The sequence below is a fragment of the Microtus pennsylvanicus genome, chromosome 14, assembly GCF_037038515.1.
Source record: "Microtus pennsylvanicus isolate mMicPen1 chromosome 14, mMicPen1.hap1, whole genome shotgun sequence".
NCBI classification, from domain to species: domain Eukaryota; kingdom Metazoa; phylum Chordata; class Mammalia; order Rodentia; family Cricetidae; genus Microtus; species Microtus pennsylvanicus.
In genome coordinates, this window is record NC_134592.1 from 25,420,313 (window position 1) to 25,997,028 (window position 576,716).

The following is a 576,716-nucleotide window of genomic DNA, read 5'->3' on the forward strand; positions in this document are numbered from 1 at the left end:
AAGAACAGCATGCACTCTTAACCACCGAGCCACCCCTTCAGCCCCTTAGTTCTGCTCACAGAAGGATTCTGAGTTTATTACCCACAGACAGGTTTCTGGATCACATGATAGTTGTGGTGGTTTGAATAAGCCCATGCACTCATACATTTGAACGTGTGCTCGCCAGGAAGTGGAACTGTTTGAAAGGATTAGAAGGCTTAGGAGGTGTGGGCTTGTTGGAGGAAATGTGTCACGGGGGGCGGTCTTTTAGGTTTGAAAAACCCATGCCAAGCCCAGTCTCTTTCTTTGCCTGCAGATCAGGATATATCTCTTAGCTCCTTCTCCAGCATCATGCTTGCCTTTCTGCCGCCATGTTCCCTGCCGTGATGATATGGAACAACCCACTGAAACTGTAAGCAAGCCCCTGTCTATGTAAGAAGTAAGAACCTTAGCTCTCATCTTATAGGGATTAAGAGATAGTTTATTCTGGAGCCATTCTAAGTGACCATGGCTTGGGAACACAGATTTAGATTACTGCAAATTCTGTGTTCCAACATGAAAAAAGTTTTATGAAGTCTTTTTTTTTAAAAATAGTTTTACAGAACAAAGAAAACCATAAATCAAGGTAAATTAAAAATCCCTTGGTGGGTCCACCAGAGAGGGGGGTGCAATGGGATGGAGGGGCCATTCTGTAGACCACAGAGGTCATCTGATTGCATTCTTAGCTCTTGGATTGGTGGAATCCAGTGTTCTGCTAAGTTAACAGCTTCTAAGACATTTTTATTTATTACCACAAGGTGTTAGTTCAGATACAGAGTGGGACAAAGAATGGCTGTTCCAGAGTGGCTAAAACTAAGCCCAAGTTAAGCAATGAGTCTCTGAACCTACAAAATTCCCACCTCTCCACCATGCTGAAATTCCAATCTGTATTTGTTTTACTATCTTTCTATTCTTATCCATAGATGCCTACTAATGAATCCTAATTAACATTCTTGGAGTTGCTAATCAATCAATGTGGATTTCTCAGCAGCTGTGCACAGTGTTTTCTCCTCTTTGATTTTAACATACACGTATAATGTTAATCTCAAAAGAAATCAACAAATTAAAAAAAATACCATATACCTTAGTACAGGAAGAAAATGTATTGCCTTTTGCCCATGTGAATTTTGGTAACAATCTTGTTCGAGTCACTCCTCTAGGACTTCACTTTCAAAGCGCTAGATCAGCTACTCAAGATGAAACACAATCGTCTGTCCAGATGTGGTACCAAGACATCACAAGAGAGAAACACATGCCGTGGGTAACACATTTGCTTAACTTCAGTAGTTACGAGTCAACTGTCGGGAAAGCCAGTGCTAAAGCACAATGCGCCAGGGCCGTCATGGAAGGGTCGAGTGAGATGACCCACAAAACCCTACTTCACAGACTTAACGTGACAAAACGTTTTTATTGTATGCTTTGGGTCATGAGCACTGAGAAGCAAATGCCAGATCTGCTTGGAGGGTGAGGTGAGGCACTAGAACAGTGTAGTAAGGAGCTCTCCAGTCAGGAAACCCAGAAGGTACTCCTGTAGACACGAACTCCTGGCCGTTTGAAGCAAGCTCACTATTGGCCATAAATGTTTTATGTCAGTGGCTGACAGGCTTAGAAGGAATCTGGCAGCGTCAGATGAAAAGGTTTCTCTCTTGACAATGCTAGTATGGTAGGAGATGCTGAGTGCTAAGAAGCCGACCTGTGAGGATGAGGTAAATGCTTTGAAGTGAGTCTACACAGTCACATAATAACTCTATTATTAGTCTATATTTTGTTGTTTTGTTTGTTTGAGACAGGTTTTCTCTGTGTAGCTCTGGCTATCTTAGAATTTGCTTTGTAGACCAGGGTAGCCTTGAACTCAGAGATCCACCTACCTCTGCCTCCCAAGTGCTGGGATTAAAGGCGTGTGCCACCACACCAGGCTGTATTATTAGTCTATTGCATACACGTCAGTCTGTTTTGGACTTAACAGCAGTCTAGATATAACAGTTAGATGAATAGTTAGGATCATTCTCCATATAGTCACTCAGAAGAATTTTTGGTTCAGACATGATGATCAAAATAAAATAAAATAAAGGCAAATCTTCTTGGGTCATAGCATGGTTCCAAAAAGAAGTAGACAGCAGCTCCACAAGATAGAAAAACCAGGTTTAAAGATACATTTAAAGATCCATGAAAATGTATCTTTAAAGACGAGATATACCTAGAGTTTTTAAAATGGAAGAGGCAACAAGCGCCTCCATTTCAGTTTGGAGTTCCAGGGACTTGCTCGAAGCCCAACAGTTAACTGGTATGTAGTCACAGTGTTAACAGGTGACTAAGTGTGCTCTGACCTCATTCCCACGTATTGCTTAGAAATGTCTTCCGGAGCTCTCACCTTCTACAAGAAGATAATTCTTAGATTGCTCAACCATAAAAGATGGGATCTCAGCAGGTTCTCCAGCCAACGCAGGACAGCCAGGTCACAGCAGGTAGATGCTGGTGAAGAGACACTTGTTTCAGAGTCTAAGGAATAAAAAACCTCTCCCAGCTAAACTTCCCCCTTTTCATGTTTAGTGGAAGCAATTATGTAACATCTAGTCGTGTTTGGCTTTCCAGGGTTCTTTGGGTCTCAAGATGGGATATCATGTAGGCTAGACAGGCTGGGAACTCACTCTGTATTGGATCCGCCCTGCCTCCACCTCTCAATTGTGGCATTTTAGCTTTAAGGGACAAAAGCTTTCTTTGGTTATATCAGGGGAGCCAACATGAAGCTGCTTAAGTAACTGAACACTGGCGATCTTCAGTATTAAACAACACTCCACAAGCAGAGAAGGCAGATGGGGAAGGGTTCCGTTGGTATCCGTGGAGCATGTCGCCCAGGGTCATAGACGGACATGTCTCCTGGAGAGCATGGACTATTTCCATGTTACCTGGGACTTGGATATGCTGCTAGCTTCTCTCCCTTCTTGGAGACAATACTAGAGATGAACTGTGTCCCTATGAAACACCACCTGCCTGAAGCTACGCATCCACGTGCCCTAGATTAGAATGTGCATTCAAGAAGCCAGCCTTTTAAAGTCCCACGGCGAATGGTGCAGCGCCACTTTACAGGGCCGTTTGCCTGTCCTCTTCTGCAACTTGCCCCTGTATTTTTGGAGTTAGGCGGGCGTTTTCAAGGAGTTCGTAGGCATCTTGCATGCGGGGGAGACTCTGCCTCATGTCCTGGGGAACCTTTTGAATCGGAATCCCGGTGCTGTTGTTTGGGCACACTCTCTGACCCTGGTATGACTGGGCCCGGCGTTTGCAGATGCCAAACTTGCTGAGCAGGATGAACACATCCCTCTGGAAGGCCTTAGTGAAAATGGCATAGAGGAATGGATTGGCACAGGAGTTGAGGGGGTAGAAGAGAACCAGCAAGATTTTGGAGTTAGTGACGGTGATAAGGGGCTTGTTCAGCAGTGCTGACAGGGCGTAGAAGGAGATGGGGGCCATGCACATGAAGTCGGTGAAGATCAACACGGCCATCCTCTTGGCAATCTTGGTGTCTTTATCGCGAGGGTTGTACTGGGGATTCCGGACCGTGACGTAGATCTTCACGTAGCAGGAACAGACGATGACAAAGGCGACAATATTGAGCAGCAGAACCAGGGCAATGTAGGCTAGAGCAAGAGGCGTGTCAGTGTCCATCGGCAGGCAGATGCTGACCTTGGCGTAGCTGCTTATTCCCACCAAGGGGAGCAGGGCCAGGAGGAAGCAGGAAACCCAGCCCCCCGCCATGATGGTGTACGCATGCCGGAGGCGGATCTTCCTGTCCAGGCGCATGGCGAAGGTGATGGCATACCATCGCTCCAGGGTGATGACTGTTAGGGTGTACACGGATAGTTCGCTGGCAAAAACGGTGAAGAAGCCAGCCGTGTTGCACCCAGGGCCAGTCTGCCAGTCGATGGCGTGGTTGTAGTACTCGGACTGTGTGTACAGGTCCACAGAGGCAATGAGCAGCAGGTATACCCCCATGCAAAAGTCCGCAAAGGCCAAGTTACACATAAGAAAGCGAGGCACGGTCAGCTTGTAGTGGCTGGTAAGGAGAATAAACAGGACAAAGATGTTGCCCAGGAGAGCCAGCAGACTGACAAACCACACCACGATTCTCAGGAACTTGTAACCCATGATGTCTTCACAGGGGTTAAACTCATCCGACTTGGGAGTGCACACCATGTCTTCATTGTCCCCACACACAGTGTAATCATAGTGGCTGTCGAAGGCTAGCAGAGTCTCTTCCTGAGGATTTTTGAGCTCTTGGCCGAAACCAAGGATCTCATCCTCTTGTTCTTCAAAGAATACGTAGTAATGAGAGTTGCCCGAGCTCTCCTGGAGCTTGGGGTTTTGTTTGTACCCAACACCGTTGTCACTCAGATCTTCCTCATACTCCTGGTAGAGGGGACCTCTCAGCACATTCACTGATTTTCTCTGGCGCAGATTCCGGATGCTACTCTCGTTACACATCAAGGACTCCAGGATTCTGTAAGGCAACAGATAGGAGTCACCTCTTGCTTAAAGTCCACCTTGGAGCCCCTTAAACTCTGGGAAGATATGCAAGTTACTTCTTTTGATGTTATGGTACTACTGATTCTTTGTGATCTGGATGGGCCCTCCTCTGCTATGCCATTTAAAACATTGACTTTGTTATGTTGCATGCACCACAGCATGGCATAGAGTTTCACTGGCAGAATTAAACCTTCCTAGTCAAAAATCACTCCAAGCACTTCAAAGATCAACGAGAACACTTCAATAAAAGCATGCATCCAGATTCTGGTTAAGCCTATGGGATCCCAGCCATGACCAGAAATTGTCTACAGCTCCAAATCTTGAGCTCTAACATGGTAACCTTACATATGCATTGAGTTGGCTTTTAAAGCTCCCATCCCAAGCTACATTTTCTGAGCAATTAGGTGGGTTTTCTTTTCCTTCCTTCCTTCCTTCCTTCCTTCCTTCCTTCCTTCTTTCTTTTCTTTTCTTTCTTTTTTTTTTCAAGACAGGGTTTCTCTGTAGCTTTGGAGTCTGTCCTGGAACTAGCTCTTGTAGACCAGGCTGGCCTCAAACTCACAGAGATCCACTTGCCTCTGCCTCCCGAGTGCTGGGATTAAAGGCGTGCACCACCACGACCCGGCTCATTAGGTGGGTTTTCTAGAACCAAAACGAAGCAGCAGTTTTTGGTTATCTTTAGATTACACTGAGCAGCACAGATGCAGCTCTCTGTTAAACAAACAAGGTTTGCTGTCTGAACAGCTGGCAGCCAAGGCCATTTTCTCTTTGCGTTCCTCTGATGAGAAAAGGGGCTTTCTATGAGTCAGTTCTAAAGAAACATGTCCTGGGGGAGTCTGAATTCTAATTTACTGTACTAGTATAACTCTGACTTCCTTATTTTATACTCTCTAGGTTTGGTTAGCATGCTATTTTCTAGAGTTGTGTTGGAGGCAGTACTTTTTCAGGTAAATTCTACTTCTGTGTAGCTTAGTATTTTCTCAGCAAACAATAGTAAATCCTCTATGATACTTGTTATTATTTTTTCTTTTCTTTTCTCTAAAAAGACAACTTGTGGTTGTTGATTCTCTTCTCCTATTATGTGGGTGCTGGGGATGGGACTCAGGCCTCTTGGAGCCATCTTTCCCACCCTCTGCTATGTCCATTGATATGACCTCACCTCTGCTATTGTGACCAAGGACACTGATCTTATTTCTCACCATCTTGAGCCACTTGAAGAAGAATCATGATAGAAAATCATGGACACGGGAGCCCACTTAGAATATGGCTCCTGTGGTTACTAGCTGTGCCACGTTGGGCAGGTCTGTGAAACCCGTTCATTTGTGAGTGGAGTGAGAACATTGAATGAACAGAGGAGTAGCTTTTCCGAGCTGTTACAGCAGGACCGGGAACATGTGTTTGTGAGTGCTGTTAAATGCTATTCCTGATCCCAGCTCCAGAACTCCACACTCCCTTTGTCTTGAAGCTCATGGCCACATTTACTCGTTATTCAATTTTAGACATAGCCGCGTTTTTTCATGGGAGCCTTTCCTGGTCTATTAAATAAACCACCCCACCCCATTGTCTCATCCCTTCCCAGCCCTGACTGACATTTCCTTCTGTTTGTTGACTTCCTCCAGTAGACTATAAACTCATGCAAAAAGCTTCCTCATACCCCTGCTGTGGCTAGGATAATGCCAGGTACACAGGAGATGCTCACAAAATATTTGCTAACAAATTAATAAATGGCCACAGCACACGGGTATACTCATAGATATGATTTACGTTTTCAATTTATTTTTTTAGAGATTATAATATAATCACATCATTTCCCCTTCCTGTGTTCTCCTTCCTAATCCTCCATGATACTCCTCCTTCCTCTCTTTCAATTTCATGACTTTTTTCATTAATTGTAGTTGTTATTATGTATGTATATGCCTAAATACATAAATACAACCTCTTCAGCCTGTCTAGTATTATTTTTATGTTTATGATTTCAGAGCTGACCGTTTGTTATTGGAGAGCAAATTGGTGTGCTCTTCCCTGGGAAGACTAGCTCTCGTTCTCAGCATTCCTTAGCTGCCTGTTGTTCTCTGTGTAGGGTGGAGGCCTACAGGCCCTCCCTGTACCAACATCAGCCTGCCTATTGTTGTCCTTGTTCAGCTCCTGCTTTGGTAGTTATATTGGTGAATCTCCATGGGCGTGGCTTCTGACATTCCTAGGAGATACAACACAGTAGACTCTCTGTTCCTCTGTCTCTTATAATCTTTCCATCGCTTCTTCCTCAGTGATCTCTAGACCTTAGGAGCAAGGGTTATATTGTAGATGTATCTGTTGGGACTGGAAGGATTTACATTTTTACTACATCACCAGCGAGGTCGCCTCTAACCACGCGTTCCATCTCCGACCCTTTCCACTCCATGCCGTGTAGTGTTAGTACAGCACCCGATATCAACACCCTGTGCCCCGTGCAGCTATTATGGCTGTGATAGTCCCCTTCACCTAGCTCTTCAACCTTCCTCTTTGCATCTGCCTCTGTGATTATGTCTCGATTTTTTTTTTCTGGTAAAATTATGAGTGTAGAAAGTCATCTAGTAGATCCTTGTGTAGAAACTAAAAGAAATGGAAATAGACACATGAAGGTGGAGTTAGAACAGGTGGCACAAGGCCAAAAGAGGAAATAGGTCAGAGGTCAGGGACAGCTGGAAGTGTGAAGTGTGGTGGAGTATCTCCTTGGCACTCTTGCAAGTAGCCAGCTACTGAAATAATACACGTCATAGCTAGTACCTTTTACTTGTGACATTCTAGATATTCAATCCCAGATGTTTCCAGTAAACTGCTTTATCTTCTCAAAACCCCTATGGATGACGAGTGATGGTCTCGAACCTTAGAAACTTGGGGTAGTGGAATGAGTACACTGAACACCGAGATGATACAGCTAGAAGCTGATAGGGTTGGGATGCAAGCCGAACCTGCTTCACTGTTCCTGCACACCGGACAAATTAGCTGCGCGGTGAGCCCTCTCTCCATGACATCATCATTTCTTATTGTCTCCCCTCCCCCACCGCAGTCCAACAATGTTGGCCTTATTTCTCATCTGCAACCACTTTGCTCCCACAGCCATTAGGCCTAGGGCTTTCCTGTTGCTCGTGGGGAAGCTTGCAGTTCTTTCCCTCCTCGGTTTTAAATCCCATTCATTTCCAAATCTAAAATGAATCCAACTCCTGTCGTGGCCTCTCCTTGCCCCTTCCAGGCCTTTACTACTTACCCCCTGATTTTCTTCTGGTTTTTAAAAGCACAGCAGTGGCTTGGGTAAGAGAGGTCAGCCCGCGTGAGGTGGAGGAGACTCAAGGACAGAGGGAGCTTCTTGAGAGTCCAAGTGTCTTTGGCGATCAGTTCCTTCAGGTGCTCCAGGCCTTTGGAGGGAAGGGCGGTGACACTGGTGGAAGACACATCTCTGGGATTCCGGGGACAAAACGACACAGACAGGCAGTGAGCAGCCAGGGCCTTTTAGTCTTTGCCACCCCTCACCCCCCAAAACCACACAGTCCTGAGATTGATGGGGAGATGACACGCTCCTTTCCAGATGACATGGACTGACAGGTAATCTGAGTTCATTACCTGCACCCACTGGTCCACAGCAGACATTGAGTGTTCAAGTCAAGGTTACAAGAAACTCCCGTTTTGTAAAAGTTTTCATCAATCTTTGTTGTGTGTACGCATATTGTGTGTGTGTCAGCACACACATGTCGTGGTGTGCATGTGGAAGTCAGAGGGTAGATTTGTGGAGTTAGTGCTCTCTCTCCTTTCATCTTTACGTGGGTCCTGGGGATGGAACTCAGGTCTTCGTGCTTCTGTGGCAAGTGCTTTGTACCTAGCGAGCCATCTTACCAGCCTAGAACTGCTGTTTTTATTGCATGGAAGTCTTGCATTTAATCAGCATAACTCCATAAATATTTTATTCTTTTTGATAAACTCTTGGAATCAGAGAGGACAGGAACGTTATTTTGTAAAATGACGTCATACAACTACTAAAAGATCTCCAGAAAAAAAAAATCCAACAAGGTCAATGACACCTAAACTATTATCACTTTCTGGGGTTGGGGGTTGGGAGCTTATGTCTGGAGACACATAAAGTACTCAAGTACTCATTTGTAGGATTAGGATCAATATTATGAAAATACTCTCCATTAAATGCAGAACTGAAGAGTTCCATAGTTACATAGTGAGTCATGGCTAAGAGAACTCTCCCCAGCACAGGTTCTTTTAGAAAACTGTAAATATACTCCTATTTTTAAAAAGCCAATTATTTTATTAATAATCTAACATTACTTCTGCACACTGTGGGAGGGAAATGTGGTGGGGCAAGGGGTTGTTAATATTAATGTTAGTTATTAAAGTAGAATGGTTTTGACTTTTAAGTAACAATTATCTCTTCTCTAGTCCCAAAGAGTAAAGACTATATGTCTTGTTGATGTATAGACATATATATAGAGATGATGCTTATACAGAGCAGAGACTATATGTCCTATTGATGTATGTATATATATATATACACACACACAGAGATGATGTCTATACAGAGTACAGACTGCATGTCTTATTAATGTATATACAGATATAATGTCTATACAGAGTAGAGATTGTATGTCTTGTTGATGATTTTTCTTGCATTGCAAAATAACTTGAATAAATCAATGGATATTTAACCTGCCATCTCTCTTCTTTAAATAGTCACTATGCATTCCCTATCCAAGTCATATATTTATACTTAAAATATTTACATTAAGATGGGTGTGGTGGTATATGCCTTTAATCATAGCACAAGGGAGGCAAAAGCAGGTGGATCTCTAAGAGTTCTAGGCCAGTCTGGTTTACAAAACAGGTTTCAGGATAGCGAAGACTACATATCGAGGCATTGTCTCAAAAAGAAAAGGCAAAACTAAATTTAAAAAAATTAATATTAACCTGGCTTGGTGGCATATGTCTGTAACATCAGCACTTGGAATTTGGAGGCAGGTGGATCAGGAGTTCAAGGCCATAGTCCTTGACTACACAGTGAGTTCAAACCAGCCTGGACTACAAGAAACCCTGTCCATATACCTATGTGGTAACCGATAGCTCTCTGATAGAACTTAAGACTGACTTAACAAGAGGGAAACCATACTTGTTACTGGAAATCTAGCCAACTAACAGGGCTAGTGAAGTCATGGACCTTGGAGGAAAACCCACAACGTCACTCTACTAAACCAGCATATCCATAACTATATTCTAAATACTTGTCTTATACCCACAGATAAATCTAGTCCTTACTCCTCATTAGGGAATCCTCTCTTTGCAACCAATGGAAACCAGCACAGAAGACCACAACCAGTTAAAGTACAGAGTTGTGAAGCTTAGTCCCAACATATACATCTATAAAACAATTCCTAAACCCGAGGCTCAGGGATCACTGCAGAAGAGGGGGCAGAGAGATTGCGAATGAGAGGAGCAGGAAGCTTGCATCTCCTAGGAATGTCGGGAAGTACACCCATAAAGTCTCACCATCAAGACTTCCTAAATGTGAGCTGAACAAGGACACCAACAATGGACATGCTGATGTTGGTAAAGGGAAGGCCCATAGGCCCCAGCCCTACACAAAGAACTACAGGCAACTAGGGAAAGCTGGGAGTGGAAGAAGTCGTCTTCCCCAGGAAAGCACACACCAACTAGGTATCTACTACCAAACAGCCAGCCCTAAAACATACACACGAGTAACAGTATAGAGACTGAGCAAGTTACAGTTAATGTGTTTACAAATACAGAGGTATGTACCTGTGCATATATGCGTGTAACAATACTGAATGAAAAATAGAGGTCGCGAGTTTGAAAGAGCAAGAAAGGGCATATGTGAGGGTCTGCAGGGAGGAAAGGAAGGGGGGAAATGATGTAATCATATTATAATCTCAAAAATTTACAGAAAAACAAGAAGAAAAAACAATTAGTAGTGTCTGCTTAGCCAATGAAATCTGCTGTTGTCAACTCTTCCATTACAATTGGATTTAGCTGGGATTTTATCATCAAGGTTCCAGACTGCCAGAACTTGTTACTGTTCTTTTTTTAGAATTTATTTTATTAGTATTATTATTTACTGTTTTATGTTCATTGGTATGAGAGTCATATGTTCTGAAACTGGAGTTACAGACAGTTGTGAGCTGCCACGTGGGTGTTGGGAATTGAACTCAGGACTTCTGGAAGAGCAGCCAGTGCTCTTAACTGCTGAGCCATCTCTCCAGCCCCTGTTCTTTTTCTTTTTTTAAAACAAATATAAAGCTCATATTTATTATCCTTGCTGTCACCATAGAACTATGATTCTTGTGGGAGAAGGTGTCATATTAGTTATTTTGGTTGGTTTTCTATTTAAAATTTTACGGTTCTGTGTTCTCCAACCTTGCCTGTTACCGAGAATGAACTTTGGCACTTGCCCCTGAATGCTCTCCAGGTGATTAACACCAGCACAAGATGTTTGGGAAATTGGCATAAATAATTCTGCAGCTGGGGAAGGAGCAGAGGGAGGAGAAAGCGCCTTTAGCACAGCTGTGAAGTGTGGCCTCTCCTGTCCTTTGAATGCCCCTCACTCCCCACCCCCATCCCCTTACCCCCTGCCCCCCAACCCTCCCCCCTGCCATTCTATCTTCAAGGTTAGGCCATCTTTCAGTTCTAGCTTCTCTTGGAGCAAGTTAGGTATCTCTACCCTGTGGTTCATCCATCTGTCCGTCATGTTGAAGGAAGATAGCATCTTTTAGCTCCTTTGCCCTGTCTTGCTCTCTTCCGGGCGAGTGTGCCTGGCATAGCATGTGAATGTGGCCCCACACAAACACTGTAAATGTGCTGAAAATATTATGAGATGTGTATGTGTGATTCTTTTTGTTTTGTTTTTATAACTTGGTTTTGCATTGTGGGTGGTGCCATCGCTGGCCTGGTGATCCTGGGTTCTGTAAGAAAGCAAGACATGAGGAGCAAGCCAGTAAGCAGCACCCCTCCATGGCATCTGCTTAGATTTCTGTCTTCAGTTTCCTTCCCTGTTTGACTTCCCGTCCTGACGATCTTCAATGATGAGCAGTAATATGGAAGCATAAGCCAAATCCTTCCTGTGCTTTTGGTCATGATATTTCACCATAACATATAGTAACTCTAACAGCAGGCAAGGACAGAGTCAGTGTTGGAGCAGGAGTTATATACCTGAGAAACCTCTGTGGCATGATGTGTGTTTGGAATTTACTGGAACTCAATAAATCTTCATTCTCTTTTTCAACTCTGAGTTTATCTGAACTCAAAGCAAAGGATGCGGTCAACACAACTTGAGCCTGGAGCTGAAGTAGTCTGTGTAGCTGCTCATTTGACACCTTCACCTGCATGCCTTGCAGACACCTCCAGCTAAACAGAGCTGAAACTGAGGGTTGGCAGTGACTCTCCTGAAGCAGGTTGTTCCGCCCACCCTGGTTCACACTCATGGGGTCAAGTCGTCAGAGTCGAGTGGGGTTTGTCGTTATTTTCCTCATCCGTGTTTTACACTGACCCTGTCTTGCCGAGGTCTGAAGTTCTCAACAGACACTAGAATGTTATCAAAAACAAAGGCAGCAGCTCCTTTCCGCTTCCCAGGTGAGCCCACGAGTCATCTCTACTGGAAATAGTACGACTGGAATGGATCTTCCCTTCCTTCCTACCAGTATCAAAGGGAATCTTTCCTGCCTTTTATACACCAGCTTCCGGGGTTTGAAGCTACAGTTCTTTCATAGGGTCTGCTTTGCCCTTGTTCTACATTCATGTTCTCAAGATCTATAGTGAAATAAAACTGAGCTCCCTCCAGCCATCAGATACCAGCCCAGTTGTCCATGTGCCCATATACTTGTGACCTGTAGTGATATTTCATTTGTATTTCAATAAATAAAGCTTGCCTGAAGATCAGAGAGTAAAACAGCTCCACTGACCAGCCTTACAGACCAGGCAGTAGTGGTGCACTAGAGAGGAATATAAGATGGATCTCATTCTGAGATTCCTGGAGGCAGGATTGCCGTATCTGTCTGAGGTAGAGGTAAGAATCAGAGTCTGGCTCTTTGTTTTGCTTTTCTGACCTTTGGGTTGAACGCCAATATTGGTTTCTGGGTTTTTATTAATAGCACTACAGTGACCCTTCTTACCACCATAGCTTAGGTCTCAACTACACTTCATCTGAGTTTTGCAAAAATGTCACAAAGGTCTCCCAGAAATCTAATGATTCCCCGCCGCCTTAACACTTAGAATAGGATGCTCTCCCCAAAACATAATCTTACCACACTACTGCAGCAGCGAGCGAGGCACAGTTCCCTCAGGACATCCAGCTGCTCAGAAGAGTATTGCCCTTCCCTCCACAGGGAGACTGTCCCTAAACTCTGTCATCTGTCTTGATATTCGCTCTCGTTCAGTTAGACCACACTTTCAAACAACTTCTTAGAAAGACCAGCTAGAAAAGAGATTTTCAGCTTGCTTGTAATTTTCATTCTTTGCCTTGCTAGTATTTTGGGTTGCAAACTTTTATTAAAAAATCCCTCTGGGGCTGGAGAGATGGCTCAGTGGTTAAGAGCACTGGCTGCTCTTCCAGAGGTCCTGAGTTCAATTCCCAGCAACCACATGGTGGCTCACAACCATCTGTAATGAGATCTGGTGCCCTCTTCTGGCATGTGGGCATACATGGAGGCAGAATGTTGTATACATAATAAATAAATAAATCTTCAAAATAAATAAATAAAATGTTTAAAAAAAAAATCCCTCTTTCAAAATTGAAATTACTTGTCTTATTATAGTCTAACACCACTGTTGCTTTTCATGAATAGGATGCCACTCAAGTTCCTATGATATGGACTAGCTTTAACTCTGTGTGTCTGTCTCCCTCCCTCTGTCTCTCTCTGCCTGCTGTCTCTCTCTCTCTCGCCCCCCCCCATGTGTGTTTGTATACCTGCCCATATGTACGTGATGGTGATTAAACTCAAGTTTTATACCCTCTACAGCTGACATTCTAAGTCCCCGCCCCGGAAGTCCTTAGAAATGTCTCTTTATCCTCAGTGTGAGAGTTCTCGAAGCTGTGCCATGCTGTGAATCCTTTTACCATTTTTTTTCTTCTAGTCACAGGGGTTTGGATCCTGCTTAGTCTGAACCATTAGGACATGTTCTTCTCTGGAAACTCTTCTTGGGAAGACTCATTTCTCCCATTTTCTCTTCCTCCTTTCTGGAGTTCCCAGGAAGTGGGAAAGGAACCTCTTGTATTCCCCAGACACACGTCCTTCATTTCTTGTGATTGTCACCTTCTGCTCTGTAGTCTTCTGGTAGAATGCCTTCACCGTATTGCCCATCTCTTGCACTGAGTTTTTCACTTTAGCTCCAAGAGAGCTTGTACTCTGTCCTGTTTAGAGCAGTATTTTTGATACTTAGACTTCAGGCTGGTGATATGGTTTGTCAAGAGCAAGAGAATCTTTCTGAGCCTTTCTTGTTCTTTTGTTCTTCCGGTAACAGGATGACCTGCGAAACCCAGTGCAATGCTAACGAATGTGGATATAACCACACTGGATTTTAGGAAGGCAAAGGAACAAATACAGATGATAAGTTTGAAATTCAGGTGTGGTTTCTGGCTTCCTCATTTACTCACGGTTGCTTAGCAGCAGCCATCACTATCCTCAGCAGAGTTGTGGGGATGAAATGTCTCATCAGATCTATCAGATCACTAATTGCTCTGTGAAAAGTGAGTGCCTTGCTCTTCTCTGCAGGGTCTGATTCTTCAGACTCCCTTTCCCGTTTGTTTCCCTGGGTTTTGAGCTCTCCTGGTAGAAGCATTCTTTGCCCTGGTGCCCCGTGGTTACTCATTAACACAAGTGAGCTTGGCCACTAGCTGACTTTGTTTTTGGGCCGCTGCAAAGAAAGATGGCCATTGTGTTACTGGACTCCAAAATGGTCAGGTTATATTCCAGCATGGGGCGGGGGCGGGGGGAGGCACATGAGCCCCTACCCCAGCTGATGACCTACTGATACTTGGTGGCTTTGGAGTGAGGAGAATCAGCTCTCTGGAAGGGTGTGGCCGGCCTCCGTAGCTCTCCACGCTCCACCAAACGGCCCACATGCAGGGATATTTTGGCAGCATGAATTGGGCTCGCTGGATTACTTTTAAAAACAAAAGACACTGAGTTGGGAGGGAGGCAGGAAGAAGGGAGTGTTTCTGGGAAGAGTTAGGGGGAGAAGTGGGGAATGAATATAATTGGATGTGTGTAGTAAATTGCCAAAGAATTAATGAAAGTATTGTATTTATAAAAGGTCAGGTTATGGTGTCGTTTTTGCTTCCCTGTTTTTTTTTTAATTTAATTTAATTTAATTTTTTGTTTCCCTGTTTTCTAATGTCTTTACAAAGGAGACTTGAAATCTAAAGTTCTGAACTCCTAATAAGGACACGTTATGATGGCAGGATTTTGCATGAATGGGTTAGCAAATATGCTGATCAAAACTGATTGTCAACATGTCAGGATCTAAATCACTGAGGAGACGAGTCTTTGGATATGTATGCCTGTGAAGGATTATTGATTTGGGTTAAATGAAGTAAGAAATCCTACCTAAAAGTGAGAAAACCTGCCATTCCATGGGAAGGGATCCTGAACTAAAGAAAAAACGAGAAAGCTTGACAAACACATATAGTCAAGCACATATAGTCATCTCTGTCTGGTTCCTGACTACAGATGTGGTGTGAACAGCTGCCATCTCCACGCCTTCCCTGCCATGAAGGAGGGTACCCTTGAACCAGGAGCCAATACAGTAAACCCTTTCTCCCTAGGTTGCTTGTCAGGGGATTTTATCTCAGCGACAGGGAGAGTAACTAATACAGAGGCTCAGTGTTACCAGACAGACACATTCAGCCAGTCCTCCACCGTTTAGTTCCATGTTGTCTCTAACACGGGGACAACAACAGGCCACACACATCACCTCTAAACCCCGTACTACAAGGGTCCTGGGCAGAGCAAGACAGTTGCCTCTGGCTCTCTTTCCCTCGGGAGATCTCTGCGTTTTGCTTCCCTTTTCCCCTGCCTTTCTCTTTCATAACTCTCCCGACTGTGGACACGCCCTTACCGTCTTCTTTGCATAGGTTCAACCTATCATCTTTTCCTTTTAGCCGCCACTCTGCTGGGCATGTGGACTCTTCAACAGCTTTGACAATGCTGCCAAATGCCGAGCTAGAGCAGACAGCCTCCCGTCTCTGGTGTGGATGGAGAAAGAGCATTAGTCTGAAGAAAATCCTCAAGCTTAACAACTTAGGGCTCTTTTAATGAACTTGAAGCTGTATCTTGTCTTATTTACACCATTTTTTTATGTGATCACTTTGCATCCTAGATTTCCTTAGTGTAATTTCTTACTTACAACTAGGCATTCAGCAGACAGTTAAAGCCCACGGGTTCCATAATTTGTGCCACGAGAGTTCATGAAGCTTCCTGTTGCCTTAGGAACCTTACAGTGAAGGATTTCTCACAAGCCAGGATCAATCAAGAGAAGAGCTTTACCACAAGGAGATGAGAACACAGGGCCTCTGAGTCACAATTTAATGAACAAGATAGATTTCTATGTCCTGTCAGAGAGAGTGTGCACACGTGACAGCCCACAGCTTCCTCTTTCCTTCCACTACTGTGGGAACAGAACTGCAAGAGAGACAAAGAAGTTGGTATTTACCCATGTTTGCATGGGGCAAATCGTGCGCATAATCCTATGAACTAAAACCTCCATGTTTTACTTACGTTGGTGGCTTATTTGTAATAATAATATTATTAGAGATAATAATATCCAGACAGATCCACATCCCCCGTCAGTTAACAGGCTGCCAGGATTGTCTGGTTAATGGTGGTGTCCTGAGTAAATGCTGTTACAGAGTGTAATTCACTTGATTGTTTTACCTTTGCTACAAATCCTACGCATCCTCAATTCTGTTAAACATAGGTCATTGAATCAATATGCATAAAAAAATCAAAACTTATGCAGCGGATGGTGATGGAAAAGGCCATAGTTTTTTGTAATTGAAAGTACAAGATAAAATTTGTGTGAACATATTTATCAGAGTCTCACTGGCATTCACAAAAAGCAGATTTTTTTTTTATATTTAAAGATATGAAACAGGGGAAGCAAAAACATAACTGTACTGTTTGTTCTTCAGGTTCATCACTGTGGAGAGACCACGGTTAACAAATGCTGACTGGTTGGGCTGGAGAGATGGCTCAGAGGTTAAGAGCACTGGCTTCTGGCTGCTCTTTCAGAGGTACTGAGTTCAATTCCCAGCAACCACATGGTGACTCATAACCATCTGTAATGAGGTCTGATGCCCTCTTCTGGTGAGTAGGCATATATGCAGACAGAACACTATATATAATAAATAAATAAATCTTAAAAAATGTTGACTAATAACTATAAATTTATGTAACATTTAGTACGTCTTGCCAGTTTTGTTTTCCTGGGGCTTATTCAACAAAACTTTTCCCCCCCATTCTTTAAAGACAGGATTTCTCTGTCCTGAAACCAGCTTTGTAGGTCAGGCTGGTCTTGAACTCACAGAGATCTGCCTGCCTCTGCCTCCTAAGTGCGAGGATTAAAGGTGTGCACCACCATCACCTGGCTTTTGTTATCACTGCCCGGCTAAATGTTTTTTTTTAACATGCCAAAGGACAAACACAGAACCACCCTTTACTTGAACAATAAACTGTGATTAAATTGTGCTCTAAGAGAGCTTATGACTTGTAAATTATTTTCTTAGAGATAAAACCTTATTCTACTAGTACTTAGCATATATGAAAGTATTTATTCTGAATGAATCTCTAGGTTTAGGGCAGAATTCCCAAGATTTTAGTGAAATTTTTCTTTATTTAAGATATAAAACAAACAAGAAAACAAAAACTTTCCTCTTGGAGAATGGTAATGGTTATATTTTTAGTTGATTAAAGAAAAACAAGTATTTGTCTGACTCTGAGAATCTTCAGACTAACGCCATCACCTCTCTCCTATCCAAAGGAAGCCACTAGCTAGTGTCTACTTTGCGAATGATATCTCACCAGTTGTTAAAAAGTAATGCAAGTTGCGGGTGGTGGTGGTGCACGTCTTTAATCCTAGCACTCGGGAGGCAGAGGCAGGTCAGGTGCCTCTCTGTGAATCTGAGGTCATCTTGGTATACAGAACTAGTTCCAGGACAACCAGAGCTGTTACACAGAGAAACTCTGTCTCCAAAAACAATACAAAAACAACAACAAAAAAGCAGTGCTAGCATTATAGACGGCTGTGATTTAAGGTATTAATTTTTTCCACATGCCAGTGACTACAGTAGTAAGAGATCTCATTAATAAATGAGGATTTGGGGGCTGGAGAGATGGCTCAGTGGTTAAGAGCATTGTCTGCTCTTCCAAAGGTCCTGAGTTCAATTCCCAGCAACCACATGGTGGCTCACAACCATCTGTAATAAGGTTTGGTACCCATTTCTGGCCTGCAGACATACACACAGACAGAACACTGTATACATAATAAATAAATAAATAAATATTTAAAAAAAATAAATGAGGATTTTGGGGGAAAGTCAGTAGCCTTAGTTTCTAGTACCACTCCAATTGATCTGACGATTCCTAGGGCTGATATTGTTTATCCTGGATCTTGTCCAGAAGCCAGTACACAGCGCAGGAGGTTTAACTGTCTCTATTAGTTCTGCACAGACTTCCATGAGCCTCTTTCAATGCCTTTGCTGTGACCATGAAGGTGGGGCTGCGTCTTAAGAGGCATGAGGTACTTGAGTTGTTGCCTCAGCAACTTGGCTCCTGAGTTGGGCACTGCAACAGATTTGTTGGTCTTGGGTTTGCAACATTGCCACAATCAGTAAGCACAGAGGCCTGTCAGATTAACATCCTCTAACCTTGAATCCCTAGGAGGCTCCCCTTTCCAAGACAACTACCACCGGCATTCCTCTGTGCAGCGCAGAAAGAAAGATGGGGTCCAAGCCGATATGGTTTTCAGAGCTAGGTTCTCTCCTTTGAGGGAGGTACAATCCCTTATGAGAAGCTAGGAGATCCAGAAGAGCTAGAACTGAATACCTAATAAAGCCAGGGTTAGAGGCAAAAAAGGATGGCGTGGGGTGAATTGAAGAGGTCACACCCTGTAAAGGGTTCTAACGTCCTCACGGCCACCCGTCAATCAGCCCTTCTTCCTCATCAGATCAGGGTCTCCACAATATGACCTAAGAGAGTCTTTCAAATGCTATGTTTTGAACCTAGCTGTCATGGACTTCTAGTCTACCCTTTGCCCTTTCTCAGCTAAGCACCCCCCCCCCCCGCCTAAAGCCCGCCTCCTTTAATAACGTCATTGCTAAATCACACTAACAAGAGCTAGTACCTTGGTTTTCGAAATATCTCCTTATGGCTCTTTGACATTAAATTTATGTCATAGCCACTTATTTACCTTTTCTTAAATTTTGTTTTGACCTCTCTCAAAGAAGAGTTCTCATCTCTTTGTTCAACAAAGTGCCCAAGACAAAAATGAGTGAACAAGCGTCTGCCACTTAGATCAGCCAGCTGTCCTCAGGAAAGGAAGGAAACGGCAGAGTATAAACTCGTGACGGCAGAGGGACGGCAGTTAGAACTCCAACTGACTTCTTTTCGGACCAGCTGTTACCCAAATAGAAAACTGGACACAAGATTTGAGCAGACACTTTTCAAAAGAAATTATGCAAATGCTAGTAAGCATATGAAAAGCTGATCAACATCATTAATACTAAGGAAGCACAAACTGAGACCCAAGGTTCCATTCATACACACTGTGATAACTAGACTCAAACAAAACCTAGGTGTGGCGATATATGCCTGAAATCCCAGCACTTGGGAGCTGGCTGCTAGCAGGAGCCTGAATCTGAGGCCAGCCTAAGTTACACAGTGAAACTGTGTCTCAAAAAATTAAGGGCTTGGGATGTAGCTGAGTGGTGGAATGTTTGTCCAGTTCATGCAAGCCCTGGCTTCAGTCTCCATCAGCACACACACATACACACACAAACACATGATTGATTAGAATGAAAAAAAAAGTTGACTGGGATGAAGCTCTCATCTATTATTGATGGAGAATAAAAAATGAGACAAACAATCAGGGCTGGGGAGATGGCTCTGCAGTTAAGAGCACTGGCTGCTCTTCCAGAGGACCTGGGTTCAATTCCCAGCACCCACATGGCAGCTTATAACTGTCTGTAATTCCAGTTCCAGGGGATCTGGCACCCTCACACAGACATATATGCAGGCAACACACCAATGTACATAAAATAAAAAAATCTTAAGAAAAGAAGATGAGAAGACCATTTTGGAAAACAGTTTGGTAGTACATCCAACAAAGTTAAACATTTATCTGCCCTGTGGCCTCATAATTTTGCTTCTATATTTTTATGCTAGAAAATTCAAAAGATACGTGGTTGTTTATAAGAGATCAGGACTTGAGAGAAGGTCTCTGGGAATGAGAATGTTCCCAGGTTTAGCCAGGGTAGAGTAATCAAGTGGTACAATTAAAAATGGTTGTTTCAATTATGCCTCAATAAAAAAAATTTTTCAAACATGATCTACCTAGAAAACAGTGCATTTGATACACCTGTGGGTTTCAGGCATGCCAGAGAGAACTTCGTCACAGATTTCTGCTAAAACTATAACCTTGGGGTGATCATAAAGAGCCAAAGAAAACAAAAACCTATTCTATGCAAACAAAAAAAGTTGGCAGTGCCATGCCTGGGGTTTTTCAAACGACTAATTTGAAAAGAGCTGACATCAACAAATGCTTATTCTAGTTCATAAGTGTAATATGAACTCAAGGATATAAACACAAAGACAGTCTCTTCTTAAGACATACTTATAATAGTAATTGGGACTGTTATGGTAATTATCACCAGCTCGCTAAATGCTGTTCAGGCGAGTTACATAATTTAGAATCTCGAGAGCCCTGATTATTATGGAAAGCATTGCATTTCGCCGGGTGGTTTGCTTTGCTGTTCTAAACACAAGGAGCTTCTCTTTCAAAATAAAGTGGGGCAGAAACAAGGCACTCAAAAAATGGAAAGTATAAAAATGGAAAGGTGGATGGACTGTCTCTGTGACAACAATCAGTCAATAAAATGTTATTAAGTTCCCAACTAAATTAAAAAGCCTTCGTAGAAAAAGAAGGTCTTAAGGACTGCAGAATAGATGGCATCTCCGATTTTGTGCCTGGTAGAAATCAGACTCTTCTGGTAGAAACGACCTTGAAAAAGAAGACGTGGCAGAGGCAAGTTCTCTGTTGACCCTGGGGATGAGCACTCCTTTACCGAGACACTGCACAGGGCAGAATATACGCAACACACAATCCCCTTTTCTTTAGATGGCTCTTGTAGATTTTTCAAGTTTAGCATGTACCCCAAATGGCAACCATGCCACGGCTATCTGACACTCAATTACAAGGCATCTGATGTTCCTTGACTATTTGCTAATGTCTGTTTTGGTGAGGACATCACAAAACTGTGAAGTACAGTCCTTTTCCTATGGGAATCTTCAAATCTAATTAGGGGAGGATTGTGGGAAAGAAAACGAAGGTGTTGATGCAGGCAGGCTTGAGAGCTGTCACAGGTTGTGCCTACACAATTTTAAGAATATTCGCGCTTCACATTTGAGAATGCTATAGTTCGTTTCTTATTTTTGCTCTTATGGAACCTTCAAGCGCTGACAATTTCATTAACTTTCTCGTTGCATCTTATTTGGTTCAATTAAAATTTTTCTTAATGTAGTGCATGGGATTTGTTAGGTCTCAAACCCAGGACAGGTCTCACTGGGTACCTAAGACTCCTCTCAGCTCTCAGTACCACTCAGTACCAGTGGCTCCTCCCAGCACTCCTCACACTCCCCCCCCCCCCAACCTCTCCCTCCTAAAGGATAGGCTTCTGCTTCCTTCCCTTAGTCTGTGCCCTAAGTAACTCTTTTGGCTACTCTCCTCTCTTGACCTAAGCCATCTCTCTTGGTTAGCAGCTCCTCTCCTGCCCTCCCTCTACCTCTCTCCTCTCATGGTGTGGTATAGTCTACTGGCCATGTTCTCCTTTATATCTGCAATAAAAATTTTCTCCATACTCTGTAGCTAGTTTTTCTCTGTCCTGACTGCCAGCTCCCAAAGCACAACACAGAGACTTATTATTAATTATGAAAACTCAGCCAATAGCTTAGGCTTATTTCTAACTAGCTCTTATGACTTAAACTAACTCATTTGTATCAATCTACCCTTTGTCTCGTGGCTTTATTACCTTTACTCTATGCATGCTGTTTTCTCTCTGTTTGCCTGGCAATTCCTCAAGTCTCCATCCTTCTTCCCAGCTTTCTCTCTGCTCCCAAAATCCTGCCTAGCTATTGGCCATACAGCTTTTTATTATACCAATCTGAGTGACAGATCTTCATAGTGTACAAAAAGATTATTCCACAGCAATACTTGTCCTTTAATTCCATTTTTTTCATTCAGTACTATTTCTTTAATTAAAAATTTAAAAAATTATATATTTTGTTTTATGTGTATGGGTGTTTTGCCTGCATGTATGTATATAAGTGCACCATATGTGTGCCTGGAACCCTCAGAAGTTAGAAGAGATCCCCTGAAAATAGAGTTACAAATGGTTTCAAACCACCAGATAGGTGCTTGGGAACTAACCTAGGTCCCCTACCAACAGGTGGTCATAACTGCTGAGTCCTCTCTTGACCCCTACTTTATTTTTTATTTTGTGTATGTATGTGTGTGGGTATGTATTTGTGTAAGTTTATGTGGGTGCATGTGTGTTTATCTATGTGTGGTATATATGGGGGGGTGTAGCTCTGTATTCTGAGAGACCAGAGGATGGCGTCGGATGGCTTCAGGTGTCTTCCTTTTTTACTTTGTCTTGTTGCTTTGAGGCGGGGTCTCCCCCAGTTTGTTTGTTTTATTTCCCCCATCTAGACTGAAAACTGGTAAGGCACAGTGATCCTCTTGTCCTTACTTCCCTCAGCGCTGGTTTACACGCCGGCACGGAACCACACCTGGCTGGTTATTGCTAGGTCTCACACTCCAAAGGGCAGTGCACATGTCTAGAAATAGCAGTCTTGGCTGAGCGCACACTGGACTATATAGGATTGCTGGCGGATACTTTCAGCATTCCTCGGGAACCTGGGAAACGGGTTTCTGTCTGCCCGGAAGAGCCACTTCCCTGTTCTCTTCCTTTCTCCTGCAGATGAGGCATCTTGCTCCCATTTGACACATACCAAAGCCAATGCTAAAGTTTAGACCCCTCAAGTCTGTATTCACTTGTATTTGTTATACATCTTCCAGCCCCTGCTGGCCTCCTGGCCCTTCCTATCTCCTCCTCTCCTCCTCCAATAAACTATGTCTTCTAGATTATGGCTTGTAGGGATAAGTCCCGCCCTTAGGGGGCGTGTTCGCCTCGGGCTAATGTTTGCCTATAAATTTGGCAAGCGTGCTCCCAGCCGTCCCTTTTCTGCTTTCCTGGTCTCCGCAGGAATGGTGGTTCTGTAAGTCTATTTCACCATTAAAGCTATATATATTTTTTTACAATCTGTCTGCATTAGTTTACACCATTACAATAGCTCATTTCCTGATTTCTTTAAAATGATAATGATTCCCCTCCCCCATTCTCTCTCTTGCTATTTTCTGCTGTTCTCACTTCTTTTGTAGATAACCTTGGCCCTGTCCAGTCTGCTTCTTTTTCTCTCTGCTCTGGACTCTTCCAGATGCCTCTGGATGTTCTCCCTCTCTTGCCTCCAATAAAACTCTTCCCACCAAATCATGGAGTGGACATCTTGGTGATCCCTTTACCGTACTCTTGCTTATAGTAGTTACACGGAGGTTGTGGTCTGCGCACAAACCACGTTTGTACAGCAAGCACTCTAAATTCCAGAGCAATCTCTCCAGTGCCCCTCCCCCCCATTTTCTAAGAAGTAAATGAAAACCCTGGAAACTTTATAATCTGAGCATCCAATTTCTCTGTAATCCATATCTCCAAATCTAGTTTCTAAGGCCTCCAAGTTGATCACGTTCAACTTGGCCTGTTTCCTTCCATTTGGTCAACATTTCTTCATATCTTTTAGAGTTCATCAGCTGGTTTTCTTCTATAGAACATGAATGATACACTCTTCTGTCACCTTTACCCACTCACTCCCCTTCCTCATATAGCTCTACTTGCCTAGTAGTTTCAGGACCTCTTTAATCAAAGCCACATCTAGGATTTGGCTGGTTACCGTGTGTGTTGGAACCTCATTGTTCCCCAATGATAGCTTTTCGTTTTGTAATGAGCTGTTTCTGTCTTTGCCTCTTTCTTATTTGTACATCTTGGCTTGAAGGGACCTCTTGCTAAATCTCCTGTGTGCTCCAATGTTTTATAAAACACCTCCCAAACTAGACCAGCATTGCTCCTCATTTTAGTTTTTTATTAATTAAGCTTATTCCTAGACAATGTCATACATACATGTATATAATACATTCTGTTTACTCTCCTTCATCCCCTCCCATCCCTACCAACTTCCCCCTCCTCCCTACACCTCCCTTTCTCAGATTTACATCTCTTTTATTCATTTTATGACACACTGCGCTTAACCAGGGCTGTCTACCTGGTCACAGGTTTGTAAAAAAAAAAAAACATTGGACTATAAGTAGGCTCACCGGTGCCTAGATGACTGAGGGAAATAATGCTTGTCTTCTGGAATCTCTCCCTAACCCCATGTTCAATTATGAGGGCTGGCCTCCAAGCTCCTCCCTCATCCAGCCTGACCACTGATGGGCCACTGTGGTGCAGACTCGGCACAGACAGCCATCACTGGTGTGAGCTCATGATTCCAGATGGTACCCCTTGCATGCTCTGCTCATGATTGCAACGGTTACCTCTTGCATGCTCTTCTGTCTGGACTGGCAACCGTCCATTCTCCTCTTAGCATATACCTATTGTCCACCAGTTTTCGTCGTCATCTGTATATGTGTTAATCCAATTTAATTTGTTCTAGTTTTACAAGTAAATGTTTCCTCTCGCTTCTAATGGATGGCCTTGTGGATCTGTAGGGTACTGGGTTTTATTTCACTAAGGACTAATTAGATGGTCGGTGATGAGCTCTTAAAGCAAGGAAATGAAGAAGGTGGCAATGATACAGAAGCTTGAGGAAAATAGACTTGGTAGGACATGATCGCCAACTACATGTCGGGGGTGTGGTTAGAACAGATGCACAAACAGGTGCATTGGCTAACTATTAAAAAAAGTATATCCATCTTCCCTCAGATGTAAGATCTTCCAGATAGGAATCAGATTATAATTTATAGTTTTTCTTCTTTGTGTTGGGCATCAGGGGGTTGCCTTCATGTACAATTTCTCTGTAAAGACAGAGCACTTCCTAACTTTCAACTTACTTAGGAATCTCATATCTTACAATTTCGTAAGCAGTCACTGGTCCACAAATAGAAGGCCTATAACTTGGGGCCTTCTGAGTCTCAAAGGCTTCTTTCTTCTAAGAGGTAATCTATACAGCCAAGTGGGGAATAGTGGCAAAAGCCTTACCCAAAGATAGCAGCTTTCTCTTGTCTTGAATTTGGTGTGGTGGTCTGAATGAGAACGGCCCCTATATGATGTGGAATGTGTTACATTTGTTTGTCTTGTGGAATATTTGATAATGATGCAAATATGTGTGACGTTCTTTTATGTTGCTTTGTTTAACTGTAAAGCTGTGTAACTTTGCCTGTCTGTTTTAACACCTGATTGGTGCAATGAAGACCTGAGCGGCCAATAGCCAGGCAGGATTGGGCTAAGCAGGGCTGGCAGGCAGAGAGAATAAATAGGAGAAATTGAGGTTCGAGAGAGGAAAAGGAGAAGGAGAGGCAGATGCCCGGGGCCAGCCACCCAGCCACACAGCCAGCCACAGAATAAGAAGGAAAAAAAGACATATAGAATAAAGAAAGGTTAAAAAGCCCAGAGGGAAATGTAGTTAAAGAGAAACAGGATAATTAAGTTAGAAAAACTGGCAAGAAAAAGCCAAGCTAAGGCCGGGCACTTGTAAGTAAGAATAAGTCTCTATGTGTTTGTTTGGAAGCTGGGTGCCGGGCCCCCAAAGAGCAAAGATTAAAAATAAAAACTACACCTATAGGCTCATAGGGAGTGGTGCCCTTGGGAGGTGGGAGGTGTGGCCTAGTCAGAGGGCCTGTCACTGGGGGCTGGGTTTTGAGGATTTCAGATGTTCAAGCCAGGTTCTCTCTCTCTCTCTCTCTCTCTCTCTCTCTCTCTCTCTCTCTCTCTCTCTCTCTCTCTCTCCTCTCCCCCCCTCTCTCTCTCCAGCTCTCAGATCCAGATATAGAACTCTCAGGGACCTCTTTATCACCATGTCTGTCTATACTCACCATGCTTGCCTCCCCGGTGACAATGGACTAAACCTCTGAATTTTAAACCAGCTTCCCATGAAATGTTTTCTTTTGTAATAGTTGCTGTGGTGCCTCTTCTGTCATAGCAATAGAAACCCTAACTAAGACAGTTGACATTGCCTCTCTTCACGCCTCTTTCATTCCAGAAAAGTAAAAGAGAAAACTACTAAAAAGCTACCAGCCATTCATTTGTGCTACTCACAGCAAGGTTGGTCCGCTGTATACTCCTCCAAAGGCATCTTTGTCAATAGCTGTCAGGAACTTATTCTTGTTTAGATAACTAGACAGGGGAGAGAGAGTGGGGGAGGAAGGAGAGGGAGAGGGAGAGAGAATACGAATTACGCAAAATTAGACATCACATAACAACAAATATCAAAATACACTGTAACCAAGGTCACATCAATTTCAAAGTCACTTTATATTCTCTTGGCTTAAGCACCAATCTGTGTGTCAGGAATGCAAGGTTTTATTGTGGCAGGAATTTGAAAATTAATTATGTTTTGGGCCTAGTTTGCATATCTACATTTTATCAAAGTTGCCCAAATTTCCTATATCCTGGCAATCATTTTTTTTTCTACTTTGACTCAAAGTTTGCTTTTCAAAATTGACCATTACTCCCATATAGCTTTGAAGCTAGAACTTAGTTAAGAGGTGGGATGGAGATGGTAGGGTGGTGGGAGGTGGCAAGGATGGTGCGAGGCTCAGTTCTTTTTTTTAAAGCAGAGTTGCCAGATTTAACAAATTAAAACAGATGATGTCAGTTTAATTAGAATCACTGATAAGCAGTGAATAATTTTCAAGAGTAAATATTTCCCATGCAAATTTATCTGTTGCTTATTTGAAATTCAAAGTTAATTGAATGGCATGCAGTTTATCCAACAACACCAGTTTTGGTGTAGGGATATTTGTATAAGTAAGATTGCTATACCTTTTGTGAAAAGTGTGTTGATCTTTCTGTTTTTATAACGCATTAGCCATTTGAAAGGATAATATTTCTTAGGCAATTTAAGTTGCAGAGTGCTTTTGAAATAAGATTTCCTCCAAGTGAACAAAAGCATCCAAGGATTTAGAAATTGGTCCTTCCCTCCCCCGCACAGCTTTTTTAGAGAGGAAAATCGTCTAAAATGAAATAAAGTACATCTGTCTTTGACATAAATGACCCCAATTTATGCATTTACAATAACTTGCAGCATAGCGTAGGAAATTTACACTAGTGAGTGACCGTGACTTGATGCAGGATAAATACAGTGGGGACGGCTGGGAGGCCTGCTTAATTATAGATAATGCTTCTCGCGTTGTATCAGCGAGTTTCTCGCTGCAGGGTGGTTAGTGCTGAAGGCTGCCGGCTAATTATAGTAGAGCAATTGAAGACTTTCGGTCAGAATTCCATCTCCAGAGCGTTCACAAAGAGAGGGCCCTTTAGCTGATTGGGTCCAGCTGAGTCTTTACTGGAGCGCATGGATAAAAATAGAGCAAGCGACCCCCAGTGCGGAGGAGTTTTCTCACCCTCCTCTCTGAGCACGCTAAGGGATTAAACTAACAGGCAATGAGTGGAGGCCCTATATGTTTGAATACAGTTTAGAGTCTTTCGATTATTTTTTTAAAATGGAGGTTGGGGACTATTGGTCTAAAGTAGCACGCCTTTTGCCTGTACTCTCTGTTTCCTCCTGACATTATCAGAATCTGTGATCACCTAGTTTCAGCCAGAATGGAAATTCTGCGCCGTATTTACTGCTGAGTACCCACTGCTAAGTTCAGGGCTCCAGGAATACTCACTGGGTGGGAACTGTGAAAGAGCAAACAAACAAATAAATATATCTTTTCTTCAAGATGGTGACATTGATACTTTCAAACTTTGAGGGTGACGCATATGACTGTCTAAAAAAAAAATAAGGAAAAAAATAAAAGAAGACAGCATATGATATGGTGGCCTTGGGGAAATTGACCCTCCTGACGTCTGAATGCTGACGCAGCTGGTTTACAAATGGCCCACCCGAGGCCTTTTTAAGGGGTGGCTGAGCACACAGCTCATGGCGTGTGTTAGGTAGCTCTCGGTTATAACAAAACGGACACAAACAATCAGCGTAAGAAGAGAAATGGATTACTTCTGTTCACAGTCATGGGGAGGAGCTGATTGCAGTATTCTTGGTCTGTGGTACCATGGCTCACCATGGCAGGGGCATGAGGCAGAGGAAGCTACTTTTTCTACAGGTTCTGAGAAGCCAGTTACAGAGGAAAAGGACCTGGTACCATGTCCCCTTCAAAGGAATGTTCCCAATAACCCCTCCGCCCCCACTAATCTTAAAACTTCTACTGTTTCCCGCTAACACCAAGCTTACAATTGGTCGACTTTAACATATGGGCCTTGCGGGGCATTCAAGATAACTTCTATAGCAGACGGTGTTTTGAAGTCTCCCATAGAAAAGACCAGTCCACTATATGTTCGGATTCCTGAGTATGATGCCAAAGCATTAGTAGGCATTCCCAATGGGTTAATGCCATAGAAGGCTTGGGTCAAAGCACTCTCATGTTCACAGACTGATTCTGCCATAAACGCATTATGTTTATGAAGACCTTTTGTTTGGTTATAGCTAGCGTGGGTAAGACCCACCTTGAGGAGAAAACAACAACAACTGGAGAGGCTCTTGATGAGCACATCCTAACGACTACGATGGGCTTAGTGGCCATAGCGCCTTGTAACTCTTTATTCTTGGGCCAGTGTAACTATAGGTCACGTGTTGTTCCCAGGCTGTGCCAAATCAAGTGAGCTCTGCCGAGCTCCTCTCTCTCCTCCTCTTCACCCCCAGTGATTGAGAGCAAAAATCAGCTTGCTCTAATCATCAGAAATTACTGTAAAACAAAATTATCACTTGTCCAATTTTGTAGCGTTTTCGTCTGATACTTAATACATCCCCGAGGACCAGGAGATCGGTTGATAGGCAGCGCACTTTACCAGAAATGTTGCGGGAGGCTTCAAACTGGGGAAGGCAGCCAGAGTCCAGAATGGAAGAAAGAGCACAGCAGGAGGCACAGCCAATGTGAATGGAGATGAGCCAGCCTGACGGAGGCCCCTTTCTTAAAGGACAGCACGCATGGTTATTTGGCTGCTTGCCCCCGAAGATGATAGAGTGATAACAATGCATGTGCCTCTCTTCCTTGTTCGGTCTGTTGGTTTTTTGAGCCAGGGTCTCAGTATGAAGCCCAGGCTGACTTTGGACTCGTGAGCCTCTTATCCCCACATCTTGAGAGTCTCTGGTCGTTTTGGGGGCTGCCTGTCTTAGCTTTGAATCTTGGGTTCTGATTTCTCCTTCCAGCAGAAGCTAACGGTGAGGAATTGCAGACCCAGAAGCATTAGCATGGAGGAAGGAAGAACTTCCACTAACCTCTTTAGCCACGTGCTGCCGTCTGGGAATGTCATTCTCCGCAACCTGGTTCCTTGATCACGATTTATCCCGAGTTTGTGCTGTGTACACTGACTTGGCCAAATCAGTCACAAATCTTGGTAAGCCAGATGGGACCCTATTCTAGACAATGACTCTTTTTGTGCGAATGGTAATAGAAGATGAAGGCAAAGAAGGTCCAAAAGTTTGGGAGGACTTGAAGAAGTGATGAAAGGAGAGATTTCCTAAAAGTCAGATTGCTAATGTGAGTACTGGGACAGGCTTCCAGAAAAGCTCCAATAGTTCCTTCCAAAGTGAAAAAGATGCTGCCATCTCTGCCTGGGTAACGATGCTTCATTATTTTCGTGGGTTCTGCCTTTTTGATGCTGGTGAAGAAATTAAGCTTGTCCTCGAAAACAGTTGTCAAATTTTCCATATTTCAGGACTTGAGAATCTTTACTCTGAACAGTAGGGCCGGGAAAATGAAGACAGCGATGAGCTGGGGAAAAAACATTTAATTGGCAGCCTTAGTATTGTGAGGTGTGTGTGTGTGTGTGTGTGTGTGCTTAGTTTCTTGAACTCACCTTTTTTTTTTTCAAGACAATGTTTCTCCGTCTATCTCTGACTGTCCTGGAACTCACTATGTTGACCAGGTTGGCCTTAAACTCAGAGATCCGCCTGCCTCTGCCTCCCCAGTGCTGGGATTAAAGGTGTGTGCCACCACCCCCCAGCTTGGACTCATTTTTTGAAAAGTTTCTTTTGTGAGACTTATTTTTATTTTATGTGTGTGAATGTTTTTCCTGCGCGTTTGTCTGTGTACCATGCACATGTAGATGCGTGCAGGGGTCAAAAGAGGTCTTCGGATTCACTGGACCTGGCATTGCAGACAGTTGTGAGATTCTACATAGATGCTGGGAATTGAACCTGAGTCCTCGGCAAGAACAGTCGGCACTCTTAAGCACGGAGACATCCTTCCAGCTCCTGGATTCCTTCTTGACACGCAGCAGCCATTCAGTGAAGACTTGTTTGACAAGAAATGAAAGCTCTGTTTCTGGGTAACTCACAGATAGGACAGGTTCTGCCCAGCGACAGAAGTAGTCAGTGTCCCAGAGAGGTGTATGATGCACCGAGTAAATTTGCTGTTGCTCCTGGGTTTTGTTCTCTGAGGAATTTAAGGATCCATTTCAGTTCCAAGATCGAATTTCAGCTCATTTCTGCATAATTCCTTTAGGGGAAAGTGGGGTTGGCTTCTGGTTAGGCTGTGACATTCACATGGGAGTACTTTACATGGGGCACCGTGGTTTTTATGTTGTTGTTTTTTTTTTGTTTTGTTTTTCCACACAGCTCTTGTTATTCAAAAAATGATAAGGATCCACCGCCTTGCTCTTACATTAGTCTAAATGGAAGCTGGGTTGCCCCGTGGAAATCTTGATGGTTGCAGAGATGGAGACACTTGTTTATCGACAGTAACAGGTGAGAAAGTGTTCAAGACTGCAGAAGGCAGCCAACCTTGGAGCATATCCTACAAGCTGTTCAAATACTTACCCCGTGAGAAATAGCAGCCTGCTTAATCCTATAATCTTCTCTACCGTCATCTTTCCCTAGTGGCTCCAGGCTGCGCTGAATTACTTCTAATCAGCTCATGTGTGATGCTAATTAGCACATTGTTTGTGCTGACTTCTCTGCTCATAACGATGACTGTCTTGGTAAGTCCTTAACACATCCAAGTTGTATTTATTTTGGGTCTGAATGTTTACTGTTAGGTAGAAACCCAGAAACTAGAATCCAACAATAGAGAATTCATCTCAGGGAATCAGACACTGTGTGCGACGCCACTCGGTTCTAGAAGACTGGATAAAAAGAGAGCAGAGAGGTCCAGAGAAAGAACACGGGACTGAACTTATGATTGAGAGCAGCTCAACTTCTCTTGAGCAAGGACACTCGTATTCAACGATCTGCCACCTGAGTGATGACAATGTGTTTGGCTCGCAGCGAAACCACGGAGCGACAGCTTTTACCCACTTGCCATGATTTTCAGAACCCCCTAACTAACACCAGAACTGCTGCTTGGCTTCAGTGCTTGTTCGCAGTGTGGGATGGGTCCAGTCTGGCTGCAATAACACTACTCAGCCAGGCTAAAACAAAGAGTGTAATTGAGGTCAGACCCGATAACTTCAGAACATCAGCATGAAGGAGATGATTGCTGTTTTGGATAACAAATTCTTTCAACTAGAACCTAGGGATATGTAAACACAGTTCTAGAGAGATCACGCTATTTTAATCTTTGAACCCTGCGAGGGTAATTATTTTTTTTTAAAGATTATTTATTTATTACATATACAGTATTCTGCCTGCATGTGTACCTGCACCCCAGAAGAGGGCACCAGATCTCATTATGTGATGGTTGTGAGCCACCATGTGGTTGCTGGGAATTGAACTCAGGACCTCTGGAAGAAGAGTCAGTGCTCTTAACCGCTGAGCCATCTCTCCAGCCCCCTGCGAGGGTAATTATTACAGAAGAATTATTAATATGTTTTCCTTAGTTTGAAAACACAGTCAAGATGGAACTGTGTTAAAAGTATAGAGTGAGGGTCTAGAGAGATGGCCCAGGCTAAGAGCACTTCCCATATAAGCTTGACTACCTGAGTTTGATTTCTGGAACCCAAGTAAAGGCTTTTACTGGAGTGGTAGTGCAACTCTGTTATCCCAGCATTTTTATGGTGGGATCAGAAGTAGAGATACAAGAATCTACCTGAAGCTTGTGGACCACTAGCTAGGGTAGAGTAGACTGAGCAAGGGAAGGAGACAGCAGGAGAGATCCTAGCTCAACAAGATGGAGGGTAGGACCTGAATCTCAAACATTATCATCAGTGTCAGATGCACATAGTACCACAAAGGCACACACACACACACACACACACACACACGAACATACCTGTGTCCCTATAAGACAACTGATAATGACAGTATATGTCTTTACTTTATTGAGGATGAGAGCTTTGGGATTTAGAACTGGGGCCAACACTGTGTCCACTTCTGATGGCCCATGTCAAGTTCCTTTAGTATCACTTTCAAGTATCACTTTTGAGACTTAAAATAGATCCCAACAGAATTCAGACTCTCTGGATGGTCCTTCTAGGGGTGCGATGTGGGGAATGGTGGCAGTTTCCATGGTTACCCTAAACTTACACAGCATCCAGCTTTGTCCCATTGAAAGCATGTCCTTGAACTGAAGTAAATCCATTATTGTATAGTTTCCTAAAATCAAGAGAAAGAGAGAGAGAGAAAATCAGTGGCCATGTAGCTCGGTGGTAGAGTACTCGCCTAGCACATGTAAGGCTCAGGGCCATGGGATCCCCAGAAATGAATAAATAAGTAAATAAAATTGATGACCTGTGGGATATATGTTGTTCCTTTTTAAAATAGTTGGTCTTCATCTCTTTAGTATCAGAAGTGTGCATGAAATTTCACTCGTCATCCATATGCATTCCTCAAGACAAAATCCCTCATAGTATGCCTTGTTTGGGACATAAGATGTTTCCAAGTTTGGAACCTAATTCTCCGGACTTAGGGGCCCATGAGTCAGCCTTTCTGCAGAAGCTATTTTTTTGGTATGTGTGTGTGTGTGTGTGTATGCACTGGAGGGCACTGGATCTCCTGGAGCTGAGTTATAGGCAGTGGTGAGCTGTCCTATGTGTACGCTGGGAACCTAACTCAGGTCCTCTGCAAGATAGGTAGGCACTGTTAACTGCCGAGCCATCTCTCCAGCCCATAGACTCTTTTAAAAGATGTGTACATATTAAAGGGAAGGGAGTTTCAGATGACATTTAAGCTCATGCCAACATTGGAGGAGTTACAACACTTTAAGAGAACCAGATGAGAAGACACCCATCTGAACGCATAGATTGCCATTTTGTCCCCATCTCTGTCTCTCTCTTAAAACACCTACTTGTCTTTATTGTTTAACCATAAAGCAAATACTTAATGATTATAGCTGGAATTAATTTGAACCTCATAGATGAATTTTAAAAAGTAGAGAGACCATGCCCCTTTGTGGCAATTTTTTTTGAATGTTTTAATATCTATTAAATTTTACCTTGATTCCCAGGAGCCATCCTCAAAATATTACCACCCCTGCTTCCTGGTGAAGTTACGGAGGATATGGGAGTGGCTTCCCAAGAACTTGTTAGTCTAAACTTGTTAGGGTTCTGGATCCTTGACCTCAAATTTTCTCATCTACCAGAAACACACCTCTGCAGGAGAAGGGAACCGAGTCTTTGGGACTCCAAGCTGTGTGGCACTCATGGCTATTGGTAGTTATTGGCACAATGAAGCAGCAGGCCCCAGGAATTCCTCAGGACAGGTGGGGTGAATTTCGACAATAATTTAATCTACTACATATGGACTTGATAGGACAATAACTACAGGGGGACTACAAGTTTACAACCAGGCCTGGCTCTGCCACTCAGTAGCTAGGTGATCCTGAGACTCTCACTTCCTCCTCCATCCTGTTTTTTCCTGTTTTTTAATCTCTAGAAATACGATGCTAATGTCTCATTACAGGTTGCTCGGGAGACCCAGTCACTATATCTAATAACGATGAATGCTAAAAGATGACCATGTTAAAGGAGAACGCTAAAATTTGAATCCATTCTAGATAGCTGTGAGAAACTGGGGAATGATCTCATGGTTTTGTTGTTGTTTGTATATATTTTTTAAATGGCTGAGTTTACTTGTAGTTCCTAAAGGATTATAGGTGTGGGCTGCAATCCATTTTCTAGGGACTCAGGTCCAGAGAATAAAAAATGTTGGTGGATAAGTTCTCTTCTCCTGAACTGCAACTCTTACAAATATGTGGAAGAATATGCACTTTTTTATTTTCTCCAAATTTGTCCTTGATGGGCAGGAGAGATGGGTCAGCCATTAATATGCCAGCCACACAAGCACAAAGACTTGAATTTGGATCCTTAGAACCCACTTAAAACATCAAGCATAGTAACAGTGCCTGGAACCCTTGTCCTGGGGGTGGGGTGTACATGGGTGGATGCTTCAAGTTCACTGGGCAGCCAGCCTAGCCAAATCGATGAGCTTCAGGGTCAGCCAGAGACCCTGGCCCCAAGAATATGAGTGGAGAGGGATCGAGGAAAAGCAATGCCCATCTGTAAGCCTCTACAATCCATGCATATATCTGCATGCATACGTGCATATTTCTACACGGACAAGCACAAACACCACACACATACATGCACACACATGCACACACACGTGTACATACACACTAAAAAGTTTTCTTGGTTTGAGTTATGGTTAGAGACTAAATAAAACTTCATGGAGGAATAGGTCCCGAGAAATGCAAATGGCAGAGAAGGGAAGAGGTGCCGACTCTGCTGTTGGGCATTTTCCTTGCACATTTAAAGTTTTGAATCTGATTGACCTTTACGGAAGAAAGGGCTTTTTTTTTTTTTTTTTTTTTTTTTTTGATTTTCGAGACAGGGTTTCTCTGTAGCTTTTGGTTCCTGTCTTGGAACTAGCTCTTTTAGACCAGGCTGGCCTCGAACTCCCAGAGATCTGCCTGCCTGTGCCTCCCGAGTGCTGGGATTAAAGGCGTGCACAAGGAAGGGCTTTTATAACAATATTATTTTAAAGAAATATCATCTGGAAAGATAATTTGCTAACTCAGGCCAGGCCAACACTACACAGACAGAACAACAATCCCCATCCTTCAGCATTTACTTTTGAAGAACCAAAGAGCAGGTCATGACTTCTGAACAAAAGCACTGTGTTTTCTACTGAACAAGCAGTTACAGGAGCTGTGTTATAGCTTGTGATCTCTGAGCAAAAGTGCAATTACAGAACATGAAAAGCCCCCCGTGGCACCACTCGCTTGTCAGTGACTCTGAAAGTCACATTTACTCCATGGTGTTTCTTCCTGGATAGAACGGGGCTATTTGGATACGGGATGATGTACCATAAAGCCGACAGGCCAAATCCGATCCACATTCTGTTTCTATAAAGGGACTTAAATGGGATGCAGACTTGCCCCCTGACTTATGGATGTGTTTGACTGCCTTTGCTTTGCAGTGGCAGTTGCTCCGAGGCAATGTGTACAGCCTACCTGGCCCTTCTTGGAACAAATGACCAACCCCTGCCACAGAGAATACGCAGTTCTTATTACCGCGATCTGTTTGAGGTGTGCCGAATATCACACCACAAGGCAGCACTCATCTGTGTGAAACCCTTCCAGATAGAGTACACATTATAAGGTGGCATGCTTCTGTAAAACTCCGACACAGTTTTAGCCAGAAAAACCACGGCAATAGCCTCAGATAAAAGTCAGGTGCCGGCAAGTGTGAAACCGGGAATACTCACAGGGTCAAGGTTTCGTTGCACAGTCCCTGAAATGCATTTTCAGGGACCGAAGTCATGTAAGGGTTGTCTGTGATTTCCCTGCAAGAGAAAACGATGAAAGCAGTTGAGAGAAGAACGCTGGAAATGGGTTCTTGTTGCATGTATGCACTTCAAAGGACCGGCCGTAAGATAGCTCAGCTTTTGCTGTTTCTTTGACCTGCTTCTAAGCGCTGGTGGCCATTTGAGGTAACGAGAGCTGCTCTAGGTGGATATACATTCGGAGTCCAGTCTGCATCAGGCAAACAAGCTCCAGTGTGCGCTGAGGTCTCTGCCTTACTCCTTATCTCAGAGCAGATGGAGCTCAGAGACTTCTGAATCTGTATCACGATGTCCATAGCAACTAGAATTTTCTCTGTCAATATAGGGATAAGGGGAAAGGAAAAGGATCAATGGATTTCATGAGGATCATTAGAAAGTCTATTTGCAAAATGCTGCCAGGCAGGTGTTCCCAGAGGGCTGCTTATGTTTAAACAGAGTTTAGCTGTAGCAAAGAAACATGCTCATTTTTTTTTCCTGGAAAAAAATTAAGAGTGTGCAGCATGCCAGGCGGTGGCACACACCTTTAATCCCAGTCCTTGGGAGGCAGAGGCAAGCAGATCTTTGAGTTAGAGGCCAGTCTGGTCTACACAGTGAGTTCTAGAACAGCCAGGGCTACACAGAGAAACTTGGTCTCAAAGGAAAACTGAGAGACAGAGAGAGACAGAGACAGAGAGACAGAGAAAGGAGAGAGAAGAGAGAGGAGAGAGAGAGAAGAAAGAGAAGAGAGAAGAGAAAAGAGAGAGGAGAATCATTCTATACTTTGCTGACTGCAGTGCAAACTCAACCTTTGCAATTTTCCTGCATACATACTTTTTCATTTGCATGATTAGGTAAGACAGCTGGTCCATGCCACTGCTTTTGGAAAACAAAAATAAAAACAAAAGCATCAGTCAATCAAAAGCATGCCCTGATTGCTCTGTGACACTCCGATCACATACTCATTTGGATTTTTCTAGTCCTTTGTTTCACTATTCATTGAAACAAAACTTCCCTTTATATTTTGAGTGAAGCAAGTATAGAAAAAGCTATCAGAAAATATGAAAAATGAAGTATCACTGTTATCAGTAGCCCCCTTCCCCATTTGGCCATTCCCCTCGGAAATCATTTGATCATTTTTCCCATTTAAAAATTAAATGTGGGTGGGGGAGTCTTGAGACAGCTCTGAGGGTAAAGGTTGACAACCTAAGTGTGGTTCTGAGAAGCAACTCCTGCGTGTTGTCTTCTAACCTCCACACTCCACATAAGAGACATACATATTAAATAAGTGTAAAACATGAAATAAAACAGGCTAGAAATTATTCTACCTAAGTGCAGTGGGTAGACCCTCCCTGAATGTGGTTGGCACCATTTCATGGGCTGAATTCAGAATCTTATGGGAGTGGAGGAAGCCCACGGAGTTGCAAGGAATCATGGATATGTCTGCTGTCACTTAGCTCTTGACAATGGGTGTGACAGGACCAGCTGCTTGACTGCCTGCTTTGGCTTCCCTGAAATGATGGCCAGTAACTTGAAATTGTAGCCAATTAAATCATTCCCTCCCCAGTATGTATGCTTCATGCCCATGGAGATCAGAAAAAGGTGTAGAATGCCCTGGAACGGGAGTTACGAACCGTTGTGAGCTGCCACATGGCTGCTGAGAACAGAACCTGGGTCCTCCACAAGAGTGAGCTCTCAACCTCTGAGCCATTTTTCCAGCCCCCTCACCACTGTTGTCTTTTGATAACAGAAATGAAATTAAAGCAAGAGTAAACCTGAAGAGTTGGCTTTCTTCTCTCTCTAAAATTCTCTCCCAAAATTCTCTTTTGAACCCTGTCTTGGTTACTAGTGTTGTCATGAAACACCATGACCAAAGAAACTTGGGGAGGAAAGGATTTATTCAGTCTGTGCTTCCATGTTACAGTTTGTCATCAAAAGAAGTCAGGACAGGAACTCCAGCATGGCAGGAACCTGGAGGCAGGAGCTGAGCTGAGACCATGGTGGAATACGGCTTACTGTCCTCTTGGCTTGTTCAGCCTGCTTTCTTATAGAACCCAAGACCACAGCCCAGAGATGGCCCTGCCCACAGTGGGCTGGGCCCTCCCCCATCAATCACTAATTTAAAAATGCTTTACAGGCCTGCCTACTGTAAACAGAGACTGCTCATTCATTTCCTGGCCACCCAGACCCAAATAATCACACAGAAACTATATTAATTACAACACTGTTCGGCTGATGTCTTAGGCATATTTCCAGCTAGCTCTTACATCTTAAATTAACCCATTTCTATTAATCTATGTATTACCACAGGGTGTGGCCTACTGGTCCTGGTGTTCCGGCATCTGTCTCCTTTAGGAGCTTTGTGGCATCTCCCTGGCTCCGCCTACTTTCTCTCTCTCTCTCTCTGGATTTCCAACCTGGCTTTATTTTGGCCTTTCATAGGCCAAAGCAGCTTCTTTATTAATCAATGGTAATAAAACATACTCACAGCCTACAGATACCTACAGAGGGGCATTCCACATCCACATTCCATCTGACTTTATGGAGACATTTTCTTAATGGAGGTTCCCTTTTATCAGATGACGTTAGCTTGTGTCAAGTGGACATGAAACTAGCCAGCTTCCTACCACCCCCATCCTACACAAGCTGTTGTTGTGTGAATCAGCAGTGGCCCACAGCTTGTGAACTCTGGCCATTCCTGACTTGTGCCTCGCTCCATCCTTCAGCACAGTTATCCTGCCTACTGCTTTCTCTTGGAGTCCATTGCTTCTCCTGGCTTCTACTACTTCCTATGACTGCACCCCAGTTCTTACCAAATACTGCATGTTGAGCTTACTTACAGTATAAAGAATACATCCGTGGAATAAATTTTGGTCAGGTCAGGGAATATTCTGAGTCCAGTGTTGAAAATGCCACTATATTAAAAAAGAAGAAATGAAAGTTTAGATAAGAAAATCAATACCTAAGAAATATAGTGTAATGGCCGAAATCTTGAGACTAGGAGGTAAATCCCAAGTCCTCCACCCAATACCTCATGACTGTGGCAAGTGCCAACCCTGACATGAGATGATATTTCTTCAAAGCATAATTTAATTTGGTCAATAGTAGTGATATCGATGGCCTGCTTAGAATTAAATGTGGATTATTTGAGCCCAGTGAGATGCCTAGAAATAGAGGAAGAGACAAGGGAGAGGAGAGGAGGTGGGGGAGTGGATATTTCCCTGTTTTAATTGGAAGACATATGTTCTTGCGCAAGTGGTATGGTATCTTTGTATGTGTGTCTCTGTGTGTGTGTGTGTCTGTATGTGTCTGTGTGGTGTACACGCATGGTATGTGTATGTTGGGGAATGGGCTGTCAAAGTCCAGTGGAAGAAGAACACATGACTATCCAGCCCCAAGTCAGCTTTCCTGTTGTTAGATTTACATTGTGGCATGGCGGTTTGTGCCATTAATCCCAGCACTCAAGAGGCAGAAAAATCTCTATAAATTTGAGGCCAGCCTGGTCTACATAGTGAATTCCAGGACAGCCAGGACTAAGCAGAGAGGCCCTGTCCCTTCCACACCCCCCAAATCTGCATCCTACTACATTATTACTTTGCTAAGAATTCCTTTTTTGCAGTAACAACCCTGTGGGTATACAGCAGTCTTTAACCAACACTCGCAGAAAAAAGAGGAAAATCTGAAAGACGATAGCTTCTCCTTCCAAAATTCATGCCATCAAGGAAAGAGTATGTCAAGGTTAAAAGATGTGTGAAACAGAACACGAACACAAAAGTTTGAGGCTTCGAATGCCTCCGGGACTTAATTCCTTTGACACTTTCCTCAGCCACTAGAACATAGCAGTGGTAACAAAGTACGTTTGGAAAGGCTTGGTACAGAGCAGGGGAGACTTTGACCCGACCCAGCTCTTCTAGTGTGAAACAACTCACGTTTCCCTGAGACATGTTCAAAGGCCATTCAGTCTTGTCTCCTTCTAAAGAGAAATGCACTGGACTGAAGAGGCAGCAGGAGCCAGAGAACTCAAAAAGGAATAAAGGGGATGGTCCAGAAGGAGAGAAGTGATGTTCCATGGGTGTCTACGAAACATAGCAGCAGTTCAGCCGTGATTAGGGGTTCGTGACAAAGAGTAGGACAAAAAGGCCAGAGAGTCCAGTGGAGACCATAAATGTTGGATTAATGAGGCTGGAACCTTGACCTTTCTACTCTCCAAACCCACTAAATGAGTCCTTTTCTTCTTTGATCTCCTCCTTAATTACCTGATTGACCGTCCACTGAGTTGAAAGCAAGTCCATAAACGGATTGACTGCCTTGTCCCACAAGGAGCCTTTGAATCGCACACACCATTAGACATGGAATTTCCCACTCCCACCCCTTGGACATGGGGCTGTTTCTAGTTCTCCCAAGTGGGCCATGTGGCTTCATGCTTCTGTCTTTATCATGGTACCCTATCCAGTTAAGGCTCCTTCTGACATAATGTCTCTGCAGTTCTTGAATAACTTCTATCCAGCCTTAAAATGTCGGTGAGATATACTTTTATTTTAAATGTCTGGATGGAAATAAAATACATGTTAATAGTGATTATTTCAAGGCACAGGGTTGAAGATTGATTTTTATTCTCATTATACTGTTGCTTTTCTAATTTTAAAAATTGTATTTAAACAGGAAAGAAGGCTCCTCCAGCTGGTGTGTAGAGGGCTTTGGGTCAAATATCACATCCATTCAAGACATTTCCCTGGACTACCTACTGTGTGATAGGCAGCAAGAATGAAATAGAACCAATAGGCCCCCTGCTCTGGTGAAGTTTATGGCCAGCTCATAAGTCATTGCCAAAGCCAAGAAGAAGTGTGTCGCTTCTGTATTGAGACTTTGCCTTTTGAAATTTCTGATGTTGTTTTTGTCAATAAATATAAATATAAAATTGTTGTTTCGAAACATTATTGACAAGTTGGCTATCAGGATAAGACCATGTATATATTTTACTGACTCCTTCCTCTTGGCTCTGGGAGCAGCTCTTTGGTCCCAGAACTATATGCTGACTTTTTGGGGTAGGCTTTAAACGTGAGCTGTTTCATGTGGCACTTTGCCCAATGGGAAAGGTGAAAAGTCATAAGAAACGGTCTGATTTTGCCATACACCATTAAAATGATGTTAGACAATATCATCTTAAGGAGATTCTTGATAGACAATAGCATCAGAACTCTAAAACACACACACACACACACACACACACACACACACACACCAACAAGGAAGGAGTCAATACTTACAGGAATTTGAGCAAGGGCAGCTCTGTTAGAGCATCAGGGTCTATGTAAGTTAAGCTTCTGGTGTTGCGGATTTCTCTGCAAGAGTTAACGAGAGTGCTGTCAGCAAAATACAGCCCTTCCAGTTTTTACTAAAGATAAATCAAGTTTAACAAAAGTTCATGAAAAGATGAGGATACATTTATATGGCAAGACAGAAACTCTATGTCCTTAGCCACTGATTCCTAGCTCCTCCCCTAGACATGATTTTCCTCATGGACTTGGTCTCAGTCAGTTTGAATTTATGGACCACCTTTCAATTAACTGTAGTTTCAAAGCTTTGTTTGTCTGTTGTTTGTGTTTCTTATTTTCCTTGCTTTTATTCCCTAGATTTTGGTAGAAAAGAAAACCCCTCTAGTGGTTGGCAAACTGATGAGCACAGGCGTCTTTATAGTGACAGGAGCCAGCGATGCTGCCATGACGATGAGCACTAGGGGGGTAAGTGAGTGAACCCTGACAAATGACAGCATTGCAGAAAGGGCCAAGAGTCAGTTGACTGCAGTTTCAGGTGAAAGGGACAGAGGAAGCCTAAGCGGCTTGCTTGGGTTTATTTTGTGATGCCAATAATCTAAGACTCAGCATATGTGACATGTTGTGATATCATATGAGTTTGTAACTTATATAATTAGGTTCATGCATTCACTCATCAGGAATAGTTAATATAAGTGTCATAACTACTGTTAAACCTGAGCTGTCACTAGTAAAATTAAAAATTTGGCACACCTAGATTGGCTAGAAGAGGTTCACAGCACTCTCTGTGCTTACAAGGAAAGTCAGTGAGAACCCACTGGGGTCTGTAGTCTTTTGTTCTGCAGATGTCCCCTGAGGCTTGGCCACCGAGAGACCTGTGTCCAGTCATCCATGCTATTATATTTGGAAAGCTTGGAATCTGATCATTGTAATTCTTAAGCGTCTTTGTTCTAGGATAATTATTTGTGGAAAACGTTCAGCTGTAGGATACATCCAGTACCTCATGAGAGCCTGTAGAAGGAGGAAGTGCTGTTATTGTCCGGATTTATAGACAAGGAAACTATGATTCAAGGGACCTTATCCAAAGTTATGTGGCCAGAGGTGACAGAGTAAAGATTCTACCGCAAGCCTGGCTATTCAGCAATAAAAGGAACAAACTACAGATCTGTGCTACAAAGGAGATGAGCCGCATCTCACAGGCATCAAAGCTAAATGAAAGAAGTAAAACACAAAAAGGCCACTTACTATATGCATCCATTAATAGGAAAGGTCCATGTAAGACAAAGTTGTAGCAATATTTTAGAGCAGGATCTGAGACATAGCAAGTACTTAGCAGCCATAGAGACTCGGGTTTGATCCCTAGCCCTAAGGAAGGAATGGGGGGGGGGGGAGGGGAGAAGAGGAGAAGAGAGGAGAGAAGAGGAGGGGGAGGGGAGGCTAGGGGAGGAGAGAGAAAGAAAGGTAAGGAGAGAAGAGGGGAAGAGAGAAGAGCAGGGGAGAGGGGAGGGAAAAGGAGGAGAGGAGAGGAGAAGAGAGGAGAGGGGAAGAGAGGGGAGGGGGAGATCTGGCAGAAAAGAGAAAGTTGAGATAAACTACAAATATTCACAATGATGCTTTTGTCATTGATAATAATGTGTGTTCTAAAACCGGATTGTTATGATAATCAATTCTGAAAGTTTCCAAAAAATTATTGAACCACGGACCTACAGTGTGTGAATTTTGTGTTCTAGTCAAGCAATTAGCCTTAGTAACAGTTTCAAATGTGGTTATCACTGGAGTCTAGCTGAAGAAGAGAATCCAGTTACAAACGTTACTGCCAGATCTTTACCACACATCACTGGGTGGCTAACAGATGGGACTCATAGTAGGTGACCAATCAGGTTACTCTTTCAGTCACTGGTAATTGTCATCGTAATTCACTTTACTCACAGACGATAAAGAACACAATGTGTTGCCTATGAGCTTCTTAGTAAGAAATTGGTTTGACATGAGTTAGTTGAAAGAGTGAATTGATGTATTTGAAATGAATGAAAAGGCACGTGGAGGCCGATGTGGGAGGAACACATATTCAAGACCAGCCTGTAGCACACAGTTCTTGACCAGCTAGGATTATATAGTGAAACCCTATTTCAGCCACCCCTTCTCTACTAATGGATCAATCAGTTTATCATTGATATAGACCTCTGTGTGATTTCTTTGGGGCTAAATGGCTGTGGGACCTGGTGGGAGGACAGAAACCAGGCAGGACAGAAAACTACCCCAGAAAACACTCTACCTCAAAGCAAGGCATGGTGTTTTATACCTATAATCTGAACATTTTGGAGAGTGAGGTGGGAAGATTGTTGTAAGTTCGAGGCTAGCTTGGGCAACAGAATGAGATTTGGTCTCAAAATCCTGAACTAAACCAAATCAAACCATAACAACTATGAAAAACTTCCCAACCTCCAACAATCTCCTTTAAAAAAAAATCAAAACCAAAACAAAACCACATTAAAGAAATCCTTGGAGATAGTTTATTACATCGAAAGAAAGAGGATTGAGTATTGTTAGCATCCAGACCTAGAATTTTCCAAAACATTAGAAAGATACTTTCTTGTAACTCATGTAACAAAGGCAAAAATGGGCAAGGGCAGTTTAAACTTCTTAAGAAGCGTTTACAACCCCTCCCCCAATACTGTAATTCTAATTATTTTTGATGCCTAAAATTGTGCATTCAAACAATATTAGATTTTTAAATCTTTTTAAATCTTTTCTTTTCTTCTATGTTTGCACCAGTAAGACAAATTTTAATGTTTTGACAAAAATTTTAAATGTCACAAAGTACTCAAACTTTTCTCATTGATGGTTGAGTTTCTTCACCCAGTTCCAGTTTGTTTATTTTTAGAGTGCCAGGCTACCGTGCAGAGCATAGGTTACCCTTATTTAAATTCCACTGTTTTTTTTTCTGTGCAGTCAAATCTATTTCTATTTACCTCCACATTTACCCCCCCCCCCCGCCTCTGTTCATTTTCTTCAGTACAGAGTATATGGCTGGATTGGGTCATTTTTTATTTTTATTTCCTAATCCTTCCCTGGAGCAGTTCTTTTACTTTAAGTCTAATGCTGACAAGTTCTCAAGAACTTTCTTTGTGGATTTGGAGAGATGACTCAGCCTGGAAGGTCACTTGCTACCCAGTCTAAGACCTGAGTTCTATCCCCAAAACCCACTTGGTGAAAGGGAAGAATTGACTTCTGCGGGTTGTCTTCTGACCTCCTCTTGCATATTGTGACACACCAGATACCGCAAAAATAAAATAAATGAATGTAAACGACTTTTTGTACTGGTGGCTGTGGTGTGGCTCTACTGGGTACTTTTCGTTGTACTTACATGTGAGTCATTTTGCTCAGGTTGTAGAAAGAGTGTGGCTCCAGCCGCTGCAGAGTTGCATCTATAGATAAATAGCTGAGCATTATAGAAATAAGACACAGCAGGAAGTTAGCAATGGATTCCAAGCACTCTATTTTATTTTATGACATGGTTTACACAGGCCATTGCAATGCACGTATAGACTGTGCTGTCAACATATCCCCCACAGTCCACTGCTCTCTCTTCTCTTGCTCCACCCCTTCCCCATTAGTCCTTGTGTCCCCCTGCACAGCATTGCTTCCACGTTCCGACCATCTGTATCTATGTGGCTCTAGGTATCTATAAAGCCTAGGACCCATAAATGAGAGGACACTTGCAATATGTGTCTTTCTGAGACGGCCTGAATTCACTTAACAACATGGTCTTCAGTTGCTTTAACCCCCCATTCTTTATGGCTGAAATCAATTCCATTGTGTCTGCAAACCACGTTTTCTTACCCATTCCTATTGAGGAGTGCCAAGGTTGGTTCTCTAATTTCAGTAGTGTGAAAAGTGCTACAGTAACCATGGATGTGCAAGTATCTGTGATATAAGCACAGTATTTTTATGTACATATATGCATGTGTTCATGTGTAAACAGGCAAACAAGTGTATTTGTGTGTGTGTGTGTATGTGTGTGTGTGGTGTGTGTGTGTAGACTTGAGGAAACTTTGGCTCTCATAACTCAGAATGCCATCCACACTGTTTTTACAGACGAGGTCTCTCATTAGCGTGGGACACCTAAGTAGACTAGGTTGACTGGCCAATTGTCCCCAGATATGCATCCATTTCCACCTCGAGAATGCTGGCATTTATAAATATGTGCCACTACACCTGGATTTCAAACACAATGTTTTAATAACTTCTTTGTTAGGGCCTTCCCAAATCATGGACCATGCACAAAGCCCATATGTAGTCTCTAACCACATTCCCTCTCCCCCCAAATCCCAGTATGTCTAAAACTTCCCAATCCTTTATGTTTCATTTCTCTGCAGGCCTCAAATGTCATTTCCTTCAGGAGTTTTCGACCAGCTTCCCAAAGATGCTACCATTATCATGATACATCATCACAGCAATATGAATTCATCTTTCATGGATAACCACAGTGCATCTTCCTAATTATTTGGACAGCACTTGATTTATGTCACACCACTAAGCTGTCAGTCACCTAATGTGGAGTTTTGTGTCTGCTTTTGACCACCGAATTGTGAGGGTCCTCATAGTTCTTAGCATGAAGCAGACTCAGTAAATACATGCTCAGTGAATACATAAATAAATATCAAAATCAGAAAGTGTCACAAAAGAACACTAAAGAGAATAAGAAGCATTTTAATAGTGGGCTTAACAGCATGAGGAAAGAAGTGAAACTTCCAAGGAACTAACTGGCCTTCTCCTGGTGGAGCATCCCAGAGGGTGGTGACTACAGTGATGATGCAATATTCTGAAAATGTCTCCTAACTCCTAAGAAACGGGAACCTTTGCTGGGCTTCACAGCCAAAGCTAACAACCCACCTTGAAGTCACTTAAGACGTAAGATGGCCAGCCTCCTGGAGTACTCAGCCTATTTGTTTAGCCTGCTTTGAAGAGAGCAGTGGAACAACCAACCTTACTTGCCTTGGCTTTCCCATGGAATTAACTTTTACAACCTAAGCTAATGAATAGCTGGAACCTTAAATTATGTGCTTTATAGCGGGGCGTGGTGGCACACATCTTTAATGCCAGCCCTTGGGAGGCAGAGGCAGGTGGATCTCTATGAGTTCGAGGCCAGGCTGGTCTCCAAAGGGAGTTACAGGATAGCACACCTATCACACAGAGAAACCCTGCCTTGAAAAACAAACAAAAAACCCCAAACATACAACAACAGAAATATTATGTGCTTTTCCTTGCCTTTGTCCTATAACAATACGTGTGTATTATTTGTTGAAAGTAGCAGATACAGAAGTTGAAAGCAATCTAAAATCTACCATGAAGGTTGAAGGTATCCATTCATGGATATTGGTTGATAAACAATGTTTGTTATTTGGGTCAGCTGGGATCAGCTGGGGCCAGTGAGAATACCTTGTAAAACTCAGTTAAAGATTTTTGTAGAGTTGCCCATTCCTCCCCATGTGATGCCTTCTGCGCTGTTCAATAGAGTGAAACCTTTTGTGAGAGACAGACACACAACAGACAGAGACACAAACAAAGACATGCACATGCACGCATGCACACACACATACATACACAGACTCAACAGTCAGTGCCGATGGGCCCAGATTAAGACTCAAACAACAGACAGAGGATGTAAGACACTGAGCACATGAAGTTAAGAACCCAAGTCTGAACGCCTTTTGGTAAATGGTTCCAAGGTGAAGAGCTTTTATTTCTTTCCTGAATAAGACACAATGCATTGGTAATCAAAGATCATCACTAATGCATTTAATTAATGTAGACTACATTCTCTCTTAAGATCTATCTTTCTGGTTTTGAATGAAACTGAAAAGTTCCAGGATTTGCCTTGAAATTATTAAGCAAAATATCATGCAAATAAACGTTTTAGTTACTAAGAGAGGGGAAAACGATAAGCTCCATTGCATGAACAGTTCAGAATTTGTATGTAAGCTAGGTTGTTTTAGATGGTTTTGTCTAAGTCTCTCTTGCAACAAGAATAATCCACACAGATTCAATGACCATCATCTACTGAGAGGCACTTCTATGGCATTTTAGAAAATCAACGATTAGCATAGTTGTAACAGAGATTCTCAGCTCTGAACCTAGAATTGAACAACCTGGATACATAGATGTTCAAGACCCATCCCAGGATCATTGATTCAGGATCATGAAGACTGGGCCAAGCATTTATATTTTTCCAAAAGCTTCCTTGGTAATTTTTATTGAATGACATTCTTCATAAGAGGGACAGTAATTGTTAGACTTTGGGTTATCTTTTTTTTTTTTAAAGCAGGGTTGCTCGTTACTATTCTGGTAGCCCTATGCTGATTAGAATTATTTATTCTATGAACAAACGGCCTTTGACTTCTCAGGTTTCCCAGCCCTTTGTCCTTTGTGGCTAAGCAACAACATGCAAATTGTTTTCATCCGAACATTATCTCAGAACACTTTTTACAGGATACGTTTACTGTTTAGGGGCCATAGAGAAATTTTCATGGGTGAAAGTGGAGCAAGAGTCATTCTGAAAGCTGGAGACTTACTTCCCTGTGTTTGCTTCACAGCCTTTACCCCATATTTCCTACTGAATTTTCAGAGAAGTTCATTCTGCCCACCACACTGAGCTGAAGTTCTGGTTTCTCTAACCTCCGGGCTTGCTATAGCTTAAATATAGGAATGATTTATTCACCAGGACTGAAGCCATGACTCTATTTCATCCCATTTTAAAACTAAGACACATCTCTTTATTGCATGTAAATGTTACTCAATTACTATGATGAGTATACAACCTCCTATAAAATTTAGGGTACTTTTCTCCTGTTGAAACATTTGCCAGAGTCACTGGTGGAGATTTTTAATTTCCTGGGCAAACCTAGGTCATCTTGGTGATCTCCGCTTGCTTCCCCTGAGATATCTTACTATTATTACTGTATGCCCACGCATCCAGCAGTTATCTGTCGAACATTTACTTTATGCCAGGTATCTTTCTGGACATTGATAAAACAGACTTCTTCCTTAGCTTCAAGGAACGCATAGAATTAGGAGATTCAAACTATCAGATGGGATTAGTGCAGCAAGTATTAAGTGCTCTGGACAGTACAGGAGATCTTAGGCTGGCAAACCCAGTGCGGCCTGCTTGGGGGTTGCCTCAAGGAAACTTTCAAATCTCCATGAATATTGTCTATTTCTCAGCCACCCTCCTCCTACTGACTATTCTTGATTATATAATATTTTGAATTCTGGTTGCTCACCACCAATCTTAGCAGACAAACTTTATAGAAAGCGTTGAAGCAGGAGATAGGAATTCTTTGGACCCCCCTCCCCACCAATAACTTTCTTGTGACAGTGGAGAAAGGGACTGTTTTCTTACATCCCTAACTCTGCTTGGCTGCGATCCTCCACCTCCTCAAGGACCACAAGCTCTAAGGTTGTTCTTGCTTTGTCCTTTAGCATCTCCCATTCTACAGTCTTCACCGTGTACTTGAGACTGTTTTTAAAGACAGGATTTTTCTGTGTAGCGCTGGCTATCCTGGAACTCGCTTTGTAGACCAGGCTGGCCTCTAACTCGAAGAGATCCATCTGCCTCTGCAGTACTGGGATTAAAGGCGTGTGCCACCACCACTCAGTTTGAGACTGTTTTTATGACTTCCAAGAACCTCAGTTTCTACTTACATCACTCCCCTGACCATGCACGTGCCCAGAACGTCCAATATCCTTTATTATACCTTGCATTTCCCCCTTCTCGTGTGCATTCTTTCTGTCTGAATCAGTATATAATTTACTTTATTATGTTTGGCTCATTATCTGTCTCCTCCCAGCTGAATATAATTTTAGTAAGTGCTCATAGCCAAAGTGGAACAAATGCTTGCTGACTGAATAAAAAATGTCTATATCATATGTCTGCAGGAGAGGATGTCTTTCACATCCTTTACCTCCATACTCTAGAGGCCAGTAACATTCTCCTCTGCAATTCTGGCAAACAGTCAAATGTCAGAGTTCATTCTGGCTGAGAATCATTGAAATGATGCAACAGATGGTCAACACATGGCCAGAAGTGGAATAAGTTGAGTTATGCACTGTACAGGTTACTCTTGGTATTATTGGGTGTGTTTGAGTTAACCTGAACTGCCACCAAAAAAGACAAATACCTCACTCATTTCATGTGCAGAATATGGCAATGTGAAATCCCGAAAGTGACTCTTACATTCTAAGACACTGGAATTTTTGTTGGACACCACAGCCAAAGGTAATAATACATCGTGAGGTCACTTGAGATTTTAGACCACTAGGGTACTGTGTCTTCAACCTGTTTTATCTTCTTTTAAGAGAACAATGTAACAATCAACCTTACCTTACCTTGGACTTCCCATGTAGTCAACTTTTTCAACCCAAGCTAACCCGTAGTAGTAAACTTAAATCATGTACTTCTCTATGCCCCAAACCAGAAGAACACATGTGTTATTTGGTGAAAATAGTAAATACCAAAGTTGAAAGCAACTTCCTAAAACCTTCCTTAAAAGTTAAAAGCATCCATTTATGGATTTTTGTTGATAAACAATGGTTTTGTAGAACTGTTTGTTGTCTGGGTCCCCTGGGATCAGTTGGAGTTGGTGATTTGATCCTTGTAAAACGCTGTTCAAAATTTCTGAGAAGTGTTCCATCCCTTTCCCGTGGATGATTTCTATGTTGTCCAGAAAATACAGGGCAGAGTGCTTTGTGGCAAGAGAGAGAGACATGGAGACGCAAACAGATACACACAGCCGCAGAGCAGAACTCACGGATGCACACAGATGGAAGACAAAACACGGGGACGGATCAAGACAGCCTTCAACCAGGCACAGATTCAGACTCAAGCAACCGGGAGACAGAGGTTGGTACACATGGGGAGCATGAAGTAGAAGTTTCAAATCTAAACTTGCTTTTGGTTACATGATTTTAAGGAGGAAAGTACTTTTATTTCTTTCCGTAATGGGACACAAATTATTGGTGACTCAGCGTTGGTCACAAATCTACACACAGACAGTAATCATCAGTCTAACATGCAAGTTCCTTTTCTCATCTGTTTTCATACCACATTTCTGTTTCTCAGGCTTAGAATTGTTTTAAATTCATGTTTAAGCGAGAGAAATCTCAAATGATTGGCTGCATTTGGGAGAAATTGTAAATGCTTGCATTGTATTAGTGGTGGAAGTGAATCAACAAAAATCTAGGATGAGTGAGTAGGAGAGAGAGACACACAAATGTCTGGATATTCTTAGCTAAGGTTTTTGTCACATCCCAGGATATATTAAAATACACATAAGTGGTGACTATGACATGACCAAATGAATTTAAATTTGCATTGGATTTAGAAGCAAAACATGGAGGTGTGACTAAGCAGGTAAGTATTATATAAATAAATTTCAAATATGCTTAAAAGGCAGATGTCACTGATATATGCAAGTGTAATAGAAATTGCTTTTTCGACAGAGCCCATTTAGAAAGTATGTCACAACAGCAAAGTTCTCTGTATATTAGGGTAATTACTTACATCCTGGAAATATTGGGCAGGTTTGAAAACGCGAGACTGGGGATGGTCTTCAGGTGAGTCTCGATGAGCTTCCTAAGGAAACGACAGTCATGATTAGAGTCCTCATCACTGGTCTTTCCTAATTACTCATCTAATTAAAAGAATATCTTATCAGAAGTGTGTCACCTTTAAACACAAACAAAATCGACAAAGCCATCATGATTTCTCCTCCAGGAAAATAAGAACTGAGAATGTGATTCAGATGCGGAACATGAATCCTCAAACTTCATCTATGAATTGAATGGAGAGCAATATGCTTTCTCCACCACCGCACTGCATTTGCTCACTGAAAAGGAAGGTAGGGTGTTCCTATAGTATATTCATGAGAATGTCAGGTCTACTGTAGTATCGATGCTGATAACCAGCCAACACTTTCTCAGAACCATAAGTATTCTTTGTTGAACCTGCAAATTGAAGGTATGGTGATGTGGGATTCCCCTCTGAATGCTGGGAATATCATTGGTTAATGAATAAATAGACTTTTGCCTATGGAAGGGCAGAATAGAGCTAGATGGGAAAACTAAACTGAATGCTGGGAGAAAGAGGGCAGAGTCAGAGAGATGCCATGGAGCCACCGTAGAAGACCTGAAAGAAACTTACTGGTAGACCACAGCCACGTGGCAATATACAGATTAATGGAAATGGGTTAATTTAAGATGTAAGGACTAGCTAGAAATACACTTAAACTATCTGCCAAACAATCTTGTAATTAATATAGTTTATGTGTGATTATTTTGGGTCTGGGCAGCTGGGAAATGAATGAGCAGCCTCTGCCAACAGTATGGCATTCTCCAACTTTCCTTTCTGGGACACCTCATAAGTAAGAAAACATCTCCAAATATCTCAGTATGGGTCTTCATCCGGGTATTCAATTTTTTGGCTTCCTCTCTTTACATAGTGATTACTTGAATAGAATCCCATATGGAAAAGGTGTGCCCAATATCCCAACACATTTTGCAAAAAAAAAAAAATGCAATGTTGTGTCCCATCTGCCCAAGTCTAGTCTTGCCCCTGAACTGGAAATCACACATCAGTCCTTACTAACTTACGTATAGATAATAGATAATACTGTATATCTTCCTTTCCAGAGTGAAGACTATTTCCCTTCATTTCTTTTCTCCCTTTCTTCTACCTATGCTTACTTTGCACTACTTTCTTTGACAGTACTAAAAAAATATCTGTAACATTCTTGATCAAAGCACCAGTAGGCCAACTTAGTTTGTAAAAGGACTTAGGAACTTTAGTGAAATGTGAGGGGGGTAGGTGGATGAACGAGATAAAGCTTTTACTCCTTCTCAACCTCTGAGTATTTGATTATGAGATCCAATGTTGCTTTAGTATTAAGAAATTCAAGCAGTGGTAGTAGAATATGCCTTTAATATGAGCACCTGGGAGGCAGAGGCAGATGAATCTTTGTGTTGTAGGCCAGCATGGCCTACAGAGTGAGTTCCAGGATGGCCCAGGTGACAGAGAGAAACTCGGTCTCAATCCCTCCAAAACAAAAACAAAAAAAGAGAGAGAGAGAGTGTGTGTGTGTGTGTGTGGGGGGGGGAATAAAGTCAGTGTTTGAGTGGCACCTTAATCTAGCTGGGTGGTGTTTTTGTTTGTGTGTTCATTATAATAATGCAATTTTTATTTTTACCAAAGAAAAAGAAAAGGAAAGAAACTCAGATCCGTAATTTGCCTTCACTTGAAGTTACATCCCCTTAACTGCGGTGATTAAAGGCTTATTGATGCAGATCCAGGATTCTGGAGTCAAAAACATATGAGAACAACTCGTTCTATTAAAATCTCTGTGTAAAAAATGGGCCATGCAGAAGGCAAACAAGGGATAATATGCACACCTGTTGGGTATTATGAAAAGAGGTTGAGTTTCTTGAGTCCAAAGGTGGTCTTATAGGGCTGCCTGGCAGCAAGCCTTTTGAGGGCATACTCTCAGAAGATTTCACATTGTCTGCAGGTAATGTGGACTAAACTGCAACTTTCACTGACTAAAAATTAGGGCACTCAGCCTTCTCCAAAGGAGAGAAATAGGTCAGGCTTGCTGGTGCACATTTATAATTCTGGTATCCAGGAAGATGGGGCAGGACAGTTGTGTGTTCCAGCCCACCTGGGGTACATATTGAGTTCAAAATAATAATAATGATAGTAATAATAATAAAAAGATTAAAAATAAATGATGTATGTCAAATTAAATTGGAAGTTATAATAAAAGGGTTTCTAGAAGTTTGATGATAAAAGAAATAGCATATAAATAAAATTTAATATTTTTCAATTAAAATGCAAATTGTATTTATATTTTCCTGGAGAGAGAGAGAGAGAGAGAGAGAGAGAGAGAGAGAGAGAATATTATGTGTATGTGATTGTGAGTTTATGTGCACCATGTGCACGCAGGAGCCTGTGGAGGTCAGAATGGGGTAATGGATTCCCCTGAAACTAGACTTACAGATGGTTGTGAGCCACCATGTGGGTGTTGGGAACTGATCCCTGGATCCTTTGCAAGAGCAGCCAATGCTCTTATTATTAAACACTGATCCATCTCTCCAGGCCCATAATACCTGTTTCTTAAAGTATTTCTGTTCTCAGACATCAAACCTTATATACACTTAAAGCTGAACAAGTTATTCTTTCTTAGTGTGTCTTTCTGCTGCCTCTGTTTCTGTCTGTTTATCTGTCATGATTACTCATCATGTATAGACCAACCAATACAAATTATGTACTTATTGTAACAATAAAATAGGCTCAATAAATCTTCTAGAGTGAAGATGATGCCAGCCATCTTAGCATTAAATGAAAACAAATAGCTTATTTGTTGGGTGAATTTAATGTAGTGATAATCATAAAAGAGACTGATTTCCATAACATTTACTGAAGTTTCAGAGTGAAAAATGATCACATATATTCAAATTCAATAACAATGTAATTTACAAGTTTTTGTTTTTGTTTTTTTTGCTATGCGTGCATATTCACAACAATATATAGATAAAATACAAAACACCTCTGCAACTTCGAATTCTTTTACTTTTGGTCTAAATAGTCTTGGTTACGTCTCTACAATTCACCTCATATTCGCTTTTGTTTCTGAGAAGTGTGGTTAGTTTGATGAACTACAATTGACACTTTGAAAGGACGGCTTCCCAGTGCGTATCCAGACATTTGTATTTCTTCAGGTAAAGATAAAAAGGATAGATGAAACTGTGGCATCGAAGTAATGAAATAATGAAGACAAAATATCTACAAACAGATCTCATATTCTGGTTTTTCTCTTAATAAGAAAGGCCCAGAGACGGAGCTATGTCCTGTTCTAAGTGGCTGTCCTGTCCTGAGTTCCATATTGTGGGGCAGTGGCTTTGGGAGTGCAAACGCAGGGTGACTGTTCATTTGCACTGATTGTGCAAATAGATGTTCACCACCTATACAGAATGCACCACAAGGCACAAGGTGCTAACTTATTCACACAAGTAAAAAAACAAAACAAAACAAAAAAACAAAAAAAAAACTACCCTCTATGAACACAAGGCGGTAAGTACATTGAGAACATATGAACACTATCAGAAAATCCAGGTCCATGCCTTTACCTAACACACCAGACACAATCTCTCACTTATAACTAGAAAAGGAGTGCCCTAGCCCAGAGTCAGGGGAGACATGAACTTGTCACCTGGCTACTTGGGAGCCTTTTCCAAGAGCGTTGCCACAGTGATGGATTGCTGCCTCAGTCCCTGGCTCCAGCTTGAGAACAGTTTGTCCTGTCCTCAAAGACTAGCCCACTTCAAACGAACCCTCCAAAGGTCTTTTGGATCAGGAACCGCATTGGATAACACTGTACCTTCAGGAGCTCTTGTTTGCTCCGCAGTCCACAGAATTTCTGTGGACCACAAAAACTACCCTTTTGTAGCCACCCTGTGCATCTCTGTGGGAAGTGGGATGTGTGATCGGAGAGTTAATTGTTGTATGGAGCTGCGGGCTGCTTCCCACCGCTTAGCTCCCAGCCACCAGCTAGCTCTACCCAAAATAATTACACAGAAACTGTATTCTTTTAAACACTGCTTGGCCCATTAGTTTTAACCTCTTATTGGCTAGCTCTTACATATTAATCTAACCCATTTCTAATATTCTGTATAGCTCCATGAGCTGGCTTACCAGGAAAGATCTTAACCTGCGTCTGTCTGAAGTGGGAGAATCATGGCGACTGCCTGACTTGGCTTCTTTCTCCCAGCATTCTGTCTGTCTACTCTGCCTACCTAATTTTCTGTTCTATTAATGGGCCAAGGCAGTTTCATTATTTAAGCAATGAAATCAACACAAAACAGAAGACTCCCACATCATTTCCCCTTTTTCTGTTTAAACAAAAAAGAAAGGCTTTAACTTTAACATAGTAAAATTACATATAACAAAATTAACCTTAAAATCTATACCAATGCAAATTATTCATATCTATATCAGTTAATATTAGTAATTTAGGTTGGAATGGAAGAACATTGATCTCCAGTGGTCACATTAGTGAGTGAAATTGGGTCTAATTGCTGCTTTACAACTGCTCTCTGTACCTCAGTTCACAGCTGGAGCTCAGTGGCTAGTCGGTCTCTCCATAGCCTACATTCCCCACAGCTAACTTTCTAGTCAAAGAATCTCCAGACACTGTGGTTACAGTTTAGAGGGAGGATAAAACAAGACAAAATTTAAAAAAAAAAATCAAACTACAACAACAAAGCCCCAAGAACGAGTAGAGAGTAGCCAAAACATTTTATCTTAATTTTCAGAATTTATTTTGACTGTTTGTGGGAAAAGAAGTACATAAATACTTTATACCAAGAGTGTTAACAAAACGTCTGGATGTTTTTTTGTATTCTATAAAGAATCAACAGCAAGCCAATTGTTTCAGATTGGCAGTTCGTAGGTATTGAAGAATTCCTGCTTTTGATTTGCCTCTGATGATTTGGGATAAATTCAACAAAAAAGGGTCAGCAAAAATAAAAAGTTTCTTTATAAACAGAGTTAAAAAGCTCTCAGAAAACTTCCTTTCTGCTAAGTACGACCATCTACTGTTAATGATTCCATCTTAGCACCGTGTATATGCAGTCACTGGGAAAAAGTTCAGAGCTACCACTTCATACCCTCGGTGAATTTTGTAATTTCATAGTTAAGCTGGCAGTAAGACATTGAAATTGCAAGTGTGAAGAAATCTAAGCTGGTGGTACAATTTAAATTTAGTTTTCTGCGATCCACTTAACAATGGAAGGTCATTGAGCGTGTGACAGAGTCAAATGTTTCCTTCGGGCCTTCTTGTGTGATTCAAAATCAGTATGAAAAAAGCTCTATAAAAGTTTTCAAAATGGAAACAGGAGTATGTTCTGCATGCTGCATCATTCCCGTTGCTGCCTGTGATGGGCAAAGCTAGTCACTAGTGTAATGGTCACATTGTCCTTCTCTGACTCTGGTGTTGTCCCTGGTACCTTTTCTTTGGAGTCCCCTTTCAGGGCTGATGGATAAGTGTCCTTATGACAATGGACAAAAGCTGCTGGAGCCTGGTGTAGGAGGTCCTTCTGTATTTGAGTTGCTTTCATTGGTTGAATAAAGAAACTGCCTTGGCCTTTTGATAGGGTAGAGCATAAGTGGGGAAGACAGAACTGAATTCTGGGAGAGAGAAAGCAGAGTCAGACCGAGCTACCACCATGGAGTTGCCAGGTCAGACATGCTGGATCTTTCCCTGTAAGCTATGACCTCGTGGTGACATACAGATTATTAGAAATGGGTTGAATCAAAATGTGAGAGTTAGCCAATAAGAGGCTAGAGATAATGGGCCAGGCAGTAATTTAATTAATACAATTTCTATGTGGTTATTTTGAGGTTAAGCTAGCCGGGTGGTGGGATGCAGCCCACTCCTCCTACTACAGATTGGCGCCCAACTACAGGAGCCACTGCTAGCTTCACAAGACAAATGACCCTCACATAGAAGGTGGTTATCTATCACTGTGAGGCTGCGCTCCTGAGCTAATCACCCTATGGGAACCAGACTGAACCCCTCTAAGAATAAGCGTTCTTTAACCTATCTTGAAGAACTAAAAGCAGAAAATGAGCTACTCCTGATCAACCAGTTCTTCATGAGGTTCATGTTAGTGCCTCAAAGACAGGTTGGAGCATCACGGAACCCTTCTTAATGTAACTGCATTAGCTAAATCTCTTTTCTCCATTACTCTTCTTAACTTGGTGTGCTGGGAACAGCTGGTCAAGTCTAGCTTATTGGAACTCCCGGAGGCAAGATGTTTGATCCACTGCTACTTGGAGTTTGAACTTTAGTCATAGCCCTCTGGTCACAAATATTTGAAGTGACCAGAAGTACAAATATGCTGTGCCCAGAAGCTTGCAATGTATATCAAGAGATTTTGGGTTTCATGTCTTACAGATGATCAGTTTATCTGCTTCTCTTGCTGGTCCAATCGCCCTTTAATTTCCTGTCTTCCCTGCCTTCTGAGTACTGATTCAGAACCATCTAAACAGATCCTGAGTCATAATTCCTAAGGCCAACAAACACTCATTTAACCTCCGTGTTTCTGAGTTTAACTGATAGGCACTAGGGGTCGGGGGCAAGCTATGTATGTCTCAAATGTCTGCTTCATGTAGATAAAATGTAGAACAGAAATCAATGGGAAATGCCATGGCTTGACCTGTAGATTTTGCAGAATGGGATCCAGATGAAAAGGGTCCTTTTTTTTTTTTTCAGCAGCAACGGGGAAAACACACTCAGCTAATGATATAGAGGTGGGCTGCTTGTACCCGTGCTCTAAATGAGAAAGGTGTGTGCAGTTAGACCGTTCACAGTATTCTCCCTCATGGGTTCATCTCGCTGAAATTCCATTGACACATGAGTAGTATTAAAATCTTAACATCTTATTTCTTATGGAGGATAGGTGTTTAGAAGTAAGTTTGGGGTCACACAGAATGAGAGAGACAGAGAGAGAGAGAGAGAGAGAGAGAGAGAGAGAGAGAGAGAGAGAGAGAGAGAGAGGCGCCAATCGAATGGCTCCACAGGGAAAAACTTTACTCTTGATCAAGAGGGTACACTGCTCCCAAAAGTGGAGGAGCAAGCACAGAGAAGCAGGAAGTGAACTTAGATTTTTATTCTAATGAAGGTGGTGACTGAGTCTTTCTCTTGTTTGGCTGGGATTTGACCTCACACATTCTTTCAAGATTGGTCAGTTTTTAAAGAATTAGCACAAAGAAAACAAGGGGGGAAAGGACAAATCAATCACTTTATGTCTAGAACAGAGCAGGGACTTTGTAAAAAAAAAAACACAAAGGTTTTTACAGTAGTAAGGAAGTGGGGGAGAATGAAATACCTGTGTAACAGTTATCATTTGGGAGAGAGATGAAGATTCGCATCCTTGTTATGGAGGTTTGAATGATAATGGCCACATAGCCCATACGTTTAGATAATTAGTTCCCAGTTGGTGTTACCATTTTGGATGGCTTAGGAAGAACGGCCAAGTTGGAGGAGTTGTGCCACTGGAGGAAGGCTTAAAGGTTTCAAAAGATCTGTACCACCAGGTGGTGGTGGTACTTGCCTCTAATTCCAGCTCTCAGGAGGCACAGACAGATTTTCATGAGTTTGAGGCCAGCCTGGTCTATAGTTGGAGTTCCAGGACAGCCAGGGTGGTTAAACAGAGAAACCCTGTCTTGAGAAACAAACGAAAGAAAGAAGGAAGGAAGGAAGGAAGGAAGGAAGGAAGGAAGGAAGGAAATAAAGGAAGGAACGAGAAAAGAAAAATAATAATAAAATACTAAAGAGAAAAAATGACTTGTGCCATTCCCCGTTGACTCTCTGACTTCCTGGTAGTTGTATCTCAAGATGTGAGCTCTCAGCTACAGCTCCACCACCATGCCAGAGTATCCTGGCTGTGGACACTAACCCTCTGAAACTTTAAGCCCCAAATAAAGCTTTCCTTTATAAATTGCCTTGGACATGGTGTCTTATCACAGCATTGGAATAGTAGCCAAGACACTTGTCTTAAACACAAATTTTATAGTATTTCGTAGAAAAGATTCATATTTAATGCTTCTTACGTAGAGAAGCCATGGAGTTTGTGTGTTCTTTCTGAAGGTGCAGAAGTTCTCATCCATGGGATAAACTGGCAGGAGGAAGACTAACAGGGGAAAAGCATACAAATTCACAAACATATAAAACTTTGGAAGCCATAGATGAAGTACAGGACTCAAAGGAAGGCGAGATAGTTAAGGGGCTCTTGGAGAGGCAAGGTCAAGGGTTATGGTGGAATAAGGGAAGATGTCTCCTAACATAGACGAAGTCTCAAAAAGCAGCTCACATAGTGCCTGGTAGTGGGCGATGATCGGTCTTTGGACAAGGGGTGGTCTCTCATAATCTTCCTGTGAGTTGCTGGGCAGTTAAGGGGATTCTCACAAGCAAGTCTCTGCTTGAATCTGCTGTTGCTCCACTAATTTAGGTAGACATAAATTTCTTTTACAAATGAGCAGCCTTCTCTGTGTGTGTGTGTTTTAGAAGAAAACCACAGGATCTCTCACTGATCTGGAAGTGGCCAGTAGGCTAGGCTAGGTGGCTAGTGAGTGCTAGGAACCCACCTTTCTCCATTTCCCAGAGCTGGGATTACAAATACATGCCAACACACACTGCTCTTTCTCTTCCTTCCTTCCTTCCTTCCTTCCTTCCTTCCTTCCTTCCTTCCTTCCTTCCTTCCTTTCTTTTTTTTCTTTGTGATCTCTGAAAACTGAACTCAGGAGCTGATGGTTCCATAGCAGACTGCCGAGTGAGCTGTCTCCCTAGTCCGCCAACAGTTTTTCCAAGGTAACCTTGTGCCTGCACTTTCTCAGGATACCTGTCTCAAACTAAGTTCAGCTAAAGATATATTGGGATGTCATACTCTTGGACCCTACAACAATTTCTACAATTTCAATTGCATAGTGTGTGTGAATAGGCTCACCTGCGGGGATTTGAGTTGACTGGTGTTCCACATCACTGTCTGGTAAGGACTGTGAAGGTTGAGTGGATGCCAGTACCTGAGTCTAAAGATATTCTTTGGGATGGCTCAGCCTATGTAGTCTGGTCACAACAGATTTCTCAGTCATATGGCATATCTTTATCTCTTGGCAAAGAAGCTGAGAATATTCTGTAGTTTTATATCAGATCTATTTGTTTAGTAGCAAGGTCTGTATCCCAAAGGCCTTCTGTGTTGTGGCAATATACTAACCAGCATTAAATCAGTCCACACAAACACTGAAAATATTGCCCATAGAGAGAGGAAATTGGTGCAAATAATTCATATAGATATTATGGAGTTGGATTGGACAACATTAGTGTAGTCTCGATGTGACATTTACTGTTTGCCTGGGGTTTATTTTGTGAGATGAAATTCTTAATGATGAATATGTTTAAATGGGCAATTTTGGTATGCTGTGGCAAGCTGTGCCCCTTCATGGGGTTTCAAATAGGGACTGCAGACCAAGATAGATCATGCAAGCAAACACCTGGGAGGATTTGCATATAGACTACTTTTAAATAAGAACAAATTTCAAATCTGTACTTTGTTAAACTTTTTTTTAAATGCTGGAAGGAAAGTAGGATTTCCATGCTGTGGCTGAACGATATTACAATACAAAAACTAAGATAACTTCAGTGTAAAGTATAACATTGCAGCTTTAATGGAGCTATAGACCACTAAGAATTCAAGTGTGCCTGAGATATGATTTTGGGACAGACAGAGTTTCCTTTTGGGGTTGATTTGACCCTTAGAAAACCAAGCGAGAGTTCAATAGATTTGACTTGTGGGAAATTTTGAATTTAGGGCCCTCAGGGAAAGAGCTGTTCTTTCAGAACTCATGGTTTATTTCTCCAGGTTGCTGAACATATCAAATTTTAGTTCATCAGTAAGTGTAACATCTGAAATGGTTCATCTTGGTTATTTACATTAAGGTAGGGAGATTTTAATTTGTGTGCTTCAGGGTTTACAGATACAACCTGACACAACAGTCACCACCTTGACTCATAACCAATGTGGTTGACCTTGAGTGACATTAGCCAGATTCTCCTGCATAGCTTCCCAGAACACATGGACAGAATCCATCTGGGGCTTTGTGGGGCTTTACAACTAGCCTCTCTGTCTTAGTAACTTTTCTATTGTTGTAAAGAGACACCATGACCAAGGCACCTTATAAGAGAAAGCATTGAATTGGGAGCTGGCTTACAGTTTCAGAGAGTGAATCCATCCCTGCAGGAAGTGTGACAGCAGGCAAGTAGGCATGCTACATGGAGAGCTTACTCCTCAGCTACAAGAAGGATGCAGACAGGGAGAGAGAGACAGCCTGGCTTGGGCTTCTGAAACCTCAGAGCCCACCCCCAGTGACACACTTCCTCCAATCAGGCCACACCTCTAAATCCACCAAGTGGGAGCCAAAGACTCAAATAAATGAACCTGTGGGGGCCGTTCTCATTCAAAGCATCACACTTTGGCTCTAGGGATATACCCAGGTAAAGGGATAATCCAGATATATTCCAGCTAGAAGAAAATTGCTTTTCCCCTAACCCTTAAAACTGGCCTTATTTCTAATCCGAATCATGGAGATTCAAATGGTCTTGCTGACACACAGGACTGTGCTTCAATTACTAATTCTCTCAATCAATTGAACCCTGAAATCCTGAATTTTTTTGTCTCTGTTTCTTTGATCTCATGCTCCTTGGTTCAAGTCTTCCATCAACTAGCAATGGCATCTTCTGGACCACTTATCAGCCAAATATTAAAAAAAATACAAAATTTTATGAAGGCAATATGTATTATATTTACTAATATGTGATCATAACTATGCAGTTATCATCTGTCATTGGTTTGAACAAGACCACAGATCTATGTGGTATAAATCTTCTCCAAGGAAGAAGTTATGCTGGTATTTAGGTAGAAGCGTTACTCCTGATTCCCATCCATGAAACTGGATCATGTTTTGCACACTACTGGGGGAGAAAGACAATCATCAATATTCACTCAACTACAAGCTCTGTGTACTACAACGGTGATGTGCCTGCAAGATATTCTAGTGCAATAATGGCATAAATGTTATGGGATCAACCAACTGCTTCAAATAATGGACTTAAGGCCCACTCCATGAGATAGAATCCATGCCTGATACTGATAAAGTGGCCATGAACCTGAGACTAGATTGGTCGTGGATCTAGGGGAAAACTTAATATTATTCTGATAAAGGAATGTAGCAATACAATGGCTTCTAAGAGCATGCTGTTAATACTCATAGATCTGTGCCTTGTTCAGTCCTCATCAGAGAATCTTGTTCTAGCAGTCGTTGAGAATTAACACAGCAAACCCCCAATGGCAAAAAATGTGCAGAGTGAGAGACTTTGGAGCACTCAGTCCTAAAGGAATGTCTTCACCAAACTCTCCCCTCAAGACTCAGGGATCTGTGTGAAAGAGGAGGCAGAAGGATTGTAAAAGTCAGAGGTGACGGGTGACTCCAAGGCAACAGGATCTTTCTGATGTAACAGGGCTGATTCAGTGTGAGCTCACAGAGACTGTGGCAACAGGCACAAGACCTGCACAGGTCCAAGCCAGGCAGGGTCTTGGCACAATAAGGGGAAGTGGACATGGGATCCCAAGAAGCTATTTGCAGTTGATACCCACTGACAAAAGGAAAATCCGTTTCCTCCAATGGAGTGTCGCCATGTGTATCAGCCACTAAGCCCAGGAGCAGCTGACCGACTCAAACAATGCTACTTCTGGGGACTTTTTGCTTCACTTTATTTTATCATTTTTGTCTTATTGGTCTTTTGCTTGCTTGCTTTGATTTTAATTTTTTGTTCTTCTCTGGTTTTTTTGTTTGTTTGCTTTTGTGGCTTTTTTTTTTTGACAGAGTTTTTCTGTGCAACCCTGGATGTTCTGGAACTTGTTCTGTAGACCAGGCTGGTCTCAAATTCAGAGATCCACCTGTCTCTTCCTCTTGAGTACTGGGAATAAAGACATTCACCCTTACCACCCAGCTTGTGTTTTTTGGTTTTGTTTTCATTTTTGTTTTTTGAGAAACAGAACATAAAGTTGGGTGGGGAGATGGGTAGGATCTTAGAGGAATTGGAAGAGGGAAAAGTATGATCAAAATACAGTATATGAAAAAAATTAATAAAAGGATAAATCTCCAACAATTTATTTCAGGTAAGAAGTGAAGGCTTCTGATTATTGGAAGGGTCTGAAGGGTCCAGAAATGGTGCAGAATCATGAGCTGGAGGCCAAGATTTTCTAAATTGAAATTAACTAAGGAGTTGTGATATTATCTCCTCTCATCAGTTAGATATTCTGAGATGGAAAAATAGACATGAAAGTGAATTAAATTATACAAAACCCTGATGATGATCAGGAATTATAATGTAAGTAATCTTATCTAAAATGGGGTTCATCTGGGCATCCTGTAATGTCTCTGCAATCTCAGTCTCTGTGAGTAGAGGCAGGAGAATTGCACGTTCAAGGTTGGTCTCATCTACATGGGCTAGCCTGCAGTAAAGAACAACTTCTTTTCTCCACAGAAAATCAAGGGTTTAAGATGCAGTTTGGTGGCAGAGCACTGTCTTGCCCTCACAAATCCCGAACTTGATCTTCATAACAATAATAATAATGACAACCCTGCTCATAGATACAGCTGGCATTCTGTTTTCTTGTAGAAAAAATGTCACTGTTGGCTTTGTTTGTCACAGGCTTGTGTTTTCTCCCCTGGTTCTCATGTGTCTTGGCAGTTTGGAACTTTACCACTTCTTGTTGAAATTTAAAAGATCGCACACGAATTATGTCCAGGGAGAAGAGGCTTGGCTTAAGGACCTTTCAAATCAATCAACACAGTGAGCTAGATATCATTCAAGAGAACATGCATGTATTTATCATCTATGTGGTTACTCAGAAGCAAGCAGTTGAGGAAGTAGGTGGTAGTGTGTGCGGTGTGGTGTGTGTGTGTCTGGTGTGCGGTTGGTTGTTGCCGCTGTTGCTATTTGGGAGAAAAATAATGTTATTTTAAGATGGCAAAGAGGAAAGTTCTTATTCTTGATTTGCATTTCAAGTGTCAACAGGTCTGCACAAATTAATTTTCGTTACTGTTCTTGCGTTTCAATTGTTTGGCATGGCTCTCAAACCACATGCTCCTCTTACCCACATTTCCTATTGCTCTTCAAGTCATGCATACAAATTCAAGTTTCTGTTTTCTTTATGGCAGAAGAACTTCCTCTTATGTGGTTTGATTCTCTCCCCACTCCTTTCCTTCCTCCCTTTCTCTTTTTCCTTTTAAACACAAGTCGCTGGCAGTGACTTTGCTAAGTCTTTGCTCATTTGAAGGAGTTTCTCTTTAGCTTCAATGGGGAAAGGCATCATCCCTGGGCATAGAACAGTATAGAAAGACAGACTTACTTTTCCTTCAGTGCTTTCAACTCTGTTACATTTTAGTTCATGGGGCTTTTTGACAACATACGTTTTTATTCTTGGTAGACAATGGGAGCATGGTATTTCCTGGCTACTACTGAGAGCACATTATACTGATTCACAGCAACTCAGTTGTATATATTGCATTATAGTTTTCTTGGCATGTCTTCTTTTTTAGATTTTGTAGAATCTTTGAATTTGTGAGTTTAGAATTTCCAGATTTTGAAAACTGTGATTTGGGATCACTCTAAACTTTTTCCTTTATTTTGTTTCTTCCTCATCTTCTTAAGATCTAGTTATGTGGTGCTGGGCGGTGGTGGTGTATGCTTTTAACCCCAGCACTCAGGAAGCTGAGGCAGGCAGATGTCCTAGTTTGAGGCCAGCCTGGTCTACAGAATGAATTCCAGAACAGACAGGGCTACACAGAAAAACCCTGTGCTGAAACCAACCAACCAGGCAACTAACCAAACAAACAAAAAGTCTTAGTTAAGTGAAGTTTGATCAGTAGGTAGACATCATCGTCCAGATCACTGGTACACTGTTAATTTTTTAAGGCTACAATAGTTTTTATTAATCTTTGAGGATTTTAAACATGTTTGCTCATATACACCCTCCACTCTTCCACTTCCTTCCAGATCCATCCTTATCTCTCTGTCGTCTCACAAAATCCCAACTTCATGTGCTTTAAAAAAAACCTAGAGTGTACAACTTGTGTGTCCCACATACTCACGAATGTAGGGCCTTCCACTAGAGTATGGTGCAGCCACCAGCAGCCAAACCCTTAGAGAAAAGTGGACTCTTCCTCCCCAGATGCTATCAGTGGTCTAGCATTCCTTAGTTCGAGATGGGAGCTCAGGAGCCCTTCCCCCTCCATACTAGAATGTAGACCAACTCATGAAGAAATTCTTCTAGTTACATTTATTTACATACATGTGCATGCACGGCACCGCACATATGTGGAAGCCATAGGACAACCTGGAGCAGTTGCCTCGCTCTTTCCTCACGTGGGTTCCAGGGAGAGAACTCCTGTCGTGAGGCTTGGCAGCAAGTGCTTTTAGCTGCTGTGCCCTCTTATAGGCCCCTCTTATATTCAACCCTTTTCCTCTTTATGGTTCATTTTAGATTACTTTCAGTTCCTAAGTTTCGAACTTCTGATTCGTTTTCTTTCTGGAGTGTTTAATCCTTTAAATCCTGTCTATGTTTTGATTTTATATGTTACTAACTGTCACTTAGGTCTTCTATGGAGTTTCCTTTTTTATTCTTATTATAATCATTCTTTATTTGTTTTATTATTGTTTGAAAGACTTAGCATGGATGTTTTGGTGCCATGGTTTGTGAAGTCATTGCCATCATCTGGGCTTGTTGTGATGTAATGGCATTTTCTCTTACCTATGAATCACTTTTTTCTTTTTCACTCCTAGATTGAGATGTAAGACAGTATGATAAACAACGTTGGGAGGGGGCTTTCTGAGTTAGATGGACACAAATTCATCTCTCTTTGAACTGGGATTGTGGTGTAGGAGGTCCTTCTGTCAATGTGTTGCTTTCATTGGCTAATAAAGGAACTGTTTAGGCCTATATCAGAGCTGTAGGGGAACAGCTAGGTGGGGAAAGCTAAACAGAATGCTGGGAGGAAGAAGGCAGAGTCAGAGGGAGATAGATGTGCTGAAACTTTGCTGGTAGGCCACGATCTCATGGTGATACACAGATTAATAGAAATGGTTAAATTAATGTAAGAGCCAATAAGAAGCTAGAGCTAATGGGTCAAGCAGTGTTTAATTAATATAGTTTCTGTGTGGTTATTTTGGGACTGAGCAGCCGGGAACGACCAAGCGGCTCACTCCTTGCAACAGGATTGCTCTGATTGTTGTTTGGCCACAGGATGTTCTGGAAGTGAAGATCTGGGATTTTTGAGATTTGATAAGAAGCTGCGCGGCTTATGTGAGAGTCCCTTGGGGAATTTCTTCTGAGAGCTCGGTTCTGTTCTGTTAGTATAACTACCCAGAGATCGCAGTGCAGAGAAATTTCGGAGGAGCTGCCAAGTGCCACCCGAGACTGGCATTTAGATGAGTGTCACCAAGGCTGCCAACGTGTAAATGAAGCCATCTTTGGTTCTCCAGCCAAGGCAATTTGTCACATGAATGCCACAAAGAGAATGCTGTTGAGACCGTGAGAACAATCCAGCTCTCCTTCATAGTACAGAAGTAAAGGTAATGAAGTAGTTCTTATTTTAAATCTCAGCATTTTGAGGCAAATTTTTATGTGGTAATAGATAAGAAAAATGTTTTTTATCCAACATTATTTACATAGACAGTTTGCATTAAATTACTCATTGGACTTTGAACTTACTGAGCCATTCAGAAGATGTGGAATTTATTGAGTTTGCTTTCATTGGGTTTGATTCACCAAGATGGTAATGGCATAGGCGAGATTATATTTATAATCTTACTTACAGAATGTCTACTTGGAAGAAAAGGAGAGACTGTAAATATTACTGTTCTCTTTCATTAGATTAAAAAGTATTCAGAATATATTCAGTCTCCAGATATAATGTGTATAGTTTCTTGACTTTTCTTGTAAAATTTTAATGTATGTTTAATTAAATACTTGAAAGTCTTCAACAGAGTCAGCCAACTGAATATTGTTTAGTTGCCTGTAATTTATAGTTTTCCTATTCTTTGTAACATCTCTTAAAATTCTTCCCCTGTAACTGCAAAACTGAGCAAAAAAATTGCTTATTCTTGATAGCTAAGCAAAACAAAAGGAGGGAGAAAGAACTGAAATATCCAGATAAGGGAATGTAAGTAAATGATGGCCCATCCACTCAGTGCAATAGTATTCTGCCTTTAAAGTTTCTCTAAAAGACATCTGAAAAAGAAATCAGATGTGTAATTCCTTCCAAGGCACAGCTGAAGGATCACAAACTAGACGAAGCTTCATGGACTATACAGGTTAGGTTTCCATCTCCTTTACCCCTGGAGAAAAAGAATAGAGGTTTGCAAGATGGAGAGTTCAGCAGGGAATCCTAGGACTCTCAATTCTGTAGCAGGAAACCTGCAGCATTTCCTGATAATTTTATTCATCCAGGTAAGTAGCCAGTGTTCCCTGTTTCTCCAAACACATCAGCTTTCACAGACTCATTATAGCTTTATAATATGGGTGTATTCCCCTGGAAATACCCCACTATCATAAAGGGACACTACCACCAGCAACGTGTTCATTTATCTGTTCCGTGTGCAACAACCAAAACTTATTGCCAAAAAATAAAAAAAAAACATATTGCCTACTGATCATCTTGATTATAACAAAAAGCAAAACAAAACAGTAAAAGCACTATGGTGGCCTGAATAAAAATAGCCCCCATAGGTTCATATGGAACAGCACGATTAAAGCTGAGGCTTTATTGGAGTAGGCATGACCTTGTTAGAGGAAATTTGACACTGGGAGGTGGGCTTTGGGGTTTTAAAAGTCCAAGCCAGGCCTCTTGGCTCACTCTTACTTCCTGTTTCCTGAGGCTGTAGCTCTCTCAGCTGCTCTCCAGCATCACGACTGCCTGCACTCTGCTATGCTTCCTGCCATGATGATAATGGACTAAACCACTGAACTGTAAGCCAGCCCCCAGTTAAAGGTTTTCCTTTATAAGAACTGCAATGGTCATGGTGTCTCTTCACAGCACTAAAACCAGAACTAAGACAAACACATTTCTCATTTAAAAAAATAATAAGGAAACCATATGATTTTATGTTTTGAGTGGAATCATCTAAACGGGTGGATGGTTATATCCATCACCTTCTGGCAGGCCATTGTTGGCTCCGTTCAGAAGCACTTTTATAACCTGTCCTTTCTGAGTGATAGCACTAGGCTTAGACAATCTGGTTTCACAAAAAGGGAAAATCATTGACAAAAATGTGAAATTTAATTCACATTCATCTCATCATGACTTTTCAGAGGAGCTTACATTTGCGCAATACATTGAGAAAGATAGAAAAGATGCATAACAGCATACTTCACAGTGTATCACAATTCAAATAGAATTACTTTTAGTATCCAGATCCAAGTCAAAACTTCAGAGAGTTTTAAAGTGAAATATATTTTGTTTAATGTGACAACCTTGAGCTTGACTCTTGAGTAAAACAATGAACCAACTATGAAAAGTAATGCATTGTGCATCAGTTTTTTTTCTTTTTAAAGGAAGGGTCGTGTTCTACTTGTCAAGAAATGAGGTGGACATTGAACATGCTTCATGCTGCATGGGTATGGGATAGCAGGCAGTGGAAAGGTCCCTGTGAAAGTGATTTGTTTTTTCCTTTTTCTCCTCAAAAACTCCAAAGGGTTCCTATTGGAATGTCATTATTGTTTTTGTAACCACCTTGGTTATTGTCCATGTTGCAGTAAACATGCCCTCATGGTGGGTACTAAGTTTTTGTCAGCAAGGGCTGCTACTCACAACATCAGGTTTCTGCCCAGCTTCTGCTGATCTCATTAATTCCTAAAACATCTGTTTTTTACTTTGGGCTACAATAAAAACATATTTGGAGGCCGTTCTAGTGAATTTTACATCCAAAGCTTGGAGATTCTAGACAGTGCTTAGAAGCCCCAATATACTACACAACAGATAAACTGGCAAGGATGTAGAGTCCCTGAGTGTATTTTTGTTTTAAAAAAAAATCCTCTTTTCTTTAGGAAAATGTCAAATATTGTTTGGTTAAAAGCATCACCTCAGACCCTAAACTCCTTATCCAAAAAAAGTCTGGAATGTTTGATTGAGGGGCCTCAGACCAGCCCCCTGGCATCCATCTTGAAATGTTGGGTAAAAAGTTCCATTTCAAAGCTCCCTCCCCTGGGAGTTGCCTCAGTCCAATAGCCACTTCCAAAAAAACCCACCAAACATGACCCCTCCCCAGGGAGGGTCAAGACCATTCCCACAGCCTATTTAAACTACCCACCCAGAGAATGATCACGTGGTCTCCCTTTTTCCCCTCTGGAGGGGGGTCATTTTGGTTCTCCTTTCTCCCTCTCTGTGTTTTCCCAGGGTGTCACCCAGGAGCAATGGAATCCATCAAACCTGGGTTTCTTCAAATTCGATCTGATTAGGATTATTGCATCGGCGGAGAGGCTTTTTGGTCAGAAAATACTTAACAATGATCTTGATCAATTCACAAGTGATCAGGTGCCCTAATTTAAGCACAGTTTTCCAATTTAAGAATGGCTCATGCTCATTTCATGTTAGAAATAAACTCAGGACTTTGCATGCTAGACAAGTATTCTACTACTGGGTTATTTTCCAACCCCTAGATATAGTATATTTCCATAAAATATACATAAAGGAAGCTAGATTAATTTGAGGTTTTTTCCCTCACTAGCACAATTTGAAACCTAAAATCAAGTTATACATATTTTCATTTTTCTCTCCATCTTAATTATAAGTAATAGTTAACATTCTTTGGATGCTTTTATGATCCAGATTCTGAGCTAATAATGTTACATGCATTTTCTTATTTAGTTATTCCCATGACAATATGAAGTAGGCAATGTATCTTTTGGACTAAGAAACTGAGAGCTAAAAATGTTAAGAAGCCCCTTAAAGGCCTTGTTCAAGAATTATAAGATTCTGTATACACATGTAGATATACATATCGTGAAGACACAAATATTAATAACTTTTACATATTGACTCTCTGCAGATACTCTGTTTAATATTATCGATGTCTACTATGTGTCCGAAAGCTGTACCTAGACTATAAAGAGGGGATATTGATCTGTAACCATACAAATCAGAGCATCTTTCTTTTTTATCCCTTCTTCCCCATTTCTCTTCTCTCTTTTCTGCCTTCATTATCATATGATCTGATCTCTTGTCTAGAAATTTAGCTGAGATGCTACTATATACAATTCTGTCACCCCCATTCTCTGCATGCATGTCTATTCTGATCTGTGCAAACCAAAGCAAAAGTCATTCACAGTATTTGCTGATTTCACATTTTATTTTAATTAACTAATTATTTCCAGTACTGGGATTGGACTAAGGTCCTTATGCAAATTTAATGAACACTTCATCATAGAGCTGGAACATAGGGCTAGGACTCCTGATTTCATTTGATTGATTGATTGATTGATTGATTGATTGATTGATTGATTTGGTGTGTGTGTTTCTGTGTTTTGTGCGCATGTATATATGTGAATATGGGTGTGTGCTTGCCAGAGCACATGCATGTAAATCCGAGGACATCCTCCGATGTTGCTCCTCACTTTCCACCTTGTCTTAGACAAGATCTCTCTGCTGTTTTCCCACCCTGGACACCAGTTATCTGACCCATGAGTACCCGGGAGTTCTCCCGTTTCTGCTTTCTATCTCCCCCTAGGAATGCTGGGATTACCGACTCTTGCTCTACGTGTCTGGCTCTCGGGATTCACAGTCAGGCCCTCGTGTTTGTACAGCAGCATTTTCACCTACTTCGCTGTCTCTCCAGCCCAACGTAACAGTTAAACTCAAAATTTCAATTACACCGAGTAGAATTTTAATCAAGGTGAAGCTAAGTTATTTAGGTGGATTAAAATGTTTGGGGGTCTGGAGAGATGGCTCAACAGTTAAGAGAACTTGCGGGTTCAGGTCTTAGCACCCACATGGCAGTTCACAAACCCTTTGAACTCCACTCTAGAGGCTCCGTCACCCTGTCCTGGCCTCTGAGTGCAACAGGCACGCCTGCAGGGCACACACAGACAGGTACTCATGCATATACATGAAATAAAAATAAAGACATCCTTTTTAAAAATGTATTTTGGACAAGAAGAAAAGCATTAAATTATTTATCAAAGAATGTTTAACAGGAAGATAAACTGAGGTCTCTGCTAATCAGAGAGAAAAAGACAAGGGGAGACATAACCCAAATACATTTATGTTCCTACCTTACCTATCTAATGTTCCGTGTTTTATTGAGTGTCAAATCTTATCCTCTGTTTCTTCCGTTAGCCCTTTGCTAGTCTCTTCCCCTTAGTTATTTAAATGCGAGGAAAGCCACACTTTACATTTCTGACATATAGCTAATGCTGGGACCAAGTCTTCATAAGATACAGACAAACTTCTTAAGCAAACAGATAGTATTTCCAGTAAATAGTTTAGGGAAAACTTTATATCCCTATTCCGATTCAATGGAATGTCCTTTTCTTATTTCAAATGCAGATGCCAACTCAAAATGGATAAAGATCCAAGGCTAAGACTTTAAACACTACCCCTGGAAGAAAACATCATGGAAAATTTCTTGATAACTAGTCTTAACAATGAGTTTTTGAAATAACCTTAGGAGGACAGAGAAGAAAAGAAAACAAAGCGGGGGGAAATAGGACTAATTACATTGAAAAGCTCAACGAAAGAAATAATTAACAGAATAGCAAGCCAGTCTATAAATTGGAAGACGTTATTTGCTGGCTGTATATCTGATAGGTTAATATTCGAAGTGTATAAGGAATTCGAGAACTCAGCAGCAAGTATGTCTGACTGAGACTGGGCAGAGCACAAAAGCAGCCATTTCTCAAGAGCAGAGTAGAGGGAGGCCAAGGGTGTGTGGCTGAATGCTCAGCTCTCTATTATCAAGAAAATGCAAATCAAAGTCGCACTTGTCCGGACGTCATTTAGGAGGAAGAGCTGACAAAGCAAAGGCGGAGAAAGGAAGGGCTAGAGAGAAGCCGCCTGCACTGTGGGTGCAACTACAAAGTGGAACCAGAATTATGGAGAAGGACAGAGGTCCCTAAAAGAAAGATAAATAGCAACAGAGCTACCATATGGCCTGTCAATCCTACTTCTGGAATAGAACCAAATGAATGAGCTCAGCATTTTGTAAAGACGGCTATCCTTCCATATTCAATGCAGTAAAATTCACGATGGGCAAGCCGTGGAAGCAACCTAATAGCTATCAAAAGAGGAATGGGTAAAGCAGATGTGCCCCGAGAACACACGGGAAGGGTATTCAGCTTTTCAAAAACAGGTGTGACAACACGGATGAGCCTGGATGATAGCATATGACGTGAAACAACTTAGGCAAAGAAAGACCTAAAATGGTAAATAAACTCTTAGAAGCAGGAAATGGAGTGGTTTTTTTACCAGTGGTTGGGGGAAGAGGTGGCGTAGGGAGGATACTGGGGAAATGTACTAAGGATACAGAGCTTCAGTTAAATAAGAGTTCTGGAGATCCCTATGCAAAGTGGTGACTACAGTTATTAACAATAAATAATAGAATGTAGAAGTTATTGACAGGAGAGTTTTAAGTATAAACATGTTGAGATGAAGCATACATTAACTCACTTTGACCATATCAAAATGTATACATATTTTAAAACCATGTGGTGGGCCAAAAATATAAACAATCTTATTTGCCATTTAAAATAATTTAAAATGCACATGCTGGATTTTGAGCATACATCTAAAAGTGCTGTAACTGTATTTGAATAAAAGAAAATTCTTGCTGGTCTTGACAACTATGCACTAAAAGTTTAACCTAAAATTTTAAATTGACATCAGTTCCTCACTTCTCCTTCTCTTCATCCCCATTTACCACAACAGTAACTCTCTATCACTTTCTCCAACCTGCCAACTTCTTTGCCAGCCTTGGGTTTTCAGAACGTGACATGGTGCAGAACTTCATGGTTTGAAAACTTGATTATTTAAATTTTCTCAGACAAAGGAATTTAGGATGCCCTTTATGCTTCAAAACTTTATACATGACCCAAAGGAATTTTAAAGTTTATATCCAAACTCTGAACATGACCCAAATAGTCAAAACCAGACCATTTTTGAATTCCTATCACATAAACAGAGTCTGAGGACTCCAACACTCAGATCATCAGTGTGTGATGGGATTGAACTAAAGGTAAGGAGCTGATTGAAGGTTTATTTTGCAAGATGAACAAAGTTAAACTCAAGGATGAGTTCTGTTCTTTTGGATTCTCTTTGGTTCCTTACTGTCGTTACAGTTGGCTAAACTATCTGTGTGAAGAGTCAAGTATTTTGAAAGCTTTTAGGCAATAGTGTTCTGCAACTGTGTTCTACCAAAGCACCATGACTAATAATGACAGGAAAGATGACTCAGGCTCCAAGACATTCTATGACTTCTACTTGGTGACAAAAGTCACCTCATCTTGGCGGCCACTTTGTTCCCACACAGAGAAACTGTGGCAACAGAGGCATATTGAAAGACCTTATTAGCGCAGGATTCCATTGTCGACTCAAAGCCTGAGCATTCACAGACAAGACCAGAAGGATGCCAAAGTTGAGATTGGAAGGAGAACACGGCAAAGGAACCTACCGAAGGCTGGGCTTTCAGGTATTCTACCTGGGTCTTCATATAAGTCACACCACTTATTCTCTTTTACGTCTGCTTGGCACAACCTTCCACCATTCTAGATTTTATCATTCACAGAAATTTTGTCATTTGGCATCATGTCATTCAATGAGGACACCTTAATGTAGTAGTGTTTTTTGTTTGTTTTTTTGGTTTTTCGAGACAGGGTTTCTCTGTAGCTTTGGTGCCTGTCCCGGAACTAGCTCTTGTGGTCCAGGCTGGCCTCGAACTCCCAGAGATCCGCCTGCCTCTGCCTCCCGAGTGCTGGGATTAAAGGCGTGCGCCACCACCGCCCGGCAAGTAGTAGTGTTTTGATTGTCAGTTTCTAGCACTCTTTTTGAACAACTCTAAGCTCAGCTCTTTTGATGTCTCCTCCGATGACATCATTCCCTCACAGGCAGATCCTCTGAGGCTGCACAGAGACCATCTCTGGCATCATCCCACTGTTCTTTCAGACTGCAACCAAATGAAAAACCTCATGAGAGGTCCCAGAACCTTTGACAAAAGAAGGGATCTCAATTTGACTTTGGGACTAAAATAATTGAGTCATCAAGTTATTATAGAAGTATTTATTTGTTTCCTTTCTCAAATTATGATTAAAATTATAGGTTCATGGCCTGTTTTAATACTAAATTAAGGATTAGAACACAATTTCCCACACGCAGCATTCAGGGGTGAAAATAATTCCGTAAGATTAATTCATGAAGATCTTTTCAATAAGGATTGTGTTATATAACACACTAATTCAGACCAGGTAAATAGAAACAATGCCAGACCACTGGTCAGTATTTCACTGGACTCTAAAACCCCAGAGTACATCCCTCCCCTTGGGCATGTGTATGGTCTGAAATGAAGAGTGCCTTTGGGTTTAGAACACAACCTCCCAGGCTAACTGGCTGTGGATCCTAGCTGGTTACTTATTTACTCTACTGAGCCGTAAGAGCTTCCTTTACAAAGCCGGAACACACAGCAGAGATTAGTATAAAGAGTGGGTACGTATTTCTAGTGGTTTGAAAATTCTTAGAGAACAGACAAGTGTGCCTTTCTTCACAGTAACACTGCTTCTCACAAGGGCACCTATCTAATACACTTTATACGAACATATGTTAGTTGAGGGGAACACAACTATATCTGTTTACAATCATGTGTATCTTAAAAATGATTAGCAGTAGATTTTACACAGGAAAAGATACCTTAATTCGTATTTTCCACTGTTTCCAATGCTCTTTTAGGGATGAGGACAGAGAGAAAGGGGCTGGGAGAGAATGGAAATTATTATTTTCATTAAGTTTTTCTATATCTATTTCTAGATACACCAATTTTTAAAATCCTTTTTTGAAAGTATAATATCATTGCATAATTTCCTCCTTTCCTTTAAATACTTCCATATACTCCTCCTCACTCATTCTTAAATTCATGGCCTCTTTTTTTATTAATTATTATTACATATGGATGTATATAGATGTGCATACATCTATACATGTATATATATATATATATTACTATATGCACCCCCCACATATCTGTACACATATATTGTGCTTTTTTGTTTTTACCAACCAATTTTGCTAGACATTTATTCTATTAGTTGTTTCAATATATCAGTTTTTATAGCTATTTGTCAAGTAGTATTAAAACATAGTATTATTATATTTACTGTATAAAAGAAATATAAATGATAATATTTGGTTATATACTAACTTCTAGGAAAAGTTTCTTTATGTGTTTCAATAACATTATAATGAAGTTATATATGAAACAGCAATTCGTCACATCTCATGCATAATTCATGCATGATTAAGGACTTTGGCTTCTACTCGAGAGTCATTGTTTTGCTTCACTTTACACTCTTGTGTGGGGTAGAATTTCAATGTTTGTGCCATTTGCTAAAAAAGCAATGTAAATTACAGGGAGTTCATATCTAAAGTGAAATTTCTAGTAAAGTTTATGTTTTTTGTTTTAGAAAATAATCTTGTGTTTCTTGTATTTGTCAGATGAAACTCAGCAGAAATCCACATAGTTTGGGGAACCAATTTATGTACAACCACGTCACCAATATGAACACACACCATTTCTTCCACACAGTTTCAGAGTTGGGTCTGCACAGAGGGCATTCGTGCTCTGCCCGGAGCTGATTAATTTTCTCAGCACCAACTATGGAACTTTCCCATCATGTTTCTGTCCTCAGTTTCTCCCAGGGTAGCTGTGAAGACGCTTAAAACTATTACCTCTGTGATTATGTTCTCTCTGTTCTGCGAAGCCAGCTTTTATTTTTATCCATGAAAGTACTTCTCGCTAATTACAAGGGTGAAAACAAAAAAAAAAAAAAACTAGGCTGGGTTGGAAAACTGAACTCAACTTTTTGTTTTATAGATAATAAATATGAAGCCTTGAAACTTTCCCCTCCTGAAGCATGGACCAAATATGACTTCCTGATAAAGAGTAGAATGTGGAGAATAAGGGGAAAGAAAACCTTCTGGAAGGGACAGGTGAAACTTGACAACTCCCAACTGCCACCAGGCAATGCAGGTTAGCATCACTAGTGAGAAGGCATACCGACAGTAGGCATTCTTAGGAAGATGTGACCAGTGGTATTTTATGTGTCCTGCCCCCGCCCAACCCTATACTCCTAGTCTAATCATGAGGAAACATTGTATATTTTGCTTGGGGGGTATTTCTACAAAAATTCCAGACCAGTGTTTCTTAAAATTATGGGAGCCATTAAATCCGGGAAACTCTGAGTTTGTCAGAAGTCTAGATAGTCTATCCTTGTCAAGCCCGAAACAAAACTCCAAAGACTGGCTGAATTAGCCAACTTTAGTTATTTCTCATGGGTTGGAGGGCAGAAAGTTAAAGTCAAGATATAAGAATGTTTGGCTCTTGTAGATGGTCCACACCTTTGCTTATAACCTCTGTACTCTCCATCCTCACATAGTGGAGAAAGTTGAGTTCTGTTTGTTATTTCTCTTTTTATATGAACACAAATCTCATTATGGAGGCTTTACTCTTATGGCTTCATGTAAAACTAATTATCTACCAAAGACCCCATCTCCAAATATCAAATTGTTAACAAAATTACTATGTGTGTAGGTATGTGCCTGTGAGTATAGGGGCCGTCAGAAGCCAGAGACATTGGATTCCCCTGAAGCTGAAGTTACAGGCAATTGTGAACCACCCAACACGGGTGATAATAATCAAGCTCATGTCCTAGAAATCAAACCCAGGTTCTGGGAATCAAACCCAGGTCTTAGGAATTAAACTCAGTCCTACTAAATCAAACTCAGGTCCTAGGAACTAAACTCAGATTTGAATAGTACGCACTCTTAACAGGCTCCAGCCCCTCACCATCATATTTTATTTAGGTCTTCAATATAAATTTTGCAAAGATACATTCAGTCCATAGCAATGACAAAATATAAAACTGTATTTTAGGTAGCATTTTATAAACAAATAATGGTCACTGGATAAAAAAATGTAGGAATCTAAGTACACACTATCATCAATACTGATTATGACAATCAGTAACACTACTGATTATAACAAATGTACAAGACTAACATAAAAAGTACAAGTCCAAAAGAAAAGGGAAAGAGTCAAAAGAAACCATTTCTCCCTATACCTTGATCTTGGAACTTTAGCCTCCAGCACAGTGAAAAAGTATGAATCTATTGCTTAGGGCTCCCGATCTCTGTGAAGCTGTTATCAACTAGAGCACAAGAAATGTGAGTATTAATGCCTTTGTTAACTTCTCAATTTTTCTCTTAAATCAAATTTATCCAAAAATAAAAATACTTATTTTAATGAAGTGAAATCCAAGGTGGTCAAACAAGACAGTCTCTGAGTCAAAAGTGCCATGGATAACTTGAACTCTCTGATTATCTGGCCATTTGTCCCCCGTAAACATTTGTTCATTTGTAAAATGAACGTGCCCTACTTCCTCCCACAGGGTTTGTATGGTATCAGTGACACTAATACAGGCAAAAGCAATTTAATCAAAGTATCTGTTACCATTAAATTTCTTGGCAAGGCTCATAGTTTTGGCAGAGAGGGGTCAAAAGGCAAGAACTCTTTCTTCTTAGTGGAATGCCCCAGCCTACATCAGCCACTCCAAGGCTCAGGAAACATTACAGAAGGGGGGACAGAAAGAATATAAGAGCCGGTGGATGAGGAGGCATGCTTCGAAAAAAGGTATCTTTTAGACCTAACATGGTCATTGAACTCCTGACCTCACTATGGCTACCGTTACCATGTAAAGACCTCCACAGGATTGAGCCTGCCAAAATTAACTTTATCATGGAAACACATCCCCTCCATGAGAGACTATTGACAGCTAATGGTTGCTAGGAGAGGAGGTATCAGTTTCCTCCGTGGTATAGCCATTAATAAATTACCCATAATCCGGTAAATCTCCTACCCATGCTCCTGCAAGCAACCCAAAACTCAATGAATCACATACAAAGAAGACATGAAAGTGGGTGAAGACTTGTAGGAAAGATGAAGGATTTCAATCAGAGAGGGAAGGGGATAGGGGAGGGTAATGGAGGTCACTCAAATTCACTACAAGAGTGTATGAAATTGTCAAAGAGTAGAGATTTTAAAAGGGATTCTTGTCATCTCTTAGTGCAGTTCTGGCACTCGTGACTGGCCACATAAAGACTTCTTTAACCCAGTGCTTCCACGGCCATAGGAGTCATAGTCTATCTGTGGGGTCAGCCTGTTCTTTCTAGCCAGGCTGAGCCGTTTGAAACTACAAGTGCTTGTCTTCAGTGGGGTCCTGGAGGATTCAAGGTGTAAACAACACAGTATTGATGGTGGATCAGTGTAACTCCTATAGAAGAAGAAAATATTTTTTACCTGTTAAATATAACACTTCCCAGTTAGTTCCCAATACATGATGTATAAAGCAATAGCCTGTGGTATAGAAAATGTTAGAATTTTGAAATTTTATACTCTCTGAATTTATGTTTTATACACTAACAATTTTGAAAATTTATACTCTCTGAATTTATGTTTTAGGTGTTTATAATTTATAAAATAAATGTAGTATCACTTATAGTAATATGTGCCTATTATACATGTATATATAGATTTACTGTTTAAGTTTCAAATTATCTTAGAGTGGAAACAAACATTAAAAGATTTGGAAACAGAGCAAAGGAAACAAACCCCAGAGTGAAAAGACAACCTTCAGAATAGAAAAAAAAATTTTTTTGCCAACTAAACATCAGACTGGAGATTAATAACTAATAACTAAAGTATATGAAGAACACAAAACTTAGAAAAATACATAAAGAGCACCAAAACCAAATCGTCCAATCAATAAATGTGCTGAGTTAAGGAGCATTTTCAAAGGATGAAATACGAATTTTCGGTCAAGACATACCTGAACAGGTATTCGACATCTTTAGTAATCAAGGAAATGCAACTTAGAGCTATTTGGAGATTCCATCTCAGCTCATTACAATGGCCACCATCAAGAAAGCAAATGACAGCCAATGCTGGCCAGGATGTAGAGAAACAAGGAACTTTGTTCACTGATGTTAGGAGTATAAACTTGTAAAATGACTATAAAATCAGTACAGTGGTTCCTCAAACACCAGAAAATAAAGCTACTCATATGACCCTGTCCTATTAGTTCTCAGGGATACACTCAAAATGAAACCAGCCAAGATTTACATTGAACTATGAAAAATTCACCATAGAATTTTCTTCACCTCTAAAGAAAAATTAAACCATGACATTTGCAGGAAAGCAGATGCAATTGAAAATCATTGTTATGCAAAAAAGGCCAGGTTCAGAGAAAGATGAAAACCATATTTGTCTTATATGTGGAACCTAGATTTAAAGTTAGATCTATATGGGGGGAGGTCACCACAAAACTAGAAACAGAATCATAAGAGGAGAAAAAGGGATATTAATGAAGGTAGGAAATGTAGAGAGAGGGCTGTGGAATACATGTAATAAGAAAGCAGAGGGGAAGACTTAACTGGGAGAAGAAAGGGAACCAGCTAGAGAAAGGTTAAAGGTATGTGGGAGGAAGAAAGGGCTGGGGGATCATGAGAATAAAGAAAAAGTAACTGATATGTATGACTATGCCAAGATGAAATTAGTTTCTTTTTATGATAACCCAAAATATGTACACACATATGATTTGGAGAGCACATTACTAGAATTAATGAGAAATGGAAATAGCAGTTGGGCAAGCACTAAGTTGGAGTCTTTTTTTTTTTTTTTTTTTTTTTTTGGTTTTTCGAGACAGGGTTTCTCTGTGGTTTTGGAGCCTGTCCTGGAACTAGCTCTTGTAGACTAGGCTGGTCTCAAACTCACAGAGATCCATCTGCCTCCCAAGTGCTGGGATTAAAGGCATGCGCCACCACCGCCCAGCTTAAGTTGGAGTCTTATTCTTCTTTTCTTTAATAAAATGACAGAGAGAAGAGCTCAGTTTTATTTCAAAGGCTGTTTTCAAATCCTGAGATTTTTCTACTTGCTATGAGTAACTTACAGGAGTAACTTCATCTCTCTATTTCAATTCCTTCATCTTTAAGGATGTCATTACCATAACTATTTCAACATTCAAGAGCAGAATTAGAAGAGTCCCCAGGGTAGAAACTTTCTTAATCAGAAAGCCATGTGTTCACTGAGGCTGTTTGTTGCAGGTATGAATTTCTCCTTGTCTAACAAATCATGACTTCAAGGACCTCTGAGTCAAAGCAAATCAGAGAAAAATGAAGTTCAGGCTACTGTGTGAAAAGTCATGCAGGTGAGCTGACAGAAATGATTGGCTCGGAACCATTTCTGTTATTTAGGACCACGTCAACCTGAAAACAGCATAGCTAGAGAGGCCCATTGACAAGACTCAGTACCACTATTGCCAATACAGTCTCATGAAAACACAAACTTTTTTTTTTTTAAAGATAAGATGGTTTATGTAGCCCTGGCTGTCCTGGAACTTACTTTGTGGACCAGGCTAGCCTTGAACACACAGACTCAGAGATTCACCTTTCCCTGTCTCCCTAATGCTGGGATTATAGGTATGTGCCACCACCCCTAGGAAAAAAATAGATCTTTATTAACTTGTTAATGTAAATATTTGCCTAATGAAAGGAAGGAAAAATAATATGTGTAAATGTATAATAGTGTAAAAGTACCTGAAGTGTTAGGTTCTTTGAGGACCCTATTAATTGCTAATGTAAATACAAAACCAACAAGCCACATGTATTGGATTATGACTATCAGATGCCAACTAACTATTCATAATTGTTTTGACAATTGGATAGAATATATACAGTTTGGCAGAATCACCTCATGGGAAACATTTCTTTTGTCAAATAAAAAAAATAGCTACTACCCTTGGGAATTCCTGTAAATTCTTCTGAAGTGTTCAGGAAATGAGTCACTGTGAGAAGCATAGGAGAGGAAGGGCTGGTGGAGTATCCTCAACCCAAGTTAATTTTTGGTGGGACTTAGTGAACAATCACATTTAAAAGTTAGAGAAAGAAAGAAGAAAGAACCAAATTATTCGGTTCAAGATAGTAGACAGTGACTGAGATTAAGGATTAGGAAGTACTTAGGCTGTGTAATTCTTTTTGAGTGAGAAAAAGGGGCAGAGTATCTGTGAAATGATTTGGTGAGATATGATGAATTTGAGTTCCTGTTAGCCTTCCAGGTGAAAATGTCCAGAAGGCAATGAGGAATGTAGCCTGCAGCACAAGGAAGAGTTCAGGATGAGTGACAGTAGACATGCTAAATTAGAAGAAAGTTTCTAAGAGGCCTGAGCAGTTCATAAAAGAGACAAAGGATGTAGTCTCCAGGTCAGTCTTTAATGATAGAGAAAGTCATAAAAATAATACATAGAGATTAAGTAGAAAGAGAATGAAGTTTGTCGCTGACATATTGTCTTAGGGTTTCTAATGCTGTGAAGAGACATCACGACCATGGCAACTCTTATAACAGAAAACATTTAATTTGGATGGCTCACTTACAGTTTCAGAGGTTCAGTCCACTATCATCATGGCAGGGAGCATGGCAGTGTGCAGGTAGACATGGTGCTGGCTAGCTCTTGATAAGAAGGAAACAGGAAGTGGACTAGTGTCACACGGAGGGAAGCTTGAGCAAAAGAGACCTTAAAGCCCGCCCCCACAGTGTCACACTTTCTCCAACAAGGCCACAACTCCTAATAGTGTCACTCCCTTTGGGGGCCATTTTCTTTCAAACCACCACACATAAGTTGCTGAAATATTAATCAGGATACAAACCAAACAGTGACTTTTATGGTGGTAATTAAGTCTTACAGGACCTTCACTGAAAAGCAATTGCTACACAGTTGAATAATAGTACAGTAAACCACATTTACCTATCATAGAACAGTAAGCAGGAACTGAGAATATTTTTTTAAGGCACAGAGAGAAGGAAGCTGGTAGAGGATTGATTAACTTTGGGTAAATAGGGTCAAGAACCAGGGGAAATTTATAATGGGGAAATTCTGAACTCTATAGGTACCAGGCATACACACAGTGTACATACATGCAGGCAATTACAGTAGTTGTTATACACATAAAACAAGAGATAAAACAAATCTTTAAAAAGACAATGAATAAACCAATCAAATTTGAAACTTTAGAGAATTGAATGGGACACTAGAAGATGGAAAGACCTCCCATGCTCATCACTGGTAGAATTAATAACCTGAAAATAGCATGTTGTCAAAAATGATCTATGGATTCAGTAAAATCCCCATCAAAAATTCTATTTTATTCCTTTCTAGAATTAAAAAAGCAGTCTTAATTCATATGGAAACATAAAGACCCTGAATAGTTAACTCAGTCCTGAATGCACCCATAGGACCCCAGTAGCACACCAGAGAGGCTTGCACACCAGACTCACTGCCGCACTAGTCACAGCAGCCAAGATTTGGAATCAACCTAGATATTGAGTAGCAGATGATGGATAAAAAAAAATGTTGTGCAAACACACACCAGATTTTATTCTCCTGGGGAGAAGAGTGAAGTAGCAACAGGTACCGGAAAGTGATGGTCCGAACAGGAGTCATGGCGTTAAGAGGAATGAACCAGATTCAGAAACAAAAGCAGTGAATGTCTTCTATAAAACTGGAGTCTAGGCTTAAATGTATATGTGTAATTCATAAAAGTAGGACGCACAAAATGAGAGGACGAGATCTAAAGGGAAGAGAGGCAAACAGAGAGAGCGGTGGATACCTGTGACGTGAGAGCAGGGGAGAGGAAGGGAACCAGCCAAGAAAGGATGGGGAATGAAGGAGGACAGTCGGGGAAAATGAGAGCAAAATAAAATGGTAGATAGGTACGAAGATGAAAATGATGCCTTTTCCTTCGTACGCTAACTAAAATAAGACGATAAGCTTCATTTATCTTAATCTTTCTAACAGCTCAGAGGTAACCGCTGTGTTTTATCCCCATCTTCAAGAGGAGGAAACGAGGCACAGCGATGGTGTGGAATATTATTTTAAGATATGTTACATTTGTTTCTGCTGTGGAACATTTGTTTTAATGATGCAAAGATGTGCTGTGTTCTTTTATGTTGCGTTTGTTTAACTCTGTGGAGCTGTGATACTTTGCCTGTCTAAAACACCTGATGGTCTGATGAGGCGTGAAATGGCCAATAGCCTGGTGGGAAAGGATGTGAGGGGCTGGCATACAGAGAGAATAAATGGGAGGAGAAATCTGAGAAGAATACTATCAAGCAATGAGAAAAAGGAGGAGGATGCTAGGGGCCAGCTAAACAGCCACACAACCAGCCACGGAGTAAGAGTGAAAGCAAGATACACAGAAATAAGAAAAGGAAAAACCCAGAGGCGAAAGGTAGATGGGATAATTTAAATTAAGAAAAGCTGTGGGTGGATGCACCCCTCGTGGTCCTGACTTCCTTGCTCATGTTCTCCCTCCTTCTGCTCCTCATTGGGACCTTGGGAGCTCAGTCCAGTGCTCCAGTGTGGGTCTCTGTCTCTATCTCCATCCATCACCAGATGAAGGTTCTATGGTGATATGCAAGATATTCATCAGTATGGCTATAGGATAGGGTCATTTCAGGTTCCCTATCCTCAGCTGCCCAAGTGTAGGGCCCTGGTCTTCCCTTATTCCTGGGGTGCATTCGCAGGGACAGTTTAAGATCAACTAACTAAGCTTCCTGTGTGTTTCTGTGCTATGCCTGCCCCGCCTGGTGGTTAGCTGCAGGCATTTACTCCATTGTTAATATGGTAATTTCCCACCTGCCTGGGCGGAGATCCTTGTGCTAAAAGGACTCCCCAATGCTGAATAAACTGGCATTTGGCTGATCTCCTTTGAATGACCCTGGTCTCTCTGTGTGTTCTTTTCAACCTCCAGGCCCTTGCCTGACTCACGTTCGGTACAGTGGCACGCGAACTGTACCGAGGGAGTAACACAAAATCGGGTGTTACACCCAAGGAACTAACTGGGGACATCGCCCTGGGCACCTGGGAGCCACTATTGGGAGCTCACCAAGGCCAGCTGGACTGTGACTGAAAAAGCATGGGATAAAACCGGACTCTCTGAACATGGCGGACAATGAGGGTTGATGAGAAGCCAAGGACAATGGCACTGGGTTTTGATCCTACTTCATGTTCTGGCTTTGTGGGAGCCTAGCCAGTTTGGGTGTTCACCTTCCTAGACCTGGGTGGAGGGGGGAGGACCTTGGACTTTCCACAGGGCAGGGAACACTGCCTGCTCTTCGGATTGGAGAGGGAGGGGAAGAGGAGTGGGGGGAGGGGGAGAGGGGCGGAAGGAGGGGGAGGGAAATGGGAGGCTGGGAGGAAGCGGAATTTTTTTTTTTGAATAAAAAAAAAGAAAAAGAAAAGCTGGCTAGAAATAAGCCAAACTAAGGCCGGGCATCTAGAAGAAATAATAAGCCTCTGTGTGATTTATTTGGGAGCTGGGTGGTGGCCTCCAAAAGGGCAAAGAGTAAAAAGAAGAAAAGCCAACCAACTACACAGAGAGGTTAAATCAATTGGGCAAGGTCACAGAGCCAGACCACAGACAAGATTTGAATTCAGCTCAGACCACCAGACTTCATACTCTTCTAACTCACTTTCCCGGAAGGAGAGCAATGGAAAACAAAGGGCAACAATCTTGCAAGTACACCTGCTCTGAGAGATACAAATTTTAGAAAGTTAATATAGGTAAATTTTATTGTATCTCTGATGGTTTGAATGAGAACGTCCCTGGTAGGTTTAGCTATCTGAACACTTGGTCCCCAGATGGGGGCACTGTATGGGGATGGTTTGGAGGTAGAGTTGCTGGAGGAAGTGGGTCACTGGGGTGAGCTGTGGGGATTCAAAGCCTCATATCATTCTTTGCTTGGTCTCTCTACATCTTGCTTGTAGTTCAAGATGTGAGCCCTCAGCTTCTGCTCGAGCCATCACCCCCACAGCCTGCTGTCTACACTTAGCATACTGAACTCTAACCCCTAGCAACCAGAAGCCCATGTAAAGTTTTTCCTCTGTAAATTTCCTTGCCCATGCTGTTTCATGCAATAGGAACGTAACTATTACAGCCCCAATCAATATCTAGGGCATCGCTCCTAAATGATCACATTGATAAGCGATCTTGTTGGGGTCAATATAGGAGTGAAGAAAGACTGTAGATAATCTCAAGACAGCCTGTGCCAAATTCTGCCACAATGTGACTTGCCAAAAATCATTCGTGTTCAGAGCTGAGAGTGCTTTTAAACTGCAGATAAGGATCTGTGTTCTTGCAACAACCGAGCCTTTCTTGGATGGAGGAGGCTGGGTGATGTGTTGGCCTTTGAAATTACTGTTTCTTCCTGAACGGAGAAGTCAAAGACCAAACAGATGAGACTTCAGCTCCTCATTCCCAGTCCCACGAGGAGCCCTGCTCTTCTCCCTTATCCAATTTCAGGTTCTACGTTGACCTCAGCTTTCCTCTAAGGTCCAGAACAAGCTTGCTCTTGCTTTTCCTTCAAAAGGTCAATGCAATTTAATTTGACCCACCAGTGGCTTCTCTCTGCCAGGCTTCAGCTACACCAAGAATAGCGAGAGGATGGAGGCACAAGGTCCCACTGGGTAGGCTCTCAGACTCCATTTGCTCTCTGTGGCTAGCAGTGTTCACTCTGAAGTTATTTGTTCTTGGGGCTCATCATTCGTGAACCATCTTAGAAGCCTGTTAGAGTCTGGGAGAATGCTTGCGGGACAAGTGATGTGAAGCTGAGGATGTGGTCACGACTCTCAGGAAAACAGGTGAGTCGGCTTGGGTGAGACACTGCCACTTGGGCTGATAGGGAAGGAAAGGGCAGACATGATCTCTTGCACCTTCAATTACAGGACTCAGAAGTCAGAGAGAGAGTCTGTGAGCAGCAGGCCAGCCTTGTCTATTTAGCAAGTTCCAGGCCAGCCAGTACTACTTAAAAAAAAACCCTATCTAGAAAAAAAAAAACACAGAGAGAAAGAAAAAATCCTAAAACTGTTACGAAGATTATAACCCTTAGTAGAGCCAGTGAAGACCTAATAAAATATATACATAAATGCAAATGTAACTTTATGGATATATTTTATTAGAGTGTGTGCATGTGTGTGGACGCACAGCTTGAGCTAGCATATGTGTGGCATTTGGAGGACAACTTGTGGGCTCAATTCTCTTTGTCCACCATTTTGGTTTCAAGAATTAAACACATACACATACTGTCCTACTTTGTCAGGCTTGGGAACAAGCACCTTTACCCACTGAGCCATCTTGTCTAGCCAATGGCACCTTTGTACATAAAATAAAATTTAAAGCACCTGGCTCTGCAGCCATCTTCCTGCCCTCACTGGGCTCAGGTTGAAAGGAACTTAGGACTTTTGTTCAGAGCACACAACCAGGGCAGCTTTAACCCAGTTGGGTAGAAGAGGGGGAAGCACTGGAGTCCTCTAGAGAGGTGCTGACCATATTAACCCAGAAAAGCATTGTTAGACAGAGTGCTGAATGCTAGCATATTTCTAGTTATGTGAAAGGTACAGGTTAACCAAAAATCAAAACGAAGCAGAAGCCCAGGATTATGTTTTGCTTTTTTGACTGATTTCTATAACCATCAGGTATTTCAGGAGTTAGAAGGTTTTGGTAAGCTGGTCTGAAAATGTAATACCTGTGTAAAATGTATTCTATGTAACCAGCATCTAGAACACAACCCTGTAAGCTGTGGATTGTTTGTTCATACATTTCCTTTGCCAGTATTATCAAAATAATGGTATGTTAGAAATGAAAACAATACTTTATCTCTGTGGCTCAACATCATTGCAGTATCTTCAAACCCAGGTTTAATTTTACAACTAACATAATCTTAAATTTTCTAAACTGAGAGAATGAGTTGTTGGGCCACCTCATGTGGCAACATTCATGAAGAGATTAGAAGATCTGTTGATCAGATCTGACAATGTCACAAGCCTGAGAGAAAGAGCAAATGCATTAGGTAACAGACACAAACACTTTGCTCTCCTTCCACCTCTTCCATCTCCCATACCCAAACTGGTTACAGTCTAGAGAATCACGTTACAAAAGAATTATGGGGGAAACTGGAACGATTGGGAAAGGAGGACTTGTTAGTGGTGAAGAGGAGCAAAATCATTAAGAAGAAATGAGATTCCATCTGATTTTGTCTATGGGGCTTTCACAGACCCAAGACCAATAGTTACCCATTTTCTCTACTGTAAGGAAGCATAATAGGAGCTGGGGAGATGGCCCAATGGGTAAAGTGAGTATCATTTTAAGGATGAGGGTCTGAGTTCAAATCCCTAGGATCTATATAAGCTGGGCATAATAGCACGTGTCTGTAAACTCTGCACTCACAAAAGGAGATGGGAAGAGGACCCGGAACACCGGAAGCCTAAAGGCAACTAGTGTGCCTTTCAGAGCAGAACAAAGAAACCTTGCCAAAGTAAAGAAGGAAGGCAAGGGCACCACTGAAGGTTTCCTTTTGACCTTCACATTTGTATTATTGTGCATGCATGGCTGCCTCCACCCTCATAAGATTTTCTTTTTTAAAGAAAACCTGACAACAGAATTCTCAAAAGGAGTAAACTCTTGTCACTACAGTCATCCAGAGGGAGAGTGGTTTCTAGTGGCGTCCGGATATTCTTAGAGTGAGAAGGAAGAGGTGATAGTTGATGAGTTCCTCTTCCAGGATTCTCTGAATCCATGAGAATTATTCTCTATGCGTTCCTTCTCCAAGTCATGTGATATTACAGTTGGTTATATGATTCTGTAGGCAATGTCCAAATGTTCTTGATGAAGCTAGCCAGCCTTGAGACTGCCCATTGACTTAGTCATGGGCGCGTACTTTTGGAAACCAAAATCTCTAGTAGGCATAAATCTGTTCAAGCCATGAGGGTTTCCAACAGGGTATGATTACAAAAGAAGCAAAAATTATTACAGCCAAGCAGAGGAAAAGTCAGCAGAATTCATCATTCTTATAGAACGTACCCTTTGAATCTCCTCTTAGGTTATTGCATGCGTTTTTTGGGATTTTATTTTATTTGTTTTTGGTTGTTTAGTTGTCTCTGAGGTCAAAACAGGGAATCTCTCATTTTGTACATTTTCAAAAGTAATTTGTGCTTTCTTACTTTAAAAACTCTTTCATTACACTCATTGGTTGTGTGGCGTGTGTCACAGTGGGCATATGGAGGCCTGAAGACAATCTGTGGGAACTCTCTCCATGTGACTCCTGAGAATTGAACTTAGGTCATCGGGCTTGGCAGCAAGCACCTTTACCTCCTGAGCCATCTTATCAACCCCCATTTCCTTTTATTAGCTCTGGAGAGATGGAGTGACGATTAGCCAGTCTAGTTTCTTTTTATAACAGCTGCTGTTATAGAAAGTCAATAGTCTTTGATGTTGTAAATCATTTGGAGTTCACAGAGAGGCTTTCACCTGATTTTAAAAATATTAACTTTGAGTCACTGGAAGCTTATTTTTTTCACCTTTATCATACCCACCAAACTTGCAATTATTGCATCAGCATCGGCTGTCTAGAATGTCATTTTTCACCTTTACGACACCCACCAACTCGTAATAATTTCTTCGAGAGCAGCTGTCTGGAATGCATACGTAAGGAACATAGGGTGAGCAACCTATTTGTCTTGCTCGGTATTTACTCCTGGTGCCCAGAACAATGTTAGCACTCAGACAACACTGAATTGAACAAATAGATGTAGGAAGTGCGGAGCGTCTGCTCCCACAATGCTCTTAATTCAGTGCCTCTTATATCTCCACATCACAGGGCACATGCCACACTTTGGGGGGACAGTCACACAGAATAAAAACAGTCTACTCTTTGAGACAGACTGCAGAAGAAAAGCACACTGTCTCACGCTTCTGTGCAGAGGTCAGCGCCCAGGTTCCATCTCTTCCTTTTAAGCTGTTTCATAATTCCTTGGTTTTAAGTATAACAAATGAGCACAAGGGCAGTTCATAATGATGCACAGGTTGTCTTTGACTTACTTATGTTTGGACCTATAATTTTTGATTTTATGACAGTATAGAAGCAATATTTATTCAAAAGACTGTTGCTTTTTGTCTTTTTGCAGGCTACTGAGCACTCTCGTTTTTCTTTTTCTTTTTTGATTCTGAGTAGCAAGACAAAAATTGCTCTCAGAGAGCCACGATGGGGAAACACCCAGTAACCGGCAGCTTGGTGTCACTGAACTGTGATGTTTGGTAGGGAACACGTGAAGGGCATTTCCCACTGTGATCTTTTTGACTTGCAGTGGATGGGTTGATGTAGCTACAATAGAAGCTGGGAATTATCAGTGACGATAATGCACCGGATTCTTGAATGTCATTCCAAAGAACATGAAGACTGATTCCAAGGCTCATAGAGGGCAGAATGAGGAGTGGGTTGTTGTAATAAGGGCGGCAGGGCTGCATCCCCAGCACCCCGGCCGCCTGGCCAGCTTATGCCCCGAAATAACAACACACAAACTGTATTCATTTAAACACTGCTTGACCCATTTCTATCTAGCCTCTTCTAGGCTAACTCTCGCACCTGGACTAGCCCATTTCTAATAATCTGCTGTAGCCCACGAGATGGCTTTCCAGGGAGATTCTAGCCTACGTCCATCCTGGGTCAGAGCTTCATCGCGTGTGCCTCAGAGAGCAGAGCTATCACGTCTACCCAGGAGAGAGGAGCATGGCTTCTCTGAGCTCCAGAGAGCAGACCTGTCGAGTCTGAGCTCACTTCCTCTTCTTCCCAGCATTCTGCTCTGTTTACTCCTCCCACCTATGTTTTAACCTATGAGGGCCAAGCAGTTTCTTTATTGCTTAACCAATGAAATCAACAGATTGATATATGACACTCCCACATCAGTGGATGGCTTCCTACATTCATGAATATACATGACCCACATACATGTCCTCATAGGCTTCCCACATACATGAATAGTACCTCATAGGACAGTCAGACAAGCAGATGCATCAACAATTAAGTAGGATAAACATGCCCTTTAAATGCCTTCTAATGCCTTTGCCAGCAGCATTCCTCCCTGGGAGGCGAGACAAAGTGAGCAGGAAAGGTGGTTAACTGGGGATACAGAGAGTAGAAGGTGAGTAACGCTAAACACTAACCCAAAGAAGCAATTAAAAGATGAATGTGCCCTGTTTGCCATTTTCCAGGACATACACCTAACTTGGTTCCTGACTCTAATCCGAGATCATCTTAATAACAGGATCACATGTGTTTGTATATTGTTTACTTCTCTGATAGATGTATTCATACATTATTTCATTTGATCTTTGTAAATAACAGAATTCTCATTTCTCTAAACAGAACTCGTGGTTTAAATAGTCATGTTAGGATTAAGGTGTCGGGGTCAAAACCGAGTCCCCTCAGCTGTAGGGGGCAAAGCAGAGTGATGTCCCAATCACACAACACCTACTTATGCCAAGCTCTACTCTTTATGTAAAGATAGAAAACTTCTTCTGGTTTTGCAAGCTTTAGTTTCTTTAATTTTTAAGAAGATTAAAAATAAAATTATGTGTATGAGTATTTGCCTGCATGTCTGTCTGTGTGCTGGGCTCATGCCTGGTGCCCACAGAGGCGAGAAAAAGGTGTCAGATCCAGATGGTTGTAAACCACCCTGTGGGTACTAGGAACTGTACCCAGGGCCTTTGTAAGAGCAGCCAATGCCCTTAACCACGGACCCATTTTTTTTTGTTCCAACCTAATTTTAAAATTAGAAGCTAAAGAGGTAAGAAGGAGTTGGGGGAGTCGGATGCGACTATTTGAGTTCACCTTGTGGACTCAGAGGTGGGGATAGTGGTGGTTAAAGTAGTCTGCACAGCCCAAACACCTATGAGACTGTGCCATTGTCCTTAACACTGGTGAGGATATTGATTGGGTTTAGGAGTCAGAAAGACCTTTCTAGCTTGTAACCTTGTAACCTATGCCTGTATTTTCTTCCTCTACAGACAGGAACGATGAGACTTGCCTCTAAGGGATGATGTAAGGATTAAACAGACACACACGTGTATGCACACACACGCACACAGATTAGTGAGTCCACGACAATGTTGGCAGGGGACAGTACTACTATCATTACTACATGTTTCTTACGGTGAAGAAACAGACTCGATAGTTTAATAATTTGAGATTCTACAAACCAATATCATCTTAATACGCTACGTAGAACAAGTAGCTTGGGTGAGAGCTTGTTTCTTTTTTTTTCTCCCTCTCATTAATCCTCCAGGGAGCCATAGAATCACTTTATTTAGGGTTTCAAAAAAACAAGAGCCACCGAGCTGTAAAGAGAAACTTGCGCAAAAGAGACTTCCCCCTCCTCTAAAGATCTTAGGCAAGAGAATGGATTCCTGACGGTGCCACACACAGAGCTCCAGCTTTCTTTAAAGTTCCTTGTGAAAATCTTTCTGGAACAGGCTCTCCGACACCAGTGAGAGTGGAGTGGAAGGGAGGAGAGGTCACCAGGGAACTGAAGCCGAGACAGCTTTGGTGCTGAGACCGGTCTCTAGTCTCACTTTGGAAAACCATACGGTGGAGCAGGCAAACACGCAATACTTCACGGAAGCCATAGGCCGGTTGTTAAGGGCAACGGCCATTGTTTTAACTGTTTCTCCAGGTCATTCTGCTCCAGGCAGCAAGGGAAGTCATGCACAGCAAACGGGCAGCACAAACAGCGCTTTGAGTAAATGACCAAATAAATCAGCAAATCTGTATTTGATAGTTGATCTTTTCTACCTTATTCCATTTCAGCTTGCCCAGCCCTTCTTCCTGCTGAGCGAAGACCCGAATGTGCAGGGGCTCCTGGTACACCCAGGCCCTGGGAAGAGACCCGGAGTCCTCAGCACTCCCTCTGCTGGTGAGACGAACGCATAATACGGCAGAGCAAAGCTCTTCAGAATGTTCTGCAAATTAACAAGTCAGGGCTAGTGTATGGACATAGAGAGAAAAGACGCCGGGGACTTTGTGTCATCATGTGAACCCCATAATTCATTTAGAAGCGATTCAGATCTGAAAGGAAAGGGGTAACCTATTGGTGAAGCAAAGAAATCAGAATACTCCAATAAGGGTTCCAGATTTGCTTTGGGGCCTTGGGATTTAATTGAAATTTCACAGAAAAGAGCAAGGATTGTTGATTCAATTCCTGCTGATGTCTTCATTTAATTTTATCCTTCTAACAGAACACAGCAACTGCTTGTATATAATGTAGGGTGTTTAGGCATGGCATACGGTTTTTTGAAATAGAAGAATGGATGACAGGGTTTACTACATGACCCATGGTGTCACACTACAGCTTCCATGGCGAAATTGATTTTTCCTTTGTGTCATTTTTTTCCCTCTTAAATTTGATTTTATTTCATTTAGGGGGAAGTTTGTAAAAGCTTGCAAGGGCAGAGGGTAGATTTGAATGGCATGGAGATTCATGATGTGAAAGGCACAAAGAATAAATAAAAAGAAAATGAAAAACCATACTATTAGTCAAAAATAATAAAATAGAAGGTAGAGAAGTTGGAGCAAGTCAAGCAGAATCAGCAAGAAACTGACTTTTGGAATAGTTTTCTTTAAGACTTGCAAAACACAGATAGAAATTCCAGGAAACTGTGCTCCTTTCTTTGCGATAGAGCACATGGGATTTATAGAAGGCTGGTTAGCCAAGAAAGGTCTAAAATATCTGGCCAAGTGAGGTGGCTGTGATAAAATCCTGCACAGAAGGAAAACACCCATAGTTCTTGTGAACCTAAGTTCTCAGAACGAAGCTGCACCTTCTGGTCGAAAACTTTTGCAAGCTAGAAGGACCTCAGTGCCCGCCCCCAGGGCTGCACCTCCTCCAGCAAGGCCACACCCCCTACTCCTCCCCAAAGAGTGCCACCAACTAGGGACCAAGTATTCGAATATCTGAGCCTATGATGGATACTCATGTTCTAACCATGACACCTGCTAAATAGCCATTTCTTGGCTACCTCTGTGCAGACCTGGTGACTAATAGACAAAATCCTTTAGGAATGTAGCGACAAACCATAGGTTCTGCTGACCAAACTGCTAAGAGTCCTCAGCCAATATCTGACGCCCATAACTGGGTTTTCTCCACTTTGCAGTAACCACCTACTTAATGTTTCCACAAATGTATTTGAAAAGTGCCTCGGTTTGTGACTTTTCTTTCTCTGCTATTACATTAAAAAAAAAAAGTTTCATGAAACATTGGAGCAAGAAATCTAGGCTAAACTAAACCTGTATTCCCAAGCTATAATATAGTGCTCCTGTGTTATGGTCCCACATCAATTTCCCCCAAAAGTCCCAGAATTCCACATAGTCGTACCCTTACAGACTTGGGACTGGATCGCTGTAACCCATGTAGTTCATTTAGTACTATGAACTATGGGCTGTAACCCATGTAGTTCATTTAGTACAGATTCCACGCTGTGTGTCATCTGCTGTCAGCCTATGGGATGCCTGTCAGCTTGCAGTGTGTCCAGAGGATCTCCCTGGCCTACATTAGTCATTTGTCATCACTGGCTAACTCTACAGTGTCCTCTGGCAGTCATATTAGCCTTAAATTGTCCTTGCTCCGCTCTGCATTTGGCTTTTTAATGCCTCCCTCGCATTAAACTTTACCCTTCGTTCCTACCCTTTTCTTTTCTCCTCTCCTCTCAAGAGTCTGACAATAAAATCTGGGAAGCACTAACAAAAAAATGAAGCACGATCTTCTGGCCTGTCAGTACTAATTACGTTCAAAGTTCCTTCTCCATCTACAAAATGTGTTTCTTTTCCTCCTCTTCTGAAATGGACCCGACCTGGTTATTGAACATCTGGACTGGGATCTTTGTTAAAGTATTCAGGGTGTCTGGAAGTGTACGAGGGATCACAAGTCCACCTTGTGAGTAGTAAAATGACTTCCCTGGGAAAAGGAAACACTCTTTCTTGCTTCAGGGTGTGCTGGTGGATAACTTACACTATAAGCGTGAGTTCCATCTGAGGACGGAGCATCACAGACTAAAAGGAAGGATTAAGAGGTGGGAGAGACAGGCAGGAGTTATAATAATCAGTATGTGCTATATGCATTCTGAAATTGTAAAAAAACAAGCTCAATAAAATTATAAAAAAAGATTAGACAGAGAAAAGAATGGATTTATGTGCGTTTTATTGAGTAATGAGATGAATTTATTTTTTTCAAGTAGAATCATGATACAAGAAGAATATGAAGCACTGAAACTTAGTTATTTTTGAAACTCATATATGGAATTACAAATTATTTAAGAGACAAAAAGTTAGAACTTGTTCAGTCTGTCTTTCGATATCATTCATGAATTTTGCACGGCACATTTAAAACATATCCTCTGATTAGGTCTGTGTTTTAAAAAGATTTATTTACTGTTTCCTCCCCCCCCCCCCATTTGGGGGGTTTTTCAAGACAGGGTTTCTCAGTGTAGCCTTGGTTGTCCTGGACCTCACTCTGTTGACCAGGCTGGCCTCAAACTCACAGGGATTCCCTGCCTCTGTCTCCTGAGTGCTGGGATTAAAGGTGTGCACTAGCACCAATGATTTATTTACTTTTAATTTTCTATGTATGGGCGTTTTGCCTGCATGTATGTCTGTACACCATGTGTGTGCCTGGTGCCTGCAGAGGTTAGAAAAGAGCATTGGATCCCCTGAGACTAGAGTTATAGACAGTTGGGAGCTGCTGTGTCAGTACTAGGAAATGAACCCAGGTCCTCTGCAAGAGCCACAAGAGCTTTTAACCGCTGAGCCATCTCCAGCCCTCATCAGGCCTGTTTCCTCCAAACAGATGCCACTGGATTAATGTTGCAAAATCAACATTGCCACACTCAGCAAGCAACAATCCTGTGTAACGAGTATAAGAAACAGGCTTAACTTCAGGGATGCTTTATCAGACACTGTCTATCTGCAGTCTCTTCCACTCTGGACCCAACAGAAACCTTCCCACAGAACATGGGCTCGGTCTTTCCAGGGAGCCATTGAAGAACCAAAGGACAGACCCAGATGACAGGGGTGGAGCTCTGATCAGTAGCAAACGGTGAAAAGAAATAAGGATGCAAATTCCTTTTTGCAGGGGCTGCCCAGGGCGTGGTTTCCCTACAAGACCTGTTACTAGACAGTTGGTCTATGTGTGCAGACGCTGTCTCCACATTGCCTGCAGAGTCTCCAGTGGTTTCCTGGGAAGCAGGGGTGATGCTGGTGCTTCTTATTCCTGCCTCGGTACTTACTCATTAGGAAGACATCTCTGCTTCATGCTGCTTTTCAGGGAATTTAGGATACCACTGAAAATATCAGTTAACTAACACATAAAATATTCATTTCAAACAAGTATAGTTATGCTTAGTTAGGGTTGCTATTGCTGTGATGAGACACCATGATCATGGCAACTCTTATAAAGGAAAGCATTCAATTGGGGCTTGCTTACAGCTTCAGAGGTTTAGTCCACTATCATCATGGGAGGAAGCATGGAGACACAGGTAGACATGGTGCTGGAGAAGAAGTTGAAAGCCGGAAGAAAGAGACATTAGGACTGATTTGAGCATCTGAAATCTCAAAGTCCACACCCAGTGACACACGTCCTCCACCAAAGTCACACCTAATTTCTGTCAAGTAGCATGGTGCCCTAATGACTAAGCATTCACGCCTATGTATGAGTTTATGGGGGGCATTCTTATTCAAAGCACCCCAAGTTCCTTGGATATATATGAAAGGGATCCCAGTAGATACCATGAAGGAAGCAGAGCTGAGTAAAGTTCAACCCCGTCCTTACACTCTACAAGAAAAGGTAGAACAGTTGCAGAAATAGTATTGCCCTGGACAGGGATTTGGAAGAATTGGAGTCTAACCTGACTGATATTTAGTCTTTAGCCATTAAGTACAGAGCTGTCTTAGATAAACTCTTAATGCCTTCCATAACAAAGCCCTACTGTTTAATATTAGTCCAAAAGAAGATTGTGATTGTAACCATTTTTTTAAGAGAGGTGCTATTCAAATTCTATGGGAACTCAGGACCTGTGGGATTTGGGAAGAGCTGTTTGTGAAGAATAAGACACTGGATCCAAGCCTAGAAGGACTTGGAAGAGCGGAATGGACGGCAGCGGGGCTAGTGGGCATTTCAAGCAGGAGAAAAAAACAATCCCCCAGCCTTCGCCAAAAGTAGGTGTGCACTAAAGAAAGCCGTGAATATTTCAGTTTGGATCAAGCAAGTAGAAGAAGGTGCCTAAATGAAAGAGGTTGACAAAGTAGAATGGAAAACATTGGCCACCTTTTTTAAAAAAGAAAATTCTAACCTTCAATCTGTATCTACCGACTCAGACCACTTTAGAGTTCTTACTATGGAGAGAAAGTGGGTGAGGTGCTGAGAACACGGATAGTAATGGAGTCTATGCTCTCAAGAAACCCTCACGGGGCTTATGAGCAGTGAGCAGAGTGTGGGAGTCCTGAGTAGCTGGGATGTGAGAAAGTCCAGCGAGGAAAACCAACATGAAACACAAGTAGGATAGTTCTGGGCAGAACTGACGGTGGGAGACTTAAAACGGCAGGATAGAGACACAAAGAAGTAGGGACATCTTAAATTGACCAAAAAAATGAATTTGTTTCGGATAGTGAATCTCCCAGCCAACTAGGCAAAAATACCTAACAAGTGGACAAAGGCTGAGGCTAGGTTGAAATCTCGCGAGAGCTTGACAGTATTATACGAGCAGCTTGTAGGTCTGGGAGAACTGCCAAGGAAGAAAAATATAGACAGAAAAATCAAGAGGAATGCCTTTAGGTGATACCCATGTTGGTAGAGGCATGAGCCATCAAGAAAGGATCAAGATTAGCAGGGTGATGGAAAATGAGCATAAACCATGTCAAGAGAAGAAAGAACCTTAAGAAAAATGGATCAGATCAGAGGCACCACATGGCTGATGGGCCAGGTCCCTAAGACCAGTGGAAAGATTTACAAAAGCCTTGACTCCTTGTCTGTATGGATCCCCTAGGACCTGAGGAGGGTGCTTTGAGGAGGCAGTGTGGAAAAAGAGGGAGTAAGACTTACTCCTCAGTGAGGCAGGAAAGAAAGACCTCCCCCTGAATCTGGTTGAAGACTCACCAGCAGTGAAGTAAGAATTCCAGCATGATTTACAGTTGCCCGATGCCTTTCTCCCTTCCCAGCTACCAGCCTGCAATTTTCTGGGGCTCTTACTGGAAACCCCTTTGTAGAGAAAGGACATGTACAAAGTCTGTACCTACTGAGCTCACCTTGTGAGATTATCATCCCATCCAGGGCATCTCGGGAGCCACATTATACTCCCACTTTTCCAAAAAGAAAAGGAAACCCGTTTCTTAGGAACTTCTTGAGATGTAAGGAGATCTATCAAAATGGTGAAGATGGCTAACGCATGCATGCATGCACCCACAGTGAAGTGGCTGACCTTGGGGAGCCCACACCCACAGGGGAGGGCACCTTTCTGCTACTCACTCCTGAGATCCATTGGCAGCATTTGGGTGTGTCTTTATTTTTGAACACCTCTTTCTCTTAAGCCACGTGCTTAAAGTCTTTTTAAAGGACCTTTAAGAAAACCTTCAATTCTGCGTCAAACTGGCTAGACCTGATTCTTTTCAAAGCCAGGGGTTTCCCCCAGTCATTCCGCTAAAAGATTAGGGGACACACCAGGCTGCCAATAATGAGCCCATAAAGCTCTATTTCTGCCCCAGTTGCTGACATTTAGCATTTCTCCCTTAGTATTGTTTGAAGTTTTACCAAGTGCATGTTTTACCTGGTTGTAGAAATAGCTTAGAATACAGATTTAGAACTTCTTTTTAAAAATGTTTAGTTTTCTATTTTGTATGTTGGGGCATGTGGCATGCGCACATGAGTGGAGGAGAGCAGAGATGTTGAATTCCTTGGCTCTGGACTAAGGGGAGGTTGGTATCTGGCCAGCAGGGGTGCTGGGAATTGAAGTTTTGTTTTTTGTAAGAGCAGTTGCTACAGTTAATTCCAAGCTGTGTCTCCAGCGCCCAGATTTAGAATGTATATCAGATATACAATATAAGAATGTTGAAGAGTATGTACCAGACATCATTTCAAATCTTAAAATAACAGATTTGAAAGCCCTTAGAGCACATAATTTTTAAACTATCTTCTAGTCCTTATAACAACTGTACCATGGGTAAATGAAGATGAAGAACAGCAATAACCTAGAATACACACACACACACACACACACACACACACACACACACACACACACGCGCAGATCAAAAAAATCTCCCTCCACCAAAAAAGCCAAAAAAAACAAAACTAAAACCAAAAACTACACCAAACAAAAATCAAAAACCAAAACCCTAGTATCCATGGAACCCCATGTTTTGGTAGAAGTATAGGATCTTCAGAAGTCATTCTAAACACCGATGATAAATGACTAGAAGATGAAGATACAGTAGCCATGAGAGGCGAGAGTACAGGGAGCACCTGAAGGGTAATTACATCAGTAACCTTGTTTCCCCAGTAACCTAAAATAACCCAACCGCGAGTTTGTCACTTTTCAGCAGGGGTCAGTAGAGAGCTCCAGACTTCAGACCCCTGGTGGAGGAATCCCAATTCCTGTCAAATTAAAGCACAGGATGCTATTATATTATATTACATATTTTGTATTCCAAAAAGATGTGGAATGTCACATAAGACTTGAAGCAGAGTTAAGAATCAATTAATAGAAGACAACAGAGCCAATTTTCAAGGCCTGTATAGAGAAAAAAACAAGATCCAACACTCACCAGGAAAAAAAAACATCAGTACAACTAGCAATCATAAACACAGACAGCAAGCAAGAGTCAAAGGGCTACAATAAAATGCTTTATGGGCAACCAGTATTGATTTGTAACTGACACCTGGGAAAGCTAGGACTTCTCTCCTGAGGACATGGCGAACTATAAACTGCTGGACTGAGAAAGCATGGAGCGGCATTATTAGGGGGGCTCAGGGAAGTATTGTTGCTTTGAGGATAGAAGGCCCTTGAAAAAACAAATGGAGAAGAATGAACTCAGTAACAAGGAAAAGCTGGAAGTACCTGAGTGACGGGGGCACCTCATAGACTTATAATTGAGCTCTCAGGAAGAGCTGAAATTACTGCTTACCTTCTGAAGCCATGTGCTCAGCAATTACACGTGGTGACAGTATGGTTTGACTTATAATTTTTGACCTTATGAGGGTGGAAAAGCAACTACAGTCAGTAAAAACTGTCCTTCGAGATTTGAGGTTTGTTTACATTGATTTTTTTATCTGTGTGTGTATCTGTGAGTGCATGCCATGTGCGCAGGTATCCCCAGAGCCCAGGAGAGGGTGTTAGATTCTCTGGAGCTAGAGTTCCAGATGGTTGGGAGCCTGTGTTGGGTGTTGAACTCTGGTCTTCTGGCGGAGCAGGAACTTTGTGATATTTGCTCTTTACTTCTAACTTTATGCAGGTTCTGAGAGAGTTGTATCAGCTGTGGGGGTTGAGTGCAGGCCCTTTGGAAGAGCAGCCAGTGCTCTAAACCGCGGAGCCATCTCTCCAGCCCCTTTGGATTGTATTTTAACCAACACCCAAAAGCAGCCACTATAGAAAAAGCATTGAATGCCACTATACTCTACGGCAGATAGACAACTGCAACAGTCCCAGCTTAAACAACATATGCTAATTGTGGTTGCAGAATCCTTGGCAAGAAATGCCTTCACCATATCACCAGATCATTTCACAATGTTTCCAAAGGTGGAAACTGGGGGAAGTTAGAATGAGCTTTGTGTGAAAGAGGTGATAATTACTAATTGTGGCCTTAAAACTAATTGCCCAGCAAATTGGAGGGGGTTGTTGTTGTTTTGTTTTTCCCAGCCACTCTCCTTGAAGATTCCCATAGGGAAGAGAAACCAACTGATATCCTGGACAACCTTTCTCAAATGTATGCAAAGAATTCGATCTCTATTAGCAAGGAGTGCACTGTGGCGGTCATCAAGATGGGCTTTCTTTTGGAGTCTGCTTACTAGATAGCTGCAAGGGTGTAGTTGGCGCCCTGAAGCAGCTCAACGTGTTCCTTGCTGTGCCTTAGCAGCTGTGCCTCCTGTGCCGATCAGACAAATCCCACGGAGGCACCAGGCAGGCGAGAGGAATGATGCAGATGAAACCAAGGGACGCCCATAGCAGGACAAAGCCACCACACATTCAAACTGAAACAGGATCTAAAAATGGTCACTGGGTTTTGCAACAAATATTGCAGTGACTTTAGCAAGAATGTTTTCAGTTGAGTAACGGGGACAAGAGCCAGATCACACTGGGTAAGGGGTGAATGGGAAACAAAGGCTTCAAAAAAGCAGCTCAGAAAAAGATTCCTCGTGAGCGTGTGCAGGGGAAGAGGACAGAGAGTGAAAATGGCGGGTATGTTATTACAACGGTAGAGGAGGGAGAAATGAACTTGGGGACTTTGTGGTCAAAGAGTCAGGTTTTTTTTTTTTTGTTGCCTTTTCCACTTTTTATAGTCTCAAAATCAGTCTTTAGCAGAGCTGGCTGTTTGGGTTATTCTTTCGGTCTACCAAGAGACAACCAAATATTTATCAGATTATGACTTTACATCTTCGATGAGTCAAAAGCATCCTGGATATTTCCCTAATTAGTTGGTTTGCTTAAGAGTTCTTCGAAGACCAGAAGTACTTTACAGGTTTTGTAAACAGACATCAAAAGTCAGCCACAGCAGGGTTAAATGCTTTGGTAAAGGTTTGTGACTTCCTAAAGCTTTCCTGACATAACCTCCATTGCTATTAAAACCATATGTAAATTACCCTTTGAGATAGATTAAGGGGCCACCCACTCCTCCCTGGAGCAATGAGGGCAAGAGTTAAACATTGTTAGAGCAGTGTTAAATATAGATATGGCACTGTTAATAATAAGCCTATATTGTTCGGACCCTCTTAATTGTGTAGTTTCCTTTAAATAAGTTTGAGTGTTCGAGGCTGGACTGATTGACAGCTGTTAGACCATTCCCTCACTGGTGTTTCTGATAACTTAAATTGAAGGACTAGGCCCAAGCCGTTAGTAGGACTGCCCTCCCTCAGACTGACCGGGTTGCTTTGGAAGCTTTGTGGGTAACTGAGCAAGCTACATTGCAGCCATGGTTGTTTCAAGCATCTTGGACCAGTGTTTTGAGTCAACACAATTAAGTCCGTCATCATTTTGACCCAGGTGTAGGAGGGAAGATGCTTCCTCTAGCTGCCCAGCGGAAGACGTCAGTTTCTACAAATACACTACTTCGTTGCAGAAGGGCGATGCTGTGGCGGATACAAACACAGTCCTTCATGCACATGTAGATCCCCTGTGGTCAGTGTTAACACCCTTGCCACACTCCCTTCTGCAGGCTGTTGAGCTAGCTGTTCGAGTCGGCTGAGAGACACCCTCCTGCACTGCCCCCTGCTGTTGCCACATTAAGTTAAGCACAGAAAAAGGCTTTCCCAGAAAGAGCTTTCCTTGCCCACTCTTAGTCCTTGGCATTAGTGCAAACAGGACGATGAGGTAACACAGAAAACAACAGCAGCAGCAGCGGCTGAGTGGCAGCGTAAACACGCTGGCAGGACACTTGGGCCCTTCGCTTTGACAAACAGATTATTGAAACAACAAATTCCAAGGAGTTGGAATTTCCCCAGGAGTCTCTTGCTGGGAGAAGGAAAAGGGCAGAAGCCCTTGTGCCAGCAAGAGGAGAAACTTCTGCCAAGAAAAGAGGCTTCACAGATCTAACTGCTTGTCCGACCACCATGTAGGAGACACTGGAGCTGATAATGATGGGTCAGTGATGGATGGAGCCTCACCTTGGCTAGGACTGCTCTACCGTCCGTCTGTCCATCCATCCATCCATCCTTCTTTCATTTATTTTTTAAATATTTATTTACATATTTACATGCGTATGAGTGTTTTGCCTGCTTGTGTGTGTAGTTCCTGCAATAGCCAGAAGAGGGAATCAGATTTCTTGGAACTGGAGTTACAGACTTGTGATCCTTCATGTGGGTGTTGGGAATTGAACCCTTGTCCATGGCAGAGCAGCCAGAGCTCTTAACCACAAAGCCGTCTGCAGCCACCATGTTAGAACCCCCAAAATGGACTTGAGAGGTCACCAGACAGACATCTTTGTTTTTCTTCCACTCTGGTTGCACTGAACAAATCTCCTTTCACTGCTCCTCCCTCCTAGCTGCCTTGTTTAATGGGTGTATTCTGAGTGGGTGGGTGAACCTTGCTGTTTAATGGGTGTGTTCTCAGTGGGTAGGTGAGCCTACCTCGTTAGGATTGCCAAGGCCCAGGCTCTGACCCTAACAACTACAGGCGTAGCAGTAAAAAGGAGAGGGCAGCTGAAGTGTGGAGAGCAGTCAGGAGGGAAACCACAGCCGGAAGAGGCAGCGGGGATTACAAGAGACATGGAAGTGGAAAGAAACCACGCGCAAGAGAAAGCTGAGGCTAAAAACAGAGGGCTGTGAAGGACCAGAGCAGAGACACCGTGGGCCTCGGTCACTGGAAGAGAATCAGTGAGTTACAAACCCTGAAGGGCTGAGAGTCCCAGATACTCTTGGCCAGAGAACCGGAACACTAACCAATCTCAAGAGCGAACACTCCAAGGCTTAGAGTCCCAGAGCCTGAGGCCAGCGGAAAACTGTAATGTAAGCAAGTGATACCTGATTCTGCTAGCTGTGGTCTACTGCTACAGCTCTGTGATCCTGGAAATGAGTTATACTAGCTGCCAGGTGTGCCTGTGGGGGAGGTGTGTGCGATGGGTCACACTGCTAGCCAAGGCCTACAGCAATGAGTCTTTAACTTGAGTACCTACACTTCCCAAAAGCTGCAGCTATCAGCCCTTAACTTTTTGGGTTTGTAACTAGAAAGTCTTTATGTCTCCCCGTCCAGCCACCAGGGCATGGGCACCAAAGGGCTCATAATTGCCAGTCTTTGGAAGAAAATTTCCTCATCTGCCCATCATTCCTATTTGTGAAGGGCAGATTGACCCTAGGCACCTCACTGGTAACACTTTCCTATATTCCTAGATGACTTTTGCTTTTAGGTGGAAAACCAGTCCTCGCTTGTCATCATGACTTCTAGAAGTCAGATTTATGTGTGATATTTTTCCTTCCCCATTTTGCTATTAGTAATGAATGTGTCAGACATAGGATATAATATATAACTATAATATAAAATATAATAGCCATAGCCTCTCCAAGTTACCCTGTTTGCTTTGGTCGTGAGACACAGATTCTCTGTAAAGGGCCAAGAGGAACCCTTATAAGAACATCAGACGTGTGTTGTTCCACAGAACCGAATCCGACAGAACCTTAACGAATTCTTTCATGCTTCATGGAACACATTTCAGAGCTTCTGGCTGTGTTGTTTTAGACTGAAGGGATCGAGGGTGGTTGTGAAATGCCTGTTTGGTTATGCTACATAAGAAGGCCAGTCAAGCATTAAATACGGGCATCTGGAGGGTCTGGAAATACTAACAGGCTTATTAGCCAAACCCTGACACAGAGCCAGTGAATTCTTCCAGATTTATGAGCTCTATTAGGACAGAGAGCCACAAATTATAATTCCAATCACTGTCCCCTGCTGATGGCAGCTTCTCGGGATGATGTTCTTTGAAAGGGGAACCTCGTTCTTGTTAATCTTTTCAAAGCCTTTTTTTGCAAGACGGACAGATACTTTCCTAACAAGTGACACAGCCAGTATCTGCCTGATGGGAGGCAGATACTGAATGGTCTCCTCATGGAAGCTTGCTCTGTATAAACTGATAAAATAATCTGAGGTTCCATGAGATTTGAATGGCACAGTTTCTCAGATCTGCTGCTTCTAGGGGCAGCAGTTAACCTGTAACCAAGGCAGGTCCTAGGTCATCCGGTTACTTTCCTCAGTGAGAAAACAAAACACTTGATGTAGGGTATCTAATGGGAAAAGGCCATATTTTGGTTCATGGGTCCTTGACTCTGTTGATCCTGGGTTTGTGGCGAAGCAGAATATTATGGCAGCAGGATCCTGTGGAAGAGGAAACTGTTCCGGTGGAAGGGAAGCAAAGTGAAAGGAGTAGACCAGGGGCAGGTATACCCTTCGGAGGCATGCCTCCAGTGCCACCTCCAGGTAGCATAATTCCCTTCTTTGCATAGTGACTAAATACTTAATGGAGATATAAAATGAGGTATAGAAGTCAAAACTTTTAAAGAAAAACCCAGTAGAAGTGGTATATCAGTTGAGTTATTTCTCAGTTTCTCTGCAACAGAAAAAGCATTTTGCTTAAAAGTTGACTCATTAAAGAACTATATACCACAACATATGCCTTTATTTTATGTCATCGTCTTGCCTAGCATCACCACAAATCTCAGATGCAACAAATGTACACTATTCTTCAGCCAAGTGGCTAAAAATACTGTCCTTTGCAAGTTGGCACTCAAGACTTTCTTGGGTTTGTTGCTTCAGCTTTGGAAAATAAGAATGATATTTCAGTATTTGTATTTTTAGAATCTAAGGTAAGAAACTGAGATATAACACTTCTAAAGCTTAAATCATACATTAAACTCCACACACTAATAGTGGAAGACTTCAACACTCCATTCTCCCTACTGGACACGTCAGTAAGACAAAAATTAACAGAGAAATAAGGTAACTAACAGATGTTATGACTCAAATGGACTTAGCAGACAGGTATAGAATATTTCATCCAAACATAAAAGAATATACCTTCTTCTTAGCACCTCATGGAACTTTTTCAAAAATTGACCACATACTCAGTAACAAAACAAATCTCAACAGATAAAAAAACACGGGAACAACCCCATGTATCTTATCAGACCACCATGGCTTAAAACTAGAAATCAACAACAACACTAATTCCAGAAAGCCCACAAACAGATGGAAATTAAACAATGCTCACCTGAATCATCAATGGGTCAAGGAAGAAATAAAGCGAGAAATTAAAGACTTTCTAAAATTCAATGAAAATGACCACACAACACACTCAAATTTATGAGACACCATGAAAGTAGTGTTAAGAGGAAAGTTCATAGCACTAAATGCCCACATAAAGAAGCTGGAAAAACCCACACTAGTGAATTAAGACAATATTTTAAAACTCTACAGCAGCCGGGCGGTGGTGGCGCACGCCTTTAATCCCAGCACTTGTGAGGCAGAGGCAGGTGGATCTCTGTGAGTTTGAGACCAGCCTGGTCTACAAGAGCTAGTTCCAGGACAGGCTCCAAAACCACAGAGAAACCCTGTCTCAAAAAACCAAAAAAACAAAACAAAACAAAACAATAAAACTCTACAGCAAAAAGAAGCAAACTCACCCAAGAGAATTAGAAGGCAGCAAAAATCAAATCAAGAGCTGAAAGCAACAAAATGGAAACAAAGAAAACAATACAAAGAATCAATGAGACAAAGAGTGGGTTCTTCGAGAAAATCAACAAAATAGACAAACCTAACCAAAAGGCAGAGAGAGAATATCCAAACTAACAAAATCAGAAATGAAAAAGGGGACATAACAACAGACACTAAGGAAATCCAGAGGATCATCAGGTCATGTTCAAAAACCTGTACTCTACAAAATTGGAAAACTTAAAGGAAATAGACAACTTTCTAGATAAATATGACTTACCAAAATTAAATCAAGACCAGATAAGCAAATTAAACAGACATTTAACTGCTAAAGAAATAGAAACAGTCATCAAAAGTCTCCCAACCAAAAATAAATAAATAAACAAACAAACAAAACCCAGGACCAGGTGGTTTCAGCTCAGAATTCTACAAGATTTTTAAAGAAGAATTAATACCAATACTCCTCAAATTGTTCCACATATTAGGAAAAAAGGAACATTGCCGAACTCTTTTTATGAGGCTACAATTACCCTGATACCCAAGCCACAGAAAGACATTACTAAGAAAGAGAATTACAGACCAATCTCACTCATGAACATTGGTGCAAAAATACTAAATAAAATACTGGAAAACTGAATCCAAGAACACATCAGAACCATCATCCACCATGATCAAGGTGGCTTCATCCCAGACATGCAGGGATGGTTCAACACACGAAAATCTGTCAACGTAACCCATCATATAAACAAGCTGAAAAAAAAAAAACCACATGATCATCTCATTAGATACCAAAAAAGCTTTCAACAAAATACAATATTCCCTCATTATAAAGGTCTTGGAGAGAGCAGGGATACAAGGAACATACCTAAACATAATAAAAAGCAATATACAGCAAACCAACAGCTAACATCAAACAGAAATGGAGAGAAACTCCAGCGATCCCTCTGAAATCATGAAAAGAACAAATAATCCAATAAAAAAATGGAGTACCAACCTAACCAGAGAACTCTCAACAGAGGACTCTAAAATGGCTGAAAGACACTTATGGAAATGCTCAACATCCTTAGTCATCAGGGAAATGCAAATCAAAACAATTCTGAGATTCCATCTTACGCCTGTAAGAATGGCTAAGATCAAAATCACTGATGAATGACTACTTATGCTGGAGAGGTTGTACGGTAAAGGGAACACTCCTTCATTCCTGGTAGGAGTGCAAACTGGTATAGCCCTTTTGGATATCAGCATGGTGATTTCTCAGAAAATTAGGAAACAACCTTCCTCAAGACCTGGCAATACCACTTTTGGGTTTATATCAAAAGGATGCTCAATCATGCCACAAGGAAATATGCTCAACTATGTTCATAACAGCATTGTTTGTCATAGCTAGAACTCAGAAACAACCTAAATGCCTCTCCACCAAAAAATGAATAAGGAAAATGTGGTACATTTACACAATGGAGTATTACACAGCAGAAAAAAATGACATCTTGAAATTTGCAGGCAAATGGATGGAGCTAGAAAACATCATTTTGAGTGAGGTAACCCAGACCCAGAAAGACAATTATCACATGTACTCACCCGTAGGTGGTTTTTAAACACAAAGCAAAGAAAACCAGCCTACAAATCATAATCCTAGAGAATCTAGACACCAATGAAAACCTTAAGAGAGACATACATGGATCTAATCTACATGGGAAGTAGAAAAACACAAGATCTTCTGAATAAATTAGGAGCATGGGGACCATGGGAGAGGGTTGAAGGGGAGGATAGAGGCAGGGAGAGACGAAAAAGGTAGAGCTCAATAAAAATCAATAATAGTTTGGGCTTGCTCTCTATACTGCTGTGTTAAAAATTAAAGGGCCCTGGAAAGTCTTGCAGTCTTTAGATTGACCTCTTCACGTTCAATTCTCCATCAGGCCACTGTCTAATCACTCACAGGCCATCCCTATAGTGTGGTGACACTCTTAGTAAGAGAGGCAAGCCCCCCAAATGCACAATATCTATTTACATAAAAAGTCTTGAAGAGTGGTAAAACGCTGGAGAAGACAGCCAATTAGCAGTTGCCAAAGGCTGAGAGGGGCAGGGGCTGTGGATTGCCTGTTTCATTAGCGTAAGGTCTCCCTTTGTGATGCTGGACAAATACTTGAAACTAGATGAAGATGATGATCAGAGAGGTTTGCTAACTCAGCAAGTGCTGTTGCTCGCCAAATTTCAGAGGTTTTGTGGTGTGCATTTCACAGTTGAGGGCAGGCAGAAGACAGAGCTGGTGAAGAGGGGAGAAGAGGGGGAAGAAAGGGAAGGGGAGAGAATGAGCTTGATTTAGGAAGATAGGTTTAGAGTAGAGAGAGCCTTGAATTCGTGAGGGGAGGTCTGTGCTTGAATTCTTACTTCTGTGATGGCTAAAGTTATGCTTGAAGTTTACATTAATGTGATAAAAATGCCTCTAATCTGTAAGCCCCACTTACCCAAGGACAGATAATTTCCTGGAATGCTGAATGCATTCACGTAAGACAACAAGCCAAGTATTTTCACTTCTGTCAACAAGCTTGGTTGCTCCAACTGCACAGGATGTGCTTGATGAAGTACACATAGTCAGGATGTATGCTTGCCCCTGACTGGATGAGGGTGTGTTTTGCTTTATAAGCCTCTGACTAATGTATTTCGGTGTCATACTCTGGGAATCCCAGATATGGACCTGGCCAGTGTCCATTGCCCTAGCCAGTATTTAATAAATCTTACTTCAAATTTTGCTCAAAAATTGTGATAGGGCTCTCATTCTTGTTCAGGGGGACTAACAGTTTCTCCGTGGTGATGACATAAAAGGGGTGAATGGTTTTTCTAGGTTTTATTTTTAAAGTGTAACCTAGAGTCAAACACCAGCCTTCCAGAGCCTCTGAGTATAAGTGAGGCCTATGTGTTTATGAAAACACAGTATGAGTCTGGGTACAGAGTTGACACAGCACACATAATTGAACCACAGAAAACATGCTGCTGGCGAGTTGTAAAGACGGGAGAGAAAGGACATTTAATCCTTGCTGTAGCTAAAAATGATGAAGAATGGAGGCTGGGGTGATGGTTTAGTTGGTAAAGAGTCGTGGTACAAACACACATTCAGATCCCCAGCACCGACACAAAAATCTGGGAAGGGGGTCACACAGCAGTAATCCCCTTGATGGGGAGGTGGAGACAGGGGTGGGTGACTGGAGTTTGGTGACCTGTAGGCTAGCTGTATAGAGTCAGTGAGCTGCAGCTTCAGTGAGAGAGTCTATCGCCAAAATAGAGTAACTGAAGAAACCACCCTTGCCTCCTCCATGTGTGCGTAGACACATTCACACCTACACCTGCGTGTGTGCGCGCGCGTACACACACACACACACACACACACACACACACACACACGAGAGAGAGAGAGAGAGAGAGAGCTGTTAAATGAGTGAGAGTCTACTTGAACTAATAATTCATCACAGATGAATGCATCACTGAAGAATTGGATAGCCCGGCATATTGCTCACCATCTGTGAACAAGAAACCTGGAAGGTTGGCAAAGTTGGCGCCACTCCCTGCTCCCAACAAGGATCAGGGCACATGCGTTTCCTTACCCTCCCTCTTACAGTCAAAATCCCAAGATACTTGGCACATGTGACCTTGTGGGATGCAGCAACCACCGGGTCACACCAGCTGCCAAGTCCCCATCCTGCCATCTTCATCCCCACTTTGCCCTCTTGTGTTCCATGGACTCAAGCTCCCCAGTAAAAACTCTCATGCACAATCTGCTTTCATGAGAACTGGGGCGTAGACATCACCAGCTACTGCCTTTTGCTGAGACCAGCCACGCTTAGGAAATCCTGTCGGGTTTACCTTGACAATAAATCTTGGATCCCACCATTTTCCATCACTCTTCCTTCTAGTCAACATGTACAAGCTGTTGCTACCTCTTAACCTCACTGACACGCAAATCAGTCAAGGCAGTTCTAGCAAAATGCAAACCGGATATTGCGTTATTTTGGGCAGGGGATGGGGGGGTCCTTCAAAATGCTTATGCGCATCTTAACCCATTTAGAAAATAATTATGTATGCATGTATGTGTTAGTATGTATGCATGTGTTAGTATATATGCTGTAGATCATATATAGTGACCTACAAAACACAACGTGAGGTGTTCCCTAGGACTGTTTTCCCCTTTACCCTCCCTACTTCAGTCACTGTGATTTCTTTGTTTCTGACCATAACCTGTACATTTTTCTCCATTGCCACTCCCACTTCTGGGTCTTTGCATTTCTTTACAGTTTTACTCCTCTGGATGTGGGGCTAGCTCACTCTCCCCCACTTCTTTCATTTAGCACTCCACTTGCAATGAGGCCTTCTGTTTTGGATTGAGTATTCGAGCCCCTTCAGAAAATTTACCGGGTTGAAATCAGCATCTCCAATGTGCACTTTTAGGAAGTGAGTCTTTTGGATTGTAATTAAGTTACAAGGGTGATGCTTTTGCTTTCACGGCCAAGTCAGTGTCCTAAAACTTCACAAAAGCAAGACTGATGAGCTCAGATCTCTACCATGCGGAGTTACAAGAAAATGGGCATTTATGAACCAAGGATAGGACAGCAGCCATCACATCTGACCAATGAAGCCAACTTCCAGCATTCCTATTCTCTCTCTCTCTCTCTCTCTCTCTCTCTCTCTCTCTCTCTCGCTCTCGCTCTCGCTCTCTCCTCTGATAGTGTACTCTCCTCTACCTGCCATTCTTTGGATTCTTTGTATTTTACTCTGTCTACCCTGCCCATTTGAGAAATTTTCCTCTGTTTGAATGTAAGGTCAAGGTGGTCATTTGTTATGTTTCACCAATGCCATACTAGGATTAGCATAAATATTTACTGAAAAAACAAGAGGGCGAAGGGAGGGAAGGAGAGAGGGAGGGAGTGAAAGATGAGGGGAGGGGGAAGAGAGGAAGCGAGAGAGGGAATCAGCTACAATAAAGATATGTTTATTTAAAGGCTGAATTTCTGGTTTTCTCAGCTCTGTAGACCATGTCCATAGGCCCAGAAGTACTTGAGAAGGAAGTTGAGAAAAACACAACAGAGCTGAAAAGTCCATTACAGCCATGCCCCAAGGCGTCACTCTTTGTTCCCTAGATCCTGTGTGCAGAGACTTTCCCCCAAACTGGCTTTCTAGTTTCTCAGCTTATAAAATGATAGAAATAAAAAGACACAACGTGACAACACCTAGAAATAATAAAAGACTAGTTTAGTCCTCTCTTTGGGGCTGAGTATTTGTAACACCAGGAATGGGTAAAATTAAACTAACGCCTGACAATCGTAAGCTCATATCTTAATGTATTATCTAACTGGAGAAGTCATATCTACTGAAAGAAAAAGCTGGACCCTCGGGAGAGTTTTCTATGCACAAAAGCAATGTGGGATGCTTACTTTATGATGATGGAAGAATATTTGAATTACTGGTGTATTCTGATGAGAAAGTATTTTCATTGAAACTGTATCAGAAACATCCAGGTTGGGTGTACACATGTAGCAGAATTGTATTAACGGGATGCCTTCAAATCACAAGAGCCCGCTTTACATCTAAACAAGCATTTGTTTTGAAATTTTCTGGTGTTCTTAAGAGTTCACAGAGTTGAGTCTGGCATCTCAGTCACACGCTTTAAAACCCAACCTCTAGTTTTGAACAAGTGGGACTGTTTGTCCATTCTTATAATTTTCTCTGTTATTTTTAAATGGCAATGATGAAAGTCAAAGAGAAACTGAATACAGAGATCTGTTTCAGGAAACTTGAAAATACTGCGTTAAATATATCTTATTATAGTTAATTTAACTCTCTCTCTCTCTCTCTCTCTCTCTCTCTCTCCCCTATGTGTTGTGTGTGTGTGTGTGTGTGTGTGTGTGTGTGTGTGCGCGCGCGCACACGTGTGCGCCATGGCTCTTATGTGGATATGTGGAGATCAGTAGACAACTTGCCAGAGTTGTTGGTTCTTTGTGGATCCCAAAGATGGAGTTCAGGCTACCAGGCTGAATTACAAGTCTTAACCCGATGAGCCATCTTGCCAGTCCAGTATTAAGAATTTAATATGAGATACAATGCATCAGACGTATGCAAAACATGTAGCTATAGCACTGACTTAAAAGACCGAGGGCCTTTGGTGAATTTCCATGTGGAAGTGTTTTCAGAGACAGGTGAGCAAAGTAAACATCGTCATGATGTGTTCAGAAGGAAAAGCATCACATTCTGAGGTCAGGCAGTTTTGTTTATTTCTAAAACACAAGTTTTGTGTTCCTCATAACCTAATAGATTGAGTCATACTGTATTCCAAATGTGTAGATATAGCCCCACAAGAAATGACAGGTTAGTCCAATGCATGGTTTCTCAAAGATATCTTTGAAAAAATCTAAGAAATTTGCTGATTGTGTGAATATAAGATTTTATACAATTCCAGGTTCCCAGCAGCATGGTAGACATCTTGGATACCTCTGAACCCTTTGAGTAATAAGCTTTCATTTGATGTGTGTAAATGACACACCTGTACAATCAGAAAACAAGTAGGTTGATCCAGAAAAGCAATTTCTGAGCTTTAACAGGGAAACAAAGCACCTCGATGATACATTATTCAGTAACACTACACAAGAGTATTTTATTTAATGATGTATTTTGTGCATTGGGAATTAGCTTTCTCTATGCTTACTGCCTGGTTAGAAGTGACACAAGGAAATCGAATTAGTCTCCAGTCTAGCCAGCACTTCTTCTGCAGAAATGAAATGGAAAAAACTAAAAACTGTGGATTCAGGCCTCTAAGCAGGATACCTGACAAGCTCCACTGGCTTCTTGTGCACATACAAAGGCCCATGTACCCATGCACATACTTGTGCACACAAACACACATGCACATACATAAGCATACACAAACAGGAACCCAGTTACATCAGAAAGCTCCAGCTAGGCATGCCAGTCATCATCTCAGGACCTCATATCTGGTGCATGTGCGCATGCGTGTGCAGGGGCAAGTCCACATTCACATGCCTGCCGAAGCCAGAGGACGATGCCAGGTATCCTGATCTGTGATGATACTGGGTTGGTAAACAATCCTAGTCCTGCCTCCCAAGCTACCTTGCTGTCCTCCCACTCTGCCTGCCATTCTAGACATTCAAGTCACCTCTCTGAGTCAAGTTCTGGGATGATGAAGTAGAGTTATAGTAACATACAGGTTCAGAAACATTACTCCCGGACACTGCATGACATCATATAATATTTGTGTGATGGGGCAGGGGGGAGGGAAGCACAAAAAATGTTAGTTTTCTGTAAAATAAAAGGAGAAAAACCAGAGTTGACAAAGCAATGTCCCACTTTCTTTGGCTGCTTTTAAGGAGCCCCCATTGTTGGGTGACTACTTTTTCCTTTCTCAGAGGAGTACTGTACCAGGCAGTTGTGAGCCACCATGTGGGTGCTGGCATTTGAACCTGGGTGCTTTGGAAGAGCAGCCAGGCCTTATAACCACTGATCCATCTCTCCCCCTAGGAGTACTATAGCAGAAGAACCCATTCAGGGAGCACTAGTGAAGTCAATAGCTATAGGAGATGGATGCCCGAAGTTTCTGGAACACGGTTTTATGAAATGTGAAGTAATGACAAGGAGTGGAAAGGGTGCGAACTCCTCAGGTGTCACATCAGTACCTGGGAGAAAAGTGCTAGTGCCCTGGGCAGTCAGAGATGCGGCCTTGGTTGTGGGGCTTTGTGGAGAATAGCCCACCCACCATCTTGTTGGTGTACTACAGGTTTTCATTTGCCCTGTCTTGTTTTCTGGTCGTCACCTCTTACGGAGCAAGTCTAACTTTCCATCTCTAGCAGCGCCATGAGCGTTCCTAAGTGGGTTTATTTCGGTTTATTTCAGTTAAGCCTCCTTAAGCACCCCCAAAGGTAAACGGCACAAAGGGAAGCTACAGCCCACGTCCTGAAGCTGGAACACGATCATTTGGTTTAGAAAATACAGAGACAGTCATTCATTAAACCCTTAGGTGTGGCCTGCAAACAGTTAAGACCGGAACTTTAACATCTCAACAGCATTTCTGAACACACCCCCACAAGGTGGACAAACCCTTTCCTGCACTGAAGCCCAAACTCCAAGACAATGTAGGAAGTGGTAGCAGGTACAGGCGGTCATTGCTGCCATCATGAAGCTGATAGGGAGCATGCTCTATCATGCTATTGGGTTAAAGGGCAAGGCAAGATGAGTCAGCACTTTTCTGGAGAAAAAAAAATTGTAAAAACCCAAAATGGCTTTCTCTCATGCCCAGAGGCAACACACGGCCACCCTTTGAATGGAGAGAGTGATGGCCCGCCCAGCGTGGCTTGTTTGACTTGAGAGTAATATTCTCTATAATTGTGTGCCAAAATCTTGCTGGTGTTCTGCTTTCCACTTTTTTTTCAAACCCCTCCAGAAGTGTAAATTTTCATTCATTCATTTACAAGGTGTGTGTGTGTGTGTGTGTGTGTGCGCGCGCGCATATGTGTGTGTAAGAATGTGTGCACACATGTGTGAGTGAGCTCTGGTGCTCACGTGGAGGTCGGAGGACAACTTGTGAGTGTCAGGTTGCTGTGCTGTGTTACCCACCAAGCCGTCTCACTGTCCCTGTGAGCCCAAATACTTAATTCCTTTCTTTCGCTTCATCTGAGTTTCCTCATGTGAGTGGCAGCTGAGAGGAGTAAAGTTTTCCAGGTTTCTTGCGTCTCAAAGACAGCTGAATGCCGCAAATAAGGAATAGGGACAGCAGCGTGTCCCCAACCTCGTCACCACCTCTGCTTTAATGAGGGGGCACTGTTCCCATCTGGAGAAGCACGTCCGGAAAAGATCCGGAGCCACACCGTGACTCTTTCCTTCCCATCCCTAGCCCACAGTGCAGGCGCATGGGCAGTGCAGAAAGCAGAGGTCTGCTCCACTCTCCTCGGCACCTTAGCAGCACGTTAAACAGGCACCCTTCTCTTGTACAGCATCCTGATGGATGCTGCAAACTGAGACAAACAGCTCTGCAAGCGCACAAGGCTTTGCGTCCTAAGCCAGAAGGCTTTTTAACAGTTCTAAAAGAGGATGGTATTGCAGAACACTGTCTGAGCATGACATGGCTGGAGCGCTCTTGAACTAATAAAAGCTATGATTACTTGTACCTGACTCGGACCTGATTGAGGCTTATAGCATCCTGCCATGGGTCCCAAGTGGATAGGGGATCATGAGGCCCCCAGCCCTACCTGAGGATTTATAGGAGGTTAATGGTTACTTGGGGAGGGAGAGACATTTTCTTTAGGGGTTTTATCATAGGAAGGTATCCATGCTCCTATAACTCCTCGTTCATGTTTTGTAAGCAAGCCTAGTTAAACTTGTTCACACACACACACACACACACACACACACACACACACGTGATGCGAAGGTAGGAGACTAGTTCAGAAGACAAAAGAGATCAGATGGAACGGGAAGGAGACAATGATCAAATACATATACATTACATACATGTCATATGAAATCTCTTATTATGTACAAGCAATTATTATGCCAACAAAAAGCACTAAGAAAGTTGAAAGACAAGATACACTCTAACTATGTAAATCTTGTGAGCAAACATCCCTCAAGTCTTATTTGAGCATGCCATTTGCCCACACTTGAAAACAAACATAAGCTGTATCTTCCTCATCTTAGAATAACTTCACTCTTCAGGACCCTGCACGTGGTTTCCACTACCCTCCAGGTCAGATCCATCCATCCCTGGGCAGTCATCCCCTGTGATTCAGCGACTGTCTTCATCCGCACCACAGCCTCAGAAGCATCTTTTAGTAGAAGAAAAACTGAGCCCTTAGGAGTAAAAAGTGATCTCACTTTCAGCCTTCCCCTTTGGCAACGTTTCATGAGTTCCTTTGCACTCACAGGAGCTCGTCTCTCTTCACTGGTAACTCTGTGAAGAAGCAGTGCCTCTGGGCTTCCCAAAACCCGAGACAAGAATATGTATTTATTTATCCATTCACTTAAGGCTGGTTTGTGTGTGAGTGTGAGCTGGCTGGTTTGGAATCCGAGGTTGCATGGCAGGGTCCCTGTGTTGGAGGTATCCAGCCTGCTTGGATAAGCATGCAAACAGATGAACTAAGGGTAGCGAGGTTGTCCTTATGGATTTTGAAGTTTGTACAAGAGTTCTATTTTAGAGACTATCTGTACCCAGTGTAGGGATTTCATCACTGTGGTAAGGGTGTGTTTCATTCTGTGAAGACAGTGTGGAGAATGAAGTGCTACTCAGAGGTTACCACAGTAACACATCCTTGGGGGAAAAAGGCAAGGGTGGGTGGCTGAGTCTCAACTAACGGTGGAAACAGTACAGAAATGTGTACCTGGGAGTCAGTCATCTGACAACTGCTCCTACACAGTGAATTCTGTAGGATTGCATTTTTTTTTTATCTCCATGTCCTCTGGGGGTAAGTAGTCACTTTGTCTTACTGTTCTTTCTGCAGTATTTTTTAACCAATCTGTTTTAGGGAATAACTGATTTAATTTAAATGTTGCTAGCCGGGCAGTGGTGGCGCAGGCCTTTAATCCCAGCACTTGGGAGGCAGAGGCAGGCGGATCTCTGTGAGTTCGAGGCCAGCCTGGACTACAAGAGCTAGTTCCAGGACAGGAACCAAAAAGCCACGGAGAAATCCTGTCTCGAAAAATCCAAAAAAAAAAATATTAAGTGTTGCTTAAGAATCTACCATTTAGCACGAGGATTAAAATGTGATTTTTGAAATTTCATCTTTTTCCTCATGTATATTAAAAAGAAATTCTGGATATGCTAAATGGTGATACAGGTTGGGCAGTTCAAAGTTAGGATTTACACATAGTGGATAAAGGGAACACTGCAATTTTTTATTTTAAAATAATTGAATTTACTCTTTTATAATTTCATATATATATATTATATATATATAATATATATATATATACTCTCCATTATTCCCTTCTCTTAATTCCCTCCCATTTCTTTGTTCTAACATGTCCAAGGGTAATTTATAAATGGGCTCCTAATTAAGTTTTTGTTTTGAGACAGACTCTCTTTACATAGCCCAGGCTGTCCTAGAACTCACTCTGTAGACCAGGCTGGCCCAGAACTCACAGAGATCCTCCTGCCTTTGCCTCATGACTGCTAGGATTGAAGGTGAGAGCCACTATGCCCATTTCTGATTAAGTTTTAAACTATTATTTGATGAGTCAAATGATTAAGATAATTTTTCACCTAGGGATATTGAAAGGGGTATTGGGGGAGAGGAGCAATTTTATTTTCTAAAATACTTTTTGGTTATGAGCCTAGCCTTTAACGGCTGAGCTATCTCTCCAGCCCTATATAAGATAATTTTAAAAGTTAGTCCTTAAGTTGTTTTATGTCTTACTATCATTTGAAGTGAAACTAAAATCCAGCGGGCACTAGGAGTTGGCAAAATGTAGACAGACTAGTAACTCTTCAGAAAGCACAATTTAGGTTCTGTTTCTCTATGTCAGCAGCACAGACAACCTTCCCAAGTATGAGCAGCTGAGTTTGTCCAGGGACTGACCAGACACCGGCGCACTCCGCCACACACCATGAGTTTCTATAGGGGTCTTGGCCTTGGCTACTTACAGAGTCTGGGTGCTGGGTGGTAGGCTGGGGATGCGGTGGAGTTCCTTGCAGGTGACTCTGAAGTCGTCCTCCTGGTGGCACTCACAGGGTGGAGACACACACCCTCTGCCCCACTGGCTCCTGGGCAGGGCGAGCAGCAGCACGAGCTGCAGCAGGTACCCTGGCCTCATTTTCCAAGGGACCCCTTGCGCTACTTCATCTTTGCGCACTGTCGCCTCATTTCTCAGTGCCCAGCGCCTGACGCTGGAGGAGAGCGGGAGCCAGAGGGACGGGAGGGAGGAGGAGGGCTCCGAGGGGCTGTGACCTCATCTCTGGAAAGCACGCTGGAGAGAGGGAAGGAGAGGCTCTCAAGTACTCCGCTTGCCTAGGCAACTCTCCATCCAAACAAGCCAGTTTGCCATGCTCGATCAGCCTCTCAGCTCCTTCTGTTCCGAGACATCCAACTTCGGTCCTGGAGCTGTACTCTCGGTCCCACCCATTAAATTTTTCTAAAGCCTCATAGACGCGCCCTCTTCTTCGCCTGTCTCCCAGCTCCTGGAGCCACCTTTCTTGGCTGAGCAGCCGTTAAGAGCGGTGGCAACCAGAGACCCACCCAAATGGGCTTCGTCTAATGTCACCACGGAGGAAGAGACTGTTGTGGGACAATCTAGTGTCTTCACCCCCCGACCCCCGGGAACTTCGGCTTCTCCAAGTTAAAGTCACCTTTGCTGAGAACTACAGCGGACTGCACAGCCGGGGCCAGGCACAGGGTGCAGCCGAAGGAGGATATGATACTCCGGGAGGATTCTCGATGCTGTCCAGCTGGAGCAGCCAGGGACCGTCTCACGCCTTGGTGGCTCTCAAGCTGGAGCCACTAAAACCCGCTGTCCTGATGAGGCTCACCTAACCCGAGCTACTCCGTTAAGTCAGTCTCTGGGCTCTGGGGCCATCTGCTGTGGAGAACTGGGAACTGCGGGTGCAAGTCCCGTTTTTTTTGCCAAAGGGAGGGAGCCTGCTTAGAAATCTAGAAATTGTGTTTTTGTTCCCCTTCATCCTCTTCAGAAAACAAGAGTAAAAGGAACATTTAAGTGCTACATGGTTCTTCTCATCCTAACCAAAAGTATTAATTGCAAATGTAGACTAGATTGTGACAATTTTCTTCTTGAAATATAACTGCTTACAAATTCTCCTAGGATCTTGATAAGCCACAAGGGATATATATACATATATATATGGAAAGGCTAGGGTGCTGAGAATCAAAGGAAACAGGAAGAGAGAAGACTCTGAAAATACAAGATTGATTAGGCTGGAGGTAAAGGGCAGGCAAATATTAAGATCCATTGACCCCTATGCTTAAGATACATACATCCCAGTGTTTATAGAAACTTTACTAATAATCATTCTAAAGGACCAACAGCCACACATGTTTTTTAAGAAGATTGTGCATTCACAGATGTCATTCCACAGTAAAATGAATCCAGCATTAGTTTACACAACAGATACAAATCTTAAATATGAATGATAAGCGCAAGAAACCACATTCAAAAATCATGTACTTATATGTGACCATTCATATACGTGACATTAGATCTGGGACTGTAGTTCAGTGTAGAGTGCTCGCCTAGCAAGCTCAAGGTTCCTAACATGCCCGAGGTTCCAAACCCAGCAGAGCACAAACTTGGTGTGGTGGTATATTTCTGTAACCCCAACATGTGGGAGCCAGAGGCAGGAGGACCAAGGTCTCCTGTACACAACATGTTCTAGGGCACATGTGAGAGTTAGAAGGACTAAAATCTCAAAAGAGGCTGGCTACCGACACCCAGAGATTTTTCTGGGAAATGAAACTGTTCTCAGTCTTCAGTGTGGTGGCCTCATGGCAGTTTGTAACTGTGAAGAACTATAGTGCTTGCATCTTGAATGCTGACCCATCTAAAGTCCAGGGATAAATGCCCTATGACTGTTCTGAATGTATTCTTGCAGTAACTTGACTGAAATTCTGTTTGAGAATTTTGTGTAGATGTCCCTAAGGGAAGGTGATCTGTTACTATACAAAAGAAACTAAAGAAAAGAGTAACAGAATGAGTTGAGAAATATTTCCTCCTGTCTACATTTATAGTAGTTTGTATACAATTTAATATTTTGTTATTATCTGGTAGGATTTACCAGTGAAATTACTTAAACATTGAGTTTTTCACTACAAGGTTAACTTCCAAAAGTGTAATGTTATATAGTTTCTCTCATTCTCTTTGAAGCAGTTTGGCAGTTTTTATTTTATAAAGGATTAGTTATCTATTGGTGTATCCATTGCCATAAAGTTGTTTACAATATTGTTTCTATATTACTATAAGAACGCACATAATCTGTTATAATGTTTAATTCTTTCATACCCGATATTGCCATTTTGTGTCTTCATTCTGTTTTTCTCATGGACATATTTAGAGCTTTGCTAATTTCATTAATAGTCTAAAGGCAGTGTATGTTTGGCTCATATATCCCATATTATAGTCAATTAGTGTTGTCATTGTGCGGGTCTTGTTTAGGTGACCATATTGTTGAGATTCCAAGGGTGCAGCTTCCCTGTCATATGTAGAAGTCACTTTGTCCAAGACATCCTGGTCCTCTGGTGCTTACAATCCTTCCACCTCCCTCTCTCACAGTGTACCTAAAGCTGTAGGTAGAGGGGCTGTGTTGTAGATACTTCACTTAGGGTTGGGTACTCAGTGGTCATTTGCTCTCTGCCTTCTGACCAATTGTGGATTTCTGTGATGTTCTCCACAGGTTACAGAAGCTTATTTGACAGGAGTGTGATGTCTTAGTTCGTTTTCCTGTTGCAGTGATGAAATGCCCTGGCAAAAATGGCATGTTGGACAAAAGGTAAGAACAGAGAAATTCAGACAGCAGGAACTTGAAGCAGCTGGCTGTGCCACACCCATGATGGAGAAGCAGAGAACAGGGAATGTGTGTCATATCTACAGTCAGGAAGCAGAGAAGTTCAGACAGCAGGAACTTGAAGCAGCTGGCTGTGCCACACCCATGATGGAGAAGCAGAGAACAGGGACTGTGTGCTACATCTGCAGTCAGGAAGCAGAGAGCAGCGACGCATGCTGGTGCTCAGCACCCTTTTATCATTTGTACTGTCCAGGGTCTCAGCCAGGGAATGGATCGGATATGTTTGAGGTCCGTATGTCTCCCCACCTCAGTTAAAATAGCCAAGATAATCCCACATGGGCATACCCAGGGGCACCTTCTCCAGATGATTCTAGATTTTGTTAAATTGACAACTGACACTAAGCATCAGAGGTGGGTAAATTATTTTCACCAAAACTGGAAGATTTCAGTCATATGTCTTTTCTGTTCCCCTTTCTCACTCCCTTCTATTTAAGATTCCAATTTTTGCACTTTCAACGGGCTGAAATTATCCCACAAACAAAATATTGAAACATTTTCCCTCCAGACTATAATGTCTTACTGAGTGTCAAAATAGTTCATCTGGGAGGGGGTTAGACTGAAATATTTTTCTCTCTGCTTTTCATTTGAGTGATTTCTTCCGGTCTGTCTCCAAATTTTGTTTTTAAAAAATTCCTCCTGGACTATTCAATCTTTAAAATATTTGTTTCATAAAAGACAGTTTTTATTTCTAGAAGTTCTCTTTCTCCATAAAACCTGTATAACACAGTGACTCCTTTGATGTCTATATTTCATTCCAAGATCTGCAACAACAAAGTAAGTCCCACACACTTAATGCCTTCAAAATAGTTGAATCAATTTTCTTGTAGTTTGTAAGTCTGAAAGTCTACAACCAAGCTGTGGGCAAGGACATTCACTTTCTTAGAGCTCCGGAGGATGATTCTTTCCGACTCTCCCTGCTTTAGGTAGTTGTCAGTACTCCTTGTTATCCCTAGACTTGAGCGACTGCAGACTCTCCTCCATCATCAAAAGGCTCTTTCTCCTCATGTGCCTCTCTGTTCAAGTTTCCCTCTTCTTCAAGTATGCCAATCCTTGGATTGGGAGCAATCCAGAATGACTAAAACTTGCCTTCAATATATACAAAGGCTATATCTCAAATTAGATACAGGTCCTACAAATTAGAAATTGAAGATACCTTTTGGAAGGCATAATTCAACCCATACAACATCCTTGTTTGATAACTTTAGTGCCTTTGCAGGTATTAGATCAATCTAGATTGACTCATTTTTTCTTCCTAAAATGAGCTGGCATTTTGTCTGTTTGGATAGAAGATACTGTAAATGTTACAGGGTTTGGCAATTTGTTTTGTAGCTACAGTGAATACTCTTGATATTTCTTATTAAATATGCTTAAATGTGGGGGTCCCAGAGAGTGTCACAGCCAGCAGTGAAACGATCCATGAAGAGATAAGACTGAAGCTGGGGTCAGCACGGTGTAGATAGCTAGGTTGGTTCAAACTTCTGGAGTCTGATGCCAAGCAGTTTGTTTCTTTGTTTTACATATTACAACAAAGTAACTTCTGAAGAAAGTTTCCTCCTGACAATTATTACAGTAAAGCTAGAGGCATGACTACATTGTAACTCCCTTGCAAAGTTCATGGCCTTTGCAGAGCACCTGTGACCTCTTCTACAAGAATGGGTTCCTTTGACTTCGAAACAATGTTCAGGATAAGGTGCCCAGGGAGGGAGGGTTTGTAATAAGCACAATAACAAACTCTTTTACAAAGTACCTGGGACATCTTTCATGAGGGTGTTTCTAGTGACTCAGAAGTCTTGGGGATTGAGGTGAGGGCTGGAGCCACAGAGCTGCAAAGATCACCAGTTATCAAACAACATCCACTCCAGTCTTCCAGGCAAATAGGTGTCAATTTCTTTGGTTGAAGAAAAAGCCTGTGTGTTTAACAATTCTGGTGTCTTTAGTGCTTTTCAGCGAGCACATGGACGTTGTGCCTTCCTACAGTTAAATTACATAAAAATAATTTGGCATTTGGCATTTTTTGCTGATTTTGTTTTTAAAATATTTGTTACAGATGATTAGAGCAGTATTTAATCTAGAGCTATGCCCTTACCTTTTCTTAGGTAAAACCTTTTGAACACTCAGTCAATGATCCCTGAATTATTCAATGTTTCAGTCTAGTTGATTGGGATGATTGCTGTTCTGGGTCCTGGATAAGTGGCAGGTGTCTCCTCCTCCGAGTTTGGGAGATATCTCTCTCTCCAGTTTTAATATCTTCACATGTGTGTAATAGTTAACAGGCTTCTGAATATTCCATGGAGACCTGTTGTGGTTCTCAGGAATTTTTCTCCACATGGCTTTTTGCTCGCTCTTAATTTGTCACGAAAACTCCATATACCTCCACTTCCCAAGGCTCTCAAGTCCCTTTCCAAATTTACAGCATTAGTGGGCACTCACTGCCTGTTGTTTCTTCCTCTTTACACCACAGCCAAGACGCTTTCTCGACTGTGGCAATTGTGAGGTTTGCCCCATCGGCTGCCTGACTCTCAGAGATTACATTCTTTGTCTGATTTGCACTGTCTTCCACATGCCTTTATCTGTTACTGTGTTTAATTCTGAGGAGAAGGCCTATTTGGTTGCTGTGACTCTGCCTTTACTCAGAACACAAGTGGTGTGCTGAAATCTGTAACATTTTAAACCAAGGTTCAGACAGCATAGAATTGGTTTAGTAGAGATGATAATGGGAGTAGAATCTTTCATGCCTAACGGTTTCAACTCAGCAAATTGAAACAAGCTTTCAGGATAACATGTCCTAATAGCATGCTCAGCGAGTGACTATGATAATCACTAAAGCAATTCTCTTCTCCTAACATAAATTTTGAGCCAGAAAAAGCACGAGATGACAAATTGACTTAAAGGTGCATTAAGAGAAAAGTGTAGCCATTAAACACACACCCAAAATTTCTTTTAAATGTAACAAATAGATGAGTCTAGTTACAGAACACAATGTTTTCTTTTATCTTAGAAGAACCATTAACACTGTCCATAGTTCAGAAGGTGGAAGGGTTTTGTGCCTTATCCTTTTCAAAAGGTGTGGCAGAGGCTGTATTGCTCGACTACACTCATAATCCTCCATAATGGCTTAACAAATTATTAGTTGCTCACTTTGACCCCAGTGCATTTGTTTGCAATGTTATAAAATTGCCATAACTATCTAAAATTATAAGTGTATGATAGAGCCGGGCAGTGGTGGCTCAAGCTTTTAATGCACTCAGGAGGCAGAGAAAGGAGGATCTCTGTGAGTTCGAGGCCAGCCTGGTCTATAAGAGCTAGTTCCACGACAGGCTGGAAAGCAAAACAGTGAGACCCTGTCTCAAAAAACCAAAAAATAAAAATAAAAAAGTGTACAAAAGAAAAGCTATAGAAATAGATATGGGATGAGCTATACTTCAACAAGGCAAATGACTAAGAATTGCAGTTTTATGGGTGGACAGTAACATTGTGGCCATACCATGCCCTTCACTCTGGTTTTTAGAGTCTTGTAGATTACATGGAAACTTAATAAATATTATCCAACAATACTTGAGATTGTTTTTTGATGGGTAGAAAGTGGGTTCATTCCTCTTCCATCCAGTCTCAACTAAATCAGAATACTGGAACATATTACTTTTATTTCTTATGATGTAGTTGATTCCACCTTCTTTCTCCTAGCCTTCAGTTTAGTTTTCCTGCCTAGCTCTACTCTGCCCTATCACAAGCCAAAGCAGCTTCTTTATTAATTGACCAATAGAAGCAACACATATACAGAAGGACTTCCCACATCAACAGAGAGCCTGCCTCTGGCTCCCCAGTGCTAGGATTAAAGGAGTGTGCCCAAGTGCCAGGCTTATTGAGGACTGAATTTAGTTATTTTTTGAGGACTGAATTTAGATCATGGTACTTTCTTCCATACCATTTGCATATATTATGATTTCTTTGTAGAAGGCCTGGCTTCATAGGTCTGTGACACATGCAACTTACATACAGAAGCGCCTGGTACTTAGCTTAATGCTTTGTCCTTTCTATGCTCAAGTTCTCAGTTAAGTTTTCAAAAAAAATTTATTTATCATTATTATTGTGTATGTGAATGAATGGTGTACTTGTGTGTGTGTGTGTGTGTGTGTGTGTGTGTGTGTGTGTTAAGATGTGTGCAATGGCACCTTTGTGGAGGTCAGAGGACAACTTTGTGGAGTTGGTTCTCACCATTTACCTTTCTGTGGGTTCTGAGGACAAACTCACATTGCCAGGCTAGCCCATCAAACACCTTTACCCAATGAACATTGGATTTGCTCCTCAGGGAGTCTTGAACAAGGGATTCACATTTAAACTTTGCTTTGGGTTTTAAACATTCTATAGCCAGTCCTGTTTGAGAGTCTTTGTACCGTATTCTCAGAAGACAGGAAGGGATCCCTCTTCTTGTTTTCCACTCTCACCTCCCCTCTTTTCCCTGAACACAGAACAACCCAACTTGCTTAAACAGTAATGGGGGAGGGAACGGTAAAAATAAATATTTGAGAAGGTTTTGACATCTATTTTCCTGTAGCCTGGACATGATCAATCCACTGTTGCTGTTTTACGGTGGTATGTGTTTTCAAGGTACAAGCACAACACTTCTGTGCTGTCTGCTCGAGATAGCCTTGCCTATCTGCCAATCTGTCTGCCTCCCAAAAGCTGCTTATATGGAATCTGTCCTCCCTTTTCTGCTCATACCCATTCAGGATGGACTGAGCATAGACGAGTATATCTGTGTTTTCAGGCCGTCCCCATTCCAGATCCTTGTCATTGATTAGCCTATCAGGTATTTGATATGGCTCAAAAGTATACTTGATGTGACTGTTCAAGGCTCTGGATATGGAGTTAGTGCTGCAGGTCTCATAGCCTGCACAGTTGGGCTTTGCCCATGCAATCTTAGTTTAGGCCCTGGTTTTAATCAGCGGAGCTTAATTAAATCTTCAAAGGGAAAATGATCATAAGAAAAAGAAACGAAAACAAGCAAACAAACAAGCATTGAGAATAAAGCCCTGCTGTTCAGGGGATTAAGGTTTCAGGGTGAATTTAGTTCCAATCAATTAACATATATTAGGGCTCCATATGATGAGCAACTGTGGTTGCTTGAATATAACTGGCCCCTATAAGTTCATAAGGACTGTACTATTAGGAAGTATGGCTTTGTTGGAGTAAATATGGTCTTGTTGGAGGAAGTGTGTCACTGTGGAGGTCGGCTTTGAGGTCTCACATATGCTCAAGCCACACCCAGTGTCTTAGTTCACGTCTTGTTGCCTTCAGATCAAGATCTAGAACTCTGAGTTCCTTCTCTAGTACCATGTTTGCCTGAACGCTGCCATGTCCCACCATGATAAATGACTAATCTCTGAAACCGTAAGCCACACCATTAAATGTTTTCCTTTATAAGAGTTGCCGTGATCATGCTGTCTCTTCACAATAATAGAAACCCTAACTACAAGAACAACACATGGGATGCTTCCTGCATGTTAATTTATTTGACTCTCAAAGCAATGTTACTCTTGACCTACTATTCTTTCCCATCGTTGACAGAAGAAATTAAGCACAGAGGAAGTCACATCTGTCAACTGAGGCGAGGACAATAGCTTTTTTAAATTTATTTTATTTATTTATTTTTTAAAATATTTATTTATTTATTATGTATACAATATTCTGTCTGTGTGTATGCCTGATGGCTATAAGAGGGCACCAGACCCCATTACAGATGGTTGTGAGCCACCATGTGGTTGCTGGGAATTGAACTCAGGACCTTTGGAAGAGCGGGCAATGCTCTTAACCTCTGAGCCATCTCTCCAGCCCCAGGACAATAGTTTTTAACTCAATCATGCATATACAGTCTTTTTGTTTTTTGAGACAGGGCTTCTCTGTGTAATAGCCCTGGCCATACTCTCTTTGTAGACCAGGCTGGCCTCAAAGTCACAGAGATCCTCCTGTCTCTCCCTCCTAGATGCTGAAATTAAAGGCATGCACCACTATGCCCAGCTCCCAAGTTTTAAACATAATGAAGTCAAGTATGATTTCTTTTTCTGTGGTCTCAGCTGTGGTTTCTGAATTTTTTCTTTACTTAGCCAATATCTCTTTAAAATTGATTCAATAGAATTGAATACAATCTTATAAATACAGTTGTATAAAATGTTATCAACAATCAATTTTTGCTAATGTAGTTCAGTTACTCTAGCATTGGGCAGCACATTTTTGGCAGTTGATCACTTACATTTCCTAAGGAAGGTTCTCTTCTGTGTTTCTACATAGATACTGGTACAGTGGTCTACCACCCCCCCCCCCAGCATTGTAACGAATTGTTGACTCCTTCCATTGGTTCTAAGCAACTTGAGCAAAAGGACTGTGTTGTTTTTAATCTCTTTGTTATCTCTGTGTCTTGTGTCTAATAGAATGTCAAGATCCTAAAATGTTTCGATACGCATATTTGCTAATCTGAATAAATCGATTTGTGAAAGTCAACTGTTAAGAAACAGCTATTATGCCTCTGCAAGCATTGCTTGTATGGTTGTTCTAAATTATGTTTCTCCCTGTGTCAGGTGGAGTTTATTCTAGAGGTACAACTGTTGATGCAGATATGTAGGTACGTCTTTAGAAAAATTTATGTTCAAACTGGTTAGAAAAAGTCTTTGTGTGAGCAGGTGGTAATTTGGAAGGAGGAGATGCTTTAAAAGACCAGGTCTTTTGTTTCTAGGCCCAAAGGAGAGATTAGGTGGGGAAAGCATTATCCTGTACAGAGTGGTCAGAATAGATAGCCTGTATCATAAGACAATCTAGTAGCTAGTTCTCAACCTGTGGCTCATGATCACTAGAATATATGCAGTTTCAATGGTCTTAGAAACCCCTAGCAGTGGTGGCACACGCCTTTATAATTCCAGCACTCAGGAATCAGAGTCAAGTGGATCTCTGTGAGTTTGAGGCCAGCCTGGTTTACATAGCGAGTTCAGAACAGTTCCAAAGCTACAGAGAAACCATGTCTTGAAAAAACAAAAACAAAAACAAAACAAAAAGCCCAACCATCAATCAATTTTCGTTGCTACTTCATAGCTGTAATTTTACTACTGCGTGGTGTTTGGATTGCTAGGACCCCACAGGTTGAGAACCACTGATAGCTTTCATTTTATTTATTTATTTATTTATTTATTTATTTATTTATTTATTTATTTATTTATTTATTTATTTATTTATTTATTTATTTATTGTTTCTTATATTTTAGGAAAACTTCCATAAGTCACGTAAATTTTGATTGTAGTTTTGGGGAGGGTGAGGTCCTTTATTGGCAGAGTAGAAGGAAAAGACAGATTTTGACGGCCCTAATGGATTTTCACTTCTTAGTTTTTTCCAAAGCTCCTTCCTCAAGGTTTTAATATTCTCATTTTGGCTGAAACTGCCCCCCCCCCCCCCCCCCCCCCAGAAAATACTTCTTTTACGTTTTAGCGAGGACGTTACACAGTAGTAATGAACAGACCGCCTCACACTGGATTTGTAGTTTGCCAATGAAGAGAGGCAGAAAGTGTTTCACTTGGTAAACTTCTTTATTCCCCTTCAGTCCAAAGCCTTTAAAACAAGACATTAGCCGGGCGATGGTGGTGCACGCCTTTAATCCCAGCACTCGGGAGGCAGAGGTAGGCGGATCTCTGTGAGTTCGAGACCAGCCTGGTCTACAGAGCTAGTTCCAGGACAGGCTCCAAAGCCACAGAGAAACTCTGTCTCGAAAAACCAAAAGAAAAAAAAAAAGACATTAAAGCGATTTTTACATCTCACTGCTGGCTATTATTAACCCTTTGATGTTTCCTAATGAGTAAAACCACACTCACTGCCAAGGTAGCATTTGAATTCAGTTTCTTCCAGAAGTTTGCGTCTTCACAGGTTACTCGCCCTTTAAAAAAAAACAAAATCAGAACCTGGCGAGAAGGCAGGGCCCTGGATCAGTAAAGACCGCTTATCCAGCTTCTTCCGGGAAAGGAACCTAGAGGCCAGACGCAGAGCGTGCTGGGACTTGTAGTTCATCTTCTGTCATTGTCCCTGGTCTCTCTCTGCTCTGAGCGCGGGATGAACTACAGCTCCCATAGGGCCAAGCGTCACCGGCGCGTCCTGTGCTTTAGCCGCGCCTGGGCGGCTAGTTCAAGTTGCCATAGCTGCGAGTCCGGGGTGAGCAGAGTCGGTTGCGCCGCAGCGTTGCGTCAGTTGCACCTTCGGGGTCGCTGGTAGCTGCGGGAGCCGGGTAGGACCTCGGCAATGATCCGGCATTAAGAACCTGGAGTCACCTTGGGTCTAAGGTACCTGCCCCTATGCCCCCTGTCCTTTTTCTCACTTCCCCCTGCAGAAACATTTATATCCCGCTTTCCCTTGTCTCAGGGTGGAGACAGCAGAGCTTCAGGTGGTTTGTGGAGGGGGTCGGGTGTGTCGGTGCAGTGTTTGGCGAGGTGGGGGCGGTGGCATGTTTGCACCCCTCAACAGGTCGTCCATGGTCAGGTTCTGGCCGTCTCACTGTGAACCTGCCCTGTTCTGTCTTTGGAGCAGCTCGCCACGGGCTAGCCTCCTTGAGGCTTTAGCTAACTGACATTTAGTTGACTGCCTCGAGGGTATATTAGTTGATACCTTCTCTTTTCTGCAGTCACTTGTTTTTTTTCCCTATGCTAATTTAGGAGATCCCCGGTCTTAGCGGTTAGCAACCTTATTCTGGAATTAATTCGTGGAAATGCCAAACTTTGAATTCCAGCTGCGTTCTGTATAGGGTTAAAAGGTTCAGTAAAGCTAGACGTTGTAGCGTCCTGTCAGGATTATGCAAAATACTTGGCTCATTGCCTAGCACAAAGCAAATTCTCAACACTTCTTCCTAAAAGTGATTGTGTCTAATAGAAATACGAACTGTACAGGCGGGATTTAATTTTATAGTACCTGTATTAAAAGTAAAAGCAAGCTTCTGCGGTCAATCATAATTTATTTGGCACAGTACATAGAATATATATTTGGCATGTAGTAAATATAAAACTTAAACACACACATACACACCACACACACTTTAGACAGGGTCCTACAGTGTAGCCCTGGTTGGTTTGGAACTCATTATTTGGATGGACCAGACAGATCTTCAAGTCACAGAGATCCACCTGCCTCTGCCTCCACAGTGCTGGAATCAAACGTGTGTGGCACCACCTGGGCTATATTTTATGTTCTTTGAAAATGGTACTGGATGTTCAGAATCTGATAAGTATTAATATACTTATAGTGTATATCAATTTGAATTGGCCAGAGTCATAGCCATACGGCTGCTATACTGGACAGCACAGAGGGAAAATGAACTTTGACAGCTGTACCTTGGCGTAGAGCATTGGTTCCCAACCTGTGGGTTGTGACCCCAACTGGGCCCTTTCACTGGGGTTGCCTGAGACCACAGATTTTAAATTACGATTCCTAACAGTAGCAAAATTATTGTTATGAAGTAGCAATAAAAATAATTTTATGGTTGGGGGGTCAGCTGTATTAAAGGCTTGCAGCATTAGGAAGGTTGAGAACCACGGGCATAGAGAAATTGCCTTGTGCCTAGGGCTCATCATGTGGTAAAGCTTGCTACTGTGTTAGACAAGTTGTGTATTACCACTGCTTGCCTGGGCCTATTGGTGTGCCCTGACAATGGCTTTCTTAGATGATTTTCTGGTGGATTCGTACAGTTTTAGGAGGAGTTATAAAGTGTTGAAAACACTTCTGCCCACTGCACTTCTCTTCAACCAAATATATAATACTTTGGTTTGTTTGCTTTGCCATTGTGAGGACTGATCAGCCATATATAATATGTCTTTAAAGAGGTGGAGGGTGGCCTACACTTAACAAATGAGCCAGCAATTTCAGAAAAATATGTTAATTTTATCGCTCAGTTTAGTCTCCCAGTTTATATACTTAGTGTGTACTTTTGTTTAGACTTGGGGTACAATTCATCCCCCTAGCGTGATCTAGCAGGTTCTGTGATGACTAGGCTTGGGCAGAAAATGCCACTTAAAAGGAATTTTCAGGCTGGGCATTTGGATATCATTCGGGCTTTTGGGTGACCATAGGAGCCTATTTTCACTGTTCCATGGGATTCTCTAATTTATGCATAAGGAGGATGAAATAATTTTCATTAGAACAGTTTCGAGTTATAATTCTGTTCACTACCTGTTTCATTGGCTTGTAGGTGTTTTGGGGGAAGAGTAGAGGCAACCCAAAAGATCGTCTACTGGACTGGACCTTTTGCCCGGAATCTCATGAAGAAATGATAGGAGGCAGGCTTCCGTGCCTCAGACGAGCACTGAGCTCCAAGGACAGCAGCCCAGAGTTCTGGGAGTGTACTGTGTAAGTATGCTTTCTCTTGAGTTTAGCATCTGAGGACATCTTTTACATCGTTGTATATTCACAGTGGAAATGGGTGTGCTAACAGCAGGATTGGGGGGGGGATGATAAGAAGCTCCTTTTTACTGTTAGTATAAAGTTGAAACAGGGTAGCTGTGCATGACACCTTAGAGGTATTCAGATGAACAGATAAGTGGCGTTTAGGACAGACGTTTGGGAACCCATTCTAGTCCAGATACTGCTTGACGTCCTTTTCCCAGGCTTTACATTCAGTTCTTTTTCATGCTTATCTGCGTTTATTAGATCCATATCAGAGGCACGGATGGGCTATTTGCTTGGAAATTTTTGAGCCAAAAGAGTGATCTTTATTTCCAGATCTTTCCGACTCCAGATTCCCAGTCCTGCCCCTGTCCAAGGCTTCATGTCTGTTTGTAATTGTTCGTTAGTGCACTTGACTGCAACAGTTTAGGATTGATCTCTTTAAATGTTTAAAGGATCCTACGTTTTTTTTTTTTTAAAAAAACACAATAGTCTATTGAAGTAAATAGTTGCAATTTGTTATTTCCATAAATTGAGTATGTTCAACACAAATTGTCATTGGTTATCAAAGATTTAGTGTTAAGGCTGAATTTTTGTAATATATTAAAAATTCTGGACTTTGGAAAAAATGCCTTTCATTGTATTTTGATGGTGGAAAGGCACAGACACACAGAGAAATTTTAAGGCTTTGTGATAAATTTCCACTCAAGACTTCTGATGTACAAAATTCTTAGGATTAAAGATTTTAGAGTTAGAAAGACATGAGCCTAGTAGGTTAGTGTATTCTGGGAATTCTCACCAGCACAAATTGACACGGCTGAAACTACTGTAAAGATATCTTAGCGTGCATTCACTATTGCACCTTTAATATGTTAGGGGGCGCCTTAGGCAGGTTTCAATATAGCCATACTCTTTATCGCCTGTTTGCCTGTGTAACAATGTATTGTTAAATGGTCACACAAATCATGTCTACTGTCTCATTCTCCTTTTGAGACAAGGTTTGGAATACACCTTAGTCTTTCCTGGAACCGAGGATCCCTGCCTCAGCCTCCTGAGTGCTCGGTTTTAGGTGTGTTCCGCTATCTTGGGTCTTACCTCTGTAACTGCTACCTTTGTGGCCTACTGATTAGATGCTTTTAATGTATTCCTTATCAGGGGATTTCTTAGTATTCTTAAACGAGATTCTCATACATACATCCTACACATAAGTTGAGTACACACATGTGCACACACATACATACACACATATGCATACACACACGCCCTTTGTTTCCTTCAGACAGTAATTATAGAAGCAGAATTTCTGAGTCAAAGCGTGTATTTTTATTTCAATATTTGCCAAGTTATTATCTAGAAAAGCTGTTCTTCATTTTATAGATAATAAATTTCTATTTATTTACTGTTGTTTGTAAGCATTGGGACATGCTATCTGTGTGTAGATATCAGAGGAGAACTTTTGGAGTTGATTCTTTTCTTCCATGTGAACTCTCGGGATTGAACTCAGTAGGTCAGACTTGCTTAGACAAGTGTTTTTATCTGCTGAGCCATCCTTTCAGGCTTAATAACTAATACTTGTACACCGAATGCCCTTGTCAGCTTGAGGGTGAGAGCTTTGCTCATCTGTCTAAAACAGATAAACAAGGATACCATTTTATTGCTTCAATTTGCAATTCTCCAGTGCGATGAAGTATATTTATGTATTTGTTAGGGGCATTTGTATTCTGTGGATTGCCTGTTTATGTATCCTTTGTGACATTTACTACTGGAGTGTTATTACTTTTGTGTGCTTTTTAAAGATCTAATTAATCCCCTAGTTCCCATAGAATGCAAATATTCTGAGTTTTTCCTTTGCTTCTGGTGTCTTGTTATGATATTTAGGAATAACTTCAAGAGACTTAGTAAGCCTTTATTAATATTCATCTTTCTACAATTAATATAACCTTCATCATAAGTCTGTATACTGCTAAATGACTGGAGGATTTTGGAGAAGGCAGCATTTGTGGTTATATGAATCCATTTGGCTGATGGGTGTTTAGAATGCTGTGTGCACAGGGTTGCCATGAACCAGGTGCTCCTGAGTGAATGAAGGAGTGCTTGTGAATGAGCAAGCTCACGCATGAATGGGTGTGTGAATTAAAGCTGAGCTGGAGCAACATTGTGGAAGAAGTGGACTCTGATTGTTATTTTAAAGGATGGGTAGTCAATTCTATAGATTGAAGAGAAAAGGAAAAACTTGATGGTTGGCAGATGAAGGCTTTCAAATGCTCAAAGTAGGTTTGTTCATGAGCAGCTATCAGTGTGTTGAAACTTTCTGGATGAGGAACTCAGCTGATGAAGAGACCATGGAATTTGGACTGTAGAGCTTAGTAGTACAGGGAATTGAAGACTGTAAGTAGCTGTAAATGACCATTATAAATTTCAAATGATTTTACAAATAACTGAGTAGACTTAGGTTTGATCCAGTCACTATTAGTTTTAGTATATGGTACATTGATTTGAAATGTTGCCTTGCTTACCATATAGTAGACATTAGTATTAATAGTATTCATATTAATAATATGCAGCTCAGCCAATATTTTTTAAGACTTCAAATAATTTGACCCACTGTTAATGAAAGCTCTCCATTTAATAATTGCTTAAGTAGTATTACTATTTAAAGTAAAGCGCTGTACTTTTAAGAAAAGTCTAGTTGCAAATTAATTTGATACTGGTCCTGTACATGCCAGAAACTGTGCTGAGTGCTGGGCACCAACCATATCTGAATCCATTCTGTATTTTTCAAAGAGAATATTTGAGCTGAGTGATTTGTAAAAGAAATAGGTTTATATGGTTCATAATTCCAGCATAGTCCTGTGGTCTGTTCCAAGTCCCGGAAGCACTAATGTCTCAGAACATCATGGTGGGCAGATACGCATGAGTGGGTCAGGGAAGGTCTTGCCATGAGAGAGGGAGCAGGAGAGCCAGCTGGTAAAGCCAAGTTGGCTTTTTCAGAATTGACTTTTCAGATGTGAAGTCCAGGTGCACAACACCTGACCTCATGGGAGATTAACCGTCCCCAGCTTTGAGGATGCCCTTCAGTGTCTGTCCCCTAGTTCACATCATGTAGCATTGTTTCTCAACCTGTGTGTCACAGTCCCTGTGAGCGTCCCAAATCAGATATCTTGCATGTCAGATATTTACATTACCATTCATAACAGTAGCAAAATTACAGTTATGAAGTAGCAATGAAATAATTTTATGGTTGGGGGTCACCACAACCTGAAGAACCGTATTTAGGGAATGCAGCATTAGGAAGGTTGAGAACCACTGACGTAAAGATTCCACTGTCTCTAGATTGCCAATCTTAGAGTTCCAACTTCCTGCAAATGAGCTTTTGTGGGGACGAAACATACAGAAAGCATAGCAAACCATGAGTGGAGCAGTCTTTGTGGAGAGCAGAGCCTTTGTAGATAGACAGTAACTAGCCAGTGAGAACTGTCTAGGCTAGGTTGAGGTAGTATCTGTCAAAGGAGTGTGGCAGAGAGCACGGGGCCCAGAGTTGGGGTGGGGCAGAGAAGGGAGGCTTCTAAAGGGTGCTTCTTCTGAACTGACCAAGAAATAGGAGTCAAGGATGAATTGTCAGGAACATGGACAGGCCTTTGGGAAAGGTCAGAGGAGGAAGAGAACGTTCTAGACTGGCATAGGCTTAGGCATGTTGGTGATGAGTGTATATGTTGGAGTAACTGCAAAGAAGTTCCGTGGTGCAAATAGACTCTGTGGGGGAAGTGCCTTACTTCAGGAGTTCCGTGGTGCAAATAGACTCTGTGGGGAAGTGCCTTACTTCAGGGATGCAGCCCTACGATTTCAGAGCTGAGAGAGAAAAGATTACCTCCGTCTATAGACAGAGGAGTTCGTGAGATTGTTATTTAGCTGTGCCGGAAGCGATGAGTAGATTGAAATTAGTGGGGACAGAGGACAATAGGCTGCTTCATGGCATGCGTGAGGGCTGATTCATGTCACTAAGTCATGGAGGCAGAGGGAAGAAGCAAGCTGTTTTAACGACTTAAAGAAGTACAAGTACTCCAATTTTGTTATTGTAATTTTTTAAAACAAAGTAATTATGGGTTAGAACTTTACTCAAACTGCCATCTACCTTTAAAGCCTAAGTAAGGTTGTAATTATATCGTCTTTACAGGATTGCAATAGAAATCATGAGAAAATGCTAATAAGAATCTTTTCTAAAGCAGGGTGTGAACTAAAGGTCAGTGGCACTAGGAGAAGATTTCCTTTCTAGGCTCTAGAGCAGGTGTGAACACTAGCGCTAGGAGAAGATTTCCTTTCTAGGCTCTAGAGCAGGTGTGAACACTAGTGCTAGGAGAAGATTTCCTTTCTAGGCTCTAGAGCAGGGTGTGAACACTAGCACTAGGAGAAGATTTCCTTTCTAGGCTCTGGAGCAGGTGTGAACACTAGCGCTAGGAGAAGATTTCCTTTCTAGGTTCTAGAGCAGGTATGAACACTAGCGCTAGGAGAAGACTTCCTTTCTAGGCTCTAGAGCAGGTGTGAACACTAGTCCTAGGAGAAGATTTCCTTTCTAGGTTCTAGAGCAGGTATGAACACTAGCACTAGGAGAAGATTTCCTTTCTAGGCTCTAGAGCAGGTGTGAACACTAGCACTAGGAGAAGATTTCCTTTCTAGGCTCTAGAGCAGGTGTGAACACTAGCGCTAGGAGAAGATTTCCTTTCTAGGCTCTAGAGCAGGTGTGAACACTAGCACTAGGAGAAGATTTCCTTTCTAGGCTCTAGAGCAGGTATGAACACTAGCACTAGGAGAAGATTTCCTTTCTAGGCTCTAGAGCAGGTGTGAACACTAGCACAAGGAGAAGATTTCCTTTCTAGGCTCTAGAGCAGGTATGAACACTAGCACTAGGAGAAGATTTCCTTTCTAGGCTCTAGAGCAGGTGTGAACACTAGCACAAGGAGAAGATTTCCTTTCTAGGTTCTAGAGCAGGTATGAACACTAGCACTAGGAGAAGATTTCCTTTCTAGGCTCTAGAGCAGGTATGAACACTAGCACTAGGAGAAGATTTCCTTTCTAGGCTCTAGAGCAGGTGTGAACACTAGCACTAGGAGATGATTTCCTTTCCTGTAGTTTTTCTTCACTTGGAAATCAAGTAGTTTCTGTTTCCTTTTAAAATTCAAAAGAAGTGAAGTGTGCTTTGTGATGTGGAGAAATAGCATTTTTTGTTTTTATTTTTTTGCAAAACCATGAAATTATTATACTTTTATAATTGCTTTCCCCTCTTAAAATTTAATAGGCTGTCAAGTGCTTCACTACCTGCTTAAGTGTGTGTTTGTGTATTTTCATATGAGAGCATCCTTTTTCCTTCTGTCTTTGGAAGGGTGTCATGTATATATCTGCAGTCTGAAGCCAGTCTGTTTTCTCAAGGAAAGTTGGGTTGAGAGGCAAGTTCAGCAAATAACTCTTTCAGAACCAAATCGAGTCAACTGTTGCACAACAGCTTTAGCTGTATAACCAACAGAACCTTGGAGACATACAACAGTAAATGTTCAGTCCACTATAGCCATTACCTAAACTGTCTGCTTAGTGTGGCTCGACTTGTTCAGTTGTCCAGGAGCAGCTGGCTGGTTTGTCGCTCTAGGCTGGATGACCTGGGATGTTTATGTGTCCTCCACTTTCTAGCTTAGTAAGAGTTTCAGGAAGTAAGGGGGAAAGATAGGGGAGTCGTGGGAGAGCGAGGTCTAAGGAACAATCCCATTTTTCTTTAGACCACTACTGTTAAAATCCTGCTGATGGCAAGATAGGAGTCCACAGTCTGCAGGCGTGGATGGTTTGAATGTTTGCTGGAGTGCTGGTCTTACTGTTCTGCCCACCACGGAGACCAGTACTACTGTGCCTTCCTCTGGTCCGTGTGAAAACTAGCTCCCAGGCGTCTCTACTGATTCGTCTTCACAGCTGGGCTGCTCATTTCTGCCTGGCCAGTGGGCTCTGAAGCTTTGTCCTTTTTAAAAAGAACAGAAATCTTAGTAGGAGTGCAGACTCAGTTAAGTGGAGCCCTTGAGGTGACTCACTGCAGCCGCTGTGGTAGAGATTGGGGCAGACAGGAAGGTGCAGGTCTGCCTGGCGCCTGCTGTGCGCATCCATGCTCCTGTGGAAAATCAGCCCTCACCATTGGCGGAGCTTTTGTTTTTTTTTTTCCAGAAAACTGGAAATTGGAATTTTTCAAGTGAAGTCTCTTATTTTCAGATCCACGTTTTAAACTAACAGTTATTCCTGATAGACCTTTGTCACCTGGGTTTGTTCCTCAGTCCTCCAAATCCCCTTGTCTGAATTAAACAAATGATTCCAGAAACTCAGCGGTCCAGTTGCTGTCTGTGCCAATCTCTTCTTCAACCAGTCTCGGCCACTGTGGACACATAATAGTTGTTGCCTGTCCTCTCAGAGGGTTTAATTCTGGTCTGTTAGTTTGGGAATGATTGTCTACTTACCTGTTTTATCAGGTAGTAAATACGTTTTGGCGGTGACTGGAGAGATGGTCTGTGGTTAAGAGCATTGACTGCTCTTTCAGAGGACCTGGGTTCAGTTCCTAGCACCCACAGGGCAGCTCAGAGCTGTCTGTAATTCCAGTTCCAGGGGATCTAACACCCTTGTCAAAACACCAATGCACATTAAAAAAAAAAGATTTTGGGCTCAACACAATTAATAGACACATTCATCTCAGGTTTAATAGTAGCCATTGCCATTTCTCTGGAACTTTTCTGCCTTTTGGCTGATGGTTTCAGGGCATCATGTGGCAGGGTTTGGTGAACTGAGATGTTCACCTCATTGATGTCAAGAAGCAGGGATGGAGCTGGGACAGACATAGCCCTCAAGGGCGTTCAGTTAGTGACCTGTTTCCTCTAGATAGGCTGTACCCCATGCAGTGTCTAGAACCACCCCAAAGCACTGCCAACTGGGGCCAGCCCTTAATGTATGAGTTTTTAGGGACAGGCACACTTTATATCTAAACCACAGCTGGGTTGCTGCGGTATTTGCTTTGGAGAGTGATAGTCAGGGAATTTTAGGGCCTGGAGAGATGGCTCAGGAGTTAGCAGCACTGACTGCTCTTCCAGAGGACTCAGGTTCATTTCTCAGTACCCACCTGGTGGCTCACAACTGACTGAAACTCCAGTTCAAGTAGGCTCTATGCTCTCTTCTGGCCTCCATGAGCACTGCACACATGATACACAAAAAGCACACATGAAAAACCAGAAAAAGGGAATGGACTCCTTAAGATAGAAATGGCGAGTATGGCAGAGGCTGATCAGGAGCAGGGAATAGGGGGTCAACAAGATTGCTCTCTGCTCTCCGGTTACAAATTTTGTCTTGCAGTGTTGGCATACGGGCCCCTGCTCTGTGAACGGTGGTTCTTACTGCACCTCTGGCTCTTTTATTTGTAATCATGCATTCTGACCATTAAATCCAATCTTTCCCTGTTTGGAATCCAATTTAAAGGCTATTTCATGTTGACCTTTAATTTTAAAACCTACTCAACAAATTTTTATCTTTGAGTTCTTAGGCAAAAACATAGTTGTTTCTTCCTTACCCTTAGACGTGGCTATGCCAGTTTACTGGGTCATCTGGGGCTGTAATTTAAGTAGCTGAAGAATGACAACCATTCTTCAAGGCTGGAAACTAACTTCAGAGTGGGTGGCCAATATGCCACTGCAAGTCTTTGGGTGGCATTGCTCTAAATAGTGAGTGGCTTGCCTGTGTGACAAACCAGTAGGTGGGTTCTTGTCACCCTCCCCCGCCTCTTTCTTAGTTTTGGTTGAGACAGGGTTTTACTATGTAGCCCAGGCTGGTCTTGAACTTGCAGTGAAGTGCTGGGGTTATAGTCATGGGTCACCACACTCAGTTTTATTTCTTCTGTCTTGGGCCTGCCTTGTATTTGTATACCAAATATGTTTCAAACTGAGGCTTCTTTATCCCTTGAGAAAGCATCCTTTCCAGGTAGTATCCAAAGAAGAAGAAAAAGGCTCACTTGACTGCCTCTCTCTTTTGCCTCTCCTTCATTGTAGGGCCTTCATTGCTTTGCCGAGACTGTTTTTAATATGCTCACTGACAAGCCCAAGGGTATTTTCCTACTTGGTGCATCTCAGTTCAGTTTTCCCTCTAAACCAGGGCAGTAGGTACCCCACAGTAAGTTCAATATGAACAGTTTAGCATTGAGGGCTGGCGAGCTGTGTTCCACAGGCCAAATTCCACCCAGCCACAGGCCACATCATATTGTTCCATTCTCTTACATTGTCAGGTTCTTTTGCTACAGTTGCAGGGTATAATAAGTGTGCCAGAGACTAGGGTTCACAAGATTGAAAATACAAGCTAGAGTCACTAGGGGTGGGGTGGGGAGCACCTCAACTGAGAAAATACCTCCACAAGATCAGGCTGTAAGCAGGCCTATAGGGTATTTTCTTAATTAGTGATTGATGTGGAGGGCCTAGTCCATTGTAGGTGGTGCCAACCCTGGACTGGTGGTCTTGGGTTCTATAAGAAAGCATCCTGAACAAGTCACGAGGAGCAAGCCAGTAAGCAGCAACTCTCCATGGCTTCTATATCAGCTCCTGCCTCCAGGTTCCTGCCTGGTTTGAGTTCCTGCCTTGCCTTCCTTCAGTGGACTGTGATTCCAGATATGTAAGCCAAATAAATCCTTTCCTCCCCAAGTTGCTTGCGGTCCCCAAGCACCATAGTAGAGACACTAGTTGAGGAAGGCATATACTTGAAGGGTGCTCTTCTGTAGGATTGAGATCCAGAACTTGTTGGGGAAGATGTGGATGCATCATTGGATGGTAGAGAGACTGTGGGTATCCTAGGCTACAGTTGGTTCATAGTCACTGAACAGTAAGTGTTAGCACCTGAGGAAAAAAAAACTGTTTCCACTCCTGTCTGACTAAATGCACAGAGACTGGCCAGATGACTGTTCCCCCTAAGTCAGGGCTTCAGAGAGCAGCCCCTCACTGGCTTTGGAGGTCCATTTTTGGGGAAGGATTAAGGTTGCTAGAAAAGATCTGTCAAGATAATTGACTGTCAGCACCTGGCCAGAGAGTGGGACTCAGGGCTCAAGGCTGCCTGTTGGGTAGATATGTTGAAGGGCAGTCACCAAAGCATCCGGGAAGACACATTTTCATAAGGCGGAAGGATAATCATATATTACATGTTTAGGAGTCTAGCAAGGCAGAAAAGGTTGGGAATACATCATGGGGTCACAAGTTCAGCGTAGGTTGTAAAACATGGTTTAAGGTGTGGAGACTTCTTAGTAATGTGTAACAGTGTGGCTTCCTAACAGCAGTGTGACTCCTGTTTTGACTTCACATAAGGAGCACCGCTCTTGGGGGAGATGGGATGAGTCTGGAAGAAGTACTGCTCTTGGATGGGGTGGGATGAGTCTGGAGGTGGGGAGCTGACACCCTTTTCAATGGCAGGAAACTCTTTTCTGGTGTGCTGTGGGTTGAAGTGGGGGCCCTGACTGCAGATGAAATGAACCCCTGAGACACATGGAGTCTGAGGAGGGAGAGTGCTACTAAACCACAATGGGAATGGATGTCACTGGGTATCCTTTCCGCAAGATTCTGACATGGAAAACACAGGGGCCCCTGCCTCCAGTGCCCACTGCCCGGTTCATGATGCTGTTTTCACTATGTCAGCTACAATGGAAATATTTCAAGTTTGATTTTCAAGGAGTAGGCAATAAAGGGTTTATCTGATCTGAGACTGTAAAGTAATTGCAAAATTTATGAATATTCTTTTTCTCACTTCTTTTAAAGTTTGCTTTTTATAATTGGTTTATCACATCTCTGAGTTTCTCCTTAGCTCTGCTTCCTTCTGTCTCATTCACTAGTTCCTTCTCTCCCTTTTGTATGTTGAAGTCCTTCCAGGATTCCCTACTGTTCTCTTTCTTTTCGTACTGTATTTTTTATTTAGTGGTCTCAACTTCTTCCATACTGACCACTCCCAGGTGCCTGTTAGGTGTCTTCACTCTGTTTCTTCTTTCCCCCGAAGAACGTGCCGCATATTTTTGTAGTCTCTTTCTCTTGAGTAAGTTTTTTGTTGTCTGTATCATCCATTATCCAGCCAACCAACAGAACCCAGAACTCAGCTTTGACTATGTCTAGCTGGTGGCTCATTTAGTTCATCTCCTCTGCCATTGCAGTAGGGGCTTACTTAAGAGTCTGTGGTAGCCTCTGCAAATTTCTCAGTGGATTTGCTTGTTATTATGTTATTCCTCAAGATTCTTTTTTTAACCCCCTTCCAGTATTGGTGTTCAAATTCTTGCTTTTAATTTTAACAGTATTAGAATTCTTTCAAAAATGATTTAAAAAATTACTTAATTATGTGTATGTATGTGTGTGTCAGTGTCTGGGTATGTGCACACAAATGCAGATTCCTGTGGAGGCCAGAGGCATCCAGTTTCATGGAATTGGGCTTGTGAGCCACTTGATGTAGTTTATGGGAACCAAACTCAGGTCGTCTGCAAGAGCAGTAAGTACTCTTAATTGCTGAGCCATTTCTCCAGCCTCCATATTAGAATTCTTAAAAAAACAATCCATCCATAGGCTGGGAAGCCAGAGCATGCAGATTAGGTGACAGCAGAGCTGCCCTGGTACAAGGCGGAGAGCTCTGTGGGTGTGGACTCCCCTTAGTTTCTCCGAGACATCTCCTCACATTCGCTGTGTGTCAGACTTCTCATCTTCCGTGCTGAGTGAAGGATTCTGGTCTGATTCCTTGATTGTTGTCTTGCTGCTTATCTCTATAATGGAATATTCTTGCCAGTCTTTCTCACCAAGAACTGTGACCTACTTACTTTCATCTTTGATCTCTCTCTCTCTCTCTCTCTCTCTCTCTCTCTCTCTCTCTCTCTCTCTCTTTCTAGCAGTACTGGGGTTTGAACCTAGGATTTTGTGCATGTTAGGCAATTGCTTTACCACTGAGCCACATCCCCAGCCCTCAGTATTTTGAGACAGAGTCTTGCTGAATTGGTCAGACTGGCCTTGAACTTTGGACCCTCCCGTCTTTCTCCTGATGCTGTGAGGACAAGTGTAGATGGCCATCCTTGGGCTACCTTTCATTGTAATGTAGGAATGATTCAGTCAAGGATGAATGAATGAGTGAGCCTGTTTTGAGTCCTCTGGTCCGAGGCTTATGGAGTACCTTGTTTCCTGCACATGCAAGAACTGGCGGATGGACTGACTGATGTAGAGAAAAAAGGAACAACATGACAAAGGTACATGGCCACCTTTGCTGACTTGGTGACCTTCACCTGCAGGGTGATCTGCACCCCAAGTTGTATGGCTGTTGAAACAGGGAGAAATACTTTATGAAAATTGAATTTGGTTCATGATTAAGTTTAAAACACATTTCCCTTCTCAATATCAGTGTCATTACCTTGAACATCTTCTTTGAGGTCAGTTGCCCTCGATAGGGACAGCTGAGGCACATGGAGGCTCTAGAGCCAATCACCCACTTAACACGCACTAGTCAGGCTTTGTGAAATATCACCCCTGATGCTGGGTGCTTATCTTTTATGGAACAGCTTGCAAATCCTAATTGTTTTAAACTGACTCTGAGGAAAAGAGATTTGAGAATCAATAAATCACAGCTCTCATACATACAAATGTGCCTCATTACAATGAAGACCATCTGATGGCTCTTTAGGTCAAATAACAAAAGGGGTGGACTGGAGTTTATAAAGGTTCACTTCAGTCCTCTTTTTACAAGGCTTGAATGCAGTCTTCTCTCTCTGGTCCCAGTGTCCAGGCTGCTTATGGACATTTGTTTAGATGGCATGAATTGATGAGGGTTCATTGCTTGCTTTAGCGGTTGTATGTCTTCTTTATAAGGTTCATTAAAGCAGAAACAACAATATTTATATCTTTAAGTATCGTTGTGTTGGGAGCAGCTAAACAAACTATTCTAAGAACTGTGCCAGCTGCTAGTCAAACACAGCTTTCTCTACAATTTTATAGACTTTTCCCCAAGGTTACCCATCTCTGTCCCCTCTCGAGCCTTGGACATGCTCAGGTCTGAAAAGCAAATAGTATTTTCTTGTTGGAGAGAAATTTTGTTGCGCAGGGAGGTGATGGTGCGGTGCAGACAGGTAGTTCTGTTTTTCCTCCAGCAGAAGGAAGTGCTTTTCTTACCCTCAGCCAGAATTTTTATCTACTCTATCGCAAAGAAGCATCTACCTTGATGCTTCTTTGAGAATCAAAATGCAGTATTGACCATGCGTCTGTCACTCATGAACCGTTCTCAGTTTGTTCTTTAGAGCAGCATTTGATCTCAAGAAGCCATGGCCGTCCCACTAGATGCTCTGTGTTTTAACCTTTCTTTTTTAGTTGGAAATTCACATCATTTTCATGTTTTCTTTAGCACAACTTCACAGTAAATATCTTTATATGCAAAATTTCAGTTGAGTTTTGTTTAGGGGTCATTTTTGGTTGTATACTTATTTGGTCAGTGGTACAAACAGTTCTTGGCAGATAGTTCCCTGTTAATAGCCACACAGGTTGTATTAATTTGCACATTCCCACTAGGAGAGTTTGGGAATGCTTTCTCCTGAAACTCAGCTCTCCACAGACATTATTATGGGTACAGTAGGACAGGAGGGCACCCTCTTGGTTTATTTCAATTTCTTAGACTATTTTGTTGAATTTTTTTTCTTGGATCTGCAATTTGTTTTCTTTCGTGACCATTCTTGCTGTATTTGTCAACATAAAATGACTCCGACTCTTAGGCATTAGCTAGTTTCACTGGGGAGAAAGTTTTTTAGAGTAACTTTCTTGAATGCCAGTGATCTTAAGGTAAAGTACACTTAAATACTACGTTTAAACTGTGGTGTAAAGTAATATATTCTTAATGATGAATAAAGGGCGTATTCTACATTTTCTTTTGGGGGCTCAGAACTGTTTTCATGGCTTCTGTATATCCACCCCAGCTTTAAAAACATGTTACTAAAATCAAATCAAATCATTTCCTTCCATTCCCTGTTTCCTTTTCTTCTTCCGGCCCTTCCCATCTCCTGCTCATCCCATTCTTACTCCCTCTCAAACTCATGGCTTCCTCCTCTTTGCTATTGTTACACAACACAGACACACACACACACACACACACACACACACACACACACACACACACAGGCATACATACAGAGACACACAGACACACATACACACCAACAACTACTGAGTCCATTCAATGCTGCTTGCATGCCCTTGATTTCAGTGCCATCCACTTGGTGATAGATAACCAGTTAGAAGGCTCCTCCCTGGGGGAAGACTACTTTTCCTAGTCTCAGCATCCCTTAGGTGCCTGTAGTTTTTTTTTTCTGAATTGGAATCTATGAGGTTTTCTTTGTCTGAGTTAGCATGTCTATCTTTGCTTTTGATATATGTGCACACCTCTTGCAAACTTCAGTGGCCAGCGTTTTCTAGAGAGTGGTTTTTGGCCCATGATAGATTAATGTTGTTTGGTAAGATTGTATCGTTGGCACAATGGCTACTTTCTGTGTTGTGGCACTGAGAGTTAGGCCTCCACTCATGTTTGCTATAGGAGTCATTCTTAACCTCTTCTATTGTTAGTAACAGTGAAGAAAGTGCCCAGTTTTTGCCAGCAATGAAAGTAATCTATTTATATAATTCTATTTTTCTTTTACTTCACTATTTGTAAAATCTAGGTATTACAAATTATGTAGTTGGTTGCCAAATGTTCATATGATTTAGAAAACCCCTGCAATTTCTCAGTACTTACCTTAAATATTGATAACTCTGCAGGAGTTCCACCAGATGCAGGAGTCTGAACAGCTCTCATTGCTCAAAGTAATCAAAATTAATAGCAGAAGGCTTAGAGTACACCCAGGAAGCTCATGCCAAAAAGTGATCCTATCTTATTGAAAGTATGTAATCCTAGCTGGGGTAAGTAATAGGACTTTTCCTTCTGTGTATGTCATGGTAAGAGCTAATTTAATGTTCTCTTAATTTTACCCGGTTCTACTATGGTTTTCTTATAGAATTAAATTCACATACTCCACTGGTCACTTGTTAACACATATTAGTCACAATGCATGTTCTATAAAGGACTTTGAGAAACCTCTGCCAGGGTTAAAAGTATAAGTGCATGGTGTAGGGTTTCCACATGAGCTCATATTGTTTGTCTTCCTTGGAGGGGTGGGGCAGAAATAGTACTGAGTGGAGGATGGGAAGCGTTAATCTAATCAATCTTTATCAATAGAAACTGGGAGTCAAATATCAGGGTAAGAACCTGAAAGATCAGAGAAGCAGGGAGCAGCCTCTAGACACTTCCTACCTCTTCCGTTCCTCCATCCAGAAGGGCCGAGATTCTCTCTCAGCTCTGCCTTATTACTTCCTGTCTCCTCTCTGTCTACAGTCTTCCAACTTCTGTGGTCAGCTAGTGGCTATCTCTGCCCTCTAACTCCAAGCAAGCTTTCTTTGTCAGAACACAATCAAAATATCACACAAGGATGAGTTAAGAGAGTCCTGAGATTTTATTTACAATATAATGTTTATTTACAATATAATGTTCTCAATGTTTTATTTGAAAAGTTACAAGCATGTTATGGTGTTATTTATCATTACTGATAATTAGTTCTAGGGGTGTGTATATGCAGCTTTACTATATTGTTCTCTGTACTATTTTCACCATTTCCCCAAATAGTGACAAAGAACCATAACAGTTTGGGCTTCCGGTACTCTTAGTCAAGTTGAAGTCAAATTGCCTACTTATTTAAAGAGTCTGATATGGAATAATATCCAAGAGAATTCTCTGTAAACAATGATTAACATTGTCGGTACTTTTAAAAGCATCAAGTTGTCCTAGACAGTCACTTTGCTTCCTCCTCCCACCGCACTGCAGTTAGTGAGCAGCTTCCCCTTTCGCTGCCATCTCTTTTTGTCTGCTGATTCTTAAAGAAATGACAATACAGTTTGAGAAGGGATCCCAGATGTAAACGTTCTTTTCCTCATTTATCAATCACAAGAAAAACAGTGAATAAAAACCCTTACTTGGAGACCAATGGTTTGATTTGTTTCCAGGATTCTTTGAAATGTGGGGTAGATAGGGCACTTAGTTTTCTCCTGTCTTTTTAAGGTTTTATGCAGCTATTTTTCATTTCTGCTTTTCATTGATATTTTTATCCTGACCAGTGATGAGAGGCAGTCGAAGGAACTGTAGACACACACACACATCACATGTGTTCTGCTACTTTGTTTATCAGTTCTTATTCATCATTAAGACTCACTCATACTATGTCATAGCCAGTGTGTACTGTGGAAGGACCAGAACCGTGAAGATGGAGAAGGCTAGAGAATCCTGGGCCTACTGCTTGTCATCTACCATTGTATAGAGTTGGACTCATTCCTTAACTCTTAGCCTCAATATTCACTATAAATTATGGAATAACTGTAGTTAATACTGCTTATTACTGTTTTAGTTATTAATTATTATTGATTTGTGTGATGCTGGCTCTACTACAAACCTAGATCCCTAGGCCCAGTAGTACACATTTTATAAAGTTGTGAGAATCAAATTGGCTTGTCTATGAAAACACCCACATAAGTACGTCAGATAGTAGCTGGCTCTTGGAAAATGCATGTTCTTTTTTTATTTACTGCTAGAGAATACAGGAAGTACTGGAAAGAGAGTAAGGGGGCATTGAAGAGATTCCTGAGACATAGATGAGGATGTGAATTCCAAAGTTTTAAAGGCAAAGGGTTGTAATTTAAAAAGCAGCGCGAGAGGAAGAAGCCATGCAACAGAGTTCATGTGGAGTTTTTTTATTTTGGGAAAGGGAATGGAAAATGGGGGAAGGAGAGGAGGAGACGGGCCTCTGGAGACAGGAGCAGCAGAAGAGAAAAGCAGAGAAAGAGAGACAGTAGAGGAGCAGAGAGAGAGAGAGAGAGAGAGAGAGAGAGAGAGAGAGAGAGAGAGAGAGAGAGAGAGAGAGAGAGAGAGAGGCCCATCTTTTAAAAGGGAAGGTAGTGATTGTGCACAGGAGGGGTTTTAGTGGCTGCAGCTGAGGGTGTATCCTGTCAGGACCCAAGGGCAGGCCGGTACAGATGCCTGAGTACTAACAAAAGGCATTTCAGAACTTTGTTAGTTACTTTTCCCAACAGATGCAATTTAAGGGAGGAAGTTGTTGTCCCCCCTTCGTGCCCCCCCCCCCTGCCAGTTTCACAGAGTCAGTCCTGCTTGCTGGCCCAGAGCATGGTGGTGGACTTTGGGGGATAGTCTCCTTCATTTGTAGGTAGGCGGGCAGCAGAGGAAGGAACCATACCACAGGTGTCCTTAGAGGCATTCTCTACTCACTCATTTCTTCCAACTGTGTCTTCCCTCTTCCCTGTACCACATCCCAACAATGTCATTCTAAGTCTATTAAGAAATTAATCCATTAATTATTAGAAGTCTTCATAATCTTACTGTTTCTGGAAACAATATCCAGGCACACCCAGAACATCTCTAATGTCCCAAGAATTTATTAATCTTATTAAATTTGAACTTAGAATGAATTATCATGAATATCTGTGTGTGAACTTCTTTTTTACATGAGGGGTGAGGGTGGGGTGGGGGTTTAAACAGCTGTGACTTGAGAAAGACAAAGTCAAGCAGTGCCTTCAGTTTTAGTTTCTCAATCGTGTTTTCTAGTATGGGAGGGAGCCCATCATGGGCACCTTAGTGCTTCTACCTAGGCAGCAAAGACCTGAGAAGCTGGTGTAGGAGGAAGCCAAGGGGCGTGGCCATGTGAGAGATGCATGTGCTTGCAGGGTGTTCAGAAGCTCTCTGTCTCAGCTTGTATTATGTACTTGGATATTTCATGGATTCTTTCTCTGAAGTGGTGAAGATAGACTGTAATTTAATTTTGAAAAAAATCTAAATTCACAGAAAGGGTCCTTTATCTTCTCTAGAGACACGATTATGCGTTTCAAGCTGCAATAAAGATAAAAGGTCTAGAAGACCCGGAATATTCTGTCCTGAACGAGAAATTGGATCACACTGTGCATAATAAGCCAGAAAAAAATGTCTGTATAGATTTTAGGAAAATGATAGCAGTTTATATTAAAGATTGAGTTAACCCTCCATTAACTAGAAGATGAAATTATTGGAATACTACTCAGTAAGCTCTTGATCAACTTAGTTTTCTCCGGTGCTGTTTTGTTCTAAATGTATTTACTTTCTCTAACTTCTATTAATAATTTTGCAGAAATGATATTTGCTTGCACAAATAATTTTTAGCATAAATCAGATAAACAGTTGGGGTTAAGTTGGGAGAAAAGCGTGTTTAGAGAATTTCCCAGTGCTGATAGTACATTCTGGAAGGTGGGCTTTCTATTTTGGTGGAGGTGTTCAAGCTAGTATCTCCTTATAAATGCATTATTGTAAAAATTGTTTTTGCATCATGTCATTTGCTTAATTCCGCAATGGTAAATTAGGATGTAGGAGAGTTTTTATTCTGCCACACACTGGAATTTTATTATAGTTTCTACAGGGCATCTGTCATTTATTTATGTTTAGAGGTAATTCTTATAGCTTAGAAAGTGTATTGACAGTGTTAAGAACTGAAGGGTTTCTTTTGCATGTGTATGTGGTGTATCACGTGTACATGTGAACATGTGGTTGTGTGTGCACCTGTGTGTCTGTGCACATAGAGGGCAGAGGTTGACATCCCGTGATCCCATGCCTTTTTCAATTGTTTATCTATGTGGTAGGGTCTCTTCAACTCAGAGCTTGCAGATTTGGCTAGGTTAACTACCTAGCTTGTTCTGGGGATCCCCTGCTCCTCACTGTCCAGCCTCATGTCAGTGGTGGAGTTTAAAATTGTCACCTCCTTGGCTCTGTAGATCTTCAGAGAATGTGTGTGTCATTTTGTCATGGATAGAGTTGCTGACAATGTTTTGAAACATTCTTTATGAAAATACTTTTAATCCTGGCAGCAGAACACAAATCTTAGGAGGTGGTACTTGGAGTTGATAACTCACTGCGACCATGTGGGAGCAGTTTTCTCAGGGCAGAGCAGGCCATGGGAGCAGAATTACATGGGAAGTGGCCCTCTGTGTTTTCTTGTGTGTCTATTTGCTGGACGACTAATGTAATAAATACTTAAAACTACCAGAAAGTCAGGAGTGGGTTCCTTACTTGTGTGCTTATTACTTAATTGACGCTGACTTGGATTTATTTTGAAGGATTTGTGTACATCAATGGCAGAATCATCCAGTGATTCAGACCACTTCCGCTATCATAACCGATTGAGTCGATGGGCAACCAGGTCAGTTCACAGGGACACTGGAAGTCATCCTACAGTAGATGTCACCGCGAAGGTCAACACTATCACCAGTACTTTACAGGTTAGTTTGACAGTGGTTACATTTGATAGACTTTAAGTGGTCTGAGCTGTGTAATGGTTACAGCCGGTATATCATTTTGTTTTAGTATTGTAATAAATGACCCTCAGGCGAATGCCTCAAAACAACCACGTTTATTATCTCACAGTTCTGTAGGTCAGAAGAAGGAAAATTCTCTTCCTTTGTCCTTTGTAGCTGCTCATGTATCTTGTCTTGGAATTTCCTCAAAGCTGACTATCTGGTAGTTCTTCCAACTGTTGCATTTGGCTGGCTATGTCCTCCTTTCTGTCTTCCTTTTCCTTTTTTCGCTGTTTGTTTTTCTGGTTCTAACCCAAGGCCTTGCGCATGCAATGCAAGTGCACTCTACCGCTGAGCCACAGTGCCTGCCACTCTTCCTCTTTTAAGGACATTTGTGACTTTAGCTTGTCCTCTCAGTAATTCAGGAGAAACTCCACTCTAGGTCACGTCTCCAGAATCCCTTTTGACATATAAGTTACGTAGGCAGAGTTCTATCAACTAGGAGTCAGAAATTGATGAGGATCATTAGTCTGGTTACCATGGTGATAATACCTAAACTATGTAATAGGTTGTTGAGAATGTTTTAGGGTAAAACTGTATTCACAAGTAAAAAACTGCGGGAGTAAAAATGGTACCGATGTTTAGCTTCCTGTGCCCTTGTGCCCCCCACAGTGTGGGGAAGCAGATTATCGGTGGATGACTAATACGTATAGAGATGCCGTTTTGGTTTTGAACATAACTTATGACAGTGTTTGGAAGTCTGAGTGGGAGCAGCATGATGCTTTCCATAGGAAGAGCTTGGAAAGGGCAGCCAGTGTGGGAAACAAACCCAGCACGAATTATTTCCAGCTTATTCATCCCTTGCTTTTGACTTAGCCATAAAAATAGGAAATTTGGCTTTGAATTATGCTGGGTTAGTATGCTTGATGGGAAGAGAGTAATTGTTGGAGGAATAATAATTTTGCATAAGAGTAATAATACCTGTTCTTTGTGAATTTATTTAACGCTTATGTAACAATGGGATTTTAGAGTCTGAATCCTTCTACCTTTCTGCCAAAGAGACACATTGGCAAGTAGGCATATTCAAAAGAAATTACTCTTTTAATCTCTTATGTAAAACCAAGCATATTTAGGTAGAAATTTATGTTTAGGTTAGAAATAAATTTATTGTTTTTTAAGAGATTAAAGGGCACGTTTTCTCTTTCTTAATCCAGTTCTGTAGTGAGGAATTAACTGGAGTACAATAGACCTACTGACTCACTTTCTTTACATACCTGAGCTCATTGCAGCTTCAGGATTCCTTTCTGCTCTTTTTCTTTTTCCTTCCCCCCTCTCCACTCTTCCTCCCTATCCCCACCTCTCTCTCCCTACTTCTCTCCCTTTCTCCCTTCCCTTTCTTATACTGTTCTCTTATACTTCCACCATGTTCTTATGGTATAGCCCATCCTGCCCATTTGCTGTGCACATGACCCTCTTCCCTAAGTCTTGATGCTCCAGGTTGCTTTGCTCTAAGAACAATGTGAAGTGCAAAGTGCACTCATTTCTGAAGAGGATTCTTTTCAATTTGTGGTTTTGTTACCAACTTATTAGGGGACCTTGGATAAGGACTTGTAAATTACATGCTTCAGATACATAAATAAATTGCAGTGTTGTAGTGATTTGATGTATATGAAGTATGTTGCTATCCAAGTTACCTGGCATATATTGTAGCTTTTACAAAGTGTCTTTTACAAAATGTTGATTCAGTTTTTTGACAATGCCAAAATTGTTTGGGATGATTATTTTCTTTCTCCAGGACACCAGTCGGAACCTTCGACAAGTGGATGAGATGCTTGGGCGATACCAAGACTATAGTATTGGCCAGGCGGGTGCTATTGAGCAGGTGAGGGTGTTTTTGTTTGCACTGTTTACTTTTCTTATGGAAATGCTTATGTCGGGGAAGGGAATATAAGTAAGGCAAGTAGGTGATGGTGTGAATAAGCACACATTTAAAACTGCCTTCCTGATTTCAGTTTAAATTTAGTAAAAGAACTCAGATTTTCAACTTGGGTTCAACTTAGCTTGAAAGATTTAGTCATAGAAGGGAGAACTCAGAACAGGAACTAAACAGAGCAGCTAAAGTTGGGCCACAGATACTCATAAAAGGCTGGAATTTTGAGGATGGTTTGTTTTAAAATTACACATGTTCATTACTGTTATTATTTTTTAAGATTTAATTATGTTTAATAGTGTTTTATCTGCATGTGTGTATGTGTACCACATGCATACATGACCTGTAAAGTCCACAAGAGGGCATCATATTACCCGGAGCTGGAGTTATAGGCAGTTATGAGCCTCCTGATGTGGGTGCTGGGAATTGAACTTAGCTCCTCTGTTACAGCCTCAAGTGCTCTTAAGACAGAGCATCTCTTCAGCCCTATGTTCATTATTTTATAAAGTAAAGCTTTCAAAGCTCCTGTAAGTTCCACTGCATAGAGGAAACGCTTTTGATAATTTCTTGTTGATCCAGATACTTTGTACTTTTATGTCCGTATATCTAACGTCTTTAAGAAGTAGGACAGTGCAACATAGGCAGGCGATTTTGTTCTGCTGCTGTCCACACAACTTTGTGTGGGTGCGCCTCTGTGATGGTCAGGTTTAATTGTCAACTAGATACAGCTGGAGTCACCTAGGAAGAGAATCTCAATGTTAGGATTGACTCTGTTAGGTCGGACTGTAGCATACCTGAGGGATTGACTGGATCAGGTCGGACTATAGCATACCTGAGGGAGTGACTGGATCAGGTCGGACTGTAGCATACCTGAGGGATTGACTGGATCAGGTCGGACTGTAGCATACCTGAGGGATTGACTCTTGTCAGGTCGGACTGTAGCATACCTGAGGGATTGACTCTTGTCAGGTCGGACTGTAGCATACCTGAGGGATTGACTCTTGTCAGGTCGGACTGTAGCATACCTGAGGGAGTGACTGGATCAGGTCGGACTGTAGCATACCTGAGGGAGTGACTGGATCAGGTCGGATTGTAGCATACCTGAGGGAGTGACTGGATCAGGTCGGACTGTAGCATACCTGAGGGAGTGACTGGATCAGGTCGGACTGTAGCATACCTGAGGGAGTGACTGGATCAGGTCGGACTGTAGCATACCTGAGGGAGTGACTGGATCAGGTCGGACTGTAGCATACCTGAGGGAGTGACTGGATCAGGTCGGACTGTAGGCATACCTCTTAAGTATTTTCTTAATTGCCTTAATTGATGTGGAAAGATCCAGGTCACTGTGAGCAGCATCAGTTTATGGGCTTGGGTTCCTGGACTATATAAGAGGGGAAAGCTGCTGAGTGCAAGCAGGGAAATGAATTCACACCCATTTGTTTCTCTTGGTGCTTGATTGTGCCTGTGATGTGTCTGTCTGACTGCTTTAAACTCCTGGGGCTTCTTTAGCTGGCAGTGATGGCTTATAACCTGGACTATTAGCTGAAGTCAACCCTTTCTACCCTAAAATGTTTCTTTTTTGTGGGGGCAGGTATTTTATTATAGCATCAGAAATAAAGCTACTATAACCTCCCTTTGAACAGCTGTATAATCTTCTGTAGTGTGGATGTGGCAAGGGTTTGCTTTAATATAAACAGTATAGTACTGACTGTTTCTGTCTCTGTCTCTGTCTCTGTCTCTCTCTCTCTCTCTGTGTGTGTGTGTGTGTGTGTGTTTGAGTGTGGAGTGTGTGTGGTGTATTTGTGTACTCCTGGAGTAATTCTGGAAGTAAGATGGATGGGTTAAAGATATGTATACTTAGAGGTTTGCTAGATATTTCAGAAAGTTTCATTCAAGGATACGTCAGTTTATGTTTAGTTCAGATGTTGTGTAAGAAGGAAAGACACTTCAGAATTTAAGAATAAAGCTAATATTTTTATTAATGTTTTGCTAGATTCTCTGTGCTTTTTGAGGGACAAGGCATGTAAGGTAGAAGAGATGTTTACATTTTACATGGTATGTCAGCTTAGTGAAGGAAATGGGATTGCAATCAGCCTATGCATCCTTCTGGCCCTAGCCCTTTAGTTTCTCATGGATTCCCTTGCTCACCTTTAGCAACCCAGTTAAATGTATTTCTTCATTTTGAAGGAAGGAGCAATACACATTGTAACAAGAAGGATTTACATTTATACAGTAATGGTATATATATATACACACACACATATATATGTATATATATATCTGTGCATATATATATACACATATATATGTATATATATATCTGTGCTTGTATCAATTGTTACATAATTCCCACACTGTCATTGATGACTGGCTTTCATCTTACAAAGCAGAACTGTTATTGTTATTATTTGTTTGTGATTGGAAACTAATTGAGCACAAGGAAACACATCTTCTCTGATAAAAGTCTGTTCTACTTTCATTTAGAAAGCAAATATGGACGTTTTGCACCTACAGGATTTTTATGACTTATGATGTATTTGAAATATAAAGCTTTAAACTTCATGTATATAATAGCTCACAAACTGTTTTAGGTTAATTACTTTGTTAATAATACAATTTTTACTTTTGATTTTGTTTGTGTAAAACTGGGACATTATTCACTAGAACCAGAAAACAGCCCTACTTTGTCACACTGATGGTAGTAGCTCGAATTGAGCACTGTTGAACTCTCTGGAGTGATTAGTCAAACCAACAGGTGTCTGTCTCCAGCCACTCTTAGAAAAAAGACCTAGGAGAACAAGAGTCTTTTTGCTCATGGCTCTTCCTTAGCCTCCTCTAATTTTCCTTCTCTGGCTCCTGAAGCTCTTGTTCTGTTCTGACAATCGGTTGTTGTGGCTTTTTCATTCCGACATGTCCATGGATGATGGCACTGATTGCTCTATGTTCGAACTACTCAGGATAGCAGCAATTTTCTTCTACTGCCTAGATATTATCAGGAGACAGGCAGCTCAGAGTTTCTTATGAATGATTCTCATGGCAGCTTATTCTGACAGCTGTTTGTAAGATCAGATGCTGGAAGCTGTGTTACTGTGGCACCAAATGATTTACCTGCATCTTTTTGTTTATTGTCTTCAAATCCTCAAAGTACATGGTAAAATTGTCCATCTTTTAAAAAAGACCAATTATTATGTTGTGTGTGCGGATGTGTGTTGCTTTGTATATGTGAGGACGAACGTGTGTGTGTGTGTGTATGTGTGTGTGTGTTTGTAGGTCAGAGGACATCCTTTAGTGTTATTCCTCAGGAGATGTCTTATCTTTTTGAGACAAGGTCTTTCCTGGGATCTGGAGCTCATAGATTATGCTAGGCTGGCTGGCCTGCAAGACTCAGGGATTTACCTGTTTCCATCTGCCCAGGTTGAAAGTACATTTATGATATTTCCATCAAAGTTTGCTTTTTATGTGGGTGCTGTGAATTGGATCAGTTTCTGATGCTTGCATGGCAAACACTTTAGCAGCCAAGCTGCTTGCCTATACTCCCTGCTCCTGTCTTTTTTTAAAATTACATTTTATTGGGGCTGGAATGATAGCTCAGTGGTTCCAGAGTACTTGCTGTGCTTACAGAGGGCCTGAGTTCAGTTCTCAGCCCACACATGGCAGCTCAAAACCATCTGTAACTATAGTTACAGGGGATCTAATACCCCCTTCTGGCCTTTGTGGGCACCATGCATAAACATGGTGTGTATATCTATAGGCAAATCACTCATACCCATCAAATCAAATAAAATAAATTTTTAAACATAATTTTATTTATTTCCTCTGTGTGTGTGTATGTTTGTATGTGCACATACACGCATGCGTGCACACATGTGCATGAGTCTTACTGTATGTGTTGAAGTCAGGACAACTTGCAGGGATAGCTCTTTCCTTTACCCGTGGGGGCTCCCCCAGGGATGGAATTGGATTATCAGGTTTGGTGACAAAGTGCTTTTACAGACGGAGCTGCCTCACCAGCCACTGAAACATGCTTTTTTTTTTATTCGTATATGCTTTATAATAGTGTAATATATTTTAACCAGTGATAGTTCAACTGTTATAAAATTTCACCATGGTGAATATCTGTTGCCTACTTGAATTAGCATTTTTCTTTTAAAATATAAAGAGACACTTCTTAGAGAAACAGAATCAACTCTTTTGCCTTAGGGAAGACTGGAGCTCTTATTATTAACTTAGGTTTTATAAATGACTATTGTTAACCCACAGCAAATGGATATGTAGTTTGTGTGTTTAAATATTTATTTGTTGTTATTTTAACTCTGTGAAAATAATTTGTCAATGGGTAAGGGGAACATTTTGGAAATATGAGTATCTGCTGTGGTGTTTTTTTTCCTGAGTTGATTTCTTCTAACAAGGGAACCACAGTGAGTATTCATTTTGGTCTTTTATCGCCTCTGGGTTGTTTAGGCTCTTTTTCTTGCAACCATCTCTAGTTAACTATTGTTCCCTTGACTCTTTATGATCTCCAACACTGAGTTTGTTTTTTATTTCCCCCTAACTTTTTTTTTGCTTATATCATCTTAGGAAGTGTTGGGTTCCTTTGTGTCAGTCCCACTTGTCCCTCCCTGCTGCCTCCATCTTCGCTTCCCTGCTCATCTTCCCTTCCAAACTCTGCTCTGCTTCTCTTAAATAAATTTTCTTCAATTTTATGTCATTCATTTCATCTAGTCAGGCTTAGTTTGCTTGTTGTGGTGATCTCCATTTCCCTGCAAATGATATGAATTCATTTTCTGCATGGGCTGGAGAATGTATTGCATTCATATGTGTGCATTTCTGATATAGATCCCATTTTATTACCATCTGTTGGTAGATACTGGGCTGAGTCCATGCTTTGGCTCTCTCTCTTTCAGTAGTCCAGATAAGGCTGTGTAGGTATCTCTGTAGCATCTTACCTTTGATTCCTTCATCCAACCATAGGCTTAGTTCTTTGCTTATAATCCATGAAGTCACCTGAAGAGTCACAGAGAATGTGTGAGAAGGGTTTGCTTTAATATTTAATATGCATATTTGGAACATGTTTTGCTTCTCATATTGGAATGTTTGAAGAACTGTGCAGTGGATTAGCCTCATCTTGCTTCTTCTAGAACCTGTGTTGCTGTTAGTGAGACAATAGGGTTTTTCTTGTGCTGATGTAAAGATGAAATCCACATAAAATGTTAGTACTGCCTGCAGTAGAAGTCTGGGCTGATGTTGATGATGCTAAAGTAGTTAATAGTGGGTTATATTCATTTTTTTTTTGAATTTTCGAGACAGGGTTTCTCCGTAGCTTTTGGTTCCTGTCCTGGAACTAGCTCTTGTAGACCAGGCTGGCCTAGAACGGTTATATTCATTTTTAAGATAAGGATGGGATAAAGACTTAAGATACAATTATAGCACGGAAACTTGCATTAATAGGTAATTTTTTTCCAATAAGTACTCTGATTAAAGTTTTCTTTTGGGAATAATATGAAGTTACCATCTGGTATGTGAGTGAATTCTCAAGAATGTTAAATAAAGTTCAGGTTTTTCTTTTTATGTAATGGATTTCACTTATCAAAAGGCCCAATGACACCGCAGAAGGGGATTTAAATCAGACATTGGCCATTTCCCTTAGTTCAGAGGTCCCTACTCCCATGGCTGATACTCAGTAATTCACTGCCTGAAGGTAAGAGCTAACCAGTCTTTTAATATTTTTAAGTAATCGCAATCTATTGTTAAGAAATTAAAATTAATTTAATAAAATTAAATTAATCAAATTAAGAAATTTAATTAGATACTGTTGAAGACCAGCTTCGACATAATTTGTACATTCCAGGGTAGGAACATGAGGATTAGAATTATTAAGTAAAAGGAACAGAGATATGAGAGAAATAAGAGACAGAAACACAGAACAGCATACTGTGGGACATTCAGTGAATACTGAATTCACCTTGTTTATTATCCATATGCATACGGATTTCACTCCAAATGGGGAGGGGGAATGCAGTAGACTTCATTAACATGATATAAGGAATAGACTTGGTCTATTGGACCTTGGTCCAGGTGGAGGGGTCCACCTCTATACCCAAAATACTAATTAACCACCCCCCAGGTCAGAATCACTTGTTTGTAGCCACACCTGTTGTCTGCAACTTTGAGAGAGCAAGAATAAGCTCAAACTCTCTGACCTCCAGTCAAGGTGGAAGAGGCTCACAGCTGTGGGTCCCTGCAAGTTACATCCTGTTAACTTCATTTTAACAATGTACTTCAGATTTTGAAGTAGGTTATTATCTTGTTGAAAATTTTATCCTCAAGTTTCTTGTGAAGCTACTAGATGTGAATACACACATACACACACACAGAGACACATATATATTTTCAGAGGAATAGTGAGGTGGCTCAGAGGGTAAAGGTGCTTGCCATGCAAGTCTGGCAGCCTTAGTTCAGTCCCTGGAACCTACATGGGGAAAAGAGAAACCCAACTTCAGAAAGTTGTCCTCTCATCTCCCTGCTATGGGCTCTCCAACACACATGTCCTTATACTCAATGTTGAAAAAACGTAATACAAAAAGAATCTTCTTGAGACTTATGGAGGAAATGCAGTCTTTGAAGTCAGAATCGAAATTGAATTCTGATTTTATTTCCTCCTTAGAAATTACGTCAATTACTTTGAACAAGTTACTAAATTTTTTGAAGACTAAGTTTCATTATTTAAAAATTGAACATAATCATGCATACTTTATTATGCTAATTTTTAAGTGCTCAAAATGTTTTTGGACATTTTTAAAACATTTGTAATTTCTTAAATTTGTCTAAAAATCACCATTGTTAAGTATTTGCTAAACCTCTTTAAAATTTCCTTTATTTGTGTGTGTTCATGTACACAGGTATGCACATGTACAGCCCATGGCTACAGTCAGAATACAACTCTCCGGAGTTGTTTCTCTCCTGGCATCTTGCAGCCAGTGCTCTTGCTGAGCCATTTTTCTAGCCTCTGTATGAAAATTTATAACATTATGTTATGTGATATTTGTACACTGTGTGAAAATGTGTTGTTGTGTTTAGTTTAATAAAAAGGTGAATGGCCAATAGCTAGGAAAGAGAGATAGGCAGGCCTTCCATGAAAAAGAGAGGAACTGGGGGTGAATCTAGGTGTGTGGAGAAGATACCAATCAGACATGGAGGAATTCTGATATTCAGAATGAAAGAAAAGTAAAAAGACATGTGACAAAATGTAGATGAATAGAAAAAGGTTAATTTAAGTTACAAGATAGTAGGCCAAGCCTAAGCTAAGGCTAACAAGTCTTCGTGTTGTTGTAGAGCTGGTGGTCCCTATGAGAAAGCAAAAATACATTTGGTATCCCATATTGGGCATCAAGGTATCTTTTTTCTGTTGGCTAAGAGCTGTGCATGAATCTACTGATTTTTTTAAATTATCACCTGGAGCCCCATGACCCCGCAGTCACTGCCCACTACTCAGGCCTGGCAGTGCTTTTGGCTCTTCTGTATGTTTAAATTAAATCTCTGTTGTTCTATTTATCAGTAAGACTTGGGAGTAAAGGCTAGGATGAAAACCTGCTAGCTCAGGGAAGTTGAGTAGTAACTGGTTTACCTTGCTTTTTGGCCTGAGACACTGGAAGAGACTCATCTCTTCCTCACCCCAGAACCAAAAATGAAGTGCCAAACTCAAGTCGCTGCCCTTTCCTTCCTGTGCATCTTCTCTATCCAAATTACTGTCTTCTCTATGGTCAATTCTGGTCAGCTAGTCAATAGCTCTGGCCCCTGATTTAAGGTTTAACTTTATTGGTAAATCTTGGGAGTGTCATATTGTGATCAAAATATCCCACAACAACATTAGGTTGCATATTCTAAATTTTTTCCTATTCTAGAGTGATTAATTTTTGATACCTTTTATTGTTCCTAGATTTTGAAATGATTATTTCTCTTGTTCTGCGATATTTTTCTATATATTCTATGGTGGGTCAATTTTTTTTTGGTGTTTATGTCTGGTCTGGTGATCTGTGATCTCTGTCTGTGTGTGCCTTCCCCCTATCTCCGTATCTGTCTCTGTCTGTTTTTGCCTCCCTCTCCCTCTCCTTCTCCCTCTCCCCCTCCTCTCTCTCTCTCTCTCTCTCTCTCTCCCTCCCTCCCTCCCTCCCTCCCTCCCTCCCTCCCTCCCTCCCTCCCTCTCTCTCTCTCTCTCTCTCTCTCTCTCTCTCTCTCTCTCTCTCTCTCTCTGTGTGTGTGTGTGTGTGTGTGTGTGTGTTTTATTATCTTTAGCTATAGCTTAGAATTTGTTAGCTGGCACCTCCATGTCTAAGTGGTTTTGGCACCATTTACTGTCTGGACCAGCTTCCTTTGAACTAGAAAGGCGAAGAAAGTGCGGCAGTGGTGCGGCTACGACTCGAGCTGCTGCCGGGGTAGTGCAGAGCTCTGGGAGAAAGGGGTCTACAACATCCGTCTTGTATCCACAGCTCTTTCCTTCTTCAAGGGACATGGCTAGTTTCACAGGTGGCTTAAAAACAGAGAGGCTGGAATAAGGAATCATCAGGCAATAAAAAACTTAGGTTACGACCTTTCAAAAATCAGCTCTGATCCCAAAGGGCAATTTAGGAGAAAAGATGAATCAGAACTGAAAATAGCCTTCATGGGGAAAGAATAAATTCAATTCCTACATGTTTGAGGGGGTTTGGGCTTTCTACTTATTCTAACCCAGCTTCCCACTGGAATGAAAATCACATGATCTTCTGAAGGAAGATGCGTCCTTCACAGCTGTAAATTATTACTTTGGATTTTCATGCTCATTGTCTCTGTATGATAAAAAAAAATAAGCAGGCACAAGAGAATAGAAAATGTGACTGTCAAGACAAAGGAAAATGCAGACAGTCAATTATAGTGGAACTATGAAAACCAGTATAATGTGTTCAAGAAATTATACGAGATAATTGAAAACTAAATGCAAGTAACCATAAGTAGAACATTAGATGATTTAAATAGCCAAGCAGCTTTCGATGGAGGGATTAAATAGGAGTCAGTAGGCAGTTGAAAGAGAGCGAACTTAAAGACAGGCCAAAGAAGATATCCAAAGAGAAGAATGTAAGGATGAAAGGGTGAACCTTACAGAAAAGGGAATGATGGAAGATCAATAGGATAAGAAAGGATGACATTAAAATAATAACAAATGCCAGGTGAGGCGGCTCACACATGATGGTAATCACAGCACTCCTGAGGGTGAGGCAGGAAGATTAGCATGAGTTTCAAGCCAGTGTGGGCTATACTGGAAAACCCTGTCTCAACCAAACCGAACCTTTTTAAAGAAGACAAGGGACAGGAGGCAATGAGAAGAGAGACAGGATAAGACAATGAATTCACAGCACATAAAACATAACAAGTTATCCGTTCTGTGATCTCTATGGGTTAAAAATAGGATCAAACAGACAAGAGTTTACCTAGTCCCATAGTAAAACAATGGCGAAGTTAAAGAGAAACCATCCTAATGTTTTCTCCAAGGATGGATAAAAATGTGGTTATCACGGGGGTATTGGAGGCAGGTCTTCAGGAAGGAAGTAGCTTCAACTGAAGGGAAAACATAGATGACTTAATATGAAACAAAAAAAAGCCAGATTATTTTGCAAAAAAGAATAGGAAGAAATGGAAACTGACTTTGCTTCAAAGAGTGTGCTCAAATCAGGTTTAGCCAAGTGTAGCGAGCTGAAATGAAAATGAGTTTGCTTCATATGTGATCTTTCTGCTTTCCCTGTGGCTGGGCTGGCTATCTTCTCTACACTTCCCCAGGTTATTAAATACTTGCTTACAATAAGGGGTTCTCTACCTTTTCACTGTGGCCCAGCTTAGAAAGTCTCTTCTCAATAACTGCCTTGTTTTGACCTTGTTCTCAAAGAGCTAGAGATGATTTGAGATGGATTTATGTGTTATTCATGCTTGTATAATGTCTGAGGTGTCCCAGAAACCAGGGTGGACAAGATTTTCTCAGCTTTCTTCTTTGCTTTTTTGGGTGTTACTTGAGATTTCTTCTTAGGTCTGCAACTGTTTGTTTGTCTAGATACTATGTCCAGTATTTAGCTTATTTTGTTCTTTATAGATAGCTCTTTTACTATTCTAAGTGTGTATGTGTGTGTGCATGCACATGGGTGTCAAGACCACCAATCTTAGTATGTGCTGACATTTGTTCTCACAGCTCTCTGGCATGTGTCCTCTTTTCATGAATGTATGTGGTGTTCTGATGCTGTTTGGTGGTGCCTCAGTCCCTTCAATAACTGTTCTGTGTCCACTCTTCACACCTGGGTTTCTAACAGAATGCTTATAAGAATGCTTTTCTGTAGTAATAGGAGCGGCGGGGCTGCGTCCCCAACACCCCAGCCGCCTGCTCGGCTAGCTTATGCCCTGAAATAATTACACAGACACTGTATTCTTTTAATCACTGCTTGGCCCTTAGCTCTAGCCCTTACTGGCTAATTCTGATATCCCAATCAACCCATCTCTAACAATCTGTGAGCACCGGTCTTACCGGGAAGATTCTAGTTCAGAGCTTCATCGCGTGTGTCTGCCCAGGAGCCTGGAGCATGGCGTCTGCTCCCGAGAGGAGAGCTGTCGGGTCTGAGCTCACTTCCTCTTCCTCCCAGCATTCTGTTCTGTTTACTCCACCCACAGGGCCAAACAGTTTCTTTATTGCTTAACCAATGAAATCAACAGATTGATGACACTCCCACATCACTTTTCGTTTTCATTGAAATGTGTTGGCTGGTCTTGTTATCTTTCTACACAAATGCAAGTAAGTCATTTCAGTGTTTGCAAGCCCGTGTGTGTGTGTGTGTGTGTGTGTGTGTGTGTATGGTGAGTGTCTCTTTCTGGCAATAGGAAGAGGGGATAAGGCAGTGATAGGTACCATTATAAGTCAGACCTTAGCATTTGTTCTTCAAATACTTGCATTTATTAGTTTTTCTATTTCCTAACATAACTCAGTTTAAAATTCCTCTGATAGCATTTTTTTTTTCCTGGTTAAGTTGGATATTTCAGAAACCACTTTCAGATGTGTCTATTATGCTTAGGGGTTTCTTAAGAAGAATAACTCTTGAGCATCTTCTTCAGTTAAAGGAAGATTTGGAGCAGTCAATAAGCCAACTGCGGAGTCAGCGCTTACAGAGAAACTCAGGAGGGAGAAGTGTTTCTGTCACCAGCTTGAGTGCCAGTGATCTTGATGGTGGCGCTGTGGCAGGTAGACCCCTTGTGTGTTCTAAAAGCCTTTTTCCTTCCTGAAGTACATACTGAATGCTTTAATCATTAGAGAAATACAGCATATTCACAAGACTATAGATCTTATAGATTAGATACTGTGCACACACAGCACTGTACCTGTTGGACAGTATAGTGCATGCTGTTTTTTAAAGGGCCTTTGAAAGTCTGGGTTTATTAATTTTATTTTCCTCAGGCTGTGTAGACCTGAAGCTTTACTCAGCAAAGCTTGGCTTTTAATTCCCGCTCAAAGTTCAAAACAAATGCAGAAATAAAATTTACTTTGGTATGTTTTCTTTCTAATCTTCTCTTGGCATAGTAGTTTTACAATTTCTGATTGTGAACTATGCTGTAACACATGGTATAAGCAGGCAAATTTTAGCCTTGGTGTTCAGCTAGATGCCAATGATGGTGTTAAAGTTATTAAGCAATTTGTTTGCCTATAATTAACCCGTATTTCCCTGTAGTACTGAGAGTCAGGTTCGAATCGCGCATAAACATCCTCAGTGATGGGAGTGATTTAGTTGGAGGAACGTTGGTTCCTGGAGTTGTGAATACTGCTGTTACTCATAATAGTGATTAAAGTAGAACACTATTATATGTTTTTATGTAGTCTGTTTTAATTGATTGTTATGCAATGTTTTGTCTTTAGATTAATTTATTTGACATTTGCAAGATTTGTTGTTATTAGTGGGATGTTATATTTTAGGGAGGACTAAAGCTTTTAGATTTTTAGTAGTTATTTTTATGTAGGAGAAAATGTGTTGCTGCTTTGGCCAGTATTAAAAATTGGACCTTTTGTCATGTTCTGTTTTTAGGCTAAGTTTGTTGTTCATTTTATCTACTTTAAAGCAATGCTGTTGTGTTCTTTATGGCTCAGTATGTTACTTAGGAAATTTAGGCTAAGAGTGACTGGGTGTCTCTATGTCTGGTCTGCAGTTGTAAAGGGAAATTTTAGATTGTTCTGCTGTGGTGTTTTAATGCCCTTTCTTCTTCTTTGCCTTGGAAAGAGAGTCTCCGCTTTACACCTACCTCACCTCTGAAGGACTACGAGCCACAGGGTCTTAAACGAAACAGGTCCAGAGCTGGTGTTCGGTTTGTTCGGGAGACAGATGACATGGTCCAGGTACTTTGTAACATTGTGTAGTTTATCTGTCGCATGTTCTACTTGTTTATAAATGACTGACTCTTGAAGTTTATGGACATATCTCAACTAAGAATTTGATCATCAATAATCTTGCACTGACTTTTTTCTTTTTAAACCAAACATTTTATATTCAATGGACAAATACATTTTTATTCCTTACGATTGAGAGGAGTCCCCAGTGCAGACAAGTCACACACATCTCTTCTTCATGCCTTGTTCTTAGCAGCTGCTCCCACCAAGAAGAGCATTTCTTACAATTCATGAATATTATTTTCAGTATACAAATCTGTATCATCTATTTTGGATTTTGTTGTGGAGCATTATATTTTGAAGATGTAAAAAAGAGCATTCTCAAAAAAAGAAATGGCTAAGAAATATTTTAAGAAGTTTGGTGTCCGTAGCTGTAATGGGAATTGCAAGTTAAAGCTGTTTTGAGACTGAGATCAGTGAAGCAAATGATAAATTCACAATACCAGGATGCTGAGACAGTCCAGATGTCCATCAGTAGATGAGTCCATGTGGAAAGGTGGTGTGTGTAGTAGTAGAAGAGTGTTCAGCCCTAAAGAAAAATGAAGAATTGAAATCCACAGGGAAATGGATGGAATTGAAATAGTCACTGTGAGTAAGATAGCCCAGACCCACCAGACAAATATTGTATGTTCTCTGTCATATATTGATGTCGGGTTTGAGTCTTTGGATATGTGTGTTTAGACTGGGGAAACGTAGAAGTCATGAAGCTAGTAAGAGGCCATGTGGCAGTGGGTGGGTGTCCAGCGAGATGGGGATAGAATGCAGGTGATGTGAAGTAGGAGAGGGAAATAGTGAAACAGAAAGGCTTAAATGTGGAGGGTGTCGGGAGGGGTGGGTAGACGACAGTATGGGGAAGGATAACTAACAGTGAAGACATTTGAAAAAGCCATGGAAGCCAACTACTAGAGAAGCTTCCTAAAAATATGTGTGCGTGCAACCTCCCCCCCCCCCATATGTACATGTGGAGTTCAAGTGGAGTTACCTTTTTTAAAATATTTATTTATTTATTTATTTATTTATTTATTTATTATGTATACAACATTCTGTCTTGTGTGTATGCCTGCAGGCCAGAAGAGGGCACCAGACCTCATTACAGATGGTTGTGAGCCACCATGTGGTTGCTGGGAATTGAACTCAGGACCTTTGGAAGAGCAGGCAATGCTTTTACCCGCTGAGCCATCTCTCCAGCCCCTGGAGTTACCTTTTAATGGGGACAGTGATACTCCCAGATTCCAGACTGTCAAATCAGAAATGTCAAATAAGAAGTGCCAGGCATGCGCTATCTTTTTTTTTTGAGTTGTTGGCCAGTGATATCCCATAATATTCCCCAGCCCAACAATACAGACTAGTACTGTTGCTCTTGGTTATTCTTGAGTATGGACATGCGAGATAAAATTGTGCTGTATTCACAGTAGCTAAGAAATGGAATCATATAGAAGACCCGGATTTTACCCCACAAACCTATGAACACCTCATTTTCGATAAAGGAGCTAAAAGTATACAATTGGAAGAAAGAAAGCATCTTCAACAAATTGTGCTGGCACAACTGGATGTCAACCTGTAGAAGAATGAAAATAGACCCATATCTATCACCATGCACAAAACTCAAGTCCAAATGGATCAAAGATCTCAATATCAGTCCGAACACACTGAACCTGATAGAAGAGAAAGTGGGAAGTACCCTACAATAGATGGGCACAGGAGATCGCTTCCTATGTATAACCCCAGCAGCACAGACATTAAGGGCAACATTGAATAAATGGGACCTACTAAAAATGAGAAGCTTCTGTAAAGCAAGAGACTATTATTTTTAAGTATAACTTGCTAGTACAGACTGTATGATTGAACAGCATAGAGGAGTGTTTGAACATTACTCATTCATTTTTCATTATCTGTACTTAGTTTCTGTTTTTGGGACAGTGCTTGTGTTTGGAATCAGTTGTGAGTGAAATCCTTTCCTTTTGTTGAGTTTATATTCTGAATGGGGTAACTAGGTATTAATCAAGCAATGACATTAGTGCACCTGTAATATGAATTAAGATGCATGTTATCATGGAAAGAAACACTGGTCATTGGGCAGGCGGTATAACAGACATGTGACTTACTGAAAGGCTGATCAAACGAGATCCGGAAATGGGTAGAGTCATCCGAGATAGGACAGTTAGCTTGGCAAGAACAAAGACAGCATTGTAAGGCAGGCTACATGCTGAAAAACGTCCAAGAGCTGACGGTCAGTCTGTCTCCACTGTAGAAAGTAGCCAATGTGCACATATGAATTAGGATAGTCTTGTGTTCAGGTGTGAATTAATGGCCATTTGCATTAGTATATGTAGAGTTGGAAGGAAGGAAGTAGATTTGAAAGCTATTAAATGGATAAATTGATAGGTTTTGAAGGTTAGATAACTACATGGGAAAGGCAGGGGTCCTCAGTCTGTTTTACAGATTGGGATTCATGTTCTCCCTATGGCCAAGCTCAGAGGATTCTCTTGTTGATTTGTAAGCCTGTTGTCTCAAGATGCGCTTTAACTCTTCTTACTGTGTGTGTTCTTAGTGCCCCAGTGAAAGTCTGTGCTTTGTTTACGTGGTTTTCTCCAGCGTTCTGTTGTCATATGCTTATTTCCCAGCAGGGAGTCGGCACTGATTAGTTGTTCAATGAGCATTTATTGAAATGAGTATTTCTTGTTTCTATAAATCTCTGTATCTTAAAATTGTTGTACTATAAACTCTAGGATACATATTTATATAAAGAATATATATATATATATATATATATATATATTTGTGTTTAAAGCACAATAGATTGTATGCCATGTATTCACCACTCAGGACAAGACAGATTGTTTTACACTACTAAGTAGGCTCCTTTAAGAAATGGGTATAGCCTGTCCTGATGTTAGAAACAATTAAAAAATAAATAAAAGTTTTATGTGTGTGGGTGTTTTGTCTGCATGTATGTCTGTGCAACACATGTATGCTTGGTACCTACAGAAGTCAAAAGAAGATGTTTGATCCCTTGCAACTGGAATTGCAGATGGTTGTGAGTCATTATATGGTTGTTTGAAATAGAACCCATGTCCTATGGAGCAGCATCCAGTGATTTTAGCTGTGAGCCATCTCTCTATTCCTACCCCAACTTACTTTCATTATTTTTTTGTTTTAAAAAGAAACCCTGGCTATGTTTTATTGCTTGTTGCCTGCCTGTAAACTGTGCATAAATTGAATATTACTGTACATTGTTATGTTTTGCTATCTAGCCTGACTGATGTGCAGTGGTTTTGATGGCATTTGCAGTGCTGTGTGATCTTTCCAAAGGAAACATGAAATACTGTGATCTGCTCTGTGGGGTTGAATTTAGCATTCTTGTTAAGAAAAATGTGGCTCCATGCTTTTTGTACATGGATGTTCACGTGTTGGCAAGAGTGTCTTGGCATGTGTGTTGGTCACCTAGGCATGTGGTCTGATGTGGTGAAGATTTATTGTAATATAGCATGCTCATTTGTTTTTGGTGAGCTGCACTCCAGTGGCAGGGTTGACATCGATTACAGAGCTTGCAGTTCTGGAATACATGACATCTCCAGGTCACACACAAGGAGTGAAGCTGTTCTGCTGGGGAGAGTGTGATGGCCACTGTTACTTGTGAAAGACATGTGTCTTTAATGACACATATTTATTGATTATTATTGATAAACATATAGAATTTGGATCTTTCTGTGGAAGGGAGTTCCTACTTTGTTTGTTTTTTAAGAGTAGAACCCAAGACTGACTGTGCTTTGCTTTTGTAGCTTCATGCTTTTCACCAGTCTCTCCGAGACCTCAGCAGTGAACAAGTTCGGCTTGGTGATGATTTCAACAGAGAGCTTTCTAGAAGAAGCCGGTAAGATGGGGACAGGGTTTTCCTGGGAGGGGTGAATTACAAAGGAATAAATTCATTTCTTGACAAAATAATTGACATGTTTACATAGATGAAGGAAATGATGTGCTGTTATATGAGTATTTTAAGATTTTTAAAAATGTTTTTATGCATGTGTACATGTGTGTTCCTGTATGTGCAGATGTATGTGTGTGTGTGTGTGTGTGTGTGTGTGTGTGTGTGCAAATGGAGGCTGTAGGTCACACTTGGGTATTCTTAGGGGCCAATGGCTTATTTTTTTAAAAAAAGACTTATATTTATTTGTGTGTGCGTATGCACCTATTTACCTGCTTATTTATTTGTGAAATGAGATGACATTGAATTGTGGAGGAGTAAAATTGAATATTCTGCCTGTACCACTAATTATATTCATGTTTCTAAGCATACTGGATAGGAAATAATTTGATTCAGAAATGTTGGTAGTCTCATTTGATTATTTTCTTTCCTTTTTGTTTTTTGAGACGGGGTCTCACTATGTAGCTCTGTCTATCCTGGAATTCACTATATATACCAAGCTGGCCTTGAACTCACAGAGACCCACCTGCCTCTGCCTTCCAAGTGCTGGAGTTAAAGGTGTGCACCATCATATCTGGCTTAATTTTTTGTTTTTTTTTTACTTTTCAAAAATATATTGAGTTATGAAAGCACAGAGGAGTGAGCTTTAACTTGGGTACCATATGGAAAACTTGAGAAACTAGTAAATAGCAATTTCCCTTTATGATGTAAGAAAGGTTGGTTGAGGGAGCTGAGGGGTAGAAATCAAGGAGCTTTCTTGGCTATGTTAGGTTTGATATGCCTGTGAGACAGTCAAGAGGAAATGTAAAGTAGTCAGTTTTTAGGCTAAAAGGAGAAGAAGTCTGTGTGAGACACATGAGTTCATGAGTGCTTGGCTTGTAAAAGTGCTGTGGTAGTGGAGGACATAAAGAGAGCTATGGAGAGCATCACGGACAGAGCTGAATACTAAAGAGGTCACATGTGTAGACTTCTTAGCCTTGCTTTGGACCTGGCTTGAAGGTCAGATGAGAACTGGAAAACCTGGGAGAGAATGGGAATCTCCAAATCGAGTGAGTTAAAAAGAACACATTTTCAGAGATTCACAGCTCAGAAATCTCAGCTTTTAAGGTACTTCTTTCTGAGAAATTATGTAGATATAAATTACATAAAGACAATAGTATTATAACTAAGAGGAAGATACAAATTAGAAGAAGTAGTGGATACTGTGAAATATAGCAGTCAAAAGGTGCCTTCTCAGATTAACAAGTTATCACAGCTACGTTGGTTGTGCTGGGTTAATGTTACAGGGATAGTTGTTTTCCTATATACCAGCAATAAGTAATTATAAAGTTAAAAAATCATGAAGCAGAAGGGGAAATAGTAAAACTATCCTGAGAATTCAGTGACAATAACCCAAAAATGACAGCCACACATCAGGCCTGCAGATTCAGCCATGTTAGAGTCAGAAAGTAAATGGCCTTTGAGAAGAATGTTGCCAAGGGGAAGGGACTAGATTATGTGTATATGGATGATTCATGCAGAAAGGAGGCTATCAATGGACACGATGAATACCCCCAAATGATGATGAGAATTAAGGGGGAAAAGCCCCAAGTGTGAGGCTGATTGAAATGTGCAGGATAGAAGGCGAGTCCCAAGAGCCTTGGCTGTTAAGAGTGAAGGCTGCCTTGTGCAGCATGCACTTTGTAAAAGCCCACAGGTAAGTGGCAGACGAGCTCACAATAACAGTAAATAGTCCAGTATTGCTGAGGAGGTAGTGAACAAGGCCCTTCAAAATAAGGAGTCGCTGGAAATATTTGACTGAAAATGATGAGGGTAACAAGCCAGAGGATTCCGAGTGGAGAAGGCGTTTGGATGCTAGTCAGGAGTAGAGATGGGCGGTAGTCCTGTTCTTGCAAGTCTTTTCTGGACTGCATGAGCGCTACTGCCCCTGGTTCAATGCACTAATAAGGATGGAGTTTGTGTTCCTCAAACAGGTTATGAGATGAGGAGTTTTATTTTCCCTCTGTCATTTTAGAACTCTATCTTCGTTTCTTCCAAACTTGAAAGTGAGGATTGCTGGAGCAGCTCAGTGTGGTGGTGGGGCTAAAAGTTGGGGCCCCAGGTCCACAGCTTCAGCATTGTGTAGGCATTTGCAGAAATGTACATTCTTGTGCTCCATCCCTGACTTAGTGGTTCCGAGATTTCTTGACAAGGTCTCTGTGGCGTGTTTTAACAGGCCCTTGAGGAGAATTCAGTTGAGAATTGTGGAATAACAATTACTGTGAGGGGTGGGCTTCGGCCGAGGGGCAAATCACTTACCTAAGAAGTACCAAACCCTAGTTTTGGTTCCCAGCTCAAAACAATGATGACATCAACAAAAACCATTATGCCTTTAAACAAATTAATGAGCTGGAAACCTTTTACTTTCTTGCTTAGGTCGGATGCTGAAACAAAAAGGGCTTTGGAAGAATTGACCGAAAAGCTTAATGAAGCCCAGAAACAAGATGTGGTGAGAATTCTTTCTTTATACAGTTTTATTACGTAAGCTGTGAGGGGTGCTGCATGCTTGCAATTCCAGCACTTAGTTTGAAGCCAGCTTGAATGGTGTAGCTGGTCCTAGACTGTGTGAATGCATAGCAAGACACTGTTGCTCTCCTCAAACAAACAAACAAACAAAAATTTAAAAAGCAAAACCAAATACCTGAACCAAAGTTTAGTTCCACTTCTAGATACATAGGAGGGTGGTGACCAGACTGGTCTGACTCTAGTGACACTTAGCAGAATAACTTTTTGGGTATAATATGCCATTTTGTCAAAACATATATTCATGTGCTCATTGTGAAATGTTCATGTATTTAATGAATTTAAGTTTGAAATCTCATAATAATAATAGATAACACGTAGAATTAATTTATAAATTTTGAAATTGTAGATTTTTTAAATGAATATTTGAAATATATTTTAAAGTTATGATCAGTGGTTCCTCTTACAGTTTTTATTAAGTTGTGTGCAGCATTTGCTGTTAGGTGACTGTCTCCATGACTTTGTAGTCCTGGTAGGACACCCTTGCTCTCTGTGACGATGTGACTGAATTTAGAAGCTTCTGAAGATTGGTGAGGTACACACTGCTGAGCTTCTGACGGCTGTTCGAGGGAGGATTAACTGAAGGGAGAGCTCCTCCCTGAGTGTGGGAGACACCACATAATAGCCTGGGGCCCAGGCAAAAATAAAAGGGGAGAGAACCAGGCAAGTTGTGGCGTCCTCCCCTCTCTGTCTCGACTGTCATGATGTAAGCTGTTCCCTGCCACCCTCTTCCATGCTCTACCGAATCTTCTGAAAATGAAAATTCTCCTACCTTAAACTGCTCTCTCAGGTCTTTGGTAACAGTGACAAGAAACGGAATGATAATTTATTGAATATGGTGAGATTTTTAAATTTCCTAGTGACCAAGTTTTATTGTTCATGTATTTATTTTTATCAAATCTTTATACTTGAATCTAGTTCAGCCTGGGCTACATATCGAGATCCACTTTCAAAACATCAGACAAAACAAATAATTATTTTACTCTTATTTTGGTTTTCTATTTTTCTTTCTACTTTTTCTTTTCTTTCTTTCTTTTTTTTTTTAAAAAAAATAAAAGAAAATTTCACTAAAGTATTAATAAACTTGTCAACTCCAGGAGCAATTTTTTCACTTCCCACATTTTGTTTTTCCAAGATAAGTCAACAGATTTTTTTCTCCTAGAATATTATTTTCAAATTTAGCTTTTTAGTTGAAGCAGACTGTTTCTTCAGTGGACTGTGTTTATAGTTCCCTTTAGGTAGGCTGAGTTCTTGCATATGTCAAGAGATGGATGTCCTCTATCTCCAAAGAGGTGACTCAGTGGCTGCTCTAGTGAAGTGTGCCCATTTCAAAAACAGGAGAACTTTGCTATATCACTCACCTTTCCTCCGTGCTATTCATTTCTTTGGGAAGAGCCATAGGAAATGGAAGACTTAATATTTGTCTTGTGTGGAAGTGAGGAGACTCTTGCCATTCAGACTGGGGACGGGTGTGTGAGCAGGATCTGCATGCTTGCATTTTCTCATCAAGTCCTAGAGAAATCCAGATGTATCAGTGTCATCACCAGTTTGAACTGTATCAATTAAAAATGTTTCAAATATTAAGTACTTCAATCATCTGCCATTTTGGGGACTGGCGAGATGGCTCAGTGGGTACAAACGCTTGCCATGCAAGCTTGAGTTCCATCCCCAGAACCATCGTAGACAGAGAGAACCAGCTCTGGAATGTTGTCTTCTGACCTCCACAGGTGCACCAGGGCATGCCTCCCATCAATAACAGTGATAATAGTAATAATGAATGAAATTCTTTTCAAAAGAACTCTCTTTCTGGTTTGAACATACTGACTTTGTAGTTAACTGAATAGCAAGAAGGTCTAAGTCGTATTATTGACACACTAGTTAAGTGTGAGCTGAATGTAGACATTTATAATGAGGCTTTAACACCCTCTTCAGCTTAGGAAATGATGATCCAGTTCTTTTTATAAATTCTAGAATGGAAACTTTCACTTGGTAGGACTTCTGAAGTGTTGCCATGTTCTTTAAGGTTTTTAAAAAAATTGTATTAAGTTAGAAAGGCCCACGTGCCGTTGTGTGGTTTGATGGATTACCACAGCTAACCCACCCAGATCTGGACATAGCATATTTGTAGCATCCTTAGAAAGTTCCTTATTGTCCCTTCACATCCCCAGCAGCCCCAATTAAAACTAGCAATCTTAATCAAAGCTTAAAATAATATTGTTGAATTTTATCTGGCATTCTGAAGGCCACGTGATGTTTGTGCAAAGCTTAATTTAGATTTTGTGACTCACTTATTCCAGCTGATGTCAACATTTACAGTTTGGACTGGCTGACATATTGTGCGGTATCTGTGAATTCTGGATAGCATGCTGTCAGAGAAGATGCAGTTTTGTTGTGCAAGCGTTAAACGCCATGGAATCCGCAGCTGTTCTCCCCTCTAGAGCTAAGTTTAAATAGAGTTACAGGTCACCGTGGGGAATTTAAATATTGAACACATGTATAAGAGAAGATAAATGACAGCCTCCGACTCCCACCAGCTTCACTTTCTGTTGGTGCTCGTTGTTAATCACATTTAGTGTGCATTATTCTGAGGCTGCAATTGTTTATTGCGTATTTTTCTCAGTGAATAAAATATATCTTGGAGGTTTATGGAACTCATTTTTCTTTGAGAGACAAAAAGTATTGGTTATTGTCAAACATGCCAAAATATGACTTGTTTATTCTTTGTGAATCATAATTTTGTTGTTGTTGTTTGATTCAAACCACATTGGAAAGGAATATTATTACTGATAGCATGAATTATGGTGATTTTTTTCTGTTAATAGTTAATTGTGATAATCCAAGTTGCATAGCCCTCATAGGAGAAATTTCATTTTATTAGTTGCCTATATTTCACCTTGTCAAGTGCGATTGGAGTATGTATTTTGATTATTTATGGAGAAAAATTTCAACTTACTTTAGTTTTTCTATAGTTGGATCCCTATTAAAACCAAAAGTAGATGCGGCTCTTTGTGATGGTGGCTGTTAGTGGAATTCCAAGACTTTAGTCTATGCTGCATGCAGTCCACCATGGGTGTTGTGTAGACCACAGCTGTGGGACAAATAACAAATATTTCTTTAAATGGCATTCTAGTTTCGTCCCGCCGCAGTGATGGACACAGTGGCTGAAGCAATCGCGGGAAGGAAAGGATTTGTTTGGCTTCCACTTCCAGGCCGTAGTCTTCGCTGAGGGAAGTCAGACTGGGAAGCAGAACCTTGAGGAATGCTACTTGTGGTTACTTTCAGACTCCCTTTAGCTGGCTTTTCTATGCAGCTCAGGACTATTGACCCAGGGAATGATGCTGTACACAATGGGCCGGGCCCTCCTGCATCAACTAATAACCAATACAATATCCTACAGGCCAATCTGACCTAGGAAATCCCTCAATAGAAGCTTTCCTCTCAGATGACATAAGGTTGTGTCAAGTTCAAACCATTCCCTTCCCTTTTAGACTTTTGAGACTCATGCTGGCCTCAGACTCCCTATGTAGCCAGGATTGTCCTTGAACTCACGACTCCCCTACCTTTATTTCCCAAGCACTGGAGTTATAGATATGTACCACCAAACCTTGCTTTATATGTCCTTTTAGGTGACAGGTTTACTGAGCTATAATTTATCACCAAATTAATGTACTCTAATGTGTAATTTAGTACTTTGTTGTAAATTTACTGAGCTGTGCAACTGTCCCATGGTTCAATTGAGAGCATTATTACAAGTCCAGCAAGGTCTCTCATTCATTTTTAAAAAGATATGTGTGTGTGTGTGTGAGTGTGTGTGTGAGAGAGAGAGACAGAGAGAGAGAGACAGAGAGACAGAGAGTACACCGAAGTGTGCATATAAGGCAGTGGCTCTCAACCTTTCTCATGTTGCAAGCCTTCAATATACTTCATATTTTGGTGACCCCCACACCATAAAATTTGTTTTCATTGCTACTTCATAACTGTAATTTCGGTACTATTATGAATCATAGTGTAAATACCTATGTTTTCCAAAGGTCTTAGGCAAATCCTGTGAAAGGGTCATTTGAGTCATGACCCACAGGTTGACAAACACTGATGTTGGAGGTCTGAGGATAACTTGAGGTGTTGATCGTTACTTTCTTCCTTGTTTGAGGCAGGGTTTCTTGCTTGTGTGTGGACCTGACTTTATAAACTCTGTTGTAAAGAAGGGGCTTCATCTTAAGCCATATGATGAGCTGGCGCTTATCAGCTCTAGAAGTGTGCTGCAATAGTAGAATTTAAGCCGATACCCTAAGAAATCATCAGTTAAGGAGCAGGGCCACAAACTTTAATGATGTCCAGATGTTGCTGAGAGCATCCTGTCCTTGAAGATACCTTGTCAGTTATTGATGGTCCTTTGTTGGTTTTTTTGCGCCCCCAAACTGACCAATGCTTCCAAATACTACCTTACCCTATGCCCTCCTTACCCAATCCCAAGACGGCAGGACATGGACTCTCCTGATATGATGTTTCCTCTTTAAAAGTTCCCCCTCCCCAGGCTTGTTGCCATACTTTCCTCACCCACCATGCTGGGGTGCTGGAAAGGAGAGGTCCCAACTTGGGTTTATAAAGACCCTCATGTCCTTTACATCAGAAACTGGGCTTCGTGAATTCATTTGGGAATCAGTAACGTGGGCAGAACATTTAGTGCTGTGTCTGCCAGGTTGGGTGACCCAGGAGCTTCTGGGGATTTTCTGTCCACACCTCATCTTGCTATAGGAGATCTAGGATCGCATATGCCTGTCAGACTGCAGATCTAGGATCACCCGTGCCTGTCACTCTGCTTTATCATGTGTGTTTTGGGATGTGAGCTCAGGTTCTCACTGTTGTATGGCGAGCATCTTAACTTCTGACTCATCTCTCTAGCCGCATGAGCAGATCCTTCTTGACTTTTCATGAACACAGAACAAGCATCAAAATGTTTTTAATAATTGGACTTTATTTATTCTTTTCAATGAATAGTAAATGTCTCTGTTCCCCAGATGTACATGTTGCCAGTATAAATTACTTTATGGAGATATATACTGACGTATAGAAAATCTTTTTGAGTTCTCATAACATTTTACTAGGGAAGATTTTGTGTCATAGAGAAGAAATCTTTCATGTTTGTTTTTTAGTCCTAATTAAACATTTTCCAGTTTGCCTTTAGTGTTTGATCTTTTCAACCTTTTATTTTTAGTAAGTCACAGTTGAAATCCTTGGCAAGCTCATGCAAAGCACTTTGGGTGATACATTGCACGTCACAGCAGGGTCTTCCAGACTATCACACTCATGGATAAAAAAGATAAAAAGAATGAAAGTGATAGGAAGGTTGAATTGGATAATAAAGACAATTTTTGGCCTAGTAGTTTTCACTTTGCATCACCAGAGGGCGCTCTTTTCTAGTTCATGTGTTTGAATGCCGAGCAATCACTGTGTGGTAGTTTGAAAATTTTGAGCCCTCTTGATGGGCTCTAGGAGGCCTGCTGATGGATCTAGGTTTGGATATTTTGAAAACTGATGATTGGCTTGTTTTTTAACTTTGAATTAACCTTTTGGCCAGGTGTCCTACATGGTGTCATTAGGAAGGGTTCCATAAACAAGCCGATGCTTTAGTCTCCTGGGACATCGTGGTTCTCAGTTTCATCTCGTGCTTGCTCCCTAATGCCACAGTCTCTCTGTTCATGTTGAGGTTTCAGATCGAGTGGAGCGGCGGCTTCAGGAAATAGAGAGAGAGATGCGCACAGAACGAGAGCTGGTGGAGCGACGCCAGGACCAGCTGGGACTCGTGTCCTTGAAGCTTCAGGAGGTTTGTGAGAAGTACTTCTTCGAGAATTGCATTGTTAATCAGTCATTGCTAAAATGCTTATAGTTCTGGGTGGGATGCAGCTTAGTTGGCAGAACACCACATCAGCTAGGTGTGGTGTTGTTCACCTGAATCCCTGCACTTGGGAGGTGGGGTCAGGCAGACAAGAAGTAGTCACATGCCTGTCATCTGTAGATCTAGGATGGCACATGGCTGTCATGTGATTTATCCTGATAGAGAAGTATAGCATCTACTTATAGTTCAGAATGTAGAATGAGGCATTCTGTAGTTTGTTTTGAAAAGTTTTTGTCTTTGAACATATTTTGGTTCCAGTTTCCTCCACAGAGAACAGGAATAATACTCTGCCTAATTGCACAGGGGAGAAGAGTTAAAGCTGGTGAGGCACTTCCCATCGTCTGGAATCAGCTCAGCAGTGTGAGCCGGAAGTGTAATTGCACTGATTGTTTTGTGGGTGGGGACCAGACACCAGGGAAAGACACAGCGTGGCTCATTTTGTAAATAAAATTTTATTGGGTCCCAACCATTCCTGCTCATTCAAATACCATCCTTGTGACACAGTCCAGATTTGAGCTGCGTGACAGAAAATGTCCTGCTTACTATATGGCAGTCCGCATTTTATAGAAATTTGCTTATCTATGACTTAGTTCAGAAGCAGAGGTTAGTTCCTCTTTACGTGTTCATTCTTCTTATATTGAAACTTTAGATTTATAATGTTAAAACATAGAACAAAGGGTTTTGTTTAATTCATGTTTTACCAGCCTGACTTTATCATCTTACCCAATGTAGCCAAAGTGTACAGTATTTTATTTTGAAGTGGTTTTGACAAGGCTGCAAGGCTGCAAGTGTAATGTCTGCTTAAGGCCTCTGTGGCTGTGATGAAACCCATGACCATATGCACACGGGGAGCAAAGTGTTTATTCCAGCTTGCAGTTCCACATCATACTCCATCACTGAGGGACATCAGAGCAGGAGCCTCAAGCCAGGCTTCATGGAGAGGAACAGGGTGCTTTACTGTCTTTTTCCTCATGGTTTACTTAGCCTGCCTTCTCTTAGCACCTAGGACCACAAGCCCAGGACTGGCTCCGCCTACAATAATCTGGACCCTTTTATATCATCAGTCAAGAAAATGCACTACAGGCTTGCCTACAGGCAAATCTTATGGAGGCATTTTTCCAATTGAGAGTCCTCCTTCCCCAGTAACTCTTAACCTGTGTCAGATTGACAAAACTCAGGCAGGACAAATGTAAATATATTTACATTAAAGGATTTTTATCTCATTTAAAATGCTTTTCCCTAAAAATTTCAAAAATATATGTGGTTACAATTTTTGACCTTGATCAACTGGCAACTTTTTTCAAATATTAGTAGGCGCTGTCGATTCAAACTAGGAAAAAAGATTCTACCCAGAAAGTGTAGTGTAAGCTGAAAGAAAACATTTCCCTTGCTTATAAAAAATTGCATTTTTTTCTCCATTTCTCCAAAGCAGGCATGCCCCTGTACCTGGTAATCGCTTAGAGGATGCTTTGTTGAATAATTAGATGGAGCATGTGGGTAGCACCCTCCCTTATTTAATCTTGATTTTTATACATTTGTTCTGAAAGCGAATTGCATCTGGTGAGCATAAGAACAGTACTGAAGTGACAATTGTTCTTTTCTGCAGCAGGAAATTAGAGAAAATTTCCACACTTATTTTCCTCTCTTTGCAGAATGCACAGAATTACAAAGAAAGGGGAGAGGAAGATTGCTTCCCACCCCAGTTCTCGGGAAGCCAAAGCCCGAGTATGTGCGTTGTGATTATCTATTGGCTCAGAGCTGGAGCTGGCTGTGGTGTGGATTGCATCTCTGACAGTACAATAGGGGATCACTTGATAAGAAAACTTTAATTTTGTATTTTGTCACTTTAATGTAAGCAGTGACCTATACGTTTTTAAAAGGTGCTTGTGGCTTATAAACAGCATTGGAAACTAGAAAAGATTAATTTGGGCTTTTTCCTGTTCCCAAGTTAAATCGCTTAGGGTGCTCTGGAAAGGTCATGTTTAAGGAGGAGGCTTTGCTTTCTTTCTCATATTTATGGAAATTCCTATACTAAATGGTAATAGTCGCTGGTGTGTTTGTGTCTGACTTTGGTGGGTAAGAGCACCGGGACTTTTTAGCCATTACACTCTTTTACTTTTAAAAATGTATTTCAAAGAGTGAAAAATTATAACTCTTAAAAGTTGCTAAGAAATTAGGAGAACTCATTAAAAACATCCTGGGGGTTTGAGGTTGAAAGTCATTTTCCACTGGAGCTCCAAGGAGCAGGCCTAATGTACCAGATACTTCTGAAGGATAGATGAAGTCCAGGGACTTTCGCCTCTCTGCATGGAAGGAAAAGCAGTCTTAGCCACTGGAAATTGGTGGAAGCCAAGTCAATCTCCTTCCTATGGAATTATTTACCTTCTTTCTGTTGCCATGAGCTCCGGGATTTCATTTCCTGTTTGAACATAGTCTCCCCTGCTGCAGCACGGGGATGGCAGGCTTTCTTGCAGGAGTAAGGCCTTTCAGAGGCTTTGGGTTCCTGCATCAGAGCAGCCAGGGAGGTCCCACTGGGATGGCTTGTTGGTTATAGTTTGTGAGGTCATCTCTCTGTGTATCCTTTTAAATTTTGGGTAATGTTATATGAGCTACTTTTGTTGGTGTGCTTAAAGTACTATGACCCAAATGACTAGTGGAAGAAAGAGTTTATTTGGGCGTACGGTTTCAGAGGGAGAGTCCATGATGGCAGAGAAGGCATGGCAGCATTTGCCTGAACAGGAAGCTGAGAGAGAGCTTCTACTGCAAATAGGAAACAGAGCAAGCAAACTGGAAAATGTAGTGATATTTTGTTTGTGATCTAACAAAGCTTGCCTGAAGATCAGAGTGCAGAGCTAAGCCACTAGAAATTAGGAGAACTCACTAAAAACATCCTGGGGGTTGGAGGTTGAAAGTCATTTTCCACTGGAGTTCCAAGGAGCAGGCCTAATGTACCAGATAGAGGCCAGGCAGTGGTGGCACACACTTTAATCCCAGCATGTGGGAGATAGAGGCAGATGGATCTCTGTGAGTTCAGGGCCACCCTGGGCAACACAAGATTGAATCAGTCTAAAAGAGAAACAGAGCTAAGCAGCGGTGGCTCACACCTTTAACCCAGCACTAGGGAGGTGGAGACAGGAGTGATATGACTGGGTAGAGAGAGGACTGTATGGAGGGAGGAGTCAGACGAGCCTGAGGATTCAGTCTGAGAGGCAGTCTGAGGTTTCACAGAGACCAAATGGCCCCTTTGGTCTGAGCATCGGTAGAGGTATGAACTCTAGTGGCTGGCCTCTCTGCTTCTCTGATCTTCAGCATTAACTATATCTGACTCTGGGTTTTTATTGTTAGACCAATTAGAATTTGTGCTACATCCAGTGAGGCGAAACCTTGGGAAGAGCAGTTCAGCTTGGGGACGCAGGAGGCCTGACTGTCAAGTGTTGAGTCCGTTCTGTGTCACCACTCTTTCCTCACTAGTGAGTCCGCACAGGTTTTGCACATTTATTGGCTGTGCATTGGTGCTTTTGTAGAGCTCTTGTTTATTTTACTTATGTGTAATTATTGGACTATTTGAGTTTCCTGAAAGTTTTTTTTTATAAACTGGAGAAATAACTTGTGTTATTTTTCTGTGACTCTTAGCTGCCTGAGCGTATTGTATGAACACTTGTTTTTTCTGCAGTAATCGAACACCATGCCTATTATGTATCAGTTTTCCCCTTTCTGTCTCACAATTGATCTGTTTGCCTATTGCTATTCCAGTATCATTCTGTCTTAATCATCATTGCTCTTATTATGACATTATAAAAACTGAAAATGAAGATCCTTCATTATGTTCTATGAAAAACCCTTTGGCATTTTGATCATAATTATATTAAATATATACACTAATTTGAATGGAAGGTCTTTTATAATGTTTTTCAACAATATTTTGCAAAAATTGTTAATTTGAGTTTCCTATGCACCTTAAAATTACTCCTTGATTCCCTAGGATTTTTTTCTTGGTGGGAATGAGATGCTTCCTTTCATTATATCTAACTGGTTATGTAAAGTTTACAGATGAATAGCTGGTTTGTAAGTGACTTATATATTCAGCAGCCTTAAAGGCACGATGGACTGGTTTTTAATTATCCTTTTATTTCCTCCCTCCCCCCAACTTCCAAGTTGGTCTTCTTCTGTGAGTAGAACCTAAGGGGCAATGTGGAATAGAATCACAGTCAGCGTGGGTTGTGACCTTATTCTTCTTGATGTGTTTCAGAAGTGTGTCCTTGTCTAGTATCTGCTCCTAGGTTTGAAACAGCTGCTCATCACATAAACATTTCTCTTTGTTCTTTATTTGACATGAGAATTCTTGTGTCTTTTGATTTCTTATTTTCATTTAAAATCATAATTAGTCATGACAGATGTAGAACGCCCGCTACTTTGTTTTATTTTATGGCATTTTCATTTGATTGTTTTTAGTATTGCTGGTGATCAGTAGTTGTTGAGCTTGACTTAAATAGCTGAGAACTTTGTTAATCATATGTTGTATTTACACACTGCTGAATTAATTTGCTGGTTGTAGAAGAAGTTGCTTCCTGCCACCCAGCTCCCGGCCACCTGGCTAGCTTATGCCCTGAAATAACAACACACAAACTGTATTCATATAAACACTGCTTGGCCCATTTCTATTAATGTGTGTAGCACCGCGAGGTGCGCTTATCAGGAAGATTCTAGCCTACGTCCATCCTGGGTCGGAGCTTCATCGCGTCTGCCCTGGAAAGGCATGGCGTCTGCCTCACTTTCTCTTCCTCCCAGCATTCTGTTCCGTTTATTCCACCCACCTATGTTCTAACCTATCAGGCCACACAGTTTCTTTATTAATTAACCAATGAAATCAACAGATTGATATATGACACTCCCACATCAGCTGGTTTTTATAGCATTTTTACGTTTACATTTTTGCTGTGATCAGTTCATAGCATTTTCTTTGTGCTTCCTTCCCTGATTTTAAGATGCAAGGTTATCTCCATACTTGCCACCCTGCACAGAACTCAACTTCTGATTGATCAAGGACCTCAACAGAAGGCTAGGCCACTGAACCTGATAGAAGAGAAAGTGGGACATAGACTTGAACTCATTGGCACAGGAAAAAGCTTTCTGAACACTTGTTAGCATACTCACTAAGATCAACAATCAATAATTGGGACCTCACTAGACTGGAAAACTTCTGCATAGCAATGACAGCATGACTCAGACAAGCAACAGGCTACAGAATGGAAAAAGATTTTTTACCAACTACACACCCTATAGTGGGCTAATATTTGAAATATATAAAGAACTTAAAAAATGGACATCAAAAAAGCAAACAACCCAGTTAAAAATGGGGCACAGCTCTAAACAGAGAATTCTCAAAAGAGAAAACTGAGAAATACTTAAAGAAATGTTCAGTACTGTTAGTCAGCAGGAAATGGGAATCAAAATTACCTTGATATTTTCTCTTACACCGTCAGACTGGCCAAGATCAATAAAACAAATGCCATCACATGCTGGCCAGGATGTGGCCGAAGGGGAACACTCATCATTACTGGTGCTAGTGTAAACTTGTACAATCACTATGTATATCAGCGGTAGTTCCTCAGGAAGTTGGGGATAGATTTACTTCAAGATGTAGCTCTATCACTCTTGCACATATACTGGAAGGATGTTTCCTTCTACTACAGAGACACTTGCTCAGCCTTGTTCATGGCTGTTCTATTCAGAATAGTCAGAAACTTAAAATAGACTGGATGTCTGTCAGTGAACGAATGGGTAAAGAAAATGTTGTGCCTTTACGCAATGGAATATTACTCAGGTAAGTAGATGGAGCTAGAAAAACAAATCATCCTGAGTGAGGGAACCCGGTGTTTTCTTATATATGGGTGTAATGTCTTCGATAACAGGCTACAATATGTATATCTCCAGAGGTTAGGCAGATAGCAAGTGACTAAGGTAGGTTTGGATTGCCTAAGGAAGAGGAAATAGAAGAGTTATGAATGAATGAGGGTGTGGGTGTGGGTGATGGGCCTGGAACAGACGTTCAAATGGGGAGGGGAGTGAAGAGGGAACAGACCAGCTAATACTAAGGATCATTTGAGGGGTTGCATGGAAAACTAATATAGTAGAAGCTTCTTAAAATATATACATATATGAAAGAAATCTAAATGAAATCATTAATAAAGATTTGGAGAGATGGAGCCCCAACTAGACATCTCTCATCACTAAATGAAATATCCATAGCTGAGAATGCGTAACATCAATGAGTTGTTGGCTGAGGGGCCTCATAGAATCCCTCAAACAACCCAGGGGATTGCTGTCTACAAACTGATGGTAAGGCCCTGTTGCTGAAGACACTCCTGTATTGTACTCTGAGAAGTTGAGCTGGTGCTTACCTAGATATTAGGTAGAGCCTTCCACCCCTAATAACTAGTGTTCCTAATACTGGGATGTACTCTGAATTCTGAAGAGAAACAAACACCAACCCAGCTACTAAACCTTCCATCTACAATGGTGACCTGCCTGTCAGATATGCTGTTGCAGTGTGGTTCAAAGCTTGTTTGGGAATAACCAACCAATATCTGATGGTCTTTAAGGTTCATGCCACGAGATGGAACTCATACCCAACACTGCTCAGAGGACCATGAACCTGAGACTAGATGGGGCACTGATGTAGGGACAACCAAATACTACTGTTCTGCTAAAGAAATGTAGCAAAAAATTTACTCCTAATGTCATTCCACTATACTCATAGATCAGTATCTTCCTTAGCCATCATCAGAGAAGCTTCCTCCGCAATAGATGGGAGCAAATACAGAGGGCCACAGCTGGAGAGTGTGCAGAGAATAGAGACCTTGGAACACTCAGTCCTACAAGGTATCTCTTCAAAAAATCCCCTTCGAGGTTCAGAGAACTCTGCAAAAGAAGATGTAGAAAGATTATAAGAGCCAGAAGGGATGGAGGACACCAAGGAAAGGAGACTATGTAGACACAACAGGACTGATGAACATATGAACTCAAAGATATTATAACAGTATGCACAGGGCTTGCACAGGTGTAACCTAAATGGGGTCCCAGAGCTGAAAGGGGAAGTGGACATAAGCCCCCATCCCTAACTGTGATAGTTTGAATATAATTGCCCCAATAAGATCCGAGGAAATGGCACTATTCAGAAATGTGGCTCTTTGGAGTGGGTAAGGCTTTGTTGGAGGAGGTGTGTTACTGTGGAGGCAGACTTTGGTGACTCATATATGCTCAAGCTATGCCGAGTATCTCAGTTCATTTCCTGTTGCCTTTCGATCAAGATGTAGAATCTCAGCTCCTTCTCCAGCACCAGGTCTGCTGGCATGATGTCATGTCCCACCTTGATGATAATGGACTAACCCTCTGAAGTGTCAGCCTCCCAATTAAATGTTTTCCTTTGTTAAGAGTTGCTGTAGTCATGGTATCTCTTCACAGCAATAGAAACCCTAACTAAGACTCTAATTTATTTATTTATTTATATATTTTTTAATTAATTTATTTATTAAAGATTTTGCCTCCTCCCCACCACTGCCTCCCATTTCCCTCCCCCTTTCCCGATCAAGTCCCTCTCCCTCATCAGCTTGAAGAGCTATCAGGGTTCCCTGACCTGTGGGAAGTCCAAGGACCACCCACCTCCATCCAGGTCTAGTAAGGTGAGCATCCAAACTGCCTAGGTTCCCCCAAAGCCAGTATGTGCAGTAGGATCAAAAACCCATTGCCATTGTTCTTGAGTTCTCAGTAGTCCTCATTGTCTGCTATGTTCAGCGAGTCCGGTTTTATCCCATGCTTTTTCCGACCCAGGCCAGCTGGCCTTAGTGGGTTCCCGATAGAACATCCCCATTGTCTCAGTGTGTGGGTGCACCCCTTGCGGTCCTGAGTTCCTTGCTCGTGCTCTCTCTCCTTCTGCTCCTGATTTGGACCTTGAGATTTCAGTCCAGTGCTCCAGTGTGGGTCTCTGTCTCTGTCTCCTTTCATCACCTGATGAAGGTTAATATTTAGGAGGATGCATATATATTTGTCTTTGGATTTACCTTCTTATTTAGCTTCTCTAGGATCACGAATTATAGGCTCAATGTCCGTTATTTATGGCTATGAACCAAATATGAGTGAGTACATCCCCTGTTCCTCTTTTTGGGCTAAGACTCTAATTTAGAAACTATCTCCAATTGATAACCACTTGCAAAAAATAAATTAGTTTTGTCCAATGGAGTGTTACTGGGTATGTAAACCACACTTCATGTCAGGTTCTGTGCCTAGCAGTAGATGGCCAACACAAACTTAGTTTTTGGAGGTTCTTTGTCTCATAATGCTTTGTCAGGACTTTTTTTTTTTTAAAAAACTTACAGGTGTTTTGTATGTATATGGTTTCTTTGTCTTTTTCTTTGGTGCTTTTTCCTCTATTGTTATATTTTATTTTACTTTTAAAAATTATTATTTAGCTTGATTTCTAAGGAGAGAGAGGAAAAAAATGTGTGTATGCTGGTGGGAGGAACTTGGTGAAGACCTGGGAGGAGTAGGGGAGGGTAAAGCCTAATCAAAATATATGAAAAAGTGTATTTTCAGTTAAAAAATAGAAAAGAAGCAAGTTACACTGATTTTAGCAAGTGAGTTTGCATATATTTCATCTCTACTGCTCCTGGTTTAATTTGTTTAAGAGAGAGATCCATTTCTTTAATGTTTGTTAGAACTTGAACGTAAAGTCATTTGTTCCTGCCGTTGTTTTGATAGTTGCATACTTGGTTTATAGAGCGTATTGATCTAGAAAGCAGTGATAGTCCTTAGCATTATTAGATATGCCCTTCCCTTTTTCATGTACTCTGCTAGAAATATGAATATATATAGTTTTCTTTTTGAGCAACCTTGTCTATTTTTTCAGCATCTGCTCTCTGACTTTTCTATTAAAAAGAGTTTTCCATTTTATGTTTTATTCTTGCACATTAAATGCTTTTTTTAAAAAAAAGTCAAAACTTTAAACTTATCACCAAATGAGCATATGTTGTGATGTACTATTCCCTTAGGATGCTTTCTTTTGAAAGCCTTTGCTCTGTAGACCAGCCTGACTTCGAACTCTCAGAAATCCTCCTGCTTCCCAAGTGCTGGGGTTAAAGGCGTGAGCTACCACAGCCCAGCTATGGTTTTTAAACTCTGTTGTTTTTTTTTTTTTAAATTTTGATTTTTTGAAATTTAGTTACACTTCCATTTTGACCTTGTTCCATGTTGTTTTTGTAAGGACTCCAGAATCCTTACAAAACCATCACTTGATTTTCTGGCTTCCTTGGGCCCAGCATTTTATGTATGAACCTATATGGGATGTAGATACTTAAGTAGATTCTGTACGTCTCATTGTCAGTTTTGTTCTAGACTTGGTATTTCTGTTCAATATATCAGGCTCAATTTCTCCCTGTGATTTTTGTCAATTTTGGTTTTTCTAATTGGTATCTGTGGTTTCTTGAGTATTTTAGTCTTCTGGTCAGTTGTTTTTAAAAACTTGCATAGTGATGGGTTATATTATTATTATTATTTGTCTTTTTTCGAGACAGGGTTTCTCTGTAGCTTTGGTGCCTGTCCCGGAATCAGTTCTTGTAGACCAGGCTGGCCTCGAACTCCCGGAGATCCGCCTGCCTCAGCCTCCCGAGTGCTGGGATTAAAGGCGTGCGCCACCATCGCCCGGCTTTATTATCATCATCATCATCATCATCATTGTTTTGTTTTTAGGCAGGGTCTCACTGTTTAGCCCTGGCTGGTCTGGAACTCGCTATGTAGAGTTCACAGAGATCTGCCTTCTAGTTCTTATGCCTCCTGAGTGAGTGCTGGGTGAGTGGGGGTCACCATGCTTGACCCATAGTGAGCTTTATACTAGTGCTGTCAAGGTTTCTGTAGTTGTGTGTGTAATTTTCACTCCAGTTTAGTCCATCTGCTCATGTTCTTCATAAGTACCTTGTTACTGGACTTAAACAAAGCAAGCTCAGTAGGTAAGTTTAGCCTTATTTTGGAAATATTGTCATCTATCCTCTTGTTCTTGTTACTGCTTTCTATTGGATTGTTTTATACTTTGTATTGACTTGTAGTTTTAGATTATGTGTCCGCTTTTGATGTATACTGTACATTTTACATATATACTGTGTGTGTGTGTGTGTGTGTGTGTGTGTGCAGATAGGTATGCCGGCACATGTGTATGTATGTGGAGGGCAAAGGTCAACCTCAGGTATCATCGGTCACTCTTCACCTTAGGTTTTGAGGTAGGATTTCTTTCAGAACTCAGAGCTCACCCGTTCAGGACACAGATGAGTTAGCAAGCTCCAGGAGTCCTCGTGTTGGCGCCTCCCCTCTCGTTTCAGGCATGTACTGCTGAACTCAGCCTTCTTCTGAGTGTCGTGAGGGACTGAATTTATGTCCTTATGCTTGTGTGAGCACTTAACTGACTGAGCCATCTTGCCAGCCTTATTCTAAAAATTTAAGCACATCTACTTACATATGTCACTCTGCAAAGCTGTCCTAGCCAGAGTGCTTTCTTCTGTTTTATTGGAACATTTTTTTTTATTCCAGTTGAGCTTAACATAACTTTATTGCCACCACCAGATAGGACTTTGTACCCTTCCGCTCTCTGTCTCACATGACCCCCCAGTGTCACAGTGTTGCTTATCATGGCGTATAAATTTCTACAGCACGAACACACCCGTAATTGTTGTTTTCTTACTTCTGCGGCCCTGTGTCTTCTTCCCTAGCATGTCATCTCCTTTGCAGGGACCAGGTTGCTCCTGTTCACCCTGCTCCTGGGACTCGCAGTGCTGGGTCAGCAGTGACGTGTGCAGTGGTGCTGCCAGCAGTCTCTGCTCAGATGAGTGCAGTTTTGGATGTAAAATCCTTGCTGCCTAACACGTTTGGGGAAGATGGTATCCACGTAAAGACTTTTCCAGAAACAACAAAGGTGAGCTCTGCTTCCTGGAGCTTTGATATGAGATGGTCCAAAGGGCAGAGCTGGGACTTGCAAGCACACTTAAACACAATTTAATATTATATGAAGAACATTTTCACATAACAGGCCTGACATTAGGTTGAAAACTTAAAGACACTGTGTGAAGCCCTGTGCTCTCCCAAGAATCATGTGCCAATTTAGTATTTAACAGTGTTAAAAAGTTTAGAATGGAGCTACCCCAGATATATGGAGTCTAAGAGTAAGACCTCTTGGACATATTATTTCTGGAAGGGCATTTGGTTCTGAGGTTGTAGATAATATGACACAGAATTGTCTTTTTTATAGTTCAGCAAAAGATTCTGAGTGGCTTCCACATTGGAACGCTGTCCAAATAATGCACAGAAAACAGTAGTGAGGTTGATCTGGAATTTGCCTTAAGCTCCTAAGTGCTGGGATTGTTAAGTCTGTGCCCACCATGCTGGGCTTGCAAATATAAAATTAAGGAACTCTGGATACAGTTATTTTCTTTAATGTTTTTTTTCCTCGAATGTTTCAATTAAAAATTTTCATGTAGTTTGTATTCAGTGTTTCAGATTTGATAAAAACGGTAGGATAACTGCTTGTGAAAGAATTATTGTGTTTTTTGACCACTAGGCGTCAGTATTGAATCATCAATGATTAACTGGTACGCATTGTTCCTTCAAGTTCTGTGTTTAAGATGGATTCCTTGCAGAATATATATCCCAGCTCTTAGTGTTTCTGGAAACTGACATAAGTCTCGCAACTAAAAGCAATATAACTATTTGCCTTTTTAAGTTTAAATTTTAAGCTATATTGTTTCCCATTGTTGAAGAATTAAGTGACACCTCGTTTGTGCTCGTGGACACCTGCTGGCTCGTTACCGCATCTTTCACGCTCTGCATCCAGGCTTGCCTCCCGCGTTTTCCTCCTTCCTCCGCTTTCTCTAGGAAGAGATCTGGTTAGAAACAGAAAAGCAGAGGCTGTTGTTATGTGAGAATTAATTTATATAGTTCTTATTCCTTTCCACTTTTCCTGTTTCTGAGTACGGATCTTAAAAACACTTATTTTCTAGAGTTTCCTTTTCTTCAAGCCTTTGTTTGATGCTTTTTCTTTCTCTCAGTGGCCTCTTGCCCCCGTTGTTTGTCCACCTCCGCTGGAGTAATTAGTACTGTTAAGTTTTCCTTAAGCTAATCTTGATTTTTCTAGATAAGTAGGTATGGCTTATTGCTTACTGCATTAAATTCATTTATATTATTTAGATTCCTGAATTCTTTTTTTTTTGTATACTAAAACAGGTGCTAATTATTGCACAAGAGGGGAGGAACATCTTATTTCTAGAACTCAGTTGTCTTTTTGTGGAGAAGTTTTTGAGCTGTGTTCAGAGCTGTAATGTTCTTGGTTCAATTGACCACCTAGGATGGCAGGAAGAGCACAGGCTTAGGGCTGTGACCTGAGCACGAGCTTTCCGCATGCCTCCCTGGCCGCCGTCTGCTCGGATAGGGTCACGCCATACTGCTGTTACCTCGCACAGACCAAGGCCTGCAGCCTCCTTTCCTGTTTTTGCCTCCGTGACCCAAAAACTTCCAGAAGGGTTAGGTCTTATCCTCTTACGTTTTTCATTCAAAGAAATAGATCACGCATCTTCTAAAAATGATGGATAATCATCATGATGACAAATAATTGTACGTTTAAGTGTTGAGAACTCTGTTTTTCTGTTGTCTTTGCCGCCTGCCTTTCCCTCATTCTTCACACCTTGTCAACTCTGATTTAAAAATATTTGTGAAAATTGGCGCTTTCTATGCTTGCAATTCCTGCGGACTGCTGTCTCTGCTGTCGTCGTCTTCTGCGTATGCAAGCAGAGTAGCCCTTGACCCCAGGTCTCATTTCTGTGTCACCTGCCTGACGATCAAGTCATGTCACATTCTTCTATTGTCACAGTTCGAACAAATCTAAAAGTCTTCCACTAATAGCCCCTGGGACCTGGTCCCTGATTTCTTCTCACTGCAGTTTTCTGTCATTCTCGCTCCTGTTAACCGTAGGCCAGTTACGGTGACCTTTGGCCATCAAAATGACTTAGTGGTACAGGAGCTTGGTGCACAGGGGGATTCCCTGAGCTTGATCCCCTGAACTTAAATAGTGGAAGCAGAGAATAGATTTTGCAAGTTGTTATCTGATGTCCAAGCATGCATTATGACCCATGTACTCATAGGAAATACAGATGCACCTCTGTTATACTGGCCTTCTTGCCATCCTGTGGGCACGCTCTGCACTAACTGCATTTGGACATTTGTGCTTCCTGTTTTCAGAAACAGCTGCCTGCCATGTGCCCTCCTGGTCTTTAGAACTCCAGTTCAGAAAACCTTTATTAACTATCAAAGAAAGAGGCCCTCCTTCCCTTCTGAGTTTGTTACATTTATTTCTTTTTTCTTTAGCAATATCTTCCATTATCAGTTATCTGTCTGTCCCCTAACCAGGACATAGCCCTTGAAGGTGAGCCCTTCATAGCTCGTGGCTCTGTAAGAGAGCCTGAGAAGTAGTAAGACCATGCTGGGTGTTTGCTGAATGCATGGCAGAAAGAATGGTGCTGTAGCCTGCATCCTCACAACACTGCCTAGTCAGATGTTCATTTGGCGAGTGCTGCTGTGTGCTATGTGCCGGGCACTGTGCTGGCAGCGGTGGGTTTCTGGTTACCTAAGAGGCTGTCTTGCCTTTGGGGACTCTTCATAGATACTGTAAGGCAATACTTCCAGCTATGCATGGACTCTAGAAAACACTGGCGTGGGGAATGTTACCCTTTTAGGCCCTTCATGGGCAAGTTTGTGCTTGAGAGGCCATAGTTTTGCTGAGGCTTAGTGTTTTCCAGTCAGTAGGGAAATGTTTTTATGAGTGTGATTTTTGCCTCTCTGCTTACTTGCTAACATGTCGAGCGCTTTCTCAAATGGCTGAAGTACTTAAACTCTGACTGACATGCTTTTGGTTCACACCACTGCTCTTTCTCTTATCATTTTACATCATGTTAATTGATTTTCTTGCTCGTCTGTGTTTGTTATGTATGGATTTTATTATTATTTTTTTTGGCAAAGAGGCAGCAAATGCTGGTCTTTGAAAATGACATGAGACTCATCCACATCTGTATGCTGATGAAAAGGATGGAAAATAGTGATCAACTATTATGGGGTTTGCTTTGCAAAGGGGTGTGAACACCCTATGCACAGCTTGTAAGATGCCGTTCCAAGATATGTTTGTTCTTTAGGCTTCTTCCTTAGGTTTTTCTTGGTTTCCCCCTGTGTCCCATCTCTTTGTTCAACCTGTAGACTCTTCTGGATTATGATTGTGTATGATGACACTAAAACCATTCTAACATTTTTTTTTTCAGTGTAAAACAGTTACCCCAGAGTTTTTGGGAACAAAACTGGAAATGATTTTGAAAACTCTGGAATCAAACTGGAAATGATTTTGAAAACTCTGGAATCAACTTGGTAATGGGTTTTTATTTCCATCCAGGGAAGCTTAGCGATTCAGAAACATCATAGACAGTCTTTCAAGGCACTCGAGCCCTGGGAAATGCTGCCTATATTAAAATGTTCCACTGATACAGACCTAGTATTTAATAATGGTGAGACACAAGTTGAAGTTAGAACCTCTTGTGCAGCATAGAAGCAGCACTGTGCTCCCTGTTAGCACTGTTAACTTTTGGATTACTTAGAAAGGCCTTTGCACTTTGCTGAGATGGTGTCTGCTGTAAGCTGTCCCAAATACCCATCACCTCTTTTTTATGTAAGCCATACTTATGTCCAGTCTTCTTGACTTCCAGTTTTTTTTTTGGATTCTGTGATCTGTTTTATTCCATTTTAACCCAGAGCATGTTTTGATTTTTTTTTAAATTTATTTATTTATTAAAGATTTCTGTCTCTTCCCCGTGTTTTGTTTCTGAGACAGGGTTTCTCTGTGTAACCCTGGCGTCCTGGAACTCACTCTGCCTGCCTCCCATGTTTAAGGATTAAAGGTATGTGCCACCACTGCCAGCTAACTTTTCACTTTTTTAAAAAAATTATGTAATCTATTAGTTATTAAATGCTTGCAGTGCACTTTCTGCACCCCCTGCTTCCTAATTTCAACTGCCTTTCTCTACAATTCTATAGACTATATTAGTTTATACTTTTTAAGTAGTTTGGAAAGTATGCATATGTGTGTGTGTGTGTGTGTGTGTTTGTGCGTGTAAGGTGGATTAGTTTTCTTGTAGCTTCCTCCTTCCTACTCTGTTAGGAATTACTGTTTTATAGGATCTGATCACTCTTCTGATTATTCATATCTTTAGGATTTTGAAGCATTTCAATTCTCTTTATTATGGCCTCACTCTTTACTTTAAGCGACCTTTTCTTTCAGCATATGTAGATATTCTGGTAATGTCGTGTGGAAGTGTTGAAAGTTAACGTTCTGGATGCTCACTCTTACTGCTACCGTGAGTTTGGTTCAGGGCTGAAATACTTTGTGATCATACCACGTATTACTAGATCTCAATGTACTGGTTAAATCATGTGGTTTTTGCTATTGGCTCCTATTCCCTCCTGCCTCCCTTTTCATTATAAATTATATTAAACAAGGCTAGCAGGAGTCTGTGTCCCTTTGTGCAGAATCATACGTGGATAAGTGTTCAGTGTTGCTGACTTTGTGATGATGAAAATGGCTTTTGCCCTTGTTGACTGAACAACTGCCTGACCATAGCCTGTGATTTTCTGTGTAAGCACGCTTTGTGAAATCTCTGTATTATGCTTTTCTTAAAGAGGGGCATTGTTTCTGTCTACATCTTTCAGTGAATTTTTGCTAGGCCATCTGTTTATAAAATCCTTTGCCATCATTATCAATTAATATTTATTGGGCAACTACTGAGTGCATAATATTGTGCAAACAAAAAGCACTCCGCTGCAGATAGCTTTATTCATCCACTTGGTTCTCTTTTATTTTTATTAGAAAGTAGTAAAAACCAAAAATCCCCAAGCCGAAAGGAATAAAATAACATTCTCTAACTCTGAACAATGAAAGATGTCGTATGTTTACAGGCTTTTCTGTTCAAAGGCAGATAAACCTTGAGAAGTTCTAATCTAAATTTCCACAATCATCTCTGATCTCCTGTTTGTCAACAGCTCTGGCTCAGAGGTCCTGCCCAGAATCCAAGTACCACATTGCTCTGGGTTTCTAAGAAAACCACCGGTCTTTTGTTGAGAGGAAACTCCCCAGATGAAAACAGACCCTTTGCTAAGAGCCTTTTGCCTTTTGATTCTGAAGGAAATCCTGGAAAGTCCACTTATAGGGCTCACATTTAACTCTCCTTGCAAGTTTTTTTATTAAGTAAAAGATTGCATAAAAATACAATCTGTTCCAGTAAAAGCAGTGGCCTTTCAGGGAATAATGCTTATTACCACTGTTGTTTTTGAATTAAAGACATTAAAAGACTTACATGACATTTCAGCACACCAACTTCTTAAGCAGTAATCAAGCGTTTTATTTATTTATTTATTTGTATGTTTTAGATTGGCAAATTTAGAAACATTTGAAGGCAGAAGTCCCGCCTCTGGTCAGGAGGGTTTTCAGTGTTGAATTATTTTCATAGTCATGGTAGTGGAGTTCTGCTGACTCACCGGGTCTCTGGCCTTGTCTTCCATGTGGCCTTTGGCTAAGGTTTAGGGGTAAAGGTTATGGCTGTGGGGCACAGCAAAGTAAACTGGCACTTACAGTGTTTGAACCCATAACCTTTTGGCCTGATTGGCTCCAGGTGTCACAAACAGTGACCAACTCCACTAATGCATTCTGCCTAGGGCTGAGAGGTGTCTTAAGTTTCTTTAGAGAAAGTGGGTGAGAGTAAGTTCTGCTGTGTTCTACTACTGTATTCCCCTGAGAGCTCTCGGTTCCCCAGCACAGTAAGCCCCTCACCGTGAGAGAAGAGATAAACAGATGCCACCGAGACCTGTGCCTAGAAAAAACTTAGGGCTCTGTGTTTGAAAGTCTTAGATATCTTTCAGGCTAAGGATTATAATTACTATCAGATGATGCCTTTCTTCCAACGGCTTCCACTTAACCACGTGAACTAGCACCGGCCATGACCATTAAAAGCCAAGAATACTGTGCCTTATCACTCACGTCCTTGCCACTCACATCAGGCAGGCCCACGGGTAAACAGTCCTGGAACTAACTCTTGTAGACCAGGCTGGCCTCCAACTCACAGAGATCCGCCTGCCTCTGCCTCCCAGGTGCTGAGGGTAAAGGCGTGTGCCACCACCAGCCCCTCTCAGGACTTCCAGCCCTCATCCTTCACATCGGTGGCTCACAGATGACAAGGGTGTCACTGTGGCAAACACACTGGATCCTTTGGAATTTCCCTCAGGCAGTTCCTCTTAACTTAGCAGGCAGGGATTGTGTTTGCTTTAGTCGTAGCTTTAAATGCAGAATTTTCTTTCCTTGTTCATGGCAATAAAATAAATTGCTTTTTAACAATTTTAGTAAAAACTACCTAGCTCATTTTGAGTCAGAAACTGTTTGTTTAGGGATGTCAAATATGATTGTATTGTTTTTTGTCTTGAAAGAAACTGTTTTTTTGGGGCATTGGTTTTTGTTGGCACAGAGGATCTTCAACTGGATGGACTTAAAGGCTAAGATTTTCCATGATTTGAACTAGTTCTCATGGGAAGCAATCTCTGACTGGATTTAGGAAAAAACAGCGTTTGGAAATTCGTGGAACTCGATGAACTAAAATCTCCATTAATTTAAGCAAGGGGCACTTGTTCTCAGCAACACTGTCTTGCTGTGCTGCACTGCCTCTCTTCCACTGTGCCTCAGTCTTTTTGTTCTGTGCTTTGGAGTTGTATTTAGGTTTCTTCAGAGAATTTCAGAGCCGGCCACCAGGTCTCCTTCTTAAAAAAATTCAGTCTTTATCATAATGTTTCATAAATTCTCTCTCCTTAATAGAATTTCTTTTTGTCTGGCTAAAAAAATGTCCTCAAACATGTTGTTGACATTTATAATATACAGAAATGTAAACTTCTAACTTGAATTTATGTATCATGTTGTATAATTTGGGTTATAATTCTATTATGTTCTGGACAGATTAAGCTATTTGTTCTCTGACTTTAATTTCATATTTACATGAATTTAATATATAATAAAGGAAAAGCAGCTCTTTTCTATTTATCAGTGACATATGTTTATTGTTATTGAAAGGAAAGTTTGACCTGACAATTTGACCTGACAGTTTGTCCTGACGGTTTGTCCCGTCAATATGATGATTCTGACTCATGTTTGAAATGAGTGTAGCGTTTTTTCTTTTGTTTTTGGATTTGTGGGTTTATGAGTGAATCATTCCCATGTTCTTGCCTGTGTCCCGAGGTATGCATTGTCGCACTGCTGAGGATGACTCAGGACAAGCGATGTTCATGGCTTTCTCTGAGAATCTCAGTGGCCCGGCCCATGGGGGAGTTAGCATGCAAACTCTACCTAAGGATCTAGTGTATTATTATAACCAGATTTGCTGGTCCATTTGCAGCAGACTCAAGGAGCTTGTAATTTCTGTTTGTTCCACATCTTTGAGTGTGTCATGTATTAGAGCTACTTGGTAGACATGTTTGTTGTGAAAGATGCCTGGGTTTGTGCACACATTTTCTATGCTCCTTTTTCTCCACTCACTAAAGGGAAAGCCAGATTCTTGGTAAATGCATAGCAGTAAGTGTTTAGAATCAGCGGCCTCTAAAGGACTGTAATAGTTCAGTATTTAATGTGTTCTTCCTTTTAATGAAAATACTCAAGGAAAAAAGAAAAACTGTTGTTATTAAAGATTTAGATGTGCCCCAGGGGCCCTCTATTAAGGCTCTGTGGTATCCCTGTGATCTTAAGACTCTAAAAGACAATATGAATTCCGGAACAGGGGATGCTGCAGCTTTATGGCTAAGTCGCTCTAAGAAAACCGAGCTTAAAAGGGCAGAGCAACACAGTTACAGACACTCATTGGCATGCAATGTTTTCTCTTCTTTATAACTGCGTTTTACCAAGTGTTTTAACGTAATTCTGAGTTGTCTGGTCTGAGATAAATAGACACAGAGTCTGGTATGGGCTTAGAGGAAGTAGATGAGTTAATACTCATGGTTAATGCTTAAAGAAATGACTCATAATTTTGATTTATTCATTTGTAAAATGTTTCTCTTTGTAGTAATATGAGTGGTGGGGCTTCGTCCCCAGCACCCTGGCCCCCCGCCGCCTGGCTAGCTTATGCCCCGAAATAACAACACACAAATTGTATTCATTTAAACACTGCTTGGCCCATTTCTATCTATCCTCTTCTAGGCTAACTCTCGCACCTGGACTAGCCCATTTCTAATATTCTATGTAGCACAGCTAGGTGCGCTTACCGGGAAGATTCTAGCCTACGTCCATCCTGGGTCGGAGCTTCATCGCGTGTGTCTGCCCAGGAGCTGGGAGCATGGCGTCTCTCTGAGGCGTCTGCTCCCGAGAGGAGAGCTGTCGAGTCTCTGAGCTCACTTCCTCTTCCTCCCAGCATTCTGTTCTGTTTACTCCACCCTCCTATGTTCTAAGCTATGAGGCCAAGCAGTTTGTTTATTAACCAATGAAATCAACAGATCCCACATCATCGCTTTTAGTGTTAACTGTTTTCAGAAGTTGAAGTTGTTCAATACGGACTAAACGGTACAGATTTTCCTGTGTCTTTCGGCTACATAAAGTAGAGGAATGGCTTTAATATTCCAGGCTTGAACATGCACCTGTGCTGCTGTGTCCACTGCCTTGTGCCGCTGCCGTGGAAGCCGTGATGTTTGTATGCGACTGTATTTCTCTTTTCCCCCACACTTACTTTATTTTAGTTTTTCAAACAGTCTTTTTTTTATTTTGCATACCAATCCCAGTTCCCTCTCCCTCCCGTCCTTCCACTTCCCCACCTGCCCCCCCCCCCCACTTTGTTGACAGGGTCTGTCACATCACTGGAGGCAGAACAAGGTATCCCTCCATAGGGAATAGGTTCCAAAAAGCCAGTTTATGCACTAGGGATAAATACTGGTTCCATTGCCAGTGGCCCCACAAACTTCCCCAGCTACACAACTGTCCCCCACATTCAGTTTGGTCCTATGCAGGTTCTTCAGCTATCAGTCCAGAGTCAGTGAACTACCACTAGCTCAGGTCAGCTGTTTCTGTGGCAATGGCATTTCTTGATGGAGCAGTAGAGTGGTTGGCTCTGATGATTCCTCTGTGCCTCGTGCCTCGTATTTGAACTTCTTACTGAAACAATAGAATTTCAGGATCCCATTGACTAAAATCTCTCAGTCTTATGTGTCCTTAGACTGTTAGAGATATTAAAATATAAAGTTTTAGACAGCAGGTGGACTGCAACAGAAAACTGTACTGATTTTGAAAAGTGCGCAGAAGCGACCCAGCGCTGAAACTGAGAATGGATAAAGAAGGAGAAATTTAAGATTATTTTATGTTTCCATATATTTGAGAGAAATGGAGGTCATTTTGTAAAAAAAAAAACCCAACCTATCCGTATGGGAATTTGAATAAAAAAGATAGTTTTAAATTTATAACTTGATTAAAGTTAGTATCATTGAGTTTGATCTAGTACCAGCTGGAATTATAAGCATTTACATTAATCATGAGACATGTAAAGTGAGTACATCTCCATTCGTGTGAGCATGATGACTTTTCCATACTGCCCGCTAGCGACAAATTCTTTCTTTACAAAGTGGAGAAATTGAGGTGCTAGGAGTACTTGTGAGTTTAGATGCTCAGGGTAGATAACCAAGATGGCAGCGGATTGCATAACTCAGGTGGGGTTAGAAGGCTGCCGAGTGTCACAAGCCACAGAGAGACCAACATTCATACTTGATGAGATATAAAGGAAGAGACTACATAGTAAATCCCTGGGGGGGGGGAGAGGGGGTGGAATGCCCTAATAGAACTCAGAAAACAGACATGCTTGATGGAGATTTTCATATTGGTGGTGGAGATTAATTTTCCCTTTGGAAATAGGAGTGATTGGAGACTGTCCTACCTAGGGTTTCTATTGCTCTGAAGAGATGCTATGGCCATGACCACTCTTATAAAGGAAAACATTTAACGGGGGGTGGCTTATAGTTCAGAGATTTAGTCTGCTGTCATCATGGCTGGTAGCATGGCGGGGCGCAAGCAGACACAGTGCTGGAGAGGTAGCTGAGAGTTCTGCATCTAGATCAGCAGGCAACAGTAAGAGAGAGTGCCACACTGGGTCAGGCTCAAGCATCTGAGACCTCAAGGCCATTCCAACAAAACCACACCTACACCAAGGCCATACCTCCTAATGGTGCCATTCCCCATGGGTCTATGGGGACCATTTTTATTCAAATGACCACAGAGACTAACTTTTAACAGATTCGGTGTGGAATGGAGAGGAGACGAAATTATTGTAACAAAACTTGGTGAACATCACCTAAATCTACTATCTGAGGGTAACCTTTCCAAAGTCATGAGTTGTCCCTTCAATGTGATGTAGTGACAAGGTACTGTAACTATGGTATCTATTCTTTTCCCCACCCCCTTCCAAGTTATATCTGACAAGTGTTCTGAAGAAATGCTGAGATCATAAACAAGGGAAAACCAGAAACTAACCAGCTCCTTGAGTCTAGGGAAAGAAGTAAGCTGAGTGCAGTATGGTAGTGTGGATCAGTTGTTGGAACAAAAATTAGAACATTTAGTGGAGACAGAACCTTAAGCCTACTATGATGTGATTATCTCAATTTTGGTAAATCTAATACAGTATGTTATATATTAGTTTAGAAGGAAACTTTTTGAAGGATATGCAAAAATTCAGAGCTGTCTTTGAAATTCTTCTGTATAGTTAACAGTATTTTAATGGAAAGTATTTTAAACCACTTAAGGACCTGGCATGGTGGTGCACGCCTTCAGTCCTAGCACCCTGGAGGCAGAGTCTGGCTGCTCTCTGAGTTTGGGGCCAGCCTGGTTACCATGAGTTCCAGGACCAGCCAGGGCTACATATGAGACCCTGTCTTAAAACCAAAACAAAATAGAAAACTAAAACCAATTAATGAGTTCTTTTTTTTTCTTACCTAAATGAAAGATAGAAATGATTTCTCACAAGTAGAAAAGGTTATTACCTCTTAAATACAAAAGTAAATACTTAGTTTACATCATCACTACATTGTTAAGTTTCTCAAGGTGGATAACTTGATGCTTGAGAGAATACAGTGATTAAGACAGGAGGGGGGAAGGGCTGGAGAGATGGCTCAGTGATTAAGTCCAATGTTGGGTTTCTAGAATTCGTGTAATGTGGCTCATATTCACCTCCAGCTCTGTTGTGAGGGTCTCTGTGAACATGTCCTGCAGAAGGTGAACCTGAGAGGCCAGAAGGAAGTTCAGTTCAGCACGACTGAGTGGTTGTTGTTGGTTTAAACTTTGAGAGTCTGGCACTGGATAGTTTATTTTAGGCATGTACAGCACAATCTGGAAAAAGGTTTCCTGGTGAGAATCAGCTCAATCCTGTGTGTACAACAAATGTAAGACCTGGCTGCACTGAAATTCTTGTAAAGCACAAGAGGCATCTTCCACAAAGATGTCTTCTATTGATCAAGGAAGCATACTCAATGTAAACAATGTATATGATAAGGTCTGGGAAGGACAGCACTATAGATTGACTGAGATCAGGCTGAAGACAGGGGTCTAGGGGAGCCAGTGTGGCTTGGCTATACACTACCTTCTGGGTAGGAAACAGGCTATACATCTCTCTCTTTGCAGAAACAACCCTGCATGTTTACCATTCCTGGTTTCCCTATCTATGAGCAAAGTGCCTCTACTCCGTGAGATCTGATGCCCTCTTCTGATCTCTGCATATGCCTAGACTGAGATACAAACAGATATACATAACTAAAAATAAAACAGAGGTGGGAGAAACTTGGAAAGGCTTCTAGTATGTACAGGACCTACCAAGTGCAAAGTGATGTCAGAGAGCATAAAGCAATGTTTGTTTATGCTGCCAATAACACGCTGTACCACCTACTATATGTCAAGTGCTGTCTTAAAAACACAATGGGAGTGGCAGACAGCATCTGTCTTCTGAAGAGTTCTCTCTAATACAGTGACAGCTTTGTCTTAACTCTTTGGAGATGTAAGCCTCCCAATAAATGAGAATTGCTTTGAAATAAATAAAATCTAGAATGATTATTTTAAATGTCCTTAAATATATCTAAATAAGTTTGTAAATCTATAGATATAAGTATTTTTAGTGTATTTGGTCAAACACTAAAGTAAGCAAGCACTTGGGAAATGTTAACATATCTTTCTTGTTTTTCTCTTCTTAAATGTTACAATTTTTCAAATTTAATTTTTGGAAATCCTGGGAAAGGAAAGAAATGGATAAATTCCAGATGGTAAACTGGAAAATTTCTTCACTGGGGAATTTTGGGAGTTTATGTTTTTATGGAAATTAAACTCAAAGCATGAGGTTCAGTCAAGAGGGAAGCTCAGCAGCTGACAATGACTCCTGCTTCCTTTGCAAGCCGAGGCCAGGGGTGCTGAGCAGCCCTGGAAGGTCACTCCTGAGAGTTACAGCATCTTCTTAGTTTGACTTTGAACTTGGCTTTGGAAGGGAATGGTTCTTGTGTCTGGGATGGTCTTGTCTGTTTGGAGGTTAGTTTATTCTCTTTGTGCTTTTCTTGTTGTGGCTTCAGATGACCTCACCTGGGCTGGCTCAGCCTTCACTGAAGGCTCATTTCGAGCGGCTCCTAATCAGGACGTGGAATCCAGAAGTGGAAGCTGTTTACAGTTGGATGAAACTTGTCAGTTACCTGAAGAAGGCTTTCCTGATCATCCCCTTTGTGCAAACATCCAATTAAAAACCAATCATGTTTTTAAGCCAGTGAAGAAGTATTAACAAAAAGACAAATGATTCGTCCAAATTAGAACAAAGGTGTTGTAGAATAAGATGGTTTAGAATTTTCTAGAAGCGATGTTGAAAAAAGTGTATAGGAAGGGAGGGATGTGATCAAAGTGGAGGGATATAATAAAAATACATTGTATATAGATATGAAATTGTTTTACTTTTAAGTAAAAAGTATTTAAAAATGTTGCAACAACTTTATATCATTTCCATTTACATTTTTATGTCTCTCTCACAGAGACACTCACATACACAGACTGACAGACAGATAGACAGACAGACACACACACAGAAAGAGAGAGACGGGGGGGGGGGCGATTGGGGAAGGGACCAAGAAATCATGAAAAAGGTTAAGGTTGCCAAAAATAATTTTCAGATTTTTGAGATTTTGTTCATGAAAAATTTATAAACATATTCCACCATCTAAAACTGAATATATTATATATACAGAATTAAATGTTGTAAATTTTATTTGCCCTATATTAAAGACCAAATAATTAGATAGCTATCTGAAAGACATTATGATATTAATACTTCATCATTCTCCGTTGATAAATAATAATAATTTTTGGTTTTATTGCATATTTATTCTATGCCAGGCATTAATTTATACTCTTCATCAATACCAGCTAGTTTGCACCACAACCCTGCCAGGTAGATATTGTTTCCTGCTGGAGAAGGCTGTGCCATTCAGTAGTTAAATGGCAGGCTGGCTGAATCTCAATTTTTCTGTCACTATCTAGGAGAGTGTCCTTGGGCAATTATTTAGTTCTTTATGTCCCAATATTCTGAGGCTAAAATGAGTTTATAACATACATTATTATCATGAAGATTAAATATAGTCTTTAAATATATGTAGCGTGTTTAACATATATAAGAAGATTTCCTAGATATATTGATCACTGTAGAAGTTGTTTACTATTACAGGAAACTACTACTCATTTGATAAAGCTTCTCCGCCTTTTGCCTAGATGGTACTTTACTAATTAGTGTGAGGAGAAGCCTTGATGAAGGGAGCTCATTGCTTGAGTTGTGTGGTCATGTGCATTTTACACCTGTGTACACTCGTAGCTTCCAGAACAGTGCTTGGTATACAGGAAGTGCATTTAAGATGTATTTGGATGTTTAGGCTGATGAAATGGATTATGATAGTGTATTTACAGCAAAGTTCACTTTTATCACATTTACTTATTTCCTGTTGCTTTGTTGGGAAAGGCTTTAGGTAGTTTGCATTTCCTCAGTATGTATAGCATGTACCTTGCTGAATATAAGTGCTAAGATAGTCATTTTTTTCTTATTTGAACAGAATGCTATTTAGTTATTATGAAAGTCTGTTTTAAGTTCTTTCCACTTGTTTAATTTTCTTTTTGACATAGAAACAAATCCAGATGAACATTTTTGTGGTTAATTTTTGAAAGAATTTTCTATAGGCTTCTTTTATCACTGAGGAGGGGAAACTAGATGAGAATGGGTCTGTTTTCTAGTAGAGTTTGGATGGTCTGGCAGGTTTTTTTTATAAGTCGTCTGCATAATGGTGATGCAAGGGGAATGTTTCTCCATGATGGATGGTGTGCTTTATGAACCCAAAAAACTAGGGACTAATTTATGGTGTTTTGTCTAAGTCCAGAAGGTTATGTAACCCTCAGTGGTAGTTTGAATAAGAATGCTCCCAATAGACACTTTTTTCTTTTAAAGGTGCATTTATTTAAATGCTTAGTCACCAGGGAGTGGAACCGTCTAAAAGGATTAGAAGATTAGGAGGTGTGGCCTTGTTGGAGGAACTGTGTCACTAGGGTGGGCTTTCAACTTTCAAAACCCAACCCAGGCCTATTGTCTTTCTCTTTCGGCCTTTGTTTCAGGATGTATCTCTTAGCTACGACTCCAGTGCCATCTGTACCACCATGCTCCCTGCGATTATGATAATGAACTAAGCCTTTGAAACTTTGGAAGTGAGCCCTAGTTCAATGCTTTCTTTAATTTGAATTGCCTTGGTCATATGTCTCTTCACAACAGCAGATCACCAAGACAAACTTCAATATGATACTTTGATGTGCAGTAAACTTTGTTTCCATGACGAAGGTTAATAGTTTAACCTCTCTAACTGTGTAGTAAGATTCCCAAAGATGGAGAAAAGGATGAAACTAATGGAAATGATGAGAAAGATCAGGAAGTTGTTTGCATGTGATCTTCACTGAAGTGTTGCTAGGGCTTCAGTGAATGAACAGGCCGGAATTTATTTGTAGATTTTGTGCAACTCAATATTTTCCTGGGTCCTTCCTCAATGCGTCTTAGTAGTGGCTTTAGCTTTGTGCATATTCTGGGATAATACACTGTTCTCATTTGTTTTCACTCCAGGCACTGAAGAAGCAAGAAGCTAAAGCAGATGAGAACGAGGACGCAATGAGGAACAAGCTGCGACAAACTGAAACTGAGAAGAGCCAGGTAAGACCTTGAAAATCATCCCTCTGTCAGCGTGGTAGTTGGGGCTCACTGATACTTGCTGAGCATTGTGAAAAGTGTCCCCGAGATCATGTTGTAGGACATCCTGTGAGGTGAGGTGGCGTATGGCTCTACCTTCACTCTGGAAAATGCACACAGGTCATTTGCTGCCATGTCAGCTTTCACCACTCTCCTTCCTGAGAGTTGGATAATTTTCTGTTTCCTTGCTGGAGAACACTGAAAAAAAAACTTGACTGTTGAAGGCTAGTTACAAAAGACCTGCTGTGTGAAGGCTAGGCATGTATGTGTTCATTTTCTCTATAATAGATATGTGTAGTTAGCAGCTCAGATTTGAAAATATCCTCTGTCTTAGTCATTGTCTCGTGCTGTGAAGAGACACCACGAATGAAACAACTCTTAGGAAAGAAAACATTTTATTAGGGGCTTGCTTACAATTTCAGAGTCCATTATCATCATGGCAGGGAACATGGCAGCATATAGGTAGGTGTGGTGCAGTAGCTGAGAGTTCTATATGCTGATCTGTAGGCAGAGAGAATGATGCTGGGCTTGGCATGGGTTTTGAAACCTCAAAGTCCACCATCACTAACACACTTCTTCCAATAAGGCCACACCTACTACACCAGGGTCACACCTCCTAATCTTTCTAATCCTTTCAAACAGTTTCACACCCTAGTGACTATGTATTCAAATATATGACCCTACAGAGTACACTATTACCCAGAGCACCATACTCTGCATTCTCATTAGTTGTTAAGGCCCTTTGATACCACATCTGTGAATACACAGAGTTCAGCACCTTAGCTCTTAAAGTTGATTCAGAGACCAAATAGCCTTTCCGTTTTCAAGTATTAAGATAAGGAACTTTGAAGGAAAGTTCCTGCTGTTTGCTCACTATCCCCTTTTTACCTCTACTTCCTGAACACTAACCATTCTCTGTAGATTTTAGTCTTGCTTCCTTACCAGCTCCATGTGAGGCAGGGTATGTGAGCCCTTGGGTTTGTCCCTTGGGAGTTGACTGTTGAGGTTAGGATGGGTTTCTGACCAGTAGGGGCTTGCTTGGTTTCAAAGTCATTTCCACTGAAGTGTGATTTCTTTTTCCTTCTTTATTTCATTGTAGACTCATGAGAACAATAATAATATTTTTATGGATTTGGTGGTAACACATATACTTTATTAGCTATGTGTATAATTTTAAAGTACTGTTGCATAAATGGATAAAAAAATACTTTGGTAATTGGAAAGGTGTGTCAGTAAAGTGTTTACTACATAAACACAAGGGCTTAAACTCATATCTGTAGCATCCAAGTAAAAGCATAGCATGTTGGTTTACCCCAATAATCCCAGTGCTGGAGATATAGAGGCAGGAGGATCCTGCAGGCTTGCTGGTCAGCCAGTCTAGCCAAATGGAGAGCTCTAGGTTCAGTGAGAGACCTTGTCTCAGAAAGAAAGGTGGCAAGTGATTGAGGTAGATATGGGATGCTAACCTTTGATATTAGCATGCATGTTTTCTAGACTATACACACACACTTGTGCACACGTACGCAAACACTTACATGCAGTAGGGTCAGTCTAGTGTGAAATGATTATAGAGTCACATATATATAGAGAAGTCTCTTGTACTTTTCACTCTGTTTCTGTCAGTGATCATGCTTTTTATGTAATTGCCTTTGAATATCAAACCAGGAAATTGTCAATAGTACAAGTCACAGTGACTCTACAGATCTTCTTAGCTTATTTTTTATACAGATGTTAAAAGGTAGTAGTTTGTTTGAATGAAATGATTATTTAAAGTAAACATTTAACTACTTAAAAGCACCTTAATACAAAATTTTGGAAATTTCTTATGTTTCAAAATGTAAACAAGTACAGAACATATAAACTCCACATAAAGAAAAAAGCAACACCAAAGCAATTTACATTTCATTTTATTGCGTTCTTCACCTTGAAGTAAGTAGGTATATTCTGAACTTCTAGGATATTTGCTCAGCTAACTGATGATATTTTCCATGGGTATTTGTCTAGTATCAATATTATTAATGAAATTTTAAATGTATTTTTTGAATTTATAAGCTTAAAAAATTAGGTGAACTATACTCTGAATTATTCGATCTCTATAGTTTTTGTTCTAATTTAGAAACGTTGACCATTCTTGTCCAAGAAAGCATTGTTTTATAGTTTTATTAAAATTATTAAGGACTGGATGGGGATGTCAAGAGACTGATAAAAATGATTATTTTAGAGATTAATTGAGGCTCGGGATGGGAATAGGGGGTTGGGTCAGAGTCAAGATGAAACCGATTAGGGCCCCGATCTCTAGCAGGCTTTATGCAACTCCCATTCTATAGATAATTCAGATAATTTTAATGGAAGTTAAATGTGTGTTCAAGCTGAAATGCCCATCCTTTCCCACTCATTGTGAGCATGTCCTAGAAACTATTTTGCTGTTTTCTTCTTAAATTGTGGCCCATTGGGCATATTTTGTTCATTGAGCACAGTTATTTTGTGCCTCATTTTCCATGTTTTTATCTTGTTGAAACTCTAGCTGGAACAGGAATTGGAGCTCTCACGCCGGCTGCTGAGTCAATCTGAAGGCAGCAGAGAAACACTTTTGCATCAGGTGAGTCTATCAAACTAAGACAGTCTGCTGTTTTATTAAATCTGGATGGAGTCTCCTCTCTCAAATGTCTTTGTGAGATGAAAAAAAAATCTAGATCTAGAATTTTCCCCCTAGGGCATGGATGTTAGCACAGAATGCAGATAGGAAGATTCGGCGAGCTCTCAGAAAAGCCAGCCCTGGTTTCCGCTGTGACAATGTATTTTGCTGACTGCTGCTCTGACTTTCTACTTATCTCTCTCGGCAGAACAGTGTACAAGCACACTGGATGTGTAAGATAAAATTTCCCAGGAGCTTAATTCTATTCAAGGAGGCACTGGAGAATAAAGAGGAAGGAGAAAATACATTGAATAGACCTTTGACTGTCTAAGTTCCTTTGAATACATCACTGCTTTGCTCTTGTGGTCAAGATGCAGCCGGCTCCTTTTAAAGACGAGGCTTAGTTGTGAGGTCTAATGCTTTGTGGCCCATTAGACTAATAGGAGTTGGGGGCTTCTGATGTCTAAAGTTGAATAATTTTATTTATTTTTTTTGTTTTATTTCTTAGTACTTTAAAAAAATTATTTATTTATTTATTTTTTTATTGAAAAAAAATATTTCTCCCTCCTCCCGCCCCAGGTCAGCTTACATACACTGGATAAGGGTAGATGTGTTTATAACTGCCTCTCTTCCTGTGTTTATTAAATCTGACCATGTCTCCTTTTGTTGTTCGATATGGTTTCATATTTCATATGCTCTTCAGGCCAGGGTGTCCAGTGTCCTAGGTGCTCAGAATTCCCTCTGCATCCTTACAGTGGTACTGAAAATGAACGTGGCACCTGCTTTGTGGAGCCTTTAAGATGTTTGTTCTGTAATCATTGGTCACGAGGAACTAATGTTGGCAGAGCTCAGAGTGTGTTTTCTGGATGTTGGTATATAATTCTATGCTGTTTTCTTATATTTTTAAGCGCTGATTTGTAACATTTTTTTTTTTCAGTTTTTGATGCAAGAAACTTCTTTGCACGTTGTCATCGTGACTTTAGCCAGATTTTTTCCCCATTGCTTATTTATTTTGGTTGTCAGGGATGTATTTGTTATATGGTCAAAATTTTACCAGTCTCTTTGTATACATATCAAGATGAATTAGAAGCTTATACGTCAGTGGTCTACTGCTTTCCTGAGGTCTGTTTTGATATTATAATATGCTAAGTCATGAACCCTTCATTTGAGTTTAATCACCAGCATGGCATGTTTTCATGGTAGAAAACAGGTGAAGATTAAGAAAATAAATTAGAGGTAATGAGTAGTAGTAAAGTCAAATACAGTTGTATTTGAAGCACACATGGTAGCACATAACCTATCTGATGGTAATATCAGAACTCAGGAACCTGAGGCAGGAGGATTGCTGCAAGAAACTAACCTGGGATATGTAAGAAAAACGTGTCTGAAAAAACAGTTAAAAATTAAAATGTACTTAGATTAGTGTGCTGGTCACTGTTCTGTTGTTCTGAAGAGACACTGTGACCACAGCACCTCCTATAAAGGAAAGCATTTCATTGAGGTTTGTTTACATTTTCAGAGGTTGAGTCCATTGTCCTGGAGGGGAAGCATTGCAACGTGCAGGCAGACATGGTGCTGGAGAAACAGCTGAGTGTTCTACATCCAGATCAGAAGGCAGCACAAAGAGAGAGACACTGGGCCTGTTTTGAGCATTTTAAACCCCAAAGCCCACCCCTAGTGATACACTTCTTCCAACAGGGCCACATCTATCCCAACAAGGACACAACTCCTAATCCCACTCCCTAAGCACTCAAATCAACGAGCCGTGGGGGGCGTTCTTATTCAAACCACCACAATTAGGATGTTGCTCAGTGGTAGTACACTTGCCTTCCTTAAAAAGGTTCTGGGATTCATGGAAGTTTCCCTTGCATCAGGCTTCTACCCAAGTCCTTAAAGCTTCCCTTTCAGTCATTTTTCTCAGCACTCTCTCCCTCCACTCACCCCCTCCCCCGCCCCCATCCCATCTCTCATGTTTCCATGCCCACTACTCACAGTCTAAGTGGGGAGTTCCTCTATTTCCTCTGCCTGGGAGATCCATGCATTCTGCTCTTGGGCACTTCTTGTTCTCTAACCTCGCTGGGTCTCTAGATTGTTATCCTTTACTTTAAAGTTAATATCCACTTATGAATGAGTTCATACCATGTTTGCGTTTCTGAGTCTGGGTTATCTCATTCAGGATGATTTTTTTCTAGTTCCATCCATTTGCATGCAAATTTCCTGATATCATTGTTTTTAACAGCTGAGTAGTACTCTATTGTGTGAATATACCACATTTTCTTTATCTATTCTTCAGTTGAGGGGCATCTAAGTTCTTTCTAGGTTCTGGTTATTGTAAATAATACTTGTGGTATGATGAGCATCCTTTGAATGTATACCAGTAGTGGTATAGCTGGGTCTTGAGGTAGAAATATCATTTTTGCTTTAGGTTAGAGAGTGGTAAAGTCTGAGGATATAAAAGGAAGTAAGGTCCTGGATCATTTTGAGAAGAACTTGTGCAAATACCCTATGGTTAACTTCCCATTTGCATAACTTACATTTCCTCTGTGAGGCTTCCTTTGGTCTAACTATAACATACAAAATAATGTTGAACTCGGAAGCCACCTAATAATTAACTCAGTGGCTTCAACGAGGATGGTCATCATTTGGAAGTAGAGATATTATGATTTTAAAAAAAGGTTTCAGGTTAAACTCCCAGAAGTAGTAAGGAAAAACTAAGAGGTGTTGAAGATGTTTGTCACGATGGACACAGGGCAGAAAAGGCGTTCCTTGTGAAAGGAGCAGCAGGTGGAAAGCATGGGATGGAAACTTCCCTCTAGGTGTGGGGTAGCCTAGGAACCAAGCTGGCTTTGTACCACAATAGCCCAGTAGAAGCAGATGTTTTCATCCAGGACACAGTTTATAGTAATCTGTAATTCTACTTGCTTTCTGCTTTTGAAAACTGATAACAGTCTGATTTTGACTAAATGCCTTTAGGTGGAAGAACTACGTACCCAGCTTACCAAAGCGGAAGGTGACCGGAAGGGTTTACAACATCAAGTATCTTCCATTGCCAAGCAACAGTCAAGCCACCAGGATGATCTAAGGGATGACTGGAGGTTTAGAAGAGGTATAATTCTGCATGCTGCCTATGTGGCTTCCCATCCCCAGAGGTGCACTCCTCATGCCGTACTTAGTAATCTTTCCAATTTCTTAATCATCTACAAGGTTTTTCAACAATTTTGTTATAGTCTAGAATTTGATTTGAATTTTTATTTTGCTTGATTTCTCAACGCATTTCCATTACCAAACCTTCTTGTCTCATGGGCATTGTCTAAGAACATCCAAACGTTTTGGTGAAGTTTTCAGTACCATCTCTTTTTTACGTGTGTATCTTTGTAATGAAGTTGTAAATGTGCCTTTATTTTATCCTTTCTTTTCCCCCCTAATTTTTAATATGTGAACAATTATTATTTGAAGCCTGTTATCTGGAAAATGGAGAGTGAAATCTAGTCTCAGCTTGATTTAATACTGATCATAGTCAAATTCAGAGGCATCTTTGTTACTTAGCTCATTTGTCTGTTTTTTGGTTCTCAAAGCTTTTCCACTGCCATTCATGCCCCTGAGCCTTCCTAGTTCTTCTGCCTTAGCTGTCCCTTTGTTCATGTTTTGTGATCAGAGGTTGATTTTGCCTTGTGTCCTAGTGATGGCTTTTCTTATTTAGCATTTCTCCTGAGAGCTTTAGCTGTTACCTGCTGGAACCACCCCAGTCTGCTTCTACTTAGTCCTCTGAATTGTGCCAAGCAGATGGAGTTGCCGGTTGGCTCCTCCCATGTGCTCATCCACAGAATGTGCAGTCAGTAGACTGACAACTGAATCCACCCTCTCTCCAAAGCACATTTTTCTAATGCCTTTGGAATTGCACCCTCCAGTATTATGTAGGTGGATGACATTCTTTCCATACCGCTGTGAATGTGAAATGTCTTGTTCCTGCCTTGTGACATAGTACTGACCATGCCTTGTCTGTTTTGATGATGCTACTATAGAATGCCTTCTCCTGAGGTGATGATTGAGAGGCTAATCAAACCAAATGGTTCCAGGTAACCACTAGAGTAAGAGAAGTTTGCTATTTTCTGGGTTTTTTAACTTCCTGTTTTTTCTTTTTTCTTTTCCCTGGAATTCTCAATATTTTTGTACCAATGACTGAGAAACCTGAAAAAACTGTTTGTTGTTTGTTGACATATAACATATTACTATTTCTGGTCTTCATATATTCATGTTAATGTTTGATGGAAACTGCTGTCAGCTTTGAAGGAAGTATCCCAATTTTCATTGTTGAGTTGGCTTTGTGCACAAATTGACAGCCATAATGGTCTGGAAACATTAAATTTTTCTTCATTTTTACATGATATTGTACAATGTAAATAAGTTCTTACTGAAATGAAATATTTTCTAAGTAAAAAGCAAAAGGAGGCCTTTTTCCTTCTTCTTATCTTGATTGATGGTTTCATTCCCCTATCCAGATATTTCAGCCTAAAACACAAACATCTGAAATAATTTCTTTTCTCCACTCATTAATTGGTCTCTGTCTCTAGTCTGTTGTACATCTGTCTGCAGCTCTCTCATTTTCTTTTATATTGGAGACAGGATCTCCTTCTCTCGGCTAGGCTAGCTTTGCAGCTGGGATCACGTGCTGTATTCTCTGGCTGTTGGGATTACAGCCACAAGTCACTCATGGCTTCTGATAGCTCTCAAATCTGTCACCTCTCTTTTCCTTATTCCAGCACCACACCCCATCTTTGGCATGTGTCAACTCACTTGTACTTCCACTTAAACTTGCCTTGCTGTGCTCTGGCTCCCCTAAACCTGTCTCGTAGACTGCTACTCAGGGCATCCCTCTAAGGTACCAGCTGTTTGTTTCATTATCTTTACTAAGACCTCTCACTCCAGTGTGTTGGACTCTTATGAGATAAGAGATATTGTACACCCCCTGTACATTGTTTCCCTGAGCATAGAATGGTACTGTTCCCCTCAGTGATTAAAGAAAATAAATGCATTTCTCACAGATTTGGCAGCTGGGAAGTTCAGATGCAGGGGCTGCATGTGGTAGCAGCCTTGCTGCATAAAAACACAGTGAATGGTATTACAAGATGAGAGAAGACTGCCAGGGATGAGAAGGGAAGGGCCAGATGACATGTCCAGCGGGGGCCGGGGAGAAGGGGAAAGAGAAGGGAGAGGATGAATGAGAATGAACCTGAGAGTCAACTTGGAAATGTTCATTTGGGAGGGCAAAACCATTGATAGCAGAGCCATACTCCTAATGACAAAAACGCCTGCAGCAGGGCATTAACCCATCCAGAAGAGTGGAACTCTTATGAGCTACTCAGTTCTTGAAGGTTCTCCATCTTACAGTGTTGCACCAGCAGGCTTCAGCATGAATTTTTGATGGCCATTCAGACCATAGGTAGATGTAAATTTGCTTCCACAAACTTGAGTTTCTAATTACTGTCCCATGTTGAAGCGAGCATCTTCCCAGAGTGTATATAACAGTTCTCTGGATTTGTGAGGAGAGCATAATTTTTCTTCTATTTTGTTAATGTTTTAAATATTCTAATTTTGTTAAATATTTTCTTGTATATGAAACTTGTTTATGTACATATGTATATTTACCCACGTTGGTATTTTATGTGTTTAAGATGCTATAAAACATTTGGTATGTATGCATTCCAAATATATATCTATTTGATGAAGTATATATATATGTATACATTATACCTATGTATTTTATAGAATTGTATATGTTCCAGTAGGTAGCCACACTAATGTTATATATATCATTGAAAATATCATAAAGTCATATTACTGAGACTTATCATACATATGTACAGAATCCCATATATGCTTATTTATATTATATTTATAAAATTTATAAAAACATATTCATGGAGGGCAAGCTAGCCTTGAACTTATGATACTCCTGCTTTAGCTTCTTGAAAACTGGAACTAACTGGTGTGTGTGTGTGTGTGTATGTGTGTGTGTGTGACTACCTGGCTGGTTAAAATACTTGTTATCTAATGTGCAAGATTTAATCTTGCTATCTCTTGGTTTTTAGGATAAAGTTGAATGTCCCAGTGCCTGGCCATGCATGAGCTTCCTGCTGCCTCTGTCTCTTCCTGCCCTTGTATTGGTTAATTGTTGAGTATGAAGCTACCTGAATATTAAATCCTGTTTTGTAGCCTGCACTTTATACTGTTTCCGTTATCCAGAGTAGCACTCCAGTGCCAACTCTCTTAGCTTAGTGAAGTTTGTATCTGTTGTGTAAGTATAACTTAGTTCCTTGATCTCCCTGTGTCCTTTTTATTGTCGTCTGTCAGGATGATCTTATGCTATTGAAGAGCCTATATATCTTCCCTTTCAATGTGCGAGTTTAAGACCTTTACTATGTATCTCAAATTGGAATGTAATTTGTAAATTATATACAAATTTGATGTGTTCATATTTACTTCACTCCTTTTCTAGAGAGAAAATTATTGGGAAAACACTGGTTGAATTGATAATATATTCTAATTGCTAATATTTTAGAATAAAGGAAGCATTTTGTGTGTTTTTCCTTTTTATAATGCAAGCTCTTTGCCAATGGATTTTTATGTTGCCCATTTTCATATGTGAAGAGCATGATAAAATGTTCTGTGTCTCATTGACCAAGCATTTCGTGTTGAATTAAATAATGTATATTGTTCAGTTTTATAATTTCAGGTATAGTCCAGAATTCGGGAGAGTTAGTGAGCCAGCAGTCAGTCTTACAGAGATTGAGGAGGACCATTTGTTGTTTATATGTAGGAACAGCATTGCACTGTGTAAGCCTCAGTAGCATCAGTATATATGTAGTAGCCTGCTTGAATCCAGTGTTTCTGCTTTAAAGTTGGCAAGTAATGTAGACACGCAAGGAGTATAGTGAACAAGAGCTATAGCTATGAGTTTCCTAAAATAAACTCTGTCAGAAATTAGGAAACACTGAAAATATTCCTGTCAGAAAATAGGATGGTCTAGCTTCCTATGTATTTGGAAACTACATAAGACTTGTTAGTGTACCTGATTTAGATTGATACTGCATTCTGAGTTTAGCTGATTGAGACATGATATTGTTTGGTGCTCATGAATGTGTGAGACACCCGAGGCTGGAGATGACAAATTGGAGAAGTCTGCAATGCTGGTTGAGTGGCTTATGGTAGCTAGGACATTAAGACACAAAATGGTTGTTCTTCTGTGAGTAAAGAATAACCAACGAGCTTTCCATTTACCTCTTAAGGGGTCGAGCGGGAGAAGCAGAGTCTGGAGAGGCAGATGGCGGAACTGCGAGTGCACCTGAACTTCAACGCCATGGCTTCCGAGTTAGAGGAGGTGAAGCGCTGCATGGAGCGGAAAGAGCAGGAGAAAGCAAGTTTGTCAGCACGAGTCGAGGTGACGTCTTTCTTTAATCTACACTTGAAAGATGTTTTTATTCTCCCTAGTTGCTTAAAGAAATTTTAATCAGAAATTGTATTATTTTGAGAGCTAGTATTGGAGGTGAAGAATATAAAGTAAAGCTAACAACTGCTTAATTCCTATATAGTGCCTCTGTAGAGCTCAGATTTTCTTTCAGGACTCCGGAATGAGGTCTTTTACTAGTTTCCTTCATTATTTCAAAGTGAAAGCCTCTTCTCTTCTTAGACTTGAAGTCACTTCTGGACCTGCACACAGGAAGGGCTTTCTTCTCTGAGATAGCAGTGGTTTATTTTGGGGATGAACGTGGCGGATGGCGGTGAAAAGAACCCAGTGATAGCTCTTCTTCAGAACGCTTCAGACTCCCATGTCTGTAACTGTTTGTCTGAAGGGGCTCCGCCATGCCCCCAGGAGCTGGAGTTGTGGGGTGCTCATGAATACGTGGTGACTGCGAATGAAGCGAAAGCAGGCACTGCCGTTTCCTGTGTGTCTTTTATCTAGCACAGATGAGGTAATTATCAGAATATATTAAAAATCAAAGAAAAGGACCTCATGAAAGGAAATAACTTAATTCCAATTATAATTATGCAAATTAGATCAAACATCGATGACACATTTGGAAATAGATATGTATCAGCTCTCCCCTGCATCTGTTTATTAGTGCGGTTGCCTTCTAATAAGTTGCCACATTTGAAGAGTTTCCATAATTATAGTGATAGGTAGAAAATTGATGCTCACAGTGCCTGATTTTATATAACCCAAAGGAACCAGTGATATTTCTTTTTTTTTTTATTAATGTATTTTTTTATTGATAAAAGGAGAATAAAGAAAAGAAAGAAAAAAAAAACAAATTTCCACCTCCTCCCAGCCTCCCATTTCCCTCCCCCTCCTCCCATTCTTCTCCCCCTCCTCCCACCCCTCTCCCCTTCCCCCCACTTTTCTCCCCCTCCCTCTCCAGTCCAAAGAGCAGTCAGGGTTCCCTGCCCTGTGGTAAGTCCTAGGTCCTCCCCCCTCCGTCCATATCTAGGAAGGTGAACATCCAAACTGGCTAGGCTCCCACAAAGCCAGCACATTGCGTTGGATCAAAACCGCGTGCCATTGTCCTTGGCGTCTCATCAGCCCTCATTGTTCGTCATGTTCAGAGAGTCCAGTTTTATCCCATGCTTTTTTTTGGTAACAGTCCAGCTGGCCTTGGTGAGCTCCCAGTAGATCAGCTCCACTGTCTCAGTGGGTGGGTGCACCCCTCGTGGTCCCGACTTCTTTGCTCATGTTCTCCCTCCTTCTGCTCCTCCTTGGGACCTTGGGAGCTCTATCCAGTGTTCCAGTGTGGGTCTCTGTCTCTATCTCCATCCGTCGCCAGATGAAAGTTCTAGGATGATATGCATGATATTCATCAGTATTGCTCTAGGATAGGGTCATTTCAGGTTCCCTATCCTCAGCTGCCCAAGGAACTAACTGGGGGCCTCAGCTTGGGCACCTGGGATCCCCTCTAGGGTCAAGTCTCCTGCCCATCCTAAAGTGGGTCCTTTAACTAAGAAATGGGGTTCCGTGCTCCCCTATCCAACCTTCCTTTATCCCGATCCTCCTGTTTCCCCAAGTCCCCCCTCCTTTCCTTCTACCTTTTCTCTCCCCAACTCCCCTTACCCCCATCCCACCCCACCCCCAACATCCCACTTTTCTCCCCGGCAATTTTGTATACTTCCCTTATCCAAGAGGATAACTATATGTTTTTCCTTGGGTTCACCTTCTTACTTAGCTTCTTTAGATTCGCCTATTGTAGACTCCGTGGTCCCTATTTATGGCTAGAAACCAATTATGAGTGAGTACATCCCATGTTCATCTTTTTGGGTCTGGGATACCTCACTCAGGATAGTGTTTTCTATTTCCATCCATTTGCATGCAAAATTCGAGAAGTCATTGTTTTTTACCGCAGCGTAGTACTCTAATGTGTATATATTCCATACTTTCTTCATCCATTCTTCCATTGAAGGGCATCTAGGTTGTTTCCAGGTTCTGGCTATTACAAATAATACTGCTATGAACATAGTTGAACAAATGCTTTTGACATATGATAGAGCATCTCTTGGGTAAATTCCCAAGAGTGGTATTGTTGGGTCGAGGGGTAGGTTGATCCCGAATTTCCTGAGAAACCGAAACACTGACTTCCACAGTGGTTGCACAAGATTGCATTCCCACCAGCAATGGATGAGTGTACCCCTTCCTCCACAGCCTCTCCAGCAAAGGCTATCCTTGGTGTTTTTGACTTTAGCCATTCTGACAGGTGTAAGATGATATCTCAAAGTTGTTTTGATTTGCATTTCCCTGATCGCTAAGGAGGTTGAACATGACCTTAAGTGTCTTTTGGCCATTTGAACTTCTTCTGTTGAGAATTCTCTGTTCAGTTCAGTGCCCCATTTTTTAATTGGGTTAATTAGCCTTTTAAAGTCTAGTTTCTTGAGTTCTCTATATATTTTGGAGATCAGACCTTTGTCTGTTGTGGGTCTGAATTTCTCTTTTATCTTGTCAGCATGTCACTAAAAATACCTTTTCGATTTCATTCAAGATTTAGATCATAGAGATAGTAAAGATAAAGAAAGATTGGCGTACTCTTTCCTAAGCTTTCTAGATGTTTAGTAAATACCAGAAATAGCTCCATTGCAACAATATGGCCTCTAAAATTTGCTTCATGGGTATTAGTGTGGCCATGGTCCTCCTGATGAAAGTGCCCAAATAGGGCTAGTTAGCAGAAGTTAAGTAGAGGTAAAATAAAGCTATAAATATCGGGTCAAAACCAGTGTAACAGCGCTGCACTTTCAGCCACAGCGTGTTCCCTGTTTTCTTCTTCTCCTTCCTTCCTTCCTTCCTTCCTTCCTTCCTTCCTTCCTTCCTTCCTTCCTTCCTTCCTTCCTTCCTTCCTTCCTTATCTCTCCTCTCTCTCCCCTCTTTTTTCTTTAAATTTATTTATTTTTTTAAAAAAATAATCTTTTTTTTTTCATTTTATATTCCAATCCCCGTTCTTATTTCTTCACCTCTCATTCCCCCCACCTTCCACCCACCCCACCCCCATCCACTCCTCAGAGAGGGTAAGCCTTCTCATGGAGACTCAGCAAAGTCTGACACATCACTTTGAAGCAGGACCAAGGCCTTTCACACTGTATCTACGCTGAGCAAGGTATCATTTTAAAGAGAATGAGCTCCACAAAGCCAGTTCAAGCACGGGGACAATCCTGGTCTGACTGCCAGGGGCCCCACAAACTGCCCCAGCAATACAGCTGTCACCTACTTTCAGAGGGCCTGGTTTGGTTACGCAACTTCCCCTGCTGTCAGTCAGGAGTCAGTGAGCTCCCATTAGCTCAGGTCAGCTGGTTCAGTGGGTGTCCACATCATGGTCTTGGTGCCTTTGCTCATATTATTGCTCCTTTTATTATATAAATTGGGTGGTGTGGGGAAATCTTGAAATCCACTGGCGTTTAAAAATGGTTTATAGTACCTTAATAATAGTCTCAAGGGATCCTGATTCTCTGTTTCCGACTTAGTAATAATCCATGGGAGTGATTTTCATATAGGTTAGGCCTGGTTGTACAGGGTTTGCTTGCAAAGCTGTTGGAGAGAGGCCCTTATTCACATACCAGTACCGTCAGTTGCATCTCAGGTGCTCTTGAAACATAGTTGTGTTGTGTCTCCTGTCCCCTCCCCCCCCCCCTTTAAGAAGATAATGAAAAGATGTAGTATTCACCTCCAGGAAAAAGAGTTTTACTTTTCAGCTCCTTGCTTCTTTGCTCCTCCACTCCACCCCTCCTTCTGAGACATGGTCTGTCTTTGTAACCCAGAGTGACTTTAGATTCACTATGTAGCCCAGGCTGGCTTCAAACTCCTGCCTCAGCAGTCTAAGTAAATTTCTCTCAGTTGTTTTGGATTTAGCAATATTTCTGATTATGCCTTGTTTGTTTTTCACACCTTGTGGTTCTGTTCTCAAAGTGATATCTGCTACAGGTCTGTGTGAAATAGGGGTTATAGATCACTGAGTTGTAGCTGCTGACAGCTGAGACTACCTCTGAAATGTGATCAAATGCCCTTTAGTTTCTTGGGTATTTTTATAAAATGTTAGGTAATTTGGGAATGTTGGGCTATTGTTGCCTTATGTACTTTATAACCAGACAGAAACTAACCTCCTGTAGTTGTGTGTATGTTTTGTGTGTATGTGCACCTGTGTTAGGTGTGTGTACTTGTTTATATGTTTGTGGATGTATGCTTTTTGGTGTGTGTGTGTGTAAAACCTTGGGTATTTTTTCCTCTGACAGCTTCTCCACATTATTTTTTTTGTACTTTGAAGAACTATATGCCTGGGAGTGGGACCCCCCCCCACATGAACACACACATTGCTTTGCTATTGTTCCAGTCTTGTTTGTGCATCCATTTTGAGAAGAGACTGCATCACAACAGATTTTCTGATATTCTGGCTCTTAAAATATTTCTTCCCTTTTATTTGGATGTTCTTTGAGCCATAGATGCAGGAGCTATAATATAGATGTATCTTCGGGGTCTCACCTGTAGCTAGTAGATGTAGTCTCCTAATGTCTTCTGGGAGAAGGAGAATTAGCCTTGCCCCCTGGGTGAGTCTCCTCCAATGAAGCTATTTAGCTGTGCAACCACAACCACATATGCACAAACTAAAAAAAAATGGACTTGGCAGGTTGTTTGTGTGTGTATATGTGTGTGTGTGTAAGTGTGTATACAACAATAAAAGAAAACAGACTGCCATCTTTACAGTGGGGGAATGGGACAGGTTTGAGGGAAGGAAGCCAGGAGTAGTTGGAGAAAGCAAAGGGAGGAGGGAACGTGATGTTATTCTAATTAAATTAGAAACATATTAAAAAACCACAATTATTTACTTATGTATTTACTTATTGTGTGTGTGTCCACATGTGCACACACTACAATGGATGGAGGTCAGAGGACAACTTGGAAGAATCAGTGGTTTCTACCATGTGGTCCCAGATGAACCCAGTTGTTAGGCTTGCTGGCAAGCCCCTTTACAAAACCGGTGAGTCACCTTGCTGGCCCGGCACTGCATGTATGTTTGAGACAGGGTCTCTGACTGTTCTTGGAACTCTCTGATTTAGCTAGGCTGGCCAATGAGTGATCTTCATGATTCACCTGCCTCCACCCCACCCCATCCCCCAGTGTTGCCCTTAGCATGTTATTGTGATTGTCTTCTACTTGGGCTGTGGGATTGAACTTAGATCCTGATACTTGCACGGCAGGTATTCCCCTCTGAGACAGCACTTCTCTTCTTTTAAAGATCAAATATGTTAAACCAAAATAGATGTACAAAATGAGATTATTGGCCAGCCCAAGAACATGTATGTTATGGTGGTCCTTAGAATTTCTGCTTTTAAAAAATTTTTTGATTTGATTTTTTTCAAGACAGGGTCTCTCTGTGTGGCCCTGGCTGTCCTAAAACTCATTGTGTACACCAGGCTGGCCTCGAACTCAGAGAGCAATCTGCTGCTTCCTCCCCAGGAATTAGGCGTGAGCCACCACCACCCAGCTTAGAATTTGTTTAATCATTAATGCCCTTTCTTTTTAACCATGGCTTTCCTATAATTATATAAAATCTCATATAAAGTCTTGACAAGTAACATTTTTCTTAAAGTTCCCAAATTTCCATCCTTTATTTGGCCTTTGTTTCAGTTTTTCACTGCTTCTGTTTCATTTTGAGGAAATCCTAACGTATTCCCTCCCTGAAGCCTTTTTGGAGTATCGGGACCAAAGTGACAATCTCTCCATCTGTCTTTTGTCCACATCACTAATATTTTTTTATTAATGTCTTTACATTGGCTTAAAATGATCTGGATATATTTCTTTAAAATTTCAAAGTAGGTAACAATAAAGTAGAAAAGGAGCTAAGGATTAAGCCAGCAGCGTGTCACCAAGATAGAATTGACATGATGTTTTTATCTTGTAAGACATCATGTTCGAATATCGTCTTCTTATCTGGAGACGCGTGTTCTGTGTCCTGCCATTACAGTGATCCAGATGACTGGCTCCCCTTGGCAGTGCAGTTCAGCAGAGAGAACGGCACGAGGGTGCTGGTTCATCCTCTTACACTTTGGAACTATCATTAGTCTCTCGTTGTCTGTAAAACACTCGCCTGTTGACAGAATGGATGACAAGATGACACCAATAGCTAAAAGGGTGTTCGTGGCTGTAGTGTGGATTCTTCCTCTTTCACATGCCGTTACAGGAATTCTTGCGATTTTCTGTCTTTTCTCCCATAATTGGTTTTACTGATGTTGCTTGTCTTTCTAAGATTGTTGCACTGTGCTTTCACTCTGATGTTTGTTATTTTATTTCCTTTTATTTTGACATTTTGCTGTGGGTTATTTACTAGTATGCATTGATGTTAAAATGCAAACTTGTAGCATAGTAGGAGCTCCTGTGTGGGTGTGGGTTAAAATCAGGTTTACTGTCTGTGCCGTACTGTGTTAGTATACAATGTATTAACCTGTATTGTGTGCTCAGTTAGCATTCGTTCATAAATTTTTTAAAAGTAAAATCTTTTAATAATTTTGAAAATTAACATTTGTTGTTTAGCCCTTCCCTCCCTTCCTTCCTGTGATGTGTTGTGGAATAATCTTTTTGTACACTGTGAAGATGTGTCTTTGACAAAGTACCTTCTGATTGGTGTAATAAAGAGATGAATGACCGGGGCTGGAGAGATGGCTCAGAGGTTAAGAGCATTGCCTGCTCTTCCAAAGGTCCTGAGTTCAATTCCCAGCAACCACATGGTGGCTCACAACCATCTGTAATGGGGTCTGGTGCCCTCTTCTGGCCTTCAGGCATACAGACAGAATATTGTATACATAATAAATAAATAAATATTTTTTTAAAAAAAGAGATGAATGACCAATAGCTAGGTAGGAAAAGAGGTTAGGTGGGACTTCTGGGGATAGAGAGAACTCTGGATAGAAGAAAAGGAGAGTCGGAGTCACCAGTCTGATGGAGAGGAAGGAACATGGGCAGTACAGAAAGTGAAGGTATTAAAGTCACAAGACAAAAAGTATATTCACAAAAATGGGTAAAAGCTGTAAGTAATAAAGCCTAAGCTGTTGATTGACTTTTTATACTTTATAAGAAGTCTCCATATGGCTATTTGGGACAAATATTCATCTACAGTGGTGTGTGTGTGTGTGTGTATGATATGCATATGTATATATGTAGGTATGTATGCCCAAGTAAGCAGAAGGCATCAAATGTCTTGTTCTATCACTTTTCACTTTATTCCCCTGAGAAAGGGTCACTGAACCTGGAGCTGGACTAGAGGCCAGCAAGCACCAGTGACCTTGTCTCCAGCCTTATATGTGGGTGCTGGTGATCCGAACTCAGGTCCTCATATCATCCTTACGCAGCAAGTGTTCACAGCCACTTCTGAAAAGCATGTTGGTTTCTGTAAGGGCTGTCCATCTTTGCTTTGTTCAACGATTGCATTAGCTTTGTTACTGAGAAAATGTATTGAAGCAGTAGTTTTATATTGGGGGATAAGAGTGAAAGTATCTCTGGGAAATCCAAATGGAAGGAAGCTGTGTTTGAGTTGGTGTAGTCTGAGCTTCAGATTCTACCTAAGAAGTTCAGTCTGTAAATGCATGGAAAATAAGAGCATTTTTCACTTCTTCTAAACTCAGGTTGAACCTCATTAACCTTGATGGGTTATTTGTATTCGTAAGAATTCCAAGCACCCTTGATCAGTGATTCCCCTGATTTAATCTCTGCTGCCATCTTCTATTGACTTAACTCTTCATGAAAAAACTTGACTTTTAAAAGCAGCTAAGAACTTGAAAGAAAATAAAAAGCCCCCAAACCCAACCAAATTAAACCAGGCTGCTACACATAGCTTAGATTAAATGTTGGGAGTAATAACGGAGTGACAACTGACATGATTAGTCATAAGGAAAACAGTGGGCTGTAGTTCCAGAAGGCACCTTTAGCAAAGAGAGGGTAGTGAAAAAGCCAAAGCCTAAACCATGTTTAGTGCAGTAGAAACGGAGAAGTCTGGTTCTTAGCATGAGGTCTTTTGAGTCCTATGTTTCCTGTACAGATCCAGTGACTTAGGTGGTGACGTGCCACTATTGTTAACAGGATTCTTGGAGACAGAGGTCTGAAGACCTTTATTACTCTGCGTGTAATTCCCTGTTTAAAGTCTCGATAGCCCTTTCCTAATCCAAACCTATGTTGTAAAATAAGGCGCTGTTCCTAAGTTTTAATATTCAAGATGTATTTTTAAGAAAACACAGAGGCCAAATTTATTGAACTTGGTGGAACTTAGTCTTCCTCTAACACTGTGGCAGATGTTAAGTCTGTCGGTGCTCTGTGTTCCCATGTCTTTAAAAAAGGTGTCTCTTGGCAGAGATACTCTACGAGTGAATACACCAAACACAAACTAGAGGGTTCAGTTTAATTCCCACGCCCTTCTTCCAAATAATAAAAGCTAGGAGTTTAAGAATTTGGGAAATAAGACAGCCCTTCTAATGTTTATACTCCCTCAGTGGCTTGAAGAATTCTGTAGTCCAGAAAGTAGAAGTGGGCTGAATGTCTTAGTTTTTCTTCCATTAAGGCATCACTAATATTTACATATTTATCATCTGATGATATTTAATAAATAATTCAGGAATGAGAATATTTTCAATTTTCATTTTCTGATACCATTATTTTTGCAACAAGACAGACATAGCTAGGGATAAGACTTGTGTCTGCGTGTTGTGTTTGTTGTGCATTTGTGTGTAACTGACACCTGGAGGAAACAGGATAGTAAATGTGATACACTAATTGTGAAGTATTGACAGCTTCATATTAGTTATAGGTTGACTTAATGTCTGAAGCAATTAAAAAGATAAACTCCCGCTTTGGACATAATAGCTTGACTTGGAAAATGGGTAGTCTGAAGCCAACAAGATGCTGTGTGCCAGTGTATAAGTCCTTTACTACCACAGAGAGCATTAAGAGGCATACACAGGCTTTAAACATGCAAATTTAGCTGTTTGTATATTATGCCTGCAGTCTTTATTGTTACCTTATCTTTAGAGAAATTTTAATTTGATAGCATATCATTTTAAGTGGCAAATTAAATTGTTTTTTAGGTGCTTGTTTCAGGGAGCTTTCTACAAGGGCATAAAATGAGAAAAGATTGTACTCAGCCTCACGCAAGCATTGGTATCGCTGTTATACTCTTTAAAGTTTGGAAATGGTAAAATTATTTCTGTAAAATTTAAAGTTCAATCATTCCTATATATTCTGAAAACTGTTTTAGGTGCTGATAAGTAACATGACTAATAAAGCAGAAGTCTGTGATTTTCCTCCTTAAATTCACTGAATGCATTTAATTTCCTGTATTTCACATAGGTAAAGACTGGGTTTGTATCACATGTAGGGTCTTTATTTTAAGGGCACTGCTAATGATACGATACTAGAGGCAGGCAAATTTTTGTCAGTTCTGTGTTTCAAGAGCAGGGTGGTTACCGCCCTAATAATGCACTGGGTTTTTGCAGAAAAGCTGTAAGACTTTGTATTAGTTAGGTTTTTAGTAATAACAAAACACTAACCTGACTAAAAGCACCTTAAGTGAGGAAGGCTTATTTGGATTACAGTTTAGAGGGACACAGTCTGTTATGGCAGGGAAGGCATGGCAGCAGGAACCCGAGACACTTTTCTCCCAGCAATGGCTTGGGGTCATCCGTGTTCAGGATAGGTCTTCCCTCCCTTAGTTAAACCTTTTTAGAAGCGGCGTCATAGTGATGTCCAGAAGTAGTTCCCCTTGTGATTCTGAATGCTGTCAGGTTGACAGTTAACATTAATCACTATGGGAATGTATTTTTAAAACTTTGAAATAATTAGAGATTTATTAACAACTCAAGGAACAGAGGCTTCGTCAGGTTTTTGTTTAAATTCCGAGTACAGTAGTGGTTTTGACTTTTATTTTTTCAGTGCTTTCTCCCTGTCTGCTGTGTCCTGATTCAGAAACTAGAATCCCTTGTGTGCTGTTTCACAAGTTGGAAAGCACAGGGTAGACTCTGGACTCACTAAAGATGCAGGATCCCCGGGAAACTCTCAGACTTTTACCCTGCGTGTCAGCCTCTCAGAGCCTCGGTGAACTGAAAATATACTGAACCCAAGGACTGCCCAGATGTTGTAGCCTAGCTTTGATCTGCTTTCATGCTGTTTCCTTTCCAGTGGTCTCTCCCAACAGAAGCAAGTATTTTGAGAAGGAAACTATCACTTAGACCTTTGTATTATTTATATGATTTGTCATAAAGGGTCTGGCATTCTGTCATCACAATAAAAAAAAAGTCAAAAATTAAAACATAGCAGCCAGAAAATAGAAATAGGCTTATAGATTCTTTGGATATTAGGTATGGTAGTATCATAAATCAATTTAAAAAGAATAGTTATTTGTATGTTAACAAACTAATAATTACAGCAAATAATTAGAAAGTATAAAAGGAACTTTTCTGAAATCTTACAGCCTATATAAAATCACTGAGCAGGTAGAGTGTATGGCTTCATGAAGAAGACAGATTTCATGCTGTTATCACATTGACTCTATCCTTATTGAGATTTGGTTGGCTTCAGTTTGGCTATTAATTCATTCATTTAGTTATCTATTGTTCTGGTTAGTTCTTATATTAAATTCACACAAGCTAGAGTTACCTGAGAAGTCTTTCTTTTTCAGTCAGGTTGACTTGTGGCCACATCTGTGAGATATTATTGTCTTGACTGTTAATAGATGTGGGAGGGCCCAGCCTACTGTGGGCAGTACCATACCTACGTAGGTGGTCCTGGGCTATAGAAGAAGCTAGCTGGTGAATTCTCAGATGAGCAATATTCATCCATTTTTGCTAGTTCCTGATGAGTTGCTGCCTTCACTTCCCTCAGTGATGGGTTGTGGTCTCAGGATATAAACCAAATAAACACTGTCCTCTCTTGTTGCTTTGCTTCTCGTGTTTGTCACAGTGACAGAAAAGTGAACTCGGGCATGTGTGACCAGGGTGTGGGGGCTGTCTCATCACAGAATGTAGATGTGAGTGACTAAGTGGTAGCATTGCTTTCATGCTCTGTTCTCTCTTACTGTTGTAGATAAGGCCATTGTACTAGTCCCACTAGTACAACTTTTGATCATCTGGGAATATTCTTTTTTTTTTTTTCATTTTAAAGGACAGTTTTGCTGGGTCTGAGACTTTAATTGCTTTCTTTTAGCCACTAGAATATAGTGTATGTAAGTTTTCTGGTTTCCACTATGCTTTTGTTTTGTGAGACAGGGCCTTATGTAGGCAAGGATATTCTTGAATTCTCTCTGTAGCCAAGGATGACTGAATTTCTGTCCCTCCTGCTTGCTTGGATTACAAGTGTGTGGCAGCATGCCAACTTTAAATGACTGGAGATCAAACCCAGAGCTTCGTGCATTTTGCATTCTACCAACTGAGTAATCTATCAACTGAGATACTCTCCAACTCTTGGTTTACTTTTTTCTTTTCTTTTCTTTTAACTTGGATTATTATTCATTACTTTGTTGGCATCATTAAGGTATCAGTATAAAATACCAGATGTGATAAACTGACATTTAGGAAGGTTGATATGCAGCTTTGGAAGCTAGTTACACTCTGTAGTCCAGGATAGTCTGGAACTCAGCAAACAAACAAAAATAGAGAAAACACCACTACCACAGAATGAATAAGGAATAAACTTGAGGGGAAAGCTCAGAATTTGCAAAATGTCTTTTCTTTTACTTAGCACTTTGGCTTTCAGAAATTTATCTTGCAAGTGTATTTAGAAGTGTGAATCAGAAGGTTATAAAGGAAGAAAAAACTTGTTAGGCATGGTGGTGCATGCTTTCAACCCCAATACTTGTGGGGGGGGGAGAGAGAGAGAGAGAGAAAGAGAGAGAGAGAGAGAGAGAGAGAGAGAGAGAGAGAGAGAGAGAGAGAGAGAGAGAGAGAGTTGCTATTAGTTCTGGGCTAGCCTCATCTACATAGCAAGTGCCAGACCAGTCAAGGGTACATAGGTAGACTCTGTCTGGAAGAAGAAGGAGGAGAATGAGAAAGAAGAAGAGGAGGAGTAGGAAGAGGAGAGAAGAAGAAGAAGAAGAAGAAGAAGAAGAAGAAGAAGAAGAAGAAGAAGAAGAAGAAGAAGAAGAAGAAAAGAAACAGCAGCAGTAGCAGTAGCTGTTTTTAAAGAATTATTTGGGATAGCTAAAGATTAGAAACTATCTACAAGTTTGCTAACTTTCCTTTTCTTTCTTTCTTTATATTTATTTAATTAAAAAACCACAAACTATTTTTTTCATTATAAATACCAATTCAAGTTCCCACTCCCTTTCCTCCTCCCATTCCCTCCACATACCCCACCCCACCCCTGTCCACTCCTCAGAGAGGGCAAGGCACATTGCTTTGGGGAAGATCTAAGACCCTCCCTACTTTATCTAGGCTGAGCGAGGTATCCCTCCAAAGAGAATAGGCTCCCAAAAATCGAGTATAAGCAGTAGGGATAAATCCTGGTGCCACTGCCAGTGGCACCTTATTATGCCCCACCCATGCAACTGTTAATCACATTCAGTGGGACTAGTTTGGTTCTATGCTTGTTCCTTCCCAGTCCAGCTGGAGTTGGTGAGCTCCTATTAGCTCAGGTAAACTGTTTCAGTGAATGAACCCATCATGGTCTTGACCTCTCATATTCTCATTCCTCCTACTCTTCAACTGGACTTTGTGAGCTCAGTCTAGTGCTTCAATGCGGGTCTTTGCCTCTGTTTCCATCAGTTGCTGGATGAAGATTCTATGGAGATATTTAAGATATTCATCAGTCTGACTACAGAGCAAGGCCAGTTCAAGCACCCTCTCCTCTATTCCTTAGGGTCTTAGCTGGGGTCATCCTTGTGGATTCTTGGGAATTTCTCTAGAGCCAGGTTTCTTGCTAGCTCATAATAGCTCCCTCAATCAAAAAATATCTTTTTTCTTTCATTCATCTCTGACCTTCCTCCATCTCAGCTTTTCCTTTCCAGTAAGTTCTCCTCATCCTCCCCCTTTCCCCCTTCTACCCTCACTTCTCCCCCCACCCCCTATAGTCCCAATTTTTTTCAGGTGATGTCTATTTAGACTTTCCAGGTGGATCTATATATGTTTTTTCTTAGAGCTCACCTTGTTACTTAGCTTCTCTAGTATCATGAACTATAGGCTCAATAGCATTTGTTTATGGCTAGTATCCACTTATGAGTGAGTACATATCATATTCATCTCTCTGGGTCTCAGGGTGGTGTTTTCTAGTTCCATCTATTTGCATGGAAAATTCAAGAAGTCATTGTTTTACCACTGAGTAGTACTCCAATGTATAAATGTGTCACATTTTTTTTTTTTATCCATTCTTCAGTTGAGGGACATCTTGGTTGTTTCTAGGTTCTGGCTGTTACAAATAATGCTACTATGAACATAGTTGAATAAATGTCTTTGTTGTATTATTGAACATCTTTTGGGTATATGCCCAAGTATAGTATTACTGGATCCTGAGGTAGTTTGATTCCCAATTTTCTGAGAATCGCCATACTGATTTCCAAAGTGGTTGTACAAGTTTGCATTCCCACCAGCAATAGATGAGTGTTCTCCTTACTCCACGTCCTCTCCAGCATAAGCTATTATTGGTGTTTTTGATCTTAGCCGTGCTGATAGGTGTAAGATGGCATCTCACAGTTGTTTTGATTTGCATTTCCCGGATGGCTAAGAATGTTGAGCATTTCCTTAATTGTCTTTTGGTCATTTGAGATTCTTCTGTTGAAAATCTGTTTAGTTCTGTACCCCCTTTTTAAATTGGGTTATTTAGAATTTTGATGTCTAATTTCTTGAGTTCTTTATTTATTTTGGAGATCAGTTCTTTGTCTGATGTGGGGTTGGTGAAGAAGCTCTTTTCCCATTCAGTAGGCTGCCTTTTTGTCTTTATGACTGTATCCTTTGCTTTACAGAAGCTTCTCAGTTTCAGGAGGTCCCATTTATTTATTGTCTCTCAGTGTCTGTGCTACTGGTGTTATATTTAGGAAATGGTCTCCTGTGCCCATGCATTGAAGGCTACTTCTCACTTTCTCTTCTATCAGGTTCAGTGTGTTCGGATTTATATTGAGGTCTTTAATCCATTTGAACTTAAATTTTGTTCATGTGGATAGATAGATATGGATTTATTTTCATTTTTCGACATGTTGACATCCAATTATGCCAGCACCATATGTTGAAGATGCTCTTTTTTTCATTGTATAATTTTAGCTTCTTTGTCAAAAATCGGGTTTTCATAGGTGTGTGGATTAATATCTAGGTCTTCAATTAAATTACATTGGTTTACCTCTTTATTTTTATGCCAGAACCATGCTGTTTTCATTACTGTAGCTCTGTAATAGAACTTGAAGTCAGGGATGGTGATCTCCGGAAGTTTCTTTATTGTATAGGATTGTTTTGGGTATCCTGGGTTTTTTGTTTTTCCATATGAAGTTGATTATTCTTTCAAGGTCTGTGAAGGATTGTGTTGGGATTTTGATGAGAATTGCAGCGAATCTATAGATTGCTTATGATAGGATTGCCATTTTTATTATGTTGATCCTACCTATCCAAGAGCATGGGAGAGATCTTCCATTTTTTGGTATCTTCTTCAATTTCTTTTTTCAAAGACTTAAAGTTTTTGTTGGATAGGTCTTTTACTTTTTTGGGTAGTGTTATCCCAAGATATTTTATGTTATTTGTGGTTACTGTGAAAGATGATTTTTTTTCAGATTTCTTTCTCAGCTTCTTTATTGTTTGTGTATAGGGGGGCTACTGATTTTTCAGAGTTTATCTTGTGTCCTGCCACATTAATGAAGGTATTTATCAACTGTAGGAGTTCCCTGGTAGAGTCTTTGGGGTCAGTTAAATATACTATAATATCATCTGCAAATAGCGAATGTGTGACTTCTTTTCCATTTTGAATCCCTTTGATCTCCTTGTGTTGTCTTATTGCTAGTTATAACTCTTACTTTTAAATTAATCCATTTCTATTATTTGTATTATTGGCTCGTGGCTTGTTACCTCACACTTTGCTTCATCGACAGCTGATGATGTCTCTCTCGTTTCTGCCTTCTCTCTTTCTGTATCTGTTTGAAAATCTTACCTGGCTATAGTCTTCCCTCCTGTAGACTAGAGTAGCCTCTTTATTAATCAATGATCATAAAACATATTCATGTCATACAGAGTGGCATCTCATATCATCTCACCATTTCTAATTTAAAAAGGAAGGTTTTAACTTTAACTTTGTAATATTGCATATAACAAAACATGTATCAAGCAAGAATTGCAGTTACAATATTTATTTTATTTGTATTTGACAAAATTAGAGAAAGTACTCTATCATCTATTCTGTCTTTGTGAATCTAAAGTTTTATATCTCATTTATCTTTTAGCATAATTATGAAAAACTATTATTAAAACTATCTAGTCTTCAACTCTATTAAAGACTCCAGAATGATATAATATTACTCAAGTAAACAGGAAGTGCATTGTAAGCATCTTTCGAAACTCTAGAAATGACAGAGATATCTGGATTTCTACATAGTCACCCAAGTTGGGGTATCCATCTTCAACCTGCTGGCCCATATTATCTGACAGACTTTTCAATGAAGCAGGAAATTAATAGTCATCAATAATAGTCAAACTTATAGCCATATTAGTTAGGTTTTCTAGATATGCAAAGATATATTTCAAATGGCAGTTTGTCCATCATTTTCTTCTGTCCTGTAGAATGTCTGGCAGTTTCATCTGTGAAGCAGGAACCATGAAGGAACATCCTGCTTTGTTTTGACAATGTTTAGCAATTATTTTCCTGTGGGTCTTGCATGTCCAGTTTGTATAGCACACTGTCAAGCAGTCTAGGTACGAGCAGTTTCTTGCCCATATGGCTAACTTTGCCACAATGAAAGCAAACTCCATAAGGAGCTTCTTCCATACCCATTATCTTCTTGAGGTAATTGGCATTGCCAGGATCAGACATGTCTCACTGTCAAGAGAAAGTCTAAATTCTTAATACGTTTTAAATGCCATATTCTGTAGATCTTTGACATGTTTGAAGATTACCTATCCATTTGAAAAATATCTCTGCATATCTAGAAAACCTAACTAACATGGCTATAAGTTTGACTTATATTTCTAGATATCTCTGCATATATAGAAAACCTAACTAACATGGCTATAAGTTTGACTATTATAGATGACTATTAATTTATATTTCTTAACTATATATTACATTTTTAATTGAGCTGTATAAATGTAATACTTTAAACAAGAACAGAAATATAAATATAGTATAACAAAATAAACTTAAATTTGCATAAATAAACCAAAATCTATACCAATTTAAAATATTTTGAGATTAGCAGTTTTCTTTTGGTTTAAGGATTTAGATTGAATAATCTTTCCTTTTTCCTCATTTCTGTATCCTGTCTCCTTTTCTTCTTTTAGAAAGACATTGACTATGACCATTAATCATTTATAGCCAACCCTGTTTAAATGAAAACCATTTATAATCAATATTTTGGGAATATTAGGCATAGTTTTCTATGCTAACTACTTTCTGGGGAGTGTACTGGTAATCTTATGGGATTCCTGAAAACATTGCAGAATTATGTTTAAATCTTTATTGTAATAGTCTGTGAGGCTGCATAATCTCAATCAATTACCTTGAAGCTGTCCTGGGTGTTAGATCACCTGGACCATCACTCCCATGGAGTAATTAAGATTCTCAGGGGGTCTTAATTACAATTGCAATTCTCTCATATTTTAGCTAGGCATATTAGGTACAAGACTTAGACTTTCCAGGATAGGACTGCTATTGGAATAATCTCTGTTATTTGCTAGTTATGTATAGCCTGGACATTTAGCATGTTTCTTGATTGATATTGTTCTTGTTGGTTGTCGTTTCATTTTTGTTTATATTATTATCTTTCCTTTCTTCTGCACAATACTTGATATTTGTTCTTATTGTGAATAGTTTTATGGTAGGATTACCACTTTCTTATTTAGAGAAAAAAAGGGGAGAAATGTGGGGGGATTTCCATCCATTTAGCCAATGACTTTTGGGGTAGCAAGCCTTAGGGTGTGGTCTTGTCTGCCTGCAACACAGTTTAAAAGCTGAGGGAGAGAGTTGGACACTGTCTCTTGTTCTCTTGGGTGGTCAGAGCAGAGAAGGTGGCAGAGAGACAGCTTGTGGTTGGTGGTTTTCTTCACCGCTGGGCAGAATGGCTGGACGAAGGCAGCTGCAGCAGTGACAGCTTCTGATTTGTTCTGTATCCATGAGCTTGTCTTTTGATTGGTTATTAGACTTTTGTGAGTTTTCACCTTAGGTAGAAATTGTGTCTTTAGTTCAGGTTATGAGTGGTGCAACTTCTCTGCTCCTGGGCCAAGTTTTTTCTGCTTACTCTGCTGCCCAGATGTTTGTGGTGTCTGCTGCAAGCCATCTTCAGCTTATCCTGTCCTCGCACCATGATGGGCTATACTCTGTGAACATTGGGCCCAAATAAATCCTCCCCACCTTAAGCTGCTTTGTTTAGGTATTTGGTCACAACATCTTAACATCTGAGCCATCTCTCTAGCCTCTAAAGCAAAATGATTTTATACAATATATATCTACGTTTTCTGTTCTTTAAATTTTTTAAGATTTGTTTTATTATTTTACATATATAAGTAATTTGCCTACAAGTATGTATGTGGACCATGTCTGTGTCTGGTGCCCACAGAGTTGATATTTGGGGAGACAGTTGTGAACTGCCACGTGGTGCTGGCACTCAAATCTCTGCAGATGCAACAAGTGCTCTTGACTACCACACCATCTTTTCAGCCCTGAATTTTCTTTTCTCAAAGCATCAAGTTAAGCATCAAGAGTTATGTGGCTAAAATTATCGATCCAATGGAGTGCAAAAAAATTTAAGAAAATATAAATGTAATTTAAGATATGTGTGTTATGGTCAGATTTCCCTTGTGTATTTCTGGGCCCTAGAAGTTAACCATAGTTAAACATTCTAAAGAGATAATGTATTTAAAATCTGTATAATGAACATCACAGTTAATGAAACAAGTTAATATTTCATTTCTTCACAGAGATGAATGCATTTAACAAATTGAACCATTATTTCTTGTACTTGTCTTAGGCTTGGTATGATTAAAAAGTACAAGTAGCTGTATGAAGCAAATGTTCTCATAGGATGTGTGGAGAAACAATTATTTTTAATCACTAAGACTCAAGGGAACTAATATTTTGGATTAGTGTCCTGTATGTGTCTCTCTTCTTATTAGGAAGACAATGATAACATTGTATGTGGGTAAAATTATTATGCTAGAAATGGAAAGTTATATAAAACTCATTTGACATGACATGAAAGTAGCCCTTGATGTCTTGCCTTCTCTATAACTTGTTAAAAGTTTGAATCAGTTTAATGTGTGTTTTGCATGAGGTAAGAATTTGTTCCTGGATTCTAAGTGTGCATTCTACTTGCCATTCATGTGCTTGAGAAAATCCTTATATATTATGGGTTCAGTGAGTGATGTCATAACTTAGCTTCATGTAGATATGCTTCAAAACTGCAGACTTGCTTTGATTGATTTGAGTTCTTTTGTTCAAAGAGGCTTGTCTTAGTTCTCCTGACTGGACAATTGATGAGTTGTTCTTTTAGTACTAGTTCCATAAAACACCAAAATTATCCTGACATGAGTGAGCTCAAGACATACAATAACATATCAGGCTAATTTCCAACAGATCTGAGTGGGGCATGATTCAACTAAAAATCTGAAAATTTCAGAGAAATCCTGTTAAATCAGTGACAGTCAGGCTATATAATATCAATGCTTATTGTGGGAAGAACTATTCTGGATGATCTTATAGCCCTAAGTGTTGTTAACCTAATTACCACACCTAGACCTCCAGTAAGCATAAGAAGTGGATGCTGCAGAACCTTCAGTGGCAAAGGGTGGGCATTCACCCTGGGACAACATGGCGTCTCTTTGACCGCCATTAATGTCACAGAGGGAGCAATATGACCTTTGCCTTACTTTGTCTTTCCAGATCTTTACAGATCTGTTTTACAGATCTGATTTGTACCCCAGAAAGCCTAGCTCAGGAGAGTGCTGGGGAGTCTTTGTTCACAGGGTCATTATTAAGGATAATTTGTTGAATTTCTTTCAAATGGTAGTATATTTATATGGAATCCCATTTCCAGTGGCTTGCTGTAGGTGTACGACTTTTATATTTTTGAAGAACAAAGCTTTGAATGCCCACGCTTGAGATGCCATTTGCGTTAATGTGCTGTGCCTGTGCGTTCAGATAGGCACCACTTTCATTGTAGTGTGTTTCTACAAACTGCTCCAGTCATTCTTGGTTGGTGGAATAGTTTTTATGAGAAATATTATCAGTAAAACTTGTGTTCTTACCAAAGATTTGCAGCCAAATAATTATTCTTAAGGTAAACATAATAAAAATATACAAACTTTAATGCTCTATAATAATTAAAATGTAAAAGTTATTCTTTATAGTCCATTAAACAACTATAATATAAACATCTGTGTAGTTTTATGAAGTGCATTTTTTTATTGTAGGACATTTAACTGTGTATAAACATAAGGCCATAGCTATTATATATTTGATGTGTATATATATATATACATACATCACACACATGTAAATATGTATGTGTGTGTATGTGAGTATTAGCATAATGTCCTTTAGTGATAATCTTCCTCAGTTACCTGTATGATCATGTTAAGCCCTTCCCTTGAAACCTGTGAAAGTTCCAAGCGGATTTTGGCATCCCTTCAGCTAGGTTTCTGACCTTAGTTTGCAGTCTTTCTTTAGCCTTCTGCACCTGTCCCTCCTTGTCAACAGCCTGCAAGAGCTCATGGTGTAGACTCTGTTTATGCTCACTTCCACTCCTTTACTCGGATCTTCTCTTCTTCACATTTCACATGCCCACCAGTCTTCTTGTCTTTCTTCCTGACCAGAGTCATGTGTCTCCTCACTGACATCAGCGTGTCTTTCCTCCCAGTTGACAGTTCTTGTGCTGTCCTCTCCTCAGTGCCTAGCACATGGTCTTTGGTCTAGGAAATTGTAGGTAGTAAGTGTGTACCTCTGGGATGGATCTTGCTATGTGTCATAGCTGACTTGGAATTTATTCTGTACTTCAGGCGAACATTGGGTTTTTGTTAATTCTCCTGCCTCAGCTTCCCAAGTATTGGTATTACATGCTTAGCCAGCATGCCTAGCAAGATAAGATTTTTTTTCTTCCTGTACTAAGGGTTAAACCCAGAGCCTTGCACACTCTAGGCAAGTGCTTTACCAGTGGACTATGGCCCTAGCTCCTGGTTTTTATTTAAACTCATGTCAAGCTTTATCCTGTGGTTCTTCTTTTTTTCCTACTTTCTACACATTTCTAGAAATACCTGTGTACTGATGTTTATGTAGTTCCATTTCAGGATTCTTTTCTATTTCTGACCTCTTATATAGATATTCAAGTTCTTTAGCCCATATTCAGGTCATTAATACAATGAAATGTCAATTGGCACATAAGGGCTTATGACTAGTCCTTTCCGTGTCAAATACCTATTTTATCTTGTATTGACCACTCTGCTTCAACTTTCCCTCTCTAAAATGTAGACATTGTAGTACCTTCCTCATCACAATATGGCCTCTGGTTAGATATAAAAATCTATAATTTTAAGTTTCTAAAATGTGGCACTCATCTTCATGTGCTTTCTAGGTCTTGTGTGGGTTGTGATTCCTCTGAGAGGTTGCTACTCTATGGCTCACTTTGCAAATTGAATAGCTTTGGTTCAGAGAGAATAATCTGCTCCTTTTAGGCCACAGAGTCCCAGAGTTGGGATTTGAAGTCAAATGTGTGACCCTTAATACTATTTACTTTGCTTAGACATTGTAAATAATGTGTTGAATATCTGGGGTGTTTTGTTTGTGTGCTTTTGTGCTGTAGTTTGAGTTTTGGTATCTGACAGGCAGATGCTGCTTATGTTAATGTCCCATGGTTGAAGCTTCTAATGAGTTTTTCTAGTTGATGACATTTTACAAGTATTGCTAATTCCCTGTTAGGGGGATTGTGCAGTTCATGTTTGACTCCACTTGGAGAGAGGACTGGATTATATCACTCCTATTTTCCCTGGCCTTCAGCCTCTGTTCCCCTTTCCTTTGCTGATTTTTCTATGTATCCTTTTATGTTACTAATTTTATCGTAAGTCTGACTATGAAGTGTTGAGTCCTCTACATCCTTCAAGAGCTCCTCAAACCTGAGGTCTTTAACATAGCACAATCACCATTTTCTCCCCCTTGAAGGATGAGATTAGAAATGGAATTGAGTTCTGAAAAGTTTCAGATTTAGTTGGAAACTCTAATGTTTTGGTAATGTATAAGAAGGAATTAGTTAGATGGGGTTTCTGTGCTTTTGACTTTCTCCTTTTATAGCATTTAAGTGGGGAATAAATGCCATGAAGCTGTAGGGGATGAGATAATCCTGATCTTCTAAATATAAAGAGTTCTTCCAGGTAGAAGTTGTGTCCAGGAAATAGCATTCCTGGTTATTTGTTTACTGATGATGGAGTCCTACAGACATCACAGAAGCAGACATATGAGTCATTGGTAAGGTTCAGAGTTGTACAGATTGATTGTTTTGATGGTGTCCTGTCTAGACTGCCTCAATTTACTCTATTCAGGAGAGCTGGGTTGCATATAGTAGAATATTAATGAGAGAGTTTGGAGTGACTGTTGTCTAAATTGGATGGTGGTGTGGAAAATTTTCTGAGTGCTGATGGGTGGCTCTTGATTTGTGATTGAATTGACTGTTACTCCTGTGTGATTACCCCCCCCCCCCAAGAGATTCAGAGCTTGTGGTAGTTAGGAAACTGCCTAGTTCATCCCAGCTGGTGTTTTTGTTGATGAACAATTTAGAAAGAGTTTGAGACGTCAGCAAGACAATGACTAAAGTGAAAGAATACAGAGATTAGGAACCCAGGTTTGGAAGGTCACAAAAAGGATGCCAAGGGAGAGTTCTTTTCCTTGACAGTGATCAGGTATAGCAACAGGAAGGGCGTCAAGGAACTGGGTAGATTGGTAGTTAACAGAGGTTGGCAAGCAGGGAACCTGGAACCAGACTATGTCGGGTGTGTGATCGTGGACAGGTTTTCAGTGTAAATCATACTATATCTAGTGCCTTTCCTTCAGCTGCAGAGTGTGTGAGCTTGGACGGCTTTTTAAGTGTAGCAAGTCTTGGTTGCCTGCCACCAAAATGAAGCAGCATGGAGGCCTGACTAGACCATGTAGACCTGTAGACAGTTCTGTACCATATTTTAGCGCTCACTGTTGTTGAATGTGATTTAGGGGTTGGTTGTTAACATCTTGCCAACTAAACTGCCAGTTTCTTTGGTATTTACACTGTTTCTAGGAGCCAAGTGTCTGACACAGGGTGGTTATAATTGCTCATCTTTTAAGTTGTTGTTGCCAAAAGAGACAAGAAGGAAACAAGAAAGTTCACTTGTTTGTTGCTGTCAAATGTAGAATCATGTGGTTGTTGCTCATTAGTAATGTTGATTTCTACAGTATTTGTAAAACTTTTAGAACAAGGGCAAACAGTAAACCACAATCACTTAGAGTTTTCTGATCTCAGCTTAGAATTTTCCATGCAAGCAAGTGCACAGTTCTCAGTTTACTGTTTGATTTGGGCGGACAAAGGGGTGACTCATGTCTTCCAGGCTGCCCTGAACTTGGGCAACTGAGCAAATGCAAACCTGTTGCTCTGAACATGAACCTTGTTTTCAAGGCATGGTTATTTGTTTAAAAAGGAATTTTTGTTATAATGTCAAACTGACTTCATTTATATGAAAAAAGTTTTATTTTTTTCCTCACAGAATATATCCTGGTTATGATTTCCCTTCTATCTACTCCTCCCAGTTTCCTCCCCAGCTTCCCTCCCATCTGAATCCACCCCCTTTTGGTCTCAGATTAGAAAACAAACAGGCTTCTAAGTGATGATAATAAAATAAGATATAATAACATAAGACAAAAACTAACACATTGGATTTGGATAAAGCAAAGCAAAGAACCGAAGGGAAGGTACAAGTATCAGAGACAACTTGTTTACATGCTCAGAAACTCACGAAAACATTAACCTGGAAGCTGTAACATATACATAGTGGACTTGGTGGAGACCCATGCAGGCCCTGTGCGTGCTGTCTCAGTCTCTGTGAGTTTCTAAGACCTTTGCTCATGGTGATGTAGAGGGCCTTGTTTTCTGGATGGCCTATATGTCCCCTGACTCTTACACTCTTTTTACTTCCTCTTCTGCTAGGTTCCTGAGCCCCAAGGGGTGGGATTTGATAGAGACATCCCGCTTAGGGTTGAGTGTTCCTGGGTTTCTAACCCTGCATTTTGTCTGGTTGTGGGTCTCTGTGTTTGTTCCTATTTGCTACAGAAAGAAGCTTTTCTGATGATAGCGAAGCAAGACACTGGTCTAGAGTACAGCAGGATGTCATTAGAAGTCATTTTTTGTTACTTTTATTTATCTTTCTTTTAGAACAGTAATATTTGGGTTTTCTCTAGGTCCCTGGGCTATCTAGTTTGAGGTTCTTGGTCAACTAAGCAGTGTCAGATATGGGTTACAAGTTTTGTGCCACCATTGCTCTAGTTTATCTTGTAGGTCAGACTCCATTGTAGGTAAAAGGATTTATGGCTAGACTGTGTTTATGTTTCTTTTTTATTAGCATGCAGAGTGCCTTCCTGTACCAAAGATGGTAGCAGGTAGGGGTGAAGGCTCTATGTAGACACCAGCTCAGCTTCTTTATGTTCAATGAGTTGTGTTGGGTATTGTACTTCAGCCTTGCTGTCAGTATGTGGAGAATGACTATTGTCTTGGCCATAACCTAGGTTGTTTGGTGGTTCACATGGGACCCCTGTAGCCAACCAATTCAATTAGACTAACCTCATTTCAGTACTGGAAGCTTCATTTTATGACAAGAGATGGCTAGTCGGTGTCCTGTCACCTCCATTATTTGATGCTTTCATTTTGATTGCCTTTATATATGTATATATTTTAGGAAGCTTCTACTGTATTATGTTTCCATAATATCCCTCCAGTGGCCATTATTTATAGCTGTCTCTCCCTGTATTCCCACCTTTGTCCCTTCTCTCTTCCCTTCCCCACTTGATTTTCCAGTTCCAGCGTCCCCATCCATCTGTAACTACTCTTTTTTTCTCTTCCTAAGGAGATCTTTCTGTCCCCCCTAGATCCTTACTTTATACCTGTCCTCTGTAGTTCTATGGATGGTAGCTTGGTTATTCTTAAATTAAAGGGGAGTGATGCTTAGTTTTGAGCCACTGATCATGGTTAATGAAATTGAGGCTGAAAAACGCTGCTGTTGAGGCCAGAACTCTGTAAGTACTTCTAGCCTGCCTATTTTTCAATGCCTTCAGGTGGACAAATGTTTATTGCTCCTCTGAATCACAGCATCATTTTAGCCTGTTGCATCCATTATTTTTTGAACCAATGACATTTTAGAATTATTTGTCATTTCTAGGTGTAGGAAAGTGACTGTCAGGAGGAATATCTCTTGTGAAACATTAAATGCTTAATTTCTGTACTTATGAATTTTTTACAAAGTTTTATGAGTAAAATAACTTTGTTTTACTTGTATAAAACCAATTAGTCTCATTTTACATTCAATATTTAATTAATTCTCTTATTAAGTATTATTCATCATGATTTAGTGTAAATTTCCAAGTGTAAAAATTGCCCACTCCACCCTATTTCAGGAAAGCTAGGTTTAAAGACACTTGCCTTGACTAAAGAAATGTCCTGATCCAGGCGGTGGTGGCGCACGCCTTTAATCCCAGCACTCGGGAGGCAGAGGCAGGCGGATCTCTGTGAGTTCGAGGCCAACCTGGTCTACAAAGGGAGTTCCAGGACAGGCCCCAAAGCTGAAGAGAAACCCTGGCTCGAAAAACAAAAAAAAAAAAAAAAAAAAAAAAAAAAAAAAAAAGAAAAAAAAGAAAAGAAAAGAAATGTCCTGAATAAGTTTTTACTGCAGTAGTTCATAACAGCATGAGAGAACTGTTTAGACTTTTATTACATTGCTAAAGCTGGAAATAACTGTGACCACTTCACAGGCAATCTTTGAAAGGAACTTTTAAACACAGTGTTATCAACATGGGGTTTCCATCATTAATGCTCATGTTATTGTTACTGATTTATTATTTTATTATAATATGTTTCATGTGCTGCCAGATAGTGAAGTGCTACGTAATTGCTTCTAAGAGTTTTCTAATAATCTGACATATTTTAAATCACTGACTTTGCTTTAGTTGAATAAAGCAGTAGGTAGTTACTAAAATAACACATTTTTCTCAGCACTGCCTTCTAATTTTGTGACAATTAGAAAGATATAGTGTGGAAGAGAGGTACTAGTTTACCCCAAGTTAATTTGACATTAAATACACAGCAATGAATCCGACCTTCTAGATTGATGGTGAATGGAACTGGGTGGCGAAGGCTTGTCTCAGAGTGCCTTGGCTAGCATGGCACACACCCAACCTTGACAAGAATTTAATCTTAATGTTCCATGTGTTCATTCTAGACTCTTACACGTGACTTGGAGTTCAGAGAAAAACAACAACTGCAGATGCTAGATCAACTTAAGGAGATCCAGAATCACTTTGAGACCTGTGAGGCTGATCGTAAGCGCAGTGACCTCCAGATCTCAGAGCTGAGTCATCACGCAGAGGATGCAACCAAGCAGGCAGAGCACTACCTTAGTGAGTTCCAGAGGTCAGAAGCCCTGCGAGAGGAGGCAGAGAAGAGGAGAGAAGACCTGAAAACGAAGGCCCAGGACTCCATCCGTCAGTGGAAGCTGAAGCATAAGAAGCTGGAGCGGGCACTGGAGAAACAAGCAGAAACCCTGGACCAGCTGACAGATAAGAACAATCAGGTATAAGCACCAGGTTCCTAGTGTTTGTCCATCCATCCTTTGAACAAACACCTGAGACCATACTAGGTCTACACCAATTGATACACCTTCAGACAAAAAGCCATTACACATTGTTTAGTTGAAGGGAAAACATTATTTCATGTTTGCATTTTTTAGATCTTCTAAAATATTTTAATATTTGGTGGCTTTTCAGAGTTGAGGGATCTTCTACCTTCTGTCTCAGTTTAGTTTATGAGTTCCCTAATTGGAATTATTTTTCAAAATTCTAACTCTCCAGAGGAAAAGTCACTTCATCTCCCTTAGCATGATGGCACACTCCCTACTGCATGGATTTTCCAGTCTTATTCCTTTGAGTACCTTGACTGAAGGCCAGGGTAGAAAGGAGAGGGTTAAAGCTGTAGTAGTGACTAAGGAATTCTTCTGGGAGGTGCTGGAATAGGCTGGTCTACAGGGGTGACATTGACAGCTTCATTGGCAGAGCAGTGCCTTCAGATCACAAGGCTCCTTCTGACTATGTTATGCTCTCCTAAGAGCAGCAGAAAGCCTGTGCTAGTCTTGGTGAGTATTCACTGTATCTTGTCTCTTGCACAATCAGTTACTTCTAATAGATTTAATGCCCCTGTGTTGATTTTCAGCTGTATCTTTGGTTTGAACTAAACACAGATGTTAAAAAGTCATGATAGATTTTTGTCCATGTTTGGTCTGGGGTTGTTGTGTATACTTTGTTGTTTGTCAAGAACTCAAAATAGTCCAGAAGAATTTTGTGTAAGTGGACTCTCTTTGGAAATAATAAAAATAGCATCAGAAAAGGAAAATTCAGGACAATTATGTTGATAGAATCATCTGACATCACTTACAATGACATACTTATTTTGGGTCAAATGTCATGACCATGATGCTTTACCTTTTAAGTATATATTCTTCAGATTTAAGATCAGGGAAGCCTGTACGCACTGTGGAGTGCCGTCTGTTTTAACTCATCAGACACAGTTAAGTGACTAGCTGCCAGGAGGTAAAGCAGTCTCAAAGCTTCTGGACTCGAATCTAAATTGATTTGATCTCAGAAACTTCCTTTACCTTGATTATACTGTTGTCGGCCTAGCCTGGCAACTGGTTCTGTGGACATGCCTGTAAGGGGAGGCAGCCAGAGAGCAGAGAGTTGCTGCTGATGGACTTGGAGCTGTCTGGGGATCTGCCTTCATTAGAGGAAATTTAGAAGGGTCCATGTCACCAGGCAGTATCCTGATTTATGGTGCTGAGCACTTATTAGATTGAGTTTTTAGAATACTAAAAATTATTAAACAATCATTTCCCAGAATATTCCTGATAAAATTATTTTTTATCATTTATCATTACTGATGATAAGCAGAGAAGTAGTTTTAAAGTGATTGCTGCAGTTAGGATAGGATTACAATTATCACAGCAGGCATTGTAATTTATCCTTTAAAAACCTTAAAAATTAATGTGGCATGTTACAGTGTGAGCAATGATTAATCAAGGGAGAGAGGCTTAGAAATGTTTCATGGAGGCTCCAAGGGTTCAGTAAATCTGTGACGTACAAATATGTGGTGAAGAATTTTGAGAAAATTTAATAGTATCTAGCAGCTAGGATGATGGCACATACTTGTTGTTCAAGTCTGAGGACCTGTGATTGGGTCTTGGGAAGCCATGGAAAAGCTAGGTACAGTGGTGCACATCTGTGATCTCAGGACTGGGAACCAGAGACAGGTTCATCTGAGGGTTACCTGAACAGTCGGGTCAGCCAAAACACCAAGTTCAGGTTCAGTGAGAGACCTGTTCTTAAAATCATAAGGTGGAGAGTAATAGGGGAAGACATCCTGATGTCGGGCTGGGGTCACAGGTCAGTGATAGGATGCACGCTTGGCATATTATGTGTCCTGGGTTCAATTCCCATTGGCACACACATATACACCTATACCCGCACTGCCCCACCCCAGAGAGAGATAGGGAGAGGGAGAGAGAGAGCAGCTTACTGAATATTGCCTATATGGAATATTTACTTAAGATTTAATTTTTAATAAAAATCACAAAGATATCTTAAGGCATAATATCATCCACTTTTTTGTTTAGAGTTAATTAGTTTCACAAAATGACTTTTGGGTATATTTGAAACTGTATATCAAAGTAAAAATGATACAAATGTAACTTCTTGTAGTTTAAGGAATGAATGTAATAAATAACTTTGTAACTTTGTTGATCCATTTTGTGTGCTAACTGATGCAGTTTTTCTATTTGTAAAATGGTTCTATGCTTAGTCTGTTTCTCTTTGTAGCATAATTTATGTTCTGCTTTAAGATTTGCCACTTAAAAGGGTGTTAAATGACTAAGGGTTTCTTTTCTCTCTAAACCCCCCCCCCCATTTCTTCTGTTCTTCTTATGTACATTTATGGAATCTTGGTCACATGACAAAAACTATTTCACTTGCTAAAGGACATGTAATTTTAACCCCAAATCATATAATCATAGAAAAATGGCATCAAAAGCAGATAGGATCAGGTCATTTTCTTTCCTTCAAGGGGAGGGCATAAGCAAGGGCCTGTTGAGATATGTACGGTGGCTGCTTCCCACCACCTGGCTAGCTTTATCCGAAATAATTACACGGAAACTGTATTTTTTTAAACACTGCTTGGCCCATTAGTTTCAGCCTCTTACATATTGATCTAACCCACTTTTAATATTCTGTGTAGCACCACGAGCTGGCTTACCAGGAAAGATCTTAACCTGTGTCTGTCTGGAGTGGGAGAATCATGGCGACTCTTGACTCAGCTTCTTTCTCCCAGCATTCTGTTTTGTTTACTCCACCTATCTAGATTCTACCCTATCAGAGGGCCAAGCAGTTTTCTTTATTAGTTAACCAATGAAAACAACAGATTAGAAAGAAATCACTCCCACATTATTTCCCCCTTTTCTGTTTACACCAAAAAGAAGGCTTTTATTTTAACATAGTAAAATTACATATAGCAAAACAGTTATCAAGCAAGAATTACATTTATAATATTTATAACTACCTTATTTTTTATCGTAACAATGGAAAACTATAACTATAACCATTTTTTAACTCCATCAAAGACTCCAGAAGGATATAATATTACCTAAGTAAACAAGAAATCCAAAACTCTAGAAATGACAGAGACATCTCGCTGCCTGGACAGTCACCCAAAGTTTCTCTGTACTGTTGGGGCATCCATCTTTGGCCTTCAGGCCCATAGTATCCAGCAGACTCTTCCATGAAGCAGGAAATTTTAAAGACAGTTTAGTCATTTTTTGCTGTGTCCTGCAGAATGTCTTGTAGACTCTTTTATGAATCAGGAACCCTGAAAGACCATCTCACCTTTAGGCAAGTTTAGCAGTCCTCTCTCTGTGGGTTTTTTGTGTCCAGTTCATGTATCAGTCCAGGCAAGAGCAGTTTCTTGCCCAAATGGCTATCAAACTCCATAAGGATCCTCTTTGATACCCATCTTACTCTTGAAGTAGATTGGTGCTGCAAGGAGCAGACATGTCTCACTGTCATGAACAGTCCTAAATTATTAAAACATTTAAAATGTCATATTTTGTAGTCTTTGAAAGATAAGAAGAATGCCTATCCAACTGAATTATATCTCTATATATCTAGAAAATCTAACATGACTACAAACTTGACTATTATTGATCATTATCCATTAACAACCTATATTTTTTAATTATACATTACATTTTTAAATGAACTACACAATCACAATACCTCAATTAAGAGCAGAAACACATATACATATAACAAAATTGACCTTAAAATCCATACCAATGCAAATTATTTATACCTATATCATAGCCCCCTTTAAATGTAAAAGAACATTTATAAACAATATTTGGGAACATGGGTGTAGTTTTTTCTCTCTAAACTGCTTCCTGTTGAATGGGGGCATCGTTAATTAGGTCTTTCATGGTATAACCTGTGTGCCAGGGTCATCTCAGTTGGCAGTTGAGTGAAGTAATTTTTTGAGGGTGTTCACAGCAACCTTTCAGGAGGGCATGGTCTATCATACCATATTGGGATAGAAGAAATCCACAGGGTCTCACCATGGTGCACCTGAGTAGCTCACAGATGAACACACAGGGAGACTGCAGGGCATCGCTCTTGTGGTCTGGTTGTTAGTCCGGATAGTTTAGTTTCTCGTTTTCTAAGTGCTGTTAGAAATCATTGGCTTTCAGATACGCTTTGAAAAGTAAAGAGGAAGAATTAGGAATCCGAGTTTGATTGTAGTATGCATGTTTCTGCTTTTCCTCCAGGTTTCCTATATTGTCATATGACTAGCGATCCCTGTGTTTCTTATTTTGTTCCTGCTGAGTTGGCAGAACTTTCAGTTTGCTTGTGTATGGAGCTTTTTTGCTTGATTGTGTTTGACTCTAAGGATCTTCATTTGCCACCTTTTCCATCTATGCATTTCTCCCCTGCCGAGAGATGTCATAACCTGCTTGAGATCCGAACTATTTAATAATTTAAGGTGAGAAGGCGTATTGCTAAAGTGTTTCACTTTTCAAGCATGTGCTGCGGCCTACGAGGTGCAGTTCAGGAATGCACTGGCATTTTCTGTGTTCCTTTCCACAGGAGAATAACATTAAGCCCTCCCCTGTGAACCTCTTAGTAAAATAAAATGGTGATTGGCATGAGGTCTTTGAGGAGTTGTCCCTTTTCTGCTCCTACCAAGGTTTTGGACAATATCATTCTTGTACTTACCTGGCTAGAACATTCTTTTCTCTTTGTTATTCTACACTCCCCCATTATTTCTTCCAAATCTCTCAAGGGGTTTAGCACCGATCTCCCTCCTGTTTCTTAAGAGTAATTTTTGTTGTCATTATCTTGAGCATTATCATAGCAAGGAGGGCGTTTGAGAACCAGCAGCAAGCATAAGCATTGCTCACGGTCAGTGTGTGGTGGAAATAACTTGGCTCTACTGGCTGCTGTTGTTGTTTGAAATGAATGTGCTGATAATCAGACACCAGGATGGTTGGTTCTTGGCCTCTGTCACTCAGTTTACTCTTACCCTCAGGGGATGGATTTCTCTTGAGTACCTTTCCATAATTAAAGAGTTTATGCCCGTCTTTGTGGGATCTCCAGGTTTCTTGTTTGTTTGTTACTGTGCTTCTTTCTTCTCAGACATTGGCATTATTTGATTAGTTTATCACAAGTGACACACATCATGTATCATAACCTTTATTATATGTTGTCTAGGTTCCTCATATTATCATTTACCTCTTGTTTTTGTATAATACTGCAATATACATTATTGTTATTTTAAGCAATGTTTTAATGTTTCAGTATGTAGTAAAGTCACATCAGAGGTTTTTTTCCCCTTTGCTTGATTTTATCTTACATTTGACTAATTGTTGATCATTATAGATTAGTACATTTTGGTAACAGGTATCTGAAATACATGTTCCTATTAGTGTGGTAGTGTAATATGTGATTTTTACATAGCTATAAACTGATTATATGCTTATTCCCATTTCCAGTCTAAAATTATTATTCATTAAAATAGGCAAAATATGATTTAATGAATTTTTTTCCTTATGGATTAAGTTTTATTTTGTTACTTGGAAGATGCGTAGTAAATTTTGTAGTAACATTTCTTTGGTTTGGTTTTGTAACCCACTAGATTCTAAAGGAGAAAGATGATTTGAAAAACCAGCTTTATCCAGCCTTACAGCAGATAGAAAGTCTCAGGAAGGAGCTCAATGATGTCTTGACCAAGTGTGCCCAGCAGGAAGAGGAGCTTCACTGTAAGGAGAAGAAACTCAGTGATGTTGAGTCTCACCAAGCTGAACTCGAGCTGGAGGTCAAGAACTCCCTAGACACCATCCATCGACTGGAGAGTGAACTGAAAAGACAGAGTAAGATGCAAAGCCAGATCAAGGCTGAGAAAACTCACCTGGAGGAGGAAATTGCAGAGCTCAAGAGAAGCCAGGCCCAGGACAAAGCCAAGCTTCTTGAGATGCAAGAGGCCATCAAGGACTTGAGCGCCATCCGAGCAGATCTGGCTAATAAATTGGCCGAAGAAGAGAGAGCCAAGAAAGCTGTGCTCAAGAATCTTTCTGAACTGACGGCCCAGACAAAGTCTAAAGAGGAAGAAACGGCTACCATTATCACACAGTTAAAGTTAGAACGAGATGTTCACCAGAGGGAGCTGGAAGATCTCACATCATCACTGCACAGTGTGAAAACGAAGCATGAACAGAATATCCAGGAGCTGATGAAGCACTTTAGGAAAGAAAAGAGTGAAGCAGAGAATCATATCAGGACACTGAAGGTACCTCTGCTCAATTATCTTGATGATACTGACAGGATTTTTTTCTGGTGACTCATGAAGTTAATAAAGCATAAACTTTTAGAGATCATTCTGTATTCCCAAGCATTGCAGGGAAGATAAAACCAACAGTAAAGAGGTTTATTCATTCCTATTCGGCCAGGTTGAAATGAATTATAGCAGCTCCTGGGAGCATCTATTTCAGAGCATAGGAGCCCTTTAAAGAGAACATTTAGCTATTTTGGGAGTTCAGGAAAGGTAGAGGTGGCTGTAAGTCCTGGACCTGAAACGTGCCCTCGTTCAACATTTATGACCTTCTAAAATACAAACGGCAAAGACTTGTCAAGGCCACAGAAGCTATAGCCACAGTCCTTATTTGTATGGTAACTAAAGCTACACAGCCTATATGTTGTGGCAACCCAAGGCCTCTGTGATTTACTCTTTCCTTTTTAAATCAATCTGCTTAGGTAAATCCCTAATTGAGATTCTTTCATTTGTGGAAATGCTCTTAAAATCTAATGTCGTTGGCACTGTTACCATGTGGGGCAGTTATTAATCAAGTGGTTGTCAGCTGCATTAAATTTATCCATCTCCCTGCTTTGCTTTTTCTCTATTGTACATAAATGGTAAGGGTTCCATATTACATATTTATGTTTTTAATTTCCCTTTGTCAGAGTGAAACTCACAAAAGGTTGGATTTGTTTCAACCGTATGATCAGAGCCTCAGATTGTTTCTGATACCTTGCTCATATTTGTTTAATAAGTGAATAAATAGATAAATTGTTAAAGTTTAGCAATAATTTTTCTTCAGAAGTTCTTGCAATGCAGCTACTACTGTAGAAGAACTTAAGATTAAGAGAACATGATAACGAAGTAATTGATACCTGCGGAACACTGTCTCATAGGTTCTTTCCCAGTTTTGTTTAGCCTTCTGGCAGTAGCCGTCTGAGGACCACTAGCTGATGTGGCAGATCAGAATGAAGGGTAGACAAATAGGTAAGGGATTCACTAGTAGTCCTTGTCACCACAATTTTAAGATGCACTAAGAAAAACAATACCGTATCTTACATGTGGAATTGTGATATGCTGTCACATAATGTCATATAAGCTAACATCCCAAATGGAAGATGGGAAAATCTAAAAGACATGTATTTTAATATTTATTAAATAAGGTGCAATAGCCTTTTAGAATGATGAGGACATGAATCAAACTAGAATTAGGGTTATGGCGAAGAGCTCATATTACATGCTGATTGATTGGCCACTACAGTAATACTGGTAGAAAATCTTTTTGAGCACTTTGTGTCAGTTCCAGCTGTAAGGACTAGTAGTTGAATACATCATTCCTGACAGTAGTGTACATCACTTTCTTACAAGGAAATTGAGACAGAAGTGTTAAGTAATAACATGCCTGCAGAATAGTAGAGACATGATTTGAGTCTATGTAGTCATCTGCTTGAGTTGTCACTTGACTGTTCTGGGAAAGATTTAGGACAGAAACCAACCAGGTAGTAAGTTTGGTGAGTAGGTGAATTATGGCACTTTTTGTGAACTTAGACTATGCAGACAGCACAGAAAATCTGGAGAGAATAATGGCAACTCTAGTTTCTGACTTTGTTAAGTGGGAGAATCTTAGGCTTAATTATGAAAGTCTAGGTATAGAGCACTTGAGAGCATATAGTGTCAAGAGATGAGGGGAAATTGAAATGTAGGGTGAAATTATGTAGAAACCAAGGACTCAAGGATGTTAGCTTCTCTCACAAGATTTGGGCCATTGCACAAAGAGAAAGAGGAGAACAAATATCTAGAATGCCAACAATTAAAAAAATAACTGAGAAAGAGATTCTAGAAAATATGAGTAAAAGACTAAACAGGAGACAGGAGGAGAATCAGGAGAGAATGATGTCTTGGAATCCCAGCAGGATATTTCAAGAAAAGTATGACCAATGGGCTGGAGAGATGGCTTAGCAAGTAAAAACACTGGCTGCTCATCAGAGGACCTGGGTTCAGTTCCCAGTACCACACTGTGGCTCACAATTGTCTATAAGTCTAGTTTAAAGGGACCCAGTGTCCTCTTTTAGCTTCCATGGGCTCCAGTCATGTCTATGGTACACAAACCTACATTCAGACAAAACACCCCTACACATAAATAAATAAACATAAAATATTTAGTGTTCATGTGATAAGCTAGAAGAAGTAAAAATGTGTTCATTCTATTTTACAACAAAAGCCCACAAAGAAATATGAGGGTCCTGGATCTAAGACACAATGTTCCACATTCAGCAGTAGACAAAGCCTCTCTTCCTCTGCAGACATTAGAAGACAAGGATGAGGATGTCTGGATGGTCTGGAGGTTGGTATGGGAGAAGAAGAGTTGAGCACTAATAGGCAGACACTTGCTGGGAAGACTGGTGTTGACCAGTGTGGGGACTTGTAAGTACTGCCGGGCAGCTAGACAAGAAGAAGAAGCATTTCTGGTCAAAAGAGAGAGAGGGGCTGGAGCTAACGGTCCATTTTTAGAGGTTTTGTTTTTGTTTTTGTTTGTTTTTATTCAGTCAGAAATTCTTTGAGAGCAGAATTTTAGAGTTAAGGTCCAGATGGCCATCCAGTGGGTTTTCCTTGTGAACGTGGGTGAAATAGAATAAGTAATTTTGAAGTTAGCCTTTTGAGTGGCCATTTGGACGATTATGGTGATATTATGAAGGGATTAATTCATCATATGTCAAAAACCTATATGAAGAGGATGACTGAACCATGAGCTGTTGTCAACAAGGACAAGGTGTGGAGGAGTAGTGTAAGCCTCACAGGGAGGCTGGGCTTTGCATGATGCTGACCACAAAATGCCTTGTCAGCTCTACAGGGCAGTGCCTTGGCCAAGGACCTTGTAGTTATGATTGTCACTGAAGCTGAGCGTCCTTTCGTTTGATCACTTTTGCTTACCACTCTTAATTTGGCTGTGTGATAAGCTTTATGTTCATGACTGGGAACTGGTAATAATTTTTCAGTTAAAAGGGTTTTGTTCTCTACAAGAACAAAATCCTTCAGGGAATGCCAGGAAAACACATACAAATAATTGGAGGACATGAATAAATCCCTTCAAGAAAGCTAAGAAAGCCAAGAAAAAAAACAAACAGCTGAATAAAATGAATAAAACTGTCATATATCTGAAAATGGAAATAGAAGCAATAATGAAAACACAAATTGAGGAAACCTTGGAGATGGAAAATCTACGTAAGCAAACAAGAACTATAGATGCAAGCACCACCAACAGAATGCAAGAGATGGAAGAGAGAACTTTAGGCATAGGAGATACCATAGAAGAAAGTCATCTATCAAAGTGTTAAATCTAAAAAATTCCTGATGCAAATCATCCAGGAAATCTGGAACACTGAAAAAAAAAACCCTAAGAATAATAAGAATAAATGAAGGAGAAGAATCCCTGCTCATAGGCCCAGTAAATATTTTTAATAAAATCAGAGAAGAAAATTTTCCTAACCTAAAGAAGGACATGTGTATAAAGGTATAAGAAATTTATAGAACACCAAATAGATTGGATCAGAATAGAAGCAAAGAGGAGTCAAGGAAACAGAGTTGGTTCTTTGAGAACATCAACTAAATCCAAATTAGCTAAAAGGCAGAAAAAGAATATCCAAATTAACAAAATAAGAAACAAAAAGGGGGACACAACAGACATTAGGTCATAATTAAAAATCCTGTACTTCACAAAATTGGAAAATCTAAAAGAAACTGACAATTTTCTTGATAGATATCACTTACAAAAGCTAAATTAAGATCAGAGAAACTATTTAAATAGACCTATAACTCCTAAGGTAATAGAAGCAGTCATTAAAAGTCTCCCAATCAAAAATGGTCCAGGGTCAGACAGTTTTAGCACAGAATTCTACCAGACTTTCAAAAAAGAGCTAACATTAATACTCTTCAATTATTTCCCAAAATAGAAATAGAAGCAATGTTACCAAATTAATTTTATGAAGCTGCAGTCACCCTGATACCCAAACTACAGATAAACTCAACAAAAGATAATTACAAACCAATTTCCCTCATGAACATAGATGAAAAAAATACACAATAAAATACTTGTAAAGCAAATCCAAGAATACATTCAGAAATCATTCTCCATGGTCAAGTAGGCTGCATCCCAGAGATGCAGGGATGGTTCAATATACGAGAGTAAGTCTATGTAATCCACCATATAAACAAACTGAAAGAAAAGACACATGATCATCTCATTAGATGCTGAAAAGCCATTGACAAAATCTAACACTGCTTCATGATGAAAATCTTAGAGCGACTAGGGCCACAAAGGGCTTACCTAAACTTAATAAAGGCAATATACCCCAAACTGATAGTCAGCATCAAATTAAATGTAGAGAAAGTCAAAGCAACTCCACTAAAACCAGGAGCAAGGCAAGGCTGTCCACTTTCTCCATATCTATTCAATATGAACCAGAATTGAAGTTCTAGTGAAAGCGATAAGATAACTGAAAGAGATCAGGGGATACAAATTGGAAAGAAAAAGATCAGAGGATGCAAACTGGAAAGAAAGAAGTTGAGGTATCATTAATTGCAGAGGATATGATAGTATACATAAGTTACCCCCAAAAGTCTACCAGGGAACTCCTATAACTGATTAAAAAAAAACACTCTTTTAGTGAAGTTGCTAGATACAAGATTAATTCCATGCCAAAAAGTAGCCCTTTTATACGCAATTGACAAACTGACCGAGAAAGAAATCAGGCAAACAACACCATTCACCATAGCCACAAATAATATAAAATACGTTGGGTTAACTTTAACCAAACAAGTGAAAGACTGGTATGACAAAAATTCAAGTATTTAAAGAAAGAAATTGAAGAAGACATTAGAAGATGGAAAGTTCTCCAATGCTCACTAATTGGTCGGATTAACATAGTAAAAAATGCCCTTTCTACTAAAAGCAATTCAATGAAATCCCCATCAAAATTTAAACATAATTCTTTACAGACCTTAAAAGGACAATACTCCCCAACCCTACATCTGACAGAGGGCTAGTATTCCAAATAAAAAAAGAACTCAAGAAATTAGTCATCAAAAAATGAAGTAATACAATTAAACATTGGAGTACAGATCTAAAAAGAGAATTATCAATCGAGGAATCTCAAATAGCTGAGAGACACTTAAATGTTTAGCAGCCATTAGGCAAATGCAAAATCAAAAATTCTTTGAGATTCCCTTTTACACCTGCTAGAATGACTAAGATCAAAAACACAAGTGACAGCTCCTGCTGGGGAGGATGTGGAGCAAGGGGAACACTTACCCACTACTGGTGGGAGTGAAAACTAGTACAGTCACTATGGAAATCAGTATGGAGGTTCCTTAGAAGATTGGAAATTGATCCACCTCAAGACCTGTTGGGAATATACCCAAAGGATGCTCTATCCTACCTCAAGAACACTTGCTCAACCATGTTCATTGTCATTTTATTCATAATAGCTTGAAACTGGAAACAACATAGATGTCTTTCATATGAAGAATGGATAAGGAAAATATGCATTTATACAATGTGGTAATACTCAGATGTTGAAAACAGCATCATGAAATTTGCAGGCAAATGGATGGAACTAGAAAAGATCTTTCTGAATGAGGTAACTCAGACCCAGAAAGACAAACATGGTTTGTACTCCCTCATAACTGGACATTAGCCATTAAGGACAATCATGCTATAATCCATAGACCCAGAGAGGCTAAGTAACAGGGAGGATTCAAAGAGGCATGCATTGATCTTCCTGAGAAAGGGAAATAGAATATAGGTTTTGTGGGTGGCCTGGGGTGGGTGGGGATGTGAACAGGATACTTCCAGTGGGGGGTGGGAGAAATGGAGGAAAAGAGTACTTGGAGAGAGAACTAGAATTAGGGGGTGATGCTGAATTCTAGTATAGTGGTAACTCCCTGGAGTCTATCAGAGTGACCCTAGAGAAGCCTATTAGTGATGCACAATGTGGATCCTGGACTGGCCATCTTCTAGAACCAGGCAAGGCTCTTAGCAGTGGGATTGGTACATCAACCCAGCCATAAAACGTTAGACCTACATTCTGTCTTGCCTGAAAGATGTGCTGGGACAATGGTGGTGCATAACTTGTGGGAGAGACCAACCCATGATTGGTCCAACTTGTGGCACTTGCCATGAGAGGGAACCCATGCCTGACATTACCTGGATGGCCAGGAATCAGAAACAGAGCCTCTTAGAGACCTAGGATAGAACCAGAAAGAACTGGCAAAAAAGAAAAAAGTCGGTGAAATGATTCCTAATGATGTTCTGCTGTACTCACAGATCGGTGACTAGTCCAGTTGTCAGCAGAGGGTCTTCATCTAGCAAGGGATGGGAGGAGATACAGAGACCCACAGCCAAACACTAGATGGAGCTAGGGGAACCCGAAAAAGTGGGGACCATTGTAGGACTGGGATCAAGAACACCAGAAAAACCAGGCCCACTGATTCCAACTAAGCAGGACTCATAGGGGTACACAGAAACTGAAGCAACAAACAGATCATGAATGGGTCTGAGCCAGGGCCTTTGTATATGCCTTATGATTGTGTGGATTATTGTTCTTGCGGGACTCCTAACAGTGTGAGTGGGAATAGCTCTGACTCTTGCCTTCTCCTGGGCCTCTTTTCTTTCTGCTGGGTTGACACATCCAGCCCTGATATGAGAGTTGTGCCCAGTTTTATTCTAACATGTTATGCCATGTTTGGTTGACAACCTGTGAAGTCTCCTCTCCTCTTTCCCCTCCTCCTCCTCCTTGAAGGGAAACAGAGGAGGAGTTGATCTGGGGGGAGGATCTAGGAGACTGTAGGGAGGGGAAACTGCCATTGGTATGCAATGTATGAAAGAAGAATAAAACTTAAGAAAAAAAGATCACCATTTATGCATTTAGATATTCTGGCTTGAGTTAGGATAAAGCTAGAAGTATAATCTCCTTGACAGTAGATGAATATCCGAATATCTCGTGGTATTGACAGAAAAGGCACAGGATGTAATTTTGAAAACCTACACACACCTCCCAGTGGCTTCTCTACCTTCACTTTCTACTCCTAACTTTCCCCCTTCTTCCTTCAGACACTACATACTTTCTTTTCTGAAAATAGGTATTTGAGTTTGATTTCCTGCTTAATAAACCGTTTATTGACTCTTTGCCATCTTTAGCCCAGCTTGCCCTCATTTGCCTCACTTTCCTTTCTTGTGCATATTGTTCGCTTGTGTGTTCTCCACATGCCTCACTGATGGGCTTTCCATTGCTGTCTCTTTGCAGTGGTGTTCTCCCATCTAAAGCAAGAGTTTTGCTCATTCGGAAAATCTGCTGCATTGGCCAGACTCTCATTTGAGGCCGAGGTTCCATCCTCCAATATTCCTGTAGCACAATACAGTTAGGCAGCCTTGGATGTTTGTTAGTCTCATGGCAGATAGTCATCACATCTCAGGCGTCTTTCTGTCTCCCGGTGGGGCCTAGCTTCAGCTTTCATACATAGAGAAATTTGTTCAGTGGATGTTGGATTAAAGTGCTTGGAAAGCTGCAAGTCCTGGAACTTGTTTCTGCCATGCTCTGGGATCATTGTAGTTTGAATTTAAGTGTGGTACATGAAAAGATGAGTTCCTCGCTTTTTGTTTAGGAAGTACTTTGGAATTGTTTACAGTGAGATGACCAAAAGCCCGGGAAAGTAGCTTGTGTGAAAAATATTATATTGTTCAATCACTCTGGATTTTCAGAATCCTTTTGACTTTTTTAAACAAGTCAAATCCTGAGATCGGAGCAGGGTGTTGTGCTGTTGGAGAAGCTGAGACTGTGAGGGCCCAGCACTTGCCTACTTTAAGCCAAGTATTATCCTGGGGGAATGTCACCAATGTCACTCTACTTAGTCTCTTTTTTATATTTAGTAAAACAAGTCGATAGCAAAGTTCCTCACAGACTGCACATCCTGAATGATACACAGGAGAATTTTGGGCTGTTCGTGCTGTAATATTAGGTTTTTGTGTCTTTCAACTTCACATAATTTACTACTTTTTGAGAGGCTAACCGTGCTCGGCTACACGGCCTGTGGTTAGTCTCTGTACAGATCACCCCATCATATCTAGTCACCGTCCTCAGGGCTCGTCTTCAATTGAAAATATTTATGACATGCTCTAGACGGTGGTAGCATTTTCAGAGCATGAGGTTGACTCCCTCTTCCATGAAGTTGTTCTCGAGAGCCTTCTACTAGAGACCAAAGCTGAAGGCTACACGTTTGCCCTTGTTGACTCCGTGATATTGGTAAAGCTATATCTCTCTTAATACTTTACCACCAAAATAGGAACAAGAATTGGCTATTGTGAGCACATGACTTTGCAGATCCTCAAATAAAAAGCAGGTAAAAAAAGAGCACCAAAGAAGTAAAATATTGGGGAAATGAAAGAACTGATATGTTGAGAAATAGATCCTGTGTAGAGGAAAAACCTCCAACAGAATTTGACAAGTTCAGTGGTGTAGATGTCTGAGTCTTCACAGATTTCAAATGAGATATGACTGGGCAGAGGTGTGGAGGGAGGGAGAAGAGCACAGATATTGAGGGCCTGAGAGCAGGCGCTAACATCGCCACTGACCTTCAGGAGAAGATTCCTATTCAACCCGAGCTGTTTATAGGACATAAAGTAAGTAAAAAGCAGTCTACTGAAACTTAAAATTGTAATTGAGCAATTTTCCTGATGAGAGACTTTATTTTGTAAATTTATTTTGGGACTGTGAATACAGGATTGCTCATAAAAAAATCAATTCCTTTGTTAATTCAAAACAGCATCAGGTCTTAGCTAAATTTTGTGGAGGAAATAAAATATAGATTTTGTTTAAAACTCTCAAAACTTCTTCCAGGAAGTTGTTTTCAATGATTGTATTCCTACGTGCCTAATTAGTCATGGGTATCAGACACAATAATGGAGGCAGGGCTGCCTTGTAGCTCAGGTAGAGCGCTTGCCTAGTGTGCATGTGTGTCCATGTATGTACCAACCATGGAGGAAAAGAAAGCTCATACATTTTAGGTGCTAAAACATATATTTTAAAAGGATTATATGAAATTGCTTGTCAACTGTTAGTGACTGGTAGATGTGTCAAGTTCCTACTGACACTCTTGTTCAGGTGCTGTTAAAACCTTATGGCAGCATCCCTGTTGAGAATGTGGATGTGAGGCCAAAATCTTGGGTTCAGGTTCTCTGCCTGCTTCTATTCACAGTGTGCCCGCATAAGTTACTAACAACTCAAGGCTCAAAGCAGGAGTGAATAGCTAGTAAAGCCTCTTCCTGCTCAGGATGTTGAGAAGATAAAGGGGTAAACAGTTGCTGACACTTGGAGTCATGTATGGTGATACCTCCTGCAAAATCTTTTTGTTCAGGATTGTTTTGCCTCGCCTTGGTCTTTGTGTTTCCGTATGAATTTTAAGATTGTGTGTATGCTCGCGTGTGTATTTTGTGTGTGTGTGTGTGTGTGTGCACTTACTCACGTGCTACTCATATGACCCTAATACACATCTCTTAAAGTCTGAGTTTGATGACCACTCAGAGTGAGCCAAATAAAATTGACACCAATGAACATGTCAGACAGGATGGGAAAAACTCCAAACCCTCAACCCTTCCCAGCGAGCTACAGGCGATGGAATAAAGCTGGGGGTAGGAGAGAGAGTCCTTCCCAGGGAAGAGCATACCAAATACCTGTCCAGTGTCAAGCTGTCAGCCCTGAGAACACAGATTGAAGTAACATTATGTGACGTTATGTGAACTCAACAGGTTAGTTTTAGATTAGATTATACAGACACATACACACACACACAGAAGCATGAAGCAACAATTAGTGAAAAAAGGCCATGATTTGATGAAGAGTGAGGAGTGCTATTATGGGAGGTTTGGAGGGAGGAAGTGCAATGGAGAAACTTAAATTATAATCTCCAAAAGAAATGAATGGAGAAAAAAGTGTTGAGTTTGGTCATACCCTAATAAAGGTAGATATGAAGGGACTTTATTATACTGCTGGTGGTGGACAGGTCATTCATATGGTTCTTCTGTGTCCCATGAGAGTCGTATCAATATTACATCGTGTGAGAAGTATGTGAGTCTTTCCTGATATCCAGGGAGGAGGAAGAAGGAAGGTAAGCCCTTTTGTAGATGAGGAAGCTGAGCAGTTGAGAGCATCATCTTGAAGTGTCCCTTTGGGGATCTTCTGTAATAACGCCCTCCTCGATCATCGGTTAGCCTCCTCCTTATGCCACAATACCCAGGAAGGACTTCTCCTTCATTGATGTCAAGCTGACTTGTTTTCTCCGACTTCTGTATGGCCCAAGTACTTCTCCTTCATTGATGTCAAGCTGACTTGTTTTCTCCGACTTTTGTATGGCCCAAGTACTTTTCCTTCATTGATGTCAAGCTGACTTGTTTTCTCCGACTTTTGTATGGCCCAAGTACTTTTCCTTCATTGATGTCAAGCTGACTTGTTTTCTCCGACTTCTGTATGGCTCATCTCTGTCATCCGCAGCACCGTACTGTGGTACCTGTCACTTAGCAAGTGTTTGGGATGTACCGAATCCACCCAGAGCACCCTTGCTTTGCGCTCGGTTTCTGTTTATGCAAAGAGCACTAAACTCTCGCAGTGCTTTCCCCGTTACCACCGTGGGGACTGTGTGCGGTGTCACCCGGCTGTCGCCAGTCAGCTTCTCTTTTCTCTTTTTCTTTACCTCAGGCAGAAAGCCTGGAAGATAAGAACATGGCTAAAGCCCACCGTTGTCAGCTGGAGAAACTGAAATCCCAGTGTGAGAAGCTGACGGAGGAATTAGCCCAGAATGAAAACGAGAACAAAAAACTGAAGCTGAAGTACCAGTGTTTGAAGGACCAACTAGAGGAAAAGGTAAATGCGGAAAAAGAGGGATTCCCATTTGAAGGACAAATTCCTTAAAATATACTTTATTTATGCTACTTAACAAACAGTGTTCTATGTCTTTAGGAAAATTACATTGGTACCAGGAAAAAAAAGATAATTTATTAGAATGTTCTGATTTTTATTATTTCCACCGATCAGTCACACTCTGGTTTGTTTGTTTTAAATTTCTTTCTGGGCTTTCAGATAGGAATTTGCAGGGAAAGTTGAGGTTAGTTTGAAATTTGCAATTAAATATGTTTATATTTAGGGATTTCAATGCACTGTCTTGCCTGCCTACCTATATGATCTCCCTCTGTCCCCCACTTCCCACTTCCCTACTTCACTTCTTCTTCCCCTCTCTCCCCTCTTTCCTTCCCTTCCTTCCATCCTTCTTTCCTTCATTCACTCCTTCCTTCCTCTGTTTCTTTCTCTTTTTCTTTTTCTCTCTTCTCTTTCTCCCTCCCTCCCTCCCTCCCTCCCTCCCTCCCTCCCTCCCTCCCTCCCTCCTCCCTCCCTTCCACTGCCCCAGCCTCCTGATTGCTGGGATTCTAGGTATGTGTGGTTACCAGCTGAGTTCTACTGTTATTACGGCTTTGTTTGGCTTCTCTCTACTGCTCTGCATACTTAATGTATCTGTGACCAGTGTGTTGCTACTGTGGATATGATGCTACATGTCCTACAATTAAATTATGGTGTGAAATGTTTTATATCTCCATATCTACATTTAAGACATATTGTCAAAGGACTAGACAGACAGCTCAGTGGTTAAGAGTATTTCTTGCTCTTCCAGAGGACCCTAGTTTGGTCCTCATCACCCACATCAGACTGCTCACAAACTGCCTGTAACTCCAGCCCCAGAAGACCCAACCCCTTCTGACCGGCACAGGCGCTCACACCTGTTACAGCTTACTGTCACAATGCACACACTTAGAAATAAAAATATTTATGGCATTTCGTTTGTATTTTAATAAATCTTGCCTTAAGATCAGGAAAGTAAAACAGCCACACTGGCCAGCCTTACAGGCCAGGAAGCAATAACACATACTTTTAATCCCAGTAGCTACACTAGTTTGCCATAGAAACCAGGTGAGAGGCGCACACCTTCTATCCCAGAACTAGAGAGGATTATAAGATGGGAGGAGACAGCTCTTAGTCTCATTCTGAGATTCCTGGAGGCAGGATTGCCATTTTTGGACTGCGGTTGAGGTAAGAGCCAGTGGCTGGCTGGTTTTCTTTTCTGACTTTCAGGTTGAACCCTAATTTCTCTCTCTGAGTTTGTATTAATCGTGCATCAAAAATATTAAAAATTACTAGAAATGTGGTCAGTTGAAAATGTAAAGTTCACTTTGCTCTTCTTAATTTAAATGTGTCTTACCTGCTTCTGATGGTGATGTTCCAGGTGTATGTTGTCAGAGATTTGAAGAGTTCATGTTTCAGTTGCATGGTCCCTAGGGCAGAAGGCAGATAGGCTCAGTTTCATTACAAACCTTTACCTCTCACTTGTTAGACCCGTATACACACACACACAACCTCTCACTTGTTCGACCCGTATACACATACACACTTGTTAGACCCGTATACACATACACACAACCTCTCACTTGTTAGACCCGTATACACATACACACAACCTCTCACTTGTTAGACCCGTATACACATAAACACTTGTTCGACCCGTATACACACACACACAACCTCTCACTTGTTCGACCCGTATACACATACACAAAACCTCTCACTTGTTAGACCCGTATACACATACACACAACCTCCCACTTGTTAGACCCTTATACACATACACGCAACCTCTCACTTGTTAGACCCGTATACACATACACACTTGTTAGACCCATATACACATACACACAACCTCTCACTTGTTCGACCCGTATACGCACACACACAACCTCTCACTTGTTAGACCCGTATACACATACACAAAACCTCTCACTTGTTAGACCCGTATACACATACACACAACCTCCCACTTGTTAGACCCTTATACACATACACGCAACCTCTCACTTGTTAGACCCGTATACACATACACACTTGTTAGGCCCATATACACATACACACAACCTCTCACTTGTTCGACCCGTATACGCACACACAACCTCTCACTTGTTAGACCCGTATACACATACACAAAACCTCTCACTTGTTAGACCCGTATACACACACACACAACCTCTCACTTGTTAGACCCGTATACACATACACACTTGTTAGACCCATATACACATACACACAACCTCTCACTTGTTCGACCCGTATACACATACACACAACCTCTCCCTTGTTAGACCCGTATACACATACACACAACCTCTCACTTGTTAGACCCGTATACACATACACACAACCTCTCACTTGTTAGACCCGTATACCCATACACACACTTTCCTTTTTTTTTTTCTTCATTGACAAATTTTTGGAGCTGGTGTGTTTCTGCTTTTGGAGTTTGGGGGTGGGGCGGGGTTTGAGACAAGGTTTTGATGCAGAACACATCAAATTGGGGGGGAACTCTAGTTAAATAATCCTAAGCTAACTCCAAATAGAGTATACTAAAATTTTTCTTTATTAAAAAAGGAAACTCACAGAAGAGGAATAGGGGTCCAACATCCAGGTGTAGAGCATGGGAAGAAGAGGGGTGAGTGGGTGGGACTGCGGCTTTTTGGCACCCCAAAGCCACACCTCAACCCATTGGGTATCTTTTATCTAGGATGAGGCACATGATGTGGGATTTTTCTCTGTATGTTGTGATTACCACACATAATAAATAAAAACAAAAACTGCTTTGGACCTATAGCAGGGAAGAAATTAGCTAGGTGGGAAAAAGTAAACTGAATGCTGGCAGAAAGAAGGGCAGAATAAGAGAGAAATCATGTAGCTCTGCCATAGACAGTCACTGGAACTTTAGCCGGTAAGCCACAGCACGTGGCAATATACAGATTAATAGAATTGGGTTAAATAAATGTGTAAAAGTTAGCCAATAAAAAGCAAGAGCTGATGGGCTAAGCAATGATTTAATTAATACAGTTTCTGTGTAATTATTTTGGGGCTAAGCAGCCGAGAACCAACGAGCAGCCTCCTTTAGCAGGCACAGAGGTCTAACACATAGTAGGTGTGCTAGGCATATATATATGTTTGTGTGTGTGTATGTATGCATCTATCTATCTATCTATCTATCTATCTATCTATCTATCTATCTATCTATCTATCTATCTATCTATCTTTCTATCTATCACAAGGTCAGATGTGAAAACAACAATAACAACAAAATAGTATAAACAAAGCAAAACCATTCTGTTAGTGAAGGAAAGGATAAGGACTTTAGTTACTGTTTAGGCCGATGAGGCTTCATGAAGTGAAACAGATGAGCAGGATTTCCTCTGGCTATGTTGTAACCCAAGGGAAGCCTGTATTTCACAGTGGTACTCTTGCTTGTCTATCTTTAATATTAGCATAAACATGTGGAAGCTCTCTTTTTCATACACAACACAACAAACACATGTGCAAGACAGTGTCACATTTACACACCTTTTAAAATACCATTTTGTTTGTACCTTTTCTTTTGGCTGTATTTATTGTCCGAAGATGTAAGAAAAGCTAAGATTGCAGTAAACTTCCTATAGCGCATTAGCAACAGGGATAGATAGCATTGATGGCTGGGGAGGATTGTCGTAAGTCTGTGTGCATCAAGTCACTACCTTCCACTTTTCCTGCTCATATGTTTAATGGTGATGCTGTATTAAAATGTGCTTTCTCTACCTTCTGATTGTTACTTTGACAGGTGTTATTTTTCCACTTTCCATAACAGGGAACAAGTATTGTATAACCCACAGAACGTTTACACATGTATTTCAGACTTTTATTAAAATTATCAGGGAAAATGCTCTTCTGAAATGTTACTGAAATTTTCTCCTATGCATACTGTCATTAAAGTTTATTATTCCTTTTGCTTCAGTTTTATAGGAAAAATTCTTTATTTCTTCCTTTGTTCTAAAATGATCTTGTTGATGTTAACCTTTTGATTGTTCTGGCATTCATCTCAAAATTCATAATAGTGTTCATTATATCTCAGACACATTTGTATTGGCTTCACTAGCATATGGGGATCTACCAGAGTTAGAGGGCAATCGTATCAGCTATGCTCAGCAGCTAAACAATGTTTTCATGTTGATAGTTTAAATATCTGAAGTATAAAACACTTGTGTCTGATCTAATTTTAAAAATTTATATTCTAATAGGTAGAGGTTTATGAATGATGCTGTTACTCCTAGAGGTTTCAAAGTGATTGTGTAGATTATGTAGCTTGTGTATTAAGGTAGATTTTAACGTTAAACATGCTTGTACACTATTTTAGAAATAATGGGTGCTTAAAATTATGACAGTATTTAATATATTATTATGCTTATAAATACATATTGCCTTTTCCTTTAGTTTGTACAATAACATATCTAATAGTTGATGCAGATACGTAAAGCCTATAAGAAAAATAGTGAAAAAATGAAAGTAATGTTCATTGTTATTTTTCTAATTTCAGCAGAAGGACATTTATTTATTGTTAGCGATTTTCTTTACTGATTTCTTGTATTTCAGCTATACAAGAAAATGAGAAATTATATGGGTGGAAAGTATTTATTATTCTTGAGTATTCTAGCTAGAATTATTGCATATGTTTCTTCTTCCTCACTACCCATAGCTGGAGGAAACTAGATATACCTCCCGCCATCATTTTCCACTTCTCCTTTAAGAGTTGTCCCCATATGCACTGCTCTTAGGAGTTGCTGTCGTATGCATACCTTTAATTAGTTAACCTCATCAAAGTTGAGGTTCTTCAGGTTTGTCCAAGATCTATATTCCACAAAGTCTTTGTGCTAGCATTGCTGTGTTTATTAGGTAACAGTGGACCAGAGGCAAAAGTGGTGTTGCCTAAAACGTTATAGGACTCGGCCTGAATGCTCCATCAGCTTACCCAGTGTTTGCCTTTGTCCTTTGGAAGGAGGATGTACGGTGAGCAACCCTGTTCTTGTCATTCGTGAGACTTGGTAGGAACCTTTGCTGGTCTGCTGGCAGAAGTTAATAGTTGAGATGCTCAGCTATCTAAAGCAGTACTTGCTCATTTCAGTAGTGATCCTGAGCTGTCTGTACAGTATCTTGTTTTCTGCTATTAGTTCCTTAGGGATGAGATTAACTTCAATGAAACTATCAGGAAATACTTTAAGATCACAGACTGTGAGCCATCAAAGAAATGGGGGGAACATAGGAACTTAAGTGTTGCTGCATCCTGATTCACGGAGGTGTGTTTTTGTTCCCATGAAACGCTTTATTTAAATCATTTGTAAAATGAGGCCTGGCTATATTGGACAAAACACTGGGGGTAATTTTCTTATATGAATGAGACATGCCAAATGATAATTACCATTTATATTTGTGCATAGTTTTAGTGTTGAACTCTAAAACTGAGAAAATACAATGTCTTGCCTGGCATTGGGATAGAAGCAGGGTGAGAGAGAGTTGGACATAGATTCTCTGCATTTTTTCCTTTATTTAGTGTCACTAAAATGAATCAGGTTTGTGTCCTTTTATTGAATTTGTAGTGTTGAATCTAGTCCATGGTTTCTGCATTTAGCTATTTTTGTTTTATGTTTATGTGTTTTGGAATGGAAATAATTATTGATTTTTGTTAGAAAAACCAATTATATTCTGAGATTTCCATATAAAATGTATCTGTGAAAGGCAGAAGTGAGTGAATAGAGAGGTCTCTGTGCTCTGGAGAAGGAAAGAGGGTAGAAGTTAGTGCTCTCATAGCAGAGATGCTAGGCACTGAGGAAATGTCTTTCTCAGTTTGATTTAATCAGTCCGCAATGTGTGTACACTCTTTAAATGTGTTTTACACAATAAAAACATTCGATGTTATCTGTCAGTTAAAAAACTATAGTTTGTTTTTATTTTGACATCTGTTAGTGATTGCTGTTTTTTTTTTTTGGCCAATTTCCTCTTTTTACTCAATCATTTTTAGATAGAGTTGGCATTTCACACAATGCATATTTTTCAAGTTCTTTCACCCAAAATTTCATCCATGATTTCTAAATTTGTTAAATACAGTAAAAGGTAATGGGTATATCTCTGCCTGGGGTTTATAGTCTAGATTAGCTGTATTCTTATCTGTCTGTCTGTCTGTCTATCGATCTATCTATCTATCTATCTATCTATCTATCTATCTATCTATCTATCATCTATGTTCCCATTCTCTCCCCTCCTCCTGCTCCCTCTAGCTTCCCTGCATCCCACCCTTATCCACTCTTCAGAGAGGGTAAGGCTTCCTATGGGGAGTCAACAAAGTCCAGCACATGCTTTTTAGCAGGACCAAGGGCCTCCCCACTATGTCTAGGCTGAGCAAGGTATCCCTCCAAAGAGAATGTTTTCCATGGGGCCAGTACAATCAGTAGGGATAAATCCTGGTCTCACTACCAGTGGCCCCTGAAGTCTGTCCCAACCATACAACTGTCTCTCACATTCAGAGGGCCTAGTTTGGTCCTATGCTGGTTCCCTTGCTGTCAGGCTGTAGTTTCTGTATCCTCATCATGGTCTTGACTTGAGGATAAAGGAAGCTTGAGGATAAAGGAAATCATATGCGCTGTGAGCTGACTGTGAGCATTACTCTTTCGTGCTTTGGGCCACTTTAAGTTTGAGACTGGGTGTCTTCTTTCTAGCCCTGGAACCTAGTATGTAGTAGACCAGGCTGACTGGACTAGAACTCCCAGAAATCTGTCTGCTTTCCTCCCAAGTGTTGGGAATGAAGGTGTGCACCACCACACCTGGCCTAGGAGTCTTGTCTCCATCTTCCCTTGCTGGGGTTACAGGTTTGTGCGGATGACCTGGCTGTTACACGCATGTGTTGTATGTCCGAGCGTAGGTCCCTGTGCTTTTGGAAAGCAAGCATTTTATCTGCCTAGCCATCTCTTCTTCTGGCTGATTTTAAAAGCACTGAAGTAGTAAAGTCCAAGTTTGCCAGTTGTATTAGCTCTTGATTAGGTAGAGTGGCCTGCTACTCTTTAACTCAATTCCTGTGATAGCTAGAGGCACGGAGAGAAAGCAAATGTGTTGGGCACTTTCCATTAAAATCCTTCTGTTAGTCTGCTTTTCTTTTCTTTCATAGTTACATATGATCTCCACAATAAATATCGGGCTAAGTAATGCTACATATGATTGACTATGGTGTCAAAACAAAGGTCATAGGATCATTTCGTATCACACCTCTTTCGGTGATGGCTTTGAAGTTAATTAGGCCTTGCTGGCTCTTCTTGACCTTAAAAGTGAACATAAAATGGCTGCCTATGTTTGTTTTCAATGACTCTTTCTTTTACTACTCTTTAAAGTGCTAATCGACTCAATTCATTTCTCATTTGATGATGATCGAGAGTGTTTCTGTAGATTTTAGATAAAAACCAATAGGAGGTGTTTTTTTTGTTGTGGATATTAGCTGTGTGACTTGGTGATTTACTTTCACACTTTCTTCTCTCTTTCTTGAGAAGAAGTGCTTTACAGGAAGGAGAGGAGGAAATCCTGATGGTTTTTAGAGACATGACTAAACATGCACATACTGTTATTTGAGATAGCTTGTAATTTTTTTCTCTGAAAACTGAACAACACTCATTCCAGATGCATAATTAAAAACCCCATTAGTTTGTTTTCTTGTTCATATTTTGTTTTATAAGTAGATACTCAACAGAAGTATCTGACTTTTAAATACCAAAGGTTATTTCTGTTTCTAGGCATTTAACGATAGAAATTTATAATAATCACAGAGTAGTGATTCTAATAGTGAATGCATAAAGTGCTCCCTAGAAAGTATTCTTTTCTTTAACTGTGAATATTAATTTTTAGGAATATAGTCAATGCATACCCATCAACTTTTGATCATGCTGTAAATGGTCTTTGTATTTCTCAGTCCTATCTTAGAAGAGGGTGCCCTAAGGCCTGAGCCAAGAATAATTTTCCATAAATGGAGGTTATGAGTTTAGATTTGAATTTCTCCTGTTTTTGTTTGTCTTATGGATAACTTTTGAAGGCTGCTGCAGTCAATGCTGTGGATTGGACGCCATTCCCACCTGGATTTTAATATGCATGAGGTCAGAACTCATGTTCTCCTGCACTGTCTGTCTGTTAGCTCTGCTGTTTTATCAGCATCTCAGGCTAACCCCTTCTGCACTGTTACTTGTAGCTTCCCCATCCTTCGGAGGAAATGATGTAAAGCATGTCTATAAAAGAAACAGAACAGTGTGTATGTAACCTAAAAGTAAATTTTTTTGTTTTAGAACATCTATCTTCTAGGAGAGTTACAGTATTCTTTCATTTGCCTGTTTAAATATTTATAAAGAACGAGCCTGTTTGTGTACACATGGCCTCAGTGAGTTCAAAATTAATTTGTGACAAAAATATCCCCCCAGAAAGTGGGACGTAACAGGCTGCATTAAGGAAATACTTGTAAAGGAATAGAAAATAATTTATTAATTGATTGGTATTTGAGATACTTTGTTTGGTAACAAAGAGGAATATCATCTTTGGCTAAAAGGAGCTCAGATTGGTGAGGGGCCAGGCATAAGATATGTATTATGGCAGGTGTTATAGTATGGGGTCATGTGGAGAATCATGGAAATGGCCCATGTTCCTGTTTGAAGCTTGAGGTTGTATGTTGTTTCTGTAATGTCCATGTGGGTGAGGAAGGCGCGTGTTACTGCTTTAGCGCAGGTGGAGAATTCTTGGCTTTCCTAACTTCTCTTTTTCTTCCTCTCTCAGCATTGCTGCTCTCAAGACGACAAGTAGGTCATTATGAAGTTCTGTCTGATTTCTTGAGTTTAAAGTTGCCATTGCTTTTCTATTTAACTTATTATTATTGTGTGTCTTTGAGTATATAAATGATGTGTGTGCATGTAGTTCATGTGCCATTGTGTGTGTGTGTGTAGGCCAGGGGATAACTTGGTAGAGTCCAATCTCTTTTACCTTTGCCCTAGTTCTGGGAGTTTGGCTTAAGTACTCGCGTTTCCTCAACTTTAATCCACGGAGCCACATCACAGGCCTTTTGTTTTGTTTTGCTCATTTTTTTTATATCAACATCCATGTATATGACTAGTTTGAGTTTACAGAATTTACTATTGTGTAATTTCTGTCTTTAATTCAGTTTGAACAAAGTGGTTATGACGTGACAAGCACCAGAAGGGATTTCCACAAATAATAGTTTTCTTCTGCCTATTTTGCAAGACAGTTGAGGTTACAGTTTGGTGACGTGGTTTCCACATCTCTAACAAAACTCACAGTGGATGGCTTTTCTCCATGGGTGACATTTCAGGGTGCCACAGCTCTCTGCTGCCACTGGCATGAGGAGTGGGAGCCTTCCTTACAGAGTCAGGTTAGGGACTTATAGACAGGTCCAAGCTTTGTTCAGGGAGGTTTCATAATTTATGTGTAACGTTACTGTTGAATTTAAAGCTAAAGTCATCTGTTTCCCTAAGTTCCGGAATATTCCTCATCACAACTTCTTGATTGATGTGTGTAGCTCCAGTTTAACAAGCTACACTGCCAATAAATCTTAATTAAATCTTACTGGCTTTAGTTCCGCTGTTTGGTAGTGTGTGGTCCCTGTGTGTTCTACTTGCTATCTCTCCTCCCCCAGTGTTGTATTAAAGACGGTCTTAGGATGGGAGCATTTCATATTTTCTTATTGAAGTTTGTTTTCAAGGTAAAGGAAATGATTACTTTAAAAATTAATGATTTACTTAGGCTATGAGCAGTTTATTTAAAATAAGTTTTGTTAAAGTATGTTAAAATGTTTTTAATTTCATATTATAAATATTTTGGAAACAAAATGCCATTTTTAGCACTCCCTTCCCCTCTTTCTTTCTTTCTTTCTTTCTTTCTTTCTTTCTTTCTTTCTTTCTTTCTTTCTTTCAAGTCTGGGTTTCACTGTGTAGCTCAGGCTGTCCTGGAACTCACTATATAGACCAGGCTGGCTTCGCACTCACAGAAACTGCTTGCTTCTGTTTAGGGAGTGCTCATTGAAGGTATACATTACCACGCCTAGCTTGTTATTGTTCTTTTCAAATATTTTTTGTTTTTATATTTTGAGACAGTCTCTCTAATTTGCCTATGCTGGCTTTGAATTGCAGTGCAGACAAGACAGAAATTCAACCTTGAGGTTACAGCTCTGTGTCACAGAGCCTATCAAGAGGTCATTTTGGTTTTGTTCTTTACTTTTGAAGCTGTTACATTATTATTAAAGTTCTGTTTCCTTACAGTCTTAGGACCATGGAGAAAGTGTTATGGAGCATAAAGAATATGTTCGAATATCTGTCTATAATTGCAGCATTATGCCTTGATCGTGGAATTATAAATTAATGGGTTGAGCCGTGTCTGTGTGTGTGTGTGTGTGTGTGTGTGTGTGTGTGTGTGTGTGTGTGTGTGAGAGAGAGAGAGAGAGAGAGAGAGAGAGAGAGAGAGAGAGAGATGTTGAACTTTTTAAAGAGTTTAGTGTTTCTTTTAGACATCCATGTCACTAGTATAAACCTTTCTTGTCTTAAAGTGCACATTTTGTGACACCTGCTGTTCTGTCAGTGGGACTTCGCTTTATCATTTTGTGATTAGCACATTTTCTTTCTTTTCTTTTTTTCATCTTTACATTTTGTTTTGTTTTTTTGAGACAAGGTTTCTCTGTGTAGAGTCCTGGCTCTCCTGGAACTTGGTTTGTAAACTAGGCTGGCCTCAAACTCACTGAGCTCCACTTTCCTCTGTTTTCCGAATGCTGGGATTCAAGGCGTGCACCACTACAGTTGGGTTTTGATTAGCACATTCCTTTTTTTTTCTTTTTAATTAAAACATTGCTTGGCCTATTAGCTCAGGATTCTTATTAACTAAGTCTTATATCTTAAATTAACTCATTTCTGGGATGAATGGCTTCATCCCAGAGATGGCAGGGATGGTTCATACGAAAATCTGTCAACATAATCCATCATATAAACAAACTGAAAAATAAAGCCCACATGATCATCTCGTTAGATGATGAAAAAGCTTTCAACAAAATACAACATCTCTTCATGATAAAGGTCATGGAGAGAGCGGGGCTACAAGGAACATACCTAAACATAATAAAGGCAATATACAGCAAGCCAATAGCCAACATCAAACTAAATGGAGAGAAACTTACAGCGATACTACTGAAATCAGAAGCAAGGCAAGGTTGTCCACTCTCTCCATATCTATTCAATATATTCAACTGCTATGCACTATAAAGCAGTGTTCGGACAGTCCAATTGTGAAGAATGGAGCAGAATGGGAGGGGCAGATTTTCCTGAGAGATTCGTTGGGTCTTATTACTATCTATCTAGGCCACAGAAGTCGGCTTTATCTAAAGCATTCCTTATCATTTTTTTTTTCATTTTCATCTCTATAACAAAACCTAAAGCTGAATCATATATATAGAAATTTATTAAGCTCCCAGTTTTGGAGCCAGACAGCCCATGACTGGACAGTCCAGCTCTGGTGAAGATCCGTGGCTTCATTACATTATGCAGGGAGCATGTGCATGTCAGATCTCAGGTGAGACAGAAAGCCTGAAAGCCTGGGAGGATCACGCTTTAACTTCCTCAACCCTGCAGTGAAAGCAAGTCAGTTTTTCAGAACTGTGTTAATTTCTATTGAGGACAGCATCTCCAGTGGCCCTCAACTAGGAGCTGCTCATAGACCTTCGCCACGTGATTGGCCAGGCCTCCAACACCCAAACTCAATGAAACCACAGCACAGCTCTAAGGTAGTCTAGACCTTGAAGGTTTAGATGCTCATGTAGAGGCTGGAGGAACTTGTATCTGAAATGTTAAGGAATTCCTGAAGGACAAGGCAGTTGAACTGAATGACGTAGTTTGTGTTGTCCCATGGACCTGTGCGTTTCCCTTCAAAGGGAGATTGGATCTAGTATGCTGCTTCAAAAAGAATAATGATTGGGCAGTAGAGTTTTTATGGTCAATGAAGATAGAGCATAGAGAGGCCACAATCTCAGCATTTTTGACAGTCTACAGGATAACAATAGTCCTAAACTAAGGTTGTCTCAAAAGCATGTGTGTAGTATGCTGGCATTCACAAGATGAGAACTCTGTAGAAGGAGCATGTTGTAATGGAATTTAGGTTATAATACATTGAAAAATTCCAGTTGCAAGTTTGTAAATCTGAGGAGCAGATCCAGGTAATGGATTAACGTGAGTTCATCGAGACAAATGGTTTCTTTTCATTAGCCCTGTTTTGAGCTAGAACAACTTGGGACAGAGTTGTAAAAGTCCGTGAGTCCAGGATAGACATAAGTAGGTGTGTTTGAGAAACTGAGTCAGAGGAGGAGACAGTAGAAAAGAAGGTACGACTGCCTGGAAAGGCAGGAGATAACTTGTCAAGAGCTCTACACTTATTGGCAGGGGAGCTTTAATTTATTTTGTAATACTAGCCAAATTTAAATTATTTCTTTAAATTTATTTGTTAAGACATTACTCTTCCTTTCATGAATCAACTGAGCAAGCCAGCGATGAGCTCCAGAGACGGAAGCGGCAGCCACGGTGCCTATATTGGTTTTCACCAGGTCCTCTGCACATATATGGCAATTTTTAGCTTGGTGATTTTGGCCTTCCTAAGTTTGAGAATGGGTGGGTCTCTGACCTTGAGTCTGGTCCTAGGACTCCTTTCCTTCTGTTGAGCTGCTATGTCCAATATGATAGTTTTTGCTTCATCTTATTATACTTTATTTTGTTGTGTTTGGTTGTTATCACCTAGAGGCAGAAGGGGAGTGGATCTGGAGGGGAGGGCAGGTGGGGAGGAACTGGGAGGAGCAGAGGGAGAGGAGAGTATAATCATGATATATTCTTTGAGAAAGGAAAAGAGATTTATTTATTTTTTATCTTATACATTTGAGTGTTTCACCTGAAAGTTTGTCTGGCACCATTTGTGTGCCTGGGGCCACAGAGGCCAGAAGAGGGCATCCGATTCCTTAGAACAGAATTAGACAGTTGTAAGTTGTCATGTACGTGCTGTGAATTGAGCTGAGGTCCACTGGGAGCAGCCAGTGATATTACCTGCTGATCCATCTTTGTAACTCCAATCATTAATTTTTAACAGCTGTTTTTTTTTTTTAAATTAGAGGGCCTTGTTGCCCACATACTTTATCTGGTTTTCTTGTGTTTAATTGGTGAAGATTACTAGGCTAGTGTGTAATGATTGAACATACTAACACCTAGAGTATGGTCTGTTATTTATTCAGTTCTAGTAATTTCATTATCTTACCATGCCTGTGTTATATGGCTTTGAATTTCTATCGCATTTGTTCAACTTCCTTGAGATCAGGAGCAGCTCATATTCTAGAGCTTTTGAGGGTTTGGACTGTTTTTGTTGACCTTCCCAGTTAAACATTTCTAATTCACAACCCAAAGTGAGGCATTCTCAGTGTTGTGTCAATGTTCCTAAAGATGTGGACTTGGGGGGCACTGGGAATTTTGAGCTTTTCCTATCAAGAGTGCTTGTTTTTAATGAAATTATTTAATCACAACTATTGAGAATTGTATAATAAATACTAATGATCGCAAATTGTTTTGCCTAGAGGAGACCCCCAAAGTACTTGTAATCTCTTCAAGGACTTTTGACAAACCTCTCTTCATTAAATGTATTTGTTTACTTGGAATGTGTTTCCATCTTGGTTTTTATTAAATTTTCATGTCTCAAAAGCGTGTGTGTGGTATGATGGCATCAAAAAGATGAGAACTTTGTAGGAGGAGCGTGTTGTGATGGAGTTTAGGTGATAACACATTGAAAGCAAGCACCGTATTTTGTAATTTATATTTCTGTATTTTACTAATGTTTAGGGTTCACCCCAGACCAATTTATGATTTTAGCTTTTCTTCTGACCCACTAACAGCACTGTTAACAAACCACAAAGGACATTTTCAACATTATTTCTTTTGTTTGTAGAATTTTCTCCAGTTGTTTATACTTGAGTTCTCATGGGATATCTATTGTTCTAAGTGAAGGGATGGCTGGTCATATCTGTTCTAATCCTGTTCTTAGGTTTGGTTGCATAGATACCTGTGTCTTGGCTCTACTTAATAAGGTTCTGTTTTATTTCTCATGCCACAGGAGAAACATATAAGTAATGAAGAAGAACACTTGAGGAGGATGGAAGAGGCCAGGCTACAGCTGAAGGATCAACTTCTTTGTTTGGAGACGGAACAGGAATCCATTCTTGGTGTAATAGGAAAGGAAATTGATGCAGCTTGTAAAACTTTCTCCAAAGATTCATTGGAGAAATTGAAAGTAATTATGAGTTTTCAATGTGCCTTAAATTTTCAGTTTGTTTTCAAACATATAATTATAATGGGATTGTAACATGTGATTACGTGGGAGTCTCAGTTTTGTTTCAGAAAGTTTTTATGAAACAAAATAACTTCTTGCATTGCTTAGGAATTAGAAACTATTTATACCTACCCAGTCCCGGTGAAAGTGTGATGTTGTTCTACTCAGTTACCCATGTCTCACTCACTGCAGGAAAGCCCATCAACAAAGGGGTAGCAATATTGATCAAGGAAAACATTCTTTGAGTCAAGAAGCTTGGTTTCTGAATTTTCCACTATGGTAGCCTCTTAGTAATGTTGCTACCATCTATTTAATTCTTCTTGAGAGGTTCAATGATAAGTATGGTATAGGCTGTGGCTCCCTTAGCCCTTAAGGTCAACCCATCTCTCCAATACTCCATAAAATATAGTGTAGAAAAGAGAAGCAGACCTGGAGGGCTGGGTACTTTTCCTACATTCAGTGTGATGAAATCTGAAGTAGGACTTGAAACTTTGTAGACTGACTGGGGCCAGGCCAAGTAAGCACTTTGCTCTTATACTTTCCCTGTTGTTCAAGTTCTAATACCTGTACTCCCCATGTTTAGATGGGTTTATTACTTCCTAATTAATGGTTGTCAGGAGATGATGTATAAAACGAGTGTCCCATGGGTGTCTGAATTTCTTGAAGGCTGACACTTTAGAAGTGTTGCTCTGGCATTGCCGAATTCCACGTGACACACCTCCTAACATGTCAGGCTGCAGCCTTAATTTTAGTTGTGTTTACTTCATTTTTGGCATGGCCACACTGAAATGCCATATTGTGCTTAGGTGGTTTTCTGTTGGAGCTAGGTTCTTTTTTCTTCCGCTACCAGAGAGAGGTCTTTTGAGGTCTCTTCCCTTTTTCCTGATTTTTCCCCTATCTTTCTTTTTCTCTAAGTGATGTTTGAAGAAAATAAAAATATAATATACTGTTTCAGTTAAAGACTTGCAAGGCTCCAACTTTAAGTATTTCAATTGGTGGAATTAATAGAGTTGGTAGATATTTTGCAATCTTTAGTTCCCTGTATGTTCTTTTGAGACAGTGTTCAAGTGTCGCTATGAGAAAGCTGTGAGACTTGATGAGCAGTGTTTGGGTGGAAGTGGGAACTGACTCTGGGGAGGCCATGGGGTCTTTATGCCACTTATCTTTCCCCCTTCTAATGCTGTTTTCTTCAATGTTAAGACTTTTTGAGTATGTGACTTGTAAACCCTAACTTGATATGAAGAAACATATATTAGCAATGTAGCATTTACTCCATGCTTAAGTATTTCATTTCGGGTAGTTTTCAGTCATGTGTGAGCATTAAAATCAAAGCACGTGAGTCATGTTATAAGAAGCATAATAACCCTTGTTCCATGCAGCTCTTGGAAAACACCTGAATTTCATGGACAAGAATATTCATAAATATTGTTTCTTTATGGTAGTGATTCTCAACTTGTGGGTCATGACCCTTTTGGAGGTCAAACAACCCTTTCATATGATTCACCATTGGAAAACACAGATACTTACATTATGATTTTTAACAGTAGTGAAATTACAGTCATGAAGTAGCAAAGAAAATAAATGTATGGTTGGGGGTCATTACCACACAAGAAGCTGTATTGAAGGGTTGCAGTGTGAGGAAGGTTGAGAACTACTGCTTTATAGGGAACAAGTTCCTTTAATATACTCTGAAAGTAATTGTGTGTTTTGCTGTGCTTAGATATACATGCATGTTCTCTTTTTGTCTTTTTTCCCCTAGAGCATAGCTCTGCTACAGTGTTCTTGTCACAGTTCCTTGAGGTTTGCTATGATGGCATCTTGACGGGCACTCATTGTTGTCCATTGAGTGGGCTTTGTGTGCGTGGCAGTGCAGAAACACTTGTGAATTTCATTTATACTGTGGTTTTATATAGTATCTTTTCCCAATGACCCTGATTGCCTCTTGTTCTGCCACGTTTAACTGCTTAAAGATGTTCTTTAAAGCATGAGATCATTTGTAAACCTGTGAAGCAAATCATGAAACATGAGCATTGTTTATATTTCCTCTATCAAAATAAGTATTTATTATTGCTCAAAGTGAAGATTTAATTGAGGCAGTAAAGATTTAATGGAGTCTGTTAGTGAAAAGGGAAGTCTAATTGTGACAAATGGATGCTCACAGATATTTAGCAACATAGTACATTGTTGAAAGAGGAAGAAGAAATAGAAAATTGGGGCAATTAGGGAAAACCTGATTGAAAATAAATCTATAGAGACAGCTGAACCATTCTTGTGGGAACTCAAGAACTCTAGACCAATAGCTGTGGAGCCTCCATGAGACCTCTAGACTAGAACCTCTGCATGTGGAGGACAGTAGTGTAGCTTAGTCAGTCTGCTGGGCCCCTGATAATGGAACCAGAGTCTTGCCCTGGTGTGAGCTAGCTCTTTGGAGCCAATTCCTTATGGTGGTATGTAATGTGGTATATGTCCTTCTGTATATGTGTTGCTTTTATTGGTTGATGAGTAAAACTCTTTTGGCCAATGGACGGGGGGGGGGGAGTGTCGGAAGGAGGAGTGGGAGGGAGGACCGTAGTTGGAATGTAAAACGAAATTTAAAAAAAAAAGAAAAAAGAAAAGGTGGAGCAGCTCAGCCTTAGGTTAGAACTTGTGTGGTGGTTCAGGCCTTTATTTCTAGCATGGGAGCCGCAGAAGAGAGGCCAGCCAGGTCTCCACAGTTCCAGAGAAGTCAGGGGCTACATTACAATCAACATCCTATTTCAAAACACAAGACAAAATGAAACAAAACAAAAACAACAGGAGAGCTGGGTTAAATGTAAAGAAATAAGTGATTGAGAGAAAGGTTGAGTGTAATACCACAACACTTTTGTATATAGAATGTGGTGGATACTTAGTATGCATTAAGTATGCATTTAAGTAAATTAGCTACTGTTATTCTGACAGAGAAATGTGCACATACATATGGAGATATGGAAGCATTTGAGAGTAGGAATGTACATCTCTTTATAAAAGAAAGGATATTTTTAGATAAAACATCGACAAGTTCTGTGAATATATCCTTTATAGCACCGACTTTGAAAAACTGGTAATAATGCAATTTGTGTTTACAATTATAAAGACATCAACAGCTTTTGAGTGTAGATTCAGCTCAGTAATAAGGCAAAACCAGATGTTGAGTGATTTTATAAAGGAGTTGGTATAAAGGAAATCAGAGCAGCTAATATAGGCAACAGTTGAATACAAAATTTCGTGTCTGTTTTGAAATCTAAAGCAATGCTTACATAAATTCATTTTGATGAGCTGTCTCTTCTTCACAGTCTTTGACAAAACAAAATGGACCCCAATGTATAAAGATGGATAAACGAGACAGAGTTAAGTTTCTGTGTAGGCACATTTAAACCTCTGTAGAGTACCTTACACGGAGCAGCATTGAGAGGAAGTCACAGGCAAAGCAAACAGGCTTTAGTCAAGGTTGCGCTCCAGGTGAAGCCTCATGGGCTCACCTCCAGAGGCTAGTGATAGTAGCCCATGACAGCTAGATCATCTTCTGTGTCTGTACCTGAGCTGGCTGTTTATTGTCATCAAGGAAATACATGCAGAATAACTGTGCTTTGAAATTGATTGTGTACTTAATACAATCTTGCACTTTTCAAATCCTGGCATTTAAGGACGATTTCTATGGATGCATGGTCAATAATTTTATTTATGTACATTCCTGCTAGAGAGAAATCTATTTTTTAACATTCTTTCTTCTTTTTGTAGGTATTTACCTCTGGTCCTGAAATACATTATGACCCACATCGCTGGCTAGCTGAAAGCAAGGTATTTCATCATGGAATCCTAAATTTTATGATCTTTATTAAGCTGTGTTTTGTGTAGCCATTTCTTTCTATCTGTCCGCCCGCCCGTCCGTCCGCCCGTCCGTCCGTCCGTCCGTCTGTCTGTCTCTCCTGTCTGTCTGCCTGTCTGCTTTGATTTTCGTTTGAGGCAGGGTCTCACTGTATAGCCCTGCCTTCCTAGAATTAGCTGTATTGAGCAGGTTGGCTTCCAACTTACAGATATCAACCCACCCCTGCCTCCTGAGTGCTGCTATTTAGCTGCGCATCAGCACGGTGGCCTTAACCATAGATTTTGTTGTTTAACAGCACGGAATGCTGTGACACTGTCTGCCAGGGAGGAGTCACAGTAGTACATGTAAGAAGCATCTAAGTTTCTTCTCACTAAATATTTATTTTAAATATATTGTATAGGCAAAGAATTAGAAAATAAAGGGTGATAAAATTTTTGAATTATGAATCAGATTGTAATGGAAACAAATTTTTCTAGTTTTTATGTTGTTGGGAATCTCTCTGAACATATCTAAAGGCCAGACTAGCTAGAATTCATGTTTATTTCACACGTATTTATTAAATGCACTTCAATTCTTTTGTGTAAGCTTGCAGCCTGCTGACTCTGTTTGTCTCAAGCAAATTCCTTCCCTCCCTAGGATGGTTTTTACAAGATGAGAAGGGCCTACTGTATGGCCTAAAGATAACTCTTCTATGTCATCACCAAAAATAGTTATAAGTGAAGAGAAGTTAAAAATTAATAATTTTCTATCTTTATTTAAAATTTCTATACTATGCTATGCCATTTTATTGTGTGTCAATTTCATACAAGTATGTGATGTGTTTTAATAACTTTCCCCCTACTTCCTCTCATATTCTGTCCATCACTTTTTGCTCTGGAATATGTAACAACTACTTTTATATGATAGATCAATTTGTAAATTCACTGATTAAAATATATGGGATATTACTAGTATGCACTTGTAGTTTTTTTGTGGAATATTTTTTGAAGTTTTATATACACATATCTAAATCTTTTTATTTTATTTGAGTTTCATCATAAAACCATCTGTAGTATAAACTAGGTTAATTACACTTCCTGTTTTATAGTTTACTGTATGAAGAGACTTTTAAGTTTGTTGGTTGATTGATGTCTGTTGATTGATTGATGGATTGATTGCTGTGCTTGAATCCAGGGCCTATGCATTGTATGCATTACCAGACTACATGCCACATTCCCATTATTCTTACTAAAAAAGGTTAAAAAAAGCTAAATCTCATGGGAGGAAAATAACTTGTTCATTGCTATGTAAAGAATGAATATTACCTACTATCTGATTCACAATTAATGTCTTACCACCATATGTATGGTCATGTAGAGTATTTGCTTATTTAGCCAATATTCATGTTTCTTTAGTCTTTTGTGTCAGTCACCATGGCTCTCATGTAGTCTCTGGTCTAATATTGAGGTGTGGACAGATTCTGAAACATTCTTTGAAGTATGTTATGTTATTATAGCAATTTGAAGACATTGCCAAAGAGCATAGGAAAATGTTTGTGCTGGCAAGATGGTGGGATAGAATGTTGCAAGGGTGTCATTATAAACTACTGGAAGGACAACCCTTAAATTTGGTCTTATAAAAATTATGTGACGTTGGAGAGATGGATCAGCAGTTAAGAGCACTCACTATTCTTCCAGAGGACCCGAGTTTGGTTCCCAGTACCCACATGGCAGCTCCCAGGCATCTGTAACTCCAGCTGCAGGGAGTATAAAGCACTTTTCTGGCCTTTGCAGGCACCAGCAGTAGGAGTGGTACAGAGACAAGAAACTGAGGCACATGGGCAAAATGCACACACACGTAGATAAGACACCTATGCACAGAAAGTAGAAAAGAATCACGTGGAAGTTAATTGGGAATATTTGAGCGACCATTGCTGAGGTTGCTGAGGGGCTACGGGGGGGGGGGGTATGCCATAACAGTGGGCCCCTCTGAAAGTCAGTGTGCTTTAGTTAGGGGAATAAGAAAATAAAATACTGACAGTGAGCACAGACTTCACCTTGTTGTATAAAATTCTCTCCAGTTCTTTTAGAACATCACTCCTGTGCATTTCAACCATTTTGTTAGAAATAGATGCAAATTCATGTTTTTGCCTTCTGCATTGGAGATGTAGAATGCATGTTTTGGTATCTCAGAATTCATTGGCCAGGAACTTCGCTTGTGCATTAATTTAACATTTCTCTTCTTCTTTTCCCTAACTCTGCACTTCTGACAACAAGAGCAATGTACTTAGAATTTTCTTTCAAGTTAAAATCTTTATCATTTCTCAACAGAAAGCTTTCACTGCTGTGGTTCAGCTAAATTATGAGAGGCAGAGATGACTCTTAATCATCGCTCTTTAATTTGGGAGCTGGTGAGCAGTTTCCCTTATCATTTAATGGGATTGAACTTCTGATCAGACCAGCTGTAATACTGCATGAGACAACTGTTCCGTCTACAGTGTAAAAGGGTGCGATAAAACATACCGTGCTGACCAACTGACTGGGGAGGAATTGAATCTATTTACTAGAAAGATGGCTCAGGGTATTGATGGGCTGCAGTCCTGTAATGTCCATGAACTATGACTTGACAGCTCCATAAGTATTGGAGATAAGATCTGAAATCAGGGGACAAAAACTGTATGGAAAGTAGAACTGCTCTTCAGCTATCCATGCTGACATCTTGCAGTATTGGAAGGACCTCAGAGGACATTCGGTAATTGTTTTCATAAATCTACTAAATGAATTTCTTTTGTTAGTGTTAACTGTAGAAGAGCTAGCAGGCTGGGTAGGTTGTTTTTTTTTATCACTGTTTTGTGACCAGTGGTGGTGTGATGTAAACATGAAGTTCAACTGAGTTGATTCAAATTTGCAGATAAAATAACCAGTAAAGCATCAGAATAAGATGCTACAGGAAGGAGGGAGTTGAGATAGCTATTAAGGAATGCCAGGCAAGCAGTTTCCATAGGTTAAGGATGAGATTTTGTTGTAAATTCTAGCAGGCCATATAGAGGCTATGGTTTCCTTTGCTTAACACAGAATAGTATTATGTTCTGGATGCTGTGTTACATTCTGTGGCATAAAAATGAATAATCCCTAGAGGAACCTGCTTTATTAGAAAGGGTAGATAAACGTGTAGAAGCTTTGATTATTATATGAAGAGTTTTGATAGGTATAGGCAGAGGCTGCCATGGAAATCAAAAGTCTCTCCTGGATCATGAAGGTGCCATGTGGAAGGACATGCATGCAAAGAGAACATGATAAATGCAAACAAACTCTAAGTGGTTTGAATGAATAAAATGAAATGAAATTTATGCCCTTACAAGGCTGAAGCATACATGGGCAACCCATATATGGCGATTCTGTTGAACGTGTCCATATTGGGTTGCATGGTCTAAGTCAATGAAGACAACTGACCAGGTCTTTTCCCCAAGAGGGCACCAGATCTCATTACAGATGAGTTGCTGGGAATTGAATTCAGGACCTTTGGAAGAGCAGGCAGTACTCTTAACCACATCTCAAGGCAGAAAATGACAGAGAGGAGACTCCAGGCTGAGCTGGGGAATAGGTTTATGGGGAAAGGCATATTATGGCATTTTCAGATCAGCATGTAATCAATACTCAGGAGGCTTTGAAGAAGAGTGACATGCTCATATTTGTATGAGAGAAGAATCACATTCTAGTGATGTGAGAGTTGGGTTAGAGGTAGTAAGACTGACATCAGGGAGAACAACCACGCAGGAGGCTGAGGCATACTGATGGTTTGATCTAAAGAGATTGTTCGGAGATTTACAGCCCCAAAAAGATGGGGCAAGTATTTTGGCAATAACATTGAAATAATGATTGTTGTCATGTCAGATAGTGGTGGAGACTAAGATATTTGTTTTTTTAGGTCAAACTCAAAGTGTAAGAAAGAATTAATCCCTAAATAATATAGAGGTACAATATAGAGAGTCCTCTATAGTAGTTAGCTAATAATAGTGAAATCTATATTTTGAAATACCTGTTTGGATAGTAAAGTCCAAAGAGAAGCAAGGACATGTAGGTTTAAATGGAGGGAAATATGAAAAAAATATTTTTTTATGAGACAACATGGATGAAGTCCAAATCTAGACAGGCAGGCACTACAGGATGGGGCTACATACTATTTTAAATCACTGTCCATTCCAGATCTAAATTCCTTTCTTAGGATAGTGCCTTAGTTCTATTCTTGTAAAGAGATACCATGACCATGGCAACTCTTATAAAGAAAAGCACTTAATTGGGGCTGGCTTGCAGTTCATAGGTATAGTCCATTATCATCATGTTGGGAAGCATGGTGGCATGCAGTCAGACATGGTGCTGGAGAGGGACCTGAGAGTTCTACACCTAGATCAGCAGCCAGCAGAAAGAGTGCCATACTGAGCCCGATTGAGCATCTGAAACATCAGTGCCCACCCCCAATGACACATTCCCTCCAACAAGCCTACACCTACTCCAGCAAGGCCAAATCTCCTGCCACTCCCTATGAGCCTATGGGGGCCATTTTTCATTCAACCATCACAGACAGTGAGTAAAGAAAAGCTGATGTCTTGCACAAGGCAGAATCCTGAATGCTGTGTGGTCTACATGTTTCAGCATTCTTTTAACATGCGAAAGCAATCAGTTCAGTGTAGAATGTTGCATCCTTTTTTTCTTGGTTGTTGTCCCTTGTACTGAATTCCCTTCACTTCTCTAGTTGATAAGCCCAATTGAGGACATTCTGTGTCTGATTTCCTTGCTACATTTTTCATACTTGCTGCAATATGCCTCCCTAAATGCTCAGTAACTTCTTATCCCAAAGAACCACTCCATTGGAGTTTTTACATTTTTGAACCCAAAGCACTTCCTTCGTTTCAGAATTAGAGAAGAATGGGTGGTGAACACGTGGAATCTCAGCAGAAGGATGTCCTTCCTTGGTATGATTCGCAGCCTTCATTACATAGTTCTATCCCCAAGTATTTCTTTCATTAGCTTAGATCCATGAACGTCAAGATTCTATAGACAGAAATACACTTCTACAGTACTGGAGAATTTTCCTGTGTTGTCATTTTTGGGATCATTCTCAGAGTGATACTTCTGTGTTAATAGTATCACCTATGCTAGGCATTGGAATGTCCCCTATTTACCATGTCCCCCCGCCCCAAATGGTGAAAGAAGATACAGTGTAACTGTGCCTGTTCCAGATCAGAGAATTGAGGCTTCGGTGCTTTTGAGTTTTACCTAGGAAGAGAAGCTCTTGAGTTACTGAGAAGGGTTTTGCACTTTGATTACTGAACTCATTGTTTTTCTATGTTCATTCTGTAGTCCACTTTCAAATAAAACTTTAAATTTTTGGATATTGCCTCCAAAACAATATGCGTCAAAACATTTGATACTGTATGTTCTTGTTAAGGCTATGAATAATTACTTATTATTCTGTTCTCAACAAAAATGAAGATATATTAAATGTTTTTTCCATTTGTTGGAAATATCATCTATATATACATATGATATATATATATATACATATATATATGCAGTTTAGGGGAAACTAAACCTTTAAACATACTGTTATTATAGATAGCTTTCTTTTTTGTTCATATCTAGAAGTGAAATGTGACGAAAGTATTACTTAAAAATTATTATCCTAATTTGAGTCTAGTCTATAGTCCTAGCTACTTAGGAAGTTGAGGCAGGAGATCACAGTCAGTTCCAGCATGGTCTTAGTGAGACTGTGTCTCAAAATCAAAGTAAAACTGGTTGAAGATTGACTTAAAGATAGAGCACTTGTCTAGCATGTACGAGGCTCTAGGTTTGATTCCTAGTGCCACATAAACATGAAAAATTACATTTAAATTGGCTTGGTCTGGTTAGGTTTATTTTGGTGACTTAGCATATTGTAAAAAAAATGCCGTTCTTTTTTCCCACTCTTATGTAAGCATTTTTTTCTTCAAAATTATTTTTAGAGTCTTGATGAGGGAAGCATAGTAGTTAAAGCAGCAAAATTATGGGTCCTAGTGTTTGTGCTGACTACATAAGCTATCATCTTTTTATGTGCGCTTTCTGTTTTCTCTGGTTGAGTTTTGGGGCATTACTTGGTAACTTTGCTGTAGTATGGTAAGTCTCAGTAGAGGGCTCTCACAGAATGGAAAGATCCTTGTGATAGTTTTACTAGCATCTTATGAATATTCCTACCTAATTATGAGCTGGAGCTACAGAGCTAGAAACTGCCTTCTTTCCAAATCCCCTATATTGGTTTAGTTAGCACTGCTTGTTGATGTTGTTAAATAAATGAGTCTATTATGCAATCTGTAAAATGCTCCGGTGAGTGCTTAATAGAAAGCTTTCTGCTGTATGATTCATAGCCTTGCCAGCTAATTATAATTTGCAATGGTTAAAGTCCTGGGTTCCAAGGCGCTTTTTCAAGATACTTAATGAAGATGCTGGGTATTTATCTAACAAACACGATTTCTCATAATTGATTATTGGTTGATTAAATCTTCATAAATTTTAATTTTAGCTTGGATTATTAATACAGTCTATATTCATTCACTTTGTATGAAGCCTCCAAGTATAACTGAATCTTAATTTTGTGTGACAGTAGGATAAAAATCTTTGCAGGAGTCGATTAAAGCCATTGGTCACATTATAATCATCTCTTTGACTCATCCTAGCCAAGTCCCACAGCCTGGTTCTTTAAACAGCTGACATTTATTTTCTCATAGTTGGAGAGGTGAGTCCAGATAAAAGTAGCTCTGCGGCTGTCTTCCTGGCTTGTGGAGGCCACTTTCTGTCTGTGTCTTTGTCTTCATCTGTCTTCAGTGTACATCCTGTGGGAAAGAGTTTTGGCCTCTTTTCTTCTTACAGAGACAGTTGGTCTCAGGGTTAAGGCCCGACCCTTATAAAATGATTCTCTTCTCCTCTCTTGTGGCTCTGTAAATGAGTGTTTAATTTTTTGCTTTAGTGTATAGCTTTTGAGAGGATAAAATTTAATCTATCACTGAAGCCTGTGTGATGGCTGGTTTCAGGAATGATATATTTTTGTTGTTGTTACGTGTTGCCGTAATTCAGCAGGACAGTACAGATTTATTGATTCTCTATTAACACAGTTCAGTAATACTAGGGATTGTACAGTCAAGTAAGCAGAGGTCACACACTGAGATGAGACTGCACTGAGTGGACCTAGAAAATGGAAGTCTCTTCTGAGTGTTTGTCTTTGCAGTTGTATCACTGAGGAAAAACAGGTTAAGTGGAATATGACGAGTGGTGGTCTCAAGTATCTCTTTTTCCCTCTTCTTTCCCCCCTTCACTCTCTCCCTCCCCCTCTCTTTCTTTCCTTTTTTATTTATTTTTCTTTCTTTCCTTCTTTTTAAAAATCAAATGTGTTTTAAGGTATTCTAGTGGTAGTGAGTGAGCACTGAGAATGATGGGAAAGATCATGGTTACAATATGGGATTTTTTTTTTCCTTTTAGAATGTTAGATGATCTGGTAGAGCAGGGTCTTGTCCTCATGTGCTAGGAAGCCATGGCAGCCAAGAACATAATAACTGATGCTTCCACTGTGGGAGGGAACGTGTTCTTTGAATTTTGTTACACTTATGCTGTTATTTTTTAGAGTTGATTTCAGAAGGGACTGTTGTATTTCAAATATCAAAATGTAGTTCCGAATGCTAAAATAGTAAAACAGCAGCCTAAGTGAATAGTTTAAAATCCGTGGTATTTTCTCCCCTCCTACTTTATTCATGTTTCCTACCTGTTTTCTGTAGCTATTTGCTTTGGTCCCATCTGATGTGAACCAAACAAATTAACTCCTGTGTTATCTCACAGTGATTTATTCCCAGGGTAGGCAGTCTTCTTTTTGATAGAGAGTTGACAACCTCCCCTCTGTCATTTTTCACAGGCCTCTTGTACAGCTTGTGGCCCACTGTGAACCCCATACCTTGGTGTCAGCCTGTGTTAATTTTTGATATTTTAGTGCACATCTTCCGCATATGATTTTCTTCTGTTCACATAGTTATTTCATTTTATTCTATTCACAGATACTATAGTTATACCACCATATTAATAAATCAATTTCATATTCTGTCATTTAATACTTTTCTATAATGTTGAGTGATGCCAGATTTTAGACTAATCCTTGAAGAACTAATGTTTACTGTATTTCCATTGGCAGTATTAAATTAAAGAATTTAAATAGTTCAGTTTCTAGAAAATTTAATTTTGAGCTCTTGACCATGAGAGTTGGCCTTTTGTACCACTTCCCCAATTTCTAAACACATTGGTTAATCCATGTTGCTACTAAGTGAAGTAGTTTGTTAAGTGCCAACTGGCTGAGAAAAATGAGAGTCTGTAGCTTCACAGTGCCATGCCACGGCAGCTAACACTTCTAAAGGGTTCATTACCCAGCCTATCCTAGGCACACACTTCAGCCCATCTCTGTTGTGCTGTATTTGGTAGTTCAAATTGGTAGTGCGCAGATGTTAATTGTCTTACTTTTGAATGGTCACTAATGTCAGCTAGGGACTGTTAATTTTAAAGGAGAAATATACCTTTTTATTTCTAAAATATATAAAAAGTAGTGTCTTTTATTTTGAGAGCGTTGTACATGAGCACTCTGTCTGTATCACTCACACTCTCCCTCTTCTCTCAAGTTACTCCTGTGTCCCACATTATTCAAAGTCTCTCTTTTGATTGGTGTGTGTGTGTGTGTGTGTGTGTGTGTGTGTGTGTACATCAATGTATATATAACCGACTGAGTTCATTTAATGTTGTTCGTACATACCTGTGTTTAGGATTAGCCACTTAAGATGATTCAACATTATTTGTGGGAGCTCATCTCTCGAGGAAACTAATTCTTCTCCTAGCAACCATTGACTACTTGGAGCTCTTCATCTAGGTATGCGGCCATGTGGACTTTCTCCTGGCCTCATCGGCATCTCAAATGGAGTTTTCAGCTATGCTGTCTTGTTCAGGTAGCCCTACTTGTTGAGATTTGTTGGGTGCATTTCTCTTGTCATGCCTAGAGGACATGTGGTAACTGGTGTCCTGGCCTCTGTAGGGGTTGCCTTGCAGATGTATCAGTTGAGGTTGGACACCCCACTGTCCTGCATTCTTTTCTGTTTGACCAGTGGTCGAGCTCTGTAATAATCTCTTTCTGTTGTACAAAGAACTTCTTGGATGAGGGATGAGAGCTATACTCATCTGTAATTATAAAGGTTAGTATTTAGAATAGAGTTAAAAGTTATATTTGTTTAGAATAATGACAGCAGTTGGTTTTCATCCACGACTCTGACTTCTCAATCCATGGATAATTGACTGGGTTTCGAGTCCCAGGCACAGATTTCCTCCTGTTGATCAATTATTAAGTACAATGAGACAGCTTTTGGTTTTTCATTCCCAAAATAACAGTGTCACTTTGGTATCAGTGAGCCTATCTTGCCAGTCCAGTCATTGTGTTTCATAAGGGTTTCAGCTGGGTAGGACTATCAATTCCTCTTTTCTTTTGGTAGCTGCATAACACTCTCTAATTCAGTGAGAACCAGTTCTCAGAGAGTAGATTCCAATTCCAGATTGATTCCTCTAAGTTCTGTGTTCAAACTGTATGGTATTTTCTGCAGTAGGCTCTTACCTTCAGGTTCTGAAAGACAACTAAGGTGGTGGTAATAACCAATGTTATTCTGGAAGACTATTGTATTCCTCTAGCCAACAGCTTAAGGTGAGGTTTCCTATGTCTGATGCTGGGGGTTTTGCATGTCTTTTGTGTGGTGCATCATGACCAGTGTGCTATAACTCCATTAAGATTATATGTATGTACATAGACATATGCATGAGAAGTGTCATTTTTGTACGTAAAACTTCTCACTTTTCACTTAATTTCATTTGTGAGATCCTTCGGAGTGTATGACATCATACTAGTGCCAATGTGTTGACACTGGCCCTTTCTGCAGATACAACATTCTTGTTGGAAGTCTTAAAGATCTAAATCCCTTACAAAGACAAAGATGTATGCTTAAACTACCAAATAGGCAGCAGAAAGACTCTGCTACGCAGGCCACATTTTCTCAGAACTAGATTGAATCTTCTCTTCTACTACATCATGCCAGGAATGATCCGATGCTCAGGGAAGCTTTTCAGATACTTTACTTGAGGCAGTAGCAAGATTTTGTGAAGTTAAAAAGAAGTCAACATGTAGATTCAGGTTGTGGTTTTAATATAGGTACAATGTAGGCATTCTTGTGAATTCATTGGTGAATTCATGACTCAGTATTTGAGTCATTTTCAACTGAGGTATATCTAGAGTTAGTTATATAGAGTAACATTTATTACATAATACTTTAAGTGCATTCTCAATTTAAATATTCTGACCCTGCAAACATGAGTAGAATAAAATTTGAGTCATGATCTCTCTTTCTTCCTATCTTGTGTTAGTAGAAACAATCACCATTAATAGTGGGACACTAACTTTTTCCCAGCCCTTTTTGACTAGATGGTGTGAGCTACAGTTACTTTTGTCAAGGATTCTTCTTTTAAAATTACATAGTGTCCTTACTCTTTCTCCTTAATAGTTCTTGACTTTGAGACCTTCCACCTTGTATTTTGGTTTTTGCACTTTGTCACCAAAGTCATTTGGCGTTGCCTCCTGTCTCTCAAAGGTCACTTTCCTGCTTTATTTTGGGGTGTTTACTCATCACATCTTGAACTATTTATTTTCTCTTGATCGTTCTTACTGGCTAGTTTTGTCTGTTTTGAGAACTTTAGCTACTCCATTACTGAGCCATATCTGTATATTCATCCAGTTCCCCCGAGCTCTATACCCTTTTATGCACCTAGGCATCTTTGCTTCTGTGTCTCATTGGCTCAAGATCTTCATTCTCCAGTCTGACATTGACTTCTCGTTTCCAAGACTTTGTTGCTTCTGGGTTCTTGTTTCACACTTGAATGAGTTAGAGACTTAGCCACCAATATTGCTGCTTTTTTCTCCCTGGCTGTGAGTTTGAAAGAACTGTCATGTCTGAAATAGGCAGGTTTTGACTCATCCCATACTTTTTTTGCTTGCAGCTGTATTGCCACTCCTTGATTTCCAGCCTCCAGTATATACTCCTTTCTGAATGGAGATTATATTTTCTAAGCAGCAATCATTTTTCTGCCGAATGAGGATAATGATGTCAGCTCAACTCTGTGTTCTTCCTCAGAGCGAGTGGAAATGGTTCTTTTATCTGTCAAGGAGTTGAACATGTTTCCTTGTCTCCTGTCTTGTTGAACTTTTCATGTCTTACTGCTGTCTGGGGGGCCAGCCTCCAGGGCTTTGATAGGAATCTACAGAATTAGCGTAAAGGAGAGTTTTCTAGCTAAGGGGGTTTAGGAAAAGGAGCATTCACACATTCTCTTGATGGCTTTCTTCTTTGTTCTCTCATGTTCCTTCTCGGTTCTTTCTACTTATTCTGTTTTTGAACAGCTTATATACTCCAACAATTTTTTTTCAGGCAATATAGGAATTACACTTGGTTACATTCTGTTTTTCACATGAATGATTGCAATGAATAGAAAAGAAACAGTAAAAAAACAGCATGTTTTCCATATCCCTTACATGAGTAAACATTTTACATAACACAGGTGGAAAACAAATTATTTCAAGAACCCACATACATTTATACCAAGCAACTTGTTGTAGATTAAGCAAGCAAGGTGCTTTTGTCAGGGCTTTTACTGGCAGGCTGTATTTTATAGTTATAAGGAAAGGTCAAATTACTTGATTACTAATCTTAAAATGTAATCTTATAAGGAGTCTTATAGGATTCACAAACCTAAACCTTTATATATCAAAAAGAATTGGCTTTACTTTAAATCTTTAGGGTCATACCCATTCATTAATAGTTATTTTTATATCAAGAGATTGAGGGCAAAAATGCTTATAAGGGATTAATTTAATCATCACTTTTGGTCATCAAGCAATCTTAGCAAGAAAGTTATAGCAGCCAATAATAATTGATCTGCTTTGTTCTTGTTCCCTGACTTTTACAAGTTCCACATTCAACTATGTGCCATTCTAAAACTTTAGATTGTCTTTTGGAGTTTTTCACCTCAAACCTATTTGACAAAACATCTTAGTCTAACTTTGTTATTTTCAGAGTTTTTTTTTTCTGCTGGGATGCACTTCGAAACCTGTGAACACATCTCCCAATATTAAGGTTAAAAGAATTTAAACTAGCTGGGCTCCTGGGACTCAATTGTAAGTCACCGACTTGAGCTCCTTAGGTGAGACTCACAGACCAGTACTGTGAAACATATCTTTGTATATTAGTCATCAAAACTCTGTAGAAGCTATGATTATCAAATTAGACAGGACAGCTGGACGTTGGTGGTGCATACCTTAAATCCCAGCACTCGGGAGGCAGAGGCAGGCAGATTTCTTTGAGTTCGAGGCCAGCCTGGTCTACAAGAGCTAGTTCCAGGACAGGAACCAAAAGCTATGGAGAAACCCTGTCTTGAAAATCAAAAAGAAGAAGAGGAGGAGGAGGAGGAGGAGGAGGAGGAGGAGGAGGAGGAGGAGGAGGAGGAGGAGGAGAAGGAGAAGAAGGAGAAGAAGAAGAAGAAGAAGAAGAAGAAGAAGAAGAAGAAGAAGAAGAAGAAGAAGAAGAAGAAGAAGAAGAAGAAAGAAGAAGAAAAATTAGACAGGACAGCTTAGGAGGGGTCTTCTTCACAATCTACAGGTAAAAATGCCTAGTAGAACAGGATGTTTTCAAGGGATAAACACACTGTCTTACAGGCAGTGGAGATCTCCCCACATCCATTCACACCATGAGAGAAAGAGAGCTGCAGCAAACATGGAAAGGTTTAGCGGAACAGAAGACATTCCTGGGTCTACAGTTTAGGCCTTGCCTAAATGAGATTGGCCCATCAGAGTTTCCTTCTGGTGGGCTGACACCTGGAACTTCAGTTGCCACCCACTGCTTCTTTGGCTTGGTCAATGGCAAAGACTTCGTATCTATCAATATTTTAAATTAATGTTAGAAAGTAAGGCAGACTTTTTAAAAATTTCTTTAGTCATAGTCGATTCCACTATGTAGTTGTAGTTGTGGGACGTCTATATTTATTCATTGATGGCCAGACAAGACAGGTCCACAGAATTGGAACCTGATCTTATTTATTCAGGGGAGCTTAATTTCAGGTTTGTGTTTCTAGCCAGTGTACATTCTATGTCTGTTGGTTTTTGATGTTAAGTAATAGATTGTTCAGTCATTAAAGGGCTTGCTGTGCAAGCATGAGAACCTGTTCAGATCCCCAGCAGCCATGGAAATAGCTGGGCCTGGAGGCATAAACCTATAATTCTAGCACTGGGCAAGTAGAAATGGAAGGATTCCCTACAATTGCTGGCCAGTTAATCAGTGAGATGAGGGATTTTTTTTAAAGAAGTAAAGTGAGAGCAGAGGAGGAAGATAGCTGACATTGGCTTTTACCCTCCATATACACATCATAATTGTGTATGTGGTACCCTCCCTTCTTCATGCTCATGCTTGCATTTGTGTGCACACGTGCACACACACACACACACACACACACACACACACACACACACGCTCAGTTGAGGTATGCCCAGTATATTTAGTATGTTTATAGAGTTGCATAACCAAAAGCACAAGTTTAGAAGATATTTTCACATAGAAAGAGAAACATAACTTTTCACTGTTACTTCACTGTTCCCTTCGAGTCTTCCAGCAGCTCCCAGTGCTGCTCAGCCACTAACCCCCTGGTTCTGTTGATTTGTCTATTCTAGATGGGAAATAAATGCAGTCATGCAAGCATGCTCTTTTGTGATTGTCTTTCTTCAGGTAGAAGAAAGGTGCTGTCAAGGTTTACCCATTTGGTGTCATGTTGTGTTTGCCTTTTTATGCTGATGTATCATACATGATTGCTTGGCGAGGCCTCATTTTATTCATCCACTTGTCCGTGGATGAGTCTTTTGGTTTTTCAGGACTGTTGTAAATATGCTACTTTGACTATACCTCTGTGGCTTTCTCTTGGGTTTCAGTTATCTGTTCTACTTAGGAGAGTTTGGATGACATGTACTTTCACTAGCAGACTTTCAGGGCTCCAGTCTCTGCACATCCTCAACAGCAGTTCTCTTGTCCTTGGTGAGCCTGGCTCCCTTTCCATCAGATGCTTTACATGGCTTGCTTCTGCCTACAGCCGAGACTCTGTTGGAAGACAGCTAAGCTTGGACGGCATATCTTGGGAAGTCTAAGCACTTACAGCGTCATTTTATATTGAAAATAGAAAAAGATATTTCTATCACATTCTGCTCGAAACATCTAGATATTGAAGGTGGGCAAGGTTAGAGTCTTTGCAAAAGAATTGCACAGGCTAACTTAATGATGTGCAGCTGTTGATGCTATTCTTCCTGCCTATACCCTTTCTGTCTACCAGATATGTAGATGTATGACATTGTGTATTTCTAGTCATTTTAACTATGAATATATTCATCCACTTTACCCCATCTTGAAGTTCAAGTAGTTCTATTATGAGGTGTTCTTTAAACTTTTAGATGGCTGTGCTAAATTGTCTTACATATAAAGTTAAAGGACAACCACCTCTGTTGTGGTTGGCCAGACACTATTCTAGTGTAACAGAGTGCACTGGGCATTTTATAAAAATCTTTGACTTTCATAGCTTAATTCCTGAAATAACATTTAACTGCTATAACCTTTTATGCAAATAACAGGTTCAAGTTGTGTTTTAATTTGTCTTTATTTCTTGGGATTATTGTAATGTTACTTTTTTGACTCTATAGATAGGATGTTGTCTTCTGAACTTTTATTTTGCTTCTTACTAAGTTAATATAAATGTCTTTTTTATTTTTAGACTAAGCTTCAGTGGCTCTGTGAGGAGCTCAAGGAGAGAGAGAGCCGAGAGAAGAACATGCGGCAGCAGTTGGTGCTCTGCCGACAGGAGCTCAGGGACCTGACGGAGCACAAGGAGTCTGAGCTCCTGTGCCTGTTCCAGCACATCGAGAGGCAGGAGCAGCTTCTGGAGGAGTTCCACCAGGAGAAGAGAGGTGGGTCCCCGTGTTCCCTCTCCTCCTCCTCTGTTTTCATGGGACTCTGGGGCTGGAAAAATCCTTACTGGTACTTCTTCACAGAGGACTTTTTCAAAATTGGTCTCTCTCTTTACCTCTTGCGTTCTCATCTTTTTTCTTTCTGAAATTATCAGAGCAAGCTGTTGGTTCCTGAGACATTTCCTTTGGCCAGTGTCCTCTTTTGTATTTTCAAGATATATCTGTGCAATGAGTGTCAGAATTGACTTGGTAAGACTCTCTCTTCTCCCTGATAAAAAGATTGAAGTAAAATATCCATTCATTCAACAAATATTTGCTTTGTATTGGGGAAATCTCTCCCTGGTGGTAAGAGCATACCAATGAGTAAACCAAAGGTCCTTAACTCGGCTTACGTCATACTTGCTCTGGTGGCAGAAAATGAACATGACAAATAGATGTACACACTGTAGGAGGTGTAAGATCCCCGGTGAAAATAATGGGCTAAGAAAGGTAGAGTGTGGAAGAATAATGGCAAAGTCAAAGGTTGCACAAAATTGGAAAAGTACATGTATTCATCATAACAGGAAAAAGAAAAATGATGCCCGAAATCCATGGAGTCCAGTCTGGTTGTCCTTAAGTCATTGCTTTATTGCCTTATTGATGAACTTTATTAAGAAGCACATGAAGCTTGTTGTAGTGTCCCCTTAAGAAAATGTGACAATGCCTGTTCAGAGTATTCCTTTTAAGAATAACCTCATTTTCTAGTTTTATATGCAAGGAAAGATTAAGTGTTAAAAGGGAAATCATATCTTAATAGTGTTATGTGGATGCTTGCCCATCCAGCCATATTTGGAGGATTGTTGCTCCAGGCCAGTTCAGTATTGTTGGCTGTAGCTACAAGAGATGTCAAAGCCAGGCGGTGGTGGCACACGCCTTTAATCCCAGCACTCGGGAGGCAGAGGCAGGCAGATCTCTGTGAGTTCGAGACCAGCCTGGTCTACAGAGCTAGTTCCCACAGAGAAACCCTGTCTCGAAAATCAAAAAAAAAAAAAAAAAAAAAAAGAGAGATGTCAAAGGGTACTTTTCTGGTTTTCTTAATGACTGACAGTACAATTCCAGTGCTGGCTATGGACGTTTGAGACCATAGCTGTATATATTTTCTGTGCTTTAGGTAATATTCCCTAGTTAACACTAGATTACAGATCAACTTTATTGTTAGTGAATAGTATTTGACCCTGTCACTATTTCTCTGTGTTCAGATTAGTGTGGCATTCAAAATCCAAAGAAGAAAATATTTGTACACATAGCTTTCAAAGGAAAACTACTACTGAGATATAAAAACGGGAAATTGTCTTGTAGCCTTTGAGAACGTAAGACCTTTGTAACAGAGAATAATTTCTCAGTTTGTTTTTAGTCAGTGTCTATTAACATAAAATGCAAGTGGCAGGCAGCAGAGGGAATAACCACTATCTCCTTTATGTGTTCAGCTCAGAGATTGAGAGTTTTGTCTTAGCAATAGTGGCTGCAGTTGGGGCAAGCATCGAGACGATCCTTACCTAGATGTGTCACCGTTTGTTGTCTCAATGCATGCCCAGCTTGTACAGACAGGAAATGTATTGGGTGGATCTTGTATCCACTGGCACATGGAGACGTGGAAACATGGAAGTTTCATGGAGGCTGTGGTTCATAAATGTTTGTATACTGCTGTATTTCCAGTGCTAGAGCACTGTGCACAGTAGGCATGCCAAGTCTTTTGAGTCTGCAACCGGACAACTCCATGCAAGAAACAGCATTACTAGAAATGGTATAATACTAACCGTTAGTGAAAGAAAAACGTAATTTTAAAAAAGAAGCCTAATTGTGAGTTATATTTTAGTTTTGTAAAGAGATATTATCTGACTATTAACCCAAACTTTTTTCCATTTTGAATTTCTTTGGGAATTTATTAAGCAATAATAATAATTAAGCAACACAGATGTGGAAGACAAATCAGACTGATTAGGTAATTGAATGGCATGGTTTCCATTTGTTTAGTGACATTCTGGAATAGCTAACAATATATGTCATTGTGGTATTTCAGTTCCCTGTTTCATTGTACAGTAATAGTAGTCCCATGATTTACATTTTTCTTCCTTCCTTCTCACATTCTCTAAGAGATTTCTAACTCATTAGGGGCACTATACTATAGTTAATAATTGTGGCCCCCACTTTGTTTTATGATTTGACTTGCCTATTGTAACATAAAAAATTTCAAAAAAGGTGAAAAAGACAAATCTCTGAAGTAAATTGGGAGCATGGTGGTCACAGGAGAGGGGAGCAAGGGAGGGAAATGGAGAAAAATTTATAGCTCAATAGAAACAATAAAATGAGGGAAAATACCCCAATGTTAGAAATGCAAACAACATTAAAACTGTTGAGTTTTACAATGGGTATAACTTTTAGGCTGTTGTGAATTTATGAGCACAGAAAAACTTCAGTGTAAATATAAGTATTGGCTAGAAGTCGTCACAATGTAAAGACTGAAAAGGTAACAGGGAGTCAGATCAGAGTGGATGACCTCAAAAATAAAGGCAGGGAAATGAGTGTTCCGGAAATCAGGGCTAAAGGAGTTAGTTATAAAGTGTTTTCCATGACCCTTTTAGCTTTGTAAACACACGAATCTTTTATGCAGATTGACTTATGACAATAATGTGCACAGGATTTTCTTTTATTACACTGTCAGCTTGTCAGGATTTATGATTTTTACATACTACCCTGATACCAAAACCACACAAAGACCCAACCAAGAAAGAAGATTTTTACATACTAAATGATTTTGACTTTGTGTAAGCTCCAAAAAAGAGTGAATATGTACATAGGCTCAACATAGGCAGTGGAATATAGATGGAATGAGTTTGTAGACAACGATAGAAGGAATGAGAAGTGGGCACTGGATTTTCACTTAAGATATTTCCCTCTCCTTTGGTTTCTGGAGACTGTCTCACTATTCCAGCCTTGTGTAGCCTGGAACTCAGATCTGCAAACTAGCCTGGCAACCAACCTGTATCATTCTTACTCAATATATCTATATCTATATTTTTTTTAATTTTAAAATTTCATTTTACATTACAACCCCTGTTCTTTATTGAACTTGCTTAACAGAATACCCGAATTACAGAGTTTCATGTTGCCCTGCCTTATCTTTGTATATTCTTGGCAAGATCAGGTTTTGGTCTTTGGTTGTTTTGTTTTTCAGATAATTGTTTCTCTACCTCCGTGGGTGGAGTTTCTCTGTGTCCCAGAAGCCGCTTCACAAACAACCACTCTGAGGCTTATATTAACTACAAATGCTCAGCTGATATTTCAGGCTATCAATTACCAAGGGTTACTAGCAAACCCTTACATTTAAATTAACCCATATTTCTTATTTATATTTTGTCACGTGGCTTGGTACCTTTTCTCAGTATAGCATGTTCATTTTGCTTCTTCCTTTGTCTGCTCATGACCTCTGAGACTCTCATGACTTGCCCCCCCCCCCCCCCCGCATCCTCCTAGTTTGGTTTTCCCACCTATACTTCCTGTCTGGATACTGGTCAGTCAACTTTTTATTAACAATGAGAGCGCCAAGTTTTCACAGTGTATACGATAAACACTTCTGAGCTGATTTCTGTGTGAGATCTCTCTGTGCTATTTCTGAAACTGATGGGTGATGGCTGAGCAGAAGATAAGTTCCTCGAACTCAGTTTTGAGACAGAGAGAGATTAAGGCAGGGTTCACCAACAGTAGGCCTTTTCTTTATCACATAGACTAACAGTGAAATTCTTTTTGAGTTTTGTTTGCACATTATTAATTGGCTGTCCAGCCACACTTACCCATTGTATTACTTGCCAAATTTTGCCAGTTTTTGAAAATTGTCATTAGTCAAAGAAAAATGTGTAATAATGATATTTATAGAAGACTAATTATTGTTGCTTAGTTCAAAGAAAAGCAATATTTTGTTTTTTGTTGATCATTCCTATTGGGGAAACTGGGAAATGTGTTATGGAATAATAGATAATAAAGAATAAATTTTCTACAATAAAATGCATGAGGGAGATAAGAATGAGCTAGAGTAAACCCAGACTCAATAACTGGCTTACAGTGACCCACAGGGTCAGACAGACAGACAAGCCAACAACATTTGCCTGTAATTCAGGATAGAATTTATTAAGAAGCAGCACCTTGAGCTTTCTTCAGAACTGACATAAAGAGTAAATGAAAGAAAGATCAATAAGGCTGCTAGAACAAGGATGGGGTTAGAGTATAAAACTAGGAAAGATAAATTGTGTGGGAACCCCTCCTAAAAAAAGACAACCACATGAATACTGAATTTCACATTGTATTTTTCATGTAATAGTAAAATAAAACAAATTTATACTTTTGTATTGAAATGTCAGCAAGTGTCTGAGCTCTCTGTTGACTTGCTAAATGATCACTGGAAATTAGCAGTGAAGTCTTCATTGAGAACCCAAATGTGTAAGGTGCCATTTGATTTCATTTTTTTTTAGTATGTGTCTTAATTGTTAATGTGAACATAAAATGATTTAAAAGGTTTTCATAGCTTAATCTTAGGTATTTTTCTTTCCCATAGAGTCTGATAAAAACTGGTTTGTTTTATTTGTTTGGGAAATTTGTTACCAGTAATTAGAGTTGATGACAAAGAAATCAATTTACCTAAGTTCTTTTTATTATCATGTATGTTATTAATGATTAATTATGGTTATATAATTAAGCATTAAGCTGCTTTTGGATCAAGATAATTTAATGTGTTAATTATTGTGTGGTACCACAGATGTTGGGTTGGAAATGAATAGATTGATAATGATTTACTGTTCAAATTTTTGCATGTTTAAGTAGAAAGTAGGCCTCATGGTACCAGATCAAGAGAATTGTCAGTAAGTAACAGCCTTCTTGTTATCTTAGAGTGTATGAGAATTTATGATCTCAGAATCTCTAAAGTCAAAAGTATATTATAAAACTAATAATGGTACCCTCCCTGTTTTGATGTGTGACTATGTGAAAATCTCTGTTTCTGTGTTTTTATTGTTCTGTTTCTACAAGCTCAGCCTCTCTGGATTCAGTGCTGTGATGATGGATGGTCTGCATCCATTTTCTGTAAGTTACTATTTGGTAAAACTTCCCAGAACTCTCTGCAAGATTTCAGCAATAGCTTCCAGTTAGCTCTTTATCTGTTCTCAAGTGACCTGGCAATCCTGCCCTTCTCTGTGAAGTGGGCTTTGTATAGTCTCCCATTGCCTCAGCCAATTAAGACCTTAAAATTAGGCTTTGAGGAACCCTGCCCATGCTTCCAGAAACATAATAGCGCTACTTTCATTGAAGGAGATGAGAAGTGTTTAAGTTTGGCCAGTGAACAAAGCAAGGATAAAAACAAGTGCGAAAATCATAATTAGCCCTGAATATTTTAATGCAAAAAGGGTATCAGTTTTTGGACACTATTTCACCATTATGTTAGATTTTCCTCCGTAATTTATAGTTCATAGTTTTTCCCCTTGCTTCTTATAGGAGCAATTAAGTTATAGAATAAGACATTTGGAAAAGGATATTACATCCTTCCTCTGGAAGAAAATAGCTTTGCTGTGTTCGGTTAGGCACGAGTTAAGGCATTTCTGTTGCTGTAAGCCTGAGTAAAGTTCTAGAATGTAAGTTCTTTAGAGACTCTCTCTTTGATTTGGCAGTGAGTGTGTGTTTTCTCATGGGTTTCGAGCACACATGCATTTCTGTTGTTATGAGTGAACACCCTCATCTCTGTTTGTAATAGAGTGACGGACGCCTTTGTGGGCTCCTCCTTTGAGGATCCCGTCATTTTGCACTGATGAAAGTTTTTGCTCACCTTACCATGCTTGATTGGTATTGTCATTTGTAAAAACTTAAGGAAGAAGTAACTGAACCCTCAACTGTCAAAAGAGCTCCCCTCTCCCTCCTCCCTGCTTTGGCTTGTTTGTCTGCTGTGAACCAGAGAGGGATGACAAGATATAGGATCCAGATTCAAGAGCAAAAGTATTCAGGAAACTTGTTTTGTTTTATGATACTGACACTTCACCCATGGCCTTCTTACACATAGGAAGTTAAGAGTTCTATGACTAGGCTACATCCAAGACTCATGGAAGAAAAATTACATAAATTGCTTGCTTATTTATGAACATTCTGCCTTATAGATAAGAAATGCTTCAAATAACTTATTTTTTCATTAGATTGAGAATGGCAAATTATATTATCCCTGACACACTAAGTATATTTGCTATGTCTTTTCTTTGTGAATATTAGACTTCAAAGAGCAGAGGTAGTTCTTTGGTTTTGTATTGTTTTGGAGAATTTATAAAGTATGTGCTACCCCAGTGATGAGGGTTTGGCATCACATGACTGCTAAATAAGTGTTCTACCACATTGATCCTGCCTGCAGCAAGGCAAGATGCTGCTTCCCAGCAGTGCTACTGTGATGATTCTAATTAGATGTTCTTTATGGCTTAAGACGCTCTACATATTGAACAACATGTAGCTGTATATCCTTATCCCTGAGCTCCAGTGGTTCCTACTATGCTTGGATTAAGAAGCATGTCCTCCCCCATTCATACTGGGTCACCTTGCCTTGCCCAGCCTTAATACATGGGGAGGTGCCCACTCTCACTACAACTTGATATGCCATGTTTTGTTGATACTCATGGGATACCTGCCCTTCCCTAAACAGAAACGACTGGGGAGTGGATTGGGGTAGAAACAGAGGAGGGTGTGGCAGGGGTACTGGGAGGAGAGGAGGAAGGGGAATACTCCAGCTGGGATGTAAAACAAATACAAAATTTATTAAAAAAAAAGAGAAAATAAACTCTTAATAGTATAATGGCAAAAAAAGTGGGAAAGTGTGTCCTCTTAAATTTCTTTTTCCCTCCCTCCCTCCCTCCCTCCCTCCCTCCCTCCCTCCCTCCCTCCCTCCCTTCTTTCTTTCCTTTCTTTCTTTTTAAAGAGAAGTTCCAGGTGTCTTTCCTGTGACCCACAAAGATGCCATTTAACAATGTAGTCCCAATAAGTATTTATTATCCTTGTTTATGACATGTAATGCTATCTAAGAATGTTTACCTCATAACATCAATTTAGCATTGCCTCATATATTAAGTGGTATTTTGAAACAATTTAAATACACACACACACACACATCTTTTACCGAACTATTTCTTTTTTAGTTCGTCTCTTCATTTATTCTTCTTCTGGAATATTCTGTAGCAGATTTGCATAGTTATTAAAAACTATACAAGTATATGTAGAAGAATGCTGTCCAAAAACAAAGACATAAATATTATCTATAAATATAATTTTAACTTGTCTTATGACAACATGAAAAGTTGAAAATTATTTTTAATATAGTTACATTGCTATGTATTAATTATGATAATATTTAGTATGTGAAATATTACTGAGGGATTTAACATTTTCTTGACTGAGCCTTCAAAAGTAAGTTACACATGTTACTCCACAGCACATCTCAGTTTCAAGTAGCCGTATTTCCCATGTCCACTATCTGTTGTCTCATGACTTCCTTCTTGGAAAACACCGGCCAGCAGAGGCATCTGTATTAGTATGAGCAGCTTTGATTTAACCTCAACACTTCCACCATGACTTCTGGATAACACTTGATCTAATAATTAATTTGAACAAAATCTTAGATGGTGATAAAGACTTAAGTACTCCTATTAACAGCTGAAGCTGAGAATGAATTAGTGGTCTTTGAAAAGAAATTACAGGAGGCACATGTGGATCGGGTGAATCTAAATCTTAATTGTATTTTGTCATATTACCTCCAGAATTTCCCCTACAAGAATTTTAATGCAAAGGGAAGATATTATCTTAGAATAGATTTTTTTTTACCATATAAACCAAATAAAAATGAAAACTTATGTGGAAAAAAGTCTCTAAATTAATTATAAATGTAAAATGACTTTGTTAACTAGCAGGAATAGACCCAGTAGAGATTGTAGTGCCTTTTACTACTGATGAAACTAAAAACTTTCTGGAGACAATGAGCCCTGGCAAAGAGCTTGTGCTTACTTTTTAAAGGAAAGATTAATAACAATTGTTGTAGGAGCTGTGGGTTGCATTCTGCCACCCAGCTCCCGCCACCAGCTAGCTTTACCCGAAATAACAACACATAAACTGTATTCTTTTAAACACTACTTGGCCCATTATATCTAGCCTCTTCTCGGCTAACTCTTGTACCTGGACTAGCCCATTTCTAATAATGTATGTAGCACCCCAAGGTGTGCTTACCGGGAAGATTCTAGCCTACATCCATCCTGGGTCGGAGGTTCATCGCATCTGTCCGGGAGAGGGGAGCATGGCCTCTGAGCTCACTTCCTCTTCCTCCCAGCATTCTGTTCTGTTTACTCCTCCTACCTATGTTTTAACCTATGAGGACCAAGCAGTTTCTTTATTATAATTAACCAATGACCTTCCTCCATCACACAGTTATTCCAAAAGTGATAGAATTAATCTTATGATGAGAACTACTTGGATTCTTCCCCACATTGTACATGATACACCAATAATTGGGGCCCATACATTCTATAATGATGCAAATAAATCAGGAAAGGTAAGTTACAAATCAGAAAATTTAAGTAAGGTAGAACAAAGCCCTTATAATCCTGTCCAAAACTCAGAGTTATATGCTATTCTCCTGGTACTAAGGGATTTTAAAGAACCTCTCAATATAGTTACTGATTCGCATACACAGTGTTGTCTTGCATGTTGAAACTGCCAAATTTATACCAGATGATACAGAATTGACTTTCATTATTCATTCAGGTTGAAGGTATAATCAGGAATAGACTTTGTTCCATATGCATAACACACATCCAATTCCATATGAGTTTGCCAGGTCCTCTAGCACAAGGTAATGCAGAAATTGATCCATTATTGATTGGAAATGTGCTGAAGGTCTCAGAATTTCATTAAAAGACATCATGTCAATAGCAAAGGTTTAAAAAAAGAGTTTTCTCTTACATGGAAATAAATGAGGTTATAAAGAGATGCTCTTTTTATAACCAAACACCGCCACCTGTAGAGAATAACCCAAAGGTTACTCAAAGGAATGAAATCTGGCAGATATATGTTTTCCACTTTGCATATTTTGGAAAATTAAAATATGTATACCACACCATTGACACTTATTCAGGTTTTCAATGGGCAACTGCCTTGAGCTCAGAAAAAGCTGATTCAATAATGACGTATTTATTAGAAATTATGGCCATCATGGGTATATCTCCACAAATAAAGACAGACAGTGGTCCAGCATATATGTCTAAGAAAATGAACAGTTTTTTGCTTTTTATAATATTAAGCATATTACAGGTATACCAAACAATCCTATAGGTCAGGCAGTTATAAAAAAATCAAATCGAAATATAAAGAATATGTTAAACAGAAAGGGATGGAAAAAAACCCACGAAATAGATTGCATAATGCTTTTCTTATTGTTTGATGCTTTTTTTTTTTTTTTTAGTTTTTTTCGAGACAGGGTTTCTCTATAGCTTTGGTGCCTGTCCTAGAACTAGCTCTTGTAGACCAGGCTGGCCTCGAACTCCCAGAGATCCGCCTGCCTCTGCCTCCCGAGTGCTGGGATTAAAGGCGTGAGCCACCAGCGCCCGGCTATTTGATGCTTTTTTTTTAAAAAACAAACTTATCTTTTTTCATTTTACGTACCAATCCCAGTTCCCTCTCCTTCCCCTCTTCCCATTCCCTGCACTTACCCCCCTACCTTATCCCCATCCACTCCTCGGAGATGATAAGACACATTCCTCTGGGGAAGGTCTAAGGCCCACCCTTCTATAGCTGTGCTGAGCTAGGTATCCAAAGAGAATAGTTTCTAAAAAAGCCAGTCAAAGCAGTAGGCATAAATCCTGGTGCCACTGTCAGTGATCCTACAGTCTGTCCAAGCCATACAACTGTTACTCACATTCAGAGGAACTAGTATAGACCTATGCTGGTTCCTTCCCTGTACGTCTGGAGTTGGTGAGCTCGCATTACTCAGGTAGACTGTTTCAGTGGGTGTCCCCATTATGGTCTTGACCTCCTTGCTCATATTCCCACTCCTTCCACTCTTCAGCTAGACTTTGGGAACTCAGTCCAGTGCTCCAATGCAGGTCACTGACTCTCTTTCCATCAGTTACTTGATGAGGCTTCTATGGTGATATTTAAGATACTCATCAGTCTGACTACAGGGCAAGGCCAGTTCGGGCACCCTCTCCTCTATTGCTTAGGGTCTTAGCTGGGGTCATCCTTGTGGATTCCTGGGAATTTCTCTAGTGCCAGGTTTCTTGCTTGCCCTATATTGGCTCTCTGAATCAAAATATTTCTTTTCTTGCTTTCATCTTTGTTCTCTCTCCATCTCGACTATTCTGTTCCCTTAAGTTCTCCTCCCCACTTCTTTTTTCTTTTCATCTTCTCCCTTTGCCCTTCCTACTCACCCCATTCCCATGCTCCCATTTTTTTCAGATGATCTTGCCTATTTCCTTTTTCCAGGTGGATCTATGTATGTTTTTTCTTAGGGTTCACCTTCATGAACTATAGGCTTCCCTTCATGAACTATAGGCTTTGTTTATGGCTAGTATCCACTTATGAGTTAGTACATACCATGTTCATCTTTCTGGGTCTGGGTTACCTCACTCAGGATAGTTTTTCCTAGTTCCATCCATTTGCTAATTTCAAGATGTCATTGATTTTTTACTGCTGAGTAGTTTTCCATTGTGTAAATGTGGCACATTTTCTTTATCCATTCTTTGGTGAGGGGCATTTAGTTTGCTTTCAGGTTCTGACTATACAAATAACCCTGCTATGATCATAGCTGAACAAATTTCTTTGCACTATGATTGAGCATCTTTTTGGTATATGCCCAAGAGTGGTATTGCTGGATCCTGAGGTAGGTTGATTCCCAATTTTCTGAGAAATTGCCATACTGATTTCCAAAGTGGTTGTACAAGTTTGCATTCTCATCAGCAATGGATGAGTGTTCCCTTTCTTCTACGTACTCTCCAGCATAAGCTATCTTTGGTGTTTTTTATCTTAGCCATTCTTACAGAATTTAGCACTTTTACTCTTATATATGTGCTCCAGAGAAATGAAAACATATATTCCATGGAAGTTTATATATGCATTTTTATGATAACTGTGGTCCATGCATTATTATGTTCACAGCGGGCAGTGTTCACAGTGGCTAACAAACCAGTATAGGTGTATGACATACATGGAATTTTCAGGTTATTGTGTCCCTGAACAAATAGCTGGAGTTGGCGTACATGGATCTGATATTAATAAAGGTAGTTGTAGATGGAGCATTTCCAGAGGTGGATGTGAGTCAGAGATCTGGGAATGTTAGAGTTTCCCCTGTCATTGGACCACAAGAGTTGTGAATCTTTGTGGGTATATTTCTTGGTCCCTGCCTTCCTCCATACTGAATGAGTGCACTTGCCTTATACTTGATTTGTCCTTATGGAGGCTTTCGACCCTGACGGCTGGCCTCCTTTTCCTTCCACCTTACTTCCCTACTATAAAATAATCCCAATAGCTCCCTAACTCATGGATAAATTCAATGTGAAGTACTCACAAAAGGATTAGCATTAAGTAATAAAAATAAATATAGTATTAATACTTCTCAGGGCATGAATGAATTTTGTAAACATGAGAAATGAATGAAGTCAGAGTGAGAACGGGCCATGTTAGATGACACACGAGTGAACTGTTTTGAATAAAGTGAAGTCTTTATATACTAATGAGTATGCCATCCACGTAAAAATTATTCTGCGACCGGTGAGATGGTTCAGTGGCTAAAGGTATTTGTGGTCAAACTTGATGATCTGAGCTTGTCCCTGGAACCCCTGTGATGTGAGAACTGAACTGTATATGATGATTCACTAAACAATCCTCTCACCTCTACTTGATGTTCTCAGCTCCATCTCATCCTGTACTCTGGTCCATGTTTATCCTTTGCCCTGCCATTGCTGCATTACTCGAAATTGCTACATTATCTTACTGTAGCCTCCTGGTTTGATTTTTTTCTTCATTCAGTAATGAACATTAGAAGATTAGAAGACTGCTGTCGTCCTCCAGCCTCCGTGGCTACTTTCCCACTCTGTGATATACAGCTGTAGGCCGGAGTTTCGCTGTAGTTTCCATTACATTTGTTGACAGCAGTCTGGAAATATGGAACGGAAATCATCTGGAGTGAAGTTGCTTATGTTTTAAATACCTTTTATTATTCCACATGGTTATTGTTGTTTTGCTATGAGTTGTATTTACTATCAGTTACTGCTAATCTTTTAGTGTTCATCATTGGCTCATTAAGCTTTATCATAGGTATGTACTTTCAGGTAAAAACAGTATATACACTGGAAAATTTGTTACTTTCCCGGTCTTTGGCACACATGGAAAAATAAATCTTAGACTGTATGGCCCCTTGGAAAAGGGGAGGGCACTGTAGGTGATATTAATGCTAGAACAGCGAACTTTATGCACTTTCTTCCCTACTCTGCCTAGCTCTGTTCTGTGTTAGTCTCTTTAATCCTCACCACGACTCCTCACTAGGTGCTGCCCTTACCCTCCTTGTTTCATAGAAGTGACGTAATTTCCAGAGAAGGGCATAGCTGAAGGTCATGTATCCTGCCAATGGATTTCACGCACTCCACCCTTGCTTAGCTCGCCAGTGACTCTCAATCCTGTGCCCCCTGTTTTACGAAGCTCTGCCTGCTATTCTCATTTTTGCCTTGGTCTGTTTGTCCTTGTATATTCTGCCTGATACATTTTCTCTTAAATTTTTTTCCCCTGGATTTCTTGGTTTTTGTGATTTCTACGTAGAGCAACTTTGAAAACCCCCAACTTGGGGCTGGGGATATGGCTCTGTTGTTAGCATGTTTGCAATGTAAGCATCAGGAACTGTGTCTGTCTCCATGTTAAAAAATAAATCTGGGCATGTTGGTACATGCTCCTAATGCCAGCCCTGGGAAGGCTGAGTCAGGAGGATCCTTGAGGCTTACTAGTCTCTGAGCTTAGCTAGTTGTCAAGCTCCAGGCCAATGAGAGACTGACTCAACAAAACAAAGCAAAATACAACAATGTTCATATCATCCACAGAAAGACACCTAAGGTTGACCTGGCCTAAAATGTGTGTGTACATGTATATTCACACAAACACACAAATGCATACACTACCGTCCACATATCCGTAGAAGCAGATCCACACACGAAACAAAATAGAAAAGAAAAACTTTCCAACTTGCTATGTCTTTGTCATGTATTTTTGTGTGTTTGTGGGGTACTATATATACATGTATGGAGGCTTGTATGTGGAGGCCATAGTGTTTGTCTCTCTTAATCATTCTGCACTTACTTCTTGAGAAAGGGTTTCTCACTGACATTTTAACTCATTGATGGGATTCCTCTAGCTTAATAGATTAGCAAGCCTCAGAGACCTACCCATGAGTTCTAGGGCGACATATACCTACTGCTGTGCCAAGCTTTTTACCTGGGCTTTGGAGATTCAAACTCCCCACCCAGCTCTTACATGTGCTTTGTGCATTACATTTACCAGTGTTGGAAATGATGTTACTTATAAATTTTAATTATCTGTCCTTTTGCTCATGGGTTATACCTGACAAATAGTTCAAGCTCAAGGCAGTTCTTGTTTACTGTCTGAGTGGCTTAGGTGAGGTAGGATCTTACTTACTGTGAAATTACTGTGAGGCTAATTTTCAGGATATTAAATGCATGTAAGAAAGAAAGTATGTCTATAATATTTACCATAAACAGTTTCATGATTTTCAAATTTTATTTTGATTTTGTACTTTTAAAATAAAATAATAATTATACTTTTCTCAAGTATCATGTTCTCTTTCAATTGATTGAAAATTAGAAATTGCCTTTCAGAATGATATTATTATAATTGTTTCATAGAGACCACTTTTTCTGTAGTCTGTTGTTATGGATGGAAGTGTGTGTCCAGTATGGGGAAAGTAGTTTTTGCCTCTTGGGTTCATATGAACTTTGAGGTGATGCTGTGGTGAGCATGGAGCACACACGGGGCATTTAAGGCTTACCTAACGAAGAGCTTAACTGTTTTCTAGATCCTTCTTATCTGGTTCTAGTGGATTCAGGGCTGAGCCAGTCCAGTGTGTTTGGTGCTTTGTGTTTAAATGGACACGCACACACATATAGATATACTTTTGTACACTCAGTTATGAGCCAACAGCCTTTCTCAGCTGATAAATGCCTTTTTTATACTAAATGGGAGACTCATGTAGGTGTGTGTGTGTTTCTTCCTGAATTAGTGATTCTAACTGGTGTACTCATGAGGAAAATCTAAGATTCCTACTGTAGTCACACATCTGAAACGACACACGGGCCTATTTATGGAGAGGATTATTGTACAATTAGATGCCCGAAATTTAATTTTGGAATTTTGCACCTATCTGCCTTATTGCAAAGAATAAATATTCAGTATATTTTTACAAGTAACTATCTTTCCCAGATATTAAAATTGGATCCCGGATGGATCAATAATGAGAGAATTAGATTTTCCAGCTTTGGTCTACTCACAGTGTGTGAGATAAACACTAGACACTTCTAAAAAAATATGAGACTGTAGCACAGAAGGGCTGGTTTCCAGTTGCCTTTTTCATAATTTCTAATAAACAATTTAATTAATTAATGCATTTTCATTCAATTAATTTGATTTTGTGTGTGTGCATGTGTGCACGTGTTATAGGGTAATAAATGTAACATATAAAATTAAAAGGAAAATGATTATTATCGATTCAGTATTTTCACTTACCTGGAGCTTTAGTGATGTTTAACAGAAGTGTCTGCAGACCCAGCTCGTGATTTAATGTATGTACTACTTTAAACTGTTTGTGGGAAAAGCAAGGGACCTTGTCTGCCCTGGAGAAAGTGATATTCCAATAGTTGAGATGCGTACATTCGTGCATCTTTCAGTGTATTGCTCTAGGTATTCTTGAAGATAAACTGGACAGAGATAGAGAGATACAATTGTGAGTGGTATCCAAAAGGTACGATTTCAGCTTCAAAAGGAGGGTGCTAGGTCAGAGGTCAGGAAGGAACCAGTCCTCCTTTAATACATGTGGAGTTCTCAAAAGACCATACTTGATGTGGAACTGGGAAAAACCTAAGGTGTGGAGGAGTAGATTTCATCAGACGAAAATTGAGGAAGGGCAGCGTGAGGAGAGAGACATGTGCAACCGGGGCTGTCAGATTAGGAAGTCTTCTCTAGAAGACACCCTGTGTTTTCCAGCAAGTCTGATTCGTTTGATTTATAGGACAATGCTGGGTGCATGGGGAAGCATGTTTACCTGTAACAGCTTCCACATAAAGTGCTCCTGTCTTCTCCACAGTGATTTTATTAGTATTGGTGACAGGCAGCTGTGGTTTGGTTGAACTTGCTAGTATCTCTGCCTGAATTGCTTTATGATATGATTAGATTTAACTCGTGTTCTTTCCAGCTAGGTCAGGTTGTTCATCATCTGTGGAGAGATGAATTTGGTCCAGGCTTGTGCTTCTCAAGAAACAGTTTGTAAGCTTAGGGCATTTGCAAATTGGCTGCATCAGTTGACGACTGAAAAGCTTTGGAACTTGTTCCTGTGGCTTCAGAATACCAGTGTGGAATATCAGGTGTGTTACTGACTGAGATAGTTTGATAGGGAAATTTATAAAACAGGTAACAGCAAGAAAGTCTTGACGGCTATTGTGACTCTCGGTAGCCTCCTTAGGAGGCCCGTGAAGTACTTCCTTCCTTGTACTTGAAATAAGGCATTGGGATAGGGTTATGGGTTTCTGCCAGTCCACTCTGCTGTAGAAGCGCCATCTCTTGTACTGTACTGTGGGTCCTCTGACCATCTGTTCAGAGGAAGCTGGGCTCTTTTTGTAGTTGTACCCAGATTCCCCCAGAGCTAATGGTGGCTGAAAAGTCTGTTCTGAGGGCACAGTGAGGTTTGCCTGTATTCACTGGTTCACTGGTTTTCATTGCTCAGTGTTGGACATGGCTGGTGCTTAAGGAAAACCCCTAAACTATGGACTTCCACTTATGTCATGGAAAATACAAAGTCAGCCTGCTCAGATCTTGCAAGCATTTTTGGGGACCACCGAAATTGAAATGATTAGGAATCTTTGGTAGAACACTTTGGAAAATGTGCATAGCACATTGGGTTATCCATCCCAACACCTTGACTGTGACTGAGGCAGATCTTTGTATTACAATTCCTAATTTTCAAACCTTTTTTTAAAAAAAATTATCTTATTAATTTTTAAAGATGTAATTCAAATTAATTTATTTTATTTTAATTTAATTTATTTTAAAGAGGCTTGTTGAATTATGATATTAGGTACTAATTCTCTGGAGATGTCCTTGTGTCATCTATGAAATTAAATTAGGAGAAGAAAATTAATTTCGTGTATTCATAGCAAAAATCAGCTAACCAAAGTGAATTGACATGCAAATAGTTCAGTCAGTAAATACCATTAGCTTGGGGAATGTTTGCGCTCCAATTTAAAGAAGAAAGATATCACCATTGCAGTGTAATGTGTTTCCCTGTTGTGCTAGCCTCTGGCATTTCTGTTTGCAGGAGGGTGGTTAGTTTTATGTTTTTCACCCTATGCAAGTATGTTAGTATAATAAAAATATACACATATGCGCAAACTGTGAGCAGTCACACATTCATGTGTGTGTGGCACCGTCTAATGAGTTAGTCTATTGACGCATAGACAAAAGGGCAAGTAATAAGTAACTAGTATATGAAGACTTCCTAAGTGTTTTCATTGGTCTTATATGGTCTCAGTTGAACATGTGACTCTTATCTATGGAGAACATATGACCCCATCTAAGGAAATCATGAAAACCACTAATGAAAGTAGAAAAGCAAGATTAATTAGCTTCTTGTGCCGAAAGAGCATTTTATTTTTAGCAGCTGCATTCAGTTTTCTGCAGTGGATGAATGTTTGTTCTATTTGCTAAGTCACCAAGATTTATTTCTGCTCTGGAGTATGCAAGTTAATGCTCTCAGCCAATACTTATTTGCATCACTTAAAAGAAACTGTTGGACAATTTACATATCAGATAGTTTATTTCCCAAATCTTATTGTGGTTTCTGAATTTGTCTGGGGTGAATGTTTTTCTAGAATTGGTTTGGCTGTCAAGCCTTGTTATTTTAAATCAGTTCTGATTTTTTTCTTATTCTGCTCAAGAAAGTAACCAATTAAAGTCAATATATATGCTATAAATTTCCTATTTGTGCATCATTTGGATAAGTTGATGTAAGGACAAATTCATTAATTTGATGATTTTAAAAATCCAGATCATTAAAAACATCTATTTTTCTTTCTTTATTGAAAATATATTTTTCTTCCATAATATATCCTGGTTACTGTTTCTTTTCCCTCTGTACCCTCTAATTCCCCTCATCTCCCCTACCATCTGAATTACTTTCTGTCTCTCATTAGAAAGAAAACAGGTTTCTAAGGGATAATAGTAAAATATAACAAAATACAAAATATTAAGATAAAACAAAATTGAACATATTGGAATTGGACAAAACAGCAGGAAAAGAGCTCAAAGGAAGGAACACGAATTAGGGACTCACTTGTTTGCACAGTCAAGGGTTCCATAAAAATACTAAGCTGGAGGGTGTAATATGTGTATGCAGTGGACCTGTGCTGACCTATGCAGGACCTCTTCTTGCTGCCTCACTCTCTGTGTGTTCATGTGGGCTTTGATCATGTTGATGTAAAGAGGGCCTTATTTTCTGGATGTCCTCCATCTCTCCTGGCCATTACATCTTTCTGCCTCTTCTTTCTCAGGGTTCCTGAGCCCTGAGGGAGGGATTTGATTGAGATGTGCCATTTAGACCCGTTTATTCCAAGGGTTCTCACTCTCTGCATGTTGTCTGCCTATGGCTGGCTCTCTGGGTGTTTGTTTCCATCTACTACAGGAGGAGGCTTCTCTGATGATGCCTGTGGAAGACACGGTTCTATGAGTATAGAAGAATGTCATTAGAGGACATTTTATTGCTGTATTTTTTAGGGCAATAGTAATAGAGTAATAGTAAGAGACAATAGGTCTCTTATTTCATCTTATAATCTGTTAAATACATTTAAGATGCAGAAATATGAGTCTATTCATTTAGTGCTTATGGTACTCCAAACACTTTTAAGGATATTTTAGCCACATTATGTAATATCAATAAGTTATTTTTCACTATATATTTTTGTTATTTGGATAGGTGGGTACAGAAATAGGTATAAATCCAATTGGTAGGCAAGTGGCTGGGTATAGATACATTTCCTATGTAGGATTAGATGTTCCTTCCTTTTCTCTGTATTAAATAGGATTTATCGTCATACCATGTAATTGTGGGCTCTCCTACAGGAATAAGTCAATAAAGTATTGTCTCGTAACAAAATATCAAGAAAGGGAGGAGTGACCAATGTAACAAGCTGGGCAACTGTGTGTGAAGCTCTTTTACTGTTGGAATTATATTTCTACAAGGTACATCCTTTTATGTTGTCTGTCCTTATCCTTAACAAGTAGCCTCAGCTATAAGAATAAAGTGCATTTATATCCCTGAAATGCCCAGGTTTAAAAAATAATCACTGTTAGTCAGAACTAATTTTTGTTTGTTTTTTGCAAAGGAGTTTCTGGATAGTCACTTGCTTTTAAGTTTTCTTCTCCCTTATTGATTTGCTATTGATGTATTGGAGGATCACATAGAAACAACTACAGTGTATTCATTTCCACTTCTTCAAATTCTCAGTATTGTTGGCAATAAGTAACTAAGCCTTTCATTATAAATGTGCCAATGTAAATAGAATGTGAGTGCTATTTATATTTTTGAGAATGAAAAATGAAATACAATTAATACATGTCAGATATTGATACTGGGGTTCAACCTGAAGACCTGAAAAGCAAAGCAGCAAGCCACTGGCTCTTACCTTGACCTCAATCCGAAATGGCTATTCTGCTTCCAGGGTTCTCAGAATGAGACTGTGTCTGAGAGTTGTCTCCTCCCATTTCATAATCCTCTTTAGTTCTGGGATTAGAGGTGTGCCGCACCTGGTTTCTCTGGCAACTAGCGTGGCTACTGGGATTAAAGGTATGTGTTTCCTGTGCTGGTCTGTAAGACTGACTAGCGGGGCTGTTTTATTCTCTGTTTTTCAGGTAAGCTTTACTTATTAAAATACAATTGAAATGCCACTAGAAAAAGAATAAAACAGCTTTGAGTAACTATCTCTAACAAGAAACATCAAAACAGGGCTGCTGATGCAATTGTATTCAGTTGGTGGTATGCTTGCCTGGTCAGCACAGGGTCGTGGGTTTGAGGTCACCCCTGACTGCACAGCAAGTCTGAGGCCTTCCTAAGAAAAAATGCCTCTGACAAATCCTTTTCAAGAGAAGTACACAGTGCACGTGAAAGACCACTCCCCTTCGCTCAGACATCTCAAATATCCTCAGAGACTATCATTCAATACAAAGTTAGTTCTCTCTTGTACTAATATATTTGCTCTGTGCATAGACCCAAGCACATTTATCTTTCACTGGGCATTAGAAAGCCGATTATATAGTTCATTTGTTAGATGAAAAGGAAGAATATCCAGTAAGATCTGAAAATGGAGAGAAAAATGTTAGTTCTGCCAAATATTAAGAGGTAATATAAAACTTTTATAAAAAATGAAAGAACAGCCAATGGTACAGAATAGGAAATCCAGAAATAGGCTTAATACATGCTTAGAGAAATTTAGTTTACAGTAAAGCTGGGATTTGAAATCATCAGAGGTGGATAGGCTTTCAAGTAAAGATGCCATAAAAATTGGATATGCATACAAATATAAAATTTATATTGTTAATGACAGTATCTACTAGTATATGTTTTAAATAGCTGAGATATTTTAAACTATTTCATTTAAATATTAGAAGATATAAGCACATGGCTGTATAACCTGGCATCAGGCAAAGCTTAACTATTAGCTAGGTTTCATAGGCAGTAACGGAGAAAGAAATGAAAGTATTGGTTGTGTGGAATATGTTTTAAATTGATAGGAAATGCACACTGCAAATAGCATACGGAATTAAAAGTGTAGTCAATTGGTTTCTAGTATTTCACAGACCAAACATAGTATTTACACGGCATTTGAAAAAGTCCAATTGTGTGACAGTGTCTCTGGGATTGTAAAATGGTAGGCTCCTTTTAAAAAGACTTTGAGTACAGTTACTTTTATTTTTGGGTTCTTTAACACTAATGAATCTGTGGTAGAGATACAGTGGAAATAATAGAAAGCTTCCACTAAACACTGCTATTGTAGCATGGTTTAAATTGGAAACTAATAGTAAGAATCCAGGTGTTCTGGTAATTGCTTCCATCCATTAGATTGCAGTGGTCGGTGTCCTGGGGTGTAGATGGAGAGCATTGACTTTGTCATTTTTTTTTTAATTGAGAAAAGGAAAAAAATGTTTCAGCCTCCCAGCCTCCCATTTCCCTCCCCCTCCTCCCACCCTTCTCCCCTTCCCCCACTCCTCTCCCCCTCCCTCTCCAGTCCAAAGAGCAGTCTTGATGATAGTTGTAGGAGGACAGGGTTTCTCAACTGTAGGATCGATCTGCCTGCCTCCTTTCAAGTAGGCATAGAAATTTCCCTGACTACAGATTTATTAACAAAGGAAGAAATGAAGATATAAGGGAAAAGTGAGGGGTAGAAAAGGAGTGAGGAGCTTAAAGGTTGAATCTCTGTGTTTCCCAGTTGTGTATTTTCTATTTTGTTTACGCCTCCATTTGTAGCCCTAATTTGTAGCCCCAAAATAGCTCTTTACCTTCTGAAGAGCTAGCCGGCTAGACTCCACCCTGAAGAGCTGTGTGCATGGTTTTTTTTCAGATTCAGTTGTGATGGGAAGAATTCGTAAACTTAGAGCAGAACCGCTGAGTTGTCATGTGTATGTAATCGTTACACATATTATATTATAAGAAGAAAATCTAGTTTGACATTTCACTTGTTTTATACATGTAGTTGATTATTTTCAGATAGCTGAATTGTAAGTTTTATTTAGGGAATGTTACTTGTATTTTTCTTTAATAAGATATTTAAAAAATATTCTTTTAGTTGGAACACATTTGATTAGAATGTTTATCTTAGTTTCTTTTTTACCTTCCAATAAATACTGGCAGCCTTTTTCCCAATTTAATCCTAATGAAATCTAACGATCTAAGATAAATACTGATTCCATTGTTTTAAATGTAATTGTGTGATGACCAAATAAAAGTGGGATTTTTGGTCTGCCTTTCCTAATATATACGAATTTCCCTTGGTAGAACGAATAGTCTCCAAATAATAGTAGTTTAAAAATTTCAGTTTACTTTAAGAGATGTTACCATTCACCTAATTTTCCTTGATCTTCTAAACCCGCACACAGAGGGAGGTGGTGGCTGTCACTGTACAGTGTAGGATGAGAGATTCTTGTGATGGAGCTGACCTGATTGACTGTGCCCACAGAAATCTACATATGGCAGACAGTTGCTCACAACCAAGCTAAATTGTCTCTGTTTTTCCCAAGAGGCTTTAGCGCGTGTAAGTTGACATAGAATTAGCCAGCATATTCACGCACACACAAGTGCAAAAAGCATTGTTGCCACCTGAATGAGATACATGGGTCGTGTCTGTGCAGTTTTTCTGGTCTTGACCCTCAGTGTTATTTACACATAATGGCATCCATAAGTGAAGCTGACTGTGCAGGCAAATTTTGTGTCAACTTGACACAAGCTAGAGTCACCAAAAGGCCTCAGTTGATAAAATGCCTCCATAAGATCCAGCTGTAAGACATTTTCTTAATTGTGATCAATGCAGGAGGGCCCAGCCCACAGTAGGTGGTACCATCCTTGGGCTTGTTGTCCTGTATTCTATCCTGTCCTGACTTCCTTTGGTGAGGAGCAGTGATGTGGAAGTGTAAGCTGAATAAACCCTGTTCTCCCCAGGTTGCCTTTTGATCATTTTTTTTAATGCAATAGAAACACATAGACACTGACAAAGGGTCAGAAAAGTCTTCATTATTCTGTGTGGCTTTGTGTGATTCTATAATTATCCCAAGTTAGAAGAAAACGTATCTGTAGTATTGTTAAATTGAAAATTATTGATGCAAGAAAATCAGACTTTGAAGCTAGTTAATAGCACATTTTCTAGTTGCTTTAAGTTCGAATTTTAAACATTTAAATTAGAATATGACTTGAATGAGTTCTTACAAACCAACACTGGAGTTTGGCGGATAACTCCATAAGTAGCATGGTGGGAGAAGAGGACCTGTGTCCTGTCCCAGAGGTCCACATTAGAAAGCCTGGCACAGTGACCTGAACTTGTAGTCTCAGCTCCAAAGAGGTTGAGACAGGTGAATCCTGAAGGCTCTCCGGCCACCCATCCTGGTCTGCTTGGTAAGCTTTATGCCAGTTAGAGACCCTGTCCAAATAAAAAACAAAGGAACATAGCACCTGAGGATAATACCCATGATTGTCCTTTGACCTCCCAGGCTGCGTGTGTACACATGTGTACACACACACACATACACACACACACACACACACACACTCAGCAAACCTGAAACTGCTTAGCAGAGGTCTCTTAAGTAGTTCATTAAAGTACAAATCATGCTTAAAATCTCACTGAAGGCTTTTAAATGGAGGAATATGATCAAATATTTGTACAGAAATTCTTTTTAAAAATCTTAGTTTGTCTTTAGAGAGATTAGAGGGTTATTGGGGGAGGGGGAGCTTTATGTCTTCCTTCTTAATCATCTTCAATTCAATTCAAGGAGTAGACCAGGAAGGGTTGTGAGCTCTCCACCCTTCCCTGTTCGGTTCTGCTGTTTTAATATAGTGATGAGAGATATTGCCCACCTTTTCTGTCTGGCCTCCATTTCTCTACTTGTATGCTTTTATTCTCTGGTTTAAGAACTTTCCCTTTTCCATTGGTTTCAGCCTTTCTGATTATTGTAAAGAATATTTAAAGTAAATAATTTTCATGGTATATGCATGCTTATCCTTGGGCATTTTATTTAACATGTTGCTTCATGTGTTTGTGTTACTGCGCCTTTTAGAACTTTTAGGTTTTGCCTTTTTGTAAGCGCTCTCAGCACCGGCTGGAAATGCCCCAGCTTTGGGGTAAAATTAACCATTGTGTCTGTGATGTCATAAGGACTGGGTTTGAATCCCAGTGCATTGCCACCTCTGGAAGCTTTCCCAGTAATTTTGTCCTTTATTCTCTCTGTTTAGTGCATTGACAATGTTTGCCTGGTCCTGTACCATAATAGAAAGTGTATAAAAGAAAGTACTCAGTAAATATTAACTGCCATTTTACTACAAATGCCATGGTTTTTGTCTGACTCTCATTAGACCTCACACAGTTCAGAGCTGAGCTTGAGGTAGGTTGATGATAATAGTATAAGGGGCTCCACACAGGAGCACATGCAGTGTCAAGGGCAGATGGATGAGTATGGGAAATAGGTCTTTCATTTGTCATAACTTGAGTGCCTACTAAAAATTTGTTCTAATTTTGAACTAGAAATGCATAGAAATCTCTGCAGTTGACAATGCTGCTTGGACTGTATTGGGTGAACACAGAATTTAAAAGCAGCGGTATTGAATATATTAGATTATTGCTTGGTGATATTAGAGGGTTGCAGATTGCCTTTCTAATGAGATCAGAGTTGAATGCATGGAGAGATTGATTAGACTGAAGAATAAAAGCAACAGTATCTGGGAGGTGTATATGGCTATTAGGGCTAGAAAGATGGCTCAGTGGTTAATAGCACTGCCTGCTCTTCCGAAGGTCCTGAGTTCAATTCCCCGCAACCACATGATGGCTCACAACCATCTATTATGAGATCTGGCATGCTCTGAGAAAGAGACCTGGTCAGTTATCCTTATCAAGTTAGACCAGGAAACTCAATATGGACAAGTTCAACACATAAATGGGAGCCCAAGAATGCTTCAGCATTGCCAGGGCATAAATTTCATTCATTCATGTATGCCTGTCAGATAAAAGCACCAATGCAATATTACTGGTATCTATCTTGTTTGGGGGGCCCAGGAAGCCAGACTTCCTGGCAGAGTGAGTAGTAATGAGTGTGGTTATGGGGCTTTTGAGAAAGAGTGAACTCAAAGGTGATAACAAAGCTTTTGCTTTGAACAGTTTTAAAAATGAGATACCATCTGAGATGTGGTAGAGCAGGAAAGTTGGAACTAGAATGGAACCAAAGGTTGCTCGGTGCATTAAAAACCCCTTGGCTCTTTTTTTTTTTTATTATTATTTTGTACTGCTGGCAGCTTGATAAGGCTTTGGCTTCTGGGACAGCTGGGCAGTTTGTCTCTGTCCAGAAGGGAGCAAAGATTACCAGGGTAGAGCTTTTGTCTTCTCAGTTTCCTTTTCTCCAGTCTAATGTAATGAGTGTCTCCCTTCTGGGCAGAGCACAGAAAGGGAAAGAAGAACTTTCGCTGTTTCTTCTCTCCTCAGGCTCTCTTGTAGCCATGTCGGTCCTGCTGAGATATTCTTTACATTACAACTGTTCTACACACAGCTAAATGAGCATGGCTGAGTCACTAAAAGCAAATACAGAGAAAACCAGCGGGTTTTTCTGGAGTTGTTGGCCACCTGTTGTGTTTCATGGATCCAACCTATGTATCAGAAGATGCGCCTTACGTTGCTGTTTCCCTTTTAGTCCGTTATGTCACCATGTCGTTTATTATCAAACCAGCACAGGATCTTCAGTTACTGCGTATACCTTTATTAGACACATGTGTGTGATGACTAGAACCAGTAACACATACTCTGGGAATATGACACAACCCATTAATGAAATAATGCAGAAGCACCATATTCATGATCTGAAAAAAATAGTCGTCCAATAAAGGGATGCTGAACCAACCTGTGATGTCATGGGAGCTGTGTGGTGGGTGTGGTAGAGCATTTCTCCTGGCAGCAGCTTTCCACTACTCCTCCGTTCGTACTTACAGCAGTCTTTTCCAGGTGATTGCCCACTCTGAGGCCTTGTGTCACTTGGAGAAGCCTGGGGTCTGCCCTGGCAGATGAGCCACCTAAGCCCAACTCACTAGCTTATTTCCAAGGAAGCACTGACATCTCAAATATGCAAATGAGGAGGAATGGGTGTGGCCAGAGAAGTGTGCACTTCCCCAGCCACTTTAATTTGGCAGTGGCCTCAATCCTTAAGCTCTGGCTGTATTGTCTCGTGCCTGCTGAGTAATACACCACTCTTTACACTTGTAACATTGCATCGTTTCTTTTGCTGGCATTTAGACCCTGACCAGTAAATCCTACTATCTGTAAGGATTGAAAGAATGTATTTGAGGATTTGAGTCGTATTTCTATCCGTCCCTGCTGGGATACTTCTGATGTTTCTTCTTGGAAGCATGTACTTTTCCTCAGTGTGGAGATTTTCAGCTGCTTGCTTAAAAACATAGTTGCTTTTTTGCCTCAGGAGACCCTCTGAAACTGCAAGGGAGGTAATGTTGTTTGTGGACCTCCCTGCTTTCCTTGTAGTCTGTAATCAGAATTCAAAACTAGGAAGAGCCGTCTTCATGAAGCAGGCAAGAGCCTGGGGATGTGGTTGACCGTGGCAGTGTGTGTATTACCAGTGATCTAAAATGTTCACCTAAGGTCCGGTAAGTAATTTTCTGAGTAAGAAAAGTCTTGTACATGAAGTTATAATGTCAATAGTTGTTGGTAGAATTCAAAGAAATAGGACAGAGCTATTCACTTTGCAGTAATCCCAGGACAGTCACAAATACCTCTCTCTGCTTGCTCTAAACAGTGGCTGAAATGTTAGACAATGACCTCACCTTACATATCCTTCCGACTCAGAACTGCTCTTTTTCTGTGTTACATACGACAGCATAAGTTACCCTCTCTGGTTTTCTGCGTCCTGATCATTTCTGCAATGGACATGGAACCCACCTCAAAGGTTATTGTACTTGGTCTTGTTCTAAGCATTGGTGAATGGCTTTCATATTTCTTGATGCCACTTCAGAGTTATACCTGATGATGACTGTGTCCCTGATAATGTCACGTGTTCTAGCATGCAAATCCTGCAATTCACTGATCCTCTGCTGCTGCTTCTTTCCTCCCCAGCCCCTGGTATATAGCGAGTGAGCCTTTTGGGCCATTATCTGCCTCCAGTCTCCTGTCCAGTATGTGCTCTGTGATGTCAGACCACTCGACTCTTGAAAGTATCTGATGCATAAGGGATGCTTATAGATGCTAAGGTCTTTTATCAACTCTTTGAAGGTTCATTACAACTGATACCGTAGCAGGCCCCTTGCTCTCTCTTTCCTGAATGACTTGACAACCCCTGTAAGTTTTCATCTTTCTCCTTGGGAATGCTTTGCCTCACATCCACTCCTTAACCAATGGTGACCTTACTGTCTTTAAAAACTCAGCGCGTGCCATCTTTATCCTTAGAAACATTGCCCAGTTCCCGGCCCGTGGTCTGGTGTTTCCCAAACCCTAGCTTTTCCTTTATGCAGGGCGATGCATTTGAATGATTGCCGTTTCTTTACCCCTCATTTTTCTACTTTAGGCAGCGTCTCTCCTGGACAGAAACAATGGTCCTTACAACAATCTCTCTACTTTTTTCCCATTGTTTTCCTCCCTATTATCACATAAGCTGTGGATCATGTGATTAACCTATAAGCCAAGCAATAAGAATTCCTCATTTATGACTGATGTGTACAATTATGCATGAGAAATCTACTTTAATAGAAAAGTGTAGTTTATGCTGTCTACATTGTGAAGAACAAAGCTCTTGTAGGAAAAGTCCCCCACAGAATCCTGGCATATTTCTATTCAACTGATTGTAAACATCTTATTTGAAGCATTAACTTTCAAGATCAATTGAAAATGAGTTTTATTTAATTGTAGTAATTTTCCTTTAAATTATTGGTGAGCCTTTCTGATGTGTATCTATTTTGGCAGGGTGAACACAAAGCATTACTTTGGTTATATATATATTGATGTAGCCTACAGAAAACATTGCTTTTAAGTATGTAATTATATTCTAAATTTCGAATAACTGCCTTAGGGTTAAACTTAAGCACATTGTTGAATTTAGAATTGGCTCTGCTATATTTTAACTTTTACCTTTCATAACTTGCTGTTGGATTCTCATGCTTGCTCATTTGCCCCTTTCTTTTAAAGAAGTGTGCACTCCATTTGATGCCTTGTAAAACTTTAAAAATAGGTGAGGCCTATTTTTCTCAAATGGAAAAAGTCATTCCAATTTTTTAATGAACAAAATGGTGTTTATATTATATAGGACAAAATACAATATTTTTTCAGACATTGAATATGATTATTACTCTTTTCCTGAACTATAGCATAATTGTACAGGTTTTTAGCATGATCCCTCAGACTCCTGCTAAGACTTAATTCCCACTGTGATGGTGTGAGGAGTTGGGCCTTTATGCAATGACACCATGATGAGAGTTTGAGCTGTCCACACTGTTTCGTCAGGCCATGTAATTCCTCCTGCCATATTGCAGTTTGTTGTTGCCTGAAACATCCATTCGCATGGATTCCTCTAGAATGATTCTTGCCCATAGTGTCGCCTAGGTCTTGAAGGAGACATACTTTGTGCTTTTAATTTTATCTGTCCAAGAAATTCATTGTTCATACCACATGACATGTCTCTAAATCAGTTACATTATTGTCAGTTTTCGTGTGAGTTGTTCCTGCAGATGCTTGAATCTTCACAGTGCGCATCCTCTTGTTGGTGTCATCTAGCATCCCAGCTGTTCTTCTGAATCCTTGGAGCAGTAATTGTTTGTGATTGACTTATTCCTCTGAGGTTCATTAGTGCAGGGATGGCTGCTGCACGGATTGCACTTAGCATTTAGGAGCTCTATGGTCTTCAACATTCTGAGTCTTTCTCTCCTGAACTCACTTTTTAACCTGCTGTTTTGCTCCCCTCCTCTCAGCGGTGTTGCAGGAGACCTGTCTCAGTAACATGCGGCTACTTCTATCTGGTTGGAGTTTTTATCCTGCCTTTCCTGACAACTAGGTAGAGCGTCTCTATTTTAACGCATTTAATGTATCTCAAAATTCAGACTCAGTTTCCTGTCCTCCAACCCTTCTAATGGGTCGTCAGTTGTAAGTGGACACCTTTGGGGGTGCCTGGTATCTTCTCAGACTGTAGAGAAGAGGGTACCCTGTTTAAGGTGTATGCTGCTTATCTTCCCTTTATCATCCCAAAACATCTTTAGATTTAGTTTATGGCAACTTCTAAGTCAACACATTTGTAAACTTTTATTAAATATTTCTGGGTGTAGAAGATGGAAAAGCTTAGTGTCTCAGCAATAAGTGCACAACTTGGCAATACTCATTTGCTTTCATAGTCCTAACTGAATCCTGGTTCTTCCTTGAGCCTACTTTGAACTCCTCTGACCTACTTAAACTACAATTTGTTTAGACTCTATCGATATACAGTTAGTCCTTGAAGGTTTGGTGGATAACTTATCTCTCCCCATGTTGGAATTTTATAAAGCTAGAAGGGTCTAGATCTTGTAAAGAGGGTAATCGAATGATTTCCTTCCTTTCTCGTCCCAGCCTGTCCCCACCAAATAACTGCTGTCTTTCTAGCTCTCCATAGTGTAGGTCCCGAGTCCCTGCCTTTCTGGTCACAGCTCTTCCTCCCGGGGGAATCTAATGCGCTCTGAGTGGAGAGATGATGGTTCAGCTGGGAGGGACTCCTGGCAGTGTTCTCCCCTCACAGATAACCACCAGTGTCATTGTTTGTAACTGTATAAGAGAATTAACCCTTCTGTTAAGCATCATTTGCTCCTACCAGCTTTTGTAACTTTTGAAGTAAAGGTTGCCCCAGTTAAAGATGGAAAACAAAGCACACTTACTGTGTTTGTATCATAATGGCCAGGTGCTTAATATTTGTTTAGAAAAGTGGTTCCCAACCTTCCTAATGTTGCAACCCTTTAATACAGTTCCTCATATTGTGGTGACTGGTCTAGTTAAAGTAGTGAAGAAGTCATGGAGTGGTATCTATTTAATGAGTTATCCTATATGCTGTTGTCAATAACTGTTTGTTTTCAATAAATTTGAAATATTCATATATCATTTTGAATTGTAGATGTGATAAATATATTAATGTGTCACTTGGGTATATGATATAATAATCAATTGAGCATATTTGGGACAAGTTTTAAAAGTTAAATGTAGTTGTTTTTGATGTTGCTGGCTGGAGTTTGAGATGAACTTTTACATGTTTAGTATATGAAGACGTGTAGAACACATAACATTTTCCTTATTCTCTTATATCCAACCTCGTTTGTCTCTATGTCTCCTGTTTGGGGTCCCTCCAGTTTGTTTTCTCAGCTTGTACCTCTTATGCCATACAAATGGCAGCTTGTATGCTTGGTTATCTCTTGTTTGGACTGTGGACTTGAGGGAGCTCAAGTATGTCACAGGTTGTGAATGAATGTTTGGAATAATTTTTTATTCAGGAAATTCTACATTGTGGTTCAGTTTGCCTTTCTTTCCCCCTCCTTTTCCCTATCCTCCCTCCTCCTTTTCCTCTCTCTTCCTTTTCCTCCACCTGCACCTCCTCCCCTTCCCCCTCCTCCCTCTGCTTCTCCTCTCCTTCTCATCCTTTCTTAACTGTTCTAATATTTATTTGACACAATTCAGTTGTTATAGAATTATATAGATGCAATTATAAGAAAGTTAACACTTTTTAAAGAGTTATAAGAAATTTAATGTTCTCAGATTTGATTGTTTAAAGTGTTATAAAACAAGCAAGGCACCTTCCGACTATTTGCTTTAAAAAATGTGCAGTGTTAATTCTGTCGTTAGTTCTCAGTAACTATGCTGGCTATGTTTTATGTCAGCTTGAACAGGCTAGAGTCATTTGGGAAGAGAAAAACCTCATTTGAGAAAATGTTCCCATAAGAGCCTGTAGGACATTTTCTTGTTGTGGGAGGGCACAGACCATCGTGGATGGTGCTGCCTCTGACCGCCAGGTGGTCGTGAGGTGTAGAAAACTGGCTAAAATGTGAGGAGCAAGTGAGTAAGCAGCATTCCTCTAGAGGTTATTCAATTCCTGCTTTCAAGATCCTTCCGTGAGTTCCCACCTGGACGTCATTCAATGGTGGGTAGTGATATTATAAGCAAAATAAACCTTTTTCTCCCCATGTTGCTTATGGTCATACTGTTTTATCACAACAATTGAAACACTATCCATAATTTTTGTTTCTTGTCTCCCGTCATTTTGAGATACAGTCCTGGTGAAGTACAGACTGTCTTTGAGCTAACTGTGCATCTCATGCTGGTCTTGAACTCATTATGATCCTTCTGCCTCAGGCTCCTCAGTGCTGAGGTGACAAGCATGCATACTACCTGTCCCCTTCCTTTTGTAGCACTCTGCATGCTGGGAAAATGAATGTGAGCTTTTCTATTTTATGTCTTAGCCTAATGTAGCTTTTGGGGCAATCAATAGAAAATAAGTGTGAAGTTTGCTGTGCATAGTAACAGTTAACTAGTTTTGAGGATTATTGCCAAGGGCTTCTTCCTAAAGATGTTATAATTTAATAACGAAGATTAAAGAATGTGGATTCATTTTTGTTTGCTATGTGGGTATTGCTAGGGTTTTCTGGGGTGTTTGGAGGCCAAGGAATGATACAGAGATCATACCATGCAACAGACCTCACACAAGACTTATATTGGGGTGGGTGGGGGCAAAAGGCTGCCTCTGAGTGGGGACTGAAGGGGGACACGATGTTACGGTTTTATAAAAGTATGCCACTCTTAGTGAGGCCCTGTGATGACATGGCTGCTGGCGGGCCGGGGAAGCACGTGGTTCTGGAATATGGGCAGTTCCTAACAGATATGGACTATGCATATGACTAACTGGGTCTGGAATATGGGCAGTTCCTAACAGATATGGACTGTGCATATGACTAACTGGTTCTGGAATATGGGCAGTTCCTAACAGATATGGACTATGCATATGACTAACTGGTTCTGGAATATGGGCAGTTCCAGACAGATATGGACTGTGCATATGACTAACTGGTTCTGGAATATGGGCAGTTCCTAACAGATATGGACTGTGCATATGACTAACTGGTTCTGGAATATGGGCAGTTCCTAACAGATATGGACTATGCATATGACTAACTGGTTCTGGAATATGGGCAGTTCCAGACAGATATGGACTGTGCATATGACTAACTGGTTCTGGAATATGGGCAGTTCCTAACAGATATGGACTGTGCATATGACTAACTGGTTCTGGAATATGGGCAGTTCCTAACAGATATGGACTGTGCATATGACTAACTGGTTCTGGAATATGGGCAGTTCCTAACAGATATGGACTGTGCATATGACTAACTGGGTCTGGAATATGGGCAGTTCCTAACAGATATGGACTGTGCATATGACTAACTGGTTCTGGAATATGGGCAGTTCCTAACAGATATGGACTGTGCATATGACTAACTGGTTCTGGAATATGGGCAGTTCCTAACAGATATGGACTGTGCATATGACTAACTGGTTCTGGAATATGGGCAGTTCCTAACAGATATGGACTATGTATATGACTAACTGGTTCTGGAATATGGGCAGTTCCTAACAGATATGGACTATGCATATGACTAAATGATTCTGGAATATGGGCAGTTCCTAACAGATATGGACTATGTATATGACTAACTGGTTCTGGAATATGGGCAGTTCCTAACAGATATGGACTATGCATATGACTAACTGGGTAGATCCATTCTCTATACTTATTGACAAGGCTCTTCCTACAGGATGAATTCTGGACTAGACCAGTAGACATTAATGATTAGAAGAAATCACCAAATCCTGCGTTTGTTTAGAATTTTTTTAAAGTCCATCTTGGTAGATGATGCGTGTAGCTGGTGTATGTTAATAATGTCTAATGTCTTTAAACTGAGATAGAAAGAGTTGAGAAATCTAAACCTGGAAGCTTGGGTAGTGCCTTGGTGCATTAAAAGTCAAGCCAGAATAGAGTAACCTATAAAAGAGGAGGTAAAGTTTCACAGTTTTCCTTTTTTTTTATCGAGAGACAAAAGCATGTTTTCACTTTTTGCACTATAGCATTTTCCTGGAAAATTTTAATGTACCTTGAAGTTTTTAAAAACGATGTTTTGTCCTTGGCTTCTCATCAGCCTTCATTGTCCGCCATGTTCAGAAAGTCCAGTTTCATCCCATGCTTATTCAGTCCCAGTCCCGCTGACCTTGGTGAGCTCCCAATAGATCAGTTCCGCTGTCACAGTGGGTGCGTGCACCCCTCGTGGTCCTGACTTCCTTGCTCATGTTCTCCCTCCTTCTGCTCCTCATTTGGATCTTAAGAGCTCAGTCCGGTGCTCCAGTGTGGGTCTCTGTCTCTATCTCCATCCATCGCCAGATGAAGGGTCTATGGTGATATGCAAGATATTCATCAGTATGGCTATAGGATAGGGTCATTTCAGGTTCCCTCTCCTCTGTTTCGATCCTAATACATGAACTGGCTTTGTGGGAGCCTAGCCTGTTTGGATGCTCACCTTCCTGGACCTGGATAAAAGTGGGAGGACCTTGGACTTCCCACAGGGCAGGGAATCTGGACTGCTCTTCATTCTCGAGAGGGAGGGGGAATGGAGTAGGGGGGAGGGGGAGAGGGGGAGGGGAGTGGCGGGGGGCCGATGTGTGGGAGGAGGGGAAGGGAAATAGGAAACGGGGAGGAGGCGGTAATTTTTTTTTCAACAGCTAAAAAAATAAAAAAAATAAAAACGATGTTTTATTGGGTTTGATCTAGAAATCAGATGTTCACTTCCCACATGAGTAGAGTATCATTTCTAGGGACAGTTCATTAAGTTCATTATTATATTTTCAATTTATATACTCATAAGTATATTTTATCTTGAATGATGGAAGGTATATTTGATAGATGATCTTTTATCTGATTGCAGCATTTTGAGTGGATTTTATTTCACAGCAGGATTACATACAGGTTATCCCCAATGATGGCATCCAAGAAAAAGTGATCGAAAGCTTGATCTACTGAAAACATACGCTTCTACTTCATTTTAATTAACATAAGGCTCTCAGGCCACCTGTGCGAATCTAGCCTAACTGAGGTCAGTTCCAGCTATGGAGTCATTCTCCTTGAACCTCCTTCTAACTTGTTTTGTGGAGCAACTGTCCTCATTGAAGTCAGAGGGTTGATCTCCAATAGCCTTTTACTAAATCAGGAAAACCAAATTAATTTGTCGTAGCTTTCTTTGCTATAGGAGTCTGTAATTCCAAAGTGTATGAAAGGCATGTAATTCCTAAGCATGTATCTTTGGACATCCCTAATTGGTGCTGTTTGCAGCTGACAGCAACAAGCTATAGGTCATGATGAATTTTACAAACATCAGAATCTCGTTCCAAATGTGATTTTTTTTTTACCTCTTGTTCTCACACATACCTTTGTTCTTAAAATACCTGAAAATACTCAACTGTGCTGATTTTGTTTCTGCTTTATCTTTCTACTTGCCTGTAACAAGTGTTTAATGTACTAACTGTAGTCTTAGCAATTCTATTTTTTAAAATAAACTGTGTTATTAGTTAAGTTTACTTCCTTTTGTTAAGTATTCCAGATGTTAATGATAATTCATATTTTAGAGAAAATGATGAAATCTATATCCATCTTGTGAAGATAATGAACTTGTTCTTCCTAGCTTGAGTTTGAATGTATTTAAACTGCATAAATGCATTTACATTGCATCTGATAGGGATATTAGATGTCCTTTTTGATTTTCAAAATTAAGTATATAACTATAATTTATAATTAGGTGCTGAATTTCAAGGTTAAAATTTATGTGTCATCTCTTAGTTGTAAATCTGTTTTTCCTTTTACCAAATTGGAATTGTGAAAGGTGCTTTAAATTTCAGAAGCCTGTCAGTTTTGATATGTGAGGATAATTTTGAAGATATAAAATTTTCTCTCACCTGTCCTCTCTACTCTTTCCTCCCTCCCAAAATGAGAAGTAGAAAACAGATGACTATATATAGACATTACAATAAGGAGGTCAGTGATTTTTGAACACTAAACCGTAAAGCAACATCTCCTATAATAAGTCAAGTCCTTCTCTGTGGCTCTTTAAAACAAAACATCCTCTTTCCCAAGCTGCCAGAAAAAGCAGTGAGTTTCTTTTACAATTGTTCAAAGAGCCAGACCTTTTCTGGTCTTTTAAAGTGGGTTGCATGGTTGAATCTGTTTATTCTTCATAGCGTGTCTTTGGCACATAGATTTACCTATGAAGAACAGGAAAGTCTGTGAGTTCTGTTTAAGCCTTCAAGACAATGACTCTGGCTCATGATTGAAAATTTAGGAATGACTGAATTGATCTTAGGTTTAATACTCTTCTCCAGCTGTCCAGCTTATGATATTTTCAATAATGGTGAGCCATATGTAAAGGACAAAGGTTTCAGAAGCCTAGACATTTGCTGATCTTCTGTTAGCCCTGACGACTTTCTTACACACCTGTAATGCCAGATTTCTAGGTCAAGGCCACCCAGCCTATGGAGTGTGAAGCTCAGTCACAGCCAGCAAACAAGCTGACAAACACAATTCAAAGCCACTTAACCATGGAGAAATGATCAGTAAGCCTCCGTCTCTATATTTAAATTATAAAATTGTAAACATTTTAATATGCTGCATTTTTTAGATTCTCGTGTTTGTTTCCCTGCAGGAAACGTTTAGCCTTCTAAGTTTTCAGTGTGTTTCACTTGGTAATATCATGATGAAATGCTGGAAGTCATTGTCTGTGTTCTCTGTGGGCCTGTGTTTGATGTGATTATCTACCATATCCTACAGAGCAACCAGATGATGGTAGGCATTCCCTAATGACCCCATGGTTTAAGTAAAGATTCGTTGGCTTACTTAAAAGTAAGAAGAGAAAAAGTAGCTAAATCCTCTTACAGCTCAAGGTAACTATTATTGAATCAAGGTGATTTAAAGATTAAGCAATGTAAAATCACCCATAAAGAAACATTTTTTTAATAATTTAAGGTTTATAGTGGTTTTCAGAGTAGTTATAGGTCTTTATAAAATTGAACAGAAGTTTGGCATGTAAATGTCTACAGTGGCTGTGCAATGAGGAGCGATTCATCTGTGTAATTCAATGGGGCACCCGCTCTCAGTTGTAGGTTAAATGGACGGTCAGTCCCCTGGTCTTTCCTTAGCCTTCAAATGACCTAAATGGTCATGTGTTGTAGTCCTCTCCTCCCACTTTCTTTAGATTCCTTTTATAGTAGACATTTCAGTTGCGAGAAGCAACCAGTGCAGGAAGAACCTGGAGAGAGAGGAAGCAGCGTTATGTTCCCATGTTTCCCAGAAGCTTTGAGAGAATTTTTTTAAAATTTCTTTTCTTTTTTTTTTTAAATTTCTTTTCTTTTTTTCCCCTTTTTTTTCTTTTCAGCTTTTTGAGAGAGTGTTTCACTGTGTAACAGCCCTGACTGTCCTGAAGCTCACTCACTCTGTAGACCAGGCTGGCCTCAAACTCACAGACATCCGCCTGCCTCTGCCTTTCAAGTGCTAGGATTAAAGGCGTGCACAGCCAATGCCCAGCTAACAATTTTTCCTAAAGAAGCAAAATCTCAATGAGGCAAGGAAGTACTGAAGGATGGAGAAGAGGACGTGGGTTCTGCTCACAGGAACAGTAGCATTGATCTTATGGGTGTACTTTTGTTTTCACCCAATTATTTTCAAAATTTTGCTTATCAAATATTTTCACATTTCTCAGTTTTCAACAGAGATTGAAAGTCTGTGTCCCTGTAGTTAGGCTGCCTCCATTTTTCCAGTTCTGGGATTACTAAACATGTGCCACTATGCTCAGCTGTTTTACTGGGTTCTTGGGTTTAAAGCCAAGAACTCATGCTTGAACAACAAGTATCTTACTGGCTCAGCTGTTTCTCCAGCTCCTCTACCTACTTAAAAACTCTCACTTGCCATTTTGAAGATAAATTTCATAGCCCAGGGCCTTATAATTAATAATTTCTCATCTTAATTTGCTTCTGTATTTAAGGTACAGTGAGGCTTCAGGCTTTGCTCTTCTCATGATTGATTGATCTAGTTAAGGTCCTTTGTAGTTTCATGCACTTTTTTCCCATTTCAGTTTCTGTGACATATGCCATTATAATTTTGATGGTGATTTTATGGAATCTATAGATGGATTTGAATAGTGTGGATATTTTAACCATATCCTTTCTTCCAACCTATGAACATCGGAGAGAATAAAGATGGGGGAATTTACATCTCCCAGTTTCAAACTAGGTTATAAAATTATTATAATCAAAACAATAGGGTTCTGACATAAATACTTATCATTTGTAGACTGCATAATAGAGAACTCAAGGGCTAGATATTAGCTCAGTGGTAGAATGTTCTTCCGTTATACACAGTCCCTGGGTTTCATCTCCAGCAAAGAGGAAAAAAGAGCTCCAGTCAGTATATGGAAATAATCTCCAAGCCCAGTGACAGATTAGTAGATAGAGAAGTTGGGATTGGGTTTGAGAAGGTGAGACGGATCTCCAGGGGACAGCAGAACAGTTGAAATCATGTGTTACAGCTATCTGTGGGTGTTTTCAAAGTTCAGGCAATAGAAGCTTTGTAAAGGTGAAACCGTGTGTGATTCCAGAGCATACTACAAAATAATAATCCTCAGCCTCAGTAGGAGTGGTGTCAGCCCAGGAACACACAGGTGGTGTGTAGGTATCCTGATGGCTCTGTGCAAGCTTTTAGAGTTACTCTCAGACAGTGAGGTTTAATACCTTTGCTCTTTTCACCCCCATGGCTTCTTTACCTTTGAGGAGGGAGTAAATTTGATAAAGCTGTTACCATTCTGACAGCATGCATGTGCAATGGAGTATTATTTAACCTAAAAATTTTCAGCCATTTGTGCCAACAGAGATGAAGTTGGAGAACCTAATGCTAAGTGAAGTCTTACAGACTCAGAAAGACAAAGATTTAACCATCTCAGTCAGTCACAGATGTTGCTAAGTATAAGCAGGGTAGCAAGGATATAAAACAGTGAGATAGTTTTCAAGGAATAGAATGTTTCAATTTTGTAGAATGAATCAGTTCTAGAGATCTGACTATTCGTGGGGTCTGCAGTTAAGGCTGCGTTAGTACATACATACATGAATTGCCAAGAGAGCTCATGTTTCTCAACAGTCATACCTCCACTATGTGGGGTGATCAATGTTAATAGCAGAATTTATAACACTGTATATATTTAGGGCTGAAACACCAGATTACATTCCTTAAACATGAATATTTTAATTTTACAATAAATTTAAAGTTTTTTTTTTGTATTTTAAATTAGCTCTCTCTCTCCCTCCTTCCCTCTCTCTGTGTGTATATGCGTATGTGTGTGCGCATGCTATTGTACACATGCACACTGGTGTGTAGGCGCCTGAGACTGGAGGCATTGGATTCCCCTTGTGCTGAGTTGTAGGCAGTTGCGATCTGCCTGATATTGGTACTGGAAAATGAACTTGGGGGCCTCTCTAAGTGCAGCACTTGCTCTTCTTCTCCGAGCCACCTCCCCAGTTCTGTCTATTAGCTCTGTTGTAATAAAGTTTGGAGGAAATTCCAAAAAATCAACTCATGTTTATCTTTTTCTGCATTTGCTTGTTTTCCATGTGATAACTATCAAAGACTTAATGTCTAGAGTCAATTTACAGTGAAGTTGGACCAAAACCAACAACTAAATGGAATTCACTTCATTATCTTAGTTCTTACAAAATGTCCTAAATAAAAGGAACTCATGAGTTTTACTGGATCAAAGACATTGCTCGATCTAGGTTATAGTCCTTTCAGAGGGTAAGATTTGAAACAAGGTCGTGGGTGCCGCCTGCATTTCTTTGATGTAAAGCTGGCTGTATCTTTTTGACTGATCAAGGCATATGTTTCTGATAGTGCTAAGGTAAAATTCTGTAATAAGATTGTGTGTGTATCATTTCATTACTCTCAACATTTTTCCAATTTCTTGACCGCTTATTGTTTAGTATATAAAAGTTCATTATTATCAAGTCTTTGTGGCTTATATTCAAGTTTCTCAAATTCAACTCCTGCTAAACTAGTGTAATTTTCTTTGATATTTATAATGCCGAATGCTTTTGTGTATCATGTAGTCGCGTGCTTTATTTCTTTCTCATCTATTTCATTCCTATGGAGCATTAGGTTATGTTTTATAAATAGCACCTTTTAGAGCCGCAGTCCTCAGCCTTCTTAATGTTGCAACCCTTTAATACAGTTCCTCATGTTGTGATGTGATGACCCCCATCAAAACATTATTTCAGTTGCTACCTCATAACTGTAATTTTTCCACTATTGTAAGTCATAATGCAAAGATCTGTGTTTTCTGATGGTCTTAGTGAACCCTGTGAAAGGGTCATTCAACCCCAAAGGGGTCACGACCAACAGTTTGAGAACCCCTGTTTTAGGTGGTAAGTTAACGTCATTTGCACTGAGTGGACTCCAGTCAGGGTGTGGGCTTATTTCTGTGCTCCCTTTGCAAACCCCTGATACTCTCTGCTTCTTATCTTCTGTGATCTGAGTAGGACTGATGGCAGTTTGTATATTTTCCCATCTTTTTCTCTGATATTTTCAAATGTTTTGATTTATGTCTTGTTTTATATTTCAAGAAAGGATCATAAGCTGATTTTGTGGGAATTTTTAGAACATAGGAAGGCCAGTTTTTTTTTTAATTTTAAACTATGTTCATTTAATATAACCTTCACTTTCCCTGATATCTCTTCTCTTTACTATATAGATAATTCCTTCAAGAACTCTTTTTATTTCCTTGTGGTAAGTGTGAGTAGTAAATTCTTCCTGTGTGTATTTGTCTAGAAATATCTATATTTGGTTTGTGGAGAGCAGGCTTCTGACAGGGAGGATGTCTTTCTGGCCACATCAACTGTTGACTGCCCACACACTATCAAATAATGCCTGGAAGAGCCTCAGGCTGAACATGTTCAATTCAGTGCTTACTTCTCATGCCATTGGCCAAAACTAATCTTGTGGCCTGTGTCAGTGGAGGACAGAAGGATGTCCTCTGGTGAGAAGGCACAGTGTGATACCGGCTGTGGAGTCTCCCTTGTACGGAAGTTGCACTTTAAAATGTTAAACATTGCAAATGTGTCTTGGAAATCAGGTCAAAAAGGAGAAACTTCCCACAGACTAGTTGTCACTTTCTTCTTCTGTTTTTCCTCTGTCATTATGAGCTTTTAATGTTATAGCCTGAATAGTAATATTTTATGGTTTTACTTTGATATGTTTAGTGTTTTTTTCTTTGCTAAACTCTCACATTTCAGACAAACTTATTATCTGAGAAATCATAGCCTAAGATTCTTAAGTGTTATTTTATTCCATAATGAGTCTGATGGTTTCTTTATTTTCTTCCTCTGGAACTCCTGAAGAGATTATTGGAACCTCTCAGTTTCTCCTGCTTGTGGCACACTTTGTCTTCAATGCTGTTTTTGACAAGTTCTTTATTTCTGTGTTGCATGTGAATGAGCTCCCTCAGACTCAGGACTTTCTGGTTCCCCAAAATTTATTTATCACTTATATTTGACCTTTATTGGAAGGACTGTTAATTTCAATTCTCTCTCTCTCTCTCTCTCTCTCTCTCTCTCTCTCTCTCTCTCTCTCTCTCTCTCTCTCTCTCTCTGTGTGTGTGTGTGTGTGTGTGTGTGTTTCTGTACATGTATATGTTCTTTCAGTGCTTTTTTGTATGCATCTTTGTCTGTGTTTATGTCTATGTACATTGGTGAGTCTGTACATGTCCACTGTATGAACCCATGATTGTTCTCAGTTAGACTTCAGGGAAAGCACCTTTGTGTCTCACCAGCCGTCGTTTTGCATAAGGATTCTTTTATTGGTTTGTGGCTTACTTACTGATTTAGGTTAGTCTGATTAGCTTGTGCGTCCCAGGTATCTGCTAGTTTCTGCTTCCCCAGCACCAAACTTGTAAGCATTTGCCTCCATTATTCCATGCTTGTTTTTTCTTATTTGAGTTCTAAGATTTGAACTCAGGCCCTCATGTGTTCATGGTAAGTGCTCCATTGACTGCCTAATCTCCCCAGACCCCAATTCTGCCTCATTGTCTTTCACAATTTAATTAACATTGGCAAGGCATTCTAATTCATTTTCTTCCTTTGGAGGGACAATGTGTTATAGCTAAATTTGCAAGCCTTAGTTCCCTGTTGTCTGCCTGCATTTAAATTCTACCCCATCATATAGTAGCTGTGCTATTTTGTAGTCTAGGCGTTTTGTTCTTAGTCAGTACTGTCTCTTAGCTTGCATTTGTTTCCTGCTGGGACTCATGTTTGTTGGGCTTATATATTTATTTAGGTGCCTTCCTAAGCAGTCTGTCTGTGTGCTCTCCACTCGAATATGTTAGGCTTTCCTCAGTTTTAGTACCAACATCTTAAAATATTGCCATTATATATGCAAGGTACTCAGCAAGCCTTTACAGTGTCAGTTAATGTGGGGGTAGTGTCCTGGAGGGTTTCGCTATGCTGGACTCCTGTTTACTGTATGCTTGGGACTCTCTGTGCACTTCTCAGAGAAGGGCAGGTTTGATTGAGAGGCCACATATTTTCCTAGAATTAAGTCTTTCTCTGATTCTTAGACGACATAAATCTCGAGACCCACAGATGCTGTCCTGAGCACCAATGAGTCTGTGAGTCTGAATTAGAGCCACAGACAGGACGACTCCAGCTGGTCCTAGAGGCTGAGCTTACCAAAGGTCCTCTTTCTTACCTTTGCTGCCTGAGCCTGCAAGCAGCCAGTCTCCTTGTCCTAGGATCAGTGGGGTTTTTCCTTAGGGGCCCCTTTTCCTGGCTGCTGGATATCAGCAAGCTTGATGGAGCCATAAAGTTCACTCGAAGGGGGCTCATTTTCTCCTGATGTTGAAATATGTCCTGACAGCTGCTATTTGTAAAAGACTTTTCAGTTTTCCTGCCTCAGAGGTTTGCTCTTGTGATTTGGGTAGTCATTCCCTCTCTCTTTTCTTGTTCTTCTAATTCCACCATGTAAGCTGTTGCAGCGAGTGTCTGCACTTCTGTCTGTGCCTTGCTTTCTGCCTGCTTACACCGGTACAGGCATATTCTGATTTTGTTTTTCTGTGGTTTTTTTTTTTTTTGCTTTGTTTCATACCTGACTCTTTATGAGTTAGGGCTTATTGTATGAGTAGACAAAGATGCCTTTTCTTAATCTTCTTGATTTCTATTCTTTCATTCGATTATAGAAAGTTTAATCATCGGATCTCTCTACTGCCTGTCTCTATGAGGTTAAGAAGTAAATAGTGATCGTTCAGACCCTCATTCTGATTCCTGTGGTCAACCACATTTTCTTCATGCTTAACCTGGGAATCGTCTCTGTTTTCATTTTATGGAGTTTGAAACTTTTTCTGTAGTTGTTGTGACTAAGGTTAAAAATATATTCATGTTTGCAGGTATGCGACTATAAGCCTATCAAATACTCTAGAGCCTGGCATTAAACTAGTGTGTGCTGAAGCCAACTTAGGCCATTAAAGCTAAAGTCCCTTTTTTTCCTTTCAATTTCTGTCTTATGGCTTTTTTTCCAAGTTAATTAACTTTCACATCTCTTGGTCATCACCCAGTAATTGCATCTTCTTTTTCCTCAGCCTGGGGTGTGGTATAGCTGTTCTGGCTGTTGGTATTATCAAGAAATGTACCTTATTTGTTTTAAGGTATGGGTGGACTGCAGTGTTAAGCCACATACCAAACTGATTTTCACCTGTGAGAAGCAGTACAGCCTGTGGTGGACTTGTGTAACCTAGGGAAGTTAAAAGACTTTAACCCAGACATTTGAAAAGACAGCCAGAAATTCCACTGAGGCAGAATATGACTCTGTGACCTCAAATTCACTTTGTGTATGTGTGCATGAGCACCCCCCCCCCCGTGTGTGTGTTCCATGCTGCTAGAGCGAGACAGCTATAGGAATGTATACTCTTACCCACCCTGTGATTCAGATACTTGCTGCCGTAGTAAATGATTTTCCACTGGTATCTTGTTAAAGTCCACCTGCTTTGTTCTTGGTATCATTCCATGGCATTAGTGAGCAGGACAGCAATCATACCAGTGAAGGGAGGGGAATCAAGAGTGCAAAATCCTACATTTATTATAGGAAAGAGCCTCATGGTCTCAAAGCATATGGCCAGCTACACAGTCCTTAGTTTTAGACTGGTACTCACCCATATTGGCAGTTTTTCCTCTATTCCTTGTGTGACAACTGTTTTATTGTCTGAGTCTTCAAGCTGGCACTTGTACACTTCTTAAAAAAATCTGTCTGAACACTAAACATCGCTGGTCTGTGTTTATCTGCAAAATGAAGGTAAAGAGTCCTTACTCCCTAGATGGGTTGCATGTAGTTGTTAAGTGCAGGGTGTTACAGTTACTTGATCATCCATCCAGTATTATTTCATTGCTCTCTCTGCCTTGCAACCTGTCCTGCAGGTAGAGCATCCCTACATCCCGCTTATGGGTGTTTCTTAGCTTGTGCCCTGTTTACTTACCTTGTTGAACTCTCTAATGCCATTTTTTATCTTGGAATTTATCAGTCCGGTTATTTTCAAGTCCTTCAAATGGTCACGTTTGATCTGAACTCTTGTCATTCCTTAGTAATGTTTGTTTTCAGAAAGCCTTGGGGCCGCTGTCTGCCAGCCAAGACTGTAATGAAGGATGGTACAGTATAAACATGCAGCCATAGCACAGATGCAGCCAGACCTGTGTACCTACACAACCAGCTTGTCCTCAGTGGTACCTATCACTCTTCAAATGCTCAGAAGTAATATGTGGATGGATTTCTTTTCGTTTCATGGGATTTATGTTTATTTTTAGCTCAGATTGTGTTTAATGTTATATTTGTCTCTTTCAGTCTTTTGAAAAATATTATTTCTATCTAATAATTACATATTGAGAATAGGTGCATTTCAGTTATAGAATACATTTACATAACTTGTGCTTTTTTATGCAGTGCTGCATTTCCTTGTAACTGCACATCATTAAAATTAAAATCAAATATTCACCTTTTCACTTCTGAGTGGAAAGGGCAATGATTACTCATGACCTCTGGAGTCTTGCAAAGACTATGGGCACAATTGGTTCAAAGATTGTGTTGTAATATGTATTTGTATATATGGGTGTTTATTAAAAGTATATGGATATCATCTCAGAGGCTGGAGATAGTAGAGTGCTTGTTACAAATGCATGATTACTGAGATTCAGATACCCAGCACCCACATAATAATTAGGCCTGTCATCCCAGGTCGGGAGACAGGGACTGAGGGTAAGCTGGTTAACTAGGCCAGCCAAATTGGTTCTCTCTCTCTGTATCTCTGTCTCTGTCTGTCTGTCTCTCTGTTTGTCTCCCTTTTTAAAATTACATACAAAACATCATACATCTAGGTTATGATAGCAAGTTCAACAAATACTTTCCCATATATTATGTTTTATTTATTACAATTACATTACTCAGAAATTTTATTTTAGACTTTAAAATTCAAGGTTTACAAGTATGTTTAATATTTTCTATACTGAGTAGATCTCTCTGAGGAAGGAACATGTATGTTAATTAAACTAGTATTCTTGCATATTTCATTGCCCATGGATGGATTACATATAAACCTACATAAATGTGTATTATATGTTTTGCATCAGCTAGTTATTCAGTATACGAGCAAAAGCCCTCTGATATTGGGGTTATTTGAGATGCCACTGCTATATTTCCTACACCGTCTGTAGACATCAAGTTGCTCTGAAAATCAAGTAGTTCTATAGCAGTTTTAAAAAACTACATTTGTTTGTCTATCCAGATAGCTTTTGTCTCTGATGATAAATTTGATGAAAAGAGATGATATTATTTCTCAATATTCTGTATAATGATGGAAATGCTGTGCTTTGGTCCATTAGCCAATTTTACACACCCTTGCTAATGCCGGTTTGCATTTATATTTTGTTGGTCATTTTTCAAATTACATTAATTGACATAGAGATGCAACATTAGCGAAATTTGGAAATTTTAGAACATAAAGTATTCTGGGGAAAATACTTATTATTTAATACATGTAGTTGAAGTCCGACTGAGTAGAAACGATCTATTTAAAAAAAAAGAATTGCCCATCCTTATAAGGTACACTGCCATCTATCACAGTATTCTTGTATTTATGTAACATCTATATATGAAATGTTTGGTAACTCCTTGCTTCATTTGTGAGGGGCTCTATACCTTTAAAATCTACATCAGGTATATTGATGATGGCTCTAAGATCTAGAAGTGAATCAACAATGATCCAATAGCACAACCAGCCACTAGGCACTTGAGTTTTGAATACATAAAAATGATGCTGTACCATAGTTGGAAGATAAGAAAAAGAGATGTTCTGAGATTCTATTGCTTTTTCTAGTAAGGAACTTTTTTTATAGTCTGACTTCATGCACTTATTCACTTATTTTTATAAATCTAACTAGGACCATTTTTCAACCTCATATTCTGTTCACTAAATGAGCAAACTCAGTTGCAGGGAAGTAATTTTCGATATAGCAAGTGAACCTCTCTGAATCTTGCTCAGCGTCTAGTGCTCTGGCTCATATGCTGAATTGACTATAGGAAGGTATGATTCAGTCACCAGACAGAAGCATGTATTATAGTTTGAGGTCAGAACAGACTTTCAAGGTGAAGTCAATAATTTAGAAAACTAGAGTATAAGGTGAATATGCCAAGGGTACAGGGCAGCTCTAAGGAGTGGGTAAGAACATCAACTCAGTTGTACTCCGTCCTGTGGGAACGGCATCAACAACTCTAACCCTCCATTTCCTTTCATGAATAAAGCATGAATAATGACAATTCAGTCTTCTGTAGGTGGAAGGATTAAGTGTGCTTAGCATAGCACCTGTGTGTTACTCAAGCTCTCTTGACAACATGCTAGTGCTGAGAGTTCTTTTCAGTTGTTGCTTAACATGTACCTATCTACACCTACATATTACAAGGCTGTGTTGTCCTATTAACTATTTATGATGAAAAGATTAAAAATACTTTATCTTCTAGGAATATATAATACATGAGTGTTAACTAAATTCATGCTGGTATTTAGCGGAGCATTAGCATTCTGTTCCTATATAACTTAACCATCCAAAATGTTGACCATTATTTCCTTCCCATTGTCTCTGTAACCACCTTTTTCTGTTCAACTTCATGAAATTAACTTTTACATGCAAGTGAGATCATGTGATCCTTGTCTTCTTATGCCTGTGCTTTTCTGCTTAGCATAGTGAGCTTGTGTTCTGTCCATGTAGTCACGAATGCCAGGACTTCATTCTCCTGTAGGGATAAATAGTGCTCTAGGGATGTGTGTCTATCATAATTTCTTTATGCATTATTGGGAGGCACTTTTCCTGTAGTGAAGAGTACTGCAGTGAGCACTGGAGTGCAGATGCTGCTTTAACATGTTTATTTTTTATGGTCATATTCTTCCTATAGGAATTACAAGATCATGAGTTAGTTCTGTTTTTAATCTTTGGAGCAATCTTTAAAATGTTTTTTTTTAATAATAGACCTGTTAATTTATTTTTCACCAGCAGTGTGCAAGGCTGTGTTGTATTAGTTATAATTTTTCCACATTCATCAATGCAGTCACTAGATCTGGTAGAAAGTAACTTCTTTATCACCTGTAATCTATACATGGATCTTTGATAAATTAAGTTGCTGTAAGGGTGTTAGTTAATGCATCTATATTTCTTATTGCATTAATATAATACAAGAAGCAAAGAAAGTTGTCATGGTAATTCAGTAATATGTAGAAACTGAAAACTTGTAAGTGTGGTATTTAGAGTGTTATAAGCCCTGTCTCATTATTTTAGCCTTTCTATGTATAAAGTTGAGATTATATTCTGAATCTTCAGTACATTTAGAAATAAAGAAATTAAGGGAAAAAATAAATGGGGAGATTACAGATGTCATTATCTTAGTTTTTTTTTAGTCTACATAAATTACTTACCCATCCATTCATAAGCATTTCTCTGATAAATATAGCCATTAGCACAAACCATTTGGTTCCAGGTAGACTGCTAGTAAATGAACATGGGATTGAGGAAAGGTTAGGGTTGTATTATTTCCAGTAGAAAGTCTCTCAAGCCACTAAGGAGGGACACGGGTGGTCAGAATTCAGTGCAATATTTGAGAAAGTATACGTACTACACATTTGTCATGTGATGGCACATGTGACTTCACAAATGAGTGCTTTCATTATTAAACATGGCTTTATAGGTGCTAAAAGCAAATGTTAGTAATATGCTCAATGGACCACCAGGTCTGGTGTCTCTGATTGCTTCTGGCTACTGACGCTCATTCAAGTGCAAATGTCTTTGTTATGTTCCCATGTTGCTTCTTCCATGTCTGACCAACAGCTCCTCAGATTCTGCCCTTCTGCCCAGCACTATGTCTGCCCTGAAACTCCTGCCTAGCCCTCAGACTATCAGCTTTTGATTAACAATGAGAGCAACACATGTTCTCAGTGTATGGAAGGATTATTCCACAGGAAGATCTGTGGATGTTTGTGTCTGTGTAGATTCTTCTATCCCCTACATCTTATTTGCTGGCTGTAGATCTTGGGATTGTCATGTCCTAGGCAAGCGCATATGGCTGAACTGTGTCACTAGCCCACCTGTTTAACATTCCTGATCATCTTTCACTTATTTGCTCACACGGAAACCACATTTATTGATCCTTTATTATAAGATTCCTGGGAGGAATCTGTAGACTTAAGATAATGCATATGTTCAGTAGCTGCATAAATATTAGGGTGCCGCATTCATGAATGCTATGAGGCTTGATGTCTTTTAAAGTAATTGTTCTATTTTTTAAGTATTATTGTTGAGATATAGTAATAGTTAATAAAATAAATAATCAAGCTGTCTGGGTCCAACAGACGAACTCTCAGTCTCTTCAAGGAATGAAGCTGGCAGCCTTTTAGAAATCAGTTCTTATCCCTGGGCCAGACACTGGCATTGATAGATTTAGTCATTGGGGAGTGTGAACGAACAGCTGCCTTTTGAACATAGCCGTGGGAAACTTGCTGACAAGCATAAATATGAAGAGGGCAATAAAGCTTGTAAGTAACAACAACAGAAGTTGATGGAGAACCCAGGAAGATTCAGAACCAATTTCCTTTCTCTATCATTTTATGTATCCCCTACCATAATTCCTCTGTAGCTGCCATGCCCATAAGCAGTGTCACTCTAGAAATGACAGATTACAGTTTTTAAAATTTGTTCTAGGCAAATTAAAAACCAATTAACTTTTAATTTTTCCCATTGTCCTGCAAGATTTAAATTATCAATCTGAAGTACTCCGCTTTGAGGATAGCGTTTAGTAACTTCAAGTATGAGCAACGGCATGAGATGGACTACGCGGAGGACTGTCAGCTCTAACCTGGTTGACTTACACGGCCTTGTCTTCAAAAGATGTTCTTTTGTTTTTGCTTTCTTGATTAAATCAGCTTAATAGCATAGCACCTATTAATCTATTGGATTAGAAAAGAGTTCTTGTTCTTGTTTAAAGGTGATTTCTTGACGGCCTCACTGTGAAGACTTTGAAGTTCCTAACCCTCTCTCCATAAGCATTTTTCATGCTTGCTGTCAAGTGTTAATAGGGGCTATATAATCACATGCCTAGTGGGCTTCTTCGTGATATTTCTTTGAGGCTTCAATCTACATTTTCTGTGGCCACCAAATGTAAGGCTATCGATTTCAACCTTTTGATAAGTCAAAATAAAACAATTCAACTATTTAAAAAGGAAATTTTAAAGGAAAAAAAGAAGGCAGAAACAAATCCTATTTGTTCCACCTGACCCCCCTTTTTTTGTGGCTCAGTCAATCAAGTGCTGCCCAGCCAACCTGAGGACTTTTTTGGTCCCCAACTCCTCTATGGAAATGCCGGTTGTAGTGTTGTGTACTTGCAGTCCCAGATTAGGGGAGGCAGAGACAGCTGTATCTGTGGCTAGCTGGCCAGCCAGCCTGGCGAAATTGGCCAATGCCAGGACAAGGAGAACCCTTGTTTCAAAAACCACCAATAGTTACCCCAACGTGGATGGGAAAAGCCCACGAGACCTCAACCCTATGCAAAGAACTGTAGGCAAGTAGTAGATGCCAGGAGTAGGAGAAAAATGCCTTCTGCGAGGGAAGAACACACTAATTGGTTTTCAAGTTCCTCATGGTCAGCTCTGAAAACATACAAAGAAGTAAGCTTATACAGACTGAGCTAGTCGTATTTAGGTGTTTAGGAAGAGACACAAATATAATAACAATTAATGCAAAAAGAGGAGATGAATTTGGAAGAGAACAAGGAAGGATATATGGGAAGGCTTGGAGGGAAGAAAGGGAAGGGGGAAACGATGTAATCATATTATGATATCAGTAAAATGAGTTTGAAAGAAAGATGGATAGCTCCGGAACAATGATACCTCAGGTTGTCTTCCGGCCACCTCATGCACGTGCAGTCTCCCCCCTCTGGTAAATACTAGTTTTGATTTCTTTGCCTTAATTTGGTAAATTTTGATTTCATTTTCTATTCACAAATTTCCTATTAGATTTAGGTAACTATATCTAAATTTGATATTGTCATAGATACTTTAGGACTTTCTCTAATATCTGAAAAGTCTCATGATTAATAAAGAAAATAACTTTCAAATTGGAGGCTGAAAAACGGAGCCATACTGTCTCTTCAGTCCTGCTGTGTTCACCCCTGCGCTCCATTCTGCTGTGTTCACCCTGCTCCCAGTCCTGCTGTGTTCACCCCTGCTCCCAGTCCTGCTGTGTTCACCCCTGCTCCCAGTCCTGCTGTGCTCACCCCTGCTCCCAGTCCTGCTGTGTTCACCCCTGCTCCCAGTCCTGCTGTGCTCCACCCTGTATTCTAACATGTTGGCCTGCAGCTGCCCTTCCTTTCTGTGAAATTAACCACATGTAACCTGTAACTCAGGCTTTAGCAAGAAGTTGAATGGGAGGTTCATGTACTTTTCTAGGGTTAATTAAGAAATAATTAAAGATCCTTAATTTTATATGGATTTCTTTTAACTTCATCAAGTCTCACAGTTTAAAGGAGAACTTTTGGAGGATTAACTACTTTCTCCTGTGGTTTTGAATAGGCTCCATTTTCTTATCTAACTCTGTTACCAGATATATGTTACATGGAGTATAAAGTAACACACAGTACAGAAGGTGGGTTCAGGGTTATCCACGGCTAACAGGGCAGATTTCATTAGTATCTGTTTAGTTGCATCCTAGGAATGATACATTGAAGCTGGCTCACACATAGGGGAAAGTTTCTTTGATTTCATGCAACCCAGAATGCCCAAGGGTTTAGCCAGGCATGTGCCCGGATTTCTTTCTCATGTTTTGCCCATCTTTCTAAATGAGATTCCTGTCAAGTGGTGGCAAGGACAGCCACTTACTCACCTACATATCTCTCTACCAGACAAAAGGAGGGTAGTTAGAAGATGAATCTAAAAACGATTGTTTTTCCCTGTGTTTCCTCTAACCCTGGGGGGAAGGCATCTTTTTTTTCAAAGTGTAACAAAAGGTATGTTGAAATACCTGCTTGGCTCACCTTCTACCAGCCATCTTCCTGGGACCTATTCACTCTGCTAAGAGACGGGTGTTCTCTGTGTGGTCAGATGTGGATCACTATACACACCAGGAAACCCAGAGAATCTATGAGGCAGATGACAAAAAAGGATGTTGAGGAGAACAGGAGACTTAGAAAGAGAGAGAGAGAGAGAGAGAGAGAGAGAGAGAGAGAGAGAGAGAGAGGGAGTCTACGTGCTTATTAGAATGGGCTAGGGCAAAGTAGAAAACATGGGCATATCATAAATAGTCATTTTTCATTTTATGAATATATGCTTTCCTGTATCTATATAAACTAGAAGAACCAAATGAGAGAAAATGCATTATATTTTCTCTGTGGTATTGACTTAACTCAATTAATATGCTTATATTCAATTGTATCTGTCTTTCTGTAAATGATTTTTATTTAGACCATATTTTCTTATAATTTCCAGATAGAGCAATCTAAAGGTTAATATAAATTATCTTTAATGTTAGGTAAGGATTCTGTACATTATTTTAAAAACTATCATTGCAGGATGTACAAAGAGAATGCCACTAACAAATTTATATTTAACAGAATTACTCTGGTAGTAGTCCAAGGAAGATAGACATATTATAGATAAATGATCTATGGATGCATAGGTAGCTAAATAGTAGTAGCTATCAAGCAGTAATCAAATAAAGAGTATATTGAAAGATAGGCCGTTCCATTTGGTAGTTAGGTACTCTTGACCTTTGACACGCATTCACAAACGTTAAAGATGGAAACCCTAGTGTACTCTCAGGACTTTTCAACGGTCATTGCTGTACTTCTTCTAGGAAACCTTATCTAGCCCCATAATCCGATCCATGCAATTATCTACTGCCAAATAATTGTCTCAATCAGTGTTTAGTTAATGTCTGTTGTTTTAAAGCAATAGTTTCCCATTACTTCATGCACAAAGGAAAACATTACTCCCAGGATCCAAGGAATCCAGTGAAAACCAACCTCACATTTAGGTGAAATTGTATTATTCTGTTATCTACAATTATTCTAGTCAAACTGAAACTATTGTTTCCTGATTGTCTTCTGTTCTCCAGTCTTTGTAATCTAAAATATATTGAATGTATTGTTTTTTCAATTAAATTTTATTCATTCTTTTATTCATTCTCTGAACAAATGTTTACGTGTTTACTGTGCCCTTTTAAAATAACAGGAGAAAATGGATTAGTGCTATGCAGGAACTACTTAAGTAAGACCTAGTCACTTCCAAGGTGTAACCTTAGAGTGGTATTTAGGTTCTTCCTTCACTACTCCATCTCACTCTTTCTGCTTCTGCAGTATACTTAGACAATGTGTCTTCTGCTTGTCTTTTTAACAAGACAAGACAGACTGTTCTTGCAGAAATACTGCCGTATTGCTTCTTTCTTTAGTTACAGAACAGATGTTCACTATACTTCCTAATTTTGATATATATATATATATATGTATAAAATATGCAAGTGAGAAGTTTATAAGTATGTAAGTATGTTGGGAGATATTACTGTTCCCTACCACCGTATGAAATTGGATTTATAAGACAACTCACTCCATTTCACTGTTCTGGTTCACACAGGTTTTAATTTTGACTCTTCCTACGGAACTTATTTTAAAAGCTGCAGTCTACACAAAGTGTTTCTCTAGTATCTGTCTATTTCTTTATCCCTAAATTTCCACCCAAATTATTCTATGCCTTTCCTCTATTAATCAGGTTTTCTTTACAGAATTTATGATTTTTTCCCACCCTTAGAGAGAAAGTGTGATCTATGGCATGAGCAAGTCTCACTGGTGAAATTAGAATGGATTCATTTCATCTTCTCATCTCCTCTTTAAAGTGCACAGCGACTTCCACTCGTATTTGTATAATAATGCATGTTTCGACATGGGTTACTTCTCATGTAACGTATTTAGCTCACCTTGTAAAATAATTCATATTGTATCTGATTTCAAACCTTTCTGTTTTCCAGATTTGGATTTCAAAGCCATCTCTCTAACAGTCTTGGTAATGTTCGAATAAATTCTTCTCTTGGAAATTGTCCATGTTGACATCCCACTCCTGGTTTAGGAATTGTAACCTGTTTTCCTGCCTCATCTATGTAGCTAGCTGATCATTTTCCATATTCACCCTTTCTATAATGTCCTGTCCTTCTTCCAGAAAAAAAACTAAAACAGTGTCTCTCCAGCCTTTCGGTTCTGTCTTGAAAGCTTCAGAGTCAATGAATATATACTTTATTTTTTTCTGAATATATTATGTATTGGCAAATAAAACAGAAATAACAATAATCAGTGGACTTGAAAATTCGGTCAGATCACTTTTGATGTGTTGGGTCAGATCTGTATAGGATACAGCCACATTTCACCACCAGCATTTGGTGTTTCTGAGGCAAAGAATCAAAGTCCTCACACCCAATGCTGCTTATGAATTTTCTCTATTTCTTAAAAAGTGATGACTTTCACATAGTTTTGACTATGACCCTCTATGAGAAATCTCATATATGTTACTAATACACATGAGTAGCAATGAACACACACACACACACACACACACACACACTTGAAGCGTGGTTATGACAGAGGCAAGTTTTGTGAAATAATACTTTCCTTATGCCAGATTGCAATTAAGAAACAATACTGCATTGTTGTATATAATGAAGAAAGGAAAGGACTAAGTTAATTCATGTCTGCTAATGACTGGTATCCCACAGTTTTGAAGAAGTCTTCAAATGAGACTTGGAAAATTGGTCTGCAGTCAGAAACACAGTCACACCTTTCTTCCCTGGCTCTCTAAAGTTAATATGTGAACTATTAGCAATCTCCTAGTAATGCCGAATTTGAAGCCTAATTGCCTAGAGATTCCAATTATTATTGTGTTGGGATCCCACGGTTAGTTGCATAAATAATTTCATGTAAGTTACCAAGAAGCCATTATATCTGTTTGCAAGGGACTCTTTGTTTCTATGCCATGCTGGTTTATTTTTCTTATATGTAGTTATATATAGTTAGTCACTTGGTATGGCGTAGGAAGAAGGTTCCCAGAACTTAAAACCTGAATGTGTAGTTTTTAGTTATTGACAATAATGGATTAGTTTAACTTTTTTTTTGCCATACTTGATTCACTAACATTTAACTCAGTTTCTTTCTATGGAGATACGATAGATAAATAATAATAAAATAATATGGTGATAGGCATCAACACTAATGTTAGTTACCTGAGGGAACCTATAGAGCATTATCTGTGTATTTGTAATATATTAGTTGACTACTGAAGTTGAAGTTCATCTGTTTATTCATTCATCTTGTAAACATTACATTTATTAAATATTAATTACATATGTAATTATCTTAAACATAGCATAATGAAAACAGAAACACCACTTTTCCTCTGGGAAATTAAAATTTGTGGGAACAGAGACAATACTTCATTTGAACAGTAATAAAAAAGACCATAGTGAACTGTAAGCAAATTTCCCATGACGTGTGGATAGCATCACATGGTTTCTCCTGTCTTTCCGGGTGTCTAAGAATCTGATCATTTTTCTGGGTCAGTGGAGCAAGTGATGTAAGCAGTGGCAAAAATTTTGATTGTCTAATTTGTACGTTGGCCTGTAGCAGTTCTTTTTCTTTCTTTCTTTTTTTCCTTTTTTGAGGGTGAGGGTGAGAGATTCACATTTATTAATGCAGAGAAACCACTGAATTGTAAGTGGGCCAACTCATCTATATGTTAGTGGGTATTGCCATTGCTATAGAAAATTAGTCACCTTTTTGTTGTGAAAAATTGATATGAACCATTCACATCTATTCATGATATATATGTTCATATAGATTATATTCATTGTTTCTTCTCATTCCTTCTTTTGAAAATTACATTGTCTTGTAGAATTAGAGAAATTGACAATTAAAAATATATTTTATATGCCTTAATAGAGTAAGAATGAGAGATACAGACACTGTCTATAAAACAAAATAACCCATGATCTGTGACTTTGTTTCTGTATTTAAGCATAACCCTGGTTCTATAATGATAAGGCAAAGACAACTAAGAATAAAAACTCAACAGGTCTCAAAAGCCAGGTCAAGACCAACTAATAGGCATTTGTGAGCATATTAGTACAGAAAATATGTAGGGTGTGATGATTTGCTTTCCTACTTCTCAAACAATATATGTAAAAAAGAATAAACATTTTTTAAAAAATGGCAGGTTTTTAAAGTTGCCTCTTTAAACTGTTCTTAATAGGATTCCACCGAAGTTGCAGACGTATATAGATCCTCCTGGAAAGTGGAAACGGACAAGATCTCCAGACAAAATTGGGAACATGGGATTGGGAGAAGAAGGAAAGGTGAAAAGGAAAGAGGAAGGGAGAAGGAGAGAGGGGAGGAGAACTTGAGGGAATGGGATAGTCGAGATGGAGAAAGGACAGAGATGAGAGCAAGAAAAGAAATATTTTGATTCAGGAAGCCATTATAGGGTTAGCAAGAAACCTGGCTCTAGAGAAATTCCCAGGAATCCACAAGGAAGACCCCACCTAAGACCCTAAGCAATAGAGGAGAGGGGGCCCAATCTTGACTTGCCCTGTAGTCAGATTGATGAACATCTTAAATTATCACCAAAGAACCTACATCTAACAACTGATGGAAACAAAGGCAGAGACCCACATCAGAACACTGGACTGAGCTCCCACAGTCCAGTTGAAGAATGGAATGAATGAGAATATGAACAAGGAGGTCAAGACCATCATGGGTTCACCCACTGAATCAGTCTACCTGAGCTAATGGGAGCTCACCAACTCTAGCCAGACTGGGAAGGAACAAGCATAGGATCAAACTAGTTCCCCTGAATGTGATTGACAATTGCATGGCTGAGGCAGACTGCAGGGCCACTGACAGTGGCACGAGGATTTATCCCTACTGCTTGTACTGACTTTTTTTGAAGCTATTCTCGTTGGATGGATACCTTGCTTAACCTAGGTATAGTAGGGAGGGTCTTAGACCTTCCACAATGCAAAGTACCTTACCCTCTCTGAGGGCTGAGTGAGGTTGGGGTGGAAGGGTATGTGGAGGGCATGGGAGGAGGGGAGGGAGTGGGAACTTGGATTGGTATGTATAATGAAAAAAAGATAGTTTCTTTTCTTTTCTTTTTTTTTTTTCGAGACAGGGTTTCTCTGTAGCTTTTGGTTCCTGTCCTGGAACTAACTCTTGTAGACCAGGCTGGCCTCGAACTCACAGAGATCCGCCTGCCTCTGCCTCCTGAGTGCTGGGATTAAAGGCGTGTGCCACCACCGCCCGGCAGTTTGTTTTCTTTAAAAAAAATAAATAAAAATATACTGTCCTTAATAAGCAATATTAAAGACAAGAATTAAAAAAAATGTAATAGCTGGGATAACATTCCGAATAGATGTACAATTTCATTTATTTAAGAAAATCCTCATTATCTAAAATGCAGACTCCATCATATTCCCAAACCACCTCTGGCACTTTTCTTGCATTATTAACTCAGAGTATATGCAACTCTGAAGGAAAAGTAGAGATTTGTTTCCAGTCAAAGGTGAGGATTCACTGAAGTGTCGCCTAGGATGGACCTACCAGTCCATCTTCAGATACACAAGGTCACCAGTGCTCAGGATTCCTTTTTTTTTCTCCCCTACTGAAGAATGACTGACATATACAAAGATCAGACAGGCAGTAGCTTTTCAGGGTTTCCAGGGGCTCCTTCCTTTTGGCTTTACTCTAGTCTAAATACACCCATGGGAGCTCAATATTGTTTTTCATCTCTGTATCACCAATTAGGAGTTTATCCCAGATATCCCCCTTAAAAGTTTTGTAGCCCAACACCGCAATGTTTAGCTTGAAATATTCCATCTTCATTTTCATCTTCAGCCTTGTGTTGAGATCAACCAGGGAGGTTGATTGTGTGACTAGGACTGCAGCCTGGGTAGCCTACCTCACAGTTCTGAAGGTAGTTCTCAGAAGGGTTGAGTTTCTTTGTTGTCCTAATGCTGGTCTCAAATTGACCGAACCTGTAGGATTAAGTCTTCAGATAGTGGGTGAACCATTGAACTACCTCAGCACCACAATTTTTGCCTTTGATATCAATACCAAATAGCCCACAGTTGTTTATCTTATTTGAAGAAGGCAGCTTGATAGGCAAAGCTATCTGCTCCATGCCTGGAGCTGTGAGGGTTGAATAGAGAGGTTCTCTAAGGTGATGAAGACCAGTATGAGGTAGACTCCTGACTGGCAGTGATCACGTGCCCATCTTCTTTAACCACGCTGCAAAATCTGGCACACACTTTTTCACAGTGCAGCCCCATCTTGGTGAACTTGATCTTGCATAACTACACCCCTTTATAGGACTTGATCAGGTAGATCCAGACCTTTGACACTGTGCTCATCTCCTGTGGCCATTGTCATCACCAGGCTACAGTCCCCAGCACTACCATGACCAGCCCCAGCATGGTGGCATGGAAGCCGTGACTTCCCAGAGAGGCTAAGGCATCCAGAGATGAGGAACTGGATGCACCTGTGTTAAATCAAACCACTCCATGCAGCCAGGAGCAGTTTTGAAGTTTCAGATTTTATTTTAACATATTTGCTCTCTTTTGAACTGTTCTGTATTTGAATTATTCAGAGAGAGAGGGAGATAGATAATGGTCTAGTTTCTTTCTTCTATAATGAACTATTCATTGATATACTTTCTTTTCTTCAGTGTAGGTTTTGAACAGATTGATTTGAAATAAAGTGCCTGTAGATATATGCATTCATTTCTGGATCTAATTCCTTAATCTACATGCTTATGTTTTGTACCCAGTTTTTTTTGTTATTATGGCTCTATTCCAGAGGTTCTGTTCAGTTGTACCTTCTTTTTCATTTGATACTAGAAATTTTAAAACTTAATTTTAGTTAATGACCATCATGTAAGAGTACATTTTACAGCCTATTTATTTGTATAATTTCTCTTTCTACCTATCTCTAGCTTTATTAGTCCATGTTCAGATAAAATATAAGAAATTGCTTCCATTTTCTTTTGGCTTGTTTTGTTTTCCATATTGTTACTTTCAGTATGTTTGTCTCTTTCCTAGTAAGATGTGCTTCTTCTAGTCAATAGACAGTCGACTCATGGTTTGTAATCCATTCATAAAGTCTAAATCTATTAAATTAGGGAGGTAAGTTCATTTACATTTAAGGCTATTACTGAAAGGGGTTTACTGATTCTTATAATTCTGTTGTCTATTTTTCTCATTGTTTTCTTCTTTCTCTCTTCTATTATTGTGAGTTTGATGGTCTTCTGAGATGGGCATAATTTTCTCTTAGTTCTCCTTTGCCCATCTGTCCATCTCATGATATTTATTCATTTTTGTAATCTCGACATTTTAATAAAGCTATCTCTATATTTTTCCCCTTAATTTAGAATTCCTTCAAATATGTTGCATAGAATAATCTTTGTTACTATTAGCTTTCTTTCAAGTATTTTTTTTTTAATGTGACAGGTCTCTCTACATAGCGCTGGCTGTCCTGGAATTCACTTTGTAGACCAGACTGGAGTCATACTCAGAGATCCCTCTACCTCTTCCACCTGAGTGCTGAGTGAGGGGAGTCAAATCATGTGCCTCTACACCCAGTCTTCTTACCAGTTGTATGTTTGTTCTGGTTTTGGGGATTCTCCCTAATGCCATTCTGATACATTTATCTTTGGGACTCCTCTATTGTAGTTTAAGATACTAAATTCTATACCTCTAATTTTTATTTCAGGTTTGATCCTTTAACTTGATGTCTTTGTCAAGGCCCAGAATTATTAGCAGTTATACTAATGCTTATTTATCTCTGACTTTTTTTTTTGATATGTAAAGCTAGCATCTCCTCAGTCATGACCAAATTTTTCTCCTTCTGCCTGATCTGGTCTGTTATAGTGGCTACTGTGGTTTGTTTGATTCATTGAATTTATTTTCAACATTCCTTGACTCTTGGTTTTTTTGTTTTGTTTTTAATCTAAACTTTCTTGTGGAATTTCGTCTCATGCTGTGGATTTTCTCTTTGATGCTGTCGATTTTCTTCCTGTCTTGAATGCTCATTTCTTCTTTTAGTCAGTAACTAGTCTTACAAGTTGATCATTGAACCTGTTTTCTGGCCTTTCAGCTATTTAATGTCTTTAGATATGATTATTGAAAGGTTATAATTTATTTAAGAGACATGATGTGGCCTTGTTTCTTCACATTTCTCACATTTTTATGCTATATTTTATATGTATTTGTTAGTTTGGATGTCTCTTTCAGTTCTATTTGGAGCTCTTAATAAGCAATCCATTTTTGAGGGCTTAACCCTTAGTATTCCTGAGATTAAAATAGACTACTTAGATATGACTTCTGTTCCCTGCCCTCTTACTCTGGGGAGTCAAGGCTGGAACTTCCTGCTGTGCTTCCCCTCCCTGTTTCCTTTTCTGTTCTTATTTTTATACTTTACATCTTTCTGCTATCCTTTCTCCATCATGTGGCCTTTGATGTTTTTGGAACAGAGTCTGTTTTCTTGTTTTCACTCTTCTGATTCTCCATGTTGTGAGGAATCTGCCATCTTACTCTAGACCATTGACTCTCAACCTTCCTGATGCTCTGACCCCTAAATGCAGTCCCTTACATTGTAGTGACCTCCAACTATGAAATTATTTCATTCTTACTTTATAACTCTAATTTTGCTGTTATGAATTGTAATATAAATATGTAATATACAATCCCCATGGGGTCATGACTCACAGGCTGAGAACCACTCCTCTAGAGGGTTAGTATTGCTTTTTGAAGTTGTCATATATATCTGGTTGGAAGGGAAGTAATAGTAGCTAGCAAGTAATTCATCAGAACATATGTGACCATGTCGTTATTTTAGTCTCTATTCTCTGTACTGAAGTAAAAGAATCCTAGAATTATTGATGCTGAGTATTGTGTATATATAATATTCTATATATCCATTCTCTAGAAGGACTAAGAGGCGTTCTGTGAAATGGCTAACAACTTTTTCTCTAAAGCTGCATTATCTTAATGCAAACATTGTGAACCTGTCTAGAACAAGGACTATAATGAGGTCTTCAATAAAGTGTTTCTCAATTTCTGTACCATTGACATTCTGGGATGTTTACTTCTTTTGGGGGTCAGACTATGCTATGCATTCTAGGCTTTTTATCCACATCCCTTCCATCTATTTAATAGATGCTGGTAGTATACCTCATCTGTCCTGTCATGACAATCAGAAATGCCTTCAGATGTTGCCCAGTATCCTGTTGTGCAACCCGGCAATAGCACAGAAGCTACAGAAGGAATCTTGATAGCTATTCCTTTAGTTAAGGATCAGTAGAGGAGTGAAAATCAATATACAGTTTACTTTGAAAATACTGTAGTTCACGAAAAAGAAAATAGTACTTAAAAAGACTCAGAAGAAAAACACAGCTTTGAAAACACTGTTCTTTAAGTTTCAAGAAAAAAGTTTCAGAGTATCTTTTGTTTGATACTCAACAGAATGCCAGATCTCAAGTGAGGGGTTGCAGAATAGGAGAGTAAGTTCCTATAGTGAATGTAATCTGAAGACCTGAGAGATGTCTCAGCAGGTGGAGAGGTGATTGTGTGCAGACCCAATCGATGAGCTGGGCTCATCCCCGGGATCTTAAAGGTGACAAGAGAGAATTGATGCCTCAGTTCCGACCTTTGACCTCCTCACACATCATAGTGTGTGTGTACTCACACATATGCACACGTACTCATTAAATAAATCCATAAACAAAGACACTGAGAAAAATTAACCGGGAGAGTTGAGTAAAACTTTATGAAAGGAGACAGGTTATAAGGAGATTTTGGCAGGTAATGCTATATTAAACTGCAGTTAAGTAGGCACTCTCAGACACTCCATTTATATCTCCTAAATCGAATTATGTGTATATTTATTTTATTGATGCCTAAATAAAAAGATTGTTTGATCAGCATTTCACTTCTACAACATTGCTGTTAGAAGGACACACGTTTGTTGGCGTGGTCTTTCGATGCCAAGTGAAGTAAATATTCATCATTGTCCAGAGGAACGAGAAAACCACATTGGCTGCAGGACATGTGCCTCAGTGTCCTTTGTGGAGCACATGCATTAGCGTAGTTAATGCACTAGTGCTCATCCATTTGCCATGATGACTGAGGGACTAACCTGAAGAGAAGTTTAGATAAAGCAGGTTGTGGATAGTGGAAGCCTTGCTTGGACTAAATACAGTGTCAATCACCAACCATGCCATTTTGAGTGCCTGTTGCTGAGTATCCACATGCGTGTGTTCATTGCCTAAGGTAGGTGTCCTTCATATTTACTGAAGCCTTTGAGCTGTTCCAGGGGTCTCTTGTGGTGTCCTCTGGAGTCTGTTACTGATCCAGCAACACCACAATCTCCCCTGAGGCCAGGGCCCCCCAGTGGCACCACTGATGACAACACCAGAAGCTATGGAGCCACCCCGCATTCCTTTGAGGTTGTGCAACTGAAGAAGCTTCTAAGGCAGTGTTTCTTACTTCATGGTTCAGAAGCATCCCTCGTGATTTCAAACAGCATTTAATGATCTTGATGACTGAAACAGTTCTTTCAAGTTTGTTTCAGATCTCTGTCTTTTCCTCTGAATTCTTCTTGATTTCTGGACTAGCAATAAATCCTAGTCATATATCCCATTTTAGAAATGACTCATTTTCAGTAATAGTAAAATTTTGTTGCTAGACAGAGCTCACTGCCTTTTTTAGTCCTTCTAGGAGGTCTCTTGTGTTTTAATCATGTTTTCCTGCTAATCCTTTTCTTCCTGCTGTTTATCTCTGCACTGATAGAAGTTTCAGTAGTTTTTAGGTCAAGGTAGAGGCAGCTCCTTCTCATTGTATTTCCCTCACCTAAGCATGTTACTGATTGAAATTGAACTGTATTGCAAAGTTGTTCTGACATGACTATTTTAATTATTACAGTAAACCTTTCTTCACTCGTAGGATAAACAGTGTTGACTAGGGGAGGAAAAGCTCTATTTTGACCTTAGTACATTCACACCAGGTCCCAGAAGATATTCTATTAACTGCTACGAATAGTTTAAAAATAAGTTTTAAAATTTCAAGTATTTTAATTCAGCAAACATGAGTTTTTCATAGTGAACACTTTATTATATATCTAATTCTAGAGCAAAGGAGCAAGTTTCCGTGTCCTACCAGTTTGCTATCCATTGCTGTTGATAAACACCACGACCCAAAATACCTTGCAGTGCAAGGTTCTTGTTTGTTTGTTTGTTTGTTTCTCCATATTACAGTTCTCTACTGAAGAAAGCCGAGGCCGGAGTTCAGGGCGGGAACTTAGAGGTAGGAGGTGGAGTAGAGAGTGTGGAGACATGATGCTGTCTACTGGGCTCTTCTCTATGGCTTGCACAGCACAGTTCTTATACAGCCCAGCAGCCCCAGGGGCGAGCACTGCACTTGATAGGCGGAACACTCCTGCATCAATCACCAATCAAACAAATGCCTTCTAGACTTGCTTACTAGCCATTCTGATAGAGGCATTTTCTCAATGAAGAGTCCCTCTTCCCAGATGACCCTAGCTTGTGTCAGGTTGACAAAACCTACTCATAACATCTTATATTTTTATCTGGGCTCACAACCAAAAGGGAAATGATGTAAAGGCAATACTCTTAGTGTTTCAGTAAAGCTTATGGTAGTAGTCAATAAAATTGAAAAAACAAGTGGATGCTTCGTTAAAAGATACTTGTTGTGTGTGGTGTTTTACTCTTTTGGCTTTTTGAGGGAATCACCACCCAACTCTCAAATAAATCACAGAGAGACTCAGTCACGAATGCCCAGCTTATGTTGGCTTGTTTCTTAATTTTTTTTCTTAATTTCATTTTACATTCCATCCACAGTTCTACCCCCTACCCCTCCCCAAATCCACTATTTTCAACAGGAATAGGCCCCCATTGGAATTCAACAAAGTCTGACTCATCAAGTTGGGGAGGACCAAGCCCCTCCCCCCTGCCTTAAGACCTATCATGGCATCCCACCATAGGGAATGGGTTCCAATAAGCTAGCTCACACACCCGGGATAGATTCTGGACCTACTGCCAGTGGCCACTCAGATAGTGTGTACCTTGTTTCTTGCCAGCTTTTCTTAAATTATCCCAGCTACCTTTTACATTTGGGCTTTTATCTTTCTCTATTTCTGTATACCTTTCTTTACTTCTTTCTCTATGGCTAACTGGGTGCCTGGCCCCTGATGGCCTCCCCCACCTCCCCCTCTTGTTTTCTTGTTCCTTGTTCTTGCTCCTCCTCCTTGTTTCTCCTATTCATACTCTTTGTGTGTCAGCCCCACCTATCTTTGTTCCTGCCTCGCTGTTGGCCATTCAAATCTTTATTAGGACCATCAGGTGTTTTAGACAGGCAAAGAATTACACAGTTCACAAACGCAAAATAAATGAAAGTCACACACCCTAAAATAATATTCCCAACAGGCACTTATGCCCCATGCTAAAACTATGAACACGAGTGAGCCAGCGTACTTTTTTTGCTTTGGATGTGTAGGGTAGCACTTTAAAGTTTCATTAGAATGCTGGTTGTAGTAGAGGATACTGAAGATGTAATCTAACACAGGAACAGTGCTGTAAGAGGGACATGGTGGAGCTGGATTTGCACACAATTGGAAGGTAAAGCCTGTTACTGTCTAGTTGTGGCTACTCCGAGGAGGAGTTCTCATGAGGATCTCAGAAGTTTCCCAGTGTGGGTTGTAATGAGAGAGAAAGAACTTGAAAGATGTTTATGGAGAACCATTGTGTAATATGCTTAGTCCTTGAAGTAAATTCTCACAGAATATAAATAACTGGAGACCATGATGGAGCTGGAGATTTCTCTTGTGGCGAAGCTCAAGCTTTTGCTTTGGGGGAAATGAGAGTGCATAGCAACAGCAGTTTTACATGACATCTTTCAGATCCCTTGGATTTTTCCTTGTGGCATCTTCTAGAAGACTTTTAGCATTTTGAACTTAAGGTCAGGAAAAGACTTTTATTCAGGGGTTGCCAAATTGGGACATATGTACAAACGAGTCCTTGTTCAAGCCATTTTTAGCATTGTCTAGAAGTCAAGTCTGGAATGAGAAGCAAGTTCTGTGTGGAACCCTATCATCTTTAAGAAGTGTTAAAAAGCTTAACCAGGCAGGGTGTTGGTGATGCACACCTTTAATCCCAGCACTCAGGAGGCAGAGGCAGGTGGATCTGTGTGAGTTCAAGACCAGCCTAGTTTACAAAGCTAGTTCCAGGACAGCAAGGGCTCTTACACAGAGAAACCTTGTCTCAAAACACTTTAAAAATAATAATAATAAAAAAGCTTAACAGGGAAGGTTTTAGAGAAATGATATTATCAGAGAGATAATATCAGGATGTTGTTGGGGAGGAAAATTTGAGGTCTGCCCACAGGTAAATTTTAGTAAGTCGTTTGAAATATGTGTTGGACCCAGCAGTTGACAGAATATTGTAGAAGTTCACTGAAACAGTTTACCTGAGCTAATGGGAGTTCACCAACTCCAGCTGGACAGGGAAGGAACCAGCATAGGTCCAAACTAATCCCTCTGAATGTGGGTGACAGTTGTATGGCTGGGGAAGACTGTGGGGCCCGTGACAGTGGCACCAGGATTTATTCCTACTGGTTATACTCTTTGGATGGATATCTTGCTTGGCCTAGATATAGTAGGCAGGGTTTTGGACCTTCCCCCAAAGTAATGTGCCTTACCCTCTGAGGAGTAGATGGGGGGTTATTATTGGAGGAGGGGTGGAAGTGAGAACTGGAATTGGCATGTAAATGAAAAAAAGATAGTTTGGTTTCTTTTTTTAAAAAAAGTAGAGTAAATTAGATAAAAAAGAAGTTTCAATCCTTTATAGTAATTGGAGAAATTAATAGATGGATGAGTGAGAATAATACCAATGTATTTTTCTATGTTGTAGTAGTCTTTTCCATTACTAGTATTTACTAATCTTGGGCTTCTTTTTCCCTGTAAGAGTAATGATAACTGATTAATAAAAGTTTATCCTCAATCTCAGGCTTGGCCTTTCTTATCGCTAAATTGTATATTTTTCCTAATAAGGAAGTCAGGACCACGAGGGGTGCACCCACCCATTGAGACAGTGGGGCTGATCTATTGGGAGCTCACCAAGGCCAGCTGGTTTGTGACTGAAAAAGCAAGGGATAAAACCGGACTCTCTGAACATGGCGGACAATGAGGGCTGATGAGAAGCCGACAATGGCACGGGGTTTTGATCCTACTTCATGTTCTGGTTTTGTGGGAGCCTAACCAGTTTGGATGTTCACCTTCCTAGACCTGGATGGAGGGGGGAGGACCTTGACTTTCCACAGGGCAGGGAACCCTGACTGCTCTTTGGACTGGAGAGGGAGGAGGAGAAAAGTAGGGGGGAGGGGGAGAGGGGCGGGAGGAGGGGGAGGGAAATGGGAGGCTGGGAGGAGGCAGAAATTTTTTTTTCTTTTCAATAAAAAAAAAAAGAAAGGTGGGGATGCATCCTACACGTAATTCGATATATTCACACTGTACACTAGGAACTTATACTGAGAAGTAAGAGGTGCATATCACATTTGTAAAAAAAAGCCACCACTATCAGAGTATGTGATTAATTAAATTATAATAGTGGTAAAAGAAAAAAAATTCATCATTGAAATTTTTCCAGAATTAAGTAACAATGGCATTTTCATGTTCTGAAGGATGGTGGGTTGAAGGAAAGTATCCTTTTATTCTTTTTCTAGTATCTTAATTTCTTTCATCTTAAGCATGACGAAGTCACTTTTACAAGAAAGAAACTTTGTGCTATTTGTTGTTTTTTTGTTTTTGTTTGTTTTTTTTGGGGGGCAGACAGTGCTAAATTCCGTTGTTTGTTCTTTAGTTCTGACAGCATTTAGTCAACTCTTCTTACCTAGAAACTTCCAAACAGTCTGTTGCTCTATTAATGCAGCTCTTCCCAAAGGAGTCAGGGTGTTTGCTTCACTTGTCTCTGTCTCTTGCTTTGTCTTTCTCTGTCTTTTTTTTTTAACCCTAGAGAATGAAGGTTGGTCATTTTGAATAGAGGGTGATCAACGTTTTCAAAAGTGTGCAAACCAAGAATGTTTTCCCCACTGTTGTGTTCAGACAGATTGTATCAGAACAAAGACTGTGGGTGGCCCATGGATATCATTATGGAACCTAACAAGTGTCAACAAGAAGTATGTTTTAGGCGGACATAGAATACTTTATTGTCTCTTAATCATAATACAGTGAAATCACTCCAGGCACACATTGCTGGGGAGAATTCCAGTGGTTCTAAACTACATTAACTTCTTTCTCCACTGTCTTTTCTTGGATTATGTATAATACCCCCGCGCTATCTGTAAAATATACTCAAGTTTCTTGCTTCAGCTGTTCTCATCTGGTAACTTATCCCATGTGTTAGTCTTTGCATAGAGTTGTTTATCTTTACTCACCTTTTGAACCATGTCTTATTTCTGACAGAATAAGAATTGTATGAATAACTTTATAATCAAATATTTTAGCTGTGTGAGAGTAAATGAGGTATTGCTTGTGAATAATTTTAATATAGATTTTTATTAACTGAGTCATTTTCTACCTTAGTACCATCTACTGTGGACGTGGTCCTATTTAACTTTGTGCCTTGATCATTACCATACATTAATTAGAAAGTTAGGACCCTGAATTCTCTACTATGTTACTTACCTCAGTTTTCATAGTTTTGTAATAGGATGAAAGAAGAAAGTCTGTATCTTTTTAATATCCAGGTGGCTTTACAATAAAGTACATTCTGCAGAAAATCAGCAAAGGTTCACTACTGAAATTGAAATTCTTTATCTTGGTTCAATTCAGCACTAGCCTTTCAAATGTTTGTATATACTGCTTTCATTCATTTGTGGTTGGAACTTTCAGTCTCACAAGGGCAATAAAAAGATGACTATTGTGCATTTTCTTAAATTTAGTAATTGATTCAATTAATATTCACTGTTTTCCACCATGCTGGGGACTGTCTCTACCCTTTTGAGATTAACCATTTCATTCATTGTGGAAGGGGAAGAAATAATACCGAAACATATATATATATATATGTTTGTGTGTATATATATACATAACCATGTAACAATATATGTATATGTATATATATATATACACACACACACACATACACACAATCAGGTGGTGTGAAAATTGTTACATGGTTATGAAGAAATGTAAGCAAAGGGATATGAAAGAGGGAACACTTTACAATTAGACATTGCTGAAAAGGTGATTATGGTGCAACATCTGAGAGAACAGTCCCGTGCCCTGGCTGTCTGAGAGAACATTCCTTTTGTGTTTTATGTTCAGTCTAAGGAATACTAGCAAAAAAATGAAACTGAGTGACACCTGTTGCAAAATCAGAAAAAAAGTCAGTAGGTTTACAAGTCCATACGCACAAAGTTTTAGAGAACTTACTCTCTTGACCTATTGAAAGGAGAGGTTTGCATGGCTTGAAGCACTTAGAGGTCATCTGCTGGAGGAAATGGTGCTTGATGGAGCTGTAAACTTTTGTGGTGCGTCTAGATAATCCAGTGTAATATTTTCATTTGAGGTTTCTCACTCATGCTGGCAGGGAGGTGACCATGTAAAGTAATGATCTCATGGGTCAAGAAATAGGACTTAGTGTGTTCTGGGGGAGTCCATGTAGTCCATACTTAGAAGATAAATTTGTTAATGCAGAGATTGACCTTTCATGAACATGATGTGTCTATATGTTTAGAAAATATTTCTTGGTTATCTTCATGTGTTAGACAATATGCAGAAAATGTTTGCCATGGGTACAGTGGGAAGCAAAATATTAAGGACAGTCTTTGGCCTCAGGGAACCTAGAAATGAGATGATAGTTGAGAAATTGAGATGCTTTGAATCCTTCTGATATGGCACTGTTGAAGACCTTGCCCTTGTCCTCATTGCTTCTCCGTGTACTCTCCCTTAGTCATCCCCTTTAAGGACCTTCTGATACCATGGGATGAATCTGGGTAATGCAGAGTGATCCCTTTCTAGAGATCTTCTGGTTCACAGACTTAATTCCATGTTCGACCTTAATTCCCCTCTCATGTGATAACATTTCTTAGTCCAGGATTAGAATGTGAATATTCTGTGTTCCTGAGGAGTTGGGTGTGGATACTGGCATAGAATGTGCTGTGTTTCTACACACAGGTGTCTGTTTGTGTCTCTGTTTGTATGTCCATGTAGAAACCAAAGATTGACATCTAGTGTCTTCTTTAATTGTCCTCTATTGTTTTTAAGGCAGTGTCTCTTTTTGAACCTGGATCTCAGCAGTTCAACCAGTCGCATTGACCAGCCAGTCCCCAGTTAGCCCCAGTATAGACTTCTGAGCACTGGAAGTATAGGAATATGTTGTCATGTCTGTCTTTTTACATGGGCTCTGGGAATCGAAACTCTGGAACTTATGGTTGCATGGCATATATTCTACCTACTGAGCCATCTCTGCATCTCAAAAAGTAGGCTTTAAATTATATGAATATTAATAAGCCTTAAAATTCTACCATTCTTTGTAAGTATCTAACAGCTAATGACTTTGGTGCATAAATATAGTTCCTAATCATTATAGTTATATCTAAAAAGGTCACCCACAGCCGCATAATATTTCAGAGACCAAGAGGACAAAGATGTAGTAAATGATAGGAGCCTGATCAATCCCCAGACCTAAGTCCCTAGCAAGGATGACTCCAGCTAAGATGACTCCTAGCAAGACCAGCTAAGACCTAGTGGAGAGGGTGCCTTAACTGGCCTTCTTCTGTAATCAAATTGGTGACTACCCTAATTGTCATCATAAAGCCTTCATCCAGTACCTGATGGAGGTAGATGTAGAGATGCACAGCTAAGCACTGGTCTGAGCTCTGGGGATCCAGTTGAAGAGAGGGTAGAAGGATTTTATGAGCAAAGGGAGGTGTCCAGATCATGACAGGGAAACCCATAGACAGCTGACCTGAGCTTGTGGGAACTCACAGATTCTGGACAGACAGTTAGGGAGCTGGCATGGGACTGATCTAAGCCCTCTACAACTGGGTGACAGTTGCGTAACTTGGTCTTCTTAGGGGCCCATAGCAGTGGGATCAGGACCTGACCCTGATGCATGATCTCACTGTTTGGAACCTATTGCCTATGTTGGGATGCCTTGTTCAGTCTTGATGCAACAGGGAGGAGCTTGGTCCTCCTCAACTTGATATGCCATGACTTGCTGATTCCCATGGGAGGCCTTATCCCATCTGAATGAAGATGGAGGAAGAGTGGATTGGGGTGGGCAGAAGGGAGGTGGGGGGAGGGAATGAAAGGAGAGGAGGGAGGGGAACTGTGGTCAGTATGTAACATAAATAAAAACGATGAATCAAAAATTTATTCATGCCTTTAATCCCAGCACTTGGGAGGCAGAGGCAGGCGGATCTCTGTGAGTTCGAGGCCAGCCTGGTCTACAAGAGCTAGTTCCAGGACAGGAACCAAAAGCTACGGAGAAACCCTGTCTCAAAAATCAAAAAAAAAAAAGACTCCTGCAGGGTCATCAGATAAAAAAAAATTTCTGAGACTATATTTTAATGTAGAACAATACAGTAAACAAACCATTTTTAGATCCCTGTGGATGAGCCTGGGAGCCTACTCTGGTTTCACCTTTATTTTCCCCAGGAGTCGTGGAATTTGGAGAAAGGGTGATGCAGAGGTAGGATGATATAAACCAGCCTGTAATGAATGCCTTTGCTTCAGAATTCAGCACGTCAAGTCTATTACAGGTCAAAGCAAAGGGAAATTCAATTAGCAAGAGCCTTGTCTGTAATTGAGTATTGGCTCCAAGGAGCACATTGTAATGAATTTTCATTGACAGATTAGAGAAGTGATCAGAGATGAATGAGATGAAGCTAGGCATATTTCTTTAAGGCTGATGAAGAGCAGGTACTGGTAGGTAGGAAGAGCAAGCTAAGTAAAAGGATTAATAGGCAACTGGCTTCTGCAAAGAGAGGATTATTACACTTCTTGGTGAGTTTGTAAGTCTGGTGACATGAAAACTGTGTCCTCTGTTAAGGGCCTTTCACAAATGTGGTGTTTTCACATTGATAAACTAAGCAATGGAAAGCTGCTTGAGGTTATAATAAAAGAAAATATTAAAAATGATGAGTGGACATTACCAAGATGTCTGTGGCAGGAAATATACTATAGTAGAAAGAATATATAACCAAATACATTGATGGAAAGTTTTTATTGTAATTAAAGCATTAGGAAATAGGACAACATGGTAGCTGAGGAAATGAAAAAATATTTAACCAGTTCCACAGTAGAATATAGAATGATAGGGTAGGGGCAGAGAAAAAGAGAAGAAGAGAGGAAGATAATTCAGATTTTTAGGTTGCCTTCATTGAACTAGAAGTTGAGGATTGTTATGGTTGTTGGAATATTGGGGAAATAATGTTATTAGTGTATTTCTCACTTGTACAGTCTGCAACAAAAGTAGTAGGCTAAAACTCACGAATTGTGGAATACAAAATGCTGGAAAACATATAATAAAAATTATTACTTTGCTGGTTTTGATTGCTATTTCTGTCTCCATGAGTTATGTATTTGGATATCACTGCTATTTGATAAGCTTTTAAAATATGCATCTATATATGTGAGTTAGTGTGTGTGTGCTTGAGTGTGTGTGTATAGACAGAAACACTAATGCCTCATTTATTTATTAGACTGTTGTTAATACAAGGTCAGAGCTGGCATCACAGATTTCAACAAGAAGCCATATTTTTCAATGATTTGTACTTCTCTGTAAAGTTTCCTAAGGAATTAATCAGAGACACCAACTATCATGACTACTTTAAGCTTAAAATCTTGCAGTTGTTCCCATTTGCTGCCCAACACAATCTGAACTCAGTAACAACACACAGACCTCTTTGTGGCAGATGTCTATTCTTGTTTGCTTTGCTCTTCTTGCAGTTTACAGAACTATCGAGGTTTCATGTACTATAGACGAGTTATGTGGCTCAATAATTCCCATCCTAGATATGAGGTTCTCTGATCTCAGAGGCCTCTGTAGGTACTCTTTATCATGGTACATCTGCGGTTGTTCAGAGTTTGATTACTATGGTTTAGGAAAAAGAGTGAATGCATCTCATGGGAACATTTATTCGAATTTGGACCCTTTAGTTCATGTATTTATTAAGAAGTGAACTTGAAGGAGATATTGAGATAGTCTGGAAATACACAATATGATCAAGTAGATCTCACCCCCAACTTCATAAGATCTTCAGTCCAGCTGTAGACAGAGTACATAGTTGGAGCTCTTGGGGTAGGTATATAACTCAATTGATGGAACACTTTCCTAGCATGCTCCAGGCGATGGACATGGTCCCTAGCCCCACAAACACTGGAAGTAGGTGATACATGTCTGTCATTCCTGAACTCAGAACACACAGGGAGTGTAGACAGGAAGATCAGAAGCATACGGACTTCCTTAGCTATATAGCAAATTCAGAGGAAGTCTGGGCTGCATGGGACACTGTCTTGAAAATACCAAGATGGCAAACCCAGCAGTTCTTAGTTGGAACTCCTTTTTGTCTTCCTAGGTGTGGGAGTAAGGAGTATAAGAGATACATTAGGTTGAAGACTGGGGGTTTTCATTTCTGAGTGGAAAAATATGATAGTATATGAAGGATGGAACAAGGCAGGGCAGGTGGGGCATTGAAAATGAATTACAAAGATAAAATAGGCTGAAGAGCAAGCAGAGGCTAGTAATAGAATCAAGCGAGTTTGCGTGGCACACGAGAAGTGTTAACTTAATTATAGGGCCACTGAGGCACCTCTGTGCTCCAGGCAGGAGAATTATATGAATGTTTTCACCTCAGTGCTGATGGGCAAACTTTCACAGTGAAACTTTTACAGTGTGAAGCTTTACTATTAACATAGTAAATGTCTTATTTCAAAGCCTAGGATCCCTCTGGAAGAAAGCAATAAAAGAAGACAGATGTTGTGTTTCTTTTGACTTTATCAGATATTTTCCTTTTAAAAACATGTGGTGAGGACTAAAGCAATGGAACTTTGGTTCACTCTTAGGGCAGCTTTGTAAACAAGCACATTGGAGAATGACTTGGCATCCTATATAAGCTATATGTACAGTTGGTGTGTGACTAGAAATTCCTTTGTTAAAGATGTAGCCAAGAGCAAGGCTCTTGCACATTTGAACCAGGAGGTACTAAGGTGCATATTCATCATGTGTAATCCCTCCCTCCCTCCCTCCCTCCCTCCCTCCCTCCCTCCCTCCCTCCCTCCCTCCCTCCCTTCCTCCCTCCTTCATTCTTCCCCACCACAGATTAGAACAAGGTGGTGGCGCACGCCTTCAATCCCAGCACTCGGGAGGCAGAGGCAGGGAGATTTCTGAGTTCGAGGTCATCTTGGTCTACAAGAGCTAGTTTCAGGATAGGCTTTAAAAGCTACAGAGAAACCAGGTCTCAAAAAACAAAACAACAAAAAAGAAACTGTTAAAAAAATAAAACCTTAAAAATGAATATTTTATATATAGGCATTTATTTTACCAACATGGTGGAATCTCAGTAATATAATGTTGTTTGACAAGTCAGAGAATATATGTATTATGTTCTATTTATATAATATTGAAAGACAAAGTGAGACAGTTTATTATGCCAGGCTATATATAAATCTGTATATGCTAAATGGTAACCATATTATTTCTTGTCATTTTTCTAACACAGCAGGCTTGTGGCTAAGTTTCATAGAGATAATTTATACATTATATAAAAAGCTAATTTTCTTTGGTTTTGCTATTTTCAAACATGGTCATAATTCACAGTCCTGGCTCACCTAATACTTGTTATGGAGCTCAGGCTAACCTTGAAATCACGGAAGTCTTCCTGTCTCAATCCTCAGAGCTCTGGGATTTGAGTAATGAGCAAACACTACCAACCCAAAAAGCCAATTTTTAATCAGAGGATGATTTTATAACAGTTTTGCAGTAGGGTCAAATGTCAGATTTGCTAAGCATGTGGACTTGTCGTCAGACTAGCGTCACATTCCACTCTGTTGCTCTCCAGTTGTAGGCATTGGGATTCACATAGCTCCTCCTTTAGTGCAGTTGTGGGAGGCACTTGTTAGGAAATTAGCCTGTGTGAATTCTCTTTCTAGGGAAAGCTCCTCCACAGTCCGTTTGTGCTTTATTCATCTTTACACATGGCATGGAAGTCTAGTGTGTTCCAGACATGTTTTTACAACTGAATACTAGTCCAGGGCAGTATTTGGTGAAGGTTAGTTCTCAACTTGCACAAAATAGGAACTATCCTTTTCTCATGCCTCAGTTTCCACTTCTGTAAAAATTTAAGTGAGACAAAATTGATTCCCTAGGACCCCATTTTGTCTACCAACTGTTCCCTTGGCTCCTCATTAGCCTGCCAATTAGGACCCAGTATCACAATTCTTTGAAGTTCAATTATATAAACAACTGTGGCTAGACCTCTCTGTACTTAGGGAACAAGACACAACACACGTAAATGAGCCTTTTAGAGCTTCTGTGACTGGTTCCTTCAGCCATCGCATCATATGTGGAAAGTGCTAGTGGTAAAGTTGCCTCCAGTGTGCAGACTAGAGGTGGGTGAACGTGGTTTATCATATACAGGCCTCTTTGTGGCCTCGAATTTTGGATATATTTGTTTTAGTTCTTAGGACAGTGTAGCTGAATAGTGTCCCCTCTTTGCTCTTCTTTGGAAATTGAGCATTTATCCCTCCTGTCCTGAATGTAACTACTGTTAATTATTGAAATGTTGATTCTGTTAAGCTTTTAATACACACACACACACACAAAGACAAACTGACAGACAGACAGACAGACACCCATCTTTCTAAGTTTTCAGAGTCAGAATATGTCATATTTGTATGTGTGTGTGTGTGCACGAGCATGTTACAGAAGACAATCTGTATACATCATCTGGGTGAAGCCTCCCAGGCATTCATCAGATTCTGAAAGCGGATGATCACTAATCTACCAGTGTTGGGAATTAGAGTCTTTGGAAGATGGGGCTGTTAAAAATAACCAGACAATCTTTGCATATATAGCATCCAGTGTTTTAAATTACACTCAATTGTAGCTCTTTGCTTAAATGGGTATGAATATAATTTTGTGTCTTTATAAACATTTGCTTCTTGTATTTTCTCACAAATGAGAAATAGAAGTCCTACCAAAGCATCTTCTACATGGCTCTGTTACAGTGTTTGCAGGATCGTTTCCTCCTGTTTATATTTGATTAGCCTGAGCATTTAGAGTGACTGCCTGGAGACTCTAGAGTCAGTCATTGCTTTGTCTTTTTGTATGTAGGTAACTAGGCTTCATTATATTGGCCGGTTCTTATCTAGTGAAAACTTCTATATATTCTGCCATGAGAACACATTCTATGAATATAACAACAATATTTGTTTATTGGTTTATGGAACTGGGATTTTTTTATCCTAATAATTTACAACTAATGTGAGTATTATTGTAACATATAAGGTTCTATTGTGACATGGTAATGACCATATGGCTGAGATTATTTCAAAGGCTGAGTTTGGGATATTTCTTCCCAGCTCCTCATTTGTGGTTTAGAGCAGTGTTCATGTTTTCATTCAGAGTCAATAAGCAGAAGGAACAGCCTAATGAATGTTCCTTCTAGCTAAGTGTAAACCCTGCATCCTGGAGAGAAGTACTTAAATATCATCTAGTCTACCACACTTTCATGGTACTTAATTTTAGTGAAAACATAGTCATTTATAATCACATAAAGAATTCTATAGTGCTTCCAAAATTACAGTTGAATAATTTACAGTAATTGCTCTTAATTGTTGGAACTTAATTTTCACTTATAACCTTAAGCCATGTAATAAAAGTGTCCCCTTAGATGGTAAAGCGTGATCGTTGGTAATAATTAACATTTAAACCAGATGGCCCTGATCACGGTTCACTGATCACCATGCTTCAGTCCTGCTGAATGAAACAGAAGATGCTGTTTTATTACTTATTAGTTTTGATGATCATTATATAAAGATGGCACCCATCTAGGTTGGACTTTAAGGAGAAAATTGGAGGTATAAAGAGCTGCAGATTGACTTTGTTGTCTTGAGACTCTGCATACGTACTCTTGACACTAAGATATATCACCATTCTGCAGAAGAAAAATTTAGTATCTTATATTTTATCTACCTGACATTTCTTTACAATTTAGTTTGTTGTAAAGTTGTTACAAAGCTGTTGATTGACCCAATGAATAGCAAACTCTTCAATTCAAACATAATAAATTTATTTTAAGCAGATGATTTTATAAAAAGAGCAAAGGCATGTTGCTAATAGGTTAATTAATTTGTGTGTTGTTTTTAGAAATATAGTATTGGAGAAATATGTGAATCAAGTTACAGAAACTCAGATTAAGTAAGTTAACTGTTAACCTCTTAATAGCCAATGAGCAATAAAATCTTTGTAGAAAACCTTCATGTGGGGCTGGAGAGATAACTCAGTGGTTAAGAGCACTGGCTGATCTCTCAGAGGACTCAGCTTCAATTCCCAGCACCCACATGGTAGCTCACACCTGTCTGTAACTTCAGTTACAACAAATATGAAACCTTCATACCCAATGCTCATAAAATAAAGTTAAATATTTAAAGAAATGAAAACCTTTATGCATACCTGAGGATTTTTCTCAGAATATACCTTACAGCATTGTACTTGTGAAAAACTTCCTTTATATCTAAGATTTTTTTACTTGGTTCTTTTATTAATAACCTATTTCTAAAATTTTATTTCTTAGTCTTCTAGCACAGATGCTTCCATCTGAAAAAAAATTTATTGATGAGTATATGTTTTTAATGTGAAAGTCCATCATCAGAGAAATTTTGTCTCTCTACCCATGGAACAAAAATATATAAACACATATGTAGAATTGGTCCTGTTTTTTGAATATGCCAGTTAACATATTGAAGATGACTTATGAATAGGAAAAAGATATTCTTTTTATCTATTTTTGCATGCAAGATTATTTATAGATTCCTTTTCACAGTTTGATGCTTGTTGTTATATCTAATGATTTGGCAGTCAAGCTAAATAAAATATTCCCTCTGTCTGTGATTTACAAAGGTATTGATAGATAATTGTGTATGATGCGCCCTGGGATAGGGAGGAAAGGATTCTTCATTAGCAGTCATTCTTTAAGGTCATTGCTCTAGTTTCACATAAAGTCTCAAGGTCATTTCCAACACCGTGCACCTGTTATTGAAATCCTTTCGGGGATTAGCTGAGCCTGTGAAACCACCTTATGGGTCTGTACCCGGTGTGTAAAGTTCCCTGAGCTCTCTGTCCTTGCAGTCTACCTGTGTTCCCAATTCACAGGCTCCTGAGACCTAAACTGCCTTTAAAAGAGCTGTACTGAGAGGTTTGAACTGGTTTAGACATGCTGACAGCTGGCACTACGAAACACTTATGGGGGCTCAAGTGCCACCTGTGGTGCAGGGCTTTCCTTTCAGGGCTGAGTGGAATTAGGCTCTATTTGCATTATGTCTCATGCTAAATATTTGGGTGAGCAGTCACTGTTTTTGATGTTAATAAAGATTTTCAAAGTAGACTTTCTAATCACTTTTGGAATCCTTTCATGGTTCCCATTGATTCTTGAATTGCCCAACGTCCAAGCCTGGTTCTTAAATGAGATTCAAATATATATGCAGATTTCTACATGATGACTACAATGAATGATGCTAATTTAATGAACTGTTCACTCACTAATTTAGCCATCAGATGTTGCTGGAACATTTGCAGTGTACCTTACAGTGTTCTTGCAGAACACAGTAGCAGCAGCAATGAGATTTTGTACAGAGGTTAAAGTTTTATGTGATATTTGAGTATGTTTGAGAATGACGAAGGTCCGTTAATAGTTGGTCTGAATGGCGAAGTTAATCTGATAACTTTGCAAGAAAATGATGTCTTTTGGGAGTATATTAAATGCTAATTTGTTTTAATTTTGATTCTTTTAAGAAATACTTCTTTAGGGGTATTAATTCATTTTAATTAGTTTCAATCACTGATATTTGTGTCACTGATCTCATGAAAATCTGATGAAACCTTTACTAACTATTCAGGGAAGTACACACATGCACACATTTCCTGACTTTAAGATCAGGGAAGCTCTTGTAGCCATTGATTCTAAGTATGACATTCAGTGCATATAAATGTGCTTTCAAGGTACGCTGCTTTCACTTGATTTATATCGTCCTAATCGGGGCAAAGAGCTTGAGGAGAGAAACTGTGTATACTTAGTGACCAGTCTTTAACTCCCTTGTTTATGCATTTTAATTGTTGTCCATATATCTTATAATGCTCTCTGATTCAATTGTATATATATATCCCAGCCATAATCTTGAAGAATTAAGTCCTCTGAAATCACTGAATTCTATTTCAGGATTGCCGACTATGAGCCCCAGGGTGATTCTGGCTTTGTACAGTGGACTATCTGAACCTGCAGTAGTTGTCAAATGGGCATTTATTGACGAGGCCATTGGCTTTTGTTTCCTGTCACTAAGTTCAACCAACATTTGTTGACTGCTTCCTGTGCTGATCCATGTAACACTCTGCCTTGCTGTTTGTCTGGGTCATATATGGGTCATATATATGTTTTTGTTGCATGAAATGTGAGTATATATTAGACTATTTTATACTTCTTGACCACAAAGTATAAAGCGTATTTTAGATTCTGGAAAATGCTTTATTCCTGGAATAAGTGAAGTTGGCAGGAGATAGGAAAGCTTGGAGGTGCCCTGGGATGACAAATGAAACTCGAAGATACCATATTTGTTTAGATGTGAAAAGGGAACAACAAAAGACAGGAGGAAAAAGCAAAACCACTTTAATCCACATACCCATTCCAGCTGCTGAAGTCCCTGAGCAGCTCTCTAACATAACCCACGTGCTCCTGTTTTCCTTTCACCCCTGTGTACCTGTCGGTTTCAATTTTCAAAGTTAGGCAAGCAATTCCATTTCTCTCACTTCTGCCCTTCTCCTCTTGCTTTATAAGAAATGAGTAAATGGAGGGGTGAAAGGTCACAGCTTGTACATACCTGCTCCTGAAAGAACCCAAAGCCAAAAGGTCTAATTTTAGCCTTCCTTCTCTTGGGGATATTAGACCCGTCACTACCAGGAACTGTTTGGAAGTCAGTAAACAAGGTGCTGTAACAAATGAGTCATTTCAAAAGGAAGGAGGCATGATTCTCATGTGATATTTAATGGAAAAAGAAACAAGACACCCTTCATAACCAACATAAGACTTGAATTATCAGTGAAACATGTTGAGGTTAAATATCCTTTGAAGTCAAAGCAGAAAATGTATCACAGCAGAGTTAGAAATGACATTTGTGGAACAAGGAAGCTGACGAAGCTCACAAACTAGAGAGCTTTCCTCCTGTCTGGCCGTCTTTTTTTTTTTTATTCATTTGCTTTTTTTATGTCCTGTCTGCAGCCTCCCTACTCCATCCTTCCCTCCAAGTCCCACCCCCCAATAATCTCCTCCCATCCACTAATCCCCTTCTCATCCTTCTCATCCAGGAATGGCCAGCTCTCCTGTGAGTATCAATGAAACATGGCATGTCAAGTTGTAGTAAGGCTAAGTCACTCCTCATCTATTAAGGCAAGGCAACCCAATATGAAAAGTAGGGTCCCAGAAGCCAGTAAAAGTCGGAGACAGCCCCTGTTCCCGCTGTTAGGAGTTTCATAAGATGACCAAGCTACACAACTGTCACATACATGCAGAGTGCCCAGGTCATTCCCATGCAGACTCCCTGGTTATAGATTCAGTCTCTGTGAGCCACTATGAGCCCAGGTTATGTTGTGTGTCCTTGACCGCTATGGCTCCTACACTCCTTTTTCTTCCTCCTTCACAGGATTCCTGAACTCCACCTAATGTCTGGTTGTGTGTCTCTGTGTCTGGGCCAGGCACCAATATGGCCCCAGGAGACTTGCTGTCTCTTTTATTTGTTACGTGCCACCTGGCTAGTGTACTACTGTTACTTCAGATCACTTTACAAGGTTTTGTTTGAACTGTAGAGTTTGCTTTTCGTCCCCCACAGTGGCCCTCTTAATGTTATAAACCTCAGATACTCTCCAACCCATATGATGTCTTTTGTTGGTGGCAGCTCATGGTCTGCCAAGTTAACGCGATCCAAGGGATTCTATCCCTGAGTCACAGGATGTTAGGTCAGACACAGAGGATGCGAGGAATGGCCATGAAGGTTGAAATGTGTTGAGTCCAGGTGCTGACTCCAGTTTATTCTCTCCACAGTCACTGACGTTCCTAACTAATCAGCCTTGCGGTAGTCCTGCGTAATGTGCAGCCCTTTCCTGACGTTTTCATTCACAGTCTGCTTCTGGCCATGGATAACTGCCTTTATAATAAGAACATAACATTTTGGGCTTTAATATATACAGTTTTTAATCATCAATTTTACACAATCAGAATCTTAGAGAAATCAAATGGAAATGAATTGAAACAAATTTGGTACATGGAAGTCCTGGTTTTGCCTGTTGTTCACTGAGCATGCCGTGTTAGGTTATGTCTGTCTTTGGAAATAAACATGGTGAATAATTTACTTTTCTAGCTAGCTGAGCCTTTCTTACTACGGTGGCTAGTAATTTAATTTCTTACGAATTCACAATGTAATGCTTCAAACATTGTAGTGTGCAGAAACGGTAAGTTCCTAGGCACAACCAAGATTTAGAAAACAGTGATGTTTGCCTTATTTGAGTGATGTTTGTGGTGTATATTGATAGACTCCTTCCCTTCTCTCAGGTTTTAGATATGATCACTACTCTGAACCAGCAGCATTCTTAGGTTGCTGTTTATTTAATGTGTGTATTTTTGACTTGTTTGGCATGTGTTTTGTTTTTTGTCTTTTTTTTCATTTTCTTCATTTAAGTTTTGGAATTATATATATTATTTTAGTAGGTAATTTATATATATTCCTGAACTGGGAATGTAGCTCAGTATTAGAACACTACCATTGCCACAGCAACCCCAAAATCTATCCATACCTGACTTAAAGCTTACACTGGTTCGTTATCGCCACCCTTGGACAGGAAGTAGATATTAGGCTCTGTTTCTTTACTATTGAAAAGCACTGTTTACTCATTCCTTTGCTCTTGCTCTTACACTGACCTATATCCCCAATCCGACTTTTAATGACTAAAAGGTTTCTCCTCTGTGGAATATCTGTATTATGCCTTCGTTGTTAACTGGTCATTTATCATCTTAGAAAAGCAAGGCCGACAATTATGTTCTGTCAATGTTTTAGAAGTATCTTACTATCTTATGACCTTTGCATTATGATTTATCTTTTGTCATTTGAACAGACAAGTTTTCTTCCTTCTTTCTGTGTGTGTTTTGCCCATGGTCTGCCATTTTAGGTGCTTAGAATGGCTTCATTTTTCTTTCTTTATTTTTCCTAATTATATTTTTGTTTGTCGTTCTTGGGATTCCAGTTCTACAAGATTCTCAGTCATTTTATTTTCTGAAATTACTTTTCTCTATTTTCTATTTCTGTAGTTACTAGAAATTCCATTAACTATCTGCATTGCAATTTCTTAGCATGTATTCATTGCTCTTTGAGATGATTTTCTTATTTTGTCTTCTGTGATGTATTCTGTTTAATTTCATTTCTATCTAATGCAACACCTGCCCATGGGTGCCACCCATCCCCATTTATAGATGGGATCCCTGCCTCACATAAGCTCAGTAATGTCCCCGGGTTCTTTTGCTATTATGTGAAATGGGTTTTAAGTCTACTAGAGAGGTAATGCTCTTACCAAAATACAGTGCACATTTCCTTTTAGCAAAGGAGAGCAAGCCTTGTGTCTTGTGTCAATTCGACAGTTTCTGTCTTATTCATGCCAGTGGTCACATGGGCAGTTACTTTTAGTTTACCCTGGCCTTGTATGTTTTTAAATAGATGGCTTATAAATATATTTTAAATGAATCAGAGAACTGAGTGTTTTGGTTTTTTTTGTTTGTTTATTTGTTTTTTCCAAGATGGTCTTTTTTTCCAAAGCATCTTCCATATTGTAACTGGCTAGTTTAAGTTTACTTCACATTATTTTATTCTCCTTGTAGTTTATTATATAGTTTATTCTTTGCAAAACCACTAGCCCATCTATTGGAAGCTTTTGTTCAAGGACTTGAATGATTTCCAGTGTGATGAGTCTGAATCATTTGACTAGTATCTGTTTAGAATCTTTGTTCTGTGCTGGTTAGATTAAGTTGTAATGTACTCCGGTTTTCATGGTTTTTTACTTCAAACTGTATCATATGCAAATGTCTTTATAGATCTCATACTCTTAATTAAACAAAAATAGCTGTAATAATTTAGTTTTTTTTATGCCAGAGACAGTTAGGTCTTGATGATTTTATCTAAACGTGCCTTTCTTTCCTCACTGAGACTCTTTTTCCTGGTAATCATTAATGTGAGTGTGAAATTCATTACTGATATTTGGAAAAGCTCAAGTAAATTTGGACAGCTTACATGACCCCTTTAATGTTGGTTCTTAAGAATCCTATTAGCATCCTACATCATGTCTAGAGATGCAAACACTTGAATTTAAAATGGCATGTCACATAAACCATTTAAATTCAGGTAATTTGACATAACAGAGAGAGTATAGGTGCTGAAGTCAGACCTGGGTTAGATGCTATCTTTGCTAACTTCCCATTGATATATGGAAGTTTCTCTGTCCACCTGGCCCCTCTCCTGTAAAGTGGAAGAAGTAATTGCCTGCATAATTGGATGAAGATTAAATGAGAAAATGCATAAGCACCCTTAGCACAGTGCACATCATAAATTCCCCTGCTGGCATGTCATTGTCACAGTGATGGTTCCTGCTAAGCGTCTTTCTTTGTTTTGGAGCGCTCACTGAATGCACAAACAGGGAAGAAAAAGACTTGATGCTGACACTGAATACAAAGTTTTAAATCTTTCTAAGCAATTGAGTCTGGTAAAGACAAAATTTCATGTAAGCCGAATGAATGAAACAACCTGTGAATTTTTTGAGGAAGGTGAATGCCCATGGTTCCTGTATTTTGTAGCTGCAGCTACTGTCTGTTCAGCCTTTCTGTGCTTATACTTCTGCTGGTTTAGACTGCAGGCCATGCCATAAAATGGGACAGTCTCTCTCAGTCCTCTATGTCAGTGGGCCTCTGAGCACGTGATCTTGGTCCTGCGCTGTTGATGCCTCTGTAATGTTTTCCCTACTCATCCAGCTGAATCTTCTCCATCCTTCACTCTGGAGGAGTGTAGCGGTTCCATTGTTACCACCCTTCTGAGTTGCCTCTGCCAACGAGTGCAGACCTCTGAGTTTTACTGTGAATTATAGTCTATAGCTATCTCATGCCACTATGTTTCAATAATATATGCTAGCCCCCCAAGTAATATTATTTGATTACCCTGATGTTTTCCTTTATTTTAGCACCAGACTATATTTTTGATCTCTTTGTAGGGCTGCTATTTAATATTGTGTTTGTTGCGTTACAGATTTCATTTCTCTGCTTTTACAAATTTGTGTGGTTTGGAGTTCCCTTTTTAAAAAGGCACATGTGGGCTGGAGAGATGGTCCAATGATTAAAAGTATGCCTGGCTGTTGCAGAGGACCCATGTTTGGTTCCAAGCACCCACATGTGGGCACACAACTATCTATAACTCCAATTCCAGAATATCTGATGCCCTCTTCTGACTTTCACAGGTACTAGGCACACACATGGTGTAGACATGTGCATGTAGGCAAAGCACCCATACAAATTAACAACAACAACAAAAATGTAGTGATTTTGATACCTAAAACTTGATTTCTAGATGATAGCACTGAGTTCATTTCTTGCAATGATTAATAAATGCCAACCTGACTATTGTCATGTGTTACGCTTTATTGTACATGGACTTGGTGCTTATTACATACTAGTCATTGAGGATACAAAGTCTAATGAGATACACAATGGTGTCCACTTGTGTTTAATATTTGTTTATTATTTGGTAGCTTTCTGCAGTCCTTCTTATTTTTAAAAAGGGTTTTAAAAGTTATATGTCTCCTGAGGTTTTTCTCTTGTTTGGTCTAGCAAGAACTCAGACATGGTCTCTTTTTCCTTATTATTATAACTTGTATATATAGATACATAAATATACAAATGCAACTTCTAATATACAAAAGTTCATATATATATATTTCAGTGATGATCACTTCACAGAAGGAGGAGTGGAGGTTTCTGGGAGGGTTTGAAGAGAGGAAAAAGAAAGGGAGAAGACATATAATTATATTTTAATTTAAAATTATGTCAAAAATTCAAGTAATGTGAATTGGTGATTTCCATGTGGTATACTAAATGCTGTTCCATGAGTAGATTTCTACATAATTGTAGAGTCCTAGGGATTCATAAAATTTTCTCAGAACAGTGACACTATATCTGAACTTTAAATGGCACATCATAATTCTCCAACCACAAAAGGGCATTCAGAAGAGAGAGGGTAACACTGTGAAGATGGTGTGCCAGCATACAGCCTGCATGGGTGGACAGGCGTGTCTGTGGCTGCTGAGCTGAGGTTAGGCCCCTTGCATTCTGGATTCATGCCTCCAAAGAGCTTGGGCATTAACCTGATATGTTTAGAGGATGTCCTACCCAGTAAAGGAGAAGTGATATTTGAACTTTAGCTGAAACATTATATTTTATATGTTGTTATATATGTTTGTTAAGCGACACCAGTAAAACATAAAAATTTGTGTTTAATTCCTATAAAAATTATGTTTTAATGTAAACTTAATATTTCTATTGTCTTCACAATAGCAGAGTATTTCTAAATTGTATTTTTGTTACAAATATTTTTTTTTCTTTTTATTCAAAATAGATTCTTTTTTCATTAGTTTTCTCTCCTTCTGCTCCTCCAAGTTCCTTCCCATGTCCCCTCCCATCTGGATCAACTCCTTTTCTTTCTCTCATTAGAAAAGAAGCAGGCTCCTATGGGATAATACTAAGATAAGCTAAAACAAAAACTAATACATTGAAGTTAGACATGGCAACCCATCAGAAGGAAGAGAGCCCAAGGGAAATCACAAGAATCAGAGACCCTCTTGTTCACAATCAGGAATCCCATTACAGCACTAAACTGAAAGCCATAATATGTACTCAGAGGACCTAGTACAGACTCCTGTAGGCCCTGTGATTACTGCTTCAGTCTCTGAGTTCATATGAGCTTTGCTCATGTTGACTTAGAGGGCCTCGTTCTCCTGGTGTCCTCCATCCCCTCTGGCTCTTAAATGCTTTCTGCTTCCTCTTTCACAGGGTTCCCTGAGCTTTGAGGGGAGGGATTTGAAGGAGACATCCCCTTCTGGGCTGTTTGTTCCAAGGTTTCTATCTCTCTGTGTGTATGTGTAATGCCTGACTGTGAGTGTCTCTTTGTTCCCATCTGCTGCAGGAAGAAGCTTCTCTGATGGTGGTTGAGGAAGACACTGATCTATGAATACTGTAGAATATCACTAGGAGTCATTTTATCACTACTTAAAATTTTTAATTTAGTTTTTTAAAGACTGGTGGTAATTGGTTTTACCCTAGATCTCTGAACTATCTAGTCTCTGGTTCTTGATCCCTCAAGCAGTGTTGGGTATGGGTTCTATCTCATGGAGTGGGCCCTTCAGTCAGATTGGCTAGTTACTGCCACAGGCTTTGTGCCGTCATTGTCCTAGCATAATTTGCAGGTAGGACAGCATTGTAGATCACAGGATTTGTGGCTGGTTCCTGTTTAGGTTTCTCTTTTGGTAGCCGACAGAGTACCTACCCATAGCTACTAGAACATAGGACTGAACGTTCTATATGGGCGCCAGCTTGACTATTTCATGTTTAGTGTGATGGTTGGTGTTGTCTTTGGCAATAGGGCCTTGCTGTCAGTTTGTGGAGAGCAACTTATTTTCCTTGGCAAAGCCTTGGTTGTTTGTGAACTTTCATAGGACCCCTTTGGCCATAAGCATGATTCTTAAAGGATCTTTTGAGTTTCCGAAAAGACAGGAGGGGGCTCTAGAAGGCAGTGCCAGGCCAGCAGACTGTGGAGTAAGCAGTTGGTATTGGAGCGGAGTTCCTGTAAGCAAGCACCACAGAGATGCCAACTTGAAAAGTATCCGCTACTTAGCAACAGTAATGATAACAATTTTTTCTTTACTTTTTTTATTTTTTTTTAGTTGTTGAAAAAAATATTTCCTCCTCCCCATTTCCCGTTTTCCTCCCCCTCCTCCCACACATTGCTTCCTCCCTCCACTCCCCTCCCCTTCTCTCCCTCCCCCCCCACTCCATTCCCCCTCCCTCTCGAGAATGAAGAACAGTCCAGATTCCCTGCCCTGCGGGAAGTCCAAGGTCCTCCCACTTCTATCCAGGTCCAGGAGGGTGAGCATCCAAACAGGCTAGGCTCCCACAAAGCCAGTTCATGTATTAGGATCGAAACCTAGTGCCATTGTCCTTGGCTTCTCATCAGCCTTCATTGTCCGCCACGTTCAGAAAGTCCGGTTTCATCCCATGCTTATTCAGTCCCAGTCCCACTGGCCTTGGTGAGCTCCCAATAGATCAGTTCCACTGTCACAATGGGTGGGTGCACTTCTTGTGGTCCTGACTTCCTTGCTCATGTTCTCCCTCCTTCTGCTCCTCATTTGGATCTTAAGAGCTCAGTCCTGTGCTCCTATTTGGGTCTCTGTCTCTATCTCGATCCATTGCCAGATGAAGGTTCTAAGGTGATATGCAAGATATTCATCAGTATGCCTATAGGATAGGGTCATTTCAGGTTCCCTCTCCTCAGTTGCCCAAGGTTCTATCTGGGGACATCTCCCTGGACACCTGTGAGCCCCTCTAGAGACAAGTTTCTTGCCAACCCTAAGGTGGCTCCCTTAGGATAATAACTCGCATAATTAGGATATATATTTTTCTGCTCCCGTGTCCACCCATCCTTTATCCCAACCATCCCATTACCCCAAGCTCCCCCAATCCTCCCCTTATCACCCCAATTCCCCTTAGCCCCATGCCACCTCACCCCCAAGTTTCCAGTTTTTACCCGGCAATCTTGTCTACTTCCCATATCCAGGCGGATGACTATATGTTTTTCTTTGGGTTCACCTTCTTATTTAGCTTCTCTAGGATCACAAATTATATGCTCAATGTCCTTTATTTATGGCTAGAAACCAATTATGAGTGAGTACATCCCATGTACATCTTTTTGGGTCTGGGATACCTCACTCAGGATAGTGTTTTCTATTTCCATCTATTTGCATGCAAAATTTATGAAGTCATTGTTTTTTATCGCTGAGTAGTACTCTAATATGTATATATTCCACATTTTCTTCATCCATTCTTCCATTGAAGGGCATCTAGGTTGTTTCCAGGTTCTGGCTATTACAAATAATGCTGCTATGAACATAGTTGAACAAATGTTTTTGTCATATGGTAGGGCATCTCTTGGGTATATTCCCAAGAGTGGTATTTCTTTTATAACAAACACAAACACACACACACCCTGATAGTCTATTTTATTTTACCCCTTTATTCCTTTAATCTAATCATTTTGAGATTTCTGAATTTTTTACATAAATATTTCATTAGGTACTAAAATAACTCTGATATGTCCCAAGCATATTTGATGAGCAATGTCACTTCAGAGCGTTTGAAGGTTCTCTTGACCTGTACTCCATAGAGTCACGTGATTGTAGCCATGAGTCTGCTTTACAGTTGTAGCATTATGATGCTCTTGCCAGATTCTTGTCTGCCCAAACTTTCAAGAACAATACTTGCTGGCATTACTTATATTTATAATGTTTAATTTTCTTTTGCAGCTTAATTATGTGGAATACTCGAAGCTATAATAACCATAACCTAACATGTTAAATACTCTTTTACTAAAATTAGATTATCTCTTTATTTGTCTTCAAGTTTGCTAGATTTCCTGTTCATTAACATGGCCCTAATCAACAATGAACAAATAATTTTTATTCTAATGTAAAATTTATCTTAGGTAAAACATTAAAATTATTGCTCTTCTGTCATTAATACATGGTACTGTCTTCTTTGTTTTAGTCAATAAATCAGAGCTTTGTAATATCTTTGCTATTACTTCTTGAGGGTTTAATTAAAGCTTAATGGAATAATTTAATAATAAATGTGAAATTCCCTAATCTGACTGCTTTAGGAATTTCACGGAGCCTAAACTTTAATCATTGAGTTGAAGTAAGATACAATGGAAGTTATCCTGAAAAACCCAACGTGTAACCCTAGTTTTGCCAATGAGTTCCACACATTTTCCTCTTTATGCTCCCCCAAATAACTTATGTGTATATGAGCAAGCAATAATGTACACTCCCTGTTGATTGACTTTTACTGAGGAACGTGCGTGTTTACTCTTCAACTCGTCATCCTGCTTTTTTTATATTTCTTTGAGAATTTTTCATAACATTATATAAAGTTTACGCATTTTTCTTTGTTCTTTTTAAAAATTATTAATTAAATTTTATTCATTTATTTTACATACCGACTGTAGTTTCCCCTCCCTCCTCTCCTCTCATTCCCTCCCCCCATGTCCCTTCTGCCCATCTCCCAAATCCACTCCTCATCTGTTTCTGTTTAGTAATGGTAAGGCCTCCCATGGCTGTCAACAAAGCATGGCATATGATGTTGAGGTAGGACTGAGCTCCTCTCCTGTATTAAGACTAGGCAAGGCAACCCAGTATGAGGAATAGGTTTCTAGGAGCCAGCCAAAGCTTATAGACAGGCCCTGCTCCCACCACGAGGAGTCCCACAAGTAGATCAAGCTACACAAATGTCACATCCATGTATAGGGCCGAGGTTGGTTCCATAAAGTCTCCATAGCTGTGGATTCAAAGGGTGTGAGCTCTTATGAACCCAGGTTATTTGGTTTTTTTTTTTTTTTTCGGGGACGAGGTGCCCTTTTGATGACCTTGATAGCCGTCCTCCCACTGCTTATATACTCCTTCCTCCTTCTCTTCTATAGTATTCCTTGAGCTTGGCTCAGTGCTTAGCTGTAGATCTCTGCATCTGTTTCCATTGGTCACTGAATGAAGACTCTTTGATGGTAATTGGGGTAGTTATCAATCTGATTATAGGAGACAGCCAGTTCAGGCTACCTGTCCACTATTGCTAGGAGACTTAGCTGGGGCTATCCTTGTAGATTCATGGGAGTTTCCCTTGCACAGGGTTTCTACCTGACCCCAAAGGCCCCCATCTGTCAAGGCATCCCTTTCATTACTCTTCCTTCTATCTACTCCCTCCCAACCCAATCCCTCATGTTCCCCTCTTCACCGGCTCCCAGGCTACCCAGCGGATCTCCTCTATTCCCCTTCCCAGGGAAATCCATGTGTTCCCATTCCTGTTGGGCTATCCTTGTTACCTAGGCTCTCTGGGGCTGTGGATTGAAGCATGGTTATCCTTTACTTTACAACTAATATCCACTTATGAATGAATACATGCTATGTTTGTCTTTCTGAATCTAGGTTGCCTCACTCAGGATAATTTTTTTTTTTTGTAGTTCTATCCATTTGCCTTCAAATTTCCTAATGTCATTGTTTTTAACAATTGAGTTATTACTTCATTCTGTTAATGATACCACATTTTCTTTATCCATTCTTAAATTGAGGACATCTAGGTTGTTTCCAGGTTCTGGCTATTACTAATAATGCTGCTATGAACATAGTTGAACAAATGTCCTTGTGGAATGATTAAGCATTCTTTTGGTATATGCCAAAGAGTGTTTAGCTGGGTCTTGAGGTAGATTGATTCCCAATTTTCTGACAAACTGCCAAAAGTATTTCCAGAGTTGCTTACAAGTTTGTACTCCCACCAGCAGTGAAGGAGTGTGCCTCTTGTTCCACATCCTCTCCAGCATAAGTTGTCATTAGTATTTTTGATCTTAGCTGTTCTGACAGGTGTAAGATGGAATCTCAGAGTTGTTTTGATTTGCATTTCCCTGATAGCCAAGGATGTTGATCAATTCTTTGTTTCTCATCATTTCAGATTCTTTTGTTGAGAATTCTGTTACATTTGTTCCTCAGTTTAAAAATTGGAATATATGATATTTTGATATTTAACTTCTTGAGTTCTTTATATATTTTGGAGATCAGCCCTCTGTCAGATGTGAGGTTGCTGAAGATCTTTTCCCATTCTGCTGTTTTGTCTTATTGACAGTGTCCTTTGCTTTTCAGTTCACAAGGTCCCATTTATTAATTGTTGCTCTCAGGGTCTGTGCTACTTGTGTTCTCTTCAGGAAGTGGTCTCCTGCGCCAATGTACAGGCTCTTTCCTACTTTCTCTTCTATGGGCTTCAGTGTAACTGGATTTATGTTGAGGTCTTTAATCCACTGTGTTTGTGCAGTTTGAGTTTGTGCAGAGTGATAGATATGGATCTGCTTGCATTCTTCTACATGTCCACATCCAGTCACTCTGATAACCAAGCCACACAAAAACTCAACAAAGAGCCGGGTCGTGGTGGCACACGCCTTTAATCCCAGCACTCGGGAGGCAGAGGCAGGCAGATCTCTGTGAGTTCGAGGCCAGCCTGGTCTAGAAGAGCTAGTTCCAGGACAGGAACCAAAAAGCTACAGAGAAACCCTGTCTCAAAAATCCAAAAATAAAACTCAACAAAGAGAGAAAATTACAGACCAGTTTATCTCATGAACACTGATGCAAAAATACTCAAAAAATATTCACAAACCAAATTCAAGAACACATCCATCATGGTCAAGTGGGCTTCATCCCAGAGATATGGATGGTTCAACATAGAAATATATATGTAAGCAATCCACCGTATAAACAAACTGAAAGAAAAAAATCATATGATCACATTAGATGCTGAAAAAAACCTTTAACAAAATTCAACACTCCTTCATGATAAAGGTCTTGGGGAGATCAGGGATACAAGGAACATACCTAAACATAATAAAAGCAATGTACAGCAAGCTGACAGCCAACATCAAACTAAATGGAGAGAAACTCAAAGTTATTCCACTAAAATCAGGAACAGGATAAGGTTGTCAACCTTTTCCATATTTATTCAAGTACTTGAAATCTAACTAGAGCAATAAGACAACAAAAGAAGATCAAGGCGATGCCAATTGGAAAGGAAGAAATCAAAGTTCATTACTCACCAGTGATATGATATTATATATAACCGACCCCAAAAATTCTTCCAGGGAACTCCTACAGCTGATAAACATCTTCAGTGAAGTGGCTGGATATAAGATTAACTAAAAAAAAATAGTATCCCTCTTGTATACAAATAATAAACGGTCAGAAAGAAATCAGTGAAACAACACCCTTCACAATAGCCACAAATAATATAAAATATCTTGGGGTAATACTAACCAAATATGTAAAAGACCTGTATGACAAGAAAGTTTTTGAGGAAAAAAATTAGAAAAGATATTGGATGATGGAAATTTTTTCCATGTTCATGGATCAGTAGGATTAATATAGTAAAATTGGCCATCTTATCAAAAACAATCTTGTAGCATGATTAATAAAAACCCAGAGTCTGGTTTTGGGTTTTAACCTGAAGGCCAGAAAAGCAAAACAGCCACCCACTGGCTCTTACCTCTACCCCAGTCAAAAATGGCGATACTGCCTCCAGGAATCCTCAGAATGAGACTGTGTCTGAGAGCTGCCTTCTCCCATTGATATTCCTCTCTAGGGCTTGGATTAAAGGTATGTACTGCTACCATCTGGTTTCTATGCCAAACTAGTATGGCTACTGGAATTAAAGGTGTGTGTCACCATTGTTTGGTCTGTAAGGCTGACCAGTGAGGCTGTTTTTCTCTCTGATCTTCAGGCAAGCTTTATTTATTAAAATACAAATAAAACATCACTACATAATCTACAGATTCAATGCAATCCCCATCAAAATTCCAAAACAATTCTTACAGACCTTGAAAGACTGGTACTCAACATCATATGGAAAAACAGAGATAAAACACCAGGATAGGTAAAACAATCCTGTTCAACAATGGAACTTCTGGAAGAATCACCACTCCTGATTTTAGGCTGTACTACAGAGTTGTAGTAATAAATCCAGACTTGTATTGCCATAAAAACACACAGATGGATCAAGAGTTGAATTGAAGATCCTGATGTAAATATATCCACCCACCTATGGACACTGATTTTTGACAAATAAGTAAAATCATACGATGGAAAAATGAAAGCATTTTACAGAAATGGTGCTGGCATAACTGATTTCACATTGGCTTTAATATTAGTAAAGAGGCTCAGTGATAAATACTGTAATTCATTTAATGTTCCCGTACTGATCTTATTTTTTCTCAGTTTTTGCTGTAGCCATCAGTGACAGACAACCTAATTAATACATTAAGTAAGCTAGTTATTAATGAGTTCCCAAGTCAAATTTGAAGTCAATGGGTGTATGGATAGACTAGTTGTAGAGTTTACATAATTTTCTTCCATATTGTTGTTCACTTGTTTGTACTTTTACTCTGAGTGGGGGCAAACCACTTCTACATTCATGATGTGTTTATGCTTTGGTTTCTTGTTAAAGCAAATGTTTTTATCCCTAAGTCATGAATCAACACTTAAGCTTCAAGACCGTGAAGGATCACTTTTATCATTTCCATGATGGTACTACACTAAGCAGTCTTCCTACCAGGCACCCACTGCTAGAGTTATCGTGAGCAATGGTAATCCATGACTAGAGTGAAGAGCAGCATCATAGTGTTGTTTCAAGGAAGTAGGAAATGGTGGACAATCCTAGGAATGATTTTAAGCCAACTAGAGATTTCTCTGATGGGAATAAACAGGTCAAACACACTGATATTCCCAGCAGAATAAATTGAAATTGAAAAAATGTTTGTCATCTGAATTTTTTGCATACATAACTTGCCAACATTAGATTAGGGGGGAAGATAGTTGCACACACATGTTACCCACATGTACCTCATACCTCAACACAGGAACCCTGGAATGGGACATAATTTGAAAGTGATTCATTTTTGAGACTTCTGGGAGATGCGTAAACTGTATTTAAGTGTTGTCAATTGAAGCTTGCTTTTCCCCTCAACCCCCTGTTGTCATTGTTTAAAATTATTTTGGTCCATGTACACAAAAGAAAGAAACCCATATGTGTGTGCTTCAAAAAATATGACGCTCCAGGTGTTCCCTTCTTATTGCATTTTTCCAGAGAAACTGATTTCTCTAAGAGATGGAATGTTGTGCTATTTTTGCCTGCTATTTACATTGAGGTTAGCTTTGCTGGTTAGAGTGTACTGGTAATGACACCAATGACATGGTTTTATTTCCATGTGGTTCCATTAACTTTTTCCACTGCCGCAGACTGTTCCCATAATTATGTCTGAAATGTGTTCCTACTCTAAGGAAGACTTTAGAAAGCCCAGTGCAAATCTGCCATCATGATGGGAAAATGAACACCCAGATGCCCATCCAACTGATGGGAGGTTAGGCAGCTGAGGACCATCTCAGTGGGATCCCCAAATTTACACCTTTAAAATATGAACTTCCTATTATTTGTGTTATGAAGTTGAAGATTCATGATTTAATGGTAGTGTTAGTGGGTTCAAAGTCAGTTACAGGCCCAGTTTATAGGCAAATCTTGAAATATTAAGCAAGGTTACTTTTTAAAAAAGTGAGTCATGCCCATCCCATCCCAATTACATAATATTTACTTATCCAAATGATTTGCTGGGTTTAAAATATCTGTTTTATATTTGAAATTACATGTGACAAATATTTAATTGATTTATTGAAAATTAATCTGTAATGCTGAAATTTTAAACTTTCATTTTTGTGACATATTAACATGTCAGTGTTCTCAAATCCCCAAAAAGTATATATTTAAAATTTTTAATATAAATACTTATTCTACATTTGTACAGTTAAGATTCATCATTACTGACTTCTAGGCATGGTGTTGAGTAAATATGACAGTTCCCAAAGCACTTCCAAATAATGAGAGAAACGGAATCAAATAAGTAAGGAATAAATATATAATTATGTTGTAAAATAGTGTGAAATGTGGTGTTAAAACGTGAAAGAAGATACTGACGAGAACATCTTGTTGATGTGGGGAAGCTGCTGGAATTTGAAGAATAGAAAATTAGAATCATTTTCCACTGTAGTATAACAAAATGCTTTGGACTGGGTACTTTATTAACAACATAAATTTGTTGTCGCACAGTTACGGAGGTTGAGAATTCTTAGGATGAAAACACTTTTATACTTTATGGTAAAACCCAGGTGTCTGCATCCAAGAACCTCTTGCATGGAGGTGGAACTTAACCCTGTGTCCTCATGAGTCAAGAGAGAGGCAATGAAAGCCAAAGGGACCAAACTAGTTTCCTCTAATATCTTTATAATGTTGCTATGGGAATTTGATCCATTTCGGCCAATGCCAGGTCTTGTGAGTTCTCACTTCATAATGTCTCTGTTCTCATTTGTGAATATTCTACCTTTCTTATGCATTCATGTCCTAAGGGCCCCAGCTTGTAAGACCATCATGTAGGGATTTAAATTTAATGAGTACATTTGGAAGGCGTCTTTGTGCTTAGGACTCACTTCCTCTCTCTAATTTGGGGAAATCTACATTTATTTATTTATTTACATTGTCATGATCTCCTTTTCACTCAAAACTGTTTAGAGACAGAAGCTAAAAAAGGCAAAATGCCTCTGTTGCTGTTTAATAATCCACCCCAGCAGGGAAGGAAAAGTTAATTAAAATCTATGAAAATGAAACAAGTAACCTTTAAAGATAGGTGGTGAAACAAGGCACTGTTAATGTGACAATTTGTTAATGGACTAGGCAGTTGTAATCAGTATTAAAAATTACTTGAGCCTTTCTTATGTTTATGAAAGCTACCAATTAAAGGAAGCAATGACCTGTAAGATTAGCCAGGCACACCGTCTGCCATCTGAACATAGCATGAACGAAAGTGCTCACTCGCTTTCTCGCCTGTAATCTTACGTTCACTTCTATGCTTAACTTGCTGTTTGGTCCCTTCTATTGAGACAAGACTCACATTTTGAAATTCTCATTAATAGTAAGGAGCAGCAACCATCAAAACCCCAACCCTTCCTCTTCTTAAACCGGGTTTGTTATGCTTGACTGCCCTTTAGAAGTTCTCTCTGATGTCTGGTTTGGGGAAAGCTGTCCTTTGAAGACCTTCGGAGTCTTTTATTGCCTTGACACTGAAGTAAAAGACACTGATTTAACAAATGAAAATTTTTGTGTTATATAATCCATTTGTGGGGTAAGAAATCTATTTTGTGCTGTTTCAGCTTTCAAATGAAACAGTGATTTAATTTGTTTATTGGAACTTGAAGGACCTGGATAAATTATAGAGGAATCGTTGTAATTGTGAGGAAGAAAAAGGGAAGATTTGTGATTATGTAAAGCGCATTTACTCTAGGTATAAAAGAAAACAGATATTAGAGGTGAATGGGAATGATTTGTCATGATGCTCATTATCTATGCCTGGGCCTAACAGTGACAATAATTACTGAAACTAAGTGAAGAATTCGTTAATATGTTTCTACAGAGTTTTTTGAGAAATGACTGCCATCCATATTCATCAAAGTAATTATTCTTCATACCTACTGAGTAACTCCACCAAGATATTTAGATACCAAAGCACAGTGCTTAACGTTTCTGAGCTGGAAACAAGTATGTCATGCACTGTAAAATTGCTAACAATAAAATCACATGATTTAACTCACACTTATAACATTGGAGACAAGAAACATTGAGTTGCTGTGTTTGACAAATCTGCTCAGGTCGCCAATGGCAGCAGGAAAGCCCTGCTCTGCTCACTTAGATTCTGGTACCTTGGAGCCATGCTAGGCTTGGTGCAAAGTGTCTCACTGCAGACCTACAACCTGCTTTCTGTTCTTATTGACCTAGTCGTCAGGTCACCTACATTTCAGATATGACTGGCTCCTTTTAATCTTTGCCAAGGATAACTACTGTTGAAATAACGGTGCACACACTTTGGGATGACTAGAGCAGAAAATGCAGAGACAGCAGTAAAGGGTACTGATAAAATAATACTGTAACTTTAATAACAGATTGGTTATTTTAATTGGCAATTTGTGTAACTTTTTCTTTGTTTTTATCTGATGTTTGGTCTCCGGGTGAAGAATAGCAAGCTATTGACCTCAGATACCAGGGTAAGGATGTAGAGAACAAAATAAAACAGAGTTGATGCATTGCATTTTCTCTTCAACTCTGTAGACACTTTTTGGATAGTTTTCCTTCTGTTATTTACCTACAATGCCATGGTTGCTGATACAACTCAGGGTTCAGTGCTTCTTTTAATGTTGGGTTTAATCCCCTTCAACAAAAAACAAATCATTAAGCAAACAGGTCTTAACTAAATAATATTCAAAACCAACACTTCTAAATATGATGCCAGAGAATTTCAGTCATTGAAATGTAGGGCGCCTATGAGAATAAACTATGCTAGAATAATTGCATGACTGAAATAGAAGGAAGATAATCCAAGACCACAGAAGATGTTTGAGTGGAGTTTGCGCTGTATTATGGATTGGCTCTGAAACTTCTCCAGAGACTGTATGATAATGTTGGGGAAACTTGCTGGATGAGTGACCAGCCCAAAGGAATTAACTTACTGGCGGTGGATCTTTAAGGAGATATTGAGACACGGATCTCTCCTAAGGTTTTTGGCTTCTCTCCTACTGGGCGAACAGCTTTGCTCTGAAACACACACACACATACCCATCCCAGGGGCATATGCTGATCAACTGAAGATGCCAACCAGTGTGTCCAGCTGGTTAGGGAATGAAATCTCAGAACCCACAACCAAAATAAACTTTCCCTGTTACAATTTTATTTTTGCAGGTTATTCTTATTGTTTTTGGTAGTAGAGTTTGTGTGTCTCCCTTCTTTGAGTTGTGCTGGTGAAGGGTCGCTAGATGCCTGAGTTATTGTAGGCAGTGTTAGCAATGTTGGATTCCTTGGGTTGTGATTTTCCTTCTATTACTTTCTGTAGGGCTGGATTTGTGGCTATGTATTGTTTAAATTTGTTCTTATCCTGGAATGTCTTGTTTTCTCCATTGATAGTGAACGATAGCTTGGCTGGGTATAGTAGTTTGGGTTTGCATCCATGGTCTCTTAGCTTCTGCAGTACTTCTATCCAGGACCTTCTGGCTTTCATGGTTTCCATAGAGAAGTCAGGTGTAAGTCTGATCAGTTTACCTTTATAAGTTACTTGGCCTTTTTCCTTTACAGCTCTTAATATTCTTTCTTTAACCTGTATATTTTGTGTTTTGATTATTATATGGTGAGGGGATGTTTTTCTTTGATCCAGTCTGTTTGGTGTTCTGTATGCTTCTTGAATATTCAAAGGAATATCTTTCTTTATGTTGGGAAAGTTTTCTTCCATAATTTTGTTAAAAATATTTTCTGGGCCTTTGAGCTGTGACTCTTCTCCTTCTTCTATCCCTATTATTCTTACGTTTGGTCTTTTTATTGTGTCCTATATTTCCTGAATGTTTTGTGATGAGAATTTGTTGGCTTTGCTGTTTTCTTTGAACAGTGTGTTTATTTTCTCTATGGTGTCTTCAGAATCTGAGATTCTTTCTTCTATCTCTTGTATTCTATTGGTTATGCTTGTTTCTGTAGTCTCTGCTCATTGACTTAGATTTTCCATATCCAGCTGGTCCTCAGTTTGTGTTTTCTTCCTTGCTTCCATTTCAGTTTTCAATTCTTGAACTGTTTCCATTACCTGTTTGATCGTTTTTTCTTGGTTTCCCAGGGTATCATTTACGTATTTACTCATTACTTCAAAATTTTTGTTATACTTCTCATCCATTTCTATAAGGGCGTTTTTTAGATGTTATTTAAGGGACTCTGTTGCTTTCATAAAGTCAATTTTTTCCACTTCTTCTGTGTTAGGGTGTTCAAGTCCTTCGGTTGTAAGATCATTGGGTTCTGGTGTTTTCATGTTGTTTTTCAGATTGTTGGGTGAATTTTTGCCTTGGCACCTGCCCATCTCCTCCTATCAATGCTATCTAATGGGTCTTTTAAAACAGGATCAGGTTCCCTGCTAGAGAGGGGCCCCACTTACAAAATGCCCTCGCTCTGTTTCCTGGCTCCTGCCCGCGGGCCAAGATCCTTCTCACCACTCAGAAGGGTCTACAGGACCAGGACCAGGCTCCCCGTTCGCCAAGGACCACTCTGCAGGCCAGCCACCAAAACTCCCACTGCCCTCTGCCCCAGCTCCTGACCCAGCGCCCAAACAGACTAAACTGGGTGATCCCGCGGCCCCGCGGAAGGGAGGGGGAGTGAAGGAGGCCCCTAGGCGCAAGCTGGGATAGGTCAGGGAGAAAGAGGTCACAGCAGAGGAGGAGCAGCCCCAGAGAGGGTACCAGCCCTTGCAGACTAACCGAGGGGTCAAGGGGGTCGCCGAATGCCCCTGCTCCGTTTCCTGTGTCCCGCCGTGGGCCAAGAACACTCTCCCCACTCAGGAGGGTCTTCCAGGACAGGACCAGGCTCCCCGTTCGCCCGTGGACCTCGCCAATAAAAGGCCGACCACTCTGCAGGCCAGGCCCCAAAAAACCTACTTGATTTAATTGTAGTGGGGCAATCTTCTCTCAGTGTGGGCTTCACTGTTTCATGCTTGGACTATCCCGCATCCGCCGGGCCTGCGCGCCTACTTCAGGCATTTCTACAAGCTGTGTGCTAAGGAGTCTGGACAATACTAGCACAAGAAATATTGGCTATCTTTTGTTCTTGTGCCCTCCTTCAGAGTGTGAAATGCCTCTTTCGATGCCCAGGATTTAAACATCTTTCCTGAAACTGGTGCTGATGTGTTGTGGGGTTCTAAAACCATTAAGAAACAGGGCCTGGCTGATGGACCTGGGTTACTCACTGGTGGTATGTTTTTGAAGTTTATAACCAGCCTATCCATGTTTCTAGTCTCATCATCTGTTTCTTGGTTCACATCATGTGCATGGCTCTGCCTCACACTGTCTGCCATGCCTTTCCCCCTACGATGGGATAAAGTCCCCTGAAACAGCGAGCCGTGAATTCTTCAAGTTGTTTCGGTTGTGTGTTTTACAGATTATCAGGAAAGTTATCAGTATACCTTTCTATTCTTGATGATAATCATTTTTGGAACCCAATCTGATAAATAGTTCTCAGCCACAGAATGTCTTTAAATAATACATATTAAGAAATTCTGCTTAAGATCGATAGTCTGAGAAAGTTTAGGCGAGCGGTTAGGGAGACTAGAGTAAGAACAGGAAGGATACTGCTATGTCAGGATGCAGGATTCATAAGTTAGCATTTGGAAGCAGAGTGAATGTATGCTCTAGAAATAGAATAAAGGTGTAGGGCCTGAGGATCCCACTCCTTCCTGAGAATTCTTTTGTGTGTATGGGTGCAAATGACAGATTGACAATGGGTGTCTTCTCCTCACTCTGAGACAGGGTTTGTCTGTTGGAACTTGACATTTCAGCTGTACTGGCTTGCCTACTAGTACCAGAGATTCTCCTATCCTCTCTGTGTCCCTCACCCTCACACCCCCGGCGTTACAGGCCTGTGATGCCACAACTAACTTTTTTATCTGGAGCCAAGGTGTCTGAACTCATTCCTACATGCTTCAGGTCTGCAAAGTAAACTCTTTACTCTGTGCCATCTTTGTAGTCCTGCAATATTTTAAGAAGCATTTTGACTTTCTTCATATCATCCTTTTGGCATTTAACTAAACTACATTGTTTCACAACTCTCTCAGCTTGTTCTCCACACATTCAACTCAGCAACAAGGACTTTTTAGTTAATGAGGTCTCAGGAGAGAGAGCTTATATGTTTTAGCATATCAGTTTCAGAAAAGATTAGGAAAACTGTGAATGCATGGGTGGTTTTTAATCTTACTGATAACAGGTATTGATAATATGGTTTCTGTTCTGTGCGAGTTCAGTAGTCTTCAAGGCATTTTAATATGTAATGGATAATGATAATTATTTCTGCAAATTGGTGTGATAAAGTTAATTATTATTAGTTGAAAGAAGTATGTACATCATCTCATTTAAATATTAAAATAATCCTTTAATTTTTGCATTCTTAATTATTTCTTTTACTTTTTGAGATTATAATTGCATCATTTATTCCCTCCTTTTATTCCCCAAATCCTTCCATATAGTCTTTTTTTCATTATTTGTTGTTACATACATGTATACATTTATGGAGCACCTGAGTGCTGGGAATCATATGGTGAGACTTTATGGGTATAACTTCTCTAAGAGACAGAATCTCACAGCAAACTCCCTAATTCTTTGGCTCTTAAATCTTTCTGCTTCCTCTCCTGCAGGATCATTGAGCCTTAGGTGCAGGAGTTGTTTTGTAGTTGGACTGGGCTATACAACTCTGGACTTTAATTGGTTGTCGTTTTCTGTAATGGTTTCATATATTGCAAGAGGTTTCCTTGATGAGGGGTGAGGACTATCTCTGTGCATAATGACAAATGTTTATAATGTAGATAGGGATTATGCTGGTTTAGTAAGATGGGGTTATATCTATATCTCCAACATTTATGAGTTCACTAAACCTGAATAGGTGATTAGGTTTCTAGTAGCAGGCATGATTTCTCTCTTGAGTGGGCTTAAGTCCAATTAGAGAACTGTTGGTTACCACCAAAGTATGTATGCCATACATACCTTAAGGTTATCAAACCAGGCTGGTGGTTGTTGTGTTTCATAGGCATCATAAGGTGGTAGGACTGTTGGCTGCTTCCCTCCTTCAAAAGCTTGCATGGTGCCTTCTGGTACCATGAAAACTAATATCAGGGAGAGGGCTTTCAGGTATTTCCAGCTCCGGGAGTTCTGGGTCCTTGTTTGAATTTCATAGTGTCTCCGACAACAGGGACTTACCTTCTGCTTCTGGGGAGCAACCAAGGTGAATAGCAATAGCCTGTACTATTTTGGAAGTCTCTTTGACGACCCTGACCAACAAATAAAAAGAAGACTTCTCATGCTTGCTGTTGGGTTTTGTTAGATGATCATTGGCTCTTGGAAGGAGCATTGTCAGCTGAAATAGAAAGGCTATTTAAATTATATATGTATATTTAGACACAGATGTACATATGTTACAGACTTTTTAGTTAGAAGGTAGATAGTAGATGGATAGACAGACAGATAGATAGATATAATATAATAGTACCATCCTTACATCTTATTTCTTGGTCACCATTCAGAGAAATGGAAAGAGGATTTGTGACTTTGTATCCAAGTCATTTTGACACCACTGCTTATGTCTGTATTTCATTCATACAGGGATGGTAGGCCCAAGATTGTCTTTTCAAAAGTAAGAATTCACACAAAACAATAATCTACTTTTAAGGGTATATTTGTAAGTTTTTACAATCATTGCTTCCTTCTAATTCCAGATATAAACCTAATTAGGTCCCCAGAGCTGTGAGCACACTTCCACTCTCTCCCCTCTACTTTCTTGTTATTTCCCAATATACATTTTGTCTGTGGGTTTGCCTATCTGGCCTTTTCATAGAACCAAATGATATGGCTTTTATTTAAGTACGACTCTTGTTTAGTCATTCATCCTTTGATGCACAGTTGGGGTTGTTTCCTGTTTTGGCTATCAGATATGCAGCTGGCTACAAAAGCCTCTGCCTAGTTTGCTGAACCATATTCCAAAGCCAGATCCTGTGGGGGATATTTTGTTTGTGCTTTAACAAATAAAGCCTGAAGGTCAGGAGCTAGCCACGCTAGTTAGCCATAGAAGAAAGGCAGTGGTGGCGTACAACTTTAATCCCAGCACAAGGGGATGGAGGCAGACAGATATCTATGAGTTCAAGGCTACCCTAGGCTATCCTAGATTAAATCAGTCTAAAGAGAAACAGAGCCTAGTAGTGGTAGCTCACACCTTTAATGCCAGCACTATGGAGGTGGAGTTTTTATTGTTTGGACCAATTAGAATTCAAGCAACAACAGCACATGAAGGGCCTCATTGAGAAGTAGTACAAGGAATTCCTCCCATGATGCCTAGGAGCTTTTTGGAAAATGAACTCTGAATACGCTGTCTTTGTTCCTTTTGCTGTGACAACATGCCAGGACAAAAGCCATTTTCAGGAGAAAGGGTTTGCCTTTGGCTACAAGCTCCAGGTTATAGACCGTCACTGCAGTGAAGCCACAGCGGCAGAAGCTTGGGGGACCAGGTCACCCTGAATCTGTTGTTAAGAAGCAAAGAACTCTGAATGGGTGTACTCTCTTGCATTTTTTGTTGTTTAGTTTTGTTGTTGTTGTTTATTTCATACAGTTTAGGGCCAATTCAATGGAATGATGCCACCGACTTTTAGGGTGGATCTTCATGACTTAACCTGATCAAGATTATTCCTCACAGGCAGGCCCAGGGCTAACCTAACTAGATAACCTACCCCAGCAAAGCCCAGAGGCTTGTTTGTCTCTTAGGTGAGTTTATAACCTGTCAAGTTCACAATTATTACTGGCATCAAACTTCCTTAATAAATTTACTGAAATTTGGCATATTGTATTTTTAATCATTTTTGAGGCATTTCCTAAATTTCCTTCCTGTACTGATTTGTATGTATGTGCGTGGGCTATATTTGGGAAATGGGGTGCATATGCTTTCCTGTGCCATGTACACGTGAAAGCCAGAGGTTGTCAATTTTTGTTTTGTTAATTATTTTCCCTCTTACTTTTTTGCCAACAGGGCCTCTCAGTTGGCTTGAGTCGGCTAGCTTCTCCCAGGAATAGGGCTCCCCAGCGCTGGAGTTAACAAGTGTATGCCACTGTCCTGGCTTTTTAGTGTTGATTCTGGTTGATCTAATTCTTAGACCCCTTGCTCACACAGCAAGTACATCACCAACAGAGCTATCTCTGTTAGGCTCTGGAACTCAAGTTTTGCTTCTGTCTTTTTTTTTTGCTGTCAACTCAGATTCTTTCTCTGTACATTTCCTCCCCATTTAGAGAGCTTCCTTTAGGCTCCTGGATACATATTAATCTTTCTTTGGAATTAAGTCTTAACTTCAGCTTCATTCCTAAAACATTAACTAAATAAGAAATTCTAGATTGCTAGCCATTTTCCTTTCATATTTAAAAAAATGATACATCTTTATGAACTAGGTGATTTCTAATGGTAACAATCTGTGTTTTTCTTATTATTTCCCCCTAGAGTTAAATGTTTTTTTCTTGTTGCCTTTAAGATGTTTTATCTTTGGTTTGCAGGAACTGTGGGAACTAGGTGTCTCAGTGTGTGTTGCCTTAGGTTTATTCTGTTTAGCATTCCTATGGTTTCTTCAATCTGAAGTTTTTGTGTTTTATCAAAATTTGGAAATTTTCTAGTGTGTGAGCACATGATTGCTGTCTGATAGTGAGTCACCGATTCTGTTAGGATTCTCGTCTTTGCCTTGTTCCTGTATTGGCATCATGCCGAACTGTGCTAGCTACAACTGCTCATTCTTCGTCCTGTTAACTGTTAATCACATGTCTTTCCCCCTGCTCTTTATATGGCATTTATGTTTTTGAATTTGTGATCTTAATCCAGAAAACTTAATGCAGGTGAAATGTTCAGTTAATATAAATGTATCTTTATCTGAAAGTTATGATTCAGATTCTTATGAATGTCTTCGTTATTTAAAAAAAATACACGAATACCAGGTAGATTGTGAGGCAGGCCTTCAAGCAGGTGCTGGAGACATAATGCTGAGAAGCAGTTTCTTCCCCTGGACTATTTTATACTACCCTGCATCTTCTTCTTCACATCAGCATGTGCCTTTTAGAGGAATGTCCTAATTGTATACCTTTGTCTGGATAATTATACTCCAGCATAGGGTTAGCACTAGGGGTAATTTTTGAAAACATTATTAAAAACTTTTGAAGGATCTAAAGAGAGGACTCCTCCTTGGAGCCATCAATTATGACAGATGTAACATTTAAAAATTTGCCTCGAAGGGCCGCATTTTGATTGTTGCTACTTTGCTACAGATTTCTTTGCAAGGCCTTTATTGAATTCTGTGCCTCTCCTAGTGTCCTCTGTACCATAGGGATTACATGTTGACTACCAACTCCCATGATTGCTGGTCAAGCATGCCCTTAAATGTGTTCTTAGTAGAATATATTACTTCTTTTTTAAAATTTAATTTATTTTTTTAACAGAAAAAAAAACTATCTTTTTTCATTTTACATACCAATCCCCGTTCCTATTCCCTCTCTTCCTTCCATCTCCTCCACCTTTCCCCTCATTCCATCCCTTGTCCATTCCTCAGAGAGGCTAAGGCACATAGCTTTGGGGAAGATCCAAGGCCCTTCCTACTATATCTAGGCTGAGCAAGGTATACATCCAATGAGAATAGGTTCCCAAAAATCCAGCATAAGCAGTAGGGATAAATCCTGGTGCCACTGCCAGTGGCCCTGCAGTTTGCCCCAGCCATGCAACTGTCACTCACATTCAGAGGGACTAGTTTGGACCTATGCTGGTTCCTTCCTTGTCCGGCTTTTGTTGGTGAGCTTCCTTTAGCTCAGGTAGACTGTTTCAGTGGATGTGCCCATCATGGTCTTGACCTCTTTGCTCATGTTCTCACTCCTCCCACTCTTCAGCTGGTCTTTGGGAACTCAGTCCAGTGCTCCGATGTGGGTCTCTGCCTCTGTTTCTGTCATTTGCTGAATGAAGGTTCTATGGTGATATTTAAGATATTCATCAGTCTGACTACAAGGCAAGGCTAGTTCGGGCACCCTCTACTCTATTGCTTAGGGTCTTAGGTAGGGTCAACCTTGTGGATTCCTGGGAATTTCTCTAGAGCCAGGTTTCTTGCTAGCCTATAATGGCTTTCTCATTGAAAATATCTCTCTCCTTGCTCTCATATCTGCCCTTCCTCCATTTCAATTATCCTGTTCCTTCAAGTTCTCCTCCCCTTTCCCCTTCTCTTCTCCTCTTCCCCTTCCTTCCTCTCTTCTCCTCCTACCCCCATGCTCCCAGTTTTTTCAGCGAAATATATTACTTGTTAAAACTTTACAATTGTGTGGCTTTCCTATTATGCTATATTCCATGCCACAAACTTAGTGGATGAAAATAGCACCAGTTTATTACATGACTGATCTGAATTGGCATCGACCGAGGTCAAGACTATACTCCTTCTTGTCTTTTCTAGCTTCTGGAGTTCATGCCAAGACTTCCTTCATTTGCAAAGTCAGCATTAACACGTAGATACATGCTGTCTGTGGGAATTCCCAAAGCAGACACTGTTGGTATTTGATGTTTAATTGTACTTTGTAAAAAGCATGCTCTACTCCTTTCCAGCATTCCCCTTACAGGGTCTGTTTACAGCTAAATCATAGTATGTGCAGAAATCTGAGAAGTTTCTTCTAAAAGCTTAAATTTGATTTGGCTCTAGAGTGGACCCTGTATTAGTTCTCTAACCCTGGACAAATGACTAACTAAGGTGCGTATTAACATATCAAAGCAGATACTATCTGCCAGCCTCAAGAAGCATAGCCAGTACCTGTCATAGTGACATCCAGCCTGGCATAACCCACAGTCCTGGAAAAATTGCCCTCTACCCTAAGGAATTAAGATTCGAACTTCTCACTCTGTGAACAGTTCAGAAGTATCTGTACGAATAGGCACGACTTGATGCCATCATTTGGTCATAAGAGACTTAACCTTGAAGTAGTTTACAGTCAATCACCCAATCACCCATTTCTCTTTTACATTCCGTTACTCACGTGTCTTTTAAAGCAATTTGGACCAATTTAAGATGGTGATTTATTTTTTAGTGGACACAGCCTTACTTTCTCTTTTTCACCTTATAGAAATGACAGAAGCTTAATTGTTGGTTCCACCAGAACTTTCTTTCTGTAGCTTGGTTTTGCTCAAGGCCAGAGCTAGGAAGTAACAAGGTGGAATGGCACAGGCCACTGTGCTTTTTCTACACTGTTGAAGTTTGAGGAATGCTTTCCCAGAAATAAACTACCCTAAAATGAAAGCATGAGTACCTGTGTTTGTGTGTCTTACCACATAACCAAGACAGACAGTGGCCTGCAAACCATTTATTTATTTATTGAACCGTCATGTACTGGGCTGGCTCAGCCCCACCTGTGGACTAGCATGTTGTTTCAGTGTCTCACAAGCCACAAGGGAGAGACAGAGGTTTTGAATGTCGCTCTTTTTAACCTGAGTTTTCTGTGCTCCAGTCTGATGAAGAAACTTTTAGCCAATTGTGGTATGCTCACTGACAGGCAGTTGGTGGCAGTAGATATGAAAGAGTTTTAATAATGTAGCCTGCTGTCTTATGTGGAGTGTCGACATAATGTGCTGAATGTCCTCTTCGGTTTGTTTAAAATTACAGCTGATACTTTTTACACATTTTATTGATTTTTACGAGACATACTTAGGGTAAAGTAAAAAATAGCAACATGTCTAATTTTTTTTACATACCTGCCACTATTTGAAGTGGTTTTATGTATGTATTTGTCTCTTGTTACCTGCTGGGGATTCATTTACATAGATACTAAAATCTGGTGGCAGAAAGTCCACCAGATTAAGTAGCCAGGTAGTATTATATAACCGTCTCAGTAATATATTATCCCCACATTTCTTATAATAGCCAACACAATTGCAAATGACACATAAATAGTTGCTATGTTTTCTTTTTAGGGCACATTGACAACATCAGGAAAGACCTGTAAATGCTCATTGCATACACAGCTATAAAAGAATGTTTAAAGCCGTGGTTGAGTTAGCACATGGATATGGAACCCAGAGAGTCAACAGTGTTAATTTAAAGTCAAAGATATCTGATTATTTTTACCTTAATACCTTGACTAGTATAATGAAGTAGGAAAAATATTTGCTGGCCTGTGCCATTTTGAGCTGGAATTATTCAATGCTCATTGAATAACAACCAAACCTTTTTTGTTATTGCTTTGTTTCATCATATAGTGTGTTTGCTGTATGCTAAGTATTCTAAATGGCTGGTTTCTCATCTGTTTGAGTATTTGCTTTCTGTCAGTCACATGTTGTTACACTACCTGGACTGGAGACCTTCAGTGTAGACACCTAGGCATGGGTGGCCTGTCCCATAATTTTTGGCTTCTGTGATGTTTTCTTTCAGTTATGGGAGGAATTAGACAATGTAAAAGCATGTGTGGTTGAAGAGGAATGTGATAACATTTCAGTGCAAGTCTTTAAATGTAGAGGAGAGTAGTCATTGTTTGCATGAAAACCAAGGTCCAGTATAGAAGCCCAGTCTGTGGGCTTGAGTGTCTTGGAGCTCAGTCCTCACCTGTATGATATGAGACTAGCTTAGATCAGGGGCTCTCAAACTACTGTCATTTGAAGCATACAGTCCCACCATGACATTATGGTGGTCTACCTCAAATAGGAGGGGGCTTAGCGGATGGTTACCAGGTACCCTTTCAACTTTGCCTAAAGCAGCTTCCTTCAGCCTTCTGAATCACATGTTAGATATATAGACTAAATGTGTGTACTTCACTTATAAATAGAGCTCTTTTCCTTAGCTGACTTTATTTCTGTTCTCTCTACTACTCTTTTTCTTTTCTCTCTTTCTTTTTTTTCTTTTTGGTTTTCGAGACAGGGTTTCCTGTGTATCCCTGACTGTCCTGAACTCATTCTGTAGACCAGGCTGGCCTCGAACTCATTGAGATCCTCCTGCCTCTGCCTCCCAAGTGCTGGGATTAAAGGTGTGCGCCACCACCGCCCAGCTTCTTCTATTCTTAAAATGCCAATGTTACAGTATCTGGATGTTCAAGGAAGAAAGAAGATAAAATTACCGTTGTCTCATGTGTACAGCTAATGTCTCAGTTATCAGAAGTACACCACACCTATAAGAGGTTAAATCAATTATTTGTCAGTCCTTGTGGGATGCTATGTGCTATTTTGATTTTATGGATTTTATTACATTATGACTACTGTCCACAAACAAAGACACAGACTAAATTTGAGTATCAAACTTTTGAGGATTTGTATTATCCACTGTTCTTAATAAAGGACAAGACGAACAAGTACATGTAGTAGGGCTTCTTTATGTACAGCAGATCACAGCAAAAGATTCTGTCTAAACTCCAATACTCTTTTGCCCAAAGTGTTATCATAAATGCTGTTGTATCTTAAGTGCCTTCCTGCCCAGTATCTTCTTTAAAATGCTTCTCATCCCACTCGTGTCCTGAGCTTTGTGAGAACAAGCGAGATTTCTTGTTAGGATGAGGGGCCAGTCCTAGACACACGAGTGGGGAGAGCACTGTGTTCCTTCCATCCTGTCTTCCTGTGTTCTCTTAGCTTCCTTCTGTTGACATTTAGGGTATTGCTTCTTAGCCATGAGGAGGAGCGAGGTTTCTCCAGCACAGGTTCATAATCCCAGTTTTCATTCCCATCAAAGGTATCTAAACAATACAATTTTGAGATTTTAAGTTAACTTTCAAAGGAACAGAGGCAGTTCTTAGAAAGATGGGGAAGTCTTAACTCTTGATATCAGAAGGTTCCTAAAGCAAGTCAGAGGAATGTAAATGCATGCACTTTAAAAAAAATTATGTAACAAAGCTGGACAGTGGTTGTACACACTTTTATCCAGCACTCTGGTGGCAGACGCAGGCTTATTGCTTTGAGTTTGAGGCTAGCCTAATATACAGAGGAAACCCTGTCTCGTGTGTGTGTGTGTGTGTGTGTGTGTGTATGTGCATATATGTGTGTATACATATATATATATATATATGCACATACACATATATTTACCTATTAAATATATATGTGTGCATATATATTTTTATTTTTCTTTCTATACACACACAGATACACACACACACAGGCTCCCAAATCATGACATGGACACTTGGTAATTTTGAATGCTCTGCCTAGCCTAGGCTCATTTTTGAGTAGCTCTTTTAACTTAAAATAACATGTTTCTCTTTATTTACCCTTTGCCTTGGGACTTATTACCTTTCTTACTTCTGTATATCTTTCTTTCACTGAATGTCTTGTCTGGCTGACTGGTAGCTGCCTGGTTTATGGCCCTGGGCATCTCTCTCATTCTCTCCTCCTTCTATTGTTCTTCCTCTTTCAAGCCTAGAGTCCTCCTATTTATTCTCTCTGCCTGCCAGCTTTGCCTGTCCCTATTTTGCCTAGCTGCTGGCTATTCACCTCCTTATTAGACCAATCAGGTGCTTTAGGCAGGCAAGGTGAAACAAATGTAGCACAAATAAAAGCAACAGATGTTTAAATCGTTAACAAAGACAGCAGAAACAAGTCTAAAACACCTTCACATAGTTTTCACATAGTTAAAGTAATATTCCGCAGCATGAACATCTTTGCCTAGTTAAAATAATATTCCAGTGTTTGTGTGTGTGTGTGTGTGTGTGTGTATCGGGATATAATTAAGTACTGAGTGATGCAAGTGAGTGCTATGCTAGATATAAGTTATGAGAACAAGGCTCTCGGCTTGGCTTTAACGCTACATAGGTTAGTTATGATTGCACATATTCACTGTGAGATCAAAGACGGCTTTCTGTATTTATTGTGAAAACAACAAAATTACTCATGGCAAGGGGCACTAGCCACACTCGGTAGGGACAGTATCATGTTCCTTCCCATCTTATACTGTATTTTCCTAGATTCATTCCTATTTTTTTATATACCTTTTTGCTAAGAAACCTGAAATGTCAATGAAAACTCTCCCCCTAAAGCAGTGCTATGCTGCGTTATCATTTATTTGCTTTATTATGGCGGCTGTGGCAGCAGAGCACCATTGCTTCTCTGCCACAGGTTCCTAGTCCCATTCTCCAGTCCAGGATTCTCTGCCGGGCAGTCTGAGTACTCTCTGTTGGGCATCAGACTGAGTCACCCGTAGTCACCTTAAGATCAGCTGGGAAGCTCTGCTTCTGAGCATTTCCTGGCTGCCTGTTGGACCAGCCTTCGGGATGGCAGGAGTAGGAAGCATCCTGGGACATGTGTCTGATGTCATTAGCAGATTGAGTGGGGCTGGTTCACATGGTAATGCCGTTCCATGTGAAAAAGTCCAAATGTGTAAAAGCCCGCAACAGAGGTTTGCGTGTGAAATTGGGTCAAACGGCTAGTCTAGATGCAGGAAGGAGATCCCCATGCAACAGTAAAGAGTCAGGATCGCTGAGGACACTGGCCAATCCAGTTTGTTTCCATACATTGTTGCTAAGAAACAGAAGTGTCAATAAAAACTGGCTTCAAAATATACCCCCAAACAGGACTTTCTTCCTTATCTTCATTCACTTATAAATAGGGAGGCTTTTGGAGTCGAACTCGGTTCCTTTAGAGAATATGGAGCAGAAACTGCCTGTGACTCTCCAGTGCAGCACTGCATCTTATGGGGATGGCTTTCTCCTCTGTAGCTATCTCAGTGCAGTCTCAAGGGGCATTGCCATCCATTATCACCTACCTGTTCCACAGTTCTGGGCCACGGCTGCCGGGGTGTGACAAACACCAGGCTCACTTTTACTCCTTCCCGCTGCATCAAGTTTCGCACTTGCTAAAATGTTTGTGTCTGCCTTTCTGATATGTCTGTTGGATCTCTTCCAGTATGCAGCACAGCTTTTGGTGAGGTAAACCAAGCACGGTGTAAGTGCCAATGCTACCTCTAATATGCACCGGTAACGGTGATTCTTGACAGTTCTATCAGAGCTCTGACTCATCCCAACCTTCTTTAGGTTTGTGAAATCTACTAAGATTGTAGCACAGCGTGGTACAGCTGGAGGCAGAAATTCTGCTTGCCAAATGTATTTTTCTTTATAGCAAAGTGCATAAATCAATGCACCAGGAACTATGACTGTCTTCGTGCAGCAAGCAAGATTCATTGCTCTCTTCAGCTTATTGCTTTCCCTTCTCCCATTCAGTTCTTGGAGACCATGCCAAGCTCTTGGTCAGATAGACCTGTAATACCTCCCACTGTCAGTATAAAATGATAATTAATAATGCTGTGACTTTACAGTTGATGTGGTGTTCTGCTTCCATTCATACCACTCGCTATTTCAGGATGTTATAATTTTGTTATAAAAATTGGCCTGGGGGTTGGGACTTGGCTTGAGAACTTAAGAGAAAATGGCTTTTTTTTTAAAGTAATTTTGTGTTACTTGTCATTTACGTAATAATTGGATCAAATGATTCAGATATCAGCAAGTTATTTTGGTGTCTAATTGAGCTGGTATGAGTCTTTCATCTGGCTTTGGGTTGACAGGGTTAAGAGTACTTGCACAGTTGGAAGAAGAGGCCATTGCTCTTACACTGTTTCTCCTACCTTGACAAGCATTTGGTTTAAGAAGTAACCCATTTTTACATTGCATTTTCATGGGTGTTTATATTCTTATTGTAGGTCTGTTGGAAGAAACTCAAAGAAAAGATGAAGAAATGGAAACTCTACAGGTAAAGTCAATTCTCAGATAGGGCAAGTATCATTGTGATAAAAACATTTGTTTTTCTCATCTTCTGTCTGTTCTTATTACCATATTCAGACTGTTCCAGCACATGAGGTGACAAGTACCATATAGGAATATTAAAGTTGAAGTCTGAATTTGCTTCCCTTAGTTGTCTTTGAGAACACTTACCATCAAAAGAGGCAACCCGCTCAACCGTTGCTCTTGAAAAACTGGTATGCCTTGGTGTGATATAATTGGAACCTTGGCATTCAGAGAGGAACACAACATGCTCCCTGAAAGCAGAGCTGGCTGATGAGAATGCATTTTTAGAATGTATGTTTTCAAGTAAAAGTTGAACTAATTCTTTCTCAGGGGATACCATGTACCAGTGATTAACTAGGAACACTACCACATCTATGGAAGGCAGGGTTTGCCTTGAATAGACTCCCAACTTGTCATGGGTGCATGCACATTTCTCAGACTGGAAAATTATGTTTGAAAGGTTTTGTTAGACTTGTAATGAAGAGTTCCATGGTTTAAGCAATTGCTGTTCCATCAGCATCTAAAAGAACTTCCTCCCTGCTTTCCCACAGGACTGACTTACAAATGGGTAATCTACCTGTCTGTCTTCATTAGAGCAGATATAATCACCCCTACTCACCTGACAGAAGGAGTTCACTTAATGTCATGTTGGAGATTAAGCACTGTAAATATTTGGGGCATTTAGAGATCTTTGTGGGCCATGAGCAGTAAAGCAAGACTGGAGGATAAATTAATGAGCGAGACTGAGTGCTTTAGGGGTGAGCATGTTTGCTTTTGGTAAATGAAGAATGGGTCAGGTTAACCACAGCAAGCAAGGGAAATGGTTTTTGGTTGGATTTTCTTCATTTGATGATGTATCCACTAGCAGAATACTGTATAGTTGATCTGAAAATGTTCATTATAGTTCTGGACGTGTAGTAAGGGTGATATTTGTTAGCTATAAATAATTTTGTGTAGATTAAGGGTTTTTAAAAAATATCTTTGTCCATTAAATTGAGGTGTAAAAATGAACAAACATGAAGCGAGGAAGAATATTCAGTATTTCCACTCCACTCACTCTGAAGTTAGGACCAGTGGTGCTTATTGCTATTATAGAAAGCACTGTGTTACAATCACCACTGACCGCAGAATAGCATGTCTAAGCTTATTTATTAGATAAAGTAGCCTTTAAAATTGTAGCAAAGGTCATTTTTACCTCTCATAATATGAATATTGCAGTTGTCTCATTAAATGTAGTATCCTATGTTGCTCCTCAAATGTTTATTGATTATTGGTACTATTTTTGCCGAAATGTCCACTGCAAAAGGACACACCAGCCAACTCTCCATGGGCACTTACAGATAAACATTGTATGACATGATATTCTACAACAGAAGAGTAAAACATTGCCACCACTTTTCCTGGTGCTAATGTCTGATACTACCCATTTCAATAGAGGGAAATGACACCTCAGAATGACAACAGTTCGTAGGCACATCGTGGAGAAGACTTACATAACTGGTAAAGAATAGAGGAAAAGCCCATGGAGCTGGTTATATATACCTAAATTTATCTGCTCCAGAATAAAATCCATAGGTGAGAATCCAGAGAGGGCCACTTAAGTATGTAAGGGGAGTTCCTAACCCAGTACTTCTATGGTAAGAAATGCTTTCCAAAGAACATTGACAGTAAAGGGTGGAAGTCAAGAGCTTGGGTTTTAAAGCTTGGGTGTGCCTCTGAATATTTGGGTAATCTTGGGCAACTTAGTTGACTTGGCTGTGCCACTTCCCTAAAGTGTTTAATTTCGTTTAGACCAGCCCAAAATAGTAACTTATTATCCTCTTATATGGGTGTGTATACTTATACTTATGGGAGACAGTCTACATTTAATACTTTCCTAAGCACTGGTGAGTGTTCTCTGTCCTTAAACCTAATCAGTTTCTATACAGAGTCACTGAACAAATATTAAATAAATGATAATATTGTACATGACACTACTGGGTGATGGGTAGTTAGATAAGACACATGTATTGCAGATATATTCTTACCTTTAGTGTCAGAATTCATGGAAAACCATTAAATGGATGCTTACAATGAAATATTGGAAAATGCTGTTAGAGGAAATGTATTTGTGTCAACATGTAGTAAGTGCTAGTCCTTGTTTGTTGTAGGTAGGGCTGATGAACATATGGAAAGCAGATAGGTTGACCTGGCATGACATGATGATCGGAGTGGGCTTCCTACAGCCAGTGTGTAAGTGAAGAATGTCAGTTTTCTAGGCAAGCTTGGAAATCTGGGGAAAGTTTAGGTGCCAGGGAAGCTGTGATACATATTTGGACTTTACATTTGATGTATGTAAAACCCATGAAGAGTTTAGAGCATGGAAACAGTATGATGGAATTTGTATCTTGAATGTATCTTATTATAAAGTTGAAAATAACTGGGGGCAGGTTAAGACTGAATGCAAGAGGGCACTCAAGCTAGGGGTTGTGAGTCTCTTGCCAAGGGATGGTGGTGCCTTACATTAGGTGACAGCAGCCAGTATGAGGAGGGATAGGGGCTTCTTACTGTATATTGTGATTGAGAAAGGAGGGAGAGAGGGCGAAAGCAAAAGGAAGGAAGGAAGAAAGGAAATAGAAATAGAAAAAGAAAAAATGGGTTAACCTTTAGGAAGTAAAAATATATTAAGCAAAGCTCTTGGCTTGCATGATGACACCACTTCATGGTTATATTCACTAGCAAGTGTCAGAAACTGGTTATTTTAGTTATTGGTATGTTGAATTGGGGTGGGGCGTATTTATGTGGTGATCCCGGGTCTCCAGCTCAGAAGGGTTTGAAGTGGGCATGAAGAGTTGGATGTCACTGATACTGTTGTCCACAGCAGTTGGGTGATCTAACAGTCACAGAAATATGGTGAATGAGAAAATCTGAAAGCCTAGGCTGGATCACAGGGAATACCAGTGTTTACATCACAGATAAAGACAAAAACCTATTAAGTTGTCAAAGACTTAAAGTAGAAAACTTCAAAAGAACACAGTATCATGCAGATTTCTGTCTGTTTTTTTTTATATCAAGGGGAAATAGATAAGAGAACTGAATAAAAACAGTTCTGTGTTTGAACTCAGAATGAAAATTTACTCTCCTTTAATCCTGTTATGCCTATTGTATAACTGCCATGCATCTCATTTTTTAAGTATCTAATACTAAGCACAGGCGTGGCCATAGTGTGTTCCTGGAAAGTTTCTACCGCCTGAACACATGAGCAGCCCCCACTCACCTCCTCAAGGCCCACCCACTGGAAGACTACACTTACCCTGTCATTGTTCATTTAAAACCTTTAACGAGGACACCCAGTTTCTTCCCTCACGCCTCTTCTTCTGCCTCTTGCTTTCTCTCTTCCTTCCTTACCCCATCTGCCGTCTCCTCCTCCCGTTCTGCCCTTCCTTCACTGGCGCTTCATATTGCCTGGCTTCTTTCTGTGGCTTTCATTTGCAGTTACATGCAAGTTTCTCTTCCTAAGGCCAAGTACAGTGTGTGGTGCAATATCACAGTCCTATTACGTGTGGGTTTGAGATACAAAGAAGGAAACGGATCTCATTCTCAACCTTGATACTGGTAGAAACCCAAATCAAAACAAATGTAATCATTTTCCATTAATTTATTGAAATGTATATCTCAGCTTGACTTCTTGCTGGTGATGACTGGTTTCATTTTTATTTACTCAAGTATCAACTATTTCTCACTGACTTTTCTTGATGTTGCTGTACAAAGCCCACAATACAAAAGTACATTTGATTAAGAAAGCACCACGGGACTCACAGAAAAATGCTGTAGAATGTGTGTGGAAGCTGGCTGCCTTGGTTGTATGCCCTGATATTAGGGAGGCAGACAGCCTGCTAGCCTTCTTGGTGAATTCAGACAAGTGAGAGATTGTGTCAATAAATGAAAAGTAAAATGTGAGCAGCTTCTGAGGAAATACACTTGATTTTGTCCTCTGTTCTCCACATACACGTGCACACATGTGAGCCTGCACACACATGTGGAAACTCGCGCAAGTAGCAGCTCAGAGTGCTAGCGAGGAGCCACAAGCAGAGAACCCAGCCACTCTCAGCTCCCTCCTCTTTTGCTCATTTACACTCATCTTTCTTTCTATTTTATTTGAAATGGGATAAAGTTTAGATGAAGTGAGTTTCCTTTTTATTTTCCCTCATGTTTTGGGCGACATTACATATCTTCTGAATTAGGAGCACAGGGAGTTCTAATTTCTGCACTCCAGGCTTGTGTGAGAAGAGTGAAAACCTTGTTGTCCGGCAGGTCCTCACTGAGTTTGAATTCTACATGCTCAATGTGTTCTTGTATCTGATACATGGCAGATGTGATGCCCAGATGAAGTTCTTGTCCAAGTGGAATCCCTCATGCGTTCCCCCTCCCTATTTCCTCCCCTTTCCCTTCTTTCTCCCTCTTTCCTCCTCTCTCCTATTTCTCCAGCCCCCTTTTCTTTGCTGTTCTTTGTCTTCCATGAGTAGTTATGTAATTGAAATTTGTATTAGAAAAGAACATGCTGAAGGAAGTAAGGTATTTGGCTATTTATGAAATCAATGAAGAACCAAAAAACAGGCGCCAAGGATAGGGTTGATTGTGAATCTGGATATGAGTGCCTGTTCCACCATTTTGGAAGAATGTGGGAGCCTTAGTAGGGGTATCCATAAATGTTTCCATGAGTATTTTGGGACACATCATTGATACCATTGAAAGTTTCACTAGAAATGAAAGCTAATATTTTCTTTTAAATAGAGTTTCGTTTGTTTATTAAGTAAATCATTAGAAGGTTTTTTTCTGAGCTATGCCCAGAAGGATATTAATGACATTCTACTTTTCAGATGATCCATAGTAATATTTAACTTCTGTATTAGTTGGATTTAACAGTTTTGAATCTTCTGTTTGAAGCATTTTTGCTGCTTCTGATGATGATTGCTTTTACAACTATTTTAGAGTTGGAGGGATAGGTAATAGCATTTGGTTTTGTCACCTTTGTGGTACTTAGGCAAATCATTTACAATGAATAGGAAAGAGAAAATAATGTCTTCTGCATCCATTACTTTATGCTGGCTACTTAGGAGCAACCTGTAACAGCATAGAGTATAAAGAGAAAAAAAAGAATAAGGAATGAATTTCTAGGTTGTTTTTTTTTTTTTATAAAGAAGCCTGACAAATACTTATCTAGAGCAGAAGTTCTCAACCTTCCTAATGCTGTGACCCTTTAATACAGTCTTTCATGTTGTGGTAACTCCCAATATAAATTATTTCATTGCTGTTTCACAACTATAATTTTGCTACTGTTATGAATTGTAATGTACATATCTGTGTTTTCTGATGGTCTTAGGTAAATACCCACACACACTGTTAAAGGGTTGTTTGACCATGGGTTGAGAACCACTGATCTAGAGGGTTTTATAATAGAGGATACTAATATAGACTTGGCAGGTACATTGTTGAAGATAACTGAACAAGAAAAAGCACCACAATGTTACTGACACACGGAAGTAAACGCCCTAGCAAAAGCTGACATGATAGTATATCAGTATTTCAGTGGGCTTAGGAGATTGCCCGTCCCACTTCTCAGCAACCGTGGGAGAACTGAACTGGTGACAGATCGCTTTGGTCATTTCCAGGCTTCTGCTGTCAGCCATGTCTACCAGACTGTGGAATGTCTGAAGCTTGTGCTTTCTCTCCGTCCACAAATGAAGGGCTTGAGGCAGCTGCTAAGAGGCCTTCAGCATGCCTTTCAAAAGGAAGTAGTGCGGAAGTAGATTCTGTTCTCTCCACAGACAAGCTAGAGCTAGTCACGCTCCAGAAGTACTCATTTTCTTGGGACATGTGTGAAAGGGATTTTAAAAATTCTCAGCTTGAAAAATTGACAAATTGGGATTAAGTCTTTAAGGTTTTCTTAATCCAGAAACCCGTGTGGTAGGGATTCTTGTTCGTAGGATTCCTCCTGAGAGTTCGAGTGGAGCTTCTCTTCACCTAGACACCAGAAAGTATCACATCACACACATATCGCACATCGCCTTCCCAGGATGCATCCTGTCGAACTCAGGCAAATGATTGTGCATCTGTTTGTTCAGGGACTCTTGTGGGGGGGGGCGGGACAAACAATGGCATCAGCAAAAATAAGCATGAACGATTATGGGCGTGGAGTGCCAGGCCTTCCTTTGGCACTTTGAAGGCAAGACAATTAATAGCTCGTTAAAGTCACTGTTTTCTCAAGAGGTGAAGAGACTTACCAAGCCTCACATTCAGTGTGAGGTCTCAGCAGAGGTGAACATCAGCAGCCTGTCCTGGGGTGAAGCCGGGTCTCAGCTCATTAGATTTGCACACTGCAATTTACTACATCAAGAAGCCTCCAGAGAGCAGGGAAGCAAGCTCAGTAAAATGGATTCCACCTGATATTTTAGTGGTCATTAAATTTTATCACCCTATTTTATCTGAAACTTGCAACTTAATTTTAATTCCAATTTATGACAGAATAAAACTTGAAAATAGAATACCCCAAGAGAAGTCTTCTATCATCTAATATATAGATGTTGATTGACCGGGCTGTTTTCTTTTGAGAATAAAAGTAATATAAAAGTGTGCTGGTTTTTGTTTATTTACCAGTATGAAAAGCATACATCCTCGGGACTCAGCAGTTTTGAGTCTAGTCAATAAGAAAGCCTCCTAAAAGAAAGAAAAACTATTTGGAAGCATTTGCAAAGTGTGAGACAAAGAACAGTCTTTAAAAGCTCCAATTTTACTCAGTAGCCAAGTTTACTAAAATACTTTCAGTAGGTGTCCTTTTCAGACTTTATAAATTGCTCTCTCAGGGAGGCAGGATGGGTTTATGGGACTTCACGCCCGGGTCCCTGGCAGCTGACTTCACCGAGGTCACTCACATTCCTCAGTGGTGCGCTCAGAGCCCGCCTCTGGGCTCCAGAGCCACAGGGTTGATGTAAATAGCAGCTTGTGTGTTCTGAAAAGGGAGAGGTCTTCTCAGCTCCTCGTGGTGTTTCATGGTGTTGAGTTCATCTGGGAAAGTCTACAACTTCAGAGCCAACAGTCTCTTTGCACCTGAGGGCATTTCCACTTCCGTCACTAAGGTTCGGTGATCATTTCAGCATTGTGCTCCGAAAGAGCTTACTGCTTGTGCATGTCACGTGACACCCTTAAACAGGCCTAAAGTGTGAGAAGGCTGCCATGTTCATCTGTTTGCCTTCCACTGTCTGATAACAATGGCAGTTGTGAGTAATGACTGCTGTGAACAGCCATCTTGGAAAGGAATACCTAAGACCTTTCTGGTAACTAATACCTTTCTGGTCGGAGCACATTTCCACTGACCAATAAGATGAATTAGTTTGTAAATGTGGATTGGACATTGCTAAAAGAAACTGTAATTGTCATTTCTAGGTTCTCACCCTTCCCAGTCTCTAACTGAGTTTCTAGAATGTGAATAAATACTTCAGACAGTTTATGGGTGTGGGATATTCCACACTCACTTTTTTTAGCAAACATTTCTGTAGCAGTTACTAATTCCTGTCAAGATGGGGCTGTATAAACCTAGGCATGGTGGCCCCCAGGTTCAAGGCCAGTCTAGACTAGAGAGTGAGACCTGCCTCAAAAGCAGAGACAACTACACTAACAGCAAAAAGATTGTGTTAAGTCATCCTAGAGTGATGTTCTGTGCATCAAGTGTGTGTGTGGGGGGGACCCTGAATCGGAGGAATTGTGAATTGATAGCCACAGAGCAGTTCTTTATTGCTAAGTCTGTGCCATTCAGTTCTCCCACGGTCCTCCACTGCAGATACTGCTGTTCTCGTTGATGGATGGATGGAAACACTAAAGCTGTGTGGCCCATGGAAGTCCACCTGGCTCCTGGTTAGGTTCCTGTTTTTTTTTATTCTTCTCCTTATTATTCTCTCTCTCTCTCTCTCTCTCTCTCTCTCTCTCTCTCTCTCTCTCTCTCTCTCTCTCTCTTTTTAGGAGACTGATTGATTGACAGACACAAAATATTTAGTGCTTAAAACCCTTAAAACCCTGGGATTCTACTTCCTCAAAATAAAAGGCCATAGGCAATTTTGTGGAATTTATTTTCACATTAAAGAAGTCTGGCAACACTAAGGACTTACCATTAAGGAAGCATCTTACTGATCTTCTATAACTTTAAAACTACCCATGAGCCCTTAGACACCAAGTTTACACACATACATTTATAAGGGCAATGTTAAACTGTTTGACTACTAACAGGCAAGCAAGATTATAGCTCTTGGTTCAAGATGCCGAACAATCCAGCAACCTCAAACACTTCTAGGAAGGGGAAAGGATCATTTTTCCTTTTTCAATTCTGCACCTTTTCTCTGTGCTTATTCATCATGTTTTAAATAAACAGACTGAAGAAGTTGTTATTCAAACCCTCCCAAGGCTTCTTCAGTTTCATTCTGAAACCAAGTTCAAAATATTCTGGCAAAAATTAAAGGCACCATTCAAACATTTCCATAAATTTTAAATTGTGTAAAAAGTGATAAAACTAAAATGACCTGGAAAAATGGCTCATAAGCATTTCCTCATCTCATAATCTGTGATTGTTTTCAGATTCTGAAATTAGCTGTAATTCACCCTTGCATTTCAGAGTCTCTATCCTATAGCTCTTTCTGGATTTATTTTTTTCACAAACATGCAATGTCTTTAATATCATAGTGTTCATTCACAAAAGGAGGTAGAAACGCTGCCTGCTTGCTATCTTCTACCTTTATTACCCATTCTGGTGGAATAGATGTCATTTTTAGGAGAAAACCAACCAATAGAGTTGCCACGATTATGGGCAGGATTGGAGAATTTGGGCTCCCCAGTAGTGAAGAGCATGCTGTAGTCTACATCTCTAAGAAGCTTAGGACTGCTCCTTTACCATTTTGCTGTTTCCCTGGTGTGTTTGAATCCATGTGTTAAAGTTTGCCCATTATTGGAACCAACTTAAAAACACACAGCAAAATCACATTCCCTTTTTATTATGTAGTGAAGTCAGTATAAAAAGATGTACAGATAACAGTTTTTATTTGAGCATTAAAGTTTATTGTGACGTCGTATGCATTTTGTTGCATTGTCATCTGATAGCGCTTACAGTGGGGTTCAGGAGTGCTCTTCTGGCTTAGGGAAGTTTAAGGATGAGGTCTCAGAAGAGTTTTCCAGTGGATCTCTAAACCTGCACACAAAATAGTCTTGATAACTAGGAAGTATTTATTACTTGTTTGCTCACAAAACCTCATTGTCAGCCTATTGTGTTTCCATTGGCTTCATTTCCCAGCCCGTCAAGAAGAGAATTTGGTCAACTTATTGTTTTCCAAGAGTGGGTAGAGTAAGACTTGGGAGACTGGGACAGAGGGATTGTAAGTTTGCGGTTAGCCTGGCATACATACCAAGATCCTGTGTCAATGAAGAGGAAAAGGAGAGAAAGACACAGAGAGTATGAATTAGATGAATTCTATTTGAATAGACTTGTATTACAGACTAAGCTCGATCATTTAAACATGATAGAAAATTCAGCACTAATGTTTTTAGTCTGTTTTTGACTTTAAATGATAAATTAAATTACTACTAATTGTAGTAATCTGTTCTTGGGAGTCTAGGGAAATATTAAAATTAAAAACATATGTTAAAAATAGCTAATACAATTTTTGGTATCCAAACGTTGAAAAAACAGTGTTGCTATTTGATGTGGGCAACTGAAAGAGATGTTTCAGTAGACAACAGAGGGAGCGCACTGTGCCCCTTTTGTTCTCAGACCTTAGAATTGAGGAAAATCTTTCCCATCTCTGGACCTTTATGTTGCTACTCACCCCTGTAATTTACTTTTCCCTGGATCTCTCAATGACATTCTCATTTCCATCCTTTACATCACCTCAGATGCCGCCTCTTTATAAGGCCTGACCCTGACCAGCCTATGCACAGTAAACCTTCGCCCGTACATACCCAGGCACAATCCCTAGGCACCTTCTTTATTTATATTGTTCCTGCATCCTTTGAAATGTGAGCTCCACCAAAAACAAATTATCTTCCTTATTGATGCTATGTCTAACTTAGTGCCTGTCTCAATAATGTGAATGAATTAAGTACAGAAATTAGTGGAAATGAAGGATGGGGAAAGAAAAGAAAGCATTGGAAAGAAATGAAAAATAAAAATTGGTATAAGGAATAAGCAATGACCCGAGGAATTGTAGTGTGGGTATTAGTATTTATGCATGCTCAAGAGTGTATGTATGTAAAGAGTGTTTTAAAGTTGAGTAAAAATACTATGGCACTCTCTCTCCTCTCTTCTCTCTCTCCTCTCCCTTCTCCCCCCCCCACTGTGTGTCTGTGTGTGTCTCTCTGTGTGTAGGTGTGTGTACACCTTATCCTCCCCAGAAACACACAGTGACTTTTTGAAGCAAAAAGTAATTCTTAACAGGAAGCAATATCTTTCCATAGTCACTACACTTTGCTGAAAGGTCCAGATTCTAAATGCCTTCCAATGTGCATGTCTTATGCTCATGTTTTCATTGTGCCGTGGAAAAGGCCATAGATAAAGCATAAGCAATCACTAGGCTATGTTCCCATAAAGCTTTGTTTATGGACACTGAAATTTTGATTTCCTGCAATCTCATGTAGTAGTATTCTGCTTTGGTTTTGTTCAACCAAAAGAAAAATATAAAGACCATTTCAGTGCATGGTCCTGTGATACAGGTAGCTGGCTGGATGTGGCCAACTGTCCTGACTCCTGGACTAGCTTCACGGTAATCTAATGGAAAAATGCTTGCCGTTTGCAGGATAGCTGGCTCGGGGAGTAAGGAATAAGTCTTCCACTTCTACAAAGGATAAAATTCCTGTTGCTAAAATTTAGGGTAATTTGGCAGATGGAAGAAGACTCTGATGTTATATGATCAGACCTTCCTGGTGTACAGTCACTTAGCATCCAGGAGGGTCCATTATCCATGGTGAAGTTGGGAGTCTGAGCAGTCCACATGGTCGTGGAACCGCCCAGGGCTGACTACTGAAAACTCATAATTCTACTTATTCCCTCTCTTCTCAGACTTGGGGAAAGAGTATCTCCTTCTTTTAGTACAGTTTTGTGAAATCAAGATGTGGGCACATTAACTCCCTGTGTTCTTTATCACCCTGGAGGGGACAATGTATGGAATTTCAAGTGATAATTTCTCAAGACTTCGTGGTTTTAAATTGGATAAGGACTTATCTAAGGAACCATTTCAAAACACTGCATGATATCATTTTCTCTAAATGTAGAAATTAAATAATTAGTTGGAAATTATGGTCTGTATTCATGTTTTTTATAGCTATACTATTTTAAGCATCCCAATAACGTTAAGATAAGAGAGTTCCACAACTCTTTGATAACTCACATCTCTCTCAAACAGCCGAATCTGCTATTTAAACTTCCACCTTGGGAAGAAGCTAGTCAGTCTGCAGTGAAAACTCAGAATGCAGCTCAATTTGAAGATAAAGCAGTTAAGTATGTCATAGATAGGAATATTTAGGATATTTAAAATCGAATAGCTGAAAAACACATCTGTTTTATTTTACGGCATACAGGATAACCCAGGCTTCAGGTATGCTTCCCATGGGGAAATGTAAACAAATCATTCACTTGTGTTTTTTCTTATATCATTAGATATAAAGAATAGCTTCCTAAGGGCAAGGAATTGGAGTTTTATTTTGCATTCATTAACTGCCTTCCTTTCGTACCTGGCTGTGTGTATTAGGAAATACCAATTAATAATAGTGTTTTAATTAAGTCAAACTGAATAGGAAGAAGAAAATGTAACGTAAAGTCAGCCAAACAGATGGTTTAAAACTTCCAGCTCAGGTCTCGATTTCTCTCAGCTGCAGTCTCTCTGACATGTAACACTGAGAAGTAGGTACACACAGGAACATATGTGAGGAATGTGGTATCAAAAGGTGTGCAATTATCTGATATGTTTCCTGCAGAGTGTCGAGTAAATAACTCTGTGTATAAAATAGGATGCAGATTATTGGGACTGCACAGGGATGGGCCGTTTAATCATCAAGTGGACTGTGTGGTTGTGCCATTTAAGATTCAACTGTGTGGCACACAGTACAGGTAAGGATATGGCTATAATTCAGTACTCGGGAGGAAGGGGCTTGGACCAAAGGGTCCTATGCTTATAATGGTTTTCTTGTGATAATTTTCTTCCAAGAAGTCTTGGAGATATGTGCTTTTGAGGGAAATAAAGGAGATGTGATGCTTAGGGTTTCCTTGGGCCAGCTTCCTTTAGAGGCCGTCCAGTGCATATCTCTCTTCTACCCGCAAACGCAAGCCTACTCTATTATTTTCTACACATTCTCCATGACACGGTCCTCTTCCTAAGCCATAGCATCATCACCACTGCAGTATGACCTGCTCAGGCTTTGGAGCATCTTTGCAAACGTGTGGCTAACCTCGCAGCTGGAGACCTGTACTCTTTTTAAAGTGTAAATCCCTGGGAAAATTATGATGTGTTGATTTCTGAGTTGCTGGCCTTCTTCCTCTACTACCCAACTGCTGTTCTTACATCTCTCTCTGGGAATAGTCAATCTTAGAAATCATACAGCTGTCATTTACATTGCCCCAGACACCGCCATAGGCAATATTTTATCTGCTGATAATTTTTACTTGTACTGTATCCCAGATGCCACACAATGACCAAAATACCTTTGTTTCCTGCTAGTGGTCATTTCAGTGTGGAATTGGAAACTCCCAGGAGAACAATAATTCCATCTTCTATCTTTATTTTTTTCCTTAAGGTACATTTTGTAGACATAAGCCTACATACCCCATTAGACTGTATCTTAAAGGAGGAATCTTGAAATGACCCTTGCTTTGAAAAGATTGCTTTTTGATTTTGAAATAGAGTGAAGAAACCTAACTTTGGTGCTAGTTTCATAGAATTAAGTGCGAGAATTTATAGCATCTTGAAGCAACCCCCTCCATTTCTTTTCTGACTATACTTTCCAAAATCTAGAGGCAAATCTACACAGCTTCATTTATCTTCCCCATTTGCTTTCTCCACTCCATAAACCATGACCCAGGCCCTTCTGTATTTCCCCATACAGTAGATTCGAAATTACATGACACCCTTGTGGGACTACAGTGCCACCCTCTCTGGAACAGACAGCTGATTTGTCTTGATCAGTAATGACCTCATAACAAGCAAAACCACGAACCCAAGTGCTAATCTGAGAGCACAGCAGAAGGCAGGCACAGAAGCCAGCTGCAGGCTCAGTAATACCCTACCCAAGAGAATGTACCAGAAACATGGAAGAGACACTTTGAGTCTGTTTGTAAATTCTGTGATTGTCTCTGCATCTCAGACACTTGCCACACCAGGCCAAATGATAAGGAATATTCTTAGATACTAGTCTAGGCCAGGATTTGACATGTCCCTTTAGATTGGCTTCTCTTGGCAAGTGTAAGTTGTCATTTAGTGCCAGCATTTTAAGATGAAATCTTTACTTGTAGATTTTTCATTTCTTTCATTGGTTCTAATTTGTTGTTTTGGACCCTGAAGTAGCTTAATTTAGAAAAAAAAAGCATGTAACAGCTATTAAAATACTCATAGTATCTAGTGTGATGAGGTAACAGTAAACAGTAGTACCTATGGATGGGTAAATTGAAAATTCAATGGCTGGTACATCAGTGCAAACTTCTCAGATATCATCCATCCTCAAGAAAGTCAAGAGTAACTGTGCTTGACTACTGAAAGGAGCATGCAATTTCATATATAGATCATAATTGTATATATATATTCAGAACCAATTTATGCCATATTGTAAATGTTTTTTATGTCGCTGTGTTGAAATTGTGGGTTTTTTTAAACCTTCATTTTATTTCACTTTATTTGAAGTCCCTTTAGGAAATGCTTATCTTGTTAGTGATAGTCAATAAAAGCTTTGTTCTTCCTTTCTTTGTACTATCTTGACATTTGGGAAAGAATGTGTTTGAGGTTATTTCTACTTATTTTTAGTTATTAAACTATGACTAATTATTAAATGTGACCATTTGCTATGAGGAAATGCCTAGAAGGAAAAATGTATATACCATATACCACTTGCATTTTGTTCCATTCATATATCCTTTGTTAAAGACATATTACGTACAGTATGATTGCCCACTGGATAGAACTGACATTGGGCCTGGGTGAGATGGCTCACTTGGCATTGTACTCTCTGTGCAAGCTTGGGGACCTGATTTCCATCCCCACTTACAAAACTGAACATTTTAGTATATGAGTGTAATCAAAGGGATGAGGAGCTGGAGAGAGGAGGTTCATTCAGGCTTACTGGCTGGTTAATGTAGCCAAGTTATGAGTTCCAGATTCAGTGATACCATAAATTAAAAACTAAGGTGGAAAGTGATTGAGGAAGATGCCCAACACTGACTCCTGCTCTCTACATGTGCACACACAGGCACACGTCTACATATTCTCTCCACATGTGCACACACAGGACACGTCTACATATTCTCTCCACATGTGCACACACAGGCACACGTCTACATATTCTCTCCACACGTGCACACACAGGCACACGTCTACATATTCTCTCCACACGTGCACACACAGGCACACGTCTGCATATTCTCTCCACACGTGCACACACAGGCACACGTCTACATATTCTCTCCACACGTGCACACACAGGCACACGTCTACATATTCTCTCCACACGTGCACACACAGGCACACGTCTACATATTCTCTCCACACGTGCACACACAGGCACACGTCTACATATTCTCTCCACACGTGCACACACAGGCACACGTCTGCATATTCTCTCCACACGTGCACACACAGGCACACGTCTACATGTTCTCTCCACACGTGCACACACAGGCACACGTCTACATATTCTCTCCACACGTGCACACACAGGCACACGTCTACATATTCTCTCCACATGTGCACACACAGGCACACATCTGCATATGTTCTCCACATGTGCACACACAGGCACATGTCTACATATTCTCTCCACATGTGCACACACAGGCACACGTCTACATATTCTCTCCACATGTGCACACACAGGCACACATCTGCATATGTTCTCCACATGTGCACACACAGGCACATGTCTACATATTCTCTCCACACGTGCACACACAGGCACACATCTGCATAGACTCTCCACATGTGCACACACAGGCACACGTCTGCATAGACTCTCCACATGTGCACACACAGGACACGTCTACATATTCTCTCCACATGTGCACACACAGGCACACGTCTGCATAGACTCTCCACATGTGCACACACAGGACACGTCTACATATTCTCTCTACATGTGCACACACAGGCACACGTCTACATATTCTCTCCACATGTGCACATACAGGCACACGTCTACATATTCTCTCCACATGTGCACACACAGGCACACGTCTACATATTCTCTCTACATGTGCACACACAGGCACATGTCTACATATTCTCTCCACACGTGCACACACAGGCACACGTCTACATATTCTCTCCACATGTGCACACACAGGCACACGTCTGCATATTCTCTCCACACGTGCACACACAGGCACACGTCTACGTATTCTCTCCACATGTGCACACACAGGCACACGTCTACATATTCTCTCCACATGTGCACACACAGGCACACGTCTACATAGACTCTCCACATGTGCACACACAGGCACACATGTACATGTACTCACAGAAGATTTGGTGCTGACAAGAGGAGCTGTCTTTGAGTAGTTACCCTTCTGGAATAGGCTATGTGCATTTAATGGGAATGTGTCCTTACTGTTGGATTATCCTTTTGAAAACTCTTAGCCATCATAATCCTTCTTTCTAAGAGGATTACCAAATTCTTTTACTTAAAAAGCTATGACCTGTAAAAAGCAGATTCATCTTATGTTTGTATGCCAGTGCTGTTTTTCTCCTATGTTCATAATACTTCTCCAAGCCTTCTCTGATTGTGTGTGATTCTGTGATGAGGGCATGAGGGTTCTTCAACTGTCCTTTTCTACAGCAAAATAATTTTTGTTATTTTAATCTGTAAGCTTCTAATTTATCTGTTAAATGTGATAGTTAATTTAATGTGTCTAATTGATTGGTTCAGCTGATTCAAGTGAACTGTTAGTGATCTGCCATTCAGATACGAGTGATCCATTTCACGCTCATTTCCAACCTGGCCGACAGTCCTCTCCCATCTGCAGGGATGTTAATGAATTTGCCTCGGTACATTCCTGAATCCTAATGCACACTCCATTGCAACCATCAGTAAATGAATATTTATGGTTCACGGCAGAGCATTCACCTCATCCTAAAAAGTTAAAATACATTTTAACAGTATACATACTGTAAGCTTCCTCCCAACTATAGCTCTGCCTACATGGCTTGTCAAACCCAGAATAAATTAGAACACAGTGTCTAGCTGCATTATTCTCACTAGATAGTTTATGATGGCTACGTGTGAGAATAACTGTTAACCCTGCACATTTAAGCCAGTGACTGTCCAGCTCCATGGAAATCCTGTATATATTAAAATCATTATTTTTTCCACTGTAGATGTTTCTGAAACTTTGCCTTATAATTAAAGAGTGGTAGAAATGAATTATTTAATCACAAAAAATCCCAGTGATAACACTGTAGACCTTATCCTCCCTAAACTTTGTTTCTTCAAAATATTTGAAGGAACTTTTCCCTTTAATTTCTATTTTGATATTGTTGTTTAATCTTGTATTCCCCTCAGAAATTCATATATTTGCTTCTGCATTAGTCTTAATTGTGTCCTTATTCCTGGTGTTAATTATCCAGAAACATTTCCTTAAAGAGAAGTAGATTTGTTTAATAGAGTAATTTATTTGTGTTCTACTCCTATATCTTATTTTAGATATTTTTATATGAAGTAATAACTGGAAGTTCTTAGATAACTTTGGAGATTCTGCCATTGTCTTAAAAGCATAAAAATTATGTGTATAAGTCTGTTATATATAATGTCCATTTTCCTTAGAAGATTTATTTTCAGCTAATGTTCAAATCTATAACTGTAAAAATAAAGACATTTATCCTAATACATCAACTAAAATAACTTGGTTACCATAACAGTATCTTCATTACTATGGAGGTTGCCTTCCCTCTCTGAGCCTTCAACCTTAACTACGCCTTTAATATTACTATGCTTTTCAAGGTTTAGACTTGAAAATAAGGACTTTAAAGGGTGTTGATTCTATATGGAGCCTGAAGATAAAATTTATGGAAACAAAATTTGGCAGTTCAAACAGAAAAAGAAAGAATGCCAATTCATCAGTGAAGGTCTTACTAGAGAAATTGGTTACATTTGTGGCCAGTTATGGTTTTCTACATTCATAAGTTTTTAAATCACCTTAATTAATAAAGATAATTGTTTTGGCTTTCTTATCTCTTACAATTGAGACTTTAAAGCTATGTGGTTTAGATCACGCTCACTGGTGGGAACAATGACATTATCTGCTCTTATTAGCTGCTGCTGTTGTTGACAACCTGAATTAATAAAATTTAGGTTAATAAGAACCTCCTATTTCTTTAATGTCCTCATTTAACAAATCCAGTTCCATTTTATGTATTTGTGTGTGGGTAGGATCACTCCCGTAAATGTCTCAGGATAACACCTAGGAATTGACTGTCTTATTCTACCGTGTGTTTCCCAGATCAAACTTTGGATCAGGCTTATTGGCAAGCACTACCCATAAACCACCTCACAGGCTCCTCCTGGCTTTTTATTTATGTTTCATTTTCCATTGCACCCCGATTCCATTACCACTAAAGAAGAAAGTAAGCTGTAGGCAAGTAGGCATTAGTAGGCCACAGTAGATGTAGTGCTCATTGGCTTTTATGTTTTAAACAGATGGTGTAATTTAACTGTTTTTTGTTGTCCATAGTTCTATAGAGTAGTCTCATGTTTATAAGTCATACAAATATTTAGAGAGAATTCAGATATATAGCATAGTTCAGTTTATCTTTGCCATAAGTGTGATAAGGCTGTAAGCAGATGGATAGAATTCAGGCATAGCATGAATCAGAATGATATCTTTGCCATAAATGTGATAAAAAAATTAAAGCAGATGGAAATTAAGCTCTTCTGTTTTGATATTCTTCTGTTTTCACATTATATGAATTTTCTTATTTCAAGCCAGTTACATGTGTTTTCTTACAGTATAGTAACCTTAAACATCATCAGCCCACAGAGCATGGTATGGGGAATCTTCAAGTTCATGAAAGGGTTTAGATATTCGAATTCCCTATGCAGTGGTTTATCTAAGGTGGCCATGGCCACTGTCTGCTCGGTCTGCACAGGACAGTGACGCATTGCTGACTGGTGACGCTCCAGGCTTGCTATGGCTAGGAAGCCTATAGTAGCAGCAGAGTAGAGACTCTTTCGGGTGCCATATGCATTTGAAATCACACACAAACATGACATTTCGTAAGTCACCATGGAATATGATTTATGGGGAAGGCCTACCAAGTATGACAATAAAAGGTAATCAAACAAATTACTTTGCTTAGCAGCCAGCTTTGGGTTGTGTTCCATAGTGTATGGTGTTGATATGCTAACTTGTGCCCGCATAGCCAAATGTTTACAGGCTGTTCATCTCAGTTTCTCAGTGTGGAGACTGGGGGCCAACTTACAGAATTCCTCTGAGAAAAACCCCCAGTTTCTGGTGAGCTGAAAGAATGTAAGTAAATCTAATTAAAGAAAAGGATTCCCAATGTATAGATTTCCTCTAGTTACTTAAAATGGTAGAAGAGCAACACATGGCCTTGTCCCCTGGAAAATCTGACATTTCATCTTGACCTTCTGACTTAGCTTCCTCTCAAATCCAGTTTTTAAACTTGGTAAATATGTCCAGTTTCCCCATTTAACCTCTAGAAAGTTGTGAGTATAGTTATTGAGTTCAAAACTATTTTCCTCAATCATTTGTCTTGTTAAAGAATGTTGTCTCAGACACCTTTAAAACCAGCATTTCTGTAAACTAGATTCTGTCGTTACTCTGTAGAGTAAACTGTATAGCAGGGCCCTCGGCTTCATAGAAATCTTTATCATTCAATATTTGTACATGACCTTTAACTGTTTAAGTTAAATGTAATTTGTACTAGATCACACACTTCAGTGTTTGCCTAGTGAGACTAGTGTGTGCTGGTGTCTTCTGCACGCCACTGCTCCCACCCAGCTGTGATTCGCGTGTTCACATTTATCTCACACTCACATATCCTTAAGGGGATAATTTTAGCAGTACAGTGGAGATATGAGCTATTCTTCTCAGTAACTGGATCTGAATTTGTCACATTTTCTATTAAGTTAAACCCTGAGGTCCTATCCATTGGTAGATACCATAAGAAAAGGTATTGTAGTTCTTTCCTGCCTGTTTTTCTGTTGCTGAGATCATTTGAGTATGGAGTTTTAATTTTTGTATTTTTACAATAATACTTTGCTAATAGCAGGTAGACAGAAAAACCTGCAAACAAAGTCAGCTTACAGATTTGCTTTAATAATTCTGTATTATGCTTCATTTGCAGGACCGTGTAAATGCATTAGAAACGGTAAGTGGGACATTTTCCTTCTTGTATCAGAATTACTGCTCTCTGATGCGGATTTCAGAGCCCACCAAAGGAAGCAGTTCCAGAAAGTATTTCTAGAACTGCCGCTAAGATTGAGAGCAGGGAAGGCGCTAAAACGTGTCTAAAAGGTATGTGTTCATAGACTTCCTGGTGGAACCTCTCAAAAGGAAAGTGTGAATGTGTGGAGATGACGGCAGCTGTCTCAGGATGGGCGAGCGATGACGAGCTACTCTGGAAAAGAGGGGCAGTGTGAAAATGATCCATGCCTTGCCTGCCTTTTCTGCATTCCACCATCACTGGAAATGCTGGTTAGCAAGCATTTTTGAAGTCCAAGTTTTTAACATATTGTTTTTAGTTTTTACCATTGTCCAAAGAGAATGATAAAAACTAGTCAGCCTTTTTCTGACAATCTTACTTGAAGACATCTACTATTGGGGAATGGTTTTAAGTATCTAGCTGTAAACACTGTCTGGTTGCATTTATTTATTAGAAAAATGATTAATTTTAAAATATGAGAGAAACCAACATATCTACAGTTGAAGAACATAGATGAAGTACAGCATTGTAACCCACCGTGCTGTGGTCATCATAAAAGAGGCTTATGTTATAACTTCAAATGAAAACTAACTCAAGAAGCAATCTCCCATGACTTCAGTGAGGCTCTACATACCCGAGACACAGGAGAGTGGGAGAACCCACAGCAGGCACTTGCCAGATATGAATTATGTTTTGTGAGTATGATTTTTTTGCTTACCAGGTTTAGAAATTATGGTTGTTTTGCTTTGGTAAGTATTTCTGCACAGTAACGTGTGAATCAGAATTAGAGGCATACAGGGTTCGCGGTGTAATCTCCAGCGCTCAGTTATTTGCCTGGCATGTATAGGACTCTGGATGCCGTCTCCAGCACCACATTCAATAAAGGGGGAAGTAGAGAAACAGTAGAATAAACTATCGTACTACTTTATGTTAAAATATTATGCAGCAATAAAAAGACATATTTAAAGAAGTAATGATGTAAAAAAAAAGTAAAGTAAAAATCGCTGTGTTGTTATGGGGGGGAAGTATAGCAATGTATAAACTTTGATACAAATACTAGATATGCATATTTTTGCATTAAACAGTCATTAAGAGACTACACAAAATATTAACAGTGTCTTGGGAACAGTGGTGATTTTTCTTTGGGTAAATTTTTAATGTACAGGGAGGAATGAAACTCCTTTAAGCAATAAAGCTAGTACGAAAAGTCTGAGCTTAACTTTATGAAAGAGAAATAAAGGAGTCTGTTTTTATAAAGTAACACTGTCCAGACTTGGGAATTTCTCCCTCCGGTTTAACTCTCAAAAAGTTCACTCATCGTCCCCCTTCCAGTGTGGCACCACTAGAGGCATACAGTGTCTGCCTTTTCCTCTGCATTTTTACTTAGTTTTAAGAGTGTCTTGCCAACAAGCTTATGACTTAAATATTCTCTTTAAAAACGTGAGTAAAATGGCAATGTGTGTATTTGGAGACACACTGAGAGCACGAAATACCATCCATACATGTCTAGAAAGATGCATCTTCCTTGACTCTGCATCTGTAAAATTTTGGGCAAGTCTTGATACCAGAGAAGGAAAAACCTTAGAAAAATAGAAAAGCCTAGTAATGGGTTGCCATTATCATTGTGATCTTGTGTTAACTGTGTTTTTTTTAATATCAGAATTTTGTTGGTGTGATATTCAAAATGACAGGTTACATCAAGACAAAGTCTATATTGTTTCCTTGTATTTGTTGATCTTTTTCTATACCTAACATATTTTTCTATTGAAGTATCATTCAGTAGAATCTTAAAGACCTTTTCCTAGGTGTTCCCTGGAACCTAAGTTAAAAATTAAAAGTCATCATGAGAAAAATAAAAATGATTAAATGGACTGTGGTTGGTACGGTAACAGTTTTCTCAAAAACAATTATCATAAGTAAAACCATAAAAATTAAAATACTTAATGATAATGTTAATGCTCAAATATTATGAAGTCCTTTGACTTCATATGGCATTATAAGAAGCAGAATTTAATTCACTAGGTGGGCTCCTCAACTGATAAAAGTATTTTATAGTTCATAAAATGAAATATGCTGAAAGCAGTTTGAATCATTTATTATTCTCTCGTAATTCAGACTCTAGAGTAAGGCACATATTGGTGTCTCCCACTTGGCTCTGGTTCTGAAGGTCACAGAAGGAGTCACATGCAGTGTGTGTGCTGTGTGACAGCAGATGTCACTTTGCAGCTCATCGTTCCCTTGGGGGTACTAATGATTGGTTATTTTAGGTGTTCAGGTAGTTTTAATACCTAAAAGCAATGTGTTTCTTTTTTTATTTATTTTATTGAGCTCTACATTTTTCTTTGCTCTCCTCTCTTCCTCCCCCTCCCCTTCAACCCTCTGCAGTGTGTTTCTTTATCATCCCGTGATGTCATTTGACAGTTGCCACCATTGAACTCCGCTTGTGTGTTCGTTCTTCCTCTTTCCTCTCATTCACTGTCAGACAAGCTCCTTGGATTTCAAATTATGCCTTATTTGTAAATGAATCCCCAATATCTGTCAAAAGCTCATATACATGGTAGGCATTAAGAAAATATGTGTTGAATGGAAAATGTTGAACTCTCTCTTACTCTTGTACAAGACTGTACATAGCAAACTAAGTATAAATAGTATCAGTCCTGTAGTTAAGGGAAAATTTTTCCAGAAGTATGTTAATTAATTTCTGGGTCTTTCCATATGGCACCATATACTATTTAAGATTTTACTGAGCACGAACCATTTTCCTGGTTTACCTGGAGTTTTCCTTAAAAGAAAACCCATTCAACCAAAATGCAGCAAGTTGATCTCCCAAATAAAAAAAAGTGATTAGCTGAAGAAAACTCAGGATGAAAATCCTCCGCTCATAGGCAGGGGAAATATGAGACATTTGTGTTTTCTGGGCACTGTCAAGGTGCTGTGTTGTCAGGTGGAGGAGAGGTGTCACTTGAGTATCAGTGAGTGCTGCTGGGAGGTAAGTGGACTGCTCAGAGCCCTCCGGTGGGAGTGCTCTGTTACAAAGAAAAGATGGGTAGGGTAAATGAGAGCAGCATTGTGTCTGGGAGCATCACAAAAATGACAGGTTTTGTAGTCTGAAGACATGAGGAGGAGGAGAGAATATCTGTGACATATGAAGAGTTTGGTAGTGTCATGCAGAAAGAGCCAGAGGAGGCATTCCAGATAAAGGATGCAATGGAAACGAGCATAGGGTTTGCCACGCTAATACTTTGAAGACAGTTGAGATCATGATTCTCTTGTGATGATAAAATGGGCTTCTGTGAAATTTGCTGATTTAACTGCTTAATGATGGCATGAACAGCATGTTATAACTAATTCAAAGGAACAAAGAACTGTGGGGGGTGGGCAAAAAAAAGGGACCGAGGGGGTGGGTCCTGACGTGAACTGGCTTCTTCCCTAGTAGAAAATAAAAGCAATTGAAACTAGCCAAAATGAATCATCTGTTAATGGGACTCATTTTCTGTCAGTGTCTACAACTGGGAATTGTACAAACTCAATGGCAGTGCCGTGTGTAGGCCAAGTGTTGCGATCTGGTAGGGTCAGAAAATCCCGAAGGGTGTGCTCAGCAGAAACTACTGAAACACCTGACTTTTGTTTTCTTTCTGAAGCTTTCATATTTTCTCAGGGTAGAGTCATTACAGTCTTCAACATAGGTAACAGCTTATTAGTGGTGATAGTTAGCAGTATGGGTCTATGAAATGCAAACTTTGGGCTTGATCTGTTGTGACACCGGAGGTACAAGTGGCTTCCTTTTGAGAACCAGTTTCTACTGGTTGGCACTGGATGCTGAGACTTGGGAGGAATTCTAGCTTTTCTTTGGGGATGAATGTTAGGAGCCAAAGAGTTGTAAACTTTCTTTTATTCCATAGAGAGCTGTTAATGGCTTCTGTGCCCTTGCCTTTGTTTTGAACTGCAGTGTAAAGACATAGGGTATAGTCTTCCTGCCCCTGACAGAGCGCTGTGGTGAGTGAGAGACTGTAAATAAAGGTGGGAAGGGCACCATGGATGAAAACCGGCTTTGGAAATACACTTGAAAAAATGAAGGAATGGGAGCTCTCAATTGATGTCACTGTTCTGAGAAAGGACTAACACACTAAGTAAGTGGAAGCTAGGGCCCAGAGAAGGCGAGAAACAAGTGAGAAAGTAAGGAAATAAAGGAGAATTTACAGCATTTCAACTTCGATCATTTTTCAAGTATTTTATAAATCTCTCTTTATTGTTGTTTTATGAATGAATACCTTGATACTTTAGATTCTCACATTCTGTTATTGAAACTTGGCATGACTTAAGCAGCCCAGACATCCCATCCCATATAATAGTGTGGAATCATTAAGATAAAGTTCATTTTCAGTAGCAGGCCAAGCCTAGTGAGTAATTGGAAGAATGGTGCCATGGCTGAGTCTCAGAGCCCAGGCTCCTCCCTTTGCCCTGCCGACCTCCATGTTTTCTGCCTTGTCCACCTGTGCTCGTTATGACTGAATTATAAATAGTAAAAGGAAAATTGGGAGATAAAAGAATGTATCGTTCACCAGGAAGTGGTGGCACGCACCTTCAACCCAGCACTTGGGAGCCAGAGGCAGGTGGATCTCTCTGAATTGGAGGCCAGCATGGTCTACAAGAGTTTGGACTGTTACACAAAGAAACACTGTCCCATAAAACCAAAAAAAAAAAAAAAGAAAAAAGGAAAAAGAATGTATAATTCATTCAATGGTATTGGAAAGTTCTATCATATGTACACATGTCATTTTATATATCTGCCTATGTCATATATAGCTCTAAGGTTAAAAAATTACTGTACATTCCAAGCATCCCACAATTTAAAACATAAATTGTAGTGGGAATTGTAAAATGTATAGAACGGGATGATAATCATGTGTTTAAGTATGCCAGCTTGGCAGAAATGATGCTTCATGAGAAATTTAAGTACTTATACTTACATAAAAAAAGAGATGAAATCCAAATTAATATGAAAAAGATAATAAATGTAGAGAAATCACAGAAAAATAAAAACATAGGAAAGAAGTAGAAATTAATTTACTGTGAAGAAACAGTCATGCAGTGAGCTGGCGAAGTGACGTCGGTGACTTTGCCTGCGTATGTGCTCTGACCAGCCTGCCTTGGTGCGAGTGACCATTGTTACTCCTCGTGAAGACACGAGCCCAGAAGCTGGAGTGTTGTGTAAGCTATAACCGGAATATCAGGGAAAGTGACCAAGTTCCTAAAAATGTAATTCCTAGAGCTAAGAATAAATTTACTAAATAGGCCAATGCCTGAATTCTAAAATGATGCTTAATTCAGTCTTAATGAAAAATTTCTTCCAAAGAGTTCGCAAGCCAGAATAATTTTATGTTAAACTTTTCAAATGTTACAGAAAGAGTTAAGTTTCATGAAAACTTTCCCTGAGTCTAGGAAAAAAGGCAGATGCACAGCTCATGTTGTAAGCCGCATGATTTTATTGCAAAGCCAGACAGAGTGTAAATAAAGAAAATTGGTGTCTTTTCAATTATTACCATGTATACAAAATTAATGGACCAAATTATTAGAAAAATAAATTTTTAATGTTTTATATACAGCTTTATTTAAAAAGCATAATCATGAATAAACTGAAGTTATTCCTGGAATATGGGTTGGTTTAGCATCAGAAAATTCACCAATGTAATTCACCATACTGATAGATTAGTTAGGGCTCCTTAAGATGTTCATCTTTAATAGTAATTAGGGGAATGATAATGAAAACTACACAGAATTGTCACTTTCATTAGCCGGTACATATATATTATACCCATGTTTTCTGTCCATCGTGTCTTTTACCAAAAACAAGGAGAATTGAAACATGTTATCAGAACCTAGGGTTTTTTGGTCTTATTTTGTTTTTACTTCAAAATGATTATTGCCACCTCCAACAGTGATGTCCAAAGACAACTAGTTAGGGTATGACTTCCTGGTGGGGTACTATGCTCCCCTGGACATTCCAGGCTCTTCCAAAGAATTTCAGGCACAAACAGTATAACGACAACTGCATTTCCCAGCCTCAGTTCTGCAGATGCTCTTCTTACACTGTGCTGCTTGAACAGGCTGCCCTAGCTCTCAGAAAGCCTCCTTCCTGACAGCAAGGGCTTCGGGCACTTAAGAGTGCCAACGGAGAAGTGTTCAGTAAGCATCTCTCATAGACCTCCCAAACCAGAAATTGAATGCTTAGTAACCACCTGGCAGTCCTTCAGTTCATCTGATGCTTTCTAGACCTTTGCTTTCAATGAGGTCAAACAGGAATTTAATCAAACTGATAAATCATCATAATTAATTTTGGATGACAGATCCAAATCTGTCACAATTCAATAACTGTCATAAAAATAGTCAAGAAAATAAGGTGGATATGTGAACACTACTTTTGTTTGTTTGTTTGTTTGTTTGTTGTTTTGTTTTTTTGAGACAGGGTTTCTCTGTATAATGGTTCTAGCTATTCTGGAACTAGCTCCTGTAGATCAGGTGGCCTTGAACTAACAGAGATCTGCTGGACTTGCCTACCAAATGCCGTGATCAGCACCACCCGGTTCCATGTACGTTTATGTGAACAAAATTCCTCAATGATTAAATCTATGGAAACAAACTAAAAAGAAATACAGTGGAACCCTGACTTAGTGAAACAGAATCAGCCTGCAATCCTGAACACTCAGGCTAATTAAATACAGTGACAGGCACTATTCTCATTCCATCAATGATACACTTAGGTTTCTTTCTTTCTTTCTTTCTTTCTTTCTTTCTTTCTTTCTTTCTTTCTTTCTTTCTTTCTTTCTTTCTTTCTTTCGTTCTTTTTTCCTTTCCTCCCTCCCTCCCTCCCTCCCTCCTTCCTTCCTTCCTATTGTCCTTCATTCCTTTTTTTGCTAATATTTCATAAAAAATGTTTTATTTTTCTTAAAGTTTCTTAATTAGAATAATAATGTATGTAGAGTTTGTAGAGTTATGTAGAGTTTGTGGTCATCAGAATTTTACAGTGCAGTTGTTCTCTATATTTGTATTGGTATGTTTTTAATGAAAAGTATGACAGAGTAACAAATATATTAGTTTAGGACTATAAGAAAAAAATGTTAGGAATATAAAGGGAAGGGGCAGTGACAAAATTAGTGTTTTTCATGTTTTCTTTTAAAATTGTTTTTAGCCTTTGAAAATTTCCTGAGTACATGTTGAGCACACCTTTCAAATGAGTGTGTCTGTCATCTCGCCTACCTTCACTTCCCTCCTTCAGCACCCCTGGGCCCCAGCACATCTCCCTTCTCACTCTGCCTTTACTGTTTTTATGAAAATATTAAAACCACCGAGTCCAATTCATGTTGCCCATGTATGCATGGGTGTGGGTCCGTCCACTGAGCTTAAGCAATACCAGTGGCTAGAACCTGAAAGAAAAGTACTATCCTGCGCAAGCAGCTCTCAGCTGCCAATGGCTCCTCAGCTAGGGGTGGAAGCCTTGGGTTCACCTCCCCATCATACTGGAGTTTTAACTGGTTTGATCTGGTGCAATTAACCACCTGCTGTGTGCTCTTGATAGTGTACTAGCCACATCAGGGCCAGAAGACTGCATGCACAGCACGCGTCCCCATCCTCTTTCCCTTCCATCTTTCCCTTCCCTCTTCCAGTGTTCTCTGTGTCTCAAATGGTAGAGATGCTCTGTATGTACTTGAGAACTCACAGTCAAAATCCCGTATGCTGAGCACGTAGTCCTGTTATGCTTCTCTCCACTGACTGATGCCCACTGCAAGAGACTCTTCTGACAAAGCTTGAGAGCAGTGTTAAGTCTATGGGTGTGAACAAAATCTTTAGAATGCAGTTTGACTGGATAGCCATTTAGCAAAGTAGCAGGAATAGGCTCCTTTCTAGGACCTGCAGTCTCTCTAGCCATAGGCTTTGGAGCAGGTTTACAGTATCAGGCACGATATCCCTGCTATAAAGTAGATTTCATATCCAGTAAGAAAAAGGTTGGGTACTCTCATACACATCGTGCCACTATGGCACAAGTCGGCACATCTTGCCTGCTGGGTCTGTGCTGTAGCTTGCAGGATATGCAGGATACAGTGATGGGTAAAACCACTGACGTCTTCTCTCTCCTTGCGACCTGCATAGTGCTTTCCAGGACTGTGAAACTGGTCAGCAGGGACAGTTCACAGTTGATCTCTCTGTGTTCTACAGCCCAAGTTATATTCAGCAATAGAATCTTAGCATCTACTTATAGTGGCAACGAAGAGGATGGATGGCAATAGCTGGGGTTTGGGGTTTCTAGGACCTCCCCGACTACTAGCCGGTAGGGAGGGAAATGGTGCCTGGCTCTGTGATTGTCATTTAAGAAACTATCTTTTGGGACATCCTTGTCCCCTATGTCCACCTATGCAGTGTGACTCTGTTCAAATTCATAGTTTTAAATTATGTTTTATTAGTTTATAAACTAGTGGGTTTTCAGAAGGATAAGGTCTTGTCTTTCTTTATTTTGTGTAACTTCCAACTTTTTCATTTCTCCCACTATCATACATTAATTACACATAATAATAGGTTTCATTATGGTGTTTCCAGACGTATACTTGCCGTATTTTAATAATTTATCCCATTAACCTCTCATCTTCCTCCCACTACGTCTGATCCCCTTCCTTATTCTAGCCACTTTCTTTCTACTCTCAGATTTTTAAAAATGCAATATATTCTGATCACAATTTCCCCTTATTCATCTCCTTCCAGATCCTCCCCAAGTCCCCACTGGTCCAACTCCACACTTTCTTGTCTTTAGAAAACAAACAGGCAAATAAAAAATAAAATAGAATAAAACAAACAAGTAGAAGGAATAAAACCAAAGAAAATGCACAAGAAGCAAATACAGATGCAGAGACACACAGAAAACCCATTAAAACTCAAAATCAGAAGCCATAATATATAAATAAAAAACTAATAAGATGTTTTTTAAGAAGTGCCCAGACAAATCACTGTGAGACCAAAAAATAAAAAAGTAAAAATAAATAAATAAGAAAGCAAGAAAGGACAAAGGAAAAGGAAAAAAATCTTTCAAATTATTGAGTTCATTTAGTGTTGACCGTCTGTTGCTGGGTATGAGGCTTGCTCTGAAGTATGGTTAATGTACTCAGTTAGACTCCATTAGAGAAAGCTAATGTTTCTCTTACAAGTGGTCATCAGTTGTGGATAGCCGCTGGCTTAGGGATGGGGATAGGTATCCACCTTCTCCTCAGTTCTGGGACTCCATCTGGCCTGGACCTGTACAGCTCCTGTTCATGCTGCCAGCAGTCTCTGTGAGTTCATACATGTCTCAGTCTATTGTATCAACAAGGTCTTATTTCCCTGCTTCATTTCAACCCCACTGACTTTTCCTCCTCATCCTCTTCCACAGGGTTCCCTGAGCTCTGAAGGGAGGAAGGGTTTTAATTGCGATCTTCCAGTTAGGACTAGGTGTTCCAAGGTCTCTCACTCTGAATGTTGCCAGTTGTGGGGTTTCATGTGTTTCCTTAGTATCAGATGGATTTCCTTACTGTCATTTTCAGGAACATGAGCTCCTTAAGTGGCTGTATCAACTGTTAACCACCTATAAATGCTTGAGAAAGAGTGAGGCTCCATGCGAATCTCCCTACTCCATGACAGGCTGTTGATGGGCCCAATCTTGTACAGACCTTGTGCAGTTAATGTCATTCCTGGAAGTCAGCATTCTCCCTCTGATTCACGCCTCTTTCATCTCTTGCATTCTTCTGCCCCTTCTTCTTTGATGTTCCCTAGGCTTTGAAGAGGACTGTATAGATGTTCTGTAGAAGACGGGACATTCAGTAGTTTTGGATTAATTCTAAGAGTCTTTAGTTACTTCTGGCCAGTACAAAAAGAATCTTTTTTGACCAAAATTTGCAACAACACTATCTTATGTGTGTAAGCACAGTTGTCAGAAGGCAGTTTGATAGCCATACTGTGTCCATGTAGAAAACAGCTCACTAAGGTTTATCAACTCCTAGCCATTGGCTTTTGACTAGGTTTACAGTTCGAGGGCTGAGCAGCTCCTGGGAAGAAGGAAGTCATCAAACCCAGTGAGAAAGCAGTTAGTTAGTTACTCTTATGACAGTCTTGTACTGGTGAACTCATCTTCCACGTTCATTTGGTATTGTTGTACAAGGGTACACAGCTGAATACGACTTGATGACAGTGTTCCCCTCAAAAGTCCAAGTGGCTCACCATGGAGCCCTCTGGGGGCTTCTTATGAGGGAGAAAGCTTGTAACCCCCATTCCAGCTCAATGTCCCTATGACCTGTGATGAAGGTGTTTGGCATCTTCACTAACAGAGGTTTACATAGTTCTAGTCGGCAGTCAGCTCCAGCAGAAATTGCCCATATTGTTTTGGGGCCTTGTTGGTAGAGAGATAGTGAACCCCTAGCACTGGAATTTTCCTTTAGTAACTTATGACTTCAGGGAATAATTCTATTTACCTTCACACACTACTTACATTGTCTTCTAAGGTATCAAACATAGTTTTGCTTGTCTCTCCCCAAATTGCTTTTTTTTTAAGAATTTTTTTAAGCAAATAAGTAGTGTGAAAGTAATACTGAGATAAAAGTTCACCTAATAAGTTTAAATGAGATATACATATAGTGTTACTTGAAAGTGCCACTATTAATATATAAGGAATAGATGGCTCAGCCGGTATAGTGTTTGGTGAATAAACATAAGAACTCCAGTTCTGATCTTCTTCATCTTCATCAATAGCCGACCGTGGCGAGGGAGATGGAAACAGGAGGATTATTGGGTTGTTCTAGCCAGGCTGTCTGACCTTATCTGTGAGTTCCAGGTTCCATGAAAGATTGTTTCAAAAAGTAAGATTGGGATACATTGGAAGACAACCAGTTTTTCCCTCTGGCTGCAAATGTGTGCATGTACACAATGCTCATATACACACATGAATGCACATTCCGTGTGTGTACACCCAGCAACATGTACACAGACACTACTACCCACAGAGGAAATGCTAGCATTGTGGAAATGTGATGCAAACATCTAAACAACATTAAAACCTATGTATGTGCTTATATGGTGGGAATCTAAATAGTTTAAATAATCACCTTAGAAAGTTATTAACATTTTTGAAAACCATCCAGTGGAAGCAGAGATGTAGTCATGAAGCTGCAGTGGGTTAGCATTCAGTTTGCTATTGAATACTTAAAACCATCTGATTTGCCTTGGTTTTGGATATCTAGTTCTACGTTCTAACCTAGCACTATTCAAAAAATTATAAACCCCACTGGAAAATTAAGAAATATTATTTTTAAAACCCCTTTGGTCTCATAAAAAAAATCTGTAAAGACCTAAAGAACTCATTCTGCTGGGTTAACATATGTGAACTACATACACACTGATGACCTTGAATGTTGTCCAGTCAGTGTTTACACCAAATTTACAAGAGTGTCTTCTGCATCCTTCTGAAGATCGCAACGTACTGCCTTATATGCTTGCTTTTCCATTTATTTATTTATTTAAGATTTCTGTCTCTTCCCCGCCACCGCCTCCCATTTCCCTCCCCCTCCCCCAATCAAGTCCCCCTCCCTCGTCAGCCCAAAGAGCAATCAGGGTTCCCTGCCCTGTGGGAAGTCCAAGGACCACCCACCTCCATCCACGTCTAGTAAGTTGAGCATACAAACTGCCTAGGCTCCCACAAAGCCAGTACGTGTATGTGTAGCGGGGTGGCCAGTTGTTATGACTTTCTTTCTTTGTTATCCTGACTCTTACAATATTATTCATCATTGATGACATGTGCACAGAACTCCGCAGGCTCATCAGTTGAACAACAGTCATTCTTTGTTAACAAGATGAATTGTGCCCTAGACACTTGGGAGCATATGGTCACCAATGGGTTAATGTTCTTGCTAAGAGCCCCCGCTGTGCCTAGGAAACCCTGACCTGAGTGTGTGAGTCTGAATCATGCCAGATAACTGTTAATTATTTCTGTGCCTCTCCTAGGGATTCGCAAGGACCTTACAGCTAAGTGAAAGTTGGCTTTATCTCTTTACAAAACCCAAACTTGCTGTTTCCATCCCAAAGATGAAGCCATGTTCATTTTTGGTTTTGCCAGGACTATGAGCTTCTCATTGAAGTTGCCTGAGAGGTTCAGTCCAACTGGATTTTCACCAAATAAAACGCAGTGTGCTCTGTATGCGTTTGACCCAGAATCAGGTGAATCTCAGCAGTCTTGGCTAAGCCACATTGTAAAATTTTGGATTTGTTTGGACTTGACACTTCCTGGGAACCCATTCAAACTGAAACCGGAAAAGGGTTTTGCACAAATCCTGTCTCAGCTTGCCCTGCCAAGGTTCCCACTGCTGCAGCCTTGGTCCACCTTCTGTGCATTCGCATCAAGGGCAGACGGAAATATCTCATGAATCTCTCATGAGGGACCTCGAGCGAAACAATCTAGATGTTCTCCTTCGTCCACCTTTTCCCCAAATGCAGAAGCAGGGGGTCTGTGTTTGTCAGTATTAAAATACTTGCCTTTCCCGATACCGGGGTCATCTTCCAAGGGCTAAGCCTCCAAAAGATGACTGTCATGCTCAAGTACAGTAACACTACTGGAGCCCTTGGCCTGTTTATAGTCACAACCCGGGGAGAGGTGATGGTCAAGTTAAAAATAGAAGACAACTTCCAGCCTGAAAATCAATGTTCCTTACAGGCTCATCAGGTTTTTTATGTAAGTGCAGACACAGGGAGGGTAGAGGAGGTTAGTAGCGTTATGGGACTGCACACTGTTTGGAGGTTGGGCTGGCAGCTTGCTGTTTGGTGTCAGTCTTGTCAAAATGCCTCGCCTGTGTTTTCTAGTCATGGTCTACGACAGTATCAGTAAAAACTGCATTCTCCAGATAAAACACTCTTGCCTTATAGTGTGACAATTATAAACATACTTTATAAAGGAAAGTCAAAACAACTTTCTGAAAATGTAACGTGCTTAAGAAATGCTTTCTCTCTTTAAAAGAACATAATGGAGTAAACTTGCAGTGTAGTGTGTGCGGCTTTTACTTTAGACCTCAAATCAAGTAGAAAAAAATAACATCACACTTTCAATATGTCATATTTAGGAGTAGTATATCCTAGGAACATTTTTTAGAATTGGGCTTTAGAAACCTGATTTGGGGTATTGGCATTGTATGTGTCTACCTGAAAAAATTTACAAGTGTTGGGTGATAGCTGCCTTGTTTTTCAATGATGGGTACAGATTTTAAAAATGATACCTGGTTAACCAGGAGAAAATCTAGGTGCTGGTCACATTGCCGTGACAGCCAGTTACATGATCCTGGGTGAGTTTTTAATGTTCTCTTCATTTCATGTATGCTTGTTTTGTGTGTGTGTGTGTGTGTGTGTGTGTGTGTGTGTGTGTGTGTGTGTGTGATGATTGGGAACATTATAAAAGCACCTTCCTCATTTTGGCCTGGTCTAGACTAGCAGAAGCTATATAAGAGTTTCATGAAATGTCTACCCTGTTGGTATTTGTTATCAAGCACTATATACCGGCTTAATCATGAAACAGTGTCAATCAGATACTTTCCTAGCCCCTGCTATGTTTCACTTGCCACATAGGTACAGCCAACTGGCTCCTGGGCCAGTAGCATCACATTTTTGAAAATGTTCCAAGTGGACTGAGTCTTAATGTCATTGTAACACATCCTTGATCTGTACGGGGGTATGGGGGTAGTTTATATGCCAGGAAACTCATGACTTGGTGAGTCAGGCACCTGGAGTTAGAACTAAGTGCCCGGATTAGTGGCAATATTCTTTTCACTCTGTATTCTCTGCAAGTGCAAATAAATGCATGCAGATGGTTCTCTTCAAATTGCCTTAGGACTCATACAAAGTAAGAGGAAGACCATTAGCCCCTAGTTTCTACACTTATCTTAAACAAGGCTACTTAAAAAAAAAAAGTAGAGAGAAATGAGGGGCTGACATCCGTGGACCATATTTGGAATTTGCCCTACACTTGCTGGTAAACAGAGTTCCATCAGGCAGCTTTGATCTGTACTTTCTCCTTGCTTGGGAATGTTGACGTGCCCCTAGGCTGCAGTACTAGTTCTGTCTTGAGTTCGTTCCATTCTATTAAACACCTCAGTTGATCTTTTTTTATTTTATGCATCTGCATAACAGCTCTAATACCACTTTCACAAGTGTTTATAAGTTTTGTTTGGGGCTTTTAATAAACTTTGATCTCAGATGAAAGGCTGGAGACAGTATAAATTGTCACTATTAGCATTATTAATGTAAATACCCTAGATGGCCTCATGTTAATTATTAAACCTTAATGGACGATTTCAACCTATCATTGCCCCCAACTGTATTATATTTGAACATCAAACAGTAAAAGCCAACCCATTAAAGTAGCCCTTCCCCCATTATCCTCTGGGGTGCTCCTAATTATTTTGCATAGCTGACTTTCTGTGAGTGTATTTCTGGGGCATTTCAATATTTTTTCTCTATACCTCTCCCTTCTACATGTGGCCACTGTGAAGGGTAATGGAGCATGTCCTCAACAGGCTTATTGTTATCAGACACAAGCAAGATGCCTGTGCCAAGCAGGCAGACTCATTGACTGCCACTGCATTCCATGAAATACTGACTTCTGTTCGGAGCGTATCTCGTTCCCATCTCCACTCCTGTCCATCTCACCCAGAACTCATCTTATCCTGTGATGCCTCAATGCCCTGATTTGGGAGTTAGTTTTTCCTGCTTGTTTTGGGCATGTAAGTTCAGTGTCAAGTCAGGCAAAGTCAAGTAAGGTTCAGATGTCCAGGCAATGGCTGGGATTTGGCACACAGGAGTTAGAAGGCTTACTTACAAATTCGGGCTCAGCACGCAGTAGCTCACCTCGCCTCTCTCAACCCAGTTTCTGCTATTGTGAAATGAATCTAATGTTTGTCCATATGTCTCACAAGCTGAGAAGATCCCATGAGATCATGGGTAAGAAATATTTTCTAATTTTTTAAATGTCTGTTATCAGACACAAGAGCAATATTCAGATAGAAAAGGGTTGACTTATTAACCTGAATGTTCCCATTTGACTCCTGGTTTTGCCACATTGGGCATCCTGACATTTTTTAAATCTTCCTTCCAAAATTCTGTGGTGTTAACTTGGACTTAGCCTTCTTACAGAAACCCCAGTAGCCTTTGTTCTATATACCCCAGCCTCCTATCTGTCTCTCCAGATGGCCATAACACACAATGATTTCTGGTTGTTGCATTGGGTCTTCCCATGTTGTCTTCATTTTTGTTGCCGCTCAGTGAGTTTTATTTCTTCTGTGCTGAGGCCACTGGGACCCTACCAAAATAGCCCTAGCGACATTCCTTGTCATGCCTTTCTTCCTTTAGTCTTCTGTAAGCCTCGAGAGCTTAAGTTTTAGACTCTTACTAAAATTAAAATTTGTTTGTCTGAATTTGAAGATCTGGTTTGTTCAGCTATTCTCTAGATGACCAGTCCTCTGATTTGTAACAAATTAGACAATGTACAAAATTGCTATCTTTAGAAACCACAGTTCCAGTTAATACTTTTTTTTAAAGGAAATCAGCATAATGGGCAAATTTGTCAATTTCTCCCATTCATTTCTCAAATAATATTAATTTGTTTGAGGCAGTTGACTAAGACTACATTAATTGCCTCTTCCCTACTGATTTCTTTCAAGGCTGTGTGACACTCCTATGGCTTCACTGCCCATTCCATATATGGTATGTTCCACATGTAGAACAGTAGAGTCTAAACGTTGTCCCTTCCTAGGGACACTACTGTAAGACATCCTGGGACAGTAGCCGTGAAGTCTATCATGTTATATCAGCCCCCCCAGAAGTAATTTAAGGGGCTCTCTGGAAGGAGATACTTGTAACTAAGAGGATTAAAAGACTTTCATGATGACATAAAAATTGAGAGTTTTTCAATGAGGGGTGCATGTACTTTCAATATTTCATCAAGGTCAATTGGACCCAATCTTGTTTTTTGCTTTAAAATGTTAAAATATTTTATGAAATTCTAGGCAGCATCTCAAACAGCAATTATTAAAATCAAATATTCTAATATAATCAAAAGATAACTAATTCGTTACTTATATGCTAAGGAATGCTGGTAAGAAAATACTTATAGTCTTTATTTTTTATTTTTATTCAAAATAATTTTAAAACCTAAATATATTTTCATCATATTCATCCCCTTCCCCAAGTCCTTCCAGACCATCTCCCCCTCCCAATACATGAAGCTTTAAGTTATTTCTCAGAAATCAAACAAAAACCCAATACAACCCCCCCCCAAAAAAAACTCCAAGAAAACAAAATAAATCCATACCCAAGATGGTGGGGGGGGGGCAGACAAACAGCCAAAAAAGCATGTATGTATGTACATACACAAAAAATAAATAAATAAAAGCCAAAGCAAAAAACAAACAAACAATGGTGGAGTCCATTATATGTTGGTCAGCTACTCCTGAACATGAGGCTTGTGTTCAAGTGGATAGACCCATTGTCACTCTGTCAGAGAAAACTGATTTTCATCTCCCAACAGGTACAAGTGACAATTTAGTTGTTAACATTTGTCTCAGTAACTAGGATTCCATTCATTCTTTCATATGACAAAATATAACAAAATTATATGCAATAGGATAAACAAAAACTGTCACATTGAAGCTGGACAACACAAACCAATAGAAAAAAAGGAGCCCAAGAAAAGAACATTGCTTTTTTAAAAACATAATAACTTGTATCTTTTTAAATAATTCCGGATCAGTTCACACACAGTGATATCAGGTTAATCTGAAGCAATTTTCTTTTGAATAACGGATGACGGGGCCACATTTCTGTTTTGTCTTTAGAAATACACTCACAGGATTGGGAGATGGCCCGGGGGGTAAAAAGATATGAACAGATCCTCAGATTCCATGGTAAAAGCTAGGCATAGCACAGTGTGTCTGTAATAAGGCACACACAGGCAGGATGCAGAGAGTTGGGGCTAGCTGGTCTAACCAAAATGAGCTCTGGATATAGTGAAGGCCCTTGTCATAAGAAGTGGAAAATTAATGGAGAAAAATATCCTAATGTAACTCTGTAGCTTTGCTATATTCCTGCAATGTTACCCTCAATAAACTGTTCAGAAACACATTCCTGAATCTATAGCACTTTATGTAGTATCCCATTGTTTAGAGATTTAGTTTGACTTTTTGCTGATACAGTCATGGCCATCAGAGTCTGATGCTAACTGTACTTTTACTATCTCTTCTGAGTCTCAGGAAATATCTTCCTCTGTCAGTTTCCTTTTCTTTTTCATCCTGGGAATAAGTCTGAAATATCTAGCATTCATAAAAATAATATCTGTAACATGATATCTTTATACATTGCGAAAAGATGATAAAGGATCTTGTTGGAAAATGTCTCCCACCAATCCTGTACTTAAGCATTTTCCAGTTAATAGGAAAAAGAGAAAAGAAAATAAGAAAACGAAAAAATTTAAAATTGTGTGTGTGTGTGTGTGTGTGTGTGTGTGTGTGTGTGTGTGTGTGTGGTGTGTACTCTTTTTAGCTCATCATGGTCCACTTTCTTTTAAAAAAAAAACTTGAATATTCCTGTATTAAATCTGTTTAATAAGGTGAAGTTTAGTGTAGGGATGCGAATAGATTTAATTGCACATGGTAGGTATTTAACAAAGATGGTATCCTTGCCAGTGGCGCAAGTGTCTGTGGAATTCTCTCTAGTCCTATGACCAGTCCTCCTAGCATATTTTTGCATAACATGTGATTCCAGCCACTTTCCACTTTAGTATGTTGATGAAAGGCTGCCGAACTTGTTTGCTGAAGTTGAAAGTGTTCAAATGAAGTAGGAGAGGGACCCTAAGCTTAGAAGTTTAGATATTTTGACAAGACAGCTTCTTTGCATACCAGCCACCATGCCACAGCCCTCCACTGTTGTCCAGTTGAATGAATGTGTGACTTTCATCTGGAAAGGAGGAAAAAGAAATGTTAGCCACTTCAGGTTCAGTAAAACAATTGGTCCTGCCAATTGTCAGAAGAATCTGCTCACCAAATAACCCTGAAGGCTGCTTTGTGCCCACTGGTTCTCGTGGTGCACCTTCCTCAGCCAGTGGGTGAACATTTGACACCTGGCTGAGTTAGAGCCCCGCCTGGCTGGCCCATGGGAAACATGCTAATGTTTACTCTTCATGGCAGCTGCTGAGAGGAGAGGTCTGCCATAAACCGTCGCTCTAGCAGCAAAGTGTTTCTGTTTGAACCAAGTATGCTCTATTAGTGAGAATTCCTTGAGTGGGCGTTTAATTGGATTTGGGTGGTTTAAAAATACACTCTGCTTCTGTCTGCTTTGACCAGTCACCAGTGGGGGATGTCTTGTACAAAAAGCAAGGTAGTATTTCTGAGTGTTCATATAAAGGATTAATTATGAAAGCAAATGTTAAAAATATAGACAGTGTATCTCAGTTGCTGTTGAATTTAGTTCTCAGAGCTACGGTGATAAAAATAAAATACACCTTGCCTGATTTCTATTTAGATCTGATCTGCCTGTCACAGGAAAGCCATCCATGTGGGGATTAGCTGTTCAGAAGCTCTTTCAACACCCCGGCGCTGTGTGTGGAGCAATAGAACATGATTAATGCGTTTTGCCATTTTCTTAAGAATCTAGAACACCTTTTAAAAAGGAAGTACCCCTTCACTTTGAAAGCACAGATTAGTGATGGTCACCTCGCCCAGGTGTTTTAGATTAATTAATCTCACCAGAACAAAAAGCATCCCATAGCATTGTTCTGTATCGGGACCCTCTGCTCTGTGTTAAATGTGAACAAGATAAATATGATTGTGTGCCTCGTTGTGCGCTGGAAAGCCAGGAGCATTCTGTGATCTCTGCCCTTTGCAGTGCCCACGTCACTGACCAGCATCCTCAAACCCCTCTCTTGCTCCCACGTAGGAAGCTGGGTGCTTTTCCAGTCCACACTCCCTGCTCCGTGGTCTTGTGCCCTGCTTTTCACCTCGGCCCACACTATTTAATTTGACCTCTCCATCTCCTCCTTTAGGGTCATTTTTTTCTTGAGTTTTGAGTATATTTAGAAATAGTCTCTATCCTTCAAAAATAATTTTTAAGTTCTATGGCTCAGAAGTAATTTTGCTTTTTTTAAAAAGTTAATATTTCTGATTTCTAAATATCTTCATCCTTTTGATGGGGCTTTTTACCCTCTTGGGAATAAAAATGTTCAGTTTTGCATTTATGCAGATGTGCAATTGTTAGATCAAATTTGCTTGTACTCAGCACTAAAAATATATGACACTGGCCTTCCTTTGAGGAACTTACTGTCTACTTAAGCATACATATAATAAATTGATTTGCGTGTGACAGGAGCCATACATTCAGATTCCTATGCTCACAACTCATAGTTTAAGAGGAAAGTTTATGAAATAATAACTATTGTTAACACTGTAATTGCAGCTAGTGTGTGTGGCCTGCTTGCTGCCTGCAGGCCCTGCTCTGTGTACGTACCTGTTAATGTACTTGCTACTCATGACACGACAAGAGAGGTATTTTTATCATTTCTATTTATAAATGAGGGAAGAGTTCCAAGTTTTCCCGTGCATTAGGAACTTCCCTAAGGACTCATAGTAAGTGACTAACCCAGTATTTAAACTTAGACAGATGGCTTAAGAGCCCATGCCTTTTAAATGCCATGTTAGAGGGAGTGGTGGCCCGGGCAGATCCCTCAGGAGACTCAGGAGCTAATTAAAGCTCTGTATATGGAAAAACACAGCATTCTGGGCAGATGGACTTGGTGCACAAAGTCACTGGGCACAGACACTTTGGGGGGAGAAAGTAAATAGCATTGGTGGCAGAAGCACTGGAAGCTTGGCCTTTAGATAAAGGGATAGTGATCTTAGTTTCCTTGTTGTTAGGCCAGATATAAAGTGGAAGAGCAGAAGGGTTTTGTCTGCATATAGAAGCATCATTTTAAAAACTGTCAAGTGACAAATATTTAGAATTTCTAGTTTGGTTGCAAACACCCAAGGGGACAGACGTCTCTTTGTCTATTTGCTGTCCTTTCTACCACGTGTGTCTTTGGCTGCACAGGTGTTCTTGGGTAAAGAGCCACTAGCAATCTGATCACAGAGTTGCTTTTCCACTTTATCTTTGGAGTGAATAACTACAGCAGATACACGCACACACACACACACACACACACACACACACACACACACACACACTTTCTAGCCTTTTTAACTTAAAATTTCAATCTCTACCTACCATGGGAAGAACTTAAGCCTATCGCGACCTAAATAAAGAATAGAACAAAAGTCATTTGTGTGTTCAGATCTGAACTTCTTGTGTTCAGGATTTGAAAGCTGAGGCCCATGGGTTGAATAATTTGCCCAGATTCATACAACTGGCTTTGTCAACACTGAGATAAACCACTGTGTCTCCTGGTTCCTAACTAGTGTTTCACTTCTGCTGCGTTTTGCCATGCTCCTTGTGGCGATGTTTTGTTTGTGCTCTAACAAGTAAAACTTGCCTGCCTGCCTATCAGAGGGTGGAGCTAACCACTAGTTAACCATAGAGGCCAGGTACTGGTGCCACACACCTTTAATCCTAGCACCTGGGAGAAGGAAACAGGAAATGATATGGCTGGACAGAGAGAGTAAGTGATAAGGCAGGGCAGAGACAGGAGCTTGGCCCCATTTTAACTGAGAAGTTGGCAAGGTGGCTGTAGCTTGCTCCTTTGTCTCTCTGATCATTCAGCATTTACCCCAATATCTGACTCTGGGTTTGCATCATTAAAACCAATTAGAATTTGTGCTTCAGTTCCTTAAACAGAAAGCTATTGAAAAAGAAAAGAAAAAATGTTATATGTACAGAAGATAGTTTATGGACAGATGGCATCCTCAGAACTTTATGTCACGATCTTGAAATATGAGAATTTTGTGTTAATTGGGAGCATTGGGGTGACACCTGTGGCCTCTTGGGAATTCCTATCAGAACTTCCACAGAACAACACACCAATGGCCGCTCTCAGAACCTCTATGTTGTTTATCAGGTCCCCAGCCTTCCTTGAATACTCCCAAATTCCACAATTCATAGGGGTGAGTAATGGCCTAGTGGCATCGCATTTTCCTGACCTGTGCAAGGCTCTGGGTGCTTTCCCTAGAAGTGCTAAATAAACAAAAATCAAACCCCGAGCTCCACAAATTCCACTCTTAATTAGGAGTCAGGGGCCGACAGTCTTCTCTAAATAACATCCGGAATACTTATTTTAGAATAAGAGACCTCACCCTTCTTACTCTACTTGGGTAGTGTGTGTGAACACTGAAACTTGACCACAGCCTCAAAAGCTGTCTGAGATCTTGCTCCAGGCATCTTCACTCTCACCTTGACCTCACTGGGCTTATGCCCACCTGGCCATGCCAGGTTCTCAGGCATTTATTCCTGCAGGTTAAGAGGCGGGATGCTTCCTTGGTGCTTTTGTTTTTAGTTTGGTCTATCCCAAATGTTCAGCAGCTGATGCAGGGGCATTCTTATAACTCATTCCCACCTTCATTTTACTCTAAAGCATTCAAGCCAGGGGCTAGTGGGTATTATTAGCAGGTGTTTAAAATGACACCCTGATCTTCCCTGCCACATTGCCCTGGTTCTAGTTTTGTCTGACAGTGTGTGTTTTAGGAATTGTTTCTTTCCCCAGGATAATGTAGCCCTCCTGAGGACAGACAGATTTTTATCTTGCTTACTCACCTGTAGGACAGTGTTCACTGCAGAGTTGACATTCAGTAAAACATGTAGGTGAGCTAAATATGAAAATCTTTTTTTCATTGGACAATCATTTATTCATTGAAAAAATCTTTTGCTGACTATCTCACCTTTGCAAACATTGAGTTGCATGCTGGGAAAATATTTTCTATGATTGTTATGATTACTTTCTTGAGACCAACAGTTATATAGATAAATATGCTTATCCTCTGATAAAAGATACCAAAGTAAGATTAATAAGGTAGTGGATTGTTACTTTGATAGAATCAGAGAAGGCAAGGGAGCCTTCTCTATGGAAGCATAGCTGAATTGTGATATAAAACAACCCCTAGCCTGTTCCATTAAGATTTCATATTCTATTATATGTAAACTTTATACCCAACCAATACCCTAAAGGCTAAGGAGATAGCTCAGTTAGTATAGTACTTGCCAGACAAGCATGAAGACCTGACTGAGTTCAACTCCCAGCAGCCCTGTAAAAAGCCATACATGGTAGAACACACTAATAATTCTTCTGCTGAGGAGGCAGAGAAACAAAAAGGTCCCCAAGCCTAGTTGGCTATCCAGCATAGCCAACTCAGTGTGTGCCCCATGTCCCAGTGAGAGATGATACAGCTAGTAATAATAATACATCCTCAGGAACAATACTCAAAGTTTGTCCTCGGCCTTCACGTGCACATGTACACATAGGCATCTCACATACTCACTACCGTGTATACACACAGGGAAAATGTACACTCGTATTTCACTGGAAATAATGATGTGCATGTCAAAGTTGCTAGAGGGTGTGCACTAAAGCACTCTGTTAATTTACTCTTGAAACATACCCAAAAGATAAATTGAATTAGAGACTTCATCTATTTTAAATTTTTGATAAAATGGTTGACATGTGAAATAGCAGATGCAGCAATCCTATTAGCATCAGGTGATGGGTATGTATATGATCTCTATACACTTCTTGCTTCCTGTGTGCTTGGAAATGCTCATTTATTCCAGCATGGAAGCAGTTTCTTGAATTTCCATGGTTTTGCATAACAAAGAATGTCATAAATCAAGGCAAGTTTAAAGTACATTGGTGGGTCCTTCAGAGAAGTAGATGCAGCGGATGGGAGAAGCTTTCCTGTTGGCCTCAGTGCTGTCTAGTGCTATTTGGAGCCTTTGAGGTGGTGGGAGTTAGTCGTCTGCTACTTAATAGATTTGAAAAGATTTTTATCTGCTACTACAGGATGCTAGTTCTGACACTGAGGTGGGCAAGGAAGGCTAAATAAAGCCCAGATAAGGTACATGTGACATGATTTCTTTACCTAAAATGAAGGTTATCAGAAATACAGTTTGCCTAGTAGAGTGGAGATAGCAGATAAAGAAAACATGTACTTTAACCAAAATAACATTTTTAAAGAACTAAGTTGATTCTATGTTCCCACATTTATACAGTTATTATCTTACTAATATTTGAATAGTTATAAGTGAGACTCTGGGTGAAGACACTACAGTATTGTCCTCTGTTTTTATTAGCAAGAAAAAAACACTGTTCAATTAATTTTTAAATCTTGGCTAATTATACTATGAGACAATGTCAATTTAATAAAAAACATCATTCCTTAAGGTATAAAATATGAAAGTTGTTTTAGAAGTTGATATCATCTTTATAATTTTAATAAGAAGAGTTAACCCAAATATTATTGTATCTTGCTACAGTAAATGGATTTAAAGTTTTATTTAAAAATTATATTTTTAACCCAGATTATACTGAATATATATTGAATTAATTGAATATATATTTAACTATATATTGAATATATATATTGAAAACACTTGAATCTTTTAAACAATTTTGAATAAGGTGGGATTTAGGGTAAGAAGCCATAACAAGGAAAATGATGAAATTAAGATTATAACATCAGCTTCATGTGTTACTTCATACAAGTTTGGTATTATTTTATCACTTAGAACTATTTTGTTGGGTTATTAACTATTATGAACAATATATTTAAATCTCATTATAAAGTTATTTAATAAATATAAAAAGTGACAGAACTATTCGGTAACTTGGAGTATGTGACTATCAGTGGCGTTGAAGATGGCCATCACCCACCACTGTCGCCGTCCCTGGGAATGTGCTCTCAGATGGTGCGACCAAGTTTATCATCTGATTTCATAATGCAGGCATGAAAAGTCCTGATGTTTTAATCAAAGCAGAGTTTTTGAAGTGATGTCTGGTTTTCTTTATCCTTTGAGGAAGACTGTGTTTTTCCAGGTCATAGTCACTCAAATTTGATTGTATCTAGAATAAACTATCTCAGAGAGAGAGGAGGGAGAGAGAGAGAGAGGAGGGAGAGAGAGAGAGAGAGAGAGAGAGAGAGAGAGAGAGAGAGGAGAGAGAGAAGGGAGAGAGAGAAGGGAGAGAGAGAAATAGAGAGATCATTTTGATAGATGAAAAGGTGAAAAAGAGGAGAGTACAGTACGTTCAAAATGTATGTGGTATTCTTCTTTTATATTTTTAAATAATGTCTATATAATGTCAGGTCCATTTCTAAAATGAACTTGTTTCTCTACATTGCCCTTTTTGTTTAGTCTTTATTTGCTGCAATTATAGCTTGATGTTCAGTGCCTCTCTGCTATTTGAAAGTTACTATAGTTGATGGTGCCTCCGATTCAATATTTTTTTCTGTGCTTGATGTTTGGAAAGTACTTGACAGTTTCCAGTGCACTTTCAGGTCCAGCCTTTTCCTGCTAATCACAACTGCTGCCGATGGGTACAGGATGATAAAGACTCCCATTATTTCTCCCCATTAAAAATAAAAGACTGTGGCTTAGAAGGACATTCCTGGAACTGTGAGTCCCCTCAGTAAGGGCTGGTAACTTCAGTTCCCTCCCCAGTGTTCAGTTTCCCTCCTTGTGAGTGCATTTTAGTTTCAATTTGAAGAAATAAAATTATTGCCACTAAAAAATAGAACATCCATTGTCAAGAATCTGTAAGTAGCTAACATATTGTTCAGCACACAGAAGGAACTATGTTCTTCATAGCAGGGATTAGCAAGAACAGTATTTATAGAAACAATCTGGAATGTTTCCAACAAAGAAACACGTTACTTTGTTTCCCATCTTCTCATCCTTCACTTCATTCTTGGTGTTTTCTCGTCAGGAAAAACCCTTCAAACCACTTACTTGGAAAGAACTCTGTGTCATTTGTAAGCTAATAAAAAGGTAATAGATTGACTCTATAATCTAGAAGGAGAAATCTGTGGGAAAATGTATCTTCTTCTAAAAAAATATTATTCACTCTTTATCATCACTTATTCGTTGCTCCATTTTCTTCCAGTTCCTCCTCTCTGTTCCTCTCCCAACTTCAGGTCATCATCTGAATTTTGTTGTTTGTTTGTTTATTAACTCACTGACTATAATGTTCCCTGTGTTTGTGTGGGTAACCATCTTGAATAACAACACCCCTGCAGAAAACTGACCCTCCCTCCATCAGCTGCCATCAGTTGCCAGAAGCTCTCAGCTAGAGGTGGGCTATCATGAGCCTCTCCCATATCTATGCTGGATGTTGACTGGCTCTATCTTGTGCGGGTCTTCTGCAGTCATCCACATTTCCCTCCTTTGCAGTATTCTGGGCAGAGGGAGTCTGATACAGAAGTCCCTTTCTCTGACCAGCTGTGGGTCTTTGTATTAACCTCTACTCACTGCAGAAAGAAGCTTCTTCAGTGAGGGCTGTAAGCTGTCCTATCTGTGGGTATAAGGACAAGTATCTAGAGGGTAGGTTGGTGCTGTGTCCAGTTAACAAGTAACAGATGTAGGTTCTCCATAGGGCTTCTTAGGGTCCCTCCAGGGTTTATAGTGGCAAATGGAACAGAGACTTTTGGCATTTGGAGGACTCCACACAGCTTTCCTCTCGGGGCCTCTTGCTGGATGTCATCAACAGCACCAGGCTTTGCAGGGCTGCGAAGTGTATAAATGGAGGATTCTTTTAGCGTCTGGAGGAAGCCACACAGCTAGCTTTCTCCTCGGGGCCTCCTGAAGGATGTGCAGCAGGAGCACCAGGCTTTGCAGGCCTGTTCTCGGCTACTGTTCGGGTTGGTTCCAGAGAGTGTTAGACAGTTTGGATAAAAACAGGACCCTTCAATGCCAATACAGCTGTGCTGGATCGAGTCACTTTCAGTGAAAGGCGCACAGTTCGTCCTCTATGTGAGCTCACCCTTCCTCTCCTTGAACCGTGTTTACTCAGGTCTTTTCACCACCGTTCAGCCATTTGTCAGGAAACTTTTGCAGTAGATTTCTTTCCAAATGAAATAGAATTGCATTTTTGAACCCAAATAAATTGCTTCATAACCTTGTTTATTTAACATGTACGTTGTGCCAGAAATATCCACAGTCTTAAAAATATAGACAAATTCTCCTTCATCTTCTGCACATATGAGTTCAATATGTGTAAGAAAATTATATTTACTGTATATTAATAAAATTAATCAGATGTGCATTTTTACAAAGAGAAGTATGGTCAGATTTGTTCCGTGAGTTTTCTCCACAGGAGACAGGATCTAATATTTGTAATGAATTCCTCTCTTTAATCCTAATGGATGCTACTTATGCTGTCATGTGACATTATTCAATTTCCTTCTGGTCCGAAACAAAGGAAGATCTAAGGGAACAGTTCTACAGGCCAGTTCAGATTTCTCTGCTCCATAGGCGTCTGATGTGCGTTGAAATTTTGGAAGAGTAAAGCTGGCAGCCTGTGCTTTGCCTTTGTTGACAGACATGTGAACACATCTGTAAGGGGCAAGCCACAGGGGCTCACAGACAGGGTTTCTAAATTCCAGTCTCTTCTATCACTTACACTTTTAGGAGAAAATAAAAGCAAATGACAGACTTTTGGCATTTAAGAAAAATGCATGAGTTCTTTAGACTGTTTAGAGCATGATAACTGCATTTGTTTTTGTTCAGTCAACATTTATTTGAGGAAACTCTTGTGAGCTGGAGTTTATGCTGTAGTCCCACACATTATGATATCCAGACTCATGTGTGTGTGTGTATGTGTGTGTGTGTGTGTATCTGTCTGTCTGTCTGTCTTTCTGACTGCTGTGCATATGCATGGATATTTAGATACGCATGGTCCTGAGCATAAAAGATGAAATTCTTCATGATTTCCTCTTAAAACACCTCCAACAAAAACAGTCTCATCAAGCACACATCTTCAGAGAGTGGCTGAAAGGTGTTGATGGTTGGAAAGGGGTTGGAAATAAAGCAGCCACAATTACAGCTTCTGGATCCTTCCATGATCCAGCTTATTGTTATATAAATGTGGAGGGGATTTTTTTGTAGTGAGAACATTGCCATTTCTGCATCCAGGGTACTGGAATCTGCTTCATGGTTTTGCGACTGAGTGATTGTCAGTTATCATTTATACTCTGGTCCTTCATGGCCTCATCTATATAAATTATTCACAGTAATATGCCTACACTGCATATGGTGGTGTGAGGAGCTCAGAGCACATTAAAATGTAACTCAGGGTTGAATTTACAGGTAAATTATATTTTTTGGTTTAATCTTTCATTATATTTCCAAACAGGGTTGGAATTAACCTGTACCTCTCAGCCATGAGACTACAGCTTCCATCAGGGAGCTAGAAATATATATGGTGGAGATATATATATATATATATATATATATATATATATCCTGCTTCCTAACTCATCTGTTGTGTAAAATATGCTGTGACAACGATTATAGTACGTTTCAGAAGCAGGCCTCTTGCTTTTGGTATGAACTCACTTGGTATTCCAGCGTGGCTTTGAATTTGAGGTTCTCTTGCCTCCACTTCCCAACTCCTGAGATTATAGGCACGTGCTGCCATGCCCAGGCAGAAACATTTTTAAACCTTTCTGTGAATATCTGATATGTTTTAAAGAATTTTGAGAAATAAATGAGTTTAAAATACTTAGTCCAGGTTCAGAGGATCACTCCCAAATGAGAAGAAAACATGAGGTTAAAAAAAAAGAAATAAAATTTTAGTGCTGAAAGTCTATTAGGATCTGCTTATGGAAAGGGTTTATTCATTGCACAGTTTTCTCTTAAAATAGTTATCAGAGCTTTGCTTTGTGTTTTATTTCCAAGAATTAATATAGTTCTTAAATATCTCTAATTTTATTACTTAAGTAAATATAGCTTACAAAGTGACTAAAAACAAACAACAACAAAAAACCCAGCTCCCTGCTTTCTGAAGCCTACATACTGTATCCTATGTTAAGAAAAATGTCGTTTTGATGAATCTTTCCAACCCATGGAAAAATTAAGTGAAACCATTTAAAATGTATGGCAGTTTAAGTAAGTACACGAAGCAGAAAAACTAACAATAATATAAATGTTAAGCAGAAGGAACAAAATACTAAATCTTTTCAATGGACCCCGAGGAAGAACACTTTGCTAACTTGGAACAGCACAAAACAAGTTCCTGTTCAAAATGGCGGTGGCTGCATTCTCCTTGCTCTCTACAGGCTTCTGAAGAACAGGAGCGCTGATTTGTATAGACAAAGCCAGAAAACAGCTGAAGCTTCAAAACACTGGAAAAGCCACATAGAACTCAGAACAGGAGAGGCAAATCCCACATGCCTGTCAAGGGGGTCACTCTGCAGAATTCCAGCTAGGCTTTGATTGAGCTCATTAGTGCAGTTACTGAAGAAGGAGGAGGTGGGGAGGGGTGGACTGAAAATGTGTTGAGCAAAGGCATCCCATTAGTTTCTTGTATCCATCCATTGGGCTCATCCATGCCCAGCAGCCGTGGGAGACATAAAGTCTGGGCTCTGAAAAAATTGCCTTGGTGAGGCCCTGGTGGGAGACGCCAGGCAGAGCACAGAACCTCTGGAATGGGAAGCGAATCAAGGGGGAGACTGAGTGGTGAGTGATAAGTTCTTCTCAAATCAAAACTTCTGCCATGCCCATAAGTCAGACCTAACCACCCAATCTAAAGCGAGGGCCAGTAGTTCGATTAATAAAAACCCAGAGACAGATGTTGGGGTTCAGCCTGAAGGTCAGAAAAGCAAAACACCCAGCCTCTGGCTCTTACCTCTACCTCAGTCTGAAATGGTGATCCTGCCTCAAAAAATCTCCAAATAAGACTTAAATGAGAGCTGTCTCCTCCTGTCTTATATTTCTCTCTAGTTCTGGGATTAAAGGCTTGCACCATTATGGCCCGGTTTCTAAGGCAATCTAGTATGGGGCTACTGGGATTAAAGGTGTGTGTCATCACTGCCTGGTCTGTAAGGCTGAGCAGGCAGCTGTTTTACTCTCTGATCTTCAGGCAAATGAAATATTACAGCCATATGACTTGCCTCCTTTAGTGATTTAATCCACCACATAGATATCACTTGAGCCAATTACTGTTGAGCCATGTGTTGGTGAATACCAAACCCTAAAACACAAAACCCGACATGGTGGCCAGTTCTCTGTCTCAGAGCAGACCTCTGGAGCATGTGACTCCTGCAGCCCCATGGGAAGGTCTACGATGAAAGAGCATGGGGATCTCATTGCTAGATCCAATGATACTCCCGGCTACTAACTGATCTGCTGCTCTGAGAGTTATGCCCTGAGTCATACATCACTTGTGGGTTTTTGTTTTGTTTTGATAATTAAAATTCATTTCCAATTAGAAAGCTAACACCGGTTTCCTGTATATACACCATCTTTAGCTCAAGGTAGATCTAACCACTGAGCATCCAGGAGGTCATTTTAAGATCATTCCCTCTTGATATCCACATTGGTGGGTGTAACAGAACCAGCTATTCAATGGCTTTGTAATAACTTACTGATTGATAATCAGCAGTCTTATGCCTCTGCTACAGATGTTTGATTTCAGACATCTCTTCTCTCTTTTGAGAACTGCTCTGCATTTGCGTCTTTCCTAAACATAATGGTTGAGAACTCTTTGCAATGACAACATTTGAGGGTGTCTAATGTGCTCCGTAGAGATGCATCTGCAAGCTCATCTCTCCTCACTATCACCTGGTGCTTAATTTTTGGTGTTCACTGAAGCAATTTTTGTAAATTAATGCAAATATGAAATGCTCTATAGAAAATTTCACAGTGTGTCAGTTGAAAGCAATTATCTAGGAAGCCTTTTAGAGGAGTCAGGTTTGCAAATGCATCTCATATACTTTGTGAAAGGAACTAATTCTCCTGATTTGAAAGACCTATTAAAAATATTTATTCTTATTTGGCTATAAATTTGTAGTTTAATTTGCTGGTGGTGTGGCTTGTTTTCAGTATTCAGATTCTGAAAATATTAATTTTTGATGAATCCCCTTATGCTTTGGTTTGTTCTTTTCCTAGAGTACCCGAGTGGCCTTAGACCATCTGGAGTCTGTGCCTGAGAAACTGAGCCTTCTAGAGGATTTCAAAGACTTCAGAGTGAGGAGGAGTTGGCTTGTCTCTTTCATTATTTCTGTCTGAGTTAGGACGCTTGACATCTTCCTGATGCATAAGCAAACCTGTGGGAAGGGAGGAAGTGCTGACAACCACTGGGGGTTTTAACAGTGCCATCTTCCCAGAGTTCACTGATATTTATGAAGTCAGGAATAAAAATAACCCAACTTCTGCATTAATAGAACATAGAAAAAAAAAGATACTTTTATCTTACTATTAGAAATTTGCTTTTTCTCTCTAAATGTGTAACAATAATTTAGAAAACCCTAAGAATTAAAGGGGGTGACACATTCCAGTGACATCAGAAAGATGAGATACTTTGTGTTTTAGAGACATCGTATTTCATAGTTATTCCTCTCCCATGACATGTGAAATCCAGTTCATGATAGTTTAGAGTTCATTTCTTCTCGTGTCCCTTTAGGGGATGCAAATGGAAAGTATAGCCTTAGCAAGTTATAGCTTATTACTGTGTCAACACACTAGATACAAATAAAAGATTAAAACTAAAAATGATGTAGTGTTCATGTTGTGAACATGTAGCCTCTTGTTTCAAATTGGCCTTAAAATCCCTAAAAATATGACTTACGTAATATTTAGGTTCTCTATAAATATTACATATTATTTGATGATACGTTTGAGGAGGAAAATAGCATGGGCATGTTGCAATCAATGATATGATGCAGATCTCAAAATATAATGAGTATTTTTGATGATTTCATAACTGAACTATTTTAGCATGATCCAAGAGTCGGTTGACACATCCTGAAGCTGGTCAGTTGCAAAGAGGAAAAAACAAGTGTTCCTTGTTTATTGTGTTGATTCTGTCTCATGTTGTGAATGTGTATTTCCAGTTTAAATCCCTACCAGACAGTTAGGACACCAACATACAGAGCCCTGTGGTTTCCCTTCATTCAACTCGGTGTGGAGGATGTTTTTTATTCCTCCTCTGTACTAGTGTGACTTAGATGAATGAAGGATGAGTGAGAAACAGACGCCCACTTAGGACCAGGGTAAGCCTGTGACGTAGGCTCCCAGTAAACTCGCTTGTCCCTCAGTGCTCCTACTAAACAGAAAGCCTGCGAGTGCAGTCCAGAAGTTTTGTTTTCTTATCAGAAGTTCTATTATTGTCACTCAGAGTCTAGCAGTGGTCTAGAAGCCTGTCTTACACATGCCCAGACCCCAATATGAAGATATGTTTATACTGAATTTTTTGGGGAGAATGTGTTTTCAAGTTCAGAGCTGTACATTCCAATTTTTTAAAAGTGTAACCTGTATTCTGAAAAGAGACATGCTTGTTTAGCTATTTTTGTTTGTTATCAAATGTAGCAAGTATTTTTTATAACTTTTATTGCACTATGTAGTTAACAGTAGCTAAATCCATTGTGAATTTCTTTGATATTTGGACATTTTTTCTGTTTTACATATGAGGAAATTGAAGCTTTGAGTTTGCAAATTAGCTGGGAGAGAGATCTAATTTGTCTTCTTTTCACCGTTGCCTCCATCTTGTAGCCCATTCCATATGTTCATGTGTATTCCAAAGACATCTATACAATTAAAAATAACTCATTTATATCACTTTCATGAAATAATATAGCCTTAGGTGAAAATATAGAAAGCCTTCATATTATTAAATATGGATTATATTTACACATGCACATATACACACATGTATATCAGTATGATATAAATAAGAATTCAACGGCCTACATGTTCATCTAAATACAAGTTCATGCCCCAGATGACATAATGTCTCAGGGAATCCTTTATTTGTTTTATTATGCACCCCCGGGAATACTTTCTTAATAGAAACTGAAGGACACAAATTCTGTCATCTGTGCCACCACTAACATATACACACAAAAATGCACTTTACAATTGTATTTTAAACTCTATCCTACTTTGATACACTTGACTTTATTCTTTCTTGAATAGACTATATCGTCCCCCTCAGTCTCTCTTCCTCTTTTAACCCCATTTTTGGAGACCAAAATGCTTCAGCTCTGTCACCTGAATTTAAACATTGCTTATTTGGTAGAGTGGGAAGGGTATGGCACTGAGTTCCAATCCAGATCCGCCACAAACTGCCTAGCTTTGGCCAAGCATTCGTGGCTTTATGAGCAGCAACTTTTTCTTTCCTTTGCTGTCCTCATGAAAATGAAAAGCTTGGAGCTAGATTTCCAAGTTCCCTTCCCCACTGAGCCACCAATAAGATGAGGTTCTGTGGGAAGATTTCAGTCTCTACCTACCATAGATAACTGTACACACCAAAATCATTTACCCTCATTGTCTTCTAAATTGTCCCACAAATATTACAAGTCTAAATAATTGACTCTCAGAGGTAATTCCTGTGTTCCTTCTTTTTCCTGAAAATGAAGAGAAAGGAAAAAAATAGAATAAGGGTCCTGAACATGTTGCTTTCTTAATTTATTTGTTCTCAGGATTTGTATGACTATGAAGAAAAATGAAATATTAAATTTGAAATATATGCGATCCATTGGCGCACAACCCCTTCTCCAGGTGTGGAGCAGTTGGTAGTTGTTAGCAGCTGGAAAGGGAGGGTTAATGTTCTCTAAGTATATCACACCCATCTTATACCTGTGACCAAGTACAGCATGGCCGTTTTCTTATTTTCCTTTGGACGCCATTTTTTTTTGTATGTATCTCTCTAAATACAGTTATTTTTCTGTACTCCAATATTTCCTTGCTCTTATTTTGGAGCACTGATTATTCTTTCATTTACCAATTTTGAACCCTATCTTTTTCAGGTTTCCTCCAGTTTATCTGAGAAAACTGATGGCAGATATTCTAAATACAGAATTCACAGAGATGCTGTTCAACAGCGCCGAGATGACACCAGATACAGAATCAAGAGCCTTAAAGTAATGTTCTTTATACAGTTTTGAAAACTTGGGTCATTAACTATCTTTAAGTCTATACAGCTGTGGCAATGTTTGTGTCAGAGTACTTAGGAAAGGAAAGATTCCACTCGATTTCACTGTTGTTATAGCATGTCGTCTGTCTGTAGAAATGAATACCACCTAAGAAATCCTGAGCCAGGAAAACCCTGGTCACTTGGTTGGTTAAAGATATTGTAAATGACTGCCCTCCTTCATGTGTAAAACAAGGTGTACTCGGCACAGAAGTCCCCTTGAGGTTCAGTATCCTGTGCTATTGAACCTAAAGCCTTGGTATTTCTAGTTATTCTCTTAGGTAGGATAATTCTGTGCAGGACCTCAGATTTATAAATGTGTAACCAGCAAATAGATGAGTGAGATCATTTGATCATGTTGACAAAAAGTATACCATTCCCTAGCCTTACCCCACTATCTGAGGGCAGACAGATGAGCCACTTGGCCCTTGTCTTAGTCAGGGCTTCTATTGCTGTGAAGAGACACCATGACCCCGACAATCTTAGAAGACATTTAATTGCAGTGGCTTACTTATAATTCAGAGGTGCAGTTCATTATCATCCTAGTGGGACATAGTGGCGTGCAGGCATACGTGGTTCTGGAGAGGTAGCTGCTACATGTTGATATGCAGGCAGCAGGAAGTAGACTGTGGCACTTGGAGTAGCTTAATCATAGGAGATCTCAAAGCCAATCCTCACAGTGACACACTTCCTCCAGCAGGGTCACACTTACTCCAACAAAGCCACACCTCCTAATAGTGCAGCTCCCTTTGGGCACCATTTTCTTTCAAACCACCACAGCCCTGAAGGATCTTAGTTCAGAACCAAGTATCTTGACTTAAACATTGTGACATTCTGGCCAGGTAGTTTTGTTGCTGAGGTGGCATTATGCATTATAGGCTGGCTGGCAGCATCCCTGAAGTTTATTCAGTTTAGCATCGCCCTCAGTTGCCCGTAGCACACCCACCCAAATTGTGACATCCAGAAAGATCTCCAGGCATCGCCAGATAATCCCTGCAGGACGAAATTACCACCCCCAACACACATGCTCTCTCTCCTCTCCTTTCTCTCTCTCTCTCTCTCTCTCTCTCTCTCTCTCTGTCTCACACACACACACACACACACACACACACACACACACGAAGAATGTTGACCTATAGAGAATCCATCTATGCTCAGATGTGTACTTAAAATTACAGAAAAACAAAAACAAAAAGTGTCCATTTTACACACTTTAATGCTAATGAATATTCATTACACAGTATGTATTCACATATTACAACCAAGTGTTATTTCCAAGGAGCCGCCTCCTTCCTAATATAATTGGATAGAGTTAGATAGTACTCATTTCGGTGAATCTTCTTTAGCATAGTTATGCTGTTGATACCTTCAAAGTTAAGAGAATTTCTCATGATTCCATTACTTTTTACCAGTTTTTAAAGTTAGAATGATTAGCTACACTGTTAAAATTTTTGCCTTGTATGTATGACAATTTTTAAATTACCGTCCAACATTCCTGTATCGTACCATACATCCTGAATTATTCATTTCTCCTTCAGTGGAAGTTAATGTGCAGGCAACAGGAGCCTGTGACAATTACTACTCACTGAGTGTGTCAGAACAGACTTTCCCAGGTATTACATGTCTTATGTGAAGTCACGCCTACTCCTCAGCAGCTGTCAGATTGGTCTTATTCATCTCCATTATTGCTGAAGAAAGTAAGGTTATGGAGTGGTTCAATGTTTGAATCCATATTTCAACCTAAGTCTACCTAAGTGCAATGTTCTATGTTCTTGACTGCTGTGTTATTTCTATGTTCGGTCTTCATATGGCTTACAGTCACAAAACATAGAACTGTATTTTTAATGTGTTGGAAAAGTTTTCTTCAAAACTGCATGATTACATTATCACTAGTTAACAGAGGTCTGCGTGCATACTAAACCTTTAAAACATTATTTCTCAATACAGCATGATTTGCTAGCTGGTGAATTTGTGCTATCTAGTGGTGTCAAACTTCTATAAATCAGTGCAGTCTTCATAATAGCATATGGCAAAGTCATGAATGTTTAACATGGGTAGCAAGTAGCTGCACAATTTTATGTAAAACTGGATTTGCAGCCGAAGGCGAGTCAGGCCTGTTTATGGAATGGGTTAAACTTGGAAATATGAGAAAATAAGCTTGAGAATTTTAGAAATAGATGGTATAAGTGTAGCACAGGCCCACAAATTCTTTTTTTTTTTCGAGACAGGGTTTCTCCGTAGCTTTTTGGTTCCTGTCCTGGAACTAGCTCTTGTAGACCAGGCTGGCCTCAAACTCACAGAGATCTGCCTGCCTCTGCCTCCTGAGTGCTGGGATTAAAGGCGTGCGCCACCACCGCCCTGCTCACAAATTCTATTTTACAAAGGCCATGCTTCGGAATAATACTCTGTAAACATTTTTACATATTTATCCATTCTTGTGATAAATATATAGATCACCACCAAATTCAGCAGATGCATGCCCTAAATAATGCAGCAGACTGACATTTTGTGACTCTGTCTTGTCAGTTATGGACACCAATCGTCATTTTTACAAATAAATTTAAAGAGACTGAGAGCAGAGGTCTGTGCTAGTTAGATTTTTGTCAACTTGACACAGGTTAAAATTACTTAAGTAGAGGGAAGCCACACTGAGAGAAAGCCCATTCTGAATAGTTTTCTGTCACTGTGACACAAGGTAGGGTCATCATAAAGGAGGGAGCACCAATTGAGAAGATATTTCCATATGATTGTGCCATTGGTGAGCCTACAGGACATTTCCTAGCTATTGTTGATGGAGGGCTCAGCATACTGTGGGCGTGGCCATCGCTGGGCTAGCGGTCCTGGATTCTTTAAGAAAGCAGACTGAGCAAGCCACGAGGAGCAAGTCAATAGGCTCGAATCTTTAGTGCCCTCTGTATCAGCTCCTGCCTCCAAGTTCCTGCTCTGTTTGAGTTCCTGTCCTGATTTCGTCAATGGTGAAGAGTGGTATGGAAGCATAAGCCAAATCAGCCCTTCCCCTCTCATCTTGCTGTGCTCATGGTATTCCATCACAGCAATAGTGACCCTAACCAGACAATGGCTGTGCTGCATGTCCTTCATTAGTGATTGGTGTGAGAAGGCCCAGCTCACTATGGGTGGTGTTTCCCTTGACCTGGTAGTCCTGGGGTGTATAAGCAAGAAGCAAGCCATGAGGAACAAACCGGTAAGCAGCACTCCTCCATGGCCTCTGCATCAGCTCCTGTGTCCAGGTTCCTTTCCTGCCTGAATCCCTTCCCTAACTTTTCTCAGTGATTTTGACCAGAAGGTGAAAGATATAATAAATCCTTTCCTCCCCAAGTTGGTTGAATCTCACTAAGATAAAGCCAGTTCTGAAGTTTTATTGGAAGAGGTTGTTTCCTAGCATTCATTTGCAGAGTCCTGCATTGCTGTGGACAAATAGCTGTGGGAACTCAAGACCATATTGGCATCTGACTTCTCTCCTGTTACTGCTGTCATGTAAGAAAGAAATGCAACATCATGTGTGACCACACCATTGCAGGGAAAGACGTGTGAGCAGGAAGCAGGCAAATTAGATTCTCATTCCACCCAGGCCCACAGCCCCTCTCCTTCTGTCTACCCCTTGTGACACCAGCAGGAGAAAAAGGATCCAATTTCTAGAAACCTGTCAAGAGTCCAAACAACCCAGTGCGGACAATTTTAAGAGCACGATGTAATATAAAAATATGCGAATATAATAGAGTACTAAGCTGACCAAGCTGATTGCATAGAGCCTGATCTCCATTTGTATTTAGAATTCAAGTCAAAGTCAAGCCCAACACACTCTCACTGACTCTCTGTAGACAACAGAAGCATTTCATGGCCTCTTTTCCACCCAGCCTAATTGAGTTTCTGTAGGAAATGCAGTCTTCCTCACAGCCCCAGCTGTTTCAAATAGAACAGAATGTCCACAGTGAGCCAGTAACACAGCATCACTAATCTGAATTCACGGAGGAGCGTGGTTTGCTCAACAACCCCTCCATTTGTTACCTTTATCCATACTAAATATATGGTTTTAATTAACTTTGGAATGTTTTGATAAAATCACAGACGGTGTACCCCTTTCCATTCTTCCTCTTTCTGAGAAGAAAACAGTAGGGTTTTTTTTAAACTTACAGTTGAAGAGTTGGTGTGCCGCTTCTATTTGAAGAAGCAGCTGTTTCCCAGGATTAGAGGAGCGAGGTGCAGTGTTGGTAATGGCTTTCCACAGTCTGTATGAAGGGAAGGCAGAAGTTGCCCAGGCCCTCGGCCGTGTTTGTTCAGTGTAAGCATGTGTATGATATAAGTCCCTGGCTTGCTCCTGGAAGTCACTTCTCTCTCCCTGAATCTCTCTGTAATTTGTTTATGCCTTGCTCATAGCAATTAATAGCATTCTGCACTTTCTCGAGTCAGCTATTTCTGGCCAAATCTGCAACACTAGCTTCTAAAACATGCTGTGTGCAACTAGCACAATCCGAGATTGTAGGGAATGCATAAACATTGTAGTTTTGATACTCCAAAATACATGACCAGTGTAGTATTCACACAGGTTCATGGGCTTTGCTTGGGAATAGTAGGAACAACCATGGGAGAGTTTAAGAGAGCATTAACCCTTTTATCACTATTGTGTCATTTGTAGCTACCCTTTCCCTTCTTTGATAAGAAACTAAATGTAAATTGCTATGCAGATTTATCACTATGCATCCCTCAACCCAACCAATTTGTCACTCTTTGGAGAGAGCCTTACATAGTGTGTGAAGTAAAAATTTAAGAACATATAGAAAACAGTAATATAAATATAAATGAATATGGAAGTTTAAGAAATGCCCTTTGCTGTATGGCATGGCATTTTAGAACGGGCACTGTCTGTTTTACTTTTGACCCCAGAATAAAGAGTAAGCATACATAATAAATTGTTGATTGTATTCTAGGTTAAAACAGTGTAGGAGTCTAATAAAAGTCTAATGGCCATTTTTTCCCAATAATTCTTGGGTGAAACATCCCAAACTTTGTTTGGAAATCAAATCATGTGGAAATATGAATCATTGTATTCCTTTAGCATCAGCTGGACTTACATGCTGCCATGTCTAACTGTATTATTTAATTTTGGTTTTTTAAGTTAAAACATTTTTTAAAAAAATACAAATTAAACTGCAATTTTTTTCTTAATCTGAAAACAGTTATGGATCAGAAGTGATAACTCAGTTAAGCGCATTGTTTTATCCTACTATAGCTTTATGCTCTATACCCTACTTCTTTGGCATAGAACATAAAATTTTATACAACTGTCATAATGAAATAATTACATTTTCTATTAATGATAGAAAAGTCCTAAAGAGCCATCCAATGGTCTTATCTAATACTGTCTTTTCTTGTTTTTTTATTAGTTCTTTGGGAATTGCATACAATAAACTTTGATCATATCCAACCCCCCAACAATATTCCCAGATTGACCCAGCCTTCACTGCCACAAAACTTGGTGTTCTCTTTCCTTTTTATCTTTAAACTCACTAAGTCCAGTTTGTAAAACAGTATTTTCATGAGTCTGTAACTCTAGTGATGAAGGTTGCCAACATGAGGATATGCATTGTTGCATCGGTTTAGATTTCCTGTAGAAAAGATGGACTGCATAGTTGGCGGTTCTGTTCAGATCAGTTCAGATGATAAAGTATTAGTAGGGAGACTATTTAGAGGTGGTCTGGCTGCCCGGGATGGCTCATACTTACAGCTCCTGCACTCAAGGCTGAGACAGTAGGATTTTAAGTTAAAGGCAGCCTAGGCTACATGACTTTCTCAACAAAGAAAAAAGAGAAAAGAATACCCAAAGTACCTGCAGCTGTAAGAATAGCCATCTCCTATGTGCCAATATACACTCAGTAAGCAGATTTTAATTTCAGTGTGTCATCATATATTCCAGTACCCTCTTACTACAGGTGACACTTTGGGAAATGGTGGAGGATTGTGGGTAGATAGGTAGAAAGATGGGTTGCTGGTGAAAGTCAGAGCCCCACCCTGGTGATTAAAATCTGCACAAGGAGAGGTACAAATTGAGACCTGAATTGCAAACTGTAGGGGAATGTCCAGTTAGAACTTTCCAGCAGAATGAAGTTTGCTGAGGAAGAAGCTGACCTCTCTGGAACACTGATGGAATACAGATGGTCAGAGAGTGGAGTGGAAATAGAGAGAGCACATTATATAACAAAAGGAGTTTAGGAAAACATTCATGCCACAGATCCAGAAATACATGCATTTTAGTTTCCTTTCCTCCAGGGAGAAGAGATTGATAAAACCTTAAAATTAAATGCGTCACTTAGAAACTTTGAGTTGACAGTGTCCCTCAGAGGAAAGCATTTGGTGTACATCACTAGATAGCAGTCATTAGATGTCACCTTAGCAGAGGAACTCAGTCAAGTTGGAACCGCTTTGAAAAAAACCAATTACAATGCGAGTTATGAAAGAGAAGTGGAAGAAGCCCAGGGAAAATACTAGAAAATGCAAGTTCTTTCATCCATTGAATTTTTGCAGAGAGTTCTGGCTAACTGGATTGTTCAGACTTAAGACAGCAATAAAAACAGGGCCTTGTTTTAAGGATAAAAGAATTGTTATAAGGCAGAAGCCAGGATTATTAACATTGCAAAGAATCTTTCTTTTTAATAAGTGTTTTCTTCTTGGTACTAAAGTACTTGATTACATATACATAGGAAATAAAAAGAAGCGTTGAATTTTTGATCACCTTGTAAAATATATTTAAATTGAGATTCCACAGATTAAATAGCAATATAGGAATGAAGGAGCAATATAGGAAAAAAAGGTACTCTTTCATACTCTGGCATGTTGATTGTTGAAAGGAATTATGAAATAATTTTCTCTTATAATTCATTTTGACTCATTAATTTTGCTGGTTCTGTTTCAAGATGATATGGAAAACTTGGACAATTTTTAAAAGATTTTATTTTAGTTTTTAAGTGTGTGTGTGTGTAAGTGTGTATGTAAGTATGTATAAGTACATGTGAAAGTCAGAAGGGGGTGCCAATCCCCTCTTTCTGAGGATACAGGGGTTTTGATCCACCTGATGTAGGCACAGGCAATTAAATTTACATCTGAACTCTTAACAGCTAGGTCATCTCTTTAGCTCCCTCTGACAGTATTTTGAAGACATGAAATGTTAAAACTTAAAATATGTAGTTAAGCCTCCACAGTTCTTGCTTGTAAAGAAAGGAAGTATGAATATTTGAGTCATGAGTAAGCCATGTGGAAGGAAGGAGTAATTTTTGCAGTGGCTCCTCGGAACACATGGAGCAACAGCTACCAATAGAACGATAAACAACAGCGAGCCTAGACTTTGAAATGTTACCATTTCTTGTCTCATAATTGACGCCATTAGCAGAAGAATCAATGAAGACTAGAGTTGCACCACCAACCAACAACAACTAACTGAAACTTTCAAAAAGTCCTCCGGCACTAGGCAAAGTATACACTGAACATTCTCCAAAGTAGACTATATTCTGGGTGATAAAAATTATTTTAAAGTTTTAAGATGGTTAAAATTATAAAGATTATTCACAGAGAGATAAAACCAAAAATCAATAACAAAAAGCTGTCTGGGAAATACCCAACTACTTAGAAATTAAACATCATACTTGTAACTAGCCCATTATGGCCCAAAGAAGCAAGCCAGAGGAAGCTAAAAATATTTAACTATATTAAAGTAAAAACACAACTTACTGAAATTTGTGGGATCAACAACTGCAATGAAGCATGAAAAATATACCATCCAGTGATTTTACATCTAGGAAATTACAGTATGAACAAGCCTCTTTGTAGCAATGCATCTGTCATAGGAATAAAATCCTGACTAAACCGTAAGAGTGGATATTAAGAGTGTAAGTGAAGCTATGATATATAATGGTGATGATGGAGATCCAGGAGGCTTGTGTTGTAATAGATCCTGTGCTCTATTACATACATGCAGGGACTCGAGGAATGAGAGGGAAACAAGAATCCTCTTATAGAAGTGTTTATATGTGTATATACTTTTTATTTTTACTTTTTTGTTTATTTACATTTATATACAGTATAAGTGATCCAAAAAACAAACAAAAAACTGGTTGAGGTCCAAGAACGGCAGTGAATTCCCCAGGTAGTCATGTTACATGAGGCCTTCCTACAAGGACAAGTGCATTTGAGACATCTTCTTAGACCACCTTGCTGAAGTTGCTTGATGGGAACTCTCCAGACACCAGCTCTCTTTAGCCAGTCTGGTTTTCCCACTGTATGTTTCAGATGGTAGACCCACCATCCTTCTCTTTATACAACTTGTGTTTTCTTCTAATGATATTTAAGAAATTTAACCTTGGACCAGCATGATGACTTAATGGATTGAGGCCTTTGGATCAGGCCTAACGATATGAGTCCAATCCCCAGATTCCACAAAGATAGAAGGTGAATACCAACTCTAGAGATTTGTCTTTCACACACACACACAGGCTCAAATTCTTGGACCTTTGGGTGTATGCACAAATATATTAATTTAAAAGTTAAATTTTCAAGGCAAAAATGTAGCTTCTGCCCACACTTAGTCTTCACTTCAGAATGCTGCGACCACGAGGTCCTCTTCCTTCACTTCCTAAGCTCTTTCTGAATCACTTCCTGAAATCCCCCCTGCTGCTACCCATGTAGAAGTGTCTTCATTGAGCTCTACTCAAATAGTTCCCTGAACATTACCTCCAAGGGGCATCTTCTTTAGCCTCAATTCCATGTTCGTCTTTCTGTTGTTTACTGTTATTAGAGTGCATATCATGCTTCTAATTATACCACATTTTGTAGATTATTTGTTTAATGAGTGCCGTTCTCTTTTGGAAAAAATGAACGTTTCCTGATCACATAATCCAATATCTTACTTGTTCCTGCCCCAGCACATAGTATATTCTACCTCCTATTATTATTGATTGAATCAGGGAGGGGGAATAAAGAACATAGTAAATAATTTGAAAAGAATCATAAAAATTGCAAGTTCACTATTTATTTAAGTTTATCAAGTACCTGTTTTTAATCTGTTTAACCAGTGAAATTTTTTGAAGTTGTCCTCTAATAGTTGAGAAAGACACATTTGTGCAACATATGAAGACAGGGACCTATTATGTATATTTTTAATTAAATATTTGTTGGATGTAAAAGACCATATTAATATAATCATACAGAAAGCAGTCTGATAAAATGCATTTTAAATGTAAAATTGTTTTATTGAACCACTATTTCCACCTAAGAATTTGTCATAAGGGGTAGACCTAAATATGGCAAAGGTGGCATATTTAAAGTTACTTCTCCCAGTGTTATTTATGGGGATCATCTAAATGCAAAGAAAGATAATGGCTGAGTAAAGCATGGCGTACCCACTGGATAGGGCGCAAGTTACACTTAAGTTGAAGATTCGGAGAATGTAATGACTTCAAAATGTTTTCACCTTTTTGCCGGTAACATATAGCTTTGTAAATGTGTCTCTAAAGCCCTTTTGTGTGTGTGTCATGAAGAAGGCTGGAAAGAAATGTCATGCTGCACAGCAATGAGTGATTTCTTTCTTCTTCATATATAATACACAAGCTATGTATATATATATACATATATATAATACACAAGCTATGTATATATATATATATATATATATATACATAGCTTGTGTATTAGGTCCAGTTTCACCGTCAGTACATTTATGTGATGCTCTTTTGATCATGGAACTGAAGTGTGGTACTTTCTTTCTCAGGACGACAGGCCCTTTTTAGGAGGTTCCCACATCCGTGGCCTAGATCACTCAACCTCTTGGCAGGATGGCAGTTCCTTCCTGTCTAGTCCACACTTCAACTGTAAGTAATAAAGTCTATTACCAGTTATTAAATTGGATTTGTTAAAAAAAAGTATAACTCATGGGGAAATTAAATTTTAAGACTAGTACATGATAGTAATATTCATGCTAAAGTTTGAGAAAATTTTTATTATGAATTATAAACACCTCTGGTGGTACCCAACTCACTGAATTAAAACATGGAATTTGTGTTTAGACTTCAAATATTTTAAAGAAAACTTAGAGTAAATTATCCAAAGTAAAAATATCTGTTAAACCAATTTTTGGTTTAAAGATTGTTAACTATAGATGAGCAGATAAAGTTATCTCAACAAAATGGAAATCATCAAAACAGGAATATATTTGCATGTAACTATTCATAAATATTTATTTGTACAAAGAGTAAGCATGCATACATGTCTACACACTAAATTTCATTTTTTCTACCCTGTGGCAACAGTAAGATGTGATGATTCGCTAGCCCAGGACCCAGTTACCACAGTGCTTCCTCTCCTCTTGCCTTCTGCAGTGGCTGTCTTTCACAACATTCAGTGTCTATGCGTTACGCTTGAAGTGATGTGGGATTCCCCTCTGTATGATGTGAATATGTTTTATTGCCATTAGTTAATAAAGAAGCTGCTTTTGGCCAATGGCTTAACACAATAGAGCTAGGCAGAAAAACTAAACAATGCTGGGTGAAAGGAGGCGGGGTCAGAGAGAAGCCATGCAGCCACCACTGGAGACAGATGCCTCCGCTGGAGCCCACCGAAACTTTGCGGTAAGCCATGACCTCATGGTGATGCACAGACTAATGGAGATGGGTTATTTTAGAATGTAAGAGCTACCTAGCAATACGCGTAAGCTACTGGCCAAACAGTATTGTAAATAATATGGTTTCTGAGTGATTATTTCAAGTCAAGGCTGTTGGGAAATGAACTAGCAGCCTCCAACAACATTGAAGGCATCGGTCCTACGGTTTTAAAAGTGTTTTCTATTTGAAACAGCCAAAACTCAATAAAAAATTTTTAAATAGGACAGCAAATAAATTGATTTTTTTTATCATTTGAGTAACTTTTCATTTACTGATTTCTTTAATCCCCTTCACCACAGAGTGAACTGAAAGGCAGCACAAGTGATGCCTGCTTTGTTCACCGTTTCTTCCTTAGTTTGCCACATAATTCTTGGCACATAGTAAAAGCCCAATTAATGTTCAATTAAATTAGGTAAATGAATATACAAGTCCTTTTTGAAGTCTACTTTTATCTAAGCCATCGGGATTCAAATATTATTTAATAGATTCTAATTTGCATAATAATTTAGTTCTTCAATTTATCATGGGCCTGGAGGGTTATACATTAAATTTGATAATTCTGTCATTTAAAATAGCTAGCCTGCTATAAAATAATATATCAGAATAATTCTTAAAGAAGTAGGTCAAATTTAAAGGTGATATCTCTCATTTTTGGTTATTTATATTCATGGATTCATTTAATAAATATTTATCAGTTTCTGACAAATGGTTTGGTTTTCATTATATCATGATTATTTTATTCCCAAAGCTAAGCATTTTGTCTTTCCCATTGTAATCGTTTTACCAAGTGATTTTGTATCTGTGTGAACCCTCTGCTATTCTGATGTTGCGGCCACTCTTCAATATGGATTACATCTCAAGTTGGATATAGCATTGCAGAATCTGGTGTATGGCCCTGCCAGAATTTGTGTCTTTCACATTAAGCAATGTAAAACTTTCCTCAGATTACATGGACATTAGAAGTCCCACCCACTGATACACTGAAGAGCCTGGAGGTAGTGACCAGGAGTGGAGAAGAGGGGCCATTTTCTGTTTAAATGGCTCCTAAAACAACATGGATAGAAGACGTGTTGTAGGAGCTATCAAGATTGTTGGAATTATATATAATATTATATAATAGGCATTCAGAGAGACTACATTTAGGTTTTGATTATACCATCTTGTAGCCAGCCTTGATCGTTTTTCTAATTAAGATATATTTCTCGTAAGCACACACGGAGTTCTATTCAAATGTAGTTGTTCAAAAGTAAATAAAATTATTTAGTATAGGAAAAGTTATCATTGCAACATAGTCTGAATGAAGAACTACTTGTCACTGCTTGTATTATAGGATGTAAAAAATTAATTAAATTCCTCCATTTATTATTTGAGCCTTATAGTTTACTCTTTTTATTGACAAATTTTATTTATGATCTTCATGCCACAGTTATATCCATCTCTTCAGTACTTTTCAAAATTTAGTTAACACTGAATACTTCTGTTTTTGTAGCAGACTAATTCCACTTAGAGAAATTATCCTCTAACTTCTCTTTGTACTGAACACCCTTAAATGGAAAACTGCCATGCCCAGCAGAGAATAGAGCAGAACCTTTGTCAAATAAGATAATTAGAGGTGTCTTCAGATACTAAAGCTAGAGACTAGAAGAGGGAATAGACTTAAAAAGGTCTTAGAATTATTAAGTAGGACATAAAAATGAAAGAAACTAGACAAATGGGAAATAAAATCTAGGAAAATGTGAAGTAAAAGAAATGGGGACCAGGAAGAAGAACGGGATAATAGAAAAAAAATTAGGTTTTTAGAAAAACCAAGGGATGACAAGATAGTTCAAGTGGGTCAAGTTACTTGCCACCAGACCTGATGACGTAAGTTCAATCCCTGGGCCCACATGATGAAGAGAAAGAACAAATGTTCGCAGTCTGTGCACTGACCTCCACATGCATACTGTGGCATGTGTGTAACTACAAACACATGTTCTCTCTCTCTCTCTCTCTCTCTCTCTTTCTCTCTCTCCTCTGTCTGTCTGCCTGCCTGCCTGTCTATGTCTCTGTCTCTCTCTAGCACACAGACACACACATATACACACTACTAAATGTACTTTACAAATTTGGAATTCAGGGAGGGGCTGTGGAGATGGCTCACTGGCCCTTCTTTCATATGACCTGAGTTTCCGTTCCCTGCATCCACACTGGCTCACAGCTGTTTGTAACTCTGGTTCCAGGGGATCCCAGTTTCTTGTTCTGGCTTCTGCAGGCACCAAGTATGCACATGGTGCACAGACATATATGCAGGCAGAACACTAATAAACATAAAACAGTAAAACAAACTTGTAAAGTTTAATTAAAAATAGACAAGACACAGTTCACAGATTTGGAGTTTGGGGAGAACAAAGGAAGCGTGCAGACCAAGGGTGAAAGGGCTTGTCTAAGCAGTCTGTGATGCATATGGCACCAGACACTTGCTCAGGCCCTTGTTTCCTCACCCCTCGCTTCTATGGAAATACACTGAGGAGAGGGAGGTTAGTGTCCTTCATCCTTGTGTCCCTGAAAATGGAATCTTCCATTGACAGTTGATCAAGGCTTTGGCTGACTATGCAATTCTAAGTTTGACCAGCTACAACATTCCAAGTTGAAAATTATTTTCCTTATGAGGGCATTGAAGAAAATACTTCTCCCAATCCAAGACTGCTGTTGAAAATCATAAATATTTTTCTCCTCTCTTTTGAAGTCCTCTTCTGTCTTCTCCACCCCCTTTCCTTCTGTATCTGGTTTCCCTTTTCTCTCCTGACCTGGGAAACTTGGAAGATTGCTGCCCTTGAAGCCCATTGACTTTGTGGGTTTGTGTTATTCATTCTTCTGTCTTCAGGATTAGTGAGCCCTTAAATGGGCACTCACTTTTGTCCTTTTATTGGAAATAGCTTTTCTCATATAATATATCCTGATTATAGTTTTTCCTCCCGCTACTCCTCTAAGCTACTTTTTACCTTTCCTCTTTCTATCTCTAGCCCATTTCTACCTCCCATTAGGGAAAAAAAGAGGCTTCTGTGGTTCTGTGGGAAAGTAATAAAAATGACTAACACATTACAATTGAACAAAACAAACCAACAGAAGGAAAAGAGCTTCAAAGAAAGCACAAGAAGCAGAGAACCACTCATTCACACACCCAGGAATCCCATAGAAACAGCAAACTAGAAGGTATGATGTTAGTGCAGAGGACCTGATACAGAGCCATGAAGGCCCTGTGCCTCAGTCTCTGTGAGTTCATAGGACCTTTAAGCCTTTTGATTTAGAAGGCCCTCTTTTCCTGGTGTCCTCCATTCCCTGTGACTTTTAGACTCTTTCTGCCTCTTACACAGGTTTCCCTGAGCCCTGAGGGGAGAGATTTGATGGAGACATCCCACTTAGGGCTGAATGGCCCAAGGTCTCTCACTCTCTGCTTTGTGTCTGCCTGTGAGTCTCTATATTTGTTCCCGTCTGCTTCCCTGGCCCGAGACAGTACTCACACTTAAAAAAAAAAAACAACAACAATTTTTCTTGATTCTTTGGGAATTTCACACCAGATACCCCAATCCCAATCCTACCTCATCTGCCGTTCACCTTTGTAGCATTCCCCACAAAAGGAAACCTTTAAAAGAAATAATAAAAATAAAATATAAATAAAATGAGAATATCATCAAAATACAAACAAACAAAAGACCAAAAAATACTAAAGCAAGCAAACAGAAGAGCAGAGAGCTGTCCTTTCCCTCACCAGCTGCAACACTCAAGAGAGTGGCCTCTACACCTCACCTGGACAACAAGTAGAGCTGGCTCTGAAGCTGTCTTTGTAGGAGAGTGGACCCTGAGGGCATCAAGGAAGGAGAACCAGTCATTGTTGCTAGGGGTGAACTAGCCTGGACAATGCCATCTCACCCTGGTCATGAGTCATGAGGATAGGGGGAGCTGGCGGGCTGGCCGATAACACAACTACCCAAGCCCAAAACTTGGGTTATGAGTTGACCCACCCCCAAATCCACCCCATCTGTGATCTGCTGGAGCACATGAGGGGCTGTACCTGTGGACCTAAAACTACAAGATCCTCACAACACAGGGCAACAACAAGATGTCCAAGAGGAGTCCCAGTGAGGGCCCAGCACCGACAGTGTAGTAGAAACCAGAGTCCTTGAACCAGACCAATGACCCTTTGGGATGAACACTTCTAGTAAAGATGCATGGGTAAAAAGGTAAACTGTGTGTCATACTGCAGCTTCTTTTTTTCTCTTAAATTTTATTTTCTCTTATTTTTTGTGGGGAGGAGGTTGCAGGGGCAGAGGGCAGATATGAAGGAATAAGGAGATGAATGGGGCTGAGATGCATGATGAGAACGACACAAAGAATGAATTTTTAAAAAGCTAAAAGACAAACAATTCCCTCCTCCATCTCTCCTGCCTCTCCATCTCCTCTTCATTCATCTTAGTGGCATTGGGAGCTTCAGCATATTACAAAGTACACACTTTTGTCCAGACAACTTTACTTGCAACACTCATTGTATAAAGTGTTGTTGGTTGGGAACCAGGCCTCTTGCTTCTGGTACACCATCAATACTGCATCCTCACCAAAACTCCTGCAAGCTATTCTACTGCTGCCCAGAATCATGGAGCTCTTGTGGCTGCGGTTCCACAGGACCAGTCCCTTCACAATGTGCAGCACACCATAGATGGGTAGATGTTGGGGAGACTAACCCCAAGTCGTGCATGTGTGCCCGGGTGGGAGCTGAGGTGGTCAGTCCAGGTCATTGGGGTCATCCCCTTCCAGTGAGGGGTGGAGCCAGCTGGTCCACACTCATGCTTAATAAATCTTCTCATAGTAAACAGAGATTCTATTGAGAAAATCCTTAGGAAGCAAAGAAATTACACATTATCTTATGCAATTTAAGACTTGGGGAGGAAAAAAGTAAAACCACCAAAAAAGAAATGTGGAGGAGTTAATTGAGCCATTGGGGGCAAATTGTCATAGAACAAAAGCATATTAAAATTAATATGAGTCAATTAATATACTTGGGGAGAGAAATAAGAGGAGAAACGTTGTTACAGTCTACCTATTAGGTGTTTTCTGAGCTGTGTTTATTTACATGGTCATGAAAATATAAACACTCAGTATTGACTTAGCTGAAACTTCAGCAATAGCTATTTTAGAAGGATGGGTGTGAAGAAGTGGGTGGGTGTGGATAATGTCTAAAAATGATAAATCAGAAAATAGCATTTTAGACTTTTTTATATAAACGGAGCGAAGAATGACATTTAAAGAATTGCTTGTGTTTGCCTCTGGAGGATTCCAAGCGATGCAGTGGGAGACCCCTGGTGTTCTCTACACTACTTTGAAACTCTTTGATGTAAAGATGTACACTTTGGTTAGACATGAGTCTTATAAAGACAAATGCTACCACAAAAACCTCAGTTTTTATATCTGACCAGCAAATGTCCAATTTTCTTATTAACTTCTAAATTGAGTGTAAAGTCTGGCTTTGGAGCTCTGAACCATTTCAACCTGTGTGGAAACTTGGCGAAGAGATGACTGCAGCCCTGTCGACGTGGACGGACTTTACTTTCCGGGTCCACAGAGCAGGCTCTTATTGCTTGTGATGGAATACGAACTGCATGAGGCCGCTTTTGTCCCGTGCCATGGAGGCCAAGGCACTCATTCTGCCGACGTAGGGGCTCTGTCAAACTGTGACCAAACCGAGCACAGAAACATGGACCATGGAAAAAACAAAGGAAATGGGAAAACACTGCATAATTTGTGGTCTCTCAAATGCTCCAGCATTAATGAAAGTTTGTTTTAAGAAGTAATTTATGTCAGCTTTGTGTAGTTCAGGTCAATTCATGAGAAGGTGGATTCCCTCTGCCAGGAAGAAGGGAAGAAATGTATAAATTGTAAGTTTATATTGCCATTGGAAATAAGAACACAGAAATCCATTATTAAAAGCATGATCACCAGCAAATTTATCCTGGCTGGCTGGAAGCTGTTGCCCTGAGTCAGGATCCTCTTTTAGAAGGTTGGTTCCATTACCTTCAGCCTGTAGACAGTGGGGGCTTAGTCAAGAGAGCGTCACAATGTCGGCTTTGGGAGCCGTCATTTTCACTTTTTATAAGTGGCGACTGGCCGCTGGTCTTCATGTGTAGCTCCTTTGAGATGAAAGGCACACGACCCCAGGGCAGGTCCCTCTCAGGGCTGAGACTAGTCTAGACTTGAATGAGGTCTGTAGCACTTTGGTGACTTCTAGAACTCCCTAGCCTTTTGAGACTAACATGCTTAATTTCTGTGGAATTGATGCTTCCAAACCAAATTTTAAAATAAACCTAGATTGCAAATTGTCTGTAATCTTAAACTACCCCAAAGAGTAGATTTTTTATAAAATAAATGAGTGGACCTAAGAAAAGGACTGTGGCTTCTTTTTTAGTAAGGCAAAACATTATCTAGAATTATTATAGACTTTAGAGGTGAGTTATAGATTTTACTCTAACTTGATACTTTCAGAAAAACAGTTCAGTAAAAGTTACCTTAAAAAACTATTTTACCTCCTACCTCAGTTTGGATTGCTAGGAAACGAAAGCTTGGCATCTTGGTTTGTATTTAATTGAAGGACATTTTATATCTTTTGGATGAAAAGTAGTCCACAGAATAACAGAAAATAATTACTATACTAATGGTTCAAGGTCTGCCTCGTCTGCCTAGTTAACTGTGAACCGCTCCTTTTTAAGTAATCTATCCTACAGGGTCAATCCCAACAATATGTGGCAATAAAAATGTTAGGGGTGCTGGTAACATAAGAATGATGCTTTCTTGTTCATCAAAGGATCATTTATTGCTTGGAAGCATAACATATCTGCCTCTTTTATTTGCTTATTTTATGAAACTAGGCTTTAGTTTTGTATGTTAACCAGTTAAGCATCAAATATTTTTAAATGATTAAGCTCTGGTTTTGTAATATTACAAAAGGGTTTCTTTCTACCTGCTCTCTAGAAAACATCTAAAAAGTTTGCAATTGGCTGTCTTTTTAAGTCTCTTAGTGTGTTCACTTGCATCAACTTGAGTGGGCTTGTATACAAGGCTTTGAGATCACTTTTGAAGGAGGCAGTAATGGCAGACAAGGTCATCTCATCTCAAGGAGAAAGAAGTGGTGAACAGTAAGGGTGTGTGGTACCTCAAAGGAGACTGAGGAAGGGACCCCAGGACAGGAGCATGAAGTGGGTGATCATGGGGTGCATCTCTGGGAAAGCTACAGTTGACCTAAAACTTGGGGGAAAAAAAGAAAAGGTAAAAAAAAAGAGCTAGCTGAGTTGAAATTGGGTGGGAAAAGAGATCCTTGTACCAGGAGCAGAATGTTCAAATGGTCTGGGGAAGGGGGGCGTTGTCTGCCAGGATGCAAAGGAGAGTGAGAGGGACAGCCACTGGTAGGGACCTCGATTTCATTCTAACTTCACCAGAAGCACAAAGGTAGGGAGGCTGTTCAGGAACAGAGTGTCCCTTGGGTTTACTTTTAGGAAAGTTATTCTGATTAGACTGGTTGAGGAGCAAGGTAAAAGACAAAGAGGAAATGGCAGCCCGGGCTGAAGAGACAGGGACAGGGATGGTGTAAAGGAAGACACAGGTGACTTCTGGAAACGGGATTGTGAGGACTCACTCCTAGATAACATAGAAGGGGCAGGCAGACAAAAGCAGGCTCCCGGAACCTGTGTGGGTGGACATACTGGTTCTAAGACAGAGTTTTGTTATAATACATACTGTATTATTGGTTTCTAAGAGTAGTGGATGAGCAGGGATCTAAGAGCTGAAGCCTGGAGGGAAAGATCACAAAACAGTGCGATTCTGGCCTCAAGCTTTGAAGGGAGATAAGAAAAACAGCAAAGCTGGATTCTGGATGTATTGCTAGTAGCCGGGAGGGTGTAACACAGAGGGTTCCATGAAAGGAGGCCTTCGGATTTTCTCCCTGTAAATTCTTTGTGCTTGTGTCATTGTATGCTGACAAAGCATACTTCTCCCACTCTCAAATACAAATTTAAAAATTCAGTTTTAAAATCAGCTGTGTTTTTGAAAATGGACTGATTTTATTTATGCTAAAGATCTGCTATTCGGTGTAAAGTTCAGTTATAGAAAACTAAATTAAATATGATGCTTAATTAACTAACTTCTACAAGATTACTTTTTTTGGCCCAAGTTTTATATTCACATTGGTTTATTTTTCTCTTTCCTCTAGCCTTGCCAGCATTTACCAAAAGAGCCATTACCCCAGATCCAGCTTCAATCAAGGAAGATGCCACAAGTTTACCAGTGAATGGAACAACTCCACAGTCCAAGAAGGAGGAATATGAGAGCAAAATATGCAAAATGTAATTCACAACCTTACTTGAGTATTTTACAAATAACGCCCTATGGTTCTTTTTGCCATTTGGCTCAGATTATCCAAAGACACCATGTGGCTTTGGCTCCTTGGACCTGCCAGGCATTGACTAAAGTGGCGTCACAGTCAGTCTTTGTGAGTGAGAGTAAGTTTAACCAGTGGAAGTAATCTCAACGTATGAATGGTACACAGCTCATTTAGAGGCAGCTCATACAGGCAGAGAAAGCCATCATTTTTTCCTCTATTTCCCCATTTTTCAGTGTCATACTTTTCCAGCCCAGCCTTGAATTTATAATTGATGCCTTTCGAAACTGACTGGCTGAAAAGGGGTGGGGGAAACGTTCCCTTCAGGTAAAGGTACCCAGCAGTTTAGGTTCAGGAGCATTTGGACGTGATTGATTTTTAAATGCTTTCTCCCTAATCAGTTCCCCTGTGTTGTAACATATCATGGAGATGCCTGTGTAATATTAGACTGCCCTTTAAATCTTCACATCCATTGCCCGTCATCTCAGCAGCCTATCACGTGTAGTTTCTTATACCTACTCCAATTGTCATTTTTAATTGCAAAAAAATTATAAATGATAGCTGAACCATAGAGCACTGTGAAGAAGCCACAGCACCATTTATTTATTTGTCATGGCCAAATGTCCCACTGTGATCACCCAAGGCATAGCCTGGCTAATCTCTGCTTTGCTCCGACTCAAGTCCCAGCACCGCTCTCCTGTGACAGTGGGGTTCACTCCGCAAGAGCCCCTGTATACTTTGGTACTACCTGACCGCTCCTCACATCCCAGCACTGTCAACATCATCGTGTTTGTAAAACCTCGTGCCTTTCCGTGTCCATCTACCAGTGAAGAAAATTTTATATTAATATGCTAAGTAATGGTCATCATCCAGGAAGTGGGTCCTGCTGGGCCAAGGTGGAAAGACTCTGCACAGATACAGAAACAATAAAGCAATCCTTTGTAATGTACATTGCATGTTGTGTCTGTTAAAACACACGTGTTTATTGCATTTCTCACATTTCATGAAACTGCTGTATTTTCATTCAAAATATGTCTTGCTACCTTACCATAACACTTGGGGTGTAAAACAAATGAGCCTTCTCTCTCTCTTTTTTTACTTTTTAAATTGATTTTTAATGAGCTCTACATTTTTCTCTGCTCCCCTCCCTGCCTCTCCCCTCTTCAACCTTCCCCCAAGGTCCCCATGATCCCAATTTACTCAGGAGATCTTGTCTTTTTCTACTTCCTATGTAGATTAGATATATGTAAGTCTCTCTTAGGGTCTTCACTGTTGTCTAAGTTCTTTTGGATTGTGGTTTGTAGGCTCGTTTTCGTTGCTCTATGTTTACAAACCACCTATGAGTGAGTATATGTGATAATTGTCGTTCTGTGTCTATGTCAAGAAGTCAGTATTTCACCGCACCATTTCCCATCCTCCAGCTGTTACGCTCTTTCTGTCCCTTCCTTCACAAAGTTCCCTGAACCCTGCATGGTGGGACACTGACCTAGCCAAGCGCTCAGAATTACTTCTGTGTGCTTTGACCAGTTATGAGTCTCTTTGTTAACCACTACTCACTGCAAAGAGAACAGGGAAGTGAATGAAGGTTCTCTGACCAAAGTTAAGAAAAGCATATGCCTTTGTGTATGAATGGAAATACTTAGCTTCAGTTTGATGGTGTGACCATTTACAAAGTAACAGCAGTGGGTTCCCCCAAAGACCTATGACCTCCCTGTTGTGGGAGCTGCGGGCCTGCTTTTCATCCCACCCAGCTCCCACACGGCTAGCTTTACACCAGAAATAACAACACACAAATTGTATTCTTTTAAACACTGCTTGGCCCATTAACTCTAGCCCTTACAGGCTAATTCTCATATTCCGATCAATCCATCTCTAATCTGTCTTACCGGGAAAGATTCAGCATGTCTGACCTGGCAGCTTGCTTCATGGCATCTGCCCGGGAGAGGGGAGCATGGCCTCTGAGCTCACTTCCTCTTCCTCCCAACATTCTGTTCTGTTTACTCCTCCCACCTATGTTTTAACCTATCAGGGCCAAGCAGTTTCTTTATTAAGCAATGAAATCAACAGATTGATATATGACACTCCCACATCACCTGCCTCACCATATTTTTTAAATCAGGATTACAGTACCAGGCATGAGATTCCCCACTATGGAGCAGGCTTTATTTTTACCTCCCAGAGCCAGCAACTCTTTCCCTCCTTTGGCAGGGTAGCCTGGACTACGTGTGGTAAGAGCCATATTGCCGGTAGCACTGGGACTGTGGAAGGGGCCGACCTTCTGCAGTGCACCTGGTCCAAAACTTAATTTGAAGATTGACCTTTTTGGTTTAATAATTTTGATTCTTCTGGCCATCTTTCTCCCTAAACACGCTAAACTTCGATTGAAGTTGCTGAAGGCCACAGAGGGAAGGAACACAGCTGGGAGAATTCTGGCTTGCTGTTTTTCCCCCTGGCTGAGGTCATATTATTCCCCTGACCAGTGTCTGACTTGACGGTTGGAAACCAGTTGGTTATATAACATTCTCTGTACCCAGTTTCCCAGAACTAACTTTATTCTTAGTATAGCTTATTGATGTTCCCAGCAGAGAGATAGAGCTGGTAGCAGAGTAAAGCAGTGTGTGATATCCTTTAAAGGTTGCTCATGTAGAAAGTACATATCCACTTAAGAAGCCTTTCTTCCTTGTGCCTATGGTAGATGTCTGCTTATATTTTAAATCCCAACTCAGTGGTATGCCGTTCATATTCACAACACATCTCATTGAAGGGGAGGAAAAACGCTTGTATGAGAAGCATTCTCTTTCTAGTCTGTAGTAATTGGGACCAAATTTTTACAAATAAGATGGTCTGTTTACTAAGCAAAGCCATTCCCACTTCTGTTGTTCGCCTCGGGACTCGGGTGCATTATAAACGCAAGTATTACATCGTACGGCAGTGTGAATGAACACTGAGTCAGAGTCCTTTTTGAAAATTCTGATGCCCCCCCAAGGAAATTATCCCAATATTTCCTCCCCATTTTAGACAAAATAAACAAAGTTTGTGATTTTCACGGCCTTCACATGAGGAAGCGGTTCTCACGAAAGCAGCTGGCTTTCTTGGCTCGAAACTAAAGCACAAGCCGTAAGCTGGAAAGCAAATCGAAGCATTTGTATATAAAGGCATTCCACCCTCCAAAGTATGATATAAAAATAGTTACCTCTTTCAACTTTTAAGTCCTCAAATATTTAGCAACAGAAAAATGAGGTATTCCTGTTTGAGGAAAGCTATCTAAACCATGGAAGAACTCACTTAGTGTCTTTTCCATATAAACACAACGCATCTAATTGAAGGGTAGGGAAAAACGCTTATACGAGAAGCAGGGCTTCAAATTCCAAGCCCCCAGATGCATTCATTGAAGAGGTCACCCTTGTTTCCGATGGGAAGCAAAGCAATCCAGTCTGCACTGTCTGGACAAACCAGTTCCACCCTCCCTCCAACTCAGCCTGCCCCATCTTAGCTCCTGTTACATCTGTGCCCGTGTCCCACCTGCATCCACACCCAACACGTGTCTTACTACGTCCCCAAGCCAGTTGGCCTCCAATGTCTCCTAGCCATGCAGTTTGCATGGAAAAATTGGCTGGTGGGGGTAGGGAAGGGTGGCGGGTGTAGCACCTCAGTTTTTTCTACAGTCAGTATGCATATATGCTATATGAATATAGAGAGAGATGAGAAGTTCATGTCAGGTGGCGTTTTCACTTGCTTCTCTGCCTCATTTGTGGAGACTGGTTTCTTATTTAGCCTAAAACTCATTGATGTTGCTAGCCTGGCTGGCCAAGAAAGCTACTGCCTCAGTCCTGGCCTTACAGGTTGCTAGGATCAAAGTAAAGGCCTCATATATTCAAGATCTTCTGAGACCCCCATCCCTAGAAAAGCCTTTGTTTGTTAAACCACACAATTTTTAGTGCTCCTGTGGTTGAAATCCTAGGAGTACTATAGCTGGCCATCTTTTCTTCCCTGGCATAGCTCTCCATAGGCTAACTGCAAAAAGCCTGTGAATAGAAAGTTTCCACCTTTAATTTTGTTCATCTGTCATACCCTACAATTGCTGCTGTTTTCCCATCATTATATACAGCCATTTGCACATTGTGTTTATTTGTACATCAGGTCTCTGCGAACCTATTTATATTGCTTTCTTTGCCTTATAGCAAAAAGAACAGGTCCCAAATAGGGGAAGAGTTGCAGATGAGATTTAAAAATTTTAATTTTGAAATCAATGCCCTCTGTAAATTTTTCCCTTTCTCTGATCATCCTGCATAACTCTAACTCAGTGTTATCCCTAGGGTTGTGATTGTGTTTGCCCACGTTTGCTGAGCACTTTGATGGGTAAGGCACTGAAGGATGTCAGAAATGCTGTAAACCGAGATAAACAGAGGAAGTTGGGTTGCCTTCAACAACACATTTTGAACTGTTTGTTGGTCAGGAAGAAATCTATCTCTGAGGAAGGGTGGGGGGCACAGCTTTGTGAGAAGCCCCGTTAGGCTGTATGCATGATGTGAAGTTTGTATCTGCTCAAGACTGCACTAATCTGTAATATTATTTCTATACCTCTTGCTAGCAGCTCAGATCTGGATGCAAATGGCCTTCTTCCTAGTAGTTCTTTTTATCTGGGTGTCTCATGCCTGTCTGTCAGTTTGAATTTTTGTTTTATTTATGCTGCCATTAATCCCATTGGGAGGGAAGATCCATGCTTGATTTATGATTGAGCATTTTCAAAACTTCCCATCACAATTAACCTCAAGCTGTCAAGTCACCAGAAGCAGAGCAGCCATAGTGGCAAAGCCATCCACCAAGGTGGCTTTGAAAGGGTGGGTGCTAAAAGAGATTTGGAGCAATCGGGGAGTTTTTATGACTTTTTCCCCCTCGTCTACGTAGATGTATTGATTCTAACAAGGTACTTCCTGCCTAGAGTCACAGGCAAAGGAGACTCCGCCCAACAGCTGCAGGCTGGAGAGACCTCACATTGCTGGCCAAGGTTCATTCGGTGCTTTGCCTGAGACCACAGCCAATAAAGCCAGTGTGTGCGGTGGAAAGAGTTTCCCATTTTTTTCCATTGGAGAAGTCTTTTGTGAGGTTAGTTTGACTGTTCCGAATTAACAGTGGTCAGTGTTTTAATTTTAGCTGCATGTAGTAAGCCTGCTGATTAGATTCCACTGAAGACAAATCATAATTTGGTGAGGACAATACATATCCTGAAAGCATGTGTTCTCAAAGCGTGGCCACAAAACTAGCAATAGCCTATCACCTTGGAACTTTCTAGAACTAGGAACTCTGACTATCCTTAAATGTACTGAACAGGGGGCCCTTTGGAGGCAGAGCCAGCAACCAGTGATATGCTAAATCCGGGTGATTTTGTTGATAGTTGGTTTTAAGAACTACACTTCAATATTCATTTGATGTTAGCCTTCCTGGTATTTTTTTTTAAACCTGCCTCTCAGGCAATGGACAGAATTATTATTCAACATTGGCTTGCAGTATTCCATATTGCCACTGAGAGTCCCAGCTCTGACTCCAGTTCTGAGGTTCTCAGAGTGAGGGACCTAAGGCAGCTTTCAAGGATACCCGGCTTACACCTGCTTCTCCTAACTGATTTCTATTAGCCAGGACTCGGTCTTCTAATTAGGAACCATCACTAAAGCACCGACTTAAGACAGGACCTATACTGTGAGGCTCACTATTATTTGAAGCATGCTCTCTGGTTACCTAGGGGATGTAATTATTTATATAGTGCTTTCAAAATGAAACTTCAGGGCTACAAAATACATATGATTCTGCTTCCCATCCTCTGCCAGAGCTCGGTGATGAATGGGGTCTTACGTCAGAAAGTCCATACTTTTGCTTGGGACTTGCCCTTTCACCTGAGGAAAAAAATCACTATTTCCACAATTTGGTTAATTATATTCAGTTCTGATTGAGAAGCTATTGCTTACTAAGTCTTGTTTACTTGGCTAGAAGAATCTTCAATATACATTACCACTCAAACTTTTAACTTTTAAGAATTTCAAATTTGAAGCACTTGGTACATGTATGAAGTTGATTAGTGAGTGTATATGGTTGAATATGCATATGTTCTCAGAGCTGTAACTGCTTGAATATACTAAACTTTCACTGCCTGTCAACATTATCCTGTGCAGCCTTCTTGTCAGAAATGCAAATACAGTGAACTTTTTGAAAGAAAGCATTGAAAAGTTCTCATCACATGATAGCCAATCAGAGGGAAGAAAGCTAAACCCCTGAACTCATCATTGACCCTACCATTGACATTTCTAAGGTAGATGCCACATAGTTTGGATGGAACCATATAATCCCCAAATTAATGTTTTTGTTTCAGTGTGTTGCTTTTGGGCAACCTTTACATTCCAAAAGGTATGACCTGATGTGTTTGAAATAATTTTCCATCCGGGGGGTACCGTGTGAAGATTAGGGTTCCGTTCTCCATGCTATTGCTGGATATGCGCTGAGCTAGCTTCTTGTAGACAGCTCCCATGTGAGAGCAGGCCATTTCAGAGCCACTGAGATCCACATGTCCTACAGAACAGCTGCCGCGAGTCTGCTTCTGCGTCAAGAGCTTTGCTTCTGAACTTGAACCATGTGTTGTGCATTCCTTAGACGGATGCCCATGGTTTAAGCCTATTGTTCTCTCTCTTTAATTTTTGCCTCCAGGGGACTGACAATGGGATGTACAGTCACAGATTCTGGGACCACAGACCAGTTACAGAAAACCTTTCCCATGCATGTTCATGCAAGTAAATGATCAGCCTCAATGTTTAGTCCCCTTAAATATTCAGTGTTTATTACTCTTCTCTAAGGGTGACTACAAGTGAATTAGGAACAGAACACCCAAGAGACAACAAGTTAACATCCTGGGGGGAATGCAGCCATTTGCTTGGAAAACATGGATGTGCGGAGGATCTTTGTGTTCTGCAACATGGGAGACATTTGAAATCTCCCAGATTTCCTAATGTGATAACTGTTGCCCACTAACATGGTAAGTACCAGAGTAGAATCCATGTTCATCCCAACTCATCTCAATGCTGTGATCTTGTACATGCCTGATCAGTTTAACAAAAGAAACACCCCCGCCTTTCTGTACCAAATCATAACTTAACCTATTACCAGCACCATCATGGAAGTTTATTTAAGTTACCCACTATTTGGATGAAGAGCCAATTGTATAATTTATAATCCAAGTAGAGTCTGGGAAAGTCAGACCAAAGTAAATTATCATCGCCTTAATATCTACAGTGTGTTTTACAATTGTTAGCCAGAAGCCATATACAAATCTAGATAATTAGAAACATGATTAGAATGTTAACTGTTTTCTCATCTCTTTCAGTAAATATTGTGTCCACTGTTAGAACCTTGAGAGAAGCATAGAAAACTTCCAAATGCAACCAATGGCACCCAACCACAGCCCACTCATTGCAGTAGGCACAGGCATGATAAATATAGAGCTCAGTCTACATCACAGGGTGCCTCACTGGACTCTTTGAAATTTGGGGTCTGTTTCTACCTAATGAAGTAGCTGGTGTAGACTAAGTGTTCTGTTGGAGAAGCCGCTTGTTGGTCCTGACTGCCCAAAACCGAAATAACCACACAGAAACTATATTAATCAAAATACTGCTTGGTCCATTAGCTCTAACTTCTTATTGGCTAACTCTTACGTCTTAATTTAACCCATTTCTATTAATCTCTGTATCACCACGAGGTTGTGGCCTACCAGCAAAGTTCCAGCACGTCTATCTCTGGCAGCAGATCCATGGCGTCTCTCTGACTCTGCCCTCTTCCTCCCAGCATTCTGTTTCCCTGCCTACCTAAGTTCTGCCCTATCAGCAGGCCACTGCGGTTTCTTTATTCATTAATGGTAATCACAGCACACAGAGGGGACTCCGACATTTTGTAACTGAACATATTTTTTGAACCAACCACACCCATACTTTTCTACCTTTTCCCAATACAGTCAACAAAAGTGTTTATTAACTCATCTGGAGAGGCAATTCACAACTTTAGTACTGAGCAGAACCAGTGGCCCAACTACTTTCATTTAAATTCAGACTACAGTGCTGTTCTTACAACGTCAGTCTAAGGTTTCAAACACACCTTGAGTGCCATGGAAACTGCCAATCAGTTAATAACTCCACATCACTATTATTAACAACTGATAAATGTACTGAACATGAAATATTCTGATTTCTCCATAATGCTTGTCAATAAAATATAATTGTTGTGCCATGCTCCATTCCTTTGTGTTTGTACAAGTGTAGATATTGGTCATTGTAATGTTGTTAGCAGCAATTGCTCCACAACTGTTGCTGCCTTATTATAGTTGAGAAGTTGAACTTCCCTCCTATACAGCGAAGCTTTGCTGCATCCTAGATCTGCCACCAGCAGCTAATGTGCATCTGGCTGTGCTTTACTTGCCTGTTTGTCCCCTCATTCTCACATATTTGATGCGGAAAACTAGGCTCACTCATATGCCAATTCCTTGTTTAGTCGTCTGTCTTCTTTCTTGGACCTGTGTCTGCTCTGGAAAAAAAAAAAAGAACACTTGAGTGATGCACAGCTCCTCTTTGTATTTGCCCCTGGTGCTTCCTTTGTTTCTGAATTGTTGTGATTACAATCCTGTCTAGCAAGTGAAGCCAGACTTGTTTATGAATTTTAGGCCACAGGCTTGGACTTTCCAGGTTCTGGATTTTGAAGCCCTTTGCCATGTCTGCATTTGGAGTGTTGCAGTATTGCTGACAGCATGCAATGGTGAACAACCCAATGTGCCTCTCTTCTTTCCTTTATCGTTTTGTTTTGTTCATCATTCTGGGGAATAAACTTAGGCTCCGTATCACACAGGTGCTCTATCACTGAATTGCATCCCCACATTATTCAATGTGTTTTTCATTTATCCTTTGTAATTCACATTAGCAACAATCCCTCTGCCCTAGTGGTGTAATGTGACGATGCATTTATTTTTAAGTAGGTTTGTCTTCATGCAATATTTTCATATCGGTCTGACAAAAGATAGCGCAGTGACTTATAAGAAGCTGTACGCCTCTGGACTAGTGATGCGAATACAAGAAAGTGCATGTTACACACGGTGGTTCCCAAGGAGATAGTCATTGGAATCAGAACCATGGATCTCTTCTACTACTGTAGAAAGACATAATCCCGGCAAGCTGTGCCCTGGAGTCATCTAATATACTAAGGACAGGACAGAGCATCACTGCTCCATCTGGATGCTTTAAGGATGCTTGCTTTGTAACATGACTGTGAATTATGCAGAGATAAACTGTCCTGTAGCTGTTGAGGACTTGGAAGCAATCTAACCAAAAAAAAAGAAGTCTTATTAACTACTTTTAAAAAAATAGAATTAACAAGAACATCACTTGCTCTTTAAAAGGCTGCTTTTCCACCAGGACTGTATTTAAATTCTGTGCTCACATGATAAGATGCAACAACTTTTTCAGAAATTTGCCTAAATTTAAAAAATGGAAGCTCTATCAGCCTTTCTTCTAGAGAAATGCATATATACTTTGTCTGTGCACAGAATTTTTAGAATTACTCTGATGATCTTTTAAAACTTAAATATTAAAGTAGGAAGTGGGGTCGGTATTCAATGTGAACTGAAACCTATGTACATCTAAATGGATCTCAAACCTGAATGTCTCCATGGGCCATTGTACATGCTGTAAGGGTTCTGTTAGGGTCAGGCGTTTGACTGTTTGTGCTGCTAATTGCCTCTATGACACTGGGTGGACAAGTCTCACAGATGCTAGCTGAGGAAACTGAACTCAGTGATCTTCTGGTCGCTTCCCATCTCTGACAGTCTGTGGGTCAGCTGTTGAGACACTCCGCAACAGCATTCTTCACTTGACTGAACACAGACAGGGCATGGTTTGAATCTGTGCTACAAAGCTAAATCTGAGAAGCTAAACCATCTCTGAATTACAAATTTTATTTTTCAATGGTCTTGTCAATATTGACCTTTTGGAAAGCCGTTTTATTGGCAGAATCTACCTTCCTCCTGCTCTCTACATACATACAGTCGTGTGCTTTAAAATTCTGTTAGATTACAGTCTTGTCTCTATCATTAACTTGCAAGCTCTATGACTTGGGACAATTTAATTAGCACTTCTAACTCTCATTTTTTTCACCTCTATAATCATCCTGTGACTACCTTCAGCGTTATCTGACTTATGTGCTGTGATACATAAAGCACTGAGTTCAGAACTTGGACATGGTGGTCAACCACAAATGTATCTTAATTCTCTGGGTCCAACTAACTTATCCCAGGAACTAGATTCTGCTCCATTTACTAAGCAGCAGTACATCATGGAAACTGTGAGTGTCCGTGATAAAACTGACCTCATGTCTCAAATTAACCTGCTTATTCTTTCAGATTGCATTGATAAGTATTTACCAAATGCCTGTTAATACATCTACTGCTCCAAATATATCTTCAGATTTTCTGTTTGTTTTTGTTTTTTTTATTTTATTCCATTTATAAAAAGAAAACAAGCTATTTTTTTCATTTTACATACCAATCCCAGTTCCCACTCCCTCCCTTCCTCCCATTTCCTCCACCTATCCCCCCACCACACCCCTCCCATCTAATCCTCAGAGAGGGTAAGGCACATTGCTTTGGAGAAGGTCCAAGGCCCTCCCTACTATATCTAAGCTGAGCAAGATATCCATCCAAAGAGATCAGGTTCCAAAAAGCCGGTACAAACAGTAGGGATAAATCCTGGGGCCACTGCCAGTGGCCCTGCATATAACTGCATGCACTGCCCCAGCCATGCAACTGTCATCCACATTCAGAGGGACTAGTTTGGTCCTATTCTGGTTCCTTCCCTGTGCAGCTGGAGTTGGTGAGCTCCCATTAGCTCAGGTAAATGGCTTCAGTGGGTGTACCCATCATGGTCTTGACCTCTTTATTCATATTCCCACTCCTTCCACTCCTCAACTGGACTTTGGGTGCTGAGCCCTGTGCTCCGCTGAGGGTCTGTAGTAATAGGAGTGGCGGGGCTGCGTCCCTGGCACCCGGCCGCCTGCATGGCTAGCTTTACCCTAAATAATTACACAGACACTGTATTCTTTTAATCACTGCTTGGCCCATTAGCTCTAGCCCTTACTTGCTAATTCTGATATCCCGATCAACCCATCTCTAATAAACTGTGTAGCTCCGGTCTTACCGGGAAAGATTCAGCATGTCTGACCTGGCAGCTTGCTTCATCGTGCGCGTCTTCCCGGGAGCGGGGAGCATGGCATCTCTCTGAGGCGTCTGCTCCGGAGAGAGCTGTGGAGTCTGAGCTCACTTCCTCTTCCTCCCAGCGTTTTGTTTACTCCTCCCACCTCTGTTTACTCCTCCCACCTATCTTCTAACCAATGAAATGGGCCAAGGCAGTTCCTTTATTAGCCAATGACCTTCCTCCATCAAGGGTCTTTGCCTCTGTTTCCATCAGTTGCTGGATGAAGGTTCTATGGTGACATTTAAGATATTCATTAGTTCTCAGTAGTCCTCATTGTCTGCTATGTTCAGCGAGTCCTGTTTTATCCCAGGCTTTTTCAGATCCAGGCCAGCTGGCCTTGGTGGTGAGTTCCCGATAGTACATCCCCATTGTCTCAGTGTGTGGGTGCACCCCTCACGGTCCTGAGTTCCTTGCTTGTGCTCTCTCTCCTTCTGCTCCTGATTTGGGTTTTTGATCCTACTGCACGTACTGGCTTTGTGGGAGCATAGGCAGTTAGGATGCTCACCTTACTAGACCTGGATGGAGGTGGGTGGTCCTTAAACTTCCCACAGGGCAGTGAACCCAGATTGCTCTTTGGGCTGACGAGGGAGGGGGACTGGATTGGGAAAGGGGAAGGGAAATGGGAGGCGGTGGCGGGGAAGAGACAGAAATCTTTAATAAATAAATAAATTTTAAAAAAGATATTCATTATTCTGACTACAGGGCAAGGCCAGTTCGGGCACCCTCTCCTCTGTTATTTAGGGTCTTAGCTGGGGTCATCAAGGGGATTCAAATTGGAAAGGAAGAAGTCAAACTTTTGCTATTTGCAGATGATATGATAGCATACATAAATGACCCCCAAAACTCTACTACTGAACTCCTACAGCAGACATATACCTTCAGTGATGTGGCAGGATACAAGATCATCTCAAAAAAAGCAGTAGTAGCCTTCCTATATACATATGATTAAAGAAGCTGAGGAAGAAATCGGAGAAACAACACCCTTCACAATAGCCAAAAGTAACATAAAATATCTTGGGGTAACACAAACCAAAGAAGTAAAAGACCTGTTCAACAAGAACTTTAAGTCTTTGAAGAAAGAAATTGAAGATGATACCAGAATGTGGAAAGATTTCCCATGCTCTTAGATAGGTAGGATCAGCATAATAGAAGTGGCAATCCTACAAAGAGCAATCTGTAGATTCAATGCAGTCCCCACCAAAATCTCAACACAATTCTTCACAGACTCTGAAAAACAATAATCAACTTCATATGAAAAAAACAGCGCAGGATAGCCAAAACAATCCTGTACAACAAAGGAACTTCCAGAGGCATCACCATCCCTGACATCAAGATCTATTACACAACTACAGTGATGAAAACAGCTTGGTATTGGCATAAAAACAGAGAGGTTTACCAATGGAATTGAATCAAAGACCTGGATATTAATCCACACACCTATGAACACCTGATTTTTGACAAAGAAACAAATTATGCAATGGAAAAAAGAAAGCATCTTCAACAAATGGTGCTGACATAACTGGATGTCAAGATGTAGAAGAATAAAAATGGATCCATCTCTATCACCATGCACAAAACTCAAGTCCAAATGGATTAAAGCCCTCAATATAAATCTGACCACACTGAACCTGATAGAAGGGAAAGTGGGAAGTAGCCTTGATTGCATGGGCACAGGAGACCGCTTCCCAAATATAATCGCAGTGGCCCAGACACTGAGAGCAACAATAATTAAATAAGACCTCCTGAAACTGAGAAGCTTCTGTAAAGCAAAGGACACAGTCAAAAAGACAAGAAGGCAGCCTACTGAATGGGAAAAGATCCTCACCAACCCCATGGCCTCAGATTTTCATTTGTGTGAGATGAGATACAAATATCATGGTCCTATTGCATTGCATGCTCACTAGAACCCAGTGAGACTGGCATGTGACCTTTTTATTGAAGGATATATCTCACATGAGGAAACTGAGGTACAGGGAGACAGGTTTGCTAAGATCACATAATACAGACAGAACCCAAATGTGAATGCAGATTGTGACTTCTGACGAATTCCACGTGCGTCGTCACTCAGCTGCCTATGTATGTTGTCGCCTGAAAATTATCTTGAACTGTTCTGGAAAGAGAGTTCTGTGCCTTGTGTGTGTGAGTTCCAGCACAAGAAACGGGATAGACAGAGAGGTCATCATAAGGAAGCACTAGCACTTGGGCGTTCCTTCTCCTATGGGGTGAATTAAACAGCATTTTGAGGAAAGCACAGGGAGCTGCTCTCCACACCAGGCCAATTTGATGACCCATAGGGGTGATGTCCCCACTTTTTCTCTCACAAACAAGGGGGAAAGCAGCTGGCGGGAAAGGGGGGATGGTATTGAGCTCAGCTCTGCTGCAGTCTGAACCAACCTGCCAGGTGACTTTAGAATTTAAATACTCTTCTGTTCAAAAAACCACTGTGTCATGGTCTTGGAGAAGCCTCTGCTAGTAAAAGTGGCTTTTGGCCAGGGGGTTAGTGGTACACGCCTTTAATCTTAGCACTTGGGTGGCAGAGGCAGGTGGTTCTTTGTGAGTTCGAGGCCAGCCTGTTCTACAGAACAAGTTTGAGGATTGACAGGGCTACATAGAGAAACCCTGTCTTGGGAAAAAAAGGAAAGAAAGAAAGAAAGAAAGAAAGAAAGAAAGAAAGAAAGAAAGAAAGAAAGGAAGGAAGGGGAAAACAAAGGAGGGAGGGAAGAAAGGAGGGGAAAAGAAAAGAAGAAAAGAGAAGAAAACAAAAAAAGAAAAAAGAGGCTTTGGTGCAGAGAAGAGAATGAGATTGGTTATGGAGGGAGCTGAGCGGGGGGGGGGGGGGGTCCTGTGAATGGGGAGTTTGTTTCCCTGTGGCCTCACATCCTGTGTGAGTGGAGCCAGCTGGATTTTGTAAGCAGATGTGGAATTTTGACACCAAATTCTTCCCTCCATAGCTAATATGCTCATGGGATATTAATATTAATCCAAGGAAAAAGGCCCTGGGTGAAGAGAAATTATTTTCCCTGTCAGGGGCAGAGTTTTCTTGAAATGACAATGAAGTTAAATGGCTTTCGAAAGGGCTAGGAGAATATTAAGCACCTTATTAGACAAGAGCAACTTGCAGTTCCCTCTGAAGGGTGAGAAGGAACCTGGCAACCCAGCCCTGTCAAAGGCCTCCCTTTTGTAGACCGCTGAGGCTTTCTATGGCATGTAGGCCTCTCGTCTTTGTCATTATGCTGGCCCAATTAAGATTGTCACAATAGGAACTTGTAACAGTCTGTGCCACTAACTTGACTGTATGGGTGACTCCCCAGGTGGTATACCTCTCAGCTTTACCACCTCATTATGAGGGAATCTATAGCTTATCTGAATCACTTGAAGCATTTTGACAGAGCCAAAATGAAAGCTTTTCTCAAGCTAAGGAGACTTGATGGGCAATGAAAGATCCAGTTTCAAAAGCTGTTGCTTATTTAAAAACAAACAATTAAATAAGCAAATCCCCAAAGCACCATATAGGTCGCATAACTGGAATATAATTTTTCCAAGGTGGGAAAAGCAAAAGCATATTGACTAGAATAAGTTATATTTTAAAACAAGAGCAACTACAGTTTCATGAAGTGTATTAATTATCTTGTTTTGTTTGTTTCTATGTCCTGTGCCACTGTGATATTTTAATTGTATGGCATGGCTTATATTCATTTTTTAACATGATGGGAACACCAAGAACGCCCCTTTGAATTTTGTGCCTGTAAAAGTTAACATTAAACATACAATCATAAGATACAGTCACATAGCCATGACTAGACTCTTCACATGTGATTTACAACACAATTTTCCCACAGCTGAAGATGGGACAGTGAACTGAGCTTCTTTTTCAGTTAAACTGGGGCAAATAAACACTGTGAAAAATGTAAACAGCCCGAGATTACAGTCTTCCCTCTGGGCAACTGTAAGGCAGTATCATATAGTCAATTAAAAATAAGCTGATTTTTATACTGACTTGCCACATATTGGGAGACAAATAATAGAAAGCAGGGCCCTTTAGGTGTATTCGAAAGACAGAGCTGTAACTCTTCGGATGATAAAATAAATCTCCAGATGCTTTGAATATTTGGGACTTGAGGGGCTACAGTTAATTGCATTTTGTGTTTGAATTAGGACAATGAGAAATGCATTATGGCCTCAACTCTTTTAACAGAAAATCTCCCCAAAATGTATGAGTCAATTTTGTCAGGTAGCAAGACAATGAATTGTATCAATCAATCCTTTATGATTTAGACCTCCCATGCCGCGGGGATGTAATTCTTGATATCAATCACCATTGTACAATATGATAAATAGGGATAGCACAAAGACTATAGGATGGTTTGCATTACTGGCCTCCGAATGGTACACACTCAGTCTCTGGAAGGACTATCACAGCCCAGCCCCACAAAGATAACTGGTAGGAAAAAAATTCCCAATTCTTTGTGAAAGGGAGGCATCTTGTGCATTGTAAGATGCTTACCAGAGTCTTTGACTGCTTTCTCACAAGCAGAGTAGACAGACACACTTCCTGTGTGTGTGAAAGTGTATTTCATGATATGGAAACAGCAGAGATTGTCACAGCAATTGGGTAGAGGAGGCAGGCCATGAGCAAAGCCTTAAGGGGTGTTCAGTGTTGGTAAGTGTCCCTACAACTAGCTTGATAATGAAGGGCACTGGATTTTTAGTAAGAATGCCATTGATAACCATGAGAAAAGTAATAAGACACTGCAGTAATGCTCGCAGAGTTACGGATGCTCGGCACAAAGCATTCCTGTGCTGTCAGGTGCCCACTGGAGAGGGTGGGATAAATGCTCTTTTCCCCGTTTGGAAGATCCCCAGTTTCAATAAAATTTTCCAAGTGTGAATGTTGGCCACCTAGCTGAAGTGTAACGACAACTCCTGAGTCTTAATCCTTCTTTCCTTTTTCTCTTATGTCTTCCTCCTCCTATCCTCTTCCATCTTTTGCTGGACTTGTGTTTCCGGTTGCTCCCCCTCTTCTTTGCTCATTTCCTCCTTTCTTTATAGGCAAGGGTAAATCATGTTGGCCTAAGAGAGAATTCCCAGGCATTACCAGTGCCTTGGTTTTCCTATAACAGCTAAAACAAATTACCGTTAACTAGAGCCAATTTCACTGAACAAAACCAAAGTGTCAGCTCCGTGAGCATTATACTCCTTGCTTCTCCAAGGTCCGGTTACTACCACCATTCCATGGCTTGTGGCCATATCATTCCAATCTCTGCTTCTGTGCTCACACAACTTTCTGTGTGCCAGATTTCCCGTGGCACCCTATTACAAGAATACCTGTGATAACAGATTTACAGAAAATCCAGAATGATCTCTCCAATATTAAGATCCTCAACCTAATTGTACCTGAAAAGATACTTTTCCAAGTATGGTAATATATACTAGTCTCAGTGACTCACATGTGGGGACTTTTAACTTAATAACTGACTTACAACCCCATATTGAGATGGGACTGGCCTCAGTCTTCTGATACCTTGCCGTATCTACCTCGCAGGTGCTGGGATTACAGGCCTGTGCCACCATGTCTAGCAGCAAGTGGTATCTTTAGTCATTATTGTGCCACACACTGCAGTCAGATTATTGATTGCAGACGTTTTTGTTTGACGTCTAGTAGGTAGCCTTGATGTTGGTCAGAGGCCAGGTGGATCTCATCTAAAAGCACAAGAATGGACTCAGATCTCCCCACGCATCTTCTGTCTATGAGAACAGCGTTCAGTGTTTGGTCTGCACCTCTCTGCCAAAGACTGAAAAGGAGAAAGGCTTTGTGCCCAGAACTGAGCACCTATCATGTCCTAAATGGTAAAAGTCAAGCACCGCTGTGTGTTTATTATTTGAGGGCTTGGGGTCGTCTTCAGACTTCAGAAGCTGGTTTCTGTTGGTTAACACTGATGGACAGCTTGACAGTATCTACTGTCACCCTAGAGACATGGGCATGCTCTGTGAGTGACTTTTTGGATTACCTTAGTTGAGGCAGGAAGACCTACGCTAAATGTGGGTGGCGCCGTTCCATGGGTTGGGGTTGGAGATTAAATCAAGAGGAGACAGTCAGCTGAGACCAAGTGCCCTCTTTCTACTGCTTCACCATGGATGCAGCGGGACAAACTGCCTCAAGCTCTTGTTGCTGTTTCTTCCCCACCACGAGGGATTTCAGTTCCAACTGTAATTCCAAACAGTTCATTCCTCTGTCAAGTTGTTTTCAAGTATGCGGTCGTGGTTACAACAAAGAGAAATGTTGTGGGGGCATCGTGTTGACCTTGACTGTATTTCCAGGCCTTTGGAACTGGTCTTCAGTAGAAATAGTGATGGGTTTGGAACTTTTAACTAGAACATGGTAAAAATGCTCTAGGAAGAATCTACTGGGCCATTCCGGTGGTGGAACGGTTGTCTTTTTGTTAGCTTGACAGAAGCACGAGTTGTCTGGGAAGAGGGAACCTAAAGTGAGATACCTATTTCATACTGCCTGGAGGCAAGTCTGTAGGACATTTTCTTGATTGCTGTGGGAAGGTTGAGCCCACTAAGGGCAGCGCCAAGCCGGGCAGATGGTCTGAGTAGTTTAGGAAAAAAAGCTGAGCAAGTTGGAGAGATCAAACAAGGCTGCTTCTTAGGTTCCTATCTCGTGCTTGAACACTCTGATCTGGTGATGGGTTTTAAGATGAAATAAGCTTTCCTCCCCAAGTTGCTTTAGGTCATGATGTTTATGACAACAATAAGAAGAAACAAATCAGGGCAGGAGGGATTTTGGAAAACTAGATTGCTTAGAGCAGTGGCTCTCAACCTTCCTAAAGCTTTGACCCATAGTACAGTTCCTCATGATGTGGTAACTCCCAACCATAAAATTATCATCTTCATTGCTACCCTATGATTGTCATTTTGCTACTGTTTTGCAATTGTGATGTAAATATCTTTGGAGACAGCGATTTGCCACAGGGTTCATAACCCACAGGTTGAGAAACCCTGATTAGGTAGAAGGCTAGCCTATGATATTTCAGAAAATAGCAAAAATATTCTTGGTTCACTCTGGCAAAGAACCTGGTTACATTTTACCCATGCCCTGAAAACTTGCATTAGGCTGAATTAGAAGGTAATAGAGGAACCAGCAAGATGCCACAGCTGGCAAAGATGTTTGCTGTCAAGCTCAGTGACCTGAATTCAGACCCTGAGACCCACATAATGGGAGGGAAGAACTGACTTCCATAAGTTCTTACCTCTGCTCATTCACTACTGCACCACACACACACAGACACACAGACACAGACACACACACACACAAATAAATAATAAATAAATAAAAAGGAATAATGAACAAATTGCTCTGTCAGAGCAAATTTCAGGACAGGAGAGGATTTAGTGTGTGGCATGGTGACTACTCACTGCTCATATCAGATCTACAGTGAGAAAAAGCAAGTATGGAAACCAGGAAGTTTGGCTAAAGATGTGGGAGCATATTTAAGGTTGAAGACAGTAGAAAGCAACCCAGTCAAGGCTGTAATGTGTCAGAAGTCTCTAAGTGCATTGGAACAAAGGGAACCTCAACAGAGAATTCCTGCCACTGAAGGGCTTTTTAACCCGCAGCCAAGAAGCCTTGGCAACCGTGGCTCAAAGGGAACAGACTGCAACACATGATGGTGTCGTCTGTGTGGTGCTGGTTTTATAGAGATATTTATGGAAGAATAAGGGGGCAATGGAAGTCTATATTGAAGTTCCTGAAGGCTATCAAGTCAGGTAAATGTGGCAGGGTAAGATTTCCTGAAAGGTGACTCTGGGAAGGTGAAGCCTAAGTTGAAATGTAGACCACAGGAGGTCTGCTAAGGAAAGCTGGGTGCACAGAGCATGTATGTTCAAGAGAAGAGCTGTGTGTGCTCCAGGGAGTAGAGGTAGGCGGTGGAATGCCCACAAGTCCTTGGTGTTTAGATAATTTCTTCACAAGCTCCGATGCTAGATATGGAGCTGTAGGATTTGCTGTTTGTCCTGCTGGGTTTTCATTGTTCTTTGGCCCATTTGTTCATTGTTAGGCCTTTATTCCTCCCTTAAGGAAGAGGAATGTTCCCTGTGTGGTATTTTTTAAATGTTGGAGTTATGTAACATGTTGTTTTTGCTTTATTTTTTACATGTATGAGTGTGCACACATGGAAATTCATGCTGGGGGTGGCAGGCCATATTTTGCTTATAGAAGTCAAAGAACAGCTTTGTGAAGTTGGTTCTCTCTTTCTACCTTTCCCTGGGTTCTGGGAATAAACTCAGGACTCCAGGGTTAAATGGCAAGAGCTTTTACAGGCTGAACCATCTTGTTGGTCTTGTAGCTTATTGTTATGCCCTGGAGCACTTAAGAGATTGCCAGCATCTCAGAAGACTGTACTTGAACAGTGCTTAACTGTTCTCAGATTATGGGGCCATCTGAAATGAGACTAAATTTACTTAGCATTTTAAAGTGGCTAGGAACCTATGAAAACCAAGGATGCTAGGTTATATCTTCAAAGTGGTACCTTTTTTGTTTATTCGTTTTATCATGCTGTGATGATTTATGTTGATTTTCAATTTGAAAGGAATCTCGAATCACCTTGGAGACAAATTTATGGGCGTGTCTGCTGGGGAAGACCCATGCTAAATGTGAGTGCCAGCATTCCATGGGCTGGGGTTCTGGACTGTACAAAAGGAAACAAAACAAACAAACGAACAACAAAAACCATGAGAACCAACATTCACGTCTCTCTATTTTCTGATTTTGAAAGCAGTTTAGCCAGCTGCTGACGTTCCAGCCACCATGCCTTTCTGGTAATGATGATGATCCCTCAAAATGGCAGCCAGAATAATCCCCCTCATTTTTCTTTTTTCTTTTATCAGATATGTGGTCACAGCAGCGAAACAAACAATACAGATTGCTTATTTGTTGTGAGGACAGGTGTTTCCCATGGTTTAGCAGGTTCTTGCTCAAGTGACCTATGCACCCTTGTCAACTCAAGCTGGAGAAAATATGGAGGATCTGCAGGAAGGACTGACCAGGTTTCTGTCCAGTGAAGGAGCAGCTCCTTTCACCTGCAACATAGATACACAGAGAAACTTGGAACCCTGCTTCTTTAGCTTCTTTTAATCCCACTACCCAGAATACATCTGGACATACTGAGTAGGATCAACGTACAGAGAAATCTCAACATGCTTGTTCACATTCCTTCCTGTTCAGTGTCTGTTGTAGTGACCAGACAATCTAACTTCATGGGTTTACTGAAAATCCAGATAAACTTGCAGGTGTCATCATCATCTTCATCTTCATCATCATCATCATCATTTTATTAGAATCTTTGATCTCTGAAACCATCAGTGCCCCTTTGCTCATATCTTTTCAAAATTCTTCAGCATTATTTTCTTGTTCAGTGCACATGTGTAGAGGCCAAATTACATCCTCAGTTGTCATTGCTTAGTGACATCCTTCTTGTTTTGTGACACAGGAACTCTCACTTGCCTAGACCTCATCAGATAGGTGAGTTTGGTTGGCCAACCCTCTTATGGATCTACTTGTCCCTGCCACCTCAGCACTGGGCTTACAACCATGCACCATCCTCTGTGGGTCTTATTCTATGGGTCCTGGGGATCAAACACTGCCCCTTGTTCTTGAAAGAAAATGCCTTACTAGCTGAGGCACCTCTTCAGTTGTTTCTTTTGTTTTGAAATGGGATCTCATGGAGCCCAGGTTGGCTCCCTACTGGCTATATAGCCAAAAATGACCTTGAACTCCTATTATCATTTTGTACCTCCACAGTGACCACAGGAGTGAGTCACCATCCTCAACTTTCCATATATTTTAGAGTAGTCATTTTGTCTGGAAATAAAGCAAACCTTTAAAGAAGTATTGAAAACATGAAAGACTTCCTGAAGTACTAAAATGCTATGTATCCTACTACATTCTTTACTTCCTTTGGTTTTAATGTACTAGCACTGAATAGGTACCATTTCTGTAGGATGCTTGGCTTTTCAGAGCTCTCTGATTACTGTTAGCCTTTGTTCCATGGAGGAAACACCATAAAATATTTGCAGACTAAGGGTGACTTTTTAAGGTCAGTATTTCTTAGTTCAGCAACACTGCCATTTTGAAATGGACAGTTCTTTACTCTGGGGGCTATCTTGTGTGTTTTAGAATATTTATCAATATCCCAGCCCCCAGATTCTAAGCACATCTCCTTGCTAAATTATTATAACAAAAAATGTCTCCAGATATTGTAGAATGTTCTCTGAGGATCAAATCGCCACAACTGAGGACTATGGGTCTGTTTGCATTATTTATCCATTTAATAATAGCATTTGTGGACTGCTTATTGGGTGCCAGTTGGTCTGTCTGCCAAGTACTTACTTGTAAGTACTTCTGTGATTGAACTTTACAATAGCTCACGTGGTCAATGCCATTAGTCTCCTAAGGAAAATAAGGCACAAAATTAGCAGAATGAGGGAAGGTGTTGACCCCAAATTGAGTTCAGAATCATCGGTAGTGTAACCCATGGCCTTATAGCTACTGTCCAGTGCTTGTCTAAGAATGGGTTGCTACAGTCTTCACACTTTCCTTAAAGATCGGAAACAGATTAGCATAGCTGAGAGGACCAGTTCTTGCTGGTGATGGAGCTTCCCTCCCAACACTTATATGTAAGTTATTTCATTTAGTCCTCAGAGTAGCCCTTATGAGTCCACATTATCATATATATGTTAATTTGTGGAAGAACACGGATCCCAAAAGCTAAGTATTTTAACTCAATTTATACGCTGATCTAATGAGAGGCAGAAATGGAATTCTGCCAAGAGGTTTCCAGCTTTTAAGGCCACGTTCTTTCTATTTTCCTCATATGTTACAAAGATATGGAGGGTGCTTTCTATTATGTATTAACTGCTTCAGTATTCTATTACAAATGCCTAAATATTTAGGCCTTGGAGATCTTGCCACTTTCTTTGTCCTTCCATCCATTCCCTCTGACAGGGAGTAGTGATGTATACATGCATGGGTAGGTGAACTAGACCTGCTCAGACTGGCTGTGGTCCTGATTCTGCCAACCCTCTGTTCTGAGATTGTGAGCATGTAACCTAGCAACTGGAGCTTCACTCCTTTTCTTATGAAGGGGAGTGTAGCAAACATGGGTGTGGAACATTGGAGCGTAGATCTTAGCAGTAATGTGTGAACATGCTCTTGTTAGCTGGTACCATTTGGGCCATTAAATTCGCTAACTATGTATTTGGTTTATTTTATGCCCTGTCGAGATTTTCACCCTAGTTTTTCGACCATTAAGAATGGAATCTGGAAAGCTGACTTTTGAAAATCATCGCTTCCTTTTATTCTTATTAAAATGAAGCTGTCTTGGCAGGGAGACAAAATGGTTAAAGTCATTAACAAAACATACTTTGAGTAGGCTTCTTTGGGCACCAGGAGAGGAGAGGTCACAGCAGAGAAACAACAATTTTGCAAGATTTGGCATTCAGGCGGCCCAAATGCAAAGGATCAGCATGAAAAATTATGTACTGGGTTCTGTGTATCCACAGAGGTCAACATTCAAACCAGGTGCTTGTTTTTTACTTTTAATATTTTCATATAATTATGACATTCCCCCTTCTTCCTCCCTCCAACCCCTCCCACATACTCCTCTTTACTCCCTTTCAGATTCATGACTTATTTTTTCATTAATTGTTATTACATTCTTTCTTAGCCTATATAATGTTACTCTTAAGTATATTTTTCAGGACAGACCATTTGACACTCACTGGATGACGAATTGGGGTGCTCCTCCCTGGAGAAGACTGTTCCTCCTATTCTCAGCATTCTTCAGTTGCCCGTAGTTGTTCATGTAGGGTTCAGGTTCAGAATTGTCAGCTTTGACATATCCTTTGATGTTGTTCTTGTTCAGCTCATATTTGGGGAGACATATTGATGAAACTTTATGGGTGTGTCTTCTGATGCTACTAGGAGACACAGTGTCATAGAAACTCCCTAATCTGGCCCTTACCATCTTTTTTATCCCCTCCTCAATGTTGCCCAAGCCTTAAGTGAGGGGGTGTTTTGTAGATGTATCATTCAGGACTGGGCTCCACAGCTCTGCATTTGAAATGTTGCTGTTTTTTGTAGGTTCGTCTTCTTTAGAGAGAATTTTTTTTTTTCAAATCAAAGTCCAACATGTTTGCTAGACATGGGGAAGTTGATGTGGAACTTATGTTTTTTAACTACAAATGTAGAAATACATAGAAGAGTATATGGTTTAGATGATAAAGAGTAGAAAAATGCCCAAGAAAAACTGAGGAATATAGCTCTCCAAGCCAATATTATGAACATCAAAACTCAAATGTGTGGATGTGAATGAAATTCTTGGTTTTGCTAAATTGAGCAAAGAAAATACCCAGGTTTAGAAACATATATCATGTGCGTGTGGTGTGATGGATAAAAACTTTGCAATGAGACCCATTACTTATGGGAGTCACTATTTAAAATGAAACCAATGAAGCGAAAGGCTCTTTTGTATCTGTTTGCCTGGTATAGAATGGGGATCATAGCCAATGGAGGTACCTAAAGCAATGTGATAATACCCTGTGTCTATTCAAGGGCAGCCAGTAGAAATGTTCTCAATTTAAAAAAAATGATATTTGATGAAGGGTTCATCCACTGAAACAGTTTACCTGAGCTAATGGGAGCTCACCAACTCCAGCTGGACTGGGAAGGAACCAGCATAGGACCAAATGAGTCCCTCGGAATGTGGTTGACAGTTGTATGGCTGGGCAGACTGAGGGCCCACTGGCAGTGGCACTGGGATTTATCTCTTCTGCATGTAGTGGCTTTTGGGGATCCTATTCTCTTTGGATGCATACCTTCAGCCTATATGTAGTAGGAAGAGCCTTGGACTTTCCACAAAGCAAAGTGCCTTACCCACTCTTAGGATTAGAGGGGGGTGGGGTGGGAGGGTATGTGGAGGAAGTGGGAGGAGGGGAAAGAGTGTGAATTTGGACTGGTATTTTTTTTTGAAAAAAATCTAATAAAAAATAAAAAAGAGAATTCTGAGGGAGACATTCAGAATAAGTGGAAAGGAGAGGGCGTGATGATCAGCTTCAAGATTTCAAGATAATTGATAGCATGCTGTGAATTTATTGCTGAAATTGTTAAATTTTGCTACTAATCAAATTCATTAAAATAAAGAATAAAGGAGAAATATTTACTTGGGAGATAGAAGGCACTAAAATGTAGTGAAATGTGATTATTAAAAGATGCACTTCTGCACTGTTGTGCACAGGTCAAGCTATAAAAATTAAGAAATAAATAACATTAGAATCTGGCTATTATAAATGTTCATGATGAAGTTATATATGTAATTTCATATATATTATAATGTTATTTGTTGAAAAGGTGGTAGACTGGCATATATAGCCTACCATCTTTTCAAAATATAACATTACAATAGCCAAAATTTTCTTAACCTTTTCTTTTTCCTTTACTCAATATTGTATATAATAAAATTTCACACAAAGAATGGAGCTCAGAACTCTCTTTGTCTATTAAGACAGAAGTTAACCTGAATGCTTATTTGCACAGTCACGAATTGAAGATGAAATGATAAGGAAAATTATTCTAGTTATTACTCTCTGGGAGTCATATAGATTCATTCTATAATATAGTATGGGAAACTAGAGATAAAATAGTTTTTCTCATTTTTAAAATATAAAACCTATAGTTTGAACTGTGTGTTAGAAGAAATTTTACATTAGGCAGCCAGGGGGGAAAGGAGATTGGAAAAAGAAAATATTGCTTACCTGGGTGGAAAGTTCAAAGAGAAAAAGAGATGATAAATTGATCAGTATCTTGGTGGGAAGCTATTTGGAAGACAAGATTTGGGTACAGCTCTGTAAGCTGAGTTTTCCTTCTGGCTGTAGCATGCCCATCATGGAGACGACCTCTCTAGAACAGAGTCATGCTAAGGCTATCACCTGCAGGTAGGTGAGGAGAGTAGACAGCCTTCCTTAGACTCTTAGAAGAGACAAGACAAGCAATGTGAGAGAGAAGCAAGAAGCTGGTGAGGATTGGGAAAGCACTGTCTCCTGCTGTCATTCTGGGTCTCTTAAGTGGGCACACCTGCTCAGGACACACATGACAGATGCTGGAGAAGTTGAAAAGCTTAACTTTTGAGTGACACGAATTGGAGACAGCTTCAAAGGCATTGAAAACAGAAGCCAATCAGTGTGGAGGAGGCAACCTGAAGTCTAGATAGAGACTACAGATCTGGTGCTTGTCTTTCTCTGTCACCCTCTCTCTTCCTCTGTTCCTCCCTCTTTCTTCACTCTTCAAGTCTTGTGTCAATTTCAGAAGGTATTTAAAGCTCCAAGAAAATGAGAAGGTTAGGTAAGTCTGGGATCAACTAATCAGTATTTGCATCATGTGGTATATTTCTGTAGCTGTCCCTTGGGACCAGAGTAATTAATAATTACAGGGACTGTCATTCTTGAGGCACTATGCATGTTTAGGAGACCAACTTGAGGTATCTCTTACTGATAATGAGTTCACAAATTAAGTTCACACATTAAGAGACAAGGGGAGAATGCATTACAATCAGGATGGATTCACAGCTCCCCCTCGTTCTGTGCACACTGGGACTCATGACACTTAGGCATTAATCTGTAGTCCCAGTAGTATGGAGGTATAAGCAGGGTGAAAGGATCTCTGTGAGTTCAAGACCAGCCTGGTCTGCATCAGTGAATTCTAAGACAGTTGGAGATACACAGTGAGACCCTATCTCAAAACAACACAAGAAGGAAAAGTAAATCTGGCCATGGCTCCTCGGACTGGAGTGTACACTGTGATCCCCCACACCACTTTTAAGGTTCCCCAGGAAGAGTGGCTTATTGTAGTCTAAGGAGGCAAACTTCAGATAAATTCCTCTCTGGAACCATTGTCTTGTTAGGATAAGAAAATGAAAAGATTAACCTACAGATGAAGAAATTACAACTTCTGAAAGAATGATGCCTCAGTTGTGAGTATCTCCACGTATTAATGTGGAGCTGCACTGACTTCTGGCATAGTGCTTTACTTGAGTGATGAGACCCACTGCATCATTAGAACATGCAAATCGGATTCAGTGATCAGCTCTCTCCATTTCCGTGCCTTTTGTGAAGAGGTAGCCAATTTATTTCCCATGTTATCATTTTTAAGGGACTGGGATGAGAAGACAAAACCCTTAGATGCTGTTGTTTGCTAGTTCAGATGTTAATGTGGTGATTATTGTGTAATTTGGAGTTCATGATAAATGGTTATCAATTCTAAACTATCCAATGAAAATATGCTCCGATGCATTATGGGACTAAAGCCAGAGAATGCAAGGCTTTGTGAATAAAGATCAGGGTGATTGATAGATGATTTCAGACAATGATATTGTCTGAGCTGGTTCCTTGGGAGGCTATGTATATAAGAAGAAAATTCCACATAAGATATATATAACTTGAAATCATTTTAGAAGGTAGACTGGGGAAAACTCAGTGAAAAGACTAAGTTTGTCGTGATTGATGTCTCTCCTTTAATCTTATAATTGGTAATAGTCACCAAAGGAAGAAGTCCCTAAGAAAGTTTATTGGAAGAATCCTATTGACTTTAGCAGGAAATCACAATGATATATATTTAATTCCTTGATGCTCCCAAACTCCCGTGGGGCTGGTGGAGAAACTATTTTCACCATGGAGTGGATGGCAGAGGAATAGGATGCAACTGGAACTGTGTGGGTAAATGTAGTATTGGACAAGATTCTAGCTTTTGAGAGTGGAAGGTGGGAGTTCTCAGGTGTTCAATATGTTATTAGTAATATGTTACTGTAGTGTTGTAAGAGTCTTGGTTTCTATTTTGCTTCTAGACATCAATAAGAGCAGAAAATTCCCATACAGTACTTACTTGTAAATGCCATCAAGACAGACCCTTGAGTTATATATAAACTTCTCAGTGTAGCTTTGTAAGACAAGTTCATCTAAAAAAGTTACCTCCAGGTGTTTAGAAGGAAATCCTAAATATATAAACTTTTTATGTAGTTCATAATATCTTTGAATACCAACACACAAAGTAAGTGTGTTTATGTGTGGGTAATATATACATACATGCATACATATATATATATATATTACTTTGGGTACATACATATATAATCTGCTTAGTTATTACTGCTACTATTTTATACACATATATACACATGCTATCATATATTTATATAAAGCTTTTTATTTCCCAAATACTTGCTACAACCCACCTTATTCTGAACTTCATAATCACTCTGTACAGAGGTTACTTGACCTATCCAAATTCACACTTAATAACTGCCAAGGCCAGGACCAGCAGTGAAGTTTCCGGATGCTTAGCCAAGAGTTCTTTCCACTCCAACAGCTGTCTGCAGTCACTGGGAGTCAAGGGGAGAAGCAAATTTCACATCTCCAAAGTTGGGAATGATGGGGAGTGACTGCATTTATAAATTAGTGATTAGTAACAAATATCAACATTATTTTAAGGTTAAAAATCAGCAAATCATCTTTTTTTTTTTTAAAAAAAAGCCCACTCCTTTTGAAAACTCCTGTTTGTGTAATTCATAGTTGTGTCCAGTATCAGAAATAAGGCAAGTTGGAATATCTTTACATTATTCAAACAGGATTCACTGACAGAAAGAAATGAAAACAACTATCCCTTCACTATAAACAAAAACATAATCACATCAAAAACCAAGTCTACGATTAAGGTTCAACCGTGCAAAATCCTACTATTACCTATTGTACCAAACAAGGAAAATCCTTCAGAAATAATCTTGATGTGATGTTGTATATTTTCAAAGTTTGCTTGACACATCCACGTGTTATTTAAAAATATGTCATGTAGATTACATAGAACTTTTTGTTTTCTTGAGGAAATAAAGGGTAAACTCAGTATTCTTTGGGCTAATGCTTGAGATGCTATGTATAATATAGACCCCTCCCGATGGGATGGCTTATATGTATATTTCTTGTGTGTTAGTTTGATCTGTCCAGATGGCAAACTGTACCCACTCCACCACATCATTCCATTACTCAGGGTCCTGCTGTGCTTCTTTAGTGATGTGCCCTGAACAGCATGCTCCTCCATGTTGCTGAAGCTGAATCACTACTGCGTCTATGTGACAAGCCCTTAAAGAAGACCAGGGGAAAGTCCAAGGCAGGTTGTTGACTCAGAAATGACACTTGCTAGTTCCACGCCTCTTCCATTGACTGGAACTGCATCACATGAACCTACGTTGCTTCAAGGAATGTTGGGAAATGTAGTCTGTAGCTGGGAATTCAACTTCTTAAAAGTGATGTGGAATTATGTAGGTTCAGTCACTAAAAACAAGATTGGTGTGTCAGTGTCTACAATGGCTATAAAATATGTTTATTCAAGTCAGAAGAGTGGAAGATGATTCAAAGCAAGTAACAAAGCAATGAATTAATACAGAAACTTGGATCCTTTAGAAATTGTAATTCTGTAGGCTGAGGATATGGCTCATCTGTGAAGAGCACATACTACTTCTGTGGAAGACCTCTCTTCACTTTCCAGCACCCACATCAGGTGACTCATAGCCATCTATAACTCCAGTTCTAAGAACCGATACCCTCTGACCTCTTCAGGCACCAGCACACACAGACACCTGCACACACAGACACCCGCACACACAGGCACCCGCACACACAGGCACCCCCTCCCCCACAGGCACCTGCACACACAGACACCTGCACACACAGGCACCCGCACACACAGGCACCCCCCCCCCCCAGGCACCTGCACACACAGGCACCTGCACACACAGGCACCCGCACACACAGGCACCCGCACACACAGACACCCGCACACACAGACACCCGCACACACAGACACCTGCACACACAGACACCCGCACACACAGGCACCCGCACACACAGGTACCCCCTCCCCCACAGGCACCTGCACACACAGACACCTGCACACACAGACACCTGCACACACAGACACCTGCACACACAGGCACCTGCACACACAGACACTTGCACACACAGACACCTGCCCACACACATAATAAATAAAAAATAACTTTAAAAGGAAATGTGATTCCAAAGTTCTCTGCAAACTACCTCTTGGCAAAAAACGGAGATCTCCTCTTCTTTTTTGTGCTTCCAGCTTTACTGTTTATGAGCTAACAAGAAGGTAGGTGTTCACTTTCAATACAATACAAGTAAATCAGAAACATACTTATTTTTAACAGAACTGCAGAATGAACTGTTCTAAGCAAACCAACTCTCCAAATAATAGAAACTTGATATTTATAATTTCATCTTAAAAGATAATATCTTTTTGCATGTAAGCATTTGAGTTATGAATTTTAATTTTTTAATTTTATTTTTTTATTCGTTTTACATACCAATCACAGTTCCCCTTCCCGCCCTTCCTCTCGCTCCCCCCCCAACATCTCCCAACCCACCCCAATCCATTCCATTGAAGGGATAAGGCCTCCCATGGGGAGTCAGCATTGCCTGGTACTTTAAGTTGAGGCAGGATCAAGCCCCTCACCCCTGCATCAAAGCTAAGCAAGACATTCCGCCACCATCAGGAACAGCTGGGGAGCCTATTATATGGGATTGAACTAGGCCCTATACATGTGGGTGACAGTTGTATAGCTTGGTCTGTTTGAGGGCTCCCTGGCAATGGGAACAGGATCTATCCCTGGTACATGAACTGGCTTTTTGGATCCCATTCCCTATGCATTTTAAAAAATTGGGATGCAGTTAGTTTAGTTGAATCAACTCATTCTTTTATGTAATATGCATTTAGTTCCTACTATGTATAAACATTGTGTGTGGTTGGTATGAGGTTTCATGTTTGCCTTTCTCAACAATTCATTGAGGCAGATCCTCTTTTCTTGTTTTACATAAATAAATAAATAAATTCAGTCCAACTTCAAAAGTCCCAGTAGTCTTAACTGTCAACAATTCAGAATTCAAAGTCTCTTCTGGAATTGACTGCATTCTCTTATGTGAGTTCCTGTAATATGTACATATATAGCTATGTACTTCCAATATTCAGTGGCATGAATAAAACCTTCCGTTTCCCAAATGAGTATGAGAAGATATGATCAGACCAAAGCAAAAATGAAAACGCACAGGGAAAAACCAAACCATGTAGTTCCACACATGACATCTGGGGCTTGTGGTGGCATCATCTGAGCTCTGAGGAGCTTGGGTGGTCTCACCCCTACAGCTCCACCACCAACAGCACACATGGGGTTTCTTAAGCTCTCTTTACTCAGTGCCGACAGATCTGTTTGGCAGATGTGCCACATCCTGGCATTTCCAAACATCTTGGTATCTCCATCACAACTTAGTCTTCAGATTAACAACTTCACACATAGGCCTCTCAGGGCTTCTCTTCAGAGAATCCAATCACATTACACATTTTCTGACCTTCTGCAATCTTCTGAAGCCTTGCCTCAAGGCGCCATGAGCCTGTAACTCTTGCCAGGTTCTGCTGCCAGCTCAGAATGTAGCTTGCCCTCCTTGGTGTTGGCTATAACAGGTTAAGAGGACCGTGAGGCCGAATTTGAAAACATCTCTAGGAGGTCCTATTCGAGCAAAGCATTTATAAACACTTATTTTCTAGACACTCTCCTTCAACTACTTTCCTTTAAATAAATTTTCATTTTTAAGCAACGCAGCCTTTAATGGGAGAAGAGATTATAGCGGATATGTCCATATCTGACCTGCCCCCAATTTCAATTACATCTGCATTCATTTTCTTACCAAGCACAGTTTTTATTTTACATCTTTACCCTCCACTCTCTACTCTCTATCATTAAAAATTATACAAAAGCAGTTGTTCACAAGCAATGCCACAGGCTGCATGATACGTGGTCTTGAAATTCCTCCACCAAACAAAATAGTCCAATATTTTAAAATAAAACCTCGAATCTCCACTGGAACAGGTACAGGGGAGTAACTACCAAGTGAGTGAGCCAGAGCCAGAGACTGCTGAGGGTCTGAACATGAATCTGGGACCTTCAAGAGAGTAGACCTAAGCCAGGACCCCTGTGGGTCTGGGTGTGAGTCTAGGACCTCCTAGGAAATAGGCCTGAGCCAGGACCTCTGCCAATCTGGGCGTGAATTTGGGATCTCTGAGGGAGTAGGCAGGAACCAGATATCTCTGCAGGGCCAGGCATGAGTCTGGGACCTCAGAGGGAGTAGGCCTGAGCCAGGACCACTGTGGGTCCGGGCATTGGTCTGGGACATCAAAGGGAATAGGTAGGAACCTGGAACCTCTGCAGGTCCCGGTGTGAGTCTGGAACTTCTGAGGGAGTAAGCCTAAGCTTACTGCAGTTCTGGGTCCATCCAAGCCTAGGACCTCCAAGGCAGTATACCGGAGCCAGGGACTTCTGCAAGAGGGGATCCAGACCAGGATTTCCAGAAACAGGTCAAATCCAGTAACCTAGGCCAAAGTAGGCCCAAGACAGCAAACTCCAAAGAAGTAGACCAAAGCACAGGAGCACTGAGCTATCTCCAGGAACGTGGAGTAACCAACAGGGTAACTAGAACTGTGATGCTGACTGTACCACGAGAAACAACCACCTGAGCTTTGGATTCTTTGGCACCTAGAAGATTAATCAACAGAATCTCAGACAACCCCAACCACACCTATTAGAGGAAAAGATGAGTAGAAAAGGTAAGAACATGCAACACCACCAAGAGCAATACAACACCAGCAAAACCTAAAGACCCTGCAACAGCAAGACCTGAACAACCAGATAAATATGAAGCATAGGAAATGACCTAAAAAGTAATTTCAAGAGAATGTTTAAAACTCTTAGAAAGGGAATGAGAAATTCCCTTAAAGAAATGGAGGAAAAGACAAACAAAAAATTGGAAGACATCAGCAAATCACTCAAAGAAAACCAAGAAAAAGAAATCAAGCATATGAAAGAAACTATTCAAAACTTGAAAACTGAAATAGAAACAATAAAGAAAACACAAGCTGAGGGAATTATAGAAACATAAATCATGAGAAAACGGTCAGGAACCACAAATGCAAGCATGAACAGCAGAATACAAGAGATGGAAGAGAGAATCTCAAGCACTGAAGATACAATAGAGGAAATAGACTCATCAGTTAAAGAAAACATTAAATCTACAAAAGCTTAACCCAAAATATTCAGCTAATATAGGACACCATGAAAAGGCCAAATCTAAGAATAATAGGTAGAGGGAGAAGTTGTTCAACTCAAAAGCACAAAAACTATATTTAAGAAAATCATAAATGAAACCTCATCCACAATTTCAGGGCATACATAAAGTATCTGGATTCTTTGCTGTAATCTAATATGAATTGCATGTAGCACAGATTTTGAATCATTGTTCTACTTATTCTACTATCTCACGCACCTAGATTTTACTGTCTACATTTCTGTCAGCATTCTGGTTTCTGTATTCTAAAATCTCCCATTATGCTCTGCTTTCTAGTATTCTGGGATTCTACAACTCAACCATATGTCTTCCACACTTTAATTCCAAAATCCTCTGAGGCACATTCTCACGGTTATTACAATAATTACATCACTTCTTATACTCATGTTCTGGGTTGACTAGACTAATGGAGTACCTAACAGAAGTGACCATAGTGTGATAATTTATTTTGATTCATACTTTGAGTGGCTGCAGTCCATCACAAGATCAGAAAGACCAGAAGTAGAGGCAGCCAGTACCTTTCAGCTTCTGCCCCTTTGGTTCTTCATCTGTCCTACTTCTGTGAGCTAGGTATCATGTCTGAGTGGCTCCATGACCTCTCATGGCCAAGTATCAATCTATGAGGTTGGTATTCATCTTTAAACTAGAACAGGAACTTATCAGTTATGTATGAGCTCTAGCTAATTCTGTTCACTTCCTTCTCCTTCTCTTCACTTGCTTCATTCATCAACTACTGCTTAAGCAATGGTGATGAGTCAGGCAGTAAGTTAGGTGATTTTGTGTGGCTCACTCTTATTTAAACTCAAAACAAAGTCATGAAGTAGAATTTGTCCTCCCCCCTGCCCCCGTTTTTAGAGTAGCTCATGGTTCAGAAGAGGAATGCATTTTGCATGACCCTGTGGAGTAATAGGTGAAACAGATGGGATATTTCCCCTTGGAACTTGCCTTTGTAGATGGCACTTCAAGGAGTCACTTAGACATAGTACACGCTCTAACTCCCCCGCCCCTTCCACATTCCTACCATTTCTCCTGTGGAAATGTCTAGCTAGTCAACTCCCCATAGTAGCTTTGCTTTAAATCGTTTAGGATACTGGTCCAGCATAAATTTCCTAATAGGTCTCTCTATAATGGAATTACCTTTTCCTATTCCACCCACTACATTTTCATGATACAATGGACCCCAAATATGTAAAACATGCCCTTGCAGTGTTTTGCCCTTTGATGCTGAGAACCACCAAATTGCTGTCTTGAGCCTAATGGACTTCAGTTCATTACTGGAAAGGCAAGGCTGTTCTCAGTTCCCTGCAGCTATAGCTTCATCTTTCATCACTCATCTGACACCCAAAGTGAAATCTACCTAAGCCAAACATTTTGCTAATTTCAAAGTCATCTGCTTTTTCTTGCCTCTGTCCTTTGGTGCACAATGTTCTGATGACCTGGAGTAGGTTTCCATTTTGTTTCCTGCCTGGAAAATTTTTCCATGATCTTAAAGTCACAATTATGCTTTTAAAAGTATAAAGTTACTGTCTGAAATAAAATTGGTCCCCCTTCTTTGGTCCCACAGTCCTCCTGTGTATCTTAGTAAAGTACAAAAAGTGCTGGTTGTAATCTTGTGTCTCTTGAGAGCTATTATCACCTGGGCCCTGACACAAGGCCTGCACAGAGTGAACACATTTTATTGGGAACAACTGACCAAGTATTCAGTTGCCAGACACAACAAAGTGACACTGGGATGTACTGGCCATTTAACAATAAAACAAGCTATTTGTTCATTGAGTGCTTACTCTAGATAAATCACTGGGCTTGGTGTTCCAATAGAATCCAGTAATTATAAACTAAATCTTGCCCTAAATGACAGCTTATAATTTAATTAAGAAGCTAAGACTACTTTGGAAGTTAGGGCATTCATGCTCTGCCTGAATTGTTCATGTTTGTTGCTACTAAGCTAAAGACTCACTGGGGATGAGTTCTTTTTTCATCATTGTTTCTGGTACATAAATAGTCTTCAAGGGTGCAGAAAAGACACACTGAAAAATATGAATATGACTAATGTATAAAACGAGCACGGTAGCTTCTGTTTTTATTGGAGGCAAGATGAGACTGTAGGCAGTGAAAATAGATTTTTGTCATTGAAGACACAGGGAAGATTTAACAAAATTAAGAAAGTTGAGGAAACCAACATGGGAAATGTGCCAATCAGCTCATGTCTCATAACTACTGTTAGCGAACCATCCCAAACCCAATGCCTTATAAGAACATACATTTTTTTCTCAGTCCTAGATCTGCCGATCCAGACTTAGTCAATTCCATACCTGAGCTGTGGTTGACTCCAGACTGTGGTTAGGTTTAGTTCTTTTCTATATATCTCCACCCTTGTTGTTGGTGTCTTGTGGAAAGATTAAGTGCACTTTGGGTATAGGGAGACTGAACAACACTGACCAAGAGAAAGGGCTGTACATTGATTAATTGATTTTTTTCATTGTTTGCATACTAATGTATGCCTGGTGCCTGTGGAGGTCAGAAAGAAGTGCTGGTTCCCCTTGGAATGGTGCTATGGATTGTTGTGAGTCCCCCTGTGGGTGCAGGAAACTAAACCCAGGACCTCTGTAAGAACACTAAATGGTCTTAAGCATCCAGTCATAGTTTCAGCCCCACCCATGTCCCTAACTTGTTTCTAATTTCACACTTAATAAGCCCAGTATCGCTATGTAACCCAGGACTGGGTTTTTTTTTTTTTTTATCAGTTCAATGATTTCATTAGGGCGTATACTCTGTTATTCAACCATTTTTTTTAAATTTGTGATCAAGCTTGTAGAAAAAAAGTAACTGCTGTATTTCTGTCCATCACGCCCCCAAATGACTAAAGTCAGAGGTATCTGGTAATCTCCTTTTTGTATGTATGTATGTATGTATGTATGTATGTATGTATGTATGTATGGTGTGTGTGTATGAGCATGTGTGCCTGCGTGCATAAGTGAGTAAGCTTATGGAGGCCAGAGCTTGACTTCCATATGTTTTCCCCAATTACTTTTTTCATCTTCAATTTTAAGACAGTCGTTTCACTGAATCTGGCCCTGGCAATTTTAACTGACCTGGCCAGCAGGGAGTTCCCAGGATCCACTTCTTTCGAGTCCCAGCACTCTGGTTAGACACAGGCACCATTCAACTGGCTTTTTATACGGGTAGCAAGGTTCTGAACTGAAATCATCATGTGTGTACAAGACTAATTCTACCTTCCTAGCTAACAGCCCTGCTCCCTATGGAAATATTTTCACAAGTGTCCTCTCATCTAAGTTTGCTTCCAATTTTTTTTTTCAGAATTAGTAAATCCTGACCCCACCATGACAGTCGGTGTAGAATTATCATAATTTGCTTGGGCTAATCCCTTGGAGATGGAATAAATAATCAAGGCTCAGCCTTTTCCAGTACAATCCAGAAAAAAAAAAAGGCCTTGCGTAATGGATGCTGTTTACAACAAGACCTCAAACCCAAACAAGACCAAGCAGTCGGAACAAACTTTTTTCTGGACTCTTTGGGGAATATTTGTTTTCCTATAAAGTCATCCTAATCAGAACATAATACAGAGATATTTAACTAACATTTCAAGTTTACTCATAAAGAGAATTAATATTTGACTGTCTCTTATATGACAGGTAATATTCTGGGCAGTTTACACAGGAGATTTCCTTTATCCTTCTCAAGAAGCTGATGAAGTGATAATATTTCTGTATCCATTTTTTTTTTTGAAGAACAAAAGTCCAGACCTAATTTACTTGATGAAGATCACAAAGCAATTCCCACCCCCTCCGGTGGCTGTGTACATTCTTCTACAAGTTTATGAAATAAAATAAAAGTATATCTTAGGCCTCTAGTTGGATCTGTGTGTTTGAGCCTTTTAAAGGTATTTTCAAAAAGGTAGCTTGCTTCAATCTCGATGCCCAGATCTCATTTTTGGCTTCCAAAGGCTCACAGGCAATATGAAAAGCAATAATCTTCAAATTGAACAAATAAAGACTTGAAGTGATAAATTACCTAGAAGCAGACTCCAGGGGCATAGCTCTTCTGTTTGACAACTCGCATGTAATAATGGCAGTACCTAATTATTTTTAAAATACTTTGGTGGAAGGGGGTGTTGTCATGTGGATATTAAGGGACTCCTCTTTTTATTTTGAGAGAGAGAGAGAGAAGTGTTATGAGGGCCAAAGTCCATGAAATTATACAGTGTTCCATTAGAAGTTATTTATTTCCCTCACTTCGCAGTTTCGTCTTTGTGTTTTTAACCTCTGTCTCAGTGTGTTCTCAAAACTGATATTGACCAAACCATAGCTGCTGAGATGTGAAATTAGGTGATTTAAAGATTCAGTCCTGATTCCCAAGGTATGCTTGAGGGCATCGTGTGATGCGCTTTAGGGCATAAAATGACCTCAAGCTGTGGCTAACAGAGGGGAAAAAAAATCTCCACAGAAAAATAAATATTGCACAGTGGTTTAGTGGCTAGAGAATAGTCCTCTTCAAAACGTTTCTTCAGCTATCCTTCCCACAGGTCTCGTCCCAAGGCGGAGACCTTCACTACATCTACTGTTGACTTGTCATACAATGGAAGCAGCCCGAGTTGTTCAACATCTTCTCATCAGTTCAAAGATTGAATTCACTTTATTATTTCCTTCTAAACAATTTTAGATCCAATGTGTGGAGCAGAAAATAAACATAAAACCTTTGGAGAGTTTTGTTCCATCCAGATCTAATTTGTTCATGGTAATGAGCGGAAAAGGGGATGGTTAGGCCTTGATTTGTCTGCTTTGAAAGAATCAAGTGTTGGTGTAGAAAACAAGATAATCGTTCTGGGGCTTTGATTGATCTGCCATTTGCATAATCAGGAGTGAAGTCTGGTCTTGGAATATAGTCTTCCAAATTACTTTTATCTGTGCTTCCAGAAAACAATGAAACACTGACTCAATACTTCCTGAACGTGTTCCTTTCTATCCCTTGGCAGAGCTTCTATAAGCAGAACCATCAGAAGTAGGGGAGGAAAGCAGGCAGAAAGAGAGGCAAGGAATCTGGGGACATTTCCAAGCTGAATAATCAGCTTCCTCCTCCGAAAGGGAATTGGCAAGGCTGTATGGACGGACCCACGATTCCTTCTCTCTGATTGTGGCAGCAGTGTGTAAGCTGGCAAAAGGGCCCTGCAGATACTATGGATGGACATAATCATCTCTCAAAGGCTCCCATTTAACTCACTATAATTTAAGATTACACAGCCCTACTTGCCCTGCATACATCTTCTTCTGGGGTAAGTCTATAACTTTGCTTGAGAACCTGACAATCTTCGGTCTGAATGGCGTGTTAACATGGAATGTTTTATAGTTTCTGATACACTTGGGAATTTGCAAGCTTGGCAATAAAAAGCCTTCTTCCCTCTCTTAATCTTGGAAAAAGTTGGTGCTAAGCCCAGTGGCTCATATCCCTTGCATTCTCTTTGCCTACCTTCTTGTTATAAGTAACGAGAGAAAGAGAGAGAGACAGAGAGAGAAAGAGAGAGACAGAGAGAGATAGGGAGAGAAGAGAGGGAGAGGGAGAGGGAGAGAGACTTATTGCTTATTTGTCTTGTTCTTGACCGAAAGACAGCTAAGATTTAACAAAGATGTCTTGCTGAGTCCCTCACACCCTACGTGCTTTCCAAAGGAGTAAGAGAGTATTTGAATTCTTTTAGAGGAACGGACTGTGATCACCTGTTTGCTTAATTTTCACATAAGGAAGTAGAATTCAGAAGGTTTTAATGAGTTAGCCCCAATCACACAGCTCATGTCAGAGGCTGAGCTATCATGGCTGTTAGACTGAAGCCCACGTCTTCCCCCCTGTATTATACTTCTACCTCTCAAGTCTATATCAAGGGGGAAAGTTAGGTGCCGAGAAAGAAAGGAAAAGATATCTTCATGGAGAGCATTGTCTGACATGTAGAAATCATGCAATCATTCTTGAATTAAGAGAAACAAGTAGGAAACAATTGATTTCTGGGCTTGCTTTATCCTTGACACTTTTCTTCTTTTACTGTGGTGTTGTGTATATTAATGTGTTGTATGCTTATGTATATATAGGTTCACATACACACACAAGTGCATGCATAGGAAGGCTCGAGGCTGACATTAGGAGTCCTTATTATTCACTCTCTATTTTCTTTTTTTTTCAAATAAGGCATCTCAATAAACCATAGAGTGTACTACTCAGCTAGGCTGGTCTACCAGTAAACTCCAGAGATCCTCTTGTCTCTGCCTCCCTAGTGCTGAGATTAACCTACCATACATTGCCTTTTGTTTGGGTGTTAGGCACCTGACCAGAGGCTCACATACTTGTGAAGTAAGCACTGTAGATACTGGGAAATTTTTCCAGCCTTCCCTCCTTTTATTGCTTTTATTGTTTTCTTGTCAAATTACTCAAATCAAATACTCACTACTTTTCCAGTTAATGGGAAGAAGAAAGAGCTGGGCATGATTGTACATGCCTGTAATTCTAGCCCTTGGGATGGGCAGAGGCAGAAAATATAGTGAGCTCCAGGCCAGCCTGGGCTATGTGAAATTGTGTCTCAACTAGGAGCCAGAGGGGTTAAGGACATTGCAAGGAAACAGCCCACAGAATCTACTAACCAGAGCTCATAGAGATCCACAGAGTGAACTAACAGAGAGGGAGCCTGTATGGGTCTGACCTAGGTCCTTTGCATATACATTATGGTTGTGGGACTTCTAACAGTGAGAATGGGAGCATTTTCTGACTCTTGCCTTTTTTGGGGACCTCTTACATCCTCCTGGGTTGCCTCATCCAGCCGTAATATGAGGAGATGTAGGAGGTATGCCTAATCTTATTGTAACTTCATATGCTAGGTTTGATTGCTGTCTTATCTCTGGAAGGACTGCCCTTTTCTGAAGGGCAACAGAAGAGGAATGGATCTTGGGGAGAAGGGAGTGAGTGTGGAGGGGCTGTGAGGAGAGGAGTGAGGGTAAACTGTAGGAATACTAGCATTGCAGATTTGAATAATCATGTTTTGCTTTTTATGTGGGTTTCAGGGATTGAACTCAGGGTGTCAGCCATGTGCAGGAGGATCCTTTAGTTGTTGATCCATTTTACTGACCACAAGACAGCATCTAATATATAACTATTACTTCCTGAGGTTATTTTCAGATACAAGGATGATCCAATTATGGAGTTTATTGGCACTAGATAATTGCACAATATAATTGGCACAATATAACACAGGTTATATTGGAGTGTGTGTCATTTGGATTGTGATGCTTTTTCAGGATGCATGTCTCTACTCTTCCTGTTGTCACAGAGTCATTCTGGTGTTGTGCTCTCTAGTTTTATGTCAACTTGACCCAAGTTAAAATCATCTGACAAAAAAGAACCTATACTGAGAAGAATCTTCCATAATATAAGGCTGTTGGAAAGCCTGTAGAACATTTCCTTTATTTGTAATTGATGGGGGAGGGCTGAAACAATTATGGGTGGTACCACCCTGGGCTGGTAGTCTTGGGTTCTATTAGAAAGTAGGTTGAACAAGCCATGAGGAGCAAGACAGTAAGCCGGAGTCCTCTGAGCTCTGAGTCAGCTCCTGCCCCATGGTTTCTGCCTAGTTGGGTTCCTCCCTTGGCTTTCCTTAATGGACTGTAAGCCAAACAAACCCTTTCCTCCTCAAGTCATGTCTGTACATGGTGTTTCATCATAGCAAAGTAACTAAGACAGATGGGAATAAGGCTGCCTGCAACAATGACTCTCTCTCTCTCTCTCTCTCTCTCTCTCTCTCTCTCTCTCTCTCTTTCGTAACTGTATTTGTAGGTTTCATTTGAGGTTACAATTGATGAAAATATTAGTTTGTATTAACATTAAATAAAACATGTAACCAGTGCTCTAAATGAAAAGAACACGATGTTGAGGAAACTTCAAATGTTAATGTTTCTTACTTAGAATGGAGCTGGGAAGGTAAATTTAATCTTAAACTTGTGGACTTTACGGAAATATCCAGGCACAGAGTCTTGGGGAAGAATGATCACTCAGAGCAGAGGCAGTTCACCAGGACCCTTGTCTGCAAAGAATCAGAGGAACAATGCTTCAAACATGGCATAGTGCATGGTCATTCTAGACTTTTATTCTAACGGCAACATGAGCAAAGTGACTATTTAATCAGAGGTGTGGAATGACACGTCACAAAGAAATGAGACTAGAACAGAAAATATGCAAATAGGTCATTTTAATAATATCAGTGAACTTATGATAGAAGCCTCCCACAAAGTAATGGCAGCAAAGATGGAGTAAAAAAGCGAGATGCATAAGATATGTCTAGAAGATAAAAAGAACTTCTGCTATCAGTTTCCTTTGTCGTCTCTTTTCGCATGATGAAGGAAATGGGCTTTGAAAAGGAGTTAGTTACCAGAGCAATCAAAGTGTGCCCAATCTCATCACATGATTTGTCAGGTTAATTTTTTTTTCTTTTGAGACAAAGTTTCCCTGTGTAGCTTAGGCTGTCTCAAACTGCCTCAACCTTTGGAGTTGCTCGCTGGAATTATAGGTCTGTACCACTGTGCATGGCCAACATGAGTTTATTCATTCATTTATTTATGTTTAATCTCTCTCTGCTTGTTTTTGTTGGTGTTTGCATGTTTGTGAATACAGGTGCATATAATATGGTATGTGGGGACGTCAGAAGACCACCTTGGATTTTGGTCTTTGCTTTCCACCTTACTTGAGTTATAGTGTCTCTTGTGGTATGCCAATGTGTATAACAAGTTATCTGGCACATGGACTTTTGTGTATTTTCCTGTTTCTGCCTCCTCTCTTGCTGAAAGAGTGCTGAGAATACAGATGTATGCTACTCTATTGCTATAAACGTGTCCTGAGAATCCATACTCAGGGAATAATGCTTGCATGGCAAGCTCTCTACTCACTCGGTCATACCTTTCCAGCCCCCAATGAGTTTTAGACTATTTATTTTATTTCTAATTATGTTTTTATGTGTCTGGGTCTGGGTATGGGTATATGCAGGTGCCACTATCACCTGGAGCTGGTGTTAGCGGGATTTCTGAGCTTTCTGACTTGAGTGCTAGGAGTTGATCTCCCTATTCACTCCCTACTACCCTCAAATTTCTGACACACTGTAGATTAATTTTTATATGTGCTCTGACTATGGCTTTTACCACCCTTTTGCATATCGATATCTAGTTGTTCCATGAACCTTTTGTCAGAGGGACAACTTTTCCTCAAATTTAGCTGTCTTGACACTGATCAATTGAAAACTCAACTTTCCCCAAATGTCAGATTCTATTCTAAATTTTTAGCTCTATGGTGTTTATCTATTCACCTGTCCCTGCGCTGACCACCTCGATAACAGCAACTCTTCATTAAATTTCTAGACTGATATGTGTAATTCTTCAAAATTTCAAATTTAAGATAGTGTAGTGTAACTCCTCCTTATCCATCTGGCATCTTCCCCTGTGTATCCGTATGAATTTTAGTTTGAGCTTTTCAGTTGATAGAGAAAAGGCCAACTTTTGTTTTGGTAGAATATATAAGGGGTCTGTAGATTAACTTAAGGTAGATCTTAGCAATATTAAATTTTCTAGCCCACAAATGTGAGAGACCATTCTCTTTTACATATTCCCTGACAGTATTTTTGCAGTCAATAATGTATGTATTTTTTCTTTTGGTTAAGGTTATTCCAGTGTGTTTTAGAACAAACATATCCACTGTCAGAGTTTGAACAGCAAAAAAGAGGAAGAACACAGGGTGGACTTGCTTTTTTAGATCTCCAATAAAGTGAGTCATCTCTCCCTTTTTGAGGGCAGGAGAGAAGGCTACGGAAATGAGGGATGGAAAGAGAACTAAGAGCATGACTTGAGTTCTTCTCCAGGAGCAGAAAGTTCTCTTAGGTAATGCGGTTGGGGGAGGAGGATATGTAATCATGGTTCAGATTGAATACACATAAAAGAATGTTTTGCAGAAGCAAAATTATATTACTTGAATATATTGGATGTAAGATGCCAATGAAATATGTTGTAGCATGTAAGTTAAGATGATTATATTGTTGAATGGATAGTTCTGGACCTCATAGAAGGCTATGGGAAACATAAATCTGGATTCATTAACATATGGCTGGAAAAGTTGTTTGGACAGCAGAACTCATTCGGGTGAAGTTTGTGGTGTTAGGACAACGCCATCATTTGCTGAGTGGATAGGGGAATGGGCCAGAGGAAACTGAGAAGATGGTAGGTGGAAACCAGGAATCTGCTGACCTGGTGTCAAGAAAGAGTATGCTGGGTACCATGGAATCATCACTAAGGAGCTAGACAAACTAAATTTGCTAACATAATAGTTATTGGTAAGCTGGGAATGTGACAGGTATCTGCAAATATAGCGCTGGGAAAGGAGAGACAGGTGGAACTTGGGAACTTTCTGGTCAGTCAGTCTAGCTAATTGGTAAGCTCTAGGTTCAGTAGAGAGCCTTTTTCAAAACAAATAATGTAGAGAATGGTAGAAGACACTTATTTGACATCAACATCTTGATTTCATATGTGCATCCATACATGTGTATGTAATTTTCATATGCTTGCACATTTGTACATGTGTACATGCAGAGAGAGAGAGAGAGAGAGAGAGAGAGAGAGAGAGAGAGAGAGAGAGAGAGAGAGAGAGAGAATAGAGAGCAGGGAGAAGGAGGTACAGAAAGAGGAGGAAGGGAGAGAATTGGTCATTGGTGACCTTGGAAGAGCTGTGATGGAAGTGAGGATAATATTCTGAGGAACTAATGCCAAAGAAAGAAAGAAAAACCATGAATGGTGACTGTAAATTAAAAAACACACAGTGGACTGTGGTTGGTGATGGAGGACATAAAGGAGTTTAAAAGATCTTTTTATTTAAGAATAAGGCAAACCTGAGGTCCTTTAAATGGTTAAATGTTGATGCCAAGAAGGCCGCAGAAAGGAAAAGCTGAAAGTGTGATAATGAAATGGGACATTCCATAGGGTACAGCCTGTGAGAACAAAAGACATTAGGGGTTCAAAGACGGCTGGAGGGGTCATGCTCTTTAACGAGCATCCATCCTCACTGTAGAAGAGAATGCTATATGTCAGTGCATATCCAGTGCGATTGCTGTCAGGACATTGTTGACAGGGCTTTCCCCTTTCTGTATGAAGTAGGAGGATAGCTTCATTTAACTGAAAAGTAAGAGCTGGGTCATGGACAGTGGGGATGGAGTTGACTATTTCTCATGATGAATGGGAGCGTGCTTAGGCAGAAGAGACCACACAGGATTGGTTGATTGTACTGAGGACTGTATTCATGTGTACCATAGTGGGTGTCACTGTGGGAGAGGTGAGCAAGAGATGTCATAGATCCTAACTACAGAGAACAGGGAAAAGCCTGATGTAAGGAAGGATTTTTTTTTTTTTTTGCCTAAGGTCCTTCGCAATCCTTTCTTCAACATAAGAAGGGGTCGCCATCAGTAACATTGCCCTCCATTTGCAACGTGAGCCTTTGAGAAATACCTGTTGGTTTTCAGCCAGTGAGACAGCCAAATGCTCTCTTAATTTTTCTACAAGGCTGTATAGTGTTTCCCATTCTGTTCTGCTACAAAAAGCCAGGGATGACTTCCTCTCCCAGCTGCCTAGTGCTGACAGCCTGAAGTATTTTTTTACAGTCATATGACTGGTAATACAATTCAGGCTAAGACTCCAGACAGGAATTTGTGCCATCAAATTAGACAAGGTCATTGTGCTAATCCTGAACAGGGATGGGAGTGGAGCAAGATGAAACTGGCAAGCAAGACGCAACTGGCAAGGCTGATTTTTGCCGTGTGGTGTGAAAGGGCATGTGGGAAGGAGGCGGTCCGGGCTTAATTTAAAATAAGTGTGTATAACCTATAACCTCTGGTTCTTACCAGATGTGTGAAGAGAAGAGGATGTGCAACATGAATTATCATCAGAATAATCCTTAGAGTTTTAGAATAGCACAGGTGGCCCCACTGTGCTTCTGTATGTGTGTGTCTATGTACCTTGGCAATTTCAGAGTCACGTTGCAAGTCAAGTTGCAGTGGGAACATTTATCACATTATGTGTGGAAGAAAACATCTGAGACCTAAAGAATGAGCTAACGCAAGTAGAACAGGCATCACTAATCAAAAGGTCGAGTTGCTAACCACCAGATAATGTCCATATGTTGAACACATTGTTGCTGGGCTAAGTACTACGTGTGTTTTCTTGGGTGTGTTTTAAAGAAAATGAGTCATTTGTCTTAGTGTTTTGTTAGGAAATACAATTGGTAATCCAGCATAAATTATTTTGGTGTAAAATCAGGATGTACGTTAATACTAATTCCCCATGCTTCTTTAAATATCAGATATTTCAAAGTGACACAAACTCATATTTAATTATCAGTGATGCAGACATTTAGTTGAATAATTGACTCAAGTTAAATGATGGGAAAATTACTTGTTGGTTGGCACTAGTAATAATTATGTCAATAATAGTTATTTGAGCTATTGTTACTAAGCCCTTTATATGCATCTTATCAACTAAGCTATAAAACTGGCACTGCTATTTATGGAATTTAGTCCAGAGATATCTATTTAGAGAACAAGGAAACTGAGGCTCACCAAGAAATAGGTCACTGAAGTCTGTTTCTCGGCTTTGCTCCATCCGGCCACTTAACTCGCTTTTTGATTATACTGTCCCCATGCCTCACTTACCCATGTATAAAGTAAGAATGACTGATAGAATTCGTCTCTTTGAGGTTTAAAGATAAATTGAGTTAATATGTGGAAGACTTGGCTAATGATGTTAAATATATGGGAAATAATCACCCAAATATTGGTTATTCTCATTGGTCCATTGCTGGAGTAGATTATTACGGCTGTTAGAAGGAGAAATGTCTCCAATAGGCTCACATACTTGCATACTTGGTCCCAGGTCAGTGGCACTATTTGTGGGAGGCTATGTATGAACCTTGCTGGAGGAAGTCAGTCGCTGTGGGTGGGCAGAGAGTTTATAGCTTTCTCCTGCTTTCAGTTTGCTCTCTATGGTTGATGCTTTTGGTTAAAGATGGGATCTTTGTGCTTTCTGGTCCGACTGCATGCTGCCAGCCTCCCCTGTCATTATGAACTTAATGAACTCCATCTCTGAAACCATAAGACCAAATAAATTTTTTCTTCTACGTTATATCTAACTTGGGAACACCTTTGGCGAGAAAAGAAAAGATCTGTGGGCAATTGCTATATTGGAGATGCATTTTAAAATTATCATGTCCAACTTGAAAAACTAGGAAAAGACAGCATGTTATATCATTTCAATAAATTTAAATCTAGAAAGAAATAAAATTGATCTAAAACACATTTTCTTGTGATGAGTTTTTTGTCTTATGTTTAGATTTGATTTATTTTTTATTTATGTGTAACACGTGTTAGTTGTCTGTGTGTTGGTATGCTCATATAAGTGTGGATGCCCTCAATGGTCAAGGAAAGGTACTGGCTTCCCTGAAATTGAAGTTATAGGAGGTGGTGAGCTACCCCATGGTTCTCCATAAGAGCAGATGGTACTCAACCACTGAGCCATTTCTCCAGCCCCAAGAAAGATTTTTGACAGTGATGGTTTCACAAATGAATACATATATTAGGACCTAACAAATAATACACTTCACTGTGTATGGTTTATTATACTTTATGCCTTGAAAAGTTTTTCAAATCCCACAAAGTACTTTTGACACAATTTTAATCATTTTCCTTAATATCCATTATTTATTCATTTATTCTTTTTCTTTAAGGACATTTTTGGCATTATAACTGAGTACCAAACTTATATTGATACTAGAATTTGGGACAAAACTTTACTTATGCACACATGGCTGCCCACTCCCCATTCAACACTACAATCCTGCTGCTATTTTAATAAGTGTCACTGAATGTGTATATTAATTTGCAAAGAATACATTGTTATGGCATAGAGTCTCTCACACCATGACTATGGCCTCCCTTCATTTATTTAGGTTGCTTTTAATGCCTTTTAAGTGTTTTGCAATTGACTTTTTATATATTGGGCATATAACCCATTAAACAGTAGAGAAGAAGAACCTGCCTGGCTAAGACATAAGCTCTTCTGAGGACTGCACCAGACATCCAGGAAGACCTACCAAATTGGTGGTTTGCTCCTAGGAATCTTAGCTCAGGGAAATACATTTTTGCCCTTAGTTTTGTTTTTTAATTGCTCTAGACATTTTTGTTCACTGTCTTCCCTTCCACCCTGCTCCCCTAGCCCTGAGTTCTTTATATCACCTGCTTGCTTTGTTGTGAAATGAATTTTGAAATTCAGTCTGTTGCCTTAACACAATTTCACAAATGGAGCAGCCCTGCCACTGTGGGTATTTGAGCCTGATAGAGAAACAGAAAGAAGAGCCTGGAGTATAAGCAGGGGTAACAGAAAATGGAAAGTAGAAGGCTAAAAGAACCTTGCAAGGCAAAGGTTTAAAAATAAACTCAGTGCCAGGTAGTGGTGGAACATGACTTTAATTCCAGCAGCTGGGCAGCAGAGGCAGGCAGATTTCTGAACTCCAGGTCAGCCAGATCTACAGAGTGAATTCTGGGACAGCCAGAGCTACAAGAAATCCTGTCTTTAAAAAATACTTACTCAGTATTTCATTACTTTCTGACCTTCAACACCCACATCTTAGGGGTGGTATATATAGAGAGTATCTACATTTGACATCAAAAAGATGGACTTAGATCGGAGTTAAAGACCTCATAGACAAGAGTGTATTTATTGCTATAGTATCTGTTGGACACCAAGCGTATTTTAGTTAAAATTAAGAAAATAATTGGGTAAGATGAAAAAAAAATGCCTTCAAGAGGTTTGTAGTGGAAGAGGATGCTTGAAGTCTCAAAAAGGTTATGTGAAAAATGATAGAAAATATGGACATCCTTTGGGCAAACCAGAATTGAGCTGGAAATAATAAGAGGAACCGACAATGCTCACTATTTTTATCAAGTTATAAAAATAGATCCATGTTATCTAGACAAGGCCTGCATTTCTTGTGCCGTAGAGGAAAAAGAGTATAGAAGGAGGAATGTTTGCTTTGAAGGTTACAGATGACGTTCTCTTTCAAGGTGAAGAAAACATCACACTCAAATCCTATGTACTCTTTTATAATATCCTTTGAAAATTATAAAAGGCTCAGGTTAAAGTAGCTCTCATGTGTAATGTTGACTCTGTAAGAAAAGTTGTCTCCTTAAGAGTTTTTTTAAAAAGTTAAGCATTTGGCTATAGGAAACAAATTATAAAAAGAGAAAAAAGAAAGGGATAAATATAACTATTTTGTGATATATTCTCCTACTAGGGTTAAGTAAACATGAAAAAGATTATAAAGGGTTTACATTGTATTTTGAAGTTTAACTGTCCAATCACATAGTGTTGTTAACCCATAAATCAAAGTGAGTTTGACCCCAAGTTCTAATACTACAAAGTAGTGGTCAGTTTCCTCTGTTATTATTGGGACTCCTTCTCTCCTACAGTATCATGTGAGGAATCTTCAGCCAAGAAGGTTTCTTTTAAATTTATTTAATTTTCGTTTTTAAAATAATACCAATCCAAGTTCCCATTCCCTCTCCTCCCCCCGTTTCCTCCATACACCCTACCACCCCACCCCCATCTAATCCTCAGAGAGGATAATGCACACTGCTTTGTAGAAGGTCCAAGACCCTCCCTACTATATACATCCAAAGAGAATAGGATCTCAAAAAGCTAGTATGTGTAGTAAGGATAAATCTTGGTGCCACTGCCAGTGACCCCTCATTATGCCCCACCCATGCAACTGTCAATCACATTCAGTGGGACTAGTTTGGTCCTATGCTTGTTCCTTCCCAGTCCACCTGGAGTTGGTGAGCTCCTATTAGCTCAGGTAAACTGTTTCGGTGGAAGAACCCATCATGGTCTTGACCTCTTTGCTCATAGTCTCATTCCTTCCACTCTTCAACTGGACTTTGGGATCTCAGACCAGTGCTCCGATGTGGGTCTCTGCCTCTGTTTCTATCAGTTGCTAGATGAAGGTTCTATGGTGATCTTTAAGATAATCATCAGTCTGACTACAGGACAAGTCAAGATTGGGCCCCCTCTCCTCTATTGCTTAGGGTCTTAGGCGGGGTTATCCTTGTGTATTCCTGGGAATTTCTCTTGAGTCAGGATTCTGCTAACCCTGTAATGGCTCCCTCAATCAAGATATCTCTTTCCTTGCTCCAATCTCTGTCCTTCCTCCATCTTGACTATCCCATTCTCTCAAGTTCTCCTCAACCCTTTCCTTCTCCCCTCGTCTTCCCCTTCTGCCCTTCTTTCTCCCCCACCATGCTACCAATTTTGTCAGCCAACAATTTTGTCTGTTTCCAATTTTCAGGTGGGTCTCTATATGTTTTTCTTTGAGTTCACTTTATTACTTAGCTTCTCTAGGATCATGAACACTTCCTATACATAAAAGATAAAGAAACTGAGAGGGAAATCAGAGAAACATCACCTTTCACAATAGCCAAAAATAACATAAAATATCTTGGGGTAACACTAACCAAAGAAGTGAAAGATCTATTTGACAGGAACTTTAAGTCTTTGAAGAAAGAAACTGAAGAAGATACCAGAGAATGGAAAGATCTTACATGCTCTTGAATAGGTAGGATCGACATAGCAAAAATGGCAATTCTACCAAAAGCAGTCTATAGACTCAATGCAATCCCCATCAAGATCATGTATAGGAAGGCTATTGGTTTTTTTGTTGTTGTTGATCTTGTATCCTGCCACACCACTGAGAGTATTCATCAGCTGTAGGAGTTCTCTGGTAGAGTTTTTGGAATCACTTATATACACTATCTTATTATCTGCAAATAGCAAAAGTTTGACTTCTTCCTTTCCAATTTGAATCCCCTTGATCTTCTTTTGTTTTATTACTGCTATTGCTAAAACTTCAAGAACTATGTTGGAGAGATATGGAGAGAATGGACAGCCTTGTCTTGTTCTGATTTTAGTGGAATCACTTTGAGTTTCTCTCTATGTAATTTGATGTTGGCTATCAGATTGCTGTATATTGTTTTTTATTATATTTAGATGTTTCTTGTATCCCTGATCTCTCCAAGACCTTTATCCTGAAAAGGTGCTGGAGTTTGTCAAAGGCTTTTTCAGCATCTAATGAAATGATCATATGCTTTTTCTTTAAGTTTATTTATACAATGGATTACATTGATAGATTTTCATATGCTGAATCAGCCCTGCATTTCTGGGATGATGCCGACTTGATCATGGTGAGTGATTTTTTTGATGTGTTCTTGGATTCGGTTTGCCAAATTTTAATGAGTATTTTTGCAACCATGTCCATGAGTGAGATTGTTTTGTAATTCTCTTTCTTGGTTGAATCTTTGTGTGGTTTTAGTATCAGGGTAGCTACAGCTTCATAAAAAGAATTTGGCAATGTTCCTTCTGTTTCTATATCCTGTTTCTATTATGTGGAACATTTTGTGGAGTATAGGTATTAGCTCTTCTTGGAAGTTCTGGTAGAATTCTGCACTAAAACCATCCAGCCCTGGGCATTTTTTGGTTGGGAGGTTTTTGATGACAGTTTCTATTCCCTTGCAGTTTATAGGCTTATTTTAATTGTTCATCTGGCCTTGATTTAATTTTGGTATATGGTATCTATCTAAAAATTGTCCATTTCTTCTTTTACATTTTTCAATTTTGTGGAGTACAGGTTTTTGCAGTATGACCCAATGATTCTCTGAATTTCCTCGGTGTCTGTTGTTATGTCCCTCTTTTCATTTCTGATTTTTCTAATTTGGATGTTCTCTCTCTGCCTTTTGATTAGTTTGTATAAGGGTTTGTTTATCTTGTTGTTGATTTTCTCAAAGAACCAGTTCTTTGTTTCACTGATTCTTTATATTGTTTTCTTTGTTTCTATTTTGTTGATTCCAGCCAACAATTTGATTATATCTTGTCTTCTACTCCTCCTGTTTCTTTTTGTTCTAGAGCTTTCAGGTGTGCTGTCAAGTCACTAATGTGAGATTTCATCATTTTCTGTATGTGGGCACTTACTGCTTTCATAGTGTCTCATATGTTTGGATATGTTGTGCATTCATTTTCACTGAATTCAAGGAAGACTTTGATTTCTTTCTTTATTTCTTTCTTGACCCAGGGTTGTTTCAGTAGTTCACTGTTCAATTTCCATGAATTTAGGCTTTCTGAGAGTAATATTGTTGTTAAATTCTAACTTTACTCCATGGTGATCCGATAAGACACAGGTGGTTACTCCAATTTTTTTTTTTTTTGTATCTGTGGAGATTTGCTTTGTTACCGAGTATACGATCAATTTTAGAGAAGGTTCCATGAGGTGCTGAGAAGAAGGTATATTATTTTGTGTTTGGGTAGAATGTTCTATAGATGTCTGTTAAGTCCATTTGTTTCATGACATCTATTAGTTCTCTTATTTCTCTGTTAAGTCTCTGTCTGGTTGACCTGTCCATTGGTGAGAGTGGAGTGTTGAAGTCTCCTACTATTAGTGTGTGGGGTTTGATGTGTGATTTAAGTTTTAGTTATGTTTCTTACATATGTGTGTACTCTTGTATTAGGGGCATAGATTTTTAAGATTGAGACTTCATCTTGCTGAATTGTTACTGTTATGAATATATAGTGTCCTTCTCCATCTCTTCTGACTGACTTTAGTTTCTTAGGTCCATTTGATTGGAAAACCTTTTCCCAACCCTTTACTCTGACATAGTGTCTGTCTTTGAGGTTGAAGTGTGTTTCTTGTATACAGCATAAGGCTGGATCCTGTTTTTGTATCCATTCTCTTAGCCTGTGTCTTTTTATAGGTGAATTGAGTCTATTGGTATCAAGTGATATTAATGACCAATGATTGTTAATTCCTGTTATTTTCGGTGTTAATGTTTGGGTTATGCTGGTTGGGGAGGTGGTTATCAGATGCCTTTGTTTATATGGGCGCAGTTAGCTTCCTTGGGTTGGAGTTTTCCTTCTAGTAGTTTCTGTAAGGCTTGGTTTATGGATACATATTGTTTAAATTTGTTTTTGTCATGGAATATCTTGTTTTCTCCATCTATGGTGAATGAAAACTTTGAAGTCTGGTGTAATTCTGATAGGTTTACCTTTATATGTTACTTGACCATTTTCCTTTGCAGCTCTTAATATTCTATTTTTATTCAGTATGTTTTGTGTTTTAATTATTATATGGCGAGGGGATGTTATTTTTTGATCCAGTCTATTTGGTGTGGTGTATGCTTCTTGTAACTATATAGGGATATCCTTTCAGGTTGGGAACATTTTCTTCCATGATTTTGCTAAATATATTTTCTCTGCCTTTGAGCTGAAGTTCTCCCTCTTCTCATGCTGTCCCAGATTTCCTGGATGTTTTGTTAAGAATTTGTTGGATATCATGTTTTCTTTGACCAATGAGTCTATTTCCTCTATAGTATCTTCAGTGCCTGGGAGTCTTTCTTCTATCTCTTACATTCTGTTTGTTATACTTGTCTCTGTAGTTCCCTTTCATTTACCCAGATTTTCCATATCCAGAATTCCCTTTGTTCGTGTTTTCTTTATAACCTCTATTTCAGTCTTCAAGTCTTGAAGTGTTTCCTTCACCTGTTTGATTATTTCTTCTTTGTTTTCTTTGAGGGATTTATTAATTTTTCCAATTTTTTGTCTGTCTTCTTCTCCATTTCTTTAAGGATTTTTTTTCCTCTTTAAAGGTCTCCATCATTTTCATAAAGTCACATTTAAAGTTGTTTTCTTCTACTTCTTCTGGGTAAGGATGATCAAGTCTTCCTGCTGTGTGAGCATTGGGTTCTGGTGTTACCATGTTGCTTTTTAGCTCATTGGAGAAATTCTTGCTTTGGTGCCTACCCATCTCTTCCTTCAAATGAGGCCAGCAGTGTCTTTGCATCTTGGTGTAATCCTTGCAGTGGCTTTCTGAGTGTTTGGGTATTTTCCTTGGTCTGTTCTGTCTTGGAAAAAAATGTGGAATGCTTCACGAATTTGCTGTTATCCTTGCACAGGGGCCATGATAATCTTCTATGTATTATTCCAATTTTAGTATATGTGCTGCCAAAGCGAGCACCCAAGAAGGATTTTATAGGAAAGTTTCAATCAGATTTCTACCGACAAGTCCAATATTTCCTAAAGTCACAGGGCCTCCTAATATTTATGTGGAGCTCTTGAGGCTTAGTCATATTAACTAAGGTTTAGCCATGTCTAGTCTCAACTCACCTGTCAGGAAGCAATCTCCATCTTCTCTTTATCTTCACATTAAATTCAAACTTGTGCTTTAGATTCTTCAAAAGTGTCATTCAAGTTGATGTCGAAAGGAATTATATGACTGTGACCACCTGGTAATAGAAAAGAGTAAGCAAGATTCTAAAAGATGGTAGGTCCACACATACATTGTGCTTACAAATTATTACGTATTATTTTGTGATCTCACATGGGCCACATAACATGTCTAGTGAATCGTAAGTATAATAAAACTTTTTTTACTCCCCCAAATCATCTGACTTCTGTAACTGGCAGTCCCACAATGTCCATTTCATGCTGGACAGGCCCAGAATATGGTAATTGTTCGGTTCATAAGGCTGGGTATCTTGGGAGTCCCAATACAGTACTTAATGCATAGAGGATTTCTGAAGAGATACTGGTCTTCTGTCTGCATTAGAGGTCCAAAGAAGCTGGCTGTAAGATCGGCAAAGGGAGGCAAAACTGGGAGCAGCAGGATTGATGAACTTGTCTACAAGAGTGCAAGGAAGTAGGGAAAAAGCTAGATTTCTTTCATTTCCCTTTTATTTTTATTTTATTTTCTTACGTTTTGCCATTGGAAAGTGCTCCCCACACTTAAGGTGGCTTTTCCCATTTCAAATAATCAGATCAAGAAAGTCCATCACAGGGATGCCAGGTGGATTGCCTTTTAGTTGATTCTTGATCTAGTCAACTGGACAACTAGGATTCACCATCACCTTTGGGCAGAATGAGTAGGTTGAACTTTAATGATTTCAAAGCTATAGACAGCCTGATTGCCTGGTCCCTGGCTCTGAATGATGAAGGGGATGGATATTTGCTATCTCAGATGGACAGACAGGGCAGGAGATACAGTTCTAGTAAATGGGTTAGTTTGAGTATCAAAGACACGATCCCATCTGAGCCTTAAGTTGTCTCTAAGGCCAGGATAATTATTGGAAAGTTAGACTATCAATTTTTCAAAAAGCTGTCAAGACATTCTATACATAAATTTTAAATGTATTCATTATAAAGAACATGAAAGAATAAAAAATAAAACCCCAGAAAGCTACAGGTCACCAGGAGCAGCACACCACCCAAAACAGGTTTATCTTCCTCTTCTGTGGTGTTGCAGTCTTTGTTTAGATGTGAGGCCATCCATTCAGAAGGCTGTGAGAAGGTTGATGGACCAGAGGGGATCAAGGATGCTGAAAAGACACTGCCACCATAAATCAACAATTGGAGTGCAGATTTATATAATACATTTCTGGATTCTCATTCCCTTGTTTATTCTCAGGGATCCTACCTATGCCATTAGGATTCTGATCTACCAGTGCCCAGATAGACTATCAGATCCATTTGGCAGTATTCAGAAAGACTGCCATGTTCTCACCGGGCCATTCTTTATGCTAATAACCTACCTTTTCAACATCTTGTTTTCTGCATGTTTGGCACCACTGATCTGATGTTCCTTCTTCAAGTTTACAACTTCCTACTTAACTTTCAGACTCGACCATGACTTCCTGCTTAACCATCATACTCAAATAACAACAGGAATCATCTTTCATGCAGTCCTTTTTATCATAGCTTTAGCCCTTGACCCACCTATATTCACAAGCTTGCTTTTATTTCTGCCCTTCTCCATTCCTGTTAGTCCTTTCTTCTCTTGGATTCAATTCTACATATCCTTTGAGAACCATGGTAGATCCTGTTTTCAGTTCTAATCATACATCAGGACATGGATATTCCTTTGCTTGAAGAAAACTATGCTTTTCTCTCCCATTCTACACATTTCCTTGAGGTGAACTGTATAAAAAAAGGATAGATTGTGAGGAGAAAAACAAACTGAATTTCTTTTCTTTTTTATCATTTATTTTTTTTATTGAAAATTTCCACCTCCTTCCTTCTGCCCACTTCTCTCCCTTCCACCTACTCTCCCTCCCCCCTCTCCAGTCCAAGGAACAGTCAGGGTTCCCTACCCTATAGGAAGTCCTCCCTGTTTCCCCCAGGTCCAGGAAGGTGAGCATCCTGGGAGACACGGGAGAAAAATGCATAATTCTCAAAGAGAATGACTTCAAGTTCAGGTTTAAATGCCATCTGCAACAGAGTCAAAGAAGTAAGGATGTTGGGGGAGGCTAAGATGGGGAGTGTCTTAGTTATTGTTCTGTTGCTGGGATGAAATACCATGATCAAGGCAACTCATAAAATAAAACATTTAATTGGGGACTTTCTTACAGTTCCAGAGGGTATGCATGTCCATGATCATCATGACGGGAAACATGGCAACAGACTTGTAGGCATGGTGCTGGAGCAGTAGCCAAGAACTTATATACTGATCCACAGGCAACAAACAAAGAGAGAGAATGGTCATAGAGTGGGCTTTTGAAATCTTAAGGTTCGCCCCCCCCCAGTGGCACACGTCTTCCAACAAGGCCATGCTTCACAATCATTCCTAAAGAATTTTACCAACCAGGGACCAAGCATCTAAGCATATGAGCCTATGGGAGCTGTTCTCAATCAAACCAACATAGGGGGCTAATCTGGAAGGTATGGTAGTCAGGGGAAAGTTTGTTCTGCTGAGTTTAGTTGGTATCTTATCCATGATGTGAAATTTCTACTATTCTAATACTGGCCTTGTACGTCCTTGTTCTGACACAGAGAGGAAGACAACTTTACAATCAATATTCCCTTTGTGGATGGGTATGTTTCTTTTATGTATGTTTACCTCTTTTCTGATTTCAGATCTTCTCCTGTGTCTGCACTTCCTTTAGATAATCATCTTTTTTTTTATTGAGAAAAAAAATTTCCGCCTCCTCCCTGCCTCCCACTCCCCCCCAATCCTCTCCCCGTCCCCCCACTCCTCTCCCTCTCCCCCCACTCCTCTCCCCCTCCCTCTCAAGTCTGAAGAGCAGTCAGGGTTCTTTGCCCTGTGGAAAGTCCAAAGTCCTCCCCCCTCCATCCTGGTCTAGGAGGGTGAACATCCAAACTGGCTAGGCTCCCACGAAGCCAGAACATGAAGTAGGATCAAAACCCAGTGCCATTGTCCTTGGCTTCTCAGCAGCCCTCATTGATAATCATCTTAAAATAATCCTTCTGCCAACAAGGTATATTTTGGGGTAGCAGTGTCTGGTCTCTTACAGTTGTATTTTTAGAATATCACAATCTAGTCTCCAATACCATGGAAGATCCATTGCTAGGTTATTGAGAAATGTCAGCTCCTTTTATGTTCTGTTGGCTTCACTAGTTTCATTTAGTTGTTGTGACCATATAGAAGACAGTGTGATGATGGAACTGCTTTGAGAGTTCTATGTGGGACAAGTTGGTTAATAAAGGGAGCTGCTTTAAATAAGAAAATGTCATCAGGATGCAAAGTACAGAAGAATGAGCAAGAGCTGAATGATGCTAGTCAGAGGTGGTTTCCAAAGACAGTTGTTTTGTAAGGGCTTTTTTTTCTTCTCTTTCCAAAGTCTTAATAAGGGTAGAGATGGTAAGGGAAAATTCAAGTATTATATGGTCCTCTGTGTCATTTGGTGAAAACACTCCAGGGAAACTGAAACCAGGAATCTTCCGTGAGCCTTCCAATTATATTGTGCTAATCTGGATCATGTCATATTTTCTTTTATTTCTCAGAATTTCTGTAATTATTAATAGTGGAGATCATCCAAGGGCAAAGAATGTGTGGTCCTTCTGGACAGGGACTAGGTTCCATAAATAAAATATCTTCCTAATTACCGTCTTCCATCTTCAATCCATGTCTGCTACCACGCTGAGGTACCCACATTAAGAACATCACTGTTTAACTGAAATTCTGGGCTGAATTTAGTATTACTTTAAATTCCCCAGGAGACTTTGAAGAGATTATGGAGTCACCATCGTCTGCCTAGAAGTGGTAACAATAATCTCAGGAGAAACTGCCTCAGCCTTCATGGCTGTTTCTCTTTCAAAGGTGACCTGAATAGTGGTTGTTTTCTTTATTGACTATAGTCTTTATTTTTATTTTGTTTCAAACTTTTATTTACTTCCATTGTACACGAGCATACATGCTGCAGTGTGTGAGTACAGGAGGAAAGAGGACTTTAGGGAGTTGGTTCTCCTTTCCAATGAAAGTTTCTGGGATCAAATTCAGGTCACCCATCTTACAGAAATCATCTTTGCCCACTGGACTATCTCATGTGATTATATTACCGTCTTTCTTTTCAGGGAGAGACTAGACAATGAAGGGGGTACACTCAAACATCCCAACACATGCTTCAACTCTACAATACACTGAACTCTATAGCTCCTTTAAAAGATATTCACATCTATATTAAGGTTTAATTCCTAAATTAGGTACCATAAGAGATTGACAGTAATTAATAATAAAATGGAATAATTATGTTATAATGAAAGTCATGTGAATGTGGTCTCTCCCATAAACATCACAGTCCAGGTGGTGCAGGCAGTGTGGATATGAAGACAAGAAGATGATTTACCTTCCAGGCCAGCCAGAGAGGAAACTTGTGAGATTTCATCTTTCTATTCAGAATGGCAGCTTGAAACTTAAGAACAGTTTATTTCTGGAATTTCCATTAATATTTTCACACCAGGGTTGACTAAGTAACTGCAACCACAGGAACTAAAATTTGAGACACGAGGGTGTTACTATAATTCTGTTACTGTTTTAGGACTTAGGCATGTAAACAGTGAACTCCCCTGAAGTTCCCATAGACTACATAAGAGTTATGTAGTCATCAGAGCTCATTGGAAGGATGAACTGGCTTACCTTGTTTATATGAACTAGGTATCCTTTGGGAGCTTGGTAAAGTTTATGAACCACTTGTATACTAGTTAATAAGCTACCAGGGGGTCTAGAACTGAATCTTCATCGTGAGAATGGGGCTAGGGCTTACGGCTCTATTTTCTCCTGGCCAAGTACCTCCAAGGGAGGCTATGCCAACAGGGGGCAGTAGAGGAAGGCATGGCAAGATTGCACAGAGAAGTCATTTTTCTCCTTCCTGTTAACTTCCTGCTTGGACAGTACTTCTGTATAGCATCAACAGCACCTTATGCACCTTCAACCATTTTGCTGTTTTGCCCGCTCTTGAATAACTGGCTCATACTCTCTTTAGAGGCATCAACACCAGCCAGCACCCTTTCTCAAAAATTGAGTTCAGATACATGGGACATTTCTTATAGTCTTCTGAGTTTGAAGGCATTCCAACTTCTCTCCTTTGTTCCCCAAAGAGTATGGCTATGTTCTCTGAGTATTGTCTCTATGACACCTTCTAGTAGAGCTGGTTAACTAGTTTCCTTATTGCCTGTGGCTACTTTTGTCCCAGCAAAAGAAGATTGTGCTACGTGACATCATATTGTACAAAGCCAAAACTATGTATCATAGGCACCTTTGCACAAAATGTTTAAGATTGTTGACTTAAGTGATGTAGCCTAAACTTTTAAAAAATTATTTTTTTCAGAGCTGGGAATCAAACCCACTTTAGGCAAGCCCTCTACCACCAAATTACAGCCCAACCTTGTTTTGAATTTTTTAATTATCAAATATAGTATAAATTGCCTGGACATCCAATTTCCTGCATTCAAATAACTGATATGCTTTCTGCCTCCTTTGTTGGACCCTGAATGATACCAAAATTGATTCTACCAGTGGTCTTGTGGAATAGACACACCAAAATATGGTTTGGGAATTGTTTTTTTATCATGTTCTTGGTGTAAACACAGTATTGATATCTGGTGTTAGCAATGCATGATAGCCAATTCTGTTGCATTTAATCAAATAAGCACCCATGATTAATGATGATGAAGTGTCCAAGAAGCTGCTGAACTTAACTGTGAAGGGAGTAAGAGTGGTTACTTGGACTTTGGTGCAGGGTAGATTTTCCAGCCACATTGTAGCTCTCATAGAAAGGAAATAGTAAACTCCACACTCAGTGAACTCCCATTGCTTCCCTAAATGTGTGTGTGTGTGTGTGTGCGCGCGCGCACGAGTGTGCGTGTGTGTGTGTGTGTGTGTGTGTGTGTGTGGTGTAGGCACAAGGATAACACTGCTAAAATTTATCTGGGCAGGTCACATAATTATGACAAAAGTTTAATTTGTACCTATTCCAGATCACTTATGTACAGAAGCCATCTGACTCAGGAAATAACTTAGCCCTACTAGTCCAGGGGGATTTATGGATCCTTTGCCTTTATATCTTTTAGTTGCATTAAGTACAACATACAGAACAACAACCCTCAAGAACTAATAATATTAAATGCAGTAATCAAAAGAAAAATGTAAATATAATTTAAGTTGGCGTTTTATGAAACAAAATCTATCAGCAGGAAGTCTTAAAAGTGCCTGATTTTGAAGCACTTCATGAGACAACTACATCAACTTTAGTTTTGTATGAAATACCTCCAATTTCTATTTTAACAAAGCTAGGGGTAAAAGATAATACTGTTATGTTTTTCTTCTTTTTGTTCCAAATTCTTATTATTGAAAGGATGTTAAGTTTTGGTTAGAGATTAAGGGAAGAAAGATATAATTGTTTTTCTGTTCTTTAAGTTCACTGATCTTCAAAATTAAATCCATGTATCCTAATTTAAGAATCCCTGTTTTAGCAGTCTGCAAGTCTCAAGGATTGAGAAGTGAAATAAATGGGTAAAAATTCATAAGGACTAATGCTGCAGACTCATATAGAAGTTTTCCTTGAACCTTTGCTCTTTTTCTAACATTTTCATATTGAATCTCTTTGTCAAGAACACAGGCTGTGGTCCACCTCCTGTGTGTATGTCTCTAGTTTCCAGGGCTTATGCTATCTACTGTCCATTAAAGTTCTTTATAGCAGTATACTTCTCCATCAAGGCACCATGGCATTGGTGCTGTTTTCCTTAACGAAGGCAACTAGACTACAAGGTCTTGGATTTTACAGAACATGTCCTCTTTTCTAATGTTGTATTTCTACCACAGAAAGTGCCACAGAGTGAGTGGAGGCTCCATTCACATTTGTGAAAAAAGAAGTGAATTGAAAAATAACAGCCACGACAAAATTCACTCATTTCTCTCATTTATAGCCAAAGATCTTGGCCAAGTATTAAAAAAAACACATGGACATGATGGCGATAGAAAATATGAATGAATGGTATAAATCTGTACATCATTGGGAACACAATTGGATGTTGAATTGTGACATTGCTGTGATACATATATTGCCTATTGGGTACACACCAACCAGATGCTTACCCAGGGCTTCTTCCACTATTTTCTTTGCAAATAAATAATTATCTACCCTGACAAGTGTGGCTACAGGGAGACCAATCGTTGCAAGGTTCTACCTCCTCTTAGCTGTGGGCTTAGGTATTAGTGATGATCAAGCTAGTCTGATGGTCACAGTTTTCTTTGACAGTGTTCCATTTAGGATTGGGCATGTGATACCATTATGGAGAGTAAAACGTCTGGGAAAGGCATATCCATGAGATATAACAATCCTCCCTTTAGATATGGTGACATGAGAGCCAATGTCAAGATATGGGGTGATAATGAGGACAGAAGGTACACTGAGAAGGACAGTGTGGGGAATGGGTCATTGTTGATGTCAAGAGACTGTGAGAAACAACTGCTAGACCTGTTTGACAACAGACGGCTTTCTTGCTCAAGCCAATTTGGCTTGGCTTTTTAATTTTATTTTTAAAAATTGAATTTTTTTTATGTCTGATGCTTGACGCCTCACCTTAACATGTAAAGGATACTTCTGCTCATTCCCAAGCATAGATGTGGCAGGAAACATTTTTCCCTTGAGATCCTGACGCTGGGCTGTAACAGAAGTTCACCATAGTATACAGAAATCCTTTTAGAGATCCAACATTCTAGCAGACTCATTTAGCGAATGGGTAGGCTGCCAGCCATTCAGGAAGCTCATCAAATGAACGCATTTAAATCTGGCTGATAGGCATAGAAGCATGAGTAGGTAGACTAACCTCCAAACACCTTTTTTTGAAACCCAAGTGTGCTTCTGGCAGGCACCCTCCTGCAGCATGCTATGTGTTACCATGTTATGAAACTGGCTTTGACATTTGGATGCCTACCACTCAGTGAGTGGTTAGTTATAAAATGCTATTGGTTCAACAGATTATACCTCTGGAATACAGCCTGGACTTCTGGGATCTTTTTAGTGGCTGGCTTATTTGTATTTCCAAGGCCATATTTTCAACAAGCCAACACAATCAAATTACATGCAGCTTTGAAGACATTCTACCTTCCAGTTTGACATTTTAATTAGGACTTTAAAGAGATAATAATCACTGCCCACAACTTCCCTAATGTTACCTAGAAATGGGTCAGCTAATTAGGATCCCAGAAAAACCACCACATACATTTCTTTTTAATTGTTTTTCCAAACTTCCATCACCACATCTCTTGGCTTCATCTCAGACCAAATCAAACAAACAGCAGGGAAGGGTTCAGTCTCTCCAGTCGTCAGAAAAGTCCAAGGGCAAAAATAAGGAGGCCAGTTTGTGTCTGGCATCTGAAAAATTTTGTTTCAGCCAGTCTCAGAACTTTTTCTTTCATTTCCAGATTGCTTGAAAAGGAAAGCGACCCCAGTTCATTGCATTAGAACAGGCTCAAGGAAAGCTATGAAGATCTTGTTCTCTGGGTTCCTTGGATTCCTGTATCTGTATTTCATTTTTCTGTTATTCTCCTAGGGTAGGGCTGTTGATGGGCTGTCCTACTAAGTAATTTTTGCCATGCTCTCTTTTAATACCTGCCTTCAATTCTTACTAAGTGGATTTTTACAAGGTGGAAGGAAAATCGAGTCCATCTATAATTGAGAAAACCAAGGGGCCCAGGATGTGATTGCAATTCAAGAAATGAATTTCATTCTCTCAGAGAGACTGCATGTAACAGGATGCTCCGGGCCTTACCAAGCCTCACCCTGTCCTGTTCTATAATAAGATAAACAAGAACAGAACCATGGCAAATGCCTGCATTGTTCTTCTAACGCTCTGATGTATTTTGACACATTCGAAAGGAAAGGTGGTTGCTGCTTCCCAGAAAGGGCTTAAAGACTAGAACAACATGCAACTCTGTCTTACAGCAGATCAGGCTCATTTTTGAACTGTTTGACATGTCCCTCAGCCTCCAGGTGGATGATCAACTGTGGCAACTATGTGACTTCCAGATAGCCAAGAACTACAAGCTTGGCCTACTTAATACTTCCGGGATGTAGGTGGTTAACTCGGAAGAGATCCTCAACTTGCAACTTTGGTGGTCACTTCCTTTTCAACATCCTGCTAATGTGTGTGCTTCTTCTGCTGCTTTCAGAGGCAGGTGCCTGAGGAAACAAATAAGATATTCAAGGACCCTTAGCTTGCATAAACTTTTGGAAGTCTCTGGCAGGAGCTCTTGCTATGTATTCACATGATCATATGCTTTTTTTTAAAGAGTTCGAAATATAAGACATTCTAACAATAATCAGTAATGACCTCTGTATTTTCATAGCCAGTTTTGTACTTCCACTTTCATAATATTTTTCTTCTAGAAGAACTCCCAAATTGCATCAGTGAGGCCAGAAATCCTGCTGTATCTCACTCTTTATGCAAGTACTTTATTTAGTGATGTAGGTTCTGAATTGGAAAAGTGTCTGGGTAGGCTCAAAGTAGTTGTGTGTGCAAAGATGCATCAGAGAAGCAGGCAGAAGTTGTGGGGGGAGCTTTTAAATTCCTGTATCTTTGTTTCTCTAAAATATTTTCAACTTCGAAATGTTTCTTCAGTCGTGGAAGTTGAAATAATTCAAGATGTGTAGCATTCAGGACATGAATGCACATAGTAAGCTATCAGAGATGCTTGCTCTAACAATAACCATCAATATGCTTATTTCCTCCATATTTTAAGTCTGGTGTATCTCCTTTTCTACCACTCTTCATCTAAAGGACTTCCCTGCTTGTCTTTCTTCCTGAGAACCGGCTCTATTACCTAGATGATCACTTGGGTTTTTTTTTCCTTCTATTAAAAAGATTTCTCATAATTTATAGCCTAATAAATTTCTTCATGATGGATGACCAGAAGCTGATGATCACTTAATACAGTCTCCTACAGTGACAGAGCAGAAGAGCATAGGCTCAGAGTGATGCTCCATCATCAGCTATCAAGGTGACAACTCTCACATCACTTTGTTTATCTGGGGAAAAAAAGAGATGATCGATGGTGCTGTCTTTGCAGGGACATTCTGAAGAATGTGTGTGGACAGCATAGGTCACAGTATCTAGACTTGACTATGTACTCACTCGGAGGATGGTCAGCATTATTTGATCAGGTTAACCTTGAGGGTGACATGTTAGTCCCTAGAGGAAGACATCTGTAAAAGGAACTGAGATGAGTTTTTGTTAACTAGTTAAAGATCCAGAACCATGATGACTTAAAAGCTGTGCCTTGCATCTGGTAGAATGGCCGTGTCTATGCTTCTGTGTCCTGTCGTGTGGACAGGAGAACAATGGGAAGATAAACTTTCTGTCCTGCTTAATGACTGTTTGATGTGAAGTCATAGGCTGTCTTTCTAGAGTGTCACCCCAGTTCTACTAAAATCCCTCCAAACTCCTGCCAATGGATGCTAGGGCCTACTACAGTTTCATAAACTTGTCAGTAGAAATTATGTATGTATTTGTTTAACTAATAAGGATTTGTATAAAAAAATTCCATAATGAATGCTAATGGCTAACGATTAATGAGAAAGAACCCCCAGGTAAATGTGCTCCTTGAACGCTTTTGGAATCTCATTCCAATCATATTTGCAGTTGGTGACTTGAGCCAACGACTCTACCTGAAAAACTTAAGAAAACTAGTTACAGTATTTCTATTATTTGCTCAAAGGAATGATTTATTACTATCGTTTTATTCTGTCTCTATGTGAAATAGATATTCTAATACATTCTTCATTTAGTGGAACTTGAAGCAATCTATAGTTTTGCATGTGCGAGGACAATGTGGGCATATACAAACAATGTGAACAGCTTGCTTCCCAGAAGTATTTGCAGCCCTTTGAACGTGTGAATGTACCATAGAAAAACATAAATGTTTGGACCATGAGCTTCTTATAAGGGAATCATATCAAGGAATGACTGAAACAGGGCAGACGTTTAATAGACGTTGGTCAAATGTCATTGCCTGCAAGTGAAAAGTTGATTCAGTAGGGACAGTCCAATTGTGGCTATGTCATTACCCCTAGAAAAACAAGAGAATTTGGGTTTTAGTTTAGTGAAATGGCAAACCATTTACCTCAATTTACATCAGAGAGGCAGAAACTTCTATAAGTTAGTAATAACAGTGTCAAACGGTATACAGGTCAAAATGAGGTCTGCTTGAAAACACCCCTTATGTTGTATCTCTTCAAGAATCAACAAATCCTAAGCAGAATTTATGGGATGACACTGGCAATGAGTTCTGTGCCAACGTCAAGACGAGGTTTCTGCTCAAACACCACAATGCTTACTTAAGGTTGTTCTCATTCAGCCTAACTTGGATTGCCCAGATAATCTTGTTATACAGGAGGCCTATTGTACTGTGTGTGTTGCTTGAGAGAGACAAGCATTGTTTGGAGGTTTGGAAACGTCTGTCTCTCAAAGGCTTCTACTGTACCAGGATCTGACACACATCAAGCATATGATGGAAAGGGTAAATACAGAAAGAGGCGAGGACCGGAAAGTCAGCTTCACACAATGGACCAGACCTGAATCACTACCACCCATGTGGCTCCAATCACCATTAAACTTTGTTTAGTTGGAAATAAAAAGACAGGATGGATCAAAAAGGGCCATGGTACTGAAACAAAGAAATGTGCCCCTCCCAGAAGACTGTGTGTGGCAACTGCAGTGTGATTTCCTTAACCTTGTGTGTTTGACCTCCACATGTCCACACCTAGCTGCTTGTCTACAGAAGACTGTGTGTGGCAACTGCAGTGTGATTTCCTTAACCTGTTGTGTTTGACCTCCACATTTCCACACCTAGCTGCTTGCCTACAAAGCCAAGGCAGCAATCGACAGTAATGCTGAGTACATGCCAACTTGAAAATGCTTGACTTGCTTAAATCGAAAGAAAATTTAGCCTCACACAGACTTTTGACTTTCTCGGAGCAGCCTTTGGGACTAATTCTTGTGTAAGGAAGTTTGGGCCATTGGTACAAGTTAGGTCATCTGGAATGTTTGACCTGGTGGTCTGTCCATCTTTGTTTTGAAATCTGCTGGATAACAAGCTACACTCCAGCTCAAACTGGCGATCTATAGAGTTGGGATGGCATGCCGAATTAAATAGTGTTTCCTTAAAAAGAGGCTTCTTGGTGGTAAGTAGAAGATGGCAGGGAAAGTTACAGAATTCAGGCATGTCAAAAGCATTATCGATGTTTTGCCAGCATGAGACCAGCCACGGCGACAGGTGGAAAATATTAAATTACTATTTTTGTACCTTTCTTCCTACTGCCCTCAAAAGTCCTGGCACAGATAGAGCTATAGACTGCCGCCCTCACTAAAAATAAATTCAAAAAAAAAAAACTTTCAAAGGAAAGAAGTAAGAAGTAAAAAGGAGAAAGAACGAAGGACAATTTCCCAAGGCATATTCAAGTCATCATCTAGATGTGTGTTGTGTTGGGCCTCGCTGAGCAAACATCAATTTTCAGTGAGATAATTTCTCTTTACTGAAAATAAAGTTGATGACTTTGAGACGAACACCATTGGTTGCCCCTTCTGAAAGTAGGAAAGGGATGAAGGTCACAAAATATTTAAAAATGATTTAGCCATAACAAAATGAGAAATTTTGCTAAAATCCAATCATTTCATAATTTGTATCTACCTTTATATCTATCTATCTATCTATCTATCTATCTATCTATCTATCTATCATCTATCTATCTCTATCATCTATCTATCTATCATCTATCTATCTATCTATCTATCTATCATCTATCTATCTATCTATCTATCTATCTATCTATCTATCTATCAATTATCTATCTATCTATCTATTTACCTATCTATGTCTCTATCTATCATCTATCTATCTATCTAATCTATCTATCTATCTATCTATCTATCTATACATCATTTATCTTTCTAGTCTATCAAAAATCATCTCCTGTTAAAAGAACTGCTTCTGAACTGTGGCTTGTACCAACTTCGGGAGTAGCTTTTTCTCTGGGAGGACTTTTTTCTTTTCCCCAGACATTCATTTACTTTCTCAGCTTGGGAAAACTGACCCAGCAAATAAACGTCACTTTTATAGGCAGATAGTGCCTTTGTGGCCCCTGATAAAGAAAGAAGAACCTTTCATTCACATAAAATCTTGTCTTGTTACAGTCCCAAAGTTAGGGGTTGCTCTCAATGTTGAAGGAGTTAAGGAGTGAGGGAATTATTTGTGATATTCAGCTTTAGCCTGGACGAACCACATTGGCTCTATGTTTTTAGTACACTGCATTTTACTTGCCTGAATCTTTAATCCTTTCAACATTCCCTTTGCCCAGTGACCTGTTAGAAATTTCCCTAGGTATTTACAGTAATTAGAAGGCTGGTATATCTTAAATTATTATGTGTTTCTTATCTGTATCTTCATGGCTTATCCTGAATTAGTCAGTGAATGATCGAGAGAGATGGCGTTTTCCAGTCTTGAGGAATATGTTTTATTAATTCCTTTTCAAATTCTTCTCACTCAGTGAGTGGCTCAGAAGACAAAAGCTCAGATTCAGGTGAAGTCATACCAAGTACTTGCCAGACCGCAAGAACACCAGCTGCCCAAGTTTAAGGCTGATTTTAGTCTCTTAAGAATTTGAGGATGAAAACACTGTCTGTGTTTGTCATGACTTTGTAGAAATTCTGTATATATCAGGAGGCCAAGGATCCTGTCTGTCACTCGCATGAAGAACCACTTACGTATGGGTCTTTTTATTGCCTCCCCCGTCTATATCTCTTTCCCATCCTTGTTCAGGCTGTTGGTAGTTTGCAGACCTGTCAGCATCAGTCTGGAAATGACCCTGGAGATAACCCGGTTCTGGCTTGGTCGTGCTACTCAGGGGAAGAGGCTTCGCTGTGATTTGCTTTTCTCTGTCTTGTGCTTGAGTGTGTTCATGCCCCAACTCACTTCTTCTCTTAAAAAATAAATGTGCATTCGAGTCCCTGGAAAGCTTGTCAGACCATGCCTGGTGAGTTCTCTGAACAGTTTATAATTCGGTAGGTCTAGCATGAGGCTTGAGAATGTTTGCTTTTCTGAGTTGCTCCCGGGTGTGGCTGACACTGATGTCTTTCTTTAAGCAGCCACCGAAGCCCACGCTCAACAGCATACCACATTTCTTTTATTCACAGACCATTTCCTTCCAGCCTGTTTGTCCTCATTGGCAAACATTTCCCACTCATTTTATTGAGACTCTAAAAATGCTAAACAAGCGAAGGATCTACCATTTTATAAAAGCATTCAGATACAGTTTCTTCTTCAAAATATTCACCTATGCATTGAATAGATGTAACTTTACTTTTTTAATTTATTTGTTCATTTATTTAATTAATTTAGTGTGTGGGGCTATGCGAGTGTTGTCTATGAGCATATACACATATACACTTGGGTGCCCAAATCGAAGCCAGAGGAGGATGCTGGATGTCTTCCTCCATCAGGATCCACTTTTTTTTTTAATAGACAGACTCTCTCACTACACCTGAAACTCACTCTTTTGGAAAGGTTGGTTAACCAGCAAATTCCTGGGAGCTGCCAGTCTTCACAACCCCAAACCTGGAGTTGCAAACACATACAGTAATAATGCCTGGCTTTTTTTGTGGGTGCTGAGAATTTGAACTGGGGTCCTCTTGCTTTCAGAGTCATTGCTTTCATTCACCAAACTATCTCACCAGTTCTGCATCAATATAACCTAAGGATGTTTCAATATCTAGAACTATTAAAACCAAATATTAAATCATGCACACTAAACCAAGATCAAGCTTATGGTTGCTGTAGAATCCTATTCTGGGGTGTGCATTTATTTCTTTACTATAGGGACTTCTTAGCACCAATTTAATAATTTGTTTATCATTTCAACCTCTAGGAATCAGTACAGGGGTCCTGAATCATTGTTAGACAGAAGTTTTTCTATAGCCATATACTGATGTATTGATTGTTTTCCAAGTACTTTTGGACCAGTTTTGCCCCGGCCATTTAGAATCTTAAAGTATATCCTTAAGTTGCCTATTACCAGTGGCTAAGAGATAAATGTAATCCACCCTACATATAAAAGTAAAATCCAAACAAGCAATTTGTCCTGTTGTGTTCCACCAAGGATGAGCAGCAGAGCAGCTTTAGACCTAGGGCCCAGGATACACTCCAGCATTCTAAAAATCCCGACTGTGTCCCCACCTGCAGGTAAACTTTGCATATGACCCGAGAGACAATACAACTATAAATGACCAAGGGTCTGTGCGAAGGAGTCCTGTTTGCAGGGGCAAGCCTCAGCTCCTTGTGTTTTCTTCCATCTCTTCTGCAGAGTCCATCAACTACTTGGGTTATCAGCTACACCATTTAGCAGCAAGCACCAGTACTTGTGATTCCTAAGAACAGAGAACATGTATAAAGAATAGTCATGTGCCAGTTTAAAAGGACAGAGTTGTCGACAAAGGTAGGTTTCTTTGGCGGGGATTAGATCTTTGTAGTTGTACACAGTTTTATATGTAACCACATAGCATTCTTTACTACCATGCCCCAGCACTGGTCATACTGATGTTCCATTTTTTTTTTAGCATCTTTAACTGGAGAATTTATTTCTGCATCTTCCTCTGAGTCTCCTATTTCTCTGTCTTCCTTCATAACCTCTGTTTCGCTCACCTCTGTGAGCTTCTTCGCTTTGCCTGGAAGCTTATGCTTTAATTTAGATGATTATTTTGTTTGTTTGTGAATTGGTTCCCTGACTGTAATATATGGTATTTTTAGGTGGGCTTTTTTAGAGGGGGAGAACTAACAATGTTGCAACCTTAGCTCTAGGACACAGAGTAAAACTAGCTCTGCCTGCTGACACTTTGAGGGAGGGGGGAGTAAGTGTCTGTCCTACAGAGTTGGTGACATTTTTACCAACTGCACTGTCACAGTCAACAATGGTAGACATTTGATGGATGAATGGGTCACTATCTCACTTCTTCACTGAAATTAAACCACTGTGAAGAGGATGGCTACTTGTTTTGCTCATAGCTGAACCCCTGATGCCTGTCAGAGTATCTAGAGCACAGCATCTGGACAGCAATAATTACAAAGAAGGAAATAACATATATGTACTTTTCTAGTATACTTGTTACACTTGTTAAGTCACAGAAAGTTCTTAGCTAGTTTTAACAAAAAAAAAGTCATGATCTATTGCTTTAAACATAATTTTGTAGAAAAACTCAGGGTTTTGAAGTGAGTTCATTTTTGTTTCTTGTTGGTTTATTTTGAAGTATCAAAAATGTAGTACTTTTTGGGAAGAGATAAATAATGCATCAAACAACAAGGATAGTATCGACTATTGTGAATTAGAAAAGTCTACCTCCTGCTAGAATATATAGATTGCTAAAGCTTTATACTAAACTTTTCCAAATTTGGGAAATACGGTTTATATCGGTGTTTTAGGGTGGCCTTAGCAAAATAGCACAGATTGGGTGGTTTGGATAATAGAGATATGCTGTCTCACTGTTCTGGTGCTTAGCTACTGAGGTAAAGTCACAGACAGAACTGGTTCTGTCAGAACACCATGAAATAGTGTCTGTCCCATGCCTCTTTCCTGGAATCTGATGATGTTCTACAATCTCTGGTCTTCTCTCAGTGTGTCTGTGTCCTCCCCTAAGAGCACTGATCATACGAGTATGATACCAATCTATTCAACGTCGTCTTATATTTGAATTAATTAATCTATAATAACTGTAAGCAAGGATACTTCCTGAATTGCTATGTGTTCAGACTTTAATGTATATATTTTGAGCATACACAGTCTAATTCATAGCATGGTCTCAAAGAAATGATGTGTCTTACCCCACTGGCACGGCCTTGTATTCCTTGGCATGATCCTTTAGTGGCAAGCTTTTGACCTTTCACTGATAGAAGTATCAGGGGCAGGGAAATTTGGACTTGGCAATTATTTCTGATTTCCCTGAAGTTGAACCTATTTCTGAGAGTTGGACAGCTGTTGGATAGCCAACTATCACCCTGTTGTTATCTCCAGTGACATGCAGCGACACAGCATTCAGCAGGGAGTGTTTGGGACAGTGCGAGGAAACTTTTGATGTCTTTGAAAACTGCCAACACTCCCATTTCTCATGGGCATCTGTGTGGTAATCCCCTCAGCATCTCCTGTCAATGAAGAAGGCAAGAAAAGCTTCTAGAATGGTATCTGATTTTGGCTTCTTGACCAGACCACTAACATTAGTGGATGAACACAAATCTGCTCAGAGTACAGATTCCTGCAAAGACAGACCCAAGATGATGAAATATACTGGAACTATCTAGCACAAATACTTTACCACAGAGGAGGAAGGGAGTGTTAGATGCTTGGCTGAACATTTATGAAAAAGACCAATATTTAATCTATTCCCTGGCTTGATATCAAGAGGGCATGTTACATCTTCTGCTTGTGGCTTCCAGGTGCTTAAAAAAGCAACTGGCTGAGATACAAGGTCTTCCCAAATTGGAAAACTCAGTCATAGCGAGTCAGCTGTCCCTTTGGATGTGGCCCTTACTCGAGGTCCATCCATCAGCAGCACGGTCATTGTCCTTGTGTGGGCATCAGTGAGCGGTAGCTGAGAAGTGTTGCAGCAAACTGGGCAGCAGGGCACATATTTTGTTCCATGGTGAGTGAATAGCCAAAGTCAGACTTGAATGGGGCCCATCTGCTAGAAGGTGCCAGAGTGCCTTGAATGAAAACTCTCATCTGGTGAAGGAAATGAGCCAAGGGGACCAGGTACAGAAGGAAATGGGGGAAAAAAGACAAGGGCTGAGGGTCTGTAGGCAACAGATTGAGAAGGGATGCTGAAAATTGGTCCTGTCTGTGGTCTGGATTTCAGAAGAACCCAAATGAGTTCTCCCAACATTGTGAAAACTCATTTCTAAGGCAGCTTGGGGGTAAATTTCTGTGATCTTGACACTTCAAGATAATTTAGAGTCTTGATCTCTAAATACTCATGTAGTTGGAACAGTCTCTATGATGCTAATTCTTCATTTATGAACTTTCATCTTATTATTTTGTATCCATTTTTATGTAATACTTTATGTTTTCCTTTACTTTGATGGCTTTAGGTGCTCTTTGGCATAAAACATAGCTTAGAACTCTAAAATTATGCAAAAAAGCAAGTGAAATGTCTTTAAGAAATTGTGGTTTTTTTTGTAATGCTTCTAAAGCTGTATGTCATCCAAAGATAAAACTCGATGGCATAAAACAAATCTGTGTTTCCTCTCCCCAAACAACCTAACCGCAACACCAGGCATGTGTTTTAATATGAAGCTGTTGCACATGAGGGGTACAGCTCTTCAAACTGTAACTCTGAGGATTACTAGATACAGATAAGAATGTGAAGAGAAACAAGGCCTCTGGGGGATGGACATCAAGTTGCACAAGTTGTACACTGTGTGTTCAGATTTCTCCATGCTGCATCTTGAGGTAGAATTAGATGCCCCTCAAATTCATATGTTCATATTTTAGTCCTGGTGCTGATGGTATCGGGATGAGGTGATCAAGACCTCTATGAATGGGATTGCTGCCAACACAAGAGCAACCCAGGTAGTTAGTCCGTCCTTCTCCCTGGTGAGGGTGCAGTGAGAATGGACACGCTCTGGGTCAGGAGCCAGGGCCTCTTCACACATGATGTCCATCTGTGCCTTGATCTTGGACTTTCTATTCTCCTGATTTGTGAGAAGTAAACTTAAATTTTTTTTTGTTTATTTTTGGGATTGGACTTCAATTGTGTTTCACTCTTCTCTTTCCTCTTTCCAAATCCTCCCTTATACCCCTTCCTGCTCTCCTTCAAATTCATGCCATCTTTATATGTTAATTGTTATTGTATGTGTACAGGTATTTGTTTGTACATATATATATTATAATATATATTTCTAACTATAATCTGTCGAATCCATATAATGTTACTTGTATGTATATTTTCAAGGTTGAGTGTTTGCTTGCTTTTTGTAAGCCTCCACTCTGAACAGACTAAGGTACACTTTCTAAAATGACGCTAGCATTTGGGTATAATCAGGCAGTTGGGGATAGTGTTGGATAGTGGTTAAGGGACAGGTTGTTTGGAAAAGGTCACTTTAACACTCAGCTGTGTACATGACGAGTTATGCAACTTCTCCAAATTCAGTTTCCTTCCCTGAAACCAGGTAGTATCAATACACACTTCGATTTTCCTTGACATGTGGGGATTAAATGACATGATTCCTGCAAGGTGCTTAGTAGAGATGCCTATGGTAAATTCTAAATAGATGTTAGGCAGTGTTGTTATATTGTTTTGGTGTCTTTCCTGGAGAAGCTGACTGATATGGAAATAGATTTAGAGGTTAATGACATCCATGATTTTTCAACACTTCTATCCTTAATTTATGAGTTATCACCAAATGCTCCAACGATGCCAGCAACTCAAATCCCCATATAGATCCAGATCTGATGAGGAGGAAAACATCCCAATGTGATTCTTGGGTGTGGCGGCCCTCTGCTGTCTCAGGAGCACTCGGTTCATTACAAGCCTGAACAAAGTGATTCTTGCTCGGGGCAGAAAACACTAAGCAAGGAAATGTCTGTTTGCTAAGAATACAATTCAGACTTGTTTTTCGAGCTGTTCCATAATCCGAGCTTCTCAGCTGCAGCAGCAGCAGCATCGGGGAGAGTGACAGAGCAGAGCATGGCACCCAGATCTTGTGAGGAAACACACACAAGGAAGGGCAGGAAGTGTGCAACCTCAGTCTGCATAAATAGAAACCTGGTTGGAAGAGGGCTTAGGAAAAACATGGACACAACCATCCAGGAATGTCAGCAGCGTTCCCCACGATATGTGTATACTAGTGTAATCTGAAAGCCGTCGAACTCAGTAACTGGCCTCCTTCCTTGACCATCTCCAGCACTAGGCACTCCATGCCTTTTTATGATTCCCACCCAGTCTCTTTAGGGACCAGATGGACTTGCTTTGAGAGAGCTAAGAGTATGGAAAGAAAATGAGGCCTTCCTCTATTCTAACCGGAGTTTGGGTCCTGGTGGTTTTGGACTTCCGGTATAATGGAAAAACAATCTATAAAGAGACATCATAATGCCATCAACTTGATGGCCTTGTGAAAGAATACATATGTCTCATATATACTGAAATTTGCATATAATTAAATCTTAGGAACTGAGTTTACCTGTATGGTCATCGAGTAGGCTGTCTATTTTTTAGTCTTCGTTCTGATATTCTAACCTATAGCAATTTACTTTATTTCCTTTAAAAAGCTCTATGCATGCATGTTTAAGGTATATGTGCATATGTATATGCATGTTTTTATATGTATAGGTACATGTGCATATGATTGTGTGTGTGCGCACATACGCACACATGTAGAGGTCAGAGGACAACTTATGGGAGTTGGCTCTTTTTCATCATGTGGGTCCCAGGGATTTAACTCAGGTTGTCTGGCCTAGAGACAGGTGCCTTTATCCATGAAGCCATCTCACCAGTCCTCAAGCACCGTTTTTGAGGACGGATCTAAGGGAATGCAAGAAAGTGGGTTAGTCTCCTTGGAGTCACCTGCGCCGAAATTGTTCACGCTCCTCCTAGGATTAAGATGGGTTGATAATAACTTCATTTTCAGAAACAGACCGAGGAGTCAGACACCGAATGGGCCCCAGGGAAAGGTAAGTCACTCATTTCAGTAGGGTAGAAAGAACAGGATGTATCTCTGCAAAGTGGCAGCCTGGGATGCGGGGATGAGACCCTGTAGCCCGGCAACATGGCTGACAACGCAAGTGGCTGTGACGTGGAGAGCTTGCACAGCTAGAAGGTTCTCTCTTTTATGCTGTGTGAAACCCGGTTAGGAAACGTTCAGTCTGTGGCCTCTGAATCCATAGTTTGTTCTTTGCAGGCTTTTGGCAAGAGTGGCATTCTCTGGTCACACCCATTTTATTCTATATTTATTTTGCCTAATGAGATAATCACCCCCTCGGGCTTCACTGGTTGAAATCTGTAAATCTCCTAAAAGTGTAATTACCTATTCATAATCCTTCTTTCCAACATTGCGCAAATCTCATTAGTACATATCTTTTTATATTATTCATGTTATGGAAAAAATTGCCTTTTTGCTGTTGAAAGAACAATGGTCAGAAAGCGACCCAGGTGTTCTGTTTCTGCAACTCGAGCTGTTGGGTTCAGATGAAGGAATATGCTGGGAAGCGAAAGGGATCCCCTCTGCAGCTAGTTCTACTCAGTCTCTCACTCTGTGTAGGTCTAGAGGCACTGGTGGGAGGCTGGAACACTGTGAGGATGTCATGCTGTTGTGATTCTTGTCCAGGAATGGTTTCTAGAAAGGCGTGGCCTCAAATGTGTCCCACCCTAGGACTGACAGCCCTACAGCAGACTTGTGATACAGAAAACCATGTGCTTTTTTGCTCGTCATCTGTCTTCAGAGAACAATAACTGCGCATGATTTATGTGTGTATACAGTGACGACTGGGAGTAGAGATGAGAGCCTTCAAGGTAGAGATGGTATGAACATTGATGGTGTTTTCCTAAAAGTCCTTAAATTTAGTCAGTTGACTGTTGATACATGGTATGACTTCACAGCATGGGAAAATGGTTTTATAATTTTTTAAAAATTACTCTTTTTTTTTGGTTGGGAAAGAGGTACTAGTAATACCAAATAAAAATGTTTGAAATAGTAGCATTTAGGCTGTTGAGATAACTCAGTGGGTTGAATGCTGGCTAATAAAACTTATGACCTGCATTCGATTTTTTGGATACACGTGGTGGAAGGAGAGCAGCAAATCCTGTTAATTGATCTCTCATTTCGGTGTGCACCATGGCACATGCACACACACACACACACACACACACACACACACACACACACACACACACACACCTCTATGTACCCCAAATACATAAAGTGTAATCATTAAAAGAAAATGGTATCATCTATCTCCTGTGTGGGATGAACAGAGATGTTCACTATTCCCTCTGTGTGTGCCAATGTGCACATGTTGGACCCTATACTGTTTCCTGCCTCCAATTTAAGGTGTTGTGATTGGGTAGCCTTGGAGAAGCAGAGTATAACAGTAAGAGTTCTACTGTCACTGCCACAATCAGTTGATGCTAAGAAGTGGACACTTCTTCAGGTCTCATGATGGAAAGCTGTACTATATAATTTTTGATGTACACTTTACCTCCCCAAACCTGCATCAATCCATAGCCTTGACCTTGAGAGGACTCTTTTGATCAGTGCCCGTTTGAGCCAGTAGTCAAAAGAGTGGCGAGACAAGAGAGTGGGAGAAAGAAACTTAAGCATGAGGCATGGAAATGAGGTTGGGATATGGAGTCCCTGCCCTCTGTGTGTCTACCTCTTCTTTCCAGCAAGTGACTAACACCAGAGAAGCTGCCTCTATCTCTCCTACCTCTAAACCTTTAACTTATCCCAATGCCTCCAAAGAAACAGACAAAAGTTTCTTTAATTCTCCCTCTGCTCTTAACACCGTGTTTCATCAAGAGAACCCAATATATTCGGGCTAACTCTAATCCTGCATTTTAAATTCATGCCATGCCTTAATATGGTAGATGTACAGATAAAATTACCATTTCACAAAACTTGAAACTCTAAAACCTCAGAATGATAAAAGCCAGAGGTCTACATGCAAACTGAAAATGTTGATTTTTTTTATTTGAACACTCAAGCTTCTCATCCTAATTTGTTTACACCCAGCCTCCATTTAGTCCCACATAAGTAGTATATAAGAAAAATCATAGGTGACCTTCAGTAGTCTCCTCAAATGCTTGATCTTGAAGTATCTTACAGAGATTCAGTATGTGCAATCAAGCTGGTGGAGTGTGCTGATGTCTGCAGGAGGCAGGCAATGACAACATGGTTGTCTTGTCCGTGCTTCTTAATATCTCTGCAGCCCATTGTCTATGTGTGCGGTCTGTCTATTGTAAAGGTCCTTTTGGAAACTCCTGTGAAATCTGCCGACTATGTGTGATGGAATATACACACTCAGGAATCATTTGTGCACCATTGTCTCTCCCATCAGTGTGGGCACAGTTGGGTCTCATTAGTCCTCGTATCAGACATACTGGGCTCTTGCAGTGAACTCTATCTGGCGTCATGGGTAATCTCATTTAGGAATTTGATTGGCTCTGAAATCAACCAAGAGGCCTCTGGACAGGCCTGCAAAGGTATTTTCTGGAAGGAATAGCAGAAAGAGGGAGACCATCTGCAAGAGCGAGGGGCACCTTCCAGAGGTGGGCAGCTGGAAAGAGGTCTGAAGGAAAAGCTGACACTTTTGCCTTCTTGCCTTTGCATCTTAATTTCCACCCCCTCTGATGTTAGTGCTGCCATACTTCCCTGACATCAAAATTCAGCTTCTTTGACTTTCAAATGTGAACAGAAGAGCAATGTCCTCTTGTTACTCCTCCAGGCATTTAGTACCAGGTTGAACTACAGAGGTATCTAGCCTCATGGACTGAGCAGCGACTGGGTTTTCGGCATCACCAGTATGAAAACAGTGACTGTTGGGCTAATCAGACTATGTCATGCCAACCAGTTCAATAAATAAATTCTCTTTAACACATGCACACAACACACACACACACACACACACACACACACACACACACACACACACACAGAGAGAGAGAGAGAGAGAGAGAGAGAGAGAGAGAGAGAGAGAGAGAGAGAGAGAGAGAAACATTTATTATATTATTCTATCAGTTCTAGAATACCCTGCTAGAACCATCTTGTGATTTGGGGGGAGGGCATTGGTTGTATCTGACCCTGCATCCTGCAGAAACTCTAGAGAGAGCCAGGTCCAGTGCCCAGAGTGGTTCTCTTGCAATATCTTTCACTTAAGCCAACAGGGACAGTGGTGATGAAAATGCAGAGAGCTCAAGCTAATTCTTATAAAGAACTTCTCTTTAACCTCAGCTTTTTATTTTCCTCCTTGAGGAAGCTGCTAGGCAAATTCACAAAGCCACTTTTCTCTATTTCCTCGAGCACTGCACAGCAGATCTGACCCCTTGATCTGTGTATATATGTCATCATCTACACTGAGCTTCTGCAGCCTCCTTAAGGATCGAGCTTTGTGATTCTGCTCATTCATTCCCCTTAAAATTCCTAGCACAGTGTCCTAGAGTAGGTGCACAACATATGTGTGACAGCTGAGTGAGTGAACAGGGCAGACCTTGCCATCACCCGCCTGCCCTGGAGAAGGGGGATGCCTAGCTCCTGTTAAGCTGTGCACACATTCAAGTCATCTCCCTGCGTTCCACTTCTCATGTAAGTACTGTTATTAAACTTGTAAATACTCCACAGAAGGCTGGTTTTTTGGCAGCGAATGAACTCTTTTTGTCTCCTGTCCCGTGAATATCCTAACTACTTTGTCACTTTGATCTAGGGGACATTTCATCTTCACAAATGCAAAGGAGTTGGCAGCTGCACAAATGTGTTCTATTTCCTATTGCTGTAAAAAAAAAAAACCATTGCTCTCGAGCCTTTGCCCGCCCCCTTTCATGGTAATGTGTAAGCCACTAAATTGCAGTTACTGGCTGTGGCCATAGCCATAAAAAAAAATTCGTGAATGCCATGTAGATTTGAGGGTTGCTCCACTAAAAAGTCCACAATGGCTTTACTGTAACTGGGCTAACTAGAACTTGGCAGCAGCTATCCCAGGAGGGTGATACCAAGTCCCCTCCCCCTTTCAGGATGCTGGCCTGATCTTCTTGTATTTGTGCAACTGGCCTATCCAGAGACCCAGAGCAGCTGGGAGGAGTGCCCCGGTGAGGACAACTGTCTCTGGGTTAGGTTGCCCTTTTCCAGCTCTCTTTTCACAGGGCTTCTCTTCCTGCAGTGTGAAATGAAGTAGGTTACAGGATAGCTTGTTTTCTTTTGCTACTTGAAATACAGCATTTGGGGTCATGCTCTGAATAATTTGTGCTTGTTAGAAATGACTGTCGTCCTCTCTAAGTGGTAACAAAGTGCTACATTTAAATTAAATTCAGCCAAGCAAGAGCCTCCTGACAAAATCAATAGGTCCAGGCATTTCGAGAGATATGTGGATTTAAAAAAAATCGGTAATATTTCAGGACATAAATCAGCAAAGATATCTCTCAGGATGAGAAAGAAAGTAGTCATTGTTTATAGGGCTTTGAAAGCATTTAGTAACATTTGGAGTCGAAGTGAAAAGATAAGAAAATATTAGATATGATTATCTTCATATTTATATTTGGCAAAGATTACTCTTTTAAAGTCTCCTAGAGTAAAGTCTCTTAGTGCTAAGTTTTTGAAAGATAGCTTCATTGATTCATTAAATCAGTAAGCCTTCAGATGAAAGCCATGTCAAATACATCTTGAAAAGATAATTTGCATAAATGAATTCCTACACACACATGCTATTGTCTCGTTCGTAAATGTGACATGAAACAATGAGTGATCAATGAGATGGTGGCCTCATGTGCCAAGCAGAATATTTCTGTCAATATAAAGTAATGTATCTGTTTAATAATAGTCCTCAGGGTGCTGAGATGGAATCCTGCTTCAGAGTCTACTTTTTATAGAGATGCACAAATGTCACCGTATTTTGCAATTCAAGATTCAAACCATCCATTTGGTCTTGATATATGAATATCCCATGCCAGTAAACTTTGCTAAAATCACAGAAGAAAAGTTCCATCATTTACCTTAGTAATTTTCCTGGAAGTTACTCTGTTGCACTTAATGTAAGAAATATCACTCCAATAGATCCAGCAAACATGTTAATTATTAGTATATACTGAAACTTAAGCTCCCAATAGTCATTTATCATATGTATGTATGTATGTATGTATGTACGTATGTGTGTATGTATGTGTGTTCAGTAATACCATTGTTGTAGACATGCAAACTTCCTTGCTATAGTTTCTACATTCAAGATATGTAAAAGATTTTATGTTCAACCCGTGTGGTTACACGAGCAAAGTTATTCTTTATGAATTAGATATTACCTAAAGCAGGGTGCCACTTTCTTATGGTTCCTATTCATATTTGTAGAAGTCCTTGTGCATGCATATCATATAAGTACTGTAGACACCCCTGAGCTATTTGTTTAATGGCCATAAAAAAATCTTAATTTCTATTCATCCATCCCATGCCCTCTTAATTCTTTTCTCGTGCCTGCTGTATTCTCTTTACCTTACAATCTTCAGGTAGCTTGACTCTGAGGAACCTTGCTTTAAATTGAGGGTGGCATCTATAAGAATTTTTGTGTTAGTTCTTGTAGCTTAAGAGTTTGTGTCAGAATGGGCCATTTTCATGATAGATGATATATCCAGCTATCATTTCATCTCTGTTCCAAAATCAACTCCTCTCTTCTTGACAGAGCCAATCTTCTCCCAATACCAGCTCTACCTCTGTGGCTCCTTTCTGTGTATGCTTGTATATCTACTATGAATACTTTGTTTTTACATTTTTTATTGATGTATACATTTTCTCTGCTTCCCTCCTTTCCTCTCCCCTCCCCTTCAAACCTCTCTCATGGTCCCCATGCTCCCAATTTACTCAGAAGATCTCATCTTTTTCTACTTCCCATGTAGATTAAATCCATGTATGTCTCTCTTAGGATCCTCATTGTTGCCTAGGTTTTTTTGTACTATGAATACTTCTTAAACATGAGTATTGTTACAGTCAGCAAGGTCATTCTTTCGAACTCCATCACTCCAATGTAACCTTTCTCAGTCCATTCCTACAAATCTGATTGGTCTAATAGGTCTAGGTTGACTCTTTAGAACTTTATCCGTGAAATTATGAGCTATTTACATCTGATACATTACGAATTTATCCATTTAAAATGGCTTCTATCTGCTTTTTTGGTGACAATGCAACATTTATCTCTTGACTGTAGGTCAGGAGAAACTTGTTGCTGTTTCAGCAATGCAGTGAAGTCAGGGAGAGGGAATTGAAGTAAAAGCTTTCATTTGCTGACATACTTTGCATTTTGGAATCCTTCCCATCTTACCATTGTTTTTTTTTCTTATCACTAAAAAGAGAAATGTACAGTGGGATGGGGCTGATTGCCTCACTTCAGAGTTCTAGAGAGATGATGGGCCTATTGACTGTTCTTGTTTCAGACCAGACTGACTAGATGACAGGGCCTGTGTGTTTGTGGCTTGGTGCCAATAATCCTGAGCTCTGACCTCATAACACCCATCTCTTTTCCATGAGGCCACTACTTTTGTTCTTAGGGACCCAAACTTAAAGATAACTTCTCTTCTATATAACATAAAAATGTATCAATTACATTATATTTTGCATGCTTAGATGGTTAAATTTAATCCAATGAAATAAAATATTACTATCCCTTCTATATCCCAATATAAAAAGTAGAGATTTAATTGCTATTTATAGTCATAATGTTAAATTTTTAAGACAGACTATAAAAACTTGGAAAAGGCAAGTGAGCCATTAATAGATTTTTTCTGGATTCTCAAGTTTGAATGATTATCTCATTCTAGTTTCTGTCTGTGCTTGTAGGTTTGGGCTCTGTCTGAGAAGAACAGTCTGAGCTCAAGAAATACAGCCTAATAGCCACCGCTAGTCTAGATATCAGGCAAATGGACTGAGCTCAAAAGTCTAAACTGTTAGACCTGCCCATTTGGGTGGGTGGATGGAAAGGTGGGAAGTGTGTGGGTGTATTTTGTGGCTGCTGAAATATGTGGGAAATATGTACAGCCTAACAAGGGGCTTTCCTATTTGTCAAACATACTGGCAATTCAGCTGTCAGTAAGTGTGAAAGTCCTTTGAGGCAGAGTCTTGCTGGCAGCTGTATGGTACCTTCTGAATTATAAGCTTTACCAAGGTTCTAGATAATGAAAGATTTAAATGATTTGAATGATGGAGAGTCATAATACTTAAAATACTGTTTGACGGGGATGAGAACAGAATTGTTGTCACACAAAGATAAGTTAGTCACCAAGTGTGTGAGTCAGCTTTCTGTTGCTGTAACAAAATACTTGAGATGTCAACTACCAAAAAAGAAGTTTACAGACAGGAGGACCAATGGAACCAAATCGAAGACCCAGATATTAATCCACACACCTACAAACACCTGATTTTTGACACAGAAGCAAAAAATATGAAATGGAAAAAAGAAAGCATATTCAACAAATGGTGCTGGCATAACTGGATATCAACATGTAGAAGAATGAAAATAAGTCCATGTCTAACCCCATACACAAAACTCAAGTCCAAATGGATCAGAGACCTCAACATAAAGCCAGCCACACTGAACCTTATAGAAGAGAAAATGGGAAGTACACTTGAACTCATTGGCACAGGAGATCATTTCCTAAATATAACCCCTGTAGCACAGACACTGAGAGCAACAATTAATAAAGGGACCTCCTGAAACTGAATGGCTTCTGTAAAGCAAAGGACATGGTCAACAAAACAAAATGGTAGCCTACAGAATGGGAAAAGATCTTTACTAACCTCACATCACACAGAGGTCTGATCTCCAAAATATACAAAGAGCTCAAGAAATTGGTCACCAAAAGAACAAATAATCCAATAAAAAATGGGGTACAGACCTAAACAGAGAACTCTCAACAGAGGAATCTAAAATGACAGAAAGACACTTAAGGAAATGCTCAATATCCGTAGCCATCAGAGAAATGCAAATCAAAACAAGTCTGGGATTCTATTTATACCAGTAAGAATGGCCAAGATAAAACATTGATGACAGCTTATGCTGGAGAGGATATGGGGGTAAAGGGAACACTCCTGCATTGCTGGTAAAAGTGCAAGCTAGTATAGCCCTTTTGGATATCAGTATGACAATTTCTCAGATAATTAGGAAACAACCCTCTTCAAGACCCAGCAATACCACTTTTGGGTTTATATCCAAAGGATACTCAATTGTACCACAAAGACATGTACTCAATTATGTTCATAGCCAGAACCTGAAAAAAACCTAAATGCCTCTCGACCAAAGAATGGGTAAGGAAAATGTGGTAAGGACAATGTGGTACATGTACACAATGGAGTACTACACAGCAGAAAAAAGGACATCTTAAAATTTGCAGACAAATGGATGGATCTAGAAAACATTATATTGAGTGAGGTAACTCATACCCAGAGAGACAAATACCATATTGTACTTACTCATAAGTGGCTTTTAGACACAAAACAAAGAAACTAGCCTACAATTCACAATCCCAGAGAACCTAGACAATAATTCGGACCCTAAGTGAGACATACATGGATTTAATGTGCATGGGAAGTAGAAAAAGACAAGATTTCCTGAGCAAATTTGGAGCATGGGAACCATGGGAGAGAGTAGAAGTGGAGGGGAGAGGCAGGAAGGGGAGTAGAGAATAATGTATAGTTCAATAAAATCAATAAAATATAAAATAAAAAAGAAAGAAGTTTTAGTTAATGGGTGGTTGGTCCTGTTGTTTTGGACCTATGGTAAGGCAGCACATCACTGCTACATGCTTCTCACAACACATTGGGAGTATGGGGTGAGTAAAAAGAGAGGAAGGGATGGGGTCTCATCTGTGAGAACAGGCATCCTTGTTGTTGCTGTTCATTAGTATCTTCACGCAATACAAACATGCTCATCATTAGGCAGGTACCCAGGAAATATTGTTGAAGGACTGAATGCAAGTCAAGGTATCCAGAGGAGCACCAACTAGAAGTAGGGGAAGAAGTTGAGGAATTTAACCCATTTAAGATTTTAGCGACTCAGGCCTACAGCCTACAATTCACAATCCCAGAGAACCTAGACAACAATGAGGACCCTAAGAGAGACATACATGGATCTAAACTACATGGGAAGTAGAAAAAGACAAGATCTCCTGAGTAAATTGGGGACCATGGGAGAGGTAGAAGGGGAGAGGCGAGGAAAAGAAGGGAGCAGAGAAAATTGTATAGCTCAATAAATTCAATAAAAAAAATTAAAAAATTTAGTGACTCAAACATCCTAGATATAAGATGCATGTGTCGTAACTATTTTACAGTACTGTACGGCATAGGCATATGTGCAAAAGTAGGTACTTTGTATATTCAAAATTCACCAATTATGACTATGGGATTTGGTATTCCAAAAAGATAATGTTATAAGGGATCTTATAAAGTTCACAGAATCACATAGAAGATTTATGACAAGAGGATTATTACAAGTCCATGGATAGCCTGAGCCACACAGTGTAATGCTGTCTCAAAAAAGCAGAGAAGATGTATAACATATTAAATGCTAATGATAACACAAAACTTAGAATTCAAGAATGTGCTGGTTTTATGCACATTTAGCCCTGAGCACAAATTATTATAGGCAAAAATATCAACCTAAACCTTTACAGGATTTATATATTTTTTCCTGTATTGCTGTGAAAAGGGGGGAAGGAAGTAAAATGTATCGAGTCAAAGGAGACACTACTGACTTACTATTTGTGTGGAGTATCCACAGATCAACGAAGAGAAAAACAATTCCAATTTTTGTACTCTCCTTTGATTTGGAAATTATTTCTCTGTGTTTTGTTTCTCATTCTACACATTTGTGAAAAATCAATGCCGTAAAGATTCCTAACCCAAACAGTATGAGCAAATTTGATTTCATAAATTAATATCTTTTGCTAGATTTTTATCTTCGATATATTATATACTTAAAATTTTATTTTCTTAGATGATTTATTTTACTTTATGTGCATGAGTACTGAACCTGCATGTCTGTATGTGCATTATGTGTGTGCCTGGTACCCAGGAGCACAAGTGCCCATGGAGTCGAGAAGCAAGCTTTGGACCACCTGGAGCTAGAGTTACAGGTGACTGTGTGCCCCCTGAGTGGGTGATGGATACTGAACTGAGTCCTCCACAAGACCAAGTGCTCTTTACCACAAAACCATCTTTCCAGACCCAAAATTTTGAGTTAACTTTTTCTTTATTAATTTTTTGAGAAAGTCATACAAGGTATTTGTATGACTCCACAAAGCCCTCCAAATTCTAGCCCCTGTTTCTCTCCCCATCCAAATTTCCATCTTGTTTTCTTTTTTCTTCCAGTCGTCAGTCCGATCTGTGAAACTTGTAGAGTGACAGATGTGTGGTCATTCGCCAGAGCACAGTTGATCTACCAGGGCCCACACTTGTCTGAGCGCCTGTCAATTGCACTAACTCCGTAGCTAGGAGTGGGACTCTGTGTCCACCTCCCTTCTTCATTCTGTGATGTTTTTCTGGCTTGAGATTGCATAGTTCTTGTGCATGCTGCCCCGACTGCTGTGAGTTCATCATATGTGCAAGGGTCCTACTGTGTCCAGATTCATTTTTTAATGAAAGTTATAAAACTTTAGCAATATATCACACTTGTATATTCATTTAATTAAAATACATTCTAGGAAGTTGGTGATAGTCTCTTTTCTTCCTCTTTCCCCGTCTCTTAGTGAAATGACTTACTCTGTAGTCATGAATGTTTCATGAAAAGTTTACAGTATTTTGAACTAAGCCAGAACTTTCCTTAGTGCCTCATAGCCACCTCTCCCCGGCTGAGTGTGGTGTTGGCCCTAATAGGATTTCACCTGAGAACATTCAGTTCCACTCCCTTGAGATTATCTACAATAACTGAATCATATACCTCAGTCCAAGTGATTTTAATTTCTAAAAATCGAGATATGATTCACTGGTTTCCAAACACAAGGGTAGGGATCAGCACTGTCTCTGATCAAAGAAAAGATGTTGGGTGAGAAATGTGTGTTTCATGATGCTGTTTTCCCCCTCCAAGTAGAAGAAATTTCCTGTATGTGAAGATACTATTCACTCTTATATGATGAGGGAAAATAGCTTTTCCAGCTATTAGGTTGTAGGTTTTTAAATATGTTTTTACTTGGCAACTTGAATTATTGACAATCTTAATCATCACTTTTATTATTCACTTTTTGCACAAATAAATTAAAAAAGAGTTTTATAATGAACACATAAATACCCAGCAAGAAGAAATTTATGGTCACCTCTACTTTGATGATATTTCCACCTATCTTTCTGCCCTGGGGATTTCATTAGTTTAAAAAACAAATTTATCATATATTTTAATCTATAAATATTTTAGCATTCACCATGATTTCTCATGATGTCATACAAAGAAAAATAAAATATGTTGTAGGTGACACTTTCCTCAGGAATTATAGAAATTAAGTTAAAATCAGTAAGAGATATAAAAGAGAAAAATATTAGAGAAGGATATAGACATAAATGTTCATAACTTAAGATAAGGCAATACTTTCCTAGATAATAGGCCAGAAGATTAAGTATACAAAAAATTAGATTTCATCAAAATAGAAAGATTTATGCCTCAAGGGACACTAGCAAGAAAGTGAAAAGATGATCCTAGAATGCAGGCAAATATTTGTAAATAATATATCTTATAAAGGCATAATATCCAGAGTATTATTTAATAATGAAATCTATTAAAATTCCATAATAAAATCTACTTCAGTTTAAACTTAGACAAAATATTTAAGTAGGCATCATTTCAAACGATGTATAAAAGTATCAATAACATCAATTATTAGGGAAATGCAGGTAAAACTTTGATAAAATACACTTTCATAAGCATTAGAATGGTTATAATAAAACGATAATAGATTGGGGGTATAACTCAGTAGTATAATGTTTGCTTAATACACACAAGGTCCCATGCTTGATCCCTAATACTGTTATATGGGGGCAGGAAAGAAAGGAAAAGACAAGCGGTGCCAAGAGCTGGCAAGGATTTGAGAAATATATAAGCTAATGCATTATGGGAAACATTTGAAATGATGCAGTTACTTTGGAAACGGTTTGATAGTTTCTTAATAAAGTTACCATATGATACAGCGGTCTCACTCATAGGATTATACCCTAAAGGAAAGAAAGCAAATGTTCCTACAAAAAGCTCTGAAAATGTTTATAGCAGCATCGTTTGTAATTGTTGAAAAGTGGGAACACTGCAACGCCTGATGAGTGGATTAAATGGGATGTGGGGTAGCGATACAATGGAAAATTTCTAAGGCACCAAGGGAATAACATCCAAACTCATGCTGCCATGGAGGTGAATCTTGCAAGCGATTCCACAAACCCTTGATTTCATTTTCTGTGAAATATCCAGTGTAGGAAAATACATACACAGAAAGGTTGTTGTAGAACAGTGATTTTTCATTTTGGAGTCTGATAGTGGGAACAATTGCATACATTTGTGAATATACTAAAACCACTCCTCTGTTTACTTTAAAAAAGAATCAGAGACTGGGGATGTGGCTCGGTGGATATAATGCTTGCCACCCAAATGTGAAGACTGCAGTTCAGAACCACAGCCCCTTCCAGAACCATTGCTGGAACTTTATGACTTTATGGTGGGCCGCCTGCCATCCCAGCACTTGGGAGGCAGAGATAGGGCATCTCCAGAGCAAGCAGGCTATCAAATTTAGCAGATTTACAAGTTCTGGATTCATGTGTGAGACACTTCTTCAATATATGAGATAAAAAGCAATTGAGGAAGAAACCCAACATCGGCCTTTGGTCTCCACATGCATGCATACAGAATAGCACCCACACATGTGAAAATGCCTCACAAACACATTCACATCACAAGTACAGACACAAGCAAATTTTGTAGTGTGTGAGATCTCTGTAACATATACAGATGTCATTTTGCTTCCTCCCTTTAGGGTTACTAATAACTTCATAGTTAGTGAACTATTTCTTCCATTTTCTGTCCTCCTATCAGTCACTAACTTCTTTAAGGGAGGATCTTCAGAAATTCAGTAAAGACTTAGATTCATGAAAAGTTAAACCCAAGAAGTACTTTTGCTGTTTAAAATCAAGCAATCTTTTCGGGTGTGAAGTATCATGAAACATAGGAAGCCTATGTTTTAAAAAGAAAGGTTCCAGAATCAGGTAGCAGTAATCATTGCAGAATTTTGAGGATATACTAAAACCACTATACTGCTTACTGTGAAAAAATCAGAGACTGGGGAGATGGGTCAGAGGGTGAAGTGCCTGTTATGAATTTCGGCATCTTTACTAACTATGGACTCTAATATAAAAAATCAGCATTGGTTATATTGCTATTTAATAAACCTGAGATTGCATTGAGACTTTACCAGTTTTCTCACTTCCCACCCCCATATAAAAATCCCAAGCAGAATACTATTCTTCACTTATTTCACTTACTTGATACACACTTGGGAGTCTGACAACTGAGAAAAGGAATTAATGGTGCATGCATACATGCATGTGTGTGTGTGTTGTGTACATCCACCCATGAGTGTGGGTGCTATTGGAGTCCAGAGCGGGCACCGGGTCCCCTGGGACTGTAGTGACTGGTGGTTTTAAGTTGCCTGTGTGAGTTCTAGGAATAAAAATCAGGTCCTCTGTAAGAGCAACAGGTGTCCTTATTCACTAAACCATCTCTTCAGCCCTATCTCTAGACTTCTGCCGAGATGTTTGCAGAAATTCTTAAGGACTACTCTTCATTTAGTTGATCCAATGTTTTCCTTATGATTATTTTAGGGCTGTAAATTTTGGGGGAAGCATCCCCTAGTGTTGACAATGTTTTTCTCATCTTGTTATACCTTGTCAGAGTGCATGGGATCTAGAGACCTCATCCTTGGGGATCTTAACTTTGTTCCCTTCTTTTACATTTCTCCATATCCTGTTCCTTAGAGGTGAGTCATTACATCCAGCTCACACTCACACCAGGGTGTGGGGAGATTAAGCTGATCCTCCTGGGCAGGGAGTAGGCACCACAAGCTTTGTTTCCTTTACTTCCTATATTTAGTGAATCTTTTCTTTGTTTCCTTATGGACTTATGCGTATTTACTTTATATTTTGTGTTATAATAAAACACAACACTGTTTTTGGTTTTTGTGTTGTTTTTTGCTTTTTTGAGACAGGGTTTCTCTGTAGCTTTTGGAGTCTGTCCTGGAACTAGCTCTTGTAGACCAGGCTGGCCTCGAACTTGCAGAGATCTTCCTGTTTCTGCCTCCCAAAAGCTGGGATTAAAGGCGTGTGCCACCACCACCTGGCAAAACACAACACTGTTTATTTCATTCCTCAAATTTTCCCAGCTTTAGCCATTCATTATAGTTCTTTCAGAGGACTTCTTTGTTATTCCTTTTCTATGGTCTATTTATCCACCATTGATTCCCCCTTCATTCCTCCTTCCCTTTCCTCCCTCCCTCCATCTCTTCCTCTCCCCCTCCTTTATTCTTATCATCTATTATCTCTCTCTCTCTCTCTCTCTCTCTCTCTCTCTCTCTCTCTCTTTCTCTCTCTCTCTTTCTAATTTTCCAGTACTTCCTTATTTCTGATTCTACAGATTACTCTAGGCTTACTTTGGACATCTCATGCCCTATACCTAGAGTTGGTCTAGAGTTCTTTAGCGTAGGGTTGCATTAGGAACCAAGGTCTAGGCACAGGATGCAGAAAATGTATTATTTTCATAATGGACAGAAGTCAGCATGAAGTAAAAGAAGAGACTACCAGTTTGCTCATAAATGAGGAAAAGGACTGAGGAAGATTAGTTACCTGAGCACTGAACGATGTGTTGGAAACTGGAGGTGAAAACAAGACACTTGCTCGGTTACTTTGGTGAAATACTGAACCCAAATATGCATAATGGCTTAACACAGACCTGTCATGTGATGATGGGGCGTGAAGATAAACCTGTAGCAAGCGAGCTTTGACATCGATTATGATGCAGTTCAAATCTGCCTTTCATAGTCCTCTTCATTTGGATTCAGAAAGCCAAGTGCTGTTTCATGTTATAACATCTGTTCTGTTCTTTCACCTTTTAATGAAGCTCATTCCAATAAGCATTTAAAATTCAGTGAAGAATGTTGGAGGGAGGTCACTTGTTCTTCCTGACCACCCAGCTAGATTAAACCAAGAATAATCACATAGAAACTGTATTAATTAAATCACTGCTTGGCCTATTAGCTTTAGCTTCTTACTGGCTAACTCCCACATCTTAATTTAACCCATCTCTGTTAATCTGTGTATCGCCATGTGGCAGTGGCTTACCGGCAAAGTTTCAGCATGTCTGACTCTGGTGACTCCATGGTGTCTCTCTGACTCCACCTTCTTCCACCCAGCATTCAGTTCCATCTCCCCCACCTACCTAAGTTCTGCCCTGCTGTAGGTCTAAAACAGTTTCTTTATTCATTGATGGTAATCACAGCATACAGAGGGGAATCCCACATCACGAGAAAATAATGATAACTACAGTGTTATTTTGGAAGGGTTCTAGGGCTTCGGTTTGTGCTTTATTAGAATGATTTTTCTCTTCTTTTGGTTCTGGCATGGGAAAACTGTGAAGGAAACATGGGAACATGGTGGTGAGGAGATTGGGATGGTGAAGTGGCAAAGTCACAATCCAGCAGGCAGGGACCCTCTGCAGCTCTGTTCCTTCCGAACCCAAGTGAGGGGCTGCTTTGGGGAAGATTGCAGAGGAAAATCTTAATCAGAGACTACCGAAGTGGACAGTCTTACTACCTTATATTAACAGCATTTGGAAAATGCTGCCAGGTACGCTTTTTTTTTTCCAGAATAAATACTAGAGAATGCAGTTTTTTCAGCCACTAAAGATTTTGAATTGTGCTGTAAATTAGCCAGAAGTTACAAAAACCATGCCTGAGTCAGCTAAATAGTAACATGAAGTTTCCCAAAGTTGGTTTAGCACTGGAGGGTAACATAATAACTCAAGAATTGTTGATTCAATCCAGCGAGAGAATAGGACAAATGTTTGGATTCAGTCTTCCTATTTGCCAAGGGTTCCTGAGGGCTCACTGTAATTAATAATACATTGTTGGCTTTGGAGAATCCCTTTTATCTCAGAAACCTGTGATCCTGGAGAATATACATCATGGCTTACCCTAAACAGAGGCAAGATTTGCAGTTTGAACTCTAATCTCTATTTTCCTATTCACACCTGCCTGGAGGGAGTGTTAACTGTGTCACAGTGGGCTGGGGCTGGGACTTCTCTCATCTCTACTGTCTCGTGAGATCTCTGTATACTTATTAAGCTTGCTCTCTGCTAAGTTGCATCATTTTACCCATCCATCCTTTGGAAGCTTAAACCCCATGTGTTGGTTAACTTTCTTGTTGCTACAGCCAGATAACTGACAAGAACAGTTTAGTAATGGAAGGGTTCATTTTGGATCACCATGGAGGGTTTAGTCCATCATGGTGAAGTCATGGCAGCAGGAACAAGAGGCAGGTGGTCACACTGCACAAGTCAGGAAGCAGAAAGGGGTGAAGGCTGATTCTAGCTAGCTTGCTTTTTCTTATTCAGCCCAGGACTCCATTCTATGGACAGGTGTTATCTAAATTTAGGCTGTGCCGTCCTATTTCAGTTTACCAAATCTAGAAAATCTCTCTCACACATACCCAGGACTTTGTTTCCATGGTGATTCTACATCCCATCAGGTTGATAGTTGGTCAAGGTTAGTCATCATACCCCAGTACTTTAGAAGATAACTATACAATATGCAGCCTCTTTGTAGGGGTGATTAAATGAAACTGAGATTGTAAGCATGGGACCTGATTAGACTGGTAACTTATGAAGGGGAAGGGAGTGAAGGGGGGAGGGGAGAGGCAGGGAGGGGAGCAGAGAAAAATGTAATAAAAAAAGAACAGGAACTTTCACTCCAGGTACATAAAAAGGCAAGGTGACTCAGAGACACAGATCTTTTTGAACCTATTTACAAACCCAGTTGACAGGTTTGAAACAGAACTGTCTTTCCCCATGTGTTTCCCTATGCGGCTAAAAGGTGATACCTCACAGCATTCCTACCTTGGGTTCTCATCCCTCAGAAGACTGGGAGAACTGAGCTGTCTTTAAGTTGGGGTACTTGAATATTGAAAGCCTAGTAAACCAACACAGGGCTGAATACAAAGTTTACGGCAATACTGTGGGAGGAAGAGACACGAATATTAGTTGAAAGAAACTAAGAAAGGAAGTATAAATTTATTTTATTTCTTTCTCTTTTCCTCATTTAGCTCTTTGTATGTTATGCATGCATGCATGCATGTATGTATGCATGGTTGTATGTATTTCAGCACATGTGTGCTGAAGTTTAATGTTGGGAATCATTTCCATTATTGAGCTTGCTCTGGGGATATCCTCTTTCTACCTTCCGAGACCACAATTGCAGGTAGACCACCATTTTTACCCAGGGATCCAAACTCTAGGATTTGCACGGCAAACCCTTCGGCCACTAAGCGATTTTCTTCATTTCCTTTTATTTCCCCTTTTCATAATCAGAACTATAATACAATGAGGTGAACATTACTTTTATTATGTTGAAGAACTCTGGGGACATTAGCACGATTTGTATAGAACCAAAGAACTGACCGCAGAATTGATTTCAACCTGTGTCTCACCTCATGAGCCTTGCCGCCTTCTCGTTGGCTCTTTAAAGAAGGAAGCACACTGGTAGCTCAGGCTCCACCCTTGTCATACTCACACGGTGACTCCAATGAAGACATACTTGCCAACTGAGGAGCAGGATTAAGCCCAAGGAAGCTTTGATCTGGAATTAATCCGAACCTCTTGATGACAAACAACGTCGTTATTAATCTGTGAGTCACTTTGGCTTCTCACCAGAGGGCGCTGCAGCCTATGACCTTGCTGGCGTGCCGTGAGGTGGGGGGGAGCACGCCAACTCAAAACTGCTTCTGGTACTTAGGTCATGACATACTACTTTCCTGTTGTCCATGTTTTTCTACTTCTAATTGAGAAGGGGGCTCTACCACGCACCAGAGAGAGGGAGGCAAGGACGTGTCCACACTGATATGGACGATGTGTGGTATAATCATACTGCCTGCAGTTCCTTCTCCAAATGGCAGTGCGTAGTTGATATCCGCAGAGAGCGAGCAAACTAATTCATGATTGGGTGCACAGGAACAAGGGACTTCACACTCGGTAGCTCCCGCTTTTCTAGTGATTAATTCGTTAGGGAAAGAGGGGTGCGGCGGCTTCCTGCCCTACTTTTCCATTTGGAAACCAGAAATAAAATGCGGGACGCTTCACTTCAAAGGTACCCAGATGAGTGAGGCCGAGTGCCTTAAAACACACCGTGTGGTTAGTAAAGAGATAGAGCGAAAAGGTTTCCACTGTACTTTGTTTGCGAGCTGTTTTCCAGATGTGTTTAGCAATGCACACTGGGTGGTGTGCATTGGACAATTCAGGTTAAGCTAGAGTTTGCAAGTTCAAAGTAATCTGTGCATTGAATTTTGTCCTGGAAGTCTTATGCTGGAAAGTGTATTTCCCTAACGTGTGCCTATTTATGGACCAGGCCTATAAGCAGGTAATTAAGGTTACTCGAGGTCATAAGGGTGAGGCCTTAGTTTGGTAGAATTAGTGCCCTAATTGAAAGAGACACCAGAGAACTTGCTGTTAAATCCACATTCTCTCTCTCTCTCTCTCTCCACATCAATCATGCACCCTTCCTCGACCAGATCTGGTACCCTTCAAAAAACAAATGCCTATGTTTTAGATTCCAAGTTTATGGTATTTTGTGATGACAGTCTGACCAGGCTGGTTCAAAATTCTGACCTTATCATGCCTACTGAGGGATTTAGGATTTGTGGTTTTCACAGTCTGTCTTAGTTTCTCTTCTCATTGTACTGACCAGATATTCTGATGAATCCACTTCCAGCAGAAAGGGTTCTTTTTAGCTCACCATTCATGGTGCATTCATCATGACAGGAAAGTCAAGAGGTCAAGGGGTCGAAGAAGCTGATAATAGCACATCCAAAGCCAGAAGAAGAGAGCAATGAAGAGATACATGCTTGTAGCTTGCTTTCTCCATCTCGTATAATACAGGATCCCAGACAGTGAGCAAGGCCACCTACAGGGCTAGTTCTTTCCATGTTAAATGGTGTAATCTAGATGCTCTCCCACAAGTATGCCCAGAGGCTCTCTCCCAAGTAAGTCTAGATTTTCTTAAGCTGACAATTGCTAGCAGTGATCATACATTCTCTATTGCAATTACTCAACTTCTACCATTTTGACTTAAAAAGCAGCCATAGGGTATATAAAACATGAGCTAAGTTAGGTTTAGTTCCAAAAACAAATAGTGGGCCTTATCTTCTACAATCTTCAGATTTTTTTTTGACTTTCAGTCTAAGAACACATAGTAACTTAAAGTAGACATACTTAAAACTCTTTTATGAAAGCACAGATATTCATTGTTATTAAACAAAAGTAACAGCAACCAATTCTTTTGGCTATTTTTTTTTTTTTATCTAAGTTCTACTGTGTAGTTCTTGTTAGCGTCAATGTGACTTTCAGGGTGGATATGTGGGAGCTAAATCTTCTTTGTACTATTGAGCCACAGAAATCCTAGTGTTATTTAGTTTTCTTTAATCCAATGAAAATACTCTCTGCTTTGATGCCTTATTATTTTCATATACAAATATCCTAATGGCAGGTCTCACACTCACACGCCAGCATCCTGTCCCCATTGCTGCTTTCAGCCAGTGTGCTGGCCAGCACTCTGTGTCTTTCTACGTGCCAATTTACAGTCTCTTTCTTATCCCATCCTTCCCAGTGCTGCCAATCCCTTTACTTCCTCTCTCCTTTTCCTATCATGGACTATAATTATGTGAAAATGTCACTCCTTTGGCCTCTGGGTGTCTGTGATGATTGCCAGTGTTTTCTGCTTGATTGTTTAGCTCCAACCACAACCAGCAGTTACAGTGTGCTTATTATGACTCAAGAGATTACGAAGCCAAACTTTTCCAAATATAATCTTATTTAATTATTATAGCATCCCAGTCAGATAGGTATTATTATGTCCATTTTGTAGCCGAGGACACTGGAGAAGAGTAAGGGGACTCTGATTGAATATTTGGCAGGAAGTAGCACAGCTCAGGAACCCAAGTGAGTCTGAATCCAGAGACTGTATTGTCAGTTGTTTTTCTGTTAGGTGTTGGAGTGCATGTGCTTTCAAGATGTCCTCTTCTTAGGCTACAACAATTACAGTAAAAAAAAAAAAGCTTTGTGTCTTGAAGATAGAGTGCATTATGAATCATGTTCTTAAGGAAATTTGGGTCTTTTGCTTCTGTGAATTATGGAGATTATTTTCGTAATATTCTGCTCACTGTAGTCAATGCATGCACTTACTGCCATGGTGCATGGCTCTTTAGTTAAATACGGTTAACTACCTTTGTGTCAGTGTACTTTGATTTGTGACTCTTAAAAATAATTGCTGCAAAAAAATAAGAGTGTCTTAGCTTTTTCTCTTAAGTGTAAGAGAACATAGATGGAAAGACACTGGGTCCCTGTGTAAGAAGGAAATCATGGTAGACTTTCACATGGCTGGTGTGGGTCTAAACTTCACGGCACGTAACCACCTTCAGTTACTAAATGGGCTGATGATGAAGGCGATTCTAACTCAAGTTTGTAGAGCAGATAACTGAGTTTTGTGTCTGATACATAGCAGCATTTTTCTTTTCAATTAGTTCTCTGCACAATGAGTTTTGACCCTTGTCCCCTCTCCTCCAACTTTTCACAGATCCAACACCTCCTTCCCTATATGGTACTAGTTTACTCAGTTTATAGCAGTTGATGGCACGGATCAGATGACATTTTCAGAATGCCTGCAAACCAATCATGTGACATAAATTATTTTTTGTATTTTATGAAATGTGAGATATAGTCACAAGTTTATATTTCTGAGCATTAGCATTTGTGTCTATTGAGAGAAGACACAGTTTGCTTTTTCTAGCATGACATGCCAGAAATCCTTTATATGACATCGAGTCCTTTCTAAACAGTTTGCTGTTAGCAGAGAGTGAGACACATGGCTTAGTTTATGTTCAAAATATACAATTTCAAATGAAGGGGAAAAATCCTTTGGGCAAAATGTGTTTGTTTTTTTTTTTGTATTCTTGAGACTAAATGCTATGAACAATTGTTCCTCCTCATATGCGTTTGGCATATATGTGGGTTAAAAGATTAGGTCAGGATTGCATAAATTAACTAACTCCTTATGCCATTGTATTTACTATAAGCCATAGTGTTGGGTCAGCAACTCTGAGTGCCAAAAGTTGCTGAATTGCAAGTAGTCCCTCGAGACAGAAGAGGATTCAAACTCAGATTTTTCCACTCTAAATTACCTCTTATAAACCAGCCACGCGGTGAAGACAAAATATGGTGGTCCCGGCTTATTGCTTCTGTGAATTATTTGTAGAAGCACCTCCCTAGCTTCTTTCATGCTCCTGCCCTAGTCTTTGCTCTACAATGCATCATCACTCAAGCTGCACAAAAGCTTGAGTCTAATTTTCTAGAAAAATGAACCATTCTAGAGTGTATTGCTGAGACAAAGAGATGTGATTAGGGTATATGAAATACTTGGGGAGGCTGATGCCAGAGAACGGAAGAGTTCTCAATCTGGGGCTCAGGTAGTGGTGACTGTGGAAGTGGGTTATGAGATGACTCTTGCAACATAGAGAAGAGTGAAGAGAAAGAGGGAGAAAGCTATATTATCTGCTCTCGGAAAAGACAGGGAAAGAGGTAGTCACTGCCTTTAGTTATCTACCCATTGGTAGACATTGGGTTCCAATGCATAGTTACAATTCGCTGGTCACACAGGTGCCCCTCGTTATATACTAAATAGGTCACAAAAAAAACAAACAAAAGTCATGAATGTGAGGAAGGGACAGTAGGAATAGGGGAAGGGCAGAAAAGGGTGGGAGGAAGGTAAGTGGGGGCAGTAACCAGAGCGCATTATAAAAATATATGTGATTGCCCAAGAGCTAACTTAGATAAAATAAAATCACAGAATGCCCAGTTAAATGTATCACAAATGTACAAATAGTCTTCTAACATCCACATGTACAAAACATTGAGTTGAGTATATCTACACTAAAAAGTAGCTTACTGTTTATTAGAAATTCAAATTGATCTAGGTTTATATATAATGCACCCTACATTATATTTAGCAACAATATTATGGAAGAGTAGCAAAAGCTAAAGTCAAATGGGGATCAGCAAGAAGATATGGACACAGGGAAATGAGGTGAGACCTATATATGAGGAGGGGTTAGATCTGGTTAGAAAGCCAAGGATCTTCTCCTCTTCTGGAAAATAGGGAACTGGAGTACTGATTCTTAAAAATAGAGGTCAAATATCAGCACTCATTAATATGCCCCCCTCGCCTAACTGTGACTTGCATTTTCTTCCTTGCTTTTTCTCGTTAGTCTCTTGAGTTACCCACATAAATAATTACTTAGCTGTCTAACTTACTTCATATCCTTTTTCTCCTCTACAAAAAGCCAATAATCTTGAATGAACAGTGCCTAATGTTTGTGTCTCTGGTCTCTCCACATCTCAGTCCACCAAGATTTGGTTAATATGACTGATAACCTCTTCATTACTAATCACATGAGCATTTTTGGAATTTTCTGTGGGTCTCTCTGTAGCATTTGGGGTCATTGCATGGAACGATTTCTCTTGGCTTCAGAGATGGCCTGTTAGCTTTTCCTGACACCTTTTCTGCATGCTCAGCCTGTGTAGACATTTAGGAGAGCTGCCTGAGTTTCATGATCATCCTATGTATGTTTTTAGACTAGCATGGTTTCAACTGACATCTTCGTGTTGATGAACTGTAATTGTTGACCTCCAGTCAGAGCCTTATTATAAGCGCTACATTAATTTTTCCAACTCCAGGAGAACTCACTATAGTTGACAGACCAAGGCCACTGTATACTCAGTGTTACCTTATATGCCTGTTTATCCTGTACTAGCCGAGCATGAGGCAGAAGTCATTTATTATTTATTTACACCAGTTATTATTTTTCAACCAACAAGAAAGTATAGAGGAAGGAAGAGTCAATAAATTCATGCATTTTTCCTCTTCACGTAAGTGTTTTCTAGATTTAGACAGATACTAGCCTTTTAGAATTTTAGTATTTTGATTTTAAAGATTGCTACTTGTTATAGCCGGGGCGGCTATAACTATTTGTTAGAGCATATTCCTTCACAAAAGTCATTCCTGCTGTGTCGTTACTGACCATTTGTGCCATATGCTATTTAATATAATTTAATATATAATATTTAATATACTCTTCTGTAGTTGATACAGAATTTCTGGCTTGGCGTGTTTTGCCATACTCAGAGTCACTACTGTGAGTCTGTGTTACTGATACTTAGAGAAGTTTGGGTTTGTTGTTGTCCCAACAAAAAGGGAACATTGCCAGTTATCTCAGTTAAAGTCACATATATATGATTACTAACACCTAACTTAACTGAGGTAAGATCATTATGTGTTATGCCTCTTAAATATCACATTGAAACATTTTACAAAGAATATAACACTTTCTCAGCTATTTCCTTTGTAATTTTGGGGAAATGTGCCCTCATAAAAAATATTGACACCATGAGCTGGAGAGATGTCTCAGTGATTAAGAGAATGTGTTGTTCTTGCAGAAGCCCTGGGATTGGTTCTTACAACCACATAGAGGTTTACAATCCAACTATCTAACTCCAGATCCAGAGAATCCTTTGCCTGCTCTGGCCTCTGTAAACATTTTACACATGTGGTGCACATACATGCAGACAGTTAAAACACTCATACAAATATAATGAAGATAAATAATTCTTCAAAAATACTAGGACCAGGGCAAATCAGAATGCTACTTTAATGTGAAAATTAGGATATTACAAAAGAAAGAAAAAATAACCACAAAAATATAAAAAGTAGGCAAAACCCCTGTTGGCTCCTCTTTAATTTCATAAATTTTCAAGAAGAGTTTAGACCAGAAAAAGTACAGCACAAAATCCACTGTATTTCTTTTTTTTTATCTTGAGAAAGGAAGAAAGTGGGGAAAAGGTAATTGAGAGATTCATATACTTAGCTGTGGTTGTTATGATAAAATACTTGGACTGGTGGATTATGCAGCAGAAATGTATTTCTCACAGCTCGGAGGCTGCAAACTTGATAGTATGTATCACAGTACTGTCAAGTTATTTGGGAAATGGTACCTTCTTGGCTTGCAGAAGGCTCTCTGCTTGCTGTGGAGAAGAAAGCAATCCCCCTCGGGTCTTTTTTCATAAGAACACTAACTCCACCATGAGAACTCACTCTAGACATAAATACCTCTGTCATAATGCCCCTTGTCCTAATGCTACTGCACTGAGGTTAGTCATTCAATTTCTGAGGGCTTCTTTTTGGGATAAATATGACATTCAATCTATAATAGGGATGAGCTGATTGCTATTGGTAGGTTTTCATATCTGAAAGTTGATAGGAAAGGTTTTCTGCTTTGAGATTAAAAATTATACAGCTGAGTTTTTCTTGGGAAAATATTTAACTAATAATCAAGTCATAATAAGGGATTAATTTTTCTGGTAGCCTTAATATATCTAATGCGTTGGATAAGTCAATACCAGAGAAGTTTATATTGCGTTCTTTAGACTGTTATAGACTCGGATGAATAGAGTATATAACCCTTGATAAAGGCTGCCTTTTCTAGCATTTTGATTTGACCTTGTGTCATTTCTCTATATCTGTTTCTGGACACAAAATAAACTTGAGAAAAAGCCAGGCAATGAATTCAGCAGACTGAAGTGAATCAGGGCAGACTTTTCATTCTTTGAAAATCTTGCTGGCATAGCTCTTTTCTGTGAGTTTTCATGACTCCAGTAGAGTTTATAATTGTGACATTTAGAAAAACAACTGATTTTTCAGGGGATAAGATGCAGAATACATACATACATATACATTTTGTATATATAATATGTGTATATTATATATACATATTGTATACATAAATATGCATTTCAATATATATATTGGAAGAAATATACCCACAAAGATAATATAGGCATACACATGTCTGTCAAAGCATGATTCATTTGATCTCAGAAAGAGGTAATCCTAGTGGCCAGGAACTTATAAATGGATAAGCACGTAATTGACTCCCATTCGGCAATAAAGAGGAATGAATGCTGACACATACTAAAACAAATTGAATCTCACAGACATTTTGTTTAGTGACACATCCCAGGGCAAAATGATAAAATTTCTTGTATATGAAATACCCAGAAAAGACAAATTTACAAAGCAGATCAGTGGTTTCTGGGAGCCAAATGAGGAGGAACTATTAACTACAAATGAGGGTATCAAGAAGACTTTTGTGGGTACTGTAAATATCTAAAGTTGCACCGTAAGAGCTACACAAACCCATAGATTTTTCTAAAAGTCATTGAGCACTACTACACTTGTAATAAATGAACCGGTACCACCTAAATTATATTGCAACAAGAACTTTTTATAAAATACCTTGTTCATCATAATGTAAAATTGGTGAAACCCACACCCCAGGGAGTAGTGCCTGTTCGGATCCAGTCTCAATCTCTCTTCTTCGAATTATGCTGCTCTCAGTCCTGATCCTTTTTCACAGACCCTTTAGAGTACACAAAGTCCTACTGGCCACCTGGATGCTTATTCTGTCTTTTAAAGAAATAGAGTGGGGAGATGAGGATGAGGTGACTCTGAGCACAGAATTCTCAGTAACTTCCAGGTATGAGGTGATTAGTAGAATGTCAGGAGACTTACCGCCCACTGGGGGGGGGGTGTTGGGTAAGGGCCACTGTCATTGCTGGCACTGTCAGTCAGACGAAACTAAAGTGTGGCCTTGGCAAACCAGTCTAATAGGGGCTCTTCATTCCCATTATGAGCCACAAGGGTGTAGTTCCTGACGTCCTGAGTTTTTGAATAATGCCCATTAGCACTTTGCTATCCGTGGACTGCAGATCAAATATGTTCTCATTTGAGGGACTCTCTGTTCATTCCTGCCTAAGAGTCTTTGGAGAAAGTGCAGAGCATGTTGGAAGGCAGATAATAAACACTCATGGAGCAAGAGCAGGCTGTGTTGGTGCTGTTCGTCACAGTCCATGCCTCTGATATTTTCTCCCTCTTCTTTACCTCTTGCCATCATTCCTTGTGCAGAGAACAAAGGATGTTTCCAGACATCTAGACAGCCAGTGTCTTTATAACGTCTTCCACTCACTAATTCAGTTAATAAAATAATATTCCCATGTTTAATACACAAAACAAACAAAATAAAAATAAAGTTCTTGCCACTTTTTCTGTTACCAAACTGTAGGAAGTGCAGTCTAATTTTCTATAAATGACACACTCACTGGGTCATCATGAATGATTAATGTAGAGACACCAAATTATTCCTTGAGTCCTAATAAAAGCATAGAGGATGGTGTCATGCGGCAGTTTGCATTAGCACCATACCCTAATAGCCATAAGTATGAACATCATAACAGGCAAATATTCTATGCAATACTTCATTAGTGCACAGGTTTTAGTCAATATTGTTAGACTCTGCAGTATATAAACCTGTTAAAGTCATAATTGTTTTGGCATGTAAGCTTTAGATGAAAAAATGGCCTTAGGAACTGTAAAAGAAAAAAATAGGTTGAAAACAAAAACCTTTTGGAGATTGAATTCTAGTGAGTGAAGTATTGATTGGGACAGTGTTAATTAAAGGAAAACCCAGGCACAGCTAAAGATGTAATTGTATCTTTGGTGAAACCTAACCAGCTGCAGAGTATTGTGGGAAATACTTTGGGAGGTATTGAATATTTGGGAGGAATATTAATTAAATTCTGAGAACAAAGAGAAGGATATACCAAAAATACATAATAGAGCGTTATAGGAGACAGTCGAAATGTATCTTAACTCTTTGTAGATTAGGCGAAATGCTTGAATGAGAAAGTTAGATTTTTCTCCGTCAGTAACAATGAAGAACTGAAGGTTTTACAATGAGAAGGGATACTATGGGGATGACATATTCAAGATAATATGCCAATGGTAGATATGCTCTGAGGATTGGAAGAAAAAGAACTCCAATTCTTGGGTGTGGGATGGGTATTAATTTGAAAGTGATAGGCAAAATGAATTGGATGTGGAATAGAAAGAGAAAGACCATTCTTCTTCCCCCAATACTGAAGTTCACTCCACATTTGCACATCTGGATAAAAAGAAAAGTGATTAAGTGTTGGCAAAATATTAATGAAGAAAGCGAGCTGGAATAAAAGGACACTGATGCACTTTAAATGCTGAATACTGAGTGCAAAGTGTTGGGCAAGCGTTTAAGTAGGCCACGGGAAGGCCACGGCTAAGGAATCTGCACTGCCTGCTGTGTGCTCTGTTGCTCCTCGTTGCCCATGGCAGGACCTGTAGACAGCAGGTGTTACATACACGTTAGGTAAATGACTTGAAAGGAATAGGTAACAGTGGAGATTTGGACTAAGCTCAAGAGTATGCCTGAAAGTCCTCTGAACAGAGATTGCTAGACAGTTTATAAGACATGATCACTTATCTAGGAATGTCACAAAACAAAAGACCAAGGTACAAATCGGGAAAGTTTTCAAATAAGGAATTATAAGAAGGTAAGGTACCTACAAAAGAAATGATGTCAAAGAGAAAGTTATGCAAATTGCTAGCAGTTTGACATGATCACTAAAGAATCTACTCTGGAATCCTCTGGGAATAAGATGAAATAATTCTGTGAATAAGCAGTTTTGAGAATTTATTATGTGATAGTTGAGTATGCTTGGGTGCTATCACATCTTTCCGTGGTAGCTTTTGTGGGAACTGAAAGGGATCAAAGTGACACATCTATTGGACAGGCTTCTCTTTTTTACCAAAGTGAAAAAAAATGGATCACATGCATATGCTATGATCACTGAACAGTGGTGAGGAAAGCTGGGGGGATATTTTCTCCTGTCATAATTATGTAAGAATTAATTTTGGCAATGAAACCAAACACAATGTAAAAAAATCCCTATTTGACCTATTTATGAATGGTCCAAAGCTAGGAGCTTTTTCTTACACACTTCCAGAAGAGGGTTCTAGCCAGATCACCATGAAAATACCAACAGTATTTTGTTACAACAGTGGATGAAAGGTTCTGTTTTTTTCTTAAAAAATCATTTTGTAACATCATCTTTGGAGTATTCACCAAAGTAGTGCAATAATTACAGTTTTGTGTGTTATTATGTTCCATCCATATCTAAATTTCAGCTCTAAGTGCCGACATTCTATTATAGGGAAAAGTGAGGTCGGAATTTTTCTCTTGAAATTTCAGATCCTGTCTCCTCCGTGCTTGAAGTCTTCTGCCAAACAGCCAAGACCCACTGACAGTTACAATTTTTTTTTCTTCAAACTCTGACACAATTGGTCTTTTCTCTGGTTCTAAAAACAGGCTATTTGGTCCTTCGCCTCATAAATTTAGCCAAAGCGTATTTATTTCTGAGAATCCAAACAGCTCAACATGGAGCATGGGCATGCTTTGATTCGCGTGTATATCTTCAAAACCCAAAGGAAAAAATGCTGAAGTTTCTTCCATACTCTGTTTTCTCATAACCAATTGCCTGAAGAGTGAGGCTGAGGCCTGCTCTTGGCAGCCTTTGAAAGATCATCACCCAATGATCGATGGTGAGGGCCATGTTTAAAAATGTTTGCCAGCAATTCAAATTACTATTTCAAAAACTGCTAGGATTGCAAAGCCCACACTGAAAAGCTGGCCTGTTTGTTAGTAAGGCTTTAAAGACTGTAACAATAATTCATCTATATGCTAGTTCTCAAGGTTTACAAAAGGGGCATTTTAAGCTAGGAAGTTAGTTCTATCATAGTAGTAACTGGCAGACTAGTATGGGGACCTGAGTTTGATATTAGAACCCATGTGAAAAAAGGTGGGTGTGGTGACCTGTAGTTGAATCCCAGTATTGAAGACAGGGGCACAGAAGGGTCCCTGAGACTCACTGACCAGTCAGTCTAGCCCAATTGGCAAGCTGTAGAAAAGTCAGTGCATTAAAAACAAGACAAGGTGGATGGCTCCTAACAAATGGCACCTAAGGTTGTTCTCTGGTCTCAACACTCAACACTTGCACACACACACATTCATACATGTTTACCCATGAAAAGCACCACATACACACATGCACACACACACACACACACACACACACACACACACACACACACACGGGGGGAGGGGTGGAGTCAAGATTTGGGAGTAGGGCTTTTTTCCTCCATAGACTATTTACCTAAATAATCAGCATAAGCTAATTGCTGCATTAATTTTCCCAGTTCAGTCATCACAACTCTTAAGAAAGTAGATTAAAGTAATGATTGATCCTTTGCCAAACTTGAATTATCATATTCTCTCTTGATTTGTCTAATTGAAGACTGAATACAAAATTTACAAGACAGAAACATCACAGTGTTTCTTTAATAGAAGTTTGGAAAATATTCAGAACACAGGTCTAAGGAGAGTCACGAGAGAAATATGACTTTTGCCTTTTGTAATTAAAAGGAGCTATTTCACAAATAAGTCACCATGGCCCTTGAGGATTTTTGGTTATAGGTTCTAGTAATCGCCAACTTCATGTGTGGGACAGAGATTAGGACTTTTAAAAGGAATTTTTAAAACTTAAATTTTTATGGTTTTTACTAAAAATGTTTCCAAGAGGTTCAGTTGTTGTCATTCCTTTGTGTTTGTAGATATATATCAAATGGAGATACTGGATCCATCTTTTTATGTTCATGACCCTTCACTTTATAGCAGCCTTTTATAGTTTTATTTTTGCCAATGATAACAGCTATCCTAATCTTTCTCCCAAACAAAACACACCATCAAAACACTAAATGAGAGGAACTGACCAGAACCCACATAACTTACAGCTCGTTTTTTCTCTTGTAAACGTTTGCTGAGATGTGATCCCTTCTTTTTGGCACACTCTCCTGAGCAGGGATCTACTACATGAACAACTTCTTCAATGAATATTGGTTCAGTGCCTGTCATCAGTGGGGAATGTTTTGGGCTAGGTGTTTCAGAGTCGTTTTAGTCCCACAGAAAATTTTCAAGGTTATTTTGCATATACAGCTGTCCATTCGACTAGTCTAAAGATTCTTGGGATGGGACCAAGTGATCTTGCTTTCAAATTTTCATTGAAAAAACTGAATCCAACTAGTACTGCTCCCATAGGCATGGCTGTTGGTTCACACCTATCCACTGGGGCATGGGTAACCTACCAGTGGCCACTGTCCAAGGAAAAATCACTTTCCCTCTGTCAAGCAACTATTAGCTGCCATAGCTCCTCAGAGAAACGTGTGGCCTCGCCATTCCCTACCACCTAGGCTAGATTTTTAACTGGCTTATGAAGGCCGTGCACAACTTCTATGAATTTCCATTATGTCTGGAAGATAGTGTTTGACAGTGCTATTACCTTTTGTGCCCTAGCTTCATATCCAGAATAAGCTGGATGTAGCTCATGGGAAATAAAATGGAAAATACACTATTGCTAATTTTCATGAGGTCATCGGCCCCTCTTTTGATATAATAGGAGATTCAAATTCTATTTTTTTTTTTTTGGATTTTTGAGACAGGGTTTATCCGTAGCGTTTGGTTCCTGTCCTGGAACTAGCTCTTGTAGACCAGGCTGGCCTTGAACTCACAGAGATCCACCTGCCTCTGCCTCCCGAGTGCTGGGATTAAAGGCGTGCACCACCACCGCCCGGCTCAGATTCTTTTTTTTTTTTAGAGAATAAAACATTTGTACATTTTAAAATCCATTATGTTTTCAATAGACCATGCTTTACACACATAAACTACATTGAAGAGAATTGATATAATTAGTATATGTTGAGGTAAACTTAGTATGAATGTATTATTTCTTGTATCTTTATGCAGTTTTCTTAAGTATATGTTTTAATATTTATCTCATGTCATTAATATTATGGAAGTTATTTTATGGTTTCAACTCTCCCAATTTTCAACGCTATTATTAGATGTATGAATTTGAAGAGTAAACCTCCTGACTTACATAGCAGGTTCACAACTGAATTTCTAAGGGAGACTTCCTGCTCAGGGTCGTCTGTGCCCTAGAATATTGTTAAATGTTAAAAAAAGAAAAAAAATTGATGCTGGACTTAGTAGTAACCAGCTTGTCAAATGCAATTGAGGTCAAGCAGAGTGATGGATCCAAGTGAACTCTATGATTTGGCAAGGAGGTGATTATTAGGTGTTCACGAAAAGACAATTTTTATAGCTAAATGAGGACGGAAACCAGATTGGAAAGCAGTGATGAGGTACATTTAAAAAGCATCAGACAGTAAAGATTGTAGATGTTTGACAACACCAATTGCTCCATGGCCTCTGGGAAGCCCTGTCCAACAACAGTCGCAGAGCACATGAACATACAGTGTTGCAGGGGCAACTGGCCCTGCCTACCTCATCTAGTGAAGTTGACAGTTCACATAGCTCCAGGTCCAGATGTGCCATTTCTGGCAAAGTTCTACAGAAAGACTTTTATCCAGGTCCACAAAGAGGCATGTGAAGAAAGGCCCAGTTCATACTATATTTAGGAGCAAAAATTTGAAGCCATATGAATTTCCATTAATAAGGGAAAAGTAAATATTCAGCAGGTGAAATAAATTCATTGGAACTATATGCATTAGTATGGAAAAATATGAAACATGAATGTCTTTCTTAACGTTTGTATTGCTGGATAAACACCATGACCAAATCAATATTTTGCTTATGATTCCATATTACAGTCCATTATCAAAAAAAGACAAGCAGGAACTCAAGCAAGCAGGAACCTAGAAATAAGAGCTGATGCACAGGCTTGCTGCTTATGGGCTTGCTATTCATGGCTTGCTCAGCCTGCTTTTTCTAGTTAATTAATTATTTTCCAAATCTGATCACAGTTTCTTCTCCCCGCCTTCTCTTTTCACAGTTCCTCCCCCAACTACCTCCCCCATCCACTCCTCTTTTCTCTTCAGAAAAGTGCAGGACCTCCTACGCTATGGCATATTAAGTTGTAGTAAGACTAGGCACCTCCTCTCTCATTAAGCCTGGACAAGGGAACCCAGTAGAAGGAAAGGATCCCCAAAATAGGCAATAGGGTCAGAGTCAAACCCTGATCCCTCTGTTAGGAGCCCTATAAGAAGACCAAGCTATTGTGATACATATGCAGAGGGCCTACATCTGTCCTATGCAAAATCTATGGTTGGTGGTTCAGTCTCTGTGAGCCCCTATGAGTCGAGGTTAGCTTATTCTGTGGGTTGTCTTGTCTTGCGATGTCCTTTCAGCCTGCTTTCTTAAAGAAGCCAGGGCCACCAGCCTAGAAGTGACACCATTCACAATGGTCTGGGACCTCCCAATCAAGCATTAATCAAGAAGATGTCCTACAGACTTAACTATAGTTGAATCTTACAGAGGCATTCTGTCAATTGCAGTTTTCTCCTCTCAGATGACTGTTGCACGATTAATAAAAATCCAGAGATAGATATTGGGGTTCACCCTGAAGTTCAGAAAGGCAAAACAGCCAGCTAATGGGTTCTTACCTCTACCTCAGTCTGAAATGCTGATCTTGCCTCCAGGAATCTTCAGAATGAGACACAGTCTGAAACCTGTCTCTTCTCATCTTATATTCCTCTCTAGTACTGGAATTAAAGGTGTGCACCACTACTGCCCGATTTCTATGGCAAACTAGTGTGGCTACTGGGATTAAAGGTGTGTGCCTCCACTGCCTGATCTTTAAGGCTGACCAGTGGGGCTGTTTTAGACTCTTGTCTTCAAGAAAGCTTTCTTTATTAAAATACAAAAGAAATATCACTACAGGTGACTACATCTTGGGTTAGGTTGATATAAAAACTAGTTGACAAATGTATATATAAATAACATGAAGTATATTTGCAAATCAACTTTTGAATTGGCATATATAGTATGATATCACTATATAAATTAAAACAAGAAAAAATAACAAGAATCAGTTGACATAATCAAGTACACAAGAAACAGGTGGGGGTGACTGTGAGCTCACAGCAAGTTTGGGCTGTGTAGTGAGACGGTCTTCAAACAGGATAAAGAAGAAACTGTTTAACAACAAACATCCACAAATTGTTGTTATTTTATTTTGGGTAAGAGAATAAAATAAGTCGGAGATAAAGGAAAGATAAGAATGGATGATTATTGTCTACAGCTGAAAAGGTGCACATCCATGAGGAGGCTGTAGAAACACAAAGGGCTGGGGTTTATCTTCCTTTAGAAAACTTAAATTGTTTTCCTTTAGTGTTGGAACTTAACTAGATCCCCGAAACTTAAACTCAGTGAACTTAAAGAGGAAAAGTGATAGTTTGTGAAAAATAATAGATCTGCTAAATACTAAGATAATTTGTGGGGATATGCAA

The 576,716-nt window shown here is 40.0% G+C and overlaps 2 protein-coding genes, 1 long non-coding RNA gene, 1 other non-coding gene and 1 pseudogene across 6 annotated transcripts in view; 2 read left to right on the plus strand and 3 right to left on the minus strand.

Annotated features, from left to right (window-relative positions):
• Positions 1-2,150: 2,150 nt before the first annotated feature.
• On the minus strand, positions 2,151-117,157 carry Tshr (thyroid stimulating hormone receptor). 2 transcript variants are annotated; one of them, XM_075948151.1, is made up of 10 exons: positions 116,866-117,157; positions 50,595-50,666; positions 44,400-44,474; positions 41,027-41,101; positions 38,600-38,674; positions 35,706-35,783; positions 32,526-32,594; positions 26,159-26,236; positions 7,784-7,972; positions 2,151-4,513 (listed from the first exon to the last, which is right to left on the minus strand). In XM_075948151.1, the coding sequence occupies exons 1-10, from the start codon at positions 117,033-117,035 to the stop codon at positions 3,100-3,102; spliced, it is 2,295 nt and encodes a 764-aa protein (XP_075804266.1). In that variant the 5' UTR covers positions 117,036-117,157; the 3' UTR covers positions 2,151-3,099. The 2 variants fall into 2 exon arrangements, with proteins under 2 accessions (XP_075804266.1, XP_075804265.1); XM_075948150.1 differs by lacking the exon at positions 26,159-26,236 and having other exon boundaries at positions 3,001-4,513; positions 116,866-117,094.
• A 10,760-nt stretch (positions 117,158-127,917) lies between these two features.
• Cep128 (centrosomal protein 128) lies at positions 127,918-470,474 on the plus strand. Of its 2 annotated transcripts, XM_075948454.1 has the most exons (25): positions 127,918-128,109; positions 130,005-130,162; positions 148,423-148,584; positions 150,395-150,481; positions 161,651-161,777; positions 162,805-162,920; positions 166,754-166,845; positions 169,312-169,384; positions 175,166-175,282; positions 201,601-201,687; positions 204,248-204,322; positions 207,332-207,464; positions 211,645-211,796; positions 237,485-237,835; positions 243,490-244,140; positions 254,892-255,056; positions 269,238-269,414; positions 273,213-273,272; positions 288,174-288,366; positions 397,576-397,625; positions 417,238-417,261; positions 447,439-447,516; positions 450,297-450,410; positions 460,236-460,335; positions 469,358-470,474. In XM_075948454.1, exons 3-25 carry the CDS (start codon positions 148,438-148,440, stop codon positions 469,492-469,494), a joined length of 3,306 nt encoding a protein of 1,101 aa, XP_075804569.1. In that variant the 5' UTR covers positions 127,918-128,109; positions 130,005-130,162; positions 148,423-148,437; the 3' UTR covers positions 469,495-470,474. The 2 variants fall into 2 exon arrangements, with proteins under 2 accessions (XP_075804569.1, XP_075804570.1); XM_075948455.1 differs by lacking the exons at positions 161,651-161,777; positions 162,805-162,920.
• Positions 343,843-396,898, minus strand: LOC142835193 (mitochondrial amidoxime reducing component 2 pseudogene; annotated as a pseudogene).
• A 51,579-nt stretch (positions 470,475-522,053) lies between the features above and the next one.
• On the minus strand, positions 522,054-522,159 carry LOC142835438 (U6 spliceosomal RNA). Its single transcript, XR_012907865.1, has one exon. It is a non-coding gene; the product is annotated as a U6 spliceosomal RNA (small nuclear RNA).
• Positions 522,160-537,855: 15,696 nt separating this feature from the next.
• Positions 537,856-576,716, plus strand: part of LOC142834792 (uncharacterized) — a 263,884-nt gene continuing 225,023 nt past the window's right edge. The window contains exon 1 of the long non-coding RNA XR_012907676.1: positions 537,856-537,922. This is a non-coding gene — a long non-coding RNA (uncharacterized LOC142834792). The remainder of the gene's footprint in view (positions 537,923-576,716) is intronic.

Excerpts from the sequence above, each read along its gene's own strand:
- Cep128 (XM_075948454.1), top strand. The coding sequence starts at position 148,438 with ATGGCAGAATCATCCAGTGATTCAGACCACTTCCGCTATCATAACCGA. Across the intron at positions 148,585-150,394 it reads CTATCACCAGTACTTTACAG|GACACCAGTCGGAACCTTCG; the intron begins GTTAGTTTGACA and ends TTCTTTCTCCAG. Across the intron at positions 417,262-447,438 it reads GTGTAAATGCATTAGAAACG|AGTACCCGAGTGGCCTTAGA; the intron begins GTAAGTGGGACA and ends TTCTTTTCCTAG.
- Tshr (XM_075948151.1), bottom strand. The coding sequence starts at position 117,035 with ATGAGGCCAGGGTACCTGCTGCAGCTCGTGCTGCTGCTCGCCCTGCCC. Across the intron at positions 38,675-41,026 it reads CTGCCCTTGCTCAAATTCCT|TGGCATTTTCAACACTGGAC; the intron begins GTAAGTATTGAC and ends TTTTTAATATAG. Across the intron at positions 26,237-32,525 it reads GGGACAAAGCTGGATGCTGT|TTATCTAAACAAGAATAAGT; the intron begins GTAAGTTTAGGG and ends TCCCCTGTCTAG.